The sequence below is a fragment of the Strigops habroptila genome, chromosome 1 (assembly GCF_004027225.2).
Source record: "Strigops habroptila isolate Jane chromosome 1, bStrHab1.2.pri, whole genome shotgun sequence".
NCBI lineage: Eukaryota > Metazoa > Chordata > Aves > Psittaciformes > Psittacidae > Strigops > Strigops habroptila.
In genome coordinates this window covers 72,047,958-72,624,673 of record NC_044277.2, presented here as the reverse complement: position 1 = coordinate 72,624,673, position 576,716 = coordinate 72,047,958, and the positions used below count along the sequence as shown (strand labels likewise).

At 38.6% G+C, this 576,716-nt stretch overlaps 4 protein-coding genes across 11 annotated transcripts; 1 reads left to right on the top strand and 3 right to left on the bottom strand.

The window, feature by feature from the left end:
• Nucleotides 1–121,440: 121,440 nt before the first annotated feature.
• Nucleotides 121,441–157,833, bottom strand: MTRR (5-methyltetrahydrofolate-homocysteine methyltransferase reductase). Of its 6 annotated transcripts, none has more exons than XM_030487963.1 (16): nucleotides 149,711–149,865; nucleotides 148,612–148,740; nucleotides 145,877–146,058; nucleotides 143,239–143,392; nucleotides 141,114–141,231; nucleotides 139,636–140,008; nucleotides 137,962–138,084; nucleotides 136,178–136,331; nucleotides 134,345–134,433; nucleotides 131,337–131,517; nucleotides 129,475–129,517; nucleotides 128,770–128,956; nucleotides 127,199–127,317; nucleotides 125,543–125,635; nucleotides 125,275–125,457; nucleotides 121,441–124,341 (listed from the first exon to the last, which is right to left on the bottom strand). In XM_030487963.1, the coding sequence occupies exons 3-16, from the start codon at nucleotides 146,018–146,020 to the stop codon at nucleotides 124,197–124,199; spliced, it is 2,106 nt and encodes a 701-aa protein (XP_030343823.1). In that variant the 5' UTR covers nucleotides 146,021–146,058; nucleotides 148,612–148,740; nucleotides 149,711–149,865; the 3' UTR covers nucleotides 121,441–124,196. The 6 variants fall into 6 exon arrangements, with proteins under 6 accessions (XP_030343823.1, XP_030343852.1, XP_030343842.1 ...); XM_030487992.1 differs by having other exon boundaries at nucleotides 149,676–149,846; XM_030487982.1 differs by lacking the exon at nucleotides 149,711–149,865 and adding an exon at nucleotides 149,152–149,461.
• Nucleotides 149,851–156,935, top strand: FASTKD3 (FAST kinase domains 3). Its single transcript, XM_030488024.1, has 7 exons — nucleotides 149,851–149,923; nucleotides 150,544–152,007; nucleotides 152,948–153,033; nucleotides 153,647–153,809; nucleotides 154,409–154,478; nucleotides 155,802–155,916; nucleotides 156,648–156,935. The coding sequence occupies exons 2-7, from the start codon at nucleotides 150,573–150,575 to the stop codon at nucleotides 156,744–156,746; spliced, it is 1,968 nt and encodes a 655-aa protein (XP_030343884.1). The 5' UTR covers nucleotides 149,851–149,923; nucleotides 150,544–150,572; the 3' UTR covers nucleotides 156,747–156,935.
• A 97-nt stretch (nucleotides 157,834–157,930) lies between the features above and the next one.
• On the bottom strand, nucleotides 157,931–167,808 carry C1H5orf49 (chromosome 1 C5orf49 homolog). Its single transcript, XM_030488038.1, has 3 exons — nucleotides 167,577–167,808; nucleotides 163,889–164,005; nucleotides 157,931–160,325 (listed from the first exon to the last, which is right to left on the bottom strand). Exons 1-3 carry the CDS (start codon nucleotides 167,775–167,777, stop codon nucleotides 160,146–160,148), a joined length of 498 nt encoding a protein of 165 aa, XP_030343898.1. The 5' UTR covers nucleotides 167,778–167,808; the 3' UTR covers nucleotides 157,931–160,145.
• A 5,388-nt stretch (nucleotides 167,809–173,196) lies between these two features.
• Nucleotides 173,197–390,883, bottom strand: ADCY2 (adenylate cyclase 2). 3 transcript variants are annotated; one of them, XM_030500578.1, is made up of 25 exons: nucleotides 390,489–390,883; nucleotides 369,863–370,060; nucleotides 321,366–321,527; nucleotides 285,653–285,802; nucleotides 249,007–249,155; nucleotides 247,767–247,878; nucleotides 246,556–246,683; nucleotides 240,134–240,292; nucleotides 239,640–239,772; nucleotides 239,131–239,307; nucleotides 237,704–237,747; nucleotides 234,536–234,616; nucleotides 229,654–229,723; nucleotides 227,795–227,892; nucleotides 221,334–221,418; nucleotides 211,766–211,903; nucleotides 204,594–204,713; nucleotides 200,173–200,357; nucleotides 198,570–198,654; nucleotides 190,660–190,818; nucleotides 184,392–184,538; nucleotides 183,115–183,222; nucleotides 180,911–181,025; nucleotides 177,355–177,479; nucleotides 173,197–176,048 (listed from the first exon to the last, which is right to left on the bottom strand). In XM_030500578.1, the coding sequence occupies exons 1-25, from the start codon at nucleotides 390,717–390,719 to the stop codon at nucleotides 175,896–175,898; spliced, it is 3,312 nt and encodes a 1,103-aa protein (XP_030356438.1). In that variant the 5' UTR covers nucleotides 390,720–390,883; the 3' UTR covers nucleotides 173,197–175,895. The 3 variants fall into 3 exon arrangements, with proteins under 3 accessions (XP_030356438.1, XP_030356454.1, XP_030356448.1); XM_030500594.1 differs by lacking the exon at nucleotides 390,489–390,883 and adding an exon at nucleotides 389,992–390,042 and having other exon boundaries at nucleotides 175,263–176,048; XM_030500588.1 differs by lacking the exon at nucleotides 321,366–321,527 and having other exon boundaries at nucleotides 175,263–176,048; nucleotides 390,489–390,787.
• Between the last annotated feature and the right edge of the window lie 185,833 nt (nucleotides 390,884–576,716).

Here is a 576,716-nt window from a genome sequence, read left to right as displayed (position 1 = left end):
GCTCTTTGTGCCTTTCGTCTGCTTTTGCTTACAGGGGCAACAGACATTGTCACAAACTGGCCATTTGGTTTAGCTGCAGTGTTTGTCACTGTGGTTGGAGTGGCTGCAGTGTCTGCCACCAGGATTGGAGTGGTTGCAATGTCTATTGCTGGGGTTGGTGCAGCTGTTGTGCTTGGGAGTTGAGTAACACCAACAGCTGCATTATCTGTTGCTGTCGGGGTTTGAGTAGCTACTGTGCTTGTCACTGGGGCTGGTGTAGCTGCGGTGCTTGGAGTAGCCATGTTGTCTGTTGCTGTCGGGGTTTGAGTAGCTACTGTGCTTGTCACTGGGGTTGGTGTGGCTGCGGCGCTTGGAGTAGCCACATTGTCTGTTGCTGTCGGGGTTTGAGTAGCTGTTGTGCTTGTCACTGGGGTTGGTGTAACTGCTGTATTTGAAGTTGGAGTAGTTGCGTTGTCTGTTGTGGTCAGGGTTTGAGTAGCTGTTGTGCTTGTCACTGGGGTTGATGTAGCTGCTGTACTTGGAGTAGCTGTGTTGACTGTTGTGGTCAGGGTCTGAGTAGCTGCTGTGCTTGTAGTTGGCATAGCTGCATTGTCTGTTGCTTTGCCATCAGATCCAGAGACATTTTTTTCCCTTTGAAGGTGCTGGATAGTGTTGAGCAGGGCTCTGTAGGCATAGGCCAAGCCTCAGCACGTTGCCAAGATTTGTCCCTCTCTGGTATAACCAGGACGACAGCACACCTCATTTCAGTGTTTTACTAGTTTTTCCGGATGTTGCACTTGTTCAGTGGTGAAGTTCCAAAGCACTGGAGGGGCCCACTGGCCTAGATACTTGCCCATACTATCCCACACACCCTGCCACTCATAACTGTCCAGCCTCAGGGAAAATCTCCTGGTGGTCCTCCTATATCGTCGTCTAACCCTAGACCAGATTCTTCTGGACCCTAGAACCTGATACTGCTGAATTTTTGAGATTAAATGAAATAGGATGTTCCTACAACGGGATGGCCGTGGGTAAAACACACTCCGTATGTGTGCCAACATGCTGATCCCCAGCACAATCAGCAGGCAGGTTTCAAGGGTACTCAATGGCCATCTAAAACCTTCAGAACTCTTAACTGCTGTTGCAAATAGGCTGGTGGGGGAACAGGGGGTGAAAGAGAATGCTTCCTTCGTAAGTTTACCCCCCGAGGAGAAAAAAAAAGATATGCAATTGCTAAAATATTTCATTATATACCTCCCAATGTATAGAGGTGATGGCCACTCTGGAAGCCCAAACCAGACCAGTTTCATAATCAATGAGTCTATTGTATTACAAGTCATTACCATGAAGTACAGTGAAACAAGAACCTTAGCCCAGGCCCCCCAGCCGATAAACACTAAAACAGCAAATAGTGGCTGTAAGTAAGGTACAACATGCTGAAACTCTGAGATCAAGCGCAACAAGTCTGAGAGCCAAATAATCACCATTGTGACGAGTAGTAACAATGAATGCTTATCACAAATATGATTAAACACTCTGGTCAGATCTGTCGTTATCTCAACCTTTCGTGCCCCACGTTGGGCGCCAAAAAGAACTGTCGTGGTTTGAGCCCAGCCGGTAACTCAGAATCACACAGCCGCTCACTCACTCCCCCCCCCACCTTCTTCCTCCCCCCGCTCCCGGAGGGATGGGGAGGAGAATGGGAAGAATGTAACTCCCACGGGTTGAGATAAGAGCAGTCCCGCAACTAAGGTATAATACAAAACCACTACTGCTACCACCAGTGATAATAACGATTAGTGAAATAACAAGGGGAGAGGATACAATTGCTCACCACCCGCCGACCGATACCCAGCCCGACCCGAGCAGTGATCAGGCCTTCCGGGTAACTCCCCCCGGTTTATATACCGGGCATGACGTGCTGTGGTATGGAATACCCCTTTGGCTAGTTTGGGTCAGGTGTCCTGTCTCTGCTTCCGCCCGGCTTCCCCTCCTCCCTGGCAAAGCATGAGACTGAGAAAGTCCTTGGTTGGAATAAACATTACTTAGCAACAACTAAAAACATCAGTGTTATCAGCGTTGTTCCCAGGCTGAAAGTTAAAAAACACAGCACTGCACCAGCTACTAAGAAGGAGAAAAATGACTGCTATAGCTGAACCCAGGACAACAGCATAGATCATTTCACATGGTGTTGATTTCCATTATAAGCCACCTTCTGCATCAGCCATTCTCTTTTTCTTTTCTAGCGATACACTTGGCTTCCCAGTTAATGCTCAAAATGTCATAAACTTGTCATCCTTAACTGTCTCCACTCTGCCAGCATATAACAAATTCATCAACGTTTTTTGATTACCTGTGGTAAGCCTGTTTCCTTTGGTGCTCCTTCTAGCATTGTGTTAAACCACCTAAACATTGAAAAGAGTATTAAACAACCAGTGATATGACGTTATCAAAGAAATATCATCTCAGGAACTCGAACCTAGCAGCAGCCACAATACTGATTTGTTGTTGTAAGCATGTGCTTGGAACCTCAAGGTTTATTGCCAAGTCATGTGAAGTATCACACAGAACATAATCATGGGCCAATTCTATTCATTTATTGCTGCATCCCAAGGGTGTGAATGCTGGCAGAATTTTATCTAACACTAGTTTATTGTTCGTTGAGTTTTTAATGTGCTGTTCTTACAGGGAAGGTTTACATCTCCTTAATTAGCAATTGCCTGAAGCCACCTTCCTCAATAACATTTTATATGTTCTTTTCTTCCAGAACTGTTATTGATTTTAAATTTGAAAAAGTGACAGGTCTCCTGCACACCATTGCAAGGAATGTGCAAGCACCTCTAGAAAATTGTCTTAGGGAGGTCTCTCAACTCCTGCAAAGTGAGTAGAGGAAAGTTCTGGACTGAAATTAGTGCTTCTTTCATATTCTGTTCAACAACTTCTTTATTGACTTAAACATCCTTTCCCCTACCTGCGACCTAGAAGGATCTAAACGACACCACTCACCACTCCGTGACCTGCATTTCAAGAAGGGAAATGAATGGAGCTGATTCTTCTCACACTGCTGCATGCTGATAGAAGCGTTACCATTCAATGTGGCCTGACTGTTGTGGTTTTGCATAGTCTTCACTATCAGCTGCAAGTCCATGTCCTTCCTCCCCCTTCCTCCATTAATCCTTGAGTAACAACCATCTCCTAACTAAATTCTAGCTGCTCTACCTAAGCCACCCAGCTCCACAGAAGAATGATGAATTTCCATAACAGTCTATTTTTCAGTAACACTGACATTAAACTGTGACTTTCTTACTGACACAACTATACCAAAAACAAAGGAAAACAGCCATCCACTTCACAATGGCCTCCAGAATGGGGAAAAGGGGAAAACATTGTGTCTGTAGTCCACCCCTCTTTGCTGACTATAATAATCTTCCATGGTTCTTCCATGCTGTTTATGCTGAGCATATGCTGATGGGAAGCTGGTTTCCGCATTTCTATTGATAAAACAATGAGCCCTACTCAAAGTCCAGGTTCATGGCTTGGTTTTATTCTTTTTCTCGTCATTAGGATCTTCATCTCATGTGGCACAGGGACACAACAGTTTTTCCAGCCCCCATCCACTTTTATCCTGACAAAACCACCATCTGTGTGTGTTGTTATCAGAGGCATTACATCCTTTTTATTTACAAAAGGTGATATTCAAAATTCTCTTTCCTTGCATCTATGAGACAAGAAATGGGTACTCAGGTTTCAAAACCTCTGCTGAGATGTTCTCTCAGTTTTTGTCAGGGTCACCTTTCAAATAGTTTTCAGGTGTCTGCTATGTATTTCAGTTTTTCAGTGTTTCTGCTGTTATAACCATCACACCTAAACAGGCCTTTACCCTGTGTTTATTATTAAGAATAGCATAGGCACTATTCCTTACAGGTATCTGGTCCCTGACTAATGGCTTTTTACTTTCTTGACTGGTAATAAACATATGGACAATTAACTTCTTCCTCATTCTGCCTGACAATTCTAATGAAATAGCTGTAGTTTGTTCACCAGTGCATTATACTTCTTAAATCCTACATTAATAGTGAATGCTCTAGGCAAATGATCAGGTTGCTGGCTAAGCCCCAGCTTGAGGTTAACTGAACAGTGTTGTGCATTAAGTTTAGATAGCTGAATTCCTTTAACTGGGTTTTTTTTTTTTTTTTTTGACTGGAAGGTTTTGCTTAGCATGAGTAGTCACTTAACATGGGAAACTGAAGTTGCTGGAGACTTAAGTTGCAAGCAGCTAATTCCCACTTCGATAAAGCTGAACTTAATTTACAACCTGTGCTTAGTTATGTAAACAAAGGCTTTGAGACCAGTGCAAATTGAAAGATAAAGGAGTTGCATCCATTAACAAGGAGCAGCAACCTGAAAGATAAGAATAAATTTATGTCCCACCTTGAGACAATGGAAAAAATCCAAAGATGGATGAGGACATCCCATACCAAAATTCACTATGAGATCAAGAGATGCATACTAGGTGAGTGAACAGCCTATGATGGTCAGGTGCATAGATTGTAAAGTATAAAATCCCAGGAATTTCTTTGTTCTGGGTCTCTCCCTGGAGGCACTCAGCTCAACTTGTTCTTATTCCTGTACCATTCAATTATCAAATTCTTTTTCTATGAATTGGATGTCTGAGACTGCTGTGGGAAACTGGAGGTGGAGAATTTTCTTTAACAACAAACATGAAGGACTACTGTATATGACATTATAAGCTGTTGGATGTGTCAGATCAGTGCAAAAAGCTGGCAAAAGTTAAAGAAAACACTATAAAGGATGGCTGGACTTCACAAGTAGTGAAGGAAAAGTCAAGTGAGAAAAATGGCCAGGAGACATGAAAAACAAATGTGAAGCTGAACAGTCACTGCTATGTTTCCATGTTATTGACCTGGAGCACATTAACTTATGATGTTTTCCCAGGTGTTTGCTGGAAAGACACAGAAAATGCCATTTTTCCAATTTCATTAACACAGTATTTGTAGAGCCAAACTTTCCAATGTTCACTTTCAGAAAATATTCAAGCAGAATAAATACCCACAAATTTGATACAGCATCCCACTTAAAATTGCTACCTATTTCCAGTACTCTCATGTAGTGTTTCTTTTTTCTTTTTTTCTTCTTTTTTTTTTTTTATTTGTAGGTCTGCTTTTACTTGTTTGTGAATGTAACACACAAATCATAACTCGTATGTTATAACTTGACAGATATTCATAAAACACCTTCCCACTGTTCAACTACATTTCTCCCAGGCAAAGTGGAGATTTTGCTTTGGGGAGTTTGCTGCTTAGTGTAGTTGGCTGTGAACATTCACAAGTGTAGGTCAAAAGATACATGACCTGATTTATGCAATACCAATATTCCATTGTTATTGCCCATGTAAAGGGATCTGACAGCACTAGCTACAGCTGAAATCTCAAGGCACTTCCAGTGATGTAACTGTTTCCATTTTTTTCTTTAAACATAAGTAACTACCAATAAAATTTAGAAAACGTGAAGTCAAAGCTAAGAGATGCCAGAGCACTATTTATTTAACATTGTCTTATCTTTTCTTCCACATATGATTTACAGTATGGTCTCTGATTACATGATCACATATTATTTTTTCCATAGGATCCTGTCTTATTCAGTACACAAATTAACACTGCAATATCAGTTCATTGTCTCTTTATTAAAAAGTAAGGAATTGTCTATTAGTAGAATCTTTGCCTCTTTTGCCACAGAAGCTAAAGTTTTGATAACGAATGAGAGAAGAACTGCAGGAGCATAAAAGATGGTTAAAGCCAATGAATATGGTCTAGAAAAGTGCTGTAGTATTTTTATATCATGCTGACATTGTGCTTTTTTGCCTGCTAAGCTAAAATATGCTTAAACCCAGGGACCTATTCAGCCTATGCTGACAGTAAATCTTATACAATATTAGAGGTCATATTCTTTCTTGCCCCACTACACAGATTGGAAATGATGACATTTTCTCATCTACTTGTGCAAGTGCACTGTTTGTGAAGTATTCAAGTATATAAATTCTAGGTTACCTGAACCCATTCTAGGTTCTAGAATGGAGCAGCTGCTGAATATCCATACGTCTCAACACACACACTGAACATACATCTGTTTTCAGTTGGCAAATGTGGCAAACGTAGCGTAAAAACGACATGTGGAATAAAACCCCCTTGATGTACAGCATATCTAATTTTCATTCACCTACATGATATGCTTATATAAATTATCATTTCCAATAAGAGATTAAAATTATTGTAATAGCGTTTATCTACCCCAAAGATCGGTGTCCTATTAAGTTTGTATCATGTGCAATTACTGTTACAGCAGGCTGCAGTAGAATAGACAACCACAAGTAGAAGATAACAAACTCCCAGTAGGAATAACAATATTTCTCAATGAGAACCATGAAGAACTTTTAACTCAGTTCAAATTCATTTATGCATTCATATGTACGTTTGTGCTTTTGCAGTTATTGCTTAACCTTGAGTAATCTTAGTAACATGCTTTTTTACTTTATGAGTGTGCATGGAAGAGTGAAAGTTAATGAGGTATTAATATGACTTGTACACTTTAAATATATCTAGCTCAAACTATTCTTCTAGGTGTGGTGCATCAGGCTTATCTGCTTTGGTGACACTAAAAAGGTCAACAGATATAGCATACCTGAGTCGCAGAAAACGTAATCACATCAGCACAATAAACCCCTTATTTCTGTAAAACTAACACATGAAGACGTTATCCTAAAAGATATAAACAGCCCTGAGAATGGCTGCACCATTTCTTCAGAGACTGTTAATTGCTTTTTGAAATACAGCTCCTCATAACGAGGTTTTAATTGATTTTGTAAACACTTTCAATTAAAACACCAGTAGAGAAAAATGAATGTTGAACTCTTTTATTTTAGGTAAATAAGTATTTTAGAATAATTTGTACAGCATGTTGCTATTAACGGTACTTCATCTATAGTGGTTCATGGGCCATGACTTCCACAGTCCTCAGTTGGTGCAAACTGTTGTAATATCAATGACTTCACTGGCATTATGACAGTGCACGAGGGCCCCATCTCCCCTGCATTACGATGCCTTGTAATTCCTGCTAATTGCCGGCCCACATGCAGTGTGCAGAATTAGGGCATTTGGAGTCCAGAGTGCCCTCAGTCCCCAAGCTAATATAACATAACAGTACATAGATACAGAGCACATGACTCTCCATACCCCTCCATTATCAAGCAATGTTGACAAAGAAGCCAGGTCATGAAAAAAGTGACTGGTGGGTTCAACCACAGGCATACTTCAGGGGCTCTACACTATGAATGGTGGCATCCTAAACCCTATTCCAGCTCACAGAGAAGCTCCCACAGTAGCAGGGATGCATGCTTTCTTTACAGTCAATGTTGCATTTGTTATATCACCCTACCTGAATTATCTGGGCCATGATACAAGTCTTCAAACACTCTTTTTCCCTAACCTCTAGTAAGCAGCCTTATTGCTCGTTGTCTAATGACTATGAGACCCCAAGCTTTCTACTCAGCACTGAGTGAAGCAAGTATTACCACAAAAATCTCAGCCTTTGTGTGCAGTAATTAACATCTGTACATATTTCTCTTTTTGAAGGACTGACCCAGAGCACTGTAATCTGGAAAATGAGAATGAACTTTCAGTTATATTACGAAACCTATCAAAACTGGTACCATCACATTTCATAATTCTAAGAGCCATAGAAAATGTTTTAAATAAAATTGAGCATAGTGATGAAAATCAGTGATAGAACAAGACTATGAGATGTTAAGAGAGTTACCAGTTTACAGTGTGAAAATGATGTACCAAATCCACACCTGCATGAGTTTTGCTTAGACGCCATGTGGTTATCTTTTTTCCCATGCTTACTACATGTTCATTTCAAAAACAGTTTGCACTAGACCTGAACCTATTAATTGCCCTTTGCAATCTCAGATAATGCTGAATTTACCTATTATTGCAACAATCTTTGTCCAAGTTAACTCTTGTGTTAGATACTACCACAACTTTACATCCTACAACCACATTATGTTATGTTCAATGACCTTTCATTTTTGCCTTTGAAGAGAAAAAAAAAAAATCATTAATTTTGTAAATATGACCTTCTCATTTTTGAACAATTAATTTAATTAACCGTGATTCTCATCACATCCCAAGAAGAGAACCCTGGGAACTACCTACCTGTCAGCCTACTTTCTGTGCCTGGGAAGATCATAGAACAGATCCTCCTAGGTGCTAAGGCACAGGGAAGTGATTCAAGACAGCCAGCATGACTTCACCAAGGGCAAGTCCTGCCTGAACAATCTAGTGGCTTTCTATGATGGAGTGACTACATCAATGGACAAAAGAAGCTATAGATGTCATCCATTTGGACTTCTGTAAAGCCTTGGCAGAGTCCCCCACAACAGCCTTCTCTCTAAATTGAAGAGGTATGGATTTGATAGGTGGAATGTTCAGTGGATGAGGAATTGGCTGGATGGTCACATTCAGAGGGTAGCGGTCAACAGATCAATGTCCAGATGGAGATCAGTCACAAGTGGTATCCCTCAGGAGTCCTTATTAGGACCAGTACTGTTTAATATCTTTATCAATGACACAGACAGCAGGATCAAGTGCACCCTCAGCAAGTTTGCAGATGGTATCAAGCTGAGTGGTGCAGTTGACACACCTGAGGGATGGAATGTCATCCAGAGGGATCTCAACAAGCGTGAGAAGTGGGCCCATGTGAACCTCAAGATGTTCAACAAGGTCAAGTGCAAGGTCCTGCACCTGGGTTGGAGCAACCCCTGGTATCAAGAGAGGCTGGAGATGAAGGGATTGAGAGCAGCCCTGCAGTGAAGGACTTTACAGTACTGGTGGATGGAAAGATGGATGTGAGCTGACAGGGTGCGATCACAGCCCAGAAACCCAACCGTATCCTGGTCTGCATCAAAAAGAGTGTGACCAGCAGGTCAAGGGTGGTGAGGTATGTCTTGTCTGTCAGGTTTAATCTAGACTTAGGAGTCCTTTGGATGTTGGTTTGTGAGAAGTCAAACTTGACTTGAAGGTTGCTGTAGTTATCAAACACAGAAGCACTAGTCAGATATTAGACATCATTTCATGACCTCAAGTAAAGTATTCTAAGTCAAAGTAAGAAAGGTCTTTCTGCATCAGATGGATCACATCAGTATTCAAAGACTGTCATGACTACCATTACAACAGAAATCTCGGGAATTAAGTAGCTTTCTGAAATAATTTCAATCATTTTTCCCTGTTTTTCCTTCTAATGTGTCACAAGAAGCCTAATAAAAATGTATTAAACTATTAATTACCACCTTTGTTATACTTGTCTTAGTATTCATTAACATGTGATGATTTTCATTCAGTGATATCAGGAATAATGTTCTTGATCTAGCCCTGCTAAATCAAGATAATTGCAACTCTCTTTGAACAGCATGACAGCAGTCCTGCATAAGCATACAGTCTCTTTTTCTCCTTCTGTTTAACTTAAAAGCCATAAAGGGACAGAAAAAAACATTTTCTTTTTAGTAGTCATTTACTCCATGCATTTGCAATTCTGTAGAGGCCATGGACTGATCCAAGGCAAAATTACATTTTCTCTGAGAAAGAACAAGTATTTCTGATCAAAATATTTGTCTTTTTCGCTGAAGTTATATATTATTGACCATGCTCTGTTTGTTGTAAAACTTCGATTTGTGGTGCAGTGACATGTTGTCCTGGTTTGAGCACAGCCAGTAACTCAGAACCACGGAGCCGCTAGCTCACTCCCCTACTTCTTCCTCCCCCCGCTCCTGGAAGGATGGGGAGGAGAATTGAAAGCATGTAACTCCCATGGATTGAGATAAGAACAGTCCAGTAACTAAGGTATAATACAAAACTGCTACTGCTACCACCAATGATAATAATGATTAATGAAATAACAAGGGGAGAGGATACAATTGCTCACCACTCGCCAACCAATACCCAGCCCGACCCAAGCAGTGATCTGGGCCTTCCGGGTAACTCCCCCCGGTTTATATACCGGGCATGACATGCTGCGGTATGGAATACCCCTTTGGCTAGTTTGGGTCAGGTGTCCTGTCTCTGTTTCTTCCTGGCTTCCCCTCCTCCCTGACAGAGCATGAGACTGAGAAAGTCCTTGGTTGGAATAAACATTACTTAGCAACAACTAAAAACATCAGTGTTATCAGCATTGTTCCCAGGCTGAAAGTTAAAAAACACAGCACTGCACCAGCTACTAAGAAGGAGAAAAATGACTGCTATAGCTGAACCCAGGACACATGTGGAATATGTGACTGTATATTGCTGAAAGAGAGGCCTCAAAAGAATATTTTTACCTTTTTCTTTACCAGTGGTAAGTCTGCTCATGATAATTCTCTCAAGATCAAATATATTTTAAATAGAGATATTGGATTTCAGAGATTAAGGAGGAGGTAAGCTGATGGACAGGAGTTTTACTTGGTACACACAGAAGAAATATTTGAAAGTTTTTAAACATCATATTATAAAATGCTTGATAGCAGTATTCACAGAAGCAGAGTTGTGACTCTTTTGTCTCTAAAGTATATAATGCTTGTTTATTTCATAAATAAATATAGCAGGAAGAGGCATCCTGGGTTATTTCGTCACAGGCAACTACATTCAAAATGTCTCTTTATAAAAGAAGTACGATTATTTCAAAATAACCTTTTAATTTCCAAACTACATTTGCTCCTAGTTACTTTATATCCATTGTTCAATACCTTTAATAACTGGGGAGTCTATCTATTCAGCACAAAAATGTTTACCTATTCTTCATTATGCTGTGCTACATAAACTAATTGTTCATGCTACTTCATTGTGCTACTGAATTTCATAGGGGTTCATTAAATCTATCCCTCAAAATTATTAATTTTATTATGTGACCCATTCCAACCTTCCTGTGTATTGGCCTCCAGACTTGGATCACCAACTTCATGTGCCATGGAGTTTGGGTTGTAGACTAATGGTACCAAGAATTTAGATCTGAAGGTCATTTTTAGCACTGATGGCAATTGGATTACATTAAGTCAGTGAAATTAATCAGGGCACTTAATACCAGTTCTAGTAAATTAATGTGTACAAGAGCAGTAGCTCTGTGAAAAGACTTCAGGACAGTGAAAGCATAGTGTAGATGCAGCATACCAATTAAATCACTATTTCAAACTAATACGATTCCCAAAACAGTGCATAACATTTCTGATAAAAGCTTAAATAATTCCAGAAGCTTCTGTAACCAGTCAATACTTTCTGAAACGCAATAAAATAGTGCCCTTGAATATCCTCATAGTAGTTCAAATTTCACATATATCAAGATTTATTACAATAATTATTTGAAACTGCTTAAAAACTGGGTTATCTTAGCCAGATATCAGATGTTGTTACTGAGCCCTAGAGTAAAATAGAATAAATGTTACTAAACATTTTACAAGGTGAATGGTTTGAGTTTCTAGCAGAAACATAACATACATAAAAATGTTTTCATATAGAACATTATAGGCTTATTTACAGTTTAGTTATTAAAACATAGGATTAAATAAATGAAAAGGCCAAATACTTAGATTCCTTCAAAAGGAGTTTATGTAGTAATCTCTCCTCTTTATATTTTGCCCCCCAGGTCTTATTTTAGCTCTTCTCATCTATCTAGAGAAAAATCATAAATAATGTCAAGATTTAACATTATTTCCAAAGCAGATATACAAGTCTAATACTAATGTTTTTGTGCAGAACAAAAGCATTGCATAAACAATTCTCTGAAATGCACACTTTGGGAAGCTCTCCATAACTCAATATGAAATATTTAACCATGTGCAGCTGTGGATATGGATCCACAGATCTATATTAGGATGCAAAAGCGGAAAGAAAGCCCAAGGATGCAAAGATATTCTTAACAGGTTCACCATGTATAAGCAGAATAACGTGATCTTAAGAAGGATGTTGTAATTACTGTTGCTGCTTTTCCAAAAAGCTAATAAATGTAAAGAAGTTTCATTCTTTAAAAATAATCCCAGTAGAACACACAAAAGCATCTCAGTGAAGCAACATATTTTATTAAACTATTTTGCAATAACATTTTGTTCCATGAGCTGGAGGCATAGATTGCTTTTGCAGCAACCACTGAGAGCAATTCAGTTATATATTTACAGCAGTGCTTACCAGCAAATCTCTGTTGCTCAACAGAGTTCTGTTTAAAAGCACAACTGCTTGCCTTCAAAGGGTATCAGAGAGGTGTGCAATTTGATTGCTGCCTGCTCTCTGTTATACCGATGTCAAAGACGTTGAAACTGAGATGTAAGAGTAGCTGAATTGACAAAGGCCTTGTATTCTAGAGTTACATAGTCTTATTCTAATCTTAGAATAACTCTAGAGGTAAAATATGTAAACATGTTTTCTCTCTAATTCTCAAGGGAGGATGGAAAAGCCTGTTGAATATCTTGCTTGATTGTGTGCAAACATAGGACTGTTTTATAGGAAACAATTTTCCTGACGTTTATATCTACAATCAGTGAGAAGTGTGGGGACTCCATAGCTAGTTTGCATCTTTCAAGTCCTTAATGTTCGGTGGGAATCAAAGCTATCACATCATCGCACCTGTATTGCATTCTCATGGAATACCTTCCATAAACCTTCTCACTCCATAATGCAAATATTCTGCAAACGTATTGTGACTGATTTAGTATCTCCCCCATAGCAGAACTGCATCTTTTCACTTACTTAATCATTTCCCACAGACTGCTTCTTCAACATCTTGACATTTTCATCATTTTTCTCTCTATTTATTTTCAGATTTTGCCAAGTAGAGCCTACAACTGTTGCAGATACCATTCCCAACAGTCGTGAACTCAGGGAAGGCGTAAAGAAAGGGCTCATAAAATCAACTGAAGACCAACCATGACAAATCAAATGGACAATTCCAGCAAAACTACTCCTAGTGGTTAAGTAAAACAGAAACAGACACCATCTAGTGAAGCAAGCATCAAATTACCTCCCAAGCAGAAAAGTATACCTTTAGATTGTGCCCATATGACTAATTCTACTGAAAAAGAAAATTATCTAATTGATGTCATCATGGCCAGTTTCTCTTCACATGTCTCCACTTCAATGGCTTTTCGTTGCATTTCAAATGCAACTTAAAATATTGCTCCCTGACTTGCGGACTTCTCAATCTACCTTAGCTTTCTGGTGCCTTACCTTTACAATTTCTCCCTCCATTTGTTCAGTCCATATTGCCTGATAAGCAAACTGCTTGTCATTTTAAACTTTTGAAACCAACCAATCCATCCATTACTTCTTCATAAAGTTTGCTTCATATGAAGGTCCTACATTGCCTTCTTCTGAAAGTGTTCAGAAACCAAGTGGCAAAAGATCTCTACTAAAGGCAAGTATGATCCAAATCGTTTGGATTTTACAGACAGGGAATTGATGTTATTATTTAGAATGTTGGCTGCTTTTCTTATCTCTGTTCCTCCTTCTTGCTTCAGCTTTGATTGCTGATCATGATGTTTTATGGTACAAGATATTCCTTTGGTCAGTCGGGGCCAGTTGTTCCAGCTGTGGCCCCCTCCAGCTTCTTGCCCACCCCAGCCTACTCACTGAGAGGAGGCAGTTTGAGAAGCAGAAGAGGCCTTGATGTGGTGTAAGCTCTGCTCAGCAATAACTAAAACATGGTTCTGTTATCAGCACTTTTTTCATCACAAACCCAAAGCGTAGCACCACACAAGCTACTATAAAGAAAATTATCCCACCAAAACCCATACATTGTTAAAATAGACTTACTATCAGGCTTTAGGTAAGTATGAATTTACCTGCCTTGCTAAAGTGTTTTAAGTGAGGGCTTTCTCATTTTTCTCTCAGCTGTAGGTTTGTAAGCAATGTGTTGCAATGTATTTGTATACAAAACTATTTTAAAGCAGCACTTGGACACACAGCTGAATTGCATCTATGTCATTATGGCTGGAAGGTATTTCTATTATGGCTTCTATCAAAATAGCATATCAGGCTCAAAAGTATGGTATGGTTTAGAGTATATATATACATACATCTATCTATACCATATATAGACATATAGATAGATATACAGATATCTATGTATCTATATCTGATTTTGTGTGCCTCTGTGATGCTCTTCAATGAGAACTCTTCCCAAATCTTTGGAAAGATTCTTTGTTCAAAGCAGAACTCAGGCTCTGAATTTTCCTAATATTTTATATGACAACAAAACTGTCTGTTTAAATGAAACATGAAGAAACCTTCACAGCAGGAGATGGCTGTGAAACACTGATGTATTCATCTGACATTTTCAGATATGTTGCCTGGGGTTATATCCAAATACTTCCCACATAGTTGTATCAAGTGCTTGCTCCTGTGTGAAAAACAGAGATAACATTCAAAATACACATAATTATATTTCTATTATCTTCTGCTTTCAAGTGAGAGTGTAAAAGCAAGGCTCATAGTGATGCAGCAAGTCAATGGAAAATCAAAAAAAAACTTTACATCAGAAAATAAAAATCAAACTAAAGAAATTCGTAACTCGGCTTTTCACCCAGAAAACTTGAATCTATTTCTCAGTCTCTAAAACTATTAAAATAAAATTTAATCTTGACTAATGAGGGCTACAGTATTTCCTATTAGTAAGAAATATGACAGTGTTGGATAATATTGTAAGAAGCCAAAAATAATTAGCACTATTGAGATATTATTTAAGGAAGTGACGCTTGCCTCAGCTGGGGAGAAAAAAAAAACCTAAGAAACAAAAGAACCCAGACAGTTTATAAATTGGATTTAGATGAACACAGAAAGAATCCAAAAGCTCACTTGATATTGTTAAAGATGTCCTGGACATTTTAGTGTATGTTGTCTAAAACTGTTCTACCAGAAGCTGTGTGTTCAGAAGTAAATGTTGAAACCCATCAATAGTAGACTGAAGGATATCCAGTGGATCCTTGTACATGATATAAACAGAAAAGGAACAATACACCTCTGAAAACTGAGGAAATAGACATTATTTGATAAATGAGAATTGCTGTAGACAAAAAACTGAACATGCAGTTAGAATCTCTGAGTGTCTGATGTATTAACATCTCCAGTGAGATCAACAAGAGAATGGAATCGTGAATTTTTGCACTGTCTTTATATTGGTGTTATCTTATGTGAGGGTTCCTCTGGTTGCTGGTGAGAGATAAGAAAGCATTGTTCTATTTCCCTCTGAAACACGTGATTATGAGAACAAGAGGTATGCTGTAAAGTGACACAAAGTGGCCTATAGTCTCTGGTCTTCCATCTCCTGCATGCTCAAGATCAATCCATTCACCAATGGGCAGGGAACGGCAAGGAATTTTCCCCACAGGTCAAGCCCTATGAAACCTCCTTTTGAGAGTGTTAAAGGAGTCTGTTTCTTTGGATTAAATGGGAGTCACTATTGCAGGGAAACAGCTAATTTTCTGCATCTTTTTCCCACAACCGCTTCTTAGCATTGTTTGTTGTCTTTTTTTTTTTTTGTACTTACAATTTTATCAAATCACAATTTTGATCAAAAAATTTTGCTTTTTTTCTGATTAAAGAAAAAGTCTTTTTTCCATCTCTTCCCTCCTATAGACTGCTATAATTGTAAGGATTACATGCATGGGTGCTGAAATTGTGGATTGGAGCTCAGGTAGCCATATACAGAATGACAATGTCTGGCCCAAAAGACATATAACCTAAGTCAAGACAGGAAACTGAGTAAACAACCCAGGTCAACTGATGGAGGCAACGCAAAAACTGCTAAAAGACTGTTAGCATCAGTAAGCAATGATCAGTGGGTCAGCCTTTTAATTTTTGAACACGGCATAAAAAAGCTTAACACCACCAGTTTTCAGTCTTGGCCAGAACCATATTGATAGATGGTTCTTGCAGGAAAGGTGTTACAGCAGATCAAGTCCTCCAGTTACAGTTTATAGACTGAAAGAAGTTGGCATTGCAAGTGGTAATGATGAGTAGTGTGGTAAAAAAAGGAAACAAAGGTGGGATACACTTATAGTGGAATGATAAGTTCTGATTGTGGCTTGTTGGGGTTGTCCAAGCTCACATTGATTTAGTTACATCAGATCATAACTGCAGTGGAAGTAATTTATGGACTACAGATGTTGTGTTGGACTTCAGATTTTCTAGTGCAATATGAAAGCTATTCATTTAATTCTCTGTAGTAACATCTTTTAAAACGTGAAACAAATGCTTCTCTTTTTCAGCCAACCAGGGCTATGCGTACCTTGGTGTGGTGGGACCGGCAACAAATGTAATGTTGTTCACTGCTGTATAATTAATAACTTCAAAGTTATTAAATTCTGATTTATTTTACTGGAACAATTTATTTGCTAAACTCAAGAAGTTCAATACAATGTATTATTGATTATTTTACACATATTATTTATTTTTGCTCATGGATCTAGTAATATAGTTCCATAATTATCTGCTGACCCTATTTTAAAACTCTAAGTCTACAATACCATTTACGTTTTAGGAAAGTTCTGGGAAAAGGGAAAAAAAATACTTGGGTGATTTTATTTTCCTGAAATACAGGGCACACACTAAAATAAAAATTAATTTAAAATTCAAATTATCCACTGCTGGATTGCTGCTTTTTTATGCATTTGACTCCTCTGTTCTACAGAAAATCTATTTCTAAGTTTGCATCAAAGTTTGCCCAAAAAGTGCTTTTTTCACAGCCTAACTATAAGGTAATCCATACAGTATTTGAAGGTCATCTTAAGAAACTAACTAGAAACAGTAAGCAACTTCGTGAATTTGCAATAGCATGGCTTTACTCTACACATCCTAATGAGTAATTCAACCTCATCATACAAGCAACACAATGAGTTTCAAGAGTATCACTAGTGAATAAACAAAGATGATTAAGGTGTTAGCACCCAGAGACCATGCAGAGAGCTCACTGGTGTGACGAATAAAAGCAAATTTATTTCATTTTGTTTCAGCATAGGACTGCATGAGCTCTCAGTAATCTCTATATTCATGGAGGTTAAACATAGGCACCATATGTGGGACACCATCACACGTCTTTACATCTTCTGAGTGGCAATATAATGTAGACACACATTCAAATTTCCTTTTTGCTGGACAGCAAAGGTTCTGTCTGTACAGGACATTAGCAATAATCTTGTTTAGCATCAGGACTACTTCACATAAGAGAAGCCCGTGGTTTAAGCCCAGCCGGTAACTCGGAACCACACAGCCGCTCACTCACTCCCCTACTTCTTCCTCCCCCCGCTTCTGGAGGGATGGGGAGGAGAATCAAAAGAATGTAGCTCCCATGGATTGAGATAAGAACAGTCCAGTAACTAAGGTATAATACAAAACCACTACTACTACCACCAATAATAATAATGATAAGGGAAATAACAAGGGGGAGAGGATATAATTGCTCACCACCCGCCAACCGATACCCAGCCCGACCCAGGCAGTGATCTGGGCCTTCCAGCTAAGTCCCTCCATTTATATACTGGACATGATATGCTGTGGTATGGAATACCCCTTTGGCTAGTTTGGGTCAGGTGTCCTGTCTCTGCTTCCTCCCGGCTTCCCCTCCTCCCTGGCAGAGCATGAGACCGAGAAAGTCCTTGGTTGAAGTAAACATTACTTAGCAACAACTAAAAACATCGGTGTTATCAGCGTTGTTCCCAGGGTGAAAGTCAAAAACACAGCACTGCACCAGCTACTAAGAAGGAGAAAAAATGACTGCTATAGCTGAACCCTGGACAGAGAAGCATACCTACTGATTTTAAAGGGCGCTAGACTGTCATTTTGGAGCCACTACCAAAAAATTGAATGAAGCATGCTTGCCTTCATCTCTCTATATATTAATTAACAGCAGCATTCAAATCTGTCTTTCTCTCCCTAATATCCTCAATCCAGAAGGAGAGATGAAACACATCTTTCCTTTGCTCCAGCTGTGAGATCAGAACATTACAAGTGGAATTTACTACCTTCACTGTCCACCTCTAACAGGTTCTTCACTGTATTCTTCAAAAAAACATTTCCCAGTTAAAAATATGCTGTGAACTTGCTTAAATTTACTAAAAGCTCGGGCCACGACAAGAGAAAATATCTTCATCAAATTTTCTATTTTTCAAGGGAGAAGAGAAAGTCCAGCCAGAATAATTGGCAGATTCATTCAATTCCAAAATCCAAACTAGAAATAATAGCAGCAAAAGTAATCTCAGGTCTCAGATATTTCCTTTTTGTTTTTCTCCTGAAACAGCAAATCAATTCAATTAGTTGGAACAGGCCATGTGTATTTGTTGTGACAATTTGAAATGTGAGTACTACCTTTTAGCTTTGAGAATTTTAATGACATCATTAAGGTTCTTTATAGAAGTCTACAAAATTGAATTATTGCTATTAAACATCATCATCTCTGAGATGGAGGCTGAATGACACCTGGTTCTGATAAGAGGAAACAGTTTTTCATTTCTAGATCACTGCTTTGAATTTGAGCCAGGATCACAACAATGAGAAGTTATTATCAGCAAAAGACAGGCAGCATGCTCTATGAAACGAGTTTATGGTGTCAGGCGGTTTCCTAAGGTGCTGGTACCTTCCCAGAAAGCATGTTTTGCATGCTGTACTGCTTTACAAGGACAGTAAGATCAAGCTAACGCCTAACCAAGAGCACAGTCCCTACTCTGGAGAGAGAACTTAGTTCCAAGTATCACCCAATATCCAACTTCCACCAAAATTAAAGTAATTTTGTAGAACGGAAAGTAGTGACCTCCTTATTACAAATTGTTTATGATTCTGAGAAAAAGTAATTTACAGCTGCAGATAAAACAGCCTCTGTAATGGAGGAATCTGGAAGAACATCCCTCGGTGTGACTGGCTGTGTATGCTCTTGATCCAGACCCTAATGCCAACTCATAGACTTGACTTCCTGGTTTGACCTTGAACATTCCTGGAGAGCAATGGCTAACCCTGGGTACTGTCTCTGGGTCTGACGCTAAGAATGGCTGTGGCTTGCTGACTTGACTTTGCTATATGACTTCACATCTACCTCATCACTACAGACTTATCAGGTGATCTGGACTCATGACTGGACCTGGTGGCTGCCACCAGACCTGCTCTATTTACCTTTCTCTGGTCTGTGGGACCATTCCTTTGTTAATGAGGTATATGTCTTTGCCTGCTTTGTTATTGTGCATGCTCCTGGTTACCTGTCCCTGGCAGAGCAGTCTGTTTTGGCTATTGCCTGACCCTGTGTTTTGGGAATAATCAGTAGGGTTTGGATAGCAGGAGCTAGCTGTGGGGTGCCCACTGTAGAAGGAGGTGATGAACCACCCTGTGCCAGTCACAGTCAGTTCCAGATGGCTTAGGAAAAGCCAGCATCAACCCACTGCATGCCAAAACTTCAGTCAGATGAGAACATAGTGCCTCTTTTGAAAAATATTTGAGAAAGGGTTAGGGGTAAGAGACACAGAAAGGACTCCTGCTAGTGGCAAGACACACAGGGGACGTGAGGACACCACAGGAGGGGAACAGAAGAGATGTAGAAGATGACATTTTGGAGGTCACAGCTGGAGACCCCGCCTTAGGAGAAGGTCCTCCTTGATGAAGCAGGTACAGCCTGAAGGGACTGAAGCCTGTGGAAGGACCCACAGTAGAGCACAGGAAATGACTAAGAAGGAAGAAGCAGCAGAATAAAATGAGTAATAAGCAAGGAACAACAAAAAGAAACCACTGTTTAAGCTGTCTTTGCTTCTCAATACCTGAATTAGTAGTTAAAAGTTTATGTTACTTGTCAATAAAATAAATTCAGTGAAATTCCCTGAGTTGAGGTTTGTTTTGCTCATGACACCCTGCCAAACTGAATGACATCAAGTTACTCAGACTTGTTCTCAAGAAAGCAAGTGCAGTATTCAGTCCCCTAAAGTCCTCGTGTGAAAGAATATGTTTAGAAGAACAGCATGCTTTTAGATATAGAATTGTAGAATCATAGAATAGTTAGGGTTGGAAAGGACCTTAAGATCACCTAGTTCTAACCCCCCTGCCATGGGCAGGGACACCTCGCACTAGACCTTGTCACCCAAGGCTCTGTCCAACCTGGCCTTGAACAGTCAGTGATGGAGCATTCGCAACTTCCTTGGGCAACCCATTCCAGTGCCTCACCATCCTCACAGTAAAGAACTTCTTCCTTATATCTAACCTGGACTTCCCCTGTTTAAGTTTGAACCCATTACTCCTTGTCCTATCACTACAGTCCCTAAGGAAGAGTCCCTCCCCAGCATCCTTATAGGCCCCCTTCAGATACTGGAAGGCTGCTACGAGGTCTTCATGCAGCCTTCTCTTCTCCAGGCTGAACAGCCCCAACTTTCTCAGCCTGTCTTCATATGGGAGGTGCTCCAGCCCCCTTATCATCCTCGTGGCCCTCTCTGGACTTGCTCCAACAGCTCCTTGTCCTTTTTATGTTGAGGACACCAGAACTGTACGTAGTACTCCAGGTGAGGTCTCATGAGAGCAGAGTAGAGGGGCAGGATCACCTCCTTTGACCTGCTGGTCATGTTCCTTTTGATGCAGCCCGCGATACGGTTGGCTTTCTGGGCTGCAAGTGCACACTGTCAGCTCATGTTCAGTTTCTCATCAACCAACACCCCCAAGTCCTTCTCTGCAGGGCTGCTCTGAATCTCTTCTCTGCCCAACCTGTAGCAGTGCCTGGGATTGCCCCGACACAGGTGTAGGACTTTACACTTGGCTTGGTTAAACTTCATGAGGTTGGCATCAGCCCACCTCTCAAGCGTGTCAAGGTGCCTCTGGATGGCATCCCTTCCCTCCAGCGTATCAACCGAACCACACAGCTTGGTGTCGTCGGCAAACTTGCTGAAGGCGCACTCAATCCCACTGTCCATGTCACCGACAAAGATGTTGAACAAGACAGGTCCCAACACCAATCCCTGAAGGACACCACTCGTTACTGTTTTCCAACTGGACATTGAGCCATTGACCACAACTCTTTGCGTGAGGCCATCCAGCTAGTTCTTTATCCACTGAGTGGTCCATCTATCAAATTGATGTCTCTCCAATTTAGAGACAAGGATGTCATGTGGGACAGTGTCGAATGCTTTGCACAAGTCCAGGTAGGTGACGTCAACTAGAAACAAAGAGGGCCAGAGACTTCTCTTTAATGACAGTGGTATAAGCTGGATAAAACCTTTTGTACACAGGAGAGGTGGGCAAAGAGGTTACCTGTTCAGAGCTTCTTTCTGGAGCTCACCTTTCGGTTCTGCTAGTTTAACTGTTGGTCTAACCAGTCTCTAACCTGGTTCTTCTGCGAGACACAACAAATCCCTACCATACATGTTTTAAAATATATATGTAAAAAAAGTCTGTTCAGACTAGATAAGAGAAGGCTCAGGGGGAACCTGGTCAATGTACATAAGCATCTGAAGGGAGTGTGTCAACAGGACGTGGCCAGACTCTTCTCGGTGGTCCAAGGCAATAGGACAACAGGCGACAGGCATGAACTAAAACACAAGAAGTTCCACCTAAGGAAGAACTTCTTTATGATGAGGCTGACTGAGCATTGGAATAGGTTGACCAGAGATGTTGTGGAGTCTCCTTCCCTGGGGACACTCAAGAGCCTGCTGTACACAATCCTTAGCAATGTGCTGTAGGTGACCATGCGTGAGTAGGGAGGTTGGACTAGATGACCCCCAGTGGTCCCAACCTCAACCTTTCTGTGATTCTGTGCTATTACCAAGCCTTTAAAGATCAGGAAGTATCTCCTGGAGTAACAGCTGACAAAAAGTCTCATTTTCTTACAGTATTAATATACATTCTAGAAAAATGAGTGGATGACAAATGACACCACAATATTGATATTAAAAAACACATTTCTTCACACCGTTTGGTACGTTTAATCTCTGACATGCCATTTATAAAAATGCAGTATTTTTATTCAAGTGATTATTTATAGAATTTGGCTTTAATTTTTGGCATAAATATTAAGAAATTATCATTTATGTGATGAGTTCTGTATTTATGACTCTGAAATTAGCTGAACACATGGCACTAAGTTATTTTAAACTTATATTGCATGCTAGCTGTTCCCAGGGGTTCTTTTGAAGTGCATAGTATGCCTTTGCTTACATTTTTAACAGTTTCTCTGAGTTGTAGTATGCTAATGCAGACTATATGAAAGGATCACTCTTAAATTGCCACAGCCTCTGAAAAGACTGAATGGATTAATGATTTTAGTTCTTTTTAGAGAATACTTCCATCTTGGTGTTATTTAAACTATTCTTTTTCTTTTCTTATTCCAGAGCATTGTTAGAAAATTGCAGTGGTTATAAATCCTTCAGTATGGCCGTGGCTTTTTAAGCTGAAAATGCCAAGGTGCATTCACCATTACCTGAATAGTCTTGCTCATGGCAGCCATTACAAATGAGGTGAAATATATGTCAATGTCATGTAGCAATGTTCTGACTTATCACTGCAGCTTTTTCGGTAATCTTGACAACATCAGAAATATAATCTTTTACTATATCTAGTATTTAAAGACTTGTTTTATTCTCAGACTTCCTTGACCAAAGAAAAAAATTTGAATGGCACTTCAAGAAATTGCTAGTAACCTTCAATTGCAAACAAACATTTTGTACAGACTATTGCCTGGAAGCAAATGCAAACACACAACTCCTAGTTATTCACACTTAGATAGCTCCTGAGTCCTGCTCTGGAGCAATCTAACCAGCTCCTTCTGGGACCAAACCTGGGAGAGCTGTGGGGTAAGGATCTTCAAAAATCACCCCATATAAGTGGTAGGGTTGAGACTGACCAAGTTTATCCTACTGCCCTTGGCACAGTCCTCTCAAACTCTGCCAGCAGGCCTTTCATGCTTATTTGTGCTGACACTGTTACTCTTGGGAGTCCTATACGATTCCAGCATCACGTCATAAAAAAACCCCAGTATTTTGAGACCTTAGGTAACATCCAGCCATGCATGGAAGCTGCATGGGGAGTTGGAACTGTACAGAGGTTTCTGTCCATAGACAAGTTGCCCAAGACCTTCATGGGTTTGCTGGCACACAGGTTTTCTGCCTCGTTGTATGCAGCTTCCTGCAGCACTGAGCAGAGTTGCTCTAGTTAAAAGATGAAGGCAGCTACACCAGAGTTTTTGAAGGACTACACAGTCAAACACAGAGCAATACTGAAAGAGCAATACTCGTCTTTCTTAAGGAGAAACTCAGCTGCCTAGATAACATCTCTGCTGCCTGAATTGCTTCAGTTCCAACTTAAAGCTGTTTAGCTCCCCACATCTTTGTGACCGTCCTGGAACATAGGGTACATTCACATGCTCCACCAGGCACTGCCCCTCTGAGGCAACCCCTGCCTGCCCCAGCTGGACCTGCTTTGAGCAGGGAGCTTGGCTTGGGTGGTATCCTGAGGTGCCTCCCAACATCAGTAATGCTGTGAATCGACGTCAGCGCTGGAGCAGCAGCTCAATTCACAGACACTGTGGTGGCTGGTCAAGGATGTTAGGAATGCTTCTTTCTCAGTTAGGTTCCCAGACCCAGGAATTTCTCCTTCCCAACCAGCAAACCAACAAGTGCATGCTGAGGCCCACAAATGGGGTCTCTCTGTCTCATTCCCATGGCTGTGGACACTGCTGTTCCTTTTTGCAGATATGACCAGAAGGGAGTCTAAATATGTATCCCAGATAGGCACACACACACACATGTGAGAAGCACCCTAACATAGTTGCCCTTAGCAGCATTCAGGTACCACCACCAGAACTCAAAAAAAATAAGTAGAGAAATACAGAGGACCAGTCCTGTTCTTCCTCTCTGGCTGATCAGGATTGGAGTTCATTTGTGAAATCACACACAATATCACCCTCTAGTCTTACAAGCACACTCATGTTCATGGACCCCTCAGGTATCATCAACATGTCTAATATCCGTGCCCAGACCCTGGTCCCACTTACTCAGTATACAGGTCTTCTGCACACTGCCTAGTTTAGCTTGATGTTCACTAGCAAAACAGATGCATGCACACACACGCACTGTCATCTCACAATCACCCCAGCAATCACACATCCCTCAAATATTGTCACAGCCTCTCTCAGCCTGCCTAATATCTATGCTTGGACCTAGGGCTCACGTCTGGCCCATTGGCTCTAACCTTGGAGATACATATAGGATTAGATTCAATGGGGGAGAAATAACCACACTTAGCTCTTTCTAATTCCTGGCATTTAGACTCCTCACTTATACACACACATTGGTGTCCCTCCAGTTGCTGAGCACAGAGCTACAGGTCCTGTGGTGTGAGGCCTTTTCTCCAGTTGCAGGCAGGTAGAACTCTTGCATGTGAGTCTCTCCAGATAGCGATATATAGACCATACAGCAAACACATACAGATGGAGAGTGGGTTTACACAGGGAAAATTGTTATGAAAAAATATTTTATACGAAGATAGGCTAGATTAAAGTGATTATGCACAGCGCTCAGTCAGACAAGTAACTGACTGGCAGACTGGCCCCTTTTCTTACTCTTTTCTTTATTTTCTCTAGCTTGTTCCTCCTGGATCCACCCTGGACCCAATTTCTCTGCCTTCAGCCCTTCCTTTAGGCTTTCCATAATAAGTTTTGCAAGGTCCACAGGGCACCTCAAGCATCCCATAATACTCAGTCTTGTTTCCACCTTCTTATCAATTACAAGGTTCAGGCTAACCCTCTTCAAGACTGTGCCTGAGTAATTTTTCAGTGGCCTATCACGCACTGTCTGAGGGTGTTCTGGTTTTTGTTACTATCTCCATTACCACTTACCTGTCAGATTTGTGTACCTGTGTGTTTAATTTATCACCTTTCTTGTTATTTATTTAATTTATAATGAATAGTTCTTAACCAGGTAACTTAATGAAACATTTTCTCAAATTCCCTGTACCCTTACAATGATCAATCAGCCTGAAATGTCTTCAAGTGAAGTCCAGGATGCATTATGTGATATAACAGGGGGTTTTCTGTATGTGTCCTTTGATTTCTAGCATGTGAATGGTAAATTTTTGCTGCATTGAATTGTTGTATTATGTGCTTTGTGGGGACTGGATGGACCCACTGTATGACCTTTCCAGAATCTGCTGTGACAATGAGTGAAAAAGCTTCTATAGCCACATAACCATAAATAAAGAACTTTTATGTTTGTCTGTCTTCTCTGCTCCATGTCCAACTGTGGTAGCAGTTTCAGGCTGGACATACAAAAGCTTGAAGACCCGGTCCTGCAGCAACTGGCCTATAAGGAAGGGCAATAACATCCTCACAGCCTGTGCTAGAGAGGTGTCTTGATGAGTAGGCACAAAGCTCTTTGTGTTGTTGTACAGAGAAGATATCCCTTCAAGTGCAATGCAATATGAACATAGCTCTTCTTTCAAGAGTGCTTTGAGCAATATAAATCTACACAACCAGTCCTGAGGGTCAGGGAAAACTTTCAGTGCTGAATACTGTCAGCAGCATAGACACAGAAATATTGTATTTACAGTGGTAAGGAACAAAGAAATACCCCTATGTTATTCTTTTTTTCTTTTTTTAAAGAACCAAGCAGATCATACACCTTTCTCTTGATCAGATCGAGACACTGTACAGAAATAAAAATGCCCCGTGTAGGTGGAAAATAAAGAAAACTAGATGAAATAATACCCTCATTATTTTGGTGCTGAATTGTGATACCACAGTACTGTTATTACAGGATGATTTAGCTCAGTATAATACTCCCAGTTGTCTTATTTTCCTGTTAACAGTTTGTTTCTATCCATGGCTGAAGTAACTCTTCAAGGTTCTGCTAGAACAATTTAGGGAAAATTCTGCTAGTCAGCAGTGACTGCTAATGGGGGAAACGCTAAGGAACTATTCTTCTTCATACACGCTTTATTACCTAGGATATAAACCAACGTTTCCTGGTGAAAAGCAGATGAAAAACATAAGAGAAGGAGAAAGTCAGGGCATGGTTGAGAGGTCTGTTCACACTCTCCACAATGTTTTCAGTGCTAAAACATGAATGTGAAGTTACCTTACTGTCTGTGATCAGGCAAATCAACTTTCAGACACTTTCCAAATTAAGTGTAGGGTATCAAAGTGCTTCCATTTCCACTAGCCTTGTATTAGCACTTGGGTTGTGCTGTGGTATGGCTGCAATCTGAAAGTTAAGGCTCTAAACCAAATGTATGTGGTTAATACCCGCTTGCTTTTTTTGAGTTAAAACAGAAGGTTTCTCTGTAACAATCTGTGCCATGGAAGCAGACCTGGATTTACTTGGAATTAGAGCAGTTGGACTTCAGTCCCCTCCAGCTACTGTGGAACACATTCCTGTGTCCACTTCCTCTCCCCCTCTCCTTCCCTCTCCTCTGTCATGTTTACACTGGAGCTGCCTGCCTGTAATTTGTGAAATCTGACCCCATGGAAATCAATATTTTTGCCACTGATTTCAACCTGTTCCACAGGCATTCTGTGTCCTTCTCTGACACAAACATTTCAGGATCATATTTCTGAACCACAGGAGGAGGTACTCTTGTGTGCTCTTTGATGAAACAATCAAGACAAAGTCTGTGTACGCATACAGGTATATGTGTGTGTGAAAAGAGAGATACAGATCTTTCTGTTTGCCTGTGGTCTTTACAAGAACTTGATTTGAGCCACAAACATCTCCAAATATCTCTGAGCTCTTCAGTGCTAAAAATGAAGATGTAACTTTAGTTTGAAACAGAACATACTAGTTTGAATGTACCTTCACCTTGCATAAATCTTTAAGTTAAACGTAAAACCAAAATACCACTTTTCATACTATCATGGCAACGCCTGGTTCTCCCATATCTCTGTTTCTCAGTGATATTATCTAAAAAAGAAATGAGGAATCATGAAAGTAACTTATCTTTTTTAATACCACATCTGGAGAGGACTGCTTAAAATGCACCATTTGGAGAGAGCACTATGATTTGTGGCACTGTTTCAGACTTTTATATTCACGAATTGAGTGCAAAATTATGGTCTTCCTTTTGCAGGGTTGTATTCTTTTAACCTCTGACCCACCAATATGAATAATGTTAATTTAACAAAAAATCCAAATATAATTCCACTTTAGCTACTTGAAATGTAATGGATTTTCCCATGCTAGTTAACAAAAAGCTAAAACAATTTCAAAGATGAGGTAATTAGTGAAATGGCACAGCCCTTTTAAGTGAAACCATTTCAGAACATTTCTGTACCCTACTGACAGATGTGCCTTACACTGCACATCCTGAAATTACTTATGGCCTTCATTCCCAAGGCTGCTTATCTTACCTTGATGAACTTGTGGACTTCAGTCCACAATCAATTAGGGCTTTGAACAGATACCTTTTGTGTGCAAGTTTGCCTGTTGCCTGTCTTTCATTCTGTAAAAATGAGAAAGAATAATGCTATTCCCTGTGACGGCATAAAGATGCTCCTTAAGGTTTATAAAGATGAATTCATTAAGCATTTGAATATCTTAGTGATAAGTGCACAAAGAAAAAAACAAACATGAAGACATTATTGTTACTGTCAGAGAAGGATTTAGATGTGATTCAGTAAACAAAGCATGCAGCCACATGCTGAATGAGTATAAAAAACATACAGGACAGCTGGTTCCTCCCTTGAGCATCTTCTGTGTTACAAGGACCTGATCCAAAGTCAATGATTGCCGCAAAAAGGTTACAGCTAACAGCAGTCAGCTGTGGCCTAGCTCTTGGCAAGGAAGGCATCTCTTCTAAAATGAACAGAAAACCATGTCTAAAGACTTACAACATATACTAGCCCAGGCAGGAAGGATCCTGGAATCAGAGAATAATTTGGGTTGGAAGGGACCTCTGGAGGTCAGTAGCCTAACCTCCTGCTCAAAGCAGGGCCAACTTCAACACTAGAACAGGTTGCTCAGGACCTGATTCTCTTGATTTTTTAAAATCAACACTATCTTTTTAAAGCTACTGGGCATCCTATCCCAGTGCCCAACCACTCTTGCTTTGAAACCTGTGTAAGGAATCATTCTTCAGACACTTTCTAGCTTTGTGGTGTTAGATTTTGCAGGTATGCTTTTAGAATAGCTATTTTTGCAAGTTCATATCCAAGGTCATATGCATATAAGAGAAACGTATTTGAGATGGAGTTGCATTTCACACAAAGCTTTTATAGTGGCCATTCTTGATTGGTGAGTTCAGTAAAGAGTTTTACATCAGTCATGAAATTAGGACTTAAAATAAGCAGGAAACATTCATGTTTTGTATTCAGCAGTACTTTTGGTGCTCCAAGCCTTTGTCACTTACAGTGTTAAAAGGTTCTTTGCCCCAGAGATAGGAGTGGTATGTACCCTTCAAGGAATCACTGATGTAATGGAGAAACACTTTACAAGGACCCTTTGTTCTTTAATGCATACATGGGGAATTTCCTATGCTAGAACACTTAGATAGGTGAGATTAATTTAAAAACATAGAAGGATAAAAACTTCATGGGAAAAAAGGCAGCTCTGGGATTTAGCTTTTCTGACATTGAGGTGTCCCTAATATCACTGGGTGGTGCAGCACCTGTGGCGACACAGCTCTTTCCGTTCAGAAAAGAGCTGTAGTCTGCCTTCAATGTATATACAAAATAACAGTGCATGTTTTCCTCTTATAGAATATATTTTAAAGATTTAATATTCTTGGCTTATTACAAAAAACAAATTAATTTCTTGTTTTCTGCTTGATTATAATCAAGTTTAATTTCCTTTTCTGTTTTCCGTTGTAATGCTTACCCATGATCATTGGTAAAAATTGTTAGCCATTTTCAAAAAACAGACTTGATCTAAGGACTGTAACCAGCACATTGTATTAGACAGTTTGCACAAAGTCTCATTTTCTGGGGTGTTTGCTTTTTGTGGACCATTTCATTATCATGCAAATGGAGTTGGGCCATTTTGCAGACAAACTAATTGTTAGCATAATACATCCTCATTATTTGTATAGCTCAGCTGTTTGCATTAGGCATTATCAAGTGTAACAGAAACCCATATAATAGCATGAGTTTTGAGAAATGGAGGCTATTTTTTTTATCAAAGGCTGTACATACCGGGTACCAACTCCAGCCTAGAATCACTGACAAACCTCAGCAAGCCTAAGCTGCACAGCTCTTCTGGTGTCTGCATCAATAGGAGCAACACCAGTTTCCTAGCCCATACATTTGAAGTCTTCTTCCCCCATTGCTTTCATTTTTCAACAAGCTTTAGCTCTTAAGCCTTGAAGACAGTATTATGCTATGCCTACATTGTTGAAGCAAAGGAATTAAGATAAATAAAGCACTACGAAAATAGCAAATGGAAACCAAACTGATCTTTCAGCTTGCATTCGGAATACAAAAGCTTCAACTTTCGTCTTGTTTCCAAAGAGTAAATCTTATTTTTTCAGAAAATGCTGCCAGTTTAGTACTGTTGAACTTTGGAATACAGCCATCGACACATAAACACATTTGCACATTATTTTGGTTGGGTTTTGCTAAAGCCATATGGGGGGGGGGGTTTAATTAAAAAGACACCTCAGAAAACCTTCCAGTGTTCACACAGAGTAAAACACCTTTCAAGGTTCTAAAATATCAAGAAAATACTAAAGTAGAAAGAATAGTTGTCTCCTCTCCCCCAATGCAAGTAATGCTTGCAGTGTGAATTTTAACAGCCATTTTCACTTGTTTATGAAGACACTTTTCAGTTGCTTGTGTTGTGACAATCAAGGTTTTGATGCAGGAAGGATTGGTCATTTCTAGATCACATTGACAAGAAATAAGCAGTCCATGCTCTTTTGCGAGTTAGTAGGGTTGTAACCTCCATCTAGGTAGCACAAAGTGGCAAAGCAGCTAAAGATCAGGGGTTATTTTTCATTTTCTGACAATATGCAAACCTATTTAATGTAATTGAGTAGATCAAATCCAAAATATCAGAAGTGGGTTTATATTTTTTCACTGTCAGCTTCCAGCTGAAAAATGCAGCTTGTAAATATATATGCTGCGATAGCAAGGAATAGATTGGACTGCAAGTACCATTGTACCTGAAACATGAAGGAATTTGTTTTCTTGTCTCCTTTCACTTTAGGCACTAAACTTTATTGAACAATATTGGATGCTGAGTGTGGATTTGCCTCTTCTAGTCATTAGGAAGTGATCCATCACTGTCAACTGTATATGTAACTGCAGGGTATCGCGCTGCTGTCACTAGTGCCACTGTTTTTCAGTCAGAAGAATGGACAGCCGAGTTTCCATTGCCTTTCTTGCACAAAAACATTTAAACCAAATTTTCCAGTCTTCCAAGAGCTTCCAGTTTGCCAGGCTCTTATCTTTCTAGAAAAGGCTCAAAAACTTTTTCTTGAATCAAACCAAATACTTATTCCCTAAATAGGACAGAGAAAAGGAACAGATGAATGAATGACCCAGTGATGTGGTGGGATTCCATTTCAAGGCCTCATTTCCAGCAGCAACTCTATCGCTGATAGTGCTGGAGGGCTTGCAAGGAACCATGGCCCTGCTACCTCACTGGGGAGGGTGGATAGGGGAAGCCTTTCTCCCTAAGCTTCCAGGTAAATGCTTTCATGCTTCAATAAACATTTATAACTTTAGTTATAAAGAGCGCAATAGTGTCAACAAAATAATTTGTTGCCTCCCAGCTCTCACCAAGACTAATGCATAGCCTGGTAGTAATGGCAGCCCCAACGAAGGTGAAATATGATCTGGTTTGATTCATTTGGTTGATAGATACAGATCAATTTGACAGTTATAATCAGAAGCTGAATCTTCAGATCCTAACCAGTGGTTACTAGGTGGAAGCAGACTGAATGAACAGCATCAGCTATTGCTCCTTTTGGTTTTGTTACTAAGGCTCTGTATTTTGCTTTCTGTATATTTGTTGCTGCCTTTATTACAGATGTCTGAATTGGCAAAAAATTAAAATGTTTGTATTTTGATTCAGCTCAAACAATACACACTTTCGTTTTTTCAGTTGCAGGGACATGTGATTATGTCATCTGCTCTTACAATCCCAATAGCATGCTGTACACTTACTTTACAAAATGTATAGTATTGCGAACTGTAATCTAATCCTAGGTTTGAATCTAGGTTTTGTCTGCCTGTAAACTCCTTCAGTTCTATACTTACAACACTTTTAATACTTTTTTCTGCCAGATAGGTAAATTACTACCTAACTGTCAAAGGTATTGTCATGATCTTCGGCAACATCTTTCCCCCCTCTCTTTTCTTTGTCATCTATAATAAGCATTAAGTATGTGTGAAGCTTCTGGTTGATGTCTGGGTGGGTTGATCTCACTCCTGCCCCACAGTTTTTCCTGCTTTTCCAGATGAAGAGGTTAGGGGTTGGGGTTAGCAACAGAAGCAGTGTGACTCAAAATCCTCTATTGAACTGCACAAACTTGTACACGCTTCAGCACTTAAGCTAACAAACAGCCTCATGGGCCTGATGTAGCTCGATATGAAGTGAGAAGGAATGTCTCCTCTCTGTTCCATACAGATCAGTGCTGGCTCTCCTGAGCGTTAATCAGACAATGATTATTCAAAATGAAGATTTATGTCTATATCAAACCTTGAATGCACAGAAATTTAGATGTTTGGGGGAGCAACAGATGTACTGGCAAAAGCATGTGTGCTAAAGAATTTACCATTATCAGTGTGAGCAGTACTTCAGTGTTTGTTCTTTCCTCCTTCGCAGAGACTTCTGTATCCCCTTTTCTCCCTCGTGCTAGTGATGGAAATACTTGTAGCCTCCTAATCTAGTCTCAAACTGTGGGTGGGTTTGGATGTGAGTCAGTTTCTAGAGAGCAGTGGCAGCCGGAACCGGTGAGAGGCTTCAGGCTTCTATGGCTTGTCTCTGCATTAGTGGACACCTTTGTACTATCATCCCTGCTACCTTGCCTTTACAGTATTCAGTTCAGCCTTGGCTTAGACCTGGCAACGTTACTCCAAATACCCCTCTAAACTTTCTATAGAAATACTGACTGATTGTAGTGGTTTTATATAAGAAATACATTGATAGAGACCCTTCAAGAAATTTGACTTATAGCAATGTTTGCAAACACTTTGGTAATTGTGTGTAATAAGTTACTGGTTCAGACTACAATATCTTGCACTCATTAATGTTGGGAAAAACTCTTTTTGCTTGTAAAGCTTTTCTGAGTCTTGCTCACTCTTCTTGGTTCACTTTTGACACATTTTTTAAAGGACGCTTTATCATACTGGGAAAAAGGTATCATGGGACGGTCCCTCTTATTGTACTTTGCGTTTGCACCCTGAGATAATAGTTTTATAAATAACATTTTAGGTATATTTCAGACTTTTTCCACCACTCATATTTTCATCAAAAAGGTCAGTGAATATTCCTAGTAAACTTTTGGACTAAATTATGGTATAATATAATAAGATTGACAGTTATAAAGAGTTTCGTTTATCAGTTTTAAACATGTTGTGATCACATCATGTGAATTGGTCTCCTCTTCCTGAATTGTGAAAAAGAGTGAACACTGTACACTGTTCAATCTTTCTGTTTCTGCTTGGATTCATTATTCTGCTTGGATCCCTTTTGTGGAAATCATGTTGCCACAGAGAAGAATCTGAAAGTATTCAGTCCCTGTACCTAGTAGTTTTATGTTGGTTTAACCTTTCTGGATTTACTCCTCTCTTTCTTCTTCCGCATGTTCTGTCTTTGTTTTTGCACTAAGCTAAGACTTTTTTATTTGCTACCTATAGCAACCCACAGGTCTTTCTACCTGTTACAGTTAATTTAGAATCCAGGAATACATCTGGTGGTCAACGTTCCTCTGGAACTTGTATTTGTCAACAGTGAATTCCACCTGATGCCACGTTTCCTGTTTACCCGACCTGTTTTCTTTGGGATTCTGAAATGCCTCCATCTGCCTGAGTCTAAATAACATCCTGTCATTTGCAAACATTTGCCTTTTCTTATTTATTGGCCTTTCAGGCTTGCTAACATTTATAGCGTGGTTCAGAAATCAGTTTTGTTTTCCACTGTAAAAAGATTAGAATTTTCAGAGAAGCCTTGAATCCCAAGATGTAACAAAAGATTGCATGAAAGGAATAGGTGTCAATCTTGATTGTGAAGATGTAAGAGAGCTTGAAACTGAATTGTCTGATTCATCAGGCAGAGTCACTGCCTTTTCTGCTAGAGAAACTGGGAAATGAACAGATTTTTTCCTGTTTGAAAGGTGTTTATTGTTCAGTGTGCTTAGGCAGGTAGCTCTGCACTTTGCTCAGCTCCACAAAGAGTATAGTGGCAATCTGCAAGCAATACCAGTCTAAGAAGAACTGAATGAGCACTGAAGGAACAGGAGATCTTGATGGAATGGAGAAACAGACTGAAAAAAAATGTAATTAAATTACATTTAAATGCAATTAAACAACTGCACATATACGTGGTAACAAGAAAAGGATCTAAAGGTTATTGTATTAAAAAGCCGGTCAGTTCCCATTGTGGAAGAGGCAAACATACAAATAAGAGTACAGCCTGCAAGAACAGTAAGCAGTCCTCATGCTCTGTTTGCTAAGATGTTAGCCAGAACAATGTTCATGTTGCAGTGCTGTTTTTTCCTGGAAGGTCTTCACTGAGCAAGAGGGAGACCAATTAGAATGAAGTCTAGAACTTGCTTTGTTAAGCCTGATGAAGGAAAGACAAAGGACAACAGTTTGCAAATACATGAAATGTTGTTGCTAAAAAGAAGAAAATAACATCCCCCATGCCCATGTGACTAGCTGAACAACATAGGAGTCTAAAACTGGCTTAAGCTGGGGTAGAGTTAATTTTCCGCTTAGTAGGTGATATAGTGCTGTGGTTTATATTTAGGATTAGAATAATGTTGATAATGCACTGATGTTTTAATTGTTGCTGAGCAAGGCTTACCTTAAGCCAAGGACTTTTCAGTTTCTCATACTGGCCTGCCAGCCAGGAGTCTGGCAGTGCACAAGAAGCTGGGAGGGGGCACACCCAGGACAGCCAACCCCAAGTGACCAAAGGGATATTCCATACCATATGATGTCCTGCTGAACAACAAAACTGGGGGGAGTTGGCCAGGGAGCGGAGGCCCACTGCTCAAGGAGTGACTGGACATTGATCAAGGTGAGCAACTGCATTTTGCATCAATTGGTTTGTATATTGTGTTATCATTATTATTATTATTTTGCCTTCCTCTTCTGTCCTATTAAACTATCATCTTTATCTCACCCCACAAGTTTTACTTTTTTCTGATTCTCTCCCCCACCCCACAGGGGGAGAGTGGGCAAGTGGCTGTGTGGAGTTCAGCCGGGTTAAGATACAATAAAAGGAGAAGGAAGTTTTATGATAGGAAAAAAGAATCCCTTCTAAAATTAAGCACCAGATGGGATGGCTGGAAAGGCTATGAAGCCACAAGAGCCCTATAAAACAAATGTCTGTTGTGAATTTCTTGGGGCATGATATAGTTGGTATTCATCTTGCCCAATTCTATCTGTCAAAATGGTTTCACCATTCAGTTTGTCATTTGAGACGTCCTCGCAGTCAGTGGAGACAGGGCAATTTATCTTATCCTAGATGAGTTATCTAGACTAAGCAGCGTAAGGGGGTGTTCCTTGGTTAACATGAGAGGAGTCTGAAGGCACCATAGAGTTTGGGTGGTGTGACTAGCTTCTGCGGTATTTTTATAATGGTTGTAATCTGAAGGAAATGTGTGACACTGTTTAAAAAGCATTACATCCTGCTTGTTAAAAATGTATAGATCTTTAGAGCTGTGGCAGTGACATATTGAAAGGTTGCTAAATTTTACCATGGGTGAATGGAAAAAAGGCATGAGACTATGGTTTTAATCAGTTATTGTTCATTTAGATGATGGTCCACCAACTTATCGAAATAACTGAAGAGCTCCTGAGTTTTCAAAATCTTCAGCATACAGGTTTCTCTAAAAGACACAGTTGTAACAGCAATGTGTCATTACATGCTAGTTGGTCCTGTCTTGGAAGGCTCAACTTGTGCGGGCAGAGAGTAGAGCTCCAGTGGAACCGTTGTGACTGTCTACACACCAAAGAAAATCAATAATTTAAGAGAACAACTTACAAGCACTCCATGAAAAGATACTAAGTCATTTATTGTGCACTTGCAAAGTCTATCTGCATTCAAAGATGCAAGCAAAGGCTAACATCTTTGAATAGTTTATTCTCCATGAGTGATTTGACTACCTTTAATAATTCGTGCAGAAGAAACCCAACACAGTAAGAGAGATATTGTATGAAAGAACATGGATCCTGAGCAAAGAACAGAAAATCCAAAAACAACTTTCTCACTGTGAGCTGATTTTGTAATGTTGATGTAAACGTAATGACAATATCTTAGCCAATGCTCATGTTAAGTAACTTCCATTTGTAAGTGGTTCAGAAAGGAGTTTAAACCAGGACACGTTAAATGTGATATGACTATAAAACTTCTTACCTTGGAGAAATATAAACACTTTAGAAAGAAATGGCCATATGATCCTTCCACTGGCATCGTGTTAATTATTACTGATGGACTCACTGGGAGCAAATCTGGACCCCAGATATGAGGGAAAACCATAAATAAGAGAGCACAAGTGCCCTTTTCCTTTTCCCTCCCCAAGCCAAGCTGCTCAAACAGGTTTGAGGACCAATAGGTACAGCACATGTTAATGAGTGCTGACTGCATCCAGCAGTTACTCTTACATCCCATTTCGGGTTAACAACATAGAAAAAATTTCCCTTTTACCAGTAATAAATTCACACATGGCTGATGTGGGACTAGAGAGAAAAAGTACTAACTTCCGCACTGCCAGTGCACAGGAACTGCCAACTCTCCTTCACATCACCCAGCTACAATAAGAAAACCTTTGAAACCACTGAAGCTTTGATTAAAGCATTGATCTAAACCAGTAGAAATAGAAGATGAATTAAGTGTACCTGAAAATAATTAGTTTAGATTTTGCTTGACATTCACATAACTAAACTGGAAAAAGACACTTTCTTCAGTGTAGAAGTGAAACAGAAAATTAGATTTCACCCAGGCGTTAAAACTTACAGATTCTAATCCAGGAAAACATATGCTTACAAAATTGACCATGGGTATAGTAACTGATCTTGGACAATTGCAGTGTAATTGGCTGTCATCACATGAGGACTTTGTCCTAAAGTTACCAGTAAAATCCTAGTAGACCAGTGACTTGGAAAAATGTCATTAGGGCTCATATTTTTGGTGATAGAGTTTGTGCAAGATTACAGCTAAAATAGGAGAGGATATATACCTTACATAATGGCATAAAAACTGGATGGTGAACCTCTAAGAAATTGGAAGGGATATTTTCCTTGGAAAGTCAGCGTGGAAATGTTGTCTACTGGCACATAAACCCAGCTGTAAATCAATATGAAAGGGATTTTATTTTTTCGGGGGGAAAGGGTGAGGGGAAGAATCAAATCATAAACATTAACAACATAAAATGACCTACTGTGCTGGGTTAACCCTGGCTGGATAGGTGCCCACCAAAGGTGCTCCATTGCTCCCCTCATCAGCTGGACAGGGGAGAGAAAATGTAACAAAAGCCTCATGGGTTGAGATAAGGACATGGAGAGATCTATATCCATGAGGTCTATCTATAGATTGTATCAGGGGCAAAACAGACTCGACTTGGGGAAACTGGTTTAATTTAACATCAACCAAATCAGAGTAGGATAATGAGAAATAAAAAATCTTAAAAACACCTTCCCCCCAACCCTCCCTTATTTCCAGTCTCAACTTTTGATTTTCTCTATCTCCTCCCCACCAGCAGGGCAGGGGAACAGAGAATGGGGGTTCTGGTTAGTTCATCTGACACTGTTTCTGCTGCTCCTTCCTCCTCAGGGCAGGACTCCTCACACTCTTCCCCTCTCCAGCATGGGGTTCCTTTCCACTGCAGACAGTCCTTCATGAACTTCTCCAACCTGAGTCCTTCCTATGGGCTGCAGCCCTTCATGAACTGCTCCAGAGTGGGTCTCTTCCATAGGGTGCAGCCTTTCAGGAACAGACTGCTCCAGTGTGGGTCCCTTCCATGGGTGCAGCCCTTCAGGAACAGGCTGCTCTAATACGGCCCTCTCGGGGCCACAAGTCCTGCAGCAAACCTGCTTCAGCATGGGCTCCGCTCTCTGTGGGGCCACAGGTTCTGCCAGGAGCCTGCTCCAGCGCGGGCTTCCCATGGGGCCTCAGAGTCCTTGGGACATCCCCCTGCTCCAGCGTGGGGTCCTCCTTGGGTTGTAGATGGATATCTGCTCTGCCGTGGACCTCCATGGGCTGCAGATGGATATCTGCTCCACCATGGGCCTCCATGGGCTGCAGATGGATATCTGCTCCACTATGGACCTCCATGGGCTGCAAACAGCTGGCCTCATCATGGGCCGCACCATTGGCTGCAGAGAAATCTCTACTCCAGTGCCTGGAGCACCTCCTCCCCTCCTTCTGCTCCGACCTTGGTGTCTGCAGAGCTGTTTCTCTCAAGTATTATCACTCCTCTCTCCACCTGTTGTTGCGCCTGTGCAGTAACTTTTTCTCTTTCTTAACGTAGGCTATCCCTGAGGTGCTACCACTATCAGTGATGGACTCAGCCTTGGCCAGTGGCTGTTCTGTCTTGCAGCTGGATGTCTTTGGCTCCATTGGACATGAAGAAAGCTTCTGGAAGCTTCTTGCAGAAGCCACCCCTGTAGCCTTCCCATTACCAAAACCTTGCCATGCAAACCCAAAGTAGGCCAAGTGCGTCATGGTATCAGCACCCAAAGATAGTTGTACAATCTACATTCTCAGAAGATATTAGCATCAATTCCAGATGTTCATATAACACTACAGAGGCTACTGTTGTCTCTTAAGTGCTTATTTTAATACATTTGCAAGGCAATTTTTAGGTGCTGTTTTGTATTAATAAGAATATTTGTGCAAAACATATAACACTACCAAAATTGTGGCATATTCTCCACTTTGACTCTTGACTTATAATTAACATCTTTTCTGTGTGTTATGGTGTATTATTCCATGCCTTGTAGATTTTAAGGTGAAACGGTGTCCAGTGAATGGTCATAACATTTCTTGCATTTTACTGCAAGCTCAGTAAAGATGTTAGAGGTGTAGAGGGTCACATCAATGCCTGCTAAGTGACAGTTCTGTGATCTGCTCCTTTACATCCACAGAAGGAGAAAAAAAGCCTATTGCAAATTTAGTAGCCAGTATTCCTTAATAATAATTTAGGTGACATGAAAGCTCAGGATATATATGAAACAGGACCTTGATCTTACAGCAAGTAAATTCCTAAACAATAACTAGACTACTGGAAACATATATCCTGAATAATTAGGAGTCTTGCTTGTGTTCATTGCTGCAATTTTTGTGACTGCTATCCAAGCTATATTGCTACAAAACAAACAGTTCTGTAAAGCAGTCCAGGCTTCTTCTAAAAGAATGTACCACATCAAAACTTTAACCAATACAAGTATCTATAGAAATGTTATGTTCTTGTTGCTTATGTTAGTGGTGGATGGTTTATGCTGGCCATGATTTCAATTTTGCTGTCATCTGGCTGTATTCTTTCTGCAGACAGAAGGGATTTCATGTGATTAACTCATATTTCTTCAGGGTGGATAATATCTTGATTGAAATTCACATAGTCTGTTTGGGTCTTTGCCATCACTTGCATTTCCAGTTCTGTTCTGTCTGAGTTGATGCTGCTTTTATCACACCATCACCCCTTTAATACACAGAATTTCCAAAAGTTTTATTGTTCTTTTGCTGAAAATTTTCATTAATGGAAAATATAAAAAAATGCGTACAACACCTTGGTGCATACTTGAGATAATTTCTTGTCTAAACCAAACTGTGTATATCTGACTTTGTTATCCATAAGAATATTTTTAACTGTCAAGTTGGCACCAAATATATGTTGATCCAGAAATAGAAGAATTCCAACTCAGAACAGCCTCGATAAAAACTGGTGGTATCCAAACAAATGCTAAAAATGTAATCTCTGTAAGTATAACAGCCTCTAAAAACATAAGACTAATAATAAAACCTAATGCCTAAACAAAGTCAAACAGTAACCCTAATCCTTAGCCCTAACCCTAATCCTAAAATTAAACAAAACCCTAAACATAAATCTAACCCATACCCTAAATCTAACCCAAATCTAACCATAATAGTACTCACCAAAGACTACCTAAAAGACAAAATTTAAGCCTAAAGCATAACAGCTTTACCCTAATCCTAAATCCTAACCTTAAAAGCTATACTTAACCCTAACCCAAGCATAATGCTAAAGCCAAATCCTAACCTAAACCAAATCACTGAACCCTAGCCAAACATCTAAATCTGAACCCTAACAGTAAACCATTACTCTAATCATAAATGCCCCTAACTTAAACCCTGAACTCTAAACATAAAGGCAAACCATAACTCAAATTGCTGGCTGCAAGCATAGCCATAACTTCTGAACCTAATCCTAATCTGAACTCTAGTTCTACTCTGCCCAAACCCGTAATCATAATTGTAAACCTTAGTCCTAAACCTGGCAATAATCCTTAATCATATGCTCTTACCTTCACTCCAACACTAAATCAAATCCTCAGCATCAAACTCAAACACAAAACCAAACCTAGACTCTTACACTGAACCCTAACCTTAATGCTATTCCTAAATTTAGATTTAGGGGTTAAAGTCTAGGGGCTTCGTTTTGGTTTGGGATTAGGGATTTAGGGTTTTAGTCATGGGTTAAATTTTGCTTAGGATAGGATTTGTAATGGGGATAATGATTGGAGATTGTAATAAGGTTTGGACCTTATGTTAGGGGTTAATTTAAGATTGGCATTACAGAGCAATTTTTCATGGCATGAGAGATACCATGGAAGAATAAATTTTAAATTGAAATGTAAGTAGAATATTTAAAGAAAAGAATAGTGGTAATATCTGGCACAGAAAATTTTCACGCAGGTGTTCTTAAGGAACTGTAGGGTAAAAACCTGAACTAGTAACCCAGGTTTGTGACCTCAAAACTGCCAGAAAGCCAGAATACAGAATACAGAACACTAATTTTTAGTGATAGTGGGATCTGGTAGCTACAGACCAATACATCTGATGTTTACATAGACAAATCAGTGACAATCATGATAAAAAAGATAATTAGAGAAGTTATAGATAGATGTCAGGCACTGGGGAAGTCAAGAAAATTTTTGTAGAGTTATCTTATGTATCATACATCTCTAAAAAAGTATGTAAAGTGTTAGAGAAGATAGACATCCTGTTCATAAAGTTTATTTAGACTTTCAAAAGACATTCAACAATGTTGGTCATCAAATGCTCTTCAAGGCATTATTCTACGATGGGATAAGAAGCAAGTCCTTCACATGACTGAATAACAATTGAAAGGTTGGAATTAATGATATTATAATGAAGTTTTCTGATGATATTAAGTTTTCTGCATATATGGAAGTTGCTAGTGGAGTTCAATGTGCTCCCCATATTCATAAAAGATGTGGAAAGTCTTGATTCATATTGAGGTGACAGAGTTTGATACCTCAAAGTATTTGGGATATTAAAGACAACGATTGAATTTGCAGGAAGGCCTTATGAGACTGATTGGTACAGAAGAGTGAAGGAGCAAAATTATATTCAGGGTAAAATGGGTGTAAAATGACATAGAAACAATTCTAACAGTATATACAGAGTGACTGACTCAGCACATGTACCGAGTGGTATTTGGGTATTACCACTTAGGAAAAGGTTTTCAAAGCTCTTCAGAAAAGAAACAGACTATCAGACAACTCTGGAGATAAAAACAAATAAACCAGAAAACACTATAATAACAATGTACACTAGAAATGTGCACTCATTCTTGAAGTACTCTACACAGCTCCAGTACCACCTCCTGAAAAAGGATAGAGTAGAATCTGAAAACAAAAAAGAATGAGAAGGGTAGCCAAACAACTGAAATAGCTTCAGTACAAAATCAAATTAAAAAGACTAGTACTCTTCAGTTTGATAGACAGGTTATGAACAGTTGTTCAGTGTCTCTCCTAAGATAAGAATTAGGTGATACCAAATGCAGCCAGATTCTAAAGTAGCGTAAAGAAATTTAATATGTAGTTAAACTCTGGAAACATCTTGCTGTTGAATGTTGTGGTGAAGCTGACATAACTTCAGTAAATGGCTGGCTGATTTATTAAGAAAAGTTGATTGTGTTATGAAATACAAAGACATCTCTGACTCAAGAATCACAATTTGCCAGAGACTAGGTGAATTTCTGCAGTATAAAAAAATATTTTCACCTACACATTTATGACCACTGGCCACTGTTGAAGACAGGATGCTAGCCTAATTATAGACTTTGATATGACAGGATGCTAGCCTAATTATAGACTTTGATATAATCTGGAGTGGCATTTCTAAAATTTCAAGTTGATTGGATGAGGAAGCAGGGCAGAGTAGATAATTGATAAAAAGGAAAGAAATAAGTGAGTGAAAGCAATAGAAGAATGAAAAATAGGTTGGATCATGGAACAGAGAATAGTGAAGGATGAAAAAGGAACAGGAAACCAGTGTTAGAGGAAAAAAAGGGAATAAAATACAGCAAACAATAAACACATCCTTCAACATTCATGAGCTAAGACTGAAACAAATGTAAAGAAGGACTGCTGGGGTAAATAGAAGAACAGAGACATGTATTGTCAGAAAAGACCAAAAAAAAAGCAGTTGCACCAATATAACTGAAAATTCAGTACAGATATGTCTGGTTTTGATAAATATGTCCACATACATCAGGAGCATAATCTGAAGGACAATGCTGTCATGAGAATGAATAAGTGCAAGGTAACCATGAATAGAAGTTTAGTCAGCAAAACAGTGAGACTCTGAAACAGCCTTTGAGGAATAGTTGAGGGAGAGTTAGAGCTGTTTGCAAAATTGTTGTGAAGTACTGTGACACATCAAAACAGCAGACAAGAATCAGTGAACACAGTGGTCCATTAAAACTTTAGCTACCATGTTTTAAATACCAGAAAAAAATTCTAAGGGAAAATATTTCAGACTTGTGTCCTTTTTCTTTTTTTGGGGGGGGAATGTGTTTATGCATCTCTGTGCAACATAACAGGAACAAACAGATTTATAGAGCATAAAGCTTGCAGAGACCATGAAGTTATCTACTAAAATTTTCTTAAAAAGATTAAAAAGACTGATCTAAGCCAATTGTTGTAAGTTATTTCCTCTAGCCCACAAATACTGCTTGTATATCTCTTCTAACTCTTGCTATTTTTTTCAGCAATCTTCTCAGAATATTCATTTGCACAATTTCAAGACCAGCCTTCTGTGCTGGAGTTTATATTTTGGAATCATAGGTCTTTCGAAGACATATATATTAACAAGTTGTATATTATTAACCTACGAAGTGTGGCAAAAGACTGTTGTATCAAAGTATCCTTGCTATATGTATATTTTCTGGCTCACTGAGTAATGATTTTGGAGAAACAACTGCAAAGATAAGGAGAATTACTATGAATCATTACTACAAATTATGTACATTCACTTGTGGAAATTTCCACATTCAAGACACATGAAAATCTATGTGTAACGAGACCTCAAATACAGGACACACATACTGGTAATAAAACAAGTCTGGAATGCAGACCTGACAAACCTGTGTTAGCATGAGCCCAGTATTCTGACCAACTTGCTTTAGCTATTCCACACACGGAGGATTTAAAGTTTAACACCAAATTTTCTTATTGAATCTCATCTTATGTTACATGGGACTTTGATTTTGCAGGGGGGTACAGCAACATACTTAAATCACAACACAAGTACAAATAATGAGTGCAGCAATTGCAATATATAGTGGAATCACAGTACTAACATAATTCCCCATAACATGCTTGCCATCACAACACTAGGTATCCTCAGCTACTGGGAAGGAATATCTGGCCTGAATCCAGATCAAGTCTGTCACTCTCTTTAAAGTCTTTTTTTATTGTTGTTGTTCGATTTTTATTCTTTATGCTGGTCACACTTTATGTGGGGTACTCTATTACAAGTTGTGTGACTGCTTCAACTTTTTTGATTAACTGAGGGACAGTTATACCTGCTCTGGCATGGCAGGGACTACCAAGGAGTCCTCAGTGTCCACAACTTGGCCTGGCTGTGCTTACGTAGGCCATGAGGTTGCCCTTGAAAGCTGTACCAACTTGTGCCAGACTGCCATACCGCAACCCAATGGAGCAAAAGGAGACTCGTTTTTGGCTGGTAACAGGTCATCTGAACCTTTATGTATAACTTGCCAGGTGCTAGCAAATAATATCCTAATGGCTGAGATTGGTACCAAAACACAAGAGGGAAAAGAGTGGATTACTGGTGGAGGTGGCCCTGGTTTGAAAATTATGAACAAAGTAATGAGAAGCTGAAAAAGGAAGATCTAGGATAACAGGAAAAAGCTACACACCTCCTGAATGTATGTTTTTAGATTATGGAACTGCTGACGAAGAGGCTGGAAGAATAATAAAAAGTCTTTGCCAACAGAATGAGAACAGGAGGTACTGACAGATTGCTTCTTTTTCTCATATTTTTGTTCCTATGGTTCTGTTCAATACATTTATGACACGTGACTGTGTTATATATAAACTGGAATGCAATGACAAAACCAGGTGTGTCTAATTTCATGAAGTATATCGGACTCATAATACATTAAGAATATTTTTACAGAGCTTCACATTCCAATTTACCTGAATGTTTTACAGAGTTATTACCAAAGCATATGATTTTATTTAAAAGTTTGGTTTATTCTTCATCTTGCCGTATTTTTTGAGAAACTGCTTATTTTATTTGTTGTTCAAATAAAATAGTAAAGTCAAATAGGAAGTAAATTCTGTATAATGGATAAAACTTTGTCTGGAAGAATACCACATGCTAAAATAGTATCAGAAACTCAGACCAAAGATGGCTGAAATATGTTTTTCTCTGAATATGTCACTATGGAAATAGATGTAATCCATACACCAGATGTTCAATTAAGAAATGAAAAATTCAATTCCTTGAGGTTAATTCTATTTCTGCTTTAGTAAATATGTGGTTTTTCTTTACTTAAATTGGGGCAGATAGCAGGACAACTTCTTAAATATAGTAAACTAAACTATATAAATAAGTAAGCAAATATGCTTACATATAACTTAAAAACAAAATAACCAGATGACAATATAGTCCATTTCTAGCTCATTAGATGCCACAAGAACTTTAACATTTTACAAAGAAGTATGCATCTGGCTCACTCACAAAATATCAAATCTGCTGAATGGGAACTGGGCTAAAGTTATTACATCAGACTCAAAAGGATATTGTTGGTCTGTTGTGTAACAGATTCCACAGAAGAAATGCAATTTAGTTATTTGTTTGGTGTGTTTAACAGGCTGGTAGAAATCTGCTGTTACAGAATGCAGTGGAATCTTGAAAGCAAAGCAGTATTGAGCCATGCTGGATATGTGGACTAATCTCAGTTCTTCTGTAGGACTGAGCTTAAATTCTCAAAAGCAGGAATTTCTGAATAGAAAGTACTACAGTGTTTGTAGCAATCAGCATACTAGGCTTCTCACTCGTAAATCATCCACTAAATATAGAGATAGAAACAACACCAAAGGGTGAATTGTGAAAAACCAGGTGCAATTCTAATAACAGTGAGAGTCAGGAAGTGCTGTTGTCTTGTAGAGTAGCTAGATATGAAGATCATGAGGGAGATTTACAGAGGAGAAAAAGTTTTTTTTGTCTTTAAGCAAAGTGTTCCTCTTCTTCTGATCCTTTTCTCACTCTTTGGCCACTTTACTAATTTTCATAAGCAGTTTGCTCTGTTTTCAGTGTTCCGGTTCACAAAATGTAACCCTGCTTACCGTAAGAAGCTGATTGCATCGTCAGCTGGATTGATTTCCAGTTCCCTGAACCAAGCCAGCTCACTGCACAGCTACACAAGCCCCAGCAACAACAGCATGGAGGGGAAGGAAATTAGCAGCCAGAAGGAGTAAGATGGTGTTGCTTCCTGTCTCTGTAGCTCATGCTGTCAGCTAGCACACTCCTACACGCATACAGAACTGTCTAGATGTCTGTATACCGAGCACCAAGGCCCTGCTCAAATATGGCACAACTGTATAACCTGGACTCAGATTGCTCAGAGAGCTTTCTACAGACAGGTAAATAATTAAATATTACAGACAGAGATAGAATTATTGAGACACAACCAGCAGTAGCTTAAAGGTTCAAGGTCAAAATCACCAGCATGGAAAGATGCAAGATCCAAAAGAACAAAAAACCAAGACTAATCAGGATGGTCAGTCTAGTTGGGACTCACTGGAAATCATCAGATCATCAAGTGGAGTTGTGAGGGTTGCCAGTTTTGGCTGAAGCTGGTGTAAGACAGCAACTCATCAGGAAATACTTTCCAGCAAGGAAACTCTTCCTCTCCTGTCTGGCCAGCAGACTGTTCAGACACCTCATCTGCGTGGTCAGTATGCTCATGTTTAGCCTGATGGCTCATCGCACCTTGGCTATCTTTGGTGTGTGTTTGTCCAGTAAATAACTGCTTTATACTTTTGTCCTGTTTGCAGAGTCTCTTTGCACTGGGCAAAGGATCCTGAACAAACCAGCTCAGAGAGGCGCCATCACAAAGGGTGAGAAACAACATCTGGCAACAGTGGAGACTGCACCATATCAAGAGGTTGCATAGCTATGGCTCAGTCTGTGACATTGCTTAACGAGATACCTGTTTACTAGAAGACATAAGTAATTTGTTACTGTGGCGTAACATGAATACCAGTATGGAGATGCGGGTCTGAGTATAACTCAGAATTCCAAGTGAAAGAATTATGTAAGTGTCCTGGGTTCAGCTATAGCAGTCATTTTTCTCCTTCTTAGTAGCTAGTGCAGTGCTGTGTTTTTAACTTTCAGCCTGGGAACAACGCTGATAACACTGATTTTTTAGTTGTTGCTAAGTAATGTTTATTCCAACCAAGGACTTTCTCAGTCTCATGCTCTGCCAGGGAGGAGGGGAAGCCGGAAGGAAACAGAGACAGGACACCTGACCCAAACTGGCCAAAGGGGTATTCCATACCGCAGCATGTCATGCCCAGTATATAAACTGGGGGGAGTTACCCGGCAGGCCCAAATCACTGCTCGGGTCAGGCTCGGTATCGGTTGGCGGGTGGTGAGCAATTGTATCCTCTCCCCTTGTTATTTCACTAATCATTATTATCATTGGTGGTAGCAGTAGTGGTTTTGTATTATACCTTAGTTGCGGGACTTGCCTCGGGAATTGCCGAGGTGAGTATCTCCAGAGAGGACGCCTTTAACACCGGAGCGGGGGGAAGCACAGCGTCCCGGAGCCTCAGTTCGGAGCGGCAAGAGCGACCGAGGGAGCCTCAAGTCCTCGACAGGACTTGCCCAGGAGCCGGCAGCTCAGCTGACGCGAGCAGCTGACTCACAGGGGGCGGCGCCAGGAGCGACGGTGGCAGATTCAAAAGGGCCATCATCGACCACTAACGATCAATTGCCGAGGTGAGTATCTCCAGAGAGGACGCCTTTAACACCGGAGCGGGGGGAAGCACAGCGTCCCGGAGCCTCAGTTCGGAGCGGCAAGAGCGACCGAGGGAGCCTCAAGTCCTCGACAGGACTTGACCAGGAGTCGGCAGCTCAGCTGACGCGAGCAGCTGACTCACAGGGGGCGGCGCCAGGAGTGACGGCACCAGCCCTCAGTGGGTAAAACCCATCCCAGGGAGCGCGAGCGACCAGGAGCGCGGCGACCAGGGCGGGCAAACAGGGCGTGGCACGGCAGTTTGCGCGGCAGTTTGCGCAGGCAGGGCGAGCGGGCAGCGAGCGGGATGGTGAGCACTCGCCTTAGGAGCAGGGCCCGCTGTGGGAGCTCTGCCCCGGCGGTGGCCAGCGTAGGCACCCAGACAGAGCCGAAGAGAGGGGAGGCTGCGGCGCAGACCTCGGAGTGTAGAAAGTGCCTCGACTGGTCTCGTGAGGCGGGGGTGCACGATGGACAGGGCTGCACTCTGTGCGCTCTGGTGGAGGTCCTCCTGCAGCAGGTGGCTGAGCTGCGGGAGGCTGTTGGAGAGCTAAAAGATGCCAGGGAAGCTGAGAGGAAGCTGGGCTGCTTGCTCCAGGCTCAAACTGCGCAGGGGCTGCAAACGTCCAGCATTGCTCGTATAGGAAAGAAGGAGGGCAGCAACCCAGGAAGCTGGGAATTAGTCACGAGAAAAACGAACAAAAAAAGGAGGAAGAGGACAATTAACGACAAGGGGCTTCCTCCTAAATCTGATGTCCCCACCCAGAACCGCTTCGCGGTTCTGCAGGAGGCTAATGAGAAAGCATCCACCACACCTAATGAGCACCCTGCTGATGCACCAGTAAAGAGGATCGCTACTGGTGCCTCCAGGAAGAAGCGGAGGGTCATAGTAGTAGGGGACTCTACTTTGAAAGGCACAGAGGCGCTTATCTGCCGGCCTGATCCAGTCTCGAGGGAGGTGTGTTGCCTGCCGGGGGCTCGGATCAGGGATGTTGCTGAGAGGCTGCCTGCTCTAGTAAGTCCTGCTGACTATTACCCCCTTCTAGTGGTCCATGTGGGTGCTAGAGATATAGACAGCAGTTGCCTGGAGGACATTAAGAAGGACTACAGAGCCCTGGGAGAGGTGGTTAGGGGCTCTGGAGCTCAGATAGTTTTTTCATCAATTCTCCAGGGCAAAGGGGAGGACCTTAAAAAAGCTAGGCGTGTCTGGCAGGTTAATAAATGGTTAGAAAGCTGGTGCCATAGTCAGGGATTTGGCTATTTAGAACATGGGGCTCCATTTGGGAGGCCAGATCTACTGGAGGCTGGTGGAGCTGGTCTGACAAAGAAGGGGAAGAGCTGTTTTGGTAGGAGGCTTGCCAGGCTGGTCAGGAAAGCTTTAAACTAGATGTGTTGGGGGAGGGGAGCATTGATCCATCCCAACATTCCTGGTCAGTTGCCAGCACCTGTAATAAGTGCTTGGAGCGATGTAGAGATGTTCCAGCTGCCCCAGCCATTGAGTCGGCTTCATTTGGAGCTCGGCTAAGGTGCCTCTATACAAACGCCCGTAGTATGGGGAACAAGCAAGAGGAATTAGAGATGTGTGCAAGGCTACGGGAATATGATGTCATTGGTATCACAGAAACATGGTGGGATGGCTCCTATGACTGGAATGTTGGAATGGAAGGTTACAGGCTGTTTAGAAAAGACAGGCCAGGCAGACGGGGAGGGGGTGTTGCTATCTATGTCAGTGATAGGCTGGAGAGTATGGAACTCTGTCTGGGGATGGGTGATGAGGTAACAGAGTGTTTGTGGGTCAGGATCAAAGGGAAAACAGCAACAGGGGACATTACGGTGGGGATCTGTTACAGGCCGCCTGATCAAGAGGACTCTGTGGATGAAGCGCTCTACAGACAGATAGGAGCAGCCTCACGCTCGCAGGCCCTGGTCCTCATGGGGGACTTCAACCATCCTGACATCTGTTGGAGGGATGGTACGGCCCGGCACAAGCAATCCAGGAGGTTCCTCGATTGTGTGGAAGACAACTTCCTCTTTCAAGCAGTAGAGGAGCCGACGAGGACAGGTGCCATGCTGGACCTTGTGCTCACCAACAGGGAGGGACTGGTTGGAAATGTAACGCTCCAGGGCAGCCTTGGCTCTAGTGATCACGAGATGGTTGAGTTTGAGATCCTCAGGACGGTGAGAAGAGCGTGCAGCAAGCTCACTGCCTTGGACTTCAAGAAAGCAGACTTTGGCCTCTTCAGGAGCCTCCTTAGTAAGGTTTCATGGGATACAGTCCTAGAGGGCAGGGGGGCCCAAGACTGCTGGTCGGTATTCAAGGATCACCTGCTACGTGCTCAAGAGTGTTGCATCCCGACTAGAAGAAAGTGCAGCAGGAGGGCCAGGAGACCTCCATGGATGGACAAGGAGCTGCTGAGGAAACTTAGAGGGAAAAAAGAAGCTTATAGAAGGTGGAAGCGAGGACAGGCGGCCTGGGAAGAATACAGGAACATTGCCCGAGAAGCTAGGGACCAGGTTAGGAAAGCTAAGGCCCAGCTAGAATTAAGTTTGGCAAGGGATGTAAAAGATAACAGGAAAGGATTCTATAGATACGTAGCAAATAAAAGACAGACTAGGAACAATGTAGGCCCTCTCCAGAAGCTATCAGGAGAACTGGCTACCATGGATTTGGAGAAGGCTGGGGTTCTTAATGACTTCTTTGCCTCAGTCTTCACCAGCAAATGCTCTGACCACACAACCCAAGTCTTGGAAAGCAAATGCAGGGACTGTGAGAACGAAGACCTTAGGCCCACTGTAGGAGAGGATCAGGTTCGAGACCATCTTAAGAACCTGAACGTGCACAAGTCCATGGGACCTGATGAAATCCATCCACGGGTCCTGAAGGAGCTGGCGAATGAAGTTGCTAAGCCCCTGTCCATCATATTCGAAAAATCCTGGCAGTCAGGTGAAGTTCCCGATGACTGGAAGAAGGGTAATATAACCCCCATTTTCAAGAAGGGGAAGGTGGAAGACCCGGGGAACTACAGACCAGTCAGCCTCACCTCTGTGCCAGGCAAAATCTTGGAACAGTTTCTCCTGGAAAACATGCTAAGGCACATGAAAAACAACGAGGTGGTTGGTGACAGCCAACATGGCTTCACTAAGGGGAAATCCTGCCTGACCAATTTGGTGGCCTTCTATGATGGAGCCACGGAACTGATGGACAGCGGCAGAGCAGTTGATGTCATCTACCTGGACTTGTGCAAAGCATTCGACACTGTCCCACATGACATCCTTGTCTCTAAATTGGAGAGACATCAATTTGATAGATGGACCACTCGGTGGATAAAAAACTGGCTCGATGGCCACACGCAAAGAGTTGTGGTAAATGGCTCGATGTCCAGTTGGAAACCTGTAACGAGTGGTGTCCTTCAGGGATCGGTGTTGGGACCGGTCCTGTTCAACATCTTTGTCGGTGACATGGACAGTGGGATTGAGTGCACCCTCAGCATGTTTGCCGATGACACCAAGCTGTGTGGTTCGGTTGATACGCTGGAGGGAAGGGATGCCATCCAGGGGGACCTTGACACGCTTGTGAGGTGGGCCGATGCCAACCTTATGAAGTTTAACCAAGCCAAGTGCAAGGTCCTACATCTGGGTCGGGGCAACCCCAGGCACTGCTACAGGCTGGGCAGAGAAGAGATTCAGAGCAGCCCTGCAGAAAAGGACTTGGGGGTGTTGGTTGATGAGAAGCTTAACATGAGCCGGCAGTGTGCGCTTGCAGCCCAGAAAGCCAACCGTATCCTGGGCTGCATCAAAAGAAGCGTGGCCAGCAGGTCGAAGGAGGTGATCCTGCCCCTCTACTCTGCTCTTGTGAGACCCCACTTGGAGTACTGCGTACAGTTCTGGTGTCCTCAACATAAAAAGGACATGGAGCTGTTGGAGCGAGTCCAGAGGAGGGCCACGAGGATGATAAGAGGGCTGGAGCACCTCCCATATGAAGACAGGCTGAGAAAGTTGGGGCTCTTCAGCCTGGAGAAGAGAAGGCTGCGTGGTGACCTCATAGCAGCCTTCCAGTATCTGAAGGGGGTCTACAAGGATGCTGGGGAGGGACTCTTCCTTAGGGACTGTAGTGGTAGGACAAGGAGTAATGGGTTCAAACTTAAACAGAGGAAGTTTAGATTAGATATAAGGAAGAAGTTCTTTACAGTGAGGGTGGTGAAGCACTGGAATGGGTTGCCCAGGGAGGTTGTGGATGCTCCATCCCTGGCGGTGTTCAAGGCCAGGTTGGACAGAGCCTTGAGCCACATGGTTTAGTGCGAGGTGTCCCTGCCCATGGCAGGGGGGTTGGAACTAGATGATCTTAAGGTCCTTTCCAACCCTTACGATTCTATGATTCTATGACTGCTCTTATCTCAACCCGTGGGAGTTACATTCTTCCGATTCTCCTCCCCATCCCTCCGGGAGCGGGGGGAGGAAGAAGTAGGGGAGTGAGCGAGCGGCTGTGTGATTCTGAGTTGCCGGCTGGGCTCAAACCACGACAGTAAGGTAAAGGCATTAGTATGCTTTTTGGTTCAGCACCAGACAACCTATTTCCTAATATCAGATCTCAGTTTTCTCCACTTTGTATTAAAGTCTTAGTGCTTTGCCCTGCCAAATTCTGACTATTGAAAATAAACAGCATTGAATGTATATATATATATTTTAATAAGATGCTGACAAAATATTTCTTGCTAAGAAGCTTAATAAAAAGTACTGGGATCACGAAGGATGGTAATTTATATGGCTCTGTAAAATAAGTAATGCCCAATTTGCTAATTTCCGTATATGAATCATTTTCTTCTGTTGACTACATTTGCATTTGTTCACAATGTAGAAACTATATGTTAGTATAGCAAGATTTTTTGCTGTTATTTACCAGAATGTCATCCTTGATGATTCTTCTCTAGGAAACATGATATGAATTAGAGATATTCAAATATCTTCATTGATTCTTTCCCTTTCTTGTCTTTTTCATAGAAGACTTTCTGTGCTTTGAGTCTGTAATTCTGTATAGAAAGAACAGAGCTAACCACTACAAGAAGAGTTTGGGTAGCAATGGCTGCCCAAAGAAAGAAATTTGATACAGTCCTAGGATATTTCAACAGCCTTTTGTAGATACGCTTACCTCCATCCTAGGCATGGATCAACAGACAGCTGTACTACAGATGAGTGAGCGGAAGTGGATAGCTATGAGCAGTAGCAAGACTGAGAAACCCTTTGCTCACAAATAGTTTTGAGGTAATTTGGTACCTAAATGCCTCCTTTCCTTCTGCTGCTTTTCTTTTCCTCTCCAGCAGCATGCTTATTGTGATGTTATTAAGCATTTTTATCTATGGTTCATATTTATTTGAAACTCTCTTGTTGGAAGCTAAGGTGTGTTTCTAACTGCTGCATTGGTATCAGGTAAAGAAAGCCATAGAAGGATCATTATAATCTTCCTTTAAGGTCTGTTCAAGAATTTGACCATACAGGTACTCTTCAGAACATCCTAATGGAGCTACATTTGTGGCAGGGATGCCCCAGGGAAGAGTAGAGGGTCCAAGGACCAGTGTCTTATGTAGAACGAGCTTCTGCAGGAAATTGGGCTGGGGATCAATGCCATAGGTATCTTTCACTGGATCACAGAATGGTTGGGGTTGGAAGGAACCTCTGGAGATCATCTCGTCCAAGCCCTGTGCTAAAGCAGGTTCACATAGAGCAGGTTGCACAGGATTATGTCCAGGCAGGTTTTGAGTGTTTCAAAAGGAGACTCCACAGCCTCTCTGGGGAGCCTGCTCCAGTGCTCTGGCATGCTTAAAGTAAGGAAGATTTTCCTCATATTCAGATGGAACTTCCTGTGTTTGTGCCCATTGACCCTTATCCTGTTGCTGGACACCACTGAAGAGAGTTTGGCCTCATCCTCTTGGCACCTTCTCTTAAAATATTTGTATGCATTTATAAGATCCCCTCAAGTCTGGCCTTATTAAAAAGAGTGTAACACACTATATTGCTGGATGTCTTTAGGTTTCTGTGCAGGTCGTGGCTTGCATGGTCCAAAATCAGTTGTATGAATTCTTTCTCCCTCGTACTCCCTTCCATCACATAAAAAATGCACTTTTCCCCCACCTCATTGTCTTAATTTTCAGCTTACCACTTGTAAATCTGCCTTGACAGTCTTGTATCTCTGAGTGACATTAGATATGAGTCACATGAATCCATTGTACCCAGCTTTACGAACTTCTCAGAGCCTGCACATTGTGCTAATTTATGTCACTTTGAGTGACTGGACAGATGCATTTGCATCATTGCCTTGATGCACAGTGGTAGGCTGTGCGCCATTTGCACCAGCAGAACTCTTGCCTGTGAAGGCTGTAAGCTCTGTCAGTGGATCGGGTCTCCTTCAGTGCTCTAAGCTCCTCACATTGCAAAGATTCTTATATCTGTTCTGCATAACATTTTTTCGCAGCAAGTAGTTATTTTGCAAATAAACCACATTCAAAATATCTAGGGAACAAATGCCATTTCATCAGAATTAAACCTCACAAAAAAATGCTCCAGAAACTAAAACATTGCCACATGAGCAACACCTGAGAAATTTCTCTCTTCATCAAAAGTAGATGACAGAGAAAGGTTAGACAAACTTTGTCATTTGCAGTGTTCAGGTCCTTGACCTCAACAATTTTTATAATGACTTGGCATTAAGTTACAACATCTCAATTACTTTGGTTGCAAACACCCATGTTTGTAATTTTTAAGACTGGCAAAAGAGCAAATTTCAGTCTTCATTTGGATTTTCTAGTGATATGAGTGTGATATGAGTTCTCTTTCCAGCCTCATGCTGAAAATAAGCAGGATCTTTATTCATTAGGACTGAAAGTAGAATTTAAAAACATACATAATCTTCAGATAGTTATTGGAGCTATTTATGATGACAGGAAACAGGAGGTGTCTAACTAGAGTTCACAGCCTGGAGCTGTCTGAAGTACTTAAACAATTAAAACAGTGTATACTGAGTTCCACAGTTTTATAGGGATGTGCGTCCAGATGGACTGTAGCTTGGCAGGGGAAAACAACAGACAAACTGAAAAATAAAAATAGAGGCTGAGAAGCAAAGAACAAATTTATAGCCTTGATTCTTCTTTCATGACATAAATATATGGCTTCTATTATTCATACTTGTTAACCATTTGCTTTTGCACCTCCTGGAATGCACATTGACAGAGGAATGCAACTGTAATTGTATTAGGACAGTAGGGAGGGAAAAAAGGGGATAATTATTCTGAGCTCAGCAAGAGCCAAGTGACACTATCTCAAATGGGGCAAAATTTTCTATCAATCAGCTCAGCAGTAACACTTTGTATGTCCAAAGATAGTGTCCCACAGCCCAAGGAGATTCTGTAGCAGAGAAAAAGCAACCATATGCTTGTGAGCTGTGCTGTGGATATTGTTCAACATGCTCTCAGTGCCCTGTGTACACTGATAGTGTGACAAGAAGATGTAAAAGTGAAGGAGACAATTAATAAATACCAGAAATAAAGGTGACAGTAATTGAATGCATAGAATCATAGAATCATAGAATCAACTAGGTTAGAAAAGACCTTTAAGACCATCAAGCGCAACCTTTACCCCAGGACATTTCAAACTTTAAATAATTGCTAGAAGGTCCTGGGGTGGTTTACAATGGATACTAACAAGCTTGTAGACCTTAAGTAAATAAATACATGTCTCTAAAAGGTGTTCTGGTCTGACATAATTCAGTATGCATGCTATAAAAAAATGTGAAAACTGTTTGGCTCACACCTCACATAAAGTAATAGATGTTGTCAGATGAACCCTGAAGTCAAGATGTTATTAGTTCTCAATAAGAAAAAGTTACTTCCAGAACTCAACTCATGCTCATTCTTCAAGCCCTCAATAGGGTATTTTTTTGTAACCACATATATATTTCTTCTTTGGCATTTTATAATGATACATTTGGCATTTTACTATTAATGAAAACATCAAAAAGCTTGCAATGTGTCAGCAAATGAATTTGGATTTAACTGTCCAAGTGAGGAAAAAGTGAGGGCAAGGGTGGAAAAACCCAAAAGACATCACACAGACTTAGCTCTTCAAGGAAGATAGATCTTTGTTTATTATCCCTTTGGGGACTCCTTTTTAAATATACATAGGAGAAGGCTGGAGCAACTGTGAACAAATGAGGGTACAAAGCCTTTATCTTCTAGAAATTAAGCATCAGTGAGGAGAATAGACTTTAAGACATTCACCGTGAGTCCTGCACCACTTTACATCTGACAGCAGGAGACTTCAGGAACTGTCCTGTTACTGTTCTCTCCACATTTTTCTCCTATGTTTTAAATCAGGAGATGAAGGGTGAAAGCTAATGACACTAAAAGTTACATTAATTTACATTAATTTTTTCAACTTTAATTTCAGAAGTGTGTAAGAAGCCAGAATCTAATATCAAATTCTGCATATCTGCCCCTAACCAACTGAGAAAAAGAGTACACGGGGTCTTATCTGCACTTGGTTACTAGTGCTGTGCTACTGTTTAAGTTGCCCTAGCAATAGCAGGCTCAGCCAGAACCTGGTCTTACTGTGTTGTGTGCTGTAAAGTCCAAAAGACAGAGCTGCTGCTCTAGAACTGGTAAATTGAAAAGCTAAAAACTGACAAGGACACAATGCATACATGCACAATAAGACCAGAGTCAGAAGTGTTAAAATTCCACTTACCTTTCACTGAAATAATGTTTAATTACAGCCATTCAGTTATTTGCTAGAAATCACCTTGCAAATTAAGATAAGGGGTATGAAATGTTAACAGAAATATTAATTATGTACAGTTCATATCAGTTTTCTAGACTATAAATCTTCATTGTGGTGTTTGCTCCCAACTTCAGCTCTAACAGGTCTTTTTTTAATGTCTTTATTAATTTTGCCTTGTTTATTGTTGTAAATGTATTGCCATTTTCCTGCTCACTGAAATGAAACTGCATCTCTTTTTGTTGCTGCTGCTTCCCAGGAGTATGAAGCACAAATGAGTTACACCTCATCAAACCTCACATTTTTCTTCTGTCATACAACTAGTCATGTCTTCTTGCTTGTACATAATTCAATTTGCAGATGCCTCATCAGCTTCCCTTTCTCCTTGACACCTGTCAACTGTTTGTCCTCTTGGTGAAGGTGTTTAGTGCATTGTTATTCCAATCTGAGGAAAGTCCTTGGGAAGTGTCTGTCAGTAGGGTGTGTAAGATCATTGAAATACAAACTTACACCTTTCTCTAATCCACTACTCAGGAATGATGACACAAGTCAAAATGCTAAGGCAATACTAGAAATAGTCATTAAAACCCTTATGCATTAAACAGTCAAATCATGTTACAACATGTTCTAAGGGTCCTGGTCCATTTCTGAACCATCTTAGATTGACAGGCACGGAGAGGTAGGTTCTCAGCAAGCACTCACACACAGAAAACAAAGAAAACAGTCTGGCATCCGCAACTTCAGGCCTGATCTGAAATGACCAAGTCTTGGAGTGGCAGAACCATTTAGTCTCCAAACTGTTTCAATGCCTGACCTCTGCTGAAACTGTCAAATAGACATCAATGCCAGTTATAACATCGAACTATATAATATAGACATCTGTCAACTGAGAGCTAGCCACCATCTACATTTCAGTTAAGTCACCAAAGAGCCATCACTCAGCAGCATGCCTTGTAGACAAGGCAGCTCAAGCCTGGAGTGTAATGTATACCATCTTTACTTCAATGGGGTTTTTACCTTTTCAAATTAACTAAAAGATGCTGCATTGAGCAAAAGAGAACAGAAGAATGCATCAAACCCCTTTGCAACAAGAAGTAGTCACATGGGCTTTGAGATCAAAAAGATACAAATACAGATATGATAGAGCATTGGAAGATGAATGAGAGAAATTAATCAGATCTACTTGACCTCACAGACCAAATTTTATAAAGTGCTGGGTGATGGGTGAACTGGACAAGCAGGAAATAAAAAGGCAACGATAGCCACTGAAGGGTATTATAAGAGTCTAAATGGGAGTTTTGGAATAAGGTGATGAAAATGAAGTGAACTGGGGGAATATTAAAGATGAAAAAGCAGCAATGCAGGGACATTTCATGGTTATCTGATGTAAATGAGCAAAACAGCCTTCAAGTTTTGTTGTTCAAAGTTGTCACTGTAACAGGGATGGAGGTGAAGAGAAGCTTTGAAAGAAATTTTAGGCATTAATTTTTTATCATACTGAGTTAACAGAGATCGTGAATCATCCTGGGTGGGATATCAGGGATGCCACCATCAGCATGAGATTAGAAAATTCATAAATCAACACAGAGCAGATGTGTATGGATGAACTGACAGAAATAATATACTTCATGGGAGAAACAGAGAGTGAAAGATAGCATTTTGGAGTGCCTCAGAGGCAACAGGAGAAAAGCGATGCCATCAAAATAGCTGAGAAAAGAACAGTTAAAGAAAACCAAGTGATTGGACTATTATCCTGAAGGCAAATGGCCCTCAAGCACCAGTAACATTACTAACAACTCTCAAAGAGAAGAAATAAAGCCAATTCCCCCAAATGCAATAGCAACTAACATATTACTGAGTTCTGCTTCAGCTTAGGGCAGTACTCAGAATCCCAGCAACAGGAAGACAGCAGAAAATAATTCAGAAATTATCTGAAAAAAATATTTTTCAGATAAAATCAAGAAAGATGACAGTGTATTTGAGTATCTGAGGCTCTGATTTTTGGGCAGGAGCAGACATTACAAGCAGTAGATAGGTACAATGCACATTTAAAGGAAGGAAGGCAGCATTTACACAGAGTGCCTGAGGAACAAAATGGAACATCAAATGAAGAGGCTGTGCTTTACCTAAAATTTTTCTACTTCTTATTAAAATAAAAAAAGCAGAACTCGACTGAGTTGATTGGTACTATAGCTCAGTATTTCAGAAATTCATTTCTATATAAATATGTCATTCCCTAGGATGTCACACCAGGTTTCTGGCTTGTTTTCCAGTCTAGGTCCATCTATGAACATAAACTTGAGGTCATCCTCACTCTAGTCCTTGAGAGATTTTACCTGATTTCCATCACTCTTAAAAACATTCCAAGTTTTAAACAAGGTGGCAGATAACAAAAAATTCATTTTCTAGACTTCAAAATTTTTTTGTGCAGAGAATCTTATCTAGAGTAAGCCACACAGTTACACTCTGGCATTTCCCTCTGCTTGGTGCAGAACATCACTACCAGAAGCCCTGTTCAGTCCAGAAATGTTTGACAACTACCCTGTCTGAATTCTGAGTAGCTCTAAGGCCTTCACAAAGGAGTGATGGTTCTGGAAAAAAAATGAGGAAAAAGAGAATTATTTTTAGAGGAAACTTCTGGTATTACAGAAGATGAATGCTAAAGGCCATCTGTGACACAAGCACAGCTTTCTGTACTAGTGTGATTAGAGCTAATTTTGTTCTGGAAAAATCCAGAACAGGCTGTGTACCAGAAGCAGTTCCACCTGTCAGCTGTCCTGCCATATTATTTGTAACTTCTTATGTATTTATGCTCTAAGTGCCTCTCTCCATATACATTAGTTCCACATGTATTACGTGAAAATCTATTCCTTTTTATCTGAAAAAGTATTCCAAGACTACTGTGTCTAAAAGTAGTCTTCCACATGACAACAGAAACTAATGATGATAATAAAAAGATATCAATCTTCTGCTAAACTAGAAAATAAATAGACTAAGTAGTAGCTTTTACAGAGCACCAAGTATTGAGTCCTTTCCATTTAAATGAGCTTTGCTCTTAACTTCAGCTAGAGCAACAAAAACCCAGCAGTTAATTGTTCTCAGTTAAGGTTTCGATGAACTTTGGTTGACGTATGTATGCTTTGCTGAATTCATCAGTACAACATAGTAATCACTGCTTGTGTAAGCAAGCTGTTATTGTAAAAGTACCTGCCTTTAATAACAAATTTGAAAAATTTTTAAATAGGCTATTTGTTTCATATAGCTCTGGAAATTAATACTCAAGTTGCATCTATATCTATTCATTTGTGTTTGATGTGAAATCCTTGAACAAAAACATTTCTTAACCTATGCAGTCTCCTATTGTTTGTTTTCATAGCACTAAAATTAACCTTTACATTTCAAGATTCTTAGAGAATATAAACAGTTGTTATTTTATCAAAATCATTGAGCAAAACTAGGTTTGAGTTTTCAGTCTAGAATACAAAGATGAGGGAAGATCAACATAAATCTGTCTCACAGGGATTTTGCACAGAACGCTGAGCTCAGACACACACCATGGAAATTGCTATGCGAGAGACATACTGTGAATTGTAAACACCGTACCACAAAGCTGCTAGCTTCAGGCTGCAGGCTTGCTTTCTTTTTTGATAGACCTTTTATCAGTGGTTTCAAATGACAACATGGACATTATTCTTTCATATCTAGCCCAGCTGAAAAGTTAGCCAAGACTCAGCATTCCTGTGTTATTTGTTTTTGAGTCAGTTCATCCAGTAAAGCTAACACAGTCGCTTAACAAGTAAATAAACCTCGGTACTCATCATATTACCCTCCCAGTTCTCAAAAAGCTTCTGTGGCTTGGGTGCAAAGGACAGTGTTACCCCTGGATGAAAAAAGGGGCAACAACTCAACTGATGTTGAGGGCAACTCTCAATTGATCTACCGCAAAGCATTTTTAAAGAATAATTTTTTCCCGTAATTAGAAAACAAGAACAAAGCAAGCTGTTACTTCTGTGAAATGTCTTTGGATAGCTGGGCAACAATGACAACTTCAGGTCAACTCCCAAATGAACTACAATGTCATCCAAGTATTAGGATTTTGAGTCTAAAGTTCAAATAAGTAGTGAGATTTAAAATATGGATTGGGATTTTTTTTCTTCTAAATACACTTTTGCTGCTATATACTTCTATCATGTAGGTAATGATAGGAGGAATAAGAACACTGAAAACATCACAAGAAATCTTTCTTAAGTATTGTCAATAGGGTCATAAGCAATACTCACACATGGTTGCTGGCCCAGGCAAAAAAAATTACAGAGATGATATAGCTCAAGATAAATCACCAGAAAGTTCTCCTCTTGATCATTTCATACACAAACAGACTGACAATTTAGTTTGCCAGGACTTGCTTGAACTGAGTAACCCCATCACCTATCAATGCTTGACTCACCTAGGCATCCAAAGGCCCTCTTAAGACAGATGAATCCCAGAAAAGTTTGTCTTGAGACTGGCTGACACAAACATGTTTTCACCAGTTTCTTGGCATCAGTAAATGAGGAACATTTCTTTCAGCAATTGCCACATAAATAGTTGCAAATTGATGTGCTAACCAACATCAGTCCCCAAAAACCTTCCATTCTAGTGTAAGCATACTGCTAATGGCTAACCATCAAAGAAAAATGCAAGACTCTAAAATGTCAGATGGTCAGCTGCTTATCAAGTGCTGGTGCTCATCAATATAGTCTTTAAGTAAACCAAAAGGTTCTGATATCATCCAATTAGTAGTTATAGGGAAGCTCCATATAACCAGCTATGCACTGGACAAAATGTATGTGTAAGTATTTATAGGCCATCTGAGCCCGTTAGTGTCAAATTTCACCCATTCAGTTCTGTGGTCAAAAGTGTTTCAGATACATAGTAAAATTCTTAATTAGACTGACATTTTAGGATGTGTGAACACATTAAATCCTTTCAAATCAGATTTATATGTGGAGTAATAAATGGAAAATCAGGGACACACTATTCTTAAATTCATAACTTTGAGCCCATGCATTTTAACTTGGTAAGGTCATAATCCAGAGGCAACAGGTGTACTCTTAAATTTGAGATTCAACATTCTGTGGCATGCAATACTTTGATGCATCATTTTAAATAAAATATCCCAATTACATTTGACTATCCATTCTTATTATGCTTAATGAGGCAGGGAAAGTGAACACAGACTAAAAGCTAATATTGAAATACATGGATATATATATATTGTATGTGATGCATTGATTTTAAACTCCTATGTACAGGATTTCACCCTCAAGCAAAATGGGTTTGGGTACATGATCTTCTCCAGAAAAATATTAATAATAAATACATTAATTAACTATATACATTGAAAGTAAGCGTTCTATTAAATATTATTTTTTGTGTCAGTGTTCCGAATTACTTTAATACTCGCTGATACAGTCATCCAGCAGTTTACATTTCTCTTTTCTTTTGTTTCAAGTTAATTGCTTGCAAATTAAGTTGATATGTGAGTAAGTGTTAGTCTAGCTATTCAACAAGCATTTATGCCAGGATTCAGATTTTTATCATTTCTCTGTGGAAAATTAACATAAATTAAACCAGATTCGTGCTGCCTTCCAAAATAGATTACCAGCAGTTTTATTTTAGAACAAGTGTTTATTAACATCCCAAATTATAGAGAATTTTATTGAATGCATTTTTTGCCATAAAATTTTTTTGGCCATTCTGGAAAACGTCTAATGCTTTTATGTCTCTTTAAAAAAAAAAAAAAAAAAATCTCTGTGCTGGTAATAGGTGCATACATGAAATAGCAATTAGGCAGTTATTAGCAGTTCAAGATTTTTGTCCCAGTCATATTCCCTCTTATTTCTAAGGGGCAATTTCCACCAGCTTTAGTGTGAAATGCATCAGACAAAGTGAATATATACACACATGCACACACATATATATATATGATAATGGCTGGACTTGATGACCTTAAAGGTCTTTTCCAGCCTATTTAATTCTATGATTCTATGATTCTATGAATGACTCACCCCCTATTGGCTGCAGCTGAGAATGGCCTCAAACCCAAAGAACTGTTAGCAGTCTTTATGAACCTTTCTTTAGGCAAGGGAATAAGAGTTTAAGGTATGACCAGCAACTGTTTTACAGAAGTTTCTACACTTCTCACTTTGAAGTGTAGAATAATAATAATTCAGAAGAGCAGCTTTAGGGCTTTAGACTCAAACAGCTGCAAAATCTTATAAATCAGAACATTATCTTAATCCTTCAGTAGGAATTTCTATGTGCTAAAGAACACTACAGACATTTAGAAAAATCTGTGTTAAATTCGCATATCAGAATCTTGTTTCCTCTCCCTTCTACCCCAGACTTTATGAAACTTGGTTCCTTGGGTATATTACCCAAATACATTTCAACAGATTTTCTGGCAGATTTCACCTGCTGGTTTCTCTGGTGATACTGAAACATGGGACCACCTGAATTACCTTAATTTTTCAAATGTGGTGTTAATAAAATTGCCTACTACTAATGGCTATAAAATGTCTCTGATTTTTCCTTTTTAATTTGCTTAGCTAAATTAATTGCAGCTAAGTTCATGTCTTGATTCATTTTTTCTATGCTCATCATTCAATACATTTGCATCAAAAAAAAAAAAGCAGAAAATGTTGATAAACTTTCAGCAAGTTTAATAACCTCTAAGGACACATAATTATGCTAAGAGATTCAGGGGCGGGTGCTAATATTAAATAATCATATTCATACTGTATGGACAATGAATTGATGTTTGGATTAACCTGTCACAGGAAAACCCAGGCACAAACTTGTGGGTTTGGGGTTTTTTTCTCCTTTTATAATATAAATGCAGTTTTTAAGTATTCTCATCTCATTTAAGTATTCACACCAGTGAAAGTGTTTCCTTTTGTATCCTTAAAAGCTTTAAAATACTCAGTTCTCAAATTAACTACAAATAATTTGATGAAGATGAAAAGTGTTATCTGCCTTTAGAATACTCTATTCTGGAAGATTTATTTTCCATTTATCAGTTAACTGCACTAAGAGAACACAGGCAGGAATATTGCATTAGTTTCTTGGTTTGCCCAGTTCAGGTCTCACCTGCACTCACTGCTGTTTGTCACTACCTGCCTAACATCCTTCCCAGCCTCATTCCCACACACTCATTCTCTATTCCAGTCTCTTGTTTTGGCTAGTCCCAGTCTTCTCTGTAACTTATTTCCCACCAGCACTGGAAATCCTTCCTCTTTACACCTTTGCACCAGTCTCTCTTTCATGAGATTGGTAGTCTTGCTAACTCTGCCACTTCAGTAACGGGCCTGAACTAAAGAACCTGATTAAAAACCTTCAAACATTTCTGTAGGTGATCATCCATTAAAGTTAATAAATGAACATGATTTCTCGAAGCTTATTAGAACAACCTGATTTCTGGAAGCAGATGTCACTTTTCTGTTATTAGCAGAAAGGGTAAACCATGTTGCATACTGTATTTTGGAAGTCATTAGCAGAGAATGTGCTCTGCAAGAGAGTCATTGACCTGTTTGAAAGTCCACTTTTTTTACAACATTTCAGGATTAGGATCTTATGCAGTAGACCAAAGCAAATCCAGCTCTATGCAGATAGAAACAAATAATTGATACTTCAACAGTAATCACAAATAATCACCATTATGATTTTTCCTTTAAGGGAATGAAGTTTGTTATGTTATCCCAATAGATAAGTGCTGCAAGAATCTAGGGGAAGAGTCACCCTGTGCCTTTTCTTCCTCTTAATTTCAACATAAACTTGTGCTATATAAGTAATTAGTTTCCTATTGCCTATCACATTATCTTCTCACTCATTCAGAGATGTGCCCCCACATTCACTGAATTATAATGTCATCTTATCATTGTCTTGCTTTCTCCTACTCGCTCTTCCTACAGTTTTGTTATCCCTTCGCTATCTTGCTTTTCAGAAAGAATCTGTCTGGCTGAACCTATCATATGAGGCTATCCTACACATACCAATCGTATGTTTAATTTAAAGCATTAATGCACCACTTGTCACCAAAGTGAACACTTTGGTGGAAGTGTGGAAGTGTCAGGTAGCCTGACAGAGGAACCTATAAAGTAAAAACATTGTGCTGTAAGTACTGTTTAGTTCTTTCAGATTTATCCTATCTGTAGATCTTTCTTCAACCTTTTGGCTGGGGTTTAGGACAGGCTATTCACAAAATGACAATTTAGATGTACCTTCTGGATTTCAGTGGAGACACTAAATGTAAAGTAGCTTGTTCTTGCAAGAACTGCATTTCTTTCTTTGGCTTAGACAGGATATATGAATATTACTGATTGTATAGATGTTAGACTTGTTATCTCCCCTCTCTCTCAGGTTTCTCTAATTATTCTTTTCCCGATTTTTACCATCTCCTATATGCAGGCAGCCCAATGCAGATTGCAGCCTGTAAGTACCACTTCTCTTTTGCTGGTCTCTCTCCTTAGTTTGTATGCCATGCCTGTACTATCATATTATACAGTCCCAATAAATTTTCTTAGATGTTGGAATCAAATTTATTTAGAGTTACCTTTCTAGAATGATATCCAGCATAGTTTTGGTCTGGGCCAAATAAAACACTCCTGAATAATTTCCACATACGGTTCAAGAATTAAAATGCGCAAGTGGCTATTCCTAGCAGAGTTAAAAAGTGGTCAGCTTGTTTCACAGACTGGATTTCACTAGTACAGTTGTGGGCCAGGAAGTGTTCTTTAATTCACTGCCATAGACATTGCAGATCCACAGAAATGTTTAGATCAAACATCAGTAGCAAGTAGTGAAATGTTTCTAGCTAAAGGGTGGAAATGCTGACTGATCCTTACATTTTAAGTTTAGCTGATGACTATGATGTCTATAAAGTACTGGCTATAGATTTTTTACTGCTTCTTGTAATATTTGTGCCTTCTCTAGACATCATTTTTCTTCAGTGTGACTACATGGTCAATCTTTTCCTGAAATCTGAGTAGGCTCTTTTATCTTCAAAGGCCCTTTACATTTTTATCCCTATCTATCTTTTTTATAATCTTTTTTACAGTAGGCTGTCATTTATTTCCATGTCATTTCAGTAAGACCTGGTTGACAATGGTGGCAGTGAATAATACCATAAGTAACAGAAAGTTGTACAGTGAGTTGCTGTTTAGGATGAGTAAAAGAGGTGAAATCAATTTTCACCTGGGCTTATATGACAATGAGGTTTTGTACAAAACATGAGTCTTGCCTTTGCCCACCAGTCTGGGCTTTCTGCCTCAGACAGCAAATCAGACCAGGGATTTAGAGTCTGTGTATCTGTCACTTTCTCTTTATGAGGACCTTTTCCATGCAGTCAGATAGCTTTAGAGGACAGTGCTTAGAAATGTGTCTGAAATTCTTCCTATCCATGCCTTCTTTTAGATGTTCAGAGTACTAGAGAGAGCAGGAATAGACTAGACCACAGCTATGCATCAATCAAGAGCCTTGCCCTCTCCACCTGGCAATTGCATACTTGAATAATACACAGGATCCAGCAATGATTTGTATAGTATAGCTACCAGGTTTACCTTCATTAAAGGCTTGTACTGCAGCAGGTCATGGATTCTTCCGTTGCATTGAGAAAAAATGTCTTCAGTTTCATATTGTCTTCCAGAGTTAGGGACTACTACCTAGCTTACAACAAATTTCCACTGTCTTGCCATTTCTTCTCATTCAGGTTGCAGACTTTCTGATTGCATCTTCTCCTGAGAGCTGGGGGGCTGATTCATGTTTCCCTGGTTGCTTGTTTGTCTGTTTTGTTTTGTTGGTTGGATTGGGTTTGGGCTTTTTTGTGAATGGTAGTACGGGGAGCAGCAGCTTATCTACATATTCTCATTCTTCAAGTTTTCCTTCTTCGACTTTCCAAATTTCTAATTTTATTACTTGAATACTTTTCTTACTTTTGACTATTTTCAATATTCATCTGAACGTCTTCCATCATTTAACTTACAGCAGTCCTTCAAAACATCAAAGAAACTGTCATACTTTGCCTGAATGTCACAATTCGTTTAGTCCATCACATGCATTTTAAAACTGTTTTGCAGTACGTGTTCACTTTCTTTATCTTACTTGTTGGACACCTCATAATTTGTCATAGTTCCAACATATGCTATTAAATTAGAGCTGCTGTAAGAAATTAATCAACAGACTGATGTTTGATGGAAAAAGCTTCCTCACATTTTTGTATAACATGATTATAGCTGCTCTGTTCTTTACTGAGCTGGTAAAAAAGTGCAGACCAATGAAGGAAAGAAGAGCAGGTCAGAAGAATAAGTTAGAAACAAACTAGAATCATACCAAATGAGCTTGAAAAGTCAACAGTATGAAATTCAGAGAATAAAAACATCTGCCTGTTTTTACAATTACAGTCTTATGATGCAATTGCCTTTTAATGGCCTGTTAACAGCCCAGTTAAATTGTGAAGTAGATAAAAATACATTAGTTACACAGATAATAACTGAGATTTCAGGCTATGAATTTGCTTTATATGAGGACTTTTTTCCATTACTTGGTCAAAGCATCAGCACAAAAAGTCTTCTCAGAAAACAGTTGCTGAGCTGGTAACTCCATCATCCATTTTCCATCATTCTGTTTGGGAAAGAATAGGGACTCTTCTTCCATGGATTACTACTGTTGCATTTAGAAGTGTAGCAGTGGTTAGCATAACTGTGTCAGCCTTCAAACTATGAGACACAGAAAGCCTGCATACCAGAACACCTATCTATATAAACCAGCTGCCATCAGAAACATACAACAAAAGCTACAAGATAGAGGTGAGCCCTCTTATACCATTGCATTTGGTTTGCGATAGTCACCTTAGTAAACAAGAGGAGTTTTATCCCAAAAAGATACCTAGAATAACAGACGGTATTTCTATAAGTCCCCAGAACACCACATGAAGAATTATATAGCTATAAGGAAAGAAAAAAAATCCCACTTAGCACATGTTGTTCCATCCTGAAACTTGCATAAAAAGTCATTAAACAGAGCTTCTATTGTAAGAAAATCCTGGGAAAAAATCTTTCCACAACTACATTCCTGAGACTTTAAGCAGCTTCTTAGCCTCATGAAATCAATCAACAGAAGCAAATTCTCCATAATCCGAAGTACACTGAATATAGACTACACGTAAGCAGCAAAAATGAGACTCACATGTCTGTACTACTCGGTATGAATACTCCCTACAACAGAACCATGATCATCCTTGGATATTAACACCTGCACTTGGACAAGTGTAGAATGTTTCACCTGGTGCACTAGATGTTATCAAGTCATATACGTAGCTGATACTGGACAACTATTATGCACCAGCATGAACCAATATATCCAGGCTATGTATTCAGCTGTCAAAGAAAGGCATTTCCCAGAAAACAGTCACTCCATCTCCATCTTTGTGGAGATGCTTTCATCTCCACAAAGGAAACATAACAAGACAAACCTCAGAACCCTCTTTTATAACATATTATTATGCTCACCACAGCATTGACCTCTCCATATTCCACAGACCATACACTATGTGTCTCTTTCTCTGAAGTGATCAGTACCTATTTATCTCTCTCAGCTTCTCTTGTTCTTGCTTTCCCACTCTGTTTTCCTCTCCCTTCAGTTCTTTTCACCCTCCCAACATTCCCTCTGCTCCCTGGGTAACAAGACCTATTTTTTCCAGAGACGGTTTAACTGGTATATAATTAAGTAAATTTTGACTAATTGTTCTTAACATATATTTTGTTTTGAAAACTGCTACTTCTATTTTGAGACCTGGCAGAGACCTTGGGTGCATGCCCAAGTCTATTTTTTTCCTCAACAGTATTAGCAGGTCTGCTAAAGCACACTGCTTCTGCCTACAAAAACATGTCCTGCCTATGGATTATTAGAAAATCATGCAAAAGGGTAAGAAATTCTCATGATTAGTGTTTCTAAATAGTTCAATTTCCTAAATAAATTTCCTAGATACTTTTCATAATATGCACTTTATGAAGTTATCATTTGTTCTTGCTTGTTCTGTGCAATGTATTCATGATGGAGTAGCAGAGACGAATAGTCAAGTTAGAAATTTTTGCTGGTGGTGGTAAGTTTTTCAAGATAATAAAGATGGGGACTGATTATAGAGAAGAACTTGCTGTTGAGTAACTGGGCAATAAAGCAGTAGGTGAAATTCCATGTAGATAAATGAAAAGTGATGCACATTGGTAAAAACAACTCAAATTTCCTTAATGGAGTGCTGTGCTCTGATCTAGTGAGTTTGTGGGGTTACAATAGATAGTTGGATTGAAAAAGGTCATTCAGTAGTTGTCAACACAGGAAGTTAAATGTTTGTTAGGAATTATTAAGAAAGTTAAAGAGAAGAAGATAGAAAGCGTCATTATGCTATACTGTAAATCCATGGTGTGCCACCTTCTAAGATACTGTGTGGGATTCAGGTCTTTCAATAAAAAAGGGTAAATAGAATTTGAAAGGAAAAACATGATATGAATAATTAAGAATTTTGAAGGGATTCTGTACAACAAATTAAATAGCCTCTTCAGGATAAAGAGATGCCAGAGTGGAGAATAGTGTGGCTATAATGTGTGACATAGAAAAGTTGAACAGTAAAAATTTCGCTCTGTCTTCCAGTATAACAACCAGGGGCAACAAATATGTCTCACAACAAAAGCCAAAGTGAAGAGCTTCCTTTTGCATGCTGAGCTGTGAAACACCTTCTTTAAAGATACTGTAGATGACAAAAATTGACATTATCTCTAAGAATTATTGACTGGCGGTAGGTAGAAAAATCCATTGAGAGATATGGAAAACAAAAATGACCTCCAGCTTGGTAAGTCTCAGGGGCAGAATAGGCTGAAGGTCAGGAGAAAAATTTGGGGAAGTATCACTGCCTGCTGTCAGAAACAGGATATTGGTCTAAATGAACTTTTTATATGAATCTATGCAGACACTCAACAGCTTTTGTTGGGGCTGAATTACCAAAAAATGTTCTTAAAAAGAATCTCTGCTGTCCCATAATTGATAGGGGTTGAGTGACTCAATCAGAGTTAACTCAGAACAGCTACCCTATCGGCAAGTTGTTTGCTAAGGTGACCATTTCTTAAGGATCCAGTATCTTTTGATGGAGCTAGGATGTTAGCCAGAATGATCACATTTCACTGGCGAAGCCCTTTAACTGGTAATCTTTTTATATTAGTTTTTTATAGTATTGCCTGTCTCTAAACCTCCAGTACTCTAAGTCTCTTGGGAGTTTTAGCCCAAAAAGTTTTTGCAAAAGAGAAAGCAGAGTGGTGCTTGCCTTCTAGCAATATACATACACACCAGCAACTTTGAACCAGTGTATATGAAGCACGTGTAAAGAGTTTCCACAAACTGTCACAAACCAGGCATGCCTAACACCTTTAAAAATTATGCATGAGCTACAGGAAGGTGATGTCAGTTTGCTTTTCATAATGTTTGCTATATCTTAAAAACACAAAATGTCCCATGTGCATTTTAATTGATTAAACACTCCATAAAGGCTTCAAATTAGAATTCTTAATTTGCATTAATTCTTTAAATTATTAATGCTATTCATGGGCTCCAAAAATGTTATTCTTCTGAAAAATCCCCATACTTATGAGCTCATCTAAATTAGAACACACTATTTGCATTATTCATGTTGAGGTCTTAGAAATTCTGCTAGTGCAACATGGCAAAGTCATCATGTGCTACAAGTTTCCACTCCATTCAGAATTACATTTACAGGACTGCAGTAATCCCCCTTAGTTATATAACAAAGAGTAAATTTCAAATAAATCATTAGATCCAAAACCAAGTTCTACCATTACAGTCAGTTTATTAATCAGTCTAACCTTAACAATCTGTTATGCCACAATGCCTATAAAAATCTTTGGGACACAAACCTGTTTCTCTCAATGATATCCCAGTCTGAGAAAGAACAGAATTCAATGCAAAACTTCTGCATTCTTCATTTTTAGGAGATCATTGCAAAGATATATACTTTCATATCACAATATTTTAGAAATATGAGAATTGTTTCCTACTAAGGCCATTGTCATAATTGTAAAGTAAATAAACATAAGCAGAATACGCATGCTTTTTCTATCTGGTACTAGCCAAGAACTAGCCAATGTCCAAATGCAATATTTTGAGTTGTATACAGTGGAATAATTTTTTATGATATATCTTGAGTGGATATTAGTACAGAAAAAAATTTCTATATGTGTTCTTATTTGTCTTAGGAAATTTTAATTATGTTTTGGTCTAACATGAAATCTATCTGATACATCAGTAATGAATGTTTTGTGGCTTACAGGACAGCCTCTTGTGTCAAAATGTAATAGATCAGAAGATACATCTTGGTGCATGAAATTATATAATTGCAGTGGATTAGAATCATGCAGTGTGCCAGTAATCATTTTAAATCACAGTATGGAGTATGGGTTCTGGTTTTGCAGATCATTTTCCAATTTTAACATTTGTCATGGCAAAACCTTACATCTGAAAATACAGGACTAAATAGAGCTCTGAGGAAATAAACACACTTCAGAAGCTTAGTGCTTTACTTAAGCCAATATTACATTTCTATTTAACTTACATCTCACAGAATACACAAAATTATTTTGATAGTTCCCAGAGGACAGTTAGTAGTGTTTTACACACTAATGTAAAACATATGTGAAACTGCAAATAAAACCAGTAAGAAACAGAAAATATCTTCTGCAAGTCATCAAAAATGCTATGTTGGCACACTGTTATAATTAATAACTGTGTACACAGATCTGGGGAAAAAACATTCAGCTAGATTTCTTCACATTTAGGATAATTCTGGGGGAAAAAAAATGAATAGGCTGCCCCAATATAATAACCCCCATTTGCTACTAAATGTAGATTTACTGTTTTGAGGATCACCCAAGTGCAAGTATTTGCTTTTCCAAGTGCTTTGAAATGCTATAGTGCATTAGTTCTACATATAGATACAGAAAAGAATTTTGCATAAGCACTTTGCTAAAAGAATTTTGCATAAACACTTTGCCTTTCTAATGAGAGAAAAAATATACTGGAGTTATCATATCATCACACTAAGAACAGGTCAAATCCAAACCTATATTTGACATGAACTCTCTATTTTATGTTATCTGTATAGTGTCAGCACGCCTGAGAGGAATTAAAAAACCACTACATCTCTCACACTTTCTCTATTTATAAATTGGAGTCATAATTCAACTTGGTAAGAGCCAAGTGCTATTCCTTATCCAAAGTATCAGTCTACCAAATCTTCGGTAGTCTTCATGCTCTCCCATAGGTTTTCTGCTCAACCTTCCAGTTAAAAGCCTTGGCTGAATATTCTATATATCAAATTGCTTTTTTTCACTCACAGGGGAAAAATGCCAGAAAATGGCTCCTGCACCTGATATTATCTGAGCAAAATATGCATCATTTAAGTGTTCAGAGATGTCCAAGTTCAGGGACGAGGCACATCTCGAAACAAGCACCCTTGGATAAGAAGGGAGTTTTGACTCTAAGTAGAGTTCATGATACTGGCTCAGTCATAACTTGTCTTCTCAATGTTGACATCCATATAGTTCTGAAATAGTAATCCAAAAGAATCAAACTAGAAAAAGAATAGAAATAGAAAAAATAGAGATTGAAATGGGAATAGTCATCCTATATATGTATTGCTTATTATTATAAGGTACATAATTCCCTATGTTTTAGTTGAAAACAAACATGAAAACATGTCCATAGTTATAGTTCTCTATAATACACTCTTTGTAATTCTCAGACTTCCACTTTAGATCCTCTTCACTCAATTAGTAACTCTGCCATCTTTCAGATCTCTTCTGATAGCTGCTGACAAGCCACTGTTACAAAGCCTTATCCCGGTTCTACATCTAGAAATCACTGCCCAATCAAGAGTCATTATGTCATTGGAAATATTCTACATATAATGACGTAGGAAGTTACATGAGTATTGAGATAGTTTTTTGAGAATGTTTTACGTGCCATCACTAAGCCTTCATCTGCTTTTTGTGGTGGTTCCTGGCAGATGCAAGATAATAAAGCTTCTTTTGTCTACGAAATCAATCATCTAGAACAGGCAACATTTTTATTGTTGCAGTCCTGTGTTTCCCATTAACAACTATTTACAGTCCCTTCATGAGACTGCTTACCGCATATTTCTTTCTATGGTATGTTTCACTATTCAAAAACTTCCTTGCCTCAGTACTATTTTATATGTTTATCCTGACGACAAGTCCTAACGCAACTAAAGTATAGACAATCTTGTCCTGTGATACAGTATTAGAAATTTTCATTTCATTTTTCCTTCTTTTTTCTTCCAATCTTGTTCATGATTTCTCAGTTGACATATCTGTGAATTCTGATATCAATTCCAGATAAAGATCCAAGGTCTATGCTATAAACTCTTCAAAGAAAATATTATATTTCATATAATCTGTATATTACTTTTCAAAAGTGATTTCCTAGTTTTAAAATTCAAATTGAAACTTCTTCAAGTAAACAAAGTTGCTGAATCTTATTTTGTGCATTTTTGCCTTCCAGAAGGGCTTATGTGAAAACTATTTTCATTTTTCTCTTTGCCTTTTTATGTAAATTTTTTAAAATCAAATATTTTCCTTCTCCCTTGATACCAGACAAGATATTTCAACTAGGAATATAATGGTTTGAGGAAGTTATGAGAAACCAAAAATAGGGTTAAAGATGAAAATGCTAACTCACATATAAACTGCAGATAGCTGCTATGCATTAAAGCAACACAGTTGTGGATTTCTACTGGGAAGAGTACTGTACTTTCTGTCACATGTGTTTTTTACAATTAAACATTACGAATTCAAAAGCAGCCTCACATTGTCTGTAAAGTTGAGCTGTAGTCCCATTTCAAAATAAAAAATTATCTAATACTGCAGCTAGCATATTCATTACAGTCTGATACCAATAATGGTATCATTGTCAATGGAAATTATTTGCACCATTGAAAAGTTTTGCTGCTCTTAAGAACTTTTCTTCAAGATAGTTGAGTACTGTACCAAAAAGGATAATTCCTTAAGGAATACTACTTTGTCAAACACACTCTGATAATAAAGGCTTCTAAGGAGGTTGATTCTAGGGAATCAGCAGCCTATCTTCATATGAAGGCATAAGAACTTGGAACTCTACATATATGAAACATCATTGCCACAGAAGCTAGGGTCATGTTAAGAAGAGTTTCTTACTTCACAATTAAATTAAAACTACTTTTATGCATCAAGCCTTCATGTCAAAGGACAGCAGAAAAACATATTAAATAATAATTTTAATGTAAAAATATTTAAATCCTTCAATTTCATCTTGACCAGTAGCTGAAGAGCCATCCAGAAGAAGTCACTAATAGCCAGCAATTAAAGGACATTAAAGACAGCTTATACTCTGTGGCACAGGTATTGCTGAGTCAAAAGCAGAAACTTTATAGCAAATGCATAAAGAAAATACCTCCCTTCATAAAAAAAGCATGGGGTTGTGCAATTCTGCATAATGTCCATGTTGGCAATTCAATGGCTCTAAGGGATGCTTGTGAAAAGCTCTGAAGCAATGTCTTATAGCATACTTTTAGTTCAAATCTTGCTTTGTTCCCAAGCCAATTCACAATACTAAATTTCTATAAAGCTGTCACGAGAAAAGGTTGAATAAATGAAAACTTAACTGGTAAATAAAAGCAACAAAATATGGTTCATAATTACTCAAGGAATTATTATCTACTCATGTATATACATCTTGCACCATATTCATAAAAAAGTTTACTTTTTTAGAAAGACAGCCCTTGCATAACAGTTTCATATGAAATGTTTCATTGGACTGCATCTGGGTAGCACAGGGAAAGTTGCAGCTCTTACATTATTTACTACTACACTTTGGGATAAGCAGACCCTTCAGACATTAAGGGGAAAATATATTTTCCCTGAAGACATACAAGTGTCCATCAGCAAACAGAAGCTTTTAGAGTTTCTATTTCTGAGGGAGAAATGAGAGCTCCCCAGGAGTGTAGTTTACAGAGCAACAGATACAGATTGCTTCAAAAGAGCAAGGAGCAGACATGCTGCCAAAAAGGTGAAAGGACAAAATACCTGCTAAGAGACTGTCTATGTTCTGCTGCAGCCTAGAAAGACACTTATTTAAGAGTTTAAAAACAAATCCGGGAGATAGGATGTGTCCTGCAAAGGCAACACAGACAGAGAAGATATCTCCATAATGCTTTTTCTTTGTCTTCTTCAAGTGACTTTGTGCTTTCTCTGTTTTAGAAAATTCTACCGTCTGCTGCTAAGTAACCCCTGAGTTTTAAAACCTCTTCAGTCTTTTGATGTGTGCACCTTCAGGGAAGAGTTTAGAAAGACTCACCTTGAAGTCACAAAACCACTCTTGAAAATATAATAACTGCCAGCACACATTATTTTTCTCAAGATCTTCGCTCAAAAAAGTGCCTTTCATTGTGTATAGAATCACATAATTATCAAAGGCCATTTAAGTCTTTGGTTTTCCTCCTACTCCTTCCCCTAAAGTTTGTAGCAAATGATACAGTAAGGAGGCCCAGAGAACATCTCATCCACGTGTAAGAAATAAGAAACACTTCCCACATCACTATAACAAACTCAATAAATTCTAGTACAGTTAAGCTAAAATCTATGATGAGTTAGGGTACCCTTTGAAAATGCTAGAGAGATCAGAGGTAGCTGGTGCATCTTGGGTTAACTCTCAAGTGACAGTTCTGCCACTGCATTTCTGATAGCAGAAAAGTCCCAAAGCAATGGGGGAGGAGAAGGAAATGGATGGAAGGTAGGTCAGGATGAAGGGAGAAAGCCTTCTTGAACTCAAAGTTATCAGTTGCAGATTTGAAGGGGAAACTTCCCCCACCTGCTGCTAATTACTCTGACATCAGCTAAGGAACACCTCTGTGTGGGTACAAGCCATATACATTACTTGATTGTGCAGGATCCTGAGTAACCCTGTTTAGCCTCGAAGTTAATATCTCCCCTTCATGTCATGCCACAGCTCCTAAAATGGCCAGAATCAGGGTGACAGGAATCTTCTAGCCTTTTCCTGTGCTGCATTGGGACCTGAGAAGACCAACAGCTCCTACAGAGCAGAGTAACACTTCTCAGGTAGGAAGCATGCTTGGTGCCTGCACGTAGGAGAGGCACAAGGAAGTACTAGGTAGTGTTCACAGCCATCTCAGTAATGCCCCATGACAGGCAGGTCTCCACTTGACCAGACAATGTCACAGCAAGGACAGCAATCTGCCTTCGGTCTCTTCCCAATGGTTTCCCTCCCTGTCATACCTTCTGCCCACTCACCCCTTCTCCATGTCTCAAGGAGCTGCAAGGGTGGATTCATAACATGTGAAAGCTGACCCCAGTATAGAGGTACCCTCAACAAGCCCTAAGAAAGCTCACAGCTACTTATTGAACCATCATGTCTACAGTCTGCCTCCAAGCAGTCCTTTCAGTACTAATAATCTATAATCTATAGAAGAGAAACACCTCCACAGGTGCAGAGGTTGTGCACATGAACTATAGGTGTCTGCAGGGAGAATAGATACAGATAACCACGAACTGAATTGTGTCTCCAATTCTACTAAAGCTTATTAATTTTTTTTTTTTTTCTTTTGAGGAACATCCAAAGGGAAGACTTTAATGTCCAAGCCTTTTCCAGGACTGCTCCACTTTGAATTATGAGCTCCCTAAAGATGACAGATTGGAAGCAGAGGCTAAGCCACACAGGGGCATGATCAGTATTGGCAGGACAAATGTCAATGTTTGGTTATTTTTAAGTGCTGGTTATTTCTTTGAAGTTATAAATATAAGAATTGTTATCAAAAGATAGGCACTTCAGCCTAGCTTTCAGCTTTTATCATTTCTCATAAGAAAACCCCCAGAGTAGTAGTGACTATTATTTTAAGTAAAAACTAACCGCTAAATGTTGGAAGAGAATACCACTTCAAGAATAAAATTATTAGGCAAACAGTGTTCATTAGTTCACACTGACACAAATTCAAAAGATAATGCATGCATTTATTTGGCACCTGGCAATAAGAAGCTAACAGGGGCAGACAGATAGCAAAGATCAGTTTACAGATAATCTCATTACAAGAGAGACTTGTACATGCCCTTCAAAAAGAGAAAATGAAATTTGCATTTTTATCTGTATTAACCTGATCAAGGCAGATAGTACAGAATTAAAAATCTGGCTTAGGCCAAGGAGTCTAGGTAAACAAATATATTCAAACAAAAATTTGCTGATTTGGTACCCTCCCCAGTATGTTCCTTTTCCTTGTTAGAAAACCAGAAATCTTGTGAGAGCCAGATCTTTGTGTTTTGAAACCTAATGTGTGTCAGTGAGGAATAAAAGGATGGATACATAAGGAAATCCCAGGGTGATCATAGCTTCCTAATGGGAAAGTTGAAGTAAAAGTTACCATTTCCTCTACTGGCAGCACTGCACAGTGAAGATGCTAGTAGAAATTCATTTTTGTAACATGAGTCTTGACTTTCTTTCCAAAAGCGGAGCCCCTTGTGAGTGCTGCCCATGAGCTTGGTCACTGTGCTTTGCATGGCAGGTGAAGAAAAAGCCGCTAACCGCATTTTAGCTATGTCTCTATACTTTTTTGTTTTTTCACAAATCTGTTTTAAAATAATTGAAGGAAGAAAGGAAAATGTACTCTATACTTCCCTGTCAAATATTTTTCAGGAAGGCAAGTATGTGTCCCCCAAGTTGGACACACCAAGTTCAGTCTTCAAAATCATCCTGAAATGATGTGAGTGGATTTTCGAAGGCTAAGGGGTTAAAAACCTCTTTGATTATTTATCTTTTATCCTCAAAAGCCATTTGTATTCTGCTCAGGATCAATTTCCAGGTTAATCTACAGCATGCTACACTTCCGATTTCTGGCAAACACCTTCGCTTTGTCTGGTTTTCTGTCACTACCAGAAAAAAAGCGAGGCAGCTTTAGGCATATTTCAAACCTGGCATTTGTTTTAACTAATTAAATCTACAGCTCACTAACCAAATCAGCACAAACTTATTCAAATTAAAGCCTGATATTAAATTCAATTTATTTTATGCTTATAATATTAACTTTTTTATGTTAATATAATTATATGCTGAGAACATACATCTGCATTGAATGTTGCCTGGGGAGATGTACTGGGTTTACCTGTTGTTTTGAACTTGGCTTCCCAAACTGTAGACATAAGATAATATATGTGTAAACAAAGTGATTTGAAGTTATATGTTTTTAAAATGCTATTGAGGTATCCATGTCTCTAGTTGCTGGGGAACTCAGTAGAAGATATATGGTAGAGACATCACATTTTTGTGGGTCTTTTTAATTTGGGGTTTAAAAATATTTGACATGTTTTACTTAAAATTATAGCAAACCAAATTTCTACAAGACTCTTGAAGAAATATGTGCTCATCAAAAATGTATAGCAAAGTGACCATGAGAAAAACAATTCTTGTGGAATGTTGAATTTTTTGTCAATAAATTATATTTGAAGTAGTATTCATATGATAAATCTTATGTATTTCATTAATTCATTTATTCAATATCAGTGACACTACAGCAGGCATGACAACAAACTCTAATACTAGCTGTCTACTGAGTCACAATGCTTACCTGTAGCCACTTGAGTTCCAGTCACACCAATGCAATAAGGACGAGACTATAAACGGGGGCAACTGTGATCAACAAACCCTGACAATCTGAATGCATAAAACACAATGCTAAGTATTTATACAAGAAATGTAATTATGAGTCTTATACCCACCTACTTATAGCACATACGCTGCAAAAAGATACAGCCAGTTTTCCACTAGTTTCAGCAAAATGTATTTGCTTGTCCCCTTCTTCCAAGAGATTGTTTTCACTTTCCAAAATATATTTGTGAGTAAAAACACCTTCCTCAGGAGCAGCAGTTAAGAGTATTTCCCTTTTGTGCAAAGCCTTGCAGGACAAAAAACAGGTATTCGTAAAGAAAGAACTGAATCTTGTGGCTCTCCAGAATTCACTGTATTTGGCACTGAAACTGCTTACATTGTACCTGGGCAGGGTAAAGCATCTCACGGAAGAAGTCAATATAGCCTAGGTTTTCAGCTGTTCATTCCTAAACCACTGGAAAGTACTTAGAGGTGGAGGTGGCCATTTGTCACCACTTAACCCAGCATGCAGCTAAACACCTCACAACTGCTCACTTGCTCAACCCCCCACAATGGGATGGGGGAGAAAATTAGAAAAAAAAAAAAGTAAAATCCGTCGGTTGAGATTAAGACACCTTAATCGGACAGAAAAGGAGAAAAGGAAGGGGAAATAACACTAAAATAATGACGGAATTAGAATATACAAAACAAACGATGTACAATGCAATTGCTGACCCAGCACATTGCAGTGATTTGTGCCTCTCTGGTATTGCCAGGGTGGCAGCACAATTTTTTCAAGCATTTTACCGTGGGTTTTTTTTCTTTTTTACAACTCTGCACTTGTTCAGGGGTGAAATTCCAAAACTTTGAAGGTGACTACTGTCCTAGGCACTTGCCCATACTATCCCACACACCCTGCCGCTTACAACTATCCAGTCTTGAGGCACATCTCTGCCTGGTATTCTTAAGTACCTGTTTAACCCTAAACAAGATCTGAAAGACATTCAGAAGACATAGCAATAGGACCATGCTGGTTTGAACATTCTGAAGATATTAAAAATTCTCAAGAGCTATTGTAATTAGCCTGGAGGAGAAGGGAAGATAGGGGACGATGTCTCCCCTGTATATTGGCTCTCCGAGAAAAGGCAAAAGGTGTAATTATTAATAGTTTCCGATAGGTGGCTCCCGAAGTACAAAGGTGATAACAATGATGAGTACACATACCAGATTAGTCTCAGAACTGCTGATTTTATCATATCATAAACCAGTTTGACAAAGCACTACAAACTGATAACCTTAACCCAGCCCCCAGAGGTCATAAACACCACAACAGGGAACATACACAGAAAGCAAGGTGTTGTATAAAACAACTCTGAGACCAAGTGCAACAGCTCAGAGAGCAAATAAATGAACATTGCGACCAGTGACCATTAAACCAATATAATGAATGCTTCTAACAAATTTGTTTTAACACGCTTTGGTCAGATCTGTCATTATCTCAACCATTTGTGCTCCACATTGGGTGCCAAAAAGAACTGTTGTGGTTTAATAATAATAATAATAAAATAGAATTAGAATATACAAAACAAGTGATGCCCAATGCAATTGCTCACCACCTGCTGACCGATGCCCAGCCAGTTCCCAAACAGCAGCCCCCAGACATCCTTCCGCCCAGTTTATATACTGAGCATGACATCATAATATATGGAATATCCCTTTGGTCAGTTGAAGTCATCTGTCCTGCCTGTGTCACCTCCCAGCTTCTTGTGCCCTCCAGCCTCCTCCTTGGTGGGGTAGTTTGAGAAGCTGAAAAGTCCTTAACTTAGTATAAGCACTGCTCAGCAACAGCTAAAACACCGGTGCATTATCAACAATATTCTCATCCTAAATCCAAAATACAGCACTACTAGGAATAAAATTAACTCTATCTCACCCAAAACCAGGAGTCTACTGCAAGGAAGAACTTCCATCCATCCATGATGATTCAAAATTGAAGAGATAATAACATTCGGTGGGAGAATAATATATCTATATAACAATGTTCTGTCTCCTGAAATGTTTACCTTTTTTCGAGGCACATATGACCACAACTAAGTCCAACCCAGACTGCTATTTGACAATTAAATCTCATATCCTTTCAAGGATAGAGTCTATCTTCAAGACTGAAAAAAGAAAAAGAAGAAAACCCAAACATTTGAAAAGGCATGAAAATAAAAATTTGGCAGGGAAAGAAAATGTACCCTTTACTCCAGGTGATTTCTAAACTTTAGCTGATGAAGCACATGTTCCTGACAGACTCCTCAGGGATCCACAATGCCAATGTTGGATAGAAGTCTTTAGATGCTACTACATACGCTGAGTAGCTTTCGTCTTTAAGTATCCCAAAATGTTTTACAGGATTTTTTGCATAGATCCTTTCATCAATGAAATGCTGCCATTTTTTGCAGTGGAATATGATATTTTATTCCATCAGCATTATAGATAGTATTTAAGAAAAGATCTTTGCAAAGAGTAATTACAAAAAAGATTAGTTTCTAGTACTCTTAACTACAGTGAACATTTCATTAATAACAGTGAGGCAATTATTTTAGCAGGCCTAAGGAAGAATGAGAATAACTTCTAGTAATACCCATTTTCCTTAATGGATTAATTTGATCTTGGTTGTACTCAATCTGAGATTGCGGTCCAAGGGGGCATATCCATAAACATTAGATGCTAAAAATCTAACAAAGCATAATGTCATTATATTCTCTACAAAAATTATAAAGTCGTCATGCTTTCTAATAAAAAATCAGTTCTACTTACAACTGGATGGGAATTAAAAAAAAAATAAATAGATTTTTCTTACAAACTAGGAAATATTGATCCTTCAGAAATTGCGCAAGAGTTAATGATTACACAATTTAGAGTTCAGATCATTCACCTGAATCAAAATGGAACTAGATCAGAGTCTGTGCTGTGGTTAATGTTTTATTTAATATTAAAAAAGGCCAACCCAAACTAAACAAAAAACAAAAAAAAACCTAGAAAGACATAAAAGATACTAGAAAGCAGACTTCCATGGCTAGCCAATATCTACATGACTGAGTCATTTTCATGAGAAAAGGAATACCTAGAGTTCAGACTGTAGGCCAAATTTGCGAAAACGGATATCCGAACCAGCAGATCACATTACAAATGAGACTTCTCCTGAAGTACACTGGGTCTTCTGCCACTGTCTCTTGCAGTCCTCCCTGGGTTTTTGGCTACGTTACTCCACAGTGGGAAAATTATTGAAACTTCAGTAAAGTTATCTAAAATGATAAAAAAAATATTTCTTTTACAGCTCTAGTTCCAACATTTTCTTATAATCCCATCAGGAGTTAGTAAACCTTAAAAAAGATTAGGTAAATCATCTTTTACACTACGTGTTATCAAGACATGTTTTTTTCAGCATTCATATAAGAGTGGCTTGATATATATTCTCCACTAAAAGGGAGCACCTCTCAATATCAATACACTTCTCACAAAATATATAAATTTATTTTACATCAGAGAATGTGTCATTGGGGATTTAAAACTTAAATTTCATTCCACTTTCCTCACAAAAAGAAAAATAAAGTGTTTTAACATGTTCCCTGGTTACTTAAAAATGGCATCATTTATTAGCTTTGAGAGGGAATATTTATCGAAATTAACTTTTACATTGCCAAAGGTCAAAATATTTAAAGCACCCACATAAAATGGCTCAAAATTTAAGCTTCAGTTTTACAGATTGTTACTACATCTCTGAGAAGATATATAGCTGCTTAAAACTGAGCTGACCTGCTGCTTTCTCATCAGATGTACTTATCTCCTTGAAAAAGTTCTAAAGATGTGACAGACAGGAATGACTTCAGAAAGCTAATTTTTACAAAATCACAGTTCCTATGATTTTCAAAAGCACAGATTTCTGAACCATTTACTTGAAACTCAGTTTTATCATATGAAGATATTGATACAGATTGATTAATATGAAAGGCTTTATCAAAATGGCAGTTCAGTGCAATTAGCGTTGGAAGAAAATGGGACTATGCTTGATGATTTGACAGAGCTGATTAAGGCAGGAGAAAAAAAACTGTTAATGTTAGGTTTAATTTGGTAACGCTATTAACCTTTCTTTAAAGCTTGTGAAATAGAATGGTTTATTACATTTTTCTTTTCTAAATGGTCTACACAACAATAATTTGATCACTACTAGCCTGTTTCTAGCTACAACCTTGAGAAGGGTATTAAGTCACTCATCGGTTTAAATCCAGGCATTCTCTAATACACCTTCTTTTCTAAGACTGACCTTTATTGTAAAGAAACAGAACTCTACTATCAAAACATATCAAAACATGGTCAAAACAATCATGACCTTTCTGAGATTGTGGGAATGATACTGTAATGACATACACACTTAGACAAGAAAGAAGACCAAGACAAGATAAAAAACCTCATTATTAAAAAAAAAAAAAGAAAAAAACCTAATCAAAACCCACTGTTATGCTAATATACGTGAGAGGCTTACTTTTGCCATTTTTCTTTTCCGTGGCAGATTCTTGGACTGAAAGATCAGAGAATGAACTGGCCCTGGTCAGCAGTATTTAAAAGATTCCTTTTGTAAAATCTTCCCTTTCCTCTTCTCCCATCCTTCCAGAAACAATCCCATTATTCCCACTTTCAATCTCATTCCTCAAGAAAGGTTCTGTATTGTTTCCAAGTTAAACCTGCCTTTTGTCTTTGCTCTGTCCTCTGCCACTGTCATGTGAAAGATCATGCCTTTCCACACCAACAACTCAGGTTTTTCTAACAGGTAATGGAGTTTCTCTGGCTATTGATGGAAATAGTGGGAGCCAGGGATTTTTCTTGCAACTTCTAGTTTTGCAGTGCTTCCTTGGAGAAGGAGAATATTTCTTGCTGTAAAGAGAAAAAAAGGTTAGCTGTGGAATAATTTCTGTGTGGTAACGGTGTCTTCTAGATAAAGTTAGGCTGAATGGGCGTCTGTGTACAGTTGGAATTTTAGGCCCTCTCTTTCTGGTGATACTTAAGTTATAAGGAAGATGATATAAGCAGAAATGAAGACTAACATCTTCAATAATGATTAACACAACAGGAGATTCACAGAGTATGTACTCCTTCAAACGACCAGCTGTGCAGGTCAATGAGTCATTCCCCTTGAGCAGCTGCAATGGCTCTGACCATGAATGTGAAATAGCCATTGAATCACTTGCCAGGAACCAACATCTGTCTCAGTCCCACTCTCAGAGAAGGGTAAAACGTTGACTACTTTACAATTTCTCTGAGGCCTTTGGAACAATTTTGTACCCTTTGGCTCCTTTCAAACCAGAACTCTTCCTTTTTCAGCCTGGATATTTCATCAGCTTCTTCTAGACTATGTATTTAGAGACACTCATTGAAAAAAATATGCAATTCAACGTGTGTTTAGAATCGCCTGATTTGTAAGAAGCTAACAAAAGAGGTAGTAGCATGTACTCCATCAATAAAACAAAACCTGCAGCTTTTATAGCTCCTGTTAAGTTACTGAAGTCTGCCATAGCACACTCTTTTGTCCAACATAAATTCTTGGCTCCCATGTCCCACCTAGGCCTGTGGTGCAACCAGTTATCAATTTGGTCAGTGGTCTTTAGTCTAAAACTCAGTTGCTAGCCTGCATTTCTATATTTGAGACATCCGACTACAAATTCTAAGTGCCAGTCATCACTGAGGCCACCTGTTTAAGTATGACCTAACTGAACAAATATTCAGGTAAATTAATATTAGCCCAATTTTGGTATGATTTACACTGATAGGAATGTTTGTTACTTCCATAATTGGAATTTCATTTTGTAATATATTTGTTATTGGAACAACTGAGCCTTCAACTTCTCAAATTTCTCAGTATATGCTTCCAGCATTACTAAGAGTATTGGAAACTCCACTTTGGCATCCCAGTTCTCTGTAGCTTGTAGGAGAGACTCTAGATTAATTTCAGGTGTGTTTTGCTAAATAATTTTCATTGAGTTATAAAGATAAAACCTACAGGCTAAAACATAAAAGCTACAGACTAAAGCCTACATTAATGTGTGTTCTTTTGGCTATCAAATATAGAGAAAACACGACATTTTGACACTATGGCTTCTCTTAGGACTCTAATTGGTCTCATCAGAACCTGTGAGAAGAAACTTCTGGGATCTGTGGGAACGCCACTGAAGCAAGGGGAGAAAGATTTGCTTTTCTCTTGCTTGTATCTCTCTCTGAGCATACATGCATAAATATAAACTTAACTGTGTATACATATGCATACATTAGTGAACAAAATACAGAAAAGATGCTGCTGTATGGCATACAAAACATTTAACTCCTGGGAAAAATGCTGGCAGATATAAAATTGGGGTGAGGGACATTACTTCTAGAATCTACATCCAAGAGAACATAAGCTTCAAAATGAGCTCATCCAGGAAGCAGGCAATAATAAACTGGTGTTACTGCATACTGGGAAATTTCAAAACACACATAGGAGTCAATCTTGACCTTGAACAACTGTTCAGATTCATTTGATGTATGCGGGGTTGCTCCTTTTTTTTGTCAGTGACACTAAGATTGGATCTCTCCTCAGGGTGTTAATTTCCAGTTTTTCTTCTCCTCCAGGAACTTTTTGGGTGTACAGAACCTGTACAAGCAACAGGGAAGGAGCTCTGTACACAGCGATCTCTACACAGGCTGAATGGAGCCAGAGTAACGAAAGGTCATCATACGAGGAACATGCTTATCAAGAAGTTTATTCCTGCACTGGAGGTGAGTATTCTTTGATTAGTGGCAGGGGCAGTTTTATTGATGCCAGGTTTAACTTTAAAAAAGGGCATGCAGTGGTTTATAGAGGGAGTAAAGCAACAGTTCCTCTTACCCTTGCTTCAGAGAGTAAACTATGTATGTATATTTATCTTTTCATCTTGAGGATTTCTGTTCCAGCTGTGCCTCAGGGTTTCTAGACAAGGCTGCAGAATATACTATGCATCTCACCTTTTTCTAACCACAGACAAACACAACCATCTGTTTAATTTCAGGGTTCAAATGTGTTAATAAAGCTGCAAATATGCCTGTTGGCATTATAGACACTGAATGTTTCAATCCCTTTTTGATGAGCCTGTTAGCTTCTTAGGGCCAAGTAAGAATTCTTTCAAAGGTGAAACAAAATCCTTTTATTCATTTCTTCATCTGGTAATTGGGGCTTTTTTGGGGGGTGCTGGGTTTTTGATTTGTTGGTTTGTGTTTGTTTTATTTTTCCTGCAGGTTCCACTAGGAACTGTGGGAAAACTATGGAATACACTACTGAGCAACAGTGCAAATAATTTCATTTTCTTTTGTTTTCATTCGTTTGCTATTGGTCACTGGTTTTCTACCACATTCCAAAGCTTCTTAGAATTACTTGCAGCAGGCAACTGTCTGGGCTTCACTGACTGCAATTCATTTGATGCAGGGACCAGACCACTAACTGATAGTGGTTTTTTTTCTCATTACATTTCTGTTTAAAAATGAGTTTTGGGAGAATAGAGACAATCTGAAAATCAAAATCTCAAGGGATTAAAAGAAATATTTTTCCAATTATGATTTTATCAGAGAAGTCTCAGAGGTTTTATTACACAGAAAGCCAGAACCTGCTAAAATCCAGATTAACTATGGTGAAACATACATAATTAGTCTGGGAAATGGCCTTAAGATTTTAATCATAGAAATATTATTCAAGCACCTTTTCTTTATAATAGAAAGTATCCTATAAATTAGATGAAGAAAATATGAAACCCTTAATACTTCCCATTCTTATTCACTGATAAAAAAAAAAAATTATGTCTCCCAAATTTCTGGGTACACTGAGCCGCAAGATATATGGGAAGATTTCAGCCATCATCCAGGCAAGCACATTGTCACCTGGATGCTTCAAGATTGTGATAATGGGGCCAGTATCCTGAAATTGGAAGGTAAGGAAGCCAAGTAGCTGGAATCCCTTTCTAGGCAAGGGAGCATTGACAAAGTAATTGAAAGAGGGGCACAAAAAAAGTGACACACAATGCAATTGCTCATCAGCCCTTCATCAATGTCCAGCCAGACCCTGTGCAGCAAGCAGCCACCCCTCCAGCCAGCTCCCTTGTTTATATACTGAGCATGCCATCAACTGCTATGGAATATCCCTTTGGTCAGTTGGGGTCCTCTGTCTGGCTGCATCCCCTCCCATTTTCTTGTGCACCCCCAGCCTACTCACTGGCAAGGCAATATGAGAAGCTGAAAAATCCTTGACTTAGTGTCAAAACTGCTTAGCAACAACTAAAACATCAGTATGTTATCAACAGTATTTTCATCCTAAATCCTAAACACAGCACTATAACTGCTACTAGAAAAAAACAATAACATTATCCCAGCTGAAACCAGGACACAAACTTCACAATACTGAGAAAACAGAGACATGTGAGTCTAATACCAGTCTATGTTCTGGGAAATCCTAAAGGAAGTGTCTCCCCCCTTTTACATCAAAGAACAAGGAGTATATGCTGGAGAAGCCTGCCCTGCATCACGGAATCCCCTAACCCTAGCTTCTTCCCAGGTAGGAAACTGGCATGAGAAAGCTGGGCAAGCACTCAGCTGCTTTAATTCTAAAGGCAGAGACACATTAGAAGCTCTCTTTGCCATACTGAAATCTTGTACATCATGGTTGTCCTTTCAACTGGCTCATTAATCTTGAACTTCTGTTCGATAGTAAATGTGAGATAGTTTCATACATGCTTCTAAAGGAAGGATACAGGCTCTCTGAGGAGGAGGAGTTGCCCTTTGTAGCTGGAACAGACGGAGTTTTGCCTGGGGACAGATGATGGGGGCCTTCATAGGAATATCAGCAGCAATGGGAAAACTAGAGAATGCTAGGAATGCTCCAGTGCTGAATGGAGCAGAAGCCCTGGTGGTGAAGGACAATGAAAACAGTGAGGTGCACAATGTTTTCTTCATCTCCTTCTTTTTTATGGCTAGAATTGCCCTCATGACCTTTAGACTGATGGCAAAGTCTGAAAAAATGTAAAATCGCCCCTTATAGAGCAGGATCAACATAGGAAACATTTAAATGAACCAGACATGCACAAGTCCATGGCACCTGACAGGATGCACCCTTGAGTACTAAGGGAGCTGGCATTGTGAAACCACTCATTATCATCTTTGAAAGGTCGTGGTGATGGGGGAAGTTTCCTGAGTACTGAAAAAAAAAGCAAATGTCACTCCTGTCTTCAAAAAGAGCAAGGAAAATCCAGAGAGCTACAGCCCAGTCAGCTTCACTGTATTCCCTTGAAAAGCAATAGATCAAATCCTCCTGGAAACCATTTCTAACCTTATTAAACACAAGTTTGTCACTGGGATTAGTAAGCATAGATTTGTGAAGGAGAAATGCCTGAGCAGCCAACCCTTTTTGAGGAGATGACTGGCTCAGTGGACAAGTGGAGAGCAGTGGGTGCTGTTCATCTTGACTTCAGCAAGACTTTTGACACCATCTTCCATTACATCCATAACAAATTCTTCCTTCTTCTCTAACACAATTTTTCCTCACTTTGTCAAAGATGCATATATTGATGTGCTGAGATTTTAGCCACAAATTGTGAAAATTTTTTCCTGTCAAAGTGATTTGATGTATTTTGTGCAGATTACCCCTTACCCTCAAAAGTGACTATTAAGCTATGAGCATATTCATACTGGAAATTGAGAGTCATGAAAGACTATGTGTTTATTTTTTCCATAGGTTCAGTGTGGCTTTTAGCTTGTATTTGTATTTGCCGTTAGCACATGGAATACATGTGAGAAGATCTAAGAATTAGGATGGCATAATAAAGCTGATGACGAAAAAAGATAATCAAGAAAACCTTTATTTTCAACAAGTACTAGCATACTATGAGCTTGCAAATAAAACATAAAGTCAGATCAACACTGACATATCATACAGAATTAGTGATACTGAAATATCAACAGGACAGCAGCAATATTTTAAGAAATATTCCAGATATTTTTTTTTTAATTAATCTGTCTAATATACTTGATCTATAAAAATAAAGCTGCATTTAATTTTGATAATTAAGGAAAAGTCTTCTGTGTTCAAACATTACAGTTCTCTGTTTTGTATCATGAAAGCTGCTCTTACTCTTCCACATCACAGATGTTGTGTCTATATAATGATCCCCCATGCCACATTATGCAGACAACTTTGTTACACTTACCACACTGACTGAATCGTGCATACTTCAGAAAACCTCAGAAGAAACACTTTTTTTCATTCTGAAACTTCTGAAAGTGACATTATAATCAATGGAGTGAAAAATATGGACAAAGCACAGAAAATTGGAAAGTTTTAAGAGGTTGGTGCTTTTGAGATAGTAGAAAATAGTCTAGCTCTCCTGACCTTTATCTTAAAAGTTGTAAGGAGATCAGCAGTGTGGAAAAGCAGAGAGTGCAACCAGAGATGAGTTTAGATAACAGACAAGAGAGAAATACAATAATTAAAATCAGTAATGGACCTGGAAACAGAGAAAGGATTCTACAGAATGGCACAATTATTGATTGAAAAACACAACAGTGTTTGAGTTAGGCTTTTTGAACAGATGTCCAAGCTATTTCCACTTGTTTCCCCAAGAATAGATCTGTCATCTGTACAATTAAATGCTAGTTTGAAGAAAGGACATGTGGTACATGGGAGGAGAGTCAGTAATCTGTATTTTAGCAAATATCAAATTTCAATTTAAAATTGAAGTTGAAAAGGAGTGGAATATATTGAAGGGAATAGAGTGACATTCTAGCTTCCATCATGTCATTTTTCAATAATTTATATAATTCATATAAATTACAATCAGTTATTTATACACTCTATAATGCTGTTATAAAGCAACACGTTTTTACTATGTTAACCATTGCAAACACACAGTCTACCAGGCATTTGAAAGTCAGCTTGAAGATATAGTCAACAACTAAAGTTACATCTTTTCATAACCTACTCCTAGTTCAGGCTTTTTAAGGCTTTTTAAATGCAAGACCCCTGCTTTCAACATATGGCAGAGAAATAGGCAGGTATAAGTAGATGAAACAAAAATGTCCATGGGCTACACGGGAATCTCTTCTCTGGAGCCTGGATCACTCCTCCCCCTCCTTCTGCATTGACCTTGGTGTCTACAGAGCTGTTTCTTTCACATATTCCTACTTTTGTCCTCCAGCTTCTGTTTTGCCTTCTTAAGTATGTTATCCCAGAGGCACTACCATTGTCACTGATGGGCTCAAGCTTGGTCAATGGTGGGTCCATTTTGGAGCCAGCTGGCATTGGCTTCATAGGACATGGAGGAAGCTTCTGGTAGCTTCTTACAGAAGCCACTCCTGTAGCCCCCCTGCTACCAAAGCCTTATCAAGCAAACCCAATACATTCCACTCCTTGCCTCTGTGAATCAAATATTTAAGAATTATCATTAAAATACACATTCATCATGCAATCTTCACAAACTTCACCTACATTAACAAAAATAATTTCCTGCACCAAAATCAAAATAACATCATCTTAACACCAAGAAAAATGAACAATTAAGAATCCAGCCTTCACCACAAATATAACAACCAAAATTCACCATGATCATTCAGCTCTGCCCTCTCTAGCTGTGTTCAGTCCATGTTTTGCCCATTACCTCTCCGATTACTGTCCTTATCTTGACCCACAAGCCTTTTTAATACTGTCTCTTCCCTGTCCTGCTCTGGAAGGAAAGTGATAGAGTTGCTTTGTTGGGCACCTGGATTCCAGACAGGGTCAACCCACTTCAATAATTAACACATTTGGTACATAAAAAGGAGTGGTAGCCATTTCATACACACTGCTTAATATGGTATATGTATATATATTATATTCATAGCATCATCAGACGTGGCCAAAAGCTTCACCCAGTCATGCGATATGCACACCTTTTTGTACATGTATAACAAGATGGTGATTTCCTAGCTATGCTGACAAAATTTTTGCTGCATAAAGCACCTTTCTGGTTAAGAAACTATATAGCATATTTTCAGTTCTAAAAAATTAAATAAGATTAAGATAAAGTAAAGTTAAAAAAAAACCAAAAGTTGAAGTTAAACAAAATGTACATAGTTTCAATCTTCAAAGCATTAAGGTTTTTTACTAATAATATACACAAATGCAAGCATTTTTATGAAATGCAGTGCAGCTGTTTAATGCACAAAACTGAGGCTGATTTTTCTCTAGAACTGATAAATATTCAGCATGAGAATCATCCTGATGTTCATAAAACAGAGCTGAATACCTTAGGCCTGCCTGAGGTGGCTAAATTTTTAATCACTTTGGAAAATTCATCTGTTATGTAAATTTTTATTAGCACATTATACTACAGCAAGTCCCAGAGAATGTAAAATGATAAATGTATTAAAGTGATGGAGGATAGTCACATTCTGAAGACTATTAGACCATTTTGAAGATCACCCTTGGTAATCAGGCAGCTCCTTAATTTTTAGGCCTCACTAGCCTGGACTACACTCAGGTCAAATCTGAGTTGATAATAAAAAAAAGATTGGTACTAAAATAAGAGTTTCTTTATATTTAAATTTTAATTGCAATTTGCCTCCATTTCTGCTGCAGGTTTCTTCTTTCGTCACTGCAGCTATCGAAGCACAAAAGCACAAAAGTATTGATCACTTTAGGTTGAAGTTGTGGGTTTCAGTGGAAACCTGAACGTGAAGGAAGACAAAATGTTCTGCCCCAAATAGGAGACTAAACCCCACAGGCTTCTGCATTCAAGTGCCTAGAAAATGCACATAATTGCAAAGTTGTGATTCTGATATATTCTATAGTACCCTAGTCCTTGTGCAGTTAGTTCTCTGAGGGTTCATAAAGTGAAATCATGTGAGAAAGAAAGGAGAAATTAAGAACAGGTTATAGCAAAAAGCCAAAGGTATCAGAAGAGAGCAACAGTGTTATAAGCCATTATGTCCATGACCCAGAAGGCCATCATTTTATTTAAGCACAAAAAATATCAGTTCATAGCAGCCTTTTGAGTCATTGCTTTTAATTATTTAACCAGTTAACTCCCCTTATAGCTCGTTTTGAAACTGCTTTCTTATTAGTGCAAGTTCTTTTAGCACTGTGGGTGCATCTTCATAAATGATCAGAAAGCAAAAAATCAACTTTAAAAGCAAATATGCAACTCATTTAAACTTTGCATTTACTTTGAAAGAACTATTTTACTGTGTAGAGTGCATCAGTGAAGCAGATATAATTTCTTTTCTAAATTAAGTCTCTTAAGTCTGAGAAATCAAAAAAGCTAAAGTTTACACTGCATTTAGTCTGAAGAATCAAGTATTCAAAATTCAAAAGAACATATGAGGCAATATGGCATTGCCTCAAGCCTGTGGTACACAATGCCATGAAGTGCAGCGTGGAAAATCTTGGAAGTTTTCAAGACTCATCTGGACAAAGCCATGGCTGACTAACCTGCGAATCAGAAGTTGGATGAGTACCACCATTGGTCCCTTCTAACCATACAACGTCTGTGATTCAATGGAATATATCTGAGCACTGTAAGCTGCTGCTGACATTGGCACTATCCAGGAAAAGAAAAATAATCAGTGGCAATGACTAGAATCATAGAATCATAGAATCGTAAGGGTTGGAAAGGACCTTAAGATCATCTAGTTCCAACCCCCCTGCCATGGGCAGGGACACCTTGCCCTAAACCATGTGGCTCAAGGCTCTGTCCAACCTGGCCTTGAACACTGCCAGGGATGGAGCATCCACAACCTCCCTGGGCATGACAATAGGACATCCTGTGCTTCAAATAGCGCTCTCTATTTTTTTAATTGTCTCACTATGGCCCAGACTTCTTGTTCTATTAAACCAGAGAGGAAAATGCCTGAAATTAGTTAGTACTTTATTTAACTTAATTACTAAATGCAGCAGAAACAAAGTCATTTTCCCTTGGAGAACAGAGCCACCTATAGCCCATTGCACAGATGTTCATGCTTTGGTTAAAGGAAAGGAAAAAATGTGTTTTGGTGATTCTGAATAGCAAACTAGTCTTTAATTTCTTGTGTTCCATCTTGCTATTGCAGGATAAAAAACAGGACAAATACAGTTTGAATTATAGCATACTGTCTTGACACATACCTTGAATTGCATTTTCAGTAGGGTCTTCTGAAAAAATCTTTGAGTTTCATAACAGGTATGAGTCAAATTCAGCCCAGCAACAACAAGTTCTCCTTTTGGAGAACTTGATGACATGCAATATATATACAAGGGTGGTTTTCATACAAATAAAATTATATTTAAAAATATGTTCAACCCTTCTGTTCTGATGGACACTAGTACTTATTTACTTAAATTTAACTTAGTTGCTGTTGAAAAACAGTGACTTCAGCCATCCAGGAATGCTTAATACTCCAAGAAATCAGCAAAACATAACTGCTGACAGCATTGCCACTTTTAGAACAACCTTTACAAAAAAGCGTGCTTGTTTGTTAGAACTTTCAGTATCTGATCTACCCAGTGAAGTGCAAATGCTCTGGTTTCTGGTCTCCTTTGCCTGTCAGCCATGCCCTTTAAAGGTGAAATTTAAATCAGCAATGTTTTTCAATAAAATTATCAATACTATCTTGCATTATCCTAAAAGAATTGTTAATTTGCCTATTTATAGAAATGTCACTTGTTGCACAGAAACATTACAAGAGCTGATGCAGAAAAGAACAATTTAAAGTGGGATCTAAAGCTTACTGAAGTCAACAGAAGTACCTGGAGATATTTTTACTTATGTGTCTAATTAGTATAAAACTGACCTTTTATTTTCTGGCAAATTTCATATCTGTAACAGTACACTACATAATCCAGCTAGTCGCAAGTATTGTTACATATATCCACCAGGTACTTGTGATAATTACACATGCAAATAGGTCTACAATGACTTTTAATAAGCACCCTTGAAATGTGATCTATATATGACTTAACAAAGGACAAACAGAAAAAATTAAAGACATGATCAGGACTGGAATACTGAGCTTCTTTTTCCCCATTTTATCCTTGACCACTATGTCCGGTGAATCTGTCAAGGCGTGGGTAACAGAAGCTCAGTTGATAATCTCTGCAAACATTTCTTCTTTCAATAAAACAGAGTTCCAGTATTGCAAGCTAATGTGAAAAGCTCATCAGATTTTCCTACACACCTCACCATCAGAACAGTGTCCATACTGACTCCTTACTCTGCACATAATTTTACTATATCTTAGATCCTAAAGTGATGATATATAAGCAAATATAGGTCTGTATTTTCTACAATTTGAGTATTTTCTGTTTTAAAGAATCTTATGGCTCAGACATCTTCTTGGCACTACTTCTGAATTCAATATATCCTTCTAAATAGCCTATCTTTTTTTTTATTGTATTTTGCAAAATTTGAAGTGTCGTTAAGAGTGAAAAGGGGTATGGTTAACGTCTATAAATACATCATCAGAAGCAGAGTTTTCTGGGAGGAAAAAGAAACCTACTTAAGCTAAAGGACATTTTTTGGCACAGGAACAAACAGTTCTCTGTTAATGAATAAATGTATGCTTGAATCTAGAGGTTTAATCTACTTGAGGAGTGAGTTCTGGAACAGCTTTTTAAGTGACACAAGGGAGAAAACACATAACTGGTGTTAAAAATGGAGTTTCTATCAGTGTATGAAAGAGATCGGGTAGTGTGGCTGTCTGCAACAGCAGGAAATTTGATGGCTCGTGCTGAGCCAAGTGGCCTATTTGTGTACTTTCCTACTCTTTTTGTCAATAAAATTAGACTAGAAAACATTAGACACTGAAGTACTAGCACTGCAAAACTTGGAAAGCTCTTCGTAATGGGTGACGTTTATATTACTTTTTAACCCAGTAAAGCCTGCTTTTTTTTTTTTTACACAGAATTTCATCTCATGGTAAAAATATTATCTTCTGGCATTTTCCATCCCAGCTAATAGGAAGCGACACCTGTAGAACCAAGACGGGAATTATTTTTCCTTAGTGTAAATCTATTTAGAATAAATGTGTATGAAAACCACACACATATATCACTGAAAACAAGCATTTGAGAGGATGAAAAAGTATTCATCTGATTTAAACATTCTGTGCTTGACATCTTCCCTCAAAGGATTCTCTGCCTCAAGTTACCAGGTGGTGTTGGGTTATGGACATGCCACTGCAAACAACCTGGGGAACAACCTGGGATGGAACTTGAAATGAAATTTTCTTCCAACACCACACCTATCTCACGTGATTGATTTGACTAATTTAATTTTGGGTGAGCTCTTCTCTCCAGTGAAATCTGATACTATCTCTATCATTATCCAGGAATTTTAAGGGGGAAAATGGGGCCGATGCTTTATGTCCTACTACTGCCTTTCAAACTCTTTGACCTATCTACTTCTTCCTATTCAGGAATGCCCTGCCTAGTAACTTCCACAGCACAGGACCTTTTCCTTTCAGTTGCATACATCGCCACTGGTTGCTTTAACTATTGAAGATCTCTTTATTTTTTTACTGATATAAGAAAGACTTTAGGATGCTCTGCACAAAGTTTATTCACTGTTTATGTGGTCTAACTTATTGGAAGTATGTCTTAAGGAAAGGAGACTGCAGTATGATACAGACAGAAATGCCTACACAATGCAGTTGTTTTTAGCTGCAGTTTCCTCACACAAGATGTTGAAATTTGGCAGTGCTGTGATCACTACTAAATACTGTAATCTTGCAAGTCATTCTGTTAATTCACTGCGCTAGAGGTCCTGTTGAAACCTTTCTGTGCTATTAGACTTTGTACTGTTGGGTGTGATAAAGAAATCAAAGAGAAGTTGTACATTTGATCTGTGATGTATTTAAAGTCAATATAAACCTCCAAGCAGAGGAGTTAATTCAACACTTGTAAACAGTCAGTCAGACAGGATTTGATCAGCAGAGGTCAGGGTAAAAACCACTACATGATTTCTAGGATGCTCTTGCTTTCATTCTCTTTGCAAGAAACAGAATGCCACTGATGGGAAGAAAAAATATGTGATTACAAAAGAAGTTGACTCAGAATGAGGAGTCTTGAGACAGCATCTGAAAGGCTCTTTGAAAACTAATGGTTACTGGAAATTGCTCACTTGATTGTCTGATATTTCCTGTCTTAAAACTAAGATACCTTTTGCCAATGGACCTCAAAGTACTGATGCATTCTTAAAACATTTCCTTTGTCTATTATAGTAGAGAACACACTGGCTTTACTTAAATCTCTTATTGCTTCCACCTATTATTCTCCACTGGAGCAATTAATCAGCTGCTTCCCTTACAAATGCTTAAAGTTCATTTCAAACTGCACTTATGGAAGCAATATTTTGTAGGCACGAATTTGATGTCACTAGAGACTCTCTTTAATCTTTTCTTGACTTTATTTTCAACTAAATTAGCAGAAATTTAAGAGGCATATTCATATGCAAGGACATAAGGGTGTCATGAGACATTTTCCTGTGTGAGTCTAAATGCTACTAGTAGCTGTACCACTGCTAATTTTAAAATAGTTAAATAACAAACACAATATCTTTAGATCATTAATCTGATAAGGAAAATATGTATTTCTTGATCCTTTGAGAATATTGGAGAATGAAAGTTTTATTGGTATGCAACACTTCTGAAAGAACAAAAAGAGGTACAGAATAGAGTAACAAAAATGACCATTTTGATATCCAGCTTCCTGGTACCTGAATAACCAGATCCCAAGTTCTGAATTTCAGTTCGTGAGGGAACACAGAATAATAGAATCATAGAATGGTTAGGGTTGGAAAGGACCTTAAGATCACCTAGTTACAACCCCCCTGCCATGGGCCACTATTATTCCAGGTGCCTTACGGAATTAATGTCTTTACTCACAGTTTCTCTGGGTTGTGATTCTTCTGCAAGGACACAAGTGGTCTCTCTCTTCAGGATGCTATGAAGAAGGCTCTGTGGTGCTCACTGGACCAAAAATTTCTGAGAACAGCTGTGCTTGGAGACAGATGTTTCCAGTCCAGCGAGATAAAGGAGAAGACAGAGTAGCAAAGATCTAGCCAGTTGGAAGCCTACTACAGAACCAAGTTCCTCCAGGCTGTGGAGGAGAGGAGAGCACATGTATCAGACCCCGAGGTGGCAGAAGAGAGGCAGGATGGGGATTTGCACCATCCAGTATAGTCTCTGAACTGGCCTGAGAGAAAACATAACAGAAAAAGCTATTTGAATTTAAAGGTTTTTTTGGTGATGTTCATTTCAGGGAAAAGGACAGCCTGGGACAGTCCAGCCCAATCATTCAACATGACCTAAGGTCCCACCTCAGTGCTTAAGAAGAAATGCAGTCCGCATGACTCTAGCTTTCTCTGCGTGTGGTAAGCCTATATGCAGGCTCCCAGAAATGCAGTAATGTGGCTGCTTATGTCTTCACCTGTCTGCCCTTGTTCGAAGAACTTGAGCAACCTTTCCTAATGCATCTGGGAGTTCAGCTGTGTACATGCAAGCATTGTTAGCACCCACAGCTTCCTTTTTCAGTGTATCTATCTGGCATGTGTATTTTTGAAGTAAATGAATGCATTTGCAAATCATTTCTACACCAGCACAGAGCTAATTCATCTAGAGGAGCAACACACCAGCCACACAGGCTATGAAGCAGTAGCACAGCAGGCAACTTGCATGCTTGTCTAAACAGTGCTGTCTAGGTGTGAAGAAAGTGTCATTTTTGTCTCCTGCAGATGCAGCGTTCAGCCATCATTTCACTTACTGTGGTTAATTTACTGAGAAAAATGTGGTGTTTTATGTTGCAGTCAAAAGTAGCCCTTCTTATTTTTTGAGTGCTCAGACACCAGGACTGTTTCCCTGATGACTTCCTAAAGTTACAGTACATCACAAAATTGGACTGCTTTTGCCCCTTTTCCCCTGCTTTGAAATCCCTGCTCTTTTAGCTATTAAAAAGAAGGAAAGGACTAAGAGGCAAAGGAAAAATCTACTCAAAATTTGATTAATGGTATTTGTATTTGTCTCACATGTGGCCAAGAACCAGTCACACACAGAGCACACATAATGTCTGGCTGAGAAAGTGTTCATTTACATTTCTTCCATTTAGGTCATCTTTCATTTCAGCAGTGTGCCTCTGTTGTGATTGTAATGCCAGATTTTTATATAGCAGTATTAACATGATGGGTGTGGGGAGGAGAGAATAGGGTGCTTTATCATACGGTCTCATTGTATTTGTATATTATTTCAATATTCATGATGGGCTGACAAGTTCATGAGTTCAATTCTGGGGATGAAAAATATGAAAAGGGCTTGTGGGAACATAGATCCTGAAAAGATTTCACTTTCAAATTTTGTAGACACAACTTATATTCATCAACACCTCCATATAAATGATCAAACTTTAAAGCCCACAGGGATGGTTTCAAGCTTCACTCTATTGTAACAACATGTCAGCCAGAGAGTTGTTAGTGAGCAGATAAAAGTGATGCAGTTAGTTAGATTTCAAGGTCTCAGGACTAAAAGATATGAAATAAAATTCAGAAATGCTGCAGCTGGAGTTATCTAGGCTAGAATTTGCCATCGTTCAGAAGTACAAGGTGAAAATGGAGAATGTGATAACATGATAAATGGAACTGATCATATCTGTGACAGTCTTTTGATCTTCAAAAGCCCAGAGGGTTTGAATTTTGTTGATAAATCTTGCTATAATTACTTTATGTCATTCAAACTCTGTGATACAAGACTAGAGAAGGCTGCAGGTGATACTGTTATGGAAAAGGGCTTGTGAGCCTTCTGATCACCTCTGCATCCAAGATGACAGGAAAAAACAAGCTGCAACTGATGGGGTTTGCACTGACAAGTAGGTTTTTACTGGTTCTAATGATCCTGAGATTTCCTGGGCTTTCAAGGAGCTTTTGGAAATAAGGCTCATGTATCTTTCAGATACACTGCCTTTCACAGAGATTTAACTTCTCCAGTTCAGTGAAGAAAATACAAATTCTTCAGTATTAAGTAAATTCTACAGCAAATTCTTAAGGTCTGTGTTGATTTGCTACAGGGATTTGACCTGTATCTTTTAATCTTTATTTGTTGAATTATGACTTTAAACCAGTAGTTCGGGTAAGCAGAAGCACATGAAAGCAGTCACGTCCCCACAAAAAGCTAAAGCAGGAATTTCTATATGTGACATCTGGGACCACCAGACCTGTTCAGCAGCCCTCTAAATCTGCTCTGCTTTAATGTTTGTTTGTACAAATTATGTTGGCCACAAAGGGGAGTGAGGGAAGACAGGCTGACCTAAGTAACGTAAGAGGGGCTGCCTGTAGCATCAGGACCCCAGCTCATGCAACATCACCTGGACCCTCTGAGGGTCGAGAAAGGACTGTCTCAAATGGAATCAAACAAACCAACACAGGGGCTCCTCTGACTCTTGTGCAAAGGGCACTGTGCTGGGAGGCCAGCAGTTCTCACTTTCGCAAGGGTTGCCTCCTGCTAGAGAGGAAGAAGCATCCTGCATGTACAAACCCCTCACCCAAAGGGAAGAAGGGGGATCTGGAATGGGGAAGGGGGTCCATAACTTCAGTATATAGGGTTCTGAGGACCTAGGGTGACTACAGTTAAATACAGGCAGTATATCACTTCAAGGGTAGACTAAACTGTCTAAAGAAAATTATTTCCAGCAGATGATGGGGAATCCAAGTGAGAATGAGTGAATGCACATGACTGCTGTACGCTAGGAGCTAAGATTAGGTTTCAAGATACTTTGAATTTTAGCAGAAGGTAAGGAAAAAAAGATTAGAAAAAATCCTGTATCTAAATTCCATTCTGCATATTCTTGATCCATTTATTTCTAATGGGAATTTTGAGATAAAGAGATTTCAAAATGCAGAGCTGCTGTGAGTTAGAGACCTACCAGAAGTACTGTCTTGAGGAGTTTTACCATCACTCTACAACAAAGAAAAATTAACTTACATTCTTGAAGCAAATGATAGCACATCTTTTCTGTGACTAATACAGAGATGGAGGAAAGAGCAAACACAGCAGCACTGCTATTGCTTATTACACCAGCAGCAGTAGCCAGTTCTTTTGGACAAAACAAGAACAGCGATCCTAAAGGAGCTGGTTAAACAAGCCCTCACTACCTTGGGATCCTCCAGAAAACATAGATTCTGGAAATAGAGATTCACGTGAAAAACATAAAATAAAATCTTCCTGTGTTCATCTTAAGACAGACTGTAACATTTGATAGACTTTGCTGCCATAGTGATCACTTCTTTCTGTAAAGGTATAATAGTTCTGGCAGAAAAATCAGTGTGTGGAACAATTGTCCACACCTATTAAGGAACCTGTTCTTCTAACTAACTAGAATTTCCTGAAGTAAAAACCAGCATACGTGCAGTAGTTATCTGTGTGCATTCGTTAGTCACAGGAGAAGGCTGTAGAGGGCTCTCTTGGATAACTCATAGGGTAGTTTTAAAAGATGGGCAGAAGTTCATCAAGGCCAGCAGGATTTGTGATAACTGGAAGTCCAGTCACGACAGTCACCATAGCATTTGGCTTAAAAGGAATCTGTGAGATTATGAAAGTGGGACTTGGTGCATGTTACATGACAAACAAGTGCCATTTCCATCTGAAAATACCAGTCTTCATAAAGGTAGTGACTAAAAGGGATTTTGTTTAAAAGAGGAAGGTAAAGCCAGGTTGTAAGATTACTGAAATTATGTTCTAAGCAAGATAAGTGTGAAATACTAAAAAGGGAGTTTTCTCAGGGAAAAAAAAAAAAGAAAATTCATGCTAACATAAACTATCCAAATCTGTAAAATCCATTTCATATGAGGGCTTATCCCTGAACAAAAGGACAAAAATAAAGGAAAATAATTTGTTGGGTTTAGTCAACATAAAATATGAAGGCGCATCATATTTATTTTTCTGAATACTGTTAAAATGTATTGCAACAATAATCACTGGTGTAAGAAAGATATATCATTACAGGGTTTCTAAGTTACAAAGAGTGACATGAGCCCTTGACTAAGACTGAGTTAGTGAGTGTCCAAGCAAGAGCAGACCCCTGGCTTCTGAAGCTGCTTACGAGACCATAGGTGGCTGAGTAGGTGTGAGGCCAGGAAAGGGCCCCTGGCTTGTGCTGGTGCTTGTGACTTCATAGTTGCAGGAGTAGGGGATAGGTTAGAAGGAGGCAGTTGGCTTGTTGATGTGCTTGCAAGGTCATCTGTGCCTTCATTGGTTCTAGGGCCATAGCAGGAACCTTCTGTGTACAAATGCTTGTGGCATCACAGGTGCCTGAGAAGGTGATACAGCAGAAGCAGGCCCCTGGTGTGAGGAGCTGCTTGTGATGTCACTGCTAGCAAAGCAGATGATTGGAAATGAATGGCCAGCTGGTGCAGGTGCTTATAATGTCACTATTGCCTATGCAGCTACTAGGGCAGGAGTGGGCACCTGACTTGTGCAGATGCTTGTGATGTCATGGGTGGCTGTGTAGGTGATAGGACAGGAGCAGGCACCTGCATTGTGCTGATGATTGTGGTGTCACTGGTGGCTGTGTCACAACTGGAATTAGCCTTCAATTGCTTCCTCAAAAGTAGCTAAGTAAAAAGATACACCAGGCACTGTTCAAAATTATTTTAAAATAGTTTAGAGCTAAGATACAGTAGAAGGGTTCTGTACATAATTTAAAAGTAATTAACTCCTTATTTTTAGGCATTGCCGCATCTCCTGTAATGTTAACTAGCACTTTCTCTCTCTCACCACACTGACTATCATCGCTGTGCAAGATAAAAGATAGCCATGTAACACCAAATCAACCAGTGGAGTACACCCTATATTCTGATTTGAATGGATGGCATTCTGGAAACCTTATGGCAGAAAATGTTGCATTTAAGCTGAAGGTTACACACTTCATAGAAGGTCCGTGGCTTGTTTGAACTTGTCCAGATTGACTGGCTAAAAACATCAAGCCATCAAATGCCAGGCATATTAAATGTGTATCCACATATGTATAAACACACACATTACACAAATAATATATTAAATACATATGTATTGATTTTCTTATTTGCATCTGAGTTTTCCTGTGACACAGAGATATATTTCTTGTGGCAAATATATATATGTTTATTCAGGGATTATTTTAACAGGTGGCATTTTTATCAGGTATCTGTTCTGCTACACCTAAACCAAGGTTTTGCTGCAGTTTATCTGTAACCATTTCAGACTACAGGTGTTGCAAGAATACTTTTTAATGCTATGCTCCAGAACTTTTAATATCACAAGAAGCCACGAGAGGACACTGTTAGAGAAAATGCCTAAGAATAAACTTTATCAATAGGTCATTTTAATACATGTCATGTATCAATAGAAAAGTCTGTTTCCACCTGTCTGTCTTACTGGGAATTATTTTTTTAAATATTGCCTAATAATTATCTATCCACAAACAAATGTCTTAAAACATCAAATTTTATAAGAAAAAAAAATAAAAAAGTCACTTCATTTTTCTGTTAGTGTCTTAGAGTAGGGCAGTGAAGGGCTTGTCCAAGCTTCGACAAATTGCACTAAGCTATGGCAGCTGTTTAATAGATTTTTCACTCAACATCCAGGTCAGCATAAGTCCATTCAAACACTAAAATGAAGATATAAAACTTCTCCTTTCACTGAGAAAAAACAAACAGCTCTTGAGACAATGAGAGAGAACAAGCTAAGGCAAGGCAGGATGTCCCCTTAGGAAGAAAAAACTGCAGGATAAAGTATAGCTGAGTGAATGAACCATGCACGATACTACAGAAAGCTTGAATAACAACCTGAACTGCTGGCTGAAAGCTCCAAATCTCTGCCTGATGCTAAACGTCTGAATCTTCTGAGAGTCCCCAGCACAGAATCCCAGCCAATACAATCATTTCCTGTTCAGACTTGATTGCAAATTCCCATCTGCTTTATTAAGCTGGTCTCATTTGATCTTTAGCCATGTACGTCTCTGCAGTTTACTACAAATGGAAGGCATTCTATCTATCGTGCCAATGCCAATGAACATCGCCTGACGGGGCCAGCAACTGGGAATTGTACGGACATGAATGAATTCAGAAACCCAGCACGTGAGGCAAAATCATTTACAGTTTGACATTAATCCTAACGATACCTGAGTAAGAACAATACAATGCTTACAGTAACATTACATTAGTACATCAATGATTGGATAGTGGAATGGAGTGAGTTAAAATGCCAGAGATCTATACTGTGTCTAAGAGACTGAAGAATCCACACCTCACAACTGATCAGGCAGCCAGAAGTGGAAAATTAGTATGTGCCTTGTAATAACTTAGTAGACTGAAATGCACAAAATCATCGAGAATTTTAAATTGTTTTTTTACTGCATTGGTCATTTATTTATATTTTTTGCTTTTCATATACGTCATATATTATGTGAATACTGTCTATTTATATTTGGGATATTTGACAAACGGGTAAGTGAAATAGTCATATGCTAATGCTCTTGCTGTCTGTAGAAGTACCCCAAATCATTTACAGTTTTGAGGTGATCTCAGTAATGACCTTACAGTGAACTTCTGGAGGAATGGCATGTTTTTAAATGAGACAAAGATAAAAAATAAAAAAAGGAAAGCAGTTTTTATCTTGTATTTAAGAATGTAGAAGAATTAACTTTTTTAACAGGGCAAGTAAAATGATAAAATCATAAAAAATGAGCAAAGCAAAAAATTTTAAAGCTCACTTTTCCCCCTACTTGCTTTCAGATTAATCAAGAACTTTCTGGATTGCAGGAAACTCTGCACAATTCCTTTGGGTTTTCACTTTCACCCCCCAAGTGTTGGTTTTATCTGCTCCCTGTTCTTCCCAGTAGTCTCTCCCTGTGAACTGCAGGCTCCAGTTCTTGGCCTCTGCCCCCAGATCTGTGGGCATCAAGACCCCTCCAGGAACAGCCTCAGTTACTCCCAAGAGAAAGGACAACCTGCCCTGGAAGGTCAGATCTACTTATTGCTTTTTGAAGGAACATGGCACACAGACTGAAAACAAACCAAACAAATGGACCTTCTCCATTGCACCCTGCAATCCTTCAGATAAAATTTGCATTGTGGTCCAATATAACCAATACCTGTAGTTCACTATTATTCATGTACACAAGAGCTCTTTTAAAAGAAAACAAAACTGCTGTGTCTTCTGCTTTATAGCAAAACAATACAGGAAAAAATCTTAGAGCTCAGAATGTAATAACTATTTATTGAGATAGATGATTTGTCTGAAACTAATTTTTTCCCCTACACTACGCTGACATTAACCTATATAATAAACTGGCTGAATTGCATTGCCTTATTTTCATCATATGCATCTGATAATTTTTTTTGTAGTTCTGACTTAGAATATTATCTTTTGAAAAGACAGTATCCCCTTGAATGCAAAGCAAACACAAGTAGCAAAGCTTAAAACAAAAATCAACCCCATTTTGTATATTTACACAATCCATTCTTGAATCAAATATGCTGTAAACACACTGCTAGTCCTTCTGAATGGTATTGCTATACATGGTCTTTAAGAGACCTGAATATAGAAGATTTAGTAAGACCTAAAGATAGAGCAGCCTGATGGGAATCAGTCGTTTTGCCAGCAGCACGTTACTGCCTTGAAATTTGCTCTCAGCAAACACTAGAACAACTGCAGAAACTTTGCACAATATTATCTTTCAAAACTGAATTATTTGGAACTGGAGAAGAAGTTGGCCAGGGAGTGGGGAGGAAAAGTCCATTCATGCAGCTGTGAAACTGTCTCAGATGCCTTTCTTCTCCCTGTAATTTTTATTAAAGTGATCTCAACTTTAACGAAAGTTAATTTCACCAAAATTAGTTTTGACAGGCTCTTATTAACAGCACTAAAGTGCACCAATTCCAATGAAAGCCTCTCTGATTCCAGCACATCCATGTTATTCCAAGGAATTTCAAGCAAACATTCAGTCTCATTGGCACAGTACACAGCATCTCCCAGCTGAGACATCTCCCTTGTGCCTGACAGCAACCTTTCTATGGTTAGGAAAGAATCACTGAGGGCTGCACCTTGAATGGGAGGTCTGTTCTCAAAGCTGTCTAGGTTTTCACTGCTGCCTATACACTCTCCTACTGCAGGCCTCAGTCAAGCATCATGTACAGCAAGATACATGAGTGATGGGAAGACATGTAAGATGTGTTGAGGAGTAGTGGAAGGGATTGGGGGAGTGGTTCTGAGTACAGGGTACATCATAGACAATTACCTGGGGTATATGGAACAGCAGACAGGGTTGACACAGCTCAAGGCAGACAAGAAGAATGGATGGGGATGGAAAAAGAGGACTCATATGAAAGCAGCTTATCAGGGAGAAACAAGAGGGCTCTAACAACACAGGAAACAATAAAAAAATTAAGAAACATGGACATAAATACAGAATAAAACTAGCAAGAACTTTTCTGAAATTGCAAAACAGTGAAAGATAAGAAAATGGACATTTTGGATAGGCATAGAAAGTGCATGTCAAAGCATAAAACCTAATTACACTTCTTTTGGTTTAAACTACATCCGCAGCTTCCTTGCAAACTCATCTCTTTGTCCCAAAGACCACATGGCTGGTGAAAGGAGAGACTGTGCAACATGAGTCCTCATGTTGGTTCAATAGATGTTCTTTTTGAGGCTGTTTCAGCTCCTAACAAAGCAAGTATCTGCTTCCAAAGTTCAGGCTGTCACCTTAAATCCTTGTGTTTTATTGGTCCTTACTCAGTCTCCTGCCTGTCTCTTGCTAGAGACACCAGAAACTCAGTCAAGATTTCTCCTCTGGAGGACCCGTTACACAGAATTGGAGGAACTCCAATGCTATCCATGTGTGACTTGACAAAGTGCCGCACACCATATGCGTCAATAACTCTTTTGCTTTCCTTCTACTGTCTCCTCCAGTGGCAAAAATATCTCTCAAAAATGCAAAAAACTGTAAAGTAGAATGTCATGTGAGTCAAATGGTTTTTCTAGACCATGAACTCTCTCAATAGGACAAGAAAAAGGAGTTTGTGGCAGCTTTCCTAACAATCTTTACCTATGACAGCCCGAAGTCTTGGGTATAACACTGTTAAGAATTTCAAGTTTTAAAACAGATTTGTAAGTGCTTCAGTCTTCATTCTACCATGACTTTCTGTGTAGAATCTCCTTCAGGAACCACCAGGGCTCACGTCCTGTCTTGTCAATGATTGCAGTTGCACTAAGTGCTGCCAAATTCTGAAAATTCTTTGATGCTTTTCAATAGCCCAAGCCAGGCGAGGGGTTGTCAGCTCTCCACGCAGGCTGCCAGGGTAGATATTAAACTAACCTGAGCCTTTGTTTCTGGTCCGCTCTTGTCAGAATTGATTTGTGTATGAAGACTCCCAAATCTCAGCCTGTATATTTAATACATTTTCCAGTGAAGTGCTCTGCACAATCTGCTAAACAAACAGCCATAGGGATTTCTTTAGATTCAGGGAGAACAGTATGAATCCTTTTTCTGGAGAAACTGTGCTGAACCCCAGTGATCATTACCAGTATTTGTGAATATGCAAACAATAGACCCAGGAATCTTACTGCATGTTAGATGCTAACTGTTCACCTTCAGGGGTAGGAGAGGTCATTGTACACAAGAGTGGGAGAGTATAATTGTCCAGCCTTTTCATTACTTTTCTGGAAGTCAGTTAGCTCTTTTGACAGCTGCTGGATACAGAGGATGTGACCAGCCAAATTAAGTATTTTGAAGTAACTTGAAGGTGAAATGATTTGTTTTTTTATTTCCTGTTTGGATTTGGAAAGGTTTCCCTGGGAAGTCAAAAATGATGTTTTGGGTGTAAAACCATACATTCTTAGTGACACAAATACAACTTTATTCATGTTCTCTAAGGAAAAAAGGTGTGTAATGTGACTCAATTTCATTCTGAAGCTTCAGATGAACTTATTGCAAGTAGATATTAGGTCCCTTCCTTTCTGGAGGAATTCTGTGCAATTCTTAAAGAACCTGATAATTCTTGCAACATGGATTTCTGACATAATTTTAATGAAACACATGTAAACCTGGTAGGCACTCTTCTAACTGATGCACCAAGGACTTGTTTCAGCTTTCCACTCATTCCATGCACTTACTGTATTGTCCTGATTCTGAGGACAGCACATCACCCCTGGCGAAGGGTTAAGAAAGGGTTGCTAGGTTAGACACAAATTTATTTCACCTATATTTATGGGTAATTGAGTCTGATGGAGAAATGTTTTCTGTACTGATTTTTAGAGCCATCCTCTGGATAAATGATAGCAAATTAGAAATAGTGTGTGCAACTACAACACATTAATGCTGTGCCTTCAGGGTAAGTCACAGCAAGCCCACCTATTGTTTTCCACTGAATATATGCCAAAAAAGGGATGATTTGTTGCTTCTAACACTATTCTTTGTGTTACTGTGGACCCAAAGGAGCCCACAGTTCACTCTTCTAGCCTTCATGTAAATGCAGTAAAAGTTACAGTATTTTCTGAAAAGGTTGTAATGCAAGAGCAAGGTAAATTCAAAGTGAAGGAACTATCATTACCATGTTTATACAGCTTGGATTCTGAACCCACACAATTCTCCAGAGACCAAATAAGAATTCTGTGGCAGAACCACAAATTAAAACAGATTTTCTGAGTCCTGTGCAAAAGCCTTACTCACGAGGCCATTCTTTCATGTTTTCTTTGTACTCATCATCAACAATTGATGGCTTGGAAATACTGACAGAGCATGCAATTTGCAACTCACAATTTTCCTGACTGATGTTTATTAATGAAAGACAATGCCTACGAAAGGCCAGCCAAAAAATAAATATGTAAAGCATGTGATGACAGAAATGATCACTGGAGATAGAGAACACTGGCACTGGATGGAAAATTCTCCCAGTAAATCATCCCATTAATACAAATACACGTTGTACTTTGATAAAGTCTCTGCATGTAAGGATAAGATTATTCCAAAAAAATAAATCATTCAAACAAATTATTAATTTAGATAAAAGGAGGAAGGCGATTTAATGTAAAGTTAAATGTAAGGAATTTTGTATTCTTAAATAGTAAATTCTCAGTCTGGGAAAATCTCATGAATGTACCAGGTGAACTAGACTGTCTCCAACAACAAAGAGATTATCTTCTATGAAAAAAGTGGTATGTGGGTGAAGCTAGTTTTATGGATTTCATTTATACACTAAATAAACAAACAATACTCCAGCCTATTCTGCAACAGTTTCTGATTTTATACTGAGATCTTCATCTTCCTTTCCTTTTGGTGCTTCGTTTACTTCATTACCTCTGGGCTGGATGTGAAAAAGTAGCACAGAAGAGCCAGTGCCCATGAAGTGAAGCATAACCAGCAGCAGTAATTTTCTCCAGGAAAATGTGAGAGACCAGGCTAAGAGAAACCGGAAGAAGTGTGGCATTAGTGAGGAGTATAAAAATGTAAATCTGAGAGCAGTTGAATGCGGGGACCATTGTGCAGCGTTTTTCTCTATCAGGCTGTAACCAAGGAGAGGGGCCACCAGTGGTCATATCTGGTGAGGCTAGTGACCTCATCTCTGGAGTGTTCTGTCAGAAGGGCCTTCCAGTGCCACCATAGCAACCATGTGCCTGGTGGGACCTGCCAGCCTGACAAAGAGACCAGAAGCCAGCCAAGGCAGATGCAAGCTGGGCTGTACCTCTTTTGCCACAGGCAACAGCACCCAGGCTGGCATCTGGGACTTTGGAGCTCTCATGGATGAGGCAATGAGAGCAGCAGTAATGAGAATTAGAGGAAAAGAGCAGGTAAGTCTGAGAAGAGCTTTGAGTTTATGTAGAAACAATTAGTGGAGGCTTTCCTTTTTAGTGGTACTTGAAAGAAAGAGGATGTTTCAAGCTCTTCTGCTTTCACAGTCTAGTTTCCTAGATTTCAGTAATGTCAGATGTTAAACAGGTCAGATCTAATATTCTGATTTTACCCTTTCATATGAGGGCAAAAGATAATAAAGCAAGTACTGTATAGAATCTGCTTAGATTTTTATTTAGTCTGATCTCTAGCCAAATACAACTGAAGAGAGGCTAAAATGATGAGGAAAATACACGGGAAAGAAGAGTCTGTGATGTTTTCTGCAACAGGACACTTGATTTCATATATATCCTCGAGATAGCAAGAGAGAGTAACTAATGGAAGGTTATTTTGGGTATCACGGTGTTGATGACCTCCTTTTTGTTATGCGTTTGGCTAAGACTGGCTGCTGTCTTTGTAAGAAGTCAGTGTGGTGGGATTTCACACATGGGATTTCTCGTTCTCAGAGGTAGGCTTTGACAGTAACCATAATCTTCCGATCTGCTGATTACAGGAGACACTAGCAAGATAAATACCACCTTTCCTGGAAATTGAGAACATATGAGACATAGTTTTGCATAAATAAGTCAGTAACAGCCTGAGACAGAGAGCTCTGCTTTCTCTTTTCCCTACACTCATCCTCTTGTGGTGTTTCTGTCTGCCATCTACATTTTTGTTTCATATCTTCTCCTTGTGCTCAATTTGTGCCCTTCTAACACTTCTGAAGCAATTCAGCCAACATTTTAGCACTAAGATGATGTATAATCAAATGCAGACATGTGTGGTTTTTCTTGCTCTCTTGAGGTCTGAATCTCTGGGATCGACTCACTCAAAAAGAAATTCATAGCGAACGCAGTACTTGCGCTACAGCTAGAAGAATGAACAGACCCAAATAGTGTACTGGGAGGGGAATTGAGTAGAAAATGCTGGCATTTCACAGCTCAGCTGCAGTTCCTAAATACTCACGCTATGGTGACTGGCTCGGGGTCGTGGAGGGGATCTCTTCTTTCCTTCCAGCTCCTTTTGTACCAAATCAAGCGTTTCTAGCACTTAATGAAGAGATCTCTGATGGCACTTTAATTTTGCTTCATTCTTTATGTAAACACGCAATTGTAAGGGGCCAGTTTGCAGCAATTCATCACAAATGGACAAAACAGGTTGTTTTCTTAGGACAAGGTTGGTCATACAGTTTATAAATCATTTATGTTAGGACCTTTAAATTCAAACATTGTCAGTAGCTTGTGGCCCTAAGACAGTAAGTATTGTCAGAAATGTGTCACTAAGCTTAGGATTCACTTTATTTGTTTACCTAGGTGGGACAGGGGAGGCCAAGGAGTCACTTCTGATAAGTCTGAGATTTGCCTATGGGATCCCGTGTCCTAAAACTCTGATGCTCCTTTTCAGCTACTATCTGAAGGCAAAGTTAAAAAGAAAAGGAACATTTGGCTTTAGGGCACAACAAACTTTGGGTCTATTGGCTTAGTGTGGAAAGTACATTTAAGAGTGCTACGCCTCTCAGTTTCCTTCCTCTTCCCCATCTTTCCCTGAAATGCTTTTCCAACACAGATAACCAAAGAAAGGCAATATATTTATATGATTTAAAATTATGCTTAAACTATATATCACAAAAATGAAACGTTCCCTTTCATAATTATTTTATTATATGCTCAATCTTGATGTAATAAATGCCATACAGCTTCAATTTTTAGACATTGTGTGATGGTAGTTCTTTAGGCATGCTCACCCCCTTCACTTTCCAAAACATTGAAATCTTTCACCATTTTTTGAATTAAAAAAGAGGTAATATCACACTTCTCTGCCAAATCAGAGCTCAAAAGAAAACAGGTAAAAAAAAAAAAAAACCAAAACCACTTATTTCTACTTACTCTCTTGCTTCAGCTTGAAATGTTATTCTTTTACAGAATACAATTTATTTTGTAAGTGAAATTAGAAAGAAACTAAAAAACAAAACAAATAATAAATAAAAATAATAGTACAAACAAAAATATTATGTAAATAAGTTATTATTTTATTATCATTATTATGACACATGCTCCAATTCTTTCATCATCTTTGTGGCCCTTTGCTGGACATGCTATAGTATGTCCGTGCCCTTCTTGTGCTGGGGAGCCCAGAACTGGGCACAGCAGACCAGATGTATCTCACCAGTGCTGAGCAGAGAGAGGGAAAGGATCACCTCCCCTTACCCGCTGGAAACACCTTTCCTAACTCAGTCTAGGACAATGTTGGCCCCTCTTGTAGCAAGGGGACACTGCCAGCTCATGTTCAGCTTGTTATTCATCAGGACCCCCAGGTCCTTTTCTGCTGAGCTGCTGGCAAGCATATGCTGGTGCATGGGCCTGTTCCTCCCAGTGTTGAGGACTTTGCATTTCCTGCTGTTAAACTTCATGAGGTAATTCCTCCAAGGTGCAGTACTACGCATTCCCCTTAGCTAAACTTCATGAGATTCCAGCTGGCTCCATGCTCCCACCTGTCAGGGTCGCCTGTGAAAGGCGGCACATTCATCTTGCTAATTAATCACTAACCTCCCAGGTCTGGTGCTGCATTATCTGCCAAATTGCTGATAGTGTGCTGCTCGATAGTTCAAGTCATTAATGACGTTAAGTAGGACTGGACCCAGTACTGGCCCCTGGGGCACACCACTAGTGGCTTGGCTCCAGCTGGACTTCGTGCTGCTGGTGACAACTGTCTGAGCCCAGAAGTTCAGCTAGTTTTCAGTCACTGTCGATTCCTCTAGACTATGCTTCATCAGCTTGTCTGAGAGGGATGTAATAGGAGTCAATGTTGAAAGCCTTTCCAAACGAGATAAACAACATCCACTGCTCTCCCCTCATCTGCCAAGCCAGCCATATCATTGTGGAAGTCTGTCAAGTTGTTCAGATATGATTTCCCTTTCATAAATCTATGCTGACTACTTCCCAAAACCTTCAGAATGCCATTATAGTCCTTTTGATGTGTGCAAGAACCCATATCTCTGCCTGTAACTGCAACCACAGATTCTTTGTTTCTTTCTGGTGTGATGTTTCCCTGTAAACTTTTTCAGATGATATGATATGACAACATGCAAAGAAATCTGTTGTGAAAGAGAGATCTGGGGATAAACTGGAATTTTACAAGAAAGTGTCCCAATGACTTAAGAGATCTTCTTTTAGTTAGCCTAGGAAATTTACTCCACTGCATAAGCAAAGAGCTCATCCAAGAAAATCACATTGTCCTGATACCAGAAACAAGTTTGCAAGTGCTGACATGCTGATAACAGGCTGTCACACAATTCATTGTCATGCTTCTTTCTAGTGTTATTTTAAAAAAAAAAAGTTTCATCCCTTCCATTTCAAAAACTTCACTTGTATTGATTTAATGTACTTACTATTTCCCCCTTTGCAGTGGAGTAAAAGGGGCAGTTACCGAACCACCATCCGTATGCTGTTATGTTTTTCTGGGTTTTTTTGAGCAAGAGATGACAACAGTTGATTATTCTCCAACAATTACTATGCTCCAACAATTCTTTTAAGTAGAGAAAATGTATTATTATGCAGTAAAAACATCAGTACATACTAAGAACAGGAGATTTATGCAAAGAGCTGATCTTCAGAGTATTGCTTATTCTTAGGGAACAATCTTTTCTTCATGTCTATTGTGTTTGTCTCCTGAATTTCATCTCTTGTCTGTCAGTATTACTTTACATTTTGTAGTAGAGTAGATCCACATATTTAACGTTCTTTGAAAGCTTCATCAATATTGACACATTTCCACAGAGTGTTTCACCTTCAGTGCATCAGCACTCTGTGGTAGAAATGTACCTGCGTGGAAAATTTCCACTGATCCTAAAGCCAGTGGCTGTGACAGCACTCAGGTCTGCTCTTTTCCCCTGATGCTTGCTAATTTCAAAAGGGTTTAGAACAGATCCTGAACAATTCAGTAGAAGACCATCAGCAAAGCTGAGAAACTTCAGACAACTAAACCAGAATTTATTAAAAAGAGACCATCTTCTACTCTCTTAATTCTTTCTGCATAATTGTAATAGTTTTAGAATTTGAAACAGAAATCTAAACGTTGAAAAGTTATACTGATGTATGTATAGCAGTTCAGTTTGACTACAATTCAAAATTATGTGTATTTCCTTTTGAAGCCAATGGAGCCTATCATTTTCCTGTTAATACATACTTTTAACAGAAGTGTAATGAAAAATTTGCGCTTACCCATTTAAATTTGAGAATATTTTTTCAAAGCTAAATTTGCTACAGGTACAAAGAAATCAGTCAATGTTAAGATTTCACTGTTTATCTGCTTTAAAAGCTTCCATGGCATGTAACTTGACTGTCTGAGAGAAAAATGGGCTGTACAGGCCAGATAAAGTAACATGCTACAAGGAGAGAGATCATTATCTCAACCATTTTAAATTGAATCCTGCTAACACTTGGCAGGCACACTGGAAAAAAAAAAAAAAGACCTGACTGCCAGTATTTGTTAAACATTTGGATTCACTAAATCCCTTGTGTGTTGGGGAAATACAGAACAAAATTAAAGTGCACAATTAAATATACAAACTTTTCAAGACCAAAGAGTGAACTTACAGAAAGTCCCAGTGTGGTGCAGTACCACACTGCAAAAAAGACTTTGAACAGTATTGCTATATTTCCATGTAACTCATAATGGAAATGGACTCAAAGTGTTAAAGAATAAAAAAGACTTGATAAGAAAGATGTAGGAAACAGCAGTGACATGCATGCTGCTTCGTACTCATCACTTTGGAAGTTACACTCCTGAAACTTCTGACAGAGTCATCTTAGCCTTGACCAGTGCCCCCCACCCAGCAGTGATGACAGCTGATAGGAAATCTGCTCAGTCATACATATTCTTTCTACACCTACATTATCTCTTAGCCATAACTGTCTTTATCATGAAGTATTATTATTGTTAATGGATTTTTTCCCTCTCCCAGCTGTGGGAAGATGGTTTGCTTATTTTGTTGCTTACCTGGGCACATGAATGCATACAGATAACTCTGCTTTGCATTTAGCCTCACGTGATTAGACTTGATCATCTCACAGGATCATTGAAGAATTTAGGTTAAAAGAACTCTGTCATCTAAACACTTCCTCTGCTCTGGATGAGGCTAACTTCCAAAATTAGATTGGATTGCTTAAGGTCCAATTCAGGTACATTTCAAAAACCCCCTATGACAGAGATTCCACCGCTGCTCTTCACACCTGATCTGATGCAGTACTTGAGATCCTCCACTTGCAGTGCTAGTTGCCCACACAGAATCAGGCTGAAACAGATATTCATCCACTAGCTTGCAAACTTCTCACATGCCATTTCCCAGTTCTGATGGAATGTAATGTCCCAGAACTGCAGAAGAATCAGCCGCATCTAAGATGGGGAAATGAAAAGTTGGGAATATATACACATGGGAATCATGACCTCTCACAGAGAGAAAGTGCAGATGTGCTGATGTGAGCCTGTGGTCAAGGAGCATGTCCAACTGCAATCCATCAAGAATTCAAATCTGATAATACTGATGGTTCCAGCAGGAGCACATCTATGTAATCCAGCTGAGCATAGCTGCAGACACCAAAGCAGTATATCCCAGTCCTGTCACTGCAAACATGAGCTGACTATCTCTGCTGAAGGGCAATATTTAAGTGTTGATGAAGTGTTGATCAAAAATCTTGAAGACCCTTGGCTTTCTTGATACCATTCGAACATGAATGGCCAACGTTTTCCTTTGTTGTTTATTGCTGAAAAACAAATGTAACATATATGTAAATACTAGAGCAAAGCAAAGAGAAAGTGAGTGGAAAAGGAAAGAGAATAAAAGATAACCAAACAAATTCAAATGCTACAATGCTAAAATGGTAAGGACAGGGTCAACTTTCTAAATGCATCCAAGACAATTTGAAGTATAAATAATTAATCATACTTGAAAAGTCCTGCCAAGCTTGGACATGTTCCTGTATTTGGGAGAGCAGAAGCACCAATATTCATAAAGGTTTCCCTAAACTAAAGCCCAGCCAGGCCCAGAATTCCAGCTCCCAGACTATCTCACTGCCCAGCTTAGTCACTGCAGTTGCCTAAAACTTAAAACACGACAGTTAAGCCATACGAAGAAGCACAGATCCAAGCTTGGAACAAAACCACCAGTTTTGAAAAACAAGTTGCTGCTTTAAAAACATTTTTAAACTCATTGGTGGGTTGGGTGTTTCTTGACACCCTATTAACAGCAGTTTCACTACAAAAGATTACATCTTAAAAAGAAAACTAAACAGAGCATCAAGATTCATGACTCTCTTTTATAAGATGTGATTTTGTGGCTACACAAGGAACTTACCTTACCTTCTGTTGGAGATCAATAGAACTCCCATAGGTCAATAGAAAAGATTTTTGCTACAAGAGTTTTAAGAGTGACTCAGGCCTCAGCCAAAATGTATCATAAATCAAGAAATCTATCTGTCATTGCTTCTGAAATGAAGCTAATTCTATGAGCCAAAAATAATAAATAGAAGTGCTTGGGGGGGTTAAATTTGCTAAACGGTCTCTAGACTTTGCAATCATTTTCAGCTCTTCTAAAATTGTTCCAAACTTAAATCAATGGTCAGACTCATTTTGCTTTTTCTCCTACTGTCTTCTTTTAAAGTGATCTTTTATTTACTTCTGAACATTGTCACGATACTTTCTCCTTACAAAGGTCATCACAACAGGTATATCTTTATGTGCATTCTCTGTATAGTACCAATGCTATTGAGGCATGTCCACATGAGCAGGAAAAATACAAAGAATATAGCCACAAAAATAATAAACCCCCCCCCGGTCTATAGCTCTTGTATTCTTTCCTGGTCCAATCTGTAAAAATAAAACTGTGGGAAGTGACTAGAGGAATATAGAAGGTAGTGGCAGGAAAGTGGAACAGATTGAATATAAAAAAATGAAGAAATGGGATGTCAAGTATTAGCTAGACTAAAACACAACAGATGACAATGGATCATATCAGTAATGATTCACTGTGACACAATGAGGATGGGACACTGCAAATAATGTGTTTGATCATCTGAAAAGACACAATAGATCTCTTTTATGCTTCACCCTTAACATTATGATGTTTTCACTGATGATTTCACACATAAAAGATGTGGGTTACAGAAAGGCTGTGCCATCCACCCACAATCTCTAATTTAAGACATAAGAACTCCATACTGATGCCCAAGCACAGATTTCTGCTGATTGACAGTATCATTTGTGCAGGAGTTCCATCCCTGTTCATTTCAATATAACACCATATTTTGCCTTATTTTGAGTAACAGTTCCCTCTAAAGCAACTAGATGTTTTTTCCCTGGTAAATCTGTGCTATCCTTATATTCTTTCTACAAGATAATGTCAGAGAACTTCTTTTAACATCACCTAGGCTGCCTTTTCCAAATGCATTTGCTCTTTTCATCTTCCCCACCTTAAAGAAGGTAGGTATTATAAACACCCTCCAAATGTATTCTCTGGCACCGCAGCTGCCCAAGGACCTGGAAATGAACAATCAGTGATGTAGTCTTCGTGTAACAGGGCGAGAGTGTTTGAGGAGCACAGAAGGCTACTGTTGATATACTCAGTAGCACGCAACTTGGGGACACACTCACTCTCCCAGAGAGGTCGATGAATTCACTGAAGGCAGATGTGTATGCCACTCTCCAAAACATTAGCTCACCAGGAACATAAGTTGGCCAGGAAGCACTCACCCTTCAAAGCACGGGATTGACTGTGTTAGTTCAGCACATTTCCCATACTGCTGACTTTGGTGGAATTTTTATCTAACTTCAGCTGCAAATTAAAGCTGACCGCAAGACAGCAGAATCCCCAGCAGCTGCTGACAGCAGTGCAAGCACCCTCCGCATCCTCAGAAAGCAAGTCCACCTGTGGCAGAACCGCCTTTATTGTATTCCTCTACTACAGTTTGCTAGCAGAGATAAACTGGGCAGTATGTCTCAAGAAAGATGTGGTGTTTACTCTGCATGATGCAAGCAATGGATCACAGGCACCCTGTCAAGAAATCTTCTCAACCCCAGCATGCAGCAAGGAGACTAAAATCTGAGAACGAAAATGAAGTATACTGAAAACTAACACCCTGACTCTTCAGATACATTATTTCCACTTCAATGATCCTTCTCCTTTCTTAAAAAAAAAGGCAGAGCATATGCCATGGGCAGATTCACAGCAACAGAAATCTGCATATACTATATTGATCACTGATTACTTATTTGCTGGCTTGCCAGTAGCTGATTTCCATACACACACACCCTGCCTGGATGATGATAAGAACAGGAAAAAGAGGATGCGTGCTTTTTTATTTTCTGTCATCTTACACACAACCGGGGCTGGGGGCATGTATATTATGCATGTATATTTTTTGTTTCCCTTGTCAGGAGACTTTTGAACCTGAAATTCAATAAATCTGGAGGATGACATGGCTATTGCATCATATTCACCAGGAGTTCACCAGTATCAGTGCTAGAGAAAACAACACTTCCACCTCTCTCTATTCTGAAAGGTTTATCAGAGAAAAAGAAGGGCATATCCTCTGCAGAGGAAAACCCAGAATTTGCAGAAATTCCCTGCTATGACTTCAGAGACACAGAATCAATTCCTTAAGAGACAAATAAAATATTTATCCTATCAAAAAATGGGGATTTTATAGCAATCATTTCTGAAATACACAGCAAGAGGTGGGAAAAAGCTTTCCATTGCTGACTCCTGGCTTTCAGCCATTTCTATATGCTTCTTTACACTTTATTGCAACAGAGGTCCCAGATCTCTGCAAGAGAAAAAAAGACTGAATTCCAGCCTAGATGCTGCCATTGGAATCACTGCCATGAAGCAGAAAAAGGCATGGAAAACATGAGATACCTTCAGGACAGCAGAATCACCTTTGGAAGTAGGTATGTTCAAAAACTGCCAACAAGATACCTTCTAGCATGAGAAACACAGCCACAAGTGTGTGCAGAGAGAGGAAAGGTTATCAAAGGAATTCACGTATCTGCAAAAGAAGATAAGCGGATGACAGAAGTGTATACATGAAGGTGCAAGAACAAAGAAGCAAGAAAGAAAAGAAGAAAATAGAGAAATTAGCTAAACTTTTTCAAAGGTTCCAGTCAGTTACATTATAGAAAAGACCTCTTTAGTCCAGCTTTTCCATAAAATTAGCAAGAGTTGACACTAAACTACTGTATGAGAATTAAGAGGCAAGGAGGTGGTTTGTGCAAGCTGATGATGGAGGATTGTACAACATGAAATAAATTGTTAAATCAAAATGTGTATAATACTATAAGACTTGAAATACCTCAGTTTACAGTGCTTCACATTTATACTCAGTGCTATACAGAATCTGAAAATTAGTTATTTAAGAATTATATATTTTTAAAGATTTTATGGATTTTAAGGAGAAAATAATTTAAAGCAACTGTGTTGCCCCAAGTAACCATAACACATCAGTGAGGGGAGCAAGAATTTCACAGAGATCTTTGGCAAAATGAACCAGAAGTCCTAACAATCATAGAATTGACTGTGTTACTGTATATAATAAAACATGGATTGGCATGCTGCACATGCAAGATGACGACAAGCAACTTGTGAAACAGTTCACTTTACTATTCAGCCATTATTAGATCGTAAATACAAGAATTTACAGAGCCTTTCATTGACAGGAGCACATGCATTAAAAATCTGTGTCCTTTATTTCAATGCAGAGCATTGTAGGTTAGCCCCGGTAGGCTTAGCTGTATATCTTAGTCTACTTAAGACTTTGAGTTGTCTACTCTGCACATCAACATTACAAGTAAGTATTAACCATCCTCTTCAGATGCATTGAAAATGTAAGTGATTATCTGAAGCTCATAATTACCTGGATCTCTGTCCAGATCAAAGCTGACTATCCTCCAGTGCTGTACAGCCTCAATAAATGACTCAAAAAAAAGCAGTGTAATCATTCTTTGCACAGGCCTTACATTAAAAATTTAAAACAAACTTTAGTTTATTAGGCCAGCTGGAATGTATACTTTGCCTTTCTGAAGCCCGTATGCGTACTTTTTGCAGTCTGGCTCACAGTAAGTCAACCAGTTTGTTTTTAATTTACCTCTGCTGAGGATGAACTTGCCCAGATGTACTGAATTGCAGAAGTTCATACCAGGCCTTCAGTATTTTCTTTCAAGAGATCAATCTGGCTTTGGTCCAAAATAAAACAGTAACACAAATAAAATGTAGTCATAAAGCAACACTTAAGATGCTGCTGAAAATCTTATAACAGAAAATACTGTTGAACTTTGACATAAAGTTTTATTAGGAAACAGATATGTTAATTTTTAATGTAAACATCAGGGAAAGGGAAATAGCTTTACTGGATAGTCTGTAGCAGTGGTCCATGAAATCCCTGTCCCTTCTTAATATGTGTAACACTGAACATTTCAGAAAGCATTAAGTGTCAGGAAAACAAAATGTAGACCATAAACCATTCCATAACGACGTAGATATCAGAGCCATCAAAGAACACCTCAAACTCCCTAACATGCAAGCACTGAGTAATCTCTACAGGACTTCCTCTTCATTTGCAAGTTTCCTTGGGGAGTATCTTTTCATTGTCTAAAGCTCAAGTCAGATGCCTTCTATCTGCAGGAAACTGTGCTTCATCTAAGAGAGGTGCCAGCAGTCAGGTTGAAGACAAGCACTTGAAAGTGAGATTCCTGTTGGCTCTGTGCTCCAGCCTGTCAGGGTCCCCCTAAAAGGCAACACATTCATCTTGTCAACCACACCTGCATCCCCTGCTCTGTATCATCTGCCAACTTGCTGAGGGTGCACTCTGCCCTGTCATCCAGGTCATTAATGAAGATGTTAAACAGGACTGGACCCAATATTGTCCCCTGAGGCACACCACTGGTGACTGGCATCCAGCTGAGCTAATCACAACCACTGGAGACCAGCAGTTCAGATAGTTTACAATCCACCTCACTGTTCACTTCTTTAGTCCATATTTCATCAGTAAGATAGTGTTGAAAGCCTCACTACAACTGAAATCAAATGACATCCACCGCTTTTCCCTGATTCAGCACCCAGCCTTCTTATTTTAGAAGGCTACCACTTTGGGCAGGAACTATTTCCTCATTATCCGTGACGACTCATCCAGGTCACTATTTTGCCCTTAGAAATGGTTTCCAGGAGAATTTGCTCCATCACCTTCACAAGGATCAAGATGAACCTGACCAGCCTGTAGTTATTCAGGTCTTCCTTTTGGTCCATCTTGAAGATAGGAGTGATGTTTGCTTTCCTCCAGCACACTCAGTACAGCAGTTTACAGATTTATGCCCTCCTTTTTATTTACCATTTGTGCATTCATAAGGTTCTTCCTCTCTTCAAAATGAAAACGTAAGGAAAATCCTATATTCTCTTGGTAGTGCTGAATGGAGGGAACTACCATTTGGCATTTTCTGAATAAAGACCTACATACATTTTAATAGTAAAATACAGCTGTGTAAACTGAAGGACACAGTTATCCAGACAGGTTTTTCAATATATAACCTGTAAAGCAAGGACAAAAAAGAAATTAAGACCTTGGCAATGAATAGATATATATCTATCTTTAGATATATAGATATAATAGATATATATGCATCTTTATATTTAGATGCATGTACATGCGTATGTATGAAGAAAACAAAGATGCTTTACACAACCCATTAAAAAAAAAAAAAAGCAAAACAATTAAATTGCTGAAAGAATTATTATCCCCATTTCCTAAGAGTTCTGAACTGACATTTGCAGGAATTTTACAAACATGAAAAATGTTTCCATTTACCTTAAAATGCAATGCTTTCCTTGTGTAAAGCTGTAAGAGCTTTAACTTGTGCATTGGTAAAGAAATATTGCCATTTCTACTTAGCAATTTGCTTTTTGTTTGAGAATTTTACAAAAATAACTTAAAATAAATCAGTGTGTTCTACTTTTCATAGGAACAGATGTTTTAAAAACCAACTTGTGTGAAATTTTTGGGCATCCAATCATCTACATTAAAAAAAAGTTACAGAAGCCCTATCTCCTCCTCCTATTTGTGTTTGCTCCAGCTGTTCTTACGCAAGGAAAACCTAAAAATTTACTACCATCAAGCAGTGCCTCTGGGGTTTCCACTGGCCTCAATGCCACCTCCTTTCATCATGTTTAGGAACTGTAACATGAAAAAGGGAAAAAGATTCTGCCGTGAAAACGGTGACTTCCAAGACCACAGGCTGTTTTTTCTGACTGTAGTTTCAGTAGCTCCTATACTGCTCCTTTCTCACCTTCACAGGAAATAAAAAGTGCTGGCGACATAAAGAGTGGCTTGTTCTACAGGAGTCTGTCCCCACCAGAAGAGTGTAAAACATCCTGGCCTGTATCAGCAATAGTGTAGCCAGCAACAGTGTAATGATCAGGGCAGTGATCATCCCCCTGTACTGGTCGCTGGTGAGGCTGCGGCTCAAATACTGTGTTCAGTTCTGGGCCCCTCACCACAAGAGAGACATTGAGGTGCTGGAGTGGGTGGGTGCAGAGAAGGGCAACAAAGCTGGTGAAGGGTCTGGAGCACAAGTCTGATGAGGAATGGCTGAGGGAACTGCAGTTGTTTAGTCTGGAGAAGAGAAGGCTCAGAGGGGACCTTATTGCTCTGTGCAACTACCAGAAAGGAGGATGGAGTGAGGAGGGGGTCGCTCTCTTCTCCTAAGTAACAAGTGATAGGACAAGAGGAAACAGCCTCAAGCTGCACCAGGGGAGGTTTAGATTGGATGTTAGGAAAAATTTCTTCAGAGAGAGAGTGGTGAGGCATTGGAACAGGCTGCCCAGGGAAGTGATGGAATCACCATCCCTGGAAGTGTTCAAAAATCGTGTAGATGAGGCCCTTGGTGACATGGTTTAGTGGTGGTCTTGGCAGTCTTGGGGTAATGGTTGGACCTGTTGATCTTAAAGTTCGTCTTCAACCTAGTTGATTCTACGATTCTACATTGTAGTCTCAGGAAGTAGTGGTCTGTAAGAAACACAAGCATGGAGCTGGCATTTAACTGGGAGACAGAGCAGTTTACGCAAACACACACAAAGAGGTACGTGCATGCACAAGCGCCTATTTCAACATCTGGCCCTACCCAAAAATGCTGAGCAGTCATAGTCACGTAATTCTGCTTTGGTTTGGTCACGTTCAAAAGTCAAGGGCAATCGACACCATTTTCTCCCAATACTTGAAGAACAACTAAACAATACCATTGTCCCACTATTGAGGAAAGAGTACTGCAAACAGCCCTGCTGATCTCCTAGCAAGTTACAATAAAATGAATTTAAAAAAAAAGTTAAGGAAAACCAATCAATCATCTAAGCAATAAAGTTAAAAGCAGATTAGAAATGAATATCCCTGACTGATGGAGCCTTACAAAACTGCTGTTTTCAAACCCACTGTAGAACCTTTTCTTTTTTATTAAGCACAATTGGCTTTGAGTGCTTTGTCAACGTGACAAACCTCTTCCAGCAGAAGTGGAGCATTTATTCAAATGCTAATGAAAGTGAATGCAATTTGTAGTGGTGCTGAATCAACTTTTCAAGACTGTAATTTGCATTTGTATGAAACTATGATTTTTTTTCCATATAAACCATATGTGAATAGGGTTTTGAGACTAAACAAATTGATACACTGCTTTTGCTATCAATTTGAAAGTATTTTGATTTATGATAGGCAACTCTAATAATACTGAGCAGCTTTTTATATTTACACATTTTTTTCTAACTGGAGAGAAGACTCTCAAGATTCACTAAACTCAGCTATAGCTGTTATATTAAACCATTGTATCACCTAGCTCAATTTTCATATCAAAATCAATTGCTCTTACCATTCTGCCAATGTAGATTTATCTCTCAATTCACTATAACTGACCAGAGTTTGTAGACCATAGCTTTCAGCAATGTAATGATCTTCCTATAATCATCAGCAGACATGTATTATATGGTTCCATTTTTAATTCTCCACAACATCCCAAAACCCAAAACAGGGCAGAAAATAACACTGAAAATATTCTGTTGTTATTTATTAAAAAATCACTGTCTTGTCTGAAACTGGATTAACTTTTGGTCTTCCCAACTCAGATGAAGCATAACTGGAGTGAGATGGATCCAGAGATGAAGGCATAAAGTTTCCGTTCAAAGAGCAGGAAAAAAATGTGAAGCTCTGTCAGGTCGAGACCCAGGGTGACAGCTAAGCAAAACAATCCCAGGCACTTTTATAGAAGGGACATCCAGTGAAACTGAGACATTACTATATTGGTTTTGCAAGCCCACCAACATACCAAACTGCTAAATGCATAAACACACAATGAGAATACCATATTTACATTATAGAATATAAAAGTTGCAAGCATATGACTTCATGTGATCTCCAAAGCTCAAAGTTGAGCTTCAGACAGGACATTTCATAACTGTTTGCTGTAAGTGTTCTTTTATTCTTCTTTAAGAAAAATACCACCTACAGAATAATGGACTGACTATAAATGGTTATTTAAGTGGAATTCAGCACCATATACAGCTGCATCTGAATTTGTCCATTCAAGCAGAGGATTTGAGTCAGATATATTTAAAATTATCTACGGCATGGTGTTGACAAAGGTTTTAAAAAGCCCAAAGTCTTCATGTATAGGCCTCCGAGATCATATCCAGCAGGGACACTACTTTAGCCAAGATATGGAACTTCACAAAATATTTCTATCCTCAACAGAAACACTATCATCTGGGATGTACTATTAGTAATGCAAATGGTAACATTTAGTTAAAACATGCAGTGTGTGTTTTCAGTATGGTTTAGGTAACAACCCATTTTTGCCTAGTAATAGTAATTGCTGTTAGGCAACATAAAATATAACTGTTGGAGAAGTATTCACAGGGATGGTTTCAAAAAAAGCTTTGGAGTTTCAGAGTATTTACAACAGCCAACAGCACAATAAGCTACTGTTAGTGTAAGAGTCCACATAAAATGTGCATAGATGACACTAGCTTTGGCATTCCATGCATGTCCTGCCCTATGCAGCAATATGAATGACTGCAAAGAACAAGCAGAAATTTAATCTCTTTTTTATTGAATATATTGGAATAGTAACAAAAAGACACTTCCTCCAGAAGAAATAGGCTGCTGCATGGATATTTCTGTTGGGCAAGGAAGAGAAAAATCCTTCCATCCCACAGGTCTCCCTAAGAGCAGGACGTGTCTGAAGCTAACACCCAACAGCGGATGCAGCCGATGGGAATAATAAAAAATACACCTTGTCAAAAAAACCTAAGCAAACAAACAAACAAAACCCCACAACCTGATTTCACCATGTTCCTCTGTACAAGCCAAGCAGAACCTGGGCTTCAGAGACCTCTGGACTGGAATCTGCTCACAGGCACAAGAGGTACTGCCAGGTCTGATGCTGTCTGCTGAGACACCCAGCATGACTGGCACAGAGAGAGTGGTTTGGGAAAAAAGGCATTATAACCCACCAGCTCATAATGGCTTGAGAGATGGAGGCAGCAGCTGATGTGTTAATCACCAGCCATACAGCTACACTGAGAGTAGCTGGAGAGTAAAAAGGATGTCACAAGAGTTAGAAATGGTTTATGACTTCCACTGAATTTCTGTTTATCCTGATACACATGGGCAGTCAGGGCAAGGGGGGCAGGCACAAGACCTCTGCTTCAAAATCTGTGTGTGGCTTCACATGCAGAAAAATATACGTGGCCTCATCTTCAGTTATGCTGGATGCACTAAATACCAGGTGATGAAGCATGAAAACCCAGAAAAAACCAAAAAAACAACAAACAAGACACCTACCAAGTTTTTGGCAAATGTGGGCTTGGGATTTTATTTAAAACTGCATTCTTTGAGGGCAAGGACATTCCCCAATATACACATACACACCTGAACTGGGAGTAATCCCAAGTCCAACCAGTTGTCCCTCTCTCTAGCTGACCAGACTAAAGGTCTGGTGGGAAATATATACATACATACATGGAATCATAGACTATTTTCGGTGGAATTGACCTTAAAGATCACCTATTTCCAACCCCCCTGCCATGGTCAGGGACACCTTCCACTAGACCAGGTTGCTTCAAGCCCTGTCCAACCTGGCCTTGAACATTACCAGGGATGGAGCAGCCACAGCTTCTTTGGGCAACCTTTTCCACAGCCTCACTACCCTCATAGTAAAGTGGATTCCAACAACGAACACATACACTGTGGATCCCACCAGTAGCTGGGCTTAGACACACAGTCCACCCAGTAGCTGGCCCTGAATCCCTGCTCTCCCCAGTTGCCTCATGCACACACACATGTGCAGACAGGCCTCAGCTGACCTCCAGACCCCATTTCTAATTCCAGTGTAAAACTGGAATGCAGTTGAGCCAAAAACAGTAGCCTTGGGCTTAACTTCCAAAAAACCCTATGCAGTCAGAAATACACTACATGTTCCCCAGGAGCAATCAAAAACAGGATAAGACTTATGCGTGAAGTAGGTTCAATAAGCAGAGCACACAACTTGACTTTGCCCTGTTCCCTTGAGGTAAAAAGCAAAGTTTATCAGCCAAGGGCTTGGTTTTGGGTTTTTTTTTTTGTGTTTTATTTGTTTGTTTTAAAGTCTTTTCCTATTCTATTCACAAAGTTGAGCAGAAAAGGGTTTACAGAGGCAATCTTGGCAAGTCAGTAATGTATTTGATGATGCACAAATCAGTGTGTAATATATTTACTCTGTAGCTTATTTATGTATACATTATAGAAAAAAACCCCATGATATAATGTAAGCATACAATTATACTTGTAAAAGTGCAGAAGTGTGTACTTTCTGCATTAATCTGACATTGAAATGAGAGAATCAAGGCACTGAGACAGTCCATGATGTAATATTGTTAAAAAACCCCACACAACTCCAAAGGCAGCCTGGTTTCCTGTCGTTTAAAAGGTTTTCTCTTCCTGCCTGAAAGGTCAATGGAGAAAATTAAGATTTGGGTGACTACAGACAGCACTTTTGACAATAACTTTCAGTCAAAAGCATGTGTGAAACAAAATCTTTTGTGTTGCAAAAGCATAGGAAATGCTAAATATTTAGCTCCACACATCCTGCAAATATCGTTTTGCTTCTCGAAGCGTCGCCAGGATTTTCATTGCTTCCAATTTGTCGGTCTCCATTTCCATGCTTAAAATGTCCACTACAGCATCACTTACACCATCAGCCATGTGCTTCTTATCTCTGGGGGGGGGGGAAAGAAAAAAAGATATATACTAGGAAAATGCATAATAGCGTATTTTTGGTTTTATCAGTAGCTTCAGAGGCAAGATAATATTGGAAAAGAGGCATTAAAAAATATAACTTGTACATAGCACAGCAAAATTCTCACTGAGTTTTCATGCAGCTGAGCACTGACAGTAACAAGCATTTCTCTCAATCAAACATTACAAAGTTTTCAGCATACTGCAATTTATAAGAAAAAACACTTGGAACCCTACTCGAGTTGTCACAGACTAACTTTTAAGGAGAACTCAACCTGCTGAAGTACTTTTTTATTATTGTATCACCCTATAGTTCCAATATAACAAAACAAAACAAAAACCCCTAAACTCCTCACTTAATAATATTTTTAATATATATAGCTGACATATATTCCTGCAGAAGAACCTACTGACATTGGGTTTCATGTTCAAATGTTTTGATCATTTATCAACAAACTTCCTAAAAATATCAACCTTCAGGTAAGTTAGCCACAAATAAAACTTCCACTGGAAATTATATTACTGAGGTTTAGCATTCTGGCCCACCAGAGCCTGGAAGACTGCTGCTATCTCACAGCTGTGCAGTTCATCATCACATGTACTCAAATATCTCATTTTCTCAAGAGAAATCTGTTAGCTTGAAACCTCCTATTACTACAAAAGAAAAAGAAATAATAAGTGACTAAAGCAACCCATGGAACTGTGGATTACAAGCTATACTTTCAAGACAGTATCGGAAAAAATGCACATAGTAATGAAATTCTAGCATTCCAGGAAGGCTCTTTCAGCATCATATTGGTCCTTTCTTTCAGACAGCACTAAGTTTTTGTAAAGCCTCAAACTTCTGCCAACTATTCTATTTCTGAGACAGTCCATCTCCACTTGATTCACCCACAGAAGTGAAGTAACTCACCCACACACATAGAAGTAACCTCTCTCTTTGAGCAGGACTCTGGCAACTTCCTTAGTATGAAGCCTAATGACATCTTGCACATATTTAGGTGGGGCTACTTCTGCAGTTGAAGAGGAGTCTCTTGAGAAACAAACCTTAAGATGATTTAACGTGCCATTTTCAAGAAAACATCTGAGCTCATCTCTGAAAGGCAACAGCAACTATTAGTAACGGCTCAGAGATAAGCATTCCTCATGAATACAAAATGAATGCTAAATAGTGAACTTGCTTGAACAAATAGTCTTGATCCTGGTGCCGACAACCAAAAAACAGCCATGTCTCTCCAAATTCCCAGTCTGCATGTTCTTCTCTGAGCTTTTGCCTAAACAGACCAAAAGAAAAAAAAGAAATAAAAAAATCCAATCCTGTTTTATCAAGCGCAGAATCGAAAACATCTATAACCTAATTCTCATGTAAAGTAGTGCTTTAATAAACTTCTGAATTGGCAGAAATGTGAAATGACTTAAAGTAAATCACAGTCAAACCCTTCTAACTTATTTGATTTTCTTGACTACTCACTTTTGGCCCAGCTCAAAATCAATCAACTTCAAAGAGGGGTTTTTTTGCCAGTTTCATAATGGAGTAATCAAGACTGACACTTCCAAGCTCCTTGCAAAACAATCCTGACTGCTGAATAAGGAGATCACTACCCTTTATCCTCCACTGGAAAGGGAAAACTCAGCACAAAGCAGTTTTAGCATGCTTTCCATTTAGCTGTAGAAACCTGCTAGACTTTATGAATAACAATCTATTTACTACCACATCATCAGAAGAGTTACTGCATTTTCTTGAAATAATGCTGAAGGTATTACTTCAGAGGGGATTTAGCTGCAACTTTCTAGTTACATTTTGAGAGAGAGATTTCATTTATCATTGATCAAATGCTTCTGAAATGCTATGAATCCTTTAAAAGAAAATGCAAAATACTTCTGAAAGATAAAGGTATATTTAGGAACTAAAGTTAAGGAGCAAGGACATAATGATTGTACACAATGATCTGGTCAAAGTGGAAGAATGGAGTCAGAAACATTGTGTCAAAATTTCACTTTTCTCTCAAATAAAATGGTTTAAAAATAATTATCTTGCTAGAACTAATGAGTCACAGAGGAATCGTATGTGTTGGTTACCTACAAAACTTGCAACCATTCCCACCGAAATATTCCACTCTTCCTGTTCTTCATTGCCTCCAAATGAAGATGTTTTTACATATTCTTGGTGATGTGGTATCTGTCAATTTTTGAACAAGCATCTCCTTGCCTTGCAAAATTTCACTACTGGAGTTGAAGGAAGGGAAAAAAGGGATCTACCTTCCCTCAAATACAAAACCCACAAAACCCAAGACCACTGCCCATTTGAGGGTTCATGTACCAAGCTCTTCATCTTAAAACATCAAAATATGTAAACACACAGAAATAAGGGAATATGGCAGAAACCTTGACATTCATCATGCCAAGCCTTTTAATATAGATGCCACTTCTGAAGGAAATGGATTTTGAACCAAACTTAAGCCACAGTGTTAATCAACACTATTTCTACAAATACCTCTTACAGGACTTCCACTAGTAACACACAGATAAAGGACTTACTTTCTTAGAACCATTTCTGCAATCCACCCAATTCCTCATGTATCTACTATGGATATTACATACTGTCAGATGATAGTGTAACTTCTACTCATTTGAAAAACAAAAATACACAATCACTGCTTGTTTAAAATTAGCAAGACTGTTTCTAGTCAGCATACCACTACTACAAAAAGTAAGAAGAAGGAAAAACAAAAAGAATGAAAGACAGAAAAGGATTAACTGTATTTGCACTCAAAACCCAAGGCTTTATTTTCTTCAATGTAAGAAGGCTGCTTTCCAGATAACAACTTTATACATACCTATGCTGTAGGAAACCAATAAATGGTGAAATTCCTGTTCCTGGACCAACCATCATGAATGGGACAGATGGGTCTGCAGGTAAGTGGAAAGCATTGTTTGGACGAGCAAAAATAGATATCTAAAATGAAATTAGATAAAATACAACTGAAGAACATTCTTAAGCAGTGAAAATACCATTAAATTTTTAGAACCTTTAGGGCATTTACACAGAGTATGTGTCTACACAACCTTCCAAAACCTGAGCTTCAAAGTTTATTTTTAACACCACACAGACGTTTAGAATAAAACTTCAGATGAGTTTCTGGAAAAAATCCACACATATTTAAAAACCTATTAATCCATGTAGAGGAAAAACACACATGAGTTTCTGATTGTGAAAAATTTGGGGAATACTGTTACAGAATTCATGGAAAGTTTGGTGTTGGTACTCAAAGGAAAGTAAAGCTAGTTTATTGCTATTATAAGCAACTTAACTTTTTTTTACATTGTGGACATTTAAAAATATTCCATTGGAGGTGAGGATTTGTTTACAGCAAATTGAAGCCTACTGATACAGTGCTTGCCTTCTTAATTTTCATAAGTTTTACATGATCTCCAAAAATGCATATGGGTGAGAGGAGGCAGATAACTGCTCAAAAATCTTGGAAAATGGTTTAGATCCACTGATAAACTCTAATTCTGATCTTCACATCTATGTCTGAAAGGAAGTCTAAATATAATTTTCATAGAAGCTCCATAACTATTCTCTGAGGCATGGCTAACCTAATGTACAGAATATGAGAAATGACTATTTTTAATTCTTTAAAAGATTATTCAAGTCTCTGGTTTCATGATGATAACAAAAATGGTATAATTATTGCAAATATTGGCAATATTTGCACTTCTGTTATACTTACTACTTCAAACCACACTTGAGTTAGGAGGCTATTTTCCCTATTAATGATTCGAAACTGGCATGCCTTTAAAAAATATTGCAAATGGTAAACACATTTATACTGCAGATAGTTCTGAACTTTATTTACCCATTTTATAACAATCCTTTTTAACTCTACCTCTTTTTCATGTTTGTTCTTCAATATACTGTAAATTAACTATATTTTAAACAAAGAGCAGATGTGAATAATTGAATAAGATATATGATACACATATTAATCAGTCTATCTTAAGAGTTAGTTTTAAAAAAAGGAAGATAACTTGTATGGGTTTTCCTTCCATTTTGCCAGACCAACAGCTTGGATTATTGGCACAGTTTTCTCGTAATCAAATTCTATGCTTGCTTCCATTTTTCTTAATCAAATATAGACTGGCAGTAGTTCTTTTGTCCTATTAATTATGTAGTAGAAGTCCAAATTTTTAATAATTAGCTTTCACCTAATAACTTTGAACCTGATTGCTCACATAGATTCTCTGCTACAAAAAGAGGGGAGAAAAGAAAAAGTACCTTCCCCTAATAATACCCATTATGCCAAACGATCTTTGATGCACATCAGAAATACCACAGACAACTGTTGCAGTTGTTTCAAAAATGCGTAAATTTAATGGTTAAGGAGCTTAGATCTAATAATCATACCTTTTCAGTTGAACAGGTTCCTTCATTTGTATCCAGAGTGTTTCTGTTGGTGTGCAGCTGAGGTGCAACTAACTCAGCAAGCCACCCTGTGCATACTCCTTTCCGTGGGACTGGTCGAGTGGGACAGGCAGTGAACTCCACGATACTAAATACAAAACTCAGTTTGCCTGGCTGATACAAATTTGAACTGGAAAGACAAAAATATTAGTAAATAAATAAATTACATAAAAAAAACACCAAACCCAAACCACAAGCAAAATAACCCCTCAACCCAAGCCCCACAACAACAACAAACAACCCTGAGAGATAGCTGTAAAATCTTACAGCAGGTCAATCTGCAGCCCAATCCACATCAACTAAATCAAGATTCTCAGTATTCAATGTGATATTTATATATAGCTAGAAAATGTCTTAATAGTGGACTCGGACACCAGTACCTACAGAAGGGAATCCAAATTCTTAACCAGATTCACACATGCGTGACCTTGTTCTTAAAAACTCCAACAAAGTCTTGCCAGACATTCAAAACCAATGTTATTTGAAATAGTCAAACCCTGTGGGGTTTTTTTGCAACAGGTACACAATCACTTTATCATCAGGTTTTAGCCTCCATTTCTCTCTTTCTTCTTTATAAAATGCACACACATATCTGAGTAAAAAGCATACCTAAATTACCAAGGAGATACAACTTGAATATTTAATTACCTTGATGCTGAATAGGATCTGGCTTGTAATTTAGGAAGATGTTCTGAAAAATTAAAAAAAAGCAGCATCACTTATTACTTGATTCTCCCAAATGAAAATATCATATAGTAAGTGTTTACACTGCAACACAGTACCAGCATATTATAACTGTAATTTTACTCTATTGAAATAAGTGTTAATAATAAATTCAGTGTTCAGAAATAAGCCATTAAGACTTGAACTCTATTTTGAACGGTTTTTAAACTTCATGGAACATCTGTTAGAGATCCCATAAAAATCAGGACACGATAGTTAATTAATGGGGTTCTTGGTCAATTAAAAACAACTGTAAGGTGCACAGAAGAGATGCCAGTAGCTAGCGGACAAGGTGAAGCTTGAAATTTAATTTTGCCCACCCTTCATCTATGAGCTCAAAAGTTCTCAGAATAGGAATTGCTTCATTGAAAGTTTCTTATATATAATGTCCTAGAAACAGATGTGCCAGTTCAATTTTAAACCACTGTGAGTACCTATGCAAATTTCTGAAACTACAGCTAAAAAACCAACAGAGACAGGATTTTATTTGGCATCTTTTTAATTATAAGTCCACTATATATATCACACGTGCATTTTCATCTACATATGTATGTACATATACAGCAAAGGTCAAACTCACTGGTGCCTTCAAAGGAATGACTTGCATGCAGACTGCACATTTTGGCTGAGGAGAAGGGTATATTGAAAGGAGACAGACAAATCACTAAGTGAACAGTGTGGTGGGGAACAGCGACAGTAAGAAAAAATTTGGCATAGCAAATGCCAGAAAACACAGTGGAGTTAACAGGGTAACCTACAGTTTAACTGCCTTTTAGTTGTTTTTCTACATGTACCACCCTTTTGCAGATGTTCCAATCAGTACATGGAAACCCTGACATATTTTAAAGACGCTCTGCAAAGCGTTAAAGACAGTTGCAAATCAGAGTAAAGCAAAATTAGTTCAGTGAAATCACTTTAAGAAGACATTAAGCCCACTCAGCACATTACTTCCCTGGAGGAACACATTTCAAAAACGTCAAAAATTTCCTTCTGTTCAGTTCAGTTGCTACAGCACATTCCATACTACCTTTGGAAAGCAAACTGGTTTTGCTTTCACTGTGAAGATTCATGTATTTATATAAAGTGGAGCAGAGCTTGCATTTAATTTTTTTAATCCCCACAGTGTACTAAGAAGGAGAGCTTTAGGGTAGGTGTGGAGAAGGCCACTGCAAGAAATAAAAAGCAAATTTTTATTTTTTTTTTTTTTTGTTTCATATAATGCAACATATTAAGAAATTCTGGGTTGTTTTCATCTGGAAAATAACTCTCAGTATATTTAGATGTATTTGAGATGGTTATACACTTGGAATCTCATTCCTTCAATGTTTTATATAAGGAATGCAGTGAGTTTGCTGGACATTACAAAAATACCAATATACTAGGAAAAACTTTCTCTTTTAACAGGTAAAAGTGCAAGAAAAGAACATGTAGGCAGGGAAATCGGGAGTTGTAAAAACATTTCTTTTTTAATTGTAAGCAGTTGATGATCTGTTTCTTAAAGACCCTAGTCCTGCAAACACCTTATGCTTATTTTTTCAGTATGGGAGCAATCCAGAGTCAACTGAAGCATAGGTATGTACCAAGTGTTTGCAGAATGAAGGCCAAAGACCAAAAACTGAAAAACAGAGCTTTGGTCCCAAACAATAGTTTTAGTTTGACCACTATGGATACTATAATATTTCTAAAGCAGTTAACTGAACAGTTACTCCACTTTCTTGGGAAATTGAACATTTAGTCTGATGCATTTTCAGAAACCAAATCTAATTAAATCTAAATTGGTCACTTACCAATTAACATGCTAAGCGAAGGCTTGCAGCCTGGAAAAGCGTGGAGTAAATCCAGCAAACAAACATTAGCATCTCTAATAAAGCGTGTGTAATCAGAGGCTCCTTGTCTGCTGCAAAGCTCTTGAAGCCTCCGTTTTTCTCCCACATCACTCGTACATTCTACAAGAGCTCGCAAAAATGCCTGGGGGGAACAAAATAAGAGTAAAGGGTAAAAATACTTCTCCATTTGGGAAAATGGTCACAAACTGCAAAAAACTTGGGCTATCTGGGAACAGGAAACATGTAGTTATTCAGGTCTTTCTTCTGGTCCATCTGGAAGATAGGAGTGATGTTTGCTTTCCTCCAGCACACTCTCTACGGCAGTTTACAGATTTATGCCCTCCTTTTTATTTACCATTTGTGCATTCATAAGGTTCTTCCTCTCTTCAAAATGAAAACGTAAGGAAAATCCTATATTCTCTTGGTAGTGCTGAATGGAGGGAACTACCATTTGGCATTTTCTGAATAAAGACCTACATACATTTTAATAGTAAAATACAGCTGTGTAAACTGAAGGACACAGTTATCCAGACAGGTTTTTCAATATATAACCTGTAAAGCAAGGACAAAAAAGAAATTAAGACCTTGGCAATGAATAGATATATATCTATCTTTAGATATATAGATATAATAGATATATATGCATCTTTATATTTAGATGCATGTACATGCGTATGTATGAAGAAAACAAAGATGCTTTACACAACCCATTTAAAAAAAAAAAAGGCAAAACAATTAAATTGCTGAAAGAATTATTATCCCCATTTCCTAAGAGTTCTGAACTGACATTTGCAGGAATTTTACAAACATGAAAAATGTTTCCATTTACCTTAAAATGCAATGCTTTCCTTGTGTAAAGCTGTAAGAGCTTTAACTTGTGCATTGGTAAAGAAATATTGCCATTTCTACTTAGCAATTTGCTTTTTGTTTGAGAATTTTACAAAAATAACTTAAAATAAATCAGTGTGTTCTACTTTTCATAGGAACAGATGTTTTAAAAACCAACTTGTGTGAAATTTTTGGGCATCCAATCATCTACATTAAAAAAAAGTTACAGAAGCCCTATCTCCTCCTCCTATTTGTGTTTGCTCCAGCTGTTCTTACGCAAGGAAAACCTAAAAATTTACTACCATCAAGCAGTGCCTCTGGGGTTTCCACTGGCCTCAATGCCACCTCCTTTCATCATGTTTAGGAACTGTAACATGAAAAAGGGAAAAAGATTCTGCCGTGAAAACGGTGTCTTCCAAGACCACAGGCTGTTTATCTGACTGTAGTTTCAGTAGCTCCTATACTGCTCCTTTCTCACCTTACAGAAACTTGGGCTATCTGGGAACAGGAAACAGTCACCTGACAGGTTAGTGGATAACACAATTTATTCCCCAATGCACCTACTATGAAAAATTTACAAGCTCGCAGGTCAGAAAGATCTTAATTAACCTGAGCAGGGAAGAGACAAATAACATTCACAACCCATTCTCTGAAAAAAAACAAATTTATGAAAGGCTCTCTTATTTACCTATTTGCACTTCACTTAAGTAAACAGCTCCATAATACAAATTAATTAAAGACAAAACACCATTTGCTAAGTACAGAAGCCAGGAAGGAATAAAAAAAGTCTTAGAAAAGGTATTACTGTAAATAAAGTAGGGTATTTAATGAGTCATGTAAATATTGCCGTGGTGTTTTATTCCATACTTTATGCCTACATAATGGCACCGCAAGCTTTTCTTAAGGGTGTCCCTGGCGGTGTTCAAGGCCAGGTTGGACAGAGCCTTGAGCCACGTGGTTTAGGGCAAGGTGTCCCTGCCCATGGCAGGGGGGTTGGAACTAGATGATCTTAAGGTCCTTTCCAACCCTTACGATTCTATGATTCTATGATTCTATGAAAATTAAATTGAGCATTGCAAGATAAAGTAAAAATCAAATGTAAAGTGTTACAAGGTTTTTTTCCAAAAGCAAGGTGGAAATAAACACAGTGCATAAAAGAAGAGTGATCCAAAACACCAAGTGCAATCAGACAACGTATTCTACACAAAAGAATACTTGGAAAGTAATTTGAGTGTACTCAAACACTGAGCCTCCAGACAATAGTTTTGAGTACAGAGTTACATAAAGCACATTCTACACTGAACAGGTAATAAAGCAGACAGTTATAAAAACTAGCTTGGGTGATATTCCCCAGCCAGCACTCTCTGCCTACTCTTATTGTTGAGACAAATTTTCCAAACTGTTAAATGCAGTTTTGAAAAGGTTGAAACAATTGGAAGATTCTCTTCTCTTCTGCTGCAAAATCCACTAAATTGAGTGAAAAGGTCCTTCCAAAAACTGATTTCCCCCAGAGACCAAACCAACAGAATTGTTTAGCTTCATCCTTCATCCAAAGTTATCTTTAAAATGTGTTTTGACAGTACCAGAAATACACATGCATTTCCACTTGCAAGCTTCCATTTTTTTGTAGGCACAGAATGAAAAGAAAATCATAGTCACACCTTGAGAGAACAAATACTATAAAAGCAAAAATATTTCTTCAAATTCTGCCAGGCTACCGAAATGCTAAAGGAGAGCTTTAAAATAATTTAAAAGTCACTATGGTACGTTTGCATAGAGCAATTTGACAGCTACAGCTCCCTCTGGCTAGAAAGAATGATTTCTCTAAAACACCTATGGAGCCATCCTCAGTCAGCCTTTCAGTTATCTGACACCAAACATCTCATACTCTTCTGTTTACGTCCAGACTAGTTATGAATCAAGATACTCCAGAACAGGAATAGAGATTTCAGTATCTCATAGTTTGCCAGATAACGTACCAGAAGTGAAATTTCTCAGAATGAAGTACAAACAGTAGCAAACAAACTGACAATCCTTATTCACCAAGAAACCTGGTAACTGCACATGAAGCAAGTACAGATCTGTAAAAGCCCACACAGCGGAGAATTACTAAGGATTTATCTTTAAAAGAACAAACACACCTTTTTGGGAATTGCTCTTATTTCCAAACACCAGGTTAGAATGAATTTCAGAGTGCTTCTTTCAGGGATGTGTTGTGGACGAGCTGCTCCTAGTTCAGTGGTAGAAAAACAAAACAAAATGTGCATCTATTAACATCCAAAAACGGCATCACAGATTGCTCATTCCTTCAAGAAATACAAGAGAGCTAAACTGCATTCAATTCTGTAGGTTTATGCCCCAGACAGTCAGTCACAATTATAAACTAAACAGCAAGACAGTTTTCCAATGAAATATCAGTGATAACTTTCCAATGAAAAGTCAAAACTTATTGGGAAAGCAGAAAACCAAATGAGGAGTACAATACATCAGTGTTCAAATAAATTTCACTGCTAAACCACTCAAGGCTTTGTTACCACTTTCCACCTTGTGGAAATTCAGAGGAAGGCTTACTAGGGAAATGAACATCCACATTTTTTCCCCTCCATCTATAAGCACTCCTGAAAATTGGAGCATGCTGAAGTTTTCTAATGATCTAACCAAAGGTGCATGCAGCCAGTGCCATGCTGGAGCTTCTGAGATCCAGCAGATCCAAGGGGTTTCTGTACAAGCAAATAATTCGTCCTGTACTCTGTACAGGTTCCATTTGTGGGAAGGAGGTACACTGACATCCCATCTATCCCTGCATGGAGTCAGCTGCGGTGCGGCCTGGCTTATCAGCCTCATGCCACGCCATGCTAAAGTGGCTATTCTAAGTTAACCCCAAAACCAATCTAAGAACATTTATGTGACAGAACACCTTTAATTAATAATCTCTGCAGGTTCAAAATTGTTTCCTTAAAGACTAGATTCATATGCTGGCATTTCTCTTGACAATGTTTCTCAGATTTGACATCCAGATTCTTACTGTGTTTTTTCCATGCTCAAGAGCCCTTTAATACTACAGAATTTTCGCTCCAAGAATATACCTATGTAAGTTGTTAAATTACCTCTTTTTATCAGTCTTGAATGATACCATGAATTGACTGAAACCTTGCTACAAAGAAAAAAATTTACTTTCAGAAGATAAGAGGATTGGGATAAATATAATGCAGGAAAGAAGCATCCATTTTCACATTTATATAAACTTCCTTTTCTTGAACATGCAAACAGCATGTTACAAGAAGTACTTAATCCTCTTCCTAGCATGCTCTCCAAATTCAAATCCAATATTTGAACAATAAACTTTGTACCAGACTGCAAATAATTTCTGTTTTGTCCTCTCAGCTGATCTCATCTACTTCATCAAAGAATTCACAGACTGAACAAGGAGAAGTTGTGAACAAAATTCAGTGAAATTCCTGGTAAATCTTGAAGATACAGCAGAGGCATAGCCTGCTGTTCACACTCTTCTCCCAGGTTTTTCAGTTCCTTACATTCAGTAAACCCACACCGTACTAACTTGTAGTAACTACTACAAATTCCTCAGAAATCTTAATGCAGTTAAGAGACAACCACCTCAAAAGGAAGGCAACACTGGAACATTGCTAGGAGTTGTGAAACTACATTATAGAGCTAAATTCTTTGGTACAGAATGGCAACAAGTAATTAAGTTACAGTAACTTAATGAGTATCTGCTCACCAGCAAAGCTCCACAGAAATTAATTTCTGTTTGATGCTAAACCATTTAACTTCTTAATTGCAGTGGATGGAAGACAGCGCATCCTCTCTTTTTTAACACATCTCTGTGACTTCCAACATGCCTCCACGAAGCGACCACTGTGTCCCAATACTAAAGATAAAACCATTCAAAACTATGCAAACCAACTACGACTAACACAGGAGTATTTGTTCATGACCAGTGCATCACACCATACCTTTCTTTTTAGTGCCCTGCTTAACTTTTACACAGACAAAGTGCTCTCCTTTTTCAGAAAGTCCCAAGATGTGAAGAAGTTCTTCTACCTCACTGACATTGTTGGGACACATTACACAGAAGGCATCTCCAGGTTGATAGTCAAAGACTGTATCCTGTTTTAAAATATAAGATAATTTCTATTAAGCTGTATCACAAACCAAGCCCAATAGCATTCCTAAAAACATTCCTAACAACAATCTTCTTACTATCGCAGTCACATAAAGTCACATGTTCTTTTACTCTGTACTAGCACTTCGCTGTTTGGAGCACATCAGAATCTAAATACTCATGTTTTCTTTTCAGGTTTAACCTTACTAATTAGAAAAATCTTTCCTTATTTGGTTTAAATATTTGGATAATCTTCAATAAGAACTGATGAGCAGCCTAAACAGAAGGAAAATAAATACCTGTTAAGAGGATGTGTTATATAATCAGCCCAGATCATTAATTACTGATGTACTTTGTTTTGTGGTTTGAGAAGAGCACAGAAATGAAGCCCCTGTAAGCCCCTAATGAATCTCTGTATAGAGATACATTACCACTAAAAGAAAAAATACTGGTTAAACTATTTCATTAACTGTGACTGAAATGACCCCAACTGGTTTTATTTTCTGAAGGAAAAAAACAAAAGTATCAAGAGAAGAGCACAGTGAAAACTAAAAGGTATCTCCGATCTTAACACCTAGATTCTGCATAGCTGTCTGAGGTTCTTGTGTGCAACTGCTGAAAGCCTACTCAAACTTCTGCCTGTTATAGGAACACACAGAATTGCAGTTGCATCATTGTATTTCCCTTATGCATCAGATGAGGTGATCTGCATACAGACTGTTGAGAAGGCTAAGAAAAAAAGGCCCAAAATATTCAAATTTTCAGTGGGTGCTGATGACAGGATACATCTAAATACACAAATAAATGCAAAACCCCATGTAATCTCAGACACTCCATTGCTCAAAACTTAACAGACTCTATTTATTACTGAGATTTAAAGATGACCTATGGATACTGACACAGAAGAGGCTGAGTCCAATAGAAGTTACTGCTAAAATCACAAAATCCCAAATGCATTATTCTCCAAATTTGGAAAAATCGATCAAAGGCAACATATTTTCCTTTTAAAGATTTCTTGTAAAGTAACATCGAGCACTGTCTGCCTTTCATCTTCAAACAAGTATACAAAATATTTTCTTCCCTGAATAATCTAAGGTAGTTTTTACACCTGAGGTAACAGAGGTTGACAGTTTGAGTAGTATGTTAACAAGTCAAAGCAAATGAATGCCAGAGGCAGAAACAGTGCTCAAGAGCTAACAATTCTTATCATTTGATCGTATTAGTCAAATTATTACCTACCACAAGAATAGTCACAATTATTCAGTTCCTGAATATTCCCTGAATTGCATATTTATGAAAGATTATTACTTTTCAATATTCCCTGCCTGCCCTTCTTCCCTGCAAATTCCTTTCAAAAAGGTACATCAGTCAACACAATATTCATGGAACAACACAGAAATTAACTTGACATTTCATTCCTGTTTTGACTTCCACAGTCATACCTTTCAGTGAATAAATGAAGCTTTGCACTTACAAAACGGATCAGCTTAAGCTGACATCCTGTTGTATAAGGAATTAGGTTTTTTAACTTTTCAACAGTCAAGTAAATATTTCTTCCCCCAGCTATTATACATAACACGCATGCTTTTCACCCTTTATTTTAACCCACTAAAGAAAAAGCCATCACAAACTTACTGCAATATCAAGTTCTAAGAGTAATGCTGTTTTTATTGCATCTTCTCTAGTTAGCTGAACTGCTTTTGTAACTGGCACTTCAAAGGTTGTTCCCTCTGAAACCAGTGAGGACAAATGTGGATTCTGAAAAAAAGGACATGAAAACTTACACTAAAAATGCAAACGCTGAATGACATCTTATTATAACATACAGGAGTTACTGTTGCCACTTTTTGGTTTTTTTGACACAATCTTAAAAAACAATTCAGAACAATAAGGAAAAATCTGAATATTCTATATACATGCAGTGTTTTGCTCTACCTTTCTGAAAATCATACCCAGTAACAGGCATATATTCAACTATAAAAAGTCAGTAGGCTTGAAAAGCCTAATGGGCCTAAACTACTATCAAATGCGTATCGCTGTTCCTTTTTCAAGAGTTGTCTTGAAGATAGCCAAATTAGAGAATGGCATTTATGTTAAAACGCAGAGAACTCCCACCTAATTAAAGGATTAGTAGGTGTACAGAACAGACATAAGAGTAAGAACAGAAGTTATTTAAAAATATCATTGCAGGTGTACACATTAAGACTTCAGGGTGCAGATGGGGCTATTATTACGGGCAATTTATAGAAGGAGTTCTAAAAACTTACAGTTAAATTTAGAGGTAATCAGCAAACTCCACACTATGAAACAGCATCACGTTATGCCACATTTCTACACAGGTAAAAATGTGCCCAAATAATTGTAAATGGGCATCAAGAATAATTCCAGACCACCTCTGTCAAAGGCTGTCACTTGAAGATTAGACTACAGCCTTCATTCCTCCATCGCTATTGTCAGCAAACTTCATCTGAGATCAGTTACAGGCAAAAACGAAGAGGTAGAAGAGATACCAAATGTCTGTAACAATACCTTCATATGGAAAGGAATTATTCTACCAATAAGAGATTATTTGTTAATCTGAAGATTTCCTATTTAAAAAAAGAAGGCAGGAGAATGAGACCAACAGTTGGAAGTTCTATTATTCTTTAAAAATTCGACATGGTGAACAGCGGCTTGGGCCATATCAAGTTATTGTGCACCAGCTGGACTGTGATAACTGTCCACATCCATATTCCCTCCAAGTCAAGTTCAAGGCACAATGAGATCAAGATTATCAAAATACCCACAGTTTTTGCAACGTGAAATACTGGAAAAGGCCATGAATTGTGTCATACTTTTGAAATCATACTTGATCCTACATGGCACCTACTTGTTTAAACAAGGTCTAGCCAACTATGTCAAAACCAGGTTTTTTTTCAGAAAACAGTTTTGTCAAAAAACAGTTTTTATGTCAAAAACAAAGGAAAACAAACAAACCTCCATTTGATTCTTTCCAAGGCTCAAGACAACCATCCAGTATTATACCTGAAATTTGGACTATCATCTTTAGTCTGTCCACTGAATTACAGATTAGCAGATTCAACTTTTTCAATCTGCTGTTTGAAAGCAAAATTTTTTTTTCCTGTTTACAAAAAAGTTAAGGCATGAATATTAGAACCTGATCACTTACAATTCAAAAACCTCCTGCGTTCAGGGATGCATCTCCCCTATACAGGTATCCGCTTGTTCTTTTGAGCCATATGTAGGAGTATATACACTCGTGCTCTTATCAGAGCTGGAGGCTTTCCTCATTCAAAGCCAAGTCCTTACCTCACCATGGGTGTCCTGAAACTGCACCTCTATGTATTCTGGTGGCAAGGCAGGAATATTAAGAGCAGACTGAGAGACAGGAGGGACAGAATGAACAAGTGAAGGTTCAGTGTCTCTGCTTGAATCCACAAGACTGATGTCAACCAGTTTCTGTGACAGAACATCAGAACTCCTCACTCCCTCATCTTCTAGCTTCAAGTTCTGTACTTTGGAGGTTAAGTTTAGTTCATGCACAACATGTGGGGCTGCAGAGAGAGAGCTTGAAACAGCATTGACAACACTGTTCATGCCGTCTTTTTCTTTCTGCAATAGAAATACTTCCTTGAGAGCACGCCAAAGTCCATCAATCCAAGGATCAACCACTAATTCCAAACTAGGAAGGGAAAAAAAAAAGGGGGGGGAGAAAGGAATGGATGAATTATTGTGACTTACTGGAATGTTAATTTACAAATAAGGAAAGTAACACAAAACCTAAAAACGCTACTAATTTTCAAATTTTAATATATATCTGCAGCAGTTGCAAAGATGACTTTTTTGTTAAAAAGGTATTTTTATTTAGTTATTACCACTGTCTAAATTTATGGAGTCTAAAGTACTTAACAGCCTCACTCTTCTTCTAGTTTTTCGCTTTTATTTTCCTATGCTGAACTTTATGACAGGAAGTTAAAAGGATGGGAGCAAAACATGCAACTTTTCATTGTGCAACAGCAACATCAAAAGCTTACACTAATGGTCTATTTTTATTATTTTAGAACACAACATATAAGTTTTATGGTTATGGCAATGTTTGTGTTCAACCATCTTGCAACATCATGCACAGAGCCAATATAATCTGCAGTTCAAAATAAATAAGCCAAGACTGCAGCCTACCGGCCAGAAAGAGCAACAGAACTGGAAGGGAGTTCTTTTCTCATGTAATTTCTGTACAGCAATAAACCTCCTACCCCCTTCTTTCATAATTCCTCTATAGTGATCAAAAACCAAACAACCCCCACCCCCCAAAAAAAGGGGTGAAAAATGTTTTATGGAAGAGAGAGAGAAATTAAAAAAACACTGTAGGATTTGCCTAAAGCAGTTCTACTGCAAGATGTGAGCTTGAATAAAGTCTGATGTATATGTAGAAAGACATCCCATTACCCAGTACCACACATACTGGGAACTGCATTTATTTTTATTTGCTTCAGTAAACAGACTACATTTTTTAATCCTTCCAGTTACTCTGAATTACTTAATTTCTAGAACTGCTAAATACCCTCTATTTTTCCAGGGAGTACATCTGTTTGCTCACACCTTAAAAACAGAGTTTTATTTAATGGCAATTGAGATTGAAAGGCATACTGTGTTCAGACACGACTTGTTCCTACGAGGTGCTGAGTATTCAGGTTCAACTGATTTCAAAGAGTTCAGAATGTTTAGCCAAATTCACATGGAATTGTTGCATCTTGATGAAATAAAATCCAAAATCATTCAGTTCTTACCCTACACAATCATCTGCTAATCCTGTGTCGTAGAAGTGCCGGGCTCCAAGTTCTTGAAGTCGTCGGTCTACTGTCTTTCCACCATTACAGAAGAATGTATACTCTGAATCTCCCAGACCTAGCAAATTCAAGGAAAGAGGAATCGTGTCAATCAGCCAGCCACCCAGGCTACACAGACAAAAGATCTGCAAAGACAACACAGGGTTTTCTTGCAGGCAGACAAAAGAATCTGATATAGCAAAGTGGCTATTACCACGACACTTTCATGACCTCCAAAAAAAAAATTGCACTTGTCCTAAAGTAAAGCTGAAAAAGTGGTTCCTCTTTCACAAATGTAAGAAACAGAATTTCTCTGAAAACACTTAGTTTTCAATATCTCACATTTCAGAAGAATGTTGCTTTAGTCTGAGGCTTTCAAAAAATACAAAACTGCTCTTACAGGAAAAATGTAAGAAGCTGAATTAATTAAAAAGAGTGAAACTGATAAACTGTACGTGAATTACCAAACGAAATTATCTCACCTTCAGGTTAAAATTCTTAATATACGTCAGTAACATAAGGGAGAGAGTATTTAAAGAAATGAAAAAATATTGGAACTTGAAAAAAAATTATCAAACATAGGAGTGATTTTAAACAATATGAAGTAAGAAATGTAGGAAAAGGGAATCTGGCCCAACACCCTCCTCCAGAGAAATCAGAGATTTCTCTGTAGATCTCATTTTCACTGCACTGGCTTTTCTGCCCTTTAACAATCATGAAGATGTTCTGCTCGAAGAAGATGCTCTTTATTATCAGTTAAACAGTCTGTGCATCAGGAGGCATGTTCATGGAGGACCTGAGATTTTAAGATACCAACTAAACCACCAACTCACCCTAAAAGTGATCAGCCACACATACCTCATCCTTAACAGATGCTTATCTAACAATCCCAAAGACCACTGGTTAGATAGTTCTCACAATTCTGTAAGTAATCCACAGCACTCTTTCACTATCCTATCACAATTTTTGACAGCCTGACCCTTTCTTGTGTGCAGTTTCAAACCACTAGATCCTTATTATTCCCACCCAACAATGGACGATTCCGTTCTTCTTTATAACAGCCCTTTTCTTTTTTTTTAATTAAAAAAGACTTCTGTTCCTTACCAAGTACAGTACTTAGAGCAAACACTTCATGGGACAAGCTGAAATGGATACCATGAATGTATTTTAAGACAGATAACTTTTTAGACTAGAATCACAAAACATGTTATAACTTAAATACTACAATATGTGTTACAACAAAAATCAGTATTAATACAATGCTTATCTTCATATATGCATGCATATATGACTATTTCACAAACTGTAATGTGTAATTAGGCAGTAGCATAACAACTTCTCAAAATGTTACACAAGTAGAATACATATATTTCAGACTTCCACATTACATATCCACTAGAAATTTCCTTCTAGTGGGTACTTTCCTCACCAGAACCTAGAAGTTTCCTTGCTCCTATCAAGTTAAACTTGTCCAGCAAAAATAACTTAGGTTCAAATAGAAGTTTGTTTAAACACAACCTGAAAACAACAAACTGACTTTACCATCAACTCAAGATACATCATACGTATTTTGTCAAATCTGTATTTTGCCAAATCTGTATTTTGCATATTAGTCTAACCTGAAGTTACATTCCTCCTATTGACAAATATGACACTCAAATTTTTTAAAAAATATTGCAAATTTAAAGGGATGGGGTGATCTTAAAACCTTGTTTTTAAGGACATTTCATACTTTCTTTCCCTGTGTATAGAAAAATGCCCTATTATTTGCAAAGTCAAGTAAACTCATCTAGTCCATAAAGACTTGACATGAAATTAAACAGTTCTAGATAGTTTGAGTCATGTTGTTTATGCAAAGAAAATTAAACTATAAAAAAATTAAATTGGTAGCTTACATTCAGATAATTTCTGTGACGCTTTTCCTTTATTGCTCATAGAGGACATTACACACAAAAACCCTGTTCATGTTATAAAAATGTTTTATCACCACTTAAAAAAACCCAAACAATCTATTCACAAGTAAAAAAATCCAAAAATTATTCACTAACAGACAAGTGCTGCAATAATACAGAAAATACTAAATCACCTAGCAATCCATACTGGAGATGTGCGAAATGATCAGGTGGCAAGGTCGTGTCGTGAATTTTCTTTACAAACTTGCAGGCAGTGTCTGGTGGGTCTCCAGTACCAGTAGTGGAAATAACAATAACTACAGGATCCTTTTCTGTTTCCAGGTTATACTACAAGTAACAGAACAAGTAAGTTACAAGGTGCCATTTGATACCTATTTGTAGCCTTAGATATTATCTTTCACTATTTCTTTCCCAAAGGTACACAGAAAAATGTTTAATCTCAACTCTATTAAACCACAGAAAGTCTTTCACGTAATTTTGGGGATACAATTTATCATCTCAGTGGAGTTTTCAAGAGAAGATTGGGTAAAACCCTGAGGAATTTGCTCTGACCTCAGCTGACCCTGCTGCAAGATGACCTCATGAAGTCCCTTCCAACCTGAATTAACCTATGATCCCACACTCAAACACCAAAGGGCAGCATTTTAAGCAGGCTAGTCCACATGCAAAGAATATTTCACAACTGCACTCAGGCAGCTTAAATACATAATTCCTAGAGTATTTGCTTTGCAAGTGGAAAAAGTATTTTTCTACATACAGTCACGATCACACAGTGAGCCATAATACCAATAGATTCACACAGATAATGGGGGTGTGGCCATACAAACTGAGGGGATCACTTCCAAATTCCATTAGGGATCATTTGGTTCTCTCTGATAACTTCCATATTACATCTGTCTTGGCCATTAGAAAACCAAATCAAACCAAAACAAAAACAATCCCACAAACTACACTTTGGGTGAACTAAAGTAGCTCTGACCAGTGATAATCAGTCACTGTGTTCTACAGTGATTCATTTTGGCCCCACTCCTCTGTCACGAATTCCTTTCTCTCCCCTTTGCTAATACCAGTCTTCCACATTTCCCGCAGTTTTATGGGAGCTTCTCCCATTATATCAGAAGAACTGAAGAAGAGCTGCCTATATTTGGGATTGTGCGTCAGTTCCATAAATTCAGGCCTCATGCAACCATTTATTACTTCTCAAGTAAAAAGCATCCTGTTTCTTTGATTATTCCATCTTTCCACGGACAGCAGGCTGCAGCACTGAGCACTGTGCTAGAATGCTGTCTGTCAGGTCACCCATACAACATGTTCTTTCACAGCACCCCTGCGGGCTATGGGTTTTGAATCAACAGCTAGTGACCTATGTGAAACACAGCTATACAGAATTACAGACACCTTGTTTGGGAGTGACCTCTGGACGTCACCTAGTCCCACCCCGTGCTCCAAGTGGGACTAACTGCCAACACTGCATTATGTCAGCTGTGACTGACTGAATTCTGAAAACTTCTAAGGGTAGAAATTTCACTTTTCTGGCAGCCTTTTCCATCCAGAACTTTGCCACTAGTGTGAAATCTGAGTTTATCAGGCTGCATTCAGTGGATTTTGCCTCCTGTTGTACAGTCTGCTGCTGCCAAGAAGAGTCTGGCTCAAATAGGCTGCTATTAGGCCACTCCTTAGCCTCCTTTTTGCCATAATAAGTAACCTAAGCTCTTTTTACTGCTCCCTGTAGGTTTCAGTTTAAACTCTCTCCCAACATTCCAAGTTTAATAAAATAGTCCTATTATGAGAAAATATAAATAAAGACTGCAAGAGATACGATGTTTTATTTCAAGCAGAAGTCAAATGCAGAAGAAATTAAAGGGAAGAATATAAAGAGAAACTTCACCTTCCCTGCTGGCTGCATAAGTCTCTTCGTAACACTTTGCTATATACTCAATGGACATTCATTCAAAAGCAGATGTCCAGCTACCCAACACATAGTGCTTCCCCAAGAAAGAAACTTTCTAAAAGGAAACTTAGTTTAATAAACTTCTCACATTTTCAACTGCATGAAAAAAATGGGTGTTACTTTCTGCTCATATGAAATATCAGGCTATCAAGTTTTGTTTGGCTGTTTTGGGGTTTTTCTTTTAAATGTTTTTGTTTGAGGACATATAGTTGAAACTACTTTGTGAAGGAAATTACAGTCCACATTGCTTTTAGTTACAGACAGATGCTAACAGTTTTCAGATCCTTACCCTTGGAAAATAGTAAATAATAAAAAGTCACTCCCTTGCTCCAGCCAAGCTTTTTATTTTTTTCTAGAATGTAACTTGAATGTATCCAGTGTGAGCTGGAGTGAGTGCATATGCTAAGCAACTCAAGAAGACGCCGAAAAAACTCAGGGTCATGCTGGAGCTCAGTTAACGCAACGCAGGACCTCAATGCAACATGAAAACAACAGGGGGGGGAAAAAAGAAGTGTCATTTCTAAGAACAGGAAAGCTGACCAGTAAATACAGAATTCATTTGCATATATAAATAGTTTTCAAGAACTCACTGTGCTCTTGCTGGAAGAGAGATCAAAGATTTACTGTTCTAATAAGAGAAATCACAATAAAGATGTACCTTCGGCACAAGGATATTAAATGTCTCTGAGTATTGGTCCAAATTAGTGATTCATAAGAAACAAAAATTTAAAACTAGATGGTATATTTTAGGTGGGTGCATGCGCTCGGCCTTTGTGATTATCAATAGCCACCACTCAAGCACATGAAGAAAAATGCAGCTCTTAAATACCTCTTTTTCAAAACAGCATGGAGTACCTCACCTTGTCCATTTCACTCATACAGTGCATATCAGCTTCAAATCCATGGGCGCCTGCCTGCTGCCATATTTCCTCAGCTATGGCTTTTGCCTGCCCCTTTTGTGTTGCATAGAGGAGCAAAAACCTCCTTTTTAAATCACAGCACATCTCCTGAAACAGAGCTTTTTTTTTTTTTTTTTAAGACACTGCAGGGGAAGAAAAGAAGGAAAAAAGTTAATTTATTACATGCAGAACAGCAAGATTTTGTTTTGCTTATTAAATTAAAATTACATAAAGGATAGCAGTATTGGTGTTTAACTTGGAAATGAGGCATCTGCTCTGAAGAGATACCATTTCTCACACCCAAGCTTCGCAGGCCAGGTTGCGAAGGACTTTTGGTATTGGTCATATGTTCTGTACTGCCTCAATGTTGCAGTTGTATTACATCTCTCTATCAAGAATCTAGATTGTAAACAATACAACAGAGAAAATAGTTTCATGAAAATATACTACTTTTATTATGTAAGTTACATTTTCCACTTTAAATCAGCGATTGCTTTAGTTACTTTCTGAGATGCATTTGAAAACAAAACAACATATTGATCTGCTGAAATCAAACTACACTGCCTGAGGAATAAAAAAAAAAGATATCTCAGTTTCTTTCTTTCTTAAATCAGTATTTTTTGCCTGAATGCATTTACGCTTCACTGTCCACTATGTCTATACTTTAGAACACAAACATGGGTTTTCACTTCATATTTCAAAAAGGAGTTTCCTATACAAGTGCAACTACAGCATTGACTGCTTAGGCTTTTCTCTCCTAAAAATAAGAAACCATCTTAGAGAAATCTGCTGTAGTGTACAATGCCACTCCCTCACAGTCTTGCAAGCAGTTGGGATTAATGAGGTGTATATCCATCACCATTCACCTGTCCCATGAGAGTTCAAATGTGAGAAGTTTTATTTCATGATTTTGACACAGAGAGAACACAACAGATGTAAGGACAACTTCAAGAAGTAGTGAATAGGGGAGACAATCAGAACATCTCTCATGCACATATTACAAACTGATTTTCTGTCACTATTTTGTCGCTGCTAGGGAGCTGCAGTAGAACTCAAACACCTAGAATTACAACTGAGTAATTTTCAGTTCCGAACTTGAGATTTTTTTCATGTGCCTGGGCCTGGTTTGCTAAACTCCACCTACTGCTCCCACACAGATTCAACTACAGAAAACATTCAGTGTCCTAGCCACACATACTGATTTATGGAAACCCGTGGCTAAGTAATTTGAGGTATACCTTTCTCCTGTTTCTTTCAAGGGAAAACAAACGCGGTGAAACTACGTAATAGCTTCTTAAGAGTGCAGTGCCTGTACCATACATGAATTCCATAAAAATGTAATTAATAGAAAAATGTAAGGCTTTCATTGCATTTTGTTCTACTATATTTTCCATCATAGTTTTCACTCTAAATTGATTACATTACCTAAAAATATTAATAATTACCTTAACAATTGCTTTAAATAAATTCATTTAAATAACTAGCTTCATGTGTACATGCACAGACAATGCATATGCTAAAACAATCCACAACCTTTTTCACTCTCCTTTTCCAAAAGAAATACAAAGAAATTTGATGACACACAAATTAGGGTGATTCACATAAAATAGTTTAAATACCCTCAGATCCCTGTAGTAATACAGATTTACCCTAGTCTTATGCTATGTTTTCACTTCAATTGTTTTCTTGTCAGTAGGTGGCATTGCCTGACTACAGATGGAGAGAGGCAAAAGACGAAGTGGCCCTTCATTACTACATTCTTTCTTATACCTCAGAAAGGGAGAAAGATAATAAATTTTCTACAGGGACCACACCATAGCGCAGAAGCCTTCTATACACAAAAAGCTGAGGGGTAAGCTGCCAACATTATAGCAAAGGGATTACCAACAGACTTCAAACAAGTCAGCTTGGGAAAATGTAGAACAGAAGCATGAAAATTTGCAATAGTAGGAGGAGAGGAGAGGGCAACAGAAAGAACAGCAGTCACGATGTGGTCTGACATGGCCAGATGTTGCCCTGACAGTGCCATGACCTCTGCCTAGGCCAGGCAAAACAGCCCCCCCAGAAGACACTGTGAGCTGCTTCCACTCCAGCTAGCACAGTAACAATAAAGGGTGCAAAAAGCAACTACCCACATCTTGGGTGCATGTATGTGAACTTGCAGGGAGCTTTCTCACTGGTGTGTGGACTAGTAGATTGCACAGAAACACAAAAATTAGAGCAACCACATCTCCCACAGAAGGTGTGTGTAAACAAGAGAACCCACACAGCAAGAAGAGAGGCTTCATACTTGAGATGCATTCCTCCTGAGAGAGGGGACTGCGTGTATGTAACATGTGCTTGTGGGAAAGGGGCAGGTCACAATTAGACAAATCCTTAGAACTAGATACAGAAGAGTGTTTAAATATTTGTAGGCATTTATTAACACTAAGTGCTTAGTATCATATCTGTTGCATTGGTGTTACTGATCTTCAATATATAGTTCAATTAATTGATTAAACAGCAGTTAAATTAACTGCCTAGCAGTTAATTACATCACTAACAGATCAATAAACAACTTTGATCCTGATTTGATCTGAACTGCACAAGTTGAGCTTCTCCCCGTTAGAGCATCTTCTGTCATCAACCAGAAGAGCTTCATACACAAACTGATCAAGTGATACCTGCTAGAAGAAAGGAAAATTAGTCATGCCTACCTGCAGATGACCACAATCGTAAAGCAGAAGCACACTTGCACTCAGATGAACATACTGCCTACATTGCTCTTGCCTTCCTGCACTCTTCCAAGATGATATGCCACTTCCACTTATGTGATATAAGTTCAACTGGAATAAAGAGGGGCAAAAATGGTAATTCTCAACTATTGAGCTTTCTAGAGAATCTCTCTAGCTTTAAAATATTACCACGCCAGCAGCCTTTAACATGGTGATGTGTTGGTACTCACATGTCAAAAAAACCCAAAACACTGTTTAGGCTAAGAAAACAACCCTGGATTTGCTGGTTCAAACCAAGGCTTAACATGAAACTAAAGATGAAATTCCAAATTATAACTTGTCTGATTCAGTACTCAGAACTCAGAAAACTAACAGTCTGCAAAAGATTAGCAGGGATTTCATTAGCTCCATACGTCAATACAACACAGGAGCAAACAAGTCACACAGTTTCACTGAAGCAGATGTGCTGGCCCTAGCAATTACACAGCTGTACTGTAAAGCCCAAGTACGTACTTCATGTACCTGGTCTGCCAAAAATGTCAAAACGCATGGCCACAGAGTAAAAACACAAAAAACTTCTCCACTAGCTTTACATACATCTATATGGCTTCAAACCGGGTTGTGGGACCATGCCTTCAGAGCCATGAAACCATTCCCGTATCATTTTTGAGGTTCCAGACTGCTCAGAATCACTTTCACTCTACAACCACGACAAATATAAGAACCCCACAAAAACTTCAACGAAACCCGCATGTGAAGCCCTCCGCGGCCCAGGGATTGACCTTCCGCCCGGAAAAATTTGGCTGGACCAACCGACACGCCACTGGGCAGGCGGAGAGCTGTCCCTAAAGAAGGACGGCGATTTTCGGGAGGTAAAGCCAGCTGCACACCGGTGGCGGACATCCTCCCAGAGAGCCGGGTGCCTCCATCCCTCCTGGGCCGGGCCAAGCCCGTCGGTGCACCCCGCCTGCCTCCCGCCCGCCTCCCGCCTGGCCCCGGCTGCCCCCCAGAGCGCGCACCCGCCCGCCCGCGGGGAACGGGAGTACTTGCGCTGAAGTGCGCGCTTGTGATTCACACGCACACAGATACAAATCCGACTCCGCGGCCGCTCAGGAATCGTCACGCCACGCCAGACCTCCGGCGGCAGCGAGGAGGCGAACGGGGCGGGTCGGGTTAAGCTGGGGCGGGCAGAGCCCCGCGGGCAAAGGCGGTGGCTAGCGGCGCCCGGAGGTAGCTGCCGGGAGAGCGCCGGAAGCTCCCGGCAGCCCCGGCGCTGGCCGTCATGGCGGCGGAGGTGAGGCAGGCTGCGCTCCCGCGGCTCGGCCACCGGCACTGCCGGCTGCCCCCCGCGGCGGAGGGGGGGGGAGGGCGGACGGGGAGCGATGCTCCGGACCCTGCCCGGCAGCAATAGGCGCTGGGGTGGGAGGGACGCACCTCGGCCCACGGTGGTGCCTTTGGGCCCTACCCGTACCTCGCGGTCTGTCGGCGGAGGAGGGATGGGACGGAGCGGTCCCGCCTGTCCCATGTCAGATACCGCCCCCCGGCTGCGAGCCCTCCTGGGGCCGGTCCTGCCGCGGGTTCCGGCGGTGTGCCCCTCTGCTGCTCGGCGGCCCGGCCTCCGAGGGTAAAGAGACCGGTGCCGCCACCGGGCAGTTCCTGCTTGTGGAACCGGCTGTGTCCCACGCGGTCGGTGGTGTCTTTAGGAGACACGGTGCACAGATGTGTTGCAACCTGTCACTCGGGTCTCGCCGCTCGCGGTAGTTTCTTCTTCTCTTTGCATTGCCTTATGCATGTGGTCGTGGGAGAGGGATCATCCCAGGTGTGTCCAGCCACTAAAAGTTGGGTGGTCTTTTGGTATATTTTAATGACACTGGTGCCGTTTTCCAAAATCTATATGTATTTTTCTTCCTCTAGGTATCTTTTGAGAACCCACTTGATCCAATATGGCTTTGATTGGCCGAAAAAGTTTCCAGTTTTATTCATCCAGCACACCAGCAAGCAGGTCCATTTTGATGACCCTAAGCAAAAGGTTGAGCTTTATCAGTGGGCAGCGAAAGCCCCAAAACTGTAGCTCTGTAGCCATGAGGATGCTATGTTTCAAAGATAAAGCTCAGTATATGTTTTGTAGAAAAAATCATGTACAACTGCGGATACAGTCTCTTTCTGTTAATGAAACTGTGCACCTTTGTGGAGATGCTGGGAGCAGTGCTAAATCTAATAATGTGTGGATGGATGAACAGCAATTTTTCCAAAAGTTGAACAGCCTTTGTACATCAAAAGAGATTTTTGACTTTCTCAGCTCTTTGGAAATCATGTCCGATACTATGGCATCAGGCGCCCTGCAGAGGATTTCTGAAGTTGAGGTGGATGACAATGGTCTGAAAAACCCTGAACGACTGTTAGAAAATGAAGTTTTCAGGGCATTGTGCTTCCAGTTTGAATTTGAATCCTCAAAACTGTCAAACACTGGGCTGCTGAATGCACTGCAGGCTTTGATAAAACTGCGTATAGATCCACGGAGTATGCTGATGGCCAGCTTGCTTTCAGAGGCCGAGGAACGGCTTGGCAAAGGGCAGTTGACTGTTAAAAATCTCTGTGCTCTTGGGGAGAGCTTGCTTGAGCTGGAAGGCCCAACTTGTGCAACGCTGGAACAAATTGTGAACCACATGCAAGAAAAAGACATGGAGAAATGGACTCCTAGGGAAATAGTGGTGGTTTATAAGATGCTGCAGGGGACTGCTAGGGAAGGGAAACAATACCAAGACTTGCTAAACAGGCTGAACAGTGTCACTTTAAGCATAGTTTCCCAGCTAAGCCCAAAGTTCACAAGCGTTATACTGAATTCACTGGTGATCCTTCATCAGACTCAGGCAGTTCCCTTAGTCACAGCACTATGTAGGCATTCTGTGAAGCATATTCCATATTTCACAGGTGATGAACTGGTAAATGTACTGGAAGCCTTCCTATACCTTGGACATCGCGAACAAACTTTTACAGTGGCACTAGAAACACATTTTCCCAAGTCCATCTTTACCATGCAGCCTCAAACAGTCAGCAAGGTCATGCAGTATTGCTGCCAAAAGAGGATCCTTTCTAAGCCCATCTTCGATGCAGTGGCAGAAGGTTTCATTTCTGATGCAGACAGATTCACCACTGACCAGATTGCTGTGTGTATTATGCCATTTGGGACATTAAACTATCTGCCCCCCAGTGCTTCTGCATTGTTCAAGAAGCTTGAAACCATACTGCATGCTCGCCTTAGTCACTTTCAGCCTCACACCTTGCTGAACTTGCTGCACTCATGTGTCCTTATTCAACGTTATCCAGTAAATTTTCTGCCAAAAATATTTAGTCCCTATTTTCTGCAACAGCTTCAAGGTAAGAAGCAGTGTTTCTCTTGCTATATTCTGCATTTCTTACTGCTGCATGGTGTGTCTTTTGTCAAGCACACATTTCTTACCACTTCCATCTGTCAAATCAACAATGACCTGATTAAAGTAAATGGAGAGTAGTGATCAGGAGTCCAGAGAATGTTGCTTCCTTGCGGGGTAAAGTCCAAGTATGGACTTCTGCTGTCATCTCCACTTCTGTTCTTTCAGAATAAGGATTACTGTGTTACATTCTTGCTTCCAACTTGTATTTCTCTTTCATATTTTATTACAGTCACTTTTTGAAAGATGAAAAGGGTAAATGGATAAAGCTGAAAAAATTTATTTGCAGAGCATAATTATTGGCTTAATTAAACCAGAAGTGAGATCTGAACCAGTAAAACGTAACAGCATCATAAATGTGAGCAGTTAAAGATAGGCTGGTATGGTTTTTTTAATTATCTGGGTAAAATTATAAATTGAATTCTGAGCCTCACATATGTTTTAACAGGCATAAAAATTGGTACTTCTTCCTGATTTTAAAATTACTTTTAATCTAGAATCTGATATGGTGATGTGATGCTTCTTTCCGTTGGTATCCTGTCTGCCAACTACGCTCCTCTGGTGGAGGCTTCTTGTGCCTATCTTTGTTCCATGCTCTGAACTCCTTTCTACCTCTGAGCAAGCACTACAGTCCCATCCTTGGCACTGTGTCTTAAAATATTGAGGAAAATGTCACAAAATTTAAAAATCTCCCCCATGATTTATCCCATGTTGCTTAGGAGATCTCAGAGTCTGCTCACTTGCTGCTTCTGTCTTGTCTGCAAGGGTTCCCTTCACCTAATTGGTTTTTTTCCCCAGTCTAGTAAGCTTGTAGAACACCCCTCGTGATTTTGTGTAAAAATACTTTGTTGAAGGTACACCTGAAAGTCTGAATATTGTTCTTTCAGCTCAGCCACCTGGTTTGGACAGAACTGTTACCACCCAGCTAACCCAGCTTTTTCTGGCTGTTACCCTGGAGTGCCCATTTTATGAGGTATGGTACATATGAAATCAGAACAGATGTTAACAAGAGGTGTTATCAACTAATCGATAATTAGTTGAGGACAGTCTTGCCCATAAAAACACAGGAATTGGATGAAACAGTTGGGGTTTTTTTCCTTCATGAAAATATGAAGCATTTATACCTGTTTGACTGACTTCATATATTTGTATCGATATTTGTATGTTTGACGGAACTGACTAGCTCATAGTTAAAGTGCTTTTTGTGTATTTCAAACTACTTTTCCAACAACTACTCTCTTTTTTTTTTTTTTTTTTTTTATGTTTGGCTTGGGAAGTCTTGGAGTACAGAAGGGATCAGGCACTTAGATGTTGGCCTGACTGCAGAGGAATAGAAAGAGTTGTGCATTTCTCATGAGTGATACGTTCAGCGTTATAGCATGGGAGCCTGCTGAGGATGTTCTGGTGGTTGTTTTGTGTTGGTTTGTTTCTTGTTTGAGTTTCCAGCAGATCATACCTTGCACTGTAAGTCTCTCACTAGGCATGGCTTTGAAATGCACAAAATACATTTTGCTACATTAATATAAAGTAATTACAAAAAATGGTAACTCCTCTTTTGTTTGATTTGGTTTTCTGTCATTATGTAGGGTCCCAAACTCCTTCCAAAGTATCAAGTAAAGGCCTTTCTCACGTCTCAAAGTTCTCTGGATGTTCACCTCCTCAAAAGGGTGAAGGCTGGTTTACTTTATTTACTGAAAAAAAGAATGTATTTTTCATCAGAGGTATCAACACCATATTTCTATACACTTGGTAAGTATAATTTCTTTAAATTAATAATAAAATGTGTGCTTATGCTGTCTAAACTTCAGGCTCAATTATTTTCCAGAAATAAAATTTATTTATTTTATTCCTTTTGTGGGAATTCTAAATTATGCAAATACAGAAAAAGAAAACTGGAATACAAAACTCTGTAGAAGGTCTGAAATAAGGAAATATCATGGGAACTTCAAGGAAATACATTTTCAAAGTCAGGAAGAGGACAGGGAGAGAAAAGAAATGCAATGTTACTTGGAATTTAGACAGTCAGTCTGCACTGAAAATAGCTACTAACTCTTGTATTCGGTGTTTTACTATCAGCTCCTCTTTCACTTACCTTGTACACAATTAGTGCCATTTAACTATATTATAGGTTTTAGTGAACTTAGAATACTAAAAAGGCTGAATGAAGCATTACTAACCATCTGTGTTAAATAGCCTATACACATCTTTTGCAAGCCTTTGTGATTCAGAAAAAATATTGCGATAGTGTTTTAGTTATTTTATAGAACAGTGAACTGTAAGAGGAGGAGAATTACAGTAAAGTTTGTTATATGAAGTTTTAATGTCACTTCTCTTTTCATTCATACTAGATATTGAGATTAAATTAGATGAAGAAGGTTTTGTATTGCCTGCTGCCCAATGTGAAGAAGTACACAGACGGTAAGAGAAGCAAATAAACCACTGCTAAAATGTTGGTTAACACTGACAGAGAGCATCCAGGGTAAAACCCTGGCAAAATTTAAGCTAATTGGAGTTTTGCCATTGACCTCTAACAAAGTTCAGGTTTCACACTGAAACCACTGACAAGGGGACAAAGTTGGGAAAATTAATGATCTGTACTTTTTCCTTATCGTTTTGTCTCCTGACTGTAGGGTGTCAGAAAATTAATTTCTTTAGTCAGTGATAGTCAGGATCAGATTGATCCTGAATAGTAATATATTTTGATCTTCTGTAACTAATTTTCAAAATAAACCCAAATTAATTTGAATTGATCATGTCTGCATAGATTTAACACAGTTTAAGCCAGTTTGAGTTTACAAATTTACTTCTGTAAGGAATCTTGTGTAATGAAGATATTTGCCACAGATGCTGTTTTTAATTGGAAAATGCACAGGTGTTTAAAAAATACATTAAACACGGATTATTTTGAGAAACCTCCAATACAAAGTTAAGCAACCTGCCTGTGTCATATTTGCAACAGCATTTCTGTGGATTAAGAAAAAGTCTTTGAAAAGGTTATGTTTTCTTCAAGCTTAACCTTTACAAGATTCACAGACTAAAATAGATTCTTTCCAAAATCCCACACTTAAATGTTTAAGAATGGGCTTTAATTTTTTCCTTTTTAAATTACAGCTTTCATGTGTAAATAAGGTCACAATATTCTTAACATACTGAAAATTTAAGCAACTTTTTTACAGTGGATATACAAATTTCGATTTAAGTTGATGGGATTTTTATCACTAAGGAGAAAAAATATAGTTATAATCCATGATGCTGCCATCCATCCGTACAGGTTAAACTTAAACAGATTTAGCTTAAACTTAACTTGAACTCCCAACAGATTGAACAGGTACACTAGTAAGATGAATAAATATAACTGCTGAAATGTTTTCAAGCTGAGACAAGTATTCTGTATGCTTTTCCTTCTAGAAGAATTCAAAACAGTTTACTAATACTTGTTTTTGTTCAGAGCATATAAATAAGCTTTTCAGATCAGTTTCGCTAAGCTTTCAGGCTTTACCCCTCCCACTGTTCAAGTGAGTGATTTTAATCATCCTGAACTAGGTAACTCCCATCCTACAATATCTAATTCTAAGGGTCTTAGGGAGTAACAGTAGAGGCATTGTTTCCTGGTTCTTAAAAACTGCAGTAGTTGTGGTTATTAAAATAAGCGAGGGGTTTTTGTTTGGGTTATTTTGTTTGGTTGTGGGTTTTGGTTTGTTTTTTTTTTTTTTTTGATACTACTCTTGTGCTTGATTGTAGAATTGCCCTCTGTGTTGATGGTCAAAATAGATTTTGCATTAATAGCCACAATCTGTTGGGAGAAGAAGCCATTAAACAGAGACATCTTCAGTTACTTGGTTATGAAGTTGTGCAGGTAAAGTCCAAAGACAGTGGTTTGCTTTTGCTCTGGCTAACAAAACAAGTGAAAAATTACTATATTATAATGCTTAAAACTGTAGTTGCAACTACTTTCCAAGGCAGATGTAGTCTTGTCCTTTCTGTATTGTGTTCTCTCTGCCTAGATTTTGCCTTTTGGAGGGTGTTAAAGAAATTCCTTTTTCTTCCTTTGATCAGTTAGTGTATTCTGCCTGTGTTTTATGCCAAATAATGGTGATTGAAAGAGTACTTCTCTGCAAATCTTGACTTAAAGGAAAATGTTGTCTAAGAATTCAGTAGAATTGGGATTTTTAATTAAATATTTTTTTAGAAAGGTCTGAATTTGGACTTTAAAAAGAGTTAAAAAAACCCCAAACTGCTTTGTATTGTAAATAATATTTTCTTTTATTTTGCCTGTTGAATTAATAGGGGTATTTTTATCTTTAAACGTACTTGGACCTAAATAGTTACTTCTAGATTTTTGAGATTCTCTTTTCCATTTATAATCAGTTATCCATTATATTTAACTTACACTGTATGGATATCACTTTGTTTTACAATAATCTTTATTCAGGTGATTTAAAGACCAGTAATATTATTAGGCTTAAATGTTTAATTTTAAAACAGACAAATCTTTGACAGGTAATTTTACATCAGGGAAATGAACATCGGTCTTACCCAGTTGTTTATTAAAGACATTTCCAGCAATCATTTTTGTTTTGTTTACAGATTCCATTTTTTGAGATAGAGAGTCTACAAAATTGCAGAAAAATGGCAGAATATCTACACAAAAAAATCTTTCCTCATACATATGGGCTCAGCTGCTGACACTGGAGAATACTACTAAATCACAGGTTGACTTCCTCTACTGTAGATACTGTAAATATTGTGCATGAAGAACAATTCTGTTTTCTAAATAACTCCATCTAAGATAATTTGAACTTCTGAATATGAGAGCTTCCAATATCTGGAACAGTTGACATGTAAAGAGCAATAAAGAGCCACATATTTTCTTAAGTTTTGTGTAAATATTTATTATAACCTAACAGATATAAGTGTCAGTCAGTGCTGTTTCCTTTGTATCATCATTGGTTCTCACTCACAACTGCAGATGGACAGATGTCACTATTCAGGGATACTGTCTGGTTTGAATGTACCTAGTGTGCCATGCTACCTACCAGTCAGGGCTTTTCTTGACAGCGTAAAAGGAAACTGCAATTTGCTTATAGCTGTTCGTGTGATTTCCCAAGTGTTTCATAAACCCAGAATTTGCAGTAGTTGCACAAGCAGTATTGGCTTATTGCTCATGCTTAAAGAGATGCAGAGGGCTGTTCACTAACTAGCAGTTCACTAAATAGCATGCTTAAAGAAAATGAGAGAGTTTTTATTAAAGATTCACTTTATTTTGTAAAAGAAAGCTGCCACAGGGTAGTGGACTTGCACAGCTGTCTCCGTGGGGGCCATCTGAAGTTCTGGATATGTACTACTTGTAGTTTTGTCTTTGGTGGCAGTTTTAGCTAAACTGTCTAAATGGGGTCATGTATATGCTCCAGAGTTCCTTCAGTTTACAGCCTGCCATTCAAGCCTAAACCAAAACTCGTTACACTCTGAAGCTCAGAATAACTATGTCCCGCGCAGTCCTTTTGTTTATATGAGTATAAATTCTGGCAGAAGGGTAGAACTGCGAACTGGAATCGGTAACCATGTCAGCTGGAACAAGTGTGCCCTAACTTGGATCAACATGTTGCTTTACAGATAGATGAAGGGAAAATAACATAGCCTTATTTCTGATCGCATAAAGTATACTTGATGAGCTGCCACGTAAAATATGTTTTCATGTTAGCTTGTGCATCCTGTCCTGTGTGGAACTGTTATTTATAAGTAGCAAAGCAGAATTCGCAGCATCACTTGGTTTGATTTTAACTGTTAGGATTTGACACAAAAAAGGTGAAACTTGTACATCCTTGAAGTTCTGTGTTTCACCAGTACATACAGAACGTGGCCATTTTTCTATTTAAGGCTACTGTTTTGTGAGTTGTGGGTGTCCCAACAATTCCTGGAGATTTTTCGATGCAAAGTCTAGATCCAAAATATGATTTACATTGTGTCATGCTGTGCAGTACATTCATGTTAATTTGTTGCATGTATAAACCCCTTACTCACAATAGTATGTCAGCACTAACAGGTGAGGCAGCACAAAGAGGTAATGAGATACTTTCCAACAGTGTAAGGGGAAGCTTACAGCACATCGATAACCTAGCAGTTGTCATCCTAGTGAAACAGAAATTGAAGGACTGAAATGTCTTTGCAGGCATTTATAAAGAAGTCTTCCCTAATACAGAAGAAATCATCATGGTATGCTTTTGACACAGAACTGAAGGGAGAAGTCAACAACTCAGCTGAATGAGAAACAAGTAGTAGGTGGAACAACTTTTGAAAATCCTTCAAAAGTGAGGATGGCTGAGAATGAAATGAAAGACAAGCAAAGAAATGAGATAGGAAAACTCATACTGGTGTTTTGATGAATTATGACTCTCCACAGTGGTAATGAGCCGGTGATGCTTATTTCTCACACAGGCCAGACGGTGGCGGTGTTCTCAAACAAATTTGATTTCCAGCAGTTTCTCAAACACAGATGGTTTGTAAATATAGTAAGACTAATTAAAACAAGTAATTTGTACTGACTGTCCCAAGCTAAAAATAACCTGCCTAGAATATCGCCGTATTCCATCTCATTCTTCACTGATATACATCTGAGACTGATTTTTGAGAAAGCATTCTGGTATTGTTAGAAAACATTTCCTTCTCACTTTGTTCTTACTGTGATTCATTTAATGCTACTGGATTTGTTTAACGAAGTATTTATTGTTGAAAAGGAATGTAGCAGTTACTGCTCTCTTGTCCCTGATTCATTGAATATAGAGGAACTTGGTGGTCATGCATAATGAGAGTAACAAATACCTCTCGGAATGGTGCTCTGCGTGCTCTCCTCACATCATGCCAAACAAGTGCTATTGATTGCCTAATTTACTGCTTATCCAGGCCCCAGATTAAGCAGCTCTTCGGTTTTATTATTTTTCACTAAGAGATTCACTGTGTTCACAAATGATACAGGTTTCCTCTGTGTAACTACCTGACAGAACTCCAGTGTCAGTTAAAGCTGCGGACTCCAGTCCTTTTTCTGGTATGATCAGCCTGGCTGTTGTTCCTTTTTGAACAATACTGCCTCAGCTTTAAACAACAGCAGGATCAATGGCTCTTGAGAACCAAACTGATGCATACCCTGTAGGAGATATTCCTTCTCCTGAAATTACCTTAAAACATGAGTGCTGGATTCAGTGAGAATACACGGCACTAAACGTTTAAGCAGGGTTAGACATTTACTCTAAGGTTAGACATTTAAACGACTACTGCTCAAATCCTTATGTTTGTTCCATTCTTTCTACCAAACTTTTTAGTGCTTGCTCTGCTAGTATTACTGTTTGGTGGTGGTTATTTCTTTTTTCCAGCATTGGATACAGAGCCAGAGATGATTTTTCTTGTGATACCTTTGAAGAGATCAAATCCCTCAGACACCATTTGTATAGTGAAAGTCAGCAAAATGGATGTCTGAAATCAGCTAAACTCAGATTTTGTCTATTTAAATGCTAAATACTCAGAAGTTCTCCTTACTTCATCTTCCACTTGAAGTCTGCTGAAACTGCTAAGCACTTCTGGAAGCCAAATAATTTCTTTATTTGTCTATTTATAGGTAAGCCCATCCATTGTGAAAAATCTGAGCTGAATCCACAATTCCGCTGTTATGCAGATAAAATGGCACCTGGCAATTCTGTAACAACACTGTAAGGACTAAGTCAGTGATGACTGATTCCTTGAGGACCAATCTTGATTAACTGTTAAGTCTGTGTATAATTATGTAGCAGCACTGCCTAAAACTGCAGAGAGACAGCTGTTGACCCAACAGGTCTCGCTTCCAGTGTTGCTGCCCAAAATGTTCAGCTCTTGCTGATGGCTGTTCTTCATGAGATTTTTATGAGACTGTATGAAGAAGACATGCATTTGAATTAGTATGAGGAAAAGTACAGCTGCTATTTCATCCTATTTTTAATCTGAATCATTCTCATTAACTAAAATGTAGAGGAAAAGGCAAAAGCACCATATTGCTTTTTGACAGGAGGTGGTTTTTTCCCCACATAAATGTTGCTGGCAATGACAGATACGAGAGATTTAGCATGGATCCAGGCTTGGACAAGGTCTTTCTGTTAAGCAGATGATGCCATTTCTCCTGTAGAAATCTGCCTTCACGTAATTAATCCTTGCATGAGTTTTGACTGACTGCTCTAAGGGCTTATTTATGCGTTTCCCATGCTCTGAAGATGACAAAACAGCGACAGGTCTTGCCATTTCCTGTGAAAATATAAGAGTTTCCTTATAAGAAAATCACAGAGCGAATACTTGGCAGTTATCTATTGCTAAATGTGCTGTGGCCAGGGGCAAAATAATAGACAGAACTGTACAGCATCTGCTATACAGATGTATATTTACTTAGCAGTGCTCTGCACTCTGACTGTTCCATCCCTGAGCTAGTTCTTTATGTATATTAATAACCCGTGAATGTATCACTAGATGACAAGATGGTAAGATATGGGTCTGTGCCATCAGTTCCTGTGGACTGGAAATCTTTTTATACACACACGAAGAGATGATTACCATGTGATTACTGGCAAACTAACTGCTATGTTACTGGGAAGTGGCACAGATTTTTCCTTCATTCATATTTTTCTTGTACAGTGACTTGTGTGATTCATTTGAAAAATAGGAGAGATTTGTGTCCCCTGTTACAGGAACACCTACGTTGCTTGCACAATTCAGTGAAAGCCCCATATGAAAAAAACCAAAGCCTAAAGAAAAACTCTGAGCAATCACTAGTCCATGAAAACTTTCCCTGAAGGACATAAAGCATATATTGTGGTATTTTTGCACAATGAAAGGATTTACTAAAAATTATTGTAGTTGGAAGATTACAGAAATAACTGCTCTGCAATGATGGGAAGTGGACTTGGTGAACAATAAGAAAAGATTATTTTAAGCCTCTTCTTAGAAAACTGTACTTTGACTGTGCAATTACTATCTGCAATCTGCAGTTCCTTCCTGTGCTACAGCAACGGGGAGCTCTGGAGTCAGAAGGGAAAGACAGGAATTGTTTGTTTTTCTTTCCCTAGCCAAAGGTCTCACATTTATCAGGCTGCTTGTATGTTTGTGCAGTGGCTAACACAGTAAGCCTAGGTCCCCAATATGCGTAGCTAGTCTTACGATATAAATGATATCTAAAAGGACAATCAAAATGTGGATGCCACACCACAGTTCAAGTGCAAACAAATGACTTCTTTGCTACAACAGATGCAAGCCAGAGCCATATCAGCACTTAACGATAGAACCCATGAAGCACATGAGCCCCTGTGTTTCCTGTGAGGATGCAGGTGGGAGAACAGGTCCAACGGGTCTCTTAGCAGGGTAGTCAGCTGAGAGACATTTCTAGACTTATGGACAGAACTTGACCTGTGATTCTTGGGAAGATGCTATAAACCATTTTTTCAAAAACCAAACCAAACCAAAACCCACAAAGCCAAAACCACCAAACCAAAAACCCAACAAAAAAGCCCATTCCAAAACAACCATTCATCCCTCAACTCTCTCTCCGCTGACCCTTCCTGCCTTCCTTGCTCCACCCCATTAAGTTATTCAATACACCAACTTTTAACTCCACCAGAACAAAAATCAAGTCAAGAGTGGCAGGCAAAAACCAAGAACATTTCCTCCCTCACCCCAGTTGAGGATAAATGTTGAAAAAGGAGAGAAAACATAATTTTTATACCACCAATAAGGACTTTGCTAGTGATAAAGGGTTTACAGTGCTAATGACAGGCAGCAGTATGTAATTCCGATAATTTGTTTTCCCTTTAAATAAACAAGATTGAGTTTTCAGCATCCTTGGTAGCTGCACAGCGCTGACTGTGCACAGTGGCATTTCATCTTCGTGGCTTCAGCATTCAGCAGATTTTCCAACAGTTGGCTGGGAAGTGTCCTGCTACACGCCTTCACAAAGTGTAATTCTAGCACTGTGAACACTTGAAAGCAGCCTTCTGCAAACACTCGCTGCAGTCACAGTGCTACCTGTAGCTAAACCAAGAATCTACGACTGTACTCTTGGATTCCCAGGGTGTGCCCAGGCTCTCTGCAGGAAATGAAGGGCTTACTTGCAGTGGTTTGGTTTTTTCCACTTCAAGGAAAGCAGCGTACTGTAGGGGATTCAGCCTGTCTGCTTTCAGCGTTGTACTTGAAAGATGTTGATTGTGGCCTTTTTATTTATAATGTTCTCTAATAAAGTTATTATTATAAAAAGTCTGTGAGGGCCACTGAGGTAAGTAAGGCAGGAGTTGAGATTGTGACCTGAATTTAGCTATGGGTAAGTCCAGTGTTGGGTGTCATCACGTGCAGGAGGATCATATTGTAACTTCTAACAGCTGTGGGTTTGATGTGTCCCCATGCTAATTCAAGGGCTGGATTAAAGGACACCTGTTCAGGCAGAGTCCTCTGCATGTGCTGCCCAGCAGAGCTGGCATGAATTCTGGCCGATACATGGTTTTTTGGTTGGTACAAGAGCTCGATAAGAAACCTTAACTCTACACTGATAAAATGTTTACACACAAATTTCCCAACTGGAGTTTGGACTTGAAACTGAGGGAGGAGGTTTACATTTGTTTTGTTTAAATAAAGAAAGAGGTTAGTTTTTAATTTGAGTAGGCATTAGCATGGCTTTTGGTCTCATGCAGATTTGCATTGAGTTACTAGGCATGAGCAGCTGACGGGAATGGACACTCCTTTGAGAATGGAATTCCTTTGAGAACACCTAATACTCCTTGCACTGTGTGATAATGTTGAGGCGCATTATGGCTATGCACTTCCATTGAAATGTCTGGCATATATAGCTGCTAGTGAGACAAATCATAAGCAGTGGCCTTTGTCACAAAATACCAACATTTTTTTTACACACCAATTACAGCAATGTTAGCTTTTGTCTCTCTCTTCCTTCTTCCACCTCTATCGTATAATCACCAACATGGGCAGCCATTCCTAGCCTACCCATCTCTTTGCATCCCATGAACCCATTGGGATTTTGAGGCCATTAACACACAGAAGCTGCGTTTCATTTGGGTTTTGACAGCCTTTGTGTGTGTGTGTAGAAACAGAGATATATAAACGCTTTAGTATGCATATGTATTGTTCAGGCTGCTCCATGGAAAAATACATATGTAAAAATACATATGTAAATGTATGCATATATATTACAGTATTTCTGTTTTTAAGGCAGCTGTTTAAAAACATTGCTGCATACTTCCTTAGCTATAAAGCTGCACACCAAACTCAGATTCTGCTGGCCTTGAATGCTTTGCCCAGCCTTTTCCACGCATGTCTATGGTCTTCTGACTGACCCTTCGTTTGCACCAGCTCACTGTGAATTTCCTTCCTGCAGGGCAATCTTTTAAATTTGCATAACAAACCCACCAGTGTCAGACACTTGGGCTCTCTCACTAATGCTGGCATAGGGAGAGTGGGTGTCAGAGGACAGTGGTTAATCTGGGGCCCTGAATCCAGTCCTCCTGGGGAGAAGAGTTTCCAAGGATCACAGAAATAGCTGTGGGTTTGCCTTGCTGTGCGTCTATCTCGCATATACCTTGTCACCTGAAAATCTACAGGACACCAAAGAGCAGGAACTAACTCAGGTATCTTCATTAGCTAAGGCTTTCCTCTAAACTTCCAGGCTGAGGACAACAATGTCCTCCTTCCAATTCCTTTCCTACCATACAGGCTGTATTATAAAGGGTAAAACAATGCCTAGGGTCTCCAGTAATGTCAAAAAGTAAAAAATACCTTTAACAAAGATAATTATGAATTCATCAAAGGGTTACCTCCTCAATAATGTTAAGACCACGACTCTTTGCATGTTGTCTGTCACTTCGGTGAAGATATTCGTTATAACCCTCTTGTCTTTTAAAAATGGCATCGTAAGTGGAAACATCTCCTGTCTTGAGAAAAGGAGAAAAGATGGCTAATGCACACTATTGCTTAACTTTACAGGTTACAGAATATATGTAATCAAATCAGTACTTAAACAGTTCACAAGTATTATTAGATGATGACAACTGTAATATCACTGAGCTACCATTAACAAGTTTGGGTCACTCATTTGGATTAGTCTGCAATACAAATACCTAATGACATGTCATATCTTTTTTTAAGTCTGTTCAGCTCTGAAATTTCCTTTGTGGCAATTTAGCTCATTTTCCCCTGTAATCTGTTGTAACTTCTGGAAATTTAACTGCTTTATTTGTTTTTATTTTCTGAACTTTATATTCTCCTTAATTTCATATAATTGTCAAGTGATCTGTCACTGTAATGTGAAAGGAAAGCAGGCAGTTTCAAAATTTATTTGGAATTAAAAAGACAAAGGTATCCTGCAGTGGAATCACCATTGAATTGCTGATTAAAGCAGAACTGAGAAGAATTCAGAAACATGCCACAGTGGTAATCCTGTGATCCACTAGTATGCGTATATCTGTCATGTATGAAAATACAGCACCACCCGAGCCAGAATATTATTGTATTTATGGTACCTGTTGACACAGTTGCATCCAAATAAGAAACATTAAAGATCTCATCTGCTAACAAATGCATTTGCGAAATCCAATCAAGTACTTCTCATGAATGGAATCAAAGATATTTCAAAACCAGAAAAGTTTTCAAGGAAAGAAAAGCAAAATCCTCCTTTGAAATATGTTGTCAGTTGTTAATGAACTTCATTAAAAGGTCCATATTCTGGTAAACATTTCAATTAATCACTGGTTTTGTGCATGGCTGACTACAAATTTGAAAAATTGTCCATTTTGTTGGGTGTTCTTTCTTTTCCTCTAATTTTACAGTGCCCAATTTAGCCATTAAAAAACTCTTGTACTTTGAGTCTTACAATTCACAATGCTATCCTCCAAAAATAATCAAGCCAGGGCAGGTCGAGAAGGCTATAATGGTTCCATTAAAAGATTAAAAGGAAAGCATAGTTAAAGGCGTAGTGAGACACTGCTGTAATCACAGGCTTAATTTGGAAGAGTATCTCCATTACTTGGTTCTGCCAAGAGGAGAGGTGGTTTGATTTTAACCTTAATTTCTCAGAAACCATCAAGCATCAGAGAATTTCAGGCACATTTAAGAGCATCCTGCATTTGATTTCTCGCCTCCATTATTACTATTATGTCTGTGCCTCCTTGTTTCTCTTTTCCTCCCGCTGCTACCAGTTGCATTCAGAATTTTAAAGGGCATCTAATTTGCGCTCACCACTGGGAATGTTATTTCTCCTTTGTTTTCATTCATTTGGCATTATTTGTCCATTATTTATTACCACTGTCAGAGCAGATAATTCATTCTTTCTGGAATACGCAGATAGGTAACCAGCCTGTTATTTTAAAACTTAGCCCTGTCCCAGGTGATCTGTTTAAGATCTGCCAGAAGAGGCAACGCTTCTGTGCTCAATATACTGATAAACTTTTGCTGTTGTTTCTCCTTGTTAAATGCTGACTTAGTTGGCATAGGTGGTGGTGGTGACCTGTTTTCTAAACCCATCAGAGCAAGTTAATCGCGCAGAGCAGACAATAAACTTGCACTCAGGGTGGGCATCCTCTGTGTACTGCTACTAAAGCTAAGCACTTCGCACTCATTAATATTCCAGACACACATAAAATAGGTAATAGCTTTCTCCATGTCAAGGAAGAGGAAAAGCCATGCAAACTGGCTACAGTAACTTCTTTAAAACAATCAAAGGAGCAACTGTCAGCCAATGGGTTAAAAGGCAGGAATTTCTGGCTTCTGGCCATGTGCTGGACATATCTTCCTCTTATGTCTCGCCGTTTCTGTCTCTGACACACAGTTGATTTTAGTGACAGTAAGCTGCAAAAAGGAATAAAATTCCTCTTCCTGTATAAATAAAAAAAAAATTGAATGACCTGATTCCTTAATTGTGAAGAAGAATGGGTTGAATCTGCTTCCTCCCCTGTGGCGAAGGCCTGTGCTGTGAAGAAACCTATTAAACAGCTGTTACTACTTTTTGTATCCATGCCACTGGAGCAGCATTTTCCACAAACCATGTCATCAGGAGTGTGAAAACAGTCTTCATATTGTAAGCAAAAGCTCTACCATATGGTTGCTAATTCTATGCAGACTGCAAGCTCTACCAGCCCCAAGAGCACTGTGCCAGCCCTCTGACCTGCCCCAGCTTTACTCTTGTGCTCTCCCTAACGTGTTCTGTTAAGCATGTCACCAACTGTGCCTGCTCAGGTTTGGCTCAGACACCTTCCCAAGGTAACACAGAAATCAACACAAAAGAGTCTGACACCACAAATCTACCTGTCTTTTAGCAGGGCCACCTGGTCAACGCAGGAAATTTGCTGTTCCCTTTCATGCCCAGCGCTGTGCCACATCCCAGGGCCACACGACGGGCAAACTCACTGCTGCCCCGTGCTCTGCACATTCAGCAGTCAGTCATTTGGGTTGGGAGGGGATTTATGGAGTATATTTAGTGTTATAAATAAATATGTTGCCAGAATATCGATATATTACATTGATCTAATAGACATTTCAGAACTTTTTTAATGGTTTTTTTTTGTTTGGTTTTTTTTTGGGGGGGGTGTTTTTTTGGTTGGGTTGGTTTTTTTTTTTTTTTTAGGAAAAAGCTGTTCAGTTCAATGTCTCATATAACTCTTCAAAAAAAAAAAAACGACGTTTGCCACTTAGGAAGTATAGCACAACTGTGGCTGAAGGTTTAAGACTGTTTTAATTTCTAATTTTAAATATGAAGACAGAATGAGGGAAAGGGGTAACATAATGCAGCACAGACTGAGGAGTGAGGCTCCCTGCTAGCCTATTTGAGTTACATGTTGAGTGTCAGTGTAACACCTCCAGAAGCATTCAGTTATCAAGGTATATATTGATGTTATTGTTTCAAATATCTCTACTGATTTTCTTAATTAAAACTGAGCATATGGAAAATTTGGGCAAGGCACACTGAATGCCTTTTCCCTCGATAGAAAATGGAGCAGTTTCTTACCAATGGGTCTCTGAGAGTGCACATTACCAGAAAAAACACAGGTGCTGCATCCAACCCCAGTAACAGATGGTGCCTTTCTTAGTGTTCTCCCTAAAGACATCTCTCATTTTAGTGATACCATGTACCTTAATCCCCAGAAATCCACGCCTCTGCCTTCTCTTGCCATCCAGTGAAAGACATTACCCTCGTTTTCCATCCACAAGTGGCAGACACAAGTTACACTTCGCAAAGGCCTCTGAAAATGACACCTGCTATATAGGCATTAAATAGCCTTGCTCGTGGCTAACACGCGGCATTTATGCTGGCCGTTAAAATATTAATGGAACTTTTTTAGGCACCTGCCTGGCCAGGTCCCCCATGATGAGGGCTGACCTCTTGCACAGGGACTGAGCACAATGTTGTTATGCAGCGCAGAAACCCACGGGGAAGGCTCGGCCCTTTCGCCCCGCTGGACCCTGCGAGGCTCCCCGGCCCTCCCCCGCTCGCCCCCTTTCCTCCTTCACCTTGGCCTTGCGGTTAAAATAGCTGAGCTCCGGAGGCCCTTCCCGCCTGGTCGGGATGAAGCTAAAGGCGGATTGGGCGGCGAGGGGAGGCTGCTTCTTCCTTCCCGCCGCGCAGCCGAGCCTCTCTTCACCACCTCCCGACCCTTTTGGGTCCGAACCTCCCGTGCCAGCCGCGGCCTCCTCCGCGGCGGGGGAGGCCATGGTGCCGAGCGCCGCCGTTACTCGGCAACGCTCTGCTGCCGGCCCGAGGGAGGGCCCGGGCGGCGGGGCCAAGGCGAGCAGCAGGGCCCGTAGAGCTGCGAAAAGGGCTGCCGAGGCGGGGAGCACCGGGTCAAGCCTTCTCCAGGAGGGACCCGGGGTCTGGGGCAGCCTGGCGGGAACCGGCCCCCCGGGCGCGGCTGGGCGGTGGTGTTGCGGCGCTGGGCCAGCTCCGAGCGTTTCCACAGAGTGGTGTTAAACCTGGAAGAGCGGATGCCCGGGCAGCCAGGCGTGAGGGTTTGGGTCCAGTTTCCAGCAGCAGCCTCAGTGCCACCTCAGCGGGCACCCTCATCCCTTATGTCCTTCCAAGCTGGGGAAGGAGGTGAGAGCAAAGCCGTGCCCAAAGGGAGTAACGTTATGCTGTGGCAGTTTGCACTAATCCAGAAATCCCGTTTCAAGTGGAGACGTTGAATAAAAACACACCACAGAGTGGAGTTTCCACCAGAATGACGATCCCGAGTCTTGAGGAATTTGGGATCTCTTCGGCCAGCGCATCCTCGCCTGCTCGGGCTCAGGTTTTGATGGGATGTTTAGCCATTTCAGGCAATGCGGTTGGAAATCTCTCTCAGAAACACTCATGCTGGGGGCATGGAAAGTACGTGTCTCGTGGGTCTAACAACAGAGCAACTCTTAAACCATCTCAGCCCCAGTAGCACCTAGCTCCCAGTTTCGATATTCACCCCACAGTTATCTTGCTTTAACACGTACATGCAACTGTGCCCATGCTGCTTCTTACTGTGCTGCTTGGGGATCTGTGGCTAGCTTGGTTTGTTTTATCTGTCTTTTCTGCAGCCACAGTTGTAGAACTACTGTGCCATAAGTACAGCATTACTATTGTTATTGCTACCAGTATCCTTTGGCAAGCACTTTCACAGCAGCGCTTTTCCAGGCATCTTGAATTCTACTGAACATGCAAGATGATATATTTTATAAACACCAACATTCAAAGTACCAGAAATCTTCACAACTAATTGTTTTGGGCATCTTAGACCCAAGTAATAATTCAGGCCTACTGATTTACAAGTCCGATCCCTGCTATATAGCTGCCACTCTCCCATCACTAGTGCACTGAATAACACAGCCTCTTGCTTCTTTGCAGGTGCAGTGTGGAGGCATTTACACTCTACAGACTTGGGTGGGTGTTTTTTTAATCATTTGTGACAATTCCCAACTGCTTATCTAATAACAGCTCTTTACCAATTAGGATCCTCTTCTTTCTGTAGCATGGGCTGAATTAGAGCAGCATTAAGTGAGCAGTGGAATCGAAAACCCAACAGCTGCCTTACATCAGCTTCCTGTGCAGAGACACGTTTGCCACTGTGCAAGTGCTTTTTAGTAGTTTAGTCCAAGCACCAAGAGACAGCAAGCCCATTTATAAAAAGCAGCTCAGCTGAAGCTGCAGCTATAAATAGAGCTGCAAGAAACCATTCGCTGGAAATAAACTAAGCTAGGCAAGAGCTCTGAAGTCATATCTGAAAGGTTTCTCTCCAGGTTTCTTTCTACTGTTCACATGTAACTCATTATGATTAACATTTAAGATGGCATTAAACTGAATTACACTATGTGGATGTAATACAGATTGTTAAAAATATTGCTGGGTGCCTGTTACAGATTTGTATCATGTCCGTCTCTCCCCCCCCCATTTGACATAATTAAAACTGATGCTTTTCAGTTAATTTTTCCTTCCTCATGAAGGTATGAATCCCTTTAGAATTATAGAATTATTTGAATCTTGCAAAGGCTTTTTCTTCCTTGTCATCTTTCGCATGCTTCACAGAAGCAGGATATTAATGCACAGAGGTTTTTTTTTCCAGTTACAACCAGATTTAGATCATGGGCTACTAATATGCTACTGTTAAGTGTATGTTCTTGTTAGAGTTGCACAGAAGGTCAGTCTGTTTCCTTAGTAACTTAAATATGAACATGTAAATTATTGTGAGAGGGCGATGGAGCAATTTTAAGCTATATGGTCAAAATGATGCATTCAAATACAGCTGAGCTCAGACACCAAAGTGTTAAAAGTTGCTTTGAATTCAGTGTCTGAAGGAGGAGAAGTTCAATTGCCTGCCTTTTTAGGGAGCAGTAATATCCCCCTCAGGTTCCTGCTAAGGTTCTTGGTATGTTCTTTTATAGCCATAAATGTCTCAAAGGCAAAAAAATTCTTAAACTGTGAAACAAATGATAATGGGGGCAGGAGGGAACATGACAGAGATGAGAACGACAGGGGAAAGGAGAAAAATGGACACAGGAGGACAGATGACATATAACTGGGCAGGTTATTGATATGCAGAAAAAACACAGTAGCTGTTTTCTTACTACAGGCTGGTGTATCTGTTTCAAACTCATGTCACTTATAGCTGAGATGGCTAGCCTGCTGTCAAATTATGGCTTAGCAATTCAACTCCTGTCGTTGCTGTTTGACGTTAACGTGTATCAGATTGCTGTGTGTTCCTGACCCTCAGCTGAGCCACAAATGAGATAATCTTAGCCACTCATTTTACACAAGTGCTTGTTTCTTCTAGATCCTAATTAGTGACAGATTGCCCATCTCCAACAGGAAGATTCTTCAGAAGTTTTCTGAAGGAGATGCTTGACTGGAGAATTACGCTTTTCAAATAATTATTATTTTAATAATTTAAAAGCAATTATAAAATTATAACTGCATGACTTATATAGTTTGCAATTATTTTTTGTATGCTGATGTGCTGGGTTGACCCTGGCTGGACACCAGGTGCCCACCAAAGCTGCTCTATCACTCCCCCTCCACAGCGGGACAGGGAAAAGAAAACACAATGAAAGGCTTTTTATTTTTTTGTGGGTCAAGACAAGGACATGGAGAAACCACTCACCAATTACCATCATGGGCAAAACAGACTCGATTTGGGGAAATCAGTTTAATTTATCATCAATCAAATCAGAGCAGGATAATGAGAAATAAATCCAAATCTTAAAACACTTACTTACTTTCCCACCACCCTTCCCTTCTTCCCAGGCTGAGCTTGACTCCTGATTTTCTCTACCTCCTCCCTTTCAGCAGCGCAGGGGCATGGGAACTGGGGATTGTGATCAGTTCAACTCATGTTGTCTTTGCTGCTCTTTCCTCCTCAGGGCAGGACTTCTCACACTCTTCTCCTGCTCCAGCGTGGGGTCCCTCTCACGCTCTTTCCTGTCAAGGAGACAGTCCTCCATGAACTTCTCCAGTGTGAGTCCTTCTCATGGGCTGCAGTTCTTCATGAACTGCTCCAGCATGGGTCCCTTCCATGTGTGCAGCCCTTCAGGAACAGACTGCTCCAGCATGGGTCCCTTCCATGGGTGCAGCCCTTCAGGAACAGACTGCTCCAGTGTGGGTCCCCCGCAGGGTCACAAGTCCTGCAGCAAACCTGCTCCAGTGTGGGCTCCTCTCTCCATGGGGCCGCAGGTCCTGCCAGGAGCCTGCTCGAGTGCAGGCTTCCCACGAGGTCCCAGCCTCCTTCAGACACCCCCCTGCTCCACTGTGGGGTCCTCCATGGGCTGCAGGTGGGTATCTGCTCCACCATGGACCTCCATGAGTGGCAGGGGAATCTCTGCTCCAGTGCCTGGAGCACCTCTTCTCCTTCTGCACTGACCTTGGTGTGTGCAGAGCTGCTTTTCTCACGTGTTCTCACTCCTCTCTCTGGCTGCAGTTGTTCCTGTGCAGTAACAACTTCCTCTTCTTAACTGTTATCCTAGAGGAGCTGCCACCATCACTGATGTGCTCAGCCTTGGCCCGTGGTGGGTCCATCTTGTAGCCAGCTGGCATTGGCTCCATCGGACATGGGGGAAACTTCTGTCAGCTTCTCACAGAAGCCACCCCTGTAGCCCTCCCACTACCAAAACCTTGCCAAGCAAACCAAGTACAGCTGACAAGAAAACTTTAGTTGAGCAATGTTAATCTTTCAGATTTCTTCATGTTCATTTTTTCCTGTCAAAACTGAGATTTTCATGAAGAGCATCTCAATGGCTACAAATATATTTGAAAGATACTCCATCAAAAATTTCAAACAATTCTTGGCATAATCTTTGTTTTGAACAGTGGCATCCTACAACATAAAGGGGTTCATCTCTTCATAGTTGCAAACAGGATTAAAATGTCCTTATCTTGCATTTTGACATATTAAAAATGACACTGACCTGAATAATTCCTGTCCCTAAATTTGAAAATGTTTAAAATTAATATGTAGCAAACCAGCTACAGTTGATTTATATACAACCTTTGACAAATCCATACAAATTTGAAGTACTTCAAGGAACAGAAATACTCTCTTAGTTACATTTTATTTAAGGCACATATATCTCATTCTACATTTGTTTCCTTCCCAGAGTCACTCCACTATTCTAGACAAGAAAGAAAAAATAAAACTAAAAAGTCCTAGTCTTAAAATTGTTTGGGGTCCACCAGTAAAAAGTGTTGAAGAGCTCTGTTTATGTCAGGTGAAAGAGAATCTGCTACTGAAAATGAAAAGAAATTAAAATATCTTCACACAGAAGCACAACCAAGAGGAAAACTACACATCAAAGGACGAAGTAATCATTGCATTTAACAGAAATCTGCTGCTATGTGCAGCATAGCTAATTATTTGTCCCAATATGAGGTTCTGAAAACAAAACAGGACAGACTTGCAACAGCTCCACCTTCATATGTGCTCAGCTGTCACTTTAGAAACCAGGAGATTGAACTACCTGTGTCTCAGTGGAAAAACATAAGGTCTTTAGGTATTTTACAAAATAGAGGAATCATAAAGGAATATAAAGAGAATGAAAAATGCTTTTTACACAGCATAAATAAGATGCTAATGCCTCTTTAGAAGCAGCAGCTAAATAGCATTAATTTACAGGTAATCCCAACTATTTTTGTAGTTCACAAAAATATCTGCAAGCCTAATCTTTCTTCCTGTCCTCTGGTAGCCCTCTGTAAATTGGAGCAAAGCATTGACTTTGAAAAAGAAATCCAGCAGGCTCCCCAGGTGTTCCTGTTTGATTTCGTTTTCCCATACCACAGTGAGTCACTCTTCAATCGATCTTCTGGCTGTTGCCTCACAGTGTGAAGGACATTGGCACTTTTGGAAGTCACGCTCTTTGTAGTTTGCTACCAACCTAGGAACTACGGCATCCACACGGAAATTGTAGAACCTGGTGAGCTCTACTATGATGTAGAATATATGGAATGTCAAATACTGATCTGCATGATTATCATAAAGCTTTTCAAGTTACACACTGATACATGAGCAGCGTTACATCCAGTTATTGAGGCAGATGAAATTGCTGCAGGAGAAGAAGAAAGAGGATACAAGAACTCTGGGTCAATCTAGACAGGGGAAAAATAAAACAGTATAAACAGTAGATGTAAAATGCATTGGAAGACAAAAAGTATTTATTGGATACAAATAGCTTCTCGGCACTAGAAAGATAATACTCAGCAACTGAAGGCTAGAGAGAGGATGGTATGCACCTCTTTGTCTAGGCATCACACTGCATACGTAATCATCTTCTGCGGGCTTTCTCGTTCGTTAGCAGAATTTGGCTGCAAGAATCCAAATGCAGCTACAAAATGGGAGAACTCCCATCAGTGAAACACGAGTGCTCTGAACAAGGGCATTTTAAACATGCTCTTGGAGGGCACGTATCTATCTATCTTTATATTTCACTGGACCAGTCAGCTTATGGCCGTTCTAATGTTTTAACGTTTCATGGCTTACAGAAATATAATATTGTTTCACATTTATAAAAATCATAGAAACAAGGCTATTGAGCTATGTACAGGGTTTGCTACTGATGGGCAAGAAAAGAAATGAAAAAATCCTGAATGTACAGGTTATACACATAGATACTACAAAACAATATAATCAACATTACATAAAGGGTTTTCATTCACAGTAAGAAATGATTGCTTTGACCTGTGATAATACCAGAATGACTTTAAGGGCCCAGAGTGCATTCAAAATCTAAGAAAGAAATTAATACAGATATATTTTTTAATTGTTCCTAGGACAAATTTATAGTAAGTGGGGAGGAGGGATTTAGCAGAAGTCTTACGCATAGCTAAGTTATAGCTTGTTTTAGCCAATGACTGGGACATTGCTTCTGCTGCCACGTGAGCTATTTGGAAAGTCTTCAACTGGAAAAAAATTATTGTAACTTATTAATTAAAAGGAAGAAATCATAAAGACAGCAAAATATTTTTACTGATATTTTATTAGACTTAGCACCTATCTTGAGAGTTACTGATCACGTCTCCGGATCTGGGTGAAACATAAAGTGTGTTATGTTGGACATAACTGAAATAGCTTGCATTCTGCTTTTGACTCTCTTAAAGGGATCAAAATTCAGATTGTCTATTTTACTGGAAATGTAGGCATTTTGAAATCTACTATCATTCCCATTTGCTAGTGGGCAGATGGCTGCTGTGAGTAAACCATGCCACACTCAGTGAGACCATGGCCTGATGCCATTTATTTGTGACCCCTAATTTTGAGAACTCCTTCTGAAAGGACACCAATGCAATACAAATATAAATATATATTTCATTATTGAGAAATCTGAATACTTTTTACATTTCAAGAACATGCCAGAGCTAACAGCACATAATTTGACTTCTATATTCATATGGTATCAGTCAGAAAAAAATCTTGTAATTATATGCTGTTTTGTAAATAGAATGATTTTATTAATTTTGTTCTTGTTAGGATGTTATGACTGAAAGAATATGTTAATTTCAAGTAGTGATTAGAGCAAAGCAAAAATTAATCTTTACTGTTCATGCTTCACAGGAGCATAGATAGTATAATTACTTGCCTTTTCAGTCTTTCACCTAGCTCATCTACGAAGTGTGATACTTTTAAATTAAATAGGATTTAAATTAATCTCAAATATCCACAAATTAGCAATTTTTGTGTCTTCTGCTCATGTATTGATAAAATAGATTCTTTTAAATATTCTATGGAATCCAGCATTGTAATGCTTAAGTGACAGGCATGCAAGGGCAAAAGAGGTTGTCAAAGTGCAAAACAAACAAGAGTTTTCTTCTCTTACACAGCTTCTCCTAGCCATTAAGCATTGCAGGCCAGTTGCAAAGTAGCAACACTGCAGCTGTCTCCAGTATCCTCCACTTTGCTTGTGTTTGTGGATTTGAGGTGTCTTCTGTATCGCCTAGGGAGTAAATGACTGCAAGTGCCTATGATGCCACCCAAGACTGAAGACAGTAGAGGTGATTCAGTTTCTGAAAGGCAATAGCAAGTCTAGCAGATATTATTGACCAAGGTTATTGAGAAAGCTGGCCATAGCCTGCCTCAACATCTAACTGCTGAATAAAAAGCAGTAACAGCAGCAGCAGCAGCAGCAGAGGATGCACAAGTTTAGTGTTAGAAGCCATAGAAGGAAGCAAAAGTAAGAGACAGCAACAGTAAGACAAAGTACATATAAACTTTTAATGAATTAACCTTACAAAAGACAATAGCTTCAAAACATTTGACACGTTTGTACAAAACTATTCCAGCATTGTTAGTTCTCTCTTCAGAAAGAATGCCAGCAAGCCACCCAACGTGTCCCTGGCTATGAGATGCAACTGGTGATCACATCCAAATCATGTGTGGATAGAGTAAACTTATTTACAAATACTGTATACTTTAATACCAGATTAGTGGATGCTATTGGGGAGCGACTGTATTTTCCAGAAAACACCATGCATCAGAAAACAGTATGCACCCCTAGCTTTATTGCCTTTTTTCCACGCATTTGTCACTAACATCTCTTTATAGTCCTTTCAGGATGAGTTATCTCCTTTTAATTCCTATTCCTTCTTTTCTTGTCTTTGAATAACAGTGCAAGTAGCAGTACAATCTTCCAGTCCTATAGCGTACATCGCAACTGTCCTTGAACATAAGGAATATCAAGGTGCAAAATGATGGCTCATGGGACTATTCTGCAGCCATATTAAAATAAGTGCCACATACCAGAAAATAGCACGCATGTTAAGGGCCAAAATGTAGTTAAAAAGTGCGTGATACTTTCCTGAAAATATGGTACGGATGACACGTACAAGCATCCTCAAGATGCCACGTTCCCTTGTGAAAGGGATCTTGTCATTTCAGTATGTACAAAGTATGTCTTCAGTTCTCCTTTTCCTTTTACATTTATTATTCCTCTGCAAGTGCTCATGTACCCCAGCGTCTGCAGGACGTTGTTTGTCTCCTCTGTAACCTGCAACAACACAGTAATAGAACCAGTGTTGATAAAAGAGCAAAACAGAATCTTCTTCCAGAGTGTGAAGAGAACATATGTTTTGAGGAATTATAAGGGGTTTGCTATAATGCTTATAAGGCCTTTAAGGGTCTCATGTGAGGTTTGAGCACCTGAGCTTTCAAATAGTCTGTTGCCTATTTTAATTGCTTACATCGGGTATCAAATTTGGTATAACCATTTCTGTACCTAGGATTGCAAACACAGTAGATACACAAATGGCACTAGGAACAACGCTCTTCCTCATACAGCGTTTTTTTCAACTTCAGGAGATGTTTTTCTTTCCAGTAGACCCAAACTTCCCCATCTTTTTGCAAATACTAAGGCTGTGTGAATGAAGTGATATTAAGACATTAGCATCAATTGTCAGAGCTGCTGTTGCCAGTTTCACACATAACTGACAGTGAACCAAACCTCAGGCAGTTCTGCCATTTTAGGTGAAAGGCCACTAGAATGGGGGTTGTTCAACAGCATCAGTTGTCTCAGACTGTCTGTGTTTCTTTGTGAAACAAGGAACTGTTTGTAGATGTCATTGCTTTGACATCCCTTCTGTTTTCAGTTTTGACCACAGTTGGTAAATTTATTTTTCCATTATTTAGTTCTGAATAGTCTCAATCATAGATGTGGAGTGCTCTCAATTGCGTGCTGGGATCCCAAAGTGCAGGGCAGCATACTAGGCAGATACGTAAAATGTGATCCATGACTATGGAATCACTGGAAAATTCGTAAATTGAAGGTCTTGTCTATACAGGTCTATCTATAATCTATACAGATAATAATCTATAAAGATTATTAATCAGCATAGTTCACTGAAAGGGAAGTTTCATGATCACTTTATGGATTTAACTCAATGTACAGCAGTTATGGTCATTTAGAAATAACATCAGCAATGCCCTTCAGAGATAAGGTAGCTAGTATTTTATGGGTTTAAAAATTCACAGAATAAAAATGTCGTTTCCCTCAAATCATCCTCTTAACCTAGGGGTGCATTTCTAGGCAATCCATGACTTCCTCCACTATATTCCTCTGTAGGGTTAAGACAAAGTTTTGATTCTCCTCCCATTTTGCCCATAATTTTCTTTTAATTCTTTACTTTCCTGCTCAAGGTCTAATTCTTCTGAAATGTAAAGGTACAGCTGGTAGGTAATGTTTTTCTGTAGGCATCCTTAGCTCCAAAACACAGACCTATTTAGTGTACAAATATGTGATTTTTTAAGCGTCAGACTCAAAGGATTAAGATAAATACTAGCACAAAAGCAAAACTTACCTGTATTTTGTCTAAGACACCAGTGCTGTCCATCCTGCTGGCCACATTTACTGTATTGCCCCAGATATCGTATTGTGGTTTTTGAGCTCCAATTACTCCAGCTATTACAGGTCCATGGTTGATACCTGGAAAACATCAGAACTTAAGATTAAGAACACAGATCCACCAAACAAGGACACACAGAGCATCTGGTAACATACTAAGTCAATAAACAGGGTATTTAGCCCATGCTGAATAGTGAATAAAGCTACCAACAGTTTGTTCACAACTGCTTTATTAACAAATGCACATTGTAAGGGAGAAGAACAACATGGTACAGTCCAGTATTAGACTCTGGCCATTTTTTATCTTGCAGTCATTTTGTATCCTATGTTACGTTTGTAAGGGGAGAGAGTTGTACTCTGCTAGTAGGGAAGGAAACCAGGAGGCAAAATCAAAAGCACTATCATTAACCATCATCAAATATACTATAGTTACAGTGATGAGCGGAAAAGCCAAGTTAGAGGAGCAGGAAAGCCAAGTCAGACCTAGTGAGAAATAAACTCTGGACAAGTGAGTAGTTTGGAGTTCTAAAATTATCTCCATGTCAATGGATCATAACTGACTTCTATTAATTCCTTGACAGAAACCACCACTAGGGATATATCTGTACAGTACAATGAAAGTGTGACTGTAGCACAGGGAGGCACTTCAGAGATAGCTCATCTAGTATGGATCATATGTGACATGGCAGCATGGGCTAGCAACCACACTATGAGCCCACTTGGAAACTCTGGAAAAAGTGACTATAGCAGTTAAATTTAGAAAACTGGGGACATATGCAAACCCTAAAGGATACCAGATAGAACCTGATAAATATTTGTCTAAGCGCTTGGGATTAAATGCACAAAGGGACTCTAGGTCTTGCAACACCCTGCATTAACAACCAGGCCACGAGTGATGTCTTTCTGCCTCAGATCATCCAATGTGTATAAAGCACTAGGGACCTATGAGTGGAATCCACAAAAGCCTTCTGTTGAGTATCCCAAGCTGGTGAGTGGGGAATACTGAAGAGATGTGTGTGGCATACGTTCTGCCATGGCCCAGAAATTAGGGCAGTGTGGTGGGACTTTCCTACAAAAATACAATGGGCAGGAGGTGACTTTAATTTTTTTTCTCGTTCTTGAACCACCGCTGCTGATGGTTTGAGTAGTACCTCAGGGGCTGGAGAGCCAGTTTCAGATCCCTCCTCCTTCAAGGAGACTTCTACCCATATCTCTTAGGAATGTGTTTTGGTCACTTTCTGGGATGTGCTGCTCTATGTCATTCCTGCTAGCGCAGGTCTCTTTTGCATGACACACGTGAATGTTTATTAGGGCAAGGCTGGAAGAGTAGTACTGTCAGTCCAGGTGAATGCTCTAACAGAGGGTGATACCATCTGTCTCTTTCTCTCGTATCCAAAGTGACAATTATTACATGAACAGGAAAATACTGTTCATCAAATACTGTTCTTCAGGACAGACAGAGAATATCTTATTCCAACGTATCCTACAACCTGGGCTCATAGGATTCTCCAGAGAAGAGGGATCCTCATGCTTGAACAGCCTCAGACAAAAGAAGAACCAAATTAAGTTCACCTACAACACAGATGAATGTTCTAACCATAAAGCTATATGGAAAACAACATGTTAGCCCCTGTTCTGTTCTGGAAAAAAGCAGTACCTGTGCAAAACCGGCTGCAAAAGCTTATCTGAGCTTGTCTAGTAAATCAAGTACTTTAGCTAACAGAAGGAGAGGAACACCTGAAATAGAATCTAGGTGCTCCCTTTCCTTGCCTGACAACATCAGAGTAAGCTGTGTACTTCCTGAGGCATAACTAGCATTTCAGGCACTAGCAGAAAATGAAGGTTGAAAGCTGAGACCTCTAGTGAGTTACAACAATTCTGGGATTAGATGCTGGCTGAGGAAGGCTTTTACAAATAGTGGTTTCGGTTTAAGTCCTTTCAGTGGGGATATTGTCAGAGGTAGATGTTCAAACGTTTCTGTGGCTGTAATTGCTATGGATATCAGATGCTTTCATGGTGAGGTGGTGGTGGGAAGTGGAGAAGTGAAGATGGGAAGTGGAGATCTCAGTGGTGCCTGTATTGGATTAAGGTGGGAAAAGCAGCAGTTTGGGGCCTGCGTTCCTTCCTAGATTTAAACATTCCTGACTTCATGAAGCAAAGGAGTCTGACTTCCCTGGAACCTATAGTAAACACTTTAAAAATCACAAGTAGGTATATTTTTTTTTCCCTCTCATAAGTTTGCTTCATGATCTCCACTTTAAAGGAGTCAGTATTGCTTTACGCAGTTTGCAGATTCAGCTCTGATGCCCAGTAGCTCTTTATCTGTACTGACATTGCTGATGAAAGTATATTTGCAAGTATGTGGCATGTCATCTATGGCAAGAAAAGAACTTTTTTCTGTATAGAAATACAGTCTCTTTACATGTTTCTTTTAAACCTGTCGAGTTCTGTAACACTTTGAGAAGAAAGTATACTTTGGATTTACTTTCTCATTTTTTTAACTTTAGCAAGGAATACAAAACCAACTGGAAAAAGGAGTGCTCTAAGGAACACATATTTCGAGTCAGAAGATAGCAAGTTTTGCCAGTGGGTGGCACTGTGAAATAAACATGAAAGGAGCAGCCTAAAGGAAAAGCGAGTGGCACAGCAAGGAAAATACAAGACAGGAGAATAACTTGGAAATCAAATACTTCTGACATGTTTACAGGATTTACGGGTTTCCAATATTAATTTACTGCTTTCATTTCACACTTTCCAAGTTACATATTGCATTGTAAAACTGCTGTGTACCGCTACCAGGAAATAAACATTTCGGAACATACGCTTCTTGACCAGCTTTGAATTCATTTACTTCATCATCCTTTCCATGGCTTACTGCAGCTGCCTATTTATTTTTTAAATACCATGATGCACAAATAGAAGCAATTAGAAGCTGAAATATAAGGGATACCTCTTTCAAATACAAACAACTAGTCATCTTTGCTCTTATTTGTCAATAACCACAGAATAACAAAGAGAAATACCCTCCTTTGTTTAAAACTGTGAAGGAAAGGGTGCATTTTTTTGTATGCTTGCTTGAATTTAGTGCATGTAAAATATTTCAAACTCCAGCCTCACTGGCACCTCATATGTTTTATAAAGCCCTGTCCAGAGTCTTCTTGTGTCCTTAGATATTGATAAGCTTAAAAAAATTCTATGGTTAACAATATCTAGAATAATTATTATGGAGTTACCATAAAAACATTCAGAGCCATGGGAGCATATTTTTTCCACCATTCTTTACTTAGGAATACTGTCCTTTCCTGAGTCCTGCCTTGAAACACTCCTTGCAACAACAGCAGCCATGGTTAATGGGCAATACCATGTAGGCTGCCCTTGAACAGGGTAAAGATGGTGCTATTTACCTTCATGGCACTTTTGGTCAGTTCTTCTAACACTTTAATCAGCTGGTACTTCACACTGAATTCTCCTCCTCCTCTATGACATTCTCATAAAAATTCTGTGATACATACCTACTCGTAACTTGAAGTCATTGAACGAATGCTTGTTTATGACATCCAGTTTTGCCACCAAGGCAAATGCGAACTCCACCATGGTTCCTATGTGCATATACTGTCGTTCAGGTTCCTGAATTTGAACAGCCAAACAAACACAGTAAAATCATTTCCCGTAGCCTTAGTTGCTGTGAAAATACAAACCAAAATATTCATAACACTTAAAAGCACTTAAAACCCTCAGGGATGTCCTAATGCCAGCAGGCAGCACACTAAAAGTAATGCAGAAGATGGTGCCCTGTCCAGCATAGATCAAACAATGGCCAATAGACCAGGATGCATTTTACTTACACAGTCAGGCGGCCTAGAGGTGATAGGTCCAAAACATACATAATCTAATGTTTTGATTGTCAAACAACTGATTAGCTACTATCTAATCCCACAGGCACTCAATAGCTATGTGTGTCTAAGATTTGCTCATTAATTTTCTCTGTCTGCTTCTATTTTATGCCCTTTAATAATAAATAATGTTTATGGACAGCCCCACAGAGACTCTTCCCTCTCACTGTTGCACATCTCAGCACCCTAGGTAATGCTTAAGATCCATTGAAATTCGCAATTCTAAGAGTTTCTCTAATGATCTCATCTGGTAGAAAAGCAAGCATCTCCGAGAATCCAATAGACCTGAAAATGAATAAAATACAGGAGGAAGAGAGGAAGAAGGCAAGCCATCCTCTGTCCCCTAATTTCCTAGCTCAGAGCTTATACCACTTATAAAGGCTATAGACTTCATGTCTTCTCATACATCAACAGTGCAGCCTGATTTCTAAGTACTGGTTTGAGTCCCCTCAGGCCGAGGAGAAATTATTTTCAGGCTCCCATAGCCCAGAGTAGGACCCTGACAAGAGAATGATTTCATAGAAGATGGACTCATCTCTATGAGAAATGACCAAATCTTCCTCATTTCTTGAGATAAAGTGACAGAAGAGATGGACAGATGACAATTTCAAGAGATGATTCATGGAGTAGATGCATCAGCCTAGGTGGGACAGTAGTGGTGCTTGCCAGAGCCGCTGTTTAGATGAATTAAGACTGTTTCCTTTGGTGTTCACTCCTACCTAAGATAGATGGTTTCCTGTTCAGTTGATGTATTCAGACCCCATCCTTAGGCACTTAGTCTTCCTTGGGTGTTTGTTTGAAGCTGGGGGCAGTTCCCAGCAGTATGCCTAGCAGTCAGTCACTGCCACACTAAGTACCGAGGTATCTGTGCATCGTCGGGCATCTGGACTGAAGGCTGCTGAGTTCTGGTGGCTTTCTTTTGCAAATGTGTACTAAATCACCAAAGGAACACTAAAACTTGGATCTCTTGATTCACAGTTTGTGGAAATAACTGAAATGATACATTTCTTCCTGTGCACACGCTAGTTTTAGTTGTGATCGGGAGCTCCTCTGTCTTCTCATCTTGCCTGCAGTTCTGTATTTAGTTCATCCTCTTCGCCTCCCTGTATTAAATGTCAGAACTAATTTAGAATTCTTATGCTTCCTTTTTTTTTTTTTTTTTTTTTTTTGTCCTCGGGGTCCTTAGGGTCTATAGTTCAGGTGTTAATTGCCTCTGTCTAGAAGGAACATGAGTTTGGCAAGAGCACAGTTATTCTAAGCAGAGAATGTGTTGATTCGTAATTGCTGTCTCTGTCATTGACCTATAGTACTCTAAAGATCATGGCAAAAGCAAGGTTTTTGCTTAAAAGTTATATGAACTTCATTTCAACTGACTGCAGTTCCCAATCCTACCCTATTAAGTAAACTAGAAACAAAGGAACATGTTCTCAGTGCTGAGCCTGAAGGTTCTCAAGTGTATGATTAGTACGGCTACTCAGCCCTCCCAGCTTGCAATGGAAAATACTCATTTTTGCAGTGTTTTTCATACTCTACAAACTCAGTTCTGCTGCAGCATGTAGGAATAAAATGCTGTATTGTATTTAGAACAGAAGTCCTGGTTTAGACTTAGCAAATACAGAGATGGCATTTTCAAACTGCAATGTGAAGAGCAATAATTCAGAGAGACTACTAAACAAAAGCATACACTTGTTCACTGCAATACAGTCTATGCTAATAAAAAAAACCCCTAGGCCACAACATTATACATGACCTGCAGTTTAATGAATGGAATTTTAGCCTTCATTTGAACATGGTTTTTGTTAACCAGGAACCTTTTCCTGTACCTGACACTGTTCTTGGTTGGGTGTGGCACTCAATCCTGTGGCTGCCATGTAAGTACTCCCAATGGTCTTTATCTTTTCAACTCCACTGAACTTTGGCTTTGACAACAACTGTAAAACAAGGATAGTTATTCATTATTCAGATCAGCTGCCTTATTACTCTAACAGCATTGTTACGCTAACAGCATTTAGACCATCAATTCTTAGAACGGTCTCTTAAAAGACCCCAAATGGCTTCACAAATATATACAGGACAAAGGACTTAAGGGTGGATAAAACAATGGTTACAGACTCCAAGGGAAGGGAATGTCTGTCTGCTAAAATTTCATTTTAATCAAATTTAGTCCCTTTTCATTATAAAGGGACTAAATTTATAGTAATACTAATAAATTCCATGTTATTGTACATACAACTTCGAAAAGTTAGTAGGCTTTGCACTCATTTGAGATTGGAACTGAGTCACCATGGGAGCCAACAGTTAAGATTTAAGCTGTTTTCCAAAAGTAAGCATCTCTTCCACACCAACAGGATGGTCAATTCCAACAGGACTAAAATCCAAGGATTTTAGTTCATATCCCAGGTTGTTGTGGACATTCCAATGTTCTCCACATGGGTTTGCTGCTAAAATACCCTCTATAGCTGCATATCCACAAATCCAGACTGTGCTCTCTGAGTCATAACATGATCTTAATGTCTTTAAGACAAATACTGTTCTCAGTGAGACCTTTACAGTTACACCCTTTTCACAATCCATCTGTAGTCATACTCTGTACTTGCTTGTAACTTCAGAGAATGGAATATTAAAACTTATACAATTCTTTGATTTGCTCATGTAGTCAACTGATCAATGCTTTGTACAGTGAGACAGATCAGGTATAACACAAAGCTGTATCATTTTAGGGGACGTACATAGATTTACATACCTGACTTTAGGCAGTAGTATTTAGAAACTGTAGTTAATATATGGCATGTAATATGACTGCCTCATGAACTGCAGCTAAAGGGCAAAAATTTCTTCATCAGATATACACATAGGATTCTTATTACAGTGAATCAAAAGCAATTGAGTATGTCAGCTCAATATCTGATTTATCTTACATCAACCTCTTTTTCCTTTAATACTTTTTCCTTTAATACTCCCTGTTAAGTAATTTCCATGTGACTGGGCACACAGAAGTTCTTTTCTGACAGCTCTCTCTTTCAAGTACATTTGCTTACTGTTGCATACCCTGAGTTATTAAGATTAAAACCATATGCTGATTGCTGTTAGAAGTACATACATCATCGAAGTCAGCAATGATCTCATTTAGCAGCCTGAGACATTCCAAGCCTTCCTTATTTACATCAGATTCTGTGTAAAATTCTTTGAAATCCGGAACAGAGGCAAACATGACACAGACACAGTCATATGACTGATGATACAGATCCTGTCCAAAAGAAAACAGAATAGAGAAAAAAAATCTGTTATACCCAGTTCTAAATAAAAATTTCCTTATTAATAATATGCAGTGTCCTGGTTCTGAAAAGGGAGGAGTTGCAGTGGTTGGAATGCCTTAAGATGGTGGTTAGGTATTTTTTGCATTTAGTTACATTTGTTAATTTTAAATGGCGTATAAAGAGATTCAACACATACAGCTGAAAATATTTTAGTGATTTAAAGTTACTTTTTTTTCCTCCTGAACATTAATTCTGTGAACATAAAATGTTCACTAATTTATTAGATAGGACCCATTTCTGAGGCTTCTTATGAAAGAATTTGGTCTGGCTTGTATGTCTGAAAATATATTTTGTAAAAGAATATCTAATTTATTATTAGCTGTTTGTGTTATTGTAATAAATAGAAAACTGAACCAAAATCTGAATGCACTGAATGCACTGAATGCACTACAAATGCATAATGCAACACAATCCTGACTGATAGTTCCTAACCAAAAAAACCCAAGATCTCTAATAGGACAAAATAATTGTCATTTCTTTTCTATAACAAGGAGCTGAGGCAAAGGGAAAGAAGTCACCTGAGCTAGAACTTACTTATTTATGTGAGCTTTTCCACTGCCTTCCGTGACCACTGAAATGAGAGCACCTCTGCTCCATAGGAAGATTCTAGTGCTAAAAATGACCACCCCCTCCACCGCCCATTCAGTTGGAGAAGATGGATGATTTTCACTAGATTTTTCTGCTCCTTTGTTCTCTAGGGATTCCATAACCAGATCATCAGTGAAGCTCCACCATGCCTTTGGGCAGTGGGCATCAAATATATCATTGCAATTCATCATTATTATTTATATTGTGATAGCTGAGCTGGTTGTACCTGACATCCAGCTTACAACCATATATACAAAATCAGTGTCGCTTTAATGTGACCTGATTGTGCAAATGAAAAGCAACTAAACAAAATGTCCAAGCCAATGAGCTCATAGTCAGATCACTACTAAACTTCAAAGGAGTTCTGGATCCCCTGTGTCCTCCTGCCAAGAGAATCTTTCATAAAGAACCAATATTGTGATAATATTTTTCTGCCATCTATTTTATCCATCTCCATCAACACCCGGTTAATAAATTTAATCCATATAATGAAGTAATCAAATGGGGGGGAGAGGGAACACCTCTGGCTGGATGATGTCAACTGCATTTATGCAACTGAAGCCTAATTGAATACCTGACTAAAGTACTTAATTTGAGAGCATGGCCATCCTATGTGTATCTATATTGTCAGTACAGCAGATGTGCATATCTGGGAAGTCACTTTAATGCCAGATGGGCAGAATCACCTCAGATAGAGTTTCCTTCTTTCAGTCAGTTATGGAAGAAAGACTAAAGAGGTAATTTTTCCTAATGTAAGCACTCAAGAGGAGTTCCTGAAACTCTACAGGATGACTCTAAGAAATTCAGAAGCTCAGGCCCAAAGTGACCTCTCTCTGCTACAGTCTCCCACACTTAAAACCAGGTCCACTCTATAACACTGCAGTGACATACACTCGCACCTGTCTGGAGTATGTATGCACCTAGACTTGCTGCAGATATACTCAAATGAGCTTGAGATTAGTGAAGTGGAGCAGTAGAAGATTAACAGGCTTAGTCTTGAAATGCTTAGCTTTTGCAGTCTGCCTTTTGCTTCGCATCTATGTACTTCAGGCATGTCTACGCTTAAGCTACAGTAACATTTACCTATAAATACAGTCAAAAGTTAAGATCTGATGTGCTGAGTGCTTTTCATAGACACGTTAGCAGAATAGGTAGAGAGATTACATTCTGTGGTTAACTCAGCTTTCTTTCTATTTCCTCAAGTCAGCTTTCTTGTAACTTAATTTCAATTTTGGGTGAAGGAATTCAGGCCAAACACAGTGCTGCTTATTAAAAGAGGACTGCATCACAAATATGGGGCCTCGGTAATACAATGTTACATAAAAGACTGGAGGGAGATGATACAACAGTATTTATAGCAGAATGTAGATAATTAATACTCAAAACGTGGGTTATTACACATACTTTTGAGACTTTACCTGACAAATTAAACAAGTTATATACATCTTTGACAAATACTTAAAAAAAAAAAAAAGAAAAAATTCAGATTCCTACCAACTTGAAAAATCCAATAAATTAAATCCAGTCAAATTAACAGTACAGTTATAATTAATAATATTAAGACACAATTCTGTCCTAGGGATTCTGTTAATTGGTAAAAAAAAAGTTGGTCTAATTTACCAGATAAACATGAGATAGCTTTATTTGCTTTATTGAATCCAGCTGATTTTGCATCCTGAGAATGTAAAATGCGCCAGAATTACACTACTGATGGGATACTGGTTGTAAAGTTTGTGAAAAAGACAAAATCTAGGCACAGAAGTGATTCTGGGACAGTGCCATGTCTGAAATAGTACCCGGAAACTAGCACCATGTAAAGGTTTATTTGAGAATAAACTTCAACTCATAAGAATACAGGTCTTTTAGGAGGTACAACTGAACCCTTACAGGAAAAGGAGACCAACTAGCAGAGCTGCAGGCAAATGATATTACTGAATAATATGAAGCAGAGATAGTAGAAGATGGTTTCATTTTACCACCTCATAATATAGGAACCAGAAGATAAACAGGGCATTTAGAAGTAGAATAAGGAAAAATATTTTACATAAGAGATATATAAATGTGTATTTCATTGCTATTCAACAACATGTAAGAGCTTAGAGGGTTAAACACCTGAATGCTTACATGAATACTAGAAAAATGCATAACTAGGAAGTGCATAGGAAGCATCTGCGGAAGCAAAACATACCTTTACATTTACAGGTAAAAACATAAGGGTGAATAGCACATGAACCTTCAGCTGTTCCTTGAACTTTTGCTGAAGTATCTAACACTGAATACTGCCAGGGCCTTGCAGTTGACTGGACTGCTGATAGGTGGCAACTCCTGTCTTATTATGATTGCCACTGAAAAAAAGGTCTATCTTACAGATACTAAATGTAAAAACCTAATTAGCTATTAGAAAACGCCTTTGCTGTCTTCCCTGAAAGCAGAAGTGTTGCCCAGAATAAATCATAGCAACTTGCACAGTGCACAGTCATCAGGAAGAGATCTATGACTGAGCAAAGACAGAAGCAGAGTTTCAAACAGAAGTGCTGTCATGACACAGGAAGATGACTGTGCATTAGGCTGTTGGCTGTCCACCCAGTATGGAGACAACCAACCTGTAAGAAAGGGCTGCATGCCTGACAGAATTACAGACAAAAATCCTATTTTTCTATAACCAGAGGTATCACTCTTTCCTCTTCTCCACCTCAAAAATACATGAACAGATTGTATATAAACAATTGTCATATGCTGAAGCTCAGCAACAGTGCTCCATTTCTCTTCCTTTCTCTCTAATACTGGGGCAATATCCACCCCCGCTAATGCTCTACAGCATAGTACCAGCATGGAAACAACAACAAATGGCACTGTTTATAACCAGATGAATAGTAATTGTGGCTGTCACAATAAATGTCAGAGAATTTTAAGTAGGCTTTCCCAGCTAGTTTATTTTGATCATTCATAATAGTAAAGACTGTGGCAATTGAGTGTCTTCATTTTCCTGAGTACTTCTCTTGAAACAGTACTCTCCAAAATGTTTCATCAGAAAATTAAATGCAACACCATTCCAGGAAGGAACAGCTTTGCTTCTCTCAATGAAAATAAAATCATCCTTTCTTCTGCAGTCAATCCTTTTCTTTTTTTTTTTTTTTTTTCCCTTTGATAACATCTGAATTTCTGTTGGTTAGCTCTCATTACTGTCCTCTCTTCTTCTTCAGTGCTTGGAGATCTCCTCGGAATGTAGGAGGGAAATGCTTCTTGTTATACCTCTTGGAAGGGCATGGCGATCAGCTTCTCTGGGGCAGAATTTCTGTGCGAAGTAGGGTGCTGGCTCTATTCTGTAGCTAATGAAACCGGATTCCTCTTGCTGAGTAATGTGCTTGACAATTAGCTTGCAGCACAAAAGCTCCTGAGCCCTTTTTACTAATAGGGGATCTGGATGCTAACAACATAAATGAAAAAGCCGCATAAGCCAGGTGCAGATATATTTAATCCTGGCTCCGTTTCCTGCTTTTAGTTTTATATTTGTTCCTATCTTTCTCTCTGTCAACTGGGGAGCACCCTGTTTGGTACCCAGCATGCAGACTATAAGCAGAAACCCAGTTCCGGAGGTTCTGGTAAAGCAAACAAACCTTTATTACAGTTTGCTCTGAAGTAACTTTGCTTTTCCCATATCAGCATTAGTTAATGTGTATCCTGTTATGAAAAGACCTTTATTGGTCATCTAAAAGCACAGTCCCATTACTCTCAGTTAGCATTCATCCACTCATATTTTCCCCTTTCATCCTTGCTGCTTGTTCTTCAGCAGCACACTTTATTTTCCCTTTTGTCCACTGAACTGCATGCATAAAATTCTAAGAGAAGTAGTATTCTGAAGTAGACTATTCATCCATTAGATTAATTTTCATCTCAAAATTGGGTTTAAATAGAAAATATACATAAAATCATATCAACATGAGTGTTTGCAACTAAGGAAAATGTGGACAAATTTCAATTCAGTGTCTGTTGACCTAAATATCCCCACAAAAAAAAAACCCCAAAGGCTTGATCTGTTTTAACATATTCTTAGGTATATACACATACACACATACAGAATGTCCTTTAAGGGTCAACACATCCTTGCTGACTTTGAAAGAAATCTGAGGACACAACAGATACTTATAATCCTGAACATTTCCAGGGATTTGAAAGGTTCTTCCCTCTTTGAAAACTGTGTTCGAAGACAAACAAAACAAGGAAAAAAAAAAAAAAAAAAAAAAAAATCAAGATTTTTATTATTTTTTCTTTTTCTAAGTGGATGCCACTAAAATAACGAGAAATCATTTTTACTTCAGCTGACATGATAGGTAGGAGAGCTCAGCACATTATAATTTCTGTTCTTTACTAAATTTACTAAAGCTCATTTTCAACCTAAGAATCTTGAGCAGTGACAGTATAAATCCAGTTGCCAATACAAAGGTGAGCAGATGGTGTTGCTCTGCTGGGGAGCTGAGATGGAATAGCACATAAATGAGAAAGCAATCTCCTGATGGTTTGCTGTGTTTAATGCCTGAACTGAGAACTGGAGCTGTGCCAACTTGGCTTCCAGCCAAGGTCTTCACTGGATTCAAAGGAACCCCACAGCAGTTTTCATTTGATATTAGCTACCAAATGAATATTTGCAGGTAGCACTAAAGTACTGATACAAAGTACTGATTAGTACTGCTTAATGCAAACCACAGTGAAAGGGAAGACTTTATCCTTATTGACTCAGGAGATCGAAAATTAATCCCTAAAGCTGCCCTCCCCTCTTTTGTCAGTTCTGGAACAGTTGCTTGGTATGCACAAGTAATTCAAACTATTGCTTTTAAGATCTCTAGAACTACTAAATGCTTTTATTTTTCTAACCTTTTTTGTTTTATTAAAACTGTAAAGCAATATTAGAAGCAGATCTAATTTCAACCAAAGTCAACAGGGAACTTTTGGTTGACTTTTCTGCTGCTTGGATTGGGTCCACGAGCTGCAAGTAAACAGGTAATTCAGTGTACAGAACCTCTTCCCAGAATTAACAGAGCCACTTTAGTTTAAGGGAAAAGGTTAAATTTCACTCCAGTAAGCAAGATCTCCAGTCACAAGAAGAAAATTCAGAACCTGGAAGCAACTCCACTTTATTCACAAAGGAAGAAGTTTCTGAATGCATATAATTTAAATTTAAATCTATGTTAAGTCAACCATCCCGTTCTTCCTCCTCATGCTTTTCTCACCCTCCTTCAAAAGGCAAAGTGCACTGCCATTTAAGATAATCTCACATTTTTTACTTCAAGGTACTGAAGTGCATTCAGTGCTGTAAAGCAAGACTTTCAGATAGGTAAGGGGGAATGAAAGTGACTGTAAATCTATAATCTTGCTGTATGGACCTACTGTTCAAATCAGCATTAAGTGGTATTTCCATGAGACGTTGCTTTCTTACAGAGCAGAGGATATACAGAGATGGCTGACCTCATTCTTCAGGTTTCTTGCCAAGAAGTGTTCAGCTACGTGGGCTGGAAGCACATTCTCCAGAAGCACTCGATTTAGGTTCTCCATGGTTTCGATCTCCTCCCGCTCTTTTTTGAACTTGTTCTTCCATAGGAAGTCTAACCTACAGTAATATTCATTCTGTTACAAGAGGACACAGAGGTAAAGAAACAATAGGCATCTTGTCCTGCTGGAGTACAGGTTTAAGAGACAAAATAAACACAGTACACCACCCCTACAAGGCTGTTATTTGGCCACTCAAGTACAATTCCAGATACCACAGAAATCAAACCCCAAGCACGCAATATGTGACATACATTTCATCAAACCTATATGGCCCTCCCAACAAAATGGCCCATAAAAAGTCCCAGGGAAAAATAATGAAGTGCAAGGTGCCTTAAATGACGAGATATTTATTTATTTACTCTCAGGCTTTGGTAGAAATTCATTCCAGAAATCAAATACTGTTATGGAAGCAGTTTACAGTTTTGCAACTTAACATGATTTCTTAAGCATAGAATTTCACTTACAATAATGGGCAATTGAGGAAGACCCTAGCTTTTACCAACTTGAACTTATGTCATACACTCATCCTCATAAGAAAAAACAGCCTATTGATATATTGTATTGATATACAAGTCATCTGCCTGGACTTGTGCAAAGCATTTGACACTGTCCCGCATGGCATCCTTGTCTCTAAATTGGAGAGACATCAATTTGACAGATGGACCACTCAGTGGATCAAGAACTAGCTAGCTGGATGGCTGCACGCAAAGAGCTATGGTAAATGGCTCGATGTCCAGTTGGAAAACAGTAACGAGTGGCGTCCCTCAGGGATCGGTTTTGGGACCAATCTTGTTCAACATCTTTGTCAGCGACATGGACAGTGGGATGAGTGCGCCCTCAGCAAGTTTGCTGACGACACCAAGCTGTGTGGTTCGGTTGATACGCTGGAGGGAAGGGATGCCATCCAGAGGGACCTTGACACGCTTGAGAGGTGGGCCGATACCAACCTGATGAAGTTTAACCAAGCCAAGTGCAAGGTCCTACACCTGGGTCGGGGCAATCCCAGGCACAGCTTGGGCAGAGAAGAGATTCAGAGCAGCCCTGCAGAGAAGGACTTGGGGGTGTTGGTTGATGAGAAACTGAACATGAGCCAGCAGTGTGCGCTTGCAGCCCAGAAAGCCAGAAAGCCAACCGTACCCTGGGCTGCATCAAAAGAATCGTGACCAGCAGGTCGAAGGAGGTGATCCTGCCCCTCTACTCTGCTCTCGTGAGACCTCACTTGGAGTACTGCGTACATTTCTGGTGTCCTCAACATAAAAAGGACATGGAACTGTTGGAGCGAGTCCAGAGGAGGGCCATGAGGATGATAAGGGGGCTGGAGCACCTCCCATATGAAGACAGGCTGAGAGAGTTGGGGCTGTTCAGCCTGGAAAAGAGAAGGCTGCATGGAGACCTCATAGAAGCCTTCCAGTCTATAGACTGGGGTCTACAGACCCCAGAAGGGGGTCTATAAGGATGCTGGGGAGGGACTCTTCCTTAGGGACTGTAGTGATAGGACAAGGGGTAATGGCTTCAAACTTAAACAGGGGAAGTTTAGATTAGATATAAGGAAGAAGTTCTTTACTGTGAGGGTGGTGAGGCACTGGAATGGGTTGCCCAAGGAAGGTGTGAATGCTCCATCCCTGGCGGTGTTCAAGGCCAGGTTGGACAGATACTTGGGCGACATGGTTTAGTGTGAGGTGTCCCTGCCCACGGCAGGGGGGTTGGAACTACGATGATCTTAAGGTCCTTTCCAACCCTAACTATTCTATGATATAATATGCCGTACGTTTATCAAATCATTATTAAGTTTGCTTTGGTTTTTGTTGTTGTTTTTTGTTGGGATTTTTTTTTGTCCATTTGTTTTTATGCTCTTTTCTATAATACTTTATTCTTTTCTTTTTGTCCCAGAGTTTTCATAATTTTTATTTTTTTTTTTAAATAATACGTATTTTTTATGTCCCAGCAATAAAAATAACTGGAACTACATGGAAATGTAAAATATTCTTGGAATGTCAGTATTTTTTGAGGTCTGGTTTCATTAAAATTGTGTTGAAAAATGAGTTAAAATGCATTTCTGCATCTCACTACTTCTTTTCAATATTGTTAATGGTTTATCAAAAAATCTATGGCATTGTTATTACAGCAAAGCTTCCACTGGCCTGACTATCTCATTTCAACTGATATAAATCAAGAGCTATTTCAATGTGGTTCAATGGTTTAACACTATCATGCAGCCTCAGTGAAGACTATGTTATTAACCAGGAGAACATGATTATGATGACAGTCTCATTATGGAAAAATCTAAAAATGCTAGCTAGTATTAACAGCAGTCAGTAAGCATTCACATAAAAAATGAGAGTAGTCCTGGTTGGACAGTGGCTGTCACAGCTCAGAATGATTCATACATGTTTTGTTGAGATCACAGCCAAATATAGAGTAGAAAGTTGAAACGAGATGGTATCAAAATGATTTGGCAAGCTTTTAAAAAGCAATGAAGGTAAAAATTGGTGAAGCAAAAGAATGTATCCACCAAAAACTTGCAAGATGAAAACATAGTACACTTAGGTTGCCTTTAAATCGCTTGCCTTGATAAAGGCTGGGTTCTATTAACTATGAAAACAGAAGAGGTCATCCATACCATGAAATCCTTATTGACAAATTCTTTTGTGCTGATACACATCCTAGTAAGGACAGAATGTAGACCTCAGATGCACTGCAAAAGAAATATTTTGGCTCTTCTGACATAAAGATAACATTCTTCTGAAAGTAAAATGAGACTTCACACCTTAGAAAGGATCATGATGCATCCCAGAAATCTGGACTTGAGATATCAAATAAGCAAACAAGTTGGATATTTTCAAGTAATTACAAGTAAAGGATATTTGAAGATTGTAAGCAAATGAAGAGTGGGCAGAGAATTAAATGCGTGCAAAGACAAACATGAAGGATCAGAGAACCTGAGAACAGGCTTCTGTGGGAACTTGGAAATAGGATTTTATTGTTCTCTGGCATCATTCCTGTATCAAATGGCAGTTATCCCTTGTATAAGAATGGAGGTCATGAAGAGCTTTTTTTTCAAAACTCACTACATGATGCAAAATACATGCAGTCACGTTTTTAGAATGTCAGCTTTATATGTATATTACATATTTATACATCAAAGTTCCCCACATAGATGACAAATTCAACTGCTACCACCTGTATTCATGCAGAAAAAAAATCCAATCAAAATCTGGGATGTCAAAATTACTTGCATAAATAGAAAAAAGTAAACTGGATGCCTGCTGAAATTAGGTATCTATTGTACCAACTTTGTATTGAAAAGAAAGGGTCCTGGATAAGCTGAAGTCTTCAAAAGGATATGTTTCTTTTTTAAGAGCTAACATTAAACAGATAATTTATTTTCTGCTTTTTTATTTATTACATGAAATGTAGGCTGCCACAAAAAATGGCAAAGAGAACTCAGAAATAATCAAGCAGAATGTATTCTAAAATTTGTTTTGAAGTTAAAAAAGTCAACATACCATATTTCAAAATGTCTATTCAGGCTTTTAAACAAGAAAACCCCTACAGTACCTTATTAAAACTTACTTAAAATTCTGTTTGTGGTTGGTTTTTTTTTTTGTTTTGTTTGCATGATCTATCCAATTTAGTATAAAGGCCATCAAAGATCCTGTTTAATCTCTGTAGCCTTACAGTCATATGAAAACCAAGACTGTTTCCTACTTTACATGTTACCTCCAGAACTTTTTCAAGATATCAGAATGAAAGTACCTCGGAATGGCCCTGCAGGCACAATATCCTTGAGATACAAAATTTTCCTTCCTCACCTTATGCTGCTTTATTTGACACCACTTCCCAGCAGGTGAACATAGTGGAACGGCCAACGAGGCATGAAGGACACTGCATTCCTCCAGGGACCACAGATTAATTGGCTTCTGCCAGGACAAGAGACTACCATGCAAGGTATAAGGCTACCCACAGGTTCCAATCAGTGGTAACTTCTTGGGCAAAAGTAGTTAAGTGCAACAGGAACTGATTCATGTCTCATTGACTGCATAGAGATGGATTTATCTATATTTTTAAATTCTAGTGAGACACTCACCGGGGTCTGTTTTCAATATTTGCCTAAGTAAGGCAATGAACTAATTCTCCTCACTGAAAGAATGTCACATAGAAAGTAAAGATAGGTGTCTACAGTCAGGGAAGTTGAATGCTATGGCATTCAGCAAAGGGGCAGCAAAGGCAGCACTAAAGCAGGTAAGATCATAGAAATTAAGCCTAGGTTTTCATTCAAGTGAGGGAGCTAAGGAGATTCCACCTCACAGCCATTATTTGCAGATAGCAAGTCTGAGAAAGTATCTCAACTTGAAGCATCAGCAGAAGATGCCTTAGAACACATTAATAAATTGATCAGCCAGAAGTCATCAGCTCAAAAGTAACCAAAATGAGAAGCTGCTGGTCTGAAACTCATGGTGGAGAGCCAGCTAATTCAAAACAGCCACAACATTAGTGAAATGACAAATGGTAAGGATATAATGCAAATCTTTGGAAAAGAACTGTGCTGGCCCTGGGAAAAATAGAGCAAGGTACTTTGGGAAAAAAAAAAAAAAAAGGCTAAGGAAAAGAGCTATTTAGTCATAGTTGCTAAAGTTGATACAATGGGGAAGAGCTGACATCTCTTCTGTAAACATGCCTCCATCTGTTATGAAGAAGTCAATGGGCAGGTGAATAGGAGTGACATTGGAAGTAAGTTTTCATTGCATTCTTTCGTAAGAGGCTCTTGAAAAGACTACATTATCTAAGAAGAGAAGGAACCTCTCACAGAATAAAAGCTTAGTAAAAAGCAGAACAGAGACTACAAATAAACAGTTTTCATTGCTGAGGGAAGTTGCTATAAACATCTGGGCACTAAAACAGCCAACGAAGTTCAGTGTGGATAAACACAATATAATCAATCATGGAAAAAACCAAAAACATTCACCTAGCCTTCAGAGTAATGGGATATTTGTAATTTTAGTTACTGGTAAGAAAGGAATTCACAGGCTATGCTGATACTGGTAATGCAAACTGGGCCATACGGGAGATTTAATGCTCAATAGTGTTTACACGTGAGCATACTCCTTACACAGTCTAGCCCATACCAATCTGCATTCTGCTGGGCAATGCCTGAGCAGGGCGCAAGAGTTGCCATTCTCAACATATTGTCTGCCTGCTGCCATACTATCTTCAAATAACTGTAATGGCATGCATGCAAAATGAAATGCATCACTTGATCTCAGTGTCAGGGATCAGTGTTGGCATGACCATAAAAAAAAAAAAAAAAAAAGAGCAGTTCTACTTTCTGCACCTCACATCTGGCTGTTCACTCCCATTCTGTGCTCATTCTTTTGTCACAAGCATTGCTGCAGCCACACCGTAAAACCAGATCAGGAAATAGATCTGGCAGAAACCCAACCATTTTTCCACAGTTAACTTTTAACGCAGATTTTTACCCTACAGTAAAAATCTGTGCCAGTACAAATGAGGTGATAGAACAATGAGTAGCTGAGGGAAGGCCTACTTCTTTTGGTAGGGATGCTAGTTGTGCAGCTAAAAGTATTAGTTGAACCTGAGAATTAAGTTGGCTTATAAAACATGTAATGACATACTAGCTCTGTCTCTTCATTCCCATTCAACCGGAGACACACATCCCCCCTCCTGCTTTTACACCAGAACAGGCATATCTCTGACCAGTGGTAGCAGGTTCACAAAAAAAGGCTTGTAGGAAAGCATTCTTTGGTTTAGATGAACTTTCTGGTTATCTGCTCCGGGGACAGAGGAGTACCAATGCCAGCTTAATGGAAATGGAAAGACCACCATTTTCATAAGCAGCTGTTATCTTTAGCATTGTTAAAATAATGAGATATTAAAAGAAGAGACACGGTATTACCTGCAAATTAGAAAAAGTCAATAGCAAACAGAGAAATTACTTGTATTACTTCTCTGTGGAAGAAGGGTAAGGAAGAACTTTGCTTACACTGCCAAGATGGCTTGACAGTGTTCTGCAAGTGCCACTCAATGAAAGTAGCAAGCAGGAAGTATAACAGCAACAAGATGATAGACACTTCCACAGGACATTTTATCAAGTTATGAAATTCATTATGAGAAAGTGTTGGGAAGACCAAGAAGATAAAAAAGGTTAACAATGGATCAGTGTAACAGTGTAACAGAAAGCAGAGCAGCCAATAGCTATTAAAAATTGCCACAGAAATGCCAATTGGCAGAAGGTGGGAAGCATATGTCCCTGGAGGGGTCACTCTACACAGGTTCACTTCCTCCGCTATTCTCTCCCCAAGCATTTGCTACCAGTCAGTATTATTAGGAGTAACTTAAAATGGCCAGTCTTATGCCAGGTAGGTATTAAAATTAGTTCATAACATTTTCTAGTTATCATTTAGACTTTGCTTGAAGAGTGTTTGAAAACACAGAGGTTATTTCTCCTTAAGGGAGAATAAATTAGCAGAAAAATCAAAGGCAAAAGACTGAAGAGCCACAAACAAATGGTATCATGACAAGGGTCCTGGACCTATAGCTCTGAAAACAAAGACTTTTTCCATTACAAAATCATTTTATAGTTGGTGTGACAGGGAACAACACCTGCACACTGTTGTATGCAAAACAAACTTTCTTGTTGATGTGACTGAAGCCACAAACAAACACTCTCCTTGGTCAGTGAAGATGACATTCCTTCTCTCCTTTTTCCCTTGGTGTTGCACCCACTGCCTCCATCTGACACCTTGGTTGACAGGGACTACAGGTTGTCAACTGGTGCAATGAAGTATTTATCCTGCTTTCCAAGTGGAAGTAGCTGTGTTCAAGCCCCATTCTGCTACCATCATCAAATGAGCAAACTCATACTGTGCTGGCAGCAAGGCAGATGAAGAATGTTATTTCTAACTTAAGCAGGATGTTCTCCACTACAGCAAATCTTTGGATCTTCTACTGGAGAAGCCGCCAGGTAAGAATTTTTTGTCTAGTAATCTGCAAAGCCTGCCTGTCAATTTAAATGACAGTCATTATATTTCGAGGAATTGTAATGTAAATGAGTGATCTAAAGACAGTCTGGGATAAGATCCTTCCCAAGGCTGCAGGCTATGGGGGTACAGGCTGTTCATGAGATCCCACGTGGATTGCTTCTTCCATCTCAGAGCCCTGTCTTGTGCACTGCATCATTCCTGCCTCAGAGGGCTGGAGGTGCAGTTTTAACTATGGATCATGGATAGACCAGAGGATTTATATAAGGAATTGCCCTTGCACCTGCCCTCAGCTTCATAGAAACTAAGACTATTGATATCACATTGGTACTGAAAAAGCACAACTGGGTAATAAAAAGAGTAGTTTCCTGTTGGGTCATAGTTTCAGTGCAACTGTGGCCTCAGTATGTGGCACACTTCTGTTTGCATGCTACATTGTTTCTGTGTCTGCATCAAATTGTAATAACTGTGAAGAAAATAGCTTGTAATTAAGCAACTAGGGAGACAGCAGATGGATGCAGACAGATGGGAGCACACTAGGAAGCTATGAGACAATATTGGTCAGCATGACAAGCAATAGTCACAGCACACTATCAGCATAACATCTATAGTCTCAATGACAGTTATTGGTGAGTTTTAAGAGCATACTGGAAGGTAATAAAGAAAATAGCTTTTTAGATGCTGTGACACTTCTTTGCAAGGGTGTGGGGCAGAACAGAATAAAGGTGTTTGTCAGAAAATCTAAAAAATGCTTGAGAAGGTAGCAGGCTGCATGTGGAGGCTGGCATTGTGTCCACTGATGGAAATGAAGAGAGGTGTGCATCTTACCTGTCTGCCCAAAACCAGTAATGTGATGAAGAATATAAACAAAGAAATTGAGCCCATTGTCTTCAGGTCTTTCAGTATTCCTGGCCTATAAAATAAAAACGTAAGTAAAGCAAGCTGCTCAAAAGTTAAAACAAAATTACTTCAATACAAGAACAAGACCACAATTTATACTACTTTCTGGTATGTAAACTAAGACCATTTAAATACGATATGCTTTATTATTTGATTAAATATTATTAATTCCATTACGTAGCTATAATTACTTCTACTGCATTTTGTGCAAATGTGCCTACAATGTGAAACCTGGTAATAAGATGAGGATTTATTAAAAATAATATCCTTGTTTGCTTACAAATGGAGAGCATTTGGTGCTTATTCTATACAGGCAGATTAAAAAGAGATTTTTTTAATGTATTAACACTACTTCCATAACGGAGAGCTTGACGTATCTAATGAATGTAAAGAAACAGAAAATAAAGCACCTAAGTCCCAAGATATCTTTTCACCTCAGAATTACAGGAGGCACAAACTAGATCTTGTACAGAGTTTATTAAAAGCTCTGCTTTGGGAAAAGACACTAGAAGTGATGGGGAACAATTTTCATAAGCACTCTCCTTCTGATGCCACTGAAAGAAGAACCTTGGTGAGAGATTTAGGAAAGAAAATACCAACAGACACACAGCTTGCCTGGCAAAATCAGGGCTGCCAGAAACAAATGCTCAATCTAACCTGCCCCATGGTTCTCCATCCCATCACAGAGATATCCATTCCTCTAATGCAATGGAAAAAAGGACCTGGGTTTGTTCATTTAACCTTTAGATTTAAGTGCAAAGAAAACACACTTTTTAAAAATTCAGATCCTTTTCCATGCTTGTCTTAATGTCCTAAAGATCTCGAGCAGCTTACAGCACAGCAAAAAGGATACTGAAACTCTGTTCTGAACATTCAGTTTTTCTGTTGTGGAATATGCAGTGCACACTCAGCCTACGTAGAGGAGAATCACTTCTTTGTTTTGAAAGTGAGGTAGAAATTACAGGTGTCCAAAAGTTACTTTACAGAGCAATACTTAGAATTAGAGTCATAATTTTGGTCCTACATATTATAACCTATAACAAAGATTTCAGCAGTCTCACTGAAAAATTAACATACAAATTCATGAGCACATGAAAAATTCCAAATTGTTGGTTTACTATTTTTTCCAATAGCTAAGACTGAATCTGTAAAGCTTTAAGACAATGTACTAGTTTGAGGAAGTTGATTTTCTTTGGCTTGCAGCAAATGTGCTTTAACAGTCTTAATTATATTTAGCCTTAGGCCTTAACAACCTTAATGATGACTTCTTCCTAATGTCCTTTATTAAAAAAATGCAAATTAACCATAGTCTATTTCCTATAGCATATGCCCAGACTTGTTTATTTTATTCTAATGCTCTGAGGTGTGACATTAAATCATATATTAACTGCAGCATGACAATGTTCTTAAATTATGACTTGCAGATTATATAGCTGAACACATAGAAAAAAAATCTGTTCCATGACTAAGAACTGCCATAGGTAGCATTTAATTTCAGTTAATTTCAGAAGGACTGGAGTTATCCACCTACCTTCTAAGAGGTGCCATTGCATACATAAATTTGCTGTAGTCATCCAGCATGAGCCCATGAGTGTGCAGAAGGATAACATTGTAGCCCACCAATGCAATCAACATTATCACCATTTTTAACTCATAATTAATCCTCAGGAAAACAGAACAGGAAATGAGCCCTAATATGCAGCTGTATATAAAATACTGACAAAGAAAAATCAAATGGAAAATATTTAGAATTTGACTCTTGAGTAGGACATTATGCATAATAGAGTATAAAAAAAACATATTATTGACTGACCACTTAAACATGAAATCCTTTACAACCTGGGACATTATGGTTTACAGACAGTCAACAACAACCACACATTGGTATTTCATAAAATAGACCATTTTTCTTACTAGGCTCCAATTCACCCAAACCTCACCAGAAACCAGACTATGCTCCTAATTTTCACCCTTTGTCACTTCTGGTTTACTCATCTGCACTAGTGAGGTGTGCCTATTCATGGAACACCACTGCTGGTGTTGAAGCCTAACTTCAGAGCTCACTGCCAGCAGACTGACAAAAGATTTATTCCTGTACCACTATACGGTTTTTACTCATGCTTGAGTCCAGTAACTACCCTGTGTGTATCACTAGCATAAGATTCAAGGTGAAATGTCCAAAGATCTGAAAACAACAATTTCATTGCCTGTATTTGCAGTATTTGTAAACTGATGCAATAAAGAGTTGTTACAAACCTCACAGATACACAATTTTACAAACTCTAGAAATACAGTTAAGATATGAAAAATAAAAAATTAATAACATGGCCTATGCATAATAAATATAAAAATCCTTCTGTCCAATCAATCCTATTGAGTTACGACTACATAAGAACACATTAAGTTGCTAAAAAAAGGCCTTTTCTTTCCTATGTCATATATATCAACAAAAATACACATGGTTGAAGTTAAATTCCTGGAAAAATACCTTCTCTGCATACTTTCTGGAAATTTATTAGGGCATCAATATTAATGCTAAACAGGAATAATACATTCTCACTAGAATTGTTATCTTAGTCCTTAACATGCAGGTCCTTTGCCAAAGACGATTCCTCAAAATTACAGTCCTGCACCTTGTAAGGAAGTTATATTTTCTGGAACTACAAAGCTTTCTATTTCTAGATACGCTATTTCAGACTACTGTTGACTTGTTGATGGCAGCACTTCTTGACAGAACTTGATTCACTGTATACTAACGTTGGAGGATCACTAAAAAGAATAATTTTCACAGCACCCATCAGACAGAATTGATCTGCTACCTCAATCTCTGCTGTTAGTGCAATTTGCTTGCAGATCTGCTTGAAACAAGAAATGGAAAGAGCTACTGTTCAGAATCACCAAAAATAAAACTTCTCTGATGGCTGCATTCCACAGGAGGTCTCACACTGTAGAGGAATAAAGGTAACTGGCATTCTAGCTAGCATCGTAGAAGGATGTGTGCAGTTACAAAGCAGGCAAGACAGTGGAAAACATAACGATTTGGTGAAGGAACAGTCAAAATAACCATACAGAAAATAAGGACTGGTGGTCCTATGTATAGGATGAGAGCTCTGATCTTTGTTGAAGTACAAAGATTACAAGCTGTCAAACAAATGGCAGCCTGTCTCCTGGGCCAAGCGTTCTGCTCTCTGTTCATCAAATAAGCGTGAACATTCCTATAGAGGAATTAATGCCCAGCTGGGAAAAAATTACAGTTTTTGTGTGCAGGTATACTGGGCTTGTTTCTTAGTGAAGGCCCATGTTATCCTACACCTCTGTACAACCTACTGAAAAAAGAAATGTGCTCAGACTACATCATAGGCATTGAGGCTTTCTCCAGGGCAGAGAGTTGCAGTGATACCTATCCTTTGCAGCGACTCTGACTGGAAGATCGTTGCACAGTGAAGTGTTAGCAACCCACACAGCAGCGAAGCTGAGCAGGTGCCCACCCATGCTGTGCTCTGCATATTGCTCGGCTGCAGGACAACCTCAGCCAGCTCAGCCAACTTACTGCAAACCAAGGAGCCTATAGGCAGCTCCCACTTGGAAGCAGCAGTTATGCCACCTCTGTGGCCTCTATCTAGTACAGCAAGTTCAAGATGTTTTTTGTCTGACAGCAGAAATGACAAATAGAAATGTCTCCTTCTAAGAAAATCCTGTAAGAGCTCAAAAGAGGAAAATGTTGGGTAACATCTCCACAGATGGGATCTGCACCTCATGCTATTCCTGACTGCAGAACTGTCTGGTGCTGCACAATTCAGGGCTCCCAGTATCTGAAGGGATATAACTCTATCTGTCCTCTTTTTATTCCTTGTGCTAGCTACAGTAAATGGTATTTTAACCAATACCTTACAGAAGCCAAGTGCCTTTCTTACCAGGATCACAGGCCCTGTGCCTTGCACAGCACACCTACACCCTTAGGATCCAGCCCAGTGCATTTGGTCTCTTTGAAAATTTAAGACCTACAGTTCTGTGGTTATAAAAATCTTTACTAAAGTAAAAAGGGATTCTACTCAATATGTCTGTGAAGAAAAACTTGAGAACAAAGTAATTTTGGAAATCCCTAGCCAAATAAAGTGTATTCCAAAACTGCATCTTACAGAAGTCAGGATTATGACTTTATTTAACATGTGGAGGTGGCAGCACCGATACCAGACTGTAGTTTATCACAGGAACAGACATGCATGACTTGAAATCTCCCAGGCCTACCTTCTATTATATGGAAACAACAGAAGCATCATAGCAAAACTAAACAAAACTAAACAAAGCTAAACACAAGAAAAGACCTTATAACTTACTGTGTAATCTTTGCTAAGCAAGAAGACAAACAACACAACTCAGAAAAGTTATTTTGGGGCCTGCATTATGGAGAGAATAAATTAGTTTGCTTTAAGATGAACTGAATTCTGTTGGGGCTGAAAGAATTAAAAAATCTCTTATTCATTCATTTTAGATGACATAGTCAATAGATCTGTCAGGTCCATTATCAAAAATCACAGAAAGTTTATCTACATGAATAAAGCTTAAAGCTAATACACAGATTCAAAAGATTGAATTTTTAATTTAATGAAACAAACTTTGCAGCTTAAGTATTCAATATCTCATTCAGTAAAGAGAGAATAATTCTGGATTTATTTTTTTTTTTTTAATTTAAGATCAAAACTAGTAACTCAAAAGGAATTCATAGCTTTTTCAAGCTAGAAGTTGTGCAGTTGTGCAAGATGAAAATTATGTGTATTTGAGAGATGTTTAATAAAAAAGGTTAGGGAAAAAGTTTTTAAAAACTTTAGTCAACATAACTTTTTCATTTATTATTATCAGAAGTGACATTTTAACGCATTTTTTGTGCCAATTTATCAAAGACAAAAGACGATGCAGGCACCTTTCGGTAGTTGGTGGCATTTAGTTAGCTAAATTTGATAATGAGAAATGAACTCATTCTCTGCTGTAACTTTACCAGGCAGATGCTGAAAATTGGTAAGTGCTGCAGTTACTGCAACTGTTTGTTCCAGGATAGGTCTATATATAACTAACATTTTGCTTTTGCCTAAGGATTGTTTAGCCTGACATAGTGAATAGCTGTTTTATGTAAAACACATTGTGTAGAAATCAGCACACGCCATTCTAGTACTGGTTTCATCAATTCTGCATAGAGAGAAAATAATCTCCCGTCTTCTCTTACTGCCTCCTGCTTATTCAGCCAAAGACTGTTGACCTGTTTTGGCACAATATACAGCTTGTTATGTTTAAGTGCAGGTCTTTTGTAATCCCATTAAGAATCATTGCTCTCTAGCATACAGATCACATTTTTTTTCAGCAATGTCCTTGCACCTCTTCTTGCATGTGCTGCTGTGCTTTTGTTTACACTGAAACATTTTCAAATGAGTTCGGATCTTTTCAACAGTCTATGCAGTGGTACATGAGTGTTGTATTTCTCCCCCTCTCACCCCACCTCTTAATCAAATATGCAATGACAAAAGTGTGATGATCACAGATTTCACATTTACTGTCAGGACAATGATAAAATCAGTGAATATTTTCAGGTCTACCACTAGTCCTTGTAAAACCCGTTTGTGGACTGACCTGGCTTTCAGTGCACAGTCTGCTTTGCACTCACTGTGTGTTCCCCTGTTATCTTGTAACACCCATTTGTTGGCATGGGTGAGCTAGGCTTCCTAGTTATCGTACTGTTTCCTGCTTTTTAATGAGACACTCATTAAACCTTCTATTTTCAGAAGTACTAACCTCCTCTCACTTCCCACTTACTTCAAATTCAGTTGCAGGTGACTGAAAAAAACCCAAGCTTTTGCTACAGTCTTAAAAACTGGTGGGTGTTTAACTTCAAGCAGATCCAGCAACAGTCAATTTAGTGTAATTGTTGTAAACACAGAAAGAAATGTAAAATGGACTTACCGGTAGGAAAAAACAGTTGTTTTGTATACACCACCGTGTCTGATTACTCAAATTAGGAAAACTTGCATTTGATGAATTAAGAACTGAGGGAAAAGCTTTTACAGCATTATCCAGGAAAAACTAGAGAAAAATAACATATAATCCATTAGCTTGTCAGCTGTTTAAGGTCAAAATAGAGAAGACAAATGGCGAAGCAGTGAAAGCCTTGCCAGTAATCATTTAACTTTGGTATTTCACTGCAAACTGAAATAGCGTGGGGAAAATGACATCATTTGATTACTTGTTCCTGCATCTTCAGACAAAACCACATTTGTTAGCCTCCACTTTCCATTTGAATAAAAGACAAAAGGCTCTGTGTTACATTACTTTCATATATCATAAGCTCACACATACGAGAGACAATGATTAAGTAAATTTAGTATGAATAATTCCTGCGTTTTCCTCAACCCAACCTCCTATTTAAACACAGGAAGAATTAGAGAAAGAATAAGAAGTCTACTGAAGTTGATTTACATGATGTAATAACATAATAATGATGTCAATAGTATTGGTACTAATGTTATTGAAACAGAAGAGTGGAACCAGTATCTCCTGGGTCATCAAATTCAGCCAGCTGATGCCACAGGTACCCATAACCATCATCATACAGTACCTCTTAATGTACTGATCCAGTGCTTTCTTAATGAGTTAGATTTCTGTTGACTATATTAATTCCACTGCTTTGAATCTCACCGCTTAAATTGTTTCTACATTTAACCAGTATTCATGGCTGGTTCTTGTTTTCTTCTTCTTGTGTCAATCTCATCCTTTAACTTTTAGATAGCTCCTTTCTCTCACTAGCATTCTTCCTAATATTTAATGCTATCACAGCCTTTATTATGCTCAGCAATCTATGTTCTAGTTTCTTCCCAGAAAACGAGCTCTTCATTCCCCTAATCATTCTAGTAGTCTATTTCAGTTCAACCTTCTGGCTGACCAAAACTGCAAACACACTTCCCAGATTTTATCAGTGAGTCATGCAATAGCATTAATACTGATTTTACAGAAGTATGTTTTCATACATCCTAGAATGACAGCTCCTTTGCTCACAGCTACACAACCTTAATAGCTTACCCATGCAAGTGGGGCTCAAACAGATCATGACATTATAGCAGCTTAACACATTGTTACACACTGACACAATCCCAGCCACTAACGTCATGCTCAGCAAGCATGGGGTAGCTTTCCTTCACTGGAACTCACTTAGATAAATGGGGTTTATACTTACCTGAAGAGCCGTCACATGGATGATTATTGTCATCCAGCTGAGTTGTCATCAAGCTCACAGAATTAATTAAAATCCTGAACTCATTGCATCTCCATCTGATGGGCTTCCAACTTGTATCAGAATTTCTTGTCACTGGTCTGTCTGACCAACCATAATCTTGCGCTCTGTACTACTAAATTTTAACCAAGTTCTTTTACTCAACTCCTCAGCTGACTTCCTTTCTAAAATCCCAAGCCTTCCTCATAGACATTGCCCACTACCTTAATTTCATTAGCAAATTTCACAGTCCCTCTCATACAGAAATCCATTCCAGGCTGACCATTGCAGAGCTCCATAGGTTGCCTCCTTCTCACCTGTTGTTCTTTGCAGATCTAAATTCCCTACCCTTGTCTTACTGCCCCAGAGAAAAACACTGTAACCAAATGTTACAGTGTTTCACTGTAACCAAATGTGGATCAAAATGGTTTATCAATTTACTAACACCAGATATGGTCAGCCACAGCTGTGTATAACCAAGTCCTGAAAACCTCCAAGGATGAAGACTCCACAATCCCCCTTGGCAACATGTCACAGCACTGTACTACATATACAGTGAGTTTTGGTTGGGTTTTTTTTCTTCTTTTTAAAGACTATCCAACCTCCCAAGCCACCATTCATGGTCAGTGATACGTTTTGTGGTGCTGCTGAGAAGAGTTTGAAACCATTACCCCTGTAACACCACTTCAACAGAAGCAGGACCGGTTGCGGACTTGTGAAGGCGATCGATACGCCACCTGCTATCAAGACCAAATTGGCACTCACCTTTGTTTGTACAGTTGCACGTTCCAGGTTGTCTTCCTTCACTAACATGATTCTCTGACTGTTTATGTGAAACTACACATAATTAACCTGCAATCAGTAAACTATACTGATGGTAGTGTGAAACCAGGTTTCGTCAGCAGCTGTTTCCACTCAGGTCTCTGCCTCCTATTACAAATGTCTGTATTCTTTTACACTATTTCTCATCCTATTTCCTTCTTTACTTCAGAAATCCTTCTTGGTTACTGTTTAACCCAGCTGGTGCTGGTCTTCCTCTTTAACAGGAACAATTCTGGGCAAAGGCCCTGCAGACAGCTTTAAGTATTTAATCACCCTCCCTGCCCCCAACATTCTCATCTTAATAGGTCTTCTTAACCAGGTCATTTGCTAAGGGTACGCAAAGAGAGTTCCTACATCCCACTAATAGGGCATTTCCTTTTTTTTGCAAACATGAAATAACTGTATTTTGTTTCAGAATCCCATCCCATGTATGTCCACAGAGCGAAAGATTATATACCATAAAGAACTCAAACACAATTATATTATATAAATGTATATGTGTATGTATATTTACATATATTAATTTATATTAAAGCATTTGAATTTTGGTTTTGAGCTTTGTACAGGGCATTTGTGACCTATAAACATTACCTCTATACACAGAATGCTATATGAAATGTGGTGTATCTGTGAACACATAAATAAATATAGAAAGGGGGAAAAAAAAAGATATGGAAATGTTGTCATCTCCCGTGAGCCAAACAACACTTATTTCTGAATGATGTGTTTGTACTTGTCTTTCTTGTCTCTCATCAGTTACCTACATCTGCTATCACGCTTTGGAGATATATATTGTTCTTCAACATAGTATTTTTTGTAAGAGACAGTTCAGTCCTGCTAAGCAGTCACACCTACTCAAATGACTCAATTGAAAGCAATATTTTTTATGAATACCAATGTTTGCCAGGGAACATCTGAGCACACTACCATTAAATTCTCATTTTAACTTCATGTATTCTAACAGCTTTTTCTTTTCTTGTGTTTGTATAATCTGCAATCTTCAGTTGTGAGTTTTTTGCCTCACGTGATGAAAATACCTGCTGTGCTGCTATTTCTTTCAATAGGAGACATGTGGTGACAGATCCTCCCCCCACAGCATGGGATAAGCAAGTTTGTGTAAATCCCTTGATATCTGACCACAAATCTGCAAAAGACTAATACACTGGTTTTGATCATAGAATCACAGAATCATAGAATCAACTAGGTTGGAAAAGACCTTTAAGATCATCAAGTCCGACCTCTACCCCAGCACTGTCAAGTCCACCACCAAACAATGCCACTAAGGGCCTCATCCACATGGTTTTTGAACACTTCCAGGGATGGTGATTCCATCACTTCCCTGGGCAGTCTGTTCCAATGCCTGACGACATTTTCAGTGAAGAGATTGTTCCTAATATCAAGTCTAAACCTCTCCTGGTGCAGCTTGAGGCTGTTATCTCTTGTCCTATCACTTGTTACTTGGGAGATCAGCCACCTCCTCGCTCCATCCTTATTTCAGATAGTTGTACAGAGCTATAAGGTTACCCTTCTTACTAAAAACAAAGACAACTTTCTCACTAAGGTACTTGCAACCCTTCTGTTTGCCTCATATGAACATACAGCTATACTTTAAATTAATTTTCTGACGTTCCAGAAGAGCTATGCAATCTCCTCAAGACACAGTGGTCTACAGTTTTTATAGAGCTGTTGTAAACAGATTTCTTTAGGTACCCTACTCTTGTTCAGCAGAACGTAGAGTGAGAAGAGCATGCTTTTACGTATGGCAGAAGCATGCAAATCAGGTATCACACATTGAACTACAGGACTTAACGTTTTCCTTAACACACACAAAAAGAAGCACTGACACTTCTGTTCAGCATTGCTCTTTTGCCTAAATCCGTAAGGCAAACATGCAGGACTCCTTTGTTTTTAATTTTTCTACCAATTCTCCAAATATCCATGTAGCTTATGAGAACTTTCTTCTCAAAATGTGTATCACTGCTTCTTTTGAAGCAGTGATGTGAATTCTTTCCTTCCTGCCAGTTGGGCTGGCAGCTGCATCAGGAATTTATTACCAGATGCCCACATGAATGCCCCAAGAATAATACAGAGAATCCCAAATTCTGGTATCATTCCTTCCCTAGTGAAACACTGGAATAGGTTGCCTGGAGAGGTGGCAGATGCCCCATCCCTGACTATTCTATGATTCTATGATCCTGTTTGGGCACCTTCCTGGGACAATATAGCCCTGAGAGCCTGTCACTGTGCCAAGAACCATTCATGCATTTGATGCAGAAGTCACTGAAACAAAGAGCTGTTCCAGGTCTCTTTTATCATTCCATGTTCCTCAAGATCACGTGAATCCCAGACAATGGTGAAGTACAATCATTTGATGTACTGTATACAATCATTCATTTAGGTTCCAAGAATCAACCCTTTGCAGTCATGCAGTCCTACTGTCTCTCTGAGATGTCTGGATTGTTCCCTGCAGTACACTTTCTCATATTCAGTTTAATACAGGCCAGCTTCACAAAAACATTATACCTCAGCCGCTGATTGTTGCCCTAGTCTATATATAGCACCAGATCTAATTCTCACTGGAAGCAACATTAGTCACCCTCTCCCTTCAGCTAAGTAGTATTTGATACTTATGTTACATTACCTGGTTTTTAACTTCCTTCCACTGATCATGACTATATACCTCTCAAATGTGAAGACTAGATTCAGATGTCTGCTGAAACAGCTAATTTGAAATAAAACTGCACCCCCACTCTTTTCTAGTGTCCCTTGACCATAAAGGCTGAGTTTTATTTGACATTTTGATCTTAATTATGATTTATTAGGTGTGGGAGGGTTAGACACTTTTTATCTCCATTAAATCTTAATGGCTACATTTCGCCTTTTTCTACTGAAAGAGTTCATGGAAATAAATGCAGTTAATGGACTCTGCTATTAAGTACATGTTGCTTGGAGATATAATAATGATACTTCAGAGTCTCTCCCACAATTTGCTATTAATATTAAGGAAATGCAAATTTCACAATCACGTTTAAAGTAATTTTGCTAGTCAAACTATTAAGGTTTAGTTTCAAGGTGGGAATTGTACTTAAAATTATCATCTCATGAATATCATGGAACATGATTATTTGTAACACTGCAGTCACTACTGATAAGGTACAAAGACTAAAATACAGCCTATTAGGTTTTACTGTAACATTTAGTCCACACAAAAATGGACGTGAACCAATAAAATTAAAATCTTTTTTCTAAAAATGATATACTAAGCAACTGCTTTTTTGCTAGAATGTCTTTTACTAGCTGAAGGCCAAATTTGCAGTGGGTTGTACACAATAGTAGAACTTTAGTCTAAGAAAAAAACAGCTGCTGACCATATCTTCTTTTACACTTTTTAACTTAATAAATAACTATATGGTTGCACGAACTCCATCTCAAAGTATGCTTTAAACCCAAGTAGGGTATTTCATTTCTTCTTATATATTTATAGTGTTCAAAATAAGAGAAAGTCTAATGTAAAATTTACAAGCAACTCCATCTCTGGGTTTTTTCCTGTAGTATGCCAAATAATTTTTGCTTGGCTAAAGGTTATCATTCATAAAGGCATACAGTCTTCGGCTGAGGACAAGAAGTGATGGAAAATCAACAGCTTTTCAGAGTAATTGTTTCCATTGCTTACTGCCTTCACTGATGAAAAGTGGGCTTATTTTCTCATTTCCAGCCACTATTTCTTTGAGTTTTCCCTCTGCTAACCTTAAACATCAAATTCAATTAGCTGAATTGTAAATTTTGAACATGGAATTGTTTTGGAATCTATCTCTGCTCCCTAAAAAGAAAAAAAAAAAAAAAAGGTGCAGGAGAACGAAAGGAAACTACCTACTTTTCTGAAAAGAAATACAACAAAAACAATGCTAGGATCATTTAATAGACAAAATGGAGAGAAGGTTCACCAGAAATTTCAAGTGTTCATATCTGAAAGCCCACATAACATCATTACATCATTCTGACAAGTCTAGTACTTATTGTAACAACGGTCGAGTAAGGTTCCCCTGAAATGTTGTGGGAAAATGAATTAAACAATGTAGGTATTACCAACCTTTAAGTCGTTTATGAACCTCAAGTAACAAAAGTACCAGCTACTCAAAGGAAGTGCTGAAGTGCAAATCTCACTCACTTAAAATGTGACTAATATTTACGCATTAATGTTGGAATGAAAACGTTTTACCTAAATAAATATTACAGTTCCCATTTTGCAGATACAGAACTGAGCTGGAACACTCAGCTTTCAGAGGTTTACAAACAGAATCAGGCTCAGCCAACAGGGCAAAGCAAAGGAAGTTTTCTGATCACACATACTGCTCATCCTATTAGCCAACACATCATTCAGAATAAATGAGGACATTAAGATTCAGGATTTAGGAAGATTAATGACAGATCTACTCTGTATTTTCTGTAGTTACAAAAAATAATAAAATTACACAGATTTTGCGGAGAAAAGAAAATTAAATGCCCAAACTAGAGGAAAGCCCTAACAAATTTGTAGTTTGGTACTTCTGAAGTTTTGATGTAACTTTGATTTTTTTAACTTAAAAAAAAAATAGACAAGCACATGAAATTCAATCATATATAAATTATGATCATTTTGTGATCAGCAGTGGAAAATTACAAATCTGGATAAAGCTTAGTTAGTTTCACACAGTCTCCCCCACATCCTGTGAAAGAGATACTTCATTCTCTGAGAAATACTCTGTTTTTCTAAGCAATGCATAGACGAGCAAGGGATTTGAACAATTCAAACCTGAGATTTAACTACCTTTAACTTCTTATATTTTTCTTTAATAAACTTAGCCAGGATCTGAGCTCGTGCTGAGCATCATGTTTGCAGAGGTCCCCATTATACAGTATGTTTTCTGTTGCTCTGCTTTACATTTTTGTCCCTGGCAATCATTATCATATAGGTTCCTGGCATAGCCATGAGCCATAAATTTGACATCTAAACAAATACTGAAAAAAAATAAAACAAACAAGAAAAAAATACTCCTTTTCCCCTTACCATGTTGAATACAGCCATAGTTAATATTATAGCAGTGGTTGTCAATGTAAGAGTGATCCGAGGCCAAGGACGGTTTGCAATTATTCCAGATGATTTCAGAATCCACAACAATGAAGCTGATGCTTTCTTGCTACATTGCTAAGTGCAAAGAGTTTAACAAAGAGAAAACAAAAATAGCTTTAGTATTTTTGATTACTAAAAACAAGGGTAGAATTAAGAAGGCTCAAGGTTGAAGGCAATTAATCTTGAAACACTGTACAGAAGTATTTAACTATTATATTCTCTTGAGTTACAGATCATGATTATACATGAAACTAAATGCAAATTTAGTTAACATATCTGCCATAATATAAATTATGTTAAATAATTATAATTTGCATGTACCTTATTAAACATTCATTCTATATTGCTAATAATAGCAAATACAGAGTTGTCAGCAATGTAATTATCTCTAATATTAGTAAAAAGCAAGCAAACAAACTGACCTTTCCTGCCTCAATTGAAAGAGAATATTTAGTAGTTTCTGGAAACTTCAAAATGTAAGTAATGACTCTCCATTCTTTGACAGAGAGACAGAGGTTTCCTCCAGCTGGATAAAGCCTGCATACATAGGTATATGCCTGGCAGCCTACAAAATAGTGACGTTCCTGGGGTTTTATTTCATTTGTTTGGAGACTTGTTTGATAATTCATTTTAAGTGAAAGGTAACTTAGGAAAGCAAATCAACCTTCCCTAAAACTATCTAGAAAACAAATAAGCATTTCATACAACAATCAGACTTATAATTTGACACAGAGTATTTTGGGAATAGAAAATTTTTCTTATATAGTGGCAAAAATTAACAATAAAAAACTCTGACTCATTTAACCTGCTTCCAAGAACATGTTCCAAAGCCTCCATTCATACATGCATAGCTTCTAGAGGCACAAGATGCTCACACAGAATAAACAACAATTTGTGGCACATCCAATAAATATTAATTTTCCTAAAATTTAGCAATGAAGAGATAAGCTTGCCTAGAAGCATCTTGTGCCCTTTCCAAATGTCAAATTCAGCTTTACTGAAAGCTCTGTAAGAAAAAGGCAGTGAAAAGTTAAGGAATGCAACAGTCCCACAAAAGTATTTGCTTTTTATCAATTTGCTTTCTCTATTTACTTAATATTATCAGAGATCACTTTACATATTGTTTTCACCCCAGACACAGTAATCAGCAGAGATACAAGCACAGGAAGTCTCTGAAGTGAGAACTCAAGCACTAAAACCTACCAAATACGGGACTTAATTTACAGCATTTATTTATTAGTTCAGGTTTGATAGGTATGGCACATCTCGCTGAACTATACAATTACCCAACACATGTGATGTAGTTTGCACAAAGCTCTTTGTCATACTGCACATAACTATTTCCCTCCTAACTACACACTATTTGGACAAGTCCACTACATAGCTAGAACTTTTTTTACATCTTGCTTCATTTTATGACAGGGAGTTTTGCATACTGGATCAGACAGATTCTGAGTGAATGAAGTCAGTTTCAGGAAGGTCAAAACAATAATTGGAATCTCAAGGATGGACAAGAAAAGAATAAAAATAGGCAGCTTTATATACACATTAGTACTCCCCCATATTAAAAAACCCCCAACACATAAACTCAAGGAACCTGCATTTTTGAGCAAGAAACTCCTGCTCAAGTGCCTTCTGAACTTCCATTGTTCTTCACCCCTAAATACATAACAAATTTCAAGATAATATGAATCTATATGTAGATTTTAGAAAGGTTTTGTCATCCTTCCCACTAATAAGGTAAAAAGCACAAAGCCTAGATTGCTGCTGTTGCTACAGAAGGGGAGTATTCAGCTGGACGCAGGCAATGGATCTGTGTGAAAATGAATCACTCAGTTATCTGTCTAGTCAGTCTAAAACCTTATGAGTCAGGGAGCATGGATTTATGGCAAATTAAAATAGTTATGAAATCATGCCTTAAATTACTCTTTGTCTTAGAGCACACATGAAGCTTTACTACAACTTCACCTACATTGTTCTGTGATTTTCTTGGAAGTTTAGAAGTAGCTGGAATAGTTTTAGTTGGATAAGGGACAAAACTAGGCAGGAACACTGCCTAGCGCCTTCCTATAAGGAATAAAAAAATGGATAAGAAATTACACAGATAAAACTGTACATTGTGTTCTCCTTTCTGAAATATTTTACAGGGTCGAGGAAAGTCTTTAGGATAAAAAATTTCAAGAAAAGAAGCTAATGATGAAAATAAACTTTCTGGCCTAAACCAGATAAAATTCACAATAAAATTTACTGGGTTTAGGTTATCTGACTAAAGGCTAATCAAGTTAAAGACAAAGAGCTGGTGACGATCAAAAGGACAAAGACAGATGGTGGAACCAAAGTAACCTGATCAGTGGAGAACTGATGCCAATGAATCTGCCGCTCTGAAGACCATCGAAGGAGAATGTTTCAGCCATGGTTTCTGATGTCTTGCATGCTAATGGTGATTGCTGCCTAAAAGGATAGTATGCGGGCACAGGGCAGATAATGTTGCAATGCAGCACAAAGGAACTTGGAATTGTGTAAAACATTATGGCATGGTTTAAGGGCATTGTGAGTATGTGGAAAACTTACAGGATGCTTAGGGGATGGACACAGGGAGGAATAAATGTGGATCAGGGAAGAACAAGCATAGGTAAATGGAGAAGAGAGGGGATGAGAGGAAATAGCTGCATATAAACATTGGTCTAAATGAGTTTATTGCATAAACCCTATCTCTAACCATCTTCTGTGTAAATCTTCACTAAGAAAAGCTCTAGAGAATAAAATAAATTTCAGGAAACAATATATCATTCAGACAGTGTGATTAATCAAAAAAGATATTCCATTCTTCCAGCTGCTATTGCTAAAATTACAGATATTGCTGGCTCTGACCTGAAGAAAAATCTGAGTGTTGTTAGACTGCAACTTCAAAAATGAAGTTGCAGATTGTTATTTCCCCTTGCAAAACAGAAGCACACCGGAACTCATTGATGCATTTCTTACCAAGCTGTTTAATGCACAGCTCTGAATTCTGGAGGGGAAGGACCTGTGTTTATTTGGAACAGTTGTCATGCTCACCTATTTATTAAATAGACGACAAGCCTCTCTAATGGCAAAGAGAGCAGCCTACAGAGGTTAAGCCCATGAGGCTCATGAAAGGAAAATTTGTGACAAAACCCCGAGTCACACTAAAAATCTTTAAACCATTGAGTGGAAATTCCTTAGAAAACATGAAAGAATACACTTTTGAGCAGTTATCCTCTCTGTGAATTAACAGATTTGCTGAACTTCATTTCACTTTTGAGCAGCCTAAATCCAGTCCATATATAGTACAACTGCAGCAGTTCAGTACTGCTGAAAATTGAGGGAACTCCTGTAAGCAGAACTGGAGTGATGGGATGATCATTAAATTCAGACTCTTCACAGCAGAACTATGCGGGTTTATTTTGCTGATTCCTAGCCCACATCAAACACTTTTTCTTGTAAATGTTGTCTCATTTGCAATTTTCTTAAGAAAATGGAGAATGATATGAAAGAGAGAAAGTAATCATTTCTAGAAAGCATGCAAGAAGGGTTAAGACATCAGATCTCAGTAGCATTAGCTTCTATGTTTTTTTTAAGGAGAGCTGGCAGAATATGGTTAAGTGTTTATCATTTACCAACTAGAAGTAATAGGTATTTGTAGTATGAAAGGTGACTAATGTATTACCTTTTCATCTGAACATGTTAAATCTGATATGACAGCTCAGCACGATAGTGAGTAATAACTTATTATGAATATTCAGGTTATTAAAATGTATCCTGTGTTGTCTTTCCACACACAGAAACCTGTTTCAGCATTTAACAAAATGAATGCTGTCTTTCTGAGTTAGATCAAGGAATGGTGCGAGAATTAATTGTGACAGCTATGTTGTAGATGAAAGACAGTGTCGCAAGAGCTGTCACACTTCTTCACATTCTGTCAGAGGTTAGAACATCTTGACTGAAGACCTCTTATTTACAGAAAGCCAGTGAATCACATTTTCTATAGGTCTGTTATTGTTCGTTCCATTTTTGCATTTAAATACAACTTAATATTTTACAAATACTGATGTTACAAAGAAAAACAAAATTCAGATTTTTTTCAAATGCTCCTTTTCACTCAGACTTGAAGACACCGAATTTCAAATCCAAATAACTAGCTGACAGTGATTACACTGACCTAAGCTTGGAGAAGGGTGATTTTTGTATAGAGACACAAGCTTTCACTTGATATACTCTCTAACGGTCCTATTGTTGGTAAAAAGTACCAAAGTACTTCTAAAAAGAGTACACCAAACTTTTGAACTCCATGGTGGCACCTATAAATCTAAGCTAGGCATTTTGAATCATACCAAATGCATCCAGGTGAGGAGTCTACTCAATTTATGTTGGATACAAGTGGTTTGACAAAAACTAGAATCCAGAATGAAGAAATTACAGCAAAATCTGAAGTCAGTATCACATTTTTAATTTCACCATACTTTGCAGCATGTATTATCCTTCACAAAGAGTCACAATTAAATGGCCATGTCATTCATTTCAACTGTCTCATTAAAGGAATACAGCAGTGAGCTGTATAAAGACGCTTTTAGGAACTCATTCAGCCCTGGTACTGCCTCTGCTGCTTTTCTCATTCAAGAACATGTACAGTTGCTGTGCTATATGCTATTTTAAGGTAAAGATGTTCTCAGTCCCTCGCATCAAAGTTTTTCTGTTTCACATGAAATATTTAAAGAGCCACTTTGAGAAAGACCAAACCTGAATGACTTTTTAAAAACAGTGCTCAGGGCACTGAACTAGAGGAAGGAGTTCTGTGCTGACCAAGCCTTGGTTTCCAAGTAAGACACTACCACCCAAAAACTGCCTTACACAACAGGAGCCCTGATCAGTGACCATATTGTGGTACTTACACATCATGGATACAACATCTCAGGTAAATACATATAAAAGAACCTTCAAAAGAATCTGGATGATCTCTGCTTTTGTTGTTCTTATTAACTAACTGTAGGGAAAATTATTTGCCTACTGGACTGTTGCTATTAGGAAGCACACTTGGGTATCTCTTTATTTGAAGGTAACTTACCATCTCATCTTAGGCAAAGATACTAAAAGGCACCATTTCTGGATTCAAAAAAAAAAAAATCAAGATAGTCTCACTCATAAAAAAATATTAAAAGAGAACTTATTGACACAACAGACATAAGAAACCTGTGGTTTTCACCAGGTTAGGCAATTTCTTCAGTTGGTCACAATCACATAGCATGTCATAAACGTATAACTCAAGAAAAAGTAAGGAGAAGGATTTTTATTAGTGAAATCAGTATATTTCTAAGTTCGTGAAGTCTGAACATGGTACTTAGTAATGATGGATTTGCTGTTCCAGTGGCTGTGCTTGAGACTCATTAGAATGATTTTTAGGTTTGATGAACCTCTTTCATGAGCCCTGCTGTAGGTGCTGAAGTGCCTCTCTGCATTCTCCCTGCCTTACTCCATCCCTGTTTTAATCTTAATTAACAAGCACAGGCTTACTATTGATGAAACTGAAGGGCCTTGATTTCTCATTTGTACCTGCATTAAGAGAAACACTCACATCAGAGGTAAGATACCAGGTTGAAAATAATTTCCAAGTAGTGCTGGCGCAGATATTCCTGTCCTTGCAGAGCTTTTAAGTGTGCACAGTCTTTCTGACTGCTAAAACCAATGCCAATTGCTTTAGAATAAAATACATATCCCTACCAACAAAGGCGAAGACTGTGTATCACTCTTTATACACTGGTGTGGTATAATGCAACTAATAAATAACATGCTCTCTTCTAGCAAGGGCAGGACTCCTCACATACTGGCTGTACTTTGTTAGGTGCTCCAGCGACCTCAAACCAGAACATATTTCTCAACTGGATCCAGTTATTTTCTGATGATTGTTTTGTTGCTGTTATGTTCTGCATTCCATGGTTCAATTGGGTATTTAAGAGAGACTATCAACATGTTCAGATGAGATGGTAGGAAAGAAATGTTTTTACTTCTAATCTTCCTTGTTAGCTGAAGTAGCTAAATAGGTTTGCAAGGTATTAACATATGCAATAAAAAACCATTTCATATTAATGGAAAATAACTGGCACAAAGAGTATGTGTTACCAGTTAAGTGCACACCACGTCCCAGGTAATGCAAAGAAATTTCTGAGACACTATTTGAATCAAAGCACAAAGAACATCTGCTTGAGACTAGTACTTCTTTGGCCAACTACCTCAGCTACCACAGAGATCTTTTCTTTACATGCTTACTGTGGTTTTTTTTCTATTGACTGCATTACATTTTCCAGTGTATCATTTAGGCAACCAGATCTCTGCTTTTTTGCATTCACATCACGAGGTAAAACACATCTAACAGTTATCAGGTCTGAGGTATTTCACACTAATTCTAAGAACTAGTATATACTTAAAGAAGATAAAGAGAAGAGAGACAGAAAACATATGAGCTAACGGACAGTCACTGTCCTCTATCTGCATGTAATTTGGGAAGGAAATCTCTCAAGTAAAAATTCAAAGAAAATATTCAAGATTAATAAAAAAGAATAGCCTGCATTTAAAATATGAAAATAGAAGTCAAAAAGGATCTTTAAGACCAAACATACTCATAATCTTAAGATTTAGCTCTTAGTACTATGATTATCTTAAAAAAAAATAAAAAATGCATAGGCATAAAAAAGTAATTAGAAATTAGAATACAAAAGATAAAAATCCATTTCAAGTTTCAGGACATATGCCACTTTTAGCTGGGATTGGTGAAGGTTTAATACCTATGGGCAAATGACTGTTTCTATGAGAACGGTCAGCCCTCCCTGCCCTCAGCCTGTTTGTTCAAGACAGAAGGTGATGACACGTCACAGAGGCAGGCTCTGGAAGTCATTATTTGTGCTACCACTCTGCCACATCATTTGATGGAAAAATTCCTATTCTTATTTAATGGCTGATATTATCACTCCATAACAGATTGAGTTGGACTGTGCTATAGTGCTGCTGAAGAGTAAAATCAACTAATAATAAACTCAGAGCAAAAGAGTGAACATAAATCTCTTCTTACAATATTTTAATTAAATTCCATAAGAGCTAGTAATTTCAGCATTACAGTCTGGATGTTGTTGGGCTTTTTTTGTTTAGTTTGGGGTTTTTTATTTACCAGTGAATTGAAAATCACACAGAGAAACTCGAGCAAAGTTGGTTTTTATGTGACTTACTCTGCGGTGGTGTCAGTGGAGGCTGAGGGCAAAGCGTCAAAGTATGAGACAAGCACATAATGCAGTGACAGCCAGCTGTCCTAACTTGACTTAGATTTTGCAGCCCTTGCCGGCACTACACGTCCCCCTCTATAAATCTCCTCACAGACATGCTATTTTTAGAAAAGAGTTATTTAGTGATTTTATACTCTATAAATGTAGCAGGTGTGTGTACACAGAAGCGCATCCACATTTACGACATGCATTCTGCAAGAGAATCCAAAATTACCCCTTTAGAAAAAGAGGTGGGAAGAACCCACACTGGCAAAAAAACCCCAACAAAACAACCCAAACCCAATTGGGATTAGGACGATAAAGCTCGATTTCTGTTAACACTGACTATACTGATACTTGTTTGCTTGGGAATTTCAGACTTTTTCTTCTAGAAAGAAAGCATTTACAGATACTGCAGATACTGAAATGGATATGCTACTGAAACACAACATAGGGTCTCACTGTGGTTAAAGCCACAAAAACAATACTTGCATTTTTGACATGAAGGAATAAATCTTAAGGAGAGGACAGGGGAAAGATAAACCTACTGCCTCTTTCGTTGGCTGCCTCTCATCCATCACCTTACAGAACTATGTCCATGCTCGTGAAGGAAAGACAGCGCTGCATCAACTATCGTCAAAACTTACTTACTGAAAGCCTTCTTAGCAGCATAGATTCTGCATTAGAGCAGCTGAACTCATAAAGACTTAGACACATTCAGCTCCTCTTCAAGCTGTTTAGGTTAGAACATGAAATCTCACCAGTCAACAGAAATGCGTTAAGTCGTCTCCATTCCTGGGAAGTATTTACAGTACATACAAGACGTAGGAAACCCAGGATTGAAAACGGGTGTTAGATATTATTCAAGTGGTATGACCCCTCAATGGTGACTTGGGATGTTTGCTTAGCCATCCCTTTAAATGCAGAAAAAAAATGTTTGTATTCCTCCTAAACTTCACTATAAACAAAAGCTCCAGGAGAGTGTGTCCCATCACTTCCTGATACCATTTCATTGTCACCTCTTTTTCCTACAGGAAAAAGGCTGGCTTTTCCTTAAAGGGTTTTTTTTTTTTTTTTATAATTTGCTTATTCAACAGCAGTACTGTGACTCCATCATTTTACTTTTATGTCAATAACAAACAGCAATCAAGTATGACTTTATGTAAGAACTGATTTTTGCTGTGAAGTAATAGCAACACCTGTAAGGACGCCACTCCAAGGATTTAAAATATTTAAAAATACTGTTGCATTACATCTCAGATTAATTCCTGAGCAGTCGCAGCACCTCTACCGTATTGGCAAGACAATTGAAATGTACATTAATTACATTTTCTTAGAAACAGGTCCTGGTTAATTACAATCCTCACAAAGGAGGAGGGAAAAATTACATAATTCTGCTTTCTCTGTTTCTTGCTTTAACTGCTAGGCCACCCTTCCTTACTGTTTTACTGCATAGTGATGTAATTGTCTCTCATGTGCATGTTTTGCTTTTTTACAAAAGATTTTCTGGAAAGATGTAAAAATAGAGAAGAAGTGGGGATTAAGTGACAAGTATACAGATAGTTTTACTCCAGATTACATGGCAAATTCAAGCTGTATTCACTTTCTTACAAATCCTGAAATACCTTCTTCTAGATGGAGTTATATGTTGGAGGATAATAATACTTGTAAATTAATATTGTAATAGCTGAAAGGTTTGCCCAAGTCTTGAATCAAATGAATTCTCAAGTTCAGCATATTATTTGGTAAACTAATAGGCATTACAGTAACACCTGGACCACTCAATGGCAAAATTACTGTAAAATTTTACTGTAAAATTTTTATATATCAAATTAAATAGTTATCATGAAATAGTGTCTAAACTCAGAAAGACTTAAACAAATACACTGCCCCCGCAAACTAAAGTGGGGGCAGTCACCTCCTGTTAGCCCAATAGCAAAAATTTTTGAAAAGACAATCAATTAAACAAAAATGAAAACCTCTCAGAGATTCCAACTTCATGGGGGAAATAGACAGGCTACGTAGACAGTCACTGCACTGGCATTTTCTGTGTTTCAGATAAATGAGGACATTTTACGGTAAGTTAACATGGACAAAACAATGTTGTCAGAAGCCTGAGCATACAAACCTTTCTCATTTAACTGGTACCCTGCAAAACCAGAGTGACTTGGCAAAATCAGAACATGTTATACAAAAGAAACCATTAACTACTGGATTACATTTCCTTAAATACCTACCAAAAGCTGTCCAGCAAAGCAGATAAACAAAATGAAGGAAAGCAAGAGAAACGCAGCCCCAAATGAAATTCCAAGAATAGATGTTCTACAAGAGAAGGAAAACATGTATTAATTTCTGTTACGCATCTGTAGCACGACCTTTCTTTGTGTATAATTCTGAGAATTCTACAAATTACCATGTGCAAGTTGCATCTTGAAACATCAACACTGGGAAAAAACAACTCTAATCCGTACCAGAATGACAGGCCTTTTTCTCAACTCAGGAATGCTTCAATTGGCTTTACCTCTGACTTTGTAAATCTATTACCAGGAGAAGATAATAATTTCTACACGTAATTTAAATGACAGAGTGAATTAACAGCAGCAATGTTTTGGTTTTACTTTAGAAAGCCTGTATTAAAAAAAGATCCTTCTTGCTTTATTTTTATGCTGTTGATTTTATAATAATTTAAGAGTTTAATAGGTATACCAAATAAACTTTTTGGTATAGTACATTCTTCCCAGAGGTAGAAAAGCAATAGCATGGGACAGTGATGCCCAGTTTTCAGTGTCCTGCAGATAGAACCTGTGATACCTGTGATGTTGTAGTCTCTAAGACAACAAGGGCCCTAAAAGTGCCTGTTATTTCATGAATGGATAGGGATCCAACACTTCTGAAAAATATGGCCAGTAGAGTCTGAAGTATCAGAGGACAGGATAGGAAATAAAACTAAAAAACCATGAAAAAACCTCTGAACAAAACCAGACTTTAAATGAAAAAAATTGAGTAATCTCTATACTCTTCCTGAAATCATTATTACTTAGTGTTCTAGCTCATCCTTTTCTTGTGCTTCATAAATAAAAACGTCTAGCCAAAATAGAATCACTGGATGCTCAATAAACAAAACCTGGGATACAATAACAATCCGTGCATGCATTCATTCTGCGAATGTGGAAATCTCTCCATACGAATACCACAGTAGAGCATAATTGCTCCTTCAGGCACTGTACAAGACCTAGTTAGCATGGCTGCCTAGGGAAAGATGCTGTGGGACCTAATTATGTTTAATGAATGCCAAGAGGAGATTAGAAGCTTTGGGCCAACTGAGTTGTTTAAGCGAGAGAACTAGATGGCATTACAAAGTCCCTCACCTGAGCATCTAATTTCAGTTTTAACCACAGATTTGACATTTTGACAGAATTAAAAATATATTTCTCAACTACTTTGAGCACCAGCAAATATTTTATCAAACCTTATATGATAGAAATATTGGAATGACATTTTAGAAACAAGTTTTATATCCCTTGCTTTTCCCACAAAACTACAATAAATGTTACATTTTAAGTTAGCCTCTCCATAAATGTGTGATTCAGAATTAAAATACATCATTAATAAAAGTATGCATCTCTGTTCTCTAGAAATGCCATGTGAATTCAAATATATGCATTTTAGAGACTATAATACTAAAATTTTAGTAGAAGTCTATGAATCAATTTCCTTAGATTATGTACAAATACTGGAAACATTCTGATCCATTTTAACCACAGTGTTATAAAAGCTATTTTCAGGAAAGAACAAAAAAGCATTAACTTCACAAACCAATTTCATGCCATATTGCTGCCATTAAAAGCATTTTGGAGAGTAACTGATGAGTTTCCATGCCAATCATTCGGAGAACCTCTTACATGCTATATATTAATCAGACTTTGGGTTGATGTGACAGCTGATGAAAAACACACAACTGGCAATTTGTAACATATATTAATCTTGAAATAATGTTTCTTTTTGAAGTTATTTGAAAATTATTATTTCTTATAAATACATGTTTGCATCGAGATTAAGACAGTAAGCTGTACATCAGAATATGTAAAACTAGTCTCCACCCTTTGGAATTTAAGAACTAGTAAGCCACAGAAGAGATGAAAGAAAGGAATATAATTAACGGGGTTATTTTTCATATATGCATAAAAACTTCCATTTATATTTGTCCTTCAATAGGATTCAAGTAACCATTCTTCCATTTCAAACGCTCTGATATGATGGATACAAAAAACAAGTCTGCACAACTTAAGAAATGATTCAACACAAGAACAGCTTTGAGTTAAGTTTAGAGTGCATCCTTGTAGAAGAAGAAATGATGTTTGTGAGAGAAACTGGAGAGCAAGGGAGATAAAATTAACACAGCATAAAGAGAGCTTATGAGAAGAGTTCTAAATCACATGGGCAACAGGCAAAAACAAAAGGTCTTTGTAGCTGTTTTACATGATTGTGATGTTATTGAGGTAGCACAAGAAAAAGAATTACAAAGCAAGGTGAACAGAAGTCTAATTATCAAGACAAAGAGAAAAGGACATAGGATAAGGAAAAGGAAAAGATCTGAGTGGTAAATACAGAGAAAAAAAGTTGTAAGACTTTTGCTCCCCACGCCCCCTTCTTTTCTGGGAACAGCAGGACTTCTGTTTCAGTTCAGCTGTGCTGAAATAGTTCCATGCTGCTCCTAGAAGGAAAGAAGTGGGATGAAAATGCTGTAACAGGAGGCAAAATACTAAAATGTAAGTACCACCATAAACAAGCCTCATTTGAGGCAATGACCATAGGAAAGCTATAACGTGCATTTATTTTTTTGTCACTGCAACAATGCAAAACAGTACAGGTCTTTACAGTAATCTGTAAATAATTGTGTCTTTATTGCGTAGAGTCATGAAACACATTAGACAAGTCACCAGATGCACGGCACTGACAGATTTGGGCAAACCATTTTGTCAAAAGAGCACCTGGGATCCCCTAAGACAGCTGACCTTTTTACCTGCCTCTTCCTATGCTTCAAAGAATGACCTAATTTCTGAAGCTCTGCTCTCTGCTACAGTGTCCCTGTAGCAGCAACCCTGACAGGACAACCCTTGACAATAACCTACAGGAGGGACAGAGTTTAAAATTGAGAAAACAATATGAGAACTTCCTAGGCTTCAGACACTTGCATGTCTAAATAATGTGTGATCTTGGCTATCCTTTTCATATTTTTCTGATTTCATCAGTAATATCTGTTCTGAATAATTCATTTTTATCCGGTGGTACGAGATTGGAAAAAAAATCCTATTTATACATGTGTCTTGTTGCTAACATTTTAACTGAAAAATAAAAAAATAAAAACTTGTTACAAAGATAAAGATACTAAAAAATTGAGAAAGTATGTGTTCTTTTTATACTTTCGTAACTTTTAGGAAAAGATGTGACTTACGGCACATGTCCCTTAATGGGATGTAGAGAATTTCCTTAGCTTGCCAGTTAATTAACATTCATGTTTTGAACTATCTGATTGCAAATTCTCTTGAGGTGATTAAATCATAATGAAGCAATTACAACTGACGATTATACAAGGAAATATTGAATTCAGACTTTTTTTGGCATTTAGTAGTAGCTATTTCTTTCTTAACTCAACTGATGCTTTCACTAAGCCATCGATGGATTCAACGGCTATGTAGACTAACTGTATGGCACTTTCAGCGTTATGAGAAATTACTTGACTATTGTATCTCCACCTGAGGTTTGTTTTGACTTTTTATTGGTTTTGTTTGTTTGCTTGTTTTAAATCAGACACAGCAGAAAAATAGCTCGTAATGGTGGTTTTCTTTCCTTTAAACCGCCTTATATTTTACACACCTGCTTTCAGGCAACGTTTTGAAGTACTACATTTTCTACAAAAAAATTTAGCTTTGCCTGACTGTAAATACTATGTTAAGCCCTCCTAACCACCTTCCATGAGTAGAGCAAGATGACTGTTAGTTTGGCATGACTCAGGACAAATGGACACAGTTTCTTGAACACAGCATCCTCAGGGACTGAAGACAGGAAGAATCTTAAATGTAGCCCCAAACCAATCCTTTACTCGAATAGCACAACAAGTAAATCTCGTTCAACAGGGGTACACTTTCATGAGTTCATTAGTCTGCATTTAAAAAAATAACACTATCAATTCCATGTTAGTTGACTGTTTCCCTACACAAAGAACATAGCTTCCCTAAATAAAGAACATAGGGTTGTTGTGAATTACTAGACATACTTCTGTCACTAGGTAAAGCAAGAACGCTAGAGAGCAACTGAAGGCCTGTTCCAAGGAAATGTAATGATCAAGATCTGCTGTCATTTTAATGTCAGTAAAGACTGACTCTTCATGATACATTTCACTCCAAGATATTGATTACTTGGGTTAAATTTATATTTACCAATTTGTAAAAAGTTTATTCCGAAAACACCATATCAGTTTATTAACCCCAGGAAAATTAAAACATTAATAGATTATTTCAGCCTTGAAATAAATGTTGAGTGATCTTGGAGATATTACTTATCACGTGAAACTTGCTGGATGTTACTCACCAAATATCTCCACATCTACTTTAAAGCAGCAGGTGATGTGCCTGCACAGAAATCAATGATATTACACTGCTGCAAAACCAGATTAATGGAATAGTGAATCAATAAAACCCAACGACAGATGTAGTTTATCTCCCTGTCTGCATTAGAAAACCATTTAAAACTCCTGTAGAGTTTTTGGAATAAAACAAAAAGGCTGGATAGAATTTTAGGCTAAACTATGATTTATTTATTCATTATTTATTTTTTGCTGAAAGGAAATAACATTTGCAGCACTGGAGTAGTTCAATTTAAGCTACATTTGTAATGACTACATACACTGGTGATTTTTCAACTTTTTGTTTTATTTTTTTTTTTTTTTTAACTTGCAATGTTCCCCATTTTCCAGCAAAGATGCAGATGCCTGTATAATACCCTGCCTTTCTGACTTCCGTTTTTGCATCTCTTAAATTAATCCACAGATCCCTTGAAGCTGAATACCATTCATCTTAGTAAAATCTGATTTTACACTCTTGCTTTTGCAATTTAATATGCAGCCCTATAAAAGGACCAAAAGATAATTTACATTTTGGTAATGAAAATGAAAAATCTTATGTATTTTTCTCTGATATTAGAAAGAGATCATGTAATATCTGCACGTATTTTTACAAGCTGGAGGCCACTTTCCTTAGGTGAATACAGCTCCGTAGAATTCACTAATTCCAAGTAGCAGATATATTTTAATGAGCTTCACAACTGGTTTAAGAGACATAAGGATATCGCAAAATAAGCATCTTACTACATATATGATAGGTGATAAATCTAGATTAATTTTCATGACTGAAATCAAAACATAGAATCAGATTCGTAAATCATACTGCTGGAAGGGACTCTTTAGATCCAAGTTTGGTTTTTGGTATATCATGAACCACAAATTTCCCTGAATTAATTCCTGTACTAATCACAATACAGTATGAACTTTTAAAATATACTCATTATACAAAATTACAAATAAAACTAGTCATGAGCCTTAATTTCATATTTTGCTATAGGAATGCCTAAAGTCAGACTGAACCACGTACAGGCTACTGCTGAACTCTTGGAAGAGTGTCCTTTTGCGGCTTGTGTCTCTGTGTTAGAAACCAGCTGGGAAATCGTTTGCAAAGAAAATGCCGTAACATTTGAACAGAAGCCCATAAAACTTTATATATGTTATAAAACAAGTCTACAGTATGGAAAGTCAATTTATAATGACCTAACAGTTCCTTCTGGCTTTGAATCAAAATGTAAGTACTACAACGCAAGACTGAGGCTATAAATACTACTCCTGCACAGAAGAGACTATGAGTGAAGAAGTACTGTAGCACAGGGAATATACAGTGTTGGATTTGGAAACAATTGCTATAAAACAAATATCAACTTTCTACTATGTAAACAATCAACAGCAAATTTTTATTCTAAGTCTAATAAAATATTATTTAGTGCAACTGTCTTCCAGTTTTCTCAGCATTTCTGGAATATTCACAGAGAAAGATAGTTGATTTATATGCACAAATATAAATTAGCTCATAATATATAAATTCTCATGAAAATATATCATTCCAGCAATTGATTATATTTTAAAATTAGTTTTAAAAAGAGACATCTTATAAATAGTAATGCTCTGTTTGCAAGCTGAATAGAGCAGTATTATCACAGTAATATGTTAAATACATTCCTTTAATCACAGTCCCAATTCTGCAATCCATTTTGTCCCACTTCAATGTCCAATTGTTATACTTATTCTACATGTAATTTTAGTTGCACAAACTTATAGCTTGTATTACTTTTTCTTTACACATATGGATTTCATTCCTGTCATCATCACACATTTTTAAATGCAGAGGGAAAAACTAAAATTAATGAAGAGTTGGTACTAATGCTTGGCACCATACTATTTACAGCATTTAAAATTAGAAACAAGCATAACTTCGAAAATGCGCTGAAATCCTCAATGTTCTCAGTTCAGTTTCATTACTAGGAATTGATCTCTGTAATCTAACAATTCCAAAATTGTTTACTTACACATTTCTATTTTTTACATTAATGAGCAAATATACATAGGAATGAGTACATGTTAAATAGCACTTACTTTGGCAATACCAGAATCTGCACAACAAAAATGCAGAAGAATATGAGACAGGCACAAGTCACATAATACTTAAACGCAGGCAGAGTAGTTGCTCGATACTAGGAGAAGAAAAAGCAAATGTTAAAAACACAATTTCCAAAGCAGATAAAGTATCACTCAACTGAAATTTCAGCTTAAAGTTGAAGATATGTATAGAAAGTCTTTAGCAACAGTAAATTTCCTATTGTTCAATGACTTCCAGATCCACTCACACAGGACTAGGGATTATCAGGCATAGTATTGAATCTTTTACTTCTTGAAGAACAGCTTAAGTAACCATGTCAAATGGTTTTGTCTTGTTCCTCTGCAGAACAGGACTATCTTAATTTCACCATAAAAAAATTAATTTTAAAAAAAAAAAAAGCGAAAGCATTTTTAAAAATATTTTTGGGAATTGCCAACCATTCTTAGCTGATTTCAAGTTTCTTAGTCATTAATTCCCCAACTGATTTTCAATTATTAATAAATACTGAATGGGCTAATACAGTGGTAAAAAACTGTAACAGTCATTTAGACAGGTAACTTCTGAGCACACAAAGCAGCAAAGTGTAAAATGTGCTACAGATGTGTATAAACATTCCATTTCCAACAGTATAGCTAGCAATCATGTTGATACTTACTGGGCCTATATTATTACTTCAATTATAATATTTTATGTCTGTGTTAAAAGGCCTTATATGTCCACTGATACTACCAAACACTTGATATTCTTAAGGGAGAGTCAATTTGATCTGCTTTTTCATGGAAAAAAAAAAAAAAAAAATCTATTTATGAATCTCTAATTAGCCAGTCTAGAGACATAAGAATTAAGCAATGAAATATTTATTCTGCTATTTGAGATAGATGTGTCTAGATTGAAACCAATTAAGTACACTAAGGGAAATAACGTAAGTATTGGGCCTATTAAAGTTACTTACCCTTTCAAAGTTTTTTTTCAAAGTAGGGTAAGAATTTAAGATTCGATTATTGAAAGAAAATGTAACAGATTATTCTCACAGTGTTCAAAATGCAAACTTCATAAAATGGAAAGTGCATGAGCTGTGCTTTCTAACTGCAAGCACACAGCTGTGTCTTTTTGTGTAGTTCCAAGTTCTGCCCTTGAAAATGATGCATCAAACTTTAAATGAACATTTAGAAATTGAGTTTAGCAACCCGGTGGCTTTCTTTTCACTTTCATTCTGATCATTACTCCAAGGACTAGAAACAATACCATTTACTCCATCTGTACATACATGTCTCAAACATGTTTTATCACACACATATTAGTCAGAAGAACATTAACTGTGTTGCATCCAACGGCTAGACATTTTTCTTAAAAAAGAGTTTATAGTATTGTTTCCTCAGAATGACTATGAGTATCAAGTGCATATGGAGAAAACTAATGAGCTGATATCATCACAAGACTATCTTTATTACAGGTGGAGTCTTGGAGACATAGAAAACAAACAAAAAAAAATTTAAAACCAGTGGAGTCTGATAAATGCCTTTTATGGATGTAGGTGATGGAACTTAGTAATTCTTTGCTCCAGCTGCATCAAATTTGGATTATCAAATCTCTTCCCACCTCTGCAAGACCATGAAAATTTCAAGAAATTCAAGTGAACTGCAGAGCCCTACAAACAGGAAAGCAGTCTCAGACGCCACAATCATAAAATTTCTTCCATAAATGAGCTAAAATATTATTGTAAGGTTTGAGAACTTCTCCCTGCAGGAGAGATGCTGTGGCCATGGTTCTGTGTTTCAAAAGCAAGGGATACAAGCTTCACTTAGGATGAGGCAAAGAAGTAATCAGCCATGAACTTGCAGTGAAAATAACTTACTTCTTTTTCCAGGGTCTTATTATAGAAAAGAAGTGATATTCTTTGAATATCTTCAGATTTAAGCCACTGTCTGGAAGAGAAAAGGAGCATTATAATTGACATAAAAATAAAGTAGTCCTGTCTTTTTCAATTACTGAAATGCTGTAAAATAAGAAAATAACTTTGAATAAAGCAACTTCTTGTGTACTGCAATGTATATGGTAAATTGCACTGACAGTAAAAGCAGAAACTACAAATCCCCTCTCCCTTTTGACTTCTGTTGCTAACATACACATGAAACAAAAGCTCAGTTGAAGCATTCTTCCGTGGATCATTCCTAAGGACAATCAAGGGAGAGATTTATATGATGTAATTCTGATACTGACGTTCCCCTCATGTCCAAAATGCTGTAATACACCCCACGGACATAAAGGAATTGAGAAAAAAATCAGTCCTTCACAAGGAACTTTTAAGAAATGCAGTTATAGTATGCAAGAGTGGCAGATAAATTACACTTTATGAACTCCTATTCCAAATGTAAATGTTAAAAACATTATTAAAATACGTGGAGTGATTTTGTCTTTGAGCTGTATTAGTCTTTTGACCATGACCCTGTACTCTAGAAGTAGATTTTAATCTTTATACAGATTATAAAATCTTCTTCCCTGCTTAAAGGTGAGAAACAGAATAAGTACTTGCATCAAAATGACAAATCTATTTTAAAAGAAGTGAATCTTGACAAAGGCTTGACATAAATTTTACAAAACTAAATGTTCTAATACGAAAGTTTACATTTATTTTAAGGGACACTTGAAAAGACAGAGACTATTTAAATTTCAAGAGGGTTAGGTTGTTTGCACCTCAAGAGGACTAGATAAATTCAAAAAAAAGATATTTAAGCAGACTACTTCTGTGAACATGCAGTATTTGAGCTTGAATACTAATAGCAGGGCTTGAGATTTTTTCACAATTACTTTAAATTAGACTTTTCCAGCAATAACTTTAAATTAGGCCCTAAGCTAGTTGTGTAGCTAATACCTTCTAAATAAAGGGGAATATCTCAAATGACAGGCTGCAATGCAAATATGTAGCAGCAATAAACCGCAGTGGAATATATCCTAAGTTAAGGTCCTGGGAGAACAGGAGTAGACGGAGTAGAGTGTAAGCTATTAGCTTTGATTTGTGAAATCTAAAATTTATTTTTTTTTCCTTGCCTGGGATACTGTCCCTGCTCCTGTGCAATCAGTTTCACTACAAACAGGGGCTGAAAACATATTCAGTTCTAGGTATGCTAATTCAGAAATATATTTTCCAGTTTGCTCTGCAGTGGCTCACATCTATGTCTGATCACAGTTAGGATTCTGAGAAGAAACAGATATGATAGGCTGTTTTATATGTAGCACAATTTTGTTTGGGTCTAGCTGCAATCTACTGGAAAAAACACTCAGTTTGTGGAACATTTTTGGTTAACTGTGAAAATCAAGTGCAAGTCTTCTTCCATTTAGTTATAAAAATCAAACAAAAAGTAACTCTCTTCTCCAAATTGTTAACTAATTTCCCTTTTTTCTTAGGGTATCTGACAGGCAGATTCATTTAATCACCATTACTACCAAAAGGTTCTGTCTGCAGACCTACTCTCAAAGACCTAATTTGATCTGTATACACTCGATTGCATGTGAAATCAGTAGTGCCATTTAGAGCAAATGCTGCCTTATACTCCACATTACAAGCTCCCATTTTCAGGAGCTTTTAGTTTTACTTCAAAGCTTAGAAAAAAACTCTACTGGTTTTAGGTAGCAGGTGCCAAGAGGTCTGAGATGAGGGAAATAGTTTAACACAGACAAATGGAAGTGGAAAGTACAGAAGAGGGAGCACAAAGTCACATACCTCCATCACAAAGAGAAGAATTCTGCCCTGCCTGACTCCTTGATGAGCCTAAAAGTTACCAAAGTATCTGCAAGTATGTGGGGATATGCCTCCTGGGTAGCTAGGTACCAAATTACTGTTTATATTTGCAATTCAAGGGACGACAGAGAGAGCTGAATTCTGCCAGTATCCACAGAAGCATGTGGTTTGATAGGGCTTGTACTAATTGACAACACACAACAAGGAATTATACACAGAACATAGCAGCCGCCATGACTTAGAGAAAAAAAAAACAAGAAGAGAGTGTGTCTCCTTAACATAGTAACCTACTTATCTAAGAGCAAATAACTTTAGTTTAGCTCCCTCTGTAGGTACATATTTAGCTAGCAGATTGCTATCCATCCATCACAAGTCCTACAGAAGTCCCCTAACCACCAAGGTTCAGGGTGGTGTAGCTAGGGCTGCTCAGCCCTCTTCTGTGCAGGATGGGCATTTTGCAGCCAGGAATATTTTGTTCAAGGTACAGGGAAAAGAAACGTGGAGAAAGTATGATGTTACACCTTAATGCCTAAAGCACTCAGCTGAGAGACAGAAGCTCTTTATTCCTCACTCACTCTTTTATATCTGTATTTATGTGTCTTTAATGTAGTGCTCTAAAAGAATAAGAATGAATAAACGGGTCATAGCTTTCTTCATGCAACTTTGCAGGGAGCATTGCCAGCTAAATCAACCGTTCTAAATCATGCTGTAAGGCCGGTGGACTGCTTTTTAGATGACACAGTTTCATCTGCATTCCAGAAGAAGAATTGAACACAAATGCCCCAAGTTACTGACAGTGTGTGCATGTGGCACTTGGCAGTTTTGTGGACAGGCAGCTAAGCTAGCTTGTGAAACAGCAGGACAGCACTGAGGGAGTCCAGAGAAAACACTATGCTGCTTTGAAAACCTGACACACCATTTCAATATGTACTGTACTATTCTCTACTACCTAAAAACAGTGATTCACTTGGACTACAGCTTTGTCTGGGACTAAGATCCACACTCTACATTCCCATGTCTTCCAGTTACTAGCTGTTAAGCACCTGGGCATGTAATGTCCAGAGACACACATATTACAACCATTTGCTTGCAACCAGTTACAGAATGACATATGGCAAAGAACCATGATGTCAGTCCATGCTGACAGCTCAGGGTAGAAGAAATAATGGCTCCGTACAATCAATATTTGGGTTTTAATTATTTTCATGGAATTTTCTAATTAAAAAGCTTAAAAGAATGGTAATTTTAATACCATATTTTATGTGCAATGTTTTTTTAAATTTTCTTCAGTCACAGACCTAATCACTATACAATCCAAACTTTAGAATTAAAAACATTTAGAAATACCAGTTTTCGCATAGATTTTCTTGAAAGTTTGCTACTTGATTCACAAAAGATTTATCTTCACAACCAATTTGTTAAACTAGTTGCCAGTGTTATTTTCATTTTACAGCCAAAAAATTGAGGCACAAAAAACCTGCAAAGTTATAAAGAAAACAAAAACGTGTTTTGTGTCCTAAATGTAGGAAATCTTATATCTTATTTTTCTGAGTGCTGAGCATTCACCTAATTAAAATACTATTTTATTAGCTTGCTTTTTGGGGAACCAGTGCTTTTGACAACTTATTCTCAGGTACCTGACTGAATAATAGCATTTAAGTGAATCATTCAGCAAATCAATACAGGGACAGAGAATTAAGTTTTGGAAGGTGGCATTCAGCCTCTCTGATATGTAATATCACTCCTTCTCTTTCTGCAATTCCCCAGGTAATTCACAAAATGCACTGAAACATTTTCAGAAACCTTTTTCATCACACAAATGTCTTTTATCCCCAGTTTCTCTGAATTTTACGCACTAATTAGATAAGGCAGGGATTCCCTGAGATAAAACAACATAAAGTATGATCATACCAGTGCTTTATTTTAATGCATTTATACAGATGCTTTACTTTTGACATTGAACCATCATTTTTACAATTCACTTACTAGAGCAAGCATACCTGAAGACACATACAAACTACCAAAACTTACAAGGCTGTTTTAGGCAAGTCCAGTATATTCAAACGGCTTCACCTATCACCTGACCTATCCCTTGTATGACCTATAACTATCAACACTATTTTCTATAAATAATTACTTTAAAATATTTTCCTAAAGCCAAGTACCTTTTAATAAGGCTATCAGATGCAAAAAACCCAAATGCTACATTTGAACTTTTAATAATTAGGTGTAATACTCAGCTGATTAAAATTCTGAGTAACAAAAGGGAGGAGCAGGGAAATGTGTAATTCATCACGATTATTGTCCACAGTTTTGAAAGGCAATTCCCTTATATCATCAGATAAATATAAGAAGCCTGAACACTTATTTTGGACTGGTATTGATTTTTCTCTCAGTCTTATCTATTCACCAGCAAACAGAGAACATCGATACCACCTCCAGCTCTTCCTGGGACACAGAAAAAACACATGCCACATTGCCTCCCCCAACAATTTCAATATGCCATGAAGCTTAGCCTTCTCTAAGAAATGAATCTACCAGTTGAAACTGAAAGATATTAAACTATGATTTTAGAGAAAGTTTCTAATTCTGAGGTGATGTTACTGTCACAATTGTGAAGCATCAGTTTTCACATCATTCTGATTCCTGAGCTATTTCTTGTGTTTTACTTCTCTGCTCTCAGATGAGCTAATTCTGCAGTTAAGGCTGAGTGTACAGACACTAACAGTTACAGAGCAAAAATCCTTTAGCCATGAAGATCAAGACAACCCAAAACCTCTGTCACACCATGATTCACACTGCCTTATCCCGTACAGTACAAAATGTTGCTATACAGACTATCTTCACAATGTGCAGAGCTTCCTATGCCAGTGGTAATGACACCTTTACTGTTTTCAGACTTCTGTGTGCATGTGGAGTGAAAAATAGTAAACACTACCCTGTCTTGCAGATTTATGTCAAAGTTGAATGAAGGAGACAACAAAGGATAAAAACATACTTTTGAGCATTGATTCCATCAATGGCCTGGATCATTCTCTCATTCAGTTCCTCCTCAAACCTTCTTTTCTGTGATTTTGTTCTGAAATGAAAAATGTGAGAAGTTACTCTGGACATTATATTGTTAATAAACATTAACTTTTAAACAAAGGGTAATGTCTGGCATAAACTTTTGAGGATAATAAAAAATTTTTATCGTTTTTTAATGTTAAAAATGTCCTGGTTTAATGCCCTGGTTTCAGCTGGGATAATTTTCTTCCTAGTAGCTGGTACTGTGCTCTGTTTTGGCTTCAGTCTGAGAACAATGCTGATAACACACCAAGGTTTTAGTTGTTGCTCAGTAGTGCTTAACCTGCTCAAGGACTTTTCAGTCTCATGCTCTGTCAGTGAGGAGGGGCACAAGAAGCCAGAAGGAAGCAGAGACAGGACACCTGACCCAAACTAGCCAAAGGGGTATTCCATACCACAGCACATCATGCCCAGTATATAAACTGGGAGGAGCCATCTGGAAGGGTATATTGCTGCTCGGGTCAGGCTGGGTATCAGTCAGTGGGTGGTGAGCAACTGTGCATCCCTGATTTCTCCTTCTAGTTTTATATTCTCTCCCTTTGTTATTTCCCTTTTGATTCTCCTCCCCACCCTGCCCGGGGAGGAGGAAGAGAGGATGAGCGAGCGGCTGCAAGGTACTTACGTAGGTGCCATCTGGGTTTAAACCATGACACATTTATTCTGCAACAGCACCTGTAGGCATCAGGCACCCTAAGCCTCATAACAAGCTCTTAACAAACCCAGCACACACTGCAATCTGACACATACACACACAAACCCCCCCCACAACAAAACAACACTAAAAACCCCACAAAGACCCCCCCCCAAAAAAAAAAAATACCCACACAAAAAACAAATGAAGCAAATTCAAGAAATTCCGGTTGAAGGAAAGGCTTCCATAGTTTTATGGATTCATGAAAAAGAATGCAAATATGCTCAAACTCATAAAATACTACTAAATATTCCTGTTTCTTCTAGTTACTTTTAATATTCCTTGTCAGAATTGTATGATGAGCAATAACAGGCTAGTGCAGCAAGGCTTAATAAGTATACACCACTGAAAGCCTGACAACTTCTTTTCTTGGCAATATTTTATTATTTTTGATAAGAAAACTGAGCACCAAGTCTGAAATGAGTTTCAAACATATGGCATGTTTCTCTGTTTATAACATAACACAACTGCAATACAAAAAGCATCTTTTCACTGGACTCAGCATGAACCCAACAAAGCATCATCAGAATCGGTTTTGTCTTTGCTAATGTATGCTACTGCAAACATCATCAGTCCTTTCAGCAGTTGTGCTCTCCTTAAAATGGAATATTTCAAATATTGCCAGATTACGTCTTTGCCTCTTGAAAACTTAAATCCAATGTTTGCTTAGCAAAATCTTCTTAACCTACAAATTGAACTCTATCAAAGGTAACATGGATTTTCTACAACATCAAGTTTTTGAGTTATTTTCCCCAAACTGATAACCCGTTTCAGGATTCAAATTCAAACAGAAATCATATTAGTGTGCTTTAGAATAACTTTGAATAACCCAACTGATTTCATGCCTATTCAACGGTATGGAATTTAGGTAAGAAAGCGCTTACAACTTATTTTTCCCATACGAAACAATCTGCCTAGGAGAAATAACGAGACAAATGAGGAGACATTATCTAATCACACTTAATCCTCTTGGCAGCTCCCTAACAACATAAGAGTATCATAAGAGCTAAGACTGCCACAAACAGAAGCCTATATTCAGCCTTTAAAACCCACATTTTCATACTCTAATAAAATACTGATTTTCAAAGTGCTCATTATTACTTCAGCTCTCTCCTGCAGGAATGACTAATTAGCTTATCTAGAATTCTAGTTGTATGCCTCACAATGGACATTATAGACTCCAGTAATGGTTTCTAGAAACTTCCGTAATATGGTATCAAGACATATGGTAACATTTGCAACTTTTGGATCTATTTTGGAGTGGAATATAGAAACCAAAAGCAAGAACATCTCAGAATCTTAAAGAACTGCATTTGCAAATACTACAGTACAATTATCTTTCTTTTTACCATAAGGCTGATAGAAGTCCTTTTGATGTACTGTCTAAATGCAAATGCTCAGTTTTAAAATCAGAGACTGTTTTTATTACTATCATGCACATTCAGTCAAAACTTGTTCATCTTCTGGAATTTAGCAGTATTTTAGGTAATTGCATAGCTCTCCAGTATCCTGGGATTTGTTGAGGAGACATTTACCAAGCAGAGAGATGGGGAAGGAACAGACAGAATGATTTATTTGCATAACCAAAGACAATAAAACCACAATTTTTAAAAGGTTTCTTTCAAATGATTTTATGGCATTTGTGTTGTTACTTCCAGTTTTGCAAGAAAGACATTATCTGAATTTGTTATCAGGTCATTAAAATAAAAATTAACCATCCCAGGTTTCTGACAGTGCTAAGCTTGTTTTTTAAACAGATGTCATTCAACTCTGTTTCCATTCCTCAGCATCTTCCCTTAGTCATTGAAGTACTAAGCAGGTAAATGAAAACATAAAGCTATTGTGATTTTGCAAACATCTTGTGTAGCAAGAGCACTACAGGAAGACCACAAAATAGCTTTCGAATGTTTACTACTGCGAACATACTATAGACTTTGAAATAATAAAACACAATGCACATACAAAGCAATTAACAAATTATATAAAATGTCTCCTTTAGTACATATTATTAGCTGTTGTAACACAAATTATTAGCAACCCTTTCCATCTTCCCTTTCCCCTCTATGCCTCCTCTCAATTTTCCTGCATATAATTTTCTCCCCACTGACAGAGCAATTGGGTTGTTAGGAAAATCAAATAGTAGCCCATCAACATACTTATACTAATTCAGAATAATGCTATTTGTTAGCAGGAAGTGTATTCACAATCCATAAGTAACATGTCTGCCAAACCTGTTTCCATAGCCCTTCTCTATGTATGAGGTATCAGCTGAAAAAACAGTTTAGGTGAGAAATGGCCCTCAGTATTTGAAAGCATGCACTATATATATATATATAAATGAATGCCTATAAATGCATATGTATTTATATGGACTTTATATGAATAAGCAACTTTTAAAAATTAATTTACCTCTCTCTGCAACGCTGAAAATGGTATTGCCCCATGGGAACATCCTGAAAAAAAACAAAAGAAAATACCTATCAACTATAACAGACTTTGACAACACTAAGTTGCTTTAAAAATAGTGTTGAAAACAGCATCAAGTAAGGAGAAAAACTTCCAATACAAATACTTTCAGCATTGGATTAAAACTGTCTGAAAGAAAAATCCAGCCAGGGAACCATGTCACTTCAGTGGAGACAAACTGATCTATTGTTATAAACACTAAGTAACTAACACAATAGTCTGAATCCAAGAATATTTGTTTTACTAGAAAGTCACTGCTTCAAAGTCACCACCTTTTTAATGTTGCCCAAACTCCTCCCAGCTTCAGCAATAAACAATATTAAGTGTTTCTGAAAAAAAAAAAACCAAAAACCCAAAAAACAAACCAACAAACCAGATCTGAGTGACCAAATACAAGCAATGGTCATTATTTTTTATAGATTAGCAACAGCAGCCATCACATCACAGCCACATTTATTTTGTCATTAATAGTGATGGCTGGATACTTTCATAATGAACATATCACAATCTACATTCTGATGCACTGTATTTATTGAACAAGATGGGTTAGGTGGTTCCATCCTATGTTCTCATATGTAACAGGAACAAAACTGAATGCCAGTATTGAAAACTATTAGAATTTACTTTCACGTTTGCACTTTTTAGAAGCAGAAGATAAAACAATGTACAAGCTGTGGACTGACAGCATGTTACTGACAGCAGTAAAATAGTGTTAGCAAAATTAAAAAGAAATCTTTTCTGTTCAGTGTAAGAGATGTAACGTTGCAGTGTACATAGTACTGTGAAACTCAGGCCATCAGCCACAGCTGATGAGTGGTTAGTGCCCTTTCAAAAGGCAGATGTTACACTGAGTTTAGATTTGGTTCCCAGAGAACTCGTCTAATAAAGTCCACTCCAGGTACCACAAGAATAATGAAACTTCACACCATTTGCTCTAGGTTTGGCCATGTTCTAAATGGAGGATGTGGCTAAATAGCCAGTAAATCTCAGGGAATTCCTCTGCATCAATAGCGTTCCTTCCCAAAGGTGTTGCACTCTGGCTTTATGTTCAAAATGTCTTTCCACAAGGTGAACAGCAGCCACTCTTCATGCTGTGACTGGGGCTCACATGCAGAGTGTCCAGTTCTGTACTTTAGTTAAGTATGTTGCACTCCTTGTAATTCAGAGATGCACTTACAGCAAGACATGGCTCCTTAGAGTCTAATCTAAAGCTCACATGCCAATGCAAAAGCTCCCAGCAACTTCACTGGGTTTATGCCTTGTACAAATGTGTGTATCTTCTATCACAAATATCCAGGTATTTAGCAGTGAGCACCCTTTTCCTTTCAAATATTGCTAAATTGTATGAAATGACATAAGTAGGCCCCTACTGTTGTGCTAATCTTGCCGTTTTCAGTGGTCATGCTGTCCCTGTGGTGCAAGTGTGCAAATGGCTTGGCTGCTCCCCAAGATTCCAGGTACCGGGTCATGCGGACAGAAGCTCTCATTTTGGCTCCATCAAGAGTATGTCGAGGTCTAATGTGATGCTGGGGGCTTCGCTTCTCTCCCTGGTTGACAGAGAATAAAAGGTGATATCAGCCTTGTTGTTCATAGCTTTTTGAAGCAGTAATGCAGTCTGGTACCACTTATCTGCATGCTTAGGAACTTAAAAATGGAGAGATGCTAAGAACCTGCAATTCTTAATGACATTGCTGGGAAATATCAGAGACTTATTTCTGAAAGCAGGAAAGATTTGCAATGCAAGCATTACATATCTGTAGGCATCAGTAATAGCTCTGATCAATATCTTCTTGTGGTGAATTAAAAAAATTCAATAAAGAGATTGGTGGTCCTGCTCAAAAATAACTACGACTGGCAACAAAATAAAAGTGCTACTAACCTTAGGATTGATTACAAAGTAAGTCTTAACATTATGCTCTTTCAGATAAGGGTCCCTCACATCTCCATCCCCATCTTCCACTTTGTAAGCTCCATTCAAATGTGCCAAGGTGACTGAAGTGATGTGAACACGGCTGAAATTATATTTCAAGAGAATGACAGAATCGTAAATACCGATCAAAAGCATAACTTGAACCTGATCAACCTTTTTTTACTAGCTTTTGATATACTTTTTACATGCTGCTCACTTAATTTACAGTCCCTCTAATCTCAATTTTAGAAGTTCTAATGTGCATAAATCTAAAGGTTTACATCCACAAAGAAATACTCCTTAAATCACAGGAAGTACTGAGTGCTCCTTTTTTTTCCCCCTAAGAGCGCTAAGAATTAATTCAGGCTTCCCCCTCAAGGCTGATGGCTGAAGACATGGTACCTATGGATTTGTCCATGATACAAAAGTCCACGTGTACCAAGGTTAACAGAGAAGACTCTTACCCTGGAACTCCTCCAGCTTCCATGTGATTTGCCAGAGTAACATCATGTGACCACACATCGTACTGCCACTTCTGTAGCCCAATGACACCACAAAGCACATTCCCAGAGTGCACTCCTACACGCATGTTAATATCAACTCCAGTTGCATCTCTCACTTTCCTGTAGTTGAGAAGAAAATGTGTTAATATACATGATAAGGCCTTTGTTTTCATTTACCAGTCAAATCATCAGTAACAACACTTATTTCTTTTTAGCATTGCCTCCATTCTTTTTATGATAGGATTATTTTTGTACCTTACTTTTCCCATCATCTATATTTGCAACTACTTGTAGTAAATATTAATTCTCAAGTCCATGTCTGAAGTCCTTTCTTTTATACTCATCTGAAATTATTTGGGAGGGATAAACTAAGTAGTGGAAATGTTTGGTCTCATGGTAGAATCCAGGGACTATTTTTGTTCTACAGGCAGCTTTTGGAGATCTGGAACTACTGGTATGCACCTGTCTATCTCAGGACCCTGATATCTATGTTGGAGACCTTCTCATATCTGTCATATCTAAGAGGAAGCATGAAAAATGCATCACCTCAGGATATTCTACAAGCTAGTGGCTTGTTCACTTATATGGGATAAGAAACGCAAATGGCTCCTGTATATGAATCAGGTTCATAGTTCTAGCAACATCTTCAGTTTCAATGATAAGAATCATCATTACAGAATTTAACTGGCTTGTTCCTCTTATTTTTTTCAAAGGGGGTATAGAACTTACGAGGCTTAATTTCATATGGTAAATCCTACATTTAAGCAGTAGTTCTCAAGTGTTCTTTTCCCGGGAAATTAAAATAAAGGGAGCATGACAATGTATTTTATTAAACTGTGTTCTGAAGTTATTAAGAAGATGATACGAGAAGTTTTTAAATTCCTTCAGTCTCTACAAAGTGTTTATTGGCATCTCTTTTCACTTTGCCATGTTACACTGTTCTCATGTAGCTGACACACTTGAAAATGAACTGCTTGTAAATGAGCTTCGTAAGCATTCGTAAGATTACAAACACCACTTTGCTCTGCACAAAGAATAGGACACAGGCTTTTCATTTTGAAAAAAAAAAAAAAAAAAAGAAGTGTTTTTAAAACTGGGCAAAGTGGAAGAGGAACATTCAACCTCTAGGAGTGCTTGTTGAAAGGCTGCCCTGCCATATTCTGCAGAGCAAGCCATAAAGTCTGTTTTACAACAAGCTCTTAGGAGTTAAGAAGGGGAACAAGTAGAATATGTTCCAGAACTTAATGTTCTCTTCTGTCCCACAAATTAAAGAAACCACAGAAGATTTTAAATTACAAGTGTTACTCTGGATCAAATTAGGGTTTACTACTTCTTCTCTCCTCTGCTCCTTGAACAATTGCTATGACTATGCAGGCACTGACTGTATCTAAGAATGTAATCTATCACACCCCCATAGGACACCTGCCTTACCTACACAAGTATATCTGAAACTTCCCATTATTATTTCATTTTGTGCTCCCACAGTCTCTCCGGTTTCCCTTAGCACACCACAGTCTTTGTGCCCATCATGGCTAGGCAGTCAAAATACTCATCAAGACTGTATTTTTCCTACTACAGCCTGAAATTAGAGTTTGTAAGGATTCTATATTTTTCACAGGCATGGTTAGCTTGCAGGTAGTTGTAGCAACTTTACACAAGCAAGAGTTCAGGTCATTAAGAAAGCATCTATTCTATTTACCTGAGCTTTATTCATTGGTAATTCTGGACTAATGTATCTAAGCCTCACCTAATCCTGTCTTACGCTCTTCTACACATTCAGTGAGCCTTGAGCATTTAGTCTCCTGCAAATTGCCAGCTTTAAAACCATAGTTGTCTTTTGGATCAGACCTGCAGGAATGAAATCATAACTACAGAAATATTTTATTTTGTACCTAGCTTTCAAATTGGTACAACCATCTCATCCAACTGCTTCACTTTCCTCTGAAATGGAACTCATTTCACACTACCAAATCAAGGACAGCCTTTGAGAACGTGTGGCTGAGAACATTTAAACTAGGAAGTCACCACACAGACAAGGGGTTGGAGTTTGGGCGGAAGGAAAACAGCACATAACATTCATTCACAAACATATTTTTCCTTAATATATAAGCTTAACAGATAGCCTTAAAGCTCCCAGTTAAGGTGGGCAGCTCTCAACATCACAAACTGCACAGCATCTATGGCTTCATAAGGTGAGCATCCCGCTCCTGGGCAAGCACGCTGCAGGCTACATTGGACTTGTTCCAACACAGAGCAGAGAAACAAAGCAATTAATCAACAGGACTACTAGCAAATTTAAAGGGACACAATCCCTAGCATAGTGAGGTTGAATTGCTCAAAATGGAGCTACACAACATGAGGAAGCAAAACAGCATAAGGCTTTGTACTACAGATCACCTGGCAATTTGGTAGAATTCCTCCTTTTTGCTTCAAAGAGAACGGGAATCAAAACCATATTCAGGTGTTAAAATCTCTACAGAACTGTTAATCTAAACAGCAAACTGCTTTATTTCAGTAACTTACACACTTAGGGGTCATTTTGCAACTCAGTGACTGAACATAAAAACCCCTCATATCTGACAAAAAAGGTATTTTAGACAAAGTGAATCTAAGATATTCTTCTGGATGAAGAAAAAACATTTTAGAAAATGCAGCAGCCTAATTCCCGTACTGAGGTTAGTACAAAAGATCCCTAAAGTAAGGAGATCAAAATCCTAGTTTCCAAAAATACTGCACCTTTTCCATGAATACTTTGAAAGGAAAAGAACAAAATTTGCATTAATCAACCTACCCATACAGTAATTATCTTGGATCAGATCACAAGACCAGGCAACTGAAAGCCAAAACCCTCTTGTGACTACAGTTACGCTTATACGAGGGTAGTATTTAAGGAATCGCCTTTGTATGTCTGTTTAGTTAGTCAGTGAAACAACACTGTTCAACATAACTATCCACTTCATGATGAGGTGCAGACTACACATATACCTCAAAAGGATGAGGTAATTTCTTACTTTGCTACCTGGACAGGGCAAATGTGATTTGGGCAAAACCGTCAAAATTGGACATGAAACTTACAGAAAAGCATACCAAGTTTTAAAACCAAAGTCCATTTGTTTACGAAAAGCAAATCACGCAGATAACTATCAAATATCCAGACCTTCACATGATAAATATTTTTGCAAAGGGTAATTCACCTAGATATAGTGTAATTTTAGCCAAAGGAAACTTAGCTTTTCTACAGAAAAGATGTTTGTGTCATTAGTGATAACTGCTTTAAGTAACCATTTACAGTATTTTAACTCCTAAAGATAATAAGCACTTCAGTTATGAATTACAGACAATAAATAATCTGACTTTGGTTAAAAAAAAAAAAAAAAGGAGGTGGAAGACTTTTTAATTGTCCTTTCCTCACAAAATGCTTTCTAAATTAACTTAACAGGATCAGACCCTTGCTTAACAAAGAAACACCATGTAGCTTACAAAAGAGTTATTTCTACTCTGCACTGAGAGTTCAGATAGCAGACAGGTGAAGAGATGAGGGGGAGTAGCGTAAAGCTGTCCTTTCCAAGGCTTCTTTGAAGTCCCATTGTCATTAGTACTGCTACAGTTGCCTATAAACCATTCCAAAATTACTCTTCAGTAATGAACTACAGTTCAGGGAACTACAGACCAGTCAGTCTCACCTCTGTGCCTGGCAAAATCAGTTTCTCCTGGAACAGTTTCTCCTGGAAAACATGCTAAGGCACATGAAAAACAATGAGGTGGTTGGTGACAGCCAACATGGCTTCACTAAGGGGAAATTCTGCCTGACCAATTTGGTGGCCTTCTATGATGGAGCCAAGGAACTGATGGACAGGGGCAGAGCAGTTGACGTCATCTACCTGGACTTGTGCAAAGCGTTCGACACTGTCCCGCATGACATCCTTGTCTCTAAATTGGAGAGACATCAATTTGATAGATGGACCACTCAGTGGATAAAAAACTGGCTTGATGGCCGCACGCAAAGAGTTGTGGTAAATGGCTCGATGTCCAGTTGGAAACCTGTAACGAGTGGTGTCCCTCAGGGATCAGTGTTGGGACCGGTCCTGTTCAACACTTTTGTCGGCGACATGGACAGTGGGATTGAGTGCGCCCTCAGCAAGTTTGCTGACGACACCAAGCTGTGTGGTTCGGTTAATACGCTGGAGGGAAGGGATGCCATCCAGAGGGACCTTGACATGCTTGTGAGGTGGGCCGATACCAACCTGATGAAGTTTAACCAAGGCAAGTGTAAGGTCCTACACCTGGGTCGGGGCAATCCCAGGCACAGCTACAGGTTGGTCGGAGAAGAAATTCAGAGCAGCCCTGCAGAAAAGGACTTGGGGGTGTTGGTTGACGAGAAGCTTAACATGAGCCGGCAGTGTGCGCTTGCAGCCCAGAAAGCCAACCGTATCCTGGGCTGCATCAAAAGAAGTGTGACCAGCAGGTCGAAGGAGGTGATCCTGCCCCTCTACTCTGCTCTTGTGAGACCTCACTTGGAGTACTGTGTACAGTTCTGGTGTCCTCAACATAAAAAGGACATGGAGCTGTTGGAGCGAGTCCAGAGGAGGGCCACGAGGATGATAAGAGGGCTGGAGCACCTCCCATATGAAGACAGGCTGAGAGAGCTGGGGCTGTTCAGCCTGGAGAAGAGAAGGCTGCATGGAGACCTCATAGCAGCCTTCCAGTATCTGAAGGGGGTCTATAAGGATGCTGGGGAGGGACTCTTCCTTAGGGACTGTAGTGGTAGGACAAGGGGTAATGGGTTCAAACTTAAACAGGGGAAGTTTAGATTAGATATAAGGAAGAAGTTCTTTACAGTGAGGGTGGTGAAGCACTGGAATGGGTTGCCCAGGGAGGTTGTGGATGCTCCATCCCTGGCGGTGTTCAAGGCCAGGTTGGACAGAGCCTTGGACCACGTGGTTTAGGGCAAGGTGTCCCTGCCCATGGCAGGGGGGTTGGAACTAGGTGATCTTAAGGTCCTTTCCAACCCTTATGATTCTATGATTCTATGATTCTAACTGGAGGATTCCTAAAGTATGCCCAAAACTGCATCCTCAGATGCCTTACAACTGTCAACTCATCAGTTACAACCACATTTCTTTTTCCTCTTTCACATCATATAAAGCCTCCTGCTATTATTTGCATTACTTGAAATAAGTTACAACTGCTGTTTCAAATGTAGTCACATTAGGATTCTCAAATACTAGCTCAAATTCTGTTTTCCGTTTCAAAGACAGATCAAGCACAGTGATTATGGGAAAGAAATAAGGGACAAATACAGTAACCCACAAATCAAAAATACTGCTGATAAATACAGAATTCTCAATAGTGCCCTAATCTGTTAACTGACAACACTTTTTAGAAAATCCTCATCTAAAAAATTGATTATAGAAAAGTTGAAACTAAAACTAAACCTGTCTAGTAAGACAGGCGTCCTTAATTGCTTATTTAACAGCATGGAAAGTAGGCTTCTCATCCTAGGAATCTGTAAGCTGTTAGAAATGTCTTCGGTAGACATGCTCAGGATCACTCCACAAGCTCAGGGCTTGAGGCATCTTAACTTTGGAGGAGCAATTGCTCCTGACCACCACTAAACATCAAACTCAGCAGGATCCAGGAGCTCTAGCCTCTCACAGTGCCGTTTCACTAACAGGTGGGTGCAGCATCATGACTTTGCAAAAAGCAAAGCTTCCAAGTCCTAAGTGATGTCTACTGGGATATTTACCATCTTGTAATCACAAATCACAGAACAGTTGAAGTCAGAAGGGACATACGAAGATTGCCTAGCCCAACTCCTGCCCAAAACAGGGTCAGACAGAGCAGGTTGCTTAGGGCCATAAAGTTGGATTTTGAGTATTTCCAAGGCTAGAAAGTCCACAACCTCTCTGGGAAATCTGTGCCAAGGCTCAGTCACCTCACAGTGAAAAAAACCCCATGTTTCCTGGTAGTCGGAGGGAACCTCCTGTGTTTCAGTTTGTGCCCATCATCTCTTATCCTGTCACTGGGCACCACTGAAGAGCCTGGCTCCATCTCTTTGCACTCTCCCTTCAGGTACTTAATGCATTAATGAGATCTTTCCCCCTCAGCTTTCTCTTCTCCAGGACGAACAGTCCCTTCTCCCTCAGCCTTTCCACATATGAGCAATACTCCAGGCCCCTAATCATCTTTAGGTATGTGGCAGCATAGCCTGGCACAACCCAGCGTTTCTTTGCTGAGGCTAACATCAATATTACCATGCAGGACCCTGTAGTGAAACACACCAGCTACTGCAGGTCTGAATGTTTCAACAAGCAGCACAGCTACTGATAGAAAAGAGACAGAATTTTAATTGTTGAGCATTTAACAAAAATGTCAGCACTTACTTAATGGCTTCACACATGTCCAATCCCATTTTCACACAATTCTTGGCATGATTTTGAAGAGATATAGGTAGTCCAGAAACACAGTAATAGCAGTCACCTAGGATTTTTATTCTCATACATTCATTTTCCTGGAGGAAAAAGCAAGTTGAGATTGTCAATTTTAACTTGAATTACATAAATTAAGGGTTATGGTTACAAAGGCTGACTTAAATGATGTTAGCAAAATCATTCTACTTAAGCTTGTTTCAGTAGAAAAGCTTAAAAAAAGCTTGCTAAAAAAGAAGTCCTGTCAAAGAGTTTTGTATGGATGATTCCATTAAGGACCTCATATGGTCCTTAATGGGCAAAACGAGGAAGTAAGTTCACTGAAAAACATGTATCTGCAGTGATATTCACATCTTAGATTAAAGAAGTGAGCCAAAGTATCATGTACTCAATCTAAACAAAGTCTTACTGTTTGAAATACGAAATCAAGAGAACTAGCCTTCCACAGTTATAATTTTGAAGATGTACTATGCAATACTTTCTGAAACTAGCAATCATAATCGTATTTCTATCTTTTGAACTCTAAGGCAATGTAAAGATTTACTTTTTTTTACCAATACTGGATGAGAGTTTCCAAACTATTAAAAAACAGAGAAAATTTTTATCTGTTTTAGTGTTTCTGATTTCACCTTCACACACAGCATGAAATTTGATGGATTTTTATAAAAATAACACCTAAATAAAGAGAAGAAAATCTTCCGACTGTATTTGAATCTTTCCTTGAGTAATCAAGACACTGTGGTCAATAATTAAAATTGCTTCAATCAATATTGTCTCTCTTGTCCTCCAGCCTCTTAAATGTTTTTCCCGAGATCTGAAAACTGACTGTATCATTTTTTTATCTTGAGTTTCTTAATCCTTGTTTCTGTAAAAAAATCTATTTAAAAAGCTGTTCATCTGCCATTAGGCTTTACTGGGCTCCATGAGCTGTCTCTATTGGTCCTGTTAGAGAGCTATCTTGGGTTTCACAGATTGTCACACTGGCAGAAACACACTGTTGCACTCAGTCCAGAGCCAGATTTTCTCTTCACATGTTTCAAGTCTAATCTTCCTGCCAAAGCCTCAGAAAGGCTGCCTGAAGGTAAAAAAGTCTCCAAGAAGAAAAAAAACATTTTAAAGATGATTTACTTATTTAAACTAACAGTAGCAGCCCACTAGAAACCCACCTTTGCAATCTGATCAAACTTGCCAAACAGCTCATTTAGCATGTGCACCAATTCCCCTGGTGAGCAGTCACTGGCCAGGCGAGTGAATCCCACAATATCAGCATACAAGATGCTGCAATAGAAATGAACAGAAACTTGGTCACAGATTCCTCCTGCAGAACTCAGATTTAGCAATCAACAGCAAAACCTGAAAGTAGGCATTCTAGAATTCACAGAGGTATGCCAGTACCCAAAACAGCCACTGCTAAGTGTAGAACAATAACTATATTTATAGGTAAACATACATTTACCTTTATAGTTGTTACATTTATAGGTAATATATACCTATATTTTCCTTTATAGGTATTACCTGTACAGGTATTACCTTCACAGATATACCTATATTTATAGGTATTGATAGGCATTCTATACCTATATTTGTTACAGTGTATTCAAAAAATACAAATTATAATATAATAATAATTTGCACATGAATCAGCAATATAATAATGGCAATTATTTTAATAAACATGTTTATTATCAGAATTTGTTTAATAACTTTTTATCATTGTAGACATTTTCTGACTAGATTTACCTGTCAGCAATATGCAGCATGGAAGACTTTGTTCACTTGTTACTTAGGCTATTAAATTCAATCTTGATTGCTAAGATATTCAATACACTATGTTTCTATTCACCAAGAAATCTTCTCCGATTCACTGAATCAGGAAAAAGTATTTGCGCTTGCAACTGAAAATGAACTTCCTCAAAAGTCCTGCAATATTTGCTTTAAAAAAGCAATTTCTAAGAATGTCATGCAAATTAATTTATCCAGTCAAACACAGAATATTTTAGCTCAGGTACTGTGTAAAATACATATGTAATATAGTGCCTCTGTTTACATTATATAAAACCTGATGAATTGCTCCAGTTAAGAGACTTACAACTTCAGAATAACGTAACTGACATGAACTACACTTTTGATGGTATATATGAAAGTAGGACTTGGTAATTTAACCTCAAAAATTAAGACATTATGAGGAAAGCCAGTTAATGCGTGGCTTTGTCTAAACAACTCCTTTTTTTATCACCTTTGTTGCTCTTCTGGAACATGGAATTGTTAGCTTTCGATCAAATTAATGGCTATTAACATGAGTGTTTTGAAAAACATATTAAAACAATTATTTTCTTAATTGCTCTCTTAACTTTCTTTTCAAAATTTCTCTGAATGTTGTTGATACATTTTATTACAGTACGATACCTTACATTGGTGTGCCTTTTGACATACAAATTGTGGAAGTTGTTCGTGTTTTCCAGCTGGCCTGCCTTGGGACCTTGTAGCCTCTGAATGATCTCTGCTTTCATTTCCATGGCAATGTGAGCCGGCAGTAAAGAAAGTAGAAGACGCTCCTAAAATTTAAAATGAAATGTCCACAATTTCTGTTAAGGAGAATGAAATTAGCATGGCAGCAATACTGTGCAAGGCATATGCTATTGTCAATACTCCAGAACATTTTGATGAGGCTTGCACTCAGGCATTTGCCTGGTATGGCCTCCAAAATTAATCAGTTCCTTGAAGAACTTGACAGAGATATACACACCTTTCCCGACATCTAACGTCTTCAAGGTTTTGTGTATATTAGAAAAACATCTGAAGAAGTTATATACAGTAACCTATTCAATATCTGAGTATGATGCAGGAAATATAGATTATCAAATACAGCAAGAGCTGCAAGGACTCTTCAGAGGACTTCAGGGAAATGCCGTCCAACTCAGGCAAGAGTAGGCTAATAGCTTTTTAATGTTCAGTCATAGTTTCAGCAGTTGTTAGATTGAAAGTGAAAAAAGATAAAATCAAGACACAGAACATGTTGAAAATGTTGGACTTTTCCATACTATTTTGATATGTATTCTCCTCTTACTTTAATATGGCATTTGACAAACAGAAGTTTTCTGAAAATATTAACCTAAAAGGAAATAGATTTTTTTTTTAAATCCTACATATTTTTCCTTATCTTTTATTGGTATTATACTCATAGTTTTCTCCTTGTGAATCTCTCTTACATCAGTATATTTTAATTTTGCCCATTTTACCTGTGACAGCTTTTCATTGAGTTCCTACTCCTTCGTAAAACCAGATCAAGGGAATAGCTGGAACTCTGCAAAAAAATCCCCTTCCTGCTTTGATCATACTCCACCTCAAAATTGAACAGGAATTTCCCATTTTCTCATAGGCAGAGCAGAGAGGCTAATTGTGGCTAAGCACTAAAAACAGAACCCTGAACCAGTGAGGAGGGGAAAGGCAGCTGTAAAAGCTCATGAATGAGTCAGAGAAAGAAACAGCTATGCCAGAAAAGATGGTGACCTCAAAATGTGCATGGTCTGCAGGTGTTACTCACAGTGATGTGTTCTCTTTGGTTCAAAACATGTATTTTTGCAGAGTTTGCAGTTCTATTCATGAAGGTACCAGAAGTGTAACCATTAATCCAATGCTCTGCCTGGGATAATTACTCCTGTTCAAGTCTAATGACCTTGAATAGAGCATGGTAATAACAGGGCTATAGACTCTCTGAAATTTGCAGCTACCTCAGCTATCCATCTCTGTAATGTCTCAAGACTTCCCATTCCTCATAGCATTTGTGTACCGGTAAGCATAGCATTTACTTACATGAGGCCCTATGAAATTAATCCTGCACACACTTTGTAAAAACCCCTCTATTTCATTGAATCAAGACAGAATTTTGCTTTGTTGCTAAATAATATTAAACTAATAATTTTCTTTCTTTTTTCTTTTTCTTTTCCACACTTTGGTGAGATCTAAAAATAATTTTGATTCACATATCAAAATTATTCACATATCATCACATATGGACTGCTCTTTATTTTGCATACTAAAGCATATCACATAAACAGTAAGACAAGTCATAAAATAAATGCTCAAGGTAAAGCATACCTGTCTCTAGCCTGACTAAAGGAGGCGAGAATAAAAGAATCTATGTACTGTTTTCCTACTGCTAGGATCTCAGATTTGACACATGGTAGTTGAGAAGAATATATACAATTGACTTAATAAAAATGTTAATGTGGCTTTATTCCATAAATGCAAGATTAATTTAGTAAGTTTAGGTATTTTAGCAAGTACACATCCATGGGGCTGATGTATTTTCATTTCTAATGCAGTCCACTGGTCCTTCGTGGCGGTATTTTGCTAAATTATAAAGAAGACCTGCAAAGCCAGTGAACATTTTTCTATAATGAAACCTTCCTCTTGCAAGCTGCTCTTTATATAACAGAAATTTGTTGTTTTGTGATGTACAGGATGGGTCAGCATTTGGTAATAATTATCATTTAATAGCTTACAAAGAGGTGAGTGCTCTTAGCTCCAATTTTATATCACTGTGCTCCTGTAATACCATGGCTAGTAAATGCAAGCTCGTTCACTATGTTCCTATGGCTCTGTTATGATTCCATACATGCAGTAAGGCAGATGCTCAAGGTCCAGGTTACTTCTTAGGTCTTTGAAACCCAGGGAGGCTGGCAAAAGGTCAAAGAGAAAAGCAACAGAAGTTTTCAAGAAAGCAGTAGAAAAGGTAATAGAAAAAGTTTTCATAGGAAGCAGTGTAACGTCGATTACAAGCTAAAGAATCATAAGAGGAAAGGGAAAACAGAATGCCCTTATTTTGTAGGGGACAGAAGAGAGATGAGATATTTCCCCTCCTTTTTCTCTCCAAGCCAGACCACTAATCTGTTCTGCTTAAAGGTCCTGGTGAAGCTGTTCACCATATCAGAACTCCCCTCCAAAGAATTTTTAACTTCCTCCATTTCCCCTGTACAAAAGAGAAATTTACAACCAGAGGTGGCTTTAGAAAACTGCAACTGGTGAAGCACACTGCAAAATATCCTGCCATGCCCAGCTACACCCAAATGCTTCAGCCACCCTCCCCACCACGCAGGCTGGGAGTGCTCACATATTGGTCCTGAAGTTATCAGCTGTCTGTTAACGTGTTACCAAGTCACATACTACATTTCAACCAGACTGTTAATTTTGATTTCTTTCACTAAAACACAACTGTGAAAGAAGCTGAACCTCAACTATTTATGAAGACCGTGGCTGGTCCTGTCACCTAGCCAAACGCAAAATGGTTACAAATACATTATTCCTTCTCTTTCTGCTAGAAGAGCCCAAGAAATGCAAAGGATATAAGAACACCTCTTCCTTCATATTTTGTTATCTCTGGTGGCTAAAAATCGCATAGTGGAAGGATCAAAGCCAACTACTAATCAGACTGTAGTGCCCGATGTGCACTAAAATTTATGCAGACTGAAACAGTGTGAGGAACATAGCAAATCGAGATTGCTGCTTATGACAGCTTTTTATTTGACAATAAATATTGTCAAATATATATTATATCTGTACTATTCTCTCAGATAGAAAATCCACACAGCAAAAACTAGGTGAACTGACATACAAGACTGAGACAAAACACTTGCCTATTAGTAGCAGACAGAGAAGCCATTCTCAGAGCTGTAGTCTATAAGAAATAAGCTGAAGTAATTCTGAATTCAGGTCAAGATGCAGCATTTAAAAGTCTTCTGACTATAAATAACAGCACCTGCTTCTGGTGAAAGAGAAACTGCTGTGCTGTGGCAATAATGAAAATTCGCTTACAAATGTCTTTCTCTGACATATTACCAACATTACAGTCAATACATGTGATTGATGTACACAAGACTATTTCCTGACTATCTGTGTTCTCTGGGGCTCTGCTTTTCCCCACATCACTCAAATTACTTGTAGCTGAAATTTTAAGTCCTAAGGATAATAGACAGAGCATACAATCCATATGGATTACAAAATTGTAGCGTCTTTCAGTAGTGCAGAGTTAAGAACTCCTTTCTTCTCTGAACAAGCCCATTTGGATCCCAGTAGATGGCTAACAAGTAGTCATCCTCCCTTGATTTTCTAACTAAGGATCTTCAGTGGTATCTGTCAAACTGTTACTTGAGTTCCTGTTCTCTCAAACCCCACATAGGGATATTTTTGCCCCTTACAATGTCATTTAGGGCACTGTATATAGAATTCTACTTTTCTGTGGATTGGGTTGTTTTCAGATTCCTGTGGCACATGTCTACTCACCTATTTAGCAAGTTTGACAGAGCAGGTCAGTAAGTCAGCAGTAAGAGCTCTAGAAGCAATTAGCCTATACATGTATCAGGTTCCCAACAAAGTTTACAAATAAACATGGACAAAATACAATTTTCAGCTGCCCTTGAAATATATCAAGAAATAACCTACAAAACAGGAGTCTTGTGATTCCTGATCACACAATGATCTATCAGCCATGTGGCTGACAGAGATAGTGATCAACAGGATACTTGTTTGGCCAAATTATTGTACTGTTTACCCAGATCTCATGCACATTCTCTTAAATACACCTACAATGTTAAACAGCTGTAAATTTATTTTTTCTTAAAGCTAACTTGGACTCCTAACTGGGAGAGGAGATTGTTTTTAAAAATTAGGCACTATTATCCCTTTAAATTTAGCCTATATCAGTAACCTCCACCAACCTTATTACTTGTACTAAGACCAGTAAATTGCATTTTACTCACATGCACCAAGAAAGGTATTCAATCGTGATTATAGAGACATAAAGAGATGGAGAATTCATCAACTCCTTAGCTGTTTGTTCTAGTGGTTAATCAGCTGAACTGTTAAAAACTGTTAAAAATGTGCTCTGTATTTCTTACTTTGAAGTCTTGGTCCTGTTATATCTGCCTCAGCTAAAGATTAATGTCCACACTTTTTCCCTGTGAAGTTAAACGCTGATCAGATAACTCAATTTTCTTTCTGATCAGGTAAATAGACTTGGCTCCATAAATCTCCTGCTCTTAAGTATTTTCTACACTCTCTTCTCTAAACCCTCAAAAACCTTCAAACACTTTTTGAAAGGTCATTTGACACAAATCTTAACATTGTGATCCAGTAAACAAAGACATACACACACACATATACCCTCCTGCCTTCTTCCCCTCAACATGTCCATGACTTCCACTGCACAACTTCCTGCTGTAACATCTCTGGAGTTTCCTGTCTGCTATGTATCCAAAATACTTTTCAAAGTTGCATACACTTTGCTTTTAGAATTATGACTTTCCAGACTGTTATTATAAACTGTCTTGATGAATATAATTTATAAAGTATTCCGTATTATGCTATTTACTATGAGATCAATATTTGGCTTTTCTGCAAAAGTAACTGTCCGTGATTGCCTTCGTGTATCTCCTAGATCATTAATAAAAAATGCATAACAGCATAAACAATGAGAACTGGTTCTTGCAGAACATGACACACATGACAATTCATTGAACATCTCCACTGATAATTTCCAGTTACCCCACTCAAGATCCATTAGACTGTGCTCTTTTGACGGGAAGCAGTGTCAGTACTTTTAATCAGGATGCTCAGCATCATTGCATCAAACACCTTACGGAAATCTACTGCTTTTGGAAAGTTACTTAACCCAAATCTGTTCCCCATTAAAAAGTTAAAAACATTTTCATATGACTCAATTTCCTACAAAATTTTTGATTACATCACTGTGTTTCTTTGCAAATACAAAACCATCATAGCAGCATCTTTTATATCCTATCAATTGTTTATATTCTTCCTATCTGGTGGCAGCCCCTTCCTTTGTTGGGATGGCTTTTTTCCTGGAATGCTTTCAAAACACTGTCATCCGCCTTGACAAAAACAGTCAAGGATTTTTCCTGACACCTACAAGTCTACTTATCACAATTTTTGTCATATTGAACCATTTTTTTACATAACTAATTGCTGCTTTTGCTTTCACTCACGGCTCGTAAAGTCTTTACACTACAGCTGACATCTTTTCTGATGACAGAATTATGAACTCTTGTCTGTTCATCAACAGCCTCCTAAAGGGCTCCCCATTGCTAGCAACATTCATCTATGGTTTGCTTTGGGTTTTTTCTTGTGGAAAACAATTTTTTTTTTCAAGTCCCCAAGCACAGCACTGTAAGACTTTTTATCTTCATGATCCTGTAGGTGAAATTTCAAGGCTGGCAATACCAGAAACCGATATCAAACCCAGAAAGTCAGTACACACAAGTAGAATGAGAGGACCATCCTCTCAGTCCTCACTATCTCACCAGCCATGGGACATGAACTCCCCCATGAAGATGTTCTGCAGAACACAAGCCATAGGTGTCTGGGAGCTGCTCTAGTGAGAAAGCGAGTCCTGAGCAGGGGCTGCCAGCAGGGCAGGGTCCAGTCCCACAGCTAGGTGAGCAGGGCAGGTCCAGGGTGGCCACCAAGGGCTCAGGTGACCAGCCCAGACCATGGCAAAACACCTGTGGCATGACTCGCTCACTTAGCAAGAACGGTACAACCACCCCAGGCTTTGGATAAAAACGCACACATTAGTTTTCAGGCTAAATACACACCATTCTGCATGCTCATTTGCTGGTTAACATCTAGCCAGTTGCCTTTATCTCCAAATAACACTAAGGCTACCTGAAAGCACTGCTTTGCTGCAACACTTTCAGTGTATGGGTCTGAAAGCTAATTTAAATGCACAAGCTCACCATGTATTTGGCAAAGAAAAATTCCTTCAAGGAGCTTAGGGGATGCTTAATGTTTATGCATAAATTATAGTTTGCATATGCAGGCTGTCTATGACTAATTTTGCAAATGAGGCTCACTACACCTTCAGAATACGTGCCTATCTTGCAGCTGTTCAAGAGGCAAGTCATCAAACAACAAAACAATAGAGTAAAACCAGAACATAATGACATACACAGCCAGAGCTTCGTAATTAATTGACACAATTTCAAGGTTTGTTTCTGTCTGACTCTGTTAGCTCTTGCTTTAAGTCTTCTATATCTCAAGATCACTGCTGAATAGACAGAAGCAGCATTTTGCAAAGAATCTGTTTGATGAGATTAACTCTATTATTACTATATCAGCCCTTCATAATGGTGAAGTATTACAATGCTGGCATTTGCTCAATACAATTCTTTTAAACAATAAACCCTTTAACTCCAGTACATCTGACTTCACATTTTGATGAGAAGAGTTTTATGGTATTTTTTTCACTACAAATGAACAAAACACTACATGGCTCTCTTTCCTTCTTCCAAGCCATCCATGGGACATGTCAGGGAAGATATTCCCTGAGAATCTATGCAGCCCTTTTGCCAAAGAAAGCGGTTTCCTGTTGAGCTGCCCAGTTTAGAGTCAAACCTTGCAGTTGCAAGCATCAAATCCAAAGCAAAACCAGAAGCATCTGTAAGGCGCAGCATTATCCTTCAGTTAGAAGATCGAGTTTGGAGTACATTGACAAAACAGCCCTCCATGCTTTTCTAGGTAGCATGAAACTGGTTCTTTTTACCTCAGACTTTGCTTGCTGATGTTTTAGCCACCCGCTTGCAGAATACCAAATAAGCACGTAAGAATGAATTTCTGTATTTCACTGGTAATTTTCCACTATTTTATCAGATATCATACAGATACCACACATTTGTGTGATCAAATGTTAGTCACCACATAGAAGAAAGATCAAAAACAGTGATCAGTCACCCAACTACGCCTGTCAGAAGCTCACAAACACTTCAAAGTGGGTCAGACAGAGTAGTCAATGGCCAGACAACAATAAAAATTAATCGAAACTCTCAATCTCTGCATTAGATTAGTGAAGAGAAGAGGTAGATAACAATTGGTTTTCCCATACAACAGCCTATTTAGATTGAGGGAGAAGCTTATTCAAGCAGAAGCTAATTAAAAAAATTTCATTTCATCCACATATAAATGAAAAGTGAGCCTACAGTGAGGATCTGTCCTACTTCTTGTGAAACAGCAATGATAAATTTTAATGACGCAAGCTGTATATTTTAACACCTTTTTTCTGAGCAGCACTAAGCGTCACTATTCATTCAACAGCTCACTTCCTAGCCTTGAAGACAGAGGAAGCTGACTCACCGTAGGTAGAAATCAAAGAACAGGCAGATGCCTGCAGGGTATACACTGTAACTGCATTCATAAAGCAGACCTTTTGTTTCTTTACAACGGTCTAAATAAAAGGGAACAAGAATCGTTTGCATTACATCTCTATCTTGGGAATGAAAGTTTCTCTTTTGCTTATTCATGGAATACGTATCTCGTAGAAATCTCCCAACTGCTCTTTAATGATTATATTCACTAGCTACTAAATATAGAGATATTTAAATGAAAAACTTTTATCCCACTGGAAAATATACAAGAAAAACAGAGCTTTGAAAACCAGTTCTCTTTATTTTGAGGAACCTGATCAGAGAAAAAAAAAAAACCCAAACAAAAATAGCTTACTGTACAGCAGATACATGTTAAACTATTCATGAACGCTCATTACTAAGCCTAACCACAAAACAAAATTTAGCATAAATCATAGCAGGGATTAAAGCTTTCAGAATTATTTTGGATTTATTTTCTAAAGACCCTAAACAACATTTTCCATGTTACTGTGTGCATGATTTCTGTGGTAGGTTTAGGCATATGAGGATACAGACAGAAACTCCAGCTTAATCCACAGAAAGACTGGGACAGTAAATACCAGACTTTCAAGTGCCTTGTCACCTAAGCAAAGCCAATCCCAAGAGGTTAGGCACTAAGACCATGTGTGCAATGCACAGAGAAAAATCAGAATCCTAAAAATGTGACTGAGAAAAATTAGAATTGAAAGTGGAAGGGGTGGGAGGCACGTAATACAAAATGCCCAGAAAAGGATGTTGCTTATGATTCTGTAGTCAGAGCCACCAGATGCTTACCTCCAGGCCACAAGGAGGCCCTTTTATTGGCTTGGAGCTCTGTTGTGGGCAAAACAGAGTATGGAGTCAGAGAATTTCAATTGATTTAGTTTATTGCAAACAAACCCAAACCTCCCATTGTTGATTGCAGGTTTGGAAAACAAACAAACAAATGAACACTCCTTCCCCCAAAAAAATAAAAGGAAATAAAAACAGAGACAAACACTTATATAACCATCTATCTTCTGCACTTCCCAGTACCAATTTTTGTTATTTTGCTGTGGATTATACTCAGTCCATCAAAATTCCTGTGATGAGGTGTCAGGTAGTGTAGGGAGTTGAAGTGGTATCTGTGATGGTTTCTTTCTGCCACTGTGTGCTTAACCCCTTCTGCTGCTCTATGCTTGATGGTTTCTGCTGCATTTTTTCTCAGTGTCCTTGCTCCAGCCTAGGACACTGATGGGCTGCAGTGCCCTTAGGTGTGTCCCTGCTCCAGTATGAGTTGTCCATGGGCTACAGTCCCTTAGGGGTGTAGGTATCCTCTGATGCAGCGAGTCCTCTACACAAAACAGGTTGTCTCCTGCATCCAGCAGCTGCCTGTTTCTTTCTGAACTGTTTGGGCAGGGGCACCATGGGCCTCAGATTAGGTATTGTTTTGGTGCTCAATGAGCAAGTTTTTGTACACAAAGCAGTTTTTTCCATGGTTGTTTTCATGCACCCCATGGTAGGCTAGAGGCAGCTTTGACTGACAAGTGGCAATTCGAAACACCCACGTCACAACTCACCACTGCAGCCCCCTGCAATTTGCAGCTGCTAACAGACGCTCAGTATAGAGCCATAGCTACCAGTGCTGCAGAATACCAGTGCTGCAGAAACAGGGTGTCAGACCTAGATTTTTTGTGTTTTAACAACAGACCCAGGGGTTAGACAATGTGCTCCACGAGGGACCTGTGTTCAAAACAGTCCTCTCCCAAAAGAGACCCCTTTCTCTTCCTATCCCCAAGGAAAAATGTTTATCAGTATGAGGTTATTTTGAAAGCAGAGCCCTAGCAGCCTTTTCAGGTGAAGCTAATCCGCTCCAAAATGAAATTATTTAAAAATCACTGAAGCATATACTAGATTTCCTGCCTCTACTGTGCTCTGGGTGAATTCCCTAATCCCCAGGCTCCTGCACAAGGGCTGCTACACTCCCTCTTTCTCTCTCATGGGATGTACAATTCAGAAGACATATTTGCAAATGTCCTTCAACACTGGGGAAACCGGGTCCCAGTTTGTAATCTTGTGGGATTAAGCCCAGACTCATTGCTAGCTAATAGCCTCACATGTTGAGAGGTTTTATATGGATCTAATTCTTACTAATTCCACATTTTATTTCTACTGCTTTGAAATCACAGTTTACACACTGATGCCAGCACATTTATACATGTGAAGATGAATTAAATATACTGTAAAAACAAATACCAAAGCTACAGCTGATGATTTTGGCAGCATTATTTCTAATGGCAAATATGCCATGGATAATTATTTCTATGATTACTGCACTTAAATAACTTCCAAGCTTTTGAGAAATTTGGAAATGGTTTGTGACTTCTTTATCTAAAATCCTCTTTGACAATTTCCAGCATACATCATCAATATACTCAATGCCTTTATTTAATTTGATAAATTTTGAAACTCTGTGTTTTAAATATGCGTTAACACATCTATCCGTCAGAAAAAACCTACTGACAATGAGGATTGTCTTGCTGTTTAAAGAGACAAAATTGAAGGAAACCAGAAGTTAATTTTGAAGACACACCTTTTTCTAAGTATATATAATAAACTGAAAAAATTTTACCATGTAATTCCCAAGATCATAATTTATTTATCACTGGAACCTCAACAATACATGCACACAATGCCCACTATTTAGCACACAGGAACCATAATTCCTGGAAAGGGAGGCAGAACTTTAATTTTAGTGTAACAGGATGCTTATTTTCATATTTGGCTCCTGTTCCAGTCTTCTTCATGAAATTTTTTTACTGCTTAACTCCTCTTTCTGCATGATATTAGCAAAGGCTACAGAATATGTGCTTCTTTTTTACACTAGCATTGCTGTTCCCAGCATTTACACTATATAACTTCGAGGAAAATGGCAAAAATATAAGACTTCTGTACATTTTCAGTCACTTATAGTAAGAAATGCTATAAAATAGATATTTTTTAATTTTTATTAGCACACAGTTGTTGTTAATAAGCCAAAGGAAGTCAATTTTCTTTTCGATCCTGATTTGCTAAAGCCTCCAAGACACACCTTAAAATGACAGCCTTGTAGCTGTATTCAGCAGCACTTGCATTGCCACATCCAGCACAGCTTAGCAACACGCAAATGCTAAGTCCTGCCAAGAATTCACAGAACGTGCTAAAAACACTGTCGTGTTCTGGTGAATCAGTGTCTTCCTACAGAAAAGTGCCCCATATCATATTCAGTTTGGGTCATTGCAGAAGTTGCTTGTTTGCAGTTTACAATCTCAGTATTAAAAAAATATTAGTTTTTTTTCCAAGGAGTGTGACTGGAAGGGAGTGTTATTCTCCAAATGCATTCTGACTAAAGTGGATCCATCTAAATGAGAGCCACTGAGAGGTGAAGCAGAAGGAACCTTTCAGAAGACAGAATGGTGCACGCAGGGAGACAGCACAAAGAAACAGGATATTATTCTCCTGCAGTGCAACTGACTTATGTAGAGAAGACTGTCAACCAAGCGTGAAGGTGACAGGAAGATTTCCTAGAGACCCAAAAGGGACTTGCTGAGGTTGTTTCAATGCTGGAAGCCACTGGAAGCTGTTGAACTAGAAGGGCTTTGTAGAAGAAGGCTTGAGGAAACTCTGCCCTGCAAGGACTCAATGAAAAGATTTATTTTCAAGTCTTGGTATTTTCCTCTGTTTCATCAGCAATTCTGAGTTTTCTTTTGTTGAAGAGTTAACTTTTCTAAATAAGTTAACTGTGCTGTAAATAAAACCCATATTTTTGAGACTGGAAGCTATTCCACCCGATGACAAATGAGTCATGCTACGTCATACCAAGTGTGGTTTAAAGTCTGAATAACCTCTCTCAGTGATGCATCAAGGTTAGGCCTTTGCAGCTACACCTACTCCTGTATGAATTGCAGCCTGTGCAATGAGCAAATTCGATAAATTGTTTGGGGCAAAAGTATATTCCATATTTGAGCGAGTCAAGATAGAAACTTTCATGCAAAAGCTCATCCCTTAGTTCATAACAACTGGCATTCAAAGAATATCACTGCACATACACAAGGCAATTCTTATTTAATGCTTGACAAATAAAGGTCTGCATCTTATCTGTCTGGTGTGGTATCAGTCCCTCTGCTGTTCTCCTGTATCCTTTTCTTTGTGTAGTCTCCAAAGAAGCCTGGTGCTTTGGTCTGAGACTGCATGCTGAAGTACTGACAGATGTTTCAGTGCAACCGGTCCATCCTTTGTTCGGCATATCTACAGCTCTTCCAGCAGTGCAAAATTCATTTGGTTCAGGAAAGTAATAGCCACCCAAACCAGTCACCTCATGTCTTCCAGCACAACTTTTTCCAAGTTTGTTTTTCTCCCTGCACTAAGGGGAGGGTGACATTTTGTTAACAACCTCCTCTGCTGGTTTCAGCTAACTTTCTTCATCTATAGGTTCACCTTTGCATTCTTCAGAAGCTTGTTTCTGGTGTCTTAGAGCAGCACACTGAAAGGATGACTCCCCAGATGCAGTTTTTCCATTCAAGTGGTACAGTAATCTAACAGCATATGCAATACGGTATTTTCATGCTTCCAATGGAGAAGAAGGAAGTAAACACAAAGGAACAAAATGTGGCCCAGGAGGAACTGGAAGACCAGCAATAAATCATGTTTCTTCAACGTGATGTAGGAGACAGAAAGCGAAATGTCTGTGCCAGATTGACCAGATTTAAAATCCGATGTTTTTCCTTTTTTTTTTGGTTTTGCTTGTTTTTTTAAATGGTCAACAAGAAAGCATGGGGCTGCACCAAAAGCTGAGGCCCAAGCTACACTGAAATATGTATCCATAAACATAGTTGTTATTTTCAAACACTAGCCAGAAACATTTTTATGAAGAAGCAAATAAAATGCCTGCTGTTAATTTTACAGTAACAATTCGTCCTACCCTAAACATCCATGTTATTTCATAAACAAATATATCTGGCTACAGTAACACAAGAAAAAATCCAGCCAATCTGCACTTTATGAATTCCAGAAAACTACTCTTTCAGTATTATTTTCATCTTCTAGAAATGTACATAAACTATCATCTTTATACTTGCATACTCAGGGTTTATTTTATATATGAATAGAGATCTAAAAATATCTTACATAGCAAATCAAATTTATTTACAGATTTACTTTGATAGCATAAAGCTGACTGTAAAAGCTGACAGATCTCCGTGCTATGGTGTACTATGCAAAACTAAAGCACTTCTGTGAATAACACTATACAAACTGGTGGAACATGCTCCAACAACAAATTATTGTTTCTAGGACTTGTACATACTTTATGTACAAGCAACTTATGATAAGCAACTTTCACTCAAATCTTTACTTTGAATGCAGAAAGCTATTCTAAAATAATCTGAGCATAAAGGAAAATTAAAGGGACATCTGAGGGACTGTGGTTTTTTTTGTTAATACATCTTTAAAAAATTTCTCATAGGGACAAATAATCAAATTAAAAATATTTGATCATGCAAAGACATCTGTCCTGTCCCATGACTGCTTACTTTCTTCAAGACCTTTTTGTGAGGGATCTTGCCTTCCAGAAATATGGGTAGCCCATATCAAGTGGATCATTCTTACCCACAGGATCACTAAAACTGTCAGAGAATTCTTAGCTTTTTCTCTACAACAGCTCTCTTGACTTTTCTTCCGTACCTCACCCTCACCCAAATGTGCAGGGATCTTACATTCTACTTCCATTAATATACCCAAAACAGACACTGTGTTTTTAAGTCAGTAGTGCTTTGGTCTCCCCTGGAGCTCTGCCACTACTGGCATCACAGTTGCCTTCCTTCTGTGCTTCAGTATCAGCACAACTCTTGCTGAGAGACTCTATAAGAAGTAGCAGCAGCATTTCAGCTGTTTTGTTCCTAAGTTTCTTTAGATTTCTCTGCTGAATACACAGATACAAGGATTTATTATCACCTTTTTTATTTAGTCTATCTATTCCTTGACCTCTCCTCCTAACACTTCACCTTGAGATAAATTCTGTAATGAGTTTTCCATAAACGAAACTCCTTTCTTCCACAACAAATGCAGAAACATAAAAAAATTACTTTAACTAGATTTATTATGGGGAATCACATGGCATAGTTGCTGAATATGAACTTACTCTGAAAAAGACAAATAAGTTCATTTTTGTACAATCAAAAAAATACTTCATGCTTCCTTCTAATCATTGTTAAACTTACAGTAAGATTTACCTTTTCAATGTTAATTTACCAAAAAGATGAAAAACTGGGTTTAATTTTTTCAAAATTTTCAGTATCCCCTTTCATCAAAGCAAAACTTCAGATGCTCTTGCAGTTATTTAAAATTACCCTTTTACCAATTTGCAATCATGATAACAAGGTATTGAACATTGAGAGTGAATTAAATCTAATGCCTTTTTATTCCTTTCTCCCCTCCTGCTCCCCCTCCCTTTTTTGTTTTCCCTTTTGGAGAACAATCCAGAATCAACTATATTCATGCTTTGCTTTCAATGGTGGAGGGGAAGTCATTTTTTTACAATTAATTTTTAACATTTTAATATACTTCCAAGTAAACAAGTGGGCAAGCTACACAACAGAATGGTCCTTTAAGACTTTTACTATTTCTTTTTATATGCAATTACATTCTGTATCAACAGGCACTTGAATTCACCCAACAGGACTTGCAAGAGTGGGTAACTTAACTGTGTTAAGCCATAACGATATAGTTCTCTGAATAAATGCCTAACTTTGTTCTATTTGTGATTTATAAAATTAAGTACTGTATACCAGCTTACAAGTTTAAAGGGCACAGATATGACAGAATGTCTTAAATCTGTATTTTTCAAACTTCTTAAAGCGAAGACTAGCATCATGAAATTAAAATGAAATCAAAACACAAATTAACAAAACCTTACCATGCCATCTTCTTATTTTGGTTTAGTTCATTACAACAATAATCTTTTATATATATGTGTGTGTATTAAAAAATTTCATTTGAATAATAGCATATTCAACAATGGATGCTATGTAACTTTCAGCTATAGTTATCCTATATCATGTCTAGTCCCTTTGAAAAAAGCAATTAAGCCAACACCACAGCTCCACAGCTAAAATCTTCCTTTTCTGAATGAATAAAACTTACGAGCATATTCTCCTGCATATGTGTTGCCCTGCATAGAGGAATCAGACACAAGACAGATAGAAACTTGTGGCAATAGGGACAGAATGGTAATCACGCGCTAGTTATAATTACCACAAAGTGACGGGTATGGTGTGGTTGCAGCAGCCCTTGCAGTGCTTTTTGCTAATTTGCTCAACAGCACATCTTTCACTGAGGGGTAAACAACCATGCATCCATATTAACACAGGCAATGACTCAGAAGTAGCTGTCAGTGCACTCACCCTGCAGCTGATGCCAGAACACTCCCAGTGCCACATCTACTTCACAACATAAAGAACTCTCTAAAGAGCAATTTATTTTACTTTTTTTAAATATGTAGGCTTTTCAGACTAAGAAACTGATTCATTCAATAAGGCCAGGCTAAGCATCCGACCAACTCAAGCACACATTTCCAGGGAATGAAAACCTTGGACTATATCATACCAGTAATTTTATTTTCTTTCTACTTCCTAAAAATGTGCCTTATTACCTACCCATACTAATAGCTTGAAATTCCTGCATCTTTTAAGATAAGCCATAGTACTGGAGAACTGCTAGTGACTTTGTGCCTTTCAGAAATAATAAAGTTGACCTGTCAAATAATGTTAGATTTTTCAGTTATGTTACCCACTGTTTCTTCCTCTCAGTGAAAATGTGTCTCATTGCAGGTAAATGACTAGTTGCTATGTTATTTTTAGGGAAAAGAGTATAATTTATGAAAGTTTCAGATATTACGTCTGGAAAGGGAGGAAGGCAGTAAGTCCCTTAAAAGACAACAATGGTACATAAAGTCTATGCTTATGCTCAAGAAGAAAAGAGTTTTGGCAATGGTCCTCAGTTCAGTAGCAATGCAGCTAACTGTAAGAAATGTGATATACTAGACAAAAGACAGTGATTGAACCATATGCTGATCTTACATCAGATTTTTCATGAGTATTAAAGAAACTTGCTTGAAAATTACTATTCCATGGTAAATCTCTTGATGAATTCAGCTCCCAGAAAAGAAGTGGAAGAATGCCCTTTGAAGCAGGGATATGAGGACAAAGAGGCTACATAAAGCTGACAGGAGGAGGCCGCAGAAGTTAGTGGCAGTAGCTAGTTGGAAGAACTCTAGTCAAGTACTTTCATGGACTAAATGGTTGGCCTTTCTTACACATAACAGAGGTACCCAGGATATACCAGCAACAGCCTTTCCAGATCTGAAACCACTGCCTAAGTAAGGCAGTTTTGAAGTCTGCTGTGTGTGCACATTACGTCTTTTTCCACTTTGCCCCTGGACCACAGCTGTTTATTATGATTTCAAGAGAGTTTTCTGAAAGTCTTACAATCATTTTCAGTGAGAATTTCATGTGCTAACATGTTTTTAAATCTGAGAAATACCACCGAACTCGATCAACTCATGATCAACTCCAAGCTTTCTGAAACAAGGTTTGAGGAATCCACTAGAATGCTCTGTCACTTTAAGAGCCGTCTTCAGGGCATCTGGTAATACCTGTAGTGGATGAAAATCCTTTGGTGTATGCCTTTTCTTGACTTTAACAGCGATGCCAGTGAACAGGACCACATTTTAACGTGATTTTGGGGGTTAAAAGGATATTGAATCTCTTTTGAAAAAATTCTAACTACTTCTAGTAGTGCCATACATTGTGGCCACTCCTTCAGCTCTGTCATCTCTTACGTATTCACCCTGTCTCTCATGGCTCTCCATAGTCCACAGTTTAATTGTCTAGTTGTCCTGCCCCATTGCTTATGTAAGATCCCAAAAGGGTTGAAGTCCTTATCAATTTCCATAGCATTAGATTTCTTTTATCTTGTCACTGAGACTCCAGTCACTTAGTTTACTCTCCCTAGTATGGAAAACTATAGCATGCTTTTTCTGAAAACCACTGTAAATCATTACTATGAATAACAGATGCTTCTATATTTTTACCATAATCTATAAAAGTCACTTTCCTCCTCAAAATGGATGGCTATTTTCCTACACATATTCATAACATACACTTTTTATTTTTACCAAAGTTTCAACAAGCATCAAGCTGTCTTGATTCCTTTTTTAAGTATGTCCCTGACAGTATATCATAAATTTTGCAGATCTTACAACTACCTGCATTTTAAGGTATCCCAAACATAGCTGTCATCAGAGCTTCCCAAGATTCAGCTACTGCATCCATGTTTGCATTCCAGATGTATTACACTACAGCACTGCCACTTCCTTTTCTTTTAGGTGCGTCTTCATTCATACTGTTCACACCTGCCAACCAATTCACCTTCAGCCAGTCATATCTTTAAAATGCTAATGTATGCCGTGCTATACAGCAATGTACTTATGCCTTTTAAAGGCTGGATAATAATTCCAACTGAATGAAAAAATTTAGGAAGAAACTGGTACGATGATTTATGTAAGTTATAGTACATCTATTTATAGCATTACACAGCCTTTTAATGACAGTCTGTTGGTATAATTGAGAATCCTTGCACAGAGCTTGGACAAAACTACTAACAATAATATTTAATTGCATTTTATATGCAAAAAATAATGGGTCTTCAGCTAACAACAACATGTTATTCATGTGCTACTGATTCTAAATTGGGTTGTGACATATTGTTTGTTCCTCAACCTCATTGAAGATGCATACATTAATTTACAAGAGCTCTAGAAAATGCATATGGGGAAGAAAATTACCTCTACAGTTTACACAAAATAAGGAAAATGGAGAGAAAGTTTATCACAGAACACCCACAAGATAAGCAATCAACTCTCATTAGAAATGTTAATAGAACAACAAAAAATGACATATAAAAGAAATATTTAACATAAAAAGCTGGTATAAAAAGAAAAACAAAAGATTGTGATTTTGTTTAAATTATCTTGTTAGAGCAACACAAAACTCCAGACATCCATGGACATATTTGCAGAGCATTTGTATGCCACAATAACAGTCCCAGGGAGACTAATGTTTCCATCGTCTATTTTTATAACTACTATAACAAGTTGAACATACTTTTTACCCTGGTACCAGAAAACAAATGTTCATTATTAACATATGGCAACCATGAAAAGATGTATTTTAAAATAACCTGGCAGAAAATGAAGGAAGACTACAGCAGCATTTTTTAAATTTATTTTTATTTTAATATGGAGAGAAAATGGATTTGTTATTTAATTTAAAATTATATTCTTCACAGACAGATTTTGTCCATTGCAAAATCAAAGATGAGGAGTTACTCGTCTGGAGTAAACCTCTTTACTGTAATTGTGCTTCTAAAGCACAATTGTGTTGTCGGTGTGGATCATATTACAGCTGCACATAATCCCTATGAGCACTAGGCCTTTTTTTTAATTAATTAAAAAAAAGAAATGTAGCTGCAGCATATCAGCTCTGGACTGCCTGAGGGTTCCCTTTAATGCTGTAAAGGGCATTATTAAAGGTATCTGTGATATACTGACTCACGCACAAAACCAGACGTGAACTATAAAGAAAAGGGAATTTAACAAAGCCAAATTATATCCTTATTTTCCCTCAGTCCTTTCACATTCGAAAGATCACAGTAGCCAGTATAGCTTGGAGTTGGGAAGGAAGGCAGGTGTCAGGATCTGCTCTGGTTAGACAATTTCTAAAGGATCACATATGTGACTGGAGAAAGGCTGTCTTCCAAAACTGACATTCTTCCCAAACACAGGAAATAGAGAAGAGCATAAAATCATTGAAAGGCATGCAAAAAAGTTCTGAAGCAACTTTCTCCGAGCAATAGAAAGGAAGAATTTTTTTTCTTAACAGGGAGTTTAACCAGTGTTGGTGCAGCCAAAGGAAGATTAAAATGCACTGCAGAAAGACGGCAAAAAGCTAGGCAACTTCTTTTGTTCCTACTGACAAGAAGAGATTGGGAAGATGCAAAACTATTAATTCTGGGCTGTGAATCAAAGAAGTTGATACAAATTAATGTCACGGTAGAACAGGCTTTAGGGAAAAAGTCACAAAATGAACAGGAAGAATTATCAGGGCCAATTTTTTTCCAATCATAGTTTTTTATAATAACTAGGAGAAAGATGGAATATGAAAAGCTGTAGAAAGGGCTCAGAACACCAAGGCCATGGTTTCACAGGACATGCAACACAGCATAAGCACCAGCTGTCAGCGAGAGCTCCCCTCCAGCCTCCCCCGCTACTGTCACCCATGTTGGTCTCCACCTCTCTTCTGTGATACCTGTTTGCACTGGGCATGGGTGGTAGGGTTTTGACAGCAGGAGAGCTGCTATAGGAAGAGGTCAGTGGCAATGGACCCACTGCAGAACACAACCAAGCCCATCAGCAAAAGCTGGCAGTGTCTCTGGGAAGATACATGTAACAGAGGGCAGGAAATGCTGGACAGAAAGAGGATGAGGAAACAAAAAAAAGAGGGAGAAATAGCAGCAGGAACACCAAGGTCAGAGGAGGAGCTCCATGCTGGAGCAGATACCCATGCTACAGCGCATGGAGGACAATGCCAGAGCAGATGGGTATGCCTGAAGGAACTGCAGCCTGTGGAGAGCCCATACTGTAGCAGAGGAAAACTGTGAGGAGGAAAGAGCAGCAGCAGAGAGGAACTGCTATGTAATGACCACCCCTTTATTCCCCCTGTGCTGCTTGGGCAGGGGTAGAGGAGTTGGGAGTGAAGGAGCGAAGTTGAGTCTGGGAAAGGCAAGAGAAGATGTGGCTTTAATATCTGTCTCTTTTGCTTCTCATTAGCCAAAACTGTTAGTTGTCAAGAGATTAAGTTAATTTTCCCAAAGTTAAGTCTGTTTTGCCCACAATGGTAATTCCGTAAGTGATTTCCTGTCTTTATCTTGACCCATGAACTTTCTCATCCCTTGGTTGGTGTTTGGTTTGTTTTGTTGGTGGGATTTTTTTTTGTTTTGTGGTTAGTTTTTTTTTTTGTTTGTTTGTTTGTTTTTTTGGTTTTTTTCATATTTTCTCCTCTTTTCCTGCTGGGTTTGGGGGGGGAGTGAATGAGTAGCTGCGTTGGAGTTTGACTGTGCGCCATGGCTAACCCACCACAATATTAAACTGTTTCCTAACTACAGTGATCTTCCTGTTCAGTGCTGCAAGAATGCTTGGGCTTCTCAGCCATCATTAAAGGTAATGAATTTTCAATTCATGATCCTGTGTAAAGTCATCAATAGAGTAAATTTCCACTGTCTGCTAAAAGTAGAAAATTAAAAAACGCTACACATATTTGGTACTGTCTTACTGCTTGAGCAGTCACATTTGATGACGTATAATGAGAAAGCTGATAACTGCTTAATTTGAAAAATCCAATGACAGTAGCAAGGAAGAAGAAACTTTAAAATAGGCACACAGCGATCTGGGCATTAGACGATTTGAGACCGACTTAAGCAGGCATCAAATAAAACAACGCAGGCAATGACTAAAACCAACAAAAAGAAATTATTTTTCACAGCACATGTTGTCGAGTTGAAAAAGCGTGCTACAGGACTTGTGGATGTCAAAAATGGTTAAATGCAACAACATTAATTCTGGTGCTTTAAGTAACTGAGCCACAGATTTCCTTGTGCTCAGGCAGATTACTGGGGAAGTATTGCTATATATACATATATTTTTAAGATTATCTTTTCCACTTTTTCAGAGGCATAAGCTACTGGCTAAAAAGATACTGGGCTAAATGGTAATTTCCTTTGTTTCAGAGTGCCTGTTCCTATATTCTATTCCTAGCAATCTCTTTTACTCTGCTTTTCAACTTTTGGTCTACTAAGAATATTTTAAATACATACACTTGTTCTCTGAGCCTCTTCTGGTGGTTTAAGTACACTTCACGTGTCCTTCCTGCCTTTTCAGATTTCATGTTATCTCTTAAATGTTATTTTCAATCAGTTTCCTGATATTTGTGTAGTTCTCTTTTTTTAAAGGTAACATTAATTTTGAGTTTGGGTTTTCTTGTTTGGTTGGTTTTGGTTTTTTTTCCTTTAAACCATGCAGGCATGCTCACATACAATGCTCAGGGTATAAATCAAGGCTTACTTTCCTTATGGGATTTCTCCATTTAGCTTAAGAATTGAGAAGGAACTTAGCTTAAAAGTTTGACCCTAGTAAGCTTATGTCTGCATGCCTATGCATTCTGTATCATAATAACCCAAACCAGATTATGGCCCACAACATTTACCCGACCCATATGGATGTGACTGAAGCCTCCCGATGTTGTTGCATTTGCCATTGGCAAAGTATCGTTCTCTCCCCAAGCAGTTCCTCATTCTCAGTGAGAGGCTGAGAATACAGAATAGCTGGGACTTCACTTCAGCTGTCATGTTTCAGTATTTTCAAGAGTTTATCATTCTTTGCACAGACTGTCTAGGGGGAAGTAGCAGGCAGGTTCTTGGAGTTTTTATTGAACGGCAATTAGTGGCCATCTAAAATATTAGGAAGTGGGAATATGGAAGGTGAATAAAGTTTGAACAGGACCAGCATATCAGACACTCACAAATATTTACAAGCACTGATTTGACTAATCACACAAAAGGAAGACAGTAGTAGGAGTGAAAATGGTATGTTTTCAAAAAGTGAACTGCTCCTGGCTTTTATAGGGATAAAAATCTCCCAGAACGACTGTACAGGGGAAAAAAAAAAAAAAAAAAAAAAAAAAAAAGTATTTTAAAAGAAGAAAGATATACGTGAGGAATGAAGGAGAGGTCCCAAGAGATGAAAAGAGGCATGAAAGTATACACCAATTTATTGGCAGAGAGAGACATGAAAGAAGGAAACAGAATGATATTTAAGAGAATAAAACTAATTTTGAGATCCTTTTAACAAGAATATCTGATAAAGACTAAGGATGCCAAAAATGCAAATGGTAGAGGAAAAGGAATGCTTCTTGATGAAATGATTTACAGGATGTTTGGGGTATTCAAAGTGATTAATCTGAGAAAAGTAATCTTCAATTCTTTGCTCCATCAGATTTCATTACTTCACTAGTAAAAAGGAAATACAAAGCAGTGGATATAAGTAACAGTGTGGGGAAAAAGGCAACAGTTTATTCAAATACAGAGCAGCCACAAATGCATATTAGCTGCAAGCAGAAAATCCTTACGCAGTCAAAGGAGTGACACTATGAAAGAGCTTTCAAATACAAGCAGTTGCAACAAAAACCCTACCTGGTGTTAAGAGGAAGGCATCTGAAGTTACAACAAGGCTGAGACAATATGCTTCTTTGCGATGCCAAGGTACAAGATTTCAGGGGTATTGCAGACTTCATTGTAACTGACTAAAGGACATTAACATTGCAGTCATGTTTTGGTTTTTTTTTTTCTTAGATTGGGGTATTAGCCTACATAAATAGCTGAGTTGTATTAAAAATATTTAAAACATGAAAGCACTTTAAATTACAGTAGACTGAAGTGCTAGAGGTGATTTTTTTTTTCCTCACTTTAGGAGGAAACAGATAAATACTACATATTTCTATTAGATTTTGGTTACAGAAAATAAACAAAAGTAACTTGTCCTTGAATGAAGATCTGTAATTCAGTTAAGTACATGGTGGTTTATGTAGATACACTCTGAAAGTAGGAGAAATTACTATATAGAATGGAGTGGTGAGAAATCAAACAGTGAAGATAAACCCATTCTGTTGTGCTGGATTGGAACTAATTGCTGACTCTATCTGCCCTCTAGTAAATTGATTTTTAAACAAACCTTGGGAAATGCAAAGATGAGAGGACAATAGCACATTATACTCCAACATCCTCTGAAGTGTCAAACTGAACTTAAAAAGAAAAATAGCACTGCCATTGTTGTAACATTACAGAAAATCACCTGGACCAACTGGAGAAAGTCTGACAACACAAAATATCAGAGGTGTAGAAAACATGGCCTACAAGCCACAGTGGAAGAAACCGGGCTTGTTTGCCCTAGTAAAGGGATAACTAAGCAGGGAAGGGGCAATAGCTTTCAGGTGCACAGAAGGCTGTAATAAAGAGGAAGGAAGTAAACCTTATTTCACAGCCACTGTGAATTGCATTCACAGGATTAGATTGCATTGCAGGATATTTAATTTGGGCAATGGGGAAAATATTCCCCAAAGATAGAAACTGAGGGGAACAGATTGTCTAGGAAAGGTACAGAAGCTCCAGATTTTGAAAAGCTGGTTGGACAGACATCTATTGAGGATGTTTCAAGTATACTCAGTCCCTCCCGCAAGCAAGGAGAAGGATTAAGTAACCTCTTCATGCTTGAAATTTCTTTTTCTACATTTTACTAAAACATTCCAAAGTAGAAATAAAGCCTTCTATGAATTATATTTTGAAAGGAGGTCTAGCAGGGTCTTCTCTACAATTCTGCTTCTGCTTATGAAAACTGGCTGAACATTTCAGTTATACAAAAATCCCTCTTTTTTAAAAGGAACAAGCTAAGTTCACAAAATGGGTTTCAATAGATATGTAAGAGGTGGTTGTAAAAGCGGTAAGTGATTAAATCTGTGGACTTCTGTTCTCTCTCTCACTTCTCTTTTTTTCCTCTTTATTCCTTTTTGAATCTGTCACCAGAAAACACATTAGAACTGGAGGAGGCTAGAAAGAATTCATTAGTGGCTCTAGTAAGGGCTTAGAAGGAAAGTGTCAGGTTTCGGTGAAATAAGGAAATACAGGCAGAGGAAGTTCAGGGACGGTGTTTACTTTCACCACTACAGCATTTTAAAAAGGTTAAGCAGATTTTTATCAAGATGTCAAATTTACCTTCAGCCACAATCAAACACAAAAGCTTCATTTAAACCAGAGCTACCTAAAGAACTAAGGCATCTGTAAAGTTTTTTTGTTTTGGTTTTTTAATGAGAGGACATTTGTTGATGGTAAAGACAACTGTTCACGTGATAATTTAGATTTATACAAACATATGATTTAGTGTTATTCAACATTCTGGTTTAAAAATTAGCACAGATTGAATTACTTACAATCCAGCTTCCTGACAGATTTTAAAATGCTGTTTACTGAGAAATACATTTTTTTTGTCAAGTATTTTGAGTAGCATGTCATCAAAGGTTTCCTTAAAGCTATTTGATAATCTGGAAGCATTAATAATTTTAATGCTTTTAACAGAAAATTACTTGCTTCAATGTCTAAACTCTCTGAGAGCTAGTATACATAGCCATGCTGCAGGTATGCATATTCCCATGCATCTGATGTTGAACGTGCACCTTTTAGCTCTAATAGTAACAGTATCAGCATGTTCCCTTATTCTTCCCCTATAAATTGAGTACATTCCTTTCAATCTCAAAAATTCTTTATTTAAAAGAAAATGAAAACATAACAAAGCATAAAACATGGCTCTGAGAATCAGCAAGGCACACAGGCTGTGAACATCTTTCAGAGGAACATAGTTCACAGAACCTCTACTTACTAGTAAGAAGCTTTTCTTTCTTATTTCAGCAAGCATCCACAAGCATGAGTTTTACCATCTTACCAATACCTCGAATATAAAGGAATTGCCTGAAGAGAAGCCTGGTGACCTATGGGAAAAGACTGTCATATTCCTAACACTATCTTTGAGTATAAACTGATGAATCCAATGACCATTCAAAAGGAAAGAAAGCAGTTTTCTCTAGAAAGGAAAACCCAAGAGATCTTTCTAAGAAATCTCACTGTATTTAAGAAGACATAGACATTTTAATACCCGCTATGAAAAGTTGCCTCTGCTAAAGATGAATGACATCTGTGATATAAACCCACCAAGAATGAAAAACTAGGCAAAACTTCAGTTGTGTTTAGTGTCTGACCCTGCCTTGAAAAATCTACTGTAATTGGTTATGCCAACCTTCATCTCTTCTGCAATTGTAGCTGAATCATTACTAAAAGCACAGCTTATTTCATTAAAAGGTTGAGGGGGAAACAAGAAGCTATTGTTCAAATCATTTTCCTTTTACACTAATCAAACCTAAGTTTAGTTCCCACCACAAATATCAGACTTTTGTCCAGTGGAAAACCCCAAATGAGTCTATTAAGAAAGCATCCTGCAGGCAGATGAGAAAAATATGAACTCCATAGTTTTTGCAAGTGCAAGCCCAAATTAACTATAAATTAAGTTTTCCTGATTAAATAAAGAATGGATATCTTAATTCTCAAAGATATTTTGGAATCAAATGCAGATAGACTTTCTCAAGAATTACAGAATACTTCACACATCAATCAAAAAAAAGTGCATTGCCAACCATAGAAACACATTCATAGAAAATCCATAGAAATAGATTCTTGTTCTTCTAGTCATGAGGATCTTCTTCATTCACATCATTTAAAACACCCAAACTGTCAGGTTCTTGATCATGACATGCAGAGTTCCCTTCAATTCTTTCATAAGGAGATCTAGCCCAATGCCAAGTTTCACAACAGTGTGCAGAAACAGATGAAGACAGATAGACTTGAAATCAGCAGCCTTGTCTGTGCTGGGACAATTAAAATTATCTTAGATGCACAATACTCCTGGGGTGAGAGGATGAGCAAGAAATTAAATATCAGCTAGTCCATCAGGATTGGCTTTGAAGCGAACAACAACCAGGAGATGAGCGTTGTGTGTCCAGCATGGCAATGTTACCCTGTAGAAGCATGGTAGCCACTGTTAGATAGGTATTAAGGTATTCTCCTGTCTCCTGTCTTTGGCTTTCCTTAAACAACCTGTGACCTCCCAAAGTTAGAGTAGATTCACCAAATCTAGGAGGGAACTCTTTGTGGCTGGAATTTGGCAAGGCCAAAAACAGTGAGTAGTGGTGGAGGAACGCCTTTCCCGTTAATGTCACAAGAGACGGACCCCTTGTCTGAGATCCACAAAGTGGTTTGGAAGATGCTTATTTCTTCTGTCTAGAAGATAGGTTTAGATAAAACACCCAAGAAATAGTCAAAGTACAATAAATTAGAAGAGTTGATAAAGTATCATAAAAAACCCCCCCATTAGTCTCCCTAATAGTCACTGAGCAGCAAGGGCAGACTGTTTTGCAAGGGAAGACAAGTTGGGGGCCAAGAGTCACAGGACTCCCCAAGAGTTGGTGGACAAGAAGCAGGACTCAAGATCTCATCAACAACAAAGTATAAAATTGTGTCAGCAAGTCAGGGTCTGGAGATCTGGTAACCACATCTCCAGGGTAAGCCACGGTCCAGCGATCTCCAGTCAAGTGCATTGTGACAGGCAGATATGAGGTCAAGCCATAAAGTCAAATCTGTGGGTTAGGATCCAGCTCAACAAGTTAGATGGCACAGGCATGACTGCAATGCAGCTGCAATGTAGCTCAGGTGGGGACCAAGGGTGATAGACGCACCAAAAAGCAACCCAAGGGAAGGAGCAAGCAAGGATACTATACAGTAACTTCTTACAACTTTCTTCATAACCGCTCTTATTAGCAAGGTGTCCTTGTACACAACCAGCTGAGCTCTTAGAAGGTAGCAGAGCGGACTTCTAAACTTGGTATCTACCACTTGGTATGTACTTTTTGTTGAAAGCACCTGGGGCTAGTGTATTTTCCAGAGTTATCTTTTTCCCTTAAGAGTGTTTCCTACAGTCTGAAGTCCAAATTTAGCCGGATCGCTGAGAGGACGTTAAGACAATAAGCACACATCTCCCTTTATAACCTGTGCACAATGAAGGAGGAAGAATATAGTATCACATAGGGTTAAAATGTCTCTAACTGAAGTTCTTTAGCATATGTGCACTGTCAAGGCAAATGTTCACATGGACAATCACTCGAAATCATAAAAAAACATGAGAAGTGATGTAAAGATGATATTTAGAAGTGACAGGATTATTAACAATGCTACAAAAATACAGAACTATTTGTGAGCAGCAATACAGAAGGTATTTAAAATACCCAAAGGAAATTCAGTATCAAAACACCTATTTACAGTATGGAAGCAGGTATGTTGGAAAGCAATAATTCTGGAAATAATATAAAGTTTGTAGTACTTTACTTAACCAAATGAGCAGGATCTCCCAGTATGCTGCTGCTGCTGCTAATGAGGCCAATGTGACCTGTAGACTTGTTAAAAAGACTTCTTTATGGATCTTTATGTTTTTATAGGCCATTCACAAAGAGCATTATTGACAATAGTGTGTTCATATATTCTTGCTATGACAATTATATGAGAAATCATGAATGAGCTCAGTAAAAGGGCACAAGAATGATCAGATGCCTGGAAAATCCTCACTGAAGATAATCCTTTAAGATGTTCAAACTATTTACAATATTATAAGGATGTTTCTGACATGACTGAGAAATTCTGTATGTAAAAGAAAACCCCTACTTGTAGAGAATATTTTTTAATGTAGAAAGCTGAAAAAGACATAGCAAGAACAGTAAGGACAAAGGGATCTAGTCTGATTTAAATAATTTTTAACTGGCAATAAAATGTCAATTTAAAAATGAGGGAATTATGAGAATAATTAGCAATTAAAAACTTTGGACTCACTGTCAAAATACATTCTCTTTCTACAAAATAAGTACATTTTAGCTATTAATTTTAGGTTTTGTGATGTGGCTGACAAAATTGCAGGTGGCATGACAAAAATTTACATTTGCCTGCCAGCTACATATTTCATCAGAATTATCAGGATATCTATGAAAACACGGCAATTACTATCTGCTTAAACTATACCTTTTAGCCTTAAAGCAAAGCAGTGTGACTCATTGGTTTATCTGAGGATGTTAGCTGCAATAAATTACTGCAGATCAACACACAGAGAAGCAGCTGAAATCTCATCTACTGCACGGCAAAATGGTACATGATCTTTTCTCTCTATGAAGTCCTAAGGTAGAAAAAAACATTACATGCAAGAACTGCAGTGTCTCTATTGACCTGCGTAGTAGATATTTGCAAAAGGCATTTTGCTAAACCATTCATTTCAAAATAGTGGACAGTATGAGTGTCTTCATGTAGATAACTAGACTTCCAGTAACAGATCTCTACCCCTAACAATAAAATATACATTCCCTGGGGTGAAAGGCACAGTTTCTAACATTTCTAAACATGATAAGCCTTCTTTCTACATAAGGGATGTCTCATAGCTCCTACAAGCAATTTAGCAGAGCAAAAATTCGAAAATAACTTCAAAAAAGTGGTCTTTCTGTCAGTAGTGTTTCTCCACACATTTCAAGGTAATTTCTCAGATCCCTGAAAAAGCACTGAAAGGGCAGTATCCCACACCTGATGGGCTTCTGTAGTTCTGAGTTTTCAAAAGGGGTAAACTGAAAAGCTGCATATAAAGAGGGCTAACCAACCACTCCACTTCACTACTCCATCTCTAGAGGGCGGAAGCTTCTAAGCAACTTTTGAAATACTGAAGTATTATGAAAGAGTAACTCCAAGACTTTAAATAAGATATAGATTGCTAATGTAGTACATGATCCATTTGCAGGCAATGAATTGAATATCTTTTCTATCTTAAAAAAAGCTCTGGTCAGCAAGGCATATACAAAGCCTCTGTACCTCCTATCACTACCCTTGCTATTGCTTTATTGACCTACAGGCCTTGGACATGACATAAAAGTACAGCACAGTAGCTGGTTTGGATAGTAAGAGCTTGGACTATCCCCTCAGTCAACATGTTTTGTGCAAAGAATGTTCCACCACTGCTTTTTGAGGCTCACAAGTCACTGTGAGCAAAAAAACATTTTGCCAGTATCCCTTATATTTATTGGATAGTCTATTGCTTCAGACCTTTTTTCAGAAAACACAGTGGTATGTTTAGGACTATGAAAGTGCCAACTGAACCAATAAGCATCATGAAAAGGAATCAAGAGAGGAAAAAAAAAGGCAATTGCAGCCATGCAAACTGAAAACTACCTAATGAATTTACTGTAATGTTTACAGCACTAAAAAAGAGGGTCCAAGAAAAAACCGTTATAGATGTGGAAAAAGGGTCCAATTATAATCCAATATGGATGTGGAAAAAAGGAAAAAAACACATCTGGGAAATGTTATATTTTTATTGTATATCCAAAGCAATCAAAACGAAATCCATCCACTTAAATGCTTTCTAGGTGTCTCTCACTGTACAATATCATCATCATCTTTGCAACAAATGACAGATACTTCTTTGGTAATAGTGCAATAAAATACTTATTATTACCAAATATATAGATGCATTAAACTTGTGTAGTACCTTTCCCTACAAGAAAATGCTAAAATCAATTTTTTCTTGTTTTCCCAGTGAATAATAAAAGCCAGCATGAAATAGGCTATTTTGAGATGCCTCCAAATAGGATTGAAGTGAATGAACAGTATAGCCCCTATTAAAGCAGAGTAAATGTCAGAGATACATTTACAGCACATGCAGTGATGCTATTAAGAGAATTGGTCTATTTAAAGAAGTGGAAAAATCTTCAGGGTAATCCAGTAGCTAGTGCAGAGTCACTAAGAATGATGGTTAAAGTTTCAGTTGTTTTACTAATAGTGACAGGAGAGCCCTAATTATTCCCTATGATTTATTCACAAGTACTCAAATATACCAATGCCTTTTTTTTTTCCTCCAGAGATATTCAGAAATTAAACATGTGTTCCAGAAAGTAGAAAGAATACTGTTCCATTGCAGCCACCACTTTTATGACAAACTAATCCTTAAGAATATGTTTAGACTACATAAAATTACACCGTAAAGACCTGAAAACCAGACAGTTTAGCCCTGGTGCACTAGCTTTGTAAATATACTTCTAGTATGGAAATAGTGGTAAACTGGGACAAGCCCACAATTTCATTCTGAATACACTTCATTATCACAATCTCTCCAATTCAGAACAGCAGCTTTCTTGTTAAGAATCACAAAGGTACAGACATCTTGGTAGAAGAGGCAGCAGAACACCATATCCCAATGTCAGTTCAAAAAGCTAAAAATATTAGTAAGAGTAAACAAAGACAATGAGAACAGATACTGAAAGCCCTCTGTTTTACTGGCCTCTGAAGTGTTAATTTCTGAGGCCAAAAATAACCATCTTTGAACCACTGACATCGACAGAACAATATAAAAAGAACAATTATGATTGTAAAATGATCGACCTACTGTTATGTACTTATCCATTATTCTGCCAAACTTAATGAAGTAAAGGTCTATGTGACACAGTGATTTTTTAATGAAATCTTTTAAAAACACTCTTCTACATTAGAGACAAAGAATAGAGAAGCATACATACACACTGAAAATATCCTACTTTAAGTTATTCTCCTTAGTTCCTCTTGTGCTAAATCAAGCTTCCTACTTTGTTGTAGAATGCTAATGCTAAATTTCACATTCACTTTACCCCTTTCACACACATCATTACACTATAATCGCTAATGTTCATTAAAAACATTATAGGGGTCATAAATAGAAATAATAGTACTAAACAGCTACTGTATGATGAGTAGGATAACCTAGACTGAAAAAGCAAAAAGGCATCATAAATATCATATGGTCTATTTTCACCAGTAAACAACTGGTGTATGACGTAAAATTATTATACTAGCCATATGAAATTTATCAGTGAAATGTACTTTCTAAAACACAACCTAAGTCAAAACATAATCTAAGACAGCTGGACTATCAAACCTTAGTGCTGAAAGCAGGTTCTTAAATTTGCATTTTGGACCTTTAACAAGTGACCTACTTTTAGTCAAACATCTACACTAAATGTTTCTGTACCCAGAAGATTTTTGTACTGTTAATTTTAAATCTACCAATATCTACTGATTCTCCATTTAAAAACACCATTTATGTGAAATGACTCAGCATGTAAATAAAGAAACAATTCTAAAATGTAGAACCAACAGAAGTACTTCTAAGCCTTCAGGTAAGAACCAAGAACCTTTTCAGCTGTTTCTTGAAATCAGTGTTTCAGATTTTTATTAAAATACTGAACCTCCAGTGAAAATCAGTTGCAGATTCTTAAACAAATATCAGAAAATATTCTTACTGTAGTGTCATGATGCTTATGTAATCCATTTTAACATCTTCAGTGACTGAGCAACCTGAATGTAACGACATGACAACAGGTACCTATGTAATTTTCAAATCACTCAACTTTAGATAACAAAGATACACTCTTCTTGCAAAATTACTATTCTTCTCATCAACAAGTTGGAGAAAAAAAAGCCTACATTATTTCTGGTGTTAAATTTCTGTAAGCAAAGAGTCGGTATTGGAAACTTGCAAGAATTTCAGTAGTACCTGCTAAGATTTTTCTGCTGATATAAAAACCATTCCTTTGACAGTGTAGGATATGATTCAAGGGGGCTCTTACCTTTTCATTTCTCTCTATCTGAAATCACAGTGTTCCTGTATTTCACAACACTCTGCTATAGGAAAGACATTAAAGAAAACTACAGACTTAGTGAAAGATTCCAGTTGAGTCTTGAAAATCTCCCTGCACACAGAATCCACCACTTCTCCAGGCAGCCTTTCCCACTGCTTAACTCCTCTCTTGTGGAAAAACTGTTTGCCTCCTTCCAGCCACGATTTCCCTTGTCACAGCTCATGCCTATTGCCTCTCATCCTTTCACTGTGTGCTATTGAGAAAGATCTGACCACATCTTCTCCATAAGCTCCTTCAGGTGGATGTTAGTTTTTGGCCCCGAGCCTTTTCTTCTGCAGACTAAACATCCCAAATTCCCTAATTCTTGTCACCTGTCATGAGCTCCAGTCCCCTAATCACCTCTGTAGCCCTTCAGTGGATTCCCTCCAGTTTCTATTTGCACACTCTATCCATCTTCCACATGAAGAACTTTGGATGTAAGTTCTTCCTCAAACATGCTACAATTCTGGTAATGACATGTAGATTAATACAAAAGATTGGCACCTCACTCATGTATGTGTACGAACATGCCTGGAGTAGAAAAAGGATTCTAAAATTTAAAAGACCCAAATTAGTTTTTGTTCCTGTTTACTAACTTTGAAGCTCTGTGGGGAAACAAAACAAGAAAAAAGAAATGAGGAAGCCCTTAGAAGAACTATGAAAATGTTCTTGAAAATATTAGCTTACATTTTAAAATGCATTATTTGAACTTACAGGAATCCACATTTTATATATTAGTTCAAAAATAATATATTTCAAATGTTTCTGTTCTTTACTAACAGTCTCAAGTCTTAGAAATGTATGAGGCTTCTCTGGTTTACATTAATTTAAAAACAATATTAAAATATTTGAGTTCCTGTACTGAATGGTATTGCTTCACCATGTTTTAGTGAAAAAACAAAATCCCACTCAATTATTTGAAACCTCATTCATTTTCATCTGCTATCTGACCATTGTTTCTAAAACCATCATTATGCTGCTTCCTTTTCAAAGACAGCATTTAGAGAACCCACTGAACACCAACACCTTGCAAACACCTCCCTGTGATGTTGCAAGGATTTCTCAGTGTATATTCCTACGTTTCATGATGCAAAGCACCAGAAGAGAGAAAAGCGATTATGCTAACTGCTTGTCAGTGGTAAGATCTTGCACTCAGTGTTAGTGAGTCATTATCCCTACAAACTGTCAGCCATGCTGTATCAGTGAGACAAATAACATTATGAGAGGCTATTTTAAATATATACCTTGAAATAAGGCTGCGCCTTAACAGAAGTCAGAAGAGTTTTACATTTCTCTTTTATATACACTGAAAAGATAGAAAAGCTGCGTGAGAAACACCAGAGTGGGCATTTAAAATACTGCCTTTTACCACAGGAGTTTAAAAGTGACTCTCACAACAAAGTACACTAATGGAAATAAAATCATAGAATCATAGAATGGTTTAGGTTGGAAGGGACCTTAAAGATCATCTAGTTCCAACCCCCTGCCACGGGCAGGGACATCTTCCACTAGACCAGGTTGCTCAAAGCCCCATTCAAGCCGGCCTTGAACACTGCCAGGGATGGGCAGCCACAGCTTCTCTGGACAACCTGTGACAGCGCCTCACCACCCTCATGGTACAGAATTTCTTCCTAATACCTAATCTAAATCTACCCCTTTTCAATTTAAAGCTATTACCCCTTGTCCTATCAGAAAATTTGTCCTGTCAAAATCCAGAGTGTCCAGTGTTATCAAATACAACCCTACGAAACCAGAGTTCATAAAAAGTGTAGTTCTTGATACACATAAACATTTATACATTACAGCTGCAGGCAAACATATATAATACACTGCAAACCCAAGCCAAGCCTAAGTATGAGTCCTATGCAATAAATCAGATGAAACTGTAAAGGCTTTTGGGGCACTGTCTCGCCCTGACCAACCTCACTTTGGCCTCAGCCTTGTGCCCATGGCCCAGGAGCCGCATTTCAGCTCAGCCACTGCTTGAGCTCTGCTGAAGGCACTGGCTGTGGACCCTGTTGATCCTGGCCCCTGGACTGATTTCCCAGCTTCACCTTGGACCTGCCTAGCAATTGCTGGACCTGACCCTGAGCTGTGGATTGACTTCCTGGCTTGGCCTCAGACCTGCCTCATCACCACAAACTTGGCTAGCGTTCTGGACTCTTGCTTGACCCTGGTTGCCAGCAACTGGGTTTGCCCAACTCTTCCTGTGCTGTGGGACAGGGCCCTGGCTGGCGAGGACCCTAATGAGGACTGGTGAGGACACTTGCTGGAGTGTCACCCCCCATATCCCTGGAAGCCGCCAGCCTTTGCCATGCCTTAACAGAAATACACAGTGGTGTGGGCACAACACGTCTAACTTGTACCTTGGTATACATATGCACACCGCTATTTAACCAGTTACTAATGTATGCTGGTCTCACTCAAAAATGATGAATATAGCATTTCTCTTGAGTTCTTTGGCATAACTGTTGAGTGGTAATTCAATATACTTATGTATTGATACTATCAAAATGGTATTCTCAAAAAGGCTATTCAAAGACTAAAAAAAGCCCAGCTGAAATACAATAGGTGGCTACATTTGTATGAGCCTACTCTCAAACACAGTAAGAGGAAATCCATGGAATAATTTGGAATATAAATTGTACATCTTTTAAAAACAATTATAAAAACATAATGTCCTTGATCTGGAAAAAACTGCAATTTGATCTGTAGCCCTAAGCATTTAGAAGCACATCCTACGCTCTGCACTTGTATAAAAGTAGTGTTACTTCTCACTCAAGTAAATTAAATCAAGTAGAATCAAGGGTCATGCTACAATTTTTCACAGGCTAATAAATACTTTGATAAAACTCAATGGCTTTTTTTAAAATGCACCTGCTCCTACAGTTCCAATGTATCCCAATCCTCTAAAAACAGTCAGCAATATGATTGACTAGCTCCCTGAATTCTAGCAATGTGGATGATCTTCTGTATCTTCTTGGCAAAGCAAGCAGTATTAAAAGACAGACTAAGGTACATCAATTTCTGAACAAATATTTTGCAAAGAAAGAAGTACATTAACCCTGGGAAAAAGAAAAAAAACCAAAACCACAAAACCAAAACTTATCTAATTAGTCTTCATTTACTTTTTCACATTAAGTATCTAGCATTCATAAGTGCAATAATAAAGAAGTGCACCTCCTTGTCTTTTTTACTGTAAAAACTGTGACATGAGATAAAGGACATTATGAGGATATTATGAGGTTGAGAGGATAAAGGCTAAAGAAGTCTGTATAAGTTCTGATGAGCTAATGGCTCATGGGAGGTTAAAAAGATCATTAGCATTCATAAGTACTTCATTTCCATTTAATGAGACATTGATCCGTTATTAATCCAGACCTGCAATATGCTACTTAGATCTGTGTAGGTGTCTTAAATAATATGAATGTTTATTTCTATCAAAACACAAATATACATAACAAATTATGTACAATGTCCTTCATTACTCTTTAACAACAACCCAATATAGAAACAAAAGATGTTGCTGCTTTTCATCTTGCTGGGCTCCAGCATATATGAAACTCCCACAAACCACAAAGAAGAATCTGGCACAGAGTTCAAGATAGTTTTGCTTCTCTCCATTGTCAGCTTCTAAACCATTTCTGTAATACCTTCAGAAGTGCCAGGAAACCAAAACTACTTTCTTATGTCTTCCCATAGAAATTAGTAGTGTTTAGCAAATAACACACATTCAGAGAAACCACCAGCTAGCACTACATATGTTCTAACTACTTCCTTCTAAAAGCAGCATCCTTATCCCTTTGAGTTCACCTACTGACAGTGTCTAGTAACACACCCTCCTGCTTTTTGCAGATACACCAATGCATTTCCTATGTCTGCAGGAAAAAAACAACCAATAGCAGAAACCTGGGCCCATACAGCTGTGCTCAGCAAGCTAAGGTCTCACAGGTCTCTCCTGAATAAAGGAGACCTTGTTGCCTTCTATCAATTGTTCTGTTTGATTATGGTCTGCATATATCCTTTTGGCAGCTGAGGCCTAAGCACAGGCAACAGTGTTAACCATCTTCCACAGAGTCACTACAAGCCTAGAAGCCATCACATCAGCTCCGCATCACTGGAGACTGCCCAGTCTGCAGATACCTGGCATTAGTTGCTCTGCACTCACAAGCTATCTCACTGGAACTAATTTGGAGATACTCTCACCCATATTCTCAACAGATAGTAAAATGTGCATTATGTACTACCAGTTACAAAGCCTACTGATTCATTGCACACAGCTCATGGAGGCAGAGGTGGAAACTTATAAATGACTGCTCTTACACAGCCTCTCCTGCAACAGTACCTTATGCAGATTTTACATCTAATCATCAAAGCCTGCCTTTACTGTAAAATGTTCTCCTTAAGACTACCTTAAATGTAGCAGCAACTTCAGCCAGTATGCAACCCAAGTGCCCAGCAGAATAGGGATAGCCCTCTGCATGCACACATGGCCTATTAAAGTCCTGGTATCGTCTCTCCATTTGCTTTTCCTGGAAAAGAAGTGTTGGTTATGGATCTTGAAAACCTTGATTTAATATGGTTACAGGTATTTGTGAGACAGACGTGACAGTTAAGGTCAGCTGCGACATATGAGGTGTACATCTGCACTTTTTGTGACAACAGAGATGTGTCAGTGAAGGCTTTATTCTCTGACCCTTAACAGTTCATAGAAGTTTGAGTCTGGTGACCTTCAAAACAAAATATACCTATCTTCTTTACTACTTGATGAACTAATTTGTATTTCAAATTCCTTTAAATGAAGCACCTATCTGTCAGGATGATAGGCACTGTACAGAACTTGCAAAGAGAAAAAGAACTAAATAAAGCAATCAGAGAAGCCTTTTATTCAGCTGCTACAATAAATGACAGATAGTCTCATTATGCAATTCCCCCAGCTCCTCTTAACATACCTGACCCCTAGAGCTGTATCACATGATTCATCAGTATTATAGGTTCAAATATTTTTCAAAAACAGTGCAGTGATATCTTCTTGCAGTAATTTTGCAGTATTGGTCTTGGGCACAAAGAACTGAAGATACACAAAGCGCACAAGCACATCTCAGATCATTCAATGAGAACAACAAAAGGGATGGTGTGCAAACAGACTCTATATATATATCTATAAAATATTTTTAACTTTATCATAAAATATTCTTATAGGACAAATTAAAGAAAACATGTATTTGACAACACAATTATAATACCTTCTTATATTCAGATGGAAATCGTGCACAATCTTATTCAAAAGACTTTGCATATTTTGTTTAGTAACTAACTCATTAAGTGTTCTTGCATTAGCAAATTGGATTATATAGTGATGAATACGAGAATAGTGTGAAAACAGCAAAAAAGACCCAGACATGGCTGTGATTTTACCTGTTGCCTCTTCTCAAATTCTAACTTGATACGGGATTTGATGCAGTTGCATGTGTCCTGATAGGTCTGCTGCAGCGCAAGTTCCATAAGGTGCTTGTGGTATGCTCCTGCCAAGTTTCCGCAGATAAAAATGATTACATTTGCCAGTATCTAGGGCGTTAAAGAAAAAAAAAAAGAAAAAAATGTCAGGAAATGTATGTAAATAAATTAACAGAATATAATCCTAACCTGCAATGAAAGATTGCTGCAGTTATGCATTTTGCTTTTGTTTGATTCTAGAAAAGGTTCCAAAAAGCCTTTCCAAAAGCCATCACAATTAGTGGCATAATCCCAAGCAATAATACCATTTTGATTTAGGTTTAAATAAGAATGATAATGAACAACATGTTTTCCTACTCAATGAGGCACACATTTTCTGAAAAATAAATTCAGCTCATGTTCTACATCCACTGCTGAATATTAATTGGGTGGGATCATGATCTACTGATATAAAACAATAGCTATAGCTCCTAATAACAACATCAGAGGCCATGTTATTGCCATGCTCTTTTGGCAAGACATTTTCTTCTGCAGTGCCATATGATTAAGGGGTGAAAAGTTCCACCTACATCAACAGCATGACCTGCATTTTACCTCAGCCTGACCCACTATTATCTGTCAGTCAACTATAAATATTAGCCTTGGTGATGGTAAGCAACGTTTAATTAGTGAGATATGACATCTCTCTACTAGAATATACTTTTCACTACTACCGAAGAACTGCATTTGACTAAATCTATAAGATTTACGGTCAAACTTACAGCATTAGGTGCTCAGTGTACACAGCAACACATGAACATGAGAAATAAGTTCGCTTAAAGAATACACTTTTATTTAGTAATCATCAGTGACATTTCAGAGAGTAAGGAGAGGAGAGAGGCAGGCCTTTCCTGTGCTTGAACTCTTGAAAGGGACAGAATACTATGTGGTGATACTAGTACTTTCAACTGCCCCCAGTCTACTGCTGCAAAAAAAGACACATTTACCCATCCTAGCTCACCTAGAGCAGAAGAAACACAGTAATGAAACCAATTCTTAATTCAATGGAAAAGATACAGCTGAATCTGGTCAGAGCAGGTCTCTATCTGTAAGGCCTTATATGGTTATAGCCTGGATTACAAGTACTACATGATGTCATAGTATACATGACCTGGAAGGGAAGGAGGAAGAAAGGAGGCTAAAATTTCAGTAGTTCTCCAAAGTTAATCTAGTCATGAGGTTTATGATAGATTTCCCCAGTTGGTTGGTTCATTGGTTGGTTTTGGTGTATCTATGTAGTAGACAATCTTGAGTGAAAGAGAAAGAGATGACAGAAAAAAAAAACAAACAACAGTATGTGATAGTGGTTCAGAGAAGAGATACATTTTCCTATTAACAGAAATGCATCTCTTTGATTTCACAAAAACGATCATCTCTTTTTATTATATAAAAAAAAAGGGAGTTTTAATGCTCCTTTTATAAACGCACACTGTAAAATGAAAGTTTTAAAGGAATGTTTTTATTTTCCACACAAACTATATCATCACTACAGGCAATACCTTTTCCTCCATCTGTGACATGCCTGACATCTCGCCTCTCATGGTTCCTCTGACCTAAAAACTAGAACTATACACCTTTGCCACAAAAAGGAGTGATGTTTTAAATGTGATAAAACTTTTCTATCTATCTTTCCCTAAAACTTTATGATCATGGGATTATAATGTTTCTAAAAGCAACATCTGAGTTCTTAAATTTTTCTAAAATATGTAAATATTTGGGGGTTGGAACTACCTTAAGGTCCTTTCCAACCCTAACTACTCTATAATTCTATGACTAAATGTAAAAACAAGGAGAAAAATCTAAATATTTCACTTTCTCCAAAGAATTTATGTTATGAAATAGAGGGATAAGAAATGGTTTAAATGAAACCTTTCACAAAAGCCAGTAATTAAAAAAAAAAAAAAAAAAAAGTAAGAGATGATGGTGTAGAAAAACATCTGAACTCAAAATACTTTTGTATTTCTTTGTTAATCACAACTGCTTGATTCTGCTTTGATGTCAGCAACGTCATGGCACTCTTAGTGAACAAAGATCTTGTCTGACAGATTACAGTGCAGGGGTAGGGTGTTCCAACTGGCAATCACTGACAGTTTTTGAAATGAAATTTTGAAATGAGAACAAATGCCTGAAAATAAAGATTGTTAGGCAGAGAAATTCTCAGATATGCAGTGGGAAGGTTTAGTAACAAAACGAACACTGAACTGAACTGAAATCAACAGTGTGCTGTCATAATCTCTATGTAGAGATCATTATTGAAAAGATGCACGCAAACGATAAATGCATTGTCCAACTTCATAAAGTTATAGACTATTTAAAACAAAACTTCAGGAATATAACCAATCTGAATAGAAATAATAAAATACTGTGATGGGTAGATGGAGGAGTAAATTATGAGTATCATCTTCACAGCCATAGAAAAACAGATTACAGTTTTATGACTGAACTAGCTGAAGTGAGAAAATAGATGGAAACAAGTGACTGACAGGTAAGGAAGCTAATTAACCAGGCTTTTCAGATTCTCAATGGGGTAATTCAGCCCACATGAAGCTCTGTTCTGGATTCCAGTACCTGAATTAGGCTGTTCAAAGACAACTCATATCTCAGCCATTGCCATACTTAGTGTAGATGTCACACGTAAGCGTAAAAGTGAATAAGTAGATGGAAACTGTGTTCAAAACATCATTAATTCTTTTGGCTAGCATGGAGTTCATTCAGAAATGTGTTAATGTATTAATTTAGAAAAAAAATTTCCAAGAAATGGATCAACTGGTTTCTGAGTCAAACCAACAGATTTTTGCCTGTACGTAGTTTGGCTTCAGTGAATATATCTGCATGTGTCACTGAAGATTTACTGAGTGAAATACGTATTTTCTATGGACTGTTAAATGAGAAATGTAATAAGCATTACTAAACAAAATAAAAACATATATCCTTCTTACTCAGTATTTCACTTCTCTAAGTCTGGCATTTTCTTCTGAACTGTGGCCCAGTTTCAACATATGAGCTGGAGATGAGCTTGATCCCACGTTTGCTCTAAAGTCTCATGGGCATTCTCCCAGAAGGAACAGGTTCAAAGTTCTTATTAGTCAAAAAAAAAATTAAATAAATTAACTGAGCTTCCCATTTCCTAAGCAAGTACTCTAATCAGAATGCAACTGTACAAAAAGTTCCCTCTGTTCAGGCACCTGCTCTGAGAAGACCCCATGCTGCGAATCCTACCAGTACTGAAGCACTTAGAGAGAAATCCTGTGTTGGATCAGTCTTCTACCTTGTTATTTCTCTAGGCTACGACTCTGCAGCTCTTTCTCTTCCCTTTTTATTTTTTTTCTCTCTTGACGCCTGCCTCCCCCCCCCCCCCCCCCCCCAGATGAATATTGGATAATAAGAGAAAATGTGGTGAATCTTCTGGTAAGAAAATCTATCTTGCTGCAAGAGCTCTGATCAATTATGCAGATAACATAGCCAAGAAACCTCTATAACAGAATTAAGGGGCACCTGAATAGACTACACAGCTTTGTGGGGGCTTCTGCCAAGGACGATAAGCCTGAGCTGCAGAGAGGGGTATAAACAGCGATGTAACTCAACAGCAGAAAATGACCATGGTGACCTCAAAGACAGTGTTGTATGAACCTAATTAATCTCCTTTACAAACAGATGCTATATCAAAAAAACCCCACCCCACAATGTACATACACTCTAGTAAGCTCCCATTCAATTCACCATATGGAAACACTGAGTCACATAGCAGAAGTTCTAATCTCTGTACAGTCAGTGAAGAGGCAAATCCATCTCCTGCGCCATCTGTGCCCCTTTAGATATACCCATGAAGTGTACACTATAGTGAAGTTTCTGCTCAATCAATGAATAAAGTCAACGTCTACAGAAGGTGATCTAAGTATCAGCCAAAAATTAATGCAAGGAACACCAAGATACCTCTGGGAAGTATCTCTTAGGTACTCCAAGTACCAGCTTGTATTTCTAATCACTTAAGGGACGTTATCATGCCTGATCTCTCTTCCATCTCTTCTGACCTATACAAAACTGTATGTACTTCCAGACAATGGGGCATTTTCTAAATCGTATATTTACATTCAAACACATGTATTTTTCAGTATCAGTGAATATATAGTAATCTGATGTCTAGTGCTTAAGTACCAAAATAGACTGTATTTAAAAGCAAATGAAGACAAAGTAGCTATGACTAATTTCTCAAGAGAGTACTAAACTTCACTGAGTTGCTCAAAAAAATGCAGTGTATTATACAGAAGTTCAACTGATGAAAACTGCCTACAAAGGTATATGTATACAAGTACTATGCTAGATAAAAGAATTATATCAGCTGCTGCTTCTGAACTGAAGCATAAATTATTTGTTAATACGTTAGTAACTGCTGTTCAAATACTGAATATAAAAATCAGAGTTCTCTACAGAATTTCCCTATGTGGAAAGCCTCCAGTTTATGAGGGGGTTTTTTTGTTGCATTTCTTTCTTCTTAGCTATTGCACATATCTTTCCTGCAATTCTTGCATGAACAGCATTTTTACTCCAAACCCCAACACAAACAATTGATTTTTTTTTTTTTTTTTTTAATAGACTCCATTTTTATTCTGGACAAGAAAGCTGAGGAAATGAAAGCTGAGGGGTGGGCAAGAAAGGCTATCATTTATAATGTCTGCATGGAAATTAATGGGAGAAAAAAAAGAATTCTTGTGTCATTGCCAACATGCAAATTCTTTAGCTCTGCAAAGATGAATTGTCTCTCCCCCATTTGATCTTTCATTTGATGATCTGTAGTGTGACTAGCCAAGCTAGGAAACAAGTCTATACTTCTTTGGAACCTATACAGTTTTAGACTCAGGCAAAATTCAGCTAGTAAGAACACCACAGGGTAGAAACTGAAAAGCAGCATTTGAGAAGGAAATGCTTAGCTACCATGTAAATTAGTCATTCACATGGTCATGATGTACTATGTGAAATACTATTATTTTAAGTACATGTGTTCAGAAGGTTCTCCAGCTATTCCATGCAACACTCGCTCACGGAGATGTGGCCAGTCATACACTGTTGACATTTTTCTTTCACATTTCCAGACCTATGGAGGTCCAGAATGAGGAGTTCCGACATTTTAATACATTTCAGTGTCAGCAATATCTATAGCTTTATGATTAACTCACAAGAAGGATGACAGAATTGAAAACAGGAGACAGTTTGCCCATATAGCAACCACTGTTTCAAAACGAAGCAATTTGGTCAGTAGCAAAGTTAATAAAGTCTGGATTCCTATGGATTTGTATCCCTTTGCCCATTATTTCCTTACTTATACAGTACTTCAAACTCCTCAAAAAGACCAAAGATTGCTGGCATAAAACTAGTGATCAAATGGTGCCTGGTCCACGAGCTGCTGTTACACAGTGTAACAACTGGCCTTTTCCCATATTTGTCTTAGTGAGTTCACTAAGTTGCCATCTTTACCATAAATATTCAGGAATTAAGAGTAAAAATCCATTTCTTTAATGACTGCAACATTATATTTTATACTTTGAAAGGTAAAAGGTATTTAAATCCTTAAATACTCACAAAGGACGGAGTAAGAACACACTACAGATGGAGAGAAGAAATAGGAAGCTCTAGTACCCCCAGAACCTTTGTCTATATCAAGGAGATTCTCAAATGTTTTTCAGAAAGATAAGTAGAAAAAAAAACCCTGCAATTTTGCAAGAAACAGCCCAATTAAAAAAAAAAAAAACAAAACCCAAAACCCAAAAACCAACACCAAAAAAACCCCCAACAACCTGACTTCTCAAAATATCTGAGAGTCAACTAAAAAACAACAATCTGAACTACTCATTATTCCGGACATCAGCAAACTGCTCCATACTTTCAGTGCCAAAATAAACTTGGTAAAAAGTCCCTTTGTGGAAGGGAAATACATGTCATTTTACAAACCACAAAGCTGTGATGCTGCTCTTCTAATTTGTATGATGTGTAATTTCTTTGCAGCTTATGAAATCAGAGCATTGTGGACACCAGCAGGATATTCCTTTTTTTGTAATATCTGTGTTATTTGATGTGATTTTCTTTTTATCATTATTAGAGACTGAAGCTTCTCATCGCTCCAGGCTGTTCTGTGGAATTACTGGATTTATTTTATTCAGCCCTGCGCATACACAGAGCCTATCTATATGCCAGTACAGAAGAAAATAGATCACAAACTGTAAGCTCTTGAATTGAATCCAGGAAAAATACACTAGAAACATGAATCAGAACTATGGTCCCTTTAGATCACTTCTTTGTAATATGCATAATCAATATCATTGACTCTAATTAATGACTTTTCACATTTTGAATCTAAAATAAATTTTTCAAGAGGGGAACTCATACTCTTTTCACACAGAAGAAACCAGCCAGCCCCCCTGGAACTGCATTCCCCTTCCTGCCTACAGTGAGGTCTGATTGTGTTTACATGCACCTCTAGGATAATTCTATTTCTTTACTATTAAAGCTGCTTAAACACATTTTAATGTACAATTAGTTGAAACAAATGAACAACAACAAAAAAAAATCTAAAATTCAAATCTATTCAGATATATATTTAGGTAAAACTAGCAGTAACTTCGGGTTTGCCTTGAATTTTGGAAGCAGAATCTGTAAACAACTGACATTCTCATCCATCTTAAAAACTAAAATGCTTACCCCAAAACACTGATACTAATTTTTAAGTCCCGTATCTGATATAGGAATGAGTACTAGCATGCTATAAAAAAAAGACATTTAAGACCATAAAACTTAAACAGGTTTCTTCTTAAAAAAACAAACAAAAACCACCCTATAGGGTAATATACCAACCTTTGATATATTACACCAATAGTCCCGTGTCTGATTTTTGAGATACACTCAGTCTTTTTCAAGAAATTAATTTCAAGAAATTAATTAATCACTCTTTAAAAGAAAGACTAAAATCTGTAATATAAAGGTATTTACTTACAGCAATATGCTGCCAAGTTAAATGTGTCACAGTAGATTTTTCCTTACTTTCCTTCAGCTGGAGTATTACTAGTCTATCTCTCCTGTACTATCTAGCAGTCTTCATGAAGTTTATTTCCTTTTATTATCTACCAGCCTTCATGAAATTTCTTCATACATTATATATCTCTAAACATCTCCCCTTCAAGGCGAGTTTTATAGAAATTAATCAATAAGTTCAAAACCTACCAGGAAAAGGCAGGACAAACAGATAAATGAACTGACACTCACATATGTGCTCGTTATTAATCTACTAACTTCTGTCATGCCTAACTGGAAATGAGATTACACTCAAAACCACAATGATTATTTCAGCTTCTTTCTCCAATCACTGTAGTTCACACTGTGTGTAACTGCACTGCATATTACATATGCTACATACTCTCAGTTATCAATATACAATGCAATCAATGGATAGTTTAGTATTACATGGATAAATTACAGTAAGAACATATACTCATAATTTTTTATTGCATTGAAAACTGTTGGCAATTAATATGTGCTTTAATCTAATTGATAGACACCAGTAATCAGACATTTTGAAATAGAATTTTTTATGATCTCTAAATTAAATTATGATTTATATATGAATGTTTTTCTTCATAAAATCATAGAATAGTTAGGGCTGGAAAGGACCTTAAGATCATCCACTTCCAACCCCCCTGCCATGGGCAGGGACACCTCACACTAGACCATGTCGCCCAAGGCTCTGTCCAGCCCGGCCTTGAACATTGCCAGGGATGGAGCATTTACCATTATGTAGGGCAACCCATTCCAGTGCCTCACCACCCTCACAGTAAAGAACTTCTTCCTTATATCTATCCTGAACTTGCCCCATTTAAGTTTAAACCCATTCCCTCTTGTCCTATTGCTACAGTCCCTGATGAAAATTCTTAGGTAATATTTTTCTCTATCAGTATTGACAATGAACTGGATAAGCTTTTTAATAGGAAATATTCCTCAAGTATTTGTGCTGCTTGTCTGATGATTTTGACAAACTTTTATCAAGTTAATTTTTCATAATTTGGCAGCCTGTACTAGGAAACACTGGTCTTTGGCTACGTACTTCATGAAGAATGATATGGAGCAGAAGGGAGAATAACAATAGTGGTGTATAACCAAGGAAAGTGATGACCCACAGAACTGGATTAAACTGATTCCAGAATGTCCTCAGAGCCAAAGCTTTGAATGATCATACTCTTATACGTATGTGCAATGTTTTTAAGGACCTTGGTTAGCATTTTGAACTATACTGAGATCAATCAGCATTAATTCTTAACTGGAAAACATCTAACAGGAAAATTTACTCTCAGAAAAACTTAAAGTTCAATTTTCTGGTGTCAGCGGAATGCTATCAAGAGTCAGCAAGTCGAGACAAAGATAGTACTTAATTTGGTTTACATTCAGGAAGGAATGAAGTAAATATTAAAACCTCTTCATGCTGCTGCTACCAACTTATTCCACCTTTACAAAAAAGAAATTTTTTTTCCTTCATGCCTCAAAAATGCCACGATGTCATTAGTCAGGTCAGGCTTTCTATTCCAAAGCCTCAGCGTGAAGCACGTTGGACACCCTGAAACAGTTTTTTCTAAAGCACATGCATTGTGGGGATATATTCTAACAATCTTGAAAGTTAGCACAGTACCTCAACATTCATACCAGTATCAGTGATAGTCCCTATATAGCAGCATGTGGTTATACCTTACATACTAAAATCCTACAGAGCATTCTTAGGAATAGGCTAATACCTTAAATTAGCTGACAGCAATTATTAAACAAACAGTTACTTGTCCAGAGAAGAGACATTTTCCATGCTTCCACACTTGTTCTATTCTTTAAGTCTGAATATAAGAACCTACCATTCACTCCTATCTTCTGTTCCTTGTCTTTTAAAGAATTATTTATTCATGCATGGATCTTCCCTCCCAGCTACTCAGTGCATTGAAGAGGCTTGGGCAAAGAACTCTTCCAAAAGTCTTTTGGAAATATAGTAGAGCTATCAATCAATTAAATCAGCCTCATCTGAGTGTTTGCTGATGTATTTTGACAACTTCAATATATTTTTAGTGAAATAGTTTTCTATTTCAAAATAGAATGCGTTTATCCCATTCTCTATTCTTACAGCTTCAGTTTTTGCCTCATGAAGAAATTGAGTTTACAGACCCACAGAGTCCCTGTCTTTTTCTAGAACTCTTTTTTATTTTCACATTTGCTACCTTACAGTCTTCAGAAACCAAGGTCTACTACAGACCAATCTATATATGCCCTCATTCCCCCACCCCTCTGAGAAGGATTTTAATGTGGGAATTTCTTCAGTTTCTTCTTCACTGAACAGAGATACAGAAATTGTTTTTCTACAGTGGCCTTGTCCTCCCTGAATGATTTTGTAATCTGGATGTCAAATGGCCTTAGAGACTCTCTGGAAGTCCTTTCATTACTGAACTGCTGAAAGAAGGATTGAGCATGCAAGGAAGGGGAGATTGGCTTGATTCACTGCCATGGCTCTAGATGGGATCTAATATAAATTACATACTTTTAGATATATGTTGTTCAAACTCCTATCTGACCTATCTAACAAAATAGAAAGTCAATAAGTTTGTTCAACATAGTGCTAACTACAGAAACATCTATACATGTTTGCAACTGCAGTGGGGATACACCTGCCCTTAGCTACACAGGCAATGTTGGCAGCTCCACAAAATACCTTTATCTGCTCCCTTTCAAAGTACTCAGGCCTTCCTGAGCCCTAACCCAAGCACCACAGGGCTTCTGTGAGCCAGCATGATACGGACAATTGATTTTGACTATCCATAAGAAAAGTTGTATGAACTTTGAATGATAATTTTCAGACAGTTGCAGTTTCTTTTTGCACCATTTTATACTAAGACTCAGACACAGTGCTGCACTGGCAGTATAACCACTTCACATGTTACCCTGGAAAGACATGCAATTCAATTCACTCCATTTTCATTAACAGAAAATGATTCACCTAAGAAATTCAGTTCACTGCCTTCAAGATTTTCAAGCAATTTCATTGGATTCATATTGAAAACATAATCAGTGCTTCGTAAATAAACAATGACAGGAAAGAGTAAATTCATGAGATATATTTCTATTTGCTATACATTAAAATAGCATACTAAGACAGGACTAGGACATCTATTCACTTTCTGTAGCACAGATACATCAGCAGGAATATTCCGGCCAATTAACATACCAAGCTTCATCCATGTTCCGTGCAAGAATCTTTTATCTACTGAATAAAAGTGTACTGAATAATTAATAGCTTTTATAAACATAATTTCGAGTTACTGCAATTATACACCATGAGCATTTCACATGGATTAATGCTTAAGAGTTGCCTCTATATCATCATTTCTAGAACTCACCAATATCCCCAGACTTGGGCTTCAACCATTGTTTTCATATATGCTTTGATGAATAACAAGTTATACCTGTGCATCAGCTTGTACAATAAATTATTTTACTGTATTAAATTATAAGTATAAATATTTAGCTTCAACATACGTAAGGAAAATACAGTTTTCATTATATGTTAGATATATATTATATGTTGGTAAAAATCAGAAAGTTTATAAACTGCCATGTGAAGTACTACTAAGTGTAAGCTCACCTTCTAAACTGCAGAGATGATATAACATTGGTAATTTCAGCAAACTGGAGTTTTGACTAACAATGCTAACTACTAGGAAAGCTGATTTTTGTACCTTTAGACTTACTTCCCTAGGAAGGCCAAATTACAAAATACGTTGAAACATTTTTTTTTCTTAAGTGACATAAAATGACTAATACAGTCACCAACTCTTTTACTAATTTCTATGTAACTTATGATATGTTTGCAAACAATAGAGTCGATGTTAATATATATATGAATATATTTAGACGTAAATACTACATTTCATTTGGGAAAACAAATTACCTATTTAAATTTGGAAAAGATAAAATTTTATACTGAGCTAATCCTAAATATTTTTAATGATCCAACAGTTAATATTTCTGTGAAGAAATCTTAAAATCCTAAGAAGCAAATCACATATGAAGCACTCACTATGAATAATGGTTGTTTCATCTTAATGAAAACACATTCTGCTTAAAAAGCATTATTTTATTCATTTGGCAAAAGCTTAAACAAAACATCATTTCAGCAAAGAATGAGCTGTGCTACCACATAATAAAAGACAGAAACTACAAATTAGTTGCACAGCCTGCAGCTAACGAGCACGACTGATAGCTGAGAGCCACTGTGTTACAAATTGCACTACATATTCGATAAATGTGGATCTGTATGGCAAATGGCTAACCAGCAAACTGCAAGACCAAGACCCAACGTTTAAAGCCTTAGAAAATAAACTTCTTTGACCAAGAACACAAAGCTCAACAGTAACGCAGTGGTCATTCATCACTACCAGCACATTACAGCATTAAGTGTCCTAGCAACCCTTCCCAAATTATATCACATGCTCCAGTGCAGGTAACTCAATCCTATTACCAATCCCCTCTCCTTAATTCTCCCCTCAGATGTCCTTTGGGATGTCACAGAGAACATGCTGAGATGCTGTTATCCTCTCTGGGACATAGACGTAGCTGTACACCATGGTCAGCCACTTTTGTTTTGAGGTAGTCTGAGGTGTACAAAACACTCTCTTATGGAAGAGTTACTCCAGGCTCATGAGAACAGTTTAGCCTGAATCCCACTACTGCCATACTTGAAACTACCCAGGCTTGGAAGTGCTTTATGTAGCTGTCAGCAGCCAACCAAACAGGCCACTGTGTAAAAGCACAGCATGACCATATATTGAGTATTACACACAGTAATAGTCTACCCCTCTCAAAAGAGTTGGAACAAGAAAAAAAATATATGGAGAGAAGAGCCAGAAGGAATATCTTTCAGCTTGGAAAAAGGACAATATTGTGGGAACATTATGAAGATCAACACACTCCTGGATGGAGCAGAGTGTGCAGGGATTGACTGCTCACTGGTCTCACAGTAAAAGATTTAGAGGATGTCAATAAAACAGGCATATAGGACAGACAATGTGCAGTTCCTTGGCATGTGATGCTGAGGAAGCTGAAGTTTGTATTAACCTTATGTCAACTGGAAAACTTGTCAGAAAATAATTGACCAACTTTTATTAAATACGAAGATACCACCTCTCACCTAGGAATTGCTGGGAGCTGGGGAAGTTGGCTTGGAAATTACTATAATATTCTTACATCATTGGTCTAGATTAATTTTTCCCTAGCCATTCCACCGCTGTGCTGATGACAGCATAGCTAGACAGAGCTTTGCTCAGGCTTAGTAAGGCTGCTTTTCCTGGTCCTTATCTTCTCCCAGCCAGTGTGGTTGTTGATTAGGCTGCTTTTCAGCTGGATCAAGCTGTACCACAGCAAGCATGCAGGGTATCTCATCTAGCTGCCTATAGGCTGGTAGCACCCTGCAGCAACTTAGACCAAAGAACCATAGATACAGCCTCACATGCACATGTAAGTGCAGTAACAGTGAGGATATAATAATGCACCATGCCAGGCTAATGAAAATGTACACATCCGATGTATCAATCAATTTCTACAGAAGTACAGCTGGGCAAATGGCACTCTCAGGTTTGGGCCACACACTGTTCTCCCGCTGCTGGACAGCAACACTATGCTGATCAACAAGAGAAATTCAGAATTGGCCTCTGTTTTTTTACTCCTCCTACCCACCAAAAGTAGCGATCTGACAGAATAGGTGCAGTGGTTCTGCACTAAGTATGTTAGGAGTGTACCAAATGCTACAAAATTAAATGCTTTTTCCTTGGAATTTCTTTAGTTAAAGCTCAAAAGGATCTTTCCTAGAGCAATACATAATACTGCAAAAGACTACAAAATTATTTTTGTCTTGTTTTCACTGTTATACCTGAAAGCTCATAATCTTTAAAGTGTTTATCTCCAGGTAAAAAATACTAATTATTGTCTTCTAAATGGAGGTAGAACTGAGGTAACAAAACTGCATATGAAGTATATGTTGACACCATGCAATTGCTTTTCCTGTGCAGGTCGCTTCAACTTTTGTTACCTTCCCACCCTACAAAAATAAATATAAGACTTTGGAAAGTAAGCCTGGAGTAAAATTCAATTTGTTTACACAGGGTATCAATGCTGTACTGCTACTACATGACATATCTTTATGTTTTGCTTTCTTTACAGATAATCCAAGCATTCAATGGGTAAAAAGAAGGGATGTCAGGTATGTTTTAAAGGGAACTCCTACACTAGCTGGGTTAGCTGCAGCTTACAGGCAGAGAAATGACACTATCTGGTGTTTGTAATGGGCACACACCTATTAAAATATCAGACCAATACCAAATATTGGTCTATTCAGATTTTAAAAATCAATAGTCAAACCTAGCTGAAAAAGACAGAGGAACTTCCTCCATGTTTTTAAAATACTGTAAGTGTAACCAGGACTTTTTCAGCATTTTTTGCTAGTGAGCAATTGCTATATGTGTTCAATAAATGGTGAAATGAATGGAGCTTAAAATAAGATAAATTTTTAAACAAATGCCACAATAATCAAAGAATACTCAAACAAAGAGCTTAGCAGGAATTAAACTAGTAAGAAATAAAAACAGAACAGTTCATTAATATATTTAATGACTATGCATTAAAAGCTAATTAAAATTTGTTCTAAAAGCATCTCAAAAAATATCTAGCTGGCTTTAATGAACTTTTATTCAGCAGTCTATTCTTCCGTAAGATCTTTGTATGCTTGCCTGCTCTTTTATATTGTAGGCAATTTTAATCTGATATTTAAATGATCTTCTACCAGACTTTCAACATTAATTTAATATTCAGTACAGAGCTTATTGCAAGCAACATGCTTATAGTCAGATTGAAAATACTCAATGGATAGATTCAAACAACCACCAGTAGTCAATTCAAACAAAAGTTTAAAAAAGCAATAATCCACCTCACAACCCAACACATTATAATTTCATATGGTTAAACACGTATCTAAAAAAGTATGATTTTTATGCTCTCCACATTTGATATTGTCAGCTTGTTTTAATAGTTTGATATTTGAAATATCAAAAATATCATATCCTACCCCCCATCAAACAACCTCTTTTCTCCACAGGTCCTTTTTTAGCAAAGAAAATTAATGACCTTATATCCATGATAGGAAAAGTAGAATAAAATTAGCAAATTACAGAACTGTCGACCATCTTGCTTTCCATCACGGGACCGAGCGTAGCAGTACCTGCTAGCTTGCTGGGTAAGGGAGCTGGAGAAGGTGATGCCTACAAGGACAGTGTCTTTTCCCCTGCTGTAAAAGCTCAGCGACTTCCCCTCTCTCCTCCTGTGAGCTCCAGGCAGTCTGCCCAGATCCCATGCCAGAGTGGGTCCCCAGGCAAGGACGAAATTACAGGCTGCACAAAACAGCATGTAATACAGGAACTGCAGGGGGAAAGGAAAAAACAACCACCAAAAAAGGAAAAAACAACCACAAAAGGGAGAGTAGGTGGTAAATGACTAAGTTTTCATGTGCTGTGTTGTAGATGAGAGATGCCTGTTATTGATGTTAAAAATAAACAAACAAATTAAATACTCCAGATTTGTCTCCCATCTAGCATGTTTATGGTAGTTAAAGGAACTTCTATCATATCATGGAAAATGTTTCCGTAACTGAGGAAATTTAAATTACATTTGAATAAAGATGTTTTGGAAACAAGTTAAATACACGTCTTTTATCTTGCCTATGTTGTGCTCAGTTGCTAGTTTTTGGAGCAACTGGTGCAGCAGGGGACTATCAAAATAATGTGTGACATTTACCTGATACATGGTGATTTGGTCTTTAATTAAGGTCAGCATGACCTAGTTCATAGCAAACACCTCTAAGCCTTAATTCTGACAGGACAACCCATTCACAAGATAGAATCAGGTTTCCTCTATGTTAAGAGAAACAAATCAATCTGGAATTTGGAGTGTAGGTACAGTGGTGTCAAAGTGGATACAGAAAGGCTCTTTAGAGCCATAACAGATGAGCTGAAATAGATTTTGCTTTCCTTCATTTTGTGCTGCTTCAAACGTTGTCAAATGCAATCACCGTCAAAACTTACTGCACTGGGGGGACAGCCAGAAACTTTTATGAGAATTGTCAGGTGAGGAACATAATACTGATCTGACCAACACTCACGGGTTGCTGCCTAGTATTATTTCTTCCTCATTTTTCCCCTGATTATCAATCATTTCTACGTAAGTCTCTATTCAGAGCCCCTACAGCCTCTTCTTGTGTCAGTCTCTAGACCAAAAGGCCCGCTCAGTACCACAGACTGCTGGTAGTGTGCCCCACCCTAGAAGTACGAGCTCCTGAAACTTCACAGTTCATTGTAAGGCAAGCAGGAAATCTGTACCTAACTCACGTGGAAGTCAAAGCACTTCATAAAATATTCATAAGTGGCTTTTAGGCACACAAATATCTGCGAACATTTGGTCACAGTTCTTTTACATTGAAATAACCTATTTGCACTTCAGTCACGTCTGGCAGTGAGCAACTCAGGAGACTGTTTTATTCCAACTCATCTCATCCTGCTTCCTTCTGTCAATCACTTCCCCCTCCTTGACTTTGTATGCATCTCATGAAGCAGTCCCAACCATCTGGAGCCCATGCCTTGCCTCCGAGTGAGTCAGTAAAGCAACTCTTCCTCTCAAAATTAAGGCCACTGAGATGCAGCTCACATGGCAGGAAAGCCCCAGCCTCTCACTGGTTTTTCAAGACCAGTTTTCTAAGAATGCTTGGTCTGCTTATCAATCCAGCCCTGCCTCAGTGACTACAAAACAGACTTCGTAGGGTGTTTTGTGTGGGAGCTTCTTGTTTTCACAGCTATTGCAAGAGCTACTGAACTATTCTCTATTTGCTATGGTGGTCTTTTAAAGTTACAGTAAGACGCTCAGAGCTAGTCTGTGCAATCAGATTTTAAACTAGAATTTTGGTAACAAACACGGATGGTGGTCCACAGAAGATACTGTGGACTTACAATAGGCCAAGATTAAGAGTTGGGGAGCCACTGCTAGAGTGCAAACAAAAACTGATTCAGTTAAGCTATACAAGACCTATGGCACCCGATGATCCTCACAGCTCTTTCTGGCTTTGTAATCTATACATTAGCCTTTGCTTCTGCTTGATCAACACATTTAAGACCCTAAGGCACTTTCTGTCCCTGGACAATAATAGTTTCCAGGCTTATACTGAAGATATAACGTACCTCCTGTTCCAGGTGAAAAATAATTAAATTCCCTACAGTGCAGAAGGAGACAACAAACAAAATCACAATAAGGAAACCCATTAAGTTATATTGATTTTTATAAAACTATAAGAAAGCAGGATGGTTTTTTTATGTATCATATCAAAGATCTTAAAATAATACATAATAATGATATTCATCAGATCTGATGAGGCTAGACAATAATATGGCTAAACACAAGGTGTTCATTTCCACTCCAGGTCTGAGTTTTTCCTTTGTGATAATCTTCCTCAAGATAAAATATTATAGCATATTACAAACATTATATAGCATGTTTGGGGTAAAACTGTATGAAAGTAAATATTAAAATCAGCATTTAACCCATAAGGAAAGGGAAGAAACGGAGGCATACAGCAGAAAGATGATACTTCAAAGGACCTCAAAGAAATCAACAGGACTTCAAGAGACAAAGCCAGAGATAGAAGTCAGCTCTTCTGAATCCCAATGCAATGTACCATGGCACTTTGGCACTAATGAAATGTTATCACTGCTCTATCTTCAGAAAACACAGAATTTTAAAATAGTTATGTAACTGAATACAGCTTTGCATTTCTTTCCTTTTTTTCTTTTTTTTTTTTTAATCCAGATCAACAAACTTCTTAAAAACGTAAAGAGAATTCACTTCTCGTGAATGTCTTCTAATCTGATTCTCTGTAACATTATAAGGAAAGGGGAAAACAAACCTACCCAAAACAACAGAACAGGCAAAGCTGTTCATATAGTATTAATCACGTTTGCCGTTCTCTTTCCAAAAGCTTACTTACGTAAATGCAAAAGTGCAGGAGACTTACCAAATATTAAAAATAACTAGGGTTTTAATGATAAATTATTATTTTTCCATGTACATCAGCATTTAGCACTGCCCCTTACCTCTGCTATCTCGACCACCCTAAAATGCTGTAAATGGCAGTAAAAAGAAAATTGAATATCAACACCCTGAATCTATGTAGGAGGTGTAATCACTACCTGCTCATCTAAGCCTATGCTGTCCCTCCAGATAGTCTGACTCTCAGAGGCAACACTGCATTCATCACGTGGTCTGTGTTTTAAGCTATGAGTTGCTCAACTCATGGCAAAGCACATGAAGATGATCAACAAGTACAATGCACAGAAAGAAGTCTTCTATACTTCAGTTCATATTTCTAAGAAGGTCCTGTGATATTTGGGTATTCTTAATTCCAGCTGGACTCACTGAACTAAAACGGAAGGTACTTACACTCAAATCTAACAAAAACCCCTCTCTAACCACACCTGAAACACAACAGTATAGTCCAGACCCTTTGATTTGCTACTAAAATTGCATGTGTAGGAAGAGGGAAAAAATAAACATATTTATCTGTATTAAATATATATATAATTTTGCATATTATATGCATATGTACATACATACAGTAATACTGTCAAGACCTCATATAATGGGAAACATTTCATCACTGTTAAAATGTCAAATACCACAGAACATACCATGATATGATATCCATAATATGAAAGATCTCCAAGCCTGAGTTCAAGGAAATATGTATGAGGTTCAAGCCATACATGCTGCAGTTCTACTTTGATCCGTGTCTTGGATGCTTGTTAAGGGAAGGCTCTAATATCTGAAACATAACACCCCATTGAGACACTGCTTATTGCTCTTTTGTGAACTGAATTTGTCAGGATGAGGCACAACATCCATAATGCATTATGAAAATTCTCTTATCAGCAGCTACACAATTATCATTGCCTTCTTTTGGCATCTAGTTAATGATACAGTAATTGTATTATCATTCAGATACACCACAATTTTTCTTTTTGAATTCATGCCCATTATATGTCTTTTTGGTGGATTTTTTTTTTAATAGGAATACAGTTATCTTAGAAAACACAGGAATATCAAATTATTCCTCCCAAACTAGGAAGGATTCTTTGACTGCTCCTAAGTATGGATTTTCATTTCCCACATCCCAAGTAATATGATAAATATATTTCTTTTTTAATTCATTTTCCCAACCCTTAAATTGGCATTATTCAAATAATAATAGTTAAATAATAATAAACCAATAAGCAACAGCCCTGCAGAAACAATCCTAAATGCCCAGGATTTAGCATAATGCAGTATAATCACAGTCACCCTTTTCTTCTTCGGAATTATTTTTAGTACAAGCAGACCTCAGCATTTTAACTCCTGACATAAAAAGCATATTTATTTCTATTAATTCACTCTAATAAATGCATAACAATTCTTTTGAGCCTCCTTCACAAATGACAGAACCATGTCTATTGTGTGTTAAGCAAAATATTCTAAGTCTTCATCTCTAAAATTACATGGGTCAGGTCATAGATTTTTCATTTCCTTCACTAGTAACATTTCAGCTAATTTGTGCTTGCCTTGAGGATCAGGCTCATCCCTTCTTTTTTTATTTTTCTTCTCTTTATTCGGAGTCATCAGAATTTACATTGACCTACTTCCTTACTAAACAAGCAGGCTATGAAGTATTAATGGATTTTCTGTCTTACAGACTGTACTTTCATTGTGTAAGTGAAAACTCCTTTCAGATCAGAGAAAGGCAATAAGAAAGATGAAAGGTACACAATGGCTTCTAAACAAGGAAAGATAAATAATTTCCAATTCTTCAGCTTGGGAAAAAGATGACAGGGAAATGTGACAGATGTTTATAAAATTATAAATGGCCTGGAGAGGATGAACTGAGCTTGACTATTCAGCTTTTTCCAGTGTAAGAATTCGGGGGACTCAGAGATTACAGGTCTGAAACAAGCAAAAGATGGTTTTCTTAAAATGCAGTTAAGCTGCTGAACTCTTTATCACAAGATGTTGTAAAGCAAGATGCATTTTACTAAAGGATTAAAAAAAAATCCCCAGATTATTTATTTTTTTTTTAAAGGCCCAGCTGGATCAGAAAAAGAAGGCAGAAACAGGTTCGTAAGAAATAGAAGATAAGAAATGAGAAAAAATAGACTACGAACCAGGGCACGAGAAAAAATAATTAATGTGAGAAAACTTTCAGCAATTTACAAGGAAAACTTTGACTTTGGAAAGCTAAAATAAAAGAGCAGACTTCTGACTCTTGCTAGTTTATAGTCAATATGAACTGAAGGTTGCCATTTTCAAAGCTATCAACATGAAGGCAAACAGCCCTCGTTTTTAAGAAGGGGAGATTTCTTTTTCTTTCCATAGTGCAAAAAAAGCCAATTTAATTGCATGTACTTCAACTGCAAAAACACATCACAGATTCAGAGGAGCATCACCCTGAACCAGTTAAGTGCAAAGGCAAACAACCATAGATCTTCCAACTCTTTCTTTACCTCTTAACTCCTCAGTTCTCTAAGATACCCCATTTTGCCTCACATCAAATCAACCAAATCGTGCCTAGCATTAATGAGAACCTGGACACCACTATCTTCCTGGTACTGTTTTCACAAACTAACTAACAGGTAATACTAATTTTTAATGAGAATGGAAGGAACTGTGTCAGACATTTACAGATGGAAAGAGCATTCGTTACTGTAGATGCCTTTTCAGAAACTTCATTAGTTCAATCCATTTCTCAAAAAATTATAACAACCTTTCTGGCTTACTCTGGGCTCAATTCTGCTCTTTATCTTTAGGGTTCTTTCAGTGAAGAGAAAAAAACCGAAAAGTATACCACCGCCTGAATGGATGCTCAGTGTCTCTAGAGACAGCATCGTCTGCTCTGGAAGTTTGAATAAGTACAGCCTTTCCCTCAACATCCACAGTCCCTTCTATCTGCACCCCTACAAGGACTGCCTGCAGCAGTCCTTCACTGTCAGGTATCATATCAGTCCAGTTATTATGAGCAGCATTTTCACAATTATTCTTATTCTTTTTAACTCATACTGTTGTGGTTGCCTGGAACTCTGACACTGATCAGCAAGAGTACAGTGAAAAGCCAACTATCTCATCATGAAGTAATACATATGCCTGCAACTCCCAGAAGGAGATAAGAAAGTTCAGTGTTTCTCATGATGACCATAGCTTATGGATTCAGGGATTAGCATATCCCGCATTTGAATACGGAGGGAAGGGATGCCCAGAGAACGAACTGCTCCATGTTATGTAAGCATGTGTCACCTCAAGCAGTGCCTACAAGTGGAATCCTTTCTGCAGAGATTTCTAGATGTAAAAAGACCACAATCACACTAATAGAAGAAAGAATTGCATGCAGTTTTCAAGAAGTATATGGTTTTACTTACATAGCACATGAGGTTATACTGATTTATTTAGGCAGAAAATAATTCTGTGACGTAGTTTTGGGAAGAGTGACCAAAAGAGAGTGCAAGACAACTAAATCATTCATTTGTAAAGATACTAAAGTAAATTGTCATCAAGATCACCAAAAAACCCACTTCCTACACAAATGCCTTAATGTTCTTTTACAATATATGGAATGCTATTTGAAAATATATGTCTCTGGTTTATGTTGGAGGTTACTGAATCTGGTAGCCTGACAAAGGCAAAGCTGCTGCAGCACGAAATCCCCACATCCATCCAGTTGTGAGGCATATGGGCACACATATACAATGCATACATACATACATCCATAGCCAGCCACACAGAACACCACAGACCGAAAAGGCAGCACTTGGGCAAACACAAGCTGTACCAACATCCTGATCCTGATCCCCTCTTTGGCTGAGCAGGATGAAAGCAATTTAGCTCAGAATACATACATAGATGCATTATGTATCCCTTCAGTAGCTGGCCCCTGGATCACCTACCTGCATGTACAAACAGGTCCCTCTTTGAGCCAGCTTGGATTCCATGCTTCCTCCAGCAGCCAAACCACAGAGCCTCTAGCCCCTCCAGTATCTGAATCAACCTTATGGTCTCATCTCCCACTCACCCATGGCCCCTTGCCCTGTAGCTGGTACTTAGGTCCCTAGGTACTTAGGTCCCTCCAGTCTCTCCAGCTGCACCACCACAAATACGTGGGACGCAATGGTCTCCATTCTATGGTCTCCCCTTACATATATATGTGCACACATAATACATGTCCCTTCATCTAGTTAGAAATGGAGGTTGAGTAAAAGATAGGACAGGCAGCGTGGGTCAGGCACAGGGCATGGCCAGATAACTGTACTGACCAGCAGCCTGTTAACACATGATCAACCCCTTTTATTGCCTTATCCTTCTTTTCCCACACTTGTTCCTCCTCCAAACCACTATTATCCCTTGATCCCTCCCTTCCCTCACCTTTGGTTCCTCCCCTAAACATCCCATAGTAAGCTTTGCACAGTCCAAAAGTGCTCTATCCCTGCACCCACATTAAAACCCGCAAACTGCTGGCAGTGACCCCCTCCACCTGTAGGGTGAGCTGGGGAGCCATTCCCATCGACCCACCTGGTTGATGGTTGTCACACCTAGACACTGGGTCTAATGGCTGACCTATCACAGCCCAGTGAGGAGCTGGGCCAGGGTATCCTATTTACTCTGACTGGGTTATTTGGGTTCCTCTGTCATTGTTTCCTTGCTCCCTTACATTTTTGCAGGTTAGCTTGTAATTAACATAGGCGTCAATCTGAGAAGAGTCAGTGAAGTTTGGAAAATACAGACATGGACATCAGGAGAAGGTTATGACAAGGAAAGCATCCAGATCTCTTGAGAAAGTAGGGGCACATTTTTTCCAAAGAGGACCAACTGTGTGCAGCTGCTGTGATTTCTTAGCCCAGTGGTAGGGGGTTGGAGTCACTGCTGAGGCTGCTCCAGTAGATCTGAACATGGCTCTCCAGCACACCTTCTGCTGCCTAACTGTGGTGTCCTCCCATCACAGGAGGGAAGGCAGCAAAACTTTGCCACTCGATACTCATCCGCATCAGTCTCTCGTCCAAGCCCTGCATCAGGCAATTCGAATGCTCAGCTGGGTTTAACAGTACTGAGGAAAGGAGTGTTGCAAAGTGGGATCTTTATTTGCACTCTGCTCTAACTGAGCAGGAGCTTAACGGTTACTGAGGAAGCCCAGGACTGTTGACATAAGTAGGTCCAGGGAGGATTCAGAACACGTTTACAAAGGTTGCTGCTTGCTCCCCCACTGTCCCAGTCAGGCCAGCTCTGCTCGCAGTCAACCCCAGGATTCAACTCAGGAATCTTTTCATAGAATCATCATAGAATGGTTAGGGTTGGAAAGTACCTTAAGATCATCCACTTCCAACCCCCCTGCCATGGGCAGGGACACCTCACCCTAGACCATGTCGCCCAAGGCTCTGTCCAACCTGGTCTTGAACACTGCCAGGGATGGAGCATTTACCACTTCTCTGGGCAACCTGTTCCAGTGCCTCACCACCCTCACAGTAAAGAACTTCTTCCTTATATCTAACCTAAATCCAGCTCTTTCAGTTTAAAGCCAGTACCCCTTGTTCTACCACTACATGCCCTTGTAAAAACTCCCTCTCCAGCTTTCCATTTTTAGCTAATGCAGCTCAATGGAAGCTGAAATAATGTAGCAGAGAGAAAATAACTAATCATTTAGTGGACTATGTGTGTAGCATGTACAAAGGACTCTGAAGTGACTTGCTCAATAGCAATAACAACAGAAAAGGAATCATCTCTGCATTCAGAGGTCACCAGTGCAGCATCAATAAACTGAACTGAGGTAAGAAAGTTAGCCAAAAACCCAAAGAAAACATTCACTGTCTAAACTGCTGGATAGCGGGAAAAAAAAGTGTCATCACTTATGACTGAGCAGCAAATGAAGCAAAATTTTAGAGCAAATAATGCAGAGAATTATCAAAGATGCCTTATTATCCACCTTTTATTTTTTCAGCATTCCACTTATTTATTAGCATTTATGCTTTTGCCACCATTTTTGCATGGATAATTTCCATCTGTTTCTTCTTGTTCCGCCTCTCCTTTTTGCTGCATGTTATGTTTTTTACATCGTGACTGCTTCTGCTCTCTAAAGACTTTCAAAGCGTTATCCTATGCTTATTTTACTAAAAAGAAGGAAGGGAGAAAATGCAAGACAAGCCTTAAGAATCTTAACTGAAGAATCTGTTTCAAAGTCAATTAAACATGATAAATGAGTGGACCTAAATAGCATGTTAACATAAAAGAACCAGAGTTGAAATGCCACCACTTCGCTGCCCAGTTAGGCTCAGGGGAAACTCTGTCACTACAGCAACAGCCTCTATAGGTGTCACACAGGGAGCTCATCATCTCGTCTCTCTGTTCCTGCCTGCTGGCCTGTGCAAGTTGGTTGGAGCAGGCAGACAGCCTGGGAGCACTTATCGTTGTCACTATGGGCTGTACTTTTTGCAGGCCAAATTTTAATGACTCTTACCACAGGCGAAGCAGGGTGTAAGCATTCAGAACATCTCAGTAAGACAGAGTGTGTGTGTGTGTGTGTGTACCCAAAGGCCAGCAACAGTCAGCATTCCGAGGTGATCAGCAAAACCCCAGCAGATCTCTGGCACAAGTAGTCTCACCACCTACATCCTAGAGGAAACAGGATTACTGCACACCTATTTGCATTCAGAGTGTGAAACTCTCTCATGCAAGCTGCTGAAAACCTCTCTGAATAATCCAAACAGTTTCACTAGAAGTATGTATGTGAGTAAGCACTCAACAGGACACAGTCTCTTTCTGTCTACAAAAAACTTTGGGAAAGATCTCATTTCTGTGAGTCTTGGGACAAAATACAGTAAATAATGCTAGTAAATAGGACAGCCAAATCCTGATGTGGTTAGCCTGAACAAATGTTGCTCTGACAGAGACGTTGCTGAACTGAGACCACACAGAGCGAGATAGCATTCAAGACAAGATTATTTAAAAGTGGCCCTTAGAAATCTTTTAAATAGAGCAACTCTCTTCAGAGCAAAACCCAATTTATCTCTTCAGAGCAAAACTCAGTTTTGGCTTCTAAAAGAAGCAACAGAGTGCGTCTCTGTTGAGGAAATCAAAATCTCATGCTTCAGAGTCTGAGCTATTAACTTGCATGGAAACTGGCTTAAATCATTTCCCTCAGTTTAAAACTGGTCAGTTGAACTTTTCAGTTTTTCTTTTCATCATTTTCTGAAGTAGCAGATACCGGCAACAACTGTAGGAAGGAAAGGCACTAGGATCTTGAACAGCTAGTCTTCTGCAGGCATGGAAGTCTTCCTACTTATAGGATCAGTGGAACCAAGTATTCTCGCTTGGGAATCAAGGAGAAAATTTTCTGTGGGTCAGATCGATAAGGATGTGTAGGGCAGTCCTTTAGCACTGAGAACAAACATCTGCTGGGATTATTTAGGGTTATTTTCTTCAGGTGTTTGTTTCTTCCCTGCTGAGGCCTCAATTACTGACCACCTATCAGTCTTAGTTTCGTGCATTTGTAAGCAGCTGAATCTTCTGGAGACCGATACTGTTTCAACATTGATAAGTCTAAATTATTTGTTAAAACAGTGCAGAATACTGTGGGTTAGCTGTGCTATTGTATATCCAAAGATACTGGAGCTGGCCTAAGGTTTGGGTTCAGAAATATCTCTGCATAGCTCTGTGTTTCCAGAGCAGCTCGAGTGCTACCACCCAGCTTGGACTCCCAAAGCCTGTGGACATGAGTTAGCTCAGTGCAGAGCCAGCTTGCTTGCTTCAAGCCTGTATTCTTCTGGATTCTGTGCCGATAGACTGCAACACATCTATGAGAAAATACATCCTGAAAGGGACAAAGCAAAAATGCAAACAGATTCACAAATATAACTTTATGTCTGATAGCTTATGAACATAACTTTATGTCTGACAGCCTAAGCTGTTTTCAGACTGCTGCTGTCAACGTTAAAATGTATAGACCAAAGCCAGTAATAGCGGAGGAGCCAAACATTAGTTCTAGCTAATAACTGTCCCACACAGAAATTGATAAAGCTAGCAGAGTCCATGCAGGTGCAGCATATAATCTTTAGTATACCCAGAACTTGTCTAAACTGACAGCAGATAAACATGATTTATCACACATCACTAGTGAGAGGCATGGGAGAAACATGATACCTCTTTAGGCCCACACAGAACAAATACTGATGCCATTCACTGGGTGTGCAGTAACAGACGTACCTTGAGAAGGGACAGAGTATGCTGTGTTAATAACCAAACGTGCAATCCCTGGGAAGAATTAAGAATTACTTCAGGGTTTGCAGATGATGTCCTCCAGCTGTATCTCTGCTGGTAAACCAAGTAAGACTGGAAGGCAGTTTTGAGCCCCATAATCATCACTGCTGTATAGCTGTTATCTTGCTCACTAGCACTGTTTGGATCTGGGCCAACCATCATTCTCCCAGATCCCATCTTAGGGGACAGAACACATCAGGAATTATTTGGAAAAAGTTGACACCTGGCCACCCTGTTTGCGGAAGGAAGAAGGGGTGGGAGTTTAGGCAGATAAATACCAGCTGTGTCATGCCACCCAGCTCCAGGGCCAGAGAATGCCCCCCCGCCTTCTACCAGCACCGAGGCTGTAGCTGCTAAGAAAAGAACCTAGTGTATGTGGCAGAAGTTTGTGTTACTTTGCTTTGCTTTTTTGGGAGCATTAAGCAATTCCATCACACACTTCCACAGTGCCTACCTACAACATTGGCACTTGGAGGCTGTAGTTAATAATTAAAAGCCAGGCAGCTTTGTAGCCAGTGCTTTACTGAAACACACTGAGGACCAATATATGGCAGAAGTGGGCTGAGGGAAACTCAGCACGAGCGAGCACTGGCAGGAATGCACAGGAGTGCAAATTTTGGCAGATGACTGGAAAAGGAGAGACTCCTCCTGCCGGAACAGCAGCTTAGAACCAGGGGACGGCAGGGGCTCGGAGGACAAAAAAAAATATCCCATCCTGTTGCAGGCATCTCCAAACAGATGGAAGCCTGAACCATTGCAACTTCAGGAAGTCAGTAATTTGGGGAGGGTGGCATCTCAGCTAGATTCTGACTTGCCATAGGCTTCTCTACACGACAAAAAGTGTTTGTTCTCCTGATCCCTCTTATTTTATACTGTGCTAAAAGTGGCTGACAGGATGGGGAAATGTATCCACATCTTGATCGTGAAAGGCATTTTTCTTCTACTGAATTCTTGAAAATGACGTGTAGAGAGAGATGATAACTCTACAAGTACATAAAATGACAGAGCATCATGTCTAGAGTGAGTATCTCGCCCAGAATTTTATACTTCAGCTGCAATAAGAAGTAATTCATAATAAATCTGACACATAATACCATATTGTAAAGGTACTCTGTAACTGAAAAGGCTAGGCAATGTCTGTGAAAATGGAAAGAAAACAGCAAAACTAACTCAATTGAAGGAATTAAAGATTCTTTGCTCCAGAAAAAGTACCTGGAAGGAATGTATAACATAATTCTGAATGCATAGATTTAGCCTTTCACTCGTTAATGTCATCCTTAAAAGGATATGGAATGCAATTCCGTTGCAGAAGGTATTCTGTACAGTGAGAGTTTAGCTGCTGCACCAGCAATGTTGTGCAAGAGAGGAAGGTACAGTTGGTACAGCATGCTGCTTTCTGTTCCAATTTAGGCGTACTGGAATTAGCAAACACCCATTTAATTGTTGTATGTTTTTGGAGGTACAGCAGCCTTAGCATTGAGCATTCTAACACAGGTATTTTTTTAATTTAATTAATATACTAAAGAACTGTGGACCTGTTCATCAAATAAATTCCTATTCCGGAAAATTAAAACTGCTAAAGAAATTTGTCATTTTTAGGATAAGAAATTTAAGCTAAAGTAGCATAAGAGTGATAAATAAATATACAAGTGAAATTTGTTGGTGTTAAAAATATTAGCTTAAATGGAGTGGACATAATAGGCAACTTGACGCTTTTAGTAAAGCTTAAGAATCAATGCTAACTGGAGATATTTTCACAAGTTTTAAAAAAGGAGGCATTTATGACTTATCATCTATGCTTTGATGATTTCCTACACATCTCACCAGAATTATTTTCTATGCATTTTTTAGATGTTGAATTCAGGCTGCAGGTAAATCCTGCTCTTGAAAACCTACATGGCCACCTGCACGCATGATTTGGTTTCACCATGGCACCACAATTCTCGCCTTTGATTTCATTTCACCATGGCACTGCAATTTTCAGCCTTCGCTGAATTTTCCATCATACTAAGCATTGCAGGACTTCTCTTTACATCTTCAGGGACTTTCTGGAAGATGTTCACATTCTCCCTGTTAATGCTTGAATTCCACAAAACGCAGTTATGCATTCTCCCACATACTCTTGTAGGCATACTCTTCATAAGCATATCAAAACTCTGCAGGATAGATCTCTGTCTTAAAGAATGAGTGAAACCCAAAGTTTACCTGCAGATTGTAAAAATTAGTTAAAAAACCATAACAGATGGCATTTCAATATCTGCCTAGATTTAAGCATAAAATCAAGAGTAAAGAAACATGTGCAATAATAATAAAATATGCCTACCATATTGTGTTATGCAGGACATAGCACTCCCCTCTCAAACTGGTTTGCAGCTGCTGCACAACGTGGTGAGCCAGACTGCTGCTGGCAGGGGGCCAATGGGAGAAACGGGCGACGGATGGGACAGCAATAGCTGCTGCTACAAGAAACAGTCTCCCTCCTTCAGCAGCAGCCATTGCCCTCCACCCCTTCAGCAGGGATAACAGCAACTCATTTTGTGTAACTGCAGGAGAAAGCAAGAGCTGTTTAAGCTGTGGTACCTTCATGAATAACCATTCCCCATTTCCTTCAAGAAAAGGTGTTCAAGGGAGAAGGATAAATTCAACCCACAGCAACAGCTTTTAGCCATTCATACTACTAAAATTCCTATGTGCTTCAAGCTTTCACTATGTAAGCTATACAACCTCAGGGGTTATACAATAATGAATGTATTTAAAGACATGGTCTTTTTCTCCAGCCTTTTTTCTTGATAAACATTATTTTTTCTTGTACTGCATTACAACAACATCAACCAATTTCTATTCGATTTCGAAGCCCTACAGCTGTACATTTACTTCCTTTATTACCTACTGAATACTGATGCTTTTTATTTTGCTGTTACATCGCTCTATTACATAAAACATTTTTTTTTTAAATATCATCATCTATTAAAGATGTTCAGTTAACAGATGAGTTCGAATTAGTGGTCTATAAAAGGTATATGCCTATATGCTGCATGTTGATTAGAACATCTAAATGTATACTATAGATGCCACCAATATCAAAGTAGCCCATCTTTGAAAATCCAGTCCACCATTTGACACTGTCAATTACTTATTTTTCTAGGAGCTGATGAGATATAGAAGAATAAGAAGCACTATTGACCCTGAAAAACCTAACTAGATCTACAGAAATATTTGTAATTTAGATATGCTATGTTCTTTTAGAGATTTCCCTGAAGTATGAATAGCAAAACATGTGTTAAGCATCATCTCATAAATCTTAATAGAAATAATTATGTAATTATTACGCACACATACACAGAGGAGCACAGAAAGACAATAGCAAGGGGAAGCCTGAATAACACCCAGCTACTCCCAGACCCATCACAGGAGCCATCATCAGCCAACCTGAACAAGCCCAGAGGGGAACAGAGGCACATAGACAGGCAGAAACTCAAATCAAGGACCCAGAGGAAGTGGTACCCTGTTCAGACCCCTTTCCGGGCTGTCCCAGGGGAGCCTCAGCCCTAGTGTCCAGGTGTGACACCCATCCCCATGGGTCATCAGGAACAGCTCTCCAGATCACCTCTTGTACTAAGGGAGGTCACTGCCCAGGGGCATGGGACACATTGATAGATAGAAGGCAACGCAAGACTTATTATGAGATGTTTAGGGCAGGAACCAAAAGCAGGGAAAGGGTGGTGGTTTGGGGAAGGACATTAAAATAGAGAGAAAATAAAGGGATAAGGGGATAAAAGGAGTCAGTCGCATCTGAACAGGTTACTTGTTGGTATGCTGACCTGACCATGCCCTGTGCCTGACCACTGCAGGCTGTTCTGTCTTCTCATTAAACTCCATTTCTAATTCTTTTGCTTGGTAAGGGACTCTCTGGTCTATGTGAATATGTGTGTATGGGTGTCTCTGTGCTGCAGCTTGGGTATGGCCATGGTCCACAGGGGCCCCTGTGTCAGCAACTGGAGCAAATGCAGGTGTCCGAGTGAGTGTATGAGCACTAGCAACAATAAAGCTGGTGGGTAGGCGACATGACCTGGGAGATTGCTGGAGAGATGTCCATGTGTGTGTGCACAGCTGTGAGCAAGGGGGCTGTATCAGCAGCTGCAGTGTGGCTTGCACGCCCAGATGCCAGCAACTGGGGAGACTGGGCTCCAGGGACAGCTGCTGGGAAGACTGGGTGCCTGAGCCCAGCTGCTGGAGGTATCCACACAATACATGTGCACTGATATATGCAGTGTACCACACCCACTGTGAGACCTTCATCCTGGTCAACCTGAGAGCAGAGCAGGATGAGGCCATTGGTTCTGTTTGTGTGAGTACTGCGTGTGTCAGTCTGTGCGGCCAGCTGTACACATACGCACAGATTTGCTGCGTACATGTGTTCAAATGCAGTGCACTTTTGCCAAGTGCAGTTCATATCAGATTAAACAGTTTCCCTTGACAAGACACATGAGTTTTCCAGACAGAAAACACACACACAGCAGATCTTATATTTTAAACTTAATAAAAAACTTCACTGGTTACTCCAGAAAAGACAGGGAAGATTATAACTGCCATCTGTGGAAGAAGATATACAACACAAGCCCAAAGGCTCATATTGCTGGTGGGACTCTGGGACAGCCTCAAAGAATCAGCATGACAAAGGCAACCATAGCAGAGGGGTTTCTTTCATCGGGGATACCTGCTGAAAGTGCTCTAAGGGCTGAAACACTTAATGATCCAACCACTAGGACCCCAAAAGCAGGCTTCTGAGTAGCCAAAAAGAGGTAGGCCTGCCACATCCTACCAAAATTACCTACCTAACGTTAAAGAGTGCCTGTAAAATTTAATCTATCAACATTTTCAAAGAATCAGGCCCCAGAAGCAGGTGTCTGGGCCACCCACCCCTCTAAGCAGGAACAAAGAGGTTCTAGTAGCCTGAAAGTTAGAGATTCAAATGAGCAGGAAGACTTGCCTGATTGCTAAATTAAAAAACAATGGGTATAGCCTATTAAGGAAAAAACAAACCAACCAACCAATAGTGGGTTGAAAAAGGGAAGGTGGCTTTAGTAAAAGAAAAAAAAAAAAAAAATTACCAGTTTCTCAGTCACTACAGATCTCGAAACAAATTATACCAAAAGTTCATGAATCAGAAGTCAAGCAGAAACCATAATCTAGATGTACATTAACACCAGTTGGTGCATATACAACAGCAGATCACATAAGAATAGGTACTAGCTTCATCTTTAGCTGTCCATAGTGCATAGGATAAAATTCATACCGTAATAGGAGACCTCAGCCTAGCTGATGGTAAATGTTCAAGACCTTGTGGATGTAGCCTTGGAATTTCCCAATTCAAACATTCTTGAAAATAACAAATTTTTCATTCAGCATTTGTTTTTGTCTACCAGGACAGAACATTATCTTAGCATTTATCCAGGCTACCAGAAAGGAACTGATCACATAAACAAAGTCCAAACACTATTTACATAAAAGTTGTTACAAATTGTTTTGTTTTGCTATATGCATTCTCCAAGAGTCAAAAAGAACCCAACCCAAAATATATATGTACATATACATGCTTGCTGCCCAGTTACAATTTTCTGCCTCTAAAAGGGACTCCTTTTACAGTACTGTGAGGAGCCTCCAAAAAATCCCAAAAGGTAAGGAATGCTAGTTTAAAGAAAAAAAAGGAATGACACTTTGTAGTCAGTTTGCCAGTCTGGAAAACATTTAGCCGCAGCTGATGGAAAAAGATTACAGGAGCAATAAAATTGCTTGCTGAGAGAGTAAAACAACAATAGTTTTTTTAAAGACTAAAATAATCACACTCCTCATATATAACACAGGGAAAAAAGAAATGGAAGCTTATAGGATGTTTAATGATTTTGGTTAGCATTTTTTTTACCAAATTAAGGACAAAATGACCTCTAACGACAGTACCAACCCATTATGAGATCAGAATGGTTGAGCAGTTGATAACAGAGCAGGAAAAACTCAACTATTTGATTAGAATCTGTCCTGGTTTGGAGAGAAGCAGGTTATGTGTTTATAGCAAGGGATAGCAGTGAAATACTTTCCATTCCAGCAATAACTGAAAGGGATGTTAAATCACAGAAGTCTTCTGAGCCAAATGCCTTAACGCCATAGAGTCATGTTCTCTTGCATCAGGCCTAACCACCGGGCTCCCGGGAGCAGACAGAACAACATCCTCTGCTTGGCAGTAGGATTCTCACCTGGAAAGAGGGGGCAGAGCTCTGGTTCCAGACCATGTGCCTTGTAAGGGTTAGGATTAACATTTTTAACAGTAAAAAAAAAAAAAAGAACCCCATACATACACAGTTACTTTTTCATAAACAGAGACTGGAACACAGGACTCTTTTTCCTCCTCCCTGTCACAGATCCCATAGCTGTGCATTAAACTCCCCACAAAGCAGCAAGGGGAGTCTAACTGGGTATTTTACTATAGAGTCTGTGTCTCCGTGCTAAGCATTGCAGCACACTAAACTCTTTGTAGACTTAGCCCCTACTAGCATCTGGCACTGCTGCAACTGCTCCTGGCGTGTTCCTCTACGGGTAATGTCCACGTTGCAAGAAAGATGTTGATGAAGCACAAGTAAGGACTTGAAGAAGAACTATGAAAGTGATGAAAGGCTTAGCTAGTGCAAAAGCAGCCAACTCATTTATTTTACTGTCAAAAAGGTTAAGAGGCAATTCACAATAGTCTAGAAGTACTAATGGGAGAAACAGAAATTGGATGCTACTGGGTCTGTCAGTCTACCAGCCAAAAAAAACAAAGATCCGTAAGCCGGATGACAAGGCTAGACAAACTCCTACTAGGAAAGAGGAATAAAATTTTAACACTGACAGTCAACAAGCATGGAAAAAATATGAAGGCTTGTGGGAGATCATCTATCTCCATCACTTCCAATTTTTAAACCACGCTGGATTCCCACCCCCCAAAAAACATGCATAGGTCAAACAGAAACTAGTTCATACAACCTGCAGACACTGTGTTGAAGGATTCTTTATCCCAGCAGGAGGCTTTTATCTCAGTATTTCTGACTGCAACCAGCACTGGATAATCAAGAGCATGCTACGCCTTTCAGCTTTACTAAAGCCAATTTTGGCTATAAAACTTTACAGAAAACAACAAAGGAATGACAAACCCAGTAAGACAGGCTGTGCCAAATCTCAAAATAAGCAAAAGCTTCTGAACATTGATTTTTCTCTACTGATAGACTGAAGGTATGATTAACTTCCAGAATGCTAGAGAAAGCCAACCAGCATCACTGGAAAATGCTGAAAAAATGGAAAGGGTCCAGCAGAGAGCTACCAAAACCATTATAAGGCAGGAGAACTTGACATAAGAAGACAAGACTGAAAGAATGGGGTTTGTTCAGCCAAAAGAATAGAAAGTTCAGAGATCTAATCAAAGTCTTCCAATACATAGGAAGTAGTTATAAAGGAGATGCAGGTACTCTCTACAGAAGGATACTTGTTATATATATAGGATATATATGCTATAGTATCTGATGTTTACCTACAGGTGGATTTATTACACCACTGCCTTTCTGCTTCTTAAGTGCATACTACTGGATCTCTATCTGTCCTCTAGAAAAAAAATCCATGCCCAAAGGAAATCACTATTCATTGCTAACACTGTAATGTATTTTTTACGGGATTTTTTGAAACAAATCAGTGACTCTGAAATCAAAATAATATATTTTTGTCCAAGGTAAGTGTAGGTCTGCAAGCCAAGTTTACTTTACTTAGCTCTGAACGTGTTTCTATAAGCTTTTGAATTTCAGTCTACCCATAGTTCCTCATCTCTGGGCCACAGTGACAAAACTCTGCAATGCAGCTTCAGTCCAGGCCTCACTAATATAACTATTTTTTTTTTAATTTTCTTAAAAAAAAAAAAAAACAAACAAACCAAACAAACCAAACAACCAACCACCAAAAAACAAAAAAACAAAACAAAAAAACTAACCAAACAAACAAAAAACCCCAAACAACAAACAACCCTATTCAACAGCATGGTCCTTTAATTATACCCCATCTCTTTTGTTGTTGTTAATTACACATTCATCCTATACCAACTTGAGGTATACAACTGACAAATGTTATTTCTCTTTTTAGTGTAATTGGTATCTCAATCTAATCCTTTATTTGTGGTCTTGATTTTCAATAGCAGAGAACACAAAACAAACATTTTTTTGCTTACACTCCAAAGTATAAACAATTGTAATCTCAAAGCGTACAGAGGGCAAATGAACTCTGATAGCAGCATTTAGTCCCCTACACAGATTCGTAAGAATGCAGTGCACTCAGTACTTCCAAACTGCCAAACTATTCAGAACACTTACAACATTCTACAAAGAAACAATAGAAAATTAATAACATCCTGGAAAATAAATACTCTTAACAAAAATTGCTCAAAGACTTCCTCTCTTTCTGAATGAAACAGGAAGTTACAGAAGACATGAAAGACACTAATTGTACATCACAGCGCATGATTTATTTCTTTTTATTCTGGAGACTGGATGTGTCTAGAAATGTAACATCTTCTGAAAGTAGTTTTAAATATACCAAATTTTAATGGTCTAGAAAGATTAAAAAAATGAAAAAAATAGGCAGGAAAAAGAATTAAATCTGCAAACAGCAGCTTTAACCCACGTTTTCAGGCAGAAGTGGCTAACAATAACACTGTTTTAGCAGCATACATATGCCCAGAATAAAAGCCATAGGTTGACATAAACCCAAGAATAACATTCTCCCTGTTTTATTCTGCCACAATTATCAATAACTGTATTACTCAATTATTAAAACTGCATTGACTGAGATGACCACAGTCCTTGCTTAACATACAGTACATCTTAGCAACCTCTGCAAAAATCATGCAACTAACCCAAATCAGCAAGAAAAAAGCAAACCCACTTATTTCACCAGTTAACATTTCTACAGAGAATATTCTTAGAATTTATTTTGTTTATGGGACTTCAATTTCAGTATTCCATATAACACATCTGCAGCCCTATCTGGAAATAAAATGTATGTTCCTGAACAACAACTTACAAGGCACGACTTTTGTAAAATCACTGCAATTTTGAAGTCATCCTTTGAGACACAATGTTCTTCAGAATAAGGCTCAAGTAACTTAAAAGGTAAGTAGAAACTATTTATTTGCTTCATTTTTCATGCTATTCACAATAAAAGCATGAAGTCTGTCTTTTTTGTTCTGCTGGTATGTTTAAAACAATGTACTTACTTTTAAGCTTCAGTATCATTTGGATGCAAAATTTAAAATAATTCTCTTTCCCTAAAATGACATAGCTATATTTAAAAAATACACATGTATTTGCTTTACAAAATTAAATCTAAACTTTTCCTTAAAAATACAGATTTCTATCAATGACAGCTGGGACCATCACAGTACTACAACAAAAACTCTAGTATTTCACCATTTAAAAGATCTTCTGCAAAGCAGTAAGGAAAAACAACTCCTAATATTTAGATTTTAAAAAATTATTAATCTGCAGTGTGTCATGTGGTAAAGTGTCAGAGCTGAGTTACAAGCTAAGACCCAACTGCAAACACAGATGGGTTCCCTAAATGTCATGCAGTCTGGAGCCAGCCAGTCCCCTTCAGTCAGGGGGCCCAACCAGGGGGAGACTGTGAAATTCCTATAAATGGCCGAGCATTACAGGAGAAGCTCTACAGCAGATTTGGAAAGGGCAGTGCCTTCACAGCAGATCTTTAACCCAGCAGACCCCAGGGTATTCAAAGGAACAACACTTTTTTAAGTCAAAGACAACACTGATACCTGGAAAAAATCCTTGTTCTTGGAAGTTAGGCTGAGGTGAGGAGAGGAGCAATGTGGTTTGCATACCAGAGTGGTAATGCATCTATGACAATACAGCTGCATCACATAACTGTTTTGAGCAATGTTAGTTTTTACACTGACAAGCGCTATGTGACTGTAGATTCTACCACTTAAGTGTGTGATTCAGCAAGACATAACATTACTGACACCCTCATTATTAGAAAGTGATTACCTGTGAATTAAGTCTGTAGCAATTCAGAAATGAAGAGAGAAATATGTTTATACTCTCAAGCACCCACTGAGGCACTCCTGGCTCATTTGCCAGGCTATTCAGTGCACAATTAATCATTAATTCCACAAAGCACGTACCTGCCAAACCAAGTGTTCCTTTACAACAGCTGTACCTGATAGACAGACGCTCAGCACAATCGTATGAGATGCAGAGGTCAAGACGCTGGCAACTATAGCGTCCCTCATGTTGAAGGGCAGCATGGTATACACCACAAAAATAATGAACAAGAAAAATGATACCTGTGCAAGACAGCAAGACAAAAAAGAAGCATGTCAAATTCACTTTGGAATTACATTGAAGAAATAGCATTTAATTTTGAATTGTCTTTAGCATAAAGTTACACATCAGTTTTTTTACAGAAAATTTACTATTAACAGCAAAAAATCAATTTAGGAAAAATTCTTTTTTAAAAGTGATGGAAATTTGACATTATATTTGATTTCAGAAGTACAGTTTCAAGATACTATATTATGGTCCAAGAACTACACAAAACTCCAAACTTTTCAAATTCAACTTCAAATTTATCTTTTAAAATTTTAATTTCATTAACACTCTGTTTACAGACAGCGTATAGTTCTCCTGGGTCTGGTGGGTTTTGATTTTTAACTCCATTACAAAACCACTGGCTGAACCCCTCCACATGGCCTAAATTTCAATGCAGAGAAATTCTGTTCATCCTGATGCAGTAAAAATTTGCAATTTAATATAACATTACGCAAAAAAACCCAAGTTCAGCTAAGCATTTTGGTTTAATAAGATTATACTTCATGTATATCTACATGATGCTTGTCAAATTCCATTAAAACACTACATTTTAAGCAAATACATTTATTTGGACATGAAAAAAACGACTTCAGACAATCACAGCCCATCAGAAGAATATACTGTCAGCTTCTTTTAAGGGGCACTAGCGTCAACACTAACCTTATGGAACAAACTCTCCAAATGCACAACCCAACCTGTAACAGCAAAAATTCCTTCGCTATACACACGAAAGGTTATATATTTGATGGTACGCATACGTTCCAACTTACAACACGATTCCTTTGCTATACACACAAAAGGTTATATATTTGATGGTATGCATATGTTCCAACTTACAACACATATTTGAGAAAATGTAACTAGATTTGGGGGACAGATTTTGCACACATAAGTAAGTAGGCAATTCTGAAAATGTGCCAGATTGCATATAATTATAACCCTACATAAGCCTTTCCATCAGTTTTAGTTGACTTACAAGCCTATTAACCATCTAACAGTTGTGTACACACAGTATTTAACTCAGAAAGCTCTCAAGCAGGTAGGAACAATAACAATTTGCTGATCACTTTCCTTATTGTCAGTTTGTTTTCTTCACATGTGCATGTGATGATTACATACTCAAAACTGAACTCTAGTGGATGTGTATCTACAAGACAGTGGAGGCATTCTTCTCCATCACGGAGACAGAATTGGATAGAGAAGGAAGTCCACTTCTCCACTCATCTTTCTCCAATTCTTCTATTACTTTAATCCAACTCCTTCCAGACCACTCATACTGCTCAACCATCCCGTATGCTCAAGAGTCAGAGAGTTCAATGGCATGAAATGCAACGGAAATGCAAAGGACATGAAGGATGATAAGAAAATAAAGTAACAAAAAAGCTTCTCTAGTCTTCCAGTCTACCAGCTGATAGCACAAGGTAACAGAAGTCTGGTATCTGTTTAGTTTCTGTCCTCCCTAGAAGTTTTAATTGAGATCAGATGCTAGTAAAACCAGCAGCAAAGAAAAGGGTGTACAGACTTGGTCTAGATAACATCAGGGTTATGTAAGTATGATGTTTTCAAATTGTCCTGGCTGGGTAAAAATCAACTGTGACACTGAGAGAACTAACTGATAGTCTCAAAACTTGAGAAAAATGTAGAAAGTTCCAGCAGGCTAGAAAAGGGAAACACAGCATGTGTCTTTGAAAGCCTGAGGAAAAGGCTGACGAATTAAGAACTGGTCAGCTTAGGTTCAATTCCTGGAGAAATAACAGATCAAATAATAAAGCAATTCCTAATCATGAGTTCTGAAAGCCAACAAAATTGTAAGTAACAGCCAATGTTATTTTGCTGAGAACCAATCATGTTAAAGCAATCTCATCTTCTTCTGACACGTTAACAGACATCAGGGTAGGGGGAAAACCTGAACAATGAGTTAGGCAGCAACAAGGATGTGAAAGATCCTCTAACATACGCATAAGATGAATGGATGCCAGAGGCAAAATACCTCACCAGCATGTCAGATCAGCTGCCTAAGATATGGTTACAGTTAAAAAAGATGTTTTGAAGGAGAGTCCTAGACCCTAGACCTGGAAGAAGGATTTCAAATGTTTCCAATCCCAGTGACTTTTCATGAAAACAAGGTTTTGTTGTTTCTAAGTTTAGCTTTCTAATTTACTAGGGGGAATACGGCATTTACATATTTGTGAGGATTTTATGATTAGAAAATAAAAAATTACTCGTCTGTCTTGTATTAAAAAAATAGAACTTGCATATTTTCAGTGTTTGAATAGGGTTTGACTTTACAGCCAGACTATATGATCTACCCCAATTGTGAGATACATGCTACATAATTACTAAAACTCATTAGTGGATATAAGATATAATATGATGCTGTTGCTTTTCAACTTTGACATAAAACAGACTACTAAGCACGTAAAAAAAGATTTCGTATACTGCAATGCTTATAGTGGTACCAGCTTATCAGCTCCAAATTTGTTATACTGCTGTAAACAAGTATCTTTTCTTTAAATTACCCACTTCTTTCCTTAGTCAAAAAAAATGGGTAATTTCAACCATGCACAACTAAAGATAGAGTTTTTAGAAGTGTTAAACCCTGTTGACATTACATATTCAGACATCAAATTCTCCATTACTCAAAATCAAACAGGCTGAACTGGACTGGAACTATGTTAAAGAACACTTGATAAAAAATTTACCTGTCAATTCTTATATTCGCATCTTGAAATATGGGTCTGAGATTACTGTTGTAAAGTAGGAGATGTATCAGTCATGCTAAGACAGAAACTTTCATCCAAAATGCACATCAAGAATGGCTCCTGTCAATAATTCTTGATTCTTGGCCACAGTCGTTTTCTCTTATTTCAAGTAATGGTCTAATGACCCAAGGAGTTAAGAGCTCCATTTATGACAGAGGTTCCTTTCTCCCCAAGTACCCTGAAATAAGATGCTTCTACCCTTCATCTTGATAGCAGGCATACACAGTATGCAAGGCTTACTTTCAACATATTTCAGAATGTTGCTGTATTTGTTTGATACTGTAGAAGTCAACACTCAAACACTTCTGAGTAGGGTGGTTCTTCAGGTAGAAAGAGGAGACAGGCTTTCTGGATTGAGTCACATTCCGCAGAACAGACAGCAGTCCTTGACCCTTTTCATGATCTTTTTGTAAGAATTAGCAAAATATTGCTGATACAAGCATTAAAAAGCCACGATGCCAAGCTCTGAAGGATGCCACTATCCCACTGCAAGAGTTGCCAATGCGTGCCACTGCATGTTTGCTCTTAGTGTGTGTATCTGTCAGTAAACACTATTAATTTACAGCGCACTATTTTTGTCACTATCACAAGCAGCCTGTTCCACCAAAGTGGGCCATAACCACAAAGTCTACCACTGTTTTGAAGCATGTGTTGGAAGCAATCTTTGATGTGAGTCATCACTACAACTGCCTAGTTGAAACATGAGACGCTTTTTGTCCTGATCTGAACTTAGACTGCTTTAGGAATTTGATTCTCAGAGACTTCTCAATGAGCTCATCTTATCCCTACCTTAGAAATGAGGAGTATTTGGGCATTGATGGTATGCCTTATAGCACGTAGCATTCACATTTGATTAACATTGATGTAACATCTTACAGAGAAGTATGTGGCTTTCCTGCTTTGATTGAGTGGTATCCAGTACTCTTGCCCATCATCCTTGACTGTCGGAGTTAGCAAACTCTGAGTGTGTTTGTTGCTCACTGTATCTCTTCTCCCACACTTCAGTAGTGCCACATTTTCATCTACTATGTAAGCAGTTCTTTTCCACCACGATTTAAAGGATGATGAGCTACCATAATGTGGCTGTCTAGATGAGTGTGAAAGGCAGCAAAAGGTCTCAGACAGATTGCTGTAGTGATGCCATTAGAGAGACTTGGACACAAAATGATATATTCACAGCATGGCATGGGATACCACTGATGATCATAAGCATTCACAAACGTTCTTGTCACAGAATACAACATATAGTTAAGCGACTTCATGCATCTTGCAAAATGTAGTTCCTTCTTTAAACCAGCCCATTCTGAGTATTTTTAATGCTGTCATTTTTGCCCTACCATCTCCCAGATGTACGTTGGCCACTCTGGCCTCTGACCTATACCAGTGATTGTGACCAAGGAGAACTGGTATGAAGTTGATAATACTTGGTGTTTCACAGACACTGTAGTTGGAAAGGTCACTGATTTGGACTGTGATGGCACAAACTGCAATGGACCTAACCTGTTTTTGGAGCCTGTGCGGCCAACCTGTTCTCAGAAACCAAGTCTTCCTGGTGTCGTCAGTTTCTACTCTGAGTGGCGTTGCCTTAACTCTGGAGGGTATCTGGAGTAGAAAGTTTAACGTATTTTACAGATTAAAATTATCTTTCCTAGCATATAGGGTACCACAGGGGATTTTGCTTTTGACACTGAGAACAACTGTATAAAGAGATGCTAATCATTCATTTTACACAAATTACATTCCAACGACTCACAGTTTCCCAGCTAGACAACCTTTTAAGATTGTGCTAAATGGTTAATCATAACTGGCTTGGCATCGTGTGTGAAATTCACTCAACTTAATGTTACTCTGACCAGAATTTCCCCTTGAGGAGTATGATATTTTGGCACAGAAGCAGGCATGCAAATCTAAATGTGCTGTTTCAGTATGAGTTAGGAGAAGGTACTACTTTGCACACAGCAGTAATGAGGCTACAGCTAATAAAATATCTGTAGCTCTTTGGGATGACTTCTTACACACGTGTAATGACAGCAAAATGCTTGGGAAAATAGTGCAACCAGAAAACCACTGTGTAACCAGAAAAGACCTTGTTCCCATAATTAAACTGTTAGAATACAAATATTCATACAAAGTGGGCCAGCCCTCTACAGGATTACTTTCAGAGATTTTTCAATATCAGTTTCCTCCTTATTGTGTAAAGGGACTCAAAATTCATCGGGCAATTAAAGAATTTCCCCTTGGAAAGAAACCTGGATTATAGCTACTGATTTCAAATGTTGTTTGAATACGTAACCACACAAAAGAAGATACCCTAGTTTTTCTAAATAAATAACCAGGTTTCATAACATAAAAGGCAGGACCTAAACAAACCTTACAAAACAGTTAAAAATACTACACTTATAATTTAATAAAATGTATGTATTAAGGTGTCAGAAGGGTATTTATACAAGCTATAAACTGTATGTTAAAACTTTGTGTAGGCAGAGTAAAGGTTGCAAATATGTAAAGGTCTTTGCCATACTACTTCTGAATTCCAGACTTCAACTCTTCAAAATTCAGACATCTAAGATCCAGGCAATGTTCAAAGAACAAAACAAGCTACCCATACTGAAAAAAAAAAAAAAAAAAGGGAAGAAAAAGGAAAAAAAGAGTACTGAAATCAAATTCTCTTCTGAGACATCTATACGAAGCTTAAATTATGAAAGAAAGCATTGGTTAAGGCGAAGGTGGAACTGTTATTCACCAAACACTGCAACATTAGAATAAAAGGGCACTGAATTAAACCAGTAGAAGGTTGGCTTGAAACACATGAAAAGGAAACACATCTTTACCTGGCAGATAGTGACCTTCTTGAACTTGCTGCCGCTGGAGGTCATAATGTACCAGCAGGTTCAAAAAGAGATTAAACAAATTCATGAACACCTTGCCCATAAGCCAATAATAAAAAAACAGGGCAGGGATGTACCCTCTGATATTGCTAACGCCTGGCAAGGTGTGAAAGGAACAGACCATGAAAATTTGCTGCCTTTTAATAGCAGCTTCTCTTGCTGTTCTTGGAGACAGAATGAACTGTGGTCTGTCCCTGAAGACCTTGTGTTCTTGTGCTGAGTCTAACCAAGAGGGAAAGGGAAAAGGGGAAAGGGAAAGAACAGTTATGACACACTACACTCCCTGACTTTAAAACAAAGCAAGGTTATTCAGAAGAAGAACTGGTTTAATTCATATATTCAATGTTTCTTAAGAGTTGGGTATACCATAAACCTCAAGAATAAAAACAACAAGGAAGACTTTTCTTGTGATTTACTCCACAAAATTATGTCCACAATAAATTATTACTTCACCCATTTTTACCAAACATCAACTTTTATTTTCCAAGAAATATCATAGAGGTAGTAAACAACCCTGTAAATCATGCCTTGTTCTTAATCACAGAGAACTCTCAAACTAATAATCCCCTTCTTTTGTGCAGAGGTCTGGATTTAAATGTCATCAGGAAACAAAATAATTAGAGCCTTTGCCAAAAAATCAACCACAACCATTAGCAAAATAGGGAAGAATATAAGCAAGTTGACTGCAGGAAAATGCATATTTTAAAATAACTGTGCAATAAGAGACCATCAAATGTGCTGCTAAAGTCGCAGATTAATATAATAAGATGAAAGACTCCAGAAAAGGAAGGGAAATTCACATGTGAGATAATCAAGATATAATCTGATAGTGTGCTGTCTACTGTGTGATTGCTTTCTATGTCACAGAATCTTTCCTTTCACTGAATGGGATCAGTAAGAAGGATATGGGATCTAGGAGTGACCCAAGGATCCATAACTTTTGGTCCTTCCTGCTATAGAAAGAGGGGACTGAGCTGTCATCATCTCTAGAAGTTTTGAGATTATTCCTGAACACACTTGAAAAAGAAAGAACTTGGTTCACTCTGTAATGCCCATTTGCACTATCATTCTCTTCCTCTGTATCTCATTGCCCTGCAAGCAGAAAGGCAACTTCATAAGGCACTATATAGCCCAACAATGGCCTGTGTTTGCAGTGATTTGAGTCTTTAATTGGATCAGGAGACAATAAGCTATGCCTTTGTTTTCTTCAGTGATGAGAAGTGAAAAGCATCAGAGAGAGAGAATGCGTTGTTCATTCTTGTTATTATTCCCTCATATGTTTTGCCCATCAATATTAAGATCAGAAACCTACAGCAGCAGTAATTCCTGATCATCACAGCTAGCATCTTCTCTAGAAGGGACAGTTGATACCCTAGTCTTCCCATGCCACTGTAAAAGTAAAACCAGACATACTTTATTCTGGCTAAGACAATGCTGCATCCTCTTCAGAACAATACCACACAATTCTGAAGTAAGCTGCAATTAAATTAATGCATTTTAAAAGTAGAAAATCAAAAGGCATCCAATTCGTTATACAGTATATGTAAACAGACTGAAGTCCAAAGTAATAAAAAATCATTTCACTCAGACTGTTAAGGAGAAAATTTTACAACACTCAAGCACTTGTGCCTCAAATTTAAAAGGAGTTTAATAAGAACATATATCGAAAACATTTTCCAAGCTGCCCTAAAAATGAAGAAACACACACAACTGAGAAAGAAGCATAAACTGCCTAAAAACCTAACTGGCTAGAAAGGATGTGAAAGTCCATGTAAAAATATGCATGCTTGTGCATACACAGAAAATATGAGCTATTTTCTATTAAGTGAAAAGCTAAATGATGTATTTACATTATGCTAAAGAATAATTGCAGTTCCAAAATACCAGCTCATGAGTATAGAAAGCCACAGATACCAATTCTGAGACATTTTTAAACAGTAGGGTCCAATCCACTATGCTCAAGCATCCTACAAAAGTTCTGGATTATGTATGTTGATTTTCAGTATCTTCCAAACACTGGGACAGTTTCAGAGAACGGCAGGCAAATTGGATTGGTAAAACCTTTTCCAAAGGTTTCCAAAAACCTTCTTTTTCACCAGAAGGTGAAAAACAGTAAATAAATGGTCAACTTTTACACTGAAGGGACTGTGTTGGAGCACTCAGAGAATTTTTCAGTGTCTTTCTAAATGTTTTGTAAACAGGAATGGAATAGTAATGTGGCAATGTTTGATGGGCTTTTAATATTATTCAGAGTATTCAAAAGCAACAACACCTGGGAAAAGTTGCATAAGTGTCTCACACTACTGTGGCTGGGCCATAAAATAGCAGATGAAATCCAACATGACAAATGCAGAATAGCAGGCATGGGGAAAACAACTTTAACTTACAAAAGCAGTCTTCCTCCCAGTTACTACAATCTCAGAAAAAAATACAGGAGTCACTGTGGCCAGTTCTTTGGGGAAAAAAAAAAAAAAACCAAAAACAAAAACAAAACCGAATCATAGCAGTGGTTGAAAAGGCAAATAAAAGGGCAGCAATTATTAGAAAAAGAATAGAGAATCAAGCATATTGATGACACTGTATGAAACCATGGTGGGCATAGTTCTTGAATGGCTCATGTAATTCTTTTCTTCCCATCTTAAAAAAAAAAATCCAAAGAACAAACCCCCTGTTGATGGCATACCCCCTAAGCCTTCTCTTCCCCAGGCTGAACTGCTGCAGCTGTCTCAGCCTTTTTTCTCAAATGAAAGATGTTCCGGTCCCTCAGTCATCTTTGTGGCTCTTCACTAAATTTGCTCCAGTAAAACTGTATCTCCTTGTGCTGGGGTGCTCAGGACTGGACCCAGCACTGCAGATTTGGCATCACCAGTACTGAGGGGAAGGACCACCTCCCTCAGTATGCTGGCTTGGCTCTTCCTAATGTAGCCCAGGGCACGACTGCATGACCAGGTCCAGCAAGGTATCACTCAAAATCATGACAAAGTCTAGGCCCTGACAGACTTACGTCTCTGACATACTGATGCCTCTGACATACTGACACATGCATTAACAACAGATCAAGAAGCCCTGGAAATCTGTGTTCATGGTTATTGGAGAACCCACCAAGAACAGTGCTTGAAAGTGAAGAAGTGAAAAGCAAGGGTCATGGTGAAAAGCAAAAATTTAGTGCAGCTCAGCAGAGTAACTGCACCTTTGTGTGCTGAGGTGCACAAGATGTTTCACAGAGTAAGAACGACCTAGGGTAGGGTACCCAGTAAGCCAGCAATTTCCCAGGGAAGGAGGGCATACCTCTTCCTGACCTTATCTACTATCCAGCAGAAGTATGCTAACACTGATAAGAGCAGTCACTCCCCTGAGCAAGCAGGAGGCCTCCTTTCCTTGAGACACACTAAGATCAGCAAAGGACAACATACCACTGGTGAGCTGACATATGCCGTGCAAGGTATCAGAATGTGGGGAAAATAACCAGAAGGGTGATAAAGGGTCATGGTTGGGGTATATCCGATAGAAAAAATTAAAATAGCAAAGAGCTTGAACAAAGGAAACTCGGATTTCCTCTGCACAGATCAATAGTGCCATGAAACAGCTCAAGACAGAATCTGCTGCAAAGGAAAGACACAGTAATTGAAATCACTGTACAGTATGACTCCACATACAGAAATCAGAATGGATTTTTTTTTTTTGCAAATTAGGTATTTTCATAAACATATATTTTTGGGAAAACCAGACAAGAAACACAAGAAATTGCCAAAGAAAGGATCCTCTCAATGACTGCCATTAAACACTCTGTGTATGGAGTGGTAATAGCATAATGTTAATAAAGATGAAGGAAACATTTCTTCTTTACGACAGCTGCCAAAATAGGACATAATGCCTCCTTGGAAGATTTTATTAATCATAGAAAACATGCACCTAGAAGAGTATGATGTCAGAAGAGTGGACAAAACCATGCTGAGCTAATATACACTTTGAGGGGAAAAAAACAATGAAAAAATCATAGCATTTAATTGTCATGAGGCTAAGACAGGTTTTGCAGCACTTACTATCCCCCTGTGACACCTGCCTTTCCCAAAGGTGTCAAATCATCTGCTAATACATTCCCAAAAACTTTAACAACAGGGTGAAAATATCACTTCAGTTGTTGCACAGTGCCTTTGGGACCTCAGCCTTTTGTATTGCTTAGAGCTTGCTATTTGCAACCCTGGCTGTTATGCCCAAAGGCCTGCACATGCCAACCCAACTGGTGCTGCAGTGGTGGTTCTCATGGGAAAGGATTGTCACTAGCGCGGGTATCACGTCTTTTTTCCCCTTTTCCCTCTCCTCAGTTGTGGCTTTTGGTTTACATTAGGGGATCCAATAATAAGCATGCAGAGAGCTTAACAGCCAAGCAGCGTGCAGCACCTGCCCCCGACATAAGCGTGCTCGAGTCAGCACCTACAGCATCACATGCAGGAACAGTCATCTCTGAGTCTGAGCAGATCCTGAAGAAAACCATACAGTCACTATGGGAGAAGTATTACAGAGAGAACCACCCACTGCACTAGACAGGACACAAAGGGAAGGGTGCTCGTCTGCAGTTCCCCTTATACTTCTCACCCCAGCTGCCACTGGAATGAGGAGTTTGTCCTTTCCCTTTTCAATCTCTCTCCTAGTTTGTGGTTCTTCACCACTAGAGTCAACGCATGCCATCAGCTAGAAACCCTGCCAACAAGTATTTATGCATGTGAACTTGTCCCAGCATCCCTTAGGCAGCATTGTCTTTCCCCTCAACTTTTGCAAACCACAAAGTTATTTCCAACTTTGGAAAGTGGTCAGGTTTTGGTAGCCACTAAGACTACAACCTTTACATGAACCCTGGGGAGCAACAGTGCTAGTAACCTGGATGCTGCTTCCTTATGAATAAAGTAGTGCTGGAATGGACACACATACCAAACCTAGTAATGATGATAACCATCATCATCTCTTTTCCAGTTTTCACATGTAAAAATTGCATATATTTTACTTGTAACACTCCCCCAAGCAACACAGGAAGAGGGAGGGGGTATTCAAACATTTATTTCCCACTGCCTCATTTCTCAAACAGCCTTTTTCAGGAGTACTAATCCCTACTAGATTCATCGGTATAGATCAAAGCTCTTCATTCTCTTACAGGGATTTAATTTTGATAGCAATTCAATAAAAAGATGTGGGTAAAATAATTTAATGGTAATTCACAGAAATTCAACCTGTTTTGATAACATAAATAGGCTTTTACTTGAGAAGGTCTGGCCTTTTTTACACTAAGACTGAAAGAAGAAAGAAGATTAAACTGGAGAAAAGTTACACAGAGATTATACTAAGTCTTGAATTTGACCTGACAGTCAAGCAGATTCATCATTAGCACACTCATCCCAAACTTCTCTCATTGCCTGCCTGTGTATTGGTCAAGGCTTTTCTCAGCTCTGATTTCTCACAATGAGCTTCTTTTCCTCCTAGATCCAAGCCTCCTTGTCATAATGGAGCTGGGGTTTGTTCTCCAGAAATTTTTGTGGATTTCTTTTGGAATTTTGAGTATAGCGATGAAGAAATCAATCAAAAATTATAGATAATGTCTTTGTTACTGAGAAATTCCCAGATGAATTTCACACAAACACACACACACTTTGTTATGGAAATGAAAAATATAATCCTGTTTTTTTCAGTACATAAGTAAATAATTATAAACTGATATTACTTTAATGTAACATCTGTATTTAAAACAATATTATGTAACACTTAAAGTAATTTTGCAATAGAAAGCAGCAGTGAAGCATATCCTTAGGCTGGGTGCTTTTAATAATCTTAATAATCCTGATTTTAAATACAGAGTCCTTCACTTTCTAAATATTGTAAATAGTTTTATAAGATGTTTATTGATTTAATGACTAATGTATGCCCAGATGCTCATGGACTAGTGATCTGAGTTCATGCGCAACTCATAATTGTAGCTATCTTCTAATTACAAAAAGACTCATTATGTAGCTGTAGGATTAGTTAAATGTGGTAGACTAAATTAATCCCAGCAGGAAGAACATAGAGAAAAAGTTATTTTAGTCTGTTTCAAAAAGCATGGGGTTTCATCTATCACTGTGTTGTAAATACTAAAATTAGTCAACACTAACTTATATGTTATTTTGCAGAAGGTTCCAGCCATTTCAGCTTCCTGAAAAGACTGTTACTTTGTTTCACACCTTTCTTTTCACACCTTTTATTTTCACTGGAACAATTTGTATGGAACTTTGGGTCCCCAAAGGAAATAACAGCATACTCAACAGCCCAGAAAACCCCACAACTTCCCAGGAGTCAGAACAGCACCTTTTTACAGTGAAATGTGTTTACGCATACACGTCACAGGAAAAATTATCTGAATTTTGCAGCTCAATGTTTGGCATGTTTCTCCACTTAATAGAATCAGAGTAATTTAGGATTACTCCAGGTCTGGAGTAATCAGGAGGTCATCCAGTCCAGCCTCCTGGGCTGGTTTCAAAGATAGACAAAGTTCAAATTACTTCATGTAATGGGCACGAATCTTGAATTAATTTATTGTTGTCTACCAAAACTGTATGTGCTTTTGTACAATGCTGAGTTAATTAAATTAAAAGCTTTAAACAGAGAAATATAACATAAAAACCTGAACTGTTCTTTATTTTTTTTCTTTTAGTGAAAGATAATGGCATTATCAATAATGATGTTCAAATTTGCAAGTGAACCACATAAGTAAATTCCTCCAAAATGAAAGGAATATTTTTCATCTCTTTTTTGACATACCCAATCCCAAATCACTCTTGAAGCCAGACCCCTAAATCTAATTAAGTTCCTGCTTTTAGTAGATATGACTAGAATAAAATAAGTGCCAAAATCAGAAGAGTCACAAAGTTTTAAAAAATAAATGGTCTCATTCTGCCTAAATTATGCCACAGTCCTACTCAATGGTACAGCACAACTTTGCCCATGAAAAAATACTGGGAAAATAAAGAATTTCCAGATACTGCTGGGATTGAAATGACAAAAGAGACACTCCAACAGAAATGTGAAATACAAACGTGCTCCTCGCAGTTATTACAACAATACAGTAGTGACCTTTTCTCTCTTTTTTTTTTATTTTTGCTTTATGATTGTTCACATGCACAGAAATAGATTGAAACACACAGACATCCACATTAGCAGATGTGGCTAAATGCTACCTCCTAATAAATGTTTGTGGATCATCATATAGAAATCAATGGGAACCATGCACAGCTTGTGGAAGAAGAAAACAGTCATAAGATAATATTCTCAATAGATTTTTGAGAACACTGGCCAACTAAAAATGAGTGCTCTGTGTCAGATCCAAAGTGACTGCTGACCTGATTTCATCCATAGCACAATGAATGAAGCACTTCAGAAGCAGCTGGACTTTACACCACCTCCATCACAGCTGAAGTGAAAAAAATCTATTCTTGCAGTCAATTCGAAGGCCTGAGCATTTAAATAAGCCAGAGAATAAACTAAAGTTTAAACTAACTTTAAACTTTAGGCCCTGCATCCTCCATTTCTTTCCCAGGCAGCCTATCCAGAGGATTAACACACTACCATCACCCAACAAGTCTATGCCACTGTATATTCTTAACACTAAGCTGCCTCATTCCTTCTCCCTGAATGGATTCAGCTGTCTGATCAGTGGTACAGAAGAATCTTACAATGCTCAGCATGAAGAAAGCTTCATTCCGGTCGAGGCAAAATGTCTCCTGTTTTAGTTTGTGTTTTCCCAGATGGACAGAAAACAGGAACCTAGTTGGGAGCAACAGGATATATTTTTGCTTCTACCCATTAACATGCCAACTGTCTTCCACTCTTGCAGTGGCAGGTTAAAAGTCAGCCATAGCACAGTGACTGATTTTCACTGGGTCTAATCTAACCCAGAAAGCCACAGGTATTAATTCCACTTAAATGACTGGATAAAGGAAGACTGACAAGCCACAGCTGTAACACGCAATGTAAGATTCAAAGACCCAAAAAATATACTGAGCATGAACATTGCCCTGATAAGTGAAGTGTTTCATTTTACATTAGGCTGGAAATTTGTAGGTTAATAATTTAATGCAGCACGGGGTCTTTCAACAGTCCAGTGGGAGGGGATTCAGTAACTATCTCTGTCGACAGAGATAGTTACTGAATCCCCTCCCACTGGACTGTTGAAAGACCTGATGAAATCCATCCACGGGTCCTGAAGGAGCTGGCGAATGAAGTTGCTAAGCCACTGTCCATCATATTCGAAAAATCCTGGCAGTCAGGTGAAGTTCCCGATGACTGGAAGAAGGGTAATATAACCCCCATTTTCAAGAAGGGGAAGGTGGAAGACCCGGGGAACTACAGACCAGTCAGTCTCACCTCTGTGCCTGGCAAAATCTTGGAACAGTTTCTCCTGGAAAACATGCTAAGGCACATGAAAAACAATGAGGTGGTTGGTGACAGCCAACATGGCTTCACTAAGGGGAAATCCTGCCTGACCAATTTGGTGGCCTTCTATGATGGAGCCATGGAACTGATGGACAGCGGCAGAGCAGTTGATGTCATCTACCTGGACTTGTGCAAAGCATTCGACACTGTCCCACATGACATCCTTGTCTCTAAATTGGAGAGACATCAATTTGATAGATGGACCACTCGGTGGATAAAAAACTGGCTCGATGGCCACACGCAAAGAGTTGTGGTAAATGGCTCGATGTCCAGTTGGAAACCTGTAACGAGTGGTGTCCCTCAGGGATCGGTGTTGGGACCGGTCCTGTTCAACATCTTTGTCGGCGACATGGACAGTGGGATTGAGTGCGCCCTCAGCAAGTTTGCCGATGACACCAAGCTGTGTGGTTCGGTTAATACGCTGGAGGGAAGGGATGCCATCCAGAGGGACCTTGACACGCTTGTGAGGTGGGCTGATGCCAACCTTATGAAGTTTAACCAAGCCAAGTGCAAGGTCCTACATCTGGGTCGGGGCAACCCCAGGCACTGCTACAGGCTGGGCAGAGAAGAGATTCAGAGCAGCCCTGCAGAAAAGGACTTGGGGGTGTTGCTTGACGAGAAGCTTAACATGAGCCGGCAGTGTGCGCTTGCAGCCCAGAAAGCCAACCGTATCCTTGGCTGCATCAAAAGAAGTGAGACCAGCAGGTCGAAGGAGGTGATCCTGCCCCTCTACTCTGCTCTTGTGAGACCCCACTTGGAGTACTGCGTACAGTTCTGGTGTCCTCAACATAAAAAGGACATGGAGCTGTTGGAGCGAGTCCAGAGGAGGGCCACGAGGATGATAAGAGGGCTGGAGCACCTCCCGTATGAAGACAGGCTGAGAAAGTTGGGGCTCTTCAGCCTGGAGAAGAGAAGGCTGCGTGGTGACCTCATAGAAGCCTTCCAGTATCTGAAGGGGGTCTACAAGGATGCTGGGGAGGGACTCTTCCTTAGGGACTGTAGTGGTAGGACAAGGGGTAATGGGTTCAAACTTAAACAGAGGAAGTTTAGATTAGATATAAGGAAGAAGTTCTTTACAGTGAGGGTGGTGAAGCACTGGAATGGGTTGCCCAGGGAGGTTGTGGATGCTCCATCCCTGGCGGTGTTCAAGGCCAGGTTGGACAGAGCCTTGAGCCACATGGTTTAGTGTGCGGTGTCCCTCGCCACGGCAGGGGGGTTGGAACTAGATGATCTTAAGGTCCTTTCCAACCCTTACGATTCTATGATTCTATGATTCTATCAGGTAGGAATGGCTTTATCCAGGCAAGAAAGGAGAAAAGGATGATGATGTGAATCTGAAGAGAACCACCACAGGCCAGATTGGGTGTAAAGGAAACATACATGTCCAGATGAAATTTCTGTTCTATGAATAAAAATGCAGAGTTTGCGTAAGAACAGGTTCCCTGTGCATAAGAACATGATGCCCAGCCACATGATTAGATGGATGCTGCAAACAACCAGACAGCATGAGAGAAGCTTTGGAGTTGATCTAAGGATAGCTAAACTTAAGTGTTCACTTGTTGTATCCCATCTCAAAAACATTTGCAATTATGTAGCTTTCTATTTTCCTGTTTTGTAAACAAATTGCATATTTTACAATTATTTTAACATGCATTGTGTTACAGGTGATTGGTAGGTAACTGACAAATACTATCCCTGCCAAAGTGGTAATCCTTAAAAATGAGATACTGAATCATACTCTCACAGTCCTCAGTACAGCTCCAGAGAACGTAAACAGAAGTGTCAAGCTAGATAAAATGCATGGAAGCTGGATCAGCTGGAGTTTGTATGGAAGAGATGTCTTTTGATGATAAGCATGGACCAATGACTTTTAGAAACACATGAGCAACAGTTTTACCTCCAAGAGTCTTCCAGCAAGCTCAGAGCATCTATGAAGATAATTCAGTTTATTTAATCTACTCCCTTGCACGACGAGTCATAATTTGCATCTGGTTTTTATTCATTCATGCTAAGGATGTCAATGAAAGCAATATATCTGCACTAAAGTGCCAAGCAACTGACACAGAATAACTAATTCTAATACACTGGATGTTCAAATCCATTGATAGTTACAGATCTCCAAATCTTACAGATGCTACTATTTTAAGGTGTAAGATAACTATATTAGGAACATGGTTTAGCAACTGATAAGGTCTGAGTAGTCATAGGCAGGTTAGATAAATATCATTATCCTCAGTGCCTGAAATAAGTCAGTGTACGCTAGTACACCCAAACAGCATCTAAAAAAGTTATGTCAGTACTTACCAAGAAGGGGAAAAGGAGAGAAAATCAGGTATCACAAGACTTCAGTGTTCATAATACTCATACTTCTAAAGATTCATAAAAGTACTTCTGAAGTCTCATTACAACATCTAATTATACACATCTTGCAGACAGTATAATTATTTCAACAATATGACAGGAAAAATCTGAAACAGAACTCCACAGCTCTGAGATGCAATTTTCTACACTTTGAAGTACTAATGGACAAATCTCAGCATTATTCTGCATTCAGTCCACCTCTTCAAGCAGCTTTTTCCTAAAGGAATAGTTTAGTGAAAGCATTAGCTACAAATGGAAAGAAGTATGATTTAAAGATGACAGATATTAAAACTTTGAAACTATAAAAAAGTGGGGCTATCAGTGGCACCTTTCACAATTACTGCTTCTCTAAAAAACAGCTCACACAAGAGACAGCTAACTACATTTTCAAGGCAGCCAATATTTGTCATCACTGAAGTTGAATAAAAAGATAATTTTTTTATTCCTTAGTCTATTTCCAGATTAGCATTATTCAAATTATAAATTTCTTTTTACCATAGATATTATGATTTTTATTCCAATATGTATTTTAGCATATATAAAAGCCATGCAAATGCTTCTTTTCCAGGGCATTTTCATTTCCATCTCCATATGAGAGAATATGTTCTCTACTCCAATACACAAATTCTCAGAGTAGCAAAACCGTCCCAGCCCTTGGCATCAAAGCCTAACAGTGCAATATCCAGTGATTTTACTACAGATGTGTGCATGGATTTTCCCTCAGATTGCATCCTGGAGGTTCATGGCCTAAAGGATTAAATTTGCTGATTCCTTTTACTTCTATCAATGTTACTGGAATATGTCAGCTTTCCCTTGTTGTCATGTAAAGTTATAGAAACAATGTACTTCTTTCTCAGTAATTTCCTTCCTCTTTTTAAGTGTTATCAGCTAGTGTTCAAGACCAGGCTGAACAGGGCTTTGAGCAACCTGCCAGGGGGGTTGGAACTAGATGATCTTAAGGTCCTTTTCAACCCTAACTTTCTATGATTCGATGATTCTTATCACAGCACACAATCCCATGGAAAGGGGGAAATAAGGCGCTGTTCTTCTGTTGCTGCCACACTCTGACAGATTTTTCCACACTACATAGCTGGGAAAAAAGATACAATTTAATGCAGGTGGGATTGAATACAACTGGGAAATGTTGCAAATGCAAGAGTTCAAAGTCCCCTTCCATTCTCACACATGAAAAGCCAAATCTCTCATGCCCTTTGAAACTTTATAGTCAAGCTGTTTTATAAACTTGACTTATCTCAAAATGATACTCACACATTTTAGGTACTATACGTGGCCCTGTTCATGAGATAGTAACACTTTTTCCTTCATTACTTACTTTTACACAAACAGCAGAACAGAAAATCTTGTTCAGGAGGGAAGAAGTACAGGCTTAATTTTGTTCTCCCTCATCTGGTTATACTAAGTCGTTAGCAGGAAAGATATTTTTGATATACAACAGTATGGGACTAGAATCAAGTTTGATATGTTAGGAACAGATCTGGATTCGGGCAGTCAAACTAAAACTTCTAAACTTGTTCATTCTTATATTTTATTATGCTCATTTAACTCATTTCAGTAGCTGGGAAATAGCTAAAAAAAAAAAAAAATCTTGGAGAAATAATAAGGTGAAACTGAAGCTAGGAGAGGCAAAACTCTCCAAAACTTCAGAATACAAACAAGTAGAGGAGTAGAGGTCAAAACATTTAAGTTAAGATGTTACCAGATGGGAGAAATTTATGTTGTATGTCTGAAGTGAATGAGAAATCACAGCATGCATTAGCTAGAATGTAATTTTATCAACGTTCTTCTTTTGCAATATAGTGGGGTGGGTTTTTCTTAAATCCGCTTATCTTTCTGCCATACTTTTATCTTAGGCCCACAGACCTACTCACATAGGATTAGGCACTGGAATAAATGAAACAGTACATTGGTTTCTGTGGAACCAACTATTTTCAGTATGCTTTATTTTCTATCTTCCCTCCTCACACTTCGTCCCATTTCGGTTTGGAAACACTGAACCAAACGTTCAAGTTTCGCTTAACCAAAAGAATCACTGATGATCTGCTAAGAGACAGAGAAACATCAGTTCCATTTCTAATGTGCAGCCTGACAGGCAACCCACAGAGCTGTAAATTCTTCCAGTGCTCTATCTTGATCAAGGCAACCTCTGCATTACTCAGGTAACTAATAATGTTAAATCATTTCATCTGTCTTGCAATATTGCACATGCTTTGCAGAAAAATATCTTAAAGATATTCAACAGAGCTCTGCATATGCTATCACAAGTGGAAGTTTTAAAAGGAGAAGAACTGATGGGTTTTATAGCTCTTATGCAGCTACCTAAGATGGGTTATCAATATCTACTGTCATTGTTCAAAGGTTCAATATATTTGATCCTGCTAGGAACAGACACAGCTTCTGAGCAGTAATAGAAAAATAATACCCTTTGAAAAGGGAGATTCCTAAATAACCATTTTTAGCCTGGGTATGTTATGATACGTATAAAGAAAACACCTCTGCATTTTCAGGGGAGAATATGAAAGAATATGATGTTCAGTGTAAAAACATGACCCACTACTCCCAAATGCCTGGTAACATCATAAAAAGTAATTACAGAGCAGACAAGATCCCAAGCCTCCAAAGCAGTCAGGCATCCCTCTTCCTGGGTGCTGGCCTTCCTTCGTGATGGCGGCCAAGTACTTGCCTTTTCCAGTCATCGTCTGGTTTGAGTTTGGGGCGGGGATAGGGGGAAGAAATTGGGGGTTTTGATTGACCGGCAGCAGCACAAGGTGGATACTAGAAACAGTTGACTTTGCCTTAAAAACAAAGGGAAAACCCACAGAACCAAGACAAGAAGGTAAAATAATTTGCAGAAAAGGGAAGAAAGAAGATGACTGATAACTGGGAAATAGCTGTAATATGACCAGACTATGACACAATAAATGTGAAGAGAAACATACATGCTTTTAAGGGCAATGTGCTGGACCTGAGCTACCTAGGTTTATAAGCTCTTCTTTTTAACCTTTTGTTGCAAGAAAAATGGTCTTAACTTGTGAGATTTTTACTTAATTCTGCCAGCTAATGCCAACTGCCTTGGTTATTGGAGAAAAAACCAACATGAACTACACCCGCACTGCCCTGGCACAGGCCACCCATGACCACTGCCCATCACAGGTGTCCATGCCCCAGCGTGGGCCACTGATGGCTGCAGTCTCTTGGTGGACTTTTGGATGCTCATTTTGGATGGACTGCCTCCTTCCAGGAGGACACCTTCAGCCACGTGTCTCATCAGCAGCCTCTCTCTCCTCATGTCCGCTCATGAGCATCTCCCTGCCTGCCTCTCCCTGCAGAGATACTGAGTTCTACTGTACCTGGTACACCATGGGGTGCTCACACTGGTTTCAGTGCTGTCTGGACCTCGCTGTGACCTGCATAGGGCACCCTGAAGCCTCTATCCCTGCCACATATGCCTCGTACACTTCCCCAAACTGCTCCGTTACATGGTGCATCTTCTGAATTTTGGTTATTGTTAGTTTACTGCTTGTAAAAAAGAAAAAAAGTCTTCTGGCGTCATTTATATATAATTGTTACCACTTATAAATAATTACATGCATAAATACATATTTACAAGAGTCTGTAGCTCTGCTAATGTTTGAATTTATTTCCAAATAAGCTGGTTAAAAGTTCTTGAGCACTTTCCCACACAAACCTGTCAGAGTTATACAGCTGCCAGCATTAGGCAGAAGAGCTGTTTATCACACAAAAAAATGCCTACTCTTTTAAATATGCTGCAGTACAGATACCTTTGCATGCACTGGAAAAGAAATCTAAAGAGGACACACAGCCTTCCATTAGGCCAGAAACTGAAAACTGTCATAATTAAACTTAGTAATTAGAAAATGGTAATAAATATCACTACATATTCATAGCATTAATTAAATAAAAATTATTAAAACCCAATATTTTGGAACATTCCACTTCCCCACTTTTCAGTGATCTGCATTGCAGAAAAGCCTAAAAACGAATGACCGCTGGGCGGGCAGAAGTCTGCACCCAGACTGAGCTCCACTGAGGCTCCTGGGCTCCGGACTTTTTGTTTCTCATTCATAACAAAAAGCTCCTCCTGCTGGATCGTGCAAGCTAGTCTGGCTCTTGGATGAGCAATTCCGGATCGGAAACCACATGCTACACATTTACAGAGGAGAAATATGTGCAACTAGGGCATCAATGCTAAGAAAAACTAAGTAAAGCTATGCTAAGCTTTGCTAAGCAAAGCAAAGCATAGCCCAGTACATACTCCACAATGGCAAATCCACAGGTCTCATTTACGTAGCTCAGTAATTATGACAAAGGCCCACTAATGCTGTAGAAACAAACTTAAAAGAAATCTGTTTGAGTTTTCAAGGTGAAATACTCTATCAATGTGACCTTGTTTGTCCAGAAACTCTGAAATGAGCCATTAAAACAAGCACAAGTCAAACTGACTTTCAAATTTTCCTTTTGATCTTAGTAAATAAGGAAATGAAATATCAAATAAAAATTCAATTGTTTACAAAACTAAGACCATTTGATTACATCAATAATAAACTAAGAAAATAATTTAAATCTTTGTTGTTAATTTTTTTTAATGGCATTCTCCCTTTAAAGGCTTCCCTTGGAGAAACTAAAATCTGCTGCCTTGAGCACTGCTCTTAGGCAAATAAGTAGGTCTACTGACCTTCGAAATAAAACACTTCACACCTCCTGATGTGTCATTAATTCCATCCTCTGGGGAGGTTATGGAAAATAATAATTAACGTACTGCCAGAAAATGGTCTCAAATTTAAGGCCGTTTCCTTAGCTACCAATTGATGTGTTAGTTGTTTTGTTTTTATTAAATGTGTAAATCAATGGTCACTATTTTTTAACGGAGATAGTAAATAGCTTTTTGATTTAAACTGCCAACTTTAAATCTGGACCCACATCTCTGCTCAATAATAATATTCTCTTGAAATGCTAGCCTATATGTCCAACAAAAGCCTCAAACATAGATTTCGCTTTTATTAAAAGAATGTTTCTTTTAATTTTCCTCTGTGAAATCTAACTTTTTTAATGAGAACTTTCAAATCACATAAGATTTGCACTTTAATCGGTGAATTTTCGCTTTATACTCCAAGCCTTGAAATCTTGAAGAAAAATTTGCTTTCATCTCTGAAGAATTAATGCAAGGCAATACTGTTGGAAAGGTAGCTAAAATTAAGCAATACAGCTCTCCAGCATTCTCTCCCTTACACCTTTGCCAAACATTTTCTCATGCATTTATTACTTTATTTTTAGCTTTGCAAAGCAAGGATAAATAAAGACACTGAACTCAGAACTCCAGGTCATTTTGCAGAATTAAAAGTACTTCCAGAGAAATGTCACATCACAGTAAGATTAATTACCAGCAGCACATAATATGGTTTCTTTCCTGTTCTCATTTAAATCATTTCACAGTAATTTACTTCTTCAAAGGCTTATTTAAGACAGCTGTTATAGTGTCCTAGTGGTCAAAAATTTGGCCTTGATTTGGCTGGTTTTACCGCTTAACAAAACCCAAACATCTTTTCCTCTTTCTTGTCTTTCTCTAGGACGCCACTTAATCAGTTCCCAGACAAAAATGAGAACACAGACAAGAAGACACTGCTATGGCATTTCCAGTCTATTTTGTCTTCTCTTTGACACACTTCCCTGTTCAAAATAGTTAGTAAGCCTAAACAATACAGAAGCACTATTAAAACCTGTCCTTGGAGTTCTGCAGTAAAAAGCCCACCTCCATACAAACTTAAGACTGGATGCGTGAAGAGACAAAGAGCCTTGAAGAGTGACCAGAGAAAGAGCCAGGAGGAGGGGAGCAAAAGGATCCTGAGGGTCACCACTTCACCTTCTTGAAGGCAATCATCTTCATTCCTCAAGGGAAATCAGAGCAGCAGTTTCCCAAATGCTGCCAATTCAGTGGCGTATTCACATTTTGTCAGCAACGGTATAAAAATCACCTCCCTGAGCCCTCAGTCCTTTTCCATAGCACATCCCCATGCTAACGTATGAAAGGAAAGCTAGTGGTCCACCTCCCAAAAACAGCCTTTCAGGGAAATTCTCTTGTGAGGGCAGCAAGAATATTATTACAGTGCACCTGTATTGTTGAAAGAAGACACAGCGCTCACTGGAGTGAAAAGGATCCTCCGGACAACCTGGTTCTTTCCTTTCTTACACTGACTCTGAATGCTTGCATTATTGATGTGAGCACAGCTGCCTGCTATCACTGACAGACAAGAAGAATCAAGTTGTGCAAGACTGGTGAAATGTTTTCTTAACATAATTATCAAGGTATTGCAGTAGCCCTATACTAAAATAGGCTTCCATTTAGTATTCCAGTATAAAGGCTCTTCTGAAACAGTAATTTTAACTCACGATGCACATACTAATGAAATGTTACTGTAATGTTCATCAGAGTGCTAATGCAATGCAAAATTCTATTGATGCTTAATTTTCAGATTGCTGTCTTCCGTGTATGTCTTCTGAGAATAAGGAACTAAGAGTTACTCATTCTAGCAGCAAACTCCTTGTTTGTCTCTGCCAATAATAAATTCATTCTGATGCAAACATTCCTCTTACTTCCACTGGTGAGACAATGTCTTACCTACAGATTATGGTAATCAAGCAAAACTGTGTGTGAATTTACTTGTGAAGTAAAGAGAAATCACTCAACTGCTGTGGAGTTTGGTTAAAAATGCTGCATGCCACAGTCTTCTCTTTTGATGCAATGCTTTATGTTTTGTAGTAGTTTATGAAAGATGGGAAAAGGATGAACAATGCAATGGTTGCTCGTTCACAGGGTAAGGAATTAGACAGGGACTTTCACCCACCCAACTAACAATTTTCCTTGTGTGGCAGTACAGCTGTGCTAGTATGCTTAGTAAGCCTGTCTTTTGAAAAAGGATCTCTGCAAGAGGATGAAACTTGATTTGGAAGGGAAACAGGTCCCAGTTGCTGCAGGGGTTTGGTGGATATTTTTTCTTTTCAAAAGACCAGGCTCTTTTTGCACATTCTGATTACTTCTCAAACTGTCCTTTCCCAAGCATGTTATTGAAGTGTCCTTGCATCTCGGCACTGTTCACACAAATCTTTCTGCTCCCAAACCAAAGATAATCTTTATCTCTTAATTCCTGTACTGCTTCCCAAGCAGTTGGGGACACACACACCCCCCAAAATCCTACGCCAAAACCACAACCTAACAACAACAAAAAACCAAAACAACAAATAAACTAAATTGTCAGTTTGGCTTTGCTTCAGGAAGAAAAAGACTACTTTCCCCTGATTTCTGGTTTCCTCAAATGCACATTATACCCTTTTTTGTCCTAGCTCTTCTGTCTGCAGTCTTCAAGGCCAGCAATCTATTTTTCTTGGGTGAAAGCTAGGATTGTCTGATGCTAGAATGTGTGGTTGTTTTACTCAGAAACCCAAGACACAAAAATTAAAAATACTTACGTTCTCTTCCTAAATCTTCCTTTTACTTTTATTTATCTAGGTTTAAAAAAACAAACCTTTTTTCCACTTGTCTTTCATCTTTCTTCCCAACATTGTGAATGTTCCAAAACATGAGGTTTTTCCCCTCTTCCAGTTCTCTCTTTTACTGAAGGAAAGCAGTATTTCCTACATTTGTAAAGGATTTCTCAAGTTTACAATATGAACTCTGAAGTCAGAGCTCAAGCAGCCCATCCAGAAAAACAGCTACTGGGCACTCACAACCTACGCCCACTGTGAAAGTCGTCATGCTGGGTGGAAAAGATGTGCACCCACATCCTACCTAGGAAGCTAAACCCATTGCTCCTGGCAGAGCACAGTGCAGCTCTCTCCTTCCCCATGTGTCTGGATTTCCTTCCAAAGGAAATAGCAATGTGGAAAGAAAGATAAGAACCCAGGTCTCATCAAAACACGCCATTTGGTCAGGATCCAACCATGGGTATGAGGTCTACAAGGTGTACCACAGAGTAAATCAGATACAGTCTCTCAGGACTAAATGACGTAAAGGTTGGCTTGCTTTCTCTGTCTCTCTCTAAGGCTGCCTTCTTGTTCAAGAACAGCAACAACAAAGACCATTTAAGAAACTGTTAGACAGCATCTCAATGGCCAGTTACTTATCAGAAGTAGGGAGAGAAGCCTCAAAAGAGCTTTGAACAGTCTGAACTATAGATAATACTGCTAACCTGCTGGTAGATTCAATCTGTTGTTAAAACGAAACTGTGACTTCTCAAAGAGAATACTAAAAAGAGTTTATGAAATGATTCAAACACAGGAGGGCCCAGAAGGCCATCCAGGAGGGGAAGGGTTTGAGGAAACATACAGGGAGAAAGATGATAGCTTATCTCCAAGGCAGGTGATCAAATAAGTAACACACCTGCAGCCAGCCATGTTGTATTGCCAGGAACAATTTCAGGCTATCAGCCCACAGAGTGTACAAAACTCAACAAACCTCATGCGCCACCAAACATACCAGAATAAGCAGAAACTTCTATCTATTCCACACTCAACAAAACCTATTTTGGAGAAAAAAAGGCTGTCAAATTCCAAAATCCACTCATGTGTTTACACTATGTAGATGCCTAAAATGTACTGAACATTTAAGCAATGGAGATTTTTCACCTAGTAATTAGACTTATAAAAAAAACCAGGAGTATTACGTGGCACATTATTTTTAAGTACTCTGCAGACCATACAGAAAATATCACATCCACTTGCCTACATTTAATCATATGAAACCTCCTACTTAAGTTCTTGTCAACAGTAAAAGCACCAGTTATAAACCAGTCCTCCCATCATATATGAAAGACAGCTGTTGATTGAGTACCGATTTATTCCACCTAAATCTGGAAAAAGAAAAAACAACTCTGCATCCACTAAAAATATTAAAAACTATTTTCAACACAATTCAAGCAATGATAACCATAGGATCCATACAGTACTGACATGTGCTAACACTTCTGCTTCCTTTCTATTACTAATGCCAGTTGCAATCATATACATCATTTCTCAGTAGGACTGATGCCATGCTGTACTTATTTTTCAACATTGACAAAAAATAGGTAACAAAAACATATAATACACAGATCGGTTTTCTTCTAAGCAAAAGAAAACTAAAGCTCAGTTCTTTGCCTGATTCACATTTACACAATCAGGCAAAAAAGGATTTTTTTCTGTTTAGTAATCCATATCATCCAAAGATGATTTGCTCAACAGAAGGGAAAACCATGTTTTCTCTTACCTCTTATGCTAGCCTGCAACTGAATCAATAAATATTAATTTATATATAAAATTTCATGAAGATATTCTCTTTAGAAACTATATTTTGCAAGATACTTGTTTTGAAATGAGAAACCTCTTTTACAGGCTTTCCTAGAACAGGAAGATCTCGTGCTTTGCAGAAGGCTCCCAGACATTCTTTACAGTACAGGCAACATATTTATAGGGATGGTTTATCTCATGAAGCCATTACTCACCTATAGGCAATTGCAGAGACCAAATTCATTCCCAACTGTGAAACATCAATTTCAGGATCTGTTTATATATGGGAAAATAGCATTGAGACCATATTAAAAAATTTTAAGCTTTGCTCAGGCCAATTTGGGGTTTTGAAAAGACCTATGTGCAAGTCATTTCCTACACTTTACACAGGGATTAAAAGCCATGCTGATTACCCATAAACTTGAACAAGCAAAGAAACAGTAATATTTGTCCAGAAGAAGAGCATATGCATAACATGTCTGCATATTGATAGTATGAGAGTTTGGGGGAAAAATTAGCAATTACTAATCACTCAGCCGATATAAAATTATGTTACTGATTTATTCCTAACAAGTTCTAAAACAGTTTTATCATCAGTCCCGGTTGGCTTTTTCTTCTCTCAGCACCCTCTAGATTTAAATCAATATATACCAGCAACAGGGCCAGTCTTATCCAGGAACATATTGAGCACTAAAACAGTTCTGTTTATTTTGCTGTCTGGACTGCAGCTGCCCATGGTGGATGAAAAGATGCCTGTCTCTCATAAATGTTTGCTGTTGGTGTAACTGCTTTCACTGGCCCTGTTTTTAAGACTAATGACTTTCACTTCTAGTATAGCATCTCTCAGTACAGTATTCATTCAACAAAACTACAGCAGTGTATCAGTCTAAACACACCTGGTGTCTGGCCTCCAGTGCTCACGAAATGTAAATTTAAATTCAAGGTAGAATATCTACTTCAAAGTCAGTTATATTTTACAGTGGTCTTTTGTTACAGAGGAATTCAGTCCTCAGTGGTTTGGGGTTCAGGAGAGGCTACCATCTTTCTTAGGAGAGATTTATTCTCTCAGTTTCACAAAAGAGCATACAGAAATTCAAGTAAAGCAATGACCCATATGATTTCTTTAAACAATTCAAGTTTCTGAATGTACAAAATCTTTGCGGAAGTGCCCAGGAACAACTCTATTTTAAGGCTGGCATTCTAAAATCAGCTTCAAATGATATCTGCAGTCCTGTTTTCCTCTAAAAGCTGATGCTTAAAATCAGTCAGAAATGTCAGACAGAATAATTGCTAAAGCTTCAGACTTTATGCCAGTTTTCACTTGCCTTCTCTGTGCACTTTTTAAGATAAAATGTGGGTCTTGAAGAAATAGTTCCTTGGCAGTCCTGTTTTTCATTACTGACCAAGTTATCTGCAAGAAAATGTTGCTTGTCCTACCAAAATAGGAATCTCAAATACAACACATAACAATTTTTTTTTCATGGTTGAATTTGGTATTTTTTAATCAATAGGTAAAATAATTAAATGGATGTGCAGCTAAATGTTATCATACATAAAACATGTTACATTATAATAAAGTGCATGTACTGCTCACACAAACACAACTGGGCTATACAACAGGGCAGCTACAGAGAACAAACCTAGAAATAGTAAAAGAAGAAACCAACTATACCTGGTCCTCATTCAATGTTGTATTTTCTGTCTGTTTTGGGGGGAGGGTGGTCCTAAAATAAACATATATTTGTGTTGATTTGCTAGCACCTAATGACTTATTTGTGATGAACTTTAGAACGTATGTATGACTTAGGAATTCTAGCCAATTCTATAACATCAGCATGCAGCTTTTACTTAAAAACTGTAAACCAAAAAGGTTTCTCCATCATGAGAGGCTTCCAATAGAATCCTCTAGCTAAAAGGCAATTGCAAAGCCTCAACTTTTGACATCACCTCAAGCAATAGTGCTTATGATAAAAGGAACCAGGAATCTTTTCCTACCTCCTAAGAGGAGAATGCAGAATGGAATTTCCCACCAAGTCAGAGAAAGAAGCCTAAGAATTTTAAAGATACCTGGCATTAGACAGAGGATATCTTTGACTCTTTTTGACAACTCTTCAGATTCAGATACCTAGAAACTAGCTAGACATTATATATCTAGATAGATATTTTGAATTTGAAAATATGCAGTTGCACCTGACAAAAGCTTTAAGGAACTGGGACAAGAATACGGGAAGATTTGATGCTAACCCATCATGCTTGTAGTGGCACAGGGAGCAGCAATCACAAATGGGAAATAGGGGAAAAGCACTATCCCACACTTAAATGACACAAGACATGAGCACACCATCGAAAATTCTCTGTTAAACAGAATACAGCTACTGTGTCTCAGGTAGCTAGTTATTTTAGAATTAATGAAAGCTCTGATAAGTTCTTTTTACTGATAGTAGTTTTACCTTTTTTTGTTGTTGTTGTTTAACAGATGATATATAATTTATTTTTTAAGGAGCACAGAACAGAGGCCAGGTGTATTCCTCTAATGGGAATATGACTATGAAATCAAAATACTTGTGTTCAATCTTCAGTTTTCATCTGCCAAACTCCTAACAAATCTAGAAGAAGGGCTCCCAAACAGCAGATGGCACATAACCACTCTCAGGTTCCTAGCGCTGCTGCTGCTGCCAGATGAAGCACTGAAGCAGGGATGCTTTAAAAACCCTGATCTAGAGCTTTAGAAACACTGTTCTGTAAACTACAAATATACATTCAAATTGGCATCTGGAACATCAGCTGCTTTCCTCCTGCATCAGACACCGTCACTTCTGTAGCAATTCAGCCAGTGTTACGTAAGGCAGCACAGACAGCAAGACTTTCTGCTCAGCATTAGTTCTTTCACATGGGTAAATCAACTAACCAAACATAACTGAAAGACTTGCAAAATGTTACTCTAGTCTCCATTACATTGCTTTCACAGCAGCATAACTATTAGGATGTTTCCAGATTGATTTCTGATGTGTTATTTTGCTGATATAGTTCCTGGATTGGGTTTAGATTTGTTCAGTGATGAAAATGAGAATTCAGAAGTACTCAAATGAACATTTAGAAACACTAAAGCGGGGGACGGTGGGTGGAGGAATATTTGAATACGTGCCTGCTTCATCCCATTTATGCTGCAGCGCTGGTGTATCTCTTTGAAGTGCTGGTGTGGGGGAAGAAACTGCATTACCCAAATACCATTTACATAATCATTTTTTCCACTTTTAAAGAAGACATTTCTCTCTCTTTAATTTGTTCCTTGTAATCATATACCTGTGACAATAAACGTAAAATATATGTTAATTTACTCTATTGTTTCTACTTCAAAGAAAGATATTACCTCCAGCAGAGCAAGCATTACCCTTATGGCACTGACAGAAAAACTGTACATTGACTGGTAATTTATTGTTTTGCTTCCGTCTGAATCCCCTCCCTATCCTTGAGAAGAAAGAAATCTCTAGCTACTGTTCATAGTTCTGAAGCTCCAACCAAGTGCAGATAGCTAGATATTTATAAATCATATATCTATAACCCTGGTTCTGGGGACTACATTACACAAAATAATATACATATTCATTTAGACTTTTCTTGCAGCTGAAAACTGCATCCACATGAAGATTATATTCACAAAATATGCTTGAAGTTAAGGCTCTGATGCATCTCACAGGAGCAGTGGGTCTGGACTGTGCTGCAAATCAGTATGTGTTATTCCATGCATGTAGTTATTTCTGTGTTTGTTATTAGCACTGTCCAGAAGGCAGATAAAAAAAAATCTAGTGTTTTCATACTGTGTAATGACTAGATATTACCCTCACACTCACCAAGACTATACCAGAAGTATTCATCTATGTCTTTTTTTAGGTGTTAATGTCAATGGATCCTGTGAGGGAAACCTTCAATTCAACCAAAACTAACTGGAATTATGTTCTGTGGATTACTCCACACACTAATGCCCACCTTCAGAGCATTTTACCAACTCTTCATAGCCCAGTGCTCTCTCCACCAGCAGAGAGAACTGATCAGTGCTGGTAACACTTAAAGAGAGGCAGAGAAAACAGCTCCAGAAATGTGTGCTCTTCTCCACTGTAATATCTTCAGACTGAGCACCTGCTGCTGTAAATCCCACTTAAGATTTCCTCTGCTAGGAAATACAAACACCAGGTTCCCCATCACCCCCCTGCAGTGATATCACTCTGCCATGCCCCACAGCCTGTTCCCCACTGTGGCCCAAGGTCACCACACAGAGCAGAGCTGGCCCTCAGCCCTCCCACCAGCCAACACTGAGCAGACCAGTAGCACACAACACTTCTTCGTGCCACTGTGGGCTGGTGCAGCACACTGCCTGCCTGCTGCACAGAAGAGGAGAACAGGTCTATCTGCAGTGATTGCAGCCAGGCCCCATCTCTACGCATCCCAATTCAGCAAAAGATACCCCATTTCTTGGTCTAGACAAGAATTCAAGTATTGCTGTGGATAAAAATGCTTTTCCTTTTTAAATCGTACTGGTGGCACGGAAGCTCATTATGACCATCCTTCGACCTAAAACATACTGCCTTCTCCATACTCACTTTCTCTCACGTACATATGGATGATAGCTGTCCTCCGAATAACCAGCTGCACAGGCGGGCATCAGACAATCCATGCTGTTCCCCAGTTTGTCAGTTTACATGACTTGCTACTGGCAGAACTATGCTGCAGGTGAACAATCACACCTTTGATAACCTCATCCAAGTGGCAAACTCTGATTTATTTCTTATCTCTTTTCTTACACAATTTAATTATTTCAGCCAACACCATGAACACATCTCTGATGCAGCCGCAAAGGCTTGTCCAGCTGGAAGGACTGCCAGAGCCAGCTCCTGATCAGCAGAGTGGCAGGCAAACAGTGGCAGGACCAGTCGCAGGATGCCACTGCCCGAGCTCCAACAGCACCCCAGGGTCCGACCTCAGCCTGCCCCACACAGACTTTGCATGCTCTTTGCCCCTTCTGCCTTTGTCCAGGCTTGCCACTTTGTATGCTCTCCCAGATCAGCACTTGACAGGAATACTCTCTCTACAGCATTACCTTGATCCATTTCAAAGTGGTCCTTGGAGGTTTTACGCCACTATTTAACTGCAATAAAGTAGGACATTGCCAAAACACTGCTGTGACAAGCAATCGATTCTGCTCTGCAAGGACTCCCTGAAAAATCTGAGAGGTAAACACTTGTGGTGGACACTAATCCACAAATACAATCCGATGAGGAACTTTCAGTACTTCCACCAAAATACAGCTGTTGCTACAAGTAGCTGGATTTATTCTCCTACAGGTAAAACCTTCATTTTGGACTATCAATATAGACATAACAATAAGTTTCCAACCATAAAACTTGCTTCTTTTATAGAAACGTAAAAAAGATGCCAGATAAAGTAATTTACTATTCCATTACCTCAAAAAAAGGACACTATTCTAGGGGAGAAAGAAGGTATTTTACTAAACTCATACTCTGCAAGTGGTAAACTGATTCTTCCTCACATCAAAATACCTCAAGTGGGAAGCCAAGACACTAAGTATAGAATTCAAAGTTCTTGGCTTCTGAGACCAAGGCTTTTCTGGAATAAAAAGATAAAAATAAAGAAAACATTTTTAAAAACAATTGCAATGTGGCATGTAATTTGTCCAAATACATTAGTTATCTCATGGAAATCCAGTGCAATCAGAGACAAACAAACATTACTGTTGACATATTAATAACCTGCCATTTTTTATTCATCTGAAAGCCATCTATAGCAGGCTTCATAACAAATCTGAATGAAGTTGGTAACAGACGGTATCTGTATCTCATCTGAAATGTAAATGAGTCATTCTTGCCTTTTGGGGGACTAGCATAGAAGAGACTGCTCTTCAGTCTTGTGCTTCAAAATAACTTTCCACTTGTCACACACAATATCCCCTTTAATGATCCCTGCTTAGTATTACTTTCATGATGTCCTATTAAACAAATGGGGACATGATGCATTCTCTAAAATTCAAGTGAAGTCAGATATTTAAAATCAAAGTACGCACATGTAACTTAAGACCGGGTATTGCATTACATCCAAAAATAGCATGCTTACATTCAGGAAATAAAAAAGGGAAAAAATAGGGGTATGAGATGCTGCGCAGAAGGGCTGCGAACTATTGACAGTCTTGACTGTTCAGAAGAGATGCCACTCCAGGGGAAATTTCATACTCTGCTTCAGGCCCTGCGGAATATTGGAATTGCTCCAGCTGGTTCCTCAGCTGTTCTCCCTTCCCTTAGAGTAAGCTGAAAAGCCATTACCCCCTGAGTACAAAGAGGATAGATCATGTGTCACCTTTGCCTGTATTCATGCAAATATCTTCTGATAATCATGATAAAATGCTTGCCCAAGCACAATGGATTAATGACTGCAACATACTCTCAACTGAGCTGTTCTATGGTACTTTGTCAACATTAAAACTACGTAAATGTCAAAGTGGACAACAGCAATATATCATCCGGGAATTTCTAACTGTAGTAATCTAATTACAACCTTTATAACATTGCTTTCGCAGTGCAAGAGGTTTAAACTGTAATGAAGAACTCAAGAACAATCTTATAAGAGGCTTCTTTGTAGCTTTTAAGCCAGTTTTCTAGACTGGGGAAGGAACAAAGCCTTCTGCTAGAAGGATGGATAGACAGATTGGATCAGATACAGTATTCTGGGAAAGATGCAACTCTGGATATGTTGGTGGAAAGAATCACTGTCCCACATCACACTTGTCCCATTTTGGTGGTCCCACACACTAAGAGGCATGTAGAAACAGACAGTCACTTTAGCTAGATCTTCAGCTAGATCTGATGTAAGTAAGGCTGCATCAGTGTGCTAACTACAGTACTATAACAGAGTTAATTTACTGTGCTGACAAGGTCCACTGTCAGTGATTCCCAGCTTCAAGATCAGACAGGACTGCCCACCATAAAATTACTAGGCAGTGAGGTGAGGAGGAAGCTTTCACTAATCAGTGGTGATTATGTCTTAATACTGCACAATGATTTCTGATCTGCTCTACTATGGATGTTTTTATGCATTCACAGAAATTACATACTTCAGTCACTGAGGTCTTTTTCATTTCCTCCATTTATCTAATATTATTTTTTCTCTAATAGTAGAAACTTTCTCTCTTTAACAAAACCTGAGAGACGTAAAGTGGCATATTTTGAAAGTTGGCTAAATATGCACTATCCTACAAGTTTAAATGAAATCAGTGAGATGGTAATTTGAAAATCAGAATTAACAATTGGAAAAGTTTCAGAAATTATAGACAAGTTTAACTGCATCATGAATAGACCTGCTGTGTCCTACTCCTTTTCCTGCCCTCAAGAGTCTTGTCCAAAACAACTTGATAAACAGGTTTTGATTAACATCCATCTGAGATATTTAAACCAGAGCAGAAGTCGTGGCTATACCTCTTTGAAGACTCACCTGATAAATCAGGCCCAACTATTTTTAAAGACCAACTAAAGACTGCTAATCTGCTGGCAAGCAGTGAAATACCATGTCACGGTGTAGTAACTACAGTAGCATTGATGCTTGAGCAGATAAAACTGTGGCAAAAACTGTGGATGGAAAGCCTAAGAAGTAAAGGACAGACATTTCCTGGAGCAGAGAGCAGGGAACCTTGACTATGGGGCTTTGGCTAGGAGGACTTAAAAAGGAAGAATGGAAAAAAAGGAGGAACTACTGAGAGAGAGGTTTGGGAATAATTTAGAAGTTCCCTTTGGAACAAGAGGGGCTGGGTATAGGAGTTGGGTTATGTTGGAGTTGTGAGAGATTTGAGTTTTCAAGTAAAAGGGGTGGAAGTCCATTTCTGGATAACAAGAACCTATGCTTCCACAGAGCAGCTTGGCAGCTCCGCCTGCGCAGGCACCAGTGCTATCATGATTTCTCACCCCACCAGCTGCCTAATGCTGCCTCTTCCCTAACTTGTGGCTTTAGCTGTGAAAAATGTATAGCCCTGAATATTAAAGTTCCATAAAATTAAATCAACACTAAAAATAATCCAATATCTCTAGTCGGAAAAATAATGGCACTAGGAAAGTGTCACTAGTTTGAGAGCTGAAAAATGTGTTCTTCAAGCAGTAATTCACTCAATACTAAGAAGAAACCTAACTAGAGCAACATCTTCGTTGTATAGACACAGTTATGAGTGTGTTTAACTGTGCAGTTACAGTTTAGGTGATGGCTTCATTTGGAGGATCTCAAGGTTAAGACCTTGAAGGAGGGGTTAGAGCACTGCAGTTCTAAACAAGTGCTGGGAGATCATTTAGGTGCTCCATAGTTCCATAATGGATGATGATACTTTGCCAATTAAGAGGATAGTGAAAAGGTAACTTCACTAAAAACCCATTACATTTGGGTTGTAAACTTTTTTTTTTTTTAAATTCCAAGTATAATAAAATATGGAAAAGCCAACTGGAGGAAAAGCAAAAACTTCACTTTCATTACCAGTAAGTCACTTTCATTACCAGCAAGTCACTTTCATTACCAGCAGAAATCATATTTACAGCTATCTTTCATGAGAAGAACAGTTTTAGACATTTTTTTCCCCCAGAAATTTGCTTTAAAATATATTCTAAAATTGTGAAAAGCCTAATGTATTACTTCATATTGCATGACTCCAACAACAGATCCTGCCTAAAAAGAATGACTTCCTTATGCATATTCTGCATTAAAATTAATCTATTCAAAACACACACCCCCTCTTGCTAGTGTTATTTTTTTTTTCCAAACACCTGAGAAATCATATTAATATTAGTGTGCCAATTCTTAATCTTTTGCAGGGTGTTGTTTGCCATCCCATTCCTATCCATCGCTACTGAGTATACAAATAACAAGAGTTGAAAGTCTATTTCTTGTACACACAAAATGCACACTGTTCCTTGTCTACTCAACCAGGGTTTTCATTTACCATCAGGTTACGTTAACTTATTCCTAACTAAGACTATATTTCTTTTACAGTTTTAACTCAAGCCTTCTTCACCTTTCCCTTCAGCTGTTATCCCTCCACACTGCTGCCCAGGAAGCATCTATTGTTCAGGACTGTGTGACCAATTTTCGCAGCTCCCAGAAAGAACTAAAACACGAGACTAGCAGGGAAAGCTGTCTGCTAAAAAACCCAACAGGCACCACTTTTGCATGAGCCATTAGTTTGCCTGCACGCCCAGCTCTCCATGCTGCAGGAATCATATCATCATAGAATTAACTTGATTGAAAAAGACCTTTAAGATCATCAAGTCCAACCTCTACCCCAGGACTGCCAAATCCACCACTAAACAATGTCACTGAGGGCCTCATCTACACAGCTTTTGAATGCTTCCAGGGACCATGATCCCACCACTTCCCTGGGCAGCCTCTTTCAATACCTGATCACACTCCCGGTGAAGAAATTTTTCCTAATATCCAGTCTAATCCTCCGCTGGCTTAAGGCCAGCTTGAGGCTGTTCCTTCTTGTCCTATCGCTTGTTATGTGAGAGAAGAGACTGACCCCCACCTCGCTACAGCCTCCTTTCAGGTAGTTGTAGAGAGCGATAAGGTCCCCCTGAGACTTCTCCAGACTAAAGTGGAGTGGAGGTGTACAGCCTTCACTGTGCTTCTAGGCAGCTCCTTCCAAGCCCTGAAACCCCAGGACCTGGAATTAACTCCCAAAGGTTGTGGCCAGTCTAACTTGCCTAGTCCATCCTCTCTAACAACCTTACACAGCAACTCCAAGGTTTCTGCCCCATTCCTGGAAGTGTTCAAGGCCAGGCTGGATGGGATTTTAAGCAGCCTAGTCTAGTGGAAAGTGCCCCTGCCCACGGCACGGGAGCTGCAACTAGATGATCTTTAAGGTCCCTTCCAACCCAAACTATTCTATGATTCTCCAGCATCTGATGCTCAGCCTGTGCACACCAATATGCAGCCATCTGCCCATGGGCACAGGTCTCATCTCATGGAAACAGATGGGAGGCAGAAGCCAGACACAGCAGTGGTGGGCTTTTGTCCTGACCGGTTCTCTTCCGGTCAGGACACTGAGACAGAGACTGCAGCAATCCTGAACAAAGGAATATATCTGGCCTGGCAATCTCAATCTATCTGCTTTGATAAAACAGGTTAAAAAAAGAAAAATCAAAACCCCAAACCCCCTCATGTAAGAACTGCAACACAATTGCAAATGTACTGAAAATTGAAACCTGACATTTCATTAAATATATCCATTTTATTTATAAATCACTATGACATGTGGTTGCTGAGCATGGTAAATAAGAAGAATGCAAACTCTACAACTACACAAGAGGAAAGTTATTTTGTTCTGCATTTCTACATTATGTGAAACACTAATCTGTGATCATTACCACTAGCTAAATAGTAAGTCACAGAAACGATGCAAATTCTGTGGATCCAGATTTTCCATTTGTAGCGGTCTTCAGTAGCCACTATATATCCCTGAAATACTGTAAAATGCCATATGCAGAATGTTCACATGGCTTGAGAAAAGTAGTACTTACTGAAATGGGATTAAAAGTAAACAAGAAGGGATGCGAAGAAAATGAATTAAGAGGTATTAAAGTACAGATTCTTTTGCTAGCCCCTCTGGAGAAACATATCCTGTAACCATCTGCCTACATCACTAATGAGTACAAAACACTTGTGCTCATCTAAAGCAAATCATGTGGCAATATAGAAGTAAATATGATTCACACGATAATGTGCATTTATTGCACTTTTCTGCACTCTGGGCTTTGTTAATAATCGGTATTCTGCTTTCCAGTCTCCATCTAACCAAAGAAACATGATCTATCTCAACTTTTCTTGCAACCCTGACCTTTTAATGGAATTTAATGTATAAATTAATGTCATACAGACAACGTACTTTCCTTCCCTTGTCAATACTCTGCGTCATCCAGTAGACTTGGCAGTTAATCTGTACTGGACCTGACAAAGACCCAAAATCATATTTGATGCTCCTAAATAAGTTCCTAAATGCTGAGTAAATTCAGGTTATTGCAAGAAGAAAATAAAAAACATCCATGTGTATCTAAGCAAGACTGTAATCTCATCTATGTGAAAGTAATTTAAAACACCGTATAATACTTGTTTATAGACCTGTGTAAGTAATATGTACACACTGACAGGAACTGTCATTAGATAACATATGCAGTCTTAATGGGTAATCAGAGCATGACATGAAAAAAAAAAAAGACTCTCTACCTCATTTAATTGCAGTAAGATTTTTTTTTAGTTCTTTATGAAAAGTAGAAGTTTTCAGGCACATGTGTGTTTAATAGGATTTATTTAATGTTCACCATTTTTATATGAAAGACTGTTTAATCCATTTCCTTCCTCACTGTAAATTATTTGCAAAAAAAAAAAAAAAAGGATGATAAAGACTAAAATAGCATAACGAAGAAAAATTTATACAACACTGTCACATAAAAAGTACAATCCTATTTACTTAGGATCAATTCTAGCTCAGACTAACAAAACAAAATAAAAGCCTTTTTTTTGGGGGGGGAGGGGCAGGTAGAAGCAGAACTGCAATGTGGTCAAGGAGAATCAATGACAAAACTCTAAATGAGCTCTCAGATATTTGAGCTTGCAACACTATCACCATCCTTGACATCTACAAGTTGTTATTTACGAAAACCCATCCATACTGAATTAGGCAAAAAGTATTGTTGTAAGACTACAGCTGACTGCAAGACAAAAAATACAGGGTAATGAAAAAAAACAATGTATTAAATTGAAGAAAAGCTGTCTTCATTAATAAGTGAGAGAGGAGACAACTGTCAAGGTAAATATAAGAAGGGACTGCAAACTTAGGAGGAAATATATGAAAGGAAGTGTTGAAAAAGGAATACGAAAGAATTGTGAAATAACCAAAAGAAACAGAAAATAGCCAAGGGACAGTCATAGCACAAATATGCAAACTGATAGATTACAGAAACCATCTCAAATTGGAATATTACGACAAGGAAGAAATCTAGAAAGCACTAGTGTGTAAAGAGACTGCAAATTACAAAATGCAAATTACTTTGCAATGCCACATGAAGACATGAGACAGGGAGACTGTAGTTACGAAGTTGTCACTCCACCTGCCATCTTGAATAAGATTCTTGCAAAACAAAGATATTTGGAAATCAGTCAAATGTTGCACAAATCAGAACATTTAAGAAGAGATTCACATTTGCCAATTTAAGCAAAGATAATGTCCTGGAAAGTAAGATACAAAATTTATATATGTATATAACTTAGCTAAAATGGTATGTATAAGAAACAAACAAGAAAAATGCAATCTAGAATCCAACATGATTAATATGTAGTCAAGTTCTAAACTGTTCAAACTAAATCTGCCAGAACAATATAATCCAAAAACTTCAGATATTACACAAAATTGACACTACTGATAAATGTATTATTTTACAGCAAGTTTATTTTAAGCTATAAAATCGACATGAAGCTTTCTAGTAGTAACAGAAATGTACCTTTTTCTTAACTGGTTCAACAGTGCATACTGTACTGCATGAAAATGTGATTATTCTTCTTAAGCCTTGTGAATGCATTACGTGGCGGGACAGAGGGTGGGTTTTTTCCTGATAGGTTGAAAAGGTTCTTCTCCCACTGTCACAGATACTGTGTGTAATTCTCTTTGCTTTTGGGTTGCCCTGAATGAAATGTCTAGTATTTCAGGTTGTTGTTTGGGGATAGGTTTGGTTTTTTGGGTTTTTGGGGTTTTTTTTTTTTGTGGTTTGTTTGGGGGTTTTGGTTTAGGTTTTTTTAACATATCCCTGCCCCGAAAACTCTAAATTAGTGAAACCTAGTCTGGGCTTTCACTTACACTACTTAATGTTTGCTGTTCTCACTCTGCAAGTTCAGATGAACTGGGATGACTGTGCCTCTTCTTTCTGTGAGGATGAGCAACACTCACCTACTGTGGTCAGATGACGACAGGCTGATCAGTGCTGCTTCTCGCACTCAAGGACTTTTTATTTTTGCAGAAGAGACAATGCTTTTAAAAGACAAACACAATATAAACTGGTAGCTAAGTTCCTGTTATAGTGACCCAGGAGGCTTAGCTTGTCCACAGTGATGAAGCTGGGAGATGTTGTGTCCTTCTTCCCAATTCGAATGTCCCAAATAGTTACTGGTTCCCTTTTGAAAGATTGCTCCTTTAGAAAACTGTCAAAGTCCTCTTGCCTTTCCTGTTCTCAGCCATTCTTCAATTAACGTGTAAATCAGTCTCATACATTACCTAAAGAGGCAGCAAACTCACAAAAGAAAAATAGTTCTGGGATTGTCCCTCAGCAACACTGAAATGTTTTCTGAGAATTGACTATTATCTCAGTCCATTATTTTTCTCCTTCCTGTTTTTCTAGGTAGCCAATTGCTGAATCAAGCCAATATAAACATAAAAGCTATGTCCCAATATAGAATCATAGAATAGTTAGGGTTGGAAAGGACCTTAAGATCATCTAGTTCCAACCCCCCTGCCATGGCGAGGGACACCACACACTAAACCATGCTGCCCAAGTATCTGTCCAACCTGGCCTTGAACACCGCCAGGGATGGAGCACTCACAACTTCCTTGGACAACCCATTCCAGTGCCTCACCACCCTCACAGTAAAGAACTTCTTCCTTATATCTAATCTAAACTTCCCCTGTTTAAGTTTGAAGCCATTACCCCTTGTCCTACCACTACAGTCCCTGATGAAGAGTCCCTCCCCAGCATCCTTGTAGACCCCCTTCAGATACTGGAAGGCTGCTATGAGGTCTCCACACAGCCTTCTCTTCTCCAGGCTGAACAGCCCCAACTTTCTCAGCCTGTCTTCATACAAGCAACATAGAAATATACAAAGAATTATTTTGTCATATAGCAAAGTAAAAAAAAAACAAACAAACAAAAAAAAATCACTAAATGAACATGAATAATCTCTTGAAAGCACATCTGTTTTCTCATTCTCTATAAATTTACCATTTATAAAGTATAATTATGCATACAACTTACATTTTAATTGTACATTATTCTTAAAAATCTGAACTTAAACACATTTGAAATCATAAAATAACACAATTCTGACATAATTATATTTTGCATTTAAGATATCTATACAAAATTATTAATCTAAATTTTACAAATTATATTTTTTCATAAGAATATATTAAACATGCATCTTCCACAGCTCATACCGAGTAAGCCTTACGACACCAAATGTATTTCTACCTCTTTATCTCTTCCTTTTGTAAAACTCTATAAACCTAGCACCTTGCTTGTCAAGAAATTCGTAACCAGCGGACCATACTGCTTTCTTCCAAATATTAGTTAATTTAAGGTAAGCAATGTTCCCTAATATCTGCATAGCATTGTAGATTTGCAGACTGGCAAGTGAAACTGAAAGCTAATTCACAGACAGCATATGACAAACTTCAAACACACAGGGGAAAATTCTGTTACCTGCTTCCTAGACTAAAAAAACAAGTGAACTTCTGACAATTCAGATACTAAGACTCATTTATTTAGCACCACAATTATGCCTTCTTAAAACTTCATAAAAGCTACAGAAACAGGGAACACCCTCAAACAAGTAAACTGAAGTCTTAGGCAGCTTGTAGGAAACATCTTCACCACCCATTTATTTCTTTGTGTAACAACTTACTAGCTAAATTTTTACAGTGCCAGAAACCTGCAAACAGAAACAAACAATTTGAGACAAATGCTGAAAAATAACAGAAGGTCAGGATCTATAATACACCCCTTCGTTACCTAATTCACAAAAATAAAAACATACAATATCATACCAAATGGTCAAGTGAAGGTGCAAGCCTTTCCATGGCAGGCAGGTAAGCAAAGTCTAAGCACTCAAACAAAGAGACCCACGCAGTATCATACCAAAAACTTCCCTCTGGGAAGTCAGGTAAACTGTTACATTTCTGAGTGGAAAACAAGTCCAATTAAAGGCTTGCACGGCTACCCTAAATTATACTTGTTCACAGAAAGTTCTGGATAGCTTCTTTAATGGTTCTCTGGTAGCTCCATCATACAAGCAATTGTCAAGTAACATGTACTATGAAATTAATAGATGTTTATGTTTATTTCCTAATGTCAAATCAATTATTAAGCACTTAAGAAGCCTTATGAATGTCATAAGTTATTAATTTCCACGTGTCATCTGATCTTTTGACATCAGCAACATCCAAACAATATTACAGTATTTGAAATTAGTATTACTTAGTTTCAGTACCCTCAGAAACATTAATATTTTTATTGATAAGTGTTATTTTGCATTAGGGAGAAAAATCTTGCCACATTCAGTTTTGCATATTTATCTGAGATTCACATTTTTATCATAGTTCAATGGAGTTACCTTAATGCTTCCCTTAGCAAAATTAATCCACAACTTGCACAGCAAATATCACACAGCGCACAAATTATGCAATAATCTTCATGAAATCTACAATCAGCTCAGCCTTTGCACTTAACTGTACACTCTGAGATGGAAAAATCACTACAGGAAATGGAGTAAAGAAAAATAAACTATCAGGGAAATAAAGGTTTCATAAGGTTCTTCTGATCCAGTCTCTCCTGCTTTACTTTACATTAAACCTCTTTCATAAACCTTTTAATGAATGCCACAAGAGATCAGAAATATAGCAAGTTTATTATCCCCTGATGTTATAATTCTTGAGACTACTGCTCCAGAAGAATGCTGGAAGGATGAAAGACATTTAAATAACAAAAATCTCTGAACTTCTATAACTCAGAAAATCCATCTTTTCTGTTTTTAGATGGGCTTCAGGCACAGGTCAAAGTAAATTGTTGTTTAAACTAGTTCAGTAGAACCCAGATGAAAGTAGTGCATAGGAATAAAAAATTAAAAGGATGCTCCTGAATCACTGAAGTCCATGTCCCTGCTATCGAAGACACTGAATGACTCTCTGCTAAGGACAGCATTCCACTGTAAAACCAATTTATTATTTTAATCCTTATTATCCTGAGGATATTAGCCACTCCACAAACCCAGTGTTCTAATGGCTAAGGGCTTTATTCCAATTTCCAGTTTAAATTTTGTTAATGGCTGGCTGATTTTTTTTTCTGGTGTGTATGTGTCAATAGTCCTTTATCTTTTGTAGCTTCCCCTCAACTTTGATGTTTGCAACCACAGATTATCTGTAGATGGCAGTCACACCACTCTCAGCATTCTTCTCTTCTGCTGATCTATACGCAAGTCAAGTTTTTCTCATCTCCTCTCACAAAAAGGTTCTTTCTCCTGGTGATTTCACCTGGCGCTCTCTTCATTTGTTCCAGTTTCAGTATATCTTTTTGAATGTAGGGGATGAGAAATTTACATAGGTCATCCAGGTGAGGTTTCATCCTTAGCTGGATACTTTGCCATCATAACTGAAATCTTTTCTGGATGCATATCCTAATGATCCAGTGGCCAACTAATGCTTCTCTTCTTCATTCTGCTTGTCCCTGCTGATTTTCTACTATTAACTCTCAGCCTATAGCTGAAATTTCTGCTGTTAGTTCCCAAATGCAGGCACATCACATTTCCTATTATTAAATTTCATCTAGCTGCTATTACAGCAGCCCTCAAGGTCGTTCTTTTCTTTCCCATAACATTCTGATCTTTTGCTCTATTAGGAATCTTTTAACTGGGTCATCAACAAATTTCATTATAGCGGTGACATTCTGTCACCCCACCGCAAGTAAAAAGCACTAATAAAGGCAAACATTCCCCAGAGAGCCCCCTGAGAATTCAGCCAGCAGTCTTCCTCCCGCCTCATACACTCTGAAGTCACACCAGCTGCCATCTATCCTCACCTGTATGTACAGTTATTTTAATAACAATCCTCTCTTCTGGCAGTGCTTCTAGTCTTCCATTTGGCAATAAAATAGATATTATTTTTTATTTTCTTTTGACAAAATTGCTTTCCCTATTTAAAAAAGAAATCCTTCTCTTTCTACGAAGAGCTATACCAGTGCTTTGCCATGACACACCAAAGGTTAACAATGGCACATTAGTTATGCTAACAGGGTGTTCCAAGGCTACACACACTATTTTACTATATTAATCTACTATATTACTGATTTTCATGACTGGCAGGTCTCTAATAGCTCAGCTTTTTCCTGTCTTCTATACAGATGTAGCCATACCAAACTCAATAAATACATTTAAATGTCTTGCTATTAAGCCTGTGAATTCATATGTTTATAAAAAAAATAATATTAAGATAAAAATCATCAGTTCTTCTCCTTCCTCATATGTAACTGCAAATATGCTTTACACTTGTGGATTGTGGGTTTCTTCCTTTTCTATCAATCACACCTACTCCCCTAAAGCACAGTATCATCTGCTGGGCAGCATTTTCCAGTTTCAAACAAGCCTCCTGGTTTTCCTTATGTCCTTTTTGAGGTGACAATTCACTTAAAAGGGACTGAACCATGCTCCTACCAGATTTACTTCCTTGCTTGGGATACTCATTCCTGATAGTCTAATTAATCTTAAACTTGAAAAAATGTCAAGTCTCCCCCACACTCCAGATCCTGAGCCAGCAGTACAGCCGACAGCAACACATCCTCACTTTCATATGTTGCAGGGACTTCACCGACACTCGCCCTGCTCTTCTCAAGCATCTAACTTCTTTTATTTGCACTGCACTGATATAATTCTGTACCTAGAGAATTTTAATGTACCTAATTCTGTAAAAAAATAAATTTTTATTTGCATCAATATAATTCTGTACAAAGAAAATTCTTCCCTTTCTGTGGGCTCGCTGGCTTGCCCTCCCACCTGATACAGGAGCTAATTACCACAACTGCAGAAACTCTGTGCAGGCTCTCACCCCTCAGCCTTATAACCTCAGGAACCAGGAGAGTATCAAAAAAATTAGAATTATAAATACTAATACAGAAAATTTTCCCTGCACTCTTGTAAACCAGAGCTGCTCCAAGGCCCAAACTGAACCATTCCATACCAATGCATCAAAACAAAAGGGCTTTAGATTCAGCTCAGAAAGTAGCATTTAGGCTAAGATAGACAAACACATATTCTAAACACATCACTCTCTGGATAATTTTTTTTGGAAACCAGAAGTGTCAAATCATGCTTGAAGTAATTTCTGTGCTGTAACTGAATATAGACAAGGAGGAACACATCTGGTGCCTGGGCTGTGCAAACGTATTTATAATTAAGTAGAATTGAATACCAAAATCCAGCAAAGATAGAATTCATTAGGCTAGCATAATGCTGTATAATTACTTCCTTTTTTTATATCATCCACTGTATGCTTTAAGAGCTCTTTTTACCCACTGATATCAATGTGCTATGACATATTTACGTACACCCTGTATAAAAGGTTGAGGAAGTATTAGACATGTCAGAGATGACATGGAAAGGCGATTGTTGTACAATAACTACGCTGTCAGTGAAACAAGAGGAAACTATTTTAAATTCATTCCCTGGCATGAATGTAACTCTATAGATAGGTACTGGATTTACATCTTGTAAGGAAAGGTGCTTTTTTCTAGAGTAAGGAGAAGATCTAACATGACAAAATCAGTACATCACCTTTTCCCATCATACTTCCTCAGCTTCCCTGCCTTGCATTACTGGCATTCCACCAAACACACCATCCACTGATTTCCACACGGACCTTTCTAAGCATCACCCTTGGGTCTTTCCTCACTGAAACTATTTCCACACATTACTGTCAAACCTTAGATTTGGAAAAAACTGCCAGCAGGCAATTGCTCTCTCTGAGCCTCTGTGTGACCTCCTTTGATCTACTTTTTTTCCTACCACCCCTGGCCAGATGTTCCACAACTCCTACCACACAGCCCAGCCTCCCTCCTGGGCTGTAACACAGTGTATTGTGTATCAATGGAGGTCCTATCAAAGCATCCGAGTTTCCCAGGACACCAGGGAAACCCAGGGGCTCCACTGCCAAGTTTAGCACTGACAGAAACTTGGGATGACACCAGTACGAGAGGGTTGCAACGCTTCTTTAAAAAAGTGTGTCAGGTATCAAAGATATCTGCCATCACTGTCCTAGTTTTTTTCATGTAAAGCCACCCACTACCTCACTAAGGTATGCCCCCTCTCCTTCTCAATGCACTTGCTTCTCTTCATTGACCATATAGAGGAGTAAAGGACCTACTTAAAGAGGTTAGTTACTAAGGTTAATAGTGCCAGTATCCTGGCTGCTCTTGGAGATAGCTTGTGATAATGCCCATGCAGCACAGTGACAATAACAGCATTTGCATCAGGCTCAGGAGGCGATTGTGGAGCCAGCATGGGGCTTACAGACCAGCTCAAGGGATGAAGTAAAACCGTCTACAGCTGCGCTGGCTTCCCCTTCAAGCAGTGGCCAGACATCTACCTGATAATAGCTCTCTCTCCAAAGCTGTAGCTGCAGACAAACAAGAGACAAGGAAATGCAGACAGATAAAAGCAGTCTGCAGGGACAGCAAAAAGATAGCTGAAACCAACTATGATTTGCACTTATTTCACATTAGCCTACAGCTTTCTAACAAAATAAAAACAAAAAAAACAAACCAACACTAGGTCTGTCCAGCCACTTCATTTCCAGCCCTCTACTGTTTGTGTAAGTTATTTGAGCTATGTGCCTGCAGGCTCAGGAGGCACTGTTCTGCATTAAATATATATTGAGTTCATAACCAAAATAGTCTCTCTGAAGTGGCATTTTTATTGTAAACAAAACCTGCTAAAGTTCACACCTAAGGTTCCTTCAGACAGCAGAGAAAAACTGCAAACAGCCAAGAGGAAGATTAAAATCATTAAGCCTAAATTCAAAGGATGCAGGGTTGTCCTTTAAAGGGAGAAGGCTTGACCAGAAACAAGAGAATAACATGTTCTTTCTATAAACTATAGCTTACAGAAAAGTTATCTTTCAATATCTTTCAACTGTACTAATCCTAGTACAATTAAGAAATGCCATATTTTTAACAATCTTAGGATTGAGAAGACATGAACGATACGATGAAAAGAGTATTTTTAAACTCTGCTGGACCAGAACAAAAGTTAGGCTGTAATTCAAAGAAAATTAAAGCACTTGTTTAGTAAGTAAGTGTGGATGAACATTTCTTTTATTTTCATAATTTTCTAATTAGCTATGTTGACAAAGACATACTTGAAACAAATATTATAGATTTCACACCATATTTCTTTTCTTTCATAAAAAAGCATAAAGGAACAACAAAAATACCATAATAAGCCACAAAAAGTAGTTTTAAAATTCATAAAATGTAAAACTTCAACAAAGAAACTGTCGGTGATCACTGAGGAAGGATTTTTCAGATTTGCTTTCACGTGTGATTATCGGAGAGAACACCGATTACTGACCTACATATTCTTGATGCAGAGCAAACAAAACACCAGCATCCCAGGAATATACAGCAGCATTTTACTGCTCACAGCTTTTTTACAAACCTTCAAAAACATCAAACCTGCAATTAGCCTATTGTGTAAGGTGTCAAATGCCCAGAAAGATTCCCATACCGACATTCTCTTAACCGACATAAGGTGAAAGAACACCTACAAAAGTGATCAACAAAACAGCGCCACTATTCATAGGGGAAAAAAAACCCAGTTTGGGGGATGCAGAGGGTCCCACTGCAGGGAGCCATGCAACCTCCAACTCCTAGCAGTGGCGAGGGGTCACCCTGGCACAACCCTTCTCCTGCCGATGCTGAATGCACAGTGGAGTTAGCCACGTATCTGCAGCCGTGTCCAGGCTTTCCGGAAATCCCTGCCCACTGTGGACTGGAACCTGCGCAGTGCTAGGCAAGGCAGCTGCCCGGAGCCGTCTGCTGCTGGCAAAGGAATCCATGCAGCTCCCTCCCAAATATCTTCTCCAAGCAACACTCTCACGCAAAGCAAGGAGCAGACTGGAAATCAGATGACTTGTGTCCTGCCAACCTGGAAGACAATGCCTTTCCCCAGAGCTCTGCAGCCCTTCCTGCTCACATGGCCAATCACGTCCCTCAGATGCTGTGGGAGTGCCTACATTTTTCCTAAGAGGAAAGAAAGGCAGGACAAACCACCTTCACAGGCTAAATACAACCCCGGGACCGAGACATCAGCATCCCTCTTAGATACGTTTTATGCCCCATGCTTTTGAAAATCATTATCATATCTTTCAAATAACAAAATTTAACTCAATAGAATTTGCAATGAACAAAAAATATGGTAAATTAAATATCTGCATCTAAGCCTGAAAGCCTGAAATATTCTAGCGTAACATCCCACAATTGGCAATTAAAATAAATAAATCAAAAAAGTAAGACCAAGTAGATTATCTAGACTTGATATTGCAAAGATACAGGGACTCCCATGGTGAAATCAGATCTAGATAAAAATATTACATGTTCTTATTTGCTTTTTATTACATGCAAGTGTGGCCTGGTTTGGTAGTTTCAAATACTTAAAAAGCAAACAAACAAACCAAAACAAACAGGAAGGCAGTTTCATGGACAATTAATCATTGAACCTCCCAAGAAAATGAAAATATAAGAGTCACCCACAAATTTAAGGGCTCCAAAACTAATATTACCACATACACCAGTAATTTAAATCATTTGAATTAAAGATTATAAAGGAACTACTTGCATACTTAAAGTTCAGTATTTGCATAAGTCTTTGCAAGATCTGAATAACAAGTCAGCGAATTTGTTTCAAGTCTATCTTAAACACCTAGAAGGCACCCTGCACACAGTACTACCATTTAAAGGTTATTCTAAACTCAGGGAATCAGCATTAAATTTTCAAAAGACATATTTATATATTTAAACACTTTTTTCCATCCTTTGAAGAGTTTCACAATTATTATATCAGGAGTATTCCCACATAGGGAGGCTTGGGAAATGGAAAAAGATATGGCAGAACACAGAAGAATTGATCAGTCAGTGTTAGATATTGCACATAATTTATTCGTATTTCAGAAGAGCTGCTATTAGGATGCAATTATACTTTTTGCTTTGTCTTCATTACAAAATTTTTTAAATGTGAAGGGTACTTCACTGCTTTTCTACTCATACATTACCCTAGAAATGTAATGAAAGTCCCAATCCTTTTTTCTCATGTGTTGCTAGAGAACATCTTGAAGACCACAGAAAGCCGACACAGAGAAATTGAACATTTTAAGCTGAAGAAGATAGCATGAGTAATCTTGAACCAAAGTAGCATTTCTGTCATGTTAATTGGTCACTATAATCAAATATTCACTACACAAAGAAGTTGGAGACTGGAATCAAATGTTCATTATTCAAAGGAGCTTAAAAATATAAAAATCCTTCAAATATTTCCATATCCTAAGTATGTGCATCTCTTTGGTATTTATAAATGCATGTAAACACTTAGTCACAAAAACAGTTCATGAGATGTCCCATAAAAATGAATGTGAATGATTTTGCATAGAATGGGTCTTGGAAATGTACCCAGTGGGAGCAAAATTAATAATAATGTCAGTCTTACCTGGTCCCAGGGACAGATGATTCCTCCGAAACACATAAAGAGATATCCCATGGCAACAAGACATACCCAGACCACCAGAGAAAATACACGAAGCAGCTTCTTAAACACAGGTTCTATGCAGACAAGGATAAATATAGCGAAAAAAATTGCCAAGGCCGTTGGAACAGTTATTAAAAATGCCACGTGGTCTTCAACTTCCTGGAAACAGAGGAAAATGAAAAGGAAGTTAAAACCTAATATACTTAAAGGTCAGACAAAAATCATGTACTCTAAACTGATCGCACATGGAGATCCCAGAACGACATGACTGAATATCAAAAGTGATTTGAATCAAAATATGATTTCTTTCACTGTAAGCTGTTACACGGCGTAATAACTTCATAAACAACTATTAACCACACTACTGCATGGTACTTCTTTTACTAAATTGAGCTGCAGGAGGCAGTGGGAAGGCTGCGTAACATTAGGGAGGCTGAGAAGGAGTTAGCTGGTTCCACGTGCAGCCTGCAGTGGACCCACAGCTATGGCCAAACAGCGAAAAAACTCCCCCACCAGCACACACAGAAGGAATGGAAACTTGCAAGAGCAAGAACCTGCAGGAGGAAAAGGTTTCCCTGAAGCCAGAGGTACAGAACCGCTTCGCTGCTCTGCAGACTGAAGAGGAAAGACCTGTCACAACGGTAGAGATGCTGGTGGTGAGTACGGCAGCCCAATCTGCTCCCTGTGTAACAATCAGCACAACTAGAAAAAGGTGATGGGTGATAGGCGACTCTCTTCTAAGGGGCACAGAAGCACCCATTTGCTGACCTCATGCACTCTCCAGAGAGGTGTGCTGCTCACTGGGAGACAAGTAAGCCTTGTACAGTCCACTGACTTTTATCTACTGATGTTGTTTCATGTGGGCACCAGTGATACAGCCAGGAGCAGTCTGAGGAGGATCAGGAAGGATCACAGAGCACTGGAAGCGGCAATAAGGGACTCTGGAGCACAGACAAGTTTTTTCATTAGTTCTTCCAGTCAAAGGGAAGGGGTTTGAAAAGGCCAGTCAAATCTGGTGAACCAACGAATGGTTACAGGACTGGTGCCACAGACAGGGGTTTCGCTACTTGGACCACGGAATTCACTTTTAGAAACCTGGCCTGCTGGGAACTGATGGAGTCCATCTGTCAAGAGAAGCAGAAGAGCATCTTTGGTCATGGGCTTGCCAAGCTGGTGAAGAGGGACTCAAACTGAAGTTGCTGGGAGAGGAAAACCTCAATCTATCCCACTCCTACCAGTTTGATGCCAGTACCAGCAAGAGATGCCCAGAACCTGGAGAGGGGTCACAGGTCAGCAGGAGAGCACCTGAAGCAGCAGCACAAAGGAATTCCAGCTACTCCAGACAGTAAGTTAGCTTCATCAGGGGTCCAACTTAAATGCATCTATGCAAATTCATATAGCATGAGGAATAAACAAGAGGTTGGCAAGATGCTCAATACAACCTGGTAGTGTGCACTTGCAGCCAACCGTATCCTGAGCTGCATCAAAAGCGTGACCAGCCAGTCAAGGGAGGCAATTTTCCCCTCTACTCTGTTCTCATACTGCGAATAATGTGTTCAGCTCCGGGACCCCCAACATAAGAAGGACATGGACCTGTTGGAGCAAGTCCAGAGGAGGGCCACAAAGATGATCAGAGGGCTGGGGCACCTCTGCTATGAAGACAAGCTGAGAGAGCTGGGCTTGTTCAGCCTGGAGAAGAGAAGGCTCCGGGGAGACCTTATAGAGCAGCTTCCATTACCTAAAGGGGGCCTACAGTAAATCTGGAGAGGGACTTTTTACAAAGGCATGTAGTGATAGGAGGAATGGCTTTAAACTGACAGAGAGTAGTTTTAGACTAGATATTAGGAGGAAATTCTTTTCTGTGAGGATGGTGAGACACCAGAACAGGTTGCCCAGAGAAGCTGTGGATGCCCCATCCCTGGCAGTGTTCAAGCACAGGTCAGACAGAGCATTGAGCAACCTGGTCGAGTGGAGGATGTCCCTGTCTACGGAACTAGGTGACCCAAACCATTTAATGATTATATGATATTATTTGAAGCAGATTGAGAAAACTGTAAACCACACTACAGTAATGCACCAGGCCCACAGGACTGAGAAAATTAAAAGGCAAACCCAATCTGCATTAGTGGAATATTCTTTCTGCTCCAGAATTCAAAACATTTCTGTGATTAATGTGGTTTGTAGGTGAAATTCAAGCATCCCTATTGAATACTGCAGCTGTCAAAATGCCTCCCAAATCAACTATGTGACCATAACTCTATAAAAGCCTTTTTGACAGTGATATTTGCCAGGCACTAGACATTTTGCATCTGTTTAAAGTACTTATCTGGAAGGACGGGCTCTAGATTACATATATACATTTTCTCCCAGCAGCTGCTTCCTTCAAAATGTGCAAACACCCAGAGCAAGGACTAGAATATAACTTGAAGAGAGATTCAGAATAAATAATATTTAAATTTATTTACAAAAATTACATAGAAGTTACTACAGTAGTATCTTTAAATCACCTAGTGATGGATGCATTAAAGAAGAATAAATATTTGATTTTATATTCCTGTATGTGTTGAAAAGCATCTCTAGTTGAATTACAACAGCACTACCTCTAAGTCTGGTCATAGGATTTTACTCATTCCTCCAGCTGTTACGAATTCTAACAAACAGCCTCATTTGTAAAATGCAAAAAGGATTGCAAAAGCAGGTCCCAAATGCTACTGTTGCAACAGCATAAAATCCTCCACTAACCACACACTTCATGCAGAAAAGCTTCGTATTCATTTTTCCCACTAGTGAAATCTTGGGAACAATTTGAAAGTACCAATTTGATGCTATGTAAGGTATCTAAGCACTTCTTTGTCCTTTGTTTTGTAGTTTCTTCCTTAGCACCCTGATAAATCTTGTTTATGGGTTTTCAACTTAAGTACTTCACATTTTTCTTAAAAGCTTTTTTATGTGATTTTTTTTTCTTTCTTATGTGCAAAAGACTTGCTACATTTGGAGCAAAACTAAAAATTTACTGGTAGATATGCAGATTTAAAAAAAAAAAAATTACACAAATTTACAAACTTTGTCAGCACTATTTTGTTGGTTGGGGATTTTGCTTGTTTGTTCTTTTGTTTGTTTTCCCCAGATTTAACAGGTTTAAGAACCCGACATCTATAGAGACACTTGCTGTAAGGTTCTTTCCTCATCCTCTGTTCAAACTTCTTTGTTTTCCTTGCAGCCCTGATTCCACGTGTACTGCATATTGCAACCCACGCCTGCTGCATCAGAGTCTGCCCATTCCAGTGGCTGCAAACCCAGCACCACCATGCCTGCACCTACCACAGCACTGAGCAGCCCCTTGTACACACAGACCCACTACAGAACCTCAACCAGCCACCTGCACATTTCAGGAGGAGAGGGGAGAAAAGACGGGGGAGGCCTGTATTGCCTCTCTGCAGAGCGCATCAGCTGCGGTTCTACTCAGCACTATATGGCCTCTAGCCCAGGACCAGCCACTGCCCCAGCAGGTTCAAAGCAAGGGAAACACCATGATGAAAGTCCACATCTGATTGTGCAGACCAGATTATCCTTCACGTACCCTACCCTGCCTGACAAAAGCCAGCTCATCTTTCAACTCCTCTTTCTTCCCTTTTAAATATAGGAAGTCATACATTTCAGCAATTATCGCAGCACTGATGATCAAATATATGAGCAAAAGAAGAGTCGAGGGCCTGAAAGAGATGGTGCTAACTTTGAAATGCAAATGCTAATATTCCAAATATTAAATACACACATGAAGGCTTTCAAGCATTTGGGCAGTCAAACTGAAAACAAATTTACAGGCTTAAAGTTGGGCATAGAGATAAGTGTCTGCATGAGTACTGAGCTGTATTAAGTAAAATACATGTAATCTTGCATAGGAAGAGACAAAATGTAAAACCTAACTAACAGTAGTAACAGCTACTGATTTATGTCTCTGAATTTTGTGATTTTTGATCATTCCCATCTCTGCAATTTGTTTCAGTGAGTTGATTTAATAATGTCACTACCAATGTCAGCCCAGATAACACCAAATGCATTTAACTTCAACCTTTAACTTCTGCACTTCTAAGCGGCATTGCAAAACTCTTGTTGCAAGGTCAGAGAAATAAGACCCTTCACCAGTGACAGTACATTAAGTTCCTTGCACCATCTGTCATGCAGTCCAGGTCACACCACCACAGGAACCTGCAAGCTCCTGGAGGAAGCCAAGACTTAGCAAAACCACAGATTGAAATGACAACAAATTGGTATTTCAATTATAATGATCATGCTACACATATCCTAGCATGAATATCCACACGCATTTCAACAGCACACTTCTCCATGTCTGTAAAAAATAAAAGTATTGTGCTTTCTAGAATGATCTTGCTTCATAACACATCAACAATATTTAGATTTCAGTTTCGAGCATATGTATGCTCATACAGCTAGATATTTTTATATGTATTCTATCGTTAGATCAATCCATCAAAATCTTTGTTCCAAAGTAACAGCTAATCAGTCAATTTCCTTTTTTTAAGTGTACGCTGATTTCAACACTTAGCTGAGCCATTTTGATCACTAAATCTAAAATTTCATTTCCACTTTCTCCCCTTCTCTGGTTGCCTACTGCACAATTTTGCTTTTTTTTTTTTTTTTTCTCTTTTGGTTTAAATATATGCAGAGAAAAAAATCAAAAACAGACCATCTGTATCATCTCCTCCTCACAGGTGACTGCATGCAACCTCCTTGACTGCAGTGGGACATTACCTCTCAGCTGACTACACAATAACCTGCTTCTAATGCCACAAGCTGATTGCTCGCACCATACATGGTGTGAATTCTGAAGGAAAACTGAAATTTGAAGGCAGAACAGTACACTCATTAGGCAACTAAAAAAAAATGAGAAAACTACTGCTATTACAATTTGGATCCTTTCCAGAAAGCCTGAATGTGTACAGGGGGCTTTTACACAATCCTGCCTTTAAAATACACATTAATGTCAGGTCAACAAAAGCAAGCTTGGAAGGCAGGGGTTTATTTGGAAACTACTTTTAACAATATTATCCTATTACTTCACAGGAAGTAAATGTTTATAAAATTGTACCTTTGAGAGAAAGACATTTAAAACTTTCAGCTTCCTGATCAATATTTGCAATCATCAGTGTATTTAGCGGGTTAAAAGACGTTGGATGCAAAGACAAATCCTGAAGGCTGACTATTCCGTTACCTTTACCATTTCCGAAGGAGGTAGGAAAAAATCGCAAGCCAAACCAAAACAAAATCCACCACTTTCCTTACTTTTTTGTTGCTAATCTCAGAAATTAAAATATACCAGAGGTAGTGGAATTAAAATATCAGCATGACACTATTGAACATAATGGCTAAGCCTGCAATACATGGATCTTGCCTGACAGATCTGTCTTCCTGAGTGTTTTGTGTCTTGCTGTCTTTTAATTACTGAAGAAATTAAAAAGTCTACTGTTAGAAATTTTCCCAACGCCCATAAGTTCTTCAGGAGTATGTGATAATCTTGTTATCACCACTAAAATCTGAAGAATCACTTTCACTCATTTTTCCAAAATCCACAACCTTCTCTCATTCTACATCCTGTTCTTTCCTTTTCCAGATAATGCCATGCCCTCAGTTTAATTTTAAACAGCAAAGCTGCTGCAGAGCATTTCACTGGTTTATATAAAACCATACAGCCTGACAAAGTACTCTATAATAGGAACAAACAAGCATTTAAAATACTGGGTTTAGCATAAAGTCCTTTAACATAGTCCCTCATTCTTTTGCTACTTTTTCCTTTATTCTTTTCATCTACTGAAATTCAACAATCTATATACAGAGGACTCCTGCTGGGATCTGAAATATCACATGCTTTGAATTAACTCAAACCATTTACTATACCAAATTCCTACTAAAATCACTTTTTACTGAGATCAGTAAAACACTTTCTAAATGTAAATACAAAAACGAATTAGTAAGGTTCTTCAGGCATTAAACATATGTACGATTTCATACCTCTATTTTCAAAAATTTTAAGTCTTAAAAAAAATGTTATGGGGCTCAAAGATTACTAGCTTACTGACAAAACAGGGCATCTTCCTTTAAACAGCCTAACTGATGGGAAGAATCTCTTTAGTTACCTCTGTAGCAAAAAATGCCCATTTTTCCCATAAAGCCTTTTCTAGGACTTGAGAGAATTAGAACGTTTTTCACCCTTCCCTTCATAAAACTGGACAGCATCTCAATTCTTTAACACCTCACAAAATAGTTCTCTACAAAGCCAAAAAGCTGCAAAGTCTTCTGGCTACTTGTAACTCTTACTCCATGATTTTATATTTTAGTGAATTTGCTTACGGCTGAGTGCACTGTGTGCCATCTGCTAGAGAGCTAGAAAAATCTCCATTAGGAGGTGCCATGCCCTGCTCCTGGCCAAGCAGCTGTACAGCTTCATCTAGGACTTCACCATTTAGGACAACAATTGAAAAGTTTTGGACGGCACTCTCAGATTTCTTGTCCATCAATTCTATCACTGTTAGTCCATCTTCACCTCAGAAACACTGCAGTGCGTTTAAGGCCAGATGCTGTTTCCAAGTCCACATGGTATTTTCTGGATCCACAACTCAGAAAAACTCCTCTGCCTTTCGTGTCCACCATTTATCTTTCATAACATAAAGCTTTGCTTGTTTTTCTTGCTCAGCTGCCTGGTTAGAAGCTTTCTCATGTGCCTTTTTTTTTTTTTTTTTTTTTTTACCTTTTACTGAGTTTTGTTCAACATGTTCAAGGACAGCCTTGAAGTTTGTGTCAATGAAGCTTTTGATTTTCACTAAGGCCCTATGTAATTGCATGCCTGAGATTTTTTTGTCTCTGATTCGGCATTCACTGTTTGGCTTAGCAGATCAATGATAACAGCATCAGGCTCAACTCCATTTGTTTTGTGGTGTCTGATGTCTTGAGAAATTCAGTTCTCTCTATTAATGAATCCAATGTGCAGTCTGCACTTGCTGTTAGCATTAGGTGATATCTGAGTCCTGACTAATCCACAATCAGTCCAACAATTTGCACATTACGTGTATCAGGTAATTCTGACTGGCATGGCAACTGCCAAGCTGCTGTGCAGTGTCATATATAACCAGCAAGAAGCAGTTCTGCATTCATGGCCATATTCTACACCATTTTGTATTCATTAGTATGTGGGGACATTATTAAAGTTTCAAGACTTCATTCAAATCCTTCAGATGACATTCTGATCACCTGGAGCCTTTCTTCAAACTCAACAGTCATCAACAATGTGCGCTGTAAAATCCTCCCCATATGAGAAGTGTGGCATTTTGCAACAGTGCAATAATTGTGCTGAAATCAACAGGAACTATTCTTTGACTTTACAGGGTCTGTCCCAGTTAGCACATAGGACTAATAGTGATAACACAGATAGGATGACAAGCAAAGGTTCAATAAGCAACTAAGAAAATGTGTTAAAAAGGGAATTCAAAGAAATGGGGAAATTTTGGAAATAGGGAAGGAGCCTCTAGAAGATAGCTGAGCTTAATCTAAAAGAATGAGTTTGAGGGCACTTCAAAGGTCATCAGAAAACATTAAAACTGAAGAGGTTATAGAAACATAGGACGTGGTTTAAGAGAAGCAGTAATGTCATGGAGACCTGTAGTTCTCAACTAAAGGAAAGGATGTAAGTTGATTAAACTCAAGTGAGAAGAAAATGGTAAAGAAAAGCCAGAACAGATACTTTTAAATAAATCTGCAGAAAAATAAAACACCAAAGTGAAAGCATCCACTCTTCTATATAAACACCAAAAGCGTAAGTAGCTAGATGGAAGACGTAAAATGCCTGTTGTTAAAGCAACAGTATTTACACAGTAGTCTTACTGAAAACTCGATGGAAAAAAGACCATCAGGAGAATAATGAAAAAGCAGAAAAGGCTGAAAGCTATACACACAAGAAAGGTTTGTATTAACAATCTAGGAGAATCAACTATTAAGTCCCTATGAACCAAAAAGCTACACTGAACAAAAAAAGGCTTATTAAAAAAACAAACAAAAAAACAACAAACAAACAACAAACAAAAAACAAACAAACAAAAAACCACAAACAAATACCAAAAAAACCAAAAACACACACACAAAAAAACCCCCAAAACCACAGAATGACCTAGAGGACTGGTCATCCAGCCAGGACGGAAACTACTTGAGCTTCTAAGAAATGCAGAGATAAGAAAGGCTGTCATAGAAAAAAACACAACAGGTCAAGGGATACTTCAGTGACTCCCAGTTAGACTGGCGAAGGATTGCAACAGCAGATGGAAGCTGAGACCACTGTGTATATCTCATGCACAGCTGAAAACCAAAACAAATAAACAAGTAAACAAACAAAAAACCACCCATACACAGAAACACTCAATCTAAACTCAAGAAGTGGAAAGAACCTGGTTCATAAAACATTCCTACTGAGAAACTGCTTTATAACATTGACAAAGCTTGTTAAGCAAACAAATGAAAGACAAAATCCAAATACTAAAATTGAAAGGGGGAGCTAGAGGCTTACATATTAAAATCTTTGTAGGTGGCCTGAAGACACTATAAAACTCAGAGGCACAGGCCAAAAGCTAATCAATTCCCAAAAACTACTTGGGAAAGACCAAAACACAACCAGAATGCCTGAACAGCCAAGCATGGAAGTTTCTGAAATCTATCTTAAAAAAACGACAATAAAAAGAAAAGGATCATAAAATTTATCAAGATTAATATAAAGACTCAGTAATGCAAGCGAAGAAAAGAGCTTGAGAAATCATTTCTAAAAGTATAAAAATAAGTAGTAAATTATTATTTTTGAAACCTAATCAGAAGTTGGCAGCCTGCTAAAGCATTTCTAAGCAAACAGATGATGCAGGTATTAAAAAGAACAGCTAGAGAAGAGCAGACTGTAGCAGAAAGGGGTTACTGGTTTTTTTGTATCTGTGTTCAGCAATGTGGTAATTCTCATTCCAGAATATTTTATACAGGGGGAACACATCAGAAGATCTGTCTCAGACTGAAGTATCAGTACAAGGAATTAGCGAGAAAAGAACCACCACAAAAGATAAGGTTCACCAGAAGAGGCCAATGGGACTCAAAGCAAAAATAGCTAAAACTGCAGTCACATATAACTTCCAACCCAAAGTGCCCCAGTATCCAAAGACAGGAATGTGAAGTGACTCCAGTCTTTCCCGGGATCACTCTCAAAGACTAAGTGAAGTACAAATAAGTCTGGTATCTATCCTGGGAAAATTTGTTAAAAACAAAGGTCTCAAAGTGCCCACAAAAGTCCCCAGGAATCCTAGGGTGTATGGTTTTCAGTATATCCATAAGCAGTTTGGGAAAAGGAGTGAATAGCAGTCTGACAAAGATAAGGGCCAACTATGAAAAATCAGAAAAAGAATCTCATAATAGTCACTACTGAGCAAGAAAATAGCAGATGAATTTCAGTGGACATGTGAAGTATATGAAGTAATACAGCTCAAACAAAACAATTCTTATTTCATACACGTGACGACAGGCTCTTGGTTGACTATTAACACTTAGAAATGGAGATATCTGACATTTATCATAGATAGAGTTGTGAAAACATCACTTGAGTGCTCACTAGCAGTCAAAAAACAACTCAAAATGCAGAACATGGGAAAAGAAACAAAGAGAGAACATCATAATGCCACCTCAATGCATAATGAACACTGTAAACAATTCTGGTCCTATCATCACCACTTCCAAGTGAAGGCAAAATAAATGGAAAAGATAGGTTTCCAAGGATAGCCAAAGCTGTAACACAGTGGCTAGGTACTAATGGAGTAACATTCATATTTAAGGTTTCTCTTCTCTGCACGTCCTTTGAGACTGCTCTTTTGATTTTTAAAGGTAGTGTCCATCTCAGACCAACAGGGAACAACCTCTAACTGAGCTGCCCACATACAAATGTGTAGTAAATAAGTAGCCAGGGAACCCCACGAGCCTGTGACCATTCCTACTGTATTGTATGCCATGGGAGAGAGGGCAGTCACCTATCCCTGCCAAAAACGTAATTAGCAGAATCAGGATATGTGTGCTTATGTATTTTATATACATAAATACCCCTTGTGCAAACCTCATGCACCTAACCTGAACAGTAGGCAGCTCTTCCCATTTCTTTATACATCCTCATTTGTCATATTGGCAGCTTTCCCAATTTATTTTCCATCGATTTGTATCCTCTAATATCATTAACTGCATGTCATATAAAATTTGTCAGTGCACATTACCATTTATTCAATAAGCAGGTGTTCAGAGGGCCCTCAGGGGGTCAGGGAACATGAACGGTCCTGTCATGCCTTTCCGTCATTCAACACCATCTCAATCTTCTCTCAGGCTGGCAATTATCAAAGGTAGCTAGCTCTACTTTAAGACATTTAACAGCCTATGAAAAACAAGATGGTCCAACCCACTTACTAGTGGCTACAATATTCAGCTAGAGCACTTACAAAATTGTCCTAATGGCACTTGCTGGCAGCCACAGAAGATAAACCATGTTCCAGAGAGCAATGACAGTTAATTACACTCAGCTCTCTGAAGTGTCCCCTTCAGAAAAGGGCTGAGACAATATGCAGCAAAGCGAGCAAAGTTTGTACCTTGATGAAACTAATTATTTCAGGCTCCAGAGCTAATTAGCACATACTCACATCATTTAGAATATTTGTAATGTAAATGTAGTGATCAACATATTCTTTTTTCATGCTTTATTCTACACATATTGGTTCTGAATTCCTCTACGAAGATGTAGCTTAATAACTTAGTTTAGCTGTTTTTTCAGATGTTCTCAAAATCCTTCCTCCTCTTATTTTCAAAAATAATCTTAAAGAAACTCTCCAACAAATGCAACTGCTATTTATGCAACATCCCAAAATGTGGATACATGAAGATAAATTGAGTAAAACACTTATGAAAAATTCATGCTTTGCAGTTAAATATATTCAAAATATGCCATTGTTGAAAGAGCTCCATCAGTTAAACATTATGGATAACACATTACTTCACAGGACTCAAGGATATGTTTTTCAGATTAAACTGCACTGTAACACAACAGTGAAATTATGGCCTTCTTTGTACCCATATAGACCCACGGAAGTCAGCATTCATTTGATTCTTTGAGCTGTTCAATACTGACAGTTACATATTTTGGCTGTCATTTTTAAATCAAAGGTAAAAGGTGGCTTTCCCTCACCACTTTACTTCTGACATAATAATTTGAGAATCCGGCTGTAATCAAGAAAAAATGTCAAGATGGAACTTGCTTAAAAGTAAGGATCAGAAGCTTTGAACCACAGAGCACACATTCAGCACACGGGGAAACTGTTCATTTTAGAGGTCTGGTTAATGAAGAAAAAGGTAAGCTTAGGCTTTTTTCTCTACTGGCTCTTTTAAAAATACATTTGCCACAATATTCCACAGATTTAACATATCGGCATAATAAGGTAACATGAAAAATAGTTTTAATATCAGAAAGTCACTACTGTCATTGTGTAATTACTTTTCAAGTTTTTCCTAAGGTTTTGCAATTACTTACTAAACACAGTTATTGTTGTAGAAAATGTTCTTAAAGTTTACTCCCATAAGGACACTTTCCACACTCTCATGTGTCTCTCAGTTCACCTAACTTCAAACCAAAGAGCTTTCTTATTTCATTTCTGACTCCAAGATCAAACCCATGTTCTCCAATGGGTATTACTTCTACAATGATAAAATTTCAAATAAAGGTAACCAAAACATTAGCTTACATTTGAAATATAACCATGCCAAATAAAAGCTCTATAGAGGAGCAAAACTTCAGACACATTCACAGGAAATAGGTAAAAAAAGATTGTGCAAATACAGGCATTTCTATTTAGCATTAGCTGAGGACCTATTTAATGAGTATTATTACCCCATTGCATGAAGGCACAGGTAAGAAAATAGTAAAAATCAAAGTAACCAAAAACAAATGGGTAAATTCTTTTAGTGTTAAACAGACACTTCATCACTTGAAGAAGTGTCTAAAATCCTAACACCTACCAGTCAGGTCTGGAAATTGCCTGGGCTTGCTGGGACAGAAAATAAGTCCAAGTGAGAAAGTGCGGCCACTTTCTGGCACAAACTAGCAGCATGCCAATGGGGATTACAAGAGCAGTTACTGATCTGGACAACCTACCACCTCCTAGGTCTTGACCAGAGTAGACTGTGCTCAGACCACTGTGCTGCTACAAAGAACCACCACAGTGGCTGCACCAAAGAAAGGAAACCCAGTTTCCTGCCAGGGTCTATAAAGTAAGGGGAGTGACTTACAAGGAGCAGCTGAGGGAACTAGGGTTGTTTAGCCTGGAGAAAAGGAGACTTGACTCAGGGGAGACCTCATTGCTCTCTGTACCTATCTGAGAGGAGGTTGTAGCAAGGTGGGTGTTGGTCTCTTCTTCCAAGTAACAAGCAATAGAACAAGAGAAATGGCCTGAAGTTGCACCAGGGGAGCTTTAGATTGCATATGAGGAAAAATTTCTTCACTGAAAGGGTTATCAGACATTGGAACAGGCTGCCCAGAGAAGTGGATAAGTCACCATCCCTGGACGTACTTAAAAGACATGTAGATGTGGCACTTAGGGACATGGTTTAGTGGTGGACTTGGCAGTGTTAGGTTAATGGCTAGACTCAATGATATTAAGAGTCTTTTCCAACTTAAATAATTCTGATTCCGTAAGAGTGGGAGCACCAGCAAGCAGGTCCTGAGCCAAGTTCAAAGAGCATCTGTTTTCCTAACATACCTCTTAGGAGAAATAAAGTGTCCGAGTCTTCCGCCTGAATTCCGTCTTGCTGGAAAAAGAAGTGGGGGAATCTAGTCTTTCTACGATTTTCCTGCAGGGTGGACCAAAGTACTAGTAAATTGGAGACAGGGATGGAAAAATTTTACCTGGAATTGAAAGGACAGCAATCCTACTTGTCCAGGCAGTGGGCATTTCTACTCTGCGTGCCATAACATTTAGGGTCTTTAAGAGGTCCCACAGCACACAGTTGAGCTGCCTAAGGAGACAGGTAGAAAAAGCAACTTCTAACTACTTTTGGAAACCCCAGTGAGTGGCTGTGAAAAGCCATCAGTCCACATGAGATCTCATGGGACTATCCAGTGATCAAACACCAGACTGGATGTACCTGAAGCTATAAGGGAAACATATCCAGGCCAGAGCACATCTTACCTCAGCTGCCCTCCAGAGCACACTCTGAGCATGCAACCAGAGTCTCCTGCACTCTAGAGCACATCTTCCAGGTTAGAGAAACTTCAAAACTAGAAACATGGATGGTGGAAGAAGTAGATGCTCACACAACAGACCTGAGGGCAAGACTAAGAGGTTGATGGGTACTGCTTCCTCTCGTCTTCCAGGCAGGAACAGCAAGGAACTTTTACATCACATACCACTGAGAACAAGAGTTCTGTTTATAGAAAAGAGATAAAGAAAATGTTTCTATACAGGTTGGAAAAACAGACAACTGGGAGGATAAGTGTAGAGACAGCCTCACACTCCTCTGCACAGATGGTGCAACAGTCCCTTGAATTTTCAGCATCATCTGAAATTCAGTGTCCGGAGATTGCTTATTCAAGATATAAAAATAAAAGATCTGGAGAAGAAAATGTGTGGAGCCATTTTTGGTTTGGGTTTGAGGGGTTTTTTGGTTTTTTTTTTTTTTCCAATAGCATCAGGAATGATACTCAAAGAAAAAAACAGAAGGCAAAGAAGAGGGGCAGAACTGTGCTAACTCACTTTTTTCTGGTGTCCAGATCCCCAGTCCAGAAGTAAACTGTTAAAATCTGTTGGCATCTTCCCATCATCACATATCAATAAGAGCTGACTGTTCTTTCTGAAATATGCAGAAGCCACTGCGGCAGCACTTAGCTTGTTTGGGGTCACAGCTTGGCTTGGGATGAAATACTACAGGTGTTCAGCTACACTTTGTTCCCATGATGCTGGCACACCCAGCCGATCAACAAATTTGCAGATCACTTCTGTGTTAAATGTCCATGCCATTTGGCATGGACACTCCAATCTTGGATTGATGCATCGTGCAGTCTGGAAGATTCCAGTGACTGCTACCATTATAACAAGGAAGTTTTCTTATTCACATCACAAACATAGGGACTGAGATCTCTGGTTAATGTCCTTAATCCAGGAGACCTCTTGAAAGCTCAACCAAAGAAACCTGTTCACCATTTTTATAGGAGTTCTACGGTTTCCACAAATGGGTCAGATATCTTTGTCTACAAGGAACTTAAAACCAACTGAAAAACTTTTAAGCAAGACAAGCAGATGGGTATTCATAGGTTCATGGCAGACCTACTATGAAAGTGCCAATACATGATTTGTGAATCCACATACCTGGCTTGATGCTGATAAAGACAGCATACAATCATAGCCCAATCCATCATCTCCTTTATTCCCACTGCACCTCAGTAAACAACAGCTCTAGTCAGTATGTTATTTGTCATTTTTGTCAACTGCACTAATGATTAGAATTTGTGGATCCACAATTTTGAGTCATAACCTGTGACACTAAATAACCTTTCCATTGCCAGGATATCCACAAAACATTAATTTATTAAGATTACAGTTCAAGGCTAAGTACTTTTCCAACATAGCCATACCTATGGTTTTATCCAGTACTTATTCTGCATTCTTGTTATTAAATACGAAGGATAAAAAACAAGTATGCCACTGGCATGTCTTTACCTTGATGGCTGTTTCCAGGCTTGCTAGGGACTGGCAAATGAGACAAGCTTTTAGCAACATTAAAAGTAACCACAGATGTACTGGGAGAGTCATTAACAAATAAAACAAGAAAAGGCTCAGACTGATGCAGTAGCGAGAAATGAAACCAGACACAAAGCTAGGCAATTCCTGCTTCAGACAGGAAAATGCAGCAACCTTGGGCCTGAGTAAAGAGGTAACACTGGCTACAAAAGTCATGCTCAGACAACCAAAGATATTACTGGAAGGAACATTTGGCAGGGATGGCAATATCCTAAGACTGTATAAAATAGCTAGCAACTATAGCTGCCAAACAGCCAGCAACTATAGCTGGAAGAATATATTGTAATATGGTGCCTAGAGACAAGACACAGAAACACAGGATTTCCTCATGGAACATTTTAAAACGGGACTTGAAAGCAGAACTGTATGCATAATTACAGTTGGAATTATGGAAAGAAAAGGTATCATAAATACACTAATGTTTATCTGAATTCTTCCTCATCTTGGTAGTAGCAATAATCTGGCAGAATGAGTTTGAGAAGAGGTAGGATACCTCCTGGGCACAACAACCACAGTATCAAGCATGCAAACAACCCTGTCTCTGCTTGTCCTTCAATTAGTGAGGATTTTCCCACCTCATTATCTTTACTGGGACTTAGCTTTCTTTTGGGGCGAATGCATAAACTGGAGTTTGAAAACAGTGTATCAGATGCTTTGTCTTACTTTCAGTCTGCAAAGATTGCAAGGAATGCTTTCACACCTTGGGTACTCTTGTACTTTGGTGCTCTTAAACAAAAAAAAAAAATAAAAAATAAAAGCTTTAACTTACACAAGGCTGATCTCAAAAGATTTCCTAAAATTCAGAGTACAAATGAACTTACAGTACGGCCATATTATTCTGTGCAATTAGGTTACAACAGAGCATCTCATGGATACGGATACACTACCACCACAACATCAGTGTGGTGACCTTTTGGTGTGGACAGATGATTTTTTCAGATTCAGAGTACTGATAAGAACATTACTGGAGCCATGCAGCAGATGCCTTTATGCAAACACCTAATCACTCGAGGCACTGTGATGAGAATGGTGGAACATGTCTTCCACAGGTACTTTTTCCACATGGACTTGAAGACTTTTCCCCCTCCATTTCAAGATGAGATTCTGATAATGAAAATCTGGAAGGGTTTGATTGATACCCAGTTTTTACCAGAAGCAGCAAGTATTTCTGTTAGAGTAAGACCAATTAGAAGGAGGGAGGATTTGCTGTCATTCTGACGAAGGGCCCAAAGAAATATCACAACCCACTTAAAGCCCTAAGAGGCTTACAGGACTCTTCTGATTTTCTTCTCTTTGCACAGAGACAGGTTGGCAGCTATAAAGTTTTAATGTGCTCCTTCAGAATAAGGCAGCTACCTCTGCTTCCATGCAGGATCAGCTGAAGGTAAATCCAGTGAGTCTGATGCCAGAAAACCAGTTTCTGCAGAAGGTACATCTGACATTTTGTAGGTACACCTCCCTAGTTAATTGTACTCCCCCTTTGAGAATGATTACCTACTCCTGCTTTTGCTACAGAAGGTATTTGGGCATGTCAATGATGTAAGTGTGCAGCCAACCTTTAGTTTCTTTGATTTATGAGTCAGTAAAAAGGTTCAGGAATCACAGCTGAGCTTACCACTATGATCAGGAACTTCTCTGGAACTTCAAAGAAGTGGTTGAGGGAGATAAGTAATACCTCTGTTCCGCACTCAATCATTAGGCAGCTAACCCAAAGCCATCTCATGGTGGTTCAGAAGAGGGAAGGCATCAGAATGCCACACTGTAGAAGCACTTTTCACCCAACACATGCTCTACTTAGCCAATGATACCATCAAGAAGCATGCAGCTCCACATCCATGTCAATACATAGACAACCACATCTTAAGAGCTTTGCAAAGTCACATGTAGCAGCAAAGATCTGGGAGACAGATAAGGGCTGCAGACTAGTGTTGAAGGTAAACACCACACAGCAAGATTGCAGTCTTTGAGCAAGGAGCACAGGCCAGTCTAAAAGAAAACATGTACATCATGCAGCAGACTGTGGACCTTGAGTTTTGGGAAAGGAACAGAAAGAAGATCTTGACAGACTTGGGTCTTCTCCCACTTACACCGCAAGTGCTAAAAGATTCTGATAGCCCTGAACTTCAGTTTTTAATTGAAGCCTGTATCTAGGGACTGTGCACTTCTTATGTCTAGAAAATATATAGATAAAGGAAAGTTATGGCCTTCCAATAAATTGTACAATTTGGGCATCATCCCTGTTTTCAGTTAGAGTTTTGTTTAACCACATAAGAAACAAAACATCACAACTGCAAATATTTTGGATACACTCACATTTTACACTATGAATTTTAAAATGTTTTTTCTTTTTTTTTCTGCTACAAATGGCAGTTATAATAAGTATGTTCTGGCCAGAGACAAAACTGCTCTAGATATCACTAAAAATGGTCATAAGTTTTTAGTACTAAAAAGGGAGAGGAGGGCAACTAATGAGTTTGCCCTATATATTATATTGAAAGAACAAGACAATAACCAGACAGAAAATGAAGCTGACCCCTGGCATTTCTAAGCACTGGAAGGCTTTCACAGGTTCGGGAAAATAATTTACTCTTTATCGATTAAAGCAGCAGCTAAACATGGATGACTGATCTCATTTTGCCAGTTTCAGTTCACGCCAGGTACAGACAAATACAGGGGATACTTTGACACAGGAAATTCAAAGGTTGATACTATCAGTACATTATTTAAAACTCTAAGCTGTGAACGATCATCTTTCAAGCAGACTCTGGGTTTGAGGAGATAGAGTGCTTAATTCCAGAGGTCAAAATCACAATAGTTTTCTGAAACAAACAAAAGCAACATCTTCCAAGAAACTGCTCTCAGTAACAATCACAGCACATTGTCTGAAAGAAAAGTAATCAGATTTCCAGGCATACTCTGTAAGTAATCTTTTTTTTTTATAAAAAAAAGGTTTACTATAATTTTGCAACAGCTTTTATAAATTTTTCACCTGAAATCAGGAAGGCTACAGCTCATACTCTGACAGGTTGAAATAGCTGCGTAAGTGGAATACACCCCTGTGTTGTTGGCTGTGTCTAGGAACATTTAAGAACACATTGCCAATAAAAACTCAGCCATCACAGTGATATATTCTAACAACCAAATAAAAAATTAAAATAGAAGGAAAGCCTCTAATTTCCATTGGTTTCAGGGTTGTTTTTTTTTAAGAAAGCCTAGAACATAAAAATGGTTCATGCTTCACGAATATCCATCTTTTCTTAACAATGTCCAATCCCACATTCCATGTTCTAAGCTGTTCTTTGAAGTATAAGTGAGAAATATGAATCAAGTGTTGTGGTGAGTCATTTTGGAGTTTTGTTTCCACACCGGGCTTAAATAATTTTCAGTAAAATCTTAACTGCTTTGTACAAAATCTAAAGGAAACAGTGTTGAGAAAGATTTCCTTTAACTTCAAATGCACAGACCTACACAGAACTATCCCACTCGTTTGCACCTCCTCTACAAAATTAAGTCTTCTGTCAAAACAATCGTATACATACTAGATACACAAAATAAAAACAAGGATACTAATACTGACTCTTGTGGCTCAGACACTCCTGTGTACCCCTTTTACATAATCAGGCATAAAAAAAATTACTAAGATTCCACAGCTATATGAAAAGGGTATTTATTCAGATGTGGGAGAAACAGATCTAAACCTTCAGGAATATTTTAATCACAAATGCAACCAGAGCTAGACTATAATAAAACGCTTTTAGGTGAAACTCTGGGCAGGGCTCCAAAGGATTTTGTCCAACATCCTGTGGCTGGAAGTCAGTATAGGCAAGCTTTCTCTTCGCCTGAAGTTACTTTCATCCCTCGACTGGAAACTTTAAGGGTGAACCCCACCTCTCTCTCCACTCACCCTTCCAGTTGTTAGCCACAGGAAGATAAAGGCTCAGGAAAAAGGTTTTAAAAGCATTTCTTTTCCTCTTCTGGTATGTCTGGAATTCCAAATGCAGACTGAACTATAAAATTCACTCTTTCTGAAGTAGCAATGCCTGGCAAGATCCAGCCAGCTCACAGTTTTGTTTCCATAACTTTTGGCCATCCTTCAATCTGGGCCCAGGGTTATGCCACCATTGTTATCGTGAATGATTTACCTCAAGAAACAGAATTATGAAAATAAGCCTGTGCAACTTGTAAACAAGCTGTAGATTGTACCATGAAGGTATGAAATTTAGTGCTAAATACTGCCAAGCCCAAGTTCTGTTGCCTTGAGTGTCGGCGAGTATTGCGTATGTCTCCACACCTAACTATGCCTCAGCCTTAGTATCCGACAGACTTCCATTTCCATTACTGGTCCTTGCAGCCATGATGGACAAGCACCCAACTTAACGCACCAGAATGAGATATGGTGCTGAACCTGTATTTTGTACACAGAGCTTCAAAACTGAAACATTTAGGCATTAAACAACTCAGTCATGAGGTGTCACCATTTCTGGCCTCACATTAGCTCTTTTACAACTGCTCTGTATTTAGTAGAAATGGCACATTAAACAAAAACCTCAAAAAACATTTAATACAAACACCAAAACCAAATAAACCACCAATTAACTCTAAGTTTAGCCAATCCTGAAAGCAGTTCCTGCAGTTTTTAAGAAAAAAGTCTGGTCACGAGCAAGAAAGCAGGATTCTGTCTATTTAAGCAAACACCATTACGTGCAGTGCCTCTAGAAAAAAAAACGTTAGATTATACTAAATTACTCATCCTCACTCTTAATGTTCAACAAACATTAAGCTTTTCAGAAGACTATTATTTAGGAAAAAATAAATATAAACAATAAAAAGTCTGATACTCCTCAAATCCCCGTTCTTTACTTCAGAAGCACACGGTAACGCAAACAGCCTGTTTGCTAACAGCTAACAGCAGGAAAACTCTGTAAGGAGCAAGAATTTTACTGCCCTCTGCAGCTTTTCCTTTGCGTTCAACGCAAGGGCAAAACGCCACGGATTTCAGGGTGAAATAAACTGATACCGACTGTCATCTGCCGCTGTGACATATTTTTCCTCCCAAAGGCTGGAAACCCCGCACTGAATATGAAGAAAAGGTATCCAACCGCCCGAACTTCACCTCTCTTTTTAAAAACGAAGGCTGCGCTGCCCCAAAAGCTTTCTTGAGAAAACGGGTCAAACGCTAGAAAATGGTATAATGAGGGGGGGAAGACTGAGGGAGCAGCCCCTGCTTACTTGCCATAAAAATGTTACTTCAGGTACGGGCTGCATTTTTGTGCGGCGATTTAAACCTTGCCACTGAAGAGGCCAATACGGCCGAGCTGCCAGTCGGAAAGGAACGGAGCCAATGAATTAAGTGAATTAAACTCGATGCGCTTGTTGACTCAGTTTTCGCTCCATCAGCCGTGCTGCCGCCGTTCCAGCGTCGCCTCAGAACACCGGGCAGCAAAGTTTGGGCGAGGGGTCCCCGGGTCCCGCAGCCGCTGCCCGCTGCCACCCCGCCGCCTCCCGACACCAACTTTCCTCCCTAGGAGCAGCGGCACCGGCTCTCGCCCGCTCCGTCCCGCCCCGCACTGCGCGGCTCGGTTAGGCTCGGCTCGGAGGAGGGCGCCGAGTGCGAGGATGCCAGCCGGGTGGGGAGATCCCAGCCGAGCGGAGGGAGCAGGGACGCCAGGCGGCGGGAGCGGGGATGCCGGGCGACGCGGGTCCCAGCGCGGGAGGGCACCTCTTACCAGCCCGGAGGCGAAGAAGACGGCGAGCAAGGCCAGGCAGGCGCCCATCACGATGAGGAGCAGGAAGACGATGAGCGGGTGCTGCTGGCTCATGCAGTAGTAGGACTCGTAGAGCCAGTCCCGGGAGCGGGACTGCTCGCCGCTCGCCCCGCAGCCGCCGCCGCCCGCCTGGTCGGCCCGCTCCAGCAGGTAGCGGCGTCTCCTCCTCATCATCATCGCCTCTTGCCACATCGGGCAGAGCCCGCGCAACTCCCTCAGCGCCTCCGCCGCCGCCGCCGCCGCTGCTGCTGCAGGAGGCAGCCGGGGAGTGGAGCGGAGCGCGCTCCCGCGCGGGAGGCGGAGAGGAGGGGCCGCGGCGGCGGCGGCAGCGGCATGGTGCGCCGGGCAGCCGCGGCCGCCGCGCAGCCAGCCCGGGGCTTGGTGCGCCTCCGGAAGGCGCCACCCCGCACGCACATGCTTGCCCGGCTCCTCCGGAGGTGGGGGCGGGAGCCTCGCTCCTCCTCGCCGGGGAGGGGAGCGGAGCGGAGAGGGCGGCCGCCCCAGAGCAAGCGCCCAAGGGCGGCGGCGGCGGCAGGAGCAGGAGGCGCCTTCGAAGGCGACCGTGGAAACGGCCCCTGCCGGCGCCCTCCCGCCCAAGGGCGGCGCCGGGAGGTGCCGATGGGGCACGGCCACCTGCCGCTGCCCGGTCACCGCCTGTGTGCGGCCGGACACCTCGCCGTCCCCGGCAGGTGCCTCTCCCGACGGCGGCAGTGATGCAGGCGGGAAGCGCCCGTTTGCCGCTCCCGCGGACCCGGGCCTGCCCCGCTCCCCGCGGGGCAGCTCCGGGGCGCGCTGCGCCTTCCTGCGAATGCGTGGCAGCACCTCCCGGCGCACGGAGGGAGATACGTGTGAAAAATCTCAAAAATTACTCCCACGGGCAGAGGGCTTGGCAAAGGGTTTCGCTGGGTACCTCTCCCTGAGGCTGAATCTCCTTTTTAAAAATCGTACCTCAGTTTCTGTCAAAACCAGAAAACTGAAACCAGGAGTTCCAGTTGGGAAGCAGCAGAACATACTGGGAAAACGGGAAAATGTGTGGCTTTCCTTGTTCCAAAGGACTTTGTTATGTCTAGCAAAGCAGGCACTTGAAACAGACTGGACATGTGACCCACTAAAGTTACACATCCATCATGCACAGCATTTACCAGCCAAAGTTTTGTAAGCGCATACAGGCGGTTCTTCCCCAGCCCACTGCTGCCCTGAATGTCATCCCAGCAGGACAAATCTCTCTCTGCCCTTGCCAGCCCACTCTCTGGCCTCTGCTGTAGCTTTTCCACATGGTGGAGGATGCAGGCCTGCCTAAGCTTTCTCCTAAGGGAGAGGAAGAGACCAAAGTGACATGGATGCTACCGGGCCAAAGTGTCCCAACTCCTGGTGACTAGAGTAATGTCAGGGGCAAGAGGGACTTGGGAGTTCTATGATACTACAAAAGGTGAAAAACAGGGGTTATAAGTGAGAGATGAAGAGCAGAGGGCTAACCATTAGCCAGATGGAAGAGAAAGCCAGTAACTAGGATGATATGGACTGAAACTGCTGCTTTAATGCCTAATGCTGGCTTTTTTCTTTGCCACTGCATGGGTTTTTTTTCCGGAAGAAGAAGAGGTACACCAACCACCAGTGGAACAAAGCAGAGAAACCAATAGTACCTATAGTTTGGAAACCCTGTCCATACACTTGCACTTCCTAGATTCCTCAGGTTTGAAACAAGGATGAGGCCAGCACTTCCTTTCCCCCTGTTTCTCTCTGCTGGCTGGAAGGAAGAAAAGTTCCTTGGCTTTCACTCTGAACACCCTGAAGTGCTTGCTGGGGCAGGAGGAACAGATGAGGAAGAAGTGAAAAGTTACAACTGCACCCACTGTTCTGGGAGAGAGGGCGAAAAACTCTCAGAATCAGCAGTGATAAGATTGAAGGATGAACACAAATCTATGTGGGGAGAACATTCTGGCAGAATTAATTGCTGGGAAGAGGTGGGTGTGAGAATTTCTGCAACATGAAAAGGCTTTACTTGCAGTCACTTCAAAAACTGTGGAGTTGGCCACCCTCACTGTCACACACACATATACAGTGGGATAAGCAAGAAGAGTTCAAAAAAAATCAAGAGACAAACCAGAATCACAACATAAAACTCCTTTTTAAAAGCAGATTGCGGTATTTGGGATTTGAAGGCATCTGAGTTTTGATCTCTCAAGGGTGGAAAGACCAGTACCACATATACACTTATTTAAAATACAAGAATAATAACATCATTCTGTATGTACTCACAAAAGTGTGAAAGGTCTTAACAGGCAAAATGAAGTGTGTTCTCTGCTCCACACACACAACCACCATTCCACCCAAAGTATATGAAACATACACAGTATGTTAAGACAGATGATGGTACTGGTTGTCTGTCTTCCTCCAGCTGATTCTGCTTTAATAGCTTTCCACGACTTTCTGGCTCTGTGAACTTGAACAGAAAAGGCAATTCCAAAGAGTTTACTATGTCGAGCGTGTCATTTGTTTGTTATTTCAGCAAGATCTTCTGCCTGTAACAGCTAATTCCTCATTGTATTAGTCTCATGCAATTTCTCAGGAAATAAGATTATAATTCCACAGCAAAAACTTAATTAACCCAAAGGTTACCCAGTGGTATCTCGTGCCTTTCCAGAAAGATGAGTTCAGCATAAGTTTTTTCTGAAATACCAGATATAAGGTGCTTCACCAGATAAGCAAGAGGAAATACCAAGTTATGTTTCCACTTGACTGTTTTCTTGCCCACCTGATGGACTCGCCCCCTCTACTTTCCTCTCCAAACTAGAAACCTGCATCTTTTAATTCATTTTTCAAACTCCAGCTAGGGACATCCCACACCTTAAAGTCTAAAACCCCCATCAGTCCTTAGAGCAGATCTATAGTTAGAGGCAAAAGTCCAGTGAAAAAAAAATACCACATTGCCATGTAATTAATGATTGCAGCATTCTATATATGGACAAGGTAATTAAAACTGCACAGTACTTAAATCTGAATTGAACTTCTAATTTGAACCCTCTACTTTTTAACTAACATTAACTAACACATTACCACTTCCCCCCAAGATACATTTAATTAATTAGATGAACATTATTACAGTCAAATGACAATTATATCACTGCTAAAGTTTTGAAATGCCGTATGTTTTTAGACACCAACTTCCCTAGGTAGCCTAAAGCATATATCCTTACTTGGCTCAACTTGAAAGTTTACTGTGCCTCAGGGAAAAGGAAAGTACAGTGAATTTTATAATCTGGGGTTGAAAAGCAAAGGGCTTTCAAAAAAAACCCTCTCCATGTATTCCAGTTTGTTTCTCTAAAAGGGTAAAAAAGCAAAGCTAGCACTTAAGATTGCCAGAAACTATCCATTGTATCCCCTTGGGATTCCAACAACATCAAAGTATTTGTTCCTTAGACAGATGGTGTCTAAGCATCTGCTGTACCCCTCTGGAGAAGCAAAACAACACAGAACAAAAGGTTAAGGTCTACAGCTGCTTGTCAAAGCAAGCATGTGCCAGAGGCATTACACTTTCCAGTAGCACATTGATTAACCTAGAGAACTTCTGTCTGGACTGTCTCCAGAGGTCCCTTCTAGCCTCAGCTGTTCTGTGATTCTGCGATATCACTGCTTATTACTAGTGTCAAGGGATCTGTGATAGGTCCTAGGGAGAAAGCTAAATAAGGACGGGAGATACAGTAAAACCTCCTGTTCCCTACATCACTTTCTTTGCCACTCAGGCTCAATCAATCTCCATCATCCCTTTCCTCCATTTTCCCTTCCCTGTTGTCTTCTCCTGTATGGGTGTTCTGGTCAGGGATGCAGACTAGCTCTCAGCAGAGTGAGAAGAGAGACAAATCCTTTGCTCTCAGCTACTCTGCTCAGCTCAAGGATATCCCTAGCCAGAGGAAATAAATTGCAAGAAAGAAATGCTGCGTCCCACAGTTCTGCAACATAGCAAGCATTCAGAAGACCCATAGTAATTGGCCTGAGCGAAATACACTGCCCACAAATCCACTGGTGGCCAGATTCCCCCCCTCAGCAGCCAGCCACCAGAATTGCCTAGAAGAACCAACCCATTGCTATAGTCTTGACACTGTGCTGCTACCGCCCACGTCCATACCTTATGCTGAGCTGCAAATTCAGGGCAGGTTGCCCTGCCAATAAGATGACACACAGCTGACTGCTGAACTGTGCAGCACAGCCAAGGACAGGTCAACAAGCCCTGCTTAGTGCTGCACTTGGGAGACGCCAGCCCATGAGCCATCCCTGCCATAAGAGCAATAATACATCAATACATGTGGCCTGTCCACAATTGTGGAAGGGGTGATTAAATTTTGTTCAGGGGGCCTGCTGTTCATTCTCACCTTGAAACCCGTAGGCTGAGAAATAATAAAACTATATAGGCAATTACGTAACAACATTAACGCCTCCATCAGGGGCACACAACTTTTTCTTATTGTTTAATACTGAAGACTGCTATTTTTTACTGAATTTTTCTGGTTTCATTTTATTGAGCTCACACATCAGGACGCGTTTTCTCAAGCAACTGCGGCTATGTGCTATTGTTGCTGTTCAAAAACTGATGACAGAATGATCTACAGAAATATATTTGATTTCACACATCTGGAACCTGGTAAAATTCACTTTTGACTCAGTACAGACTTGCTTGAGCTGTTTAATATTATCATTCAAAGGTGCTAAATTACAGTCTGACTGATCTATAATTCCGTGTGTTCTTTTACTTTTCTTCCTCACCCATTTTGGAGCTAGTTTCTAACTTTTGGGTCTCTCAGCCTCCATAAACTTTTAAGAATAATTACTAAAAAATTCTGAGGCTACTGAAGAAACTACTTGAGACCCAGATGATCTGATGATACCTCAGTAATCTCTCTTCTTCCCTGTTTTCATCACAGATGGTAACTACATTGATCATCTAGCCAGAGATAACCTTTTTATTAAAGATTAAAGCAAAATGCAGATCAGTGTTTTAGATATTTTGGTGCCATCTGTTATTATCTGAAGAGTGGGTCAACTATTGTCACAGTCTCCGTCTTTCAAAAAGCATATAATGAATAGAAAATTATACGGAAGTGCATTAATTTTCTCTCTGCTTGTACCTTGCCCTTTCTTATTTTGATCACACTGTTCTTTATAATCACTGCTATAATTAGACTTCCTTTCCAAATTCTGTACTATATCATACTTTTCCAGTTTCAAGACATTAACCTCCAGTTACACACTTCATAATCTTTCATATGGGGGCAGTTTGCACTTGTACTAATTTTGTAGTATTATTTAGGAAACCATCTACTCTTCCAGATAACCTGCTTTCAGGTGGGAAATCTAGGGAAGGTGGGAAGAAAGGAATAAAACTCTTCAGAAATTTAGAACTGCTCAGGAAGTTTTATAAAATTCCAAATTAACTGGACAAACTCCAGACCGATACTGCCGGCAGCTCAGGAAAGACCTGTTCGATATATGACTACAGTCAAAACACTTTTACAGCATTAGAATGCATAAAGAATACGATGGTGAATAATTTAGAGCTTACAGTAATGCCTTTGTATTGACTAATCACACAGCTTCATCTTGAGTCATATTACCCTACTTACCCAAACTCATAAAAAATATTGCAGAACTAGAGACAGATTTTTCAGAACACAAGTAATCAAAAACAACAAGGAAGAGTTGCTTCTATTTATCAAGTGTATAGCAGTGTTATCCACAGAAACGAAAACATAAGAGGCAACACAGTAAAGGCACATAACATGAAAACTTTAGAGAAGACTGCTTGGTAACTTGTGTTTTCTTTATCTTTTTGGAATGAAATGCAAAATTAGTAAGTGGGATATGTTATTTCACACAGCCTGTAGTTAGTCTGTGGATCTCTGTCATGAGAGGCTTTTAAGAACAAGAATTTATCAAGGTGACAAAATGGATTTGGTTTTATATGGTTGTCAAAATAAGTCTGATAATCACCAATAATAGCATACGTTACAATGAATATTGATCCTATTGTTACGTGAGTCATGTCAGTGAAAGGCAGTAGCTACAGAGATGAGACAAAAATATGAAAGGCAAATTGTCACAATGGGTTTCTTGCATCTTACACTGAATTGTAATGTGGGTTTTGGGAGGGGTTCTGTTTGGTTGGTCGGTTTTTGGTTTTTGGTGGTTTTTTTTTTCCCTGAGACAGTTTATTGCACTGGATTATTCTTTATTTTCATTCAGCTGTGGTAAATGGTATTCCTATTCATTTTCATTGATTAAAAAAGTTACTGATTTCCTGGATACAAGGCAAGACCACTGATTCAAAGGCCACTGACTCACACAACACAATCTACATATTCTCCCTGCAAGAAGGCAGGCATGTATATGGTAAAATTATTTTGTAGACATTTTACCGTGATCTTTACTCCACCTGCACAATACACTCAAAATAAAATAAAATACACCTAAGCAAACTTGTGACTATGCAACCCTTCAAAGCTATTGCAATGATCAGATTTTATATGTGGCATTTATGACCTATACAGATTAGTTAGGTTAACTCATACTACAGAACAGAAACATACAAAACTAAATATAAAATGAGCAGTTAAAATAAATAAATACATGTAGCTACTTTCACATCAAAGAAAACCATATTCATATGCATTTAAAAAGCCTTTTTTGCAACATCTCTGTCATTGTTTCAGTGTTTCCCTCAGTAGTTGTCAAAGTTATTTTAAAGGAAGCTCCCTCCTAACAGGGACTGCAAATGAAAGTACAAATTAATGGTACAACCCTTCAAAATTCAAGATATGATTCCAGTTCAGAAAATACTTAAAAGCAAACAGAAGTTTATACATGTTCCCTCCAGGACTTCTGTAAGACTTTTTGAAAAAACTGAATTAATCAGTGAAACAAGGTGTTGCAAGATGGAATAACCAGTGTTTTTCTTAAATGAAACATTTCCTGCTCTCAATTTTATAGTTTTTTTTTGGCTTGAAGAAAGCCAATCCGGGCTCATGTTTTTATCATTATAGAGCTATTATGTATTTAATGGCCATCAGTTACTATTTTGCTTAGACAAAGAAAGGAATACTCTAGGAAATGTTATCAACAAGTTAATGCTTAAATTCGGTTGCACTTCAGCACAAAACAACAGAAGAGTTGAACATCATTCCAGATTTGGATCTCAAGTAACCTTTGTCCCTGATTTTCCCACTTGCCAGAGCTATAATGTCTCTCACATTTCTGTAGAAGTCCTGCATTTCTTCATCTCCTTTTCCACAGCTTTAGCATGTTCTCACAGACAAATGCCACATGCTCCCTTTGGAGATGGAGCTGGCACTGTTTGCTTTCAAACAGATCTCTGCTGGGCTACTTAGTGACCTCAGTATAAATGTTTTAACCACAGATGGCTTCCGGAATCATGTGAAGCAGTACGAGGCAATGGTTTCAGCTGCATATTTGATAACAGCACGCAGCTGACAGCAGAAAGTTGTAAGAATTGGTAATGCTCCAGGACCCAAGTTTGGGGAGTTCTGCCAAGAGCAATGGATCCCAAGACTATGGAGAAAGTATTATTTCTGGAGCAAGGCAGGAGGGACTGAACTGCTACTGAGGACAAGAGGTTACTCTGGCCATGAAATCCAGTGGTATTGGACGAGTAATAAACTTGGGTGCTGGGGTTTGAGAGGCTGAAGTGATTTCCTGAAGGGAGGCTTTGGAGTATGTGGGCTGAATCCTGGCACGGCATCATACCTTCAACATAGGGATTGTGGGTTGAAAACACAGCTTAACCCTACTGCAGCTGCCACTAAGGAATGGGGAGCTGTAGACTAAATGTCATTGGCAAATGCAGCCCAGCCCTTTGCCTCACTAGTGAGGCCTACTAGACGTTGGGAAAGCTTCTCTAAAGAACATGAGGATTACTCGGTCTTGTTCCTTTGGGGAAAAGGTACTGATATGAATCAACAAAATACTCTAGCTTCAGAAGTTTTCTTCAAACCAGCTAAATGATATACAACTGGGTACTGCTGACATGTATTTGGAACAGAAGGTTATAAGTGGCTGTTATAGAAATCTCTCAGATATTTGAGCACCACTTTATCACCAAGAGTCGTTGTGTAATTTTTTTGAGATCAAGATCTCAAAAACTAAAGTACCAGAGACCTGTGCATTTCTCAGGGGCTTTCTGTCTTCTCAGGACTGAAAAAAATCACAGAATCATGGAACAGTTGAGGCTGGAAGGGACCTCTGAAGATGCCTAGTCCAACCCCACTGCTCAAAGCAGGGTCACCTAGAGCAGGTTGCTCAGGAACATATCCAGTTGAGTTTTGAAATCCTCCAAGGGTGGAGATTCCACTACTCTGGGCAACCTGTTTCAATGTGTGATCACCCTTACAGTAAAAAAGCTTTTCTAAACAGAATTTGTTGCCTTACATTTTGTATCCATTGCCTCTTGTCCTTTCACTGAGCAGCACTGTAAAGAGCCTGACTCCTTCTTGTCTGCTTCCTGACCCCATCAGGTATTTATCATGCTTGTAAGATCCCCCTCGAACCTCCTCTTCTCCAAGCTAAACAGTGTCAACCATTCCTCATAAGGCAGATCCTCCAAATGGTTAATGAACTTCATGACCCTATGTTAAACTCACTCCAGTATTACCATATCTCTATTGTACTGAGAAGTGCAGAAACAGATCTAGCACTCAGATGTGTCTCACCAATGCTGAGAAGCAGGGAAGAATCATCTCCCTTAACCCTCTGGCAACGCTTTTCCTAACACAGCCCAGTAGGCTGTTGGCTTTCTTTGCCACAAGGGCACATTGATGTCTTATGTTCAGCTTAACCATCAGGACCCCACTGGTCCTTTGTTATCAAGCTGCTTTCCATGCAGCTCATAGTATCAGATATCAGGTAAAGACCTACATGTTCTTAAACCCTGTTGTGCCCTCATAAGTATCCTTACTGATTGTTAGCATTATGATAGGATTAAAAAATTTGTTTGTTAATCCAAATATTTCCAGTGTAATTTTTTAATTTTAGTTCCCAAGCCTTCATGTTTTACCTCAAATAGCTATAAAAAGTTTTCCAAGTTTCTGAAGTACTTTGTGATCTCCAAGAAATAAAAGTAGCACAAAAATAAAGACATTCTTTCCTACTTATACAAGGTTGAAATATTTTCCACAGGGTTTTTCAGCTTAGCATAACACAATGCTTTTCTGTTCCTTGTCAGTTTCCAGTATATAAATGGCACAACATTCATCTGACCAGCACTAATTTTTTTTTTTTTTTTAAGATAAAAATACTGATCTGATCAATTAGTAACTGATTTTGGTGTTGTGCATATTTTTATTTAATATAGGTCTCAGTTATAAGGATCAAAGATTTAATATGCAAACATTTAGAACTTACATGACTGTACCGTTTTCTATGATATCTCAAAATACGATGGTTAGTCTCATAGGCATAAGAAAGCATCCAGTAAATGCATTTTTTAAGTTAAAATCAGAATAACCTTGATCATGCATTTTATACCAATACTATCAGTCTCATGCTTCTCAGATGCATGTTTATTGGACATATGAGTTATTTATATTGTTATTGGAAAACCACCTGTGCTAGTTTGAAACAGCTACTTGATGAACTGCTCTTGAATCCATGCTAATTAGGTGAACATTAGACTATTGTGATGACATTATGCTTACTACAGTAAATAACGTAATGTAATAACTGTCACTACACTAGTATGATAGAATACTTCTACACCTCCTCATTTTCACTTTTAAGGCACAATCAGTGATTTTTGAACAAAGAAGTTACAGACTATTATGTATAAGGAATGCAAAATAATATATGTTAGTGTGTACATTCATGTATCAATACCCCACACTTAGATTATCCTGCATAATTCCTATCTCAAAAAAAAGCATTGAACATGAAAAGGTATGGAAAAGGACAATGCTCTCAAGTTGGAGGAGAGACTTAACAGAACAGGACTCTCTTCAAAAGAGGACATATCCTCCCAGTCTGAGCGAAACTTATGAAATATGAAAACTGTAAAGGCAGTGAATAAAGATAGCCTTATTAGCTTTTCATTATTTTCTCTAATGGAAAAACTAACACATACTTGGTAAAACTGTCATATGGCAGGCTTAAAGCAAAGAAACATTTATATTTGGAACAAAAATATCCCAAAACACAATTAAGTTGCACTATTCACTGCTAGTCACTATTATGGAGAGTGTGTATGCATTCATTAAAAATGCACTAGAAAAAAAATCAAGGTGTTAGATAGTCAAGGGCTATTAAAAATTATAATCAGGGTAGAAAAGCTTTCTAAGGAAGACCCAAACAAGTTGATCCATGGAAACTGAGTAGTTAAACCAGAGGGAGTATTATCCTATACATGCCCTGTTCTTACGTGCCTTCTCTAATCTCCACTACTAAGAGGCAGGAACTTGTGCAAGACAGCCTGGACAGTCTTGTGATTTTTGTCCTTGTGGAAAGACATCAGAATTAGTCATAACTAACTATGGCAGTTCTCATCAAAATTACATCAATGTTGTATTTTATTATAAAGGCCTGTTTCATTATCAGCTCCTAACATCATACCTACAATATGGATTTATATTAAATTTCCATGTAGGTCTCTGACTGAAAACAAACAAACAAACAAACAACATTTCTTTTAATCATGAAAGAGTAAATTCTTTGTGATGCCAGCAATTTAGCTATTGACATGATTTTTCACTAGCAATGTGTTTTCTTTTTTGTGCATTCATAAATGTATAATCATCCAGTAGTGGAGTTGTGCTTAGTCACACTGGCCATGTACTTAGTGATTCAAACAGTGTAGCATCTAAAATTCGTATGCAGATAAAGGCAGCAAAATGAGCAAAACAAATGTGATAGAGAAATAGTTAAAGGATGTAAAATATAGACTATATCAAGTACTACTTAAAAACAAATTTGAGGCTTTGGAAAGGAAATAGCCTTTATAGAGAAACTATTTTAGTTTTAAAGATAGGGTAGAAAGAGTCACATAATAAAGAAATAAGTAGACTCCAGAATAAAGAACAAGCAACAGTTTGATGACAGCTACAGAAAACCAGTTAAGGATCAATATGAAACTTGAAACATTTGTCCAAAGTACAGCATCAGTCTTCAGCTGAATGGTAAAGTCAAAAGAGGGCAATAGACTGATGAAGAAATACAAAAGAACGCTTATGTGACTCAGTAGAGAATACTTGAAGACAGCTGTGACAGTAGTGTAGGAGTATTTTGGGAAGTTATCAACATATAGAGAAAGGGATAAGAATTATAAGGTAATCTAATAAAGAATACGATTAGGATAAAATCTGGTTACGAAAAATATCCAATTATAAAACAATTAAAGAGGTCCTTTGTAGTGAAACAGATTAAAAAAAAAAAAAAAAAGAAAACCAAAACCAAAAATTGGCCATTCTCTAGGCAGCTGAGACATTTAGAAAAGAGTAAAATTTGTAAGTGTAAGTTTAAGTACAAGTACAAATCTCAAAAGGCAATCAAAATTCCCAGGAGCAAAGTATGAAATGTTCGTAATTGTCATGCTGAAATACTAAAAGCAAGAGGAAAAAAATCTAGTGCAATCTTTCCAAATTCATAAACTGATTATGTTGGTCTGCAAATTTGAAAATATCCAAAGGAATGAGGAATGATAACTTACTTATAAAAAAAAAAAAAACCCAAAATAAAACCAACAAAACCCAAACACAACAATGACAACAAAAAAACCCAAAAAACAAAAAAAACCCCAAAAACCTCAAAACCCACAAACAAAACAACAAACAAACAAACAAACAAAACCCCCCAAAACAAAACTTTTGCAATGATGCCTAGCTCTTAGGCTATGAAATCCTTTTTCATTTTTTTACTACTGCACTGTATTTTTACATCTTAAACACAAGAGAAATACAGTAATATTCTGGATCTGTGAAAAGCTGATCCTTTTAAAATTAAACATGTTCCATTCACTGACTGCTTGGGGGGGGGGGGAAATAAATTTTTTAAAAGCTGCACAAGTATTTTGATTAAGAAAGGTCACAGTAATACATTATGAGGTTGTAGGGAGATCAGTACTTGCTTTGTCTACTATCAATTCCTAATTAAGCTAGGGAACTGTTTTTCTGCCATTCACCATGAAGTAGCTGTGCATGTGTCCCTTTTATTACCAAGTTCACAGGTCTGGTAGGAAATAATGAGTTGCACGAGATTTTTTTTTTTTAAATAAGACTAATGTTCTTTGTTGCTATAGAAAAAGGCAGAGGATAAGGTATAACAGAAATAAGGACTTAAATATGTTATTCTTCCACAGACCCTATTTGATCTTAACCTCATTTATTTTATTAGACTAACAGGGTTTAGCAGGGAGAACTGGAAAACCTTTCAGGCACATGTGTTTCATTCACATCAATTTTCAGGTCTGAATCAAAAGCTGTAGAATTTATATTAAATATAGATTGGAGAAATTGTCCTAATTTAAATGAGACATTTCCTTACACTGTGCATAAGCAAAGTGTGCAACTCTTTGCTGAAGGATACAGTGAATGCTAAATCTTTCCAAGGGTTCAAACAGCAACTTTGGAAAGCTGTAGGCTGGTGAGGGGAATCTGCTGGTGACTATTAGGGTCAGAAACAACCTTCACTTCAGAAAGTTGCTGAACAACTGTTTTTCACAGCCACAAATTACTAAAGGATGAAAGGGGAGTCAGAGAAGGCATCACTACACATTTTATCCAATTTTTATACCCCTTCCTCAGAAAAGGAAGGCTCAGCCAATCTGGTATTTCAAGTTAGTTTTAAGTGTAGGTACAAAAAAAAAAAATAATTGTGAAAAGTTTGGATTGCCCAAACTATTTCCCTTGAACCATTTCAGTTTTCTCATCTTGGACAGCAGCAATCTGTACACATTGCAATGCTCCTGCTATTATAATTTGAGTTTCTGGAGTGCTTCAGAAATCTTGGAGGATAGTCATTAAGACTGATAATAGAAAACAGATATTTTTTCAACAAACAGATCAAGGGATGCAATTTAAGTTCTCTCCCACACTGTACTCTCATCCAGAACCCCAAATGTATAAGAACAGTAGTTAAATTCAATGCTACAGAAGCATCGTTCAAAGTAAGCTGCAAAGCCATTCCCTTTCCCTCTTTTACTTTTCCTAGAGAATTCTCTATCAGTAAATTAACTGGTGAATCAAAAAACCCAGCCCTTATTCGAAGAAGGTGAACCCATGCAGAAACTGAAGAATATCTGCCTTTGAAACTGACCAGATGACTCTGTCCACTGAAGAAAAGACTACGCTGCCCAAGAAAATTTTAGATCAGTTGGTTGTTCCTTTCGTCCTTCTTCCCTCTGATTCCTGTATAGAAATGGCATAAGCACAGTTCCAATGCAACAGGAACAGTTGTTCTTCTCTAAAAAAGACAGACATCCGTACAATGATAAAAAAGCACAAAAATATTAGTCTTAGCATTTTGCCAGAAATTTTTAAATGCGAAATACTAGTGAAAAGACAGACAATTTAAATTACACAATTACTTCTAGAAACTATAATTTAAAAATAAGGTAATTCTTTTATTATTGTTGGGCCAGCTCCCAAGGCTGTCTAAATACTGATAAATCCCATTGAAATAAGGCTCACAGTCCTCCAAACACCAAGACCTCAGTACAAACTGTTTCTGCAGGGATCCTCAGCATTCCTAGGGGTGTGATTTATAGAACTCCTCTGGTGAAAAGAAAAGGGTCTCTACATGGCTTTATGTTTTCTTTCTGCCATACAGATTTCCAAAAAAGTAAGAAGCCTTCAGTATGAACACTACAAATGGACTTAAATCACTTCTGTCCTAACTGTCACTCAGTTTATAAACCCTTAAAACATTCCTTGGCAAAAAGCTTCGCTCATTCAAATTACTGCAAAATATTGGAATGTTTTACATGCACAGATGATGCATAAGGCTATTCTGGTGAATATATAAGAATACGCTCTTGGTAATCAAAGCTATTCATTACAGAGTAAAAATCTGGGATTTCCAAAGGCAAGGGCATACTTTGAGAATTTTTCAACAGGTGGGATGATGGCTGAATGACAATTGGGAAAAAAAAAAAGCCCAAAGCCAAAACAACGCAAAAATCCCACAAACTGTGAGATACAAATGTCATATAAATTAGAGGAACACAGGATTAAAATGGAAGATGTAAGTAAATTAATTCTTCTCTTTAAGTCAAAATGCCTTAAACAGATTAATTAAAAATGCCTGAAATTTCTGGGGGAAAAAAATCACCATTTTATAGATAGAAAACCAGAAACACAGAGCAAGTGATATAATCACCCCTTGATAACACTCTGACACTTCTCAATCTCCCTTCCTCTCTGATAAGGGCATGTTTTGAGAAAAGTATCTGTGACTTAAAAAAAACAGATCACAGACAATTTGCATTAACTCACCACCCCCAGAACATACTGATAATATTAATTTCACTTTATCATATAGCTAGTATTGTAATAGAAATGTACTAAATAGCTATTAGCTTCAGGAGCTTCTAAGTGAGCCTGGAACTTATAAGAATGCCAAAAAAAAATGTTTTCATTAACACTGCATGGTTTCTGATGTTGAAGGCTAGAGTGAAGGACAAGTAACAGAGAAGCTATAAAAGTGAGTAATGTATAATTAATATATTATATGGTGCCAATGGATAAAGAATAAAGGTCTTCCTGTAACACAGAGGTCCTCCTTATTTTCAGAGGAAATCAGGCATGGGAAGGAAGGAACCACATCAAGTATGATTGAGTACAAAGGTCTTCAGACGCTTTGAAGGTCGACACTGAGCCCTGGCTTTGCATGAACACAAATTAAAAATAAAGCATGTGAAGTCTTCAGCCTGAGAATAAAACTTATTTCAATTCTTCAAAATACATGAGGATTGAAACCAGACAGTTTATCTCAGAACAAATATTTATACTGACTGAAATCCCATTTGGGTAAAAATATTCTTGTGATAAGACAGTCATTCCTAATATAAAGTATTCACTGCCATATTTGCCAGAGGTAGCCTTTTCTTCTTCCCTCATCTATAAATAACTGCTGTACTTTGTTTTATTACTGAAAATATTGCTTCACTTTGCTTAAACAGGGGATATGATTATCATAACATTGTTACTGTTATTATAAGCAAGACAATAGCATTAATGTAATCATGAAGATGAAAAATCAAGTGCTGAAAATGCCAGAGCAAAGGCTGAAAGCTTTATCCGTGCCATGGGTATTTATCTGTATCCCCAAGAAACTGTAACATGCTATAAAACAATGTGGAATATCTTCTCTAGCATAACAAATCTATATATGGAGCATACATTCTTCCTCAATGCGTTTGCTTTATAGATTTGTGTGATTTACAAAGCTTGTCATATTTAAGCAAAATTGGAGATTAGCATAATAGTGTAGGAATAGCTAAACTAAAATTTTATAAGAGAAACTTCTTATGCTTAGTGCTTTTATTCTGTAGGGGAAAAAAAGTGAGAAACACTTATTATGTGAATGGATTGTTAGTTTGGAATGGATTAAAATGAAGTTGTATACTAGTGCCAAACAGTTACATAAGAAGAAGGCATGCAACAAAGTTGTGCAAAGTATCAGGAAAAAAAATAAAACTGGTATCAAAAGCCCTGTGAATTATAGATCAAGTGTCATATAATCAACTGAACTGTAAAAGAGTAAAGCCCATAACTTTATGCTTTGTTGAAAACGTTGGCAGACGGAGTAAATTCGTTTTGCAAAAAGGCAGATTCAAAGTGTTGAAAATTGCATATTACATGTGTCATAGATAATGCAAAGAATTTGTCTTCCTGGTGTCTCGATACAGCTACCACTTATAGGAAAAGGCACCAAATTTGAGAATTCCTGGGATCAGAATAGCTCATCTCAGTGGGAAAAAGAAAAAAACCAAAAGACACATGACATTTTTCAGAGGAATCATGATGATTGTGGTTAACAGCTTTACCTGGAGCTCAAGACAAAGTGGTGCAATTCTTGATTTGCTATAGATTTCTGGAGTTGTATCATTTTAGGACATCAGGAAAGTGATTTTCCAGCTTCCCAAAACTGTCCTGAAAATATAGAGATTAATTCAATATTGAGATACTTCTTGTGTACTGATGACCCTTCTAGTAAGAGTTCTGTAGAAAGCAATAGCTTTATAATGCTTAAATAGTCCCAGGAAAAGATATGCAAGCCTTTATGGTCTGGAGGATACACAAACCAAGCAAGATTGCCTGTGCAATCCCATGCAGGGCTGGATGTTAGCATAAGAACAGACATTCAAGACTGGCAACAGATTGACAGGTGTCAGTCCCAGCCACCTGTCCTTGGAAGGGTGCTCCTGCTTTCTCATTCTCGGGTTAGTACATGTCTGGGTTTTTCTATAATTTTGCTCTAAAAGAGCACTGTCTGTCTTGCAGAACATCCACTGCACTCTCATTCCACACCTGTCTCTACACCCAATGCACAAAAACCTCCAAATAAAATCTTCAGAAATGCTTCGGGATTTGTTTCATGGGTTTAAGAGCAGGCAAATAAGCTAATTATAAGGTTCTTCCTATTCTCCCACTTTCCTTGTTTTCTGTTTGGATTCACTTTTATATTTGGCTGGATTTTGTTTCCTGTTTTGTTTTTGGTTGGTTTGGAAGTTTTTTTTTTGTAGGGGAAGTGGTGGTGGTGGTGTTCTGGCTATGCTGTCTATGTTAGAAAATAAATGTTTAGGTCACAAAAGAAAAGTCCAGGAAGCCTAATATTAATAACAGGTTTTTATAGTTTTCCTGTTGACCAGCCTTGGTGAATTCCTAGAAAATATACTTTCCCCTTAAAAGGAAAAAAAAAAAAAAAAGTATGCAGAAGAAAAACCTGGGCCGGGTTAAAAAGATGAATGGAAAAGCAAGGAACAAAATAAAAAAGACTATGGTGTAAAATTATGTATAATATATACATCATATAATTATAATATAAATGATGTAACAATAAAATTTTCTAATTATTTGAGTTGTGAAATTAAAACCAAAGACCTACTGAATCTCAGGGGATGCTATGACAGGTGCTATGGAGGGACCTGTTGGTTAGGCATAATTTTTTTCAGGGTCAGTTGCAATCAGATGGCTATCAGAGTAAATATAATTAATAAAAAAGAAGAGTCTGCCCCCTAATAGAGGCAGAATATCTGCGCAGAACAGGTGCTTTTAGATCAGCTAGACCTGATTTAATTCAATCCTAGGCACTGGTGGATAATACCTGATTTATGTCTGTGACAGGGTAACAGACTTTGGAGAAAGAAGATAGTTGAATAAGGTTTTTAAAACCACCTCAGGTGGTATTCTCATATGTAAACCAGGGAAACAATCCACAGATTGAATTATTACTGAGTGGGTGCAGAGTTGCTAGAGATCAGAAAATTTGTGCCAAAAGAGCAGCTATTTCTGACTCAGTGAGAATGAATGGAACAATCTAGGAAAATGCTGTGCAAGTCTGTCCTAAGTCTGGTCCTGGGGACGAGATAAGATAATGGTTTATTAAATCTGCAAGTGAGATCAAGCTGAAAGAGGACTCAAGTACATTTGAAGTGAAAATGAAACTTAAGAAGCTGGAGATATGCTAGAAAGAAGTAGGATTTTCCAGCACAAGAAACACATGGTGCTACCTGTAGGCAGGAGAAATCCACTTCATACAGAAACTTTATACAGACCAGAAACAGCTGGTCTAGTACAGACCTGCAAAAAGGGATCTAAAGGTTGTTGCAGGACAGTAATAATTATATGTTCCCTCAAAAAACTACATATCCCCTGGAGTTTATAAGTAGAAATATAGCCTCTGATTCATAGTGATTCTGCCACTCCACTCAGCACTGGTAGGGCAGCAGCTAGGGCACTGTGTTCAGAGTCTGGCACTGCTGTTCAGTGAGGAGCTAGACCAGAGTAAAGATAATCTATAATATAAAAATGAGAGTGGGTAAAAGATGTAAAACAGAGCAGTTGGGGAACAAATTCTGAGAAAGAAGAGAATAATTGGTTCATATGATAAACAGAGGGAAAAGTAATGGATTGTAGGTTTAACAGGGAAGATTTTAGTAAGTCCGTAGTTTGGGGGTTTTTTTTGCCTAGAAAGTTTCTTACATCACTGGAACAAGTTAAAGAGCAGCTGGCATGATGTACATAATGGTGAATGACCCTGGTCTGGACCATGGGATGGACTAATGACCTCTTGAGTCTGCTCTTCCTATGATGACTGCTGCAATGGTGTGACCATGAAATTTGGATAGTTGCAAGTTCCACGGTAAATGACTGTTTTTAGTACTTGAGATCTTCAACTCTGAAATATGCATAAGATAGAAAAAACATTTTGTGAAAAGCTTGGTTCAACATCGTCTTGATTTTCAGACTACTAACCTGTCTACTAGTACTGCCTTATGTAGACTTCAAAAATATTTCACCAGGTGGTGCTGTTACACATAACCTTCCAAGTCTTACCCTACCACGTGAGCACATGGTAGTCTTGGCAAAACATCTGTGGTTTATGCAAAGGTGTCTGTAGAGGCAGAATTACTTTCGGTCTTTAACATAACTGTAAGAGTTGCAGAAAGAGGAATTGTCTAAGAGGCTGCTTGGCAGACTTAATTCCAGATTGCATAAACAATATTGTGTAAGTATAAAAGTATAAGTGGGAGTAGGAGTAGGAGTAGAAGAAAAAGTAGAAGTAGAAGTAGAAGTAGAAGTAGAAGTAGAAGTTGTGTATGTGTATATGTGCATGTATGTGTATTTTACAAATATATCTGCTTTACAGGTTTATTCTTCCTTCAAAGTCCTGGATATGACTTAAAAGAACTCTGCTGTCCATGGCTGGTGCATATACAGCTGAAATATATAAAAAACATGCTCTACGAATGTATTTTGAAAAGCACAAGTAAGATGAATTCATTTAGGGACTATTTTTATTGTACAGCGTAACAAAACAAGCCTTCTGGAGTACATGGTTAGCAAAGATAAGCTTTATATTTACATTAAACTAAACAAACTTTTGGAGACTATAATTCTGCATTCTAAAGATAAAAAATGTTTACATTGTCTTCTAAATGTTCTCTTTTAGAAAATGAGAAAGTTAAAATATATTAATACAGTCAATCTTTTTACATTACATTAAAAATATAGGATACATACAAACGATGAAAAAAAAAATAAATCATAGAATCCATAAATCGAGACTAGAAGCAACTTCTGATAGTCATCTAATCCAAGCAGGTTCCTGCTTCAGTCAGGCTCAACCAGATCACGTTGTTCAGGGCCTTGTCCAGGTGAATGGATGGAGATTCCACAACCTCTCTTGACAACTTATTTGAGTGCTTAATTGCTTTCTTTGAATCTAATCAGAATTTTCTGTCTTGCAAATTAGGTCCATTGCCCTCTGTGCAATGCACTCAGCACCTCTGAGAGGAGCCTGGCTCCACTTTCTCTATGCCATTCTGTTAAGAACTTTATAAAAGCAGTAAGAAATCCTCTTGACTTCTCATTTTAATGCTAAACAAACCCAGTTCTCTCGCTCTTTCCTAATATTTCATGCGCTTCATCTCCACTGGACTCACCCCAGTATGGTGACATTGTTCAGCTGCAATTTGGGCTGCTGCAGTCACTACTTGTCCCATCCCCATCTACTGCTGAAAAGAATCTGGCTCTGCTTTTTCCACACAGTCTTATTAGACAGTTGAAAACAATAAGATGTGTCCTCAGCCTTCTCTTCTTTTAAGCGTGAGCAAAGCCAGGTCTCTCAGCGTCTCCTTGTAGGCCATGTGCTGCAGTCCCCTAAGCATTTTAATTACCCCTCACTGGTCTCACACCAGGATGGCAATGTCTTTCTGTTAGTGGGAAGCCCACAGGCAGGCACAGCAGTCCAGCTGTGAACAGGCCAGAGGGGAAATATCACTGCCCTTGACTTGCTGCCTACACTCCTGCTAACACAACCCGATGTGTTGTTGTCCATCCTTGCTGTAGGGGCACGTTGCTGACTCTTATTTAATTTACATCCTTGCCCGTTTACACCAGGGTTCCCCATCCCTTTCCTGCAAAGCTGCTTTGTAGCCAGTTGGTGCCAAGCCTATATTGCTGTACAGAGTTACTCCACTGTTGAACTTCCTGAGCCTCCTGTCAATTTATTTGTCCAGCTCATTGAGGACCCTCTGAATAGCAGCCCTGTCCTTCAGTGTATTGATCCTCATCTCTAATTTGGTGCCATCCATTAACTTTCTGAAGGTGCTTTCTGTCCCATCAAATTATTAGCAAAACCACTAAAAATATCACCACAATATTAGCCTCTAAGAGATGCCACTAATAAAGACTTCCATTTGGACTTCGTACTGCTGATCACAACTCTTTGAGTCTGAAGGTCTAATCAATTTTTCATCCATCTTACAGTCCACTTTTCTAGTCCATATCTTATAAAGTTGACTACAAGAGTACTATGTGAGACTGTATCAAATCTTTTGCCAAAGTCAAGGTAAATATCATGTACTGCTACCCCCTTCTCACAGAGCCTGGCATTGTATTATACTAGGCAGGCAGGATTTCCCCTTGGTAGATCTATGCTGGCTTTTCCCTATCACCTTCTTGTCACACATACGCCTGGATAGGGCTTTCAGGAGGGTTTGCTGCATGATCTTCTGGGGGTGGAAGTTAGGCTGACAGGTTTGTTGTTGGGCTGACAGCAAACCGGCGTTTGCCTTCTTGATCTTCCTGAAGATGGGGGTGATATTTGTCTTTTGCTGCTCATTAGGAACCTCCACCAGTTGCCATGACCTTTCAAGGATGATAAAGCATAGCCTTACAATGACTATGGCCAAATGCCTCAGCAACCTCAAGTAAATCCCCTATGATGCTGTGGATTTGCATATGCGAAATTGACTTGATTACTTCCTAATTGTCTTTCTGTAAAATGGGTAATGCTATATTCCCAGAGATTCTGCCAGGAGGCTGAATGACCTGGGAAGCCAAATGGCAGACCCTGCCAGTGAAAACTGAGACATTAAAAAGATATTGAGTACTTGGGCCCTTTGTATGTCCTTGTATGTTGATGAACATACAGAAGTTCTCACTGTCATTCTTTCCATACCTTATTAGTTTGAATCGCAGCTGAGCTTTGGCTTTCTTAACTCCAACACTGCATGCTTATGTGTGCATAGCGCGACCAGCAGGTGATCCTGCCCCTCTACTCTACTCTTGTGACACCCCACTTTGGAGTACTGTGTGCAGTTCTGGTGTCCTCAACATAAAAAGGACATGGAACTGTTGGAGCAAGTCCAGACGAGGGCCATGAAGATGATAGGGGGGCTTGAAGAGCTCCCATAAGAAAACAGGCTGAAAATTGGGGCTGTTCAGCCTGGAGAAGAGAAGGCTGCATGGAGACCTCTTAGCAATCTTCCAGTACCTGAAGGGTACAGGGATGCCGGCAAGGGACTCTTCATTAGGGACTGTAGTCATAGGACAAGAGGGAATGGGTTCAAATTTAAACAGGGGAAGTTCAGGTTAGATGTAAGGAAGAAGTTCTTTACTGTGAGGGTGGTGAGGCACTGGAATGGGTTGCCCAAAGAAGTGGTAAATGCTCCATCCCTGGCAGCGTTCAAGGCTAGGTTGGACAGAGCCTTGGGTGATATAGCCTAGTGCGAGGTGTCCCTGCCCATGGCAGAGGTTCTGGAACTAGATGATCTTAAGGTCCTTTCCAACCTTAGCTATTCTATGATTCTATGATTCTATGTGATATCTCTGTATTCCTCCTGGGTAGCCTGTCCACACCTCTGCCTGCCATGAGGTTCCTTTTGGAGACTGAGCTAGGTCAGGCAGTCCTTGTTCATACTGACCTTCTGTGTGTGCATCAGAGTGACCTGCTATTCTTTGAGGAGGATACCCTTGAAGAACTAACAGCTCACCTAGGTTCCTCTCCCCTTTAGAGTTTTTTATCTCCTGGAAGTCCATGGTTTTGATCTTACTATTGTTTTGCTCAGTGTACTCAGGATTTTAAATGCCAGAATCTCACAATCAATACAGAGAAAGCTGATCTCAGCCTTCATGTCCCCCTGGCAAATTTTTTGTTGTTTGTTAGTAACAAGTTATACAAAACATCTTCCCTGCCTGGTTCATTGATCACCAGGGATAGAGCTACATTCTAACCTCTGTCTAGGATGGATATTCTCTTGATTCCTTGTTATAAATATATTAACCTTTAAATTGCAGACAGTAAATAAACAGCTCAATGAATATTCAATCTGTTTCTCTTCTCAAGATTGAAATAAAAAGAATCATAGGATAATAGGATGATTCACATTGAAGAGGACCTCAAGTGGTCATCTGCTGCAAGGTCAGAAACTGCTGACCTCAAAACATGGTGAGCTATGAGTCAGACTGTGTTACTGAGAGCTTCATCCAGTCTGGTCTTGAAAACTTCCAATGGTGGTGACCGCACACAACTTAGTTAGGTGAACAGACCTTGCTTGGCTGTCCTCATAGTGAAAAAGTTTTTTCTTATATATAGTCTGAACCTCTCTTGGCTCAACTTATGCCTGCTGTATCTCATTCTCTTGTCCCTGTGAATAGCTTGGCTCCGTCTTCCTGATAACTTCCTCATGGGTACCAGCTGAATGCTGTTAGGTTCCCCAAAAGCTTTTCTTTTCCTTGGGCTGAACAAGCCTCATTCCCTCAGCATCTCCTCATATGGCATATGCTTCCTCAACAGTTTATGCCATCAGTCAGTTTGCAGAATTCTGTGGCATCAGGACAAAGCTTGCCTCACATGTCATTCATGGAATCTTTAGAACCTACTTAGGGATTTGAAATCCCACTTTGGTAACAGACCATCTGGGACTCAGGCATTGCACTGATGAATGTGATGTATTTAATTTTTGGAATGGAATGGGAAAAAAAAAATAATAAAAGAAACAAAGTTAAAAAAAAAAGGTGAAAAAGCAGAGTACCTAAACACGATTTTCAGAGATAAACACCTAAAAGGGTTAGGGAAGGCATCCTCATAAAATAGTAAATATAATGACATTTTTAACAGTTTTGTGTCTTTTATCCATTTAAACTGTATAGAAAAGCTTCTTAACTTCTTCAAAATACAAGGTAGACCATTAAAGACAGTAATAGTATCAGAGGTATCATCTCACTGTAAGGAAAACTCCCACTCAGAGATAACTGTGTCCTGCTACCACTTAACATATTTGTTAATTTCTGAATAGCTCTAGCAATTCCAGTTATTTAAAATTTGGCTATAGGATAAATTTAGTATTTTCATCTTATACATACATATATTAACTCCAGTTCATTAACTTCTCCTCCCATCCGTACTATATCTAACTATGTCAAAAGTGATATACATGGTGGCATTATAACTTTCCGATGTTGTATTTTATCATAACAAGGAATTGTTACCTTATTCCTTTGGATAGAGGGAAAGTAAAATAACATCTATCATATCTAAATGGCCATGAACAGTAGTAGTTCATGACTGCAGTGATCAAAGCTTACCAAAAGGTTTAAACTAATTTCTCACAATATTGCTTAGGTGGGATATAAATAATACAGATCTTTGAGCCATCTTTCAGCTCAGGGATGAGTTTCACAGACTTGTTAATTTATGTGAGCTGAATGACTAAGGACTTCTAAATTGTCTCTAGGCACTTTTAGCAACACTAGAAATGAATGGAACTCTTTTCCTGCATGGGTTAGGGCTTTTTCCTAATTAGTAACTTCTGTGAATTGTTCAACTATTTTTGATTGAATATGATCATGTATTGCAATCTGCCTTTTGTTTGAACTCTTCTATATTTACTTCTAATATGTGTGTGTGAATATATATATGTGTATATATGTGTAGAGAAAGAAGTATTTGGGGATATGCAATAAGCCAAGTTTGCACTCACATACAAAGCAGGCTGGAAGAACAACCAATCAGACAGTGCAAACTATCAAAGATGTTTCAAGAATTACTAGGTTGAATTGATTAAAAATCAGTTAGTGGAGAGAAGAGAGAGAATATATCATCATAGGAAAAAAAGATCCTAAATTTCAGGGTGAAATTAAAGGACTTTTGAATGGGTTCATGCATTTTGGAAGGTGGAAGAAATTTCCACATCATCCAGATCCTGGAAATCCTGACTCAAATGCACCTGCTGTTTCTGTCCAGCCTTCTATTATTCAAAATAGGAAGTATCTGTTCCTATGATGGTCAATGTAACCAGAAGAACCTAAAATTTGGGGCGGGTTTGAAGTGTTAATTGGTTTATTTTGAATGATTATTTGTCAGATGTTTTGACAAATGTTAAGGCAACCTAGAGAGTGCTGCAGAGCCAATACCACATTTTCTTTGCAGATTAATACATGGTTTACAAGACCGCTAATAAAGTTTCACAAAGACTGTTACTGCTTTTGGTAGACTTGCTTTTGTAGATTATTGTTAACCAGGGTAAGTGAGGCATTCAGGATCTAGCCCTAATATTAAACATGCTATAGAATAGAAAGAGTACATATGAACTATCTGCTCTATTTCAAGTATTTGACTAAGGCAAATGTCATATCTATAACTGAAAGCATTCTAAAAATATATAGCTCTTTACAGACACTTGTGTTAATGATAGCTCAAATCTAGAGCTGCTAGATGAAAGCATAACATCAGAGGAACCCATAACGGCAATTCTCACTTAGTTTAGAGCTGACTTTGCTATCTAGCAATAAACTATGTGGGAATAATTATCTAGCTGAGCAACTGGGAAATACTTGCAAATTTCCAGGCAGATGGATCTTGCCCTAAAAACCACACTGCTCTTAATTTGTTGTGCTACTCTTATTATCATATTGCTAGTGAAAGGCAGTCACATATCAAATTGTGACAACTGTCATGTTCTTCTTTGACCTCTGTTGGTCCAAGCTATGACTATAACTTCTAACATCACATTGCTGTGTCATCACACTGCTTGTTTCCACTTTCAGACCGGTTCAGGATGAACATTATGCTTTCCTGGGGAGGGGACACTCTGTAATTGAAATTCGTTCTGTTGATCACAATACCCTCTCCCAAGTGGACTTTCTGGAAGAGGAGGAGGTAATTTCCATGCTTGAGACAGCATTTCTTCTGAAGCTAGAAAATATCTAGCATCCGCTGAGCTTTTAAATGTTCTATTTAACACATATTGCTTTGTTAATGCCTAAAATAATGTTTTTTAGATAGTTGCAGTGCCCTTTCAGAAGTACTATTGTTTACTCCTTTCAGAAAGAAAGATAGTTTGAACAAATTGGTGTAAACCAAATAAATCTGTAAGGCTAGGAAAGAACAAAAAATCCCAATAGTGTAGTATGAGCATTAGCTCCTACTTGCATGTATAATTGTCTTAATACTTATTATTTAAATGTACAACAGTACTATTTCAGAGACCTTCTTTCATTTTCTAGTATCCTTTCTTCGGGTAAACATGTAGAACTTTTTACTTTTAAATGGCTGACCAGTTCAGAATTCCTTAAATCAACACAATGTACTTCAGAAAAATTGAAAATTGGAGTTTAATAATTTAAAAAAAATTGTTTCCAACATGCAGACGTGTTGTTTTATTTATTCACATGAGTTACTCCTCTTAATTTATCATTACTCACAGCAATGATATTAAACATGCACATGGGGACGAATAGTATGATATCACTAGATCCCCTCCAGTTCTATTTTCTAAGATTTCTTTCAAATCTCTAACACTTTTAGCATCCTCATTCAGCAGCTTGCTTATCTGGGAAGTATATAAAGGAGATGAATCTTACTTACTGTGAATTATATCAGTGCTTTAAAATGAAGAAGGGCCAATGTAGACATTTTTTAATTACAATGTTTATCTTCAATTATCAAAACATTTTGTTAGCCATCATTAACTCTTAAGTATGAAAATTGCTAAAATTAATCCTTGATACTTTTCATGGTGTTTCTTCTACAAAATTAAAGATTTTTTTTTCTTATTTCAGTTGCAGCTTCTGTAGAAACAGCAAAATAATACAAAGAACAAATAAATGTAACTAAGAAATGCTAAATATAAAATTACATTTTTACATTTACTCTGATTTTCATCGTAACGGAGTGAGAATGCACATGTATTTGGCTTGTCAGCGTTGAAGCTGATGAAGCTTTGCGCCAGAGGCTCTATTTGATCTTAAGTGTTATTAAAAGCTGTTCGGCCCAGCGAGGACAGGGTCACAGTTTCTGAGAGCAAGAAACTATGCACACAACAAGTCAACAAATAATGGAAGAATTCATGTCAGTATGATCCAGTCAACAATTCAATGCCACTGATAACAACCTACTTAAAAATCCTGGTTTCAGAATTCAGGGAAGGTCATGGGAAATGCCTGGGGGCACAGAGGACTGAGTTTGTGAACACCCCAGTGAAGATGGACTCACCTAAATCTTGCCAACTTCGAGGATACTTTTAAAGCAGGTCAACACACACGTTAAGGATGGCAAAGGAACCTCAGTGTCTGTCCTGACACTCCTGACATATGGCCAACTCCTGGAAAACCTTTTATGATTACACCACCATGCAAAATATGCTAGAAAGAGCTAAGAGAACAACTGCAAGCTCTTCAGATTATTATAATTTATTTTTCTCCTTGTAACTGTTTTACCTATTTAATGAAGGCTGTCATCTTAAGCATTCTGTTCTGTAAGCTAGGAAGTCACAAGCTTGTTCAGTCTTTCAGATCATATATATTATACTTCAGTTTCTTTCCATTTTTATCATCTGAACTTTCATTAATAGCTTTACATCTTTCTTAAAAATTAAACTTTCCTAATAGGATACAGTACTCCAGCCTTACCTTGCTCTGTACTACAAAGCAGTTACTTAATATGTCTGTTTATACTTCCCAGAGTGATGTTTATCTCTTTTCACAGTATCCTGACACTGTTGTGTCACCGTCATGTCATCATCCTCCGTAGTCTTTTATATGTTTTTTTGCACAACTGCTAGAGACTCACTTCCACTGATGTCATCCAATCTTCATGCTGTTTGTTATTCCTGCATAGGATTAATTTTCACCTTCTGCTGAATTTAATTTCTTTCTTTACTTTCCTTAAGTAATTTTGTATTTTTTTTCCTTTCAAAAAGGTTCACTGAAGTCAAAGTAAGCAAAATTTGTAGCTTTTCCTCTCTCCAAGTAGAGCAAGAAGCAGTGGACTTTGCAGAGTAAATTCTGATTAGATATTCAGGAAAGATTTCATCTGCTAAGAACAGCAGAAGAGTGGGATAGAGTGGGTGTGAAGTCTTCATTGCTAAAGGTCTTTCAGATCAGGATCGACAGGCATCTATCAGGAGTGACATAAGTACAAGTACAAAAGTACTTTATTCCAGTAATGGAATAGATGAGGCTCCTTCCAATGATTCTCTGCACAGGGGAAACCAAGAATTGTTTTCAATTGCATGAAGCTGCAGAGTATTTTTACCACAGGGCAAATAAAGAAGTCTCAATTAAGGAACAAAAGCTACATTTTAATCATCACATTTGTCTACATGGGGCCCTTGAAACTAATTCCTAAGGATTTCCAAGGAATTTGAGGTTTCAGGTGTTTGGAAATGTACATGTATGTAGACAGAAGCTATTATTTGAATTGCTTTAAAGCACTTTTGTACAAATGCAAAGCATATTGTATTTGTAAGTTGTGCCCTAAAAGCCACTCTTCCCAATGAAATGGAGGGCAGCTATACATGTGATCTGCTATGGCAAGTCTCAGGGACTGCTATTAAGATGAACTGAACAAATGGTTTTATGTTCTAGCAGCAACAACAATAAAAAAAATCATACTTCTCTTTCCCTTCTCCCGCCCCACCAATATTCTGCTTATGAAAAAACTGCAGGGTCAGACAGCCTCACAGAGATAGTCTCAGCTCAGCCGTTATCTTGCACATGAGAATTTAATCTAAACACAAGAAGATAAAGCTATCACAAGGAGATCTAACAGGAAAGCAATGGTGTACAGTAAATAACATATTAGACATGGTCAAGAAAACAAGTAAACAAAGTGACTTTGCAGCAGAGGAGCGCCTGCTGAGTAAAAGACAGTTGGGAAGTACAAGAAATGAAATAAAACAGATGTAAGAAATACCTTGAATTTGTGACTTGAGTGGCAAGCTTCTTCTCAGAAGTTTAACTTCTAAATCCTCCAAATAACTATGTCCTTATACAACATCAAAAGGTTAACAGCTAGCATGTAAAAACTGTTAGTAAAAGTACTATATAAGAGAATGAATAAGAAAAAAAGCTCAGTCATCTTAAAATAATAGAGTATCTGTTTTTATAAAACAAAGTTAATCCAGCAAAAGAAGGAATTAAAACTCCAGCAAATAAATAGTTTAGACTTGAAAAACAGCAGAGATTAGAAATAAGGTCAACCACAATTAAATTCTTTTTGTAATAGATGCCCACTCTAAAAGTTTCATAAGGTAAAGAAAAATAAATATGATTAGAAATTTTATATAATTTGATTTATGTTTTTTTATTAGAAAAACAAATTTAAGAATACGTAGTCATAATTCAATGATACCATTAAGGACAAATGGCAACTAGGATCTGTTTTTCAGGGGAGTTTTGCCATTTGTAGTTTCTTCTGCTCCAGAACAGTAAGGAAACAAACAATAAATGAAGTTGCTCTGAATCCTGAGTGCAATTCTGACACCTCTTTGCATTTATGTACTTCATGGCATTTGGGAGAAGATTGCTCGACAAGAGCAGCGTTTTATTGTTGGCAGACTATTGGGTGGAGCATCACAGCTCTAACACCATCTCATCCATGCCATGCACACAGAGCACTCTTCCCTTCCAAACAAATTCCCTACTTCTTTTCAAAGGGAGCCAGCTGCTTGAAAACAGAGCCAGGAGCAACTTCGCATTTGAAAAGCAGCAATCATCACAGAATTTGTTCCCATGTAACACTTCTGGGCACTATTTTGTTTTGACATGATCTCTTTCTCCCCTTGCTTTTCTTTTACATTAGGTCTTGCCTGTGAAGCAGTCACACTCCTTCAGTGCACATTGCCTATGCTGGATCTACCAAGAAAGCTAACGTTCCCTCTTTAATTGATAGCACTTTGATTCTGGCTCCATTATGTAGAGTGGGATATGTAACTTCTACTGAACTTTTGAAAGCGTGGTGTAAGTGTGACGTTGCATTTGTCCTTGTGGGTATCTTTTCCATTCCAGTATGTTTACAGACTTCCTGCTGCATTATTCTTCTGATTAGCTGCAACAGATAGGAGCCATATGCCCCTCCTCCTTTTTTTAAAAATAATCATAGGTAAGCACATGTTAGAGAACACAGTTTAGCCTTATGAACTAAGAGGTTGAAAAAAATTAATAACTAATCAAATTGCTCTTGCTGTCGGTTTGAAAAAAAACCCATCACCTGAGTGCAAGTCTAGGCTCACCAGATCATCACCACAAAGAACATGTTAAAGGATGCTTAAAAAAGGGGTGTTGAGTCAGCCACCAGCAATCAGGCACAGTAAACACGGGTTCACAAAGGAGAAGTCCTGTTTAACTGATTTGGCATCTTTCTACAATAAGATAACTCACCTAGTTGGTGAAGAGAAGGTGGTGGATGTAGTTTTTCTGGATTTTACTAAGGCATTTGATACTGTCCCTCACAGTATCCTTCTGGACAAGTTGTCCAACTGAGGGATGAGTGGTTTCTTGGTGCACTGGATGATTAAACTTGTCTAGATGCTATAGCAGAATAGAATTTGGCTATAAAAACCTAACATATTTTACTTACTAGAGAGAATCTCTTTCTAACAGAGTATAGGGCAGATTGGAAATCCCTGAGGTGTGAAAGGGAAGAAGAAAAGCCAACGGATAGCTATCTGCACAGAATGAGAAAAAAACCTCCTATCTAATCCCACTGTAAGTAGCTTTGGTTTATTTTTTTCTCCCTTTGCTTCACTGATGAGGCATTTCCAGCTTCGATGTTTACTCGAATGGATGCAGTAATCAGAGCATTCTAGAGGTTGTGAATAACTTCTCTTTACTTTGTCTTACTGTACTTTGGCTGAAGAATGATTTTAGCTGCATAATAGTAGGGTATCCCTCACAGAATGGTGTAATGATTATACAGATCTGGACACTGAAATTCAATAAGCATTTTCCAGCAGAAACTATGCTTGCCGGGTGGGGAGATGGTGTCACAGATGTACCTGAGGGAGAACATCCAACCCTGGGATCCCAAAGCTCCTCATCCCTGCTCAAAAAACATATTGCCCAAAATGCTGCTTGTGTAACCCATACTTTAGTAAATTCAGTCTTTAATTTAGCTGTGCTGTATTCCTGAAAAAATATGGCAAGCCTCAATGTTCAGTTAATAAGCACTATGGATATGAAATCTCAAAATTTTGCTGGAGGAGAACAGAAGTGAGACTGTCACACATAGACTGAGCACTATATATTACAAAAGTATTAGCTTGCTCTTTAGAGGTTCCTCTAGTCTGTAGGCTTCTTTTGTTTCAGATTCTGCTGGCTGGTATGTTTTGCTATAAAGTATTGTCTTTTTTATACTGTTTCTGAACATGTGCTTCCTCTGAGGTGTAACGTTGAAAAATTCCATTGAAGAATCTTAGCAGCAAGGGTTGGTGAAACCATTTTTAATACATTCATTTTACTGATTTTTAGGGGAAAAATATATCTATACTGGTAGTATGAATGTTCACTAACTAGCTGGCATGAATTAAACAGCTGTGAAAGACTGCTGAATTAAATACATTCAAGTAAAAGGAAGTATTACTCACAGGCTCCATGCACCTGCCTTAGATGAAATAGGCATCAGATACTAGAAGCAGCAGAGCCTTGTTCCAGTGTGAAAAGAAATTATCTTATTCTTTACATTCAAGAGGTGAAATCAGTGTACTGGACTGGCTACAGTTAAATAATTGACACCCCATAAGACAAGCAGATGAGATAATGCTGAATAAATAAGGAGAGCCTAATAAATGACTGAACCGTATGCAGCAGTGTGAAGGGGTTGTTTTAATAGATTTGAAAGGGGTTTTGTTTAGGGCAGAGAATTACAAAGATTTATTAGAACTGTGAAGAGACAGCATAACGTAAAGCATATGTTTTCCTCATCTTTAGAGAAACTGTTGCTTTATTCAGTTAGGAATAAATAAGAAATTGGGAAAACACATGCCTCTCAAAATGTTGCACTGAGTTGTAACACATGAATAAACAGAAGTCAATTAAAAGTTGCAGAAATGCTACAAATATTAAATCCCAAAATACTATACAGAGCTGTTTACACCTTTTCTCAAATGCCAAAAAAGGTACTTGAGGCAAATACGAAGTAAAAATCTTTGTGTATTCTCCGATTATTCTAGCAGAATTTTAAATTCAGAAAAAAGGAAGTTCCCTATTCCAGTCTTTCCTCCCCTCCCACTTTTTCCCTCTATGCTAGTGCCTAAAAAGTCACACATGAAAAATAAACGTGCTCATTATGCACTATTAGTTTCAACTCCATTTGCCTGGTTAATCTTTGAAGCATGATGAGGTATGAGGAAAAAAGTAGTATTTCTCTTTCTGTATAAATTTCAGAAGTTTGTTTCTTTAAGTCATTATTTTCTTCCCTATATAAAGGTTGAGTGAACATGGGAACACTTTCAAATAAAAATTAAGGACTTTTGCTAACTAATTTCACCACATTGGGAAACAACATGACAGTAGAATATTAACTTTCATATATAATCTTTGAGTTTCATGTTTCATAGGTGGCCGTGTTTAAAAGGAATAGTATATTTATTTTCTGAAAATATTAAGAAGGTCTTCCTAAAATATCTCAAAGTCTACTAGGATGGCTGACAAATTTTGGTAATTTTTCTTCTGTGTTTTCCTCTCCTCAGGGGGAGGAAAACTTGTTCCTTTGTCACAGACACTAACATATCTGTCAAATTCCAGACAGTATCACTGCCTCTGGAAATCTACTGAACACCATACAATATTTTGATCAGAATATTAAAGCTTCCAAAAAGGTATTTTATACCTTTTCCTTCTTCCTTGCAAGTGAACTGCATTGGCCTAAAACTTAAAATCAGCATTAATGTGTCTTATGATTATGAATGTATTTTGATGAAAGATCTTATTGCAAGTTAAGCATTCAGTCATAAGTTAGACCTGATAAGTGCCTGCAGTCTGTGTAAGAGGCATACTGATGAAGTACTCTGGTTTTGTTTACTCCACATTTTGGAAATGTAGCTATACGGCTGATTCATAAAAGGCTATTAAAATGTTACCTTTTTTAAAATTTTTGCTGTTGCTACATAAAAACATTTAGTATCACATGCATCATAGTATAAGGACTTCTGTATATACATAATATTGTCTTATTTGTAACAGACTTCATTATGCAGTTAGTAAGGTGTAGAAAGCAGAAGAGGAAAGAATAGGAGCTGTGCCATTCCCTTTTTTTCAAAAGCTTCTTATAAAAAGTTCTTATATTGCTTTCTATCTTACATGCTCTCTATCTCATGTAGGACTGATTTCTAATAAACACAACTTAGTGTTGTAGGGAGCAGCGAACATGTTCCCTTTCCTACAATACCCCTCTGGAAACTCAGAAGTGAAACATCCCATATTAGCTGAATCAGAAGAGTGAAAGCACATTGCCTGCAAACCATGAGAAAGATGTCTGAACTGGGGCTAGTCTGTTATTTCACTCCCATGGCTATTTTCATTCATTTAGTTCTGCTAGTTTGGACAGACATGTTCAATATGTATTTAAGACTAAGAAAGAGTCAATAAGCAAATGGGTTTGAATGATGTCACACAGTTGAAAAATTCAGACTCCTATTGTTTTCACCAGACACTCTGTCTGTTGCTGTCCGTTTCCCAAATATTACTAACATTTTGCAGAAAAATGCTGAAACCATGGGAAACTCTTGCTGCTGACACTGACTCCAACAGACAGAGTTTATGTGATATATGGGCAGCTGCAAAACTGATGCTCATTTAAGGTGATTAAGAAGGTTGTGAAGCAAGGATGAAACAGGAATAGGAGTGGAAAACAGTATAGGCTTATGGAAAAAGTGTGCAACCATCAGCTCTGAATAAACCTGCCACACCTATAGGTCTCTACCAATGTGCAGCCTGTGTGAGTTGTGAACTCCCAACCGCTTGATGCCCCTCTTCCAGCCCTGGCTGCTCTGGGATCCCTTTGGAGCAGACCAAGGCACTCCTAGCTCAGAACAATCTCCAGCAGGCTCTTCCCAGCCAGCTGCCTCTTGTTAAAGATGCACAGATCAACTAACAAATAAAACAGATATTGCTGTCACAATCTAGAACTTACATTTCCCATAGGAGACAAATTTACTTTGTGAAATGTGAAACAGCAGCTGATAAAGTGCATATGAGATTATTACTGACTGGATTTTTCTATTATATATTTCAAATGCTCAAACAACTGCTCTGAGAGAAATATATCTAGCTTTTTTCCTCTTGTTCTGAGATATAATAAAATCTTTCTACATTTTAAACTGCCTTTTCTTATGTTTTGCTGTCTTCCCAATGCTGGTGCCCCTTCATTCTTGCAAAAGCAGCCTGTGTTTCACATTAGTCTTTTCACAGTCTGGCTCTCACTCTGAAATGTTCAGATCTCTGTGGAAAATGTACAAAAAAGTTCACAGTAAGTTGTCGATGTCTCCCTCTAACTTTTCTTTTCCAGAGAACTTCGTAACTGCTTCACTATCCAATCATTCACTAATTTTGTCTCAGTGACCACTTTTCTGGGAGCGTTTGAAACAACTGTAGGCAGCTACATTTTGTACCTTCTAATTTGACTCTGGTTTCTTTTAAAAATGCTCTGAATGTTTATCATGCCATTCTGGCTAAGGCTGCTCTGAGTCACATTCTGCCAGTGTCAGTTCAGTCTTCATCCTAGCCATCACAGTGTCCCAGTCTGACATTTCAGGCCATTAATAAAGACATTTGAAAGAATAACTATGTATGAAATATTACTGTCATGGATAAAAGTAAATCTATATAAAGAATATTATCACTTTTAATTATAAGAACTTTAGAGCTATAATGTAATTGTAAAAGTCATAATCACTATATTACAGTTAAAATATAAACTTATAACTGTAGTAAAATAGTGTTAATAGTAACAGTAAAGATAATATTCATTCTATAAGTGATTAAATGGTGATGAAGCCAGTATGAACTAATGCTTATGACAGCAATATTATTTATAATATTTCCTGGGTTTGCTGTGTTAAATATTGTTTGATTCCATGTTTTATATCTTAGTATGGCCTGCTAAAAGTGCATCAGCCATAAAGCATATGTATTTTGATTCCTTCCTTCTGTATATGTCATCCTCCTTTCAAATATCCCACTCAGCGACAGGCCGATCATTTTTTCAAAGGCTATGACAGACAACCACTGACCATAACCAGTGAGATGATAGGTTTATACAAATTGCCTCTTCCAAGCAAGGTGGGTGATCCATAATTCCAGAATTGCCTTCCTTGTGGTATTAAAATAGTTCTGAGTAGCCAGCTAACACAGCATTATTCTTTTTTATCTTCCCAGGGGAGATTTTTACTCTGAGTCAGACAACACTGCATGGAATTTAGTACTTTTCTCTCTGCACCTTTTCCTTAGTTATTAAAAGCTTTATTCTGCAGAGTCTCAGTGGAGATAATAGAATAACAATACCCCAGCCTTAGGTCTATGTAAGACCTAAAAATATGGGGTTTGCCATATCTCTCTCGGTGATATTCTGCCAGTTTAAATTATTCACCAAGTAATGGCTTATATTTTGTAATAAAATGATAAAATTTCCTTAAATACATGTGTTAAAACAGGCTACCCATGTGATAAAATCTTCAAAATGCCCATAGGCACCTGCACTTTTATTGCTAGCCCACACTGTCAAATAGCCGTGTATGCACTAACCTCAGGATGGTCTGTACACCTGACCTCTACAAGACACCATAGCTCATCACTTGCATCCAGCAGGCAGCCAAAAACCCTGCACAAGCTCTGGGTACAGGGGATGGGAACCAGATGTATCGTATCATCAGTGTCTATTTGTTGGCCAAGATTAGAGATACTTATTTCCAACCTCTGCAGCCTCAAGCATGAGGCACCCCTGCCCATGGCAGGGGGGTTGGAACTCGATGATCTTAAGGTCCTTTCCAACCCTAAGCATTCTATGATTTTATATAAGTAGTTCCCCGACAAATCAGTTAAAATGATTTGTCAGTCACTGTAAGCCTTACCCCTTTTTGGACACAGTGTAATAAATAATTCTCTTTACTAACTATTTCTCATTCTCCCAGAAACCATTAAGACATTCTAAGTGCATACCTTGAGTTTCCCATTAAAAGACATATTAGTAAGGTCATGGGCATAGTTGTCTGTATTATAGTGTTAAAAAACATTCTCATTTTTAAAAGAATCAGTTCTGGATTAAATCATTGCACTTCCTTTCAGTCATCTTGCATTTTTGCACCACCTCAGCTTTTTCTTCCTCTTGACTGGGCTTTCAATATCCAAATCAGTCAGGCAGGCTCAGAATTTAGAAATATCTTCTGCTGATTTTCTGTGTCAGCTTTTTACCATGACACATACTTTTCTGTTGATTTTTCCTCAGTTTTCTGTCCTTACAGACAGGGTTATGTGTTTGGGATTTTCTTATCCTTAGAAAACCAAGCATTGCAACTTTGAGTTTTTTTGCTTTCTTTCCATGAATCATGGGTATCAAGACATGCTTTCTCTTCTCTCTCTCCAGCAAAATGTATGGCTTCAGGTCCCTCCTAAGTAGCTATCAGAGTATGTAAATGTTACAGTCAACTAATCTCGAATTATGCAGTTTCATCAGCAGCCTATCTCAATGTTTTGAGTACACATTGCCCATACAGTAGTGTCATCAAAGCCTCTCTACCTCTACCTTCACTTTAGGAGAAGCTATTTTTCTAGGTTTATAGTTGTTTTTATGAGCAGGGCTTATTCATAACCTATCACCACAGCCAAGTTTGTTAAGAATCTGTGTTTATACTTTAGATTTGAAGAAAATAGCAATGAAAGGTAGTTGACAGTATCAGAATTTGGATAGCTGTTCTTAGGTGCCATAAAATAAAGCTCTTCTTACCATGCTAAAGATGAAAGGAGACTTTGTCTCCTTTGAAAATTCTGCTTTATATCATGGACTATTCTTTCAGTTTGATATTACCCTGCCTACTTTGCTACACTATACTACCACATTTTTTCATCTTGGGGGGAGACCACAATACATTAAATTACTACCTGTGAATCAGCCAGAAGTCAATGAACCATCCTTTTGATAGAGCTGAGCAAATAGAACAAGAAGCAGTGTAGTTTCCTTACCTCATATTCATCAATATTGGAAGTTAACTTAAATCTCTATGAGATGGGGTGGGAGAAAGAATGCTAAAACCACCCACAATCATTCAGGAGTGGTGATGGAGCTGCCTGATATTGCAAGAAGAGACTGTTATTAGAAGTTCATGGAAATTGGAGAGGAGGGAAAGAGATGTTTCCCGATGAATGGCAAAAAGCAAGTGTCACACTTATCTTCAGGAAGGGCAAGAAGTTTCTCCTCATATGTCCTGTGCTGCAGCCCTTTAAGTATTTTGATTACCCTCTATTTGACTCTCACCAGGACAGCCATGTATTTCTTATCCTGGGAAGCCCACAAGCAGGCACAGCAGTCCATCTGTGAACTCCCTAGTGCTAAACAGAGGGGAATGTTAAACCTTCCTTGACTTGCTGGCTACATTCCTGTTACCACAGCTGTTGACCACCTTAGCTGCAGAGGAATACAGCTCGCCCATGTGTACTTAAAGCCCTTGTTGTACACCAGGATTCCCTGGTCCTTTTCCACAAAGCTGCTTTATAGCTGGTTGGTGCCCAGCCTGTGTTGCTGTACAGCTATTCCAGCCCATATGTGAGACTTCTGGCGAAGTACAGTCCGAAGCACTGGCCTTTTTACAGAAATCCTAGGAAAAGAGTTAGAAGGCGTCGCCATTTGTTGAAACATTACAAGGGAGAAGCAGCTGACAGATATTCACCACAGAAGAGAAGTAGCCCAGTATATTTAAAGACCGTTGGGTAGAGGAATCAACAAGGATGATTACAATTTTCTGAACCTTAACATATCTGTTCTGGACTGAAGCTAAATTTCGAAGCTACTGTTACAGTTTGATTATGTTCCTTGTTGTGCTGTCTTTCATGTTTAGTTGTTGAGATGGCTGGCTAGTTCACATTTAAAAGGAATCTACACAACAATTCTGATTGTTTTGCCACTGCTTGGTGATACAACTCCAGAAAAGTTATAATTATTCTTGATAGAGGAATAGCATGAAGCTTTATGTTGAGTCAGAGACTAGTTTATTATAACAGAATAGATAAGAAAGAAATGTTACCTGCATATGGGTTCTCCATCTTCCAAATCAATCCCCTTCTTATTCTGCCTTTTTTAAAGACACATTTACATAACTACTAATTTTATAGAGAAAGACGTGATAACATGATCAAGCATAGAGGAATATAACTCAAGCTATAGACACTGCAAGAGACAATACCCAGTTACAGATGAATCTAATTCAAAACATATGGGCTGGGAGCTAGAAGGGAATAAATGGCTAAAGCATGCAATGTTATAAAATGTAAATTACTATTCCATAAGGAAGGCTAAAACTACAATTAGCATAAGAGGCTGTACAAACATAACAAAAGAGCATGGAGTAGGGTTTTAATTAATAGGAGAAAGAACAGTATAATCACAGACTAAGATCTGTCTGTCTCTGTTTCAGCCTCTGGTTTGCATTGGAGTCTTGTTAATTAAATATTTATGACCTACCTTTTTTGCCAATTAAAGAATAATCATGTCTATCCTAAGCTGAAAGGTCATTTATCTCAGGAACCTTGCTCCAGATTCACTCCTTTCATGGCATGTCTTTTATTTGAAACAGTTCTTTCCATGACAGCAAGTATTGAAAGCCAAAATTGACTGAAATTGCAACTTGTCAAGCTATTCAAGAGTATACCAGAAATTATATTATTATATGGAGCATGTTTCATGACTGAAGAAGCTTGGGGAAATGTTTTTTTGTAGTTAACATATCTCTATGCTATTTCTTTAAACAAAACTAATGAATGCATTTCCCATAATTCATGTTCTTGCTGCCTAATATGACATCAATGTGGAACACTTTAAATTATATGAAGTTTTTAGTGTTTCAGCTGTGTTTCAACACGTGACACATCATAAACTTTACAGCAAACTAATCCTGCTTCTCAAAGGAAAAAAAGTGTCTTTTTCTTCTCTTTTTAGAGGTGTTCTATAGGATTTCTACAATCTTTGAATATTTTATGGCAAAGTCTTAAAGATTTACCTTCTAGAAATCTAATTTGCATGTGTCTTCTTGGTTTGATTACAAAATGTAGAATTCAGATTTTCTTTCCCTTCCTTTCCCTTCCTTTCCTTTCCCTTTCTATATTTTCTTCCTCTGAATTTCAAAAGAACTTTTAGGTACATTTTTCCAGGTCCCTCAGAAAGATAGTTGAGGATAGTCTTTATAAGGAGGTCCTAATATGTTTAAATAATTTCTTGAAGCAGGTCAGATGGGAAACAGCTCTCATCTGGAAGCTATACAGGCCTAACAGGATTGACTGTGCTTGATTTACTACCCCAGCCCAGAGCAATACCAACACCGAGTGCTTTTTGATAGCACACAGAGCAAGCTCACAACTGCTTGCAGCCAATTTTGCAAAGACACTCCTTAGCTTGCCAGTGGGATATGAGCAAGATGCTGCCAATGCTGTTGTCAGGAAGATATGGGTTCTTGGTCTGTACGAGAAATTGGTGCTGGAAACAGAACTTGATGCCCATAGAAGCACTGGTTTCTTGTTAATTATTTAAAACTACCTTAAAAATGAAATAAAACACCTCCAGACTCAGAAATATTCCTTTTTAAAGCAAGTAAATGGCATTCCTGCAAGAGGCAACTTGCCAGAAACTTGCTGGCCATTACCACCAATCCCACTGAGGGAAGTAGAGGTGCAGTGTTTAAAAGCCCCAGGCCTTTCCTCATTATCTGATTGTTTCCTGAGCAGGAATAATTTCTGTCCTCTCTGGCAAATTAAACTAAAAAAAAAAAAAAGAAATCCAAGCAAGCTACTTCCTGAAATTTATTTCTTTTGTATCAATCAGCAGCCTGTTTTCTTGCATGTCAGACCAGTGCCCATGAGCAACCTGACCTAATACAGTGTAGTTAAGATAGATAGATTTTTAAGTAACTTGAGAAAAAGGGATAGGCAATGTATCATTTCCTTTGCAAACGTATGAGATGTGAAAGTGGAAATGTTAAAACATTTTAACAGTAACTCTTGATTCTAACTAGTTTTCATGACTCATTCAGCTGGTGAATGAGCAACGAGATTGTGCCAGAAAAGGAACAGATGAACAGCTTATTTAAATTAACATATGTTTACTCATGAATCTGTTTCCTGTTCTGATTGCAGGTAGGGGTGAGCTAACTTTATATTGCCACAAATAAGCTTAAAAGCAAAGAAACTGGAAGCGTGAATTGAAGTAGTGTAAGTATCATAATACTTCTGCCTGGTGGTGATACCTGCCTAGAGCTTCTGCCAGCTAGTGCCACATCTGTGTGTCATGTGACATACTGTTATGCACCATACTAAGGTTAAACAACCCTGTCTTCTGTGTAAAGCAGCTTTCAATACCCAGTTAAATTTTTAACAGATTCCTGTAGAGTGCTGGAAAGGCACATAGTGCAGGGTTTCAACCAACACCTAAACCACGACTTTCTGAGCCCTCTTTTCCTCCCTATGTGTTTGTTTGATGGCTCTTAATATGAACAATTTCCTACTTCGTCTTTCTCTGAGGACTGAGGTGCAGCACTTGGATGAGGCAGCTGTAGTAAACTGACTCATGCTCAGTTTATACTTAATTTTCAGGTATCAAACTGACACTCTTAAACATGGTAGAATTGCTATGCAGTGCCCCACTGGGTTTCAGATGGATGCTTTAACACACATTTTCTCAGCATTTGGCTTTTTAAGGCTTTTTTTTTCTACATTCCCCATATTCTTTATCATCACAACTGCTTTTACTTGCATCCTTTTTCTTATTTTTTCTTACTCCTCTTATTTACTCATTGGAGATTCATGCAAGTCTTCTAAAACAAGTCTCCATGCCACAGTATCTAATAAGATTTTTTTGTACTCCTCTGCTTGTAAAGTGCTTTTATTGTCAGTTTCTTTCTAACCAGGATGACTAACATGACATCGCTATACAACATCGAGATGGCTGAGACTGGCTAATGAAATTTCAAGCTTCAAATGTACCCAGTGGAACTGTGCTGCTATAGAAATTATATCAGGGTGGGTTTGGTTGTTTTCTTAATTAAATTTTGTGTGTATGTGTTTATGTGTGTATATTACCTGAGGATAGGGGGTTTTGTCATAGAAAAGCATATGGGGCTTTAATCTCCAACCCCAAGTTCAGGTTACCTGTTACTTACATGTTCAGATAAGCTAGCTCCATTTGTGGATGGAAAGTATAGCTGAACAAGCTCTTATACTATGAATGAGGTAAAATTCTGCCAAAGTTTAGGATTAAGCTGAGGGTAAATTTTCTGTTAATGATTGTGGGGTCATTTCCAGTTTGGAGCTCCTCAGTACAAGAAAAATACTGCCGTAATGACCCAGGGCTAGTGGAAAGCCACCACTCGATTATGGAGCTGTAGTTCATGATATGCAAGAAGAGGCTAACAACTCAGTTTATTTGTCCCTGAGAAGGTTAAGGAAATATATTATTAGTGTTTGAACTATGTAATGGGAGGGTATGGAAACAATGTAGCCAGATTCTTCTCAAAAGTGCAGTCTGGAAACACAAGGGGCAATGGACATAAGATGCAAACAGAAAATTCAGAATAGATAAAGTGTTTTTACTTTGAAGATTGATGAGAACTGAAATAACTTGCCAAGAGAGGTTATGGAATCTCCATCTTGGAGATATTAATATTTCAACTGGATGGTGTCCTGAGTAGACAGATTTGACGTAGCCCTGATTTGAGTGGGAGGGTTAGACTAAAAGAGATCTAGAGGTCTCTTCCAACATGAAGAATTATGGGCAGAGCTATGCAAAATGACAGGTATTTCTCACAGCACCAGTGCATATCTTCTCCAACCCTGTGGTGCAAGGAAAGTAATGCCCAAACTTCTAAGGCTGAACCTCCCTTTGTGGTAACCCAGTTACTTATTGAGATACAAAAGAGGATATGCACTTCTAGGACAGTGTCATATTCCCAGTGTCCTTACATGCCCTCAATGCAAGAACGCTATAATGACATCATACTTCTTTTGTTGCAGATCTTAGCAGTTCCTCTCCCTAGGCAGTGTCCTTCCAACCATCTTTCAGACCTGTATGAAAAGGCATTTGTCTAATTCCTCCATGCCCATTCCACAATGTGGGCACTCTTCAGAGTTTACATTGGTGTGTGAATCCTCTCTCCTGTGTGGCTTGAGACACTTTGAAACCTTCTTGCTTAATTTCTATTAGCAAGAAACTATCCTTATTTTCTTTTAGGCTGGATAATAAAAATAAAAGGCTGTGTCCTTGAGGCAGTGGGAGAAAGGTGTCATATACACTCTTAATCTTTCTCTGTTAATACTACACTTACCTTTACAGCAAATTGTAAGATAATTTGTGTAAATTTATTATTTAATTAATTTATTATTTTTAAATGATCAATTTTAAATGTAGTGGTACATTTGTTGTTTCAGTTATCTAAGGAGCTCATTTTAAATAACTCAAATTGCTCTTTTGCCTTCTCCCTCTTCTCTGCCTCTTTCTGTACACTATACTCATTACTGCTGGCTGAATAGCTTGGTCTATTTTTATACTTCCCCCCCAATGTGTTTCTGGCATCTGGTCTCTAACAATCTCCTCAAATGAGCTTCCCCTCCCCTTTTTGATCTCCCACAGAGCATGGATGACTCAGCTGAGAAAGGTAGAAGATGTGAGTTTGTGTTCCACTCTAGTCAAAGATCAGAAAATGGAGTTGTGATGACAAGGCTGGTGGGTCTCATCTTCATCTCTCTATAAATACTGTCTCTTCTGTTTCCTTTGTGGGCATGGACAGTTGAAGGGATTAAGTGGCAAACGTGCTGAACCAGCTCGGCTCACATTCTCTGTGTTTATTGAGCCTGCCCAGTGAAGAACAGGAACCCATGAGAAGGGATTAAGAGCAAGCGCTACCTCTCAGTACAAAATATATAGTGATATTCTTTTCCAGACCTCAGACACTACAAATAGCATGCATCCCAGACAGAATTGAGATTATTGATGACAAACTTTGTAAATGTGTCTATACATGTATAATTACAGTATTCTTTATTTCTAAAAATTAAAGTGTTGTGAAAATATCCATCTTAAAACTCTATTAAACCCCCAAATTTGTAGGTAAGAGTTAAAAAATAATAGAGTTCTTTTCATTCATCCTCCAGGTACTGCAGAACTAAAAGAAGCTGGGCAGAATCCTTTATGGGAAATGGCACTTCCTATTTCCCCCCCAGAGATTCAAAACATTAAGTCCTTGTTCCGTAGACAAATCCTGACAGTACAAATAACTCCTTAGTGTCAACCGGGGGTGCTAAGAACATTAGAACAATTGTATCGGGTCAGAGCAGACATCCGTCTAGCCCAGCATCCTGTCTGGTGGGGCCTTAGCGGATGCCTCGGAAAGTATACGAGAACAGAGCAAGCATATAATGATGCTTCAGACATCTGGTGATTTGTAGCTCAGAGATTTTTATCATCGAAGAAAGTGTCTTGGAAGTAAGTGTTGGGAGAGTTTTCCCCCCCCCCTTTTTTTTTACCTTCTTTCCTTTTGAATACCTTTAAGCTTTCAGACTCCACAGCCTGTTTGTAAGTATTTCCACAACCCAGTGACGTGTCGTGTCATGAGCCATGACCTTCTATTTCTTCCAAATCTGTCATCACTACATTTATTCAAAGATCTCTAGGTCATTCACAGCTTGGAGTTTTGTTTCATGTCAGTCATCTCCTTTTGTGGCTGAAGAGTCCTAGCATTTTTAGTTGTTTCTTGTGTAGAAGCTACTCCATACCTTTGATCACCTCTTTTGCCAGTCCTACTTTGTTTTTTATGAGATGAGGAGCAGAACAGAGCAATGCTGAGAAATGTTAGACTAATGCACAAATGCATCAATCCTAATGCAAACCCTAGTCCTGACATTGCAGATTATCATGCTCTCATCGCTGAAAAGTGGGCCTGCTCCACAGGAGAAGGTGAGCCAGAAGCCAAGGGGGATGGCGAGGCATATAGGTCACCTATATGTAAGTTAGTCACCTTCACTTACAAGAGGTGCAGTCCCACATCAACCAAAACTGAAGAGCATATACAAAAGTGGTGACCAGGTTCAGCTGATAGGCCAGTGACTGCTGCACAAACCTGTAGCAATGAGGCAGACCCAAGATCAAGCCAGGAAGACATTTCACCAAGTCAGGGACAGCCAGGTACATGGCCAGGCACAGGCACAGCTGTGATGTAGCTCAGGGCCTGAGCTTACCTGCACCTGCCAAAAAAAGGAATGGAGACCCCCAACAAAGCTTCTCATAGACCCTTCTCATGTGTCCCTTGCACAGCACTGGGATCTGAGATGCCACAGCAGCACTGTACCAGAGCCAACTGTTAGCTCAAGCAGTCAAACCCTGACCAGGGTGGAAGAGGCAGCAGAGTTTCTGCACCTTGTGCGGGGCCTGGACAATCACTACGTACGAATGAGAAGCTGGAAGTGAAAAATGCAAAAAACTAGAGAAAAACCTCATGCTGTTGTTGTCACAAATCCATTATGCTTGTTTGAAATGCTAGATGTAGTTTTATCTATCTCAACAAATCTAGTAATGGTTGTTTGTCAGTTCATTTTTTTTCTATGTGTTTGAAACGTTCTGTATGTTCTCCAAATGAAGTGGAAAGATTTGGCTACATTTCTTTCATAGTTTTCCTTGTTTGCCTATTTTGAATTTTCTTTCTTCTCTGCTGCTTCCCAGATCAAAATACATTTCCACTCCAGGCTGTGATTCACACTTCTCTGGTTTAAAACTGTACAAGAAAATATAATATCTGGAACAGCAGAATGTAACAGGCCATCTAACAGCTTCAAAATTGAGAAAATCTGTCTGAAGTAGATTATGAGGAAAGCATGTAATATTTCTTAAAAATAAACAAGTGAAGCAATGCAAATATTCATTTCAGATATTTAGATCATTATTCCTTAAAGTGAGTGGCAAAATCCTGTTAACTTCATTAAGAGTTAGAATTTAAACTAGAAGAATAACACAGCTATACAAACCAAACAAGACATCAGTTCTGGAGCCCTTTGTTAGCTTGTATATATTGTTTGAAGTGATTAAGACACTGAATGCCTCTACATATGTGTGGGTACATAAATATTCATGGACTTTGTGGACTTAATTTAGATCTTTTACTTTGATCCATCAGGTCATCTTAAAAAAGAATTAAGGCTTGCCTCAAAATAATAGTTATGCGATACTGCTGCTGCAGGTCAGATCTCACAATTAGCTACACTTCTTTGTGGCTCTTCAGCTGTGAGCCTGTGAGTCACAGACAATGCCATTTGGCAATAGTTGCCAAAACAAGAACTTTGTGAAGAATTATCCTCAGGTCATGAAAGAGACCTTGTCACAGAAACAGCTACAGAAGGCAATTTTTCTGTTTGCAACATTTTTGAAGTAACAGTACTTGGAATAAATGAAAAAAGATACCAAGTGATCAAAACTTCTGGACTGAAGGAACGTACAACAGTGCAACTTACCAGCTACATGTACAGCTTCAGGAAATGACTCACCACTGGTAGCAACAAAAATTCCAAGGAATGACTAAGGCCAGGGTGCAAAACTGGATATATTTTATTCTCTCTTACATAACATCTTCCTTCAAAAATATTGAATGCATCAAAAATAAAATGAACTGAAAGATTGCACCACCCTTGAGGTACACAAAACCCAAGTATTAGGTTGATTGAATGACTGGTACTATCAATTTTCATAGAACATCTTTCAGAGATTGATAGATCACATGTTTCTTAGCTGGTGCTGCAAATTCACCACTTCTATTTATAATACAGATAGAAGACAAAATTTTAAACCGTAAAGTTTTCCATTTTCTCTCAGTCACCTCTGAACAAATCCTGAACTGGGAGTGACCTGGAGATAGCCTGGCTCAAAGATAAGTTCAAGCTTGTTCTTTTCTCTCAGTCCTGAGCACCCATGACCATGGTATTTCCAGAACAGTAAGACTTTGAATTATAATTCTTCTTTCCCAAATATACTTAAAATTGTACATTTTTAAAGAACAACAACAAAAGACCTTTGCGTTTCCCTACTAATATTCTTTTCTTTTTTAAGGTTTTATTTATAGGTTCATCATCCAAAACCTGGGGAATAGGAGCTCCAATTTAAAAAGTCACCCCCGTGCAAAAGCTGGTATTCTCAGGCAATCATGTAACTCAGACACTAAGAAAAATACCAGTATTATAAAGTTGGCAATAAACACATGAAAACATTAAAAATCCTTCATCTCAGTGATGAACCAAGGCAGCGTCAATAGACAAATTTATATGGTAAATTAATTACAATATTTGCATTTTTAAAGGTTACACCATATGGAGCATAATACCCGAGGGACAATAATCCTCGTGTATTGTTTTATTTAGAGTTACTCTTTTTTCCACTAAAAGGAAAACTACCTTGGCTATTCTGATTTTAAGGTGTGATTGTGTGTTAGTAAAACTACATATGAAGAGTAAAACAGTATTTACAGGCTAGCTGTGCTCTGGTCATTAACCTGAATTAAATTTGCATTTTAATGGGAAATACACATTGCTAACTGCGGGGGGGGGGGGGGGGGGTGGTGTGTGTGAGGAAGAAACCCACAACAAAGTGAAATATTAATATATATTTGTTTTGGAGGCAGAAATATGTATATACTATAATAAAGAAGCTTATGAATGCCAGTGTGTTTACAACTCTCACTAGTCCATGATGCATTCGTTGTGTCAACAGTGTGTATTTGCTCAGGAAACATTAGTTCCTGTCAGCATCTATGTATTTTACTGGCAACAAAAGTGATGTAGTAAACAGCCACAACTTGGAAAGCTCGGGTCTCCTGAAATGCCAGTCTCTCCTCCTTTCTAGCCAGTATTCTAACACTCAAACCAAGCGCAACCAAATCACTCATTCCTGCTCTGTAAATGCTCAGCTTATTCTCTCTTCTGCAATTTATTTCTATTTCTGTCATTGCAAGGCCCTGTTTTAGAAGCTGATGCATTTGTGATTTCTACAGTGCAGGAGATGAGAGGTGCTTCTGCACAGTTCTTCCTTCTCCCTGTTCTATCTCTCCCAGAGATCACTGCTCTGGTGGCTTTAAAAAAATTGCATACTACTTTTGCTAAATTAAACTCTCTGTAGCTTTTAATTAAACTTCCAGTGCTTTTGTTAATAGCTGTTCCTATTTGGGTGTAACTTAATGATAATAGCTACCCTGTAAAAATATGCCGCTTTCAAGGATGAAATGTCACCATCTAATCTTTTCTCCTTCATTTATTTTTGTCTTTCCTTTACTGGAATGTTTCTTATCAGCTTGCCTTGTCAGAAGAAATAAACTCTTTCTAAAAACTAATTCTCTTCTGAATACTAACAACCTGGCACTGGAGAGAGGCTCTATGCAGAGCCACATCTGTGCTTTGCTTCTGTTAGAGCTGAATAAGAAAATGTACATTTCAAATCTGATGTATTTTTTACTTGAAAAGGAGCAGAAGTGATAAATATAGCCTCAGTTAGACATGAAAGAAAGCCTTGTAAGAGAGTTAAATTCTACGTTTGTTACATTTAGCTATTATGTCTGAAGCTGTTTTATCTCAGTCCACTTAAAGTATACTGGATATAATTACTTTAGCTATATTGAGAACCATTATCTAAAAAAACCTTACGAAATAATGTGGAAAATTTACAAACTCTTTCGGTCTTCCTAGTTTTCATGCATATAGTTGTGGTTGTGATAACGGTGAATCTGAACATTCTACCATGAAACTTGAATTCTTTCACTTCTGGAAAATAAAATATTTTTATGTCTGAAATTCTGTGTCTGAAATTCTACTATTGTACATCTGTTGTACATAGTACATCTATTGGTAACACCCAGCTAATTCTCAACAGCTGTGTTAGATCACCAAGGTTTACAAGTTACCTGTTCTAAAACTGTATTTTGTTCATTAAAATAAGAAGATAAAATCTAAACCTCCCATAATTTACTAAAAATGCCTCTTATTTCTACTCCATTTTCAAGAAGAATTATAACAATAAAGGCAAGTAACACTTGAATTGTGTTTAATAGATGCAATATTGTGTGTTATGACTCATTATTTTATCTATTATGGAAATGTAACTTTGTCTGGAATGGGTAATAGTAAACAATTGCTCACAGTGATGAGAAAAACTAAGTGTTCTTTTAAGCGGGGACTGTTTGTGACCTACAGGAAAGAAAAAAATTGATAAACAATATTTTAATGAAACCCATACCTGGGGGCTTAGTAAATACTACTTAATATTAATCCAGCATATATAGAAAATTGGATTCTGTAATTATGTACCTAAATATAGACCAAACATAATACTAAACATAGACCAAGGGGCTTAATGTTTAATCACCATTTTTGGGACAATATTTACAAAAACCAGTAGCAGAAATGTTGCCACTGGTCTTCAAACTGTCCTCCAAAATACCCACACAGAGTGAGCAGTCCATCTCCTTATAAACAATTGAGTTTGTGTTTCAGGAAAACAAACTAAATATGTGTAACTGATGTGATTAGGGACAGCTGAGATTTTCTGCTGAAGTGATTTACTGATGCAACAAGCTGTTTGTACCAAGTGTGGTTCATCCTGGTAAATTTTTAGAGTTCCGATTTTGCATCAGAAAGCTCACAGCAAAATACTTCATTTCAGCTTGATTTAATCCTAAGCAGAATGTTTTGTGTTGCCTTATGAGTCCTGTACTTCTGCCTCCTAGTGTTTCCCTGGGGTCAGGCTACAGCTCCGACACAGGACTATGAAGATTGCCAGAGCACCACAGGACTGGTGAGATCCTTGGCACATAGTGAGCAGTGTTGTAAGGCCACAATGTCTGACACATGGGGAATCTCTATTTTAATCCAGTTATCACCTTCCTCCTCAAGGGTAACATTCCACCAAGGAAGACACAGATTAACATTAAATATCTTTAAATTAAGCACTTCAGATCATTTCACCAAGCCAAGAGGAAGTAGTTCAATTTGAAGGATTTTTGAAGAGCTTTGAAATTAAATTGCTGATATTTCTTGCCATACATTTTTCAGAAGTTCCCATTTTGGAAGGGAAAGGACATAAATATTCTTTACACTTTAGTGTAGTTCTTTACAGTTTTCCACAGAAATTTGTCATGTTTGTAGAAGGAGAAAACAATCTAAAAGGTTTTCTTCCAAACTTTTTTGCTTCCCAGAGCACTTTAATACTGTTACTGTAGAAAGCAGCACATGACATCCCTTCAAGAACATGGAAATATCTAAGCAGTGAAGGAGAACGTAGTGCTGACCATCTCCTGTGAATAATGCTCTCATTCAATCCACCTCTGTAGTATCAGGTCTGGTAGGAGAAAGAGTGAGGTGAAACCAGATATAAACACCTGTGACGGTAATTAACTGCAGAAGGTGAGGACAAGAGAAAATTATTTGCACGAATAGTTTTGTGCAAACTGTGGAACTGGGAAAATGCAATAATGACCTGCATAAACAGAACTCTTCCAATAGGATCAAAGTAATTTCATGCTTGAGGAACTTGGTTAGACTTTCAAAAAGAATAACTTCTGCACATAAAAAGGATTAGAAATCCATAATCTAATTTATTTTTATTGGGGTTTTTTCCTAATTTCAGGCAACACTTACAATTTCTAGAGGATTGGTTGAGGATTTTTTCTTTCTTTTTTAAGTTTTGTTCCTACATTTTACACGTGATCTGTAGGGCTGAGCCATTCCATCTGGAGATAACACCTACAGATAAACCATGTCTAAATTGGCACAACAGAAAATGTAATTGGAAATTATGTAATATAGCCCCTCATCCTGCCGGAAAAGCAGATTTAAATAGGCATTTCATAAAGTAAGTGGACTAATAGGTTGATCTAAGATCAAAATACAACAGGCCAGCTGAGACCCCAAAGACAACAAGAGACCTTACCTCACATGCTAACTTTTACATATTGTGGCCCAAGTGGCAGCCAATAAAATCAGTTCTAATTATAGCACAATCATTCATCATCAACAACAATGGCTATATTTTACTATTTGAATTTATAGGAAATGTTTTGCTATAAGACTATTTCTACCCAATATGAGAGATAAATCATAAGTCAAGACTGCATTATTATAGTAAGTGTCCAGTTGCAACAGTACTGACTACAATCTCACTTTGTTCAGACATCAATGGCTGGTTTGAGTTACAAGTCTGAAAATTTGCCTGGTCATTAAAAGTGCCTCCAGTATATATGAATGAAAAATCTCCTCTTCCCCCCCCACCCCTTGCAACCCCCCCACCCCCAGTATTTAATAAAGGCATTACTCTTTGGGAGAAGAAAAGATAGAGAGGTTTTATGTAAGTTATTTGCATTATCTTTGCAAAACACACATAAACTCCAGTATTAGCATATCCAAAAGACAAATACATGCAAACAAAATGCCATTGTTACTGTAAAGATTCCATGTCTGCAGATCTGCCAGCACTATTACAGGTCATATTCTGGGGCTTCTCCAGCATCACATAGGTATCTTGGTGGAGGAAAGCTTCTGGCTGGTTAGCCCCTGCAGCACTGGAGGGACTCAGGAGGAATATGCACTGGTCAAAGCTGCTTCTATGCCACAGATCTAGTTTAAGGACTAAAGCTATACACTGTCAGCAGTACTCATTACTACTTGCCGCCTTATTTCAGGTCAATCAAATGTCAGTGTTCTAAATTCAAAGGCTGGACCTAAACTTGCAAACTATTCATCATTCAAACTATTCTTGATGGACCTAAGTGGGTGCAGAGAACTGTCTGTCAAGATTTTTGCTCTGGTTTGGAGACTTCAAGGTTTAAAGAAAAAAAAGTAAGAAGGATAATTGTGTAATATAAGGAACTACGATCTTGATTCATCCAGAAAAAAACCCTGACACATAATAGGGGAAATTTTGTCCTGGCTTCAAAATGAAAGAACACCACTTTTTTTTTTCCTGAAGCAAAATAAAAATTCACATTCAGATATGGTTTATAAAGATCCAGGAATGGGGCCAAAAAATGTGATCTGGCACCTTGTGCATTTGCCTCTGTGCAGCAACAGGAGCAACCTCCTATGGTTGCAGAGAAGAACCAATGCCAGCAAGACTCCCAATCTCTTTGCTTTTTGCAGCAAAGGAACTGTCAGCGATGTTCTGTTACTGCTATGATGCACAAGTGACAGACATGGCCTGCCATATATCTTAACTCATATGCTGGGCTGCAGAATTGCTTTCTAACTGCTGTTTTTTCAAAAGTGATGCTCTTTTGTGAATCCCAGCTGTGAAGGGGCAGTATGAAGCAACAGCAGTCTCTGTGAGGGTGGTAGCAACACTACATAGGATGCAAAGCTAACACTCCCACTCACCACCTCCAAGTTCTTCAGAAACCAAACAGAACAAATGCAGCACCCAGTCCCTCCAGCAGATTTTTCCAGTTCCCAGAGTACTTGGTTACTCCAAGTTATCTTCACTGAGCAAGCCTAGCAAAGATTCCATCCCACACACATATACATCCCACACCTGTAGCAATTCATGATACCAACCACCTACCAATATACTTCCCATATGTCTGCTCAGTTTTCCAAGGAAAGCAGCTACCAGCTTTCCTGTTCCACACATATGTACATGCTCTGAATCCTACCGTAACACTGCACTTGCAGGACGATTTAATTAAGGGATGACACTTGGCATGTAAGTATACCAGTCTGCAACGTGCCTCAATGAGTTTGAGAAAGTATCCCATGTGGAGCAACATAAAACTTGGTAGCTCAGTTAAGAGAAAACAGATGGTAATACTGCATTCCAAAGGATCTTAAAGAAAAGCTTACGACATGGGAGCAGGATTTCAGCCACTACAAATGCTGTAGGCTAGGGTTTCAGATAAATTGTTGAAAAGCATCCTAAAGTCTTCAGCTATTAAAAAAAAAAAAAAAAAGAAAAAGAAAAAGAAGTCTTTTCAGCTCAGATATCTGAAGTTCTGCTCACAGCTTTTCCTGGGGCGAATAGTGGGCAATCCTTCTCTTTGCTTTCCATGGCCAGGTTGCTCTGCTGAGAGAACCTTATGCCTTTGCTTCTCCTTGCCTTTTGGCTTTTCTTCAGCTTTCATGAACAGGCTGGCTAGAGACAAGCTGAGTGCTTTCTCCCTTTGTCTCTGCTTCTGGCTCTGATGTTTAGAGATATTTTAGGGCATTGCAGACTGGGAAGTGGGCTTAGAAGATGCTCTTCTGAAGTGTTATCTGGGGATGACTAGACCTCAAATGGGCCACCTCTCGGTGCTGTTGCTGCTGCTGCTGAAATTACCCCACTTGTCAGGCTTAGAAAACAGTCTGCATATGAATTGGTGCAAGAAAGGAGAAAGGGAACAAGCTATTAACTGAGCAGAAGATGGATTATTCATGGTTTTGACAGATTTTGGAGCTGTCCCAAAGTACTGTCAATTGCCAGTGGTAAATAGCCAAAAAATGAAAAACGAGCTCTTTTTTAGGCTGTGTCAGCGATATCAATCAGAGCAGCATCCAAAAATCTTGAAATGAGTAGAGCACATTTCTGGCTGATGATGCTCAGGCAGAATATATTTAAAATGGAAATAAAAATAAGGACATATCACCTAAAACTTTTTTTCCTAACAATGTTTTTTTCAGAGACTACACAAAAAGGGAAGGGGTTTTTGAGCATTTCTGTTTTTTCTTAATTGCTTCTTTTCCTACAAATGCCTAGGTTGATTTTACTGCGACGTTTTTTGGCATGCTTATGTTTAATTTTCAGGAAGAACAAAGATTTGTTATGATACACAATGTACATCTGTTATGCTGCTGGGCACCATGGAGAGAAATAGTAAGGGGTATTAACTGATGTTAGCTTTGCCACAGACCAATATCAAATGCACACTTTTTGCCTTCATTATTTTTATTTATTAAAAAGTAAGTACTGGAAAAATCTCAGCATCTGTAAGGCACTTTAACAATTGCTGTTAAATTGTCTGTTTCTGAAAAACAGGCAAAGAGCCCTTATAAACTACTGTGGAGGTCCACATAAGAGACGTAAAGTAGACAGAAAGGTTATGAAAGGTATGGAAGGTTATGAAACCCAGACTTTTAACTTCTAAGCAAAACTAGCACACTTGTCACAGTCCAGATGCAGGTTTCTTGGGCTTACTGTTGTAAAGGGAACCAATAATCGTTATAATCATGAACATTTAAGGAAATGTTATTCCTCAGTTCTTTGTCCAGGTCTTGGAGAAGCATGGAGAATACAGCACAGCTAAAATGGGGACTATGTTAATACCTAGTATATGCTAAAAATCTCCTGTAAAGGACAGGACTTTGAATATTCCTTTAATGCTTTTTGTGAGAAATTTTCACAAATTTAAAGTTGAACTATTGTATTTCCTTAAGATTTTTTTGTTCTTTTTCTGCTTAGTAACACATAGTGCCAACAATTTCACTATGTCTATTTTCATGCCTTCCAATTTTAGCTCTTGCCTTTAAGGTGAAAACCGAATTCAAATATCTCATTAATTTTTTAATGTAAGCCTTATAACTAGTCTCTTAATTGAACTTCAAAAGAGTTTAACTGCATTTCCTTCAATATTTATCTTCTCTCTATCTTTCCAATAATCTTGGATTACTTTTTCCTATAATTCATTATAAATTATTCAGCTAGTAACTTCTTAATTTGAAAATCCTATGGTCAGTGCAAGGCTTGATCCTCCAGAATAATTTTTCATGTATATCACTTACACAGTGAGTAAACTTCTTGCGTTGCTATCTTTTTCATAAGTTTTAGAAGCTCACATAGAACTATACAACATTCAGTGAGGTCATTTGCTCCTCACTGTATGCCATATTGTTTCTTGCAGTAATGTCTACAGCCCTTAGTACAAACATGTACCAATATACAGTATATAAACCTATGATTAGAATGCTCTCTCTTTTCACCTACAGCTATATTAATAAGCATAATATTAAATTATTATACTTTAAAAATTAGGTCCTTACAAGTCCTATGCTAATACGAATTTTGAAAACTGTTAAGGATTTCATATCTAAATGAATGCAAGTAATTAGCTTCATATTCTAGCCTTAGTGTAGAGTTAAAATCCAGTGAGGTTCAGTGGGAACCTTAGACATAGGACTGAAGTTGATCAGTGTTTGGCAAATTAATCGGTCATTAACAGCGCATAGACTGTGCCTATTAAACTAGGGTTTCATCCTATGCCAAAATTTAAGGTTTTTTATGTTTTATGAATTTGATTCTATGGATTAAGGTATTATTGAAAATGCTGAGAATAGCTCAGTTTATGGCAGCTTCAGAATTAATTTGCTGCCCATTGCTGTTCATTTGAATTTGAAACCCCCCTCAGAAACTCTCAGGGATCCAGCTGACGCAGTGTGGTTGTTGCACACCTACAGGCTTACACAGAAGCAAGGAGTCGGGGTGCAGGGTGAGCAGTGTGCTTGAGAGCAACCTGCTCCAGCACCGCAGGCCCCAGCCTGGGATTCACGTCTGCTCCCTCCTCCATCCAGCTGCCAGACAAGGGCAGCTTGATGAAGAGATCACGCAGCCCTGGCTGGGACCTGGACTTCCTTCCACCTTACCAGCTTCCCTTGTACACTCCCTCACTCCTTACCTGTGTTGACTTCCTGATCTTCCCTCTGCCCTTGACCTCCACGCCAGGGAGGTTTGTATGCTCCGAACCATTCATCTCCTTACCCAGCCAGCATTTTCCCTTTCCTCTTCATGCCAAAGGTGTGTTTGCTTCAGTAGGTGCAAACACTTTGCCCTACCTCCCCTTTATTTTTTGGCTGCCTGTGGGGCAGCCATACAGAGCCAACAGGGCACAATGCTGTCTGTGGCTAAACTTGCAATATGATTTATCATGTGATGTCCAGACTTACATTTAATCAGAGGAACATTGTCAAATTAGCAAGAAACACCCTTGTGCTCCTTTGATAATGGCTACTATTATATATATAATATTGATTTGATGCACAATAACATGTCTAATAATTATATTTCTACAGTCTGTTTATTCAAATCATTTTAAAAGGCTTTTGCAATCAGTAATTATGGCTTAGAAATCTCTTCTGAGTATCACCTTCAATTCATGGCTCAGCAAATTGATAGCACTTAGCAGAAAAAAATATTTTTGTTTTCCTAATTTTAAAATTCAGTGAAAAAATTTTCCTTTAAATGAATTGCATAAAGATGTGTACCATGAGTGGACAAACACTATGGAAACTAAGGCTAATACTGTGTATCTGAGATGATATATTTTAAATATAAGCTAATATTTGGATGATAAACATAAAGAAGTCTAATAAAATGCTGGCTAGTTGTAGGCATATTATTAGATACATAAACAAGTAATTAACTGTATAATTTTTTGTTAGAATATGTCATTGCAGTGTGGCATGTGGCATATAACCAAATAATTCAGTAAGATTTGAACTGCATGCACCACATTGTCCCAAGATAAAATCAAAGCTTTGTCTTTTCCAAAGCAAATTACTGCAGAAAAGCATTACAGGGACTCTCTTGGTCAAAGCAGTAATGTATAGTGGCATTCTTCACTGCTGCAGAAAATCAGTACAATTTCATTACCCTGCCTTCCTGAAGGGCAGCTTGATGTACTTACATTAAAGTCTCCATCTCCTACCTGTTTCTTAAAATGCTTGCTGTTTATGTCTTCGAGGTTTTACTCTAATTTTAGCAGCAAAGAACCCTTTAAATCAACTCATTTTAGAATTAGCTTACTAATATTTTTATCCTGTATTTAAAAAGGAAGCCAACCCTAAAATAAAAATGGGGTTTGGTTTAACAACTTATGCAATGTCATGCAAATCCCACAACATCTTTGCTTACCAATTACTTTTTCTCTTAGCTTGTTGCAGTCATAGATAAAACCCCTATTTTGCTCTACTGTTTGCTTTACTGTTTTATTTAAGCCATCATGGGATGAGCATTTCATGAAGGACGATAATGAAAACATACCATTAGCCCTGAGTTGCAGCAACATAAACTGAGATAAGAAGCAAAAATGAGAAGCAACATGGAAGGCTGGAAAAAGGACAGGGCTCCCTAAAATGGGTCTGCAGATAAAAGGAAACAGTCTCAAAATCATCTCTAAACCATTAGCATTGTAGTAGTTCATACTACACAAGACTAATGATTATTCTTCATAGGGAGTGGAGATGTGCTAAGGGAAAAAATACTTTTTTTCATTTATACAATCATATAATTTAGTAACCCATATTTACATGATCTTCAAGATGTCTTTGGTCTTAAAGTATTTTAGCTAGATATCTGTCTGCTTTAAAATAATGGTATATCATAATTTTCTAACTTCTGTTTTTGCGTGTCAGATTTATTGCTAATATCAATGTCAACTTGAAAACAGCAGGGACTAACCTCCTCTGTAAAAAGAGTATTTTATAGGACACAGCAGTGCAAAGTTCCACATGCTGTTCTGCATTATAATTCAGTATTTAACAGGAAAGGCCACTTCTCAATGTAAAATGTAGTTCAATTTTCACGCTGTTTTCCCTCTTCAGGCTGCTGACAACTTTCCCAGTTAGCAGAACTGAAACACGTATTTTAATAAAAGTTGTCTGAGGGCTCAACCTCCTCCACCTTGCACAAAATGTAACAGTAACACCGATACTCATCCAGCCTGGGATTAGATGAGTTTCCTGACTATATTTTAGATGGTACAAGACTTGCGGTGTTTTGAAGGGAAAAGATGGGGAGTATGGCTGTAATGTTTTATATGTGCACTCACATCTTGGGACTTAACTTAAGGCTGATTTTCAACTAATAAACAGCTGTCAAAGTCAGTAAGTCTGCTTCTTTGTGGAGGAGAAATTAGTAATATGAAGTCTAATTATTTTCTAAGCATAAATTGTTCTGTTTACACACACAATCCCACTCTTAGTAAATGCTTTTTCCAGCTTTTCCCTATATCCCTAAGGAAAGCTATATCGCATCTACTGCAGAGTAGTAGCATACATGGAGACCTAATTATCTGAGATACTAAATAACCAACAATAGCTGCATCAATTTTGCTCAGGATGCAGATTGATGCTCGTAACCAGCTTTTGCTAGTTAAAGATTTTGCTTGAAATGAAGGGAACTGTGAGTTTCTTTATAGCTGTTATCTTCCAACCCAAAAAGAACAATAATTGTAGTATCCACAGCAGTCAGCAGGATACCTGTTAAATCCTTTCTGCATGTAAAAGTCCCATTCTTGTTCATGCTATGGCTGACCAGAGGTGGCGGGAAGCAATATGGCAAGTTCCCTCTCCACAGCTCAGCTGGCCTGGAGACATAAATCTGCCTCATCATTGTTACCACTGCATGTAAACCAGTGTCTGTCCTTTACCTGCCCAGAACCATTGCACACAGCCATGATAATACAACTGAAAAACAAGTGCGCACAGCGTGGTACGAACAGGCCAGCTAACCTCTGCTATCACTGAATGTTGAAGAGAATCTGCTGTGATATCTCTAGATCTCTTCTCATTGGAATACTATTTTACCAGCAGTGATGAAGATCAAGTTTGACAGAGTCATGATTTCTTCCTCAGGTCTCCTGACAGCTCATGCTACTGGTCCGCACACTCAAATACATTCAGAAACCAGAAGATACACACATACACTTCTTCTGTTTTCCCCAAAGGTGTTCATCTGAATGACACTGGTGCTTTTCCTCTTGCCTACTTTATCTTTTTTATATCCAGCGTGTTCCAGGAACTTGTGAACATTATTCTACTTCAGCCTATACTTCTGGTAAAAGTCACATACCCTTAACTCAAAGAATTTATTTTGTTGTTCTTGCATAATATGATTTACTTCACCCTTGCGTAGGAGCTGGGATGGAAGGAGACACTACAGGAGCCACAATCATTTTTGTAATAGGAATCCTCTAGTCACAACCAGCGAAGGGATGCTTTCAGATTTGCGCTTGATGTGTGGCACTAGTCTTACTTCCTTATGTAAGCAGAGCATGAAGAAATAAGCTAAAATGCTGGGAAATAATGAAATGCATGATCTAGAAGAAAAACTAAGAGCAGTGAAATAAAAAACAAACTAAACATTCTGTGCACCACAGTTAAGGAAACCTGGAATGGCAAGATTCTTAAGGTATCAAAACCCCAAGAAAGAGCCTAATCTCCATTTTACATCTGAAGTGTCAATTTTACCATCTTTTTACAAATGGAGGTTTACTCTGCCATTGTTACATGGATTATTCTGAAGCCTCTAGCCAAATTATTAATCTTCACTTTTTCATGTGATCAGCCTCAGGAGAATCCACATGAAATCAGTGACCCTCACACTCTTCAAAAATTATTCCTTAGCTGAAAAAAAAGATAATGGGAGAGGGAATTGTTGTGCCATGTAGCTTTATATCAAACAAACTAAGATGTTACATGCATTATGTACATTATTCACAGTGGTGTTACTTAGCCTATATTTAGGCTTATCCAAGAAAAAATGAAAAACAGCTACAGATGGCCACCAGTTACATGGAGCAGCCTTTTTGATTAATGAGTAAAACATCCTTTTTTAATTACTCTTTATGAACAATATATAAGTAGCTAAAAGGGATAGTTCAACTTCACTTGGGGCTAATGTTGTGAGTAACAGTAGTTATGGACTGTGATTCACCTAAAATACACCAAGCAAGATGTGATTCTAGTTCAAGACCGTGTGCCAAGTTGATGGTTTCTCTTATCTGTTACCCTCTTGGTGTGTGCTGGGGGCAAAAGTGGTGTGTGAGGCATACTGTCCTCAGAAGACTCTTCTTCAGGGTGGAAAGTTGAGATCTCTTGTTACAAGGGTGTTTTCTAATTCATCATCTTTTCCTGATAGCAAGGCTTTTTATGTAGAGCATTACAAACATCATTTAGAGAAGCACGAAAGGGGTGTGGTGAGTCTGCTTTGGATATGGTGACTTCTGTATGCCTTGTAGGAAGTCAATGAGCTTAATCACTCTCTCGATAAGCCTAGAAGCCTTTAAAGCCTCCTATGGTGTAAACAGGGGAAGAAGATACCTGTCCCAGAGGAGGTGAATTGCAGCTATATGCAGGCATCTTCTCTGGGGAATGTGGAGGATGACACTTACTTAGAAGAATTACAGCTTGTATAACAATAATTCAAATGCATGGTGTGATATGGAACCTTTTTGTTTCTCTTTACACATTTGTTTTTTGTCATCAACGAGATGTATTTTATTCCTCCTTCTTTCATGGAGTCAGAGCTTGGCAGTGTTTCTTTTGTATATACAATATTTTTAGAACATTTATCTAGCTCCCTACACCACATTTAAGAGGAATGCCCATAAAGAGCTGCAGCTTTTTTTTTTCTCTTATAGTAATAAACAAAAATTTCCAAGTATAAATGAAATTATATCAATATAGAATTATTTAATTGACACCAAGAAAGAAAAAAAATGGAGGCATGAACTGTCCCTCTCCACCCCTATCAGAATTTGTTAGAAAACTCAAGAATTAACAATTCAAGCCAGATTTTTTAATAAGTAAACATGCAGGACTGCGGTCACAATAATTAACATGATTACTGCATCTAAATACTGGTCTCAAATGGAGTTTGCCAAACTTAAACCAAACCAAAGACAACCAAACAAAACACAACAACAACAAAAACCCCAACCAAGTTAACCAAGATTTTCATTGATTTTTTAATGAGTATTACAACCTTTTAAAATTTAGGTCTAAGCCAACATAATTGCAGAAGATTCTCTGTTCAGATTTCTATCCAGATACCGTAAGTTGAACTAGCAGAAATACTAAATAACATTTGGAGTGAAAGTAATGTTTCAGATGATAAAGTTACGTCTATATTTTTTCAGAGAGGTGATGTAGGTTATTCTAGCCCACTAAGACAACATTTACGTGGGTCATTCTCTTTCACAGCCACCAAATGAGAAACCGAGCTGAAATACAGCAGAAAAAAAAGGTTATTTTTCACTTACAACTACATTTTAAAAGGTTTCAGCTACATTTTCGCTTGATTCAACTCCTGCTTAGGGTTAAAATGCCATTCTTCCGCTGTACCAATCAAACAGCCTGCTATTTTAACAAACATAAATTTGGCATGTTCACACTCTCTTCCAAGCGTTCTTCCTAAGGCACAGATCTAATCTGCTCTGAGCCTTTGAGATTTTCAGTGGAAGTGCCTTTGCACTTTGAGGTGTCATGATGTCAAGTCTTTTAAAAAATGAGAGACAACACTTTGCTTATGGCTCTTGATAGTACTCCAATGACATCACTTGTACACAAAGTATTTTTCTTTACTTACATTCCTTTGAGGGTCTGATTGGAGCAGCTTGGTGCAATCGTGCAGTAATTTCACTAGATGCTAATTCCAGTAGCTTGTTGACTCAAAACACAATTAGCTTTGGAGATTCTTTTTAACAAATTAGTTATTATGGCATGATGGTGCCACAATCATTATATTACAATATACACCAGCTGGTGAACAGGTGACACTGTCTGGGAGCAAGAAGTAGGGGTGTCCCTAGGGGCAGCTCTGGGTGTGAGAGAGAGCTGTGGGAAAAAGCTGAGGTGAGCACTGATTGTTGCCTGGATCTGCAGACCACACCTGGCGGAAGGTGAGGCCAAATGGTTCTCATGAGTCGCTCCTCTTGCATTTATTGGTTTACATTTTAAAATGTCCTTAAAATGCCTGAAGACAAGATGCTACGGTGAACAAAGGGTTACCCAAAAGTCGTAATAGTCCAAATCAATGAAACCTAAATAATCATAAGCACTGAATCACATTATCGTTGCGGATAACCATTTTGGATAAACCCAGCTCCCACACAGAATAAAGTTGCAGGAACTTGATTATTTTCTAAATAACTTTTTCTCTCAACTCTAGGCACATCTAGGAGAGATATGGCAAAATTCTGGGGTTTTATGCTGCTACCTGACTTGTCTAACTCTGTTCTGTCACTTTGTATCCCACGCTCATCAGGAAATGACAGATTTTTTCACAGGCATACACAGGCCAAGAAAAACAACAACCACTAAAAGAGGGGAAAAGGGAAGATTTATAAAATCACTTCAAAAATATTATTTAAAAGATTCTTTTCTTCTTATGAAACAAATTTTTCAGGGTTAATATGAAACTGCGTACAATGTCAAAAATTTAACAATTACTCACATGTATAGGCCTGATATATGTCTGAAGAGAATGGTCATTTAACATCTTCTTTTTTCAATATTGAAATATAAAATGCAGCTACTCCAACCATTATCTGCATTTTCCCTCCCATTCCAAAATCACTCATAAGGACATGTCTGGTTATAAAAGGCTGGATAAAACATGGTGGATTACTTAGATTTTAAATAAGAAATGGCATGAAAAAAACCCACTGATTTTGCTAGCAAAAAGGCAAGGACAAAACCTAGTTGATTCAGAGATTTTTGAAGAAAAAATACATATTTTAGTGCTACAAATATAAATATTTTTATTCCATATTTTTTAGTTCCACCTGAACTCTGTGATAGAGGGACACGGTAAATATCCAAAATTGTTAATGATGAAAGACATTGAATCCACTCTTTTCCTTTTTTCATTTTTCCCATAAAAATAAGGAATATAGCAGTAATAAAAAAAAATAATTACTAATTATTAGGACAACTTAGAGTAAACAGAAGTAGACCTTCTGTTAATGAGTGAAGGCTGCCTATTTTGTTATTTAAGGTTATTAAAGAAATTATTAATGTCTCCTTTACAAAGACAGCATGCCCTCCAGAATCTGGTAGGGAGGGGAAATGAAAGAGCTTTTATAGCTTTTCTTTCCCACCTGTACCCTTGCTCCCATTTACACTGTCTGGGCTGTGGAACAACTAAGCATTTTTTTAACACATAGTCTGAACAAATGGCATCAACTAAAACCCTTTTTCTTCTTTTTCCCCATAGAAACTAAAAAATGATCTTTGATTGCTTCATGTCTAGCAACCTAATGCAGTATACTTGACTATGTACCTTGAGTTTTTTATCAGATTTGGTTGGACAAAGTACTGAGAATCTGAAACTATAAATGAATGTAGATATCCATCTGGAACCTTTCTATGGTGGTTGATGGATGATTATAGTTGAAATAGAAGCATCATGACACATTTGCAGAATCAGTCTTCATTTATGTGTCTTCTTTTGATCTTTTGCAGATAAAAAAGAGTAGTCCTGCACTTTTCATCCTGGCAATGATTTCTTAGCCATTACCTTTAAAGCTGTAAAATTTCACAAATACAGGAGTTTTAGTTTGTACTAGTTTGCCATATATCTAGGTCCTAAGCAAAATTACAATGCATCAGAGAAAAATCTTAGTTTAGTAGAAGTAAATACAGTTTTATTTCCTTTAGGGGGGTTCAAATAAAAGCATTTTAACAGGGACAGATATTTTTCAACAGTTGTGATCTCATGTTAAATTTAGTAAGTTATATGACAAATAATTTTGGGGTGCTGAATCACATTACTAATATTATACAGAAACATATCACAAACAAAGCTTGCTTCTTCTTAAGCAAATGTATGCAGAATAAATATGGAGGAACTATCACAGAAACCCTTGATGATTTTTAAAAATGTGTCTGCCAGTGCTATGCATCTAGAACTGATATAGAAAACATTCTGAGCTAGAAATGTAAAAATCCCAAGATTACAGAATTCATCCCTCTGGAAGTGCAACATATGCTATATTACACTTGAGTCAACAAATTGGCATTTCTGAAAATATAAATGAAGCTATGATTCCTAACATGTATCAACATGGTATAGCTTTAGAGCATGAAAGTATTTTTGTAATCTGATTTTAACTGTTTGACTAAAACTAGTAAAATAAAAACAGATTGGCAAAGATAGTTTTGAGAGGTACTAAGTATGTGTTTGTGTGCAATGAACATGTACAGCACAACTGGCTGTTTCCTGATTGTACTGGGTCTATGTGACAAGATTTTGGGGGGGAAAGGCCTTACACATTAATATAAACATATATATAGATAATAATATAGTTCCCATATCAGTAAAATAAACATTATCCATTCCAGCTGTATCTTAAAGAATTATTATGAGGCCAAGTCGATAAATCCTGATATGAAGTTTTAAAACTGTTCAGAGATTTTTTTTTTAATGCCAAAGAATTCTCCATATAATAAAGCCCATCTGTCATGATCTGGACCATAGGATTGGCTGAGCAATGCCCAAGTATTTCTGCATGTTGAAATGGAATAAACAAAAAGGAATGGGCACTCCAATGAACCGCTTGACCAAGTATGATTTGCTGGCTAATTCTTTTAAACATTTTGCTATTGGCATATGCTTTTGAACATCATAATGTGGCCTTTAATATCAAGGATATAGGCAAGGAAAAGGTATGTTGGTAGCATATTAGCTTATTCATAATTGCAAGGTTGAGTGCTAATTAAAATATGGTTATTGCACATGTATCTTAGAATCATCTGTTCAAAATCTACCTCCCCCAGCCCCGAAGCAGTGCCTAACTTATCTATGACAGTGACAACAGAAAGTCTTACATAATGGAAACTTCATGACACAAAAAAATACTCTGGAATATTTTAGGTCTTAATTTTTGTCAGTAATTTTTTTCTGAACGCAGGTTCAAGAATTACTTTATAGTTCCTGCAGTAACATTAAACTTTGAGAACCTCAGTAGCTACTTCCCTGAAATATTATTTCTGTTAAAAGAGTGTTGGTACATGTGCAAAGGCCCATATACTTTCTTGATTACAGGATCCATAGTTTGTGAGCTCATTAGTATGTGAGTTCTTGTAGGGCTTTCAGATGTCACTGATAATGTTTCCCAGGGCAAAGAGCACAGAAGCTTGGAGTCTTGGCCATTTCAAAAGGATGAACATCAAGAAATCTGGAGTGATCCAGGTGATGAGATTACTCCAGAGCTTCAGGATACAGGCCTCCATTTTGAGTGCTAAATGCACCAATTTCAGGAGAAGAGCATGGCCTTTGGCCAAGTGGGCCCACTTCTTGCATTGGAGACTGACTTCTTCTAGAGGAGGCTGGCTGTGTCTATCCTATGTGGGACTTGTCTCTTTTGGCCTATCTGTTGTCCCATGGCATTGTGACATTATTATTAGTAATAATGCAAAGGCTGTGCTGCATCTGCCCAGAATTGTTGTTCTGTAATGTGAAACTGAAGACACATCCTGCAATATGGCACACTAAGACCTACACAAACTACTCTGAGATAAGGCTGAGATAATACATATGGTAGCAAGAGTCAAAACTGCTCGTCCTTACTGAAAGCTGAGAGGTGTCCAGAACCATAGCTGGGTTTTGTTCTGGGTGCAAGACATTGATTCACTCCAAAAGAAATCCTGAGGCTGAATTAAAACGTGAACAAGCAGAGGAGCAGAATTCCAGAGAGAACTGTGAAGATGAGAGTCTAGTATAGATAGCAGGGAAGCACAGAAGGTAGTAAATATATTCAGTGCATTCAGCATTTCTATATAAAAATGTCTTTTTTCTGGTACTTAATGCACAATATTAATTTTAATAACAATATATGAACTGATTGTACAGAAGTCTTCACATTCATAGTGATCCACTTAGCTCCCAAAATACAGACCTCTTGCTCTTTCAATTTGATTCTTACCACACAAATTCCCTATAGAGTTACCCAATGAGCAAAGGGATTCTTATAGCTAAATGCAGGGAAGCTGCCTTGGAAGAGGTGGCAAATTCCCCCAGATATCCAACAAACTCTAGTCTAAACATCCAGGGCCTCATTCCAAGTAAAAAAGACCCTTCAATCTCATTTGAATATTTAGGCATATGCGCTGTAGTTGGAAGCCATGCATGATTCATCACACCATGACACTTTCTATTCAGCCATTCTCTCTTCACATTTTGGAGTTTCCAAAGACATTGCAAGCATTCCCACTCCTACTTCTGAGGATGGCACTTACCATGAGCTCCAGCAAATAGAAAATGCAGCCAAGGCAGACATTAAAGAGTTTCCCTTAACCAAAACTGTTGAAAAAGCTTCCTATCCCACTAAAGACCCAATGGATCCCATAATACCTGGAAGGTCCCCATTTCAGAGCTGGCATTATAGGAGACAGGTCAGCACTACTACTGCACTCCAATACAGATAGGGAAGGGGCAGCATGATTCCTAGGGTAGAGGACCATATTGCCCATCTGGTCAGTCAACTTAAGGATAGAGTTTTTGGTAAATAGCTGGCATCCTAGTTGCACACTGGAAGAGGTTAAAGAATTTCTACACAAAAATAAAAATTAACAAAGGCAAAATCTATGCCTGATTTAGGTAATAACACTCAATTTAATTCTAGACCTGTAGTAAAATAGTCATAACCCCACTCTTGGCCCACCTCATCACAGATACATATAGGTCTCCATCTCTCAGACTTCGTCCCCACACTGTCCACCTCTTGTTCCTCTCAGTGTACATTTCTGGAACACAGACAGGTTTTTATTGCTCTCAATCACTGATATGAGCCTTTGGACAAGATGCTGTTCTCTCCTGTAATTTGAGGCAGAAGACGTTCTTCATCTGGCAGAATGTCTCCAAGTACTCAGCATCCCAAGCATGCAAATCTGTTCTCCAGCCAGTAAGGAATCTACCATGCGAGAGCCATCACTCGGTTCTAACCACAATCTCTCGAATTTCTTGTGCTAACAAATACTTTTTCCCCATGTCTGGAATGTACTGATAAGGGATTGTAATAATTATGTGCTTGTGGTCCTGACATCTTCAGTGGTTCTGCCTTCCAGAACAACTGCAATGGATGAAGGAACTCCAGCTACTGTTGAACACTATTGACCCTCCTGGAGCCACTTGCAGTGAAGAGCTAAGTGGCTGGAAGTTTTCTGCTGCTGAATGTGGTAATGAACAAATGCCATTTGCAGTAAGCACAGAACACAATTGGTTTTTGCAACGTTTTTGACCAGAATGGTAAAAAAAACAAAAAATCAATGTAAGATGACTGTTTTGATTCCCTAAAAAATGTTGCCTATCTATCCGTCCTTCTGAAACAGAAGAAACTGCCTGCTCCTCTGGGTAGCTACACGTGACATCAAGAATTCTAGCTTGGGTTTTGAGTAGCAACACTTTTCTTCTCAGTGCTCACCTGTACTACCAGGCTCCTTCCATATTCAGAAAGATGTAAAAGACTTGATAATACAGGCTTCTAAAATACAGTAGGAAAAGCACTACTCATTTTCCTTTTTTTCTCCTCCAAGCTCAGCAGTGCTGTTCGTTAGCACTAGTGAAGGCACTGCAGGCCTACTATGCGATTGCTAATATTTTGTAAGCACTAAACCATTTTCAAGTTCTAACTACTACAGAGGCTCATGGTTTCTCAGAACAAAATACTTTATTTTGTATTTTATTGGTATCTGCCTTGCATGGACAACATGGTGCAGCTGAGATTAAGAGAGAGAATGAGAATGAGAAGACCAAAGCAAAGAGCATTATGGAATGAGTACAAGAAAGATGAAGCAGGTATACCTGTTGAACTCATATTTTAGTTTGTATTGATATGCAGTTGCAAGAAAATATCTCCTTTTCTTCCCTTTTTTGTTTAGAAACAGCTGCCTATCTCCTTTATCTGTATGAGTCTGACATAAAAATGTGTATGATTATACATTTAACAGAGTCTCAAGCAGTTATAAACTAAGGAAAGAAAAATAATATTGATAAATGCCCTGTTAAAAATCTTGATTCAGAGAAGCTCTTTAAATGATGCCAAAGAGTTGTCTCAACTTTATTAAACGTGGACTAATGTATTCATCAACGTGGCACAGAACCAAAATCAATGACAATAACTTAACTTCAATATGCTAGATGTAATGGCTACATTTTAGAAGCAACATTATCTCAAAGTGGTTTTAGCCATGCTGCTAGAACAAATAAGGACAGTACTTATAGAAGTTGAATGCATTTCAATCCATTTAAATGAGGATGTATTCAGTTGACACTACCAAACAAGCATTTTACTTCAGTAGACACAACATCTTTCCAATGACTTTAGGTATAATCATCAGTCAGCCACAAGTACAGTTCTTTCTTACAAACCTGACCAATGCTGAAGGCAGGTAAAATAACCTCAGAAGATTTGGTTGTTTAGTGCTTCCTCTGTATACTAAAAAAACTGTACCTACAGAAAACAGTTAGAAAACATTTCCAGAACCATTTTTGTAAAATGCAAATCTTTTCTGCTCTCTCCCCTATTCCCTAAGCAAATATTATTGGATATATTACAGTTCTGAGATGGTGGTAAGATGTGCTGCACCATGACATGTCAACCCATTTCTCTGTGCACTCACCTTTTCCAGACATTTTTACAAATCCTGACACAGTTTTGAGATATTTTATGTTCTGCAGGTGATGTTAATTGCTTTAGAAATAGATTACCTACTAGAGAAAGAGGTGTGAGATAACTGAGCATCCAAATCCCTGCTTTATTCATTGTTTAAGTGGTAATTTCAAAATCTGAAGCTGTCTAAAGAGTCTGTCAGAAATAGCTGGGAGATATAGAGGGCAGTCAGAAAACCACTCAGGGAATTATTTCTATTTGGTTGAGCAGCTCAGAGTGCTTGTCAAACGTTAGCGGAGTAAGATACTTTGACTTCATGAAGTGACAGTCAAAGGGGAGCTGAGATGAAATCATGGTTATGTGCCAGCCTTGGAATTCAACCAACCTCTTCATCTCAGTAAAGGATTTCTTCATTTTTGGCAGCAGGTTCCACAGGTTGATTATGAACTCAGTTTTGAAATATTTCCTTTCATCAGTTTACACGTCTCTGAGGAAAAAAAAAAAAAAAAGAGAGAGAAAGTGTGAGTATCCCAAAATATTTCTCTTCTCTAAATTTTCAGTTGACATAAGTAGCTCCTGTTTTAAAAGAGCCACTGACAATGTGCAGGTTAAGAAGACCATAATTCTGACCAATGAAAAAATAAAATACAGGTTATTTTTTAAAGAAATATTAGTAATCCTTGCTGTTAGCATCTCCCTTCTGTATGCCCTTTATTTGTGAATGACTCCTGGAATTATCTGCGTGTCTCTGAATAGAGAATTTTACAAAACTGTATGACAGTTTAGATGTGACATAAACAACCTGTTTTATGGGCGATGATGTAGACAAAAGTGCTCATTACATGCTGAATATGAAACTATTATAATAAAAGATACCACAATTTAAACTAAAAAACCTATTATCTTAAAATACCACATAGAATTTAAGGTATGGAATTAACTCACTATCAGAAAAAAACTAGAAGCAATCTGGATAAGTTAACAGGATTTCAAATATTACTCATTTATACAACTAATTTCAACCTAATGGCTGGCAGACTTCTGTCTGCCTTTCATGCTCATTGGAATGCTTTTCTCCCTCTGTTTTCAAAAGTACCAAACACTAGGTGGATGCATGTCTCATGAGAATAAAATCAATATTGCTATATGCAAGGCGATGCACTTGAAAAACACTATAGATCTCAGTTACTTTTCAGAAATAACTGATAAGCCACAAGACCTGTAATCTCAACTAATTAGCTACAGGTTCACTACAAGCTATCAAGATTAAGCACCAAGGAAGGCAAATGCAATTCTATTATGTATGAGGAAAACATTTCAAAGAAAGAGAGGTAAATATTAGTATTGTTATAACAAATAGTGGTGGGACCCCATCAGGAATGCAAGATAAACTTCTGACTATCAGTGCTGAAAAATATGAGTGCAACACAGGTTAGGTTCAGGGAACTATAAAACTACGTCTATGTTGCGGACGTAGGCACCCCATAGCATCTTTTCCCTACGCCTTGCTGAAAGGATAATCAGCTGGAGGCTGTTGCTGCTTCATTTCACTCCTGTGCCTTGATTTTCTTCCCATGCAAATGGAGGAAAAAAGGCTGTTGTACATCCAGATTTCACCCCAACACAGAGCAAGAATCCTACTAGATAACACACCTGCACCTGGGAAGTGTCCCTTACTTCCAGAGGACAGGCATATTCTTAATCACCAAGTCAATAAAAAAAGTCTGTCTTACTTTACTTTCTTTATACTTTAAATGAGACTATAAGACCTTGTTTTTTCCTAATGTTGCGCAATTAAGTCTTAGCTGGAACAATTGCTGTCTATAAATAGAAAGGAGCATTAATACCAGGGAGAAGATCAAAATGATAAAATTGTCATAAAAGCAAATGGACAAAAGCAGCCTATATGTAAGTGTACCCAGGTGAAAAAGAAGGTGCATAGCAAACATAAGAGCAGTGAAATTCTGGAACACCTTTGCAAAGGGAGATCTGGCTGTTCCCAAGCTTTATTGCTTTTGCAAATGGAATTTCAAGTGCCTAAGAGGAGGATTATCAGATTTTGTCTTTGTGCAAGGAGAGGCCAGGACTCAACAAGCCCTAGTAAGCCTGTCTCTGCAAGATTTCACTAGAAACCTTGTCGTCAAAAGGCTGTTTCTCATTCACATGGACTTTTTCAAGGAGAACACCTACACCTGATTGCAGAATTATATATTCATAGTAAATGAAACTGTAAACTTTTTACATTTCTGAACATTTTAAGATAGTGTAAAGCAATCCACTCAGTGGTAGTTCACTATATTGACATGGCATTCAAAGCGTGATGCGTGCCCAGAGGGTGTTGTGTTCTGGAATGAAGCACAGTCAACAGTCACATTGGACTGTCGCATGAAGCAGGCCACAGCTTGCTTATAGTCAGCTAGTGATACCTAGACTGCTACAGGTTGTGAATTTGTGTATCAGCCATACTGTCAGACCTCAGAGAAGTCTTCTTCAGAAATCATACAAGATTATGATGAAGTGTTTTTAGCATGCACTCTGAGATCTGTTGTTGCATATTCCATACATAAAGGGTTGCTCAGAGGATGCAGTCTTTGAATAGCTCTGACATTAATGAGGTCCTCAGGTTTTGTTCTTGCTTCTGAGGAACAGGTGAGGAAAAAACCTAGGTTTAATATCGTGTCTTTGTAATTAAACTGTAATCTGTTTATTTGTTCTTTCCACTTACCTGCATAAAGAAACGTGTTATTTATTAAGTAATAATGCAAACACAATAATTTCACTAATATACATTGGAGACAGGAGTTTGGAGAGAGAAAGAACAACTGTTGAATGCTCACTTTGTTCAGTACTGCCTAGCATTAACTGACATGAGCAACAGGTACTTTTATTTGATTAAAAATTGTAGGGTGATAGAAAGGTAAGGTTTACTCAGTCAGAAAAAGGGTTAAATTCTGTCCTGCAGGCTGAATTGAACATGGTTCTCTCAGGAGATGTGCAAGGTCACACAAAGATAGCATTCCCACTCCTGTGTTTGGTTACTCCCTTGCTTGTGGCAGAAGCAACATTCTGAAACGTTTCCATTAATATGGTGGAGCGTAATACAGCCAGGATTTCCCTACTAGTAGGACACTACACAGCACTCCAGAGATACCCAGTGGAACACAGTTATGTTAGGGATTGATACTGCTTCTTACCTCAATGTGAACTGGCCAGACTTCTGACATGATTCTGCCTTCACCATTTCCTTAATCTGAACATCTAAAGTACTTGTGGATGTTAGGCTAGTACAACAGCAACTAGAGTAGAAGATCTTCTGAGCAGAGAGGTTTGTAAATATGTCTCCCTCTACCTACACTGTCTCCTTTCACAGTCCCTTCCAGCCTTGCTCTAACAGGCTTTATCAGATTTCCAGTTGCAGCAAATACTGTGTTAACTTTCTGGGTTTGCAAGAAACTATGTTTGTGTCAAGCCCTGTTTTCCCTGAGAGTTTCTTAATGTACGTTATGCTGCAGACTTCCAACTCTCCCTTCCCGCCATCACAATCCAGAGAAAGAAACCACACTTCTCCCTGTTGTCCTCCCACTGCCCTTCTAAGGGAAGATAATGTATAGCATCTGTAAGCTCCAGATAAACAGCTCCTACACAATATGTGTTATACAATTAGCATCCAACTGGCAACGAGACTGCCTGTTAATTATAAGTGCCACTAAGCTAGGACTGAACCTGACTTAGTTGTTCCTATATTTATGTAAAAAAAAAAAAAAAAGCAGGTTCTACAAACATTTGTATTGAATTATACAAGATCACGAAGGTATTGCTGTCTTTGTAGGGATAATTTTTGCCTCAAACACACAGAATTCTATCCTATCACTCATCTGAGAATATTTTTATCCTCTCCTTTTTTTTTTTTTTTTTTGGTAGCATCTGCTTAAGAGAAACAATATGTTTCCTTGCAATAAACAAATACTGTACACAGGGGAAGGCTGGCTTCAAAGCTTAAACTCCTTTCTTTTGGCTATACACTTTTCATGGTTGCTGAAAATAATTGACAAAAGGCATATTACTTACTTCAGTAATTGTAAACTAATAAATGTTTCTGAATATCACAGCTACAAAGATTTGCACTAGTCTCTTGCAGTTTCCTAACTACAAGCCTGCATATCGTCTATACTAGGAACACAATACTATTAGGAAAATCAACTTTAACTGTATTTGAACACACTGAAAAAGAGAGGACTGCGCAATTGGTACAATTCCTATGCAGTCATCAAAGCCTTTTAATAGTCCTCCCTCTCCATGTTGCTGTTTTACATAATGTCGTTAACAATACATATATTCAGTGCCAGTTTTCCAGGTTGAAGTTGTACTGTAAGGATTATAGAAAAGCTCAGCTAGAAAAGGACCTCTGGAGCTCCTCTATACTGAATTTACTTTAAACAGGACTGGCTTCATAGCTACTAGGTTGCTCGGGGCTTCCCTGTAAGGGATGAAGATGATTTCCTGTTGAGGGAAGATGACTGCGTGACTTTCTGGGTAGTGTGCTGTGATTCAGCTGACTGAAATTAATAACACTAGCAATAATGAATACGTGTCATTTAAACTTCAGAACTGTCTTGTAGACTTAAGACAGTTAGGCCTACAACATTTTAGGCAACAATAGGAAGAGCTGAGAAATCAGATTTTCAAAGTTCTGCACAGGGGAAGCCAGGAGAGGAGGTATCCAACATGTTGTAAAGTATCACATGAGATACCTCAGCAGAAACAAGGAGAGACATGGAAAAGGGAAGGCAGAGGAATACAGAGCCAGGAAAAGGAAGGTTTGTATTTAGCTGTCTGCTTATTGGAGGAACAGATTTGTGAATTTTGCCATCCTTCAGCTTGTAATAGTAACAACCATTTTATGAAATATGTTTTCTCAAGGTCTGCTTTCTTGTTTGTGTAAGGCAAACCAAGAACTTTTCAAATACTTATACTAACAACTGGCCATGAACCTGGCTGTATTCTGCCTCAGTTGTGCCTTGCGTGCTCAGCAGCAGATAAAAAATTAAAATTGGCCCAAACAGTCAAAACCTGACTCCTCTACAGAAGCAACACCTACAGATGCTGTAAATGAGGCTGCTGTCTCTGTATCATCAGCTTTTGACCTCATTTTGCTTAATGAACACCTCAGAGAAATTGTGAAGGGATGGGAATAAGTTACAACTGACATGTACTGTGCATCAATGGTCCTGACAGCCAGAATAGTCCCTCTGAAACAGTATTGCCACTGGAAAATAGAAGAGCTCTAAGGCTAGTTTAGCACATTTGTTGTGTCAGACCACAGCATGACTCCCCCAGCAAGAACATATGAAAGGGAGGCTGAACAAAATCAAGCTGCACATGTCTCATAAATGGCTATTTGCCTTGATTCTGCAGAACCCTTGCCTGAAATTATTATATTACAGAAGAAAGGTTTTCATAGATCATTTGAATAAGAAAAAACAAATACCAGAGTTTGATATAAAGTATTTGTCCTGAGAACTCTACAATTTTGATATATGTAAACATGTTTTTGGTTATGCAACATCCAACCAAGTTCATTTTAAGCAATTGCCTAAAAGATGGGTTTTATTTATCAGAGCGGTCTTCTTTGATTGATTTCACTAGATTTTTCAAGGAAAAGAGCCCTCTATCATATTGATATTTCTAGCTTATGCTTTTTTTTTTTCTTCCTTGTGAAGGATTAGGATTTTAAAAGCATTCTAAGAAGGCGTGCGTGAGTTGGAAATGAAAATTGTCATTAAAATTCTGTGAAATGGAGTACTGCAGAACTTTTTCAGTCAATTCCTTTTGATTTGTTTCTCATAATCCGATTGAAAATTGATGGTAATAGTTAAAGTGCATATTTGTAATATATGTAATGGAAAATGTAATCTCAACAGGTCTGATTGATAAATAGATTTTCACAGTCTTTCTACTAACTTACAGAACATAGAAAGAACGTTTTAATTTTTAAGTGGACAGTATTTTAAACAGCATTTAAAAAGAGGAAAGGAAAATGGCACTAAATTAATAACAGGTAATAGAACTCAAATAATTTTGTAACTTTCCCCTTTAAAATGTAATGTAGGCATTTGCCTCAGCACTGAATCAGTATTGAAAAATATGTAAGAATTATCAAATGATTACAAAGCTAAATTATTTGAATTTTCTCCATATGGTGTAAAGTAAACAACAATCTTGACACAAATCAGAGTGCCTGTTTGACATCAGGATTTCTGCCAAAAAGTAGGTGGTTGGGACAGCATTCATGTCTTCTTCTTCTTCTAAAATTATACATGATTGTACTGTCAAAATAAAAAGGAAAACTTTGTGCAGTTTTCTAACCTGATATGATAACAGAATCTGCATTTTCATAGTCTGAATGTTGACAAGGTCTGATAAAGGAAACACATCTCAGAAGAATGGAGAATGAAGTGACAACTGGATGAGACAGAAATACCATATGAAGATTAATTAAGTGTCTTAAGATAAAGAATATGCATCAGTAGCAATTGTTAATTAATAGGGACACAAACATTCGTAAACAGACTATTTTGTTCTTAATCCTAAGCAAATTGTTTCTGGTACCATCTAGTGTCAATTTACAATTCACTCTCTGTGACAGTATCGAGTACTTTCAAAATTACCTACTCAAAAAAAATCACAGAAGTAGGTAACATTGTATGGTAACTGTTGGCAATGAAAATGAGGTTGTTTACTATAACTTGACAGGGTATGGCCAGCTGATGCACAATATTTTTTAAGATGTGGAAGTAGCCACGTCCCATGCAAACTTTCCCTGCTTAAATCGTGGGACGTCCAGGACAGCATACACCTGGTGATAACCTTCCATCAGGATCTTGAACAGACTCTGAAGGAGTGTTTCTCATTGCAGGCACTACTTTCTGGCAGGAAGGAAAATTTCAGCTATTTGAGAGCTCCAATTGCAAAGGACTTTCTGACAGGAGAAAAACTTGTCTTGATCCTCCAGAAAATGAAAACTCTGTTCAAGTGTTGTATTTGAATCCTTATAAATACACAGGTGAGATGTTATCTATCTAGTGTGTATGGTACACTCTCTTCTGTGTGTTTGGCATTGACAAGTATCATTCCTATACGATAAGTGCAGAACAAACAGTAGCAAAAGACATGTTATTGAAAAAAAAAAATCTTATTTTGTATAATATCAAATCTCACCAGAGATCTGGGCAAGGTTTTTATATTTGGGCTGCGATGGAGGAATTGAGTGAAGACTTTACCTGTCACTCAGAAAAAATGAAGGTGACGAGGATGCACAAGGGCAAATGGTAGCATATCAAGACCATCAGCAAGAAAAAGAGCTGGCTGCTTTGCTAAAAAATCTGGAAAACCAAGATTGTTCAAAAAGTGCCTGCCTGTCACTGGTACTTAACGCTGCTATGAGGCAAATTCTCTTCCAAGCAGAGTTGGACACTTGTAAAAGCTAAGACACAGATACTCCTCTTTTTTTTTAAAAGAGAAACAATGATTTCTTCAGTTTCAGGCTGCTATGTATTTCATATATCGTAATAGCAGTATGCTTATTTAACTAAATAATAAAGATCAGGAAAAAAAAGAAAAGGCAGATGGCATTAATTAGTTCAATTATTTATTCCACTTCATGTAAATAAAGAAGTATTTCTGTATCTTTGTAAATGTCAAGTTGTCTGGAAAGGTTTTGCAGTCTACAACCTTAGGAGGTTTCAAAAGTCACCTGAACAAGGCTTTAAGCATCCTCATATAGCTTTGAATTTGGCTTTGCTCAAAGGTGAGGTGGGACTAGAGACCTTCAGAGTCCCTTCCAAATAACTTCTATGACTCTGAGGCTCTATTTATGAATAGCAGGAGAAAGAAAGATCTGAGAAAAACTGTGCAGTTCTGACCAAAAGTTCATTGTCCCTATGGAGAGGTTGAGCCTTGTCTGTCAAAAGTTCCCATTTTTCTCTAAGTGGTCCTCTGATGCCAAATATTTAATCAACATTTTCAGTCATTTGCTACCATCATAAAGAAAAAAACCCAAATCAAACCAAACCAAACCAAACCTGGAATATGCAGCTGTCTTGTTACTGTCCTTAGCATTAGTACAGCAGAAAAAAGATGTTCTTGACCTTATAGAGAAGTAATTAGTTAGAGGAGAGAAAATACTACTGTGGCATAAAAAATATAAGGTAGGAATATAATTATTAGTGGTTACTGAAGATTCTGCAGATAATTTTCTAATGTCCTGTCAGATCACAATTTATTTAATGTTCTTAAAGGAGATGGCACTGTCATACACAGCTCACCTTCTTAGTTCATTTAGTGCGTAGGTTTATTGACCCCTAATAATTCCACGACAGAGGCAATAATGCTGAGAATCTGAATAATAATGATAAGCATCCCTTTTTGCTGTCAGAAGATATAGCAAAGCACATCTTTAGCTGCACTGTACTAGAGAAAATGCTTACAAAAGTATGGGTTTTTTTACTATGTTGCTTCAGTTTTGATGAGCTATTGCAGTAATTTGCTTTCTGACAGCCTCTAGGAACATCCCATTCAAGGATCCCTTGTGCTGAACTACATAAATACGTGTGTGTGGTTGGGAGTGTTCAGTCATCTGGTCTTCAAAGGAAAGCTTAATTGGAACTATCACCAAAGGCAATGAGTGATAACTCACTATTCTCTAAGCATATAGGTATAACTATGCCACTGTGACCCCTCTACTACTTGCACAACTTTTGACATGCCAGCAGGCATGAATGTGTGTATACAAGCCTCTCCCTATCCACGAGCATGTACATTTATAAAATCTGCCCTTTCTTTCACAGCCCCATCTTTCCCTGCTGCATACCATTGCTGCCCTCCCTCCATCCTCTCCATTGGTACAATAGCTAATACTTTCTGACCTCATTTAGGCTGCCTTCCCTTCCTGCCATTCAGGGGAGCTCAGCTGCTCAGAGGCAGAATTGTCTGTCATGATTTTCTGGCAAAGAAAATAAGAGGAGTCTATTTTATTTTTTAGAACAAATGCATTCAGATTTAATTTAGTATTGTGAATATAGTACTTCTGCACAAATATTCCCATGATGGTTACAGCTGGCCCGGTGCAAAATGCCAGCAGTACATCAAACCTCTCCAGCCCTGGCCTTATTTACATTTACAACATGCTCATTTTCACATCCATTGAATCCTTTGACTTTGTTCAACTGACAAGTAAATGTTCCATTATCATACTTTTGATAATGTGGATGCAGTTTCATGACTGCGCATGCCAGGAGTGGAAAGTAAATTAGACATGATGGAGTACCAATTTGATGCAGAAGCATTCCCATAACGGAGTTACCTAAAAGTCAAATCCCTCTGAACTCTTAAGTCAGATTTCATTAGAGGACAAAAACATCTCTCTGTTTTGTCGCTTGGTGCAGAATCTAGTTCCTTCACTGGCATTCTTTGCGGGGTGAGGCAGCCTTCCCAGTTGTGTTTAGCAGTCCAGCTCCTCTCCAGTAGTTTCCTGGGTTAAGCACGCCATATATAACCACCTCTGCATTTCTAGGAATGTCTCTCCTTCTCTAGTCTGCTCTAAAACTTGACCTGGGCCTGCTTCAATCTGGAGCATGGCAGCCACTAAAGAGCAAAGAGACACCCTATTACCTCGAAGGACAGCCACTCTTTTTATAGTAGGACATACCACACAGTGTGCATAAATTAAATAATGAGCAAACCAGCAGAACTGTTCCAGCATATTTTACATTAATACAGACCATTGAACAGGCATCAGAAAACCTTGTTATGAAACAATAAAGGATCTGAAAATATGAAATAAGAATTTCTGGACTTTAATGTCCAGAATCCTCAAGTGCTAAACTTCATCACTAGACTTTAAGTATTTCTTCAGTATTTTGTCAAGCTGTTTAAAACATTAGCTTTCAAGATGTATCTGCATATATTTTTCCTGATCCATAAATTGTGAGTATTTCATATTTTTCTCTCTCTGACTGTTTAAATTCAGAATTAATGTTTTCTCTGTTACTAATTATGACATACTGAATCACAGCTGACAGAATTGAAGCAGTTAATGAAAGGCCATGGGACTACTTCCCTCAATTCTGCTTATTGACAAATTGAAAATTCACTCTCTTGTTAACTTATGTTCAAATGAATATTCCTCATAGAAGTGAAATAATGGGAAAATTGCAACATGCATCAGCAGTGCTCCAGTAGACCACTGTAATTGTGAAAAAATAATGCAGTGGGCAGCAAAGAGATGTGCTGACTGTTCGTCCTGGATCTAGGTATCAAAATAGATGTGCTGAGAAAAGCAGCATCTTTAAAAAGGTCATGTTGTCCCCATTTGTTATTTTTTTCTGTAATTTATTACCTTTCTCTTATACCTTTCTCTGAGGAGAAAGAATCAGATTAGTTTTCAAGGCCTTTAGAAACTGTAGGTGTGTTTAGGATTAATTTCTGCAGCTCAGGGTGTGGGCTGTGTGCCACCCGCAAGGAGTGGCAGCCTCAAACCAGTAGCCAGCCAGATAATTCTTGTAGCAAGCACAGTGCTTCTGTCTCTGAAGAGTCAGAATATGCCTCCTCACAAGGCAAGAGGGAAGAGGACAGAAACGCTCAAGGGGCTGAAGCTTTGTCTCTCCCGTGCCAATAGAATCATGATGAAACGATAAACCAACACATACGGAAGTCTGCATCCAGCTGCAGGAACCCCCCATGCATCAAGTATACATGATTTATTCTTAACAAGTATCACACTAGCAAAGTGTACTATTATGGTGGTGAAGGAAATACACAATAGGTGCTTTGTGTTTTAGAGTTACGCTGCTATTACTCCTGAGAGATTCTGGAGGGCTGCGTTACAGTGTGCAGCTCTGATCACCACAGCAGAAGGTCTGCAGCTGTGGTCCATATTACACTAAGGAGGCCCAGAAGTCTGAGACTGGTGAAAATGAAAGACCCATGTTTTTATATCCTCAGTTCGAAGGTGATCACATGCACATGATGGGAATTACAGATAATCAGCACCCAAGAAAGGGTCACGTCACTATTAAGGCTCTTGTGCTCCAGCTCCCCCCATGTAACTCTTCTGTGAAAGACGTGAGATTCAGACACTGCCTATGTGCTCCTTTGCACAAGCACTAAACACACACAAATATTAAAATTTTAAAGTGGCCGTGTGTACAGTCATTATGCTGATTATACTGATTTGTTGGAGTTACTGACACTGATTTTTGCGATGCGAGATTTCATGAGACTACAATTATTGGAATTGTTTACTTCTTCCCAGTCATCACACTTTCTATTTTAAAAATAGAGTGTAGGTGAGGAAGACAGCATCATCCAGAGAGATGACAGACATTCCTACTGGAAAGCTATGTATCAAAATGATACATAGCACATCCATGATATTAAGTCAAATAAATCCCAAATCATGGGTCATATATAGAAATCCAAAATTATCTAAAAAAAAAAAAAAAGAAAAATCTCATTGAGCTATCGATATTGATACTCTAACCAATTTGTATCTGTAACTATTTTCTTTATGTCAAATAGGCAACAGTATTTCAACTGTTAAAAGATCTCATTTCAGCAGAGTTCACATTAAGAAAGAAGACGATATGAAAATACGGAATACAAAGAAACACTTTGCAACCTTTTGTAATGACAATCTAAAAATAAAGGTAGAAAAGCATAAATTATGTAAAATGTTGAAAAAACACTTTCTGAATTTTCAACATCAAACAAAGGAGCTTTAGTCTCCTATAAAAGTTTGTCTGGGTTTTTTTTTTTTAGTGACTACACAGGGAAAGCTGTATATATTAATTTGTTTGGTCTCTTTCTTCTGGAAATAAGCTTTTGTGCCTCTGCAGCCAGACCTCAACCTCTCTATTATTTTCTCTACTCTGGTAAGACTTCCCAAGTTCTGTTCTCTCTTCTTCATCTGCATATCATCCATTGTTTTTATGTACTTTCTTGGTTTCAGCCACCACATGTGCTTAGCAAGAATACACACACGTTATCTGCAAGTATACCTTGTCCTTCAGCCTTTTCATTGTCATTGCCTCTTTCTCACCCTCCTCTGAAGGTTTGCTATGAACTCAATCTGTACACATTTACAAATTTGTCATAATAATCCTGCCTAATGTGTTTTTTCTCCATTTTGCATTTTGCATTTCCTAGGCCTGCACAAGAGGAGAAAAGCACAATAAGAGAAAGATTCAATCAACCCTTTCATTATGTAATGTTATTCGTTCATAGTCTTGTGATCTGACAGCACTGATATGAGAAACTTCCTGGTTTTCTGGGAGATCTCCTTTGCTGTTTCATCCTCGACAGTCCTGTGCCCACCATTTCATGTTTTAACAGAATATGGTGAAAAAGCTCTTTTCTAATCAAAACCATATGCAATGTACTTTTTCTGCATTCTGTATTTTAAACTTCTGAGCCAATTGGCTCAAAAGAAAGTATTTTTCTCTGGAAAATCATCCTGTTTTCAAACTGAAATGGAAGTAACATACCAGCTGAATGAAAAGGATCTGTATTTTTTGGAGAATGTAATGAAACTGAAGAATCCTAAATTTTAGAGGAGTTTGGCTTTCCTTTATGAATGCTTTGATTTGATGTTAAATGTTGTATTCTTGGGTAGACTGCTGGAGAAAAAGTGAATTGCAGGGATGAGAGAGAAAAGCGCATTTGGCAAAGTGGCAGGTAACACAGTACGTCTGTTTACCTCACTTAAGAGACTGACAGGATTTGCTACACACAGAAAGAAAAACTAGTTAAAAATACTGTAACGTGTCCTGCTTTTGTCCAAGTGCATTAATTCTTATTTGTAGGCGTAGATGCAGAGCAAAAGAAATAAAATCATATTAAATCCGTAAGTGTCTCAAATTTCATATTGGCATTCATTCCCAATTGAAATAGTTCCAGTCAATTTTGTACAGATTCTGCCTTGATGACAATCATAGAATGGTTTGAATCGGAAGGAACCTCTAAAGCTCATCTAGTCCAACCCTCCTGCAATGAGCAGGGACATCTTCAACTAGATAAGATTGCTCAGAGCCCCATCCAATCTGACCTTGGATGTTTCCAGGGATGGGGCACCTACCACTTCTCTGGGCAACCTGTTCCATTGTTTCACCACTCTCATCGTAAAAACAGTCTTCCTTATGTCTAGTCTGTACCTACGCTCTTTTAGTTTAAAGCCATGACCCCTTATCCAATCACCACTAAAAGGCCCTACTAAAAGGCTGTCCTCTTTTTTCTTATAAGCCCCCTTTAAGCGTTAAAAAGCCACAATAACATCTCTCCTGAGACTTCTCTACAGGCTAAACAACCCCAACTCTCTCATCCTATCCTCATAGGTCATAAAATATTCAACTACAAGTACCTGATCTCAGACTGAAACATGGCTCCTGGGCAGGGACAGTTAGGTCCATCCCTACCAGAACATTTTACACCTCTCAGTAAAATCTGATTAGTATTTCCCCTCCATGACAAACATGGAGGGGAAGAAAACTATGTTTATGCGGAATTCCATGTATAATGTCATTCATTTTAATTAGAACCAAAGCTTGTCTTGCTTCATTTTGTAGTACAGAAAAAAGGATGGGAAGAAAATTCACCACAGTTCTTTGTACATACAATTTAAGCAAAAGGGAGTAACTGCACAGGACTTGACAGTGCTTTTGGCTTCTTCTTTTTGACAGATAAAGGCAGCATTAACAATGCTGCCTCAGATTCTTGTATAACTCGTCTTTGTCCAGGCCATGGAATGTCTCAGATGGCACAGTTGAAAAATAACTTCTATATCTACTGCCTATGTTGCAAACTTATGTGTTATTCAGCCATTGTACTGGGTTGAAACATAATTAATTACATTTGCATTTTTTTGTCAGCAAGGGAAACCAAAAAATCTAACTTGGTTTTCTTGGTTATCACTAGTACAGCACCAAATTAGAGTTTGTAATAACTAGTTGATAAAATACATCTGAATGTGCCACACAGGAATTGTAATTAGTAGAATCTTAAAATTTTTTATTCTTTTTCTTACCAGAAATGGAACCAGCAACATACCTCTTTTTCTCTGTGAACTTCTTCCAAAAGTTTTTCTTGCTTTTTTATCTGTTTAAAGAGAGACTGATGTTCAGCCTCCTTCATTTCTGTAAAGTGCTTGAGCTGTTCTCAGCTCTGCTGTAAGTAGCATTGCAGCTTTGTTTCCTTACTTTCTCTCTCCTTTACCTTCTCACACAGCCACTGAAGCTTAGTCTTTGTTTCTGCTAACTATTAGCTCACAAGAAAATGCCTACTTGTGTAATACAGGCTACCATACATCATCTTTTTTTCCAAGACGGCTGCTCTTTTTCTTTCCTCTGAATACATCCAGGCAGATTTTTGATAGTTGCATTCTGGAGCCAGCTTTTGTTTTTCCTGTGAGGAAAGTCAGGAAAGGAGGTGGAATCAACGACAAATGGATGCTGGAGAGTAATCTGAGCCCAGGGGTAGGGTTGGAATGAAGAATTATCAGTGATTTTAAAATAGAAAGAAAGTGGATGGCAGAGCAACTGCAGACAGTAGACACATGGATTTAGGACAGGGGGCTGAGAGTAAAGGGCTGGATGGAGGTCTAAGTGGGAGCAGAAGCTGAGGGGTGGAAAAAGATAGTGGGCCAAAAGGGGGGACTGTGGTGAGGAAGAAGGTGCAGTCCTGTGGTCAGAAGAACATGCATCAGTACATGCTGGGGGCTGACCAGCTGGAAAGTAACAATGCAGAAAAGGACCTGGAGGTCCTGGTGGACACCAAGTTGAACAATGTGTCCTTGATGCAAAGGTAGCTAACAGTATCATGGGCTGCATTAGGAGGAGTGTTGCCAGAAGGTTGAGGAAGCCGATTCTTCCCTTCTCAGTGTTGCTGACGCCACATCTGGTATTCTGGGTCCAGTTCTGGGCTCCCCAGTACAAAAGAGATACTGAGCTACCGGACAGAGTCAAGTGAAGGACCATGAAGATTTTTAAGTGACAGGACCATCACTTAGATGAGGAGAGGCTGTGGAATCTGGTACTGTTCAGGCTGGAGAAGAGAAGGCTCAGGGGGATCTCATCAATGTATCAACTGGAAAGGAAGGTGCAAAGAAGAAGGGGCCAAGCCCTTTTCAGTGGTGCCATGACAGGACCAGAGGCAGTGGGCCACAAACTGAAACACAGGAGATTCCTTCTGAACACCAGGAAACACCTTCTCACTGTGGGGGAGAGTGAGCCCTGGCACAGGTTGCCCAGCAGGGAAGTGGAGTTTTCAACGTTGGAGTTATTCAAAAGCCATCTGGACATGGTCCTAGGCAACTGGCTCTGGGTAGCCCTACTTGGGAGTAGGGGAGTTTGACAAAATGACCTCCAAAGGTCCATTCCAATTTCAACCTCTCTGTGACTGTGAATCGCAGGGGAGAAGGGGTTTTAGGAGTAGAGCTTTAGTAAAGTTGTGTTATGGGAATTCAAATTTGGGGAGCTTACAGATGGGAATATTTGAGGGTTTCTACTGTAAAGAGTAACCTGAAGCTCTGGAAGTGGAAACTTAGAACCATGGATTTTGGCAGAGAAAGATGAGAATTACACAATGTTATTCCCATTTCTGTTTGGGGGACAAAGGAAGTCAGATAACTGCCTGCTTCCACTGCACAATACTGAAAGGCACAGGAGTTGAGACTGCGGTATCTTTGTTACTCAGTCTCACTTTGTTCAAGCAGTCATTTGAGACTATCATGTTTCTGACAACATGCTCATCTGCTTTTATACACACACATACATGCAATCCCTACTCCTGTAATTACAAACTGCAGAGTTTAAAATACTGTGCACTGAAAGGAAGCTTAAAATAATGCTTATTTCACTAACTGCAACACAGCAGCTTTAACAACATAACATAACATAGATTGCTATTATCACCAGCAGTGGTACATTTTTTAAAGTTTGCATGAAGCAAATCTGACAGGAAAAACCCAAATCCACAGCTTCTTTTAAATTTTGTCATTTTTTACCCTGACATATGATGGGTCTTCCAACAATGATTTGCTATTCTTACTGTGATTTTTTTAAGTTTTGTGTTTGTTTAATTTTCTTTTTTAACCTCCTGTTGCTTTAACTCACTTTAAGTATTATTTGTATGACAGATACATCTTATCTTCTTTGAGAGGCAGAGATTTATTACCACACAAATTCCTTGTGAAGACAGCTGTGTAACCTAAGAACAACATGGGAGAGAGATATGTGAAAAAAGTTAGTTACCATATTTCTTTTACTGGGAAACTTGTACCTGCTTCTACACCCTGTTTCTCTCCAGTTTTCAATTATTATTAATACTTGATTACTAAATTATTAGAGCTTTTGAATTTTTCCAGACAATTTCAGCCTCCAACAGGCTCAAGACTGCAGGCATGTAAAAAGAATGGCCTAGAGAAAGAGTCAAAAGCTAAACAAAGAGTTCCCCCCACCTGTTTACCTCTTTTCTCTCAAATTCTCACAGCCTTAAAGAAAACCTTCTTATTTGGTCAGAACAGAGCAAGCTGCAGGGCATCACAAAAGCCAGATTTCTTAAGCTTCTGCAATGCTGCTTTTCCCTTCCCTGAAATGTCCTCTAGTAGGCTATGTCTAATGCAGGAAGCCATCTGAGCCTTGAAGCATAAAATACTGAGACCAAGACAATAGCTTAGGGACATAGAGAAGAACAGGGATGAGTGGAACTGCATGGGATGCAACCATGGTGAGATAAAAGCATTGGCTAATTCCCATACATCAGGTCTTAATTCCTAAGCTGAGATGGTGGGAGGAGAATCCTAGTAATTTTAACAGAAAACAGTACAGCTCTTTTCCTAAAAGTGGTGAAGAAAAATCCGTAGAAGGTCTGAAGTCACTGAGAGGAAATAACTCTGGCAAGAATGGCCTGCCCAGCCTAAAGCTGTCTCCTAGAGACTTCAGTGATTTTCATGGAAAATAGTAGGGAAAACATGTATTGCAAGAGGAAAAAGGCACCAAGAAACGCACTGAAAATTATGCGGATTTTGCTCAAGGCACATAACTAATGCAGTTCCAGGATGGTTATAACCAGTTTTCTTAAGAAGTCAACCTAGTTTTATAAGTATGGAGTTCTTTCAACTTATCACCCAATAATTCATGAAACAAGCTTCAGATCTCACTGCTCTTTGTAGTCCTGCCAGATACACCTCAGAAGACTACTTAAGTGTAATGAATAGCAGGATAGATTTACAGAACTACTTGCTGAATTCTTGCCCTGCTGTGGTAAGGCCCAGTTGAGGTGACATACAGGTCACTCTGGCACTGCTTCTGCAACTCAACATGGAACTTTGTTTTCATACAGCTGTGGCACATGTTGCTGCTGACTGTTGTCTTAAGGGACACTGCTCTTAATATTAAAGGAAGATTGCAAAATGTTTAAGGAAGATGATGAAAACCCCTTATATTTGGGGAAGGCAAAGTGTTTACATGAGGTACCTTTGCACTATTTAAAGGGACTTGCCTGCAAAATAAAATTAAGCAGAGGGAAGAAGGAAGAGCGAAAACATCATTTCAGAGAGCAAAAATTCTCATTCATACTGAATTTCAGACAGAAGCCCAACCAGGAAAGTCTGATTTATTCTCAGCCATTGAAATAATAGAGGCAGTAAATTAACAGTGTCTTACTTCAGGGAAAGCATATAAATTCTCTGGAGCATAACCACAAAATGTGAGACAATGCTCCATTAGGGTGGCAATCCACTCCCTCAGTTCTGCGTGGCCTTTTTCAGTCAGGGTTTGCTATCCCTGAGTGCAGATTTGCAACAAACAGCTCAGATGCAGAATTGCATTTCACCTTTGGTTCAAGCTTATGGGGCAGATGGGGCTGGAAGAATTCATGCAAATGTTTGGGAGAAGGATACATGCATAGTGAAATCTACAGCTGGATTAAAAAGTGCACAAAATCTGCAAGTCCTGTGGAATCCTTAATGTTTCTTGGACAAAGTATACTTGAAGTAGATGTTGAATATCTAGGTACAGTATGCTCACCCTGTTGTGTATGAGAGAGAAACTGTAAGAGGAGGTTTCAGTACCCAGAGCTCACACTGAGATGTGTTTCAAAACCACCAAACATAAAGCAGATTCAGTTTTCAAACCTTTAAATAATGACTAGGCTCGAGCCTAGGGTGTGGATCTGGATAGAAAGGCTCTGTAACTTACATCAACAGCCAAGCTGCAGACCTGAATTCATAGCTCTGAAAGGGTTTGGATCTAGGGTTTATAGTCAAATACTCTATAAAAACGATTGAAACAAAGGCAGTCTAAGGGCTAGGTAAAACACCAGTGATTAAGAAATTCCCAAACTATAATGGGACAGGATTGGTGTTTTAAGATTTGGATTTATTTCTCATTATCCTACTCTGATTTGATTGGTAATACATTAAACAAATTTCCCTAAGTCAAGCCTGTTTTGCCTGTGATGGTAATTGGTAAGTGACCTCTCCCTGTCCTTGTCTCGACCCATGAGCCTTTTGTTATATTTTCTGTCCCCTGTCTAGCTGAGGAGGGAAGTGATAAAGCGGCTTTGGTGCACACCTGGTGTCCAGCCAGGGTCAGCCCACCACATCCTTGTATTTGATTAAAACATTTACTAGACCAGAGAGAGACAACCACTAATTAAGTGTCTTTGTTTGGAATATAGGAAACCACTGGAGCAGATAATGACAAAAAATGCTTCATTAAAAATATACTTATTTTTCCAATTAATAGCTTAGCACCAACACCCGTCAAATAGAAACCCGAAATTACCAACTGCAATAATTGAAAAATGACTGAAGTATCAATAATAGAAAGTTTGTACCAGAAAACTTTAAGTTGATATTGAAAATCATTGTTAGAAACAGTGTCATGAGGAGCAGCCCCAAAATATTTATCATGCTTAATATTGTACCATTCCTAATGCTATGTACACACACATGGACATCTGGTTATCTTTTTAAGTAAACTTCTGATTATTTAATTTGCATATAGCCTATTATATTCATGGAGTCTAACATTCAAGGAGTCTAACAATTCAGGCATGCAAATGCAATCAAAAGCTCCATTTGGTTTTTAAGGGAGACAGAGGGAGTTCTGTTAAGCATTTTAAACTGGCAAAACCTGTCTATCACATTATAATTGGCTCTAATTAATACTGCCAGAAGCTACAGCTATAAAAATCTTTACCAAACACTGAGTCACACTTAAACTGGTGCAAAATCCTTCTTTTGCCCAAGCAAACATTAGAGAAAATCACTTCCAATGTGTTCCTTAAAACTGAGAGCTGACTGATAACTGTGAGTGAAGACAAACATATAAGCACAGGAGAAGCCATTTTGTTGAAATCTAGGATATGGTGCATTTTCCTAAATGGTCAAGATAGGTGTGAAAATCAGTGAATTATATTGCATACATAATGCATGTACGTATGTTTAGTCAGAGTAGAAGAGTTAAGCATCAACCTTTTAAAGATGGAAAAGTGGGATGTGAAGAAGTGTGTCTGTGTAATGAGCTTGTGTGATAATTCAGCCAGCCCTGAGGCACATGGAAACAAGTGTGGAAAACAAACACCATGTAAAAAACCTTAGCCATCACACACAGAAACACCTAACCAGAGAGGTACACAGTGCCCCTGCCCAAACACAGTTCAGAAAGAAACTTGCACCTGCTGGAGGCTGGAGAGAGTCTTCCGTAGGGGAACTCCCTATGCAAAACAGGGATATCTACACCTCTCAGGACCTTGGCCCATGGACAGGTATTGGAGGAAGCAGAGTCCAGCTCTACTGGGAGAAAGCTTTGGTTCGAGTAGATGAGATTGGTACCCCCACCTACTGCTGCTTGGCCCTGAGGCCCCTGCCTTTGTTGGGATTTATTCTCTTGACCACTGTAGGACTTGCAGGGCAGGAAGGCTTTGGGTCTTTGGAGTAGGTGGTGTAGCTCCTGCCTAAATGTGCTCAGGTAGACTCAGTTGCCATTTCTGAGAGATCAATTAATTTGTCAAAACAGTATATCAAACCAATTGGGGGGATCACTGTGAAATTTAAAAATCAGCTGATTCTTTCAGAAAACATCAGGTTGTGTCCAAAATGTGTGCACCTTACAACAGTCCAGTTTGCCCTGTTCAGAAAAAATTGCAGAGTTGTGGCTAACAACTGACTTTGAATTAGGTCACAACCATTAGATGTTGTAGTTCTGGACATGGTACAGCCATTGTTGGAGCTAGAAACTAAGGAATATACCTGGTATGCTACAAATAATGTCTGGAATGCCTCCAGGGTTTTTAACTCTCTGGCCAGAGAAGTGAGATTCCCATTTGTCTGCAGTCTGCAATACCCTAGGAACCAGCTGCCATCTTGAAGGAAAGGGGGCAAGAGTCCTGCCATCTGTCATGGCTTTATCCATGAAACCTTAGCAAGACACTTTGGAGAACATTTTCACAGTGCTGATGAGGTACTTACTGAATGAACAAACCCAGACAAAAAACTAAGCAAAAGGCAACAGGTGATCATTGCCTTCTTCAGGTAAAGTTCACTGACTTTATACTGGTTTGTGATAGCCCAAGATCACATTTTAGGTGATTCAAGATAAAAAGTGGCCAATATTCCACTAAATCAGAATAGTGTTGTTACTCTTGCGAACCATTTCTGTCCTTTTCACTTTATTCAATCCATGATATTCATCTTCTCTGATAGACTGAAAAGAAACTTGTATAAAAGAGCAAAAAAATGGATTTCCTGTTAACTTTGGTTGCATGTATTGATTCTTTGTCACCAGTTGTGTGGCCGTGGGTTCTCATCCCTTTCAAAGACACAGGTAAGAAAGACAGATTTCTTCCTACCACAGCCATTTCCAATCAATCACACAAAAAAGAAACAGTGGCATCCCTTATCCTGGGAGTAAGAAGAGAGTGACCAAAAATCTCTTCTAGCTGTACAAACAGCAGTTAGGAAATACAGACCCACATATCATATGTGGAAAATTATGAGTGAGTATCAAATTCATTTTGAGGGGCATGGCATAGGTTCTGTGGAGCAAGCCAGACATTTCTGCATTGCACTTTGGTAAAATTGTTGACTTTTCCTCAAAGTCACAAGGGAAAGAAACGCATACTTTTACAACCCGAAAGCAAGTTTTCTGCTTGGAGTTACATGATTCTGGTGTCTAGAGGGTAAGTAATAAGTCTATAATATTTCAGTTTGAACTTGTGCTTGTTCTAGCCCAGGCAGGCCGTCTGCCTCTGTTGAGATTTCTTTTTTGGTTCTTTTCCCAGGAATCGATGTGTGACTGGGAATACACAGTATCATTATATTATTTGCTGTTTAAGGATAAGTTTTAGATACTAACTCTTCTTTGCAGCTTGTTTGAGCTATAACATGGGTGGCTCTCAATGAAGTCTTTTCTCAGGTGAGGCTGGAAATTTCTAATAGTCCAGGACAGCTGCTTTTGTCTCTAGGATAGCTGTACACGTGACCTGCTCTCATAGTCACGGTGTGCTAGATGGTTACACTCAAAATAGTGTTCAAAGCAGAGAGGAACACAAACTAGGAGTAGAGGTATGAATTAATGTTAGACCAATTAATGTTTAATTGAATTAATGTTAGACCAATTAATGTTTAATTGTCTATTTTTATGTGCTTCCTTGTCACAGCTCACTTTCTGTCACTTCTTTCAGACTAAACATTGAAAATTGCATGTCTTTCTGTAAGTTGCATCTATTCCTACATAGCAGCAAGCTGCTCAGAACTGTGGCAGAACCCGAATGTTAGTTCTTAAATAATGCAATGTTGGACCTTTTTTTAATGTCTAGGTGAGATTGTGGCACATAGCAAAAGTGAGATTTGTGATCTTTGTTAGTAAAAGCAAATGAAGAGCAGGACATGAAATAAGGCAATTAAAAAAAAAGCAAAATCTTTGTGTTGAAAGCAATATTTTGTTGCAATTTATGAAAAAGGAGTCCTTTTGTAGTGCTTTTAAAATCCTTTTTTTCTTATAAGTAATTTAGCCAATGAGTGAAAAGACATTAATATGAAATTGGCAGGCCTAACTCACACACTTTTCTTAAATACTAGATTTATCTGAATTTCTTAGATAAATGCTGGGCTAAACTAATCCCACTTCAGCACAGTTCCACTGAAATGAAGAGATAGGTCTTGTAGTGTGGTGACTGTTCTTTCCACATTCAGAAAATGGGCCAAAGTGCTCTTACGAGAATTCTCAACCAATAGTGGAAACATATTTATCATGAGAACATAGGTTTGAACAAAGATGAAAGTCCAAGAAGGAACGGAAGCCAAAACTGCAATTCTAAGAAATTCTAACCTCAACATACGCAAATCCAATAAAAAAAAATTGTGGCAAAGTTTTTATTTCAATGATTAGATCTTCAGTTTTCAAGTAATGCCCTAAATTCTTGAAAAGTAGTGGCAAGTTAAAAATGTCCTTGAGTAAAAGTAGCATGATACTGGCCTATGAACTCTGGAAGAAGGAGAAAAGACTTTAAAACATGTTTATCTCCAAGTCCATGGCTGAAATGGACTTTAGAAGATTTGTGGGCTCACAGCTATCTCCAGGCATCTGATATCAAGGGCAAAAAGCACTAACTAGACTAAACAATCTCCATATACAGTGTCAGAAAGTTAGTCAGCATTACTAGAGCATACAATTAAAATGACAAGATAAAACTTGACTTCAGCCTTATGCTTGGTGCAATGAAGAACAATGTCATTTTTGTAGTGGATTTAATATTCCAAATATGTTTAGCTAAACTTCCCTGGGAGGAGAGAGAGAGGTGCTGGGAGGAACAAATGGAAATACAGGCACGCAAGCAATTTTAAATAAGGTTTAGTTAGAGACTGAATAGTCTGGTTTCCTTTCTTGGGTATTTAAAAGATAAGCATATTAGTATGGGTGAAGTAATTCTAAAAATAACTATGAGACTTGATGCTGGAAACAATAAATTTCATAGGGAAAAATGTGCATTTGTGTATGTAAATATAATATATTTATGTATGTGTATGTGTGCATACATACTTATAGGCCATCAACCTTGGAGATTAATTAAAGTTACTGGTGAATCAGGGGTATGTAAAAAATCAGTATAGCATGAATCAATTCAGGAGCTCTGTAGCTTCCCTGAAGCTTAAAAACCAGAGCAGCCTGATGTCAGCAATCCCATTTGCAAGGTAAAAATCACATATAAATTACAGAGATGCAGTAAGAAGCCCATGTAAATTTTAATGGTTGATTATTGTTCAACAGAGGACATGAAATGAGACCTAACTAGTGGCCCAAATTGCTAATGAGAAAAGTTGGCACTACTGAAAACTTCTGCAGCCTAACTTGCCAGTAGACCTGCACACACTCCAAGACAGTCCTTTGTTTCTTGACCTTACTTTAGGATAGCTGGTTCCCCAATGATATGCCACCTATTCACTAAGCACAAGAACGAGGTTGTAGGTCCTAGATAAGTGCTCAAAACTTGAAGCCCTTTTTAAGCGGGCATATAGCATCTTCTCAAGGTGTTTTTTTTACTGCTGGTGCAGTTCCAGCTGTGAGACTTGAGTTTGTACTGGGACATCCCTAAACATCTTCCTGAACTGGGAATTTAGGATTAGCAGCACTCCATTTATCTGTCTTCTGGATCCCTGTAGGCCTTCAGCAAGGAACAAGATGCACAAAGGCTGTGTGGCATGAACAGTAACCAGACCTCTGAGATCGCCTTATCTCCTGCATTTCTAACTTACATCTCCACATTCCCAGTGTGACTGTACAGACACGATTCTTCTCCCCCTTCCCTTTGGAGGCTGGGAACAAGCCAGGATCCTTCTGAGAGATTTTATTTTCCCTGTAGGAGAGCAGTGCCCCAAAATACAATGGCATAATTCATCAACTCCAGTGTTCTTGGGTTTGCAACATGCTTGGAGAGTTTGCCGTTGGAAATAAGATCATGTATAAACATATGCAGTTTGTTAATAACAAAAAGGAAAATAAAGTAAAATAGGCAATATATTTTTCTGAGTTTTAAAGAACATACGCTGTACTGTTCAATTCTAAGCCACAGTGTAAATGTTATGTTGAAACCTGTTATTGAAATGTCTAACATACTGATTTTTGCTAAAGAACATTAGGTTTTCTAAGACTTTTTAAACAGTTATTCATAGATTCAGATTCCATTGTTGTTCCTTATACAATTTATAATGCATTCTCATCTCTCAATATAATTTATAATATTTAACTAAGAAAATATATGGCAAGCCCTCTCTGAACTTGACTGAGTGCTATTAACATCTATTTATAATTTTATTTTACATGCAATTTGCTTAAGGTTTAACTTCTAGTGTAATGCTAAATAAAATTAGATACTCAGCCTTGCTTCAAATAATTAATCTGAGAGTGAGTAAAAAAAAAAAAAACCAGTTTCATAAAAGACTATTTTAGTATTCCCTAATTCTCTCTCATACATAGAGACTCTTAAAATTAAACTAATTAGGCAAAGCTGCTAATATAAACACATTTCAGCACCTGGAGTTTCGTGAATTGTATTTTATTCCTTTTTCCACTCACTAGCTTTGCAAAATGGGAGGTAAATCATCAGTAAGTGAAGTTCATGTGTGTTAGATTCTGCAAGCCTGCATTTTCACGATATAGCTGGCTGGAAGGCTTGCAGATGTTGGTGTGCAATACTGGAGATGTCCTATCTATTTTGAAATTTGACCCCATAAGAAAGGGAAAGAGCAAGTGGCACAAAGTGGGATACATGATCTCACTTATATCAAGAAGTATAAGTAAGAATCCTTGGATATAGTTATTAGCACCTGTCACATCATGGGCCTGTAAAAATTGATCTGTTTTCTGTTAGAACTATTTATCATTGTAAACTGCTTTAGGCACAGTCACTAAAATAGAAATGCTAAGGTCCAGTCATTAAACTGTTATGAGCACTCAGCAGCTTCATACTCGACAAATATTCTTGCAAGATCACAGACTTCATAGCAGTGAGTTGTGGATCTCAGTTGTGTGATAGCTCTTAAATAGAGAGTAGGAGTTGTCTGCTTGGGATTTTGGGGTTCTGAGTTATGGCCTCAGTCTCTTGTATCCCTGCACTCACAATTGGTTTCATATTTTTACTAGAGGTCACAAAACAATGTCCTGAAAAGACAACCAAACAAGGCCAGATAAATTGGTCTGCATGGGGCTCTCTGTCAAGCTCTACACCTTATTATCTTCTTTTTGGCTACTTCTGCAATGAGGATACTGTGTTGCTTCCTTTTCCTACCTATTTAGTAACTTGGTCACATAGTCACATTAAAAAATCTCTCATTTCACAAGTGATTTCCCTGGTAAAGAAATGCATTTTTATAGTATATATCACTAATCACCTAAATTAGATTTAGCAAGATGAAATTTCAGGGTTGCTTAAAGTCATCAAAACCCATGTTGCTATAGCACTGTCCTGCCCCCTCTACTGGTAGCCACATATTTCTGTGTGCTCCCTGGCAGCAGCCTCCCTGATCATATGCGTGGGGAGTGGTCTGAGCATTAATTCTCTTTGGTTTTGGTTGTTTGGTTTTTTTAAACCATGACGCTTCTATGATTTATTTTTGTGATCGGATAGTTTGGCTGACAGATGGCCAAGTCAGCTAGGTCAATCTGCCCAACTATCAAAAAAAAAACTGCCAGCAAAGGATGCCATTTCACATGGAAATTATTTAATGGAAAATTAATCACCTGCTGTGAGTTAACTTCTCATTGATTAACCTCCATGGAGAAAGTCATGGCTGCAGCACTGATTGCTGACATTGGCTGTGTTTGACCTCAGCAACAATACATCTTTAAAGTCATGACAGCCTGGATATTAGCAGTAAGTAAGGATTGTTAGCGATGGTTAACAGCTGTTTCAGAGCAGAAATCTGTTTTAGTTGATAGAGGGGCATAGATGGTACTGCTTGTCAGGTGGATATAAATAAAGTTTAAAAGAAAACTGATCGTCAAGTAGATATGTGAGGGACCGGTATCAGGTCAGTGTCAGAAAACAGGTTGCTAGCCTTGAAACAGAATATTGTATTCTTCAAAAGGTTAAAAGATGGCAAACATTTTAGGCTGTGAATAACTTTATTTAAAGGTTATTTAAAACTAACAGAAAATTTAATCTCTGGTCTTCTCATTTTTCTGTAACAATAAAATCCATGAAGACTTCAATTTTCCCTGAATGAAGAAATTATATTACATGTAAATTCTTCCTGCTATCATTTTCTTGCCCAGAATTGGGCTGAGCATGTTAAACCCAGGAGGATCAGGTCATCCAGAGACGGATGCCAGGAGACTCCTGATGACTTTAGGTGTTAAACAGTGCAAAACTGCTGCCAGGATTTACTGATACTGAATCTATCCTTTGGCAGAAAAACATGTTTATTGATTTTCACTAGTGGACTGTCAGTATCTCCAGAGTGGGACGTATGGGTTTCAGAGGGTTTTCTTTAAGTTACGAATCTAAAATGACAGGTAGACTATTTTACCATTTCTTTCATGTAACCATACCCCTCTGCATGCCTCCTCCTCAAAGAAGGGGGTTTTATACATGCCTGCATAAAGTACAGATATGAAAATTAGTTCCTCTATAAAGAGCTGCAGAAAGCTTAAAAATTATTATTTTCCAAATGATTCTTATTTTCTTAGAATTTATGGCACACATGGGAAAGCTATTGTGTGCCAAATGTGAAAAAAAAATGTCCACATTTTAAAAGCAAGGGTCATTACTAACTGAATAACCACTAAAGAATGCTGGATTATTCATTTCTCAAAAGTTTTTCAAAACTTCTAGGAAGACAAGACTGAAACCACTTGACTGAATTCTTAAATACATAGGACCCTAGCCATACTGCTGCATAGCCTGTGAAGACTATAAAATAAGGTCAATTTTTAAGGTCTCTTGTGACCTTATTTATTGACCTGGTTTATGAAAACCTGTATTTTCAAACAGAAGCAATGTTGAGAGTTTCTTTAAAGCTATAATTTAAAACTCCTTGAGAATTTTTAAAGAACAGTAAGTGCTTTCAGACACCAATTGTTTTGTATCAATTGAGGAAAAATATAAGAATATGATTTAGTTATACATAAAATCAATTTCCCTTCTGGAATGATAGAATCATAGAATGGCTTGGGTTTGAAGGGACCTTCAAAGGCCATCTAGTCTAAATCCCCTTGCAATGAGCAGGGGCATCTTCAACTAGATCAGGTTGCTCACAGCCCCGTCCAGCCTGGTCTTGAATGTTTCTCTCTGGGCAACCACCCAGTGTTTCACCACCCTCATTGTAAAAAAATTACTTCCTTGTATTTAGTCTGTATCTACCCTCTTCTAGTTTAAAACCATTACCCCTTGTCCAATTGCTACATACCCTATTAAGGAGTCTGCTCCCATTTTTCTTATAAGTCCCCTTTAAGTATTGACTGGCTGAAATAAGATCTTCCCAGAATACATGCATTGCTTTTATGTACGTACTTATTAGAGGATAAGGAATTATGAAAGTCTCCAGTGCCACGTTGATTAAATTTTGCACGTATGTGTACCTGGGGCCCAACAGTTGGCAAAATCCATTAAATCAATGCAACCTGTTCTACAGCGTGCTGCACTGAAAACTCCAACTGATCTAATTGGTCACTGTCCCGCATGACATCCTCCACTCTAAACTGAAGAGACATAAATTTGATAGATGGACCACTCGGTGGTGGGGAACTGGCTGGATGGCCACACGCAAAGAGTTGTGGTCAACGGCTCAAGGTCCAACTGGAGACCAGTAACAAGTGGCGTCCCTCAGGGATCGGTGTTGGGACCAATCCTGTTCAACATCTTTGTCAGCGACATGGACAGTGGGATTGAGTCAGCAAGTTTGCCGACGACACCAAACTGTATGGTTCGGTTGATATGCTGGAGGGAAGGGATGCCATCCAGAGGGACCTTGACACACTTGAGAGGTGGGCTGATGCCAACCTCATGAAGTTTAACCAAGCCAAGTGTAAGGTCCTACACCTGGGTCGGGGCAACTCCAGGCACAGCTACAGGTTGGGCAGAGAAGAGATTCAGAGCAGCCCTGCAGAAAAGGACTTGGGGGTGTTGGTTAATGAGAAGCTTAACATGAGCCAGCAGTGTGCGCTTGCAGCCCAGAAAGCCAACCGTATCCCGGGCTGCATCAAAAGAATCGTGACCAGCAGGTCAAATGAGGTGATCCTGCCCCTCTACTCTGCTCTTGTGAGACCTCACCTGGAGTATTGTATAGAGTTCTGGTGTCCTCAACATAAAGGGACATGGAGCTGCTGGAGTCAGTCCAGAGGAGGGCCACGAGGATGATAAGAGGGCTAGAGCACCTCCTGTATGAAGACAGGCTGAGAAAGTTGGGGCTGTTCAGCCTGGAGAAGAGAAGGCTGCATGGAGACCTCATAGCAGCCTTCCAGTATCTGAAGGGAGCCTATAAGGATGCTGGGGAGGGACTCTTCCTTAGGGACTGTAGTGATAGGACAAGGAGTAATGAGTTCAAACTTAAACAGGAGAAGTTCAGGTTAGATATAAGGAAGAAGTTCTTTACTGTGAGGATGGTGAGGCACTGGAACATGCTCCATCTCTGGAAGTGTTCAAGGCCAGGCTGGACAGAGCCTTGGGTGACATGGTCTAGTGTGAGGTGTCCCTGCACATGGCAGGGAGGTTGGAACTAGGTGATCTGAAGGTCCTTTCCAACCCTAACCGTTCTATGATTCTATGATTCTATGATTCTATGTGCTGAAACATGCAAGCAATCTGTGTGTTATGATGGAATGTTCTCCTGCACGAATATGAATGTATTATACCTTTCTGTCGTGTTCTGCATCTTTGAATCTTTTGAGAAATAAAAAATATTTTATTTTCCTCTTCTCTATTCAGTGTGTTGCTTGTTACTAATCAGGCTGAAATTATTTCCTCTGATCCACTTCCTCACTCATGCAGCTGAGTCCTGTTTGCTTGCTTGTTTCTGCAGCTGCAAAAATTAAACAGAAGTCTTTTCCACTGTAAAAGCACAGCTATTGCAAAATGGGGGAGGCATATGTTACTTCTAATGACTCCTGCATAAATGGTAGCAGAGCAATACAAGTTCTCAACATTAAGGAAACTGCATACAGTTCTTATGTTTTTGCCTAAATCCATCAACTTCCGAATTCTCAAGAGTACAAAGTACCAGTGAATATGGATTAAGCTTTTGAGGCCAGAATAATTAATTGCATAAATATAGAATTGGAAACAGACACTGAAGTAAACTGCCAGAAGGAACATTCAAGATTCAAAAACATCTTATGATGGTCATGACACTGAAGCAACATACATAGCACAAGGACATCATTATTTGAAGGTGGGCGACAGCTCTCCCTTGAGAACAGGTTAGGGAAACACCCTTTGGGAATGACCTAGAGTTTAGCTGTCTAGCTGCTGTGAGGAACAAGGTGGACTAGAAGACCTCCTGAGATTCTTTCCAGCCCTGTGGTTCTATAATCCCTCATTTTCTAGAATGTGAACATTAATGAAATCATTACTGTTGCTTACTTGATCATAGATACCTCCTCCCACATATGTTTGTTCAAACATGGTCTGGTCATATACATCTGTGTATCAATTATAAGAGTAATTGTACCCGTAAAAGCCTGAAGAGGAGCTCAATCATAGCTTGCGTGAGTGGATATCAGCAGTCTGGATGAGACTCCAGCCCCTTCTTCTGCCCTCCCAAGCTTTTTATTTTGTTATAGGGAAACATATTTTGTAAAAATCCATTACTTTCATGCTCTAAACCAGAATTTTCACCTCAGTCACCACCTTATGTGTTACAATACAATTCAAAAGAAAAGATCAAGCAGATGGATACTTTGAATGTGTACTTTATCTTTTAACTAAAGGGCAGGTGGTCTCCCAAAACCAGACCTAAATCATCCTTAAAGTAAATTTAACCCAAGCATGAAGTTAACCAGCTGCCTGTGAAAGCTGTAGCAGGTTTCCTGTATTATCCTCAGCTTTCCCATGTATGAACCTCTGAACTTGCTTATAGAGGAGAGATGGTAAGGAAAAGGGATCAGGACTATAATAGCTTGTCATCCTCCAGAAAATTCTGTTTAAAATAAAGGAGTGATCCCTGCTTATTTCAAGCTTGTATGGACTATTTTAAGGAGAAGGGGACGTGTTTTGTAGTGGTCAAGATCTTTATGTGACCCTGAGTTAGGTATCAAGTTAGGACAGAGTGAAACTCAAGACAAACCCTAAATTTTTAGTATTTTCCAACTGACTGCTACTGGGGTGCAATCTCTGAGACTGTAGCCCTCCATGGGATCACCAGTTTTCCCACCCACTGAGTAGGGAACACACCATTGTCAGTATGCTATGCTGCCAGCTAAAAATTAAATATTACAGTGATATCTGTAATAGCAGGTATGCTCCTGTTTTGAATCTAGTTGTCATGTGAAAGAGGGGAGATTTTCTCAACCCCTAGTGTTTGATTTGCCTATAAGTGCCCCAGGAAAGCTGAGACCCTTGTGCCCAACCAGTCTGCTGGTGTTCTGTTATAGGGACCCTTCACTGAACAGTCCTGCTGGATCGGAGGACAACTCGACTGACTTGTCAGGGAAATGTGCAAACAGCATTAAGGGGCACCCCTCAGCACGTCTTCCCACTTTATGTTACCCACTGCCAGTGACTGCTAGCACCCATGAAGGACTAATACTAACAGTTTACAGAATAACATTATTAATATAAAATCGTTACAAATTAAGATTCAGAGATTGCCGGAGGTAGGGACTTGTCTGTAAAAACAAGCTTGAAGTGATAGGCAACCAGACTATAATCACTACTATCAGCTACTATGGGTCAGTTATTTAGTGCGCATTAAGCTACAATTCTTACCCAATAGATATCCCTATGGGGAAGAAGACAGGTTCAGCCCGTCAACTGATCTCAGAAGTTATGATGGAGTCTTCTCTGCTTTCCTTTTCCTAATTTCACATATTTATACAATTAGATTCCAGTTAGTAATTCCATGTAACCCTCCCACCATGTACAAAATGGTAAGCTAATTTGCATAAAGTTACATCGTTTTCATCAAAAGGACATCCTAGTCATGTTTTGCTGACGCATGGCAGCCATATGTTGGCGATGTCCATGTGCCGTACCAGGCTTCAAGGATAGTCTTTCCTGATTAGAGATTCATTAGCTCTGTTTCTTAATCCACCTACGCAAGGGCAAAGCCTCCTCTCCCGTTATCAGTTCTTTGTTCGTAAGTGTTGTTCATCCTGACCTTGTAGGAGGCCCGTGTATCTGTCCAGGCTTCTCCATAACAACACAGGTTTCAACATGTTAACTGTATGCCTATGGAGCTTGAGTGACTCTGGTCATACTTTGTTATTGATGGGTGCAAAATCCTGTTGCTTTGCTTTTACAAATACAAATCTAGTTTCCTTGTTTGGCAGCCACTGTGTCATGGTACATGGTGCCTTCAAGTTCCCGATCCTGCAGGGAGTATAACAGAGCCTGGTCACAAGGTCTTTGCTCTGCTCCACCTCCATTCAGTTTCTTTTAGCCTATACCAAGGTTACAGGGTTGCCTGGAGAACTGTCACTGGGTAGATTCCTTCCATGTCAACCGCATCCCATCCTGGAAGTAGCAGATGCATTTTACTCTAAGTGTTATAACTTTCGGGGACTGGAGGGAGGTGGTCTCTAATTTCCCCCATTTTCCCACACTAGTCTTTAAATCTAAATCAGGAAAGCAGCCCCATTCACTGACATTCATATCCTGCTGGAGAAGAACATGACATCAGTGAATGGGGAAAAAAGGCACACTGGAAATGTTTTGCCATTCGTTCATTACTATTCCTACACACATATCTAACAAGCAGACCAGTAATTTCACATTGCAACTGTTTCAGAACTGACAGATAATTTTGTCATTCTTAAAATGTTAAAATCATAGAATCATAGACTGGTTTAGGTGGAGGGGACCTCAAAGCTCATCTAGTTCCAACCCCCCTGCCATAGGCAGGGACAGCTTCCACTAGACCAGATTGCTCAAGGCCCCATCCAGCCTGCGTTACAGGCAGTATAAGCATGTTGGTGTTGTCTGCAGGTGAACAGAGTTTTGTGTTGTTGGGGAAAATCATGGGTTACAATGGTGCTAATCTAAACGTGAAGAAAGGTTCTCAAGTGACAACAATTTATACAATCATGTCTCCATCAGTTCATGTGTTTGCCATCTAGGATCTATCTCCTGTCTTATTTATGATCACTGGTAGATTAAACTCTGATTTGGCACAAAGATCAAAATTGTGTGGCAAAGTTGTTCTACATCACATTTTTAAAGAGCCATGTGAGTATAATGTGCTACGTTTCACAGAAGTTCAGTACTAATAGCTATCTGGACCAAAAGGCTATTAAGCAAGGACAGTTAGACTAACAGCCCTGTACTTACCAGCACTTTGCAGTGCACTGGTCAATATAATCAAGTCATCCTGGGGCTCAACATCACAAATGTGCCACTTGGAGTTAGCTTTAAGTGGCAGATGCAATTTACAAGAAGCAGCCTATTCCTAATGACTGTTAAATGCTTACTAAAATGCCAAAGGCAGAAATCCTTCATCCAGCTCCCAGCATCTTAAAATGGGAATGCTAATCAAGAGGGAAGCATGGAAACACCCCGAGATGTGATATCCTGGCTGCAGTGAACAAGTAATGGTGGTCAGCTCTTTTTCATTAGCTTAAATACTTTTGTTATTGTTTTAAATGGGTCACAAATCCCTAGGATTATTTCAGTAAACATAAATTAGAGAGGGATATTCCATGTGAATTTATGCTGACACACCCAAGGAGGTGGTAGCTTTTTGGGAGGGGCAGTGTTAATCTGCTGATACAAAACTTTTCACTCATTGTAGGAGGCAGAATTCTACATCTGGTCATAACTGACACAGTGGCTAAGGAGCTCCAAGGGCTGGGATAGTGCTAATATCATGCCACCATGGAATGAAGAAAGTAAAGCAAGGGCAATTGATGCAACAATTGGTTAGTTAAATTATAATAATCCCAGGCAGGAGGGGATGAGGGGAAGGGTGGGAACAGAAACAAACGAAAAAACCCCAAAACCCAAAAACCATGGACTACAACAGCAGAGGAAATAAAGAATAGAAATAGAATTAGTGCTGATAAACAGACTGTGAAGGAAAGCAGATCTTCTCAGACACATCTGATTTATTCTTTGACACAAGTGCAACTGATAGTCTATAAAACCTCTGATTTTCAAGCACATCAAGCCATCCAGTTTGGGGTGGTTGTCCAAAGAAACAGCACAACCTGAGAATGGCTCCACCATTTCATAAAATTTGGTTAGTCTGATCTCTAAGAACTTGCATGCAGATAACCCTTCTAATTGATTTAAAGGCAGTTTTTCAGGAACAATTTTTCTTCATTTTATTATCCTGTATTTGAACTGAAGTTTTTCGTTTTCTCCAGAAACTTAAATGTCACACTGGCTTATTAGTCTTTCAGCTACCATAGTATGTCAAGTGTACGCATGTAAGGTTGGATAAAAATTGACATTGACAATTGCGAACCTATTTGTTGGACGGTGACCAAACATTTATATTCTATTTTTAATGATTATCTACCTATATCTTCCCCTGTTTTTACTTCTCCGTATTCTGGTTTTCTTTTATCATAGTTTGCGTTTTTCTCAGTTTTGGGTTTGGGTTTTTTTTTTCTACTTTTCTCTCACTTTCCCTTCACCTTTCTTTCTGCTCTGCTGTGCCCCATTTTTCAGTCAGGGCAGTTCCTGCAATTATAATCCAGTGAAAAAAAAATGCAACTGATTTGGACCTTTATGAATATTTCAGAGTTACACCCAAACCTTAAAATGTATTACTGGAGAATAATAAGACAGACTAAAACCAAATTACTTTTAAAAAGCACTGCTGTAGAAACTGAAATTGTAGATCAGGATGAACTCATAATTACCAGTTAGACAAAATAAGACAGATAGGAAGAGTTCAAACAGCAACTTTTTGAATGTCTTGTATAATCACTGAATTTTCCGGTGACTGCACAAGAACTACACCTCACAGTGACTAGAATGAACAAACCCAGTGGTACTTTTGGGACCTAAGGTCAAATATACAAATTGTGACTAATGCAAATGGCTAATTTTCATAGAACTCAAATGACATAACACTAAAATGCTTTTGTTTTACTTAAAGATCATGTTAGCATCATTGTTGTCAGCATGACTTTTCAAAGCTTGTCTCTCTGAAAGGGAGGAGCCTTAGAGAGCACACTAAAGTTGCAATTCCCAGTTTCATTTTTATGGGTCACGCAACAAGGAGTTGTTTTCATTGACTCTTCATGCTAAACGCAAATCAGTCTTCAAAATTTTGGGGCCTACACCTTTACTGTTAGTCCACACAAGGCTCTGAACTCCCTATTACTGATCTTCGCATACCAAAACATACCTGGAAAAGTAAGCTGTTACCTTAGGGCAATTTAGCTGTTGCCTGTTTGTCAGGGTACATCAAGGGCAGGCTGCTGCCTAAGGGAAAGCAAGATCCCAGGTTCAGCCAAGAGTTCAGATTGCCAAGTCCACATGGCAATCACTATTCGGAAGTGCACAGCAATGAGGCTGGTCTGGGATCACACCAAGGAGTCATGTCAGCAAGTCAGGATGAAGAAAGACCAGGTCTGGAGACAATGAGCAGGGTATGTCAAAATCCAGTGAGCTCCAGGCAAGTACACAGTGACAGACAAGCCTGCAGTCAAGAAAGAACATCCAGTGTGTGGACCAGGGTCAGGATCTGGAGCAGCGGAGTAGCTGGGCAGGCACAGGCATGGCTGCAAAGCAGCTCAGATGGGCACCAAGGGAGAGAGCTTCAGCACAAAGGCAGCTCCCAAGGCAAGGAGAGGGGACCACTGTTGAGTCTTGTTGCCTTTTTCTTCAGTACAGCTTCTATCAGGGAGCTAGGCATGAGTGCAGTCAGCTAGCAGGAGTGCAGTCAGCTAAACTTCCAGAACAACAGGAGCATGCTCTGGGCCCTGGCGCTGTTAACTGCAAACGGAGACGTCTTTATAGGCAGATATAAAGGATGCCCCAATTTATACAGCACAGCAATGTCAATCTAAAGAAGGATAAGACTCTGTATTTGGGAGCTAAGAGGCAGCATCAATGTAATGTGTGAATTTTCATTGAACCACAGACTGTATCAGCTGACAACTGAAACTGAAAATGTAGGGCTAACAATGCTGAAATTTTCAATAGAAATGTAGGCTTTGCAAGCCTGTAAAGTGTCTCCTTATGAATGTGAGCTGTTAAGCACTTTAGGAGTGATTCCATTCAGCAGTCACTTACAAGAGAACATTTGTACTGATTCCCACAGGAGATATTTCAGGATCAGATCACCAGGATGTGCAACCTGTGCAGTTTAAAAACATAATTTATGTCAATGGTGAAGTTGTCATGTATAACACTACACTACAGGAAGACTTTGGTAGAGTTTATCAGTGTGGGAAACCAGTGAAAAACCTACCCTCCATTAGGAAAATACTCTGACTTTGGGCTTGTAACTCTCATGAATTATCATTTGAGTCTAATAGTCGGAGGAAACATTATTCATACTGTCGAGATTTAGTCCTTTCATCTGAATTATCTGATTAGTCCAATTAGCTATAGAATGTGGGTAGTTTCAAAAATTGCATAGATGACTGGAGACTGAGAGTAAGCACCCAGAAATCTATTGTGGATAAAAACTATCCAGAGTCTCTCGGTAAAAAACAACCACCAGAAAAATGGAAATGAGAGAGGTTGGGAGATTGCTGCATATGATACTTGACATTACTGTTTCCCAATGAAATACCTGGCTGAATTAGGTAGGATCTATTCCTTCATGACTAATTTTATCATCGTTGTGAATTTTTTTGTATTTTTCCGGATGTCTCTGGAAAGTGTAGCATACATAGCAGAAGAGTAAACTAGCAATGGGAAAAGAGTTAAGAACTTCCAGGAAAGCAGAGAACAAACATATTAGGGGCTGATTTGAAGCCTGCAGTTGACTCAAAATGTAGAGGGGGAGGAGATAAAATAAAATGGAGAAAAGCCAAGAAGCAAGAGGAAACTGCTTTATTTCCTGTCCCCCATGAATCTTACTCTTTGGAAGTGCCCCTGGACTAAGCCACATGCATAGTATTTCACAAACAAGAAGAAGTCAGTGTCTCGTGCTTGACACAAAGATGTTCAAAAGCAGCCAGACATTGTCAGCGCAAGGATAGTATCTAATCATTGAGGTATCTGCCTAAGGTGGGAAGTGAAAGTAGTTATGGCATGTGAACAAGGCTGCTTTTGTGTGCAAAGGAATGTTAATTTTTTTAATTTGGCATAGCTGAGGAACCACAATAAGAGCAGCTAGAGAATCTCCTGAAATAGACAGTTTTACTTTTGTAAAAGGTTACTGTTTGGTTAGTGCTCATGCAGAAAATCACAGAAAGACTTATGCTGGAAGCAACCTCCCGAGTTCATCCAGTCCAGCCCCCTGCACCAAACAGGCCTACCTCCTAAGCTAAGTCAGGTTATTTAGTCAGGTTGTTTAGTCAGGTTGTTTAGGGCCTTGCCCTGCTGATTCTTGAAAACGTCCAAGGGCAGAAATTCCACAAACTCTCTGGTCAATCTGTTCCAGTGCTTAACAACTCACATTATGACTTTTCCCATCTTCTCTTTCATCTCTATACTTGGATACATCTTATGCCTACACCTACATACACATTCCCCTCTTCTCTGTTGTCGTGACAGAGGTTTCTGCCAGCCATTATGCTAAATGCAGATATGACAATGTGTATATCCAAGTGCTGAGGAAATGAAATATACAGGAAAGGGCAGCTAGAATATATCTTCTTATCAGCTATTGCCTTTGCAAATCCTAACTAGAGCTCTTTCTTCTCCATGTGCAAGAATTTTGTAAGCACGTAAAGCTGATTGCTTAAAGTATCATTAACATTGATGGATTAAAGACAGATGAGCTGAATCACAAAAAAAAAAAAAAAAAAAAAAATCAACCAAAAAACATTAGACCAGGTCTTCTGTAGCAGCAATGTCTTGTCTGCAGAACAACCTGGTCTAGCGGAAGGCATCCCTGCCCGTGGCAGAGGAAACTAAGGGGGTTGGAACTGGATGGTCTTTAAAGCCCCTTCAAACCCAAACCATTCTATGATTCTATGATTTTAACATTTAAAAAATGACAAAATTATGATTTCTCTGCCATTTCAATATGACAAAAGTGCTTTCTTTAGAAGAAGAAAAAAGTTATTCAAGATGAAAGACTTGTAATGAGAAAGAGAAATGACCTTTTAATATTTTAAGTGATATAGACAGAATCCTTCAGAAAGGCAGGACAAGATACATTCTGTTCCCTTACTTTATTTAAAAAAGTTAAATATTTGTAGTCTGAAACAATTGCCTGTTTGTCACCCATCTGTAGCTTATGAAACAACTGCACGAATTTAGACGAGGCATGTCAAATATAAAAAAGTGGGTGAATTTTTAAACACATTTATTTCATCTATACTAGGCAGCACTTTCTTTTCTGCTACAGTATATTTTCCTTCTTCTCTCTCCTCCAAAATCGGATGTCCTCTTTCCCTATCCAAATAAAACCCCAATCCAGTTGTTTAAAGGAATATTGTAATATGCTAGTGCACTGACAGACTCGCTTGCCTGCAAAACTACAGCAGACCCACACAAAGCCAAGACCCTACACATGAACGTCCTTGGGCAGCAGGACAAGGAAAACACTTGAGTGTCTTTGCATGCTGACAAACCAGCATGCCACCAGTCTGGAAGGTATGGGCAGGCACCTTTTTGGCTGGCCACTCAGGGACACACTTTCTGACTGTTCAGCCAGCTAAGAATCACGCTTCCCTTTTCTGCTGCTGATGAGCCAAATGGCACAAATTATCTGCCACCAAAGGTATTGTTTACTGAGCTATACTCTGCAAAAAGGACATATGTCACGCAGAAATGATTCCATCAGCTGTCTGGTATAGCTCAAATAGCAGCACTTTCCTGACTTTCTTGTTTGAAATGGAACATTTCTTTTTAAAAGACATTATTACTTTTGTTTACTTTCTTAAGGCAAATATAAAACACAAGTTTCTCCACAGTTGAAGGTAGACATGCAGTAAACATTATTAGCATAAGGGTATCTGTATGCTAATCACCGCAGTGATTTTCACTCTTGAAGACATATGTGGACTGTATTTTCACAGGAACATTTCTCTAAGGATCTACTACTGTCACAGGAATAATAATACATTTACAGCTTCTTACACACAGCATATTGCCAAGGTGAAAGGTACATTACTTTTAATGAGCACCTTGTCTACCTGTATTTACTAGATTGGAAAATCTAGTATCAGCATATTCTAGAGGGGAGAATACTTTCAGAAGCAAAACTATTTCCAGACTAGCTTAGCATGCAGAGATGAGCTGCTTTGCCATTACTCCCAGCACATTGCAACTACATTGGAAGTGTCTGGATTGGAAGTGTCTTGCATCTGGCCAAACCAAACTGAACTCAAGGTAAGATTTTGCAATGCCATGTGTATTTGCAACTGACTGAGCCAGGTCTCCTAAAACTATTTTAGCTACCACAGTTGACTGTGATTTGGAATCCCTTATTACAGCATACTTTGGATTTGCATCACATGTATAACATAATAAGCAGATGGTGACTTCAGCCAGCTTTCAGCTTTAAAATATATGCAGATTAATGCTTCCTTGTAGATCAGATTTATTGAGCTGAAAATCCAGTGGAACAAAAAAAAAAAAAAAAAAAGCAGTGATAAAATGGAACAGAATATTTTAGCCTATCAATAACATTTTGAGTTGGTCATTTGAAGAGTTTCAGAAGCCTTTTTAGTCAATTCATGAATGCAAGGCCATGAGTACTTGGTACTAACAGGCCTAAATAACCTTGGGCAGCCTTACTTGGGACCTCCACACAAGCTTTTCAGATTGGTCCAGGAACTCAGTTTAAGCTCAGGCTTGGTCCTTCGGTCCTAGACTGAGCTGTGTTGCTTGTGTAGGTGAAAAGCATAATGTAAGTTGCTAATGCCTGCAGGCTGCAGATGATTAGTTACGGATGACTGTCTGAAATGGAACTTTTGAATTCTCAGACAGGAAGCTGCCGGCTGCAACTGATACATGCTGGTTGTAAATGTTGGCAAAAAATGAACAAAACTAAAGGAGCACATTCTGAATCCTCTGATTAATAAAGGGACATGCGACAAAACCGCCTGTGCATAGACTATATAGGTTCTAGTGGATGCATCTCTGAAGGGAAAACCAGAGAATGCGTAGTCTTCAAATAGAATAACAGGTCTATTCTCTTTTTTTCCTAAATAAACCCTGAATCCACTATGGGCTGTTGTTTACTTTGTCTGTGACACAGTTGTACATAACCTCTTCTCTGTTTCTGGCTCCTGTATGGACTTCAGACCTATTAACTTGTCTTCAGCCTTGCCTCCTTTCTTCATCTCTGGCTTCATCTCCTCCTCCTCCTGACTGCAGTCCCTGAGGGGACAATGGACCTGATGAACCACCCTGTTTTGTTGAAGCACTGCTACAACACACCCTGCTCAGGTGTGGGGGGACTGCACCCTTAGGGAAAGAAGTACTCCTACCTACACTGCAGCCACCCTCTGCTATTGCTGGTCCTTCCTCATGGAGCAGTCCTGCTCTGTCTGTTTCTTGACAGTATCTCAGAACAACAAACCTGCCAACACTGCTGAACATTAGCTGAGCTTGCTGTGCTCCTAGAAGCTAATTCCCTGCCATTTCTAGGCACAGTGCAACCTGCAGAAAGCCTGATATATTTTTGAGCTTTGTTTTAACCTTGATCTGGAGAGGGCATGGGGTAGAACTACTGAATTTGAGAAGAAACTAAAGGAGAAAAGAAAAAGTAGAGGTGAAAACCAAGGGGAATGAAAATGAAGGACCCAGATTTTCAGAGCGGAATGGAGCATTCAGAGCTGGTCGCTTAGTGCTGAGGGCGCTCAACAATTCTCTGCTGTGCTGTGCCAGGTTAGCAAGGGCTAGGAGAAGGACTCTAGAGTTACCAGGAACATTTTGTCATAGCAGAGAAGAAATGGAACAAAACAAACTGGAACAGTTTGACAATGAAGAAATAGAAGTGTGACAATATATAAAACCACATCAGTTTCCCATCATTTATTGGCGAACTAATACTAACAATCTCAGTTTAAACCAGCTGTAAGACAAGGGGAGAAAGAAATGTCTGTGGTTACTCAGACTGTGAACCACCAGTTTTAAGAAGTTATAGAAGAGGCAAATATAATGCTATGATGCATCAGGCAAACTGTTTCCAGTTTTCCACTTTGAATGCTATTATGTAAGAGCTCATCTAGAATACTGCCTGTTATTCTGGCCACCCACTTCAAATTAATCTATTTTGAGTCAGATATGGTTAGCAAAATAGCAGGATCTCCAGTCCATTCTAATTTTTGAGCAAATACAATGACTTAACAGATTCAAACCTAACAAGGTACAGGCTAACAGAAAATTAAAGTATAAGGGTAGTAAACAAGAGAAAGGAGAAGTTATTTGTGCCAGGACTTGATTCTGTTGCTGAAAAATCACTTGAACATTGAACAGCAATCAGTAAGTTTAGTCTAATAGTTAGAAGACCCTTCTATAAAACAAATGGATGAGCACAATAAGGCTAAAAGACATTCAATGGACATTTTAAGGAACCACCATATCTCTCAATGCATCATATATTTTTCTCTTATTTTATTTTCACATATCCTTTTTCATATGCATCAGTTATTTTAATTCAATGATCTGGTCTTTTTAGCTTAATACACCTTTACTTCTTCCAATCTAATGCAGAAAAAATATTCTTTTCCCTGTTGTAACAGAGATCAATGGATATAACAAAACCAACACCTTTTAAAACTGAGATCATTAATATTGAATATGGAGTATCAGTCCATTCTATAACACAGGATCTGAAACATTCTTTTACATTCTACTGTACTTCTCTCCTAATATTCCTCAGAAAGACAAGCCATATTCAAACCTTTGGTCAACAGAAAGGTGTCTCCATCACTTCCATCTTTATTATCAAAAAATGCAAATGGGTCAGAGACTAAAATAGAAAAAAATTCTAATACAAGGGAACATTTTAATATTTAAGAATGTTAAAAGAACGCACCTTCTGAAACTTTGAAAATCATTAGGAGAGGAGGACAAGTGACTGAACACCTTCGATCTTCTGTTTAATGTCTCAATAAACAGTCAGTATGATAGGACAGGGTGCACACTCAACAAGCTTGCAGATGATGCCAAGCTAGAAGGGCTTGGAAAGAGCAAGCAATATTGCTTCTCCAAGAGGCAGGGCTGCCATTCATAGGGACCATGACAACTGGAAAAGTGAGCCAACAGGAAACTTGTGAAGTTCAAATTGTTTGGGGAAGAGTATGGACAGGGAAGAAACCTAAATTTGTATGACATACAATTGTGGATTCTGAACTGAGTACAACCCTTATGAAAGAGTTCTTGGGGTTATAGTAACACTTTGTGAAAACATCAGCTCAGTCCTTACTGTTGGTCAAAAAAAAATATCCAGTTAGGAGAGAGAAAAAAAAAAAAAGCCAGTAAGCATAATGCCATTGTACAAGTCCATATGAGATCTGTATCTTGAGCTTTACATGTGGCTTTGCTCCTGACTTCGAAGAAGGTTGTAGGGGTAGAGGGGGGAAGTGGTAGAAAGATAAGCAGTATCAGAATATTACATTGATTTTCTTCTTGAATAGCTAATAAAGTGTGATTATTTAGCCTGTGAAGAGAGGTGACTGGGGAGAAAAAACAATAAAGACCTATAAAATCAATCATGCCTTGCAAAGGGTAGGAAGCTTTTCTCTCTCTTTCAGTAACAACAGGGAGCAGCAAAGGAAATTGGGTGCAACGCTTTCAGAACAATTAAAAAAAAAAAAAGTCCACTTCACAAAGGGTAGATTTAAGATACATAGCTTCTTACCACAAAAATTAATGAGTTTTAAAGTGTTCCTGTAGGTTTAAAAAGATACTGAATGATTTCTGGTGTGGGGAAAAAAGACAGCAATGGCTATGAAACACAAAAGATGTTAATTGTGTTAAAAGAACAAAGGCAGCTAAGTGAGTATTCGGAATATGCTTATCTGTTCTCATACTCCACCATAAGCACCTTCCACTGATCAGTGTTAGAGGTGAGATACTCTGTTACTTGGACGTCCGATCAAACACAGCTATGCTTTTCTAGTTCAGCTCTCAATCCTTGACAGATCACTTGTTGTGATCCTCTTCCATTTTAAGTGAAACCATGAAGATTACAGCCTACTCTTCCCATCCCTGCACACTCATTTTCACTCAAAGAAAGTCTAGGTATGCGTCCTGCACATGCGACAAGAGGTGCCAAACATGGACAATCAAAGCAGCAGGAGGCAGGGGGAAAGTGCAGTGTGCAAGCAAAGATTAATTCAGATATAGTCAGTGTGCTCTAACCCTCACTCCAGAATCAAATCCTAATTTAGGAGAACATTGGAAATTTGCTTAAATGTATTATGACTCATTGATATGAAATGGGAAAAATAATAGCATCTATTTTTCCCTTGATCTTTTCATTTCGATTGTGTTTGTGTGGTACCTAACACAAAGGGAACACATCAACATTTAAAGCTTCTAGTGCTAGTGCTAGTACTAGTGTTATTACTGTTATTATTAGATTGTAACTTTTAGCAATAAGGACTTATAACCTAGAGTGCTGAATGCAAGTAGCAGAGGAGGAGGCTGTAATTCAGTTCAGACAATTATTTCACAAATGAGTTCCTTTCTAGCATCCCAGGTGTAAAAAAATCTATTTTTCAATGTCTCTTTTCTTTCAGTTCCCACTATGTAAGCCTGATTCTCCTAAGTAAAAAAAAAAAAATAAAAAAAAAATGGGCAGGTTTAATGTCTATAAGAATACTTCTTACAAAGACAGAAATAGTCACGTTAAACAGCATTTGGGTATCCTTTTATAGTATATTTATCCTGTTCTTGCATTAATAATGAGTTCGTTTGACAAAGTAAGTCTTTGCTATCCTCCCTCAAGCCAATAATACAGTTCAGAAAATCAAGCTATTGCATTTCCCTTGTGGCACATGCACCATGTTTACCACTAACAAAGAATGTTATTTTTCTCTGGAAAGTTTGCCAATTTTTTTGCTTCATCACATAATTAAAGACTAATTTTTTAACATAAACATAAAGGCTAGTTGTTTAACATAAAACAAGGTTTTAGCAAAGGAAAATATATTAGTAAATGTGGTAAGAAGAAATTTCATTATAAAACTAAATGCTTAGCTTGAAAATGTATAGGGGGTAGTAAACAGCTTGCTTGCTTGCTTGCTTGCTTTCCTTTCTTTCTTTCTTCCTTGCAATAGGCGAATCTAGGTTTTCATTTGTATTTGATTGTACTATGAATTATTGCAGATAACAGTGTTGTTTCATGGAGTAATAATATGCTAATGCAACAAGCAGATCAGGAATATTCTCTAGCTATGTCATGCAATGTCTGCTAAAGATCACAATATACTCACAATTCAATGTGAAAATCCAAAAGCCCTGCTTTCCTCCTGTGGAAGCAGAAACATCCCAGCAAGAATTCGCATGGAGTCTTGCAAGAGTCAGAGAAAAGAGGTTCCTTTACTTACATGAAGTTCTGTTTCCCTTGTCTTCTTGTCAAAGGTAAGCACTATCAGACACAGATGTGAGGTCTACAGAAGACGACCTCTGTAGGTCTTTCTCTTTAGAGGAAGACCTGTTAGAGTCTGGTCTGTTAGAGTCTGTCTGAGCCGTTTAGAGTTCTGGTCTGTGTCCTTTGGAAGATCAGGCATGTGTCTACTTGCCAACACTGACTAAGTAATAAAAGTTCTTACTGTGCTGAACAGGAGTTGTCTCAATTTGTTGAATGGACACATGAGTTTATTCCTACTCCTGTGACCACATTCATCTCTATTTTTGTATCTGGAATCCTAACCCTGGATTTATACAGAAAGAAGAGATGGAACAGAGGTTCAGAGAAATAAATTTCATTGTGGTTGAGAGATATAATAAATTGTAATTTTCAAATGTTCTCACGATTTCTAATTCATTACTGTTATGCCCCATTTCTTTTCCTCCAGTGATTATACTTTTCCCTAATCAAATGCGTTATCAATGTAGGAGCTAAACCTATCACTGCACACAAGGTCTTTGATCACTTAGATACAATTTCCCCTTGTTCATACTGTTTACCACATACATTATTGGAAATCAAACTCTTTGTTTGATATAAAGATTTCCCAAACTACAAGGATACTCTGATCCTGGAAAAGGCACTTAGCACTTTCCAAGTAGCAAATATCCTACCTATTTCTGCTAACCTTAGACTTTGGATTCAATTTTTCTCCTTTTCAAATTAAAAATACACATTTGTAAAGATGGGAATATAAAATTACTGAATGTAACAATCCTCAAGTCTAAATTGTAGAAGTATGTGTTGCTTTTGAGAACTAACTGCAAATCAAGAAAAATGTTCTCCCTTTAAGAACATACAGCACCATCATCAGCTCTCAGCAACAGAAGAGGCTTTCATTGTTTAATGCATTGAAATGTTACACCCAGTCCTGCAGTGTTTGACCACACCTTTCTCATAAAAATGTTTGGTATTTTTTAGAGACATCTCAGCCATCTGCATTCTTGCCTCACAAGAAAAGATGTAAAAGAAGTAGGTATGCAAACCCTTCTTTTTTTGTCCTGAGCAACGACAAAAAAGTTTTAAGGACAAAGTTACTTCAGAATTACTGTAATGGCAAAAGGACTATTATGAAATTGCAGCTAACTGCTCTGTATTTCATACGAAAATAATTCTCAAGAAACACTTCAAGACCTTTTTTTACATATCCCTCAAGTCCCTTTGATGTGCTAACTAAATCTAAGATATCAGAGCTATCCAGATCATCTTATTACCAGGAAAGCAATACAACAGTTCAAAACAATTTAAAAGAGAGCCCAAAAATATGAAATATTGTCTACCTATCCAGAATATGTTCTAAGTCCTCTTCAAGGTAGCGGTAATTTCCTTCTAATCTGTGCAAGATGCTGGTCAGCTTCATTATGGCTGCATGGCAAAACTCAACAAGGATTTGGATCCTGGGGTGAATCTGAGAAGCCTCAGGAGAGACCAAGGGTGCTACTCAAGGTTTAAGAATTGAGTTGAATTTTCCCCCTGAATTATTAAAAAAAAAAAAATTCCTTGAATTGTGAATGATTTTTCAAGTGATGATATTCAGAAGCAGTCAAACTTTTCAAAATCCCACTCTCACATTGGAATCTTTCTGCTGAACACAACACTTAATTTCTTCTATATTTTATTTTCCTACATAAAGGAGTATATTTTTTTTTCAAAACTAGTTGTCAAAAGTATACATTTATTTTTATACCCAGTCTCTCCTTATTCTATTTGCATAAAGGGCAGCCCCTGCTGGTTCCGTGACAACTCATAAACCTACACAGGCAAGAGGTATGCCATACATACCCATTTTCTAAAGCATTTTGTTAATGTCCAACTGCACGAGTAGCGGCAGAGAAGGGCCACGTCAGCCCCTGCCCCTTCCTGTAAGAAACTGTACACCTTCCTCAAGCCTGGATCAGGATGCCATAGCCTTTAGGAATTCAGGAGCAATCTGCTCTAACATAGAAATTAACCCCGTCACAATGCTGCCACACCTACTCTCCTACCACCTATTCACTACCTCTGTTCCTCTCCCCACCCTAGCCAAGACTTCCAGTCCTTCCCATCTAGCACATACGCCATCTCTCCAGCTTCATTTTCCCACTCTCACATGAGTTCTGTCCTATTCCTAAACACTGAAGTACCGAGAATGGAGCTCTTGACCTCTGGCCAGGCTCACACAGGATCTGTGAAACACAGCAAAATATACTCAAGTACACGACAGTCTCCTGGTTAAGGTAACCTGCATGAGTCATCTACCCACACAGAAGCACTCATTCCTGGGATCAGAGACCCTACTTAAGCAGCCAAGATCTGTTGCTCTTACACACTCAGAGTAGCCACAGACTGGGAAATTTTTAAGAGATAGTAAGAAACACAAAGTATTTTTAAGATATTAAAAACTCACCCTGAAAATCACTTTATTTTTTCTTGGCCTATCTGTCTTTTTTATATACTCCAATATACCTTATTTTGTTTCAGCATCTTAAATATTCCTAGGGCTTTATTTTTAGAATATTATCATGGTTCCTGCAACTTCCCTAAAATCCTTAGTGAAGCATGACTGATGTTTTTCCTCATTGACGGTTACAGGCATATACATGTGGGAAAAACTGCCTGATGCTCACAAAGTAATGCATATCATTCATGTGATCCCCAGCAATGTCAGGCCTTATAAAACTTCAGCCACACAGTCCCCTGTGGGAAGTTCCCTTAGAAATTGTACAGAAATGGGGACAATAATCTCCTCTGAACAGATTTTCATCGTTTATATATCTGTGATACAAGGTCAGATACGGCTTTTAATCTTCAAGCAGTTTGACTTAACTCATGGGATTCCACAACTGTGAGCCCTTTCTCTCTATTGCATCACTTTAATATTTGAAGCACAAAATCCTTTTGAAGTTAGGATGCTTTTAGTTCTGCCTTTCTCATCAAGGGACCTCATTAGTGTCAGTCTTCTAAGCTATCAACAGGCAAAGAGAAGCTCCACATGACTGTACTCTATTTTTTGGCACACTGCATTGTACATTTGTTATATAACCAAGATGCTTCCTAGCTTGAACCAATATGATTATAGAATCTTTACCTTGGCACAGTTGCATTCAAAACAGAATGTAAAGCCTTGCATGCTGTCCCAAAATTCTTAGCACAACAAGATGGGGGAGCATGTTGTTTCCTTTGTGCTTTCACATGAGTTAGAGTCTAACACAAGCAGCAGAAGCTGAGACTGGCCAAGCCTCTGGAGGGGAAGGTCCAAATCCACACTCCTTTTACGATCCCATCGTGCCTTTTGTACCCTCAGGAGTACAAAAAAAAGACACTGATCAGTTGTGTACCTTGTACTGGAATCTAATCACTGCCCTCTAGATGTTCTTCACAAGAAGAGTAGAACCTCTCATGGTTTTTATCAGACATCCATGTTTCTTAGGTTACTGCTTGCAACTAGCTACCAAAAGCACTGCACAGGCAGAACTTCGTCTGTTTCCTCACCCTTAGTAAAGCAAAGTCTTCTCAGAATCAGTAGGTTATTGAAATCATGAGTCATACAATCACACATTCATGTATGATAGAAAATCTTAAAAAGACTTGGATCTGAGCTGGTTTAATGCGAGAGCTCAAATATATTTTGTAACAAAAGGAATGTCTCTTGCACTTTGTTTTGCAGCATCAGGTAAATGTGAAGAACTACTACCACTAGTAACTGAAAATGTAATGTTCCCTGAGCCCTCCAAAATTTCTTTTCACCAAAAGCAGACTAGACCCATCAGAGGCACCTGGGGCTTTTCATTGCCTTAAGCCCACTAGTGGTAGCCTGCACTCTCATAGCCAGCTGAAACCCTTCCATCCAGCCCTAAGTTTCTCATGCCACACTATGCCACGTTGCCACATTCCTTTCCCAGTTGCCCGTTCCAGCTCTATGTGCCCTGAAACAGCCCATTGACATCCCACAGCAATTAAATTACATGATATCAAGGTCCCAGTGAGCCCACCAGTCCTCTGTGAGGTCACACCTTGCTAGTGCTGATGTCTGGTCTCGGTCACTATCCCAGGACCTGACCTGCAGATTGACTTTTTGGCTTGACCTTGGCCCTGCCTCATTACCATGCATTTGCCTGAGGTTCCAGACTCTTGGCTGAATTTGGCAACCATCTGTTTTCCTTGGTCACTTTGTTGGGTACTATAGGACTGGGCATTGGCTGGAGTGGCTCCTGCTTTGCTGACCATGTTTTCACATCCCTAAGGGATCAGCTGGCCTTTGCTGCTCCCTGGCATGTGGAAGGGTTTGGTTTTGGAAGGTGGAGGTCTCACTTGCATCACCCTGACACAATATACTCTGAAAGCACAGTTCTTGGTTTTTACCCAGTTTCAGGACACTTCCTTGCCCCATCATTGCCATCTTCAATTACGATCCTTTCTTCCAAACTACTTGAAACTAACTTCTAGTGTGGTGTCTCTACAAATATTTCATTTATTCAGTCAAGCCATTATGAATACACTGACTAGGTTCCTACCTGAGGGAAAACTTCTGTAACACTTTGCATGATACATCTCTTCCAATTTGATGTTAAAACATGAATATAGCTTTCCAATAAGCTATATCTGTCCTTCAGCTCTCCACCTTTATCTTGCAGTCTTTTCTTAAGCTTATTTTAACAGCATCATGGAAGATCTTTAATAAAGTCATAGCATGTGCTATCATACAGAAGAACAGCTAGTTTATTCTTAAATAATTCATTACTAAAAATGCCACGTTGTTATTTTTCACTGTGTTACTTTCTAGTTGCTTACAAAACTGTTTATCAGCTCCAGCAGCTTTTTAGGAGCCAAACCCAGACTTTCTGATGACATCTCACCTATGTATAACACACACATGCACACACGACCCGCCCCCCAACCTCCTGCCAAAAAAAAAAGAAAAAAATTGTTGTATCTAATCTTCCAGAAACTCATTCATCCATTCAACAGCTCTGAGAGATATTCTTGGACTAAATCCTGGAAGTATCAGAAGCTGAATTTAATTTGTTCATGTCTAGTTGAAATTATCTAATTACTTTCCAACCCGTCCTCTTTCTATTCTAGTCTGAGCCTTTTTTAGTTATATTAACCCAAGTTAAACTTTTTGTTAGATACTAACATAGAAACTCAATGGCTGTCTTAACATTATTTCTTAGTAGTTTTTCACTTTACCTTTTTATCTTGCTCTTCCTTAGCTTTTCTGACCCTCTTCATAACCTTTTGTGCCTATTCTTTATTCTCATCTTTAATGATTTGATTCATTTTATGTTTTCAGTAGTATTCCTGCTTCCCTATATTCTTTTGTCTTGCTACAAAACCTCCTTTTCTGGGCCTCTAAGTTTCACATCTGACAGTGATGACTAAGCCAAGAGTGCAAGGATTTGAACTGAAATGACATTAGTCTGGTGAAGTACTTCTTGCAGTAACTCTATTCTTCAGGCATTCAAGCATCCCATAGAAGACCAGTCCACAGCTTCAGCATAAGCCCAAAGTTTTCCTAAATGCAACCTTTTTGAAAATTTAGAAAAAAATATTAGAAACAATCAGTTTAAAAGAAAATCACAACTTTTCAATTAAAAAGAAAAAATCTGTATTTTAGAAAAGCATCATAGAATGCAGAAAAGTGGGATATTTTCTGTCTTGCCTTTGTATAAAATTCATTTTTACCTATTTATATTTAAACTGAAAGTTCAAACTACTTAGGTATCTTTCAATTTAGGAAAATTGTTTATCTTCTGTTCAGATTTCATTTATTGCATGACTTCCCAGTTCTGAATCATAAAAATCCTTTCCTAGATTTTTTTTTTACACAGAAACAAAATGTAGTCAATGAATAATTATTACTCATAAAGTGTTACATGTCATACAGTGCTATGAATCGCAATTTTTTTTTTTCATTTTTCTCTGTTGGTTTAGAGATAGGCCTTACAGTACAATCTACAAGCGACGTTCAGAATATCTGGTGGTACTAAAGGTACTATAAGTTCTTTAAAACAGTCTACTGCCTTATCCTTTCCTCTGACCCTGAATCACATTCTCTGGGTTAGACACTGCTCAGCATGAAAGATATTTATACTTTGTTCTGGCTCGATAAATTTTCTATAACAAAGGCTCAATATTAACCTCTAGCTAATATTTGCTAAAATACTTATCACAGGTTAAGGTGTGGCTACATACAATGCTGATTAAACAGAATTTTCCAAGAGCCTAAATACAATATATGCTACACAATTCTGACTAGTACTTCTACCTTTAATACGGGAGACATACCACTTGAACAAAGAATGCAGGGGATTGTTTGGGTTTTTTCCTGGGTTGGTCTTTTTTCCATTGTTATAAAGAATACATAATAGCTATATATGCAGACATTTTTAACACTTTTGGTGATTAATAATACCCCCAGCAATGCTATCTTTTCCTGTGTTCTGCCCATTTCTCCGTAGCGGCCTGGGTATCCAGGCACTCATTGTCATTACTGAAATTCAGGATCCAAGTGTCAAGGTAGAGTTAAATGATTATTCTTCTTCCTGAACAGTCATACGGTGCTTAAAACAAGCCCTAAACCTGAAATCTATAATGACTGATCTGCAGCAGGAGCATTCTGCTTTTGTCTTCAGTTTTTATGACTGAAACTATTGAAACAACTTATTTAGCAAAACTGACACTGGAAACAAATCAGAGGCTTAGGCCAGCCAAAGGAATAGAAACAACAAAAGGTCTTTCTTTCAAACTGGGACTTATTGTGTAAGGAGTTGTGAAATTGAATACAGAATAACTATTATCTGAATAATAATTATGACCTCAGTTATACAGTCATAGTACGGGAGAGCAGATTTACACATCTTTCAAATAATATTTTTTATTATATTAATTATGCTAAAGGTTGTATGCAAATGGAATTTCCATTCCCAAAATGTCAAATAGAAAGAAATCATTTGGGGAACTAAACAACTACTTCTTCACAAATGTCACATTACTAAGAACCACACATTTCTCAGAAACCTTCTAGAAACCAAGTCACTTAACCAGGTAAAGATAGCGGTTCAGTAAAAAAAGTCTCCCGGCTGCTAGTTACAATTAGATAATTGCTAGCAAAATATGCTGCTTTTCCTACACCGAATGTTTTTGACTATTCATGTTGAAGGCAGTTTATTCAGAGAAAGATCATTTGGAAGAAGTAGTAATGTGAGAAGAAAATATGATACTTTTGACTTCACAGTCTACTGTAACACTGTTCTCATGGGAAAAAAAAGAAAAATTTTCACCAAAGTAATATTTTGGCATTAAATAGAATGAGCTCACTAAACTGTATCAAAGAGTCAGTTCTGGTTTTATTTATTCCATATCACTTTAGAACAGATATTGTGTATATTTACAGAATTTAATTCAATAAACTAAGTTGTGTCATGGAAGATTTCATCTTCACTGCCTATATGTTGTTCTGTTTACACAGTTCTTGAATTTCTCTTCAACTTTAATCTTCCATGTTATACGATATGTCTCTATTGGAATGGACACTATCCAGACTATGGTACAAGTGTGAAGGGACATAAAGTAGAACAAAATAATATTTTGTTAATAGAATTAATTTATTCTATTGCTCTTTGTTCTTAAGCAGCGAAAAGCAGAAGAATCTCTGTTGAAAAGTTTCTGTGTAGAAGTTGTCACGGACTTTTGTACATTCATGTCAGACCGATAAGAAGAGGGATATTTTGCCATTTTTATGTATGTGGTTTGATTTTAATGGGTAAGGTTAAGAATTTCAGAATCTGAACTACACGTACACAGAAAGACATTATTTGTCTTATCTGTTACATCAGCTCACTCATTTCTTTTAAAGAAACGAAAAGGAAACCTGCTGAGCAGAAACTGAGGGAAGATACCACTCTAGCTATCAACAGCAATGTGTTTGTTTAATATGTCATTCATTTTGCAATGCAATTATATTTGGATAAATTGTAATATGACTGAAGTATCAGAAGTTACTGACTCAAGTATCATGTTTATAGATATGCGAAGGGACTCAGAAAATGGCATATAATCTACTCCCTACTTTTTAGCAGATCAAGTGTATCTAAGTGCTCTGTACATACATGTGTCTAACCTTTCCTTATTAACTTACAGTGAAAGAGATTCTAATATTTTTCTACAGTCCTGGTACAAGCTAATTGTGCTATCTTAATAATGAGAGGGTTTTACCTCCATCTAATTTGTTTTATCCCTAGTAAGTTGATTTTCTCCGATCCCTGGTTTCCTTGATTTCCTAAGGGAATATTTATACTCTTAGGAAACACATAATTTCCATAACCATAGAGGAAGACTCTTGTAATCTCGCTCCTTGTCATGCCCTCTCCCAACAACAGAATAAATACAGTTTCTTTTGTCTTCTTGGTCTTGTATCTAGGGTTCATTTGTGTGAAAAAGAGTTTTAAACCTTGGCATGGTACTTCAACTCTGCTTCTCCCAACACTGAACAGGCAGAAGGTAAGTGGGATCTGATGTCACCACAGCTTTCAGCCTTGAAGGAATTGCTCTGAAAGGTGGAGAAGTCTCCTGGTTAAGCCACTGACATATATTGTGCCTCTGGAGCTCTAAGCTCAATGTTAAAATGGTGATGAGTGAGACTTCTAGCAGAATTTCAGCACTAGCATGCCTTTATGGCACTTATCTGGCTCGAATCAGGAGTGCTGATACAGAGGGTTGTTGATGGCAACGATGAGAAGGAAATGACCCCAAAAGTCTCTGAAAGTGCTGATTTTCCCTGGTGGAGGTCTTTTGGGATATTCAGCAATGAGAACCTCAGAGCAGTGCTAGAAACTAGTCTCTTCTGGACTCTTCTAGGTAGCAATTCTGGGAATAAGGGTGTCTGCACAAGTGCCAGGCTCAGAGACAGTGTTTCTGAGGTTTAACACTCCGCTTTTGAATCAGAGACTTAAAATATAACTGATGTAAACTGATTAAGGTGTTCATTTATTAACGAACACAATGTGAGGGAATTGGTGAAGAACAGCAAAATTATCAATAATCAAATTAGCTAAATAGCATACTGCTAATATTAATTCATGATTATGATTGTGCAGGCTATTATGTAGTGCTATGAAGCTGTTTAACTATTGTTCTTAAAACCAGTGAATCATTTGAAGAGTCCCTATTAAATTAAAATTCTGTAAGTATGCAGGTGCAAGTCTATTTCTCCCCACACCTAGTCATATAGTCATAGACATGATAGTGAACCCAGTTGGTTGTCCCGGTGAACTTGGTATTTGCCTGGTGAATTTGGTATTTGCTAATCAGATTCACTATCTTTTGTAGGCACCCACACTGCTGCTGTCTGACAGTTTCCCTATGTTTGTCTTCCGATGATTTCATCCCTTTTACTCCATTTTTTCTAAATTAGATGGAACTTTTCACAGTGCTTGCACCTCTTTTTTATCCATCCAAACTCCTCCCAGATTAACAACCTGTCCCTAAATACTTTTTTTTTTTCCATATTGTTTCCAGTTTTGCTACATTCATACTCAATTTGGCTTTTCTGAGATAGATGTCACCATTGCAGCAGATGACAATTGAAAATGGGGGAAGATACTACTACTACCACCACTACTACCATTACTACTACTACTGCTAAAAATGGAAGATGATAAAGATTCAGTAGGGCATGGTGAAAGAAGGTATGTTAGGTAAAGATGAGAAAGGATTTTGAAACAGATGATGGTGAATAAGTGAGAAAGAAGTAGTGAATTGCAAGGAATTGAAGGCTGGAACTCCTCCATAAATGTGAAGGCACACTTAATATTTTCTCTTTTATATTGCTTAAAAATCATGTCAGGGTATGTTGCACCAGTTTTTGATGGTTAAATGGCCAGTATGCTCTGGAGTAGTTCAGCTCAGTGTGATTAACATATTGCTTTGGATTGTTACCTCTCTTTAAGAGCTGGAGATTGCTTGGTAAGCACCTGGAGAGGATCTTCCAATTTTAGATTGCTCTGAAAGGCATTTAGTTTGGGTCTATGAAAACTGCTCTGTGAACAGAACCAGTGCAAGCTAGGTGAAGACTACTGGGTGATTTGCTTAGAGAACACTCTCCTGTTCTGAGCCAAAACAGTAATGTAGATGGAGACTCCATCAGTTCAAACCACTGGCAGCCTGGTCAGAACATCTAACCAGGGTTCTCTTCTGAAGGCAAAAGTCTTTTATCAAGATGCAAGAGTTCCTAAAGGCAGCAAGGTTTATCAAGAAGATGGGATGACAATAATGCTGGTTCCACTCTAGATGACTGCCTGTGAGCTTACGAGCTGAACATGTATCTTACTGTTGTAAGGAAGGATATAAAGTAAAATACATTATCATGTGATAGACTGTAGTGTTAGGAATAGGAGTAGAAAAAAAGTTAGGAAACTGTAGCATTTTGTATGGATAATGAGAGCTTTGCCCTGAGGAAGCGGATAATCAAACCTAAGGTTTCCTTTCATGCTACCATAAACTCTGTGAGCATGTTTATTTTCCACTTAAGAAAGCTATCTTTGTTTCCTGTTTTCCCTGAGTTTCACTCTTGATTGGAGAACACATATATGGGGATTTCCTTACTTCTTTATGTCTTTCTCTTACATTTATATTGTATGGTTTTGTTAGCACTATCCTATCCTCAGAGTGCCTCTTTCAACTTCAGCTTTCTGAAGACCTCCCAGAAAGCTTCATCTACCGTATCAGGAGAGATGCCATATGCATAGTCTTCATAACACCTATGAAACTCTTTTTGTTCTATGAGCACTGTACAAGGATTTCCTGTCTGCTCTTAAGTGGATGTGTGATTGCGTGAAAGTAACTAAAACAAGCATCACTGGACGGCTTTATGGAGTAACTTCTAGATGAACTTAGTACATTCTTCCTGTCCCAAGGAATATGCAGCCTCAAGACACAAAGAATGATCAGATATAAATTAAGAGATCAGATAACAAGTAAAGATACCAAGTGTACATATTATTATAATATGATTATCATTATATTATATAGTTTCTTATGACCCTCTGCACACATGCCCATTTGACACACAACCTCGGTAGAAAGCTCTAAAAGCCTAGAATAACTGATAAAATTTATTCACTCATCATTTTGGGTGACCTGTAGAGACACACTGAATCTTAAACAACAAGCTAATTGGTGGGTAGAATGGAGGCCAGCATAGCTGTATGCTTTGTATTATGCTGGGTTAAACTAGGAGTGCTTCACAACCAAGAAAATCTCCCTGCCAGTGAACAGGAAAGTAGCAGGGAAGCCTCCCTTGGATGTTTTTTGAGCATAGCTGGCCAGCTAAAACAAAAGAAATGTTCTCACACAGACTGTGTAGAACATACAAATGCTCAATATAAAGTATATAGATTTGCAGATAAGTTTGTGAGCATGTAGGTGCAAAGGCCTGTGCAACAGATGCCGAGCTAGGACTTATTCCAAATGTTCTGCAACATGGAGGTGCTTAGTTTACACCAATTGGGAGTAGCCATTGAAAGGACTGACATTAGCTGTTTGGAGCAATTGCTAGAAGAGGAATTGCTCCCCCAAGGAGATCGTAAGGACATAATAGATGTAGTCCTTGTCTGCTTATACTTCAGGCTTCATATTACTCATTCTATTCCTGCTCTTATCTCCACTGTCTCTCACTTTTTTTGGTTGGTTGGTTGGGGTGGGAGTTTCCACTCAGAGCAACATCCTTGTCACATCAGTCCCTTTTTGCCCAGCCTTTTCCATCCTGGTCTCCACTTGCCTCTGCACACTGACCACCTTTTCTCCCCAGGTTGTTTTTGTGAGTGGTGGTTGTTTGGGGTTTTTTTGGTTGGTTGGTTAGGTCTTGTTTTTCTTTTTCCTTTTTTTTTTTTATGTGTTACTTTTCTCATTCTCTTTCTCCAGCCCACATCCATTTCTTTATCATTCTCTCCACATTTTCTGCCTTCCCTCTTGCTCATATAAGAATTCCTGCTCCCCTTAATGAAGCACTAGAAATTCTAGAGTGAGAAGAGATCAGTGGTAGGAAGGGTGGAGTCCCCCTCCCACCCCCTCTCCTGGAATTAAGGAATTCCTCTCCCAGGAATGAAATGCAATTGCAGAGAAAGGGTGTGCAGTACTAGCTTGCATTTTGCTAGAATTTTGTTGGTGCTGCTGGTTATATGCTTTTTACTCATTGTATAGCTTGGAAACTTGAATCATACTGCTAAAGTATAGACAAATCAAAGCTACGGATTCTGACAAGAAGAAATGTGTTTTTTCAATATCTAAACATAGCAGTAAAGAATAAGGTGTAAATATTGATTTGGTATATTGCTATCATTCTTTACTTAAGAGTGTTCACTGAGGTGGTGATACCAGTGGTCAATGGTATTACAATGGCACAATGGTTATTGATGTAGTGCAGACTGCAGCTGACCTGGGACTGAGACAGCCATTAACATGCTTTGAAGTAAAATCATTAGATATATATCCAGAGCTAAAATTAGAAAATGATGTTTATGAGCAAATTTGAGGAATAAGTCTGGTAGAGGACAGTTATCTAGACTTTTCCTTATGATCCAATAAACTGCTACTTCATTTTACCACAGAATGATATCTTGTAGGGAAAAAAAAAAATCAAGTCAGGATCCAACCCACCAGTAGATCTTTACCTCTTCTGGTCTAGGCTTTACTTCTGGGGTTTGGTTTTTTTTCTCTATTTTTCACACTGAAATGAGAAGCATGCTTTAACTAGGCATTTAAATACCCAATACTTGGATTTTTAATCCTTCAGCAGGAGGGAAGAATGTGGTTGTTGTTCAGAAATATAACAGAGATAAGAGCTAGTTTTTTATGCCAGAAACACTGATGCCCAAGTTAGGTTTATACTTTGCAATTTGCTTTGCCACATGCACATTGTACACAGTTATTCTTGAGACACCCTCATTTTTCCAGTGGTAAAATTTGCATCCATTGAACGTGGATAAAAGCAGGCTGCACAAATGAGCACAAAATTTTGTTCTGCAGCCCAAACAGCTTCTCCCCAGCACATCATAGGTAAATATTCTAACATCCAAACAACACAGTTTCCCCATGTTTACAGAATTCCAGGTCATGGACTGAAGAACAGAAGGTGAATATGGAAATAGATTTAAAACCATGAATATGAAAAGATGGCATACCCAGCAAATTCTCTGCTGGGAGAACAACATAAACAGCCAACACAAGTTGTAACATTATAGCACTGCTTATAAATTACTGTTCCCAGGTGTTTCTACATCACCACAGTTAATTAATCACTTCTGCATAGTATTTCATGGTTAACAAAGAGCTCTTTGAGATGCTTGGTAGTAGCTTTCAGTATGTAAAATAGGAGTAGCAGTTCCTTGTTCTTAAACCTCGGCTTTTCCAGATAAGTGCACAAAAAAAACCAAACCAAAACCTCCAGCATTGGCAGAAAAGGCTATACAATGTCAGAAAGCTTTCCTCTCTCTAATGGAGCCCATAAAGGATGGTAAAAGAAACGATAATGGTGTATTTGCAAGCCTTCAGCTTTAATGATGCTGAAATCTGAGACCATTTTATTTGTAAAAAAGTGGTGTGTCCTCAGAGTCAATACTGCTCTTTCTCTTTAAGTGAAAGAGTTTTGTTCTTTTAAGATATTTATACAATGTCGTTAGGCTGAAAGCAAGGCACATTTAATACAATCCACACAGGAACCAAGTAGACCAGAGTGCAATGCAATGGACTCTCACTGCAGAAGTGTGAAGAATACGGGGACTGAGTTTCAGTTAAAAGACTGGGACCAGTTGGGCAGTCTCGGGCTGTGTTCGTGCATCAGTGTGGGGCCAGAGATGCTGTGTGGAGGGCAATCAGTAACAGAAGCCCTAAAAGCGGCTTGCAGAGTGAGGGGCAGGGAGTCAGGGAGAGACTGTGGCTGAACACTGAATTGGGAAGATCTACGGGGGGAGAAAAGAATTAGGAGCTCCCAAGAAAGAAAAAGTGGATAAGGATTTTTAAGGTTATGAGCTGGGTCTTATATACGCTCAAGTTACAAGAGGCCTTGCAGAGGGATCTAGATAGGTCAGTGCATTGGGCAATGATTAATGAGGTGAAATTTAACAAGTTGAAATGCTGGATTCTGCACCTACGAGAGAGTAATGCTGGGCACAAGTATAAATGGGGAGAGGAATGGCTGGAGAACAGCTCTGCAGAAAGGGATCTGGGGGTGCTGGTTGGCAGCAGGCTTGACATGAGTCAGCAGTGAGCCCTGGCAGCTCAGAGGGCAAACTGCACCCTGGGGTGCATCCAACACAGCATCACCAGTGGGTTAAGAGAGGTGATGATCCCACTGTATTCAGTGTTGATGCAGCCTCACCTTGAGTGCTGGGAGCAGTTCTGGGTCCCACAGTTTAAGAAGGATGTGAAGGTCCTTGAAGGCATCCAGAGGAGGGCAACAAAGCTGGTGGAAAAGCTAGGGCTAGAAGGCATGTCCTGTGAGGAGCAGCAAAGGACTTTGGGCTTGCCTAGTGTGGAGAAAAGGGGGTTGAAAGGCAACCTCATTGCTCTCTACAACTCCCTGAGGAGAGTAGAGTGGAGCAGGAGGTGCTGAGCTCTTCTCCCTGAGATCCACAGTTAAGGCACATGGGAACAGTTCAAAGCTGCACCAGGAGAGGTTCAGACTGGACATTAGGAAGCACTTCTTTACCCAAAGGGTGCAAAAATATTTTAAGTAGATTGGCACATGAAAAAATAATTCTTTTTCATTCTCTCAAGTGAGCTTTGAAGGCAGTTTTCTTTTTTCTTTTTTTTGGGTTTTTTTTTTTGACTCTAATTTTTTTTCTTGCTCATGTGTATTTCCATTGTGGTATAAATCAGTCAGATTAAAAAAAGAAAAAGAAAAAAAAACCCAACCAAACCAACACTGTCAGATTCTTATTCTGCTGTTTTCTGTGAAAATCCTATTTATTTTTAGTGACTTAAGTCTACTGTGAACAAATATGGAAGGAAATAAATACACCGACTGAAGGCAAACTTAAAAGGACCAGATGAAGGCAGAGTATGGCCATTCATCCATGGGCAGTGTTATCCTGGAAGAAATATACTTCTTGTAGATACAGAAAGCTGTAAGCAAGAAGTCATTAAAATGTTCCTAAATATTGATGTGAGGAAATGCTTCAGCAAGGGTATTAGGAGACTGGCTTTAAAACATAAGCTTGCAGCCAGAAGACAGCTATGACTCACACATCTGTGCTGTCCTCAATGAATTTAGCACTGTAATCAACAGTATATACATTTGTCTCTTTTCCATCAGGTAAACCAAAAAAGGTTTAGTCACATTTTCCATTCATCTGCTTTTCAAATTCTGTAAGATCAGTGTGTCCCGCAGTTATTTTAAATTCAGCAGTACTTCCTCTCAGTTCATACTAAAGTAGGTTCCCAGTGACTGTGTTCAGGGAACATATTTTCTGCCTTGTCTAGGCTTCTTAACTTTTAATTAAGATATACAGAGTAGCTGGCTAAAATCCTACACTCCCTCTGTATTGCTGTATTATTAATAGATAAATACAAATAATAGTATTGAGTGTTTCAATCCTAATTTCGTGAGGAAAATTTGAGTGAGTTTTCTGTTTCTCATTCAGCCCTAAAAGCTTTTGATCCCTTTTTAAACTTGACTAGACAGGACTGTAGAGTTACCAGAGGTATGCAGCTGCTGCAAATATCATGAACCTTGAGGAAAGGTTCCTGGCAGAGAGAGAAGAGGACCTGGCAGCAGAGCCGGAGCATGCCCCTCCACAGCAGAGGCCCCCGCAAGCAGCAGGTAGCTGTTTGTGCAGTTGGGTCTGATGGACACAGGAAGGTCCAACAGCCAAATATGCCACTTCCTGCTTTTCTGCTGTCCAAGGGCGATGGAGAGGAGTGAGAGCACCGTCAGGGACATGGGTGGCAGCACTGTGGGTGGAGGAAGTGGAGATTATGGCAGACGTGGTGGTGAAGGTGCTGTCTGGCCAGACAGGAGAGGAATGCAGCATGCTGACTGTGCGGTATCGTAGGGGGCAAGATGAATTTCTGCAGGAAAATGGGCTTTGGTTGATGTGTCACTTACGGAGCAAATATACTTAAAAGTTTTTGTTTGAGAAGACACAGGACGTTGCATTTTATTTTAACAAAATCACTGAAAAGGTGTGTAACCATCTGTGTTTTCCCTTCTTTTTTATTGATTAGGCTTCTTTCTCTAATCCAAATGCAAACCTAAACAGGAGCTTGAATTTCTACAAGTTGACTGATTTGTTATTTTGCTGAGAAAAATTATTCTTAACCCTCTGAATTTTCTTCTGAAAAAAAAAAAAAATAATAATTACAATCTGTTTTGTTTGTCGTCACTTCATTGATAATATACTGGTGAAAAATTACTACAGGATGACTGCCATATCAGTTCTGACCAGGTAGCAGGCGGCTGATTTCTGCTTCCAAATTTGCTTGAAAGTGTGTGTGTTAATAAAATATTTACAGCTGCTGATTAGTCCACCATTCAGTATTGAGCTCCATGTGGAGGTTCCTTGCCAACAGCGTAAATATTTGAATATTGTAAATGTTACATCTGATTCTTACTCATTGCCCATACTGGGATATATAAACAGCAGGATTGTTTGGATCCAGGTCAGAGCTTGTTAAAGTGTATTAGCTTTCACAGTCTAAATCACATTACCAGTATAAATAACACATTTGTACGCTACAAGGCAAAAAGTAGGAAGCCAACAGCACTTTGGATGCTTTAGTACCTCACTTACTACTTTACTGTTTTGTAGTAATAGGGCAAGTAAATCCTCTTGAGACGATGAATGCTTAAAATTAAAGCTCTAGAATAGTATTTAGAAGACTTGTTTCTGCTCTTGAATTTGCCACAGCCTCTGCATTTGACCTTTGGGCAAGATAATTAGGGCTTTGCTCTCTCTGTTTAATTCAGTGTCTGTGAAGTGGTGATAATGTTATGTGTGGCTAGTAGGAGGTGAAATCATTCATGTTTGTAATGAATTGAAATACTGTGGTTATAAAAGACAGTGGAGGATAAGCAAATCTGTTGAGCTGCTTTGCTTCCAAAGCATCTTGTCTTTTCCCCTGATCCTGCTTGAAACACAGCTATTTTCCTTCACTACCAGGCAGTAAATACATAGAGTCATCTGCAGTCTAGCTCTTGCTCCAGGCAGGACTGACTTCAGAGCTAGATCAAACTGGCCAGGAATTTATCTGAGCATGTTGGGAAATCTCCAAGGATGGAGATTCTCCATCCTCTCATCCTCCACAGGGCAACGCGTGCTGGTACTCAGACATTCCTGTGGAGGCAAATCTTCTCCTTCCATCCACTTTGAATTTCCTCCTTTCAGTCTGAGCATTGTGTCTGCTCCTTTCTTCATGCACCTCTGAGAAGTGTCTGAATCCATTTTCTCTACAGCACCTCTTTGTGCAGAACACAGCAATCGGACCCTCCCAAGCTTTCTCTTCCTTTTTAAGCTATCCGTTTAGGCTTTTAGAGAAAATGTGGGGGGGAGGGAGTGTTAGGTTTGGCTTTTTTTTTTTAGCTCTGATGAAATAAACTGTGTTGAAATTGAACAGCAATTTAAAATTATCTGCAAACAAGATTTTTTTCCCAAATTCTGGAAGGAAATAACCCCATTATGAAACCTCATTTTGAGTATCTTAATTTCACTCACCGCAGAATCACATCAGTTTCTCAGAGTCCAACTTAGTCACTTGTGGTTGTTACATTAGCATATTTTTCTATTGAAGTATCAAATAAGTATGAAAATTCTACTCAGTGTTAAAAATAATCTGAAGAAAAGAAATGGCAAGCTGATGGCCAGTAAAGTGACACCAGTGAGGCCTTACACTAAGCTGACCTGCTAACATGGAGCTTAGAAAATAGGCAGACCACATCAAAACTCTCTCACACCTTTTCCTCCTCTTCTTTGATGCTAGGATGGGCACAATTGAGGGACACAAAGCCTCATGAATTTGTGGCCAAGTTTACAGTAACCCTTGAAAGCTTATTTCTAAAACCTTTCACTTCAAATTCATGTTTTCCTGAGGTAGCTAATTACTGTTTCACATTGTCTCCATCAGGACTGTGCTCATTAATGCTAATTAAACATTTTTTTGCATATGTGTAACAATATAAGGTGGGTATGAAATATACAGCCTACAGAAAGATGACATTCAGTCACCAAACATAAAGAAGGAAGGAAATGTTCACCTCATACTGAGTCAAGGAGTTGCTAATAGGCTACAGAAGTAGAGACATGTCACCTAGTTTGGCAAAATAGCATTTGTAACTCTTAAGATACAAAGCAGTCCTTAATTTAATGAGAAGAGTATCTGCTATCTCTTCAATAAATTAGAAAAAAATACTTTTGAAGAAAAGACTGAAAAAAATTTCAGGAATACTGGAGAGAGATTACTTATAAAGCTAGAATGTTCCACAGCTAAGATCTTCCTTCTGATGCAGCTTAAAACGTAAGAAGATTACATGTATGAGGAATGACCTGAAGAAAACATCCACAGATGTTTGGGTGAATAAATGAGGTAGGACAATCACCTTTTTGCGTAAGAAAATCAAATGTGTTTTTTTCTTTCATTTTTTCAGGTGTGTCATATCCAACGGACTCACGACTTACTGGTCGACTGCAGTTGTTTTAAACAAATAATTTCAATCTCTTCCTATCCTTTTAATATTAGTGTAGTTTGCGCTGAAATGCTTTGCAAGGTCAGTGGCTAACTTCAAGTTATTGTACACCGAGGAACAATGGAGCTAACAGCTGCAGTTCTGGACAAGGAATGCTTATAGGGCAGTAAGCATGGACCAAACCATTTGACGTGTGTGGAATAGTGTTTGCACATGGGCATCACATAAATTGCAACAACAAGAATCTTTATTGATAAAAGCCCAGTATTAACAGGGGACTTATCGATTCACACATAACAAGACCAATGAAGGTGTTCTGTGCTTCTGTGTAATGAATAACCTGTCTCCTTTTCACTTCTTGGCAGATAAATCATTATCAAATAAAGTATATATCATCATGGAAAAGTTGATGTGGCTTTTCATCATTCTGCTTCCAGATCTGCCTGAGTGGTAGATTGTTTTAGAAAGAGAGGACTGCCACAGCCACTTTTTGTGACCATCCATGCTTCACATTCAGATGTTAACCTGAGTGTTGAAATCAGGAACTGAGGCCAAGAAATTATTTCAAATTCTGAATTATACTAATTGCAATCACATAGATTTCTTTAATCCTTGAAATCAGTGATAAAAGCTATGTAAGTAATTGGTAACTTCTGCAATGACAGCCAAGTTCTAGACCGTACATTCTATCTTACGTGATACATGATCACAATCCCATTGCTTTAACAGCACTGCATATCTGCTTACATAAGAACTGAATTTGTCTGCAAGTCTGGAAAACTCTATTAAATTAGACTTCTGTGTTCACTTAGCAAAGTGATACAAGATTGGGTTTTGAGGTAGCAATTCGGTCATCTGGACTTTTGGCTTATTTGAAGCTTCAAAACTTTAATTAAAGATACATATACAGAAAAGAGGGAACATGCATCTCCTTGTTTTGAAGAGTTCTAGGCAGGTACTGCTATATAACCTGCTACTTTGTTCAGGGAAATTATGATTGCCTTTCATCATCTACAGCAAGGGAGTGTGCACTATGGCCACTTGAGGGTTGCACAGCGCTGCTTAGTGATTATCAAGTAATGGCTGATTGCTTTTGCTAATGGGTTTGCTTTTGATGTTGTTTTTTGTGTCACGTCACTTCACATGCAGGATTTTGAAGTGTTTTGCTGAACCTAAGAAGAACGTTAAATAAAACCTATCCTAGAATTCTATTGTTTGCGAATGCAGGGGGTATCAGCTATAGGAGGGATACAGGCACTATGCCTCTGCCATTGTCATCACAGAAGGAATGACAGAAAAATCACCAAAAAAAAAAGCAGAGAGCTTAGAATTATGTAGTTCTTCAAAGAACAAATAATTACTTGGCTCTTATCATGTTTCTTCTTGCTATTTGATATCGCTATTAATACTCCATGAGGTAGTTTTCATTTTTGAATGTTATCTTGCTGCACTGCAAATAATTCTCCAGTGAGCATTCACGGTTATTGCTCATGTACTAAGGACTGATTTTATTTACATAAAATCCATAGTTCCTTTCTGCTCTAAGGGATGTTCTGTGAAATTGAGTTAAATATATAGATCATGTATGGTACTAATTGCTTCACTTTCTTTTATGTATTATGCTTTTGTATTATGTATTGTATTATGGAACAAGTTGCCCAAAGAAGTGGTAAATGCTCCATCCCTGGCAGTGTTCAAGGCCAGGCTGGACGGAGTCTTGGGTGACATGGTTTAGTGTGTGGTGTCCCTGCCCATGGCAGGGGAATTGGAACTAGATGATCTCAAGGTCCTTTCCAACCCAAACTATTCTATGATTCTATGATTCTATACCAGTAGCCCAGTGGACTTTCTTCTCAGCACTCAGACACACAGAATAAGGATGTATAAACATTGCCAGTCACAGTGCTGCTCCTGCTCCTTGTTGCTGGTACTGCTTTGAGTGTCAGGCAAGTCTGGATCTTCTTGATCAAAGGACCAAATGCTGGTCCTTTGGTTCTCAAATCACTTAACTTAGGCCAGATGTCTCCTTCAACAGCCGTATATACCCTTCCTGCCCAACTGCAGGCTTTCAGTCTTTGGTGTAGCTGATGGGATTAAAAAAGGCTGAGAGGCTCTAATAAGAAAAATTATAAATGAAGCAGAAAACTAGAGGAACCCAAAACAGAGGAGCTGGTGTCTGCTGGCAGGTCAGGAGTGAGAGTATTCACTTGGAGACCCATCTTCCAGTTTCATGATATCTTCAAAAGACATGCTGCTGTATCTGCAACCTCCTTGAAGGGTGTTTCAACGGCCTACATTTTATTCTGGTGAAGAAAGGTGCTACCAACTTCTTTCGATGAATCAGATCTATATTCTATAAAACAACATCTCTGGAAAAAGTACTGATGTCTGCATGTCCAGTCTTAGAAATTAACACCATAACTAACAGGTTTATAATGTTTTTCTCTTTCTTACATATGTTTAATTAATGAATACTCAAGTTTGCTGTTTGAAGTAGAAGTGCTTAGTACGAGACTATAAGTACTGTCTTCTCTTTATCCCAGTGTACTCCATCCCTATAGGATCTGGGTAGGGAATATATTTTTAAAGAGAGATATACACGTTTAAATCATCTTTAAAAAATAAAAAAATAAGAACTGTGACCTCACTGTTCCATCATTAAGCATGAGCTGTTAAACTGAATAACACACTTCATTTCCTCCAGAATGCTTGTAAATACAAAACCTACAAAACTAATTTTCTTCTTCTGCCAAATGTAATTAAAAATTGTGGATCATTCTGGGACAACAGAAGCCACAGTAGATTGTAAAAATAGATTCACAGAAATTCTTTTTTATAGTTTTTGCCATGCTGTTACTGAATGCATGTGGAGAAAGTACTGAATATAATTCATTTTATGTAGACCAAGAAGTACAAAGTCTAAAGCTAATTATACAGTGAAAGTTTTTGTGCCAAAGGAAATTACTTATTTGCATAGTGTTAATAGCCATATTTAGAACAGTGCTAGTATGGGAAAGAATTATTTCTTTGCACTTTTGCAAATTCAGGAGAGTTCCTAGGTTCAAGAGATTCCTAGGGTTCAGGAGGGTTCTATAGGATGATAGGAATATTCTGGTCAGGAGGTCATCCAGTCTAACCTACTACTCAAAAAAAAGTGAGCTATGAGGTTGGACCAGGTTCCTTAAGGCTTTACCCAGTCTGTCCTCGAAATGTACAAGGATGAAGACTGCACAACCTCTCTGGGCAACCTGATCCACTGCTTGATTGTCTTTATGTTGGAAAAGTGTTTTCCTATATCCAGTCTGAATCCCTTTTATTTCAGTCTATGTCCCTTATCTCTTGTCCTGCTGGCACACATCACTGTGGAAAGCCTGCCTCCATCTTCTTGATGACCTCCTTGTAGGTTTTAGAAGTCTGCTATTAGGTGTATGCCCCAACCCAAGCCACCTTCTTTCCAGGCTGAACAAGCTCTGTTCCCTCAGACTCTCCTCCAAGCATAGGTGCTCCAGTGCCTTGACTGTCCTGATGGCCGTCTGCGGAATATGTTCCAGCTTATCAACGTCTTTCTTGCATTAGTGGGCCCAAAACTGGATGCAACATTTGAGATGCTGTTTAACACATGTTAGGTACAGTAACTTTCCTCAAACTGATAGGTATACTCCTATTAATACACTCCATGGTACAGTTGGCTTGGCTGCCAGAGCACACTGCTTGCTCATGTTCAGCTTGCTGCTACCAAGACTCCGATGCTAGAAAAGCTTCTCACCAGCCAGAGCATCACCCCCCTGTGTTGTTGGAAGTGGTTTCTCCTTCCCAGGTACAGGACTTGTTGAACTTCACAAGGTTCCTGCCAGCCCCTACCTGCACCCTGTCAAGGTCGCTCTGAATGGTAGCCCTGCCCTCAAGCATGTCAGTGATGCTGGAGCCTGCTAGCCTTCTCAAGTACCGTAGGCATTCAAGCTAATGATTTTACTTTCAATCTATGCTATTTGTGATGGAAGTGTGTAAGAATGGAAAAGAAACATCTAAAATAACAAACACAGAACAAACACTTGATTGTGATAAATGTCCTCCATGCCCTTTACCTTTGGCTTCACCTGCTTTGCAACCACCTGCAGTATTTGAAGCAGCCTGCTAAGGTGCTTTTAAGGCTCAGATGTCCCTGCTAAGTCAGACAAGAAGTACAGAGAGCAATGGTAGAGTTGGGACAGGTGGAAAGAAACTCTGACTTGGCTTCTAAACAATATTTAGAGCAAGAGGATGAATTTGGGCTGCATTAAATTCAGTATGCAGAGTCTGGGGGACTGGTACAAGCCAGTGCGTAATGTAGAACCCAGGAAAAGTCAAAATCTCGTGAGCCTGGCCAGAGCTAAAAGTTTGCCTTTGCAATGGCTGGAAGAAGGTAGACAAAATCCATTTTGACAGATATGAGAGAAGATTGAAGGTCATGGGTGTTTATGCAGGAACTGCAGTTATTTAGCCACTGCCACACAGGCATGGATGGCCTCATGCCCCTGCCTTCCCTATCACCAGCTCAGATACCTAGGGAAAGAACATAAGAAATGTGTAGTTATAAGTGCCCCAAATACTCTTCCAGCATCAAGGATTTGCAGCTTAGAGACTTCCCAGTGCAGAAATGATTTCGCCCTGTTTTACCACTGTGTGGATTTCTCTCTCTTACACCACCTTGTCTCCCTTTAAAACCATGCAAACGGTTTGCTCTCACCAACAGCTGGCAAGGAGTTTCATAGTTTAACACTTTGTGAAGAACCTCCTTCTTTGGTTTGTTTGAACTTGCTACCTACTAGCCTTATTTGAGGCGTCCTAGGGGTTTTTTTTCATAGAAGTCTCTCCCCAGGCTATGTTCATTTCATAGGCTTTTTGTGTACCTTTTCCATAACTTCAGTCACCTCCATCCTAAATTGAAAAGTCCTTGTCTGGTTTTCCATACATTTTATCCTCTCTGTTGACCTTGTCCATATGTTTTCCAATCCTGCTACAGCCTTTTTGCAGTGAAGCAGTAGGGGAAGTAGTTAGCAAGAAAGTTTTAGAACTGCATGGCAGGGACATAACAATGTATTTTATTCTCTATTCTTTTCCTAATAATTTACTAGCACTCACAATGTTTTTTACCATCACTGAGCACTGATCCGATGTTTCCATGGAACTGCTAACTTTCATGGAAGAGCCAACTCTATAATATGCAAAACGGCATTAAAAATTATTAATTTAAGAGGTAGTGCTGTATGTTAATGGAATTTGTTTAGACAAATAATTCCCAGAAAAAAAAAAATGTGGATGATTTTATTTCTTTTGTTTCTTGAGGGAAAAGCTGTAGAGTTTTATTCAGGCAATAAGGAAAATGCTGTAAACAGAAACCAGGAAAGTCAAGAACCCTCTACTTTTTGGGTCAAGAAATGCCATGGGAAAGACAGATGACCCAGAAACCCCACAGATCATTTTTTCCCTATTATATGGAACTGTGTCATTTAAAATCGGTGAAAGTTGAATCATTTTTTCTGAATTCATCTAGAAGAGTCTCAGCGCCAAAGAAGTTGAATTGCAGGAGATTTCTGCTTGAGTTTTGTGTTTGCTTGGTTTTACTAATTTGATCTGTGATTTTGTTCCAGGAAAATTCCAATATTTTTCTATGCCTTATAATCTACTGGTTTAAATGTATGTCAGCTGTATGAAAGGAAGCAAGAACTTGGGTTTAATACTTTGAACTGTAACCTGGAGGATGAATGTTTAATTACTTCTGTAATCCAAGCCATTGAGGCTCTCTGATCCCTTTACCTATGAAACAGAGGGAAAAATGTCAGGGAACAAAACTTTTTTTACCAGCAGTAATTTTGATGGCCTGTTCATGTGCACTTTCACAGATGATTCTGTGACAACATTTTTTATTTTTAATCCTTCACAACTGGGAAATAAACAGCAGAATATGCTTCCAAAACTTCATTTAGAAACTGGAAATGCAAAAAACTTCCTTTAACACTTTGGGATAAGAGAAAGTTTAGGGGAAAAAAAAAAATATGGGGGGGAATTCTATAGCACCTAAAAATTTTCTGATCCACTTTACTTTAAATTCTTCATGTACACAATTTCTGTCTTGCTACTCAGAAAGAGGAAAAACTATGCTTATATAAAACTCTAAATGACTAGTAAGGTAGGTCAAGTTTTAGTAAGTGATAAAATTTGAATACTTGAGCAATATAGAGAAGAACATTAATCTTTCCTTGATAATCTTATGTTATATTCTTCAGTGGTCACCTGTTTACAAGAATGAGATTACCAATATCACTTATGTAACAAGAACACTGATAACTACACAGATATCCCACCTGGGTTTAAGAATTATTGGGTTGATTCTCTATTCAATGAGGCAACTAAAAAAGGAGAGACCCTATATTTCATAACAAAAAAAAAAAAATAAATCTAGCATTCCAGGAACCTCTGAAACACATATCACATCTCTGGCCTGATTCTGTCTTTGCCTATTATATTTATGACAACTCTAACATTTCAATGAAGATCTACTGGTATAAAACCAGAGAAAGGCACTGGTGAAGCCCACCCTGCAGAGAGCGCTCTAGGGTAAATGAAATGGGAGGTGTGATTCCCATAATCTATGTCTTTGTCTAGTCACTGTGGAAGACACAAGAATGGCAGCTTCAGGCAGTGAAGTGAAAATGGAGAAAACAAATAGGGTGGTTATTCCAGCTTCCACTAACTTCTGCTTTTGCTCTGTGAAAGAAACAATCTGGGCGCAATAAAAATCATCATTCCTCGTTTCATACTTTAGTTTTTTTTCTGTGGTTAAGTTTTTCTCTTTTTGTCCTATTCCATTATTTTTTCCTTGTGTGCTTATTGTGAATAAGTTTTATTGCTCTTTCTATCGTAGCAATGCCAGAAGCCAACAGAGATCAGAATCCTGATATATTTGGAACTGTGTGTACAAGTGGTAGAAGTAATTCCTATGTCGAAGCATTCACACCCCAAAGGGACATAGTTAACAAAGAGGGAAGAGAAGAAGAATTACTGTGGTTTGGTCTTCTCAGAATTACACAGCTGGATAGTTGAAGAAGCAGGAACAGATCAAAAGATGATGGCTGCTGTAGACTTTGTTGCACAACGGGACAACTGTAGTGAGTCTAGTGAGGGGGGCACTGAGATGGATGAGGATCTGGAGTACATGACGTACAGTAAAAAGCTGGGAATTTGTTTGTTTAGCTTAAAGAGAAGGTTCAGGGAAGTCCAATTGCTGTGTTCTTCTACCCAAAGGTGTGTCACAGAGAAAATGGAGTCAGACATTTCTCAGAGGTGCACGGAGAAAGGAGAGAAAGTACAATACTCATGGGCTGCAACAAGAAAAATTCCAAGTGGACGGAAAGAGAAGATTCATCTCCGCAAGAGTATCTGAGCACTGGCACAAGTTGCCCAGAGAGGACAGGGAATCTCCATCCTTGGAGATTTTCAAAACATAATTGAAGAAGTTCCTGGGCAGCTTGATCTAGCTCTGAAGTCAGTCCTGCCTGGAGCAGGCACTGGACTAGAGTTCCCTTCAGTCCTGCATGCCTCTATGACTCTGCGTATTCACTGCAGGGTTTTGGCCACAGGCACTTTCACTAGACACAATACTGCTCTTCCCCTGAAAACTAGATCTGGTGGGTTAAGAAAACATCTGTGTTTCAAGCAGGGAACCAGGTGAGAAGACAAGACAATTTGGAAGTAAAGAAACTGTACACATTTGCTTTCACAACAGTAGTTATTCTGTGATTTGATACTCATATAGAGGTTTTCCTATAGCCAAACCCACATCCCTTTATATTGTCCAAGAGGGTGTGATTCTCTGCTATCACATTGTCTTACTGGTTATAATAAGCTGCCTGTCTTCTTTCATTTGAACTGAGCATGTGGTTACATAGATAAGACAAGTCATAGGCACTCCTTACAACTAGGACAAAAGCATGGAAACAATTGCTGTTGCCACCGTCTATTACAAAGAACATTTTTCTAAGACATCAGTGAATCTTTCTGTTGCATTTTATGGTGAAACTTACTTTTTTGTCACTGTGTTTCATACAAGCTACATCTGTAAAGGCTTTTTTATTGCAGAATTGGCAGAATCTGAGAGTGAATGCTGAGTAGCTGGAGGCAAAGGGAAATGGATCCAGAATCCTCATGATCAGAGGAGAGAAACCCTAAAATATCAATTTTGCATTGAATAAAAAAAGTCTTACTTTGAAGTCTTTATTCCTCAACATTAGTTATTAATTTCTGGATAACAGTCAGAAGCCCTTACAGAAGTGTTGGCATGGTCACTACAGTGTACATTTTCTCTACAACTTCAATTAAATAAGTATAACATACTAATGTGAGGTATTTGTATCTGCTTTGAATAGATATCCATTTATATGTGCAGATCATTAGCAGCTATTATCCCAACAAGAATGCCACATAAGTTATTTTTGTTTCAGCAGAGGTTATAGCCTTTAAATACACTTGCTAGTTTTCAGGATGCCTGAGTGAAGGTCCATAGAGATAGACAAAATCTTACATTTCAGTAGAGTAAATGCACAAGTAGTTTGAGAGGACAGCAACAGTGACCAAAGAATATTTTAAAAAGGTCAGCCAATCCTCAGTTTCTTTAACTGAATAGTTTGCCACAAAACAACATACTTAATGTAAAACTTTTGGCAGTTTTACCTGATTTGTTATGATGTGGGTTGCTGACTTTGATATTTTAAACAGTGATGTTGATTTTAATAGATTTTGCATCAGGTCCTAGATCTCTTTAGAAAGAGGTATTTCAAACACACATGACAGAGCAGACTGTAGATTCATGTCTATTAACATCTGCTTTATTTTTAAACATCAAGCAGAAGGGAAGGGGTGGTGCACAAGTTGTCTTGAAAGCTCTTGTATTTTAGATTGTGTTTGCTTATTTCATTTATTTCATAGAATCATAGAATAGTTAGGGTCGGAAAGGACTCTAAGATCATCAAGTTCCCACCACCCTGCCTATATATACATAACTTGTTCCACAAACAATGTTCCATAGAATTACAAAATGAGCTATAAGTAGGCTTTCCCAATAAACTGGAATACATCTGTCTGTCCGTCTGTATTTATTTTGGCAAATGAAGATGGTATCTCAATATATTATACCCAAAGGAAATTGTGTCTTAGAGAATTTTTTTACTTGTGGCTTTGAAAGACAATAACATTTTATTGATCTGTGAACTTCCTGCCATCAAGTGTTATAATCATACCAAGTAAAACATTTGATCAATAATATTAACTTTACTAGACCTAAGTACCTGGGGCTCTACATACTCTTTTTTTTGGTTTAGACAGAGAAAATAATGATGGATGACAGCTTAGTCATTTAACAAAAACTCTCCCAAAATGGTACATAGTTCTGTTTTTTCACACTACAAAAGTTCTAATTTAGTTTATCTTCTGACACTTCTGGAGATCCAGGGACAAATTTATTTCTCAGAGCCATGCAGTTTTTCTGTGCCTCAGGCTGTGGTTATTTTTTGTTCTCTAACAGCTCTTTTGATTGCCTTTTTTCTCTGGTTAATGGGGAATTAGCTTCTGGAAAGGTGTGATATAAGCAGTTAAGGCCAGTTCCGACAAACACTTCAGGAAACCCTATTATTTGAAGGACAATAGGCTGAACTGTTGAGATACCTGAACTTCTTTATTAGCTTCATCCTATCTTTCCACGATATTATGACAGTCAGATTTACTCATCGTTTGAGATTAACTCATAATGGTCCAAAGGATTTACTCAGGTTTGGGGAAGCCTAAATTGGAATCAGGCATCCCGGGAAGATTTTCTCCAAGCTACCCAATAGGCTCTAGGAAGTAGTATAATCTAAGAGGTGGCTCCCCCAGAATCACCTCCTGAAGTGCAGGGAACTAACCCTTCAACAGTGCACTGAAATCAGGATTTTCAGTTTTTCCTGTTCATCATCCTTACTGGAGGAAGAATTATGTTAGCACACCTGTCATGTTAAGGGGAGAACAGCAGTGTTATGGGTTCTGATCACATCGAAAGATGGCTTAATAAATTTACTGTCAGTCTACAGAGAACAGCAATTACTCTGCTTGGTTAGATCACTCACCTGGATTCAAACAGCTTCTCTGATAAAAGTGTTTTACATTAACTATTCATTGAATAACAAACTGGAACCCAAGTCATTTTCTTCTGAGAAAGCCTCTACTCACAAAGAACCACATTTCATTCTCTTTTAGATTCAGTAAATTCGCAGAATCAGAGAAAATGTGGTACAACCAACAGTTTGCTGCCTAGGCTGCAGTCTACCAAGAAGAGCATGTGTCTTCAGTTGTATTTAACATGGCATGAAGGAGTTAGTTTGTCTCTCACTCCTGCATGTTAGCGTCATTATTTTGTTTTCCGTCTGTCCTGGTTATGGCTTAATTAAATATACAAAATGCAATATATCCAGAGCTAGCATGAGAAAGATGCTTCAGAGAATAGCTTGTAGACTAGTGCCTGGGTTCACAACCATGCCAGAATGAGGACCCATTCTTGATTCTACAATGGTGTTGTCTACCCTGCATGAGAACCCCAATGTCATCAGGTTTTGGCTGTTCTGAATACTGCTTTTGCAACCACTGCCGGAAATTCTTCAGAATATGTCACTTTTGCTCCAGTGAAGAGAAGAAAAACTGTTTTCTACACAGCTTTAGACATGGCTATCTGCTGTCCCGTGGCCCCAAGAAATGAATGAGACAGGACTGTCCAACAGATTCTCTGGAGGCACTGGCACTTGGAGGAGATGGCCAGGAAACGGTGGATGGCAGGAGAAGCAGCACTGTAGTCAGTAGCAGATGGAATGTCCTTGATGTGCTGATTACTGTGCTTGGTCTGCTATAGATCTGTACTACCACTGTGTATAATGTGTTACCACAGTGAGCTCTTTAACTGCCAGTGTCAGAAAAGAGTCTTTTGGGCATCCAGGACTAGACTTACAAGAAGATATATACAAAAATGTAAAAAGACACCTCTCAGGATTCATTTCTGTTTCTCTGTTATGTGCTCAATTCACACCACTTCTTAATAAGAGGGCGTTATGCATCTATCCACAGTCCCACTCCCTTTTTAAAAGCAGTCCTTTGTACCTCAGAGAACAGACATGAGGTCCTTCCAGATCTTTTCTGCAGCTGTTAGGTCCCTGTCATTCTGGTTTTATCAAACCCCAAGGACCAGCTGTCCTTGAGGAACTTCAAGAGGAATGTTGCTGCTAAGCTGGGGAGACAATGCAAAGTAATGGCTCAAAGTAGCAGCAAGATCACTGTACGCTTTATCAAAACACCAGTCAGTTATGCAAAGAGTGGGAATTTTTAAACTTTAATATATTGAAGTTGCAAAGGCTCTTACATACATGGAAAATTGTAGGTGTTCAGCCAAAAGAATGCTCTTCCCCCCCAAAATACAAGAGGAAAAGTTAGGGGGAGGCATTTTAATCACTTCTTTGCAATGCCAGTAAATCTTTGACTAAAGCAGTAATGGAAAACCCTCAGTAAAACTGACAGTTACTGTTCCAAGTGTGAAGACAAGAATGTGTTTCACATGCATCAGCAGCCAGAAGTGAAAGTTTTGGGAAAGAGAATAAGAACAGGGCTAGTACAGAGTGATACTGTTCTGTCAGAGACTAGGAAGACCACTTGTTATGGGAAAACAAAACACAATTAATTATCCTTCAGTTAACGCACTATAAATAAAAAAGCCAAAGCCAAATTATAACTCCAGTAAAAAAAAGAGTAGGGAACTCTTTGGATGTGGTGGTAAGTCCAGTCTCCCAAACCCGGTACTTCTATTTTGGTAACACGGTTCCTCATGCGTTTGTTTTTTTACATTACAGCTGGATCCATTCCAGGATCCCCAGGCTTGGGTTTCAGTATGACTGGATTCATGGCAATACAATAAATGTGTTTTGCAACATGTCACATCCTTTATGTAAAGAAAAAGGGCACTTAAATCATAGTATCTATCTTTGCATCTGGCCAAAGCAGACAACACTGCTATTTGTTAGGTACATGTCATTTGTTATCTGCTCAGGCTGTTTACGCAGTTGCCGGTGAATGGATGAGAAAACTTAGCATGGGTGAGCTTATGTCAACAGGCAAAATGGATGTCCTCATGCTCAGTCACAATATGAGGGACTTCCCAAGTCAAAAGATATATCTGCCTTTTTCATTGTAATAACCTTTGACGGATGATCTTCTGTGGATTTATCTAATCACTTTTATGAATTATTTGTATTTTTGGCATGTATGGATTTCTGGGGCAATGAATTCTATAGTTTAGTTACACTATGTGTGTGTGGGAGGAGTTCTTTGTTTGCTTCTGATCTTCAGCTTGGTAATTTCTTTTGATGTTCCCTGTAGTTCTTGTAAGAAATAGTGAATTATTCCCTATTCACCTTTTTCAGGGTAGTCGTGACTTTACAGAACTTGTCATGTTGCTTTCCTCAGTTATTTCTTTTCCATGTTGAAAGATCCTAAATTCACTCAATATCTGCTTGTATAAAAGCTCTTGCATGGATTTATCTGATTCTGGATGGGAAGTTGTACATATGTAAAACTAGGAAAACACTTGTCAAAAATTTACCCTTAACAGGCAGTCTGTTGAGGTTGGTGACACAAGCAGGGATAAGCTCTAGTTCTCCAGGCCTACGCTAATTTGCCTGAATGAAACAAAGCTTTCTTTACTGACTTCAGTAGCTGCAAAGAATCAAAATATGGTCTTGACAATGCTGCCTTCCCTGCTGCACAGCCCCAAGTCAGCCCATCACCTAAATAAGGCATGTGATGAAGGCTGTGACTGAAAAGGGTCTAAGAGAATTCTTACTGGAAGCTATCAAATCAAGGTTGTGGAGATAAGGAATGACAGGATTAAGGTAAACTTTCGTCTCCTTAATTGCAGTGTGTGCAAATTTTGGATTTTCTTCTCCTCTAATAGAAACTGGAACCTTCCCCATAAAATCCATATTAGATTCACAGAAAGATATATATTGGAAGACACTTCTGCCAGTTTTCCATCCAGCCTTCTGCTCCAAGCAAGTGCAACACTGAAGCTAAAACAGATTGCTCAAGGCTAATGTCCAGACATGTCTTTGGCTATCTTTAATGACACAAATTTCATTATCTCTCTTGGCAAGCTGATGCACTGCTTAACCAGCTTGATTGTGAAATTTCTTTACTAGTTACTGAACTGTGATGTCTCATTAGCAACTTGTGTGATAAGAAATTTGGAATTTTAGATTTTTTGCAGAAGTCCCTTTTAATTATCCCAAAAGAGTGACCGGCAACCCAGTTGTTGTCCTCTTTTTTGACTTAACTACTGAAAAGGCAGGCTCTGCCAATGGACTTTACACCCATTTTGACAGAGTGGAGTTATACTGGTCAGACATCTTAAATGATGTTCAGTCTTTCACCTTTCTGCACCTTTGTCCTTTGGTGTTAGCATACTCTGGTCCATGACCTCTTACCACTTGTTCCAGGCTCTAGTCTCATCTCTTCCTAGTTCTGTTTCATGTTACTCCCATTCACCCACACCTTTTTTTTGTTTTTCCCCCAGTCTCAATCTCCTTGATCAGGCCATTATTCCTGGTCTCCTCCTGATGCCTCCTTGAAAGTTAGCTCTGGCAGCATCAGTCTGGTGCAGTCACTCCCTCTGCTTTCAGCTCAGGTGCTTCCTCTCCTTGTGTGCAGGGTTTTGGTCACCAGCAGAACTATCACAGGAGAGCCATTACCTCCCTTCACATGCAAGATGCTAAAGCCTTCGTGCAGGAATCACAAGTAAACTTTTGTCCAGTTCCTCCACTTCAAGCCTGCTTCAGATGGAACACCCAAATAATTATCTGTCCTGGCATTTCAAGAGGAAAGATAAGGATTTTTTTTTTTTTAATTTGTATGAGGATGTCATATTTTCATGGTTTGATTTGACTAGAACTTCTCCAACAAACTGTTACGCCACTTCCTTGTATTCACGTATAAGATAATATACATGTACGTGTTTCTTTTTCCTAATCTGATTCTTAGACTTTTTTTATTATTATTTTGCTTAAATTTCCATTTTGGAAAACAGCATCTCTGAAAATGACATAAACATTTTCCAAAATAACAAGGAGAGCGGGGGATGTGTGAAACATACACCAGATGCTTTATTTCTACTGAGGTCTTCACCCTAGAGAACAGATATGTTCTGCTAAAAGCATTAGTTACAGCATCACAATAAGACAAATACTGTATCTCAATAACAGTCTCTAACTGGTTTCTAAGGATCTGTTATGCATCAGTTTGAGATCTGAAAATGAATTGTTAATACAGTAACATTATTAGGCAGCTGACCCTGTATGCTGAAAAGGAACAGATCCCTGTTAGAGGACGCAGGTGTATGGATTCCTTCCTGCTCACATGCCTGTTAGAGCCATTCAAATCTCAACATTTCAGAGAACAAACAGTTTAGTGCACTTATGAAGAACCTAAAGGAAAATTGTTCTGACTAGAGGTACCCTTAAGACTCTGCTTCTAGTGCATCCCTGGAGCAGCTTGTTTCACCAGCTACACTACTAGCCAGTGTAATAGAACAGTTTGCAATGACTTTCAACGTTCAGTTCTCCTTGCCCTACTTTCTCATATAGTTATTGAAACAATTATTTTCTTACCAATCAATAGTGATGGGACTTAACTCTTCACTTGTGATAATTCTGTATTTCCTATAAAATTGAAAATCAACAGCTGAATTAAAAGCTCTAGTCAATTGTCTTTTCTTATAGTGACCAATTTCTGAATAAGATCTTCAAACCCCTAAATTAAAGTTTATATGTTGATGACTGTAGTTGTTCAAGGAGTTTTGCTAAAATCAGACTGGCAAAGTTTGGGGTTTTTTGAGGTTTTTTCTGTAAGCTTTGTTGGCCAAAAAAACCTCAGCACAATTTTTATACCATTTTTCAGCCTGAAGTGCTGCCTAGAGAATCACAAACATAAAGTTTTTTCTTCTGTTGGCACTAAAATTTGATACAGTAATGATACTAATTGAAGTAGAGTTGCCATAACATGAAATTTTTAGGTAATTTATGGCAGCAGATATTCCAAACAGAAGATACTATTAGAGTGCATGTATTCCTAAATCATGGTGATTTGCTTCCAGTTTGGCTTCAGAGCCTCATTCCCTCTCATAGTCCATATGGTATTAGGTCATTCCTGAGCTATTAGCTGTAGTGAACCAATTGGATGACTTGACTTTGTATATATCCACAGGTATAGCAGGCTCTAAAGTAGCCTTCTTCCTGCCTAACTTTTCTGCCTCTTTATGAAAAACAATAACACGGGGTTATAGGGGCCAGCTCAACATGGGCAGAGCAGGGAGTGGTGTCCATATGTGCATACTCTTTACTTATGGCTCCCCTAGGAGTGCAAGCAGAATCTCCCAGGCACAACTGGAAGAGGCACAGAGTTCTGGTTCTGCAAAAAAACCCCTCTCAGCAATACAGCTTCGTATGGAAAAGCTGGAAGTTGTTTATTCAAAAGTTTGGGGTACAGATCACAGATCAGTGTGCACACTTCCAGTGTGCTGAGCTGCATGGGCTGTTCGGCTACCATGGATTGACCCGGCCAGCAGCCAAACACCCATCCAGCTTCTCACTCACTCCTCTCCCCTATGAGGTAGAAAGAAGACTCATGGATTGAGATAATACAGCAAAGCAGAAAGAGGAATTCATTCACTACTTCCCATGGGCAGGCAGATGTCCAGTCACTTCCTGAAAAGCAGGGCCTCAGCACAAGTAACAGTTGCTTGGGAAGACAAATGCCATAAGCATGAACATCACCCCTTCCTCCTCCTTTCTTTCACCTTCTGTTGCAGAGCATGACATCATATGGTAGGGGATAGCCCTTCAGTCAACTTGGGTCAGCTGTCCCAGCTATGTCCCCTCTGAACTTCTTGACCAGACTACTCACTTTGGGTGGGGAGATGGAAGAGAAAGGTTTGACATTGTGCAACCACTGCTCAGTCATAGCTAGAACACTGGTATGCTAACAGTGGTTTAGCCACAAAGCACAGCATCACGTGGCCTGCTATGACAAAAGTTAGTTCCATCCCAGCTGCAGCCAGTACAGCTACAAGGAAAAGGTCCTGAACAGCCTCATCAATCTTCAAAAGAAGCTTTGAATAAAGCCTCAGGGGAAGAAACAAGAGCGGGAGTAGGGTACTGTTTCTTAACTCACTAGACTTGAACAGTCACACAGATCTGATCAAGGGGTCCTTCCCTAGTGTCACATAGTGACTAGCTGTGCCCTACAACCTGAAGGCATCTGAAAGACCCTGGCAAAGGGAAGACCCTAACTTTGTGAGTGCACACATTAGCTGCACTTGTCCAGGATGCAAAGCAGTATGGTACATAGGTGGAGAGCTTACCCATAGGACCCTGGAAAGCCCTTTTTGGATAGGAGATTGGCACCACATGGGTACACTGACTAGTGCTTATGGTAGTTCCCTATAATACTATCTCCTCTCCACATTTCCCCTTGCTATATACCATCAACAGAGAGGGGAGAGATGAATAACGAACTGTCAGGATTTTAGGCAGATTGCTGATGGAAAGTTACTTCCACGCAGTGACTAACTGCTACAGGGTACTAATGAGCAGTAGGGGGGCTGTGCCAGGCAAAACCAGACGTCAAAGCAATCAGGACTTGGCTTTGCATCCAATTCTGTCCACATCGCCTTCTCTGTGTGGAAGTGAAAAGGAGCCTGCTACAAATACCATATTCGACCTCCCGACACCTCCATGAATTCATACGTAATTTTTAAAATTGAAGAGTGCTTTGTCTTGTTGAAAGTAGGGTCATGACATCTTATTAAATATGCCTTCACTTCACTTCCTTCCTTCAGACAAGGTTTATCCCACACATCCCACTCAAGATGCATGTCTGCTTATGCTGTGGTTCATACCTTGTTCACAAGTGTGTGGACAAGAAACCTTACTAAATTCATAGAAACTGACACTCCTTTTAATACTTCGATAGAGATTCTAAAATCCACAGGGAATAGGAAGGGATTTATTTCCACAATTTTTCAGCCGTGAAACTTTCCCATATAATCAAAGTTCAAAATTTAGTTTGAATGTCTATAAAGGAAGGTTCATCAAGAAAACGAATGAACAAATAATTACTTTATAAAATTCTGTTAATGAAAAAACAAAAGCCAAGTAGAAATCAAGTTTGTGTGATCAGCATTAAGGTATTACACAAGTAACTTTGATCTAAATTGGAACAAATAAATATGTTGAAATCAGCAACTAGTCTAATATACATCTCTCTCTATATATAGAAATCTGGAGAGGGACTTTTTAAAAGGCCATGTAGTGATAGGACAATGGGGAATGGTTTTAAACTAGAAGAGGGTATATTCAGATTAAACATTAGCTAAAAGACTTTTCCAACCTAGTTGATTCTAGGATTGTGTGATTAGAAAGAAATTATTTACTGTGGGGGTGGTGAGACACTGGAACAGAGAAGACACTGGTTGCCCAGAGAAGCTGTGGCTGCCCCAGCCCTGGCAGTGTTCAAGGCCAGGTTGGACAGGGCTTTGAGCAATCTGGTCTAGTGGAAGTTTCCCCTGCCCATGGCAGGGGGGTTGGAACTAAATGAAATTTAATGTCTCTTCCAACCCAAACCAATCTGTGATTACATAATTTCCCCAAATATATGATGCGCAGTATAACCTACATAATCCTGCCACCTTATAGAACATTTCAGGGCATGTCTGTATAATATCTTTGTACTTTGGTCTGTCCAAATGCAAACCAGACCTGCAAGCTATACAACTGTTTAGTTTGGCTCTAATTCTGAGCTACTACACATTTTAGAAAGAATTCAACTTTACTCCTGAAATTCTGAACAGGAGTATACTCAGTTCTCATGGTGACTACAATACATACAGATGTGTATCCACTTTGGGAGTTGTGAAGAAATGAGCTATGCACATTCGGTGTGGGGAAAACATATAGCCAGGTAGTTAGCATGGACAGCTCTGGGGTACTTGAACTTGTTCAGTGAAAAACAAGTCTTCAGAGACTTTATTGAAATAAATTCTCAACATTCCGCAAAAAATACTTATAGGCTGAGATTTTTCAAAACCTTGTCTCTTGATCTCCAGTTAGTCAAGTCCTATAGCAGGAAGAGCAATGTTTGTGATCAAAGCACCATTTTTCTGCCAAGATCTTTGCATAAAAAATAATCAGTGTCTCTGAAAGATCGTCAGACCATTTTAATACAAACATACACATTTTTTCTCCTTCTTGTCCTCAGAAACACCTGGAAAGTTTTTGTTCGAACATTCCAGAAGGTCTGTCCTGAGGTAGAGCTGTCGAGATCAAATTGCTAATTTGACAAAAATTAGACATGGATGAAGACAGAATGTGAAATTTAAAGGGAACCCCATATGAATAGAGTTTGCTGACTAGGAATATATTTTTGCAATATTAATAGCAATTCATAGATTGGATTTTAAAAACTAGGAGAGACTTTTTAAAGAGTAGGAGAGACCAGTATTGTGTGTTTTGATCTCCATAATGACACAGGCCATATGACTTCGCTAAATAACTTCTTTGAAGAGACTTCTTTTAGAGGAGAATGACTTGAACACTTCAAGTTCTAGAGTACCATTACATGCTTAGAAAATCAATCCACTGATTAATAACCTACCACTAAAATTTGCAGTTTCATGTTCAAATTTCTCCAGTCTCAACTTGAAAGCACTAAATCTTACTTAAAGAGCTCTTTGCAATCTGGAATCTTTCTCCCTTCTCATTACTTACATGTTTTCTTTTTTGTATTTGATTAATTGAATAATCCTTTTTTTTATTTCCCCCTTAAATCCTTAGAGATGTGCTTGTTCCTAACCAGAAAAAATGTGCAGAATAGTCCCATTTTGAAAGTTTCTGCATTTACTATACAGATGCATAGTACGATATATTTACTTCCATGCAAAACGCATGAATTGACAAAGGTATTTGCTATACTCATAACTGATTTCTCAAGTGAATTCTAAGCTTAAGAGATTAAATAGTTCATATGAGAAAAATGTACCAACTTCTCAGTACCTGCCTTGGGCACTGAACTGCTTTTCATTAATTTAATGTTAGAAAGATTTGCATAAAATTTTCTATGTTGAAGGTAATGATTGAGTTTCAGATATTGCAATGCACAAGGATTTTTGAATTACTAATTTTTTGCATGTTAATGGGCACAACTGGTGAGTTTCAACTGTAATGAATGCTACCTGAGGGCATGAATGCAGCACTAACTTTACATTACTTTTAGTAAAGTTCATTTTATTTTTATAATGTCTTTCATGACTATTCCAGATTAGATTTCTATACTAAATTAATCAGTACACTGGAATATTTCCAGATGAGAGAAAATATATGCATGCAAACAAAGCAACCCAAAATTCTAATTATTATCAGAACTGACTTTTGCTGCAAGTGAATGAGTTTTATCTGACTTTCATATTCATTAGAAGTAAAAAAAGAAAAGTTAATTTTTTCTTATAAACAAAAGTCAGACTATGTTTTAATACTTCTGACAATGAGGTTTTTCATGACTGGTTCACTGTGGAAGTAAATCTAATTGATTTCTGTAAAATGGGCAGAAGTGACAGAAAAAATGGATAGAAATACTAATGTAGGAGGTAAAGTAGCTATGAGAGACAAATCATCAGAAAGCCACGGTGAAACCACACCTGTCTGTGGTGAAGTCCCTGCTGTTGTTAATAGCCCTTTCAAGTCACTCTAAGCTTCTCCTGTTCTTGAAGTAAGGAAGGATAACCACTAAGGCTTTGGTTTTATTCTCAAACTTCCTACTCTTCTAATCTGTGTTTTTCTTTTCTTTCAGGGGTGATCTTATTCTTACAGGTATGATTTCTTATAGCAATAGCTTAATGTGTATAACCCACAACTTCCTCCAACAAAGACATTCTCTTTTTACCTGACTCATGTTTCAGTTTTATAATTTTTCTTTTTCTGTTAGCACCATGACTCTTGTACTCATACCTGTAGATGGTAAGTACTTTGAGAGCCTTGAAATGAGGACACACTTCCCTGTAATGTCAAAGATGTGGTTCAGCCCTCTTCAGACTAGGAAAGCACGCAAACTAATTATGTAAATAGTGGCAACTTGGAGTGTCAAAGATACCTGTAAGTGAGCTGAAAACATTCTGAGTACATTTGGCCTAGGTCTTGAGTGTGCTTAACTTTCTGCGTTCCACGGAGATTGAGCAGAACTGACCTTGGTTTTGAATCATATCAAATGCACATGTGTTCCCCTCTCTCTATAGACAGAGGTATGCTCAGGAGTCCAAGCTCACATAGCCTGGGAATGCTGAGGTTCAAAATTAAAATTATTTGAGTAATTGATCAAATCTGTTTGCCAAGTTAAGTCAGTTATTTCAACTTGGACTCTTAATCTTTTGGTCATCCACACTGCTCTGATTTGAAACAAGAGGGCGAATTCTTTTACTGAGGAAACATGGGTGTGGAAGAGGATGTTTTCTGCCAAGGTCCTTGTTCTACAGCTTGGTCCCAAATCACTGGCAGATTTTGCTGCTTCTGCCTAATACAATCTTCTAAGATATCCAAGGATGTCTTCTGCGCTAACAGGTTTCACCATGCCCTTATATATATGCCGTGCGCTTGGCAGTATGCTGTAAGACATCAAGTCTGGCAGGCTGCAAACTGCACTCCTGTTATATGTACTGAGTACTTATTAACTGTGATGGCTCAGGATCAGAGGAGAGCAACTTGTAGCCCAGAAGGGATCTAAGTCAGAGCCTGTATTTGCAAAGAACTTGCTCTCTGCCAGAACTTTGCTATGTTACAGGGCTATGGTGGTAGCCCTGTGAAAAGCCTGATGGGCAGTTCAGCACTGCTAGTTTCCAGCACGGCACCAAGCAAAGCTGTTCTAAATGTAAGAAATTAAAATGGCCCATTTGAAGGTACAGAACCACTGAACAGGCAAAAGCATTAGCTAGCCATAAATTTGCCATGCCTTCCTTTCTAACAAGCTGCACCAGTCCTTTTCTAAAATAGCCTAAAATAGTTTAAAATAGAAGCGTGTATTTGTGAGATGCTCTACTGCAAAGATGCAAAGGATTCTGTGGTTCTCACCTGTGCTGTCTAGGTGGTAGAAAGGATGGATATGAGAAATTCTATACCATCTAATCCAGGGACCAGACTGTGTACAGAGTGAAGATGGTATAAATGTAGAATGAAAGTTTCAACTTAGCTGCAGTGAAGGAGCAGTGTACACTGCAGGTACACTACAGATGTACCTAGCTCCTATGTACATACCTACCTTTCAATTCCAAAAAGTTAGACATTGTTTAAAATGTGGTCTTTGTTTCATGGAAGAGCTAGGGATTTTATAATTGCTTATCATTATAATCTATAGTACTTATTCTGTCTACCCAATCATCCAATTTATACAATCTGTCAATGAAACAAACTTCCTGATAGTGTTTTAGTATTTCATGATTTTTCATCCAATTACATTATATTCCCATGCTTGCTTTTTTAGAAGCATTCAGAAAACCTGTCAGTTCCCTGGAAGGATTGTTTTCTCCATCATCTGGAAATCATGCTCAAGATTTTTCAATTTAATTTTTAAAATAGATTTAAACAAGTCCCTTTTATAGCTCCAAGTTTCCTCAATTTCTTGATCACTTAATAGCCATGACAGAAAATGTATTTGAAACATTGCATTAACTTGATATTTCACATTTATCCAAATGCTTTAATTTAAATAACTTTTGAAGGAATGACTTTTATTACGTGAAATTATAGGCACAAATATTTCAAATGTGAAAGAACCCCAAGGTCAAATCAAATGTTTTGGAGATGTTAAATAGTGAATAAATCATAGCCCTAGAGTTACACACAACTGTCTCAGAGGATGCTCCCGTTATTATACACATTTTCAGAAGATTGATACATCATTTTAGTAACTGAATTCCCATAATGATTTAAGATAGTTGCTTCTAACCGTCATTCCTCTTTGTTAATTTAATCTATCAGGTTCCAAATTGTCTAGAATATTAAAGAATCCAAAATATATGCTAAGCTATTTCTACCTAACTCAATTTCTATATTAATAAATCCCTCAGGTTTCAGTCTGCAAAGATGTTCTTCCACAAAGGACAAAAATGTTTTGGAAACACCATGAAAATATTTTGGTTTAAATATTTAAAGAAAATTATTAGCTTTAAAATGATTTTACCTAGCACTTCACCAAGGGCATGTCACCTACCAGAAAATGATCAAGTTCACTTACTCAGAAATACATTGCCTGTCACCCGAGATTTCGTAACAGACTGTAAAATCCATTTTTAGCTTATTACAGTTGTGGTGCTCAACACATTGGCTTAAATCACCTTGGCTGCCTAAGGTTATGTACTGAATATGGAATAAGAGAAGCCTGGATACATGTACGGCCAGTTACAGCTGGTAACTATAACAGTTACAGCCTCCCAGCTGATGTGTGGCTTTGCTGAACCACAGGAACCTGTTTTTATATGCTTCTGCTCTGTGCTACATTGCCTTATATACAATAGAGTTTGTCACTTAAGTATTCATACAAGAGGCTTTCACAGATACTTTTCCTTTCTTATGCTGGCTATGAAGATCTCACAGTTTGGTAATAGTCTTATTATCTTCAGGTTATATAATGTGAATATACTACAGTTTACAATTTTTCTGTCTCTTACTTCCCTGTGGGAGCTCCACGAGTTCCTGTAAACCCATGCTGAGATTCCAAAGCATCTGTGCTTCCCCGTGAGCCATGACATCTCATCTTACAAAGGTCAGCTTTGAAGTAAGCCTTTCACCTTGCTCTGAAATTGTCTCTTCAGCAAGCTGATAAAAAGGGAATTTGCAGAAAGAAATATTATCCATTTTCTTTCTACCAAAGCAAAGCCTCTTCCAGAAGCCTAGCCAGGCCTAGAATGCTCTAGTATTCACAATGATTTCATTTTGAAAACAGACCGCTATGCTGTGTAGTCAGGGGAGTCAGGAATTCTGTTAATTTGGGATGCAGCTGATGAAAGGTATTGTGCTGGAGACATCTGTGGGATGAGCTTGGTACTCATAATTACTTTGTAATTAACACAGTTGATATTTTAAACTCATATATTAGTTATTATCTCTTGTGATAAAAGGCCCAGTCACAACTCCAAGATAATACCTTAGACGGCTTCTGAATAAGAGCTTTCAAAAATGAATGGGTATTGCCACAGATTTCCATGGTCCTGACTCAGTGAGTAAATAATTTAACGAAGTGGTAATTTAGCAGTTAAGTAGACTGGAAATGTTACAAATCAGAAGCATTCCTCCTGGAACTAGCAGGGCATGTGGTGCAAAATTAGGCAGGGCAAATATTTTACCTTTGAAATCTGAGAAAGCACATTTTACAGGAAGCTGATCTTAAAGAGAAGGCTAAAAATCAGCTTTGCTCTTCACTGATATGAAAAGTCCAGAACATTTTAAGACTTCCCTCTTAAGAAAGAGCTACTTTGCAAAGATAATTATTTCAACATATGTGTAGCGATAATCCACAGAAATGAGCGCCCAAATCAATAGAAGTAGAAGTTTTAAGGGAACTGGTTCAACACTTACAGAAAACATGAAAAATTAATGAAATAATTCATTCATTTTCTCCCTTATTACCATTTAGATGAGCTCAAAGAGAGCAGTTAGCACAATAAAATGTGATTACTTTTTAAACCATTCAAAAAGATCTGAATAAAAGGCAATGTCTAAGTATCATATCACAAAGTATTTAAAATGCAGTTTTTGCTGTGAACTTATTAGACATTATGTCTAAATAACAGATGTTTTAATGATGAAAAAAGATAAAAAAAGTGCTAAAGATCAGTTTCCACTTTTGGGGCATGAAAAGTCTTACATTCCACTTGTGCAGCAGTAGCAATGTCAGAACTCAGGCTTTCATCAACCATATCGTTATACATGATACAGAGTTTTAAACTCCTTTCTCTTGATTGCATACAGTTCTGAAATTATTTTAACTTTCATTTTTGAAACCAATAAATTTCCAGGTCTGACAATCACATAAAAAAAAAGGTTGAAAGTGTTCTCTAAGAAGGACATAATCGAACAGCAAATACTACAGGGTTGTTTTGTTGTTTTTTTTTATTATTATTATTATTAATCACATGATTTTGGTCTAAAAGAGAGTTTCCTACAATACAAAAAATCTACAGCCTCTGTAACATCAAAACAGTTTTCCCCTATGAGAATATACTTCATAACAGCTGAGGTTATGAAAACATCGTACTTGTGAGGCCACTCTCCATTTTCTTTGAAAGGCCGCGATCAGGAGAGGTTCCTGAGAACTGGAAGAGAGTGAATGTCACTCCTGTATTCTAGAAGGGCAGGAAGGAGGCCATTGATAATGGGTCTAATCCTATTTAGCAGCTTCACTAATGACTTGGATAATGGGACAGAGTATACCCTCAGCAAGCAAGCTCGAAGGTGATTGATACAAACCTGAGAGGAGTGTCTGATACACCAGGTGGTTGTGCTGCCATTCAAAAGGATCTTGAAAGGCTAGAGAGATCTGCAAAGAGGAACCTCATGCATTTCAACAAAGGGAAATGAGAGCCCTGCGACATAGGGAGGAATAACCCCGTGCACCACAGATAGAAAGCAGCTTTGCAGAGAAGTCTTTCTTAAACAACTCCAATAATTCTGTAAATTGCAGATCTTAGTTGGAATAGCAATGGGAGGCAAGCAGTCAGGAAATTTTTGGTGTGTGTCAACGATAACTTATCCACAAAAGCACTTGTTGGGGCAAACAACATTTGGATCTGATATTCACTAACAAGGAAGTGTTGCTGACTGAGACAAATGTTTTACTGATAGCTGACACAGATTCTGATAAGGTCACCAACAAGATGGAGCCAGGCTATTCATGGTGGTGTATGATGGGCACACCAGAGGCAATGGGCAAAAGTTAAAACAAAAGAGATTCAGACTGGATATAAGGAGATTTTCTTTTACCATGAGGACAGTCATGTAGTGAAACAGGTTGCCCAGAGAGCTTGTGCAGTCTCCATTTTTGGAGATTTTCAAGGCCAGACTGGATAAAGCTGCAAGTAACCTAACCCGACCTCATATAGCCAAATCTTCTTTGAGCTGGAGGTTTAACTAGATGACCTCCTGAGTCACCTTCCAGATTGATTTTTCCTATGGTCCTACCATCTCATTTTTCTATTATATTTTTTAGCAAAATCAGTCCTTTCAGAAGGAAGAGTAAAACTACAGATTATTTGTTTTTAACTTTTTTTTAAATTTCATTACATAAATCCCCCATACTTAGGCCACTGTATTTCACAGACACCTCATTAGTCATTTTTCCCCCTGTTATAAAGGTGAAACTATTACTATTTATTTCTGTAAGTTTGTTCCAAGACATGCTAATTGATTGAAATAGCTTTAAATGTATTAAAGAAAACAGTTGCTGTCAGTGCTGACCTTGCAGCATGCATCGCCTTTTAGTTATCCTGTTCTGTTACATTTTTAAGAAATCAGTCAAACATTATGCAAATCACCTTGTGTTTCTGATTATTTAAAAACTCTCAGCTTTGAACTTGTTTTCTTGCTTTGCTTCAATTACAGTCTGTTGAAGAGATTACTTCGGCCCGCAGAATTTTGTTCTCGGCTGTAGAAAGTTTAAACTGAACCTACCCAATCTGTTATTGAGCTATTCAGTTAAATGAGACATTGGCTGTTCCATGCACTCCTCAAAGGTATAAAAAAAGTGTTATGAATTGCTCCTGGTGATGATCCTTATTTGAAATGAAGGCCAAATAACATTTATTCTACTGCTAACATTTCAGATATCTTAAAAAGTTCACAAGAGAACTGAAAGGATATACTTGAAAAGCTGCACTCTCTGGGACCCTCCTTGTCACATTGCCGAGATAAAGAAAGAATATCAGGAACTGCGGAACACTTTATTTTTCAAGTTTCCTCTTTAAGATGTGATTAATGATATTCTACCCAAACTTCACACCCAGTATTAAAAACATGTGGGTTAGTTGTTTGTTTGTTTGTTTGTTTTGTTTGTTTCTCATACAAGGCATGGCATTCGAGGTTGACATAAGGAAGTCTTAACAAGTGCCAGCTACTGTACTTTGCTCCTGTCAGGTTTAGAATTAGTATCAGGCAGCATTAAGAGAATCAATGGAAGCTGTTAGAAAGGGGGAGTACCAATAAGAAAACATGAGGTGGGAAGGGAAAGGATGATCCTAGTTTGGGTGACTTTCAAGGGAGTTCAGTGGGAAGCAGAAGATATCTGTTTCTGGAGAGAGTGTAGAAAATGTGCAGCACTTGCTCCCACTCTTGAGGCTTAGAAACTCCTTTAAAATGTCATCTTAGCCAGTGAAGACAGCCATACTGATCTGCCAGAGATGTGGAAAAAAAAAGCGTTCCCCGGGAAAGTGTTGTAGTAAGCTTGGATGTATGGCATGCCCTTGTGTAACATACACTCTTATAAGCTTCAGCTCTTTCTAGCTTAATAGCAAATACTGCTAATTGAGCTGAGAATCTAGAAATTGAGCAAGGCTTTTTGGTGAACATATGCCTCCAAGATATGCCAGCAGAATATTTTACTGTCATGACCAGTTTTGTTGCCTGTGCAGAAAACAAACAGGAAAGGGCAGCCTAAGGCACAGTTGGAAGGTCTTTTTAATTACTGCCTTTGGCAGAATTTATTTCCAGAAATGTTATCACAGAATTGGAAATAAAAATGTCTCTTGGCAGCACAAGAGCATTTTCAGACATCAGTCTTAAATGTGACACTTCTGAACAGTTGGAGGAAAAAAGAAAGAATATTGTGCTCACTGACTTCTGACAAAATGTTATAACCCCAGAAAAACTAATTTTAAGAGACTTTCTGCATCATCAGCACTTACAGTGGAGAAGCAAACCTTAATCCCTCAATACCCCTGCTAAACTCCTAAGGCACAGCCACATCGCTTCAGCTTCTGCTAGCTGGTTATTTTTTTTTATTATTTCTGCTGTTAGATATGGAGAGGGTGCTTAAGGCTTCTCAGTACTAACCTAATAAGCTTTTGTTTCTGCTGTGTGTAGAGAAGACTTGGGCCCCTTTCAGACTAAGACAAAGACCAGACACAGCCAATATCAGGTAAAATATCAGGTGAGGTAAGGCTTAGAATGTAGAGAAAAGCATCTCTAAAAATGTTATGAGAATAGACTTTTTCCCAACACTCTGCTGCAGTGCTTACCTGGCCACAAATCATTGATGTATGAGGTCCCAGCTGGTAGCGCCTTATGTAATCCTGTCTGGTGCCCACATTTCTGGCTCAGCACACAGCACCATCTGAGGCAGAACATACTGCAGGTGGGTGAGGAAAGCTTAGTGGGCTCCAAACTTCAAGGCAGAAGGTGAGTGTTTACAGTAGGAGGTGGTGAACCTGAGGTTGGATTCGTGGATTGGACAAGTGAGACCTGTGACAAAAAATTGGAGAAGATGAGCCTGGAGTCCCATTTTAAGAAGGCAGGTTCTTGTGCCTCCAGAAACTGGTTCTGGATCTTCTCCTTCTGCTGTATCAGGTAATGCCTGCCATGAAAGGTGGCCCCAGAGCACACTGCCATGGAGAGACCTGGGCTACAGAAGCATGACTCTTCAACTCTAGGCTGATCTATTTCCCCTGTAGGTAAGTAGCTAGACCTGGATTAGTGCTTACATCGTCTGAGAACTTCAAGATCAGAGAAAGTACAACAAATTTATTCCATTCTGTCACTTCAAAGTAGAGAAATTTTAATCAAAAATTACAGGAGAAAAGGAAAGAAAGAGGGACAAAAAAGTTGCCAACAGAGTACTGAGATTAGTGAAATCATTATGGAAATACAGGCATGTTACCCACTCATTGCAAGAATCAAAGCTATTTATAATAGCTTAGTTTCAAATCTTCTTGATACTGAAAATTATTATAACTAATAAATGAGGAGATAGAAAATATATGATATGAAAATAAAAGGAAACTGATTGAAGTCTTCCTCAGCATACATTTCCAGATTTGAAATAAGTTGAAAAGTTCGTGTCAATGCTTATGCTTTTATTATATTTGATCAACATTGTGATCTGTTCCGGAGTGCATGTTACATTCCGCTGCCATGAATCATTGATGTCTATTATAAAATTACAGTCATGTTAGCTCACCTTTTACTATAATCCTTTAAACCTAAAAGCAGGAAAAACATCTCCTTAGAAAAGGAATGTGACATCTGTCAGCTTTGCTAACCCAAAAGACTGACAGTGCTGCAGAAAGACATAACAGCTGCATGGCATGCTCAGGAAAATAATTCACGCTGCAGGCAGGGGATACCTTTGTAATTTCAAAACTATTGCTTGCATCCTATCTTTCAACAGTTTTTTTTGCTGCATTGACCATACTGGAAGTGTAGAAGAAAAAGGAATGTATACTCATTTTTTCTAATTCTGAATACAAACAAGATTCACTTTCATTATAGGGCATGGGGAGAGTTTTCCTGGAATTCTCAAAGGACACTTGCCTAAAGGCATCTAATCAGTACAAACGAGCAAAGAGCAGGAGATGGATAGCAATAATATTTGATAGGATCTTACCACTGACTTGTTTATCTTAGCATTCTGCTTTTCATGCTCGCTTCTTCTACAAAGAACTGCAAACCTGAAATATTTAAGTAACTTTATATCTAAAAGCACCTGGCCTAATGGCTAGCATCATAAATGTAAAAGCTGTTGCAAGCAATCAGTTTGTAATGCACCTTGCTTAGCAGTCCGGAGAAGCAAATGTCTTAATTTTTCTATATAGCTAACTAAATGTTGCTTTACCCCAGTAATTCACATCATGACTTCCCAATGCAGAAAATTCCACACATAGATCTGTAGAGTATGAAATAATTCCTTGTATTGCTGAACTCAGCAGCCGTCATTATCACAGCATGACCCCTCTTCTACTCCTTTTCAGGACTGAATGCAACTCATTTTGCTGTTTGATCCTTGTGTACTCATGTAATCCCGTGCCTTTTCTCAGCAAAGTTGGTTATTAGTCTTGCTGGTTTTTGTTTGCTTATCACTCAGTGATATAACTGAGATCATCGAATAATAGAAGCACTTAAACTGAAAGGAACTCTGAAGGTCTTCTGACTCAAGTGCAATTCTAGGCAAGACTGTCTTCAAAGATAATTCAGGTAGCTCAGGGTCTTGTCCACGTGAGTTTTGAACATCTCCAAGGATGCCAGTCCCACAACCTCCCTGAGCAACATATTTCAGTGATTGAACCCCACCCCTTGTGTTCAAGGCCAGGCTGGATGATGCTTTGAGCAACCTCATCTACTGCAAGGTGTCCCTGCCCATGGCAGGGGGGTTGGAACTAGATGATCTTTAAGATCCCTTCCAACCCAAACCAGTCTATGATTCTATGAGTCTATGATTGAGAACTTTCCTTTTAAGTGCTGCTTATTCCCTTTTCTCTGTTGTGCTTATGAGAAGAGTCATGCTTCCTGTTCTCTATAATCCCCCTGTAGGTTTGACTCGATTATTCATTCATGCAGGGTGAAAACAACTATAGAAAAATATACTATTCTTTACAACAGTAGTCACTATTAGTGTCATTAATTCTGATTTCAGAGGTAAAAGTTGTTCTGCTAGAGATATTTTTGCTTAGGAAAAAAATTTAATGGAGACAATTATTGAAATAGCCCCTTTTGTTTGTTTCTTTTTTAGGCCTAATTGCTGCTTTCTCTTTTTGATTAAAACATCTTGTCTCCCTGTACCTGTAATCTTTCTACAGATCTTGCAAATCTCCCAGTGAATCTCTGATCCAGGTTTGTTGTTGTACCCAGGTCTACCAAATAGAAAGCTGGCAAAATTAATTCTTCTGTTTTTCATTTTGATAGTATTTTCTCAAGGAGGTAAAATAATTCAGAACATAAATGTACACGCACAGTATTTGTCTATTCAAATGTCTGAAAGAAATTTATCATAAAAATATGCAACCTTGTCCGAACAAAACCATATCTGATTTTTCTACAGAAATTATGCTGTATTTTCCAAGTCCCAACATTTTTATTTCTAAAAGGCTCCTTATGATTGTTTGGATACAAGGTACTAGAGGTTTACTTTTTAGGACTGTTAATCTCAGGACTACTCTGCAGACTTAACCACAGTCTACTCTCAGAAAAGGACAAAATGTATGTCATTTCCATGGAGACACCATATATACTCCTGGACCTGGTGGAAGAGTCCTTAACCCCACTGAACTTAGAAATTTGCAGAACAAGACACATGACCCACAGGGGAACTACAGCTCGTCTTCATCTGTGAAGAGTTTATCTAGGAGTTTTGAACTACTTGATTTGTTTCTCTTCTTTATTGAAGAGAAACTGTAAGAAAACTTAAATTCCTAAGATAGTTTCTTTTTTGTTGCTGTTTTGATAACCTGAAAGCACAGTATGAATGTACATGCCAAGACCAAGAATTATCAGCTAATAGCAACATATTGTCACAGCATAGCTTCTCACTGATGAGAGTTCAGCGTGAGAAAAACCTACTGCTGATTCAAAAGTAAGTCTCTTTGTAGGTAGGAAGAAAACCAGGGAAGTGAGACAAAAAAGAGAGAGGCAAAGAGAGAGAAAGTTCCTTTAAGTGATAATTCAGTCTCCCTGGGCATTTTTTTCCATTTGTTTTATCTAGAAGGCTGTGAAATACATCGTTCTCTCCAGATGAAAAAGTAAAGATAGACTTCACTGGAATTGAAAGAGGTATTTAATGAACTCTGATGATGATATCCCTGGTAATAGAACAATGGATTGCAGTGAAATATCTGACTTGCTTTGTATTCACGGGAGTTCAACTTAATAGCAGAACTTAATGTTCTACTAGTACAAAATCAGGTTATCCATCCTGGAAGTGTTTCTAAGTAATAGGAAGCATAAAACAAACAGGCAGGCAGTGTGGCAAAAATGTTTTGCTCTTATGTTGATTTTTTATTAAAAAAGGAGCTATACACAATGTTCAGCTTAGATGCAAACGCTGAAATGCTTTCTCCATGAAGTGATGTATGATACAACCTCCCTGCAAAGCCTTGGAGCTATTCCCCTTCAGTATGCAAAAAGATGGAAAGTGTCACGGGGGAGTGGTATGACAACACATATGTTTCTCACCGTTCCTTCACTGTAGAGTTTAACAACTACATATCACAGGAGGCACTCTACCCTTCAAAGCCTTGAATGACATGTCCCATCAAAGTCCTTAATGTAAACAATATGAACTATTTTTACATTTCATAATGGAACTGCTAACTCCCCTCCTCCTCATTCAGCTGCACAGTTGCTCTGCACCAGGATGGGTGCAGGGTTCTTTCTGTATCTCAGTAGGAAAGGCACAGCAGCAAATGGTGTAACACAACTGCTATAATAATAATAATAACAACACAACAGAAACTGGAAGAGAAATATAGTTAGTGAGTGAATCTTACTTTTCTTCAGATGCTGGAATCCTGCTCTCCTGCAGCACTGGACAGGCCCCAGATGCACAGCCACAGCATGCTGCACAGATCCCATCCTTGGTGAGGTTCACTCCTGCCCAGTACCATGTCTCCTTATATCTAGCATAGTTAACAAAACTATCCATCTTATTTTGACAGGTCTCTTTCTTTATGCCCACCAGAGTAAGCCTCTGCAAATATACCTAGGAAGTGTATCTGGAGCCTTCTAGCATGTTGCCCTCTATTGCTACATACCTGAGTTTATGCAGCAGTGGCTTATGCAAACATATAGAATCATAGAATGGTTAGGGTTGGAAAAGACCTTAAGATCATCTAGTTCCCCCGCCATGGGCAGGGACACCACACACTAAACCATGTCATCCAAGACTCTGTCCAACCTGGCCTTGAACACTTCCAGAGATAGAGCATTCACAACTTCCTTGGGCAACCCATTCCAGTGCCTCATCACTCTCACTGTAAGGAACTTCTCCCTTAGCTCTAACCTAAACTTCCCCTGTTTAAGTTTGAACCACTACCCCTTGTCCTATCACTACAGTCCCTGATGAAGAGTCCCTCTCCAGCATCTTTGTAGGCCCCCTTCAGATACTGGAAGGCTGCTATGAGGTCTCCACGCAGCCTTCTCTTCTCCAGGCTGAACAGCCCCAACTTTCTCAGCCTGTCAAAGGCTATATGGGTATATCAAGCACAAGACCCAGTATGGCTGTCAGGGCTTGCTCAAGATCACTGACTCCTTGAACACAACACCTTCCATAAGACTCAGGACACAACATTATTTCTCATTTGCTTCTCTTGGGGAAATAAGACAGAAAGAGAAGCACAGGCTGGAAAATAGACTGTGATGGGATGACAGCCTGTGACAACTAGTGTATCTTTTTACTCCAGGAAGTCTAATGGTGCCTGCAGTTCTCAAGTTTTACCATTCCACTGCTGTCACCAAACACCTGCGGAATGAGGGCTGATTTAAATAGAAGATAACACCAGCTGTTGATGTTTGTCTTTCCATTATCTTTAGTGACAAACAGGTGCGCAAGTGATCTACTTATGATGGGCTCTGTGACCATCCCCTCTGTGATGGGATTTGTGCTTTTAAAAGAGAAAAAAGGCTTACAAATGTCATACACAGGAAATATGAGTAGGCTCAAGCACAAAAAGTTCAGAGGCATGAACACTAATATTCACTGCAAAAATCTTCTTTTTTCTCCCTTAAATATCATATTCAGCACTCTAGGTGTGTCTGCCTTGTGGATGAAACAGGATAGTATAATAACAAAGGCAGCAGAACTGCCAGAGTTTGAAGGTATAGTGTGATCAAGGCAGGCGGCCATGTGGGACCACATTGGTCTCCCAGTCAAGGAAATTAAATGCTAATTAGTAGACTTAATATGCAGCCTTGCCTCTTCAGTGTTCTTGTAAGTATGCTTGTTAAATTAGTAAATGAAGTTACCCGAAGGTAATAACTCGTGTATGTTCCTCTATTCCTGGGTTCCTTAACTGAGACTGCATTTTTTCTGATTTGTGACTGTACCAAGTACTTGCAGCTTGAAGTGAAATGAATAGCGCAGTTTCTCTGAATCAATGAGTTTCCTTCCCCTCAGGGGTACTATGAAGACACAGTCATGCATGCTCATAATATTGTCATGAGTTCTAGACAATAGTATGTGAAGAAAATAATTTTTTTCATCAGAGTGAGTTATGAATAGTGTATAGTAAACAAGGTCTCATTGAAAAATACAGAGAAAAAACAGATAATGAAAAAGAACTTGCTTAAACTGTCTCCAGCTAGGCTGTACACTGAAAGAGGTAGGATGACCACCGGAAACATCTAATGAAATTCTAAGGCTCAGAGTTGATTCAGAGACAGTCAACTTCAGGGACCAAAATCTCATTATTTTCTGTTTGTGTAACATTACTGACCGTTCTTGACAGTTCCAAGAAGTGTCAGAGCCCTGAGGGCACTAAGAGGCTTTGGCCAACCTCACTGGTGGGGTCCATCCACCCCTTCTACTCATGAGTCCGGGCCCATTTAAGCTCTGTCCTGGGCTATTAGTCCCTGTTGGCCTGATCTCTGCTCTAGGTTTTCTTGTCTCTAGCTGTATCTGTGCCTGGCCATGGACCTGGTTGCTGTGCCTGAGCTGTGAACTGACTACCCGGTTTAACCTCAGACTTGTCTTGTCACCTGCTTTGAAACTGATGGACTGAACCAGACAAAAAGGAACATTAAAGGACTTGCCTTACATTCACAGAAGACTCCTTGTCTCGCTTCAAATGTGGTCATGGACTTTTGTTTTAATTTTCAAGTCTAAGGAAAGCATAGCTTTCTTGGAGCTTGGGAAAGGACTCTGTAGGAAAACTACATAATCAAAAATTACTTGCTATCAAGTCCTCTTTGGACCACAGTACTCTTTAGTGAGCTGGAGGGCAAAATACTCTTCCTTGAGAGATGCATCAGTCACATCAAATGTTGTTATAGTAATCAAGAAATTCCAGATTAGACTTTTGAAGATAACCAGAGATCAGGGAGGGGCATCATTTACTTTTGTGACTTTGAAGGATATTTTGTACACTATATGAAAATGTGCTGTGTGAAAGCGGAGTGTGCTTCAGGCATAGAAAAGGCTTCAATCCACACTTTGATATTATTCAATCGCAGAGTCTTTTGTGCCTCAATCCTTACAGAATCTAATTAGTCAAAATTAATGGATAGGTTCTCATTTTCTTAAACTTATGTGAGCACGTATTCTATGTAATTTTTCACAAATCACAACAGCTCCAAATCTAGTCAACAGGCAGCCCATACTTCAGCCAGCATAGGATGTGTATTTCTTTCACTCTTTGACAGGTAACCTTGTTCTTATCAGATAGCTTGAACAGTGGACCATTAAGAATTTATTACTCCTTGCAGAAACTTGGCTGTGATAACAACAGAAGGCAAAACAGACAACTTAGCCCACAGTTTTTTGTTTTTTCTTTATGCAATTCATATGAATCCTTCCTTATGAAAATATAGATTCTTCAAACTGAGGAAGAGAATAATCTAATTATTCTAATATTTGGGGGTTAGAAAATAGTAACAATAGCAAAATATCATAAATTTTGCTACAGAAAACAAGGTAGTTTCTACCTATGCATTCTGTAAAGGCAATAGAATAGTCCATAGGATTATTTTATGTTAAGTGTATGTTGACACGTGATTTCTCAGTCTAGGATGATGTATCCTTTTGTTCAAAGTAAAAATATCAGTAAGTAATTTTTATTTAGCAGTTATATAATATTTATCTACAGTTTCTTCCAACTTTCTTTGGCCAATACCACAGAAAATTCTTAAGTAGGTCTGTGAGATGTTACATCATGATTTTCTACAAAGCTTAGAAAAGAATTTACCAGATACCTTCAATTCTCAGGATCCTACTCAAGGAATTGTAGAATACTTTAGGTTGGAAGGGACTTCAGAAGGTCACATAGTCCAGTGTCCTCCTCCAAACAGGGCTAACTTCCATGTTATACCAGGCCTTGTCTCATCACATTTCAGAAATCTCCAAGGATGGATATTTCCCTGGAGGAGTCTGGCTCCATCTTCTCTGCCACTCCCTTAGGTAAAGGAAGACTGCAGTGATGTTTCCTTCTCTCCCTCCAACCTTATTCTCCTCAAACTTATAAACCCAATTCCCTCAGCCTCTCCTCATACATTACACGTTCCAGCCTCCTAATCATCTTTCTCACTGAGACAGGTCAGCTTTGTAGGCAATGGCAATCCAACGTGGCTGCACATCACTCTATCCTGAATCGCCAGCTCCCAATCCACATTTGGATTGACTAGGAAGTCCTCCAGCACAACCAGCAGTTGAAAGATGAGTCTCTGGATGCACAACAAACCAGAGCCAAACTGCTGTCACAAACTAATAAAGAGCAAGCAAGGCAGTCATTTATTTATTTATTTATTACATATGGGTACAGAATTTAATACTAAAATATCACTTTGCATTCAGATAGAACAGAGAGTCTAGAAGCAAGAAATTAAAGTGAGCTGCTTTTAATGTCTTAGCAAATTGCAGAAAGTACTTTAAGGAGAATCCCATATCTAGCTTTGAAGTTAGCCCTGCTTGGAGCAGGAGGTCAGCCTAGATGGTATCCACAGGTCTCTTCCAAATTAAATTACTCTTGTTTTATTCTGTACCTTGAGACACTCAAGAAAATTCTACACCATACCATAACATTCTCTGTAAAGGTAAGAGCAACTGACTGGATGAAGGAAAGAGCTCTAAAAAACTTAAATGGAGAGAAAAGAATATAGGTACTCGCATCCAATATTTAGAAACCACAGGATGTTCCTAAAATACCCACTAACCTGCTACATAAAGCTTTCTAACAATCTGTTTTCCCTGAACTTTTACTCTGATCCCAGTCTCTCATTTGCATCCCTGCCTCACTCCCACAGCACAAATGCCTGTGGAGTGACATAGTAAAAGGCGCATCCCTTCCAAAATTACATCCCAGTCCCTGCTTTTTCATATCTTAGCTAAGAGCCCTGGCTCCCCTGCTCAAGCCCGTTTTGTTTTCTCTCTCCTTACCTGATGAGATTCATTTTGTGCAATATAGAACAGATTCAACAGGATAAAGTAAACGAAGACTCTTTAATCCCATCCAAACTAGACTGCAGGTTGTGGTATTTTTCTGAACTGACTGAAACCGGAATTGAAGATGTGATGGTTATATCACTAGAAGTATATGTGGGGAGCTGTCTCATTTTTGGTCTGAAACTGATGAACAACCACACATGACTTGACAGGAAGAAAACTAAGAAAATCAGAAGTTCCTCCTCTGGAAGCAGGTCTTGGACTTAACTACTGCAATAGGCAGAATTTAGGTCTACCAGATCAAATACTAACTCATTCTTGGGACGTAGTCTCCTCCCACAGGAATATGACATGAAATTACTAACAGGTTTTTGTTAGTAATTTCTGTCTAGGTAGTACAGCTAGGTAGGACACCTGATTACACTTTGTAAACCTTCATAACACATGACTTTTTATCCTTACCTTCTCTTTGTTTCCCTTTACTTTTTATCTCCCCATTCACCTTTTGCACTCTGTTTCTTCATCCTTATCTTCTTCCCAAGAAAGCAACACATCTCTAATTAGTTTTCCTATTGCTCCCTGGTTTGCTGCATAGGTAATATTTCTGATATTGTTATTTAGGCCATTTAGGCCTTACATGATGTTACTGATATGGTTACCCAGCCACTGGGGGTCTTGCAGGATTGTGCTCCCCTAACGACCCCAAATACTTCTCTCCAATTGTCAGTGAAGTTTGGCCACTTCTCATAGAACTCACTCACAATCATCTGTGAAATGTATCCATTTCTCAGGGCACTACCTGTATTTTTTGTCAGCTTCATAATGTGTTATTCATTATGTTCAATTGTTTCTCATGGTCTGTTCACTTAGCTAAATCTCAGGCTGTGACCCAGTCATCTGCCTGCACACTTTAAGAAACCCCATCTGTTAAATGGATTATTTTTTAGTGCTAATTTGACAGGAGACAGCTTTCTACTGCTGTTATGATCCACTAGACTTGTTAACTGTGTACTATGGATTTTTTGATTGCATTTACATAAAACACATTCAGGTTGGTTTTTTTGTTTTTTTTTTTTTTTTGGTGCATGCATTCAATTAATTTTGTTTTGCATTGTATTCTAGTGTAGAAAATCATTGTCAGCATAGAGAACTTATGAAAAAAGCTATGCACTCAAACTGTGCTCTGGAAAGTTTACTATAGCAAGAGTTGCTAATTTTCTGATTACCCTCAGATGATTTTACATGCAAGTTCAGAGAAAATGACCCATAGAGGAAAACGAGAGTAAGATAAATTAAAACTTCTGGAAGTGGGATACTTGGGAAAGGTAGGGAATTATATATTACATTCAAAAGGTGAGTGATGTATGTGAACAATGTTGGATCAAGGACTTTTGCTCAGTCCTGGCTACTCAGTCCTTTGAATCCTGACCACCAGACCAAGCAGCACAGCTGGAAACATTAGGCAGATTTGTGAACACTAAATCCCTTCCCTAGAGCATTTATGAAATCTTGCTGCTAACCTCTGGTAAGCTCCCTAAACTTGCTAAATTCAGCAGTACATTTCCAATGTACAAAATATAGCAAAGGTTGCAAGAAAACTGTTGTAACCAAAGAAAAGTTTGTTAAGAGAACACCACTAAAAACACCATGTGACAGAATCTGGGTCAAACCTAAAATATATTTTCTTGGTGCTGATTCCAGTATCCTGCTTCTGACCAAGACCAGCTGGAGGACTGAGCCTGCCCCCTCATATTGCTCCATTTGTTTTTCAGCCGCCTCAGAGCACTGAGCTGACATATGTGTGGAAGCATCTTTTGTAACTGCAAATTCTCACTCTCAAGGGGTAACAGTCAGCTCAGAGCCATTCTTTTTATATGTATGATTAGGATTATTCTTCCCTTCATGTTTACTAACAAGAATGTCAAGTTTTGCTGTAGTGCCTGGCTGCTACCATGATGAGTTTCTGCTGTAGCAAAAAACTAGACATTTTTTTACCACTCTGGTACCTGGTATCAGCTGCAAACTTTGTCACCTCACTGTTTATCTCCTGTTGATGAATATGTTGAACAGCACGAGTAAAGCCCAGATCTCCAAAGAAATCTAGCAGTGACCGTACTCTGTTCTCAGATCCGGCCTTTGCACATTTCACCAGCACACCAAAAGCTCACAGGAACTGTGGAGGTGAAAGTAAGCTGCCACTACAAGCCACAATTAAATCCTGTGTTAATGTGTAAAGGCTGAAACATCCAGCCAGCAAGGAAATGCTCTGCACAGAACAAGCAGTTCAGTCCTGATCCTCAAGGCACTCTTACAAAATACTGTGCACTGATGCACCTGGGAATTAAATGCGTAACACTAGGACATTGAAACCCATGGATTCAATAGAAACACTTTTTTATAGCACATTACAGTCTCCTTCTTCCCCCTTCAGCTTTTTTGTGCTCCACAGAAAATAAACTCTCCTCTCTTCATCTTTCTTTCCTCCCTTACACTAATATCCCATCTGTTCTGAAGACTCCAAACACCTTTCCTTGTAAATTTAGTCTGATAAGTAACTCACATCAGATGAAGTAATCTGAACCTCTATGTCTGATGTCTGCTGCTCCTGGAGAAGGGATAACCTGCTCAAAAATTCTTTACTTTTTATCTCATTATACCACTTAGTCTAATGAGATATTGCTGCCTACAGGCTTTATCCCAATGATATCTTTAGACTGTCATGTTTATAACAAAATCGGTATTCTGGTTTGATTTTGCTTGGGTTTTGTTGGTTTTTTACATCCACAAGTGATGCAGCTGGATTGTCAGATGTCCAGTCTTAAATACAGACCTAATATTTCCCAAATATGTTTACACTGGGCAACAGCTCAGTGCAATGCATGATTTCAGGCACTGCTCCCAGGCTATGCCAGCTCAGTCAGACCTTGAACTTCTGAATATCATCTCCAGTTGTCTTGTGTACATACGTAAAAGTCATCAGCTGGTTTAAACCTTTGGCCATCAGAGAATATTAGGCTGGCACTCAACACCAGAACCCAAACTGTCAGGTATCCAGAATATGACTCTTTGGTAGAAGAATCCCTTGATTATCTTTCATTGCCATGAAAATCTGTCAGATAATAAGTGCAGGCATCCTGTTTCTCACAGAGAGTGAATGAAAATGGAAAATAATACTCTTATTTGTTATACTGAAAGGCACAATGGAACTACAAGTTCCATATATTGTTTATGCGGTTCATTTGTTTTATGGCTTACAAGGAACAGCAAAGGGAACATATGACACAAAGAATGCTGACCTTGTATATCCTTGTGAAAGAGGTCAGAGGCTGAATGAAGTTATTGTGCTTTTGCTTATCTACCTTCACTCAGAACAAATGTGAATACAATAGGCAGCCACAGCCATATTCAGGTTACACATCAGTGCTACAAGTGCCAGCCAGGAACTAAATGGTGTACAGCAGCAAACCAAGTGCCTTCCAGATTCACAGGAAACTGCTGCCCAGACAAATACACATTTCCTAGCACAGTCTGAAACTAAATGAACTGTCATTAAGGAAGGTAATATAGATATAGGAAGTATTTGTGCACAAAAATTTCCCTCAATCTCATTTTTTCATATCCCTTTAAATTGTTATAATGTTTTGGGATTTTAGGTTTTAATTTTAACAGTGACATGCAAACAAGTAGCATACTGCTCTTAAGCATTCAGAAATGCAAAGTTAAGGACAGATACAAAGGAATGTTCAAAGATCTATCATCCTATCTAAGCAAAATTTCAAGAATGATGCAAAAAAAGATGACTGTTGGGTAGGTATTGGACCCACTTTTATGCTAAGCTAGAAGTGTTTGCTGTATTGTACTTACATCGGTTTACACTTTTTGCTCATTTAAAAGGACTTACTTACTCTACATGTCCATGAAATGAAGTAAGAAAATAATTTCTGTGCTGAGGTACTAATCTTTCAACTGAAACCAATATAAGATCTTCATTTTACTGGCACTGAGAGATTAAAGCAACAGTTCAGTTGTTTCCTACTTGTCTTACTTTTCAGCTTCAATTATAATTTATCTCCAACGTGCAAGTTTATTTGTGAATGACATCTTTTGTTTCCTTTCTTTTAAACATACTTTACAGTTCAGTGCGGTTTAAGATAATATTTAGACAACTAATAGCACTGATGAAATAGAAAATTGTAAAAAGCCACAGTCCTTGATCAAACTGCTGAAAACAGTTTCACTAGGGTGGGATCAAACTACTGTGGATTCAAGGGAACTAATTCCTCTTTAGCCTGTTTCTACTACAACACTGCCAAGCCCCTTGCTGCCAGAACAGAGCCACAGCTCCTTTCCGACTTTGTGACCCCACAGAGTAGATACAGGGAGCTAGACTATATGTGTGTCTCCCCAGTTACAGTTTGTAGCAGCTCATTATCAGGTATCGAAATCATCATTAGTCTGATACACATTTAATACCAACATGTCTGGAATTCCCACCATAGGAAAGATCTAGGAATCTGAGAGTTTTACTTTCTTTCCTGAAATGCCTCTTGGAGACAGAAGAAGAAGGTGGAAAAGGACACAAAACTTTACAAGAGAGATGGATGTAATAGTGACTTTCAGTACTTCCTCCCACAGTATCCTCATTTGAAAACTGAGAATGCATGTAATGGACAAGACTGTTAGATGGGCTTAAAATTGTCTGGACTAACATGCTCAAAAGGTCATGATCAATGTCCAGCTGGATGATAGTGAGTAAAGCAGAGATTCATACTGGTGCCTATGTGGTTCGACATTTTCATCAGTGGCTTGCATGGTGACAGAGTCCATCTTCAGCAAATCTGAAGAGGAAACTGACCTAGGGACATGGTTATGACTGTTAGGATTTGCCAAATCCAGTAGCACAGGAGAGAAATGCTGCTGCAGCTCCATGCTTCCAGAACCAACCAGTAACAAGGCTGAGCATGTATTGGCCACAGGCACATACACACATGTACATGTGAACAACAGCATAGGGGGAGGCCCCAGGTGGCCCTAGGGCCAGGAGGTTAGGCAGTCAGAGCTCTGATGGGATGCTGAACTGGAACCCACCAGAGGTCTCCTTCAAAGAACAATTTTATGGTTCTCCAGATGGTGCTCAGTTAATTGGAGATAGCAGCCACACAACCTCCATCACCATTCTCCTAATCTGTATTCCTGGATCCATGGAGCAAGCTAGAGAACGAAATTTTTTCAACCTTTTTTACCCTCCCCCAAGTTACACTGGGATGAGCAGAGAACCTGTCTAATCTGATTTTCATAAAGTAAATCTGATTATGAAAATGGAGAGTGCTTGCTAATGCAATCAGCATTTCAAAATATGTATGATTTTAATGAACAAACCTGACAAAAGTTTCCTAATTATGCTTTTAAGCATACATTCATCTTCAACTTTCTGTATTCCCATAGTGTAATGTATTTTCTCTGCTCACATGTATTTTATGTTGTATTCCCTCTTGGCTGTTTCTGTGAACCAAAAGCACTTGGTCATCCAGTAGGGAGAAAAGAAAGAAGTATCATTTTACTCTTTTTTACATACACAAGTAGAAACTAGAAAAAAAAGAAGGACCAAGTAAACCATATGAGGAACTACACTTTGTTTTCAGCATTAAGATGGTATACACAAAGACAAAATAAATACCTCTGAGTGATCAGCCACTCAAAATTATTGTAAGAGAGAAAGGAATGAAAAAATAATTGTGAGATGTGAAAGCCAGATCTGTAGTGGTGTGTGAAAAAACTTGCATAATGAGGGGCAGAAAGGGAGACATGAAAAGGGAGGCGGGCAAGTTCAGCACTATGTGAAAAGGGAGGTGTATATGAGATATGCCAACAAAACCTACTGTGCTGCAGAAAGGAACACATTCCATGAGAAGCAATAAGACGCAACGAATGAAAGGTGGTACATAAAAGTGAACATGTGTATAAAAGTGAAAAGCAAAACCTTTGAAAGTCATAGGTGAGTAGAAAAAGGCATGAAATAGAGAAATCATAATGAAATGCCAATACATAAGAAGAGGAAGAAGTGAAAGGAATGCAGTAAGCATCACAGACTGATATGTAACAAAGAAAAACGCATAAGCAGGAGGAAATGCAAATAAACAGATACATAATGTTGTATAAAAAAGGAAACATAACAGCCTGGGGAAAAGAATGTTCAAAGTAAGGTGACAGAAGTAAAAGATTAAATAAGAGGTAAAAATGAAAAGCAGTAGTGTGATTCAAAAAAAGGCACATGTGCTTTGAAAGTAAAAATGAAACAGTGCAACACAGTGGTAAGTAGGAAATCAGAGATGCAAGAACACATGCAAGGGGATGTGAGTGCTTGTGATAGGACAGTTAGAATAGATATTGAGCTACACAGAAAAGAGAGTGTGTTAGAGATGTAGATGCATACTAAGCTAAAAAAGTTAAACTCTTCAATGACTAATAAGATGTGCAATTTAAGACCTAATCAATTGTAAAAAAACCCAACCTGCAGTAAGAACATATAACAAAAGAAAAAAACTGGAAAGAAAAGAACAAAATGATAGAGAAATAGATGATGAGGTGAACAAAGATCACATCTGGTGCGTATAAAGCTGCTCAAAACCACAAACAAGTACTCATACGTGGAAAAATACATCATAAGCAATACAAAAGTAGTTGTAAAATGGAAATGTGTAATGGCATTTGAAAGACAAATAGGGAACAACATGTGAATAACAGAGCTGCATAATGAAATGGAGAACAGATATAAAAACATTAAAAGAGGATACACAAAAATCTAAAATGGGTAATGTTGTACACCGAAGGATGTAGTGCATAAGTGAAAAGGTAAAACCAGGTGATTCATTCAAGAAAGCTTCTAAGAAAAATTTAGGCTTGGTGAGAGATAAAAAGGAAAATTCATTGTGAAAGGGGAAATTCATAAGGAAATGCAAAAATAAAAATGCATAAATAGATAAAGGAGAAAAGCAGAAGAGTATTCAAAATCAGAAATGTATCATGAGCTACAAAACATGAAACAAGAGATTAGAAATGAATCAAGCTGCATAATCACATGCATTAGGAAAAGTGCAGAAATAGCTCTGAAAAAGAAAGCACAGAATAAGATGCACAATCTGAAAAGGAAACATGAGAGGATTTGCAGATATGAAAATGTATGCTAAGAGGCACCACCACCCCCAAGTTTCAAAAATACAAAACCAGGAGTTCATTACGCATTCTGTAAATGAAAACCTAGTATGAGAGAACAAAAATTGAAATTTGCAGTATGATACCATTCAAATGAGCAATGAGATATTAAAAGAGAATGTTTAGTGAGGTGCAAAAGAAAGACAGTTTACTCAGGTGTAAAAAAAATGACAGATTTGAAAAATGATAGTAAGATGCTAGTAAGAATACATTAGATTTATCATAAGATGTAAGAAGTTAACTGAAGAACATGAGAAAAGGAAAACGCATGGGGAAATCTGAAAGCTCATGCTCAGAATGCTACACATAGTCTGTAATGGACAATGAAAAGGAAATTGACTAATAAGCGATGATACATCCTAATTAGATCAAAAAGTACGTAATGAGACACTGAAGGAAAACCAAGCAGTGAAATAAAATGAACACGCACAGCAAAAACCAAAACTGGAAACTGGAAATGAGTGTAAAAAAGCATTCATATTGAGATACAGAATCAAAAAAGTGGGTACTGAGGTGTGAAAAGGAAAACTCATAATAGGCTTTGACATCAGAAATGCATAGTAAGTTGAAAAATTGTAATAAGCCATGAAATACAGAATCCAAAAGAGTGATGATAGGCAAGACCAGAAATGCTCCTGTAAGATCAAAGAGGAAAAATGAAATTAGATGCAAAGTTAAGTAGGGAATCATGTGATGCAGTAGGGAAAATGCAGAATGAGTTATGAAGGATTAAATGAATGATGAAATGCAGAAAGAAAAATCCATAACAAGTTGTGAAAAATCAGTGCTTGACAGGAAGCAAACCCCCCAGTGTATGATGTAGTATGAACACTGAAATCCACAGTGAGGGTCTGGAAAATGAGTAATGAGATGTGAAATCAGAAATAAAATTATTTGTGATAACAATCATTTAAAATGACAAGCAAAAAAATGAATTGAAATGCTAATGCAGCTTGGCATGTGAAATGTCAAAGGAGATACAACAGCTGAGATGCATAATGGAATATGGAAACAGAAATATATAATGAAGTGTGAAAAACAAAACGTACTGAGACGGGAAACGTTCAGAATAAAACACACGTTACAAACCGTTTTGTCTCAGAAGGACTGAAGCACATAAAGCAGCATGAGAATGGAACAGTGCAGTTGCTGAACCATCAAAACTGAAATATTCAAGAGGTTCAGAACAGGAATTTTGCTTGAATATTTGAAGAATGGGGTTAATTGCAAAGTCACTGGCTGTTGTGGACTTGTTTTACCCTTTTTTTACTTTTGAACTTGCCCCACTTGCCTCAGGTCAGATACAAGAAGGATCTGACCCTCAAAACATGAATTCTTGGCGCAGAGATATGATATTGTAATGTGCCACTTTGTGGCATCATCTCTTATCATGTCATAGCAATAGGTTCCACTGGCAGATTTCGTAGAAGAAACAGCCGTTTGGAATTTTCCCTCAGGCATGTCAAGGCTACTAAGCAGCTTATTAACTGCATAACAGTTTCAGCCTTAAGGCATTTGTGCCCAGGCCCACCAGCAGAAATGTGGATGGCTTGGATGGGTACAGGTCTACAAAGAATCAGACAATAGGTACACAGTGATTTTGAGGATGTTCATAGTCTATGCAAACAATGGGCCTAAGAGTTTAAAGAGGAAAGCAAACAGTTGCACATTTTTAGTCCATGTTTTAGTCATGCCAGGCTAAATTCCTCAAGCAGCAACACCATGTTCGGCTTTGAAGCACACTTGCAAGCCTTGTGAGGGAGAGGTTTCTATCTGCTCACTTCTGATGCTTCTCCTTTTCTTAGTGCCCACACAAGTTCAATCTGACCCCTGGTTTCTTGAAAGGATCAACAGTGGAGAAAACTCCTAGCTTCAGGGAAAACTCCAGCTGACTGCAAGAAAATCAGGATTTCACCGATAATAACCCTGCTTCAGAAAATCTGAATAACCTGTAAAATTTGATCTGACAAAAGGCAAAATCCTTGATGGCATAAAGCTTATTAGGCTGATTCAAAAGCTAAAGTAATACTGTGATTAGTGTGTATTACATGCATTAAGACTGTAATAAATAAGAATACAATCAGTTGCCAGAAGCAGCTGGTAACTTGTCTTAAGCTGTAGAGCCAGTCAAAATTACTCACTGAATGGTGAAACACGTTAAAAAAAAATGGGTAAAGTTTTGGATGAGAAATAGCACAAAAATACAGACTTTGATAGTATAGATAATAAAGCTAACGGCTGAATAGAATAGAGATACTGAGTGCACATATACGCTCCATTATCTTTCCACAGCATGCTTCTCTTCTATATATCCTGCAGCCTCCATTTATACTGTCTGGTAGAAGACTATTAAAGCCATGCTCAGTCAGCTACAGAAAATACTCACAGATTATTTTAAATAAATAAGCATTCCGCAGACCTCAACTTTAATGGTGCAAGAAACATTTTGTCAGAGCTAAAGAGCAACATGAGGATTGTGTATCTTTGATACAAAATTTACCATACGGTTGATTAGTGAGTGTTCCACTTCATGAAAATGTTGAACTTCTCTTTCTTGGAAAAATCAAAACATCATTACAAAACAGTCTCCTTGTTTTCGTTATATGAAAGCCATCTTTATGCATTCTCTGGGCACACATTATTTCTCCTGTAAATAAAACAGGCCCAAATCTTGGAAAGGCACATGCACATGTCACCAAAATTTTAGGACAGCTGTGCCAAAACACCATTTCCCCCAGCCTGAAAATTATGAATAAAAAATAAAAAATAAAAAAAAAGCCAGAAGAAAAAGTCATTCTTATAAATGTTTCTTTTAAAAGCTTTAGTCCTGCAGATGAAGGAATTATTACAGTCACTACATATGTAAAAAGAAGACTTTTTTGGCTCTCAAGGGTGCCCAATTACATTCAAATGGTAATACTCTGGAATGGGAAATTGGAAGTTCACATACATTCAAAGGCTACAAATTGTCTAAAGATGTGGCCCTCACTGAGTATGGTCTACCCCTTTGCTGTTTTACATATCAAACAGCACCTGCTTGATGAGCCACAGAGCAGATCCATACATATCTCACTTTGGTGCTCGGCTGAAATGACTTTCCCTGCTCATCCTCCTCCCAACTGACAAAACATAAAGTCCCGCTTTGAGTTTCCCAGTGCCTCCTCTGACAGCAAAGAGCACGAGGAGCGGCAGCCCCTTCTTCTGCTAGTCCTTCTTGTAATGAGAACGGGAATCCTACAAAGAGAGACAAGAGCAGATTCTCAGCATCTCTCTGCAGACATGTGGGAATTCCACTAGCAAAACATATCTCTTTTTTTGTAGTGGAAAGTTCATATACAAGCAACCCTTTTAACAAAGGGATAGAGGACTATGGCTCTTCAGGCCCCCAGCCAGCCAATGACTCATGCTTTAAGGAGGACTGATTTCTTTTAAACATTTCCCACTGAATTCTAAGGCAAGAAGTCTAATTACACTTTATGCTTTAGAGCACTTAGAAGAACAGCATGATTTGGAAATGGCTTTTTTCATAAAATGGCTTTGTAGAACACATTTGAAAGTGACTGCTTTCCTGAATGCAAATGTATGAATTCCTCTAATTATATAACTGGGGGGAAAAGAGGCTGGTTTTAGACTGCCAATATCTAAAGAAACGATCAAAGGACAGGACGGCTTCTCCCAGTATTCTTTTTAAGTATGTTTTCTATTCTAGTTCTAAATACAAATTACCAGTGAGATTGCCAGCATTTTCTTTCTGTTATTTAGTAATTAGATGCCAGTCTTTTAAAAAAAAATCACAATTTTCAGTTTCAGCTTGTCAATCCTAATTATGCAACACTGTCACACTGAAGTCAGGAGCCCCTAAACACCATCACATTTTGTTCAGAGATTTAGAAAGAATGCTTCCAGAACTTGCTAATACAAACCTTAACTTGTCTTTACCCTGACAGGTAAATAACATTCCTGTAGTAAGTACAGAATCTGATTGCATGAAAAAGCAGTAATAGAAAGTGTATTTCTAATTTCTTTTAATGCAATTTCACAGCAGGAAACTGGAAAAAAACAAGCATCACGGCTGCATCTGAGCTCCTTTCGAATATGATTTAGAGACTAAAAGAGCTTCTACCCTCACTGCTTACAGGTGGGAGCATCATTAGGACTGAATCTAGAGACATCCGCTGGGTTTTCTGGGGTGGGTATGGGTTGAGAGTCCACTGCAACTTTTATTTAAAACTCTGAAGGGAACATTCAGCTACAGTCAGTCAGCCCCAGCCTATCTTACTGACCAACCTATCTTACTGACCCTTCTGTGGACAGTATCAGCAGAAAAATATGGTCTGTATGTATTTCCTAACTGCAGGAGAAGATATGGCCTATAGGTGTTAAAAACTCAGTCTGAACGCTTATCATATGGGTACCTGTGTATCCGAAAGAGGTACCTACTCTTCTCATGATTTTCACTAGTGAGGAAGCCCTGGTCTCTCAGCCAGTTCCCGAGACGGCTGCAGTGGGAAGCTCAGGTACAGTTGGGGCCCGAACAGCCTCTAAAAAAGCTGTCAGTCTTGCCCCTGCCTCCTTATCTTTCAGCTGCCTCTCTTCCTATTATCACAGTTTGCTGTCATCTGTGTGCTTGAACTCCCATTTAAACTGTCAGTCAGCAAGATTTTCACAGCTGGAGACCAAGTCTCTTCAGGTCCCCATGTTAACCATCTCTGATCCTGCTACCTCATTATTTTGTAACCAATAGGACAGAAAGCAAAGTAGTGAGAGGTTTGCTCTGCAGCTCAGTAGAGCTGTGCTTTCATGCTGGATGTGCTGGGATTTGTTGCAAGGGTTTCTCAGCATATAAGAAGTCTTCCCATAGAGCAATTGGCTTGGATAAAGGAAAGTCATCTCTACACCACTGTATAGAGACTATATAGAGACTTAGGTAAACTATACTTTGCTGTGTACTTGGCTTCCTTTCCCCAGCAACTCTTTGCTTTACTCTGGATTGGATGCAGAGGATGACCTAATTTGCACACAGTGGGGATAAGGAGAGGACCAGATCTCTGGACCACCCTGAGCAGGTGAACTGACAGCAAGGTGGCGCTAGGAGCACAGGGGAATTCTGGTGAGTCACAGAGGAGCAGTGACAGGGTAATGCATGGGCACTGACAGGAGCTGCCACATCTGGCAGCCCAACAGAGGCACTGCAGCCACAGCTCCAGCTCTCCACATCCAACAGCAGTAGGGCTGAGCATGGGTTCCCAGTAGGCACATGCATAGCCCTGCCCTGACCAGCACTGGGGTTATGGTCAGGTTCAGAGCAAAGTCAAGGTCAGATCCAGCCTGGAGACAACCCCAGCAGCAGGATTCAGATCGAGATAGACCCCTTTACACCCCGGGGCTGCACAGATGGTGCTCATCCAGGGCAGACCCTGGAGCATGGCTGTAGGGTCCCATCTCCTTTGCAGTGTCCCCTGGGTTCAGGGACAGTTCCCACACCTCCTGGGAGCATGGCCAGATTCCCTGCAGGGGGTTTGCTGAGGCTCTGTGAGCACTAGTGACAGTATTGACATGTATACTGACTTCATCATTTACAGAGTTCAGTCCAGGGGTGGGTATAGACACAGAAGTTAGGAGAAGGCTTGAAAGCGTTAAATCCTTCATTGGATAATGAGGCTGAAATTTATATGTTTTGTCCCTCCTAAGGGCTTCTGGTTTCTCCCATACAAATCAGAGCCCTGATACCTGACTTCATAAAGGTTAAAATTCTTTCTGTAAGTTGAGGAAATCACATTTCAGCTGCTTATTTCCCATTGTAACTGGATTCCTCAAATTCCACAGGGCAGTTTGCAGAGGACCCAGCTTTAGCTTGTTTCTCTCAGGTCTCTGTCTGCTTCATGGTTGTCATATCTCAGATCTCCATTTGTGGTGGGCTACCTGCTTTCAAAAGACCTTGAATATGTGCCTTCAAGTGTGCATTTTATTCAAATATACTAATTCCACCCACAAGAGGCAATTTACGTCTCATTTTTAACAATAAGCTAGATTGTTCTCAATTCAATTACTTGACTTGTCCCAAGATTTTCCCTCACAGCCATCTAAAGCTCTGGTGAATAATCGTTCTACATGGGACACATTTTCGAAAGTGTCAGTCCCCTCTACATGTGGGAAATTTGCCTCATGGTGATGGGCATCACCCCCAGACAATAGAGTGGGTTCCTGTGGCAGCCCTGGAAGCACCTGGGGCAGGAGCTCTGTTCCCTTGCTATTGGACTGTATATTGCATGTGGATGTCAAGATTTTGGCAGCAGTGGGGCTGCAGGGACATCTGCAAGGTGAGCCTCATTCCCATTGCTCAGGGCAGAGGTAGAGGAGTTGGGAGTGAAGGAGTGAAACTGAGCCTGGGAAAAGGGATGAGGAATGGTGTTTGATAGTCTCCCACTGTGTGGGAGAAGTGAGTGAGTGGCTCAGTAGGAGTTTGGCTGTTGGCTGGGGTCAACCCCTCATAGCTTGTCAGTAACTTGCATGTCATCTTGCTTCTGTGCTCCTCCATGTTTGTGGAGATGGGCCTTTCACTGGCTGATTACTCGCCTGTGATAAGCCTGCGAGTAGTCTGGCATGGTATTATTTGTGTTCATCACCACCACCATTGTTCCTTTGTGCACCTTTGTGTACCTTTGTGTACCTTTGTGTAACTTTGTGTAACTTTGTGTATGTGAAGACAAAGTTTTTATAACATAACCTAGCACTTTCTATCTTGATATTCCCTAAAAGGCAAGTCTCCCATGTCCTGTGCTTCAATTCCTACAATAACAAACGTCTTAAAAGTCAGTCTCCATAAGATATTCTCCAGTGGGTTTATGTCTATTCTTAACATTCCCTTCTCTGCACATAAAGCAGCAAATTTCTCTTCTGCTGATTCACTACCCATTCCTGTACTCCAGCTAACACAGTGATTGAGATCAAGCATCTCCCCCTTTCCTTAGCAGCAGTGGTGGATCATTTCAAATCTTCCAAGCCTTATTTTTCTAAGGAACAACCAAGATGTTTTCCTTTCCAGTCAAACCTTCACCACTGTATATTTAAGTTATGCAGGTAAATCTGCATATCCTGCAAGATGCAGGTAGATGAAAGTATTGGCCAGTTGTAATCCTCCAGTTCGCTTAGGACAGACTATCCTCTTCCACTAATTGTCAGTCTTACTATCTTTCCATTTTCTTTAGACATTTTTTGTTGCAGACCAAATCTTTCTGGTCAAATAATAACACATACATATGTTCAGCTTCTTCATGCTTTAAAGATGCATAGCAGCACCACTCTTATATAGTGATCTGCCTCCTGGGCATGAAGATGAGGGCACAGACATGCAACTTTTTGTACGTTAACTGTTTCCTGTAGTTTCCAGTATCTGGGAATTCATAAAGCCAAGGAAGGGCTGAAAAGCAAGAAACCATCATGAAAACATGTGTATCACATTAAACTATGTTACTAATCCCAGTGACTGGTTCTGCACAGACATAAGATCCTTGCTGCTCAAAAGTCCTTCCAACAATACCATACAACTGTAGAGTAGGTGGAAAACTGCTCCTTGTACTTGATCCCAGGCTCTGAGACAGGCATGTATGCATATCTATGTATGTTTTATATATATATATAAATTCCTTATATATAAATGCGTGTATTATGTAATCTCACGTGGCAATAGTAAGTGCTCCAGCTCTTCTTAAAGTTTTTTTTTTGTATTATCAGTTATCAGAACAAAATATTCTCTGGCCTCTTTACAGGATTCTTTCCTATTTCTCCTCTTTGTCTGTAAGGGTTCTAATAATCTAAAAGTTGGTGGTGTATTAAAGTAGAAAATTAAGAAGGTACCAGCTAGCCATTTCTTCTTTCTTTACCACAAAATCTCCTCATCCTTATCTGTTCTGTGCAGGAGGTAAAACCTCCCTCTACTGCACACCAGATTTTTTGTTCCCATTAAAATATCATGAAACATTCTTGGTTAAGATTTATACAGCAGACACATGTATACAGACACGTTGCTTCATTTTTCATTACATCTTAAAGATTAAAAGAAATATCACTACTAGATTTCAGCTGCCAACTAGCAAGTATCTCCTTTTTCTTCTCATCCTTAAGTATAATTACCTTACTTTTAGCAAAATTAAGAGATCCAGCTCTTCAAAGCAGAGAATAGAGACCAGTGCTGTGGTCTGTCAGTATAATAATGTCACATGAAATAAGGGATCAAAATTAGTGATAATAAAAAAATATTTCTGGTTTTCACAAGGTAGAGGTTTGGGGCTCAGAAGCAATACAATAAAAACACCTGAAGGATCAGTTATCCATACTCCAGTGAAAGACATTTACATGTTTGTATAAACAGAGAAGGCATAGTCCTTAGTATAAAGCGTTATGCATAAGTATGCATTTTTCAATGTATCTATCTGCTGCTGTCTGTTCCTAACACATGTCTGAAAATGGGAAGGAATATTTTTTACGTGTCTCACTTTTGTTTCTTCAATAGCGCTGTTGAAGATGTGACTTATTTCTAGAATGGTGGAATATAGTTATGACATTACCTTTGGGTCCTCATCATCTCTAAGGAATAATTATTGTGATTCTGTCCTTGCCTAATAACATCAAAAGCTCCCTTCCAGTATGGGACTCACATATGAAGAAGATTTAACTGATGTTGAGAAGTAGAATTTTCTCAACCCTATATTATACTATAAAAAAAACTGGAAGCAAGAAAACCTTACTATAATGCTTCCATATGGACTTCAGTTTCAAGTTAACACTGACATTTCTAACATTACATGCTACAAAACAAAATACAAACATATATTAAGACATAGAGCAGAAGAGTACCTTTTGGAACACAGACTTTTCTGGTGCTTTCTTTTCCATTTTTGCATAGTTAACTGTAAATTGTTTAACCAAAGAACATTTTTTTAGGATAGCAAGGGAGACAGAAGTATATTAAATTCACCAAGAGACTGCTGTGACATCAACTTCTACTCAGACTAAATTATGAAAAAAGCCCTAGTGAGTTGGTAGGAAATGTTATTGTTCTACACTGGTACCCCTTAACAGTTAAATTTTAATCCCAGCATGCATCTTGTAGGTGTGACAACACCATCAAGAAATGTAATGTTAGCGGTGTGGATAGGTGCACCCGAAGCAGGATCATTCTTTCTAGCTTGAAGAAGAGTAATACACAGTGACAGGAATTCATAGAATCATAAGAATAGAATCATAGAATAGTAAGGGTTGGAAAGGACCTTAAGATCATCTAGTTCCAACCCCCCTGCCATGGGCAGGGACACCTCGTGCTAAACCACGTTGCCCAAGGCTCTGTCCAACCTGGCCTTGAACACCGTCAGGGATGGAGCATCCACAACCTCCCTGGGCAACTCATTCCAGTGCTTCACCACCCTCACTGTAAAGAACTTCTTCCTTATATCTAATCTAAACTTCCCCTGTTTTGAAGCCATTAATTTTATTCTTGCAGATGAGACCTTACTGCAGCAGTTTAAGATATTATTACCCTGACTCCATATCCTGACTATAGCTTGATTATATTTCTCCCTACAAGTTACCAGACAGAATATGCTGTATTTCAGGTGTATCACATCCCAGTATCAGCTTAGACCCCTCATGAAGGTAAGTTTGCACTGGGACATCTGAGCTATAACCTGTCATGTGTTCATTACTCTCACTACCTGCATTAGGTAGATGAGAATTAGTGTGGGTATGCTTACTCATATTTTCATTTGCTCCATAGATCTCCCCTGCACATTGGCTTCAGGAGAAAAACACTAATAATTGAACACTGTGGAAACAGAAGTGCTCCATAAATTTATTCATTGTTTTTACACGCAGCAAATTTATGAAGCACTGGTGAAATATTTAAAAGAAGTATTTTAAAACTTGTCATTTAAAAAAAAAAAAATCTTCCTCAAACTTCTCACTTGAGTCAGTTAACCGATCACTAGAGGAAAAATGTCCATGGCAACACTTTGCATATTTTATTGTGCAGCATAATTCATGAAGATATGGAAAAGGAGTTTGTACACACATATTGTCTTTGACTAATAACTAAATTGTTCAGTATTTGTTCATTTCATCCCCTAAAATAAGGTTTTTATTCTCTACTCTACCCTTCTGTCAATTAAAACCACATGGAGATGGCAGTTGTGGATGGCAGTTCAGAAGGACTCACCACTCCAGGAGGAAACAGCCTCCTTTGGTGAGAGAGTGTTAGAAGAGATAGATAGGGCACTTTTAGAAAGAATATTTCACTGTGATTGCTTCTGCTTTCCTTGGTGATAGTGTGAGCAGTTTGTAGCTAGAGAGGTGGCATGCTTTTAAGCAGTGTGGGGAGAGGTTTGAAACCAGGTGTACAGGTTTGTATCTGTTTTCAGACCAACAAATAAAATGATAGCTACTAGAACAATCATTACGGCAATAATTAACATAACATTACTACTTTGTGAACTCACACTTGAATTTATCTTGGTGTCCCTTATATCTCTTATAAAATTGTATACAGATTGCCATGTAGCTGTACCAGTATGTTCCTTAGGCAAATAACAACTCAAGAAAAATCATTAAAGGACAATAAGAGGACCATGTTAAAGGCTTTGCTCTCAAAATGATTGCTCTATTAACAGAAGACTTAAATTAACATTACTGAACATAAAATAGAAGTAATTCAGGTCTTCACAAACAGCTGAACTCCAAATATAGCCAGAGAACTGCTGAATATTTCAGAAATAATGACATATTTAGTAAGAAAAAGCATTGCTGTCACAAACAATTCTTATGACATACAGATCAGCCAAACACCACCAATACGCAGCTGTACACATGAGCTTGCGTAAACAAAAGAACACTGCTGCTGGGTGTATAGTGGCTAGAAAAATATAATGGTGATGAACTCCTTTTCTGAGAGAAATTGAGAAGAAACTCCCAACACATTTCCATAAGTGACCGGATTTCTTACTAATACTGGGACAATTCCTGTCCAATATATTCTGTGACACAAAGCTCCTTTGCACCATTTTAGGGAGGGAACAATTCTCTTAAAAGGTTTTTTTTTTTCTAGAATCCTTTAAAACATTGCCTGGGTTTCACACACAATCAGCTCTTGTCATAAGATCTTTAAGTCTCTAGGTGGGGTCAAACAGCTATAACTGCATTCTTGGAGCAGTCATCACCACCATGAGGTAGCAGGTACTCCATGAAGATACCATAGGCAGCTGCCTTTCCATGTGATAATTTTCTGTTCTTATTCATTTACATGAATGAAGATACTACTGAAGAATGGGGAGATGGAAAAGAATGTTCTAGTACATAGGTTGCCTTAGAGGGAAAAGAGAAAATCAGTTTAGTCACTAAATTAACCATAATATTTCACCAAATAGAAATTCTTTTGTTGCAATACTGATGAGGAGGGCAGAAACATCTGAAGGAATTAGCAAGAAAATTCACATCAAAATCTAGTAAATCTTTACTGTCAAATATTGGAACTTGGCAACCAAGGTCTTAAAAATATTGTTCATACCAGAATGGCCTTAGCATAATGAGTAAAAGAAATATCTGTCATTGACTGGCTTAAATGCTGAGATTGTTTTCCTTACATGGAAATTAAGGTGTACTAGTCCATGTCTTCTGCACCTCAAGCAAATGTGTTTTTCACTGGCCTGTCTTAGACAATTCAGAGTAATCAAAATAAGAGATCCAAGCATGAGTCTAGAAACAAAGCCTGCAAAGTTTTTGAATGAAGGACCAAATTAGCTAAAGTGAGGCTGTTGCAGCTCCATCTCCCCAGGTCCACCAGCTGCAAGGCTGGGATTAAAATTTAACTGTGCCCCTTATTTCTAGTAGAACTGTTGGGATAAAAAACTCTGTGAAGTGTTGCATATTTGCAATGAAATTGTGTGAAGACAGGTGGATCCCATCAACAAAGATCGGGTCATAGCAGACCCTAATCTTCATTGACTGAAATGCCATGATCAAAGAAATCAAAGCTTTCTGAAGATAACAGTTCATCCTTGTAACAGTACAGGCTGGGGGACAGCTATTAAGGAACCACATTTCCAGAAAGGATCTGGTGGTCCCGATGGACAAGTTGAACCTGAGTTAGCGTGCACCCTTACAACAAAAGCCAATCACATCCTAGTTGTATTAGCAAGACTGTAACCAGCAAGTCAGGAAAGCGATCATTTCCCTTTACTCAGGATTTGTAGGATCATATCCATAGTGCTGTGTCTTGGTTTGGGCTCTCCGTTACAAGAGAAGTAGGGACATACTGGCAAAGTCCAACGGAGGGCCATAAAGATGGTGAAGCAGTTGGAACATAAGACATTACAAAGAGAATTAAGAGAAGTGGGCCTGTTCAGGTTTAAGAAGAGAAAACTAAAGAAGACCTTGTTCAGCTATTCAGCAACAGGATAGAGACAAGATAGAGCTAGGCTCTACTAAGAGGTGTACAGGGATGTGAGTCAACAGACACAAGCCAGATCATGAAAAATTGAGGTTAAATATAAGGATTTATCTTTTTGTAAACCAAGAGAGTGGTTAATTACAGGAACAGGTTGCTCCATGAGGTTGTGAAATCTCTACCTTTGGAAGGTTTTCAATACTTGACTAGTCTCTGACAAGCCTGATCAAATTAGGCCTTCTTTAAGCTGAGTGTTGGATTAATGACCTTTCCAGGTCCCTCCAATCTACATAATTACATGATTCTATGTTCTGCTGTACCAGATGTGTTTTCTCACCCAAGGCCTTCCTCTTGATCAGAAGGATTGAGAAGGATTACACCTGAGGCCACACTTCCCTCTCCTTCATCCTTGACCTGTTCCTGTCCTCTCCAGCTCTGTGACTGGCGCCCAGATCAATGATCAACAAGAGGCCGTAGGTAGAAATGACTGGAACTTTTCAAACAGAAGACTAGGAAATGGCAAAAACAAACAAGACACAGAGATCAGCTTGCTCATAGAATGAGTATTTGTATTCATGCTTAAGCTTTGTCAGACTTCATATTAACTCCATGTTACATGCCAGTTGTTGCCTGTTGTGAACAGCAGTAGGACACACTTGATGCTTTTACTTACTTACAAAAATATCTTTAGCTCTGGGTTGAAATTGTCTTCTGGTTTGAGTCAGGGGTATGACTGAGAAGCAAGATAGATATCAACGAGGATGTGGAATTCAGGAATGACAGACATTAGTACTATTTTCACCAAATGTTTACTAAGGTACGGAGTCAAGGATCTAAATTTATCTGCTTCAACCTTGAATAAAGATGGTGCATGGCTGTGTAATTAAACAGCAAGCAGCCTAATA

Coding starts and splice junctions, on each gene's coding strand:
- MTRR (XM_030488014.1), bottom strand. CDS start 146,020: ATGTGCTGTGATTTAAAAAGGAGGTTTTTGCTCCTCTATGCAACACAA. Junction 138,085..139,635: donor TTCAGGACACCCATGGTGAG/GTAAGGACTTGG, acceptor CCTTTTTTTCAG/AATCCACATTTGTCCTCACT. Junction 136,332..137,961: donor TCTTAGAACTTGATATTGCA/GTAAGTTTGTGA, acceptor ATTTTAAAACAG/GATACAGTCTTTGACTATCA.
- FASTKD3 (XM_030488024.1), top strand. CDS start 150,573: ATGGCTTTGATTGGCCGAAAAAGTTTCCAGTTTTATTCATCCAGCACA. Junction 154,479..155,801: donor TGTGAAGAAGTACACAGACG/GTAAGAGAAGCA, acceptor GCTTGATTGTAG/AATTGCCCTCTGTGTTGATG. Junction 155,917..156,647: donor TTGGTTATGAAGTTGTGCAG/GTAAAGTCCAAA, acceptor TTTTGTTTACAG/ATTCCATTTTTTGAGATAGA.
- C1H5orf49 (XM_030488038.1), bottom strand. CDS start 167,777: ATGGCCTCCCCCGCCGCGGAGGAGGCCGCGGCTGGCACGGGAGGTTCG. Junction 164,006..167,576: donor ATTTTAACCGCAAGGCCAAG/GTGAAGGAGGAA, acceptor CCTTTTCTCAAG/ACAGGAGATGTTTCCACTTA. Junction 160,326..163,888: donor GTCTTAACATTATTGAGGAG/GTAACCCTTTGA, acceptor ATATTTTCACAG/GAAATGGCAAGACCTGTCGC.
- ADCY2 (XM_030500578.1), bottom strand. CDS start 390,719: ATGTGGCAAGAGGCGATGATGATGAGGAGGAGACGCCGCTACCTGCTG. Junction 247,879..249,006: donor AAAAGGCACACCAATGTAAG/GTATCGTACTGT, acceptor TTTCTATTGCAG/CATCTTGTATGCTGATATTG. Junction 181,026..183,114: donor CCAACCAAGAACAGTGTCAG/GTACAGGAAAAG, acceptor GTTCAAATTCAG/GAACCTGAACGACAGTATAT.